General features: G+C 42.9%; 1 protein-coding gene across 1 annotated transcript; it reads right to left on the bottom strand.

Annotated features, from left to right (window-relative positions):
- Window positions 1–116764: 116764 nt before the first annotated feature.
- On the bottom strand, window positions 116765–508189 carry BMP7 (bone morphogenetic protein 7). Its single transcript, XM_069243593.1, has 7 exons — window positions 507266–508189; window positions 323894–324086; window positions 258690–258838; window positions 186841–187038; window positions 135088–135164; window positions 120732–120842; window positions 116765–117087 (listed from the first exon to the last, which is right to left on the bottom strand). The coding sequence occupies exons 1-7, from the start codon at window positions 507714–507716 to the stop codon at window positions 116938–116940; spliced, it is 1329 nt and encodes a 442-aa protein (XP_069099694.1). The 5' UTR covers window positions 507717–508189; the 3' UTR covers window positions 116765–116937.
- Between the last annotated feature and the right edge of the window lie 68527 nt (window positions 508190–576716).

Raw genomic sequence — 576716 nt, 5'->3', positions numbered from 1 at the left:
TCCAACACCAAATATCCATTTTCAAGCAGGAACTGTACCCACTACAAACCCACCCAGAGACAGAAGTCTGCTGGGACAAAACTAGGGTCCTTAAACATATTGTGTATCACTGGATACACAATATGTTGCTTGGCATCCTGTTCTTTCCTTTCTAGGCTGCCCAAAGTGTTAAATGTGAACCCAGCAGACCTGTCAAGCAAGGTTTATTTGGCACTCAAACTGAATTTGATACTGTAGTGTCAACAAAAATGCCCACAGCCCCCACCTTGTATACTCTCTACTCTACTATTGTGCAAGGTTGCCTGCATTGCAGGCAGGACTGGTATTGTGCACAATAGGACACCTTCCTGCACAAAAACAATCCTTAGAGGTGTTTTCCTCTTTCTAAGTGTTATGTATAATGTAGCATACTTAAAAGGAGAAAACAACGAGGAGAATAAAACATATTTCTCCTTGCTGCTCATCTATCGGGAAGGCGCACGATTTTGACCCATTCCCAGGTTTACTTGTCTTGCTAAATCTGGGAATGGGTCAAAATACTTGTATGAATGCGTGGGAATACCCACTCTCCACCTATTGACACCTTCCTGGCGCACAGTAACATAAGGCAGCAACTTGCGCCGCCTTGCATTACTCCAGATTTACCAAGCTATGCAGGGCCACGTAAGGTGGCCTTGTGTGGTTCGGTAAATCTGATTTAAAGTTTGCATTGCCTTTAGCAAGGGCAACTCAATCCTTTGCTAAATCTGGGCCAGTATTTCCAAGACAATTGCCCCAAATCATAGGCCAGTAATATTGGATACAGAGGTCAGGTCTCCTTTTAGCCACAGTTTTTCTGTTTTATCTGCATTTAGTATTATACACAACTCCTTACACTATTGGTTAATGTTTTTCTGTGAATTCAAAATGTTGTCACATACTGGAAGTGAGGATGAGGAAAAGTAAATTATTGTCCTGGGATCACAAAACTTGGTTACTTGAGAAAGCCATGATTCAAACTCCTCTTCTGGTTCAAAACAGACGCCTTGCAATGTTGGAGAATTGTAACCAATTAAAGTGGAAAGTTAAGTCTTGATTAACTTGCTTTACGAATTATTACCTGGAATTCAGAACCAAAAGCCCTGATTCGCACTGAGATGTCTAATACTGGATACGTTGATAAACTTCAATGTCTTGGCACCGAAAGCACACAGCAAAGACACATCAAACAGAACATATACTTCAGCCCACAATACACCTAGCACAACAGACTAACCAAGCCCCTGGCACACAACCAACTCAAAGACGACAATGTAGCGCACTCTGACAGCATTTAATCCAATCAGAATGTAATACTCAGAATGTTCACTACGCTTTCATTTAATTATTAACTACAGTGCCATCACCATTCGCACAATGCCAGGTTTCCAGTGCTTAATTTGTAAATTAAGAGGTGCCGTGCTCAAAGCCCTTCTCTTAAACACGAGACTGCTGTAATTAAATCTGCCAGCAATGAATACTGAGGCAGTGTAATCCTGAAGCCATCTCGGGCCTCTTCAATCCATTTACGGCCACCCCTGCCCCCTCAGCTCATCCTGCAACTTTTTACTTTCTCCCATTATGACGCTTTTTAGTTTTTCCTTCTTCCGTCTTTCTCATATGTGTCTTTTGCTTGCAGCAAATGCTTGAGGCATAACAATAAGCCCCGGCCCTCACAAATAAGTGCCGGTGCTCAGCACCGGAAACAACAAGCACAAATTAAGCACTGCAGGTTTCTCCATATGAATTGTCTCAGAAATGAGGCTATTACAAAAAAATGTATGCGTCTGCCTAACTCCTTACAGTATGCAACTAGTATGCAAGCCTTAAAGTGCAACTAATTTGATATAGAGGGTTAATAGTTAGCCACCACCCTAAAAAAGCACAAAGCTACGATTTCAAGCCCTCCAACTCCCTCACCACAATCTTAGACAAACACAAACTTCAGACACCTTGCAGGCACACATGACACCAAGCTAGGCAACATATATTGAGTTAGTCTAGTAGCACATCCATGGACATCTAGACCCGACAGAGACTGCGCACTGCGGACCAATCTACAGCGACATTACAAAGCAACCAATCACAGCATACTGGATAAAACAAATATGGACAAAACAGGCCTCTGTCACGCAAAATCCAAGAGCCTTGCACATTCCAGGAAGCCTACAACAGAAGATATGCACTCAACAAAACAGGTGATAGACCAAATCAGAAATTTCATAGGGCGAGTTGGGAGAGAGATGGATAAACCAAACAAGAAGCGAGGTTGACGTGAAGATGTATATTGTTAAAAGAATATCAAAACGTGGGATAGTGTTTAAGAAAAGCTAGCAAGAGCTGAAAGTGGGAACGTTTAATAGAAGAACACTGGTGCCAAATGTCTCAAGGCGTTTCAAAAATAGTGTCAATATAACCCAAAGACGTGGTAGTCTATGATGGCTTCATGAGGATGAAAGATAAATTGGTTCTGCTAGAATTTGAACCTGCGACCTGTAAGTTATCTGAGCAGATGCCACACCCACTGAGCCTTCTTGCTACCATTTAAAGTTTAAGTTGAAGAAATTGGCTCACTTTAGAGGTTACACAACAGTGATGCGGGAAGCATCACAATCACTAAGACATGGAGAGAAGATGTAGTAAAAAACCATTGACATCGTCTCTGCAGAAAGATGTTGACAAGGAGAATCTTGGCAAATAAAAAGGTGAAAAAAACAGAAGTATACATACATACAGATCTGAAAAACAGGGGGCTCCAGAAGGTCAGGCCTAATGACGAAGAAGTGAAATCATTAGCAGGGAAGGATGGGCGTGCAAGGAAGGCACTTGGTAACAGTTATTAGGGGAGAGGGACCACAGCAGAGTGAGATGCTGCAAAGTTCTTTCAGTTACATCCACCATAAGAGAGATCACATATTGACATTCCGATTCATCTCCATTGCAAACATTTGCAAGACTCCACCTGTGTGTGATACAGATTACCCGGAATCCCCGGGCTCGTAAAATATAAAAACGGAGTAGCGAGATATAAACAAGGTGTGTTCCACTCGAGGGATATAGACATCAAAGCAAACCCTGGGGGGTGGAGGGTGGGAGTCCAAAGCAATAGAAATCTGCCAACAAATATAAGCTCACGCCTTAAAGGTGAAATACTTAAGTGAGGCTGCTCATTCATCATTAAAAACACAGGATCAAAGATAAAACCACATCAATGTGTTATGATGTTGAGTGTTTGATTGTGTCACAACAAGAAACTACACTAATCTGGTACTCGAATAATCAAACCCTACCCCCATGTTTTGGGAGGCGTGAGGGAAAATCAGTTTCTTGGCTGACGTGCTTCCGTGTTCGCTTCTTTCTAGCTTGTGCCTCATTCATTTTATTGGGATGACTAAAGCTCTGAGCTATGTTAGCAGTAAGCAGAGCCAATTTACCCCCTGCTCCTTTGAAACAGCTGCTGACAGCTGCAATTCAACTCAGTCACGAGACTTTGCTTTCAGCAAGAGAAACTTTATTATTTATATTTCCCTGTGTTGCTTCAGACCACTCCTACAAGCAGAACCTGTGCTACATTAAGGCCATGTTAAGCAACAGGATAACCGCGTCACCAGCAGAGGACGCCATACTGCATTCAAACGCTTTACAAATAGACATTTGTCTAGAGGTAGGGGGAACCAAACCCACAAAGTGTAATTTTATCTGATGCTCGAAGTCCCTGAGTTTGACCCTCTGACATAGTAAACAAGCAGTGGCAAAACCATGAGGTCTGGTTTGTATTTGGAGTCTTCAAAAATACTTGTTTAAAAAGCCTGCTGCAGTAAAAATAAAAAACAGGAACGGATTGCTTTTTGCATACAGTGCATCCAAGATAAAGAAATCAATGTATGATGATACAGTCTACTTTTGAGATGTAAGCATCACTATGCAGACACTCCGTAGAAGGGAGAATGATACATCAAGCCGCCAATAGCATGAGGCGAGACAGTAATATTCCTGTGGGACAGGTCCAAACTCAGGGGCATATTTATACTCCGTTTGCGCCGAAATTGCGTCGTTTTGTTTACGCAATTTCGACGCAAAACTAACTCCATATTTATACTTTGCCGTTAGACGCGTCTAGCCCCAAAGTCCATGGAGTTAGCGTCATTTTTTAGCGTGGACACCTATTTTGCGTTAATTATATGCAAGGTAGGCGTTCCCGTCTAAAAAATCGACTCCGAGGCATGTGCGTCGGATTTATACTCCCGGGCAAAAATCACGCCCTGGAGTGGGCGGGTCAAAAAAAATGACGTACGGTCGCTTTTGCGCCGTTTTTTAGCGCCTGCAAAAGGCAGGCGTTAAGGGACCTGTGGGCTCTGAAGGAGCCCAGAAGTGCCCCCCCATGCCCCCTGGGACACCCCCTGTCACCCATGCCCACCCCAGGAGGACACCCAAGGCTGGAGGGACCCATCCCAGGGACATTAAGGTAAGTTCAGGTAAGTGTTTTTTTTTTTTTTTTTTTGTGGCATAGGGGGGCCTGATTTGTGCCCCCCTACATGCCGCTATGCCCAATGACCATGCCCAGGGGACAGAAGTCCCCTGGGCATGGCCATTGGGCAAGGGGGCATGACTCCTGTCTTTGCTAAGACAGGAGTCATTTCTATGGGGGTTGGGAGTCAGAAAAAAATGGCACAAATCGGGTTGAGGCGAAAAAATTGCCTCAACCTGACTTGCCCCATTTCTTGACGCCCAAGCTCCATATCCCCCTATGCCGGCGCTGCCTGGTGTACGTCGGTTTTTTTAACGCGCACCAGACGGCGCCGGCGGATAACGCCGGCTAACGTCATTCAATAAATACGGCGCCCGCATGGTGCTTCAGAATGGCGTTAGCCGGCGCTAATTTTTTTGACGCAAAACTGCGTTGGCGCAGTTTTGCGTCAAAAAGTATAAATATGGGCCTCAGTCTCTGTATGAGTTAACATAGATGAAAAAAAAAATTGCAGTGCAATGGGTCACGCGTTTGCTCGACTTAGAGCTATTAGCATTGTAAGTTCCTAAATGGACTTTTCTTGCCACATAAACTGAAAATGAAAAGTAAAACAGTTTCCATAAGTGAGCCGATTCAAAGTGCTACGGCTTCCAGGAGCATGAGTTCGCAGAAGAGACACAAAAGGAAAAAGAAGTTCACTCACTCAAACGTATTAGCAAACGTGCAATTATCCATGTAACAGGGTCGATGGCCAAGGCGGTAACAAAACTGCCCCAAGGAGGGTCAAACTTAAAGCATTTACCAATGATAACAAAGGTTTTTTTAAAGGCAAGCCCATGATCGAGTGATAGTGATAGGCGTGTGGTGGGCATGGTTAAAAGCCCACATAGATACCAATACATCGGTGGTTCAACCTTAGAACAGGAATGTCCTGGCAAGTCAGGGACTCTTGGTCACCCAACTCTCTCTCGGAGGTGCTGGTAATTTGGCCCCAGACCAGCTAAGGCTGGGCACCAGTGCAGCTGACCTACCCAGGAAACATCCTCAGTTGTGCACCCAGATGGGCTGTTATGAGGTGCAAGGAGGATCCAACCAGTCACACTGACAATATGCCCAGAAAGATAACTGAATGGGTTGCACAAATGCTGTGAAGCTCTGTCATGAGTTCAAATCCTAGCAGGGCAGAGCCAGCTCTCTGTTTGATCCATCCGAGGTCGATAACACTGGTACCATCAGCGCTGGTGATGAAGAAGGTGAAAAAAAGAAATTAGTTAATACTTTGTTTGGATGACCCGAATTTTAGGGCCAAAAATGTAATTTAAAAAAATAGAAGAAGGACTAAAATTTTACTTCAACCGAGCACACAGAATGGCAGCGCTCATCAGCACAGAATTACAGAGGAGGCACTAAGAACATAAATAAAATGCAATTTTTAAAGTCAGTATAATGCCTTTTATTTAAATTGCTTTCTCATAACACCTACTCCCTATTACTTCTTTGGAAAACAAAAAAAATCACCTTCCACAGTTTTCAGGCACCCTTCTCTAAAAACCGAGACAAGAGCTAAATTTCCCAAGATCTGCCGGCACAGCTGGTGAAAAACCGTGACTATCCAGGCAAATTCGGGATGCCTGGTCACCTTACACTTTGTGCAGTAGCAGTCAGTGGTGTTTAGCATGTGTGAGTTATATACATCAGCTGGTGTGCAGTGATCTGCCACCTTTGGACCCTTCACTGCCAATCACTTCAAGCCTTTTGTATGAAATCGGTTTGCACTGTTTCACAGCTGTATATAGTGCTTTGTGCCCCTAACGAGGTGCCATAGCACTTGGAGTGGACGGATAGACCCGAATCCACGCGTTTTGGACCATGACTGGAAAGTGGAATGGCCTTTATTGCAGTGTAAACTTTTCCCAATATGTATGTGAAAGAACGTTGATATTTGAATGATAAGGCTGGATTTCCAGTGCTCACTGAGTTCGACAGTGCTCCCTGCAGATTAGGTTAGTGACCTGCAGTGTTCCTAAGGCTGCCTTCCTGAGAGAGTTGTGTGGAGGGAGATTGCGAGAGCTGCCTCTCAGAGTGTATGGCTGTGCCGCAGGAGTGGGAGGCAGAGCCAGTTTGTGATGGGAGGCAGCAGCAGTGTGGAAGTGAGGGAGGCAGCGTGCTAGCGTGGGAGATAGCAGCACCAGTGTGTGAGGGACAAAGATGTAGCTGGGAGGGGCAGGGTGGTGTGTGGGGTGTCACACACCCTTCTAATAACTATATTTTCTGATAAATACTTGGGTACATGTGCTTTCAGTCAGATATGGTGAGGCGTCCTTTAGATTTCACCAGAGATTTTTACATACACACTGTCTGACAGGACAGTCTGTCAGAAAGTCTTCATAAATGTTTTTTTTTTTTTTTACAAAATCTTCTGTTTTCTCTAATTTAGTAACCCTGCCAGTTTGCATTCCTCTCTCTTTCCACTGCACCTTAAACCCCTCTTCTGTGCCCTCCTTGTTTTATGAAGTATTTATTATCAAATGGCAGTCTGATTGTTGAAAATCTGAACCTTGCATCCCCACCCCCCAATCTCATTGACTAAGGTACGCCCCTGGTGCTGGAGGCAGTGCCACTGTGCCACTGTGCCACTGTCAGCATGTGATGGGAGGCAGCGTCAGTGTGTAATGGGAGGCAGCACCTGTGTGGGTACCAGTGCCAGCATGTGATGGGTGGAAGCGCCTGTGTTAGTACCAGTTCCAGTGTGTGGAGGGAGGCAGCATCAGGATGTGATGGGAGGCAGTGGGCAGTGGTAATGTGTGATGGGAAGCAGCGCCAGTGTGAGTACCAGTGCCAGGGTGTGATGGGAGGCCACACCAGGGTGGGTACTAGCACCAGGGTGTGATGGGAGGCAGCACCAGTTTAGGTACCAGCTCCAGGGTGTGATGGGAGGCAGCACCAGGGTGGGTACCACACCAGGGTGTGATGGGAGGCAGCCCCAGGTTGGATACCAGTGCCAGGGTGTGATGGGAGGCAGCACCAGGGTGTGATGGGAGGCAGTGCCAGTGTGTGATGAGAGGCAGCACCTATGTGGGTGCCAGTGCCAGGGTGTGATGGGCAGCAGCGCCTGTGTGGGTACCAGTGCCAGCATGTGATGGGAGGTAGTGCCAGTGTGGATTCCAGCACCAGTATGTGATGGGAGGCAGCACCAGTGTGGGTGCCAGAGTGTGATGGGAGGCAGTGCCAGAGTGTGATGGGAGGCAGTGCCAGAGTGTGGTGGGAGGCAGCGCCATGGTGTGATGGGAGGCAGCGCACAGTCGCAGCCAACGGTGCCGAGGCACCGGACACCCTTCTACCTCTTGTGCCTCAGGAGGGACAAACAGCCCCAGAATGACGCCACTGCCGCTGTGTGAAGTTCTTGCAGAGGGTGACTGATCACAGTAGAAAGCTCTCATTATTTTTCCAGCATGTTTATTTGTGCAAGTGTGACCTCTGTCTCTGTTCTAAGGGGTTTTGTAGTGCAGACACACATGCCAATAGGCCGGACTCAAGTGGGAGACTCCTGATTTTTGGAGCATAAATGAATACATTCTGAATGGGGAGAGAGATTAGACAAAGTTCTGGGAAAACAGATTTCATCAGAGCCAACACTCAGAGTAAGAGTCCAAAGAAACCGTATAGGATTTAGCATAGGAATCGTCTGAAAAGGTGAACCTTGAGTTCCTTACAGGAGGTTTAATGTGGATTCAGTGTTCTGAGGTCTGGAGGCAGTGAATTCCAGGTACCTAGGTGCTCCGGGGATGATTGTTTCTGTGCGGTAGCTGTTCAGAATTTAGATGACTCTAGAGAAATGCTTTTTTTCCCTTAAACAACTGGAATTTATGAGTAGATTGGTCAGATAGGTTGAGGTGTTTTCATGAATGCCTCTATGTACCAGGTAGCAAATTGTTATTTGATTGTGGCTGTGAGGAGAAGTCAGTGTAGATTTCAAAGTATGGGGCTATAGTGACCATATCTATCTACCAGGAGAGTGAACCAGTCTTATAATGGCTCTTGGTGAAGCTATTAATATTTGATCAAATGGCATTTCTCGAAGTTGTTTCTTGAGAATGCATTAACTGCTGTTTTCAGATGATCGGAGGGGTGAGGTGTTGGATTTTGTTTTTTAAGATATGTTGTTGGAAGTTGGCCAATTTGGCCACATTGCTGATAAGGATTAGTGTGAGGTTTGAGACCAGAGTGGAACATAGACTTTTGGCCAGTGGTGTGTGTGTTGGTCAGAATCACTCCAAATTCAAAGATTCCAAGAGGCTAGAATTAAATTTACTTGTGAGGAATAAGAACAGGAGGAAAGGAAGAAAGAGAAGATTCTGTGTTCGGGGGATTTAGTTGAAGAAGGTCTCATGCAGATATGTTGGTAATTGGTCAAAGCAGGGTATTAGTAGGGAAATTACTTCAATTGTTGAGGTTTCTCAATAGAGTTGGGTGTTGTCAGCATATTCGTCCAGGTTACACTTGAGTTTTTTTAGGATAGTCTTTGAGGCTCCATACATATATTAAATAACGTTGGAACTGGAATGGAGCCCTGAACAACTCCGAGCTGCATTTTGGTGGTGGTGCTGTGGCTTCCATTCTTAATTAATAGTTATGTTTGTAAGGAAGGATTTGACCCACAATAGAAGCAGGGTGCAGAAGCCTAAGCAGTGTTCAACAGCATGAAGTCGAATTTGATGACAGTCTGTGTCAAAGGCTGCTTTTAGGTCTAGCATGTCTAGTAGGCCTGAGCCCTCCTTGTGGCAAACATGGAGTATTTCATCCAGTACTTTGATAGTTGCGATTTATGCTCGAACCTCGTATGGATACTGACAGATAGGTGGCCAGGAGGTTATTTAGTGGGTTTTCAGCTATCTTTTCTAAGGCTTTTCCTAGGCACGGCAGATTTGATGAAAGATGGTAATTTGAAGCTTGTGTAGCCTGCAGCTTAGGTTACATTTTTGCTGCAAATGTGACGCTAACAGGCAATTACCATAGGGCCATATTTACAAGGTGGTGCAAACTAGGTTTGCGCCATCATGTAAACCCTTTCCGTCACATAATGCATAATGTATGCATGATGTATGCAAAGGGGGCATTCCCTCATTAGAGGGTCACTAAAAATGGCACCATGGAATCTACAAGATTCCATTGCACCATTTCTAGTGTCATTTTTAATGCCTGCCTAAAACAGCTGGGCAGGGGCCCCAATAGGTGCAATTACAGATCACTCCCTTTGACGAATGAGTGACTATAAGGGGCATCCACCCTCCCCCAGACCAGGGGGCACCTACCCTTACTGTTTAGGGCCTCCCATTTTTGAGTTAATACTCAGGTAGAACTAGAGTGTGTTATGTATGAGACTTTCACCATTAATTTAGGGGAGGCACTCTCTTCACACTAGATTTAGGAGGGATCCCAGGCCCTGACGAATGCCCCAGGCCAATAAAGGATAGATGTGTGGGCAGAAAGATGTTGGCCAGTAGGATTAGAGTGACATTATTAGTCATTATACCCAATAGTGTCCCGACTTTGTTTTTATTTTACCAACAGGCACCATCATTAAAAGGTGTGAGCTACATTGGTGATCTGCTAGGTAATTTTATTCATATAACTGGATCCCTACATTATCCAGAGAAATATCATTTCAGCACTCCCTCAGGGTTCATTTAACCATGAGGTTGAGTCCGCCCAGGTGGTATTATCTTACCTGGGTGTGGATAGGTGGTCAAATGATGAAGCATGACACTATAATGTGTGTGAGACCACCTCTTCCAAAAGGAGGAACCCCTCCAATAGGTCCCCAAGACATGGCTATCACAACCATACTTCATTTTTAACTAGATCACGGAAAAGAGTGATTTTATCACAAGTTGAATAGGCCCTGTTGGTTCGTTCACTAGCTCTCCCCATACCTTTTGTGTATATGGTTAAAATGATGCTGCCATTGATTTCAATGGGCCTCTTAACACTATACTGGATTAGCGTCATTTTATTTTATGCTAATCCAGTATAACATTACAGTAGCATAAAAAATACGGTGCTTTCATGGTGCATTAGTGGAAGCAAGGAGGCCGCAAGAAAAGTAGCACATCACTAGTGATGCACCAATTTCTTGTAAATATGGCCCTATGTTTGGCTGTGGCTATGACTGGAAAATTCTAAATTGTTAAGGTGCAAGATCATTAGCAGTAGCTGTTATAATGTTCTCATAATTGGGTGGGGTAACACCAAGCATGCTCCAGCACATTTAAAGATGCTCAAGTTTTGGATGGAAAGTGGTCTTGAAGGACAGAGCGGGGAAACTTTCTCAGTAAGCAGGTGAGTCTTCTGGTTGTCACAGGCTTGAGTGTGTGGAGATTAGAGTTGGTAGGAATGAGAAATGGGATAAGTGGGGGGTCCGGTCAGTCCATATCACAAGAAGAGGGCAAGAGAGCAGAGATGGTCAGGTTCTTCAAGTGTGTGCTCCACCATTTTGCCTTTAGTGTGGGTGCAGTGGGTGACCAACTGACACGGGCTGAGAAATAAGATTAGATATTTTAGTGTAAGGAAATGTTTGTTTTCGTATTGCTCCAATCTATGTTGAAATCAGCTAGTAAAATGTTATTAAGTGAGAGCATGTGGCTTTCAGTTATGAAATCAGTAAGCTATTCGACTAATTTGTAATAGCTTCTAGGTATGTGTTAGTTTTTGTGTATGTACAAGGTAAGGACAAGTGAGAGATTATTGGCTAGATTCAGGTATTTAAAGGTACCCCATGTTTGTAGGGGGGGACATTGCAGCTGGTAGGATGTTTGATGGTGATGCACAGGGTTAAGGCTATTCCTTTAAGGGTGTGAGGTTAAGGCTTCAGAGTATCAGTTGAAGGGTTTTGGTTATAGGGGTTAGAGGTTGAGTGATTAGGGGTTATGGGTTATGGAGCTAAGGGTGTGGGATGACCCCATGATCGTATTTTTTAATGTCATAGTTAGAAATGGGTTTAACATGTGTTGATGACTGTAACAGTTATTTGTATCCTAAGCGTATAAGAAAAAACATTTGAATTGTTGCTTTTTACAGTAACACTACACTCAATTTCAATGGAATATATATATAAGTTCGAAGTGCTTGCAATTTGAAGTGTTAAAAAAAGAAACCCATGTAATTCCTTGCAAAACAGTTTGGATTAACAAGATACAGGCAAGCTGTCTAATGGGGTCAGTCTACCGAGTCACAGAAAGCATTTGCCCCCAAAGGTACTTGTGTTTTGGGAATGGCGTGTGAAAATGTAGATTGGCACAGTTATTCAAAATAGGTTCGACAGCATCTGATTCAAAAGATAAAGTGTACCATTGTAGGCCTCTTGCACAATTATCATCTAATTCTGTATCTGAGGAGAGCCTCACACAGTGCCAAATGTACAAAGATTCGGTTTTGACACTCCCAAACTGCGAGTCTTAGTGACTCGCAATTTGCAAGTCGCAAAACCGAATGTACAACAGTGTACTTTACACTGTTTGCGATTCCCAATGAGGTCGCAAATGACCTACCTCATGAATATTCATGAGGTCGTTTGCAATTTGCGACCCCATTGGGAATGGCCGCCCTCACAGGGATGGTGGCCTGCTGGAGACAGCAGACCACCATGTCTGTGACCGCTTTTAAATAAAGCTTTTTTTTTTTTAATGTATCTCGTTTTCTTTAAAGGAAAACGAGATGCATTTCAAAATGAAAAATGAAAGGTTTTCTTTTCATTTTTTCTGAGCAGGCAGTGGGCCGTAGGACCACTGCCTGCTCTGAATTTTTTTTTTTGCTGCCATTCACAAAGGGTAAGGGGTCCCATGGGGACCCCTTCCTGTTTGCGAATGGGTTAGCACCAGTTTGAAACTGGTGCTAACTGCGATTGCAGTTACCGAATTGCAGTTTGGCCATTGTACATCCCAAATAGCATTTTTCAAGTCGCAAGCGGCCCGATTAGTTGTTTGCAACTTGAAAAATGCTTTATACACCTGTCCCATAATCTTTTGAAAATGCAGATGTGCGAAATGCAGGCCTGTACTAATTTGTAACCAAATTTACTGGGACAACTACAGCACATAGGGGTGAAAGTCCAGTTTGCAAGTCATTGAGTGCATATGATCTGCAGCGTCTGATGGGTTTCCGTTGCAATAGAGGGAGTGTTGCCCACTGAAACATCATAAACCTAAATACAGGTGATACCATTAAAGTTTTTCTGAAATAGATGATCAAGTTGAATATTTTCACCAAAAACCTAAAAAATACACAGAAAGACCAGTACATCACGACTGTGAGCAAAAGCAACATGACAGTGGGGTGCAAGAAAGATGGTCTTAGACATTTCACCAAGACCAGGTATGCATCAACACTGCAACAGTTTGGCTTTTGTATTGGGAGGCAGATTATTAGGTCGAGCGTGGAAGCGCTCTGGCCTGTTGTAATCTATCTGGGGGCTTTTAACCATGCTCACTGGCACGCCCATTACTATCACGCGTTCGAGGGCTTACCTTTCAAAAATCCTTTATCAATGGTAAATACTTTACGTTTGTCCCTCCCTGGGGCAGTTTTGTTACCTCCTTGGCCATCAACCCTGTTACATGGATAATTGCAGTTTTGCTGATAGGTTTGGCTGCGAGCAAACTTATTTTTCCTTTTGTGTCTCTCATTCACGCTCATGGAGGCCATGGCTCTTTCAATCGCCTTGCTTATGTCAACTGTTTTACTTTTAATTTTCAATTTATGTGACAAGAAAAGTCGAGTTAGGAATTTACAACGCTAAGAGCTCTAACACGAGCAAATGCGAGACCCACTGCATTGAAAATGCTTGTTTTTAGATTTACAATGACACAGAGAAAGGCGCGCAATGAACAGCAGCAGTGTAAGTTTCCCCTTTGACGCTGTATAGTTACAACAGGGGCAGCGGGGGTAAACAGCCATAGAAACACAAAACAGGCATAACAGGAAGGCAAAGCAACGCACTTTGGTTGTGGCTTCAGTACAACGGAACAGGAGCGTCGGGTGGTAGATATATTTGAGCTACCTTTGGGCTTCTTTTTATACCAAGTCGTCAGAGAAGGGTCTTAACAGTCTTTATTCCCTATGGCGATTTTACTGTGCTAGCCAGTGGGGCTACAGGCCATTCAGTAATAGATGTAATGCGGAAACAAGAGTGCCCTCTTCAATCTCTTCTTCCTTTATTTGCAACACCACTGTGTAAGTGCAGTGAATGAATACTTTACACAGTTATTAGAAAAGGAGCTTCTTGACATTAGGAGGGCTGCTTTATTTGCCACATCGAGATGTGCATTTGGCATCTTAATATAATAATAACTGTTTTATATTGTTCTAGCTTCTGCAGCTTTGCAGTTTTGTAGGAACACAAATAGCAGGTTTTGCTAAGAAAAAACTCACTGGTACCCATAATATCATCCAAGATGGATCACAGCCTGTGTTGGTAATGCTGAGGTGCCTCCTCTCAAGCAGCTTAAACACTGATCTCAGCAGTAGATGTTTACCCCACGGCAGCCTGGTGGTAGCACCAATTGTATAAAAATATAAGCAACAAACTCAAAGGTCTTCCACTTAGGATATTTAAGTGGAGGCTGACAGCACTATTTTAAAAGGCTGGGGGGGTGTGTGAAAGCACATGCACGTGACATTCCACAGGTGAAAGACTCTGTCTGACCACTTCCAACATTATGCAGTCACGGATGAGGCAGAAAATGGCATATTTCTTTCTGAACCAGCAAGCAGTAGAAATGTTGTCCATTGAGTAAATTGGTGATTATTTCTGGCGGCCTATCCAGTAATCCTGGCTTCCAGACTTAATTACATTGCACAATCCTGGCCAAATCACCTCATCTATCTGCACCTAATCTACTAAATGTGTCCAAATCGAGAGTGATGAGAAGCGGTATAAATGCAGGTGTATAATTATAATAGATATATAAATAAACGACAATGAATAAAGACAGATCTGGATCATATGCTGATATTTGTATGCACCAATGAGGTGATGTATTCACAACAAAGCCTGGTTCTGTCTGCTTCCTAAAAAGTCCTTGGCATTAAGCTGTATATAAAGAAATTGCTTATTTACAAATACAACTGAAACTTCTCAAACAAAACTACTTTACAGCTTCAATGTTCAGCTAAATCAAAACCAGAATGAATGAAAAAACATATCGTGAGAAAATTTCTCCTTCCATCTGCACCAAAAAGAACTGCCAACACGATGAAAAACATAAGTGGGATAAATGATTCTGTATGACAATCGAAGCATTTTGATAAACAGTAAATATTTGAAGATGTTGAAAAGAAATAACCCTTTGAGTCCCTCTCCTAGTTTTAAAGTATTTCCCCTTCTGATGCATACAGACATAAACCCACTCAATGTAGTCAGCGTTTACCTCAGTGTTAAAATGATAAAACTTAGGTAGAGCCTGTTTCCTATTTTCGGATTTACAGACGATTTTTCAGTATGACTAGAATTGATCTAATATGCAATCTCTTCTTTTGATGCGTTTTTCTGCTAGTGAAGTGGCAGAGCAAATATTCACATTTTAGATCTGTTGTAAGCCAAGCACTTTTTTGAAAAAAAAAATATAATATACACATACAGTAGTCGGCTTTGGGTCAGCCTAATGCAGCCCTTACTTCTTTGGGTGAGGACCGATCGATCAGCCATAGCCTTTAGACACTGTCAAACACATCTTGGATTAGACCTCAGGAATACTCTAGTCTTGCCATCTTTCTATTGTAGGCTTAGGTGTATCCTTTTGTGAGTAAAGAGGCCCCAGGGCTTGGACACTCCCCTTGTTCATTGTCTTGCTTATGGGCATTTGACTGGGCAAAAACTGTGTTAGCCGTCCTATGAAATAGTAATTTGTTCACAAGTTACGGCCCATATTTATACTTTTTGACGCCAAACTGCGCTAACGCAGTTTTGCGTCAAAATAAATTAGCGCCGGCTAACGCCATTCTGAAGCGCCATGTGGGCGCCGTATTTATTGAATGACGTTAGCCGGCGTTAGCCGCCGGCGCCGTCTGGTGTGCGTTAAAAAAAACGACGTACACCAGGCAGCGCCGGCGTAGGGGGATATGGGGCTTGGGCGTCAAGAAATGGTGCAAGTCAGGTTGAGGCAATTTTTTCGCCTCTACCCGATTTGCGCCATTTTTTTTCACTCCCAACCCCCATAGAAATGACTCCTGTCTTAGCAAAGACAGGAGTCATGCCCCCTTGCCCAATGGCCATGCCCAGGGGACTTCTGTACCCTGGGCATGGTCATTGGGCATAGTGGCATGTAGGGGGGCACAAATCAGGCCCCCCTATGCAACAAAAAAAAAAAAAAAAAAACATTTACCTGAACTTACCTTAATGTCCCTGGGATGGGTCCCTCCAGCCTTGGGTGTCCTCCTGGGGTGGGCATGGGTGACAGGGGGTGTCCCTGGGGGCATGGGGGGGCACCTCTGGGCTCCTTCAGAGCCCACAGGTCCCTTAACGCCTGCCTTTTGCAGGCGCTAAAAAACGGCGCAAAAGCGGCCGTACGTCATTTTTTTTGACCCGCCCACTCCCGGGCGTGATTTTTGCCCGGGAGTATAAATCCGACGCACACGCCTCGGAGTCGATTTTTTAGACGGGAACGCCTACCTTGCATATAATTAACGCAAAGTAGGTGTCCACGCTAAAAAATCACGCTAACTCCATGGACTTTGGCGCTAGACGCGTCTAACGCCAAAGTATAAATATGGAGTTAGTTTTGCGTCGAAATTGCCTAAAAAAAAACTACGCAATTCCGGCGCAAACGGAGTATAAATATGCCCCTACATTTTTAACGCAGGCCGTCTGTTAAATATAGTAGAAAAGGGCTTTGCAGCAACACCATGAAAAATACTGGAAGAATGGATCTTACTTTGTTTAGTTTGCTTGCGGATTCAGATGAGGAAGTGTGACAAAATATCTCTGCAGCTGCACTGAGCTAGAACATTACCACACGTTAGCCAAATAAATGAAGGAAACCACAGAAAGGAATGTCAGGCAAGGCTTGGGGGGTGGATGCTTGTCAGCTTTACTGGAACACGTGCACGCAAAGGAATTTGTCACTTAGAAACAAAACATTATATGGACCCCACATAGAAGTCACGCTGGAAAAAAATCACAGATGGCCACAACTTAGTTAAATTCATTTATTTAGATTTTCTACAAACAAGTCCTCAATTAAAAGAACAAGAACTGCTTGCAGACGGATTGTTAACCGGCAATAAATACTTTAGTTTTCAGAAATGTAAACAAAATGTGTCTGTGTGTTTTTTAATGAAATACAAGAATTCGTTTCTTGGAGGAACGTTTTACAGGAAGTTCAGATGTGTAGTAATAAATAAGTGGTTTGCAAAAGTATTTACATAAAATTGTACAAGCAATGACGTACAAACTCAATTATATGAAATCCTGGAGTAAGTGGAACGAATTATATCCTGCACCTGCAGAATGACCAGCCTTCATTCGTCTGGCTCCACCATTGACACTTTGGGATTCGGCCAGGGGTGTGCTTTGCACTCTTCAATTATTTAAGGGAGGCACCGGGAGAAATATTTTGCCATATTGACCTCTTACCTTGGGTATAAAAAGCACATTTTCAAAACAGTGCTGACAGATGATGACGCCTTCTCCAGTAGTTAATGCTATGGCTTTTACTTCATCAACGTGTTAAAACAAGACATGCCAGGCAGTTATCCCAATTCTTACGTTATTAACGGGGATGTTAGTGGCTTTAGCACTGGTGCTTTGGTCAATGGTTTCTGCCATTCGCCCATGATCGTAAATTCACTCTATGACATACACTGGAGGACCTGAAGGCAATAAACAGAATAAAGCAGGCATGGCACTGTATCAGTGGAGGGTTGCACTGTGATTAAGCATCAAGTTACCTATCGTACCTTCCAAAGCTCATGAGGTGCATACATGGGTCAGGGTGGCCGGCAGCATACGAGTTGGTAGCTAAACCATGTATGTTATGAAAAACAATAAACACATGTTTCCCAGCTAGGCAAAGTGGTGAGAAGAGAATACATACCATCACTACCAATGTAGAGAGTTAAAAAAACGAGAGGTACGATGACACTATCTAAATCTATTCCAGAAACCTCAGGGCCTTGGAGGGTTACTGAGGGCAAGAACAGTAAGGCTGATAAAAGCACATTTGATATCTCGGCTCTTTTGAGATATGTTTGGGTTTACGTCAGGGGCATAACATGAGCTCTTGCAGCCCCTGAAGCACAGGGGACCCTCCTCCCCCCCACACACACTCCAGAAAAGGCCCCCAAACCTTCAAGGAGGCCACATGCAGCCAAGGCCTCCTTGAAGCCTTGAAGGTATCTGTGAGATATGGGGACTCATGGCCCCCTCATTACATTCTGCGGGGGGAAAGGCTTTTTTTTAGATACAGCAGCTTGGATGTAACAAACGATGGGTTTTCAAGTATACCGTGTTTAAATCATGGGACAAGTCTGCAGGGGTATAAATCTGTTCCGAGATCAATAAGGCATCACAGCAAAGCCATAGTTCTGTAAGAGCACTGGCAGGGTAGGAGCCTAACAGGCAAGGAGATGGTAGTCTTTGTAGGCTTTGTGAACTGCATGCATCTAAGGCAGAAAGCAAGATGCATCACCTGAACAAAAGTAGGAATTTTATATTTATCGATGAGCAATGAATGGCATTTCAGCAAGAAACCCTGCACAACTAAAACGGTGTACAAGAACATTTTCATTGGGTGCTTGTACGCAATAATGTGGTTAAAGGCATTGTAGACAGTTAATGGCAGCAAAAACTGCACCGACTTCCATGAGATACGTTTACAAAAATTACACATTATACATAGATAATTAAATATTAGTTGAGGGAGGGAAGAAGTCGTGGAGAGCAAGTGTATAAGGTCAGAAATCAGTGCTGACTATTGTGGCTCATCACACCTTCATTCACTACAACCTGACCCGGAAGCAGAGCAGAAGCCGAAGTGTAGAACGTAGAGTGCAGAGCAGGCATGGAGAGGGCGCGGAAGGGGCTCACCGTGGCTCCGCCGTTCACTGCAAAGTCATAAAAATCATTGAATTAACCTCCCGCTCTCCCCATTCACCTCCCCCGGTTGCCCGTGTTACATCGCAATATCACCTCATGACATCCTCGCCCCTCCCAGAGGTCTGCGTGGAGGGGTCGCGACTCGTGGGTGGTGGAGGTGGTGGCCCGGGCTTGAGGCCCAGAATGGGGCCTCGGGGGGGGAAGAGGAGGAACGAGGAGTTCCCCCCCCGGGGTTTTTGGGACAGGTGGCACGTCCCGGGACGCGTTTGGTCGTCCGGGGTGCCAGTTATAGAGGGGTGGGAGGAGTATTTATTCGGCCATTTTAGGAGCAAGGGCACCATTTTGGGAAGGTGACCTGGTGGCCAGGGTGTAGGCAGGCGGGCTCGGTTTCTTTCGCCCTCGTGGCTAATCATAGTAAAAAAAAAAAAAAAAAAGAATTCTAAATAATTATATAAATATATAATTATTGTTGGGTTCAGGAAAAAGGAAGCGTTCGTGACATAGCTCGGGTGTAAGATAGGAGCTTACCTCCGTCGGGCGTTTGCTGCTGAGAGGAGTGCAGTGAGTAAGGCAGGATGGACACGGAGGCGAAAGTTCGTGAGGCCCTTGCGCTGCTGCGCCAGGCGGGCCGGCTAGATTTATTGAGGGACGGAGCGCTGGCTCCGACCCGCCCGGCGCGCAGGGCCTCCGCGGGGGTTGCGGTGGCCGCGTGCTCCCCGCCCCGGGTAGCTTCGGCCGGCAAGGTAAGGGGCGCGGCCAGCGGGGTGGGGACGAAGGGCGGGCCCGGGGCGGGGGTAGGAGGTTTTATGGGTGGGAGCGGACTGGGGAATCCCCGAGGGTTGCCAAGGGAACGGGACGCGCGGTGCAGCGCAAGGGCTGCAGCCCAGTCCAAGAACGGAGGGCGGGGGCCCAGGTGTTATCGTTTCGGCAGGCCGGGGTAAAAAAGCGGGCGGGGGCGTTTGAGCACAGCGGCAAGAAGAAATCTAAGGGAGGGAAGGCGGGCATGCGACAAGGGCGTTCGGGGGCATTGAAGGATATGAGCCAGGTGAGCGGTTTGGGAGCCCATGTGGGACCGGTGGGTTTTTTCTGGGACAGAGGATGCTGCATCGGGTAAGAGGGAAAAAGCAGGCACTGCCGGTGGGACGGACAGCGGGCTTTTGGATTTGAGTGCCTCGGTGGGGGGGGGTCATCCCGGGTTTGGGCAGGATCAAGGGGCTGAAGGGGACCCATCGGTCCCCCTGTCCTCCAAATGGCCGACCATGCTCCAATGGAGCACTGATGAGGAGGGAGGGGGTTCGGAGGGCGATAGGTGCTCGGAGGGTGGGGGACACCCATCAAGCAGATCTGGGGGTGCCCCCAGCATTTTCCTTGGGGCCCGTAATCAGGAGGGTGAGTTTATGGGTTGGAAGGAGGGATGGGGTGAAGAGGGCTTTGATGGGGTGAAGGGTCGTGTTTCGGGGGGCCATTGGGATAGTAGTTCTTCCCCTGGCACACCAGTCCTTTCTTGGCAGGAGCCCTTGGACTACGGCGATGAGGACCCAGGCGAGCAGGACGCGGCTCGTGTGCGCTGGGGAGAAGGGAAGGCTGGCCCTTGGGCGGCCAGCCGGATAACATCAACAGGATGGAGGAGACGGCGCAGTGGGGCTGCGGACGCTTCTACTGGGCGGTGTGGAGGAGAGGGCGTTGCGCCCCCCGGCGCCGCGGCCCAGAAGGAGCGACGTCCGGGCCCGTCCAGACGGCGGGAAAAAGGCAGAAGGGAGTATTCAAACTGTGTGCGATGCGGTGGTGCGGGTGCGAATGCGATCGCGTTGGAAGAAAGGTCGGAGGAGAGCTTGGAAGAGGGCGAGTTGAGGAATAGTGGGAGTGAGTATGAGTGGTGGGAGAGCGGGGGGCGGGGTTCGTCTAACCCTGTCCGTCAGTCATTGCAGGTACCGAGGTCGGGTACGCGGAGCGGAGCAAGTCGAGGGGAGCGGATAGGACGAGAGGCGCGGTCGGTTCAGGAGGGGCCCCCGTTGCTATCTCCAGGTAAGGCTTCGTCATGCGCAAGGATATCGGTGGCATCAGAGGCTAGAGAAGGGTCCATGCGCTTGGTGAAGGGAGTATACATGCAAGACACGGGGGTGTCGACGGAGAGTGACGTGAAGGCAGGGAAGGAAGCGAAGGGTGGCGGTGCAGAGAAAGGGGTCAGTACGGAGGGCGTCGGGGAGGAGAAGGGTGCGAAGGAGCAAAAGGAGGGTGAGCCAGCGATAAAAAAGGTGAAACTGCCCTATATGGGCACAGCGAAGCCGCTGGGCGCTCATTTAATGCCGGAGACAAAGGAAAAAATTTGGAAGGGGGAATATGTTGACATCTTAAAGTTGCTACATCGGGAGATCAGGGCCAAGGAGGGATCAAAGGAAGAAGAGTGGGAGCTTTCAAAACGGCCGAAAGTGCCGGTCACAATAGAAAATTGGACGGCGGCGTTTTTGATTTTCGCTAGCGTTTATTGCGAGCGATTCCCTGAGAGGTCGGTATCCCTCTTTAAATACATGGATATCATTAGGAAAGTCCAACTGAATTATGGGGGTTACGCGTGGCGCCAGTAGGATGAGGAATTTCGGGCGCGCATGGCGGCAGACCCAGAGGTACAATGGGGAGAAATTGATACTGATTTGTGGCAGCACACAATGGGGCCGGCCAAGTTTGGGAAAACGGTGTTTACGGCTAGTGGCTTGCCCATAATTTATCGGCCCTTTCGGGACCGCCCCACCCAAGGGGTGGGGTCACGGGGCTCTAGCCCCAATAGAGCTAGCGGCACGGGGACCGGAAGAGGTGCATGTTGGGACTTCAATAAAGGTATATGTACCAGAGAGTATTGTAAGTTCCGGCACGAGTGTACAAAATGCGCAGGGCGTCATCCGGTCACAGCGTGTAATGGTCAGCAGTCCGGGGTCAGTGCAGGGGGATCGTCAATCGGGGGTCAAGGGGCCAGTGTGGGAGGAAAGGAAGGCCAGCGCCAGCGGACAGGAGTGGCGGGAAAAGGCTACTACGCCGGTTAAAGTTGACAGGTTGCAGGTGGGGTTGCAGGGTTATGACAGACAGGATGACGCTGACTTACTGATTCGCGGTTTTCGGGAGGGGTTCCGGCTGGGATATCAAGGTCCGCGGGAGCGTCGGTGGGCGGAGAATTTGCGATCCGTGCGGGGGAAAGAGGAGCTGGTGCAAGGGAAGTTGATGAAAGAGATTAAGGAAGGGCGTATGGCTGGCCCGTTTTCATTTTGGCCCTTGGAAAATCTCATAGTCTCTCCAATTGGCATAGTGCCCAAAAAAGAGGAAGGTCAATTCCGGTTGATTCATCACTTGTTCTGGCCGGAAGGGGCATCAGTGAATGAATTCATCCCGGACGAATTCACAAAGGTGTCGTATGCGTCGGTGGATGTGGCGATTCAAATGGTCGATCAGTTGGGGCCGGGGGCTTTGATGGCGAAGACGGACATCAAGTCAGCTTTTCGGTTGCTACCGGTGCACCCGGATGATTTTGAGTTGTTGGGTATCCAGTTCCAGGGGAGCTGGTACGTGGACAAGGCTCTACCCATGGGTTGCTCCAGCTCGTGTGCGCTGTTTGAGCGTTTTAGCACGGCGTTGCAATGGATTTTCGTAAAAAGAACGGGTCACCAGGAGGTTACGCACTATCTGGATGACTTCTTTTTTGCGGCGCCAGCGGACAGCCCGCGTTGTGTGGCGGTGCTGAGCTGGTTTATGGATATTATGGGAGATCTGGGTGTGCCCCTGGCTCCCGAAAAAACAGTGGGGCCAAGTACGGCGCTGTCGTTTTTGGGGATCGAACTAGACACGGTGGCAGGCAAAGCTCGGTTGCCTGCAGAAAAGCAGACGGACATGATCAGACGGTTGGGTGAAATGCTGCGGAAGAGAAAGGTTACGGTGAGGGAGGTGCAGGTGTTGTTGGGCCACTTGAATTTTGCGTGCAGGGTGGTGCGAGCGGGCAGGACGTTTTGCAGATGACTTTCTTTAGCGCTCGTGGGGCAAGCGCTACCCCACCATCACGTGCGTTTGAAGGTGGGCGTTCGGGAGGACTTGCGCATGTGGTCAAAGTTCTTGGAGTCATTTAATGGGATTCCTCTGAAGGTCTGGAGAGAGTGGGAATGGGACGCTCAGATGTTCTCGGATGCGGCGGGTTCGGCGGGTTTTGGGCTCTATTGGGAGGGGCGTTGGTGTGCGGAGGAATGGCCAGTGGATTGGAAGCAGGGCGGTCGTAGCATCGCGTTTTTGGAATTTTTTTTCCGTTGATCGTTGCAGTTTGCTTATGGGGCAAGGAGCTGCGTCATTCGAGGGTGCTGTTTCGGGTCGATAATTTGGCAGTGGTCCAGATGGTCAACCGGCAGTCTGCGCGGGAAGCAGGGTTGTTACAGCTGCTACGCATTTTTGTGCTTCAATGTTTGCGTAATGACATTCACTTCGGTGCGAAGCACGTTCCGGGGGTGAATAATGACATCGCGGATGCTTTGTCTCGTTTCCAGTGGCAGCGTTTCCATGGATTAACCACGGGCAGGGCGTTGAGAAGAATACGCATGACGGAGGTTTTGTGGAGAGCAGGCGATCCAGGATGCTTCGATTGGTTATGAACTCTTTGGCACCGTCAACGAGGCGGGCTTATGCGAAAGCGTGGGAAGAGTTCCTGGGATCTGGGGCGCGGCGGCGGGCGCGACAGGAAGAGGTGGTGGAAGATGTGGTTCAGTTCATTATGGAGTCGATTGGTAAGGGTCAGTCGAGAGTTACGATAGCGGGTAAGTTGTCGGCCATCGGGTTTGTGGGAAAATTGCTATGGGGTTATCCTCCGTCGGCGGGGGAATTGGGTACGAGAATATTGCAGGGTTGGGAAAAATCATTCGGAAAAAGGAGCTTGGATCGCCAACCGATATCACTGGGGATTCTAAAAGGCTTGATAGCCACGATGGGCAGGGTGTGCTATGATGAGTACGAGGCCATTCTCTTCGGGACCCTCATGTCGTGGATGTTCTTTGGAGCGTTTCGGGTATCAGAGTTACTGGGCCGGTCGGGAGTCTCGGGTATCTTGTGGAGGGAGGTTCGGGTTGAAAAGAAGGGGTTGGCTCTATGGTTACGTCAATCGAAAACGGATCAAAAAGGCGCTGGGACTACGGTAGTTCTTCGACGTTACCCTTACAAACAAATTTGCCCGGTGAGGTTGGGTGTATTACTGCGAGCGAGATCAGAGGCTTTGGAGGGCCCGGTTTTTTCTCACGCGAGCGGTCGCAAGGTGACGGCGGGGCAACTCCTGGGGGTATTGAGAAAAGGGTTAGCAGGTATGGGTTTGGAGGCGGAAAGATTTGGGACACACTCCTTTCGCATCGGGATTGCTACGGAGGCGGGGAAGAAAGGCTGGGAAAGAGAGGAGATGATGGCGTTGGGTAGGTGGAGGTCGGATTGCTTTAGGAGGTATGTGCGGCGTGATGATGGTTGTTATGACTTTTAGTAGGAGCGGGATTGAATAATTTTTATATTCTTCTCTTTGCAGGTGTGGTCCTGGGGCCAGAAGCGGCATATTTGGAGCTTTGGGTGATTGGGCATTCTTTCGTAAAATGGGCACAACGGCAGGCGCAAAGGACTGCGGCGGGGCACAACCTGGGATTTGATAACGAGCGTTATCGGGTGACGTGGATTGGGAAAGGGGGAATGCTGTGGGGCGAGCTGATACCTCGGCTCCAGGCAGCTCGTGGGGGGAGACATTGTCCGGATTTGCTATGTGTGCATCTTGGGGAGAACGATTTGGTTAGATCCACAGGCTTGAATTTGATCAAAGTCATGAAGCGAGATCTTCAACTAGTGAGTGAGCAGTGGAGGGGATGCCATATAGTTTTTACGGCTTTTATGCCGCGAAGGGTGTGGAGAGGAGCCAGAAAACCGGGAGCCATAGAGAGGGCCATACGGAAGATTAATAAGGAAATTAAGGGTTTTTGCGTCGGGCGTGGTATATCATTTTTGGAGCATGCGGACATTCGTTTCGAGGACGCAGAGTTTTTTAGGGATGATGGGGTACACCTATCATTCGTGGGTATGGAGTTATACCTTTTTCAGTTGAAGGAGCAGCTTAGGGCGTTATTACAGGATTCCTAGAGGAGGGGGGCAGAAAAGGCAAGGCTTTTCTGGTGGCGGGGACAGCTGCAGGGCAGCTATTAAAAGCTAGGGGGTAGGACGGAGATGGCAGGGAAAGACAGGTATTAGGACGGGGGGGAACATTAATTAGACAAGGACAGGCAGGAGACTGCTCAGGAGCGGACAGGTTTAAAGAACTAGGGGCGGGAGAAGGTAAAGGAGACGAGAGGAAGGAAAGACAGGTCCAGAATAAGGGGGGAGGGATCGGGGTAGGGGAGGGGGAGGGGCTGGGTCAGGTAACTTGATGTATAGTGAGGTTTTAGTTTTGTAAGGCAAAGGCCTAGGGGGTAGGCTTAGGGGCACCTGTTCCAATAAAGCAGCCTTTTACACACACAAATGAGTCTCGGTGGTCACTCTGTCCCAATGGGGCCTCGGGGGGGAAGAGGAGGAACGAGGAGTTCCCCCCCCGGGGTTTTTGGGACAGGTGGCACGTCCCGGGACGCGTTTGGTCGTCCGGGGTGCCAGTTATAGAGGGGTGGGAGGAGTATTTATTCGGCCATTTTAGGAGCAAGGGCACCATTTTGGGAAGGTGACCTGGTGGCCAGGGTGTAGGCAGGCGGGCTCGGTTTCTTTCGCCCCCCCCGGCGCCCCTCAATTTTATGTTTGGTCTAAGGGTCTTTATTGGGGCAGGTGTCCGGGGTGGTTTGGGTAGTCGTCACTTGGACAGGTGCTTTCCAAGGCGGGGACAGCTGCAGGGCAGCTATTAAAAGCTAGGGGGTAGGACGGAGATGGCAGGGAAAGACAGGTATTAGGACGGGGGAACATTAATTAGACAAGGACAGGCAGGAGACTGCTCAGGAGCGGACAGGTTTAAAGAACTAGGGGCGGGAGAAGGTAAAGGAGACGAGAGGAAGGAAAGACAGGTCCAGAATAAGGGGGGGGAGGGATCGGGGTAGGGGAGGGGGAGGGGCGGGGTCAGGTAACTTGATGTATAGTGAGGTTTTAGTTTTGTAAGGCAAAGGCCTAGGGGGTAGGCTTAGGGGCACCTGTTCCAATAAAGCGGCCTTTTACACACACAAATGAGTCTCGGTGGTCACTCTGTCCCAAATGCAGCCATGCGGCATGTGCCTGCGTTGAAGCCCAGACACCCTGGGGTCTGTCGAGTGTCTGGAGGCACGGAAGTCGATTTGATGCTGCATAACGTGACATAGCGCATTGTAAAAAAGCGCGGACACCACTCGGGAAGCAGTCAGCTATTCGGCACCCACCGATCTCCAAACATCAGCCATTAGGCTTCAGTATCTGGTACCAGGAACTGGCATCTCCACTGGGACCGGTACCAGGCACCAGGTATGGACCTACAGAAGTGCTGCCAGGCAACGCGAGTGTCACAGCTGTAGTCAGTTAGCGCTAAATGCGTGCCGCAGCCCACTTGCAGAAGCGATCCGGCTAGATTTGGATGTGGCTAGCAAAGCGGCTAGTGAGGCCCACTCTCATCCCTCATCTCTCCCTTTCAGGATACACGCTTATTAACACTATAAAATATAAATTAACAACAATTCTGAACAACGATTCTGAGTATAAACTTGAATAAAACAAAAGCACAAGCACAAATATAAGCGCCCGGCAGAAGGTCTTAAATTGCATTGTCGCCCCTATTGCTTACCCTGCTTAACCAAGAAGGAGGAGAATGAGGTCAGGCAAAGCTAGAAGCAACATTTGAAACTTAACTAAGAGAAAAAGGAAAAGAGAACCGGCCCCTGATGAATTGGCCATAAAAAGGAGGGCGAGTAGTGCCTTACAGCCACCTAGCCCCTATAGTGTTTGAGTACAATCAATACAAGCAGTAGGAGTCTACCAGTGCAAAATAACAGCATGGAAAAGGAGAATGTAAGAGAGACGGGTCAGTCGATAAATGACACTCTCCAAGAGGAGGAGGCAAAGTATGTAGCCCAATTCAACTACCATAAGTTAAGTGACTATTATGATGTTTTAAGCAATGGTGGAAATAAGAGGGACTCACTAGGTTCTAAACAACAAGCTTCCGGGGTCAGCCCATTATCTGCTCAGGTCCTTAAACTCAAAAGGCCTGGAAAGAAGAATGATGCTAGAGAAGAGCTGCCCCCATTAATTCCTCTATCACAACAATAGTGATCATGGAAAAAACCGCTCCCAAAACAGAAGCGTTTTGTATGTTACCCCAGTGAAACCAAGCCCTACATCAGGAGCCCACAAAACCCCTAAACAAGCAACAATCATGAAAAATAACTTTTTAAATCAGAATAACCCGAATATCTCGTCTAGTCCGGTCAACCTATCCATCCCCAATTCAGAGATGATAGCAACTGCTGAAATTCTGGAACAAGAGAACTTGCATGATCGCTCAAAGAGTCCCAGCTCTAAGTTCTACTCTTTTCCGATTTATGGATCTGAAAAAAGGGACCAGTTGATTCAAACAGGAGGACGGAGGCAGGGAATGCACTACAGTTAGAAAGTTCCAACGCGAAAGCCATAGTGGGAGACCAAAGGGCTGATCATAATGACAATCCACAGCCGCTGGCAGTAACCAGTGCAAATTAAATGTGGGCTGCAATTCTAAACTCAATGCAGGCAATAGTAATGGCGCTCCAGGTTGACTCCAACAAAATGGATATCCAGGTAGACCTGTTAAATACATTGGCAGTGTTCCTCTCCAGAATAGATGGCAAACTGGAAGAACTAAGGGCCAGATGTAGCAAAGGATTTGCGCCTCGCAAACGGCGAAAATCGCCGTTTGCGAGGCGCAAATGCCTCTTTGCTATGCAGAAATGCATTTTGCGAGTCGGAACTGACTCGCAAAATGCATTTCCGACTCGCAAATAGGAAGGGGTGTTCCCTTCCTATTTGCGACTCGCAGTGGGATGCAATTCCATTTGCGACCGCATACGCGGTCGCAAATGGACTCGCAGTTACCATCCACTTCAAGTGGATGGTAACCCACTCGCAAATTGGAAGGGGTCCCCATGGGACCCCTTCCACTTTGTGAATGGACCCCAAAATATTTTTTCAGGGCAGGGAGTGGTCCAAGGGACCACTCCCTGCCCTGAAAAAATACCAAAACTAAAGGTTTCGTTTTTTTTTTTAAGTGCAGCTCGTTTTCCTTTAAGGAAAACGGGCTACACTTAAAAAAAAAAAACTGCTTTATTTAAAGCAGTCACGAACACGGAGGTCTGCTGACTACAGCAGGCCTCCATGTTTGAGAGTGCCTATACTCGCAATGGGGCCGCAATTTGCGACCCACCTCATGAATATTGATGAGGTGGGTCATTGCGACCCCATTGCGAGTCGCAGTCGGTGTCTGAGACACCGTACTGCATAGCAAATTGCGACTTGCAATTTGCGAGTCGGATGGACTCGCAAATTGCAAGTCGCAATTTTGCATTTTGCTACATCTGGCCCTAAATGCCCTGATAACAAGGGCTTAAGCCAAACAGCTCAATGATTTCACCATCTGCTCATGTAAAGAGGTGGTAGACAGATTATCCCAATTGCCGATAACCTTGGAAGGAATCTTGAAAGAAGTCTGTACCACTCAAAAAGAGGAGCGCACCTATGTCAACACGTTATCTAATATGCTGACATCCACTTCCCCTGCAGAGAATACAGAGGGCAGTCTTCACATAGCCCAAGAAGCTTCACCTGTGGATTCACCTGATTAAAAGGGATCCTGCAGAAAACAGTGCCAAAAGCCACTTGGTCAAATCTATCACTGAGGCTCCGGAGGCATTTGCTTATTCATTAGTTGTAAAGAATCCTGGAAATTTTGAAAAGCCGACAACCTTGAAATTGACAAAGAGAGAGGGGAAACCCGCGAGAAAGGGCAGTAAGTCTGCTTGGTCTCTCCATCCAAACATAATAAAGTCCACTGTGGCCACCCCAGTAGACCCAAGTAAGGAAGGTAAGGCCACAAGGGGAAGACAAAAATCAGATAATACTCTCTGGTCCAATTCAATGCAGCAGCAAAGAATGTCCTTAAACCAGAAGGTACCCCCTTAACACCCCTTATTCCGATAGAACACAGACTACCCCTACTAGTAAATGGTTCCCTGGAGGAAAGCAAAAGTCCCACCCGTGGTCAGCAAGACGTAGCGTCAAAGAACTGCATGACAGGATGGGTTAGTCTGCTAACTCTGAACAATGTGATGGGTAGGAGAAGTGAACACTCTGCCATGCAGCAGATAAATTTGGCAAATCATCAAAACACAAACATTCAGGAGCAGGATCTTCAGTTGCTTTGGATGCCGGAATTCATCTCAAGATCCCCTTCTGATGTGCTCAATCACTCTACTATCTTAAGACTTATAAAAGCTCTCCCAGATCTCAAACATGTATCCACAGAAGATATACCTGCTATATAATTCATCCAAGCAAGAGGTAGTAGCATACAGATCCAACATTGGTCATCTTTCCAACCCCCAGAAAATCCTTGAAAGGAGTGAGCACTTGAGAGCCTGGGGCATTAAAGTGATCGCATTCCAAGGGGATAGTTATCAATATCTATTATTAGATGACCATCTGTCCATCAAGGCCACAGGACCATGGTCAGTTTTGCGTGGGGTAAGCCGAACAACACATTTTAGTGAAGATATTGAAGGAAAGATTAGTTAAAAGGTCTGTAGCTCAGTACCACCTAAGAGTTCAAATATGGAAGGTGGAGGGGCAAAGGAAAATAGTTACAAGATACGATCCCCCGGCCCACTGGATCTGGCTACTCTCTGTGCTATCCTCAGGAAGGGTCTGTAAAAGCTGAGCAACAATCTAACGGTTTCTACAATGGGTATTGAGCATTTGTTCATTAAATATATGAGGCCTGCAGACAAATTTGGAAGACGCAGCAGTGATCCAGTTTGGTTCTTGTGATATTATAATGATGCAGGAATCCTGAGCCCAAGTATCCATACCCCGAATTGGATACTTAGAATTTATCAAACCAGCAGTGAAAACCAGCAGGTCTGGAAGGGCAAAGGGAGGCTTAGTTACTTATGTCAGTACAAGTATACTGGCCAAGACATCAGAACTTAATGTGGAGGATCTACCACACCAGCTGGTTCGACTAGATAGCTGGGGAAAAAACATACATGAACCACTGATATTAATCAATATATACATCAACCCAAAAAATAAATAATCCAAAGCTAATAATTTGATTAATAAATTGATTGATTGATAAAACACCTGTTGTACACAAAAAGTATAATATATCTGGAATATTGGTTAATTTTGGGTGACTTCAACCTCAATTTATTCCATAATCCAAGTGAGGATCACATACAAACAGTAGCAGCAGTGCCAAGATAAACAATCCCAGTGAATATAAAGAAAGAAACGATTGGAGAGAAATTATTAAAGACCTCTGAGACTGTTGGCCTATTCACGCTAAATGGTTGGAATCCGGCCGATACTCCCCCTGCATAGACAAGATCCTCTGGAGAAATTGTATCATATCTAGATTACACACTGTGTAATCCTTCACTGTATACATTTGTGAGGGACTTCATAATCCTGGACCATGTGGAAAGCAACCATAAACCACAGGAAATTAGGATACGATCTACAGTGTGTAAGCCGGAGAAAGTGGTATGTCTTACAGGGGAGATGGGCACTGAAAACCTCAAGCGACTAAAATGGTCATCCAGTTCTATCAAAAGACAATCAGAAGAGGCTCTGCCCAGACTGAATCCATGGTCATGGGCTCTACAAGGAACATTATTGAGTATCATTTGAGAGCAAAGGAAGCTCCTAAAAAAGGAAATATGGGGCCAGATGTAGGAAAATTGCAAATTGCGACTTGCAATTTGCGAGTCCTTCTGACTCGCAAATTGCAAGTCGCAATTTGCAATGCAGAACGGTGTCTCAGACACCGTCTGCGAGTCGGTATGGGGTCGTAGAGACCCACCTCATTAATATTAATGAGGTGGGTCGCAAATTGCGGCCCCATACCGACTATAGGCACTCGCAAACATGGAGGCCTGCTGTAGTCAGCAGACCTCCATGTTCGTGACTGCTTTTAAATAAAGCACTTTTTTTTTTTAAGTGTATCCCGTTTTCCTTCAAGGAAAACGAGCTGCACTTAAAAATAAAACCGAAACCTTTAGTTTCTGTATTTTTTCAGGGCAGGTAGTGGTCCCTTGGACCACTACCTGCCCTGAAAAAATAGTTTTGGGTCCATTCACAAAGGGGAAGGGGTCCCATGGGGACCCCTTCCAATTTGCGAGTGGGTTACCATCCACTTCAAGTGGATGGTAACTGCGACACCATTTGCGACCGCATATGCGGTCGCAAATGGTATTGCATACCACTGCGAATCGCAAATAGGAAGGGAACACCCCTTCCTATTTGCGATTCTGAAATGCATTTTGCGAGTCGGTCCCGACTCGCAATATGCATTTCTGAATAGGAAAATGCGATTTGCGAGTTGCAAACGGCAATTTTTGCCGTTTGCGACTCGCAAATGCTTTCCTACATCTGGCCCATGGTACTTTAAAAATCTCCACCAGGAAACGCTATGGGCAAAGCTGCATTATGCGTCAAGACCATCAGACTCAAAACGTTTCTGGAAACTGATTAACTCCATTGAAAATTGTCCAAAAGCAGCCCACAGTGCTAATATAACAGAGGAAGCCTGGGTTAACCACTTAAAGTCACATTTTACGGAAATCCCCACTGGAGGAGTTGTCCCAGCTCAGTGGGAGAAGGATACCCAGGAACCTGATATCTGAATACCCTGATAATCACGGCATCAGAGTTATTAAAGATCAACGGGAGATCGCATCTGATTGTGTGCCTGGTCCTAACGGATTACCGCAAGTGCTGTTCAAACAGGCAACGGAAAAGATGGGTAGATTTCTTGGCTGCAATGTTTAATCACATCCTGTCAACCGTAATCGTCCCTGCAAGTTGGAAGTGTGCATTAATTCATCCCATATATAAGGGAGGGAAGGCCGGCTCTCCAAGTAAATCTAGAATAATTGACCTTCTAGATGTGGACCTCAAACACTTTTCTGTATGTGTGCTGCAGAATTTAGAGTCATGGGTAGCAGATAACAGCATGCTTCCCATAAACTGGATTTATTAAGAACCAGGGTACAATAACTAATCTCATGGCACTGGGTCTGATCATAGGCAACAGGGACCCCATTATACTTGTGTTTTGTTGACTTTAAAGCTGCTTTTGACTGTGTACCTCGTTGCGATGTGTGGGCAAAATTACAGCAATGGGGGCTGACACCAACCATTTTAAATGCTATTAGACTGCCACCTGGGTGGAGGTTAAACTTGGGGATGGTATATACCTATCAAGGGCAGTTAAAACAACAGTTGGTTTAAAACAAGGCTGTGTTTTAGCAACAAATCTCTTTAACCTCTATATAGCAGACCTCTCTACAATGCTAAACAACCAGTCTGCCCATTCACCCACCATTGGTGGTCATCAATTATCTAATCTGGTGTATACAGAGGACCTGATGCTGCTTAGCAACACCAGAATTGGTATGCATAAACTGATGAATAATCTAGGAGGGTATGCAAGAACAAATGAATTTGAAATCAACCAGAGTAAAACAAACTGTTTGTCCTCAACTGCAGACCCTCTAACCAACGTAAATGGTATCTGAATGATAACATTATAGAGGAAGTGGCCTCTTATGGGGAGTTAGGGGTCATGATAGACACAAGAGGCAATCATGAATGCCACAGAGAAGCCATAAAAAACAAAGCACAAGCACTTATTCATGCCGTTGGAACCCTAGCAAAGACCATCCACGGATATATCCTTAAACAACTAACAACAATAATGAGAGCAAAATGACTACCAACTGAACTGAATTAATGAGGGGGAAGGAGGAACCGCTCCTGGATAAACTCTAGGTAAAAACCTACAAGCGTGTTTTCCAGCTACCTAGATCCACATCACCGGCCCAGGTTATACCGGAATTTACGCTAGTAAAGCAGTCATTAGCTAGACCTGCAGCGTTTATTAAATGCTGTTATAAAATCCGGCATGCACCGAAAGGAACGCTGGCTAATTTAGTATGGCAGGAAATCAATCTTGAAAGGGGCAATAGTAACTATAAAAAGTATTTGGAAAGATGTTTGAATCATTTGGACCTAGTTGATTTATGGGACTAGACTCTGTCTAGTACAGCATTTAAGAAAGTAGTAAATACATCAAGTAAACTACACAGCTGGCTAGAAGACAGGGAGGAACAGACTAAAAGGTCTTGTGGTTGGTTGGTTCTTAACTCATATAAAACATTTGAAGAATCACCATTGATGGTCTGCTCACTACTCATTGAAAATTAAACAATGCTTTCTAAGACCAAGGCTAGGCAATATGCCAACGCTAGACCTGATGTCAAAATGGAAGAATGAGTCACAAGGACCTATTAAGGAATGCCGCTTATGTCATCTCGCAGTGGAAACTTTGGGGCACATGGTTTGCATTTGGCCAGCTTTGGCTATTCAAAGAAGCAAAATGCTGAAGAAAGAATTTAATGAATTAGGGATCAGAACAAGTAGACAAGCCCTAATTGAGGCACTTGACCCAAGAAGTGAAATATTGAACATTAGGTTGGTCCAATTTCTGGAAACCTTTATTTCCCTAACTGCCCCAGTAATAACTTAGGGACTCCGGCAAACGGTTCACTATTTAGAGCATGGTACCTTCAAAGGAATTGAACCAGGATGCGTATACCATGGCTAAGAGTTGACTATCCAACACCTAGGGGGGCGGAGCCAAGCGCTGTGGAAGATGGCGGCTCTTCTTTAGAGCCGAAACGAAAGGAGACGAGGGAACGAGCCAAAAGATATTTCTCCAATTTCAATATCTCAAGAAAAAGGGAGAATACTTTTCGGAAACCTGCACGATGGTGTAAGATTTACAACTTGTGAACAACTCACTTTGCAACTAACTTAAATGCTGTAAGTTACATCAATTGGCGAGGCCAAAATGGCAGCGCGCACTTTGTTTCAAACTCAGACTGGTACAGAACGTTTCCTTATACATCGCAAAACTTAGGAATGCGTGCGCTTCTTACCTTGTTATACCGCGTAACCTGGAAATGCCACATGCTGCTTCTGAACTATCTTCAACATGTCTGATCATTAAGTAGTACCGCGCAATGGGGGATTCGACAGGACACCAGGCCTGGGGCCTAGAGGCCTAGAGGTAACTGATACATGCATGAGCTTCTCACCTTAATACACCAAACATTGAAATCTTCATGCAGATGTCAAATTGGCAGCATGCATTTTATTTCAAACTATGACTGGTATGGGTTATTTCCTCCTGAATCTCTAAACTTAATAAAGTGCGCGTTTTTCACCTTATTATACAGCGGAACCTGGAAATGAATGATCTCCAACGCGTCTGATCATTAAGTAGTGCAACACGAAGTGAAATTTGACAAGAGACCAGGCCTGTGGCCTAGTGGTAACTGATAAACGTGTGCGCTTCTCGCCTTAATACACCAACATTGAAATCGTCTTGCGCCACCTCTGGATGCTTTTATACCTGAATGATTAAATCGTGATGTAGCACACTAGGTAAGACGGCGAGTTAACATACGCTTAGCTTGGAGGGAAAAAAAAAGATATATAGGGAAACACATTCACTGTTGTATAATACATTGACTACTGTCCGATCTGAATGATTCTGCCATAACACAACACAATCTGGAAGATGCAAGGTTAACATAAATACGGATTAACAGAATCAATATCACTTTATTTCTTTCTCCATATCTTAGTGTCACTCAGCATGCATATAACAAGTCATTACGAAGGAAAATGTTTTGAAATGAAAATGGAATATATGCTTCAATATTAGTATTAAAATGGTGAATAGAATCAAGCAATCATTATAAACAGACCTTTGAAAGATAACTGATACTGCCCATGTCAGATCCTAAAATAGTAAGGCAGCTGTTATATAGTGCATCCTTATTATCAAATCCTGACGCCACTGTCTCCAAATGTAAAATGGCTGATTCTACTGAATTACCCTCAGCGGCAATGGATACCATTTTGAAAGAACTACTAGACATAAAATCATCAATTGCGTCCCTGGACAACACAGTCTGTACCAATACTTCGGAAGTTCAAGGTTTGAGGAACGATGTTATAAAGTTCCAATCCCGACTGCAGTCAATGGACAATCGAATTACGAATATTGAATCTCGCCTCAATAAAACGTGAGATACTAGTCAAGAGATTTGGTATCTACAGCTAAAAATGATTGATTTAGAGAGTCGGTATATAAGAAATAATCTCAGAATTATAGGTCTTCCAGAACAAATAGAGAAAGATAATATTCTAGACTTTTTGACCACTTTAATCACAACCTTGACGAACATCACTTTCACAATGCCTTTAGAATGTCAGAGAGCTCATCGGGTTTTAACACGTGGAATGGACCATTCTCCAAACCTCAATATATTCTAGTCTGCTGTCTACGACATCAACAAACCCATCAAATTATCATGGGAGCAAAAAAACATGGTCCATATGAGTATGAAAAATCTCATGTAATCATCACAGCAGACTTTTCAGCACCTACTAACCTCAAAAGAAAACAATGTTTAAAATCTATGTGTTAGATTAGAGAAAAGAGATATAAAATATGGTCTTCTGGAGCTGGCCACTATGATTGTAACTTTTCAAGGGAAAACCAAGGAATACCCAGAATCTTTTTTGAATGACTTAGATGAAAAAGACTCAGAGATGGAACATAAGTCTTCTTCTTCACCAATAAAAAATATCATCCAAGAGATAAATCCAGATCATCCTTGAAACCTTGATCAAAGTTGAAATATTAATCATAGACGATGATGTTTTACCTACTTTCTCCCTAACGTTTATTTCATTACATGATCACATTTGTTTATGATATCGGATATTTATTTTACACTTGAAATGGCATTAGCATCCTCTTCTCTGCTCACCTCTCCACGACACAGAGGTTTATCTCCCAAGATTAAAGTTTTAGTTGTTAAGTGTACATAATTGTCTTATCACTTGTGTTTGACAATTTATTTCGTATGATAGTTCCAGTACATGATCATTTCTTATTTTGATTTAATATAAAAGTTTAACTGATTTGAGAACTCACTCTTAACATTTATACATACTGACAAATTTGGAACTTTATAACCTCTTATCTTTTTTTTCTTATCTTTATATTATATTCTTTCAGACCATTAGAACTTGGTTTGATATTGATTCTTTTAGTCTAAATATGTCAGTTTATCAGTTGAAACCCTTGAATGTTATATCCTTGAATGTTAATGGTTTGACACATTTTATTAAGAGAAAGAAGATAGTTAATTTTCTTGGACAACAAAAAACTGATTTTGCCTTATTGCAAGAAACACATCTTAGTGAATCAGAAAGTGAAAAACTGAAAAGAGATTGGATTGGTGAAGTTATACATGCTGGCATAGCCCAGAATAACTCTAATAATGATGATACACCTATGTGGAAGTGTGGAGTAGATATTCTTTTTCATAAAAACGTACCATATAAAATTATTCAAACATGGTTAGATGATGATGGCAGATATGCATTTGTTAAAATCTGAATTAGAAATTATTTTATAATCATAGGCATGATATATGCACCCACTGACTCCAAAATTATATTTATTTCTAAGATTAGTAGGTTATCATCTTCTTTTGGATCTACACGAGTAATACTCGTGGGAGATTGGAATGTCACCATAGACCCATTTATTGGTAGATCGGGCAAAACAGACATTTATCATACAAGTGACAGACATATTTTAAAAGATCTTGTAGAAGATTTTGCATTGCAGGAACCATGGTGTTTGTTACATTCAGATGATAGAGATTATACGTTTATATCTTGTCCACATTTAATCCGTCCTAGAATAGATTACTTTTTAACTTCATCCACAATGATACAATCAATAACCCATGCAGGAATTATTCCTTGTAGTCTTTCAGATCATGATTTAATAGATATACATATTACTATTGGATTACCATAGACTCCTAAACCTAATTGGAGATTCAATATCTCTTTATATAAAACACCTCAAGCCAAAATTAAAACTATGTCAACATGTTGAACAATTCCTCAATGAGGATAAGGACTCAGTCACAGATGCTGGTATACTATGGGGAGCTGGCAAAGCAGTCATTAGGGGAATGATTATGAGAGAGTCATATATTCTAAAAAAACAACTTAATAGTGAAAGGACATTACTGGAAAGGGAGGTTTTATCAGTCTCAAAAGATTACAGTAAAACTGAATCTCCTGAGATTTTGAAAAATCTACTTTCAGCCAAATTCATACTTAATAATTTGTATACTTCTAATGCTGAAAAATGTCTATTTTTAATTCATCAACGTAATTATGAAAAGGGGGAAAAAGCTGGAAGACTTCAAGCATATCAACTACGTCAATAGGAATCCTCCAGAACGATACCTGATATTAACAATTCTTCCAATGATTTAATTACATTACCAAGGGATATACTGACACAATTTCAGACTTATTATGAAACCCTATATACATCACTAAACTGTGAAGATATTAGGGAGGAAGAAGATTTTTTCACTAATTTAAAGATCCCAAAATTAACCCTAGAACAGAAATTAAGATTAGAGGGGCTCATAACAACAAAAGAGATTGCAAAAGCTATTGATTGTCTAGCCACAAGCAGAGCTCCCAGAGAGGATAGTGTTCCAACTGAATTTTATAAGATCACAAAAGCTCAAATAATCCCATTATTACAAACTTTTTTTAACGCAGCTTTAAAAAAAGGTAATTTTTCTCCATAATTTTTACAAGCACGTATTACTTTGATTCTTAAACCTGACAAAGATCCATTAGAATGCTCTAGCTATAGACCTATCTCACTAATAAATTCTGATATAACAATTGTGGCTAAAATACTTGTGACTCACTTAAATTCAGTCATCATATCAGTTATCCATTCATCTCAAGTAGGTTTTGTTCCATCTCGATCCTCTTCAAATCATTGCAACAACAAATCAGAAGAAAATGTTATACTGTCCCTGGATGCAGAAAAAGCTTTTGATAGAGTAGAATGGGGATACCTATTTCGAGCCATGAATAGAATGGGTATTGGTACTGACTTTATTACTCTAAGGGAATGTATCAATCCTCAACTGCTGTGATCACTTGTAACGGTTTCCCATCTCCTTATTTTAACATTCTTCGTGGTACCAGACAAGTGGAAATAGACAAGGATGCCCACTATCTCCATTGCTGTTTCTTATTGCTTTGGAACCTCTAGCTATTGCGATTAGACTAAATATTAATATACAAGGTATTACTACCCCATCGGGAGAGGTAAAAGCTTTCTACTATGCAGATTATATTTTACTGACAATATCTAACCCGGACTCTTCAGTTAAAACCTTGATTACCCTTTTAAATCAATTCTCGATATTTTCCAGATGTAAGATCAATTGGTCTAAATGTGAAGTACTTAAAATACAGTTGACAGCAAGTTAAACAAAAGAATTCACCTAGCCCCCATCCCCTGTTATATTTTCAACATGAAAAAGTCACAGATCCAATTTTTATAATAATGAGTGTGCACTCTTCACCACACCTGCTGCCAAGATGCTATCCTTGAAAAGGAACTATAAATAATACATATTTCGATGGTGCACCACTTTAAATATATCTAAAAAAAAAGTCCAATCACTCAATGTTGTCTCATTGTTGTCTTCTCTTTATTCTTCTTTTCTTTAAAACACTTCATAACAACATCAGCCAATGCATTTCGTCCTCAACACAGGACTTCTTCAGGGCTGAAATACAATAGATGTAATACCCTCAATATTTATGAACCCACATACATATCATATATTCTAAAAACAAGCATAACATACTTAACATTGACTAATCACCTTTATCTAATAACTAAACATACAAACAAGGGCCACCTGCAGCCCATGTACTCCATTTAAAAAAACAGACATATTCAGTAGACAAAAAACATATATTAATGCAACTTCCACATATTTCTACCATAATGACATATACACACAATATACGACAAACAAATTTACAAGAATAATAACAGAAATGAGCAACAAAGTATTAACACATATAATTCATAAAAAACACATCTTTATATACAAAAACATAATTGATAAAAACATTAAAGACCCCCGCAATACTTCCTAACGGTTGCTACCTCACGTGAGGGTATTGTCTGCAATAATAATCATATATATTTAATTTCTTCCATAGTATGTCTGCGGTATCAATTACCCATGACTACCAGATATCTACTATATATACACACCTTGATACTAGTACAGAGGGGATCTAATAACTTTGTTTGTACGGTGTTCCTGATTATTATTATCCAACCGAAATATGGAAACACTTGTACCTTTTTTGTTTGATTTTTTGTGTCAATTCCCATCATGTCTGTTCAAATCACTGATTTCACTGTCCGCATCATGTTGCCTGCATTGGGCATAGTACCTAATGCAGAAAGGAAGAACACCATATCACACCGGAGATGCCACCATCCTTACCCACACATATTACTCAAAAATGAAAAAGAACTCACCCCCATCTTGAGACGAAATAGAGACACCTTTAATCCTAAAGTGAAAGGGACCACCATGTTCACCTACATCTTTATTAATCGATAGATATTTTTCAGATGAGACATCTGCAACTTTAAAAACATGGTGGTCTACACAACTTAATATTACTTATTCAGAAAAAGATTTGGCTAAAGTTCTGGAGAATTATAATCGGGGCCTTCATGATGTAAGGTTAAAATTTCATTACTTTAAAATACTACATTGGTGGCATTGGTCACCTTCCAAACTTTACTCTGCTAAACTTAGCCCAATCTCTGATTGTTGGAGATGTCATCAACCTAATTGCGATACTGTACATATTTTATGGGAATGTCCCGCGATTCAACAATTTTGGATACAAATAACAAACCATTTAGGAAAAATAGTACCTAATACCTCGTCTCTTTCACCCCGATTGTTTTTATTACACGATACTCGTGGAATGGGTAGAATTTCTCCCCAAATGTTCAGATGTTTATCTACAGATATTAGTATGGCAAAAGTTAATATATTATGTGTAGGAAGTTGGCTCTGTATATACTATCACAGAGTCCAAGTGCTCAGCAAACTGCTGGAGGACTTTCCTGCAGTCAGCCTGCTGTTGGCCAGAGAGGGTGTCTGAATGTATCACTCCATCTACTAAGCCATCTTCAGGGTCAGTAGAGAGGAGATCAGGGAGAGGTTCACTCTCAGCTTCCTGGTCCTCATCTGTAACCATTAACATGTTTACATCTGCCCTGTCATGAAAGAGTTTGAGGCGGTTCACATGGATCACCCTCATGGGGGTCCTGCTAGTGCCTAGGCCCACCAGGTAGGTGACCTGACTCTTTTTCTCAACAACTGGGTAAGAGCCACTCCATCTGTCCTGAAGTGCCCTTGGAGCCACAGGCTCCAGAACCCAGACTTTCTGCCCTGGCTGAAACTCAACCATAGCAGCCTTTTGGTCATACCACATCTTCTGGAGCTGTTGGCTGGCCTCAAGGTTTTTGCTTGCCTTTTCCATGTACTCTGCCATCCTTGAACGTAGACCTAGTACATAGTCCACCACATCTTGTTTAGGCTCATGGAGAGGTCTCTCTCTCAGCCTTCTTTTCCAAGTGCTAGTGGTCCCCTAACAGGATGGCCAAACAGAAGTTCAAAGGGGGAAAACCCTACTCCCTTCTGTGGCACCTCTCTGTAGGCATAAAGAAGGCATGGCAAGAGGACATCCCATCTCCTTTTGAGTTTTTTTCAGGGAGTCCCATGATCATGCCCTTCAATGTCTTGTTGAATCTCTCAACAAGGCCATTGGTTTGTAGATGGTATGGTGTGGTGAATTTGTAAGTCACCCCACACTCATTCCACATGTGTTTCAAGTAAGCTGACATGAAGTTGGTACCTCTGTCAGAAACCACCTCCTTAGGAAATCCCACTCTTGTAAAAATATCTATGAGTGCTTTGGCTACTGCAGGGGCAGTAGTAGACCTAAGGGGAATTGTCTCGGGGTACCTAGTAGCATGATCCACTACTACTAGGATATACTGGTTCCCTGATGCTGTGGGAGGTTCCAGTGGACCCACTATGTCCACTCCCACTCTCTCAAAGGGGACCCCCACCACTGGAAGTGGAATGAGGGGGACCTTTGGATGGCCACCTGTCTTACCACTGGCTTGACAGGTGACACAGGAGGTGCAAAACTCCTTTACCTTCTGGGACATATTGGGCCAGTAGAAATGGTTGGCTAATCTCTCCCATGTCTTGGTTTGTCCAAAATGCCAAGCAAGGGGAATGTCATGGGCTAAGGTCAGAATGAACTCCCTAAACTCCTGAGGCACTACCGCTCTCCTAGTGGCACCGGGTTTGGGATCTCTTGCCTGAGTGTAAAGGAGTCCATATTCCCAATAGACCCTGTGAGTTCCCCTGATATTTCCTTTTTCTTGCTCAGCTGCTTGCTGTCGTAGGCTGACAAGAGAGGGACAAGTTGCTTGCCCCTTACACAGGTATTCCCTTGTGGGATCCCCCTGGTTCACCTAAGGCTCCAGCTCCATGGACTCAGTTCCCTCAGGGGATAGAACATCTTCCTGGGAAAAGAGGTTCTGCTTATTGTGCTGTGTTGAAGCTGGTTCCCCAGTCTTCTTTCCTTTTCTCTTGGAAGGTTGGGCCATTATTCCAGACTCCAACACTTCTTTTTCACCCTGAGCCCTGCACTGTGCCCTTGTCTTGACACACACCAGTTCAGGGATGCCCAGCATGGCTGTATGTGTTTTCAGTTCTACCTCAGCCCATGCTGAGGACTCCAGATCATTTCCAAGCAGACATTCTACTGGGATTGCAGAAGAGACTACCACCTGTTTCAGGCCAGTGACCCCTCACCAATCTAAAGTTACCATTGCCATGGGATGGACTTTAGTCTGATTGTCAGAGTTTGTGACTGGATATGTCTGTCTAGCCAGGTAATGTCCTGGGGAAACCAGTTTGTCTGTCACCATTGTGACACTGGCACCAGTATCCCTCAGGGCTTCTACTCTAGTCCCATTGATTAAGAGCTGCTGCCTGTATTTTTGCATGTTAGGCGGCCAGGCAGCAAGTGTGGCTAGGTCCAACCCCCCCTCAGAGACTAATGTAGCTTCAGTGTGAACCCTGATTTGCTCTGGGCACACTGTTGATCCCACTTGGAGACAGGCTATTCCAGTGTTAACTGGAGTAATAGTTGTGGGACTTTTCTTGGGACAGGCCTTGTCTCCAGTTTGGTGTCCATGCTGAGAACAGATGCGGCACCAGGCCTTCTTGGGATCAAAGTTTTTACCCTTATACCCATTTGAGGACTGTGAAGAGGCTCTGGACCCACCCTTCTGAGCAGTTTTTTGGGGCCCTGTAGAAGACTCTTTACTTTTTCCCTTGGATGTCTCAACACTCTTCCCCTGGGGAGGCTTTGTGACCCCTTTCTTTTGGTCACCCCTTGCGGACGTCTTGGTCACCCTGGTCTTGACCCAATGGTCTGCCTTCTTTCCCAATTCTTGTGGAGAAATTGGACCTAGGACTACTAGTCGCTGATGCAGTTTGTCATTGAAACAATTACTTAATAGATGTTCTTTCATAAACAAACTATAGAGCCCATCATAATTATTTACACCACTGCCATTTATCCAACCATCTAATGTTTTGACTGAGAAGTCAACAAAATCAACCCAGGTCTGGCTTGAGGATCTTTGAGCCCCCCTGAACCTAATCATGTACTCCTCGGTTGAGAATCCAAAGCCCTCAATCAGGGTAGCCTTCATGAGGTCATAGGATTCAGCATCTTTACCAGAGAGTGTGAGGAGTCTATCCCTACACTTTCCAGGGAACATTTCCCAAAGGAGAGCACCCCAGTAAGATCTGTTTACTTTTCTGGTTGCACAAGCCCTCTCAAAAGCTGTGAACCATTTGGTGATGTCATCACCATCTTCATATTTTGTTACAATCCCTTTGGGGATTTGTAGGATGTCAGTATCTTCTCTGACCCTAGTTATGTTGTTGCCACCATTGATGGAAGCTAAACCCATCTCTTTTCTTTCCCTCTCTATGGCTAGGAGCTGTCTCTCCAAAGCCAATCTTTTGACCATCCTGGCTAAAAAGAGGTCATCTTCATTGAGGCTGTCCTCAATGTTTCCAAAGTTACTGGTCTCCCATGTGGAAGAACCAGTCTCTCTGACTATTACTTGTGGAGACAGGGTTTGAGGGACCATGTTCTCCCTAATTAGGACAGGAGGGAGGGAATCATCCTCCTGGTCACTAACTTCCCCATTTGTAGGATTATCCTCAGAGGGGTGGTCCTTTGCAAACTCTGCCAAAAGCTCCTGGAGCTTTACTTTGTATTTTATATTTTTTAGCTTACAGAGAGTCCTTAACTCTGACATCCCTAGATGCAGGTAAGGGGTGAGGTTGAGTTCCACCACCATCCCATCTGTGCTAGACATTATTTCTCTAAAAGTTGAGATTACTTTTTAAGAATCTAAAAACTACTTCTAGAACTTAAATCCAAACTTTTACAAACGTTTCAACTCTAAAAGAAATGTTAACAGGGACTTACAAAAGGCCCTAGCATGACTTTTAAACATTTAGAAAAATAGTTCAAATTGCTAAATTCAGTTTCTAATGAAATTTTTTGGAATTTAGTTGTGTGATCAGGTATTGGCTGAGTAGTCCAGCAAATGCAAAGTCTTAAACCCCACCGCTGATCCCCCAATGTAGGAAGTTGGCTCTGTATATACTATCTCAAAGTAAGAAATAGTGTGCACAGAGTCCAAGGGTTCCCCTTAGAGGTAAGATAGTGGCAAAATTAGATAATTCTAATTCTCTATTTTGTGGTAGGGTGGTCGAGCAGTAGGCTTATCAGAGGGTAGTGTTAAGCATTTGTTGCACACACACAGGCAATAAATGAGGAACACACACTCAAAGACTTAACTACAGGCCAATAGTTTTCATATAGAAAAATATATTTTCTTAATTTATTTTTAGAACCTCAAGTTCAAGATTTGAAGTGAATACATAAAATGCAAGGTACTCCACACAGGTAGGTTAGGAACTTTGAATTAGAGCAGTAACATACACAGTTTTAGTTAAAATGGCAATAAGCTATTTTAAAAGTGGACACATTGCAAAAATCAACAGTTCCTGGGGCAGGTAATTAATGGTTAGTTTGTCAGGTAAGTAAGACACTTACAAGTCTAAGTTCCTGGGCATAGGCAGCCCACCATTGGGGGTTCAAGGCAACCCCAAAGTTACCACACCAGCAGCACAGGGCCGGTCAGGTGCAGAGGTCAAAGAGGAGCCCAAAACACATAGGGGCCAATGAAGAACAGGGGTGCTCCGGTTCAAGTCTGCCAGCAGGTAAGTACCCGTGTCCTCAGAGGGTAAGCCAGGGGGGTTTTGTAGAGCACTGGGGGGGACACAAGTAGGCACACAAAACACACCCTCAGCGGCACAGGAGCGGTAGGGTGCAGTGTGCAAAGCAGGCGTCGGGGTTTTAAATAGGAATCAATGGAGGGACCCGGGAATCACTCTAGAGGTGCAGGCAGGGCACAGGGGGGCTTCTCGGGCCAGCCATTGACTGGGCTAGGCAGAGGGTCTCCAGGGGTGCACTCCTGCACTGAGGTTCAGTTCCTTCTGGTCCTGGGGGCTGCGGGTGCAGTGCTTGGTCCAGGCGTCGGGTTCCTTGTTACAGGCAGTCGCGGTCAGGGAGAGCCTCTGGATTCTCTCTGCATGCGTCGCTGTGGGGGTCCAGGGGGGGTCGTCTCGGGCTACTCACGAGGTCGCAGTCACCTGGGAGTACTCTCTATAGTTTTGGTTCTCTGGAGCTGGAGCCCGGGGCGTGGGTGCAGAGGGTGAAGTCTCACGCTTCCAGCGGGGCGAGTGAAGTCTTTAGAAGTTGCAAAAGTTGTTTCTGGGCTTTCAGGTCAGCAGTCTTTCTTCTTGGTTCAGGTTGCAAGAATCTGATTTCCTGGGTTTTGGGGTGCCCATAAATACTATATTTAGGGGTGTGTTTAAGTCTGGGGGCAGTAGCCAATGAAAATTGTTAGGTAGTGCATGAAAAGCATGGGAGAGGAGTGTGGATTGTGCTTCTTTGTGCATGGGGAGCCAGAGGAGCCCCTTCAGGTGTGGTGTGATGTGATGTGAGTGCAGAATTGGGAGTTGAGAGTGACTCTGGCTGCCGAACTCTGAATGGTATGCAGCCTTCTGTGGAGTTTTTGTTGATCCCGGAGACAGAGGGTATTCCCATAGACCAGCTTGCTTGTGAGTGCGTGTGTGTTGGTTTTCCGGTACAGACTGGGAACCATTTGAAAATCTTTCCTTAGCATCTTCAGGGTGTGGTAGCATGAGGCCGTGATGGCATAGACTTGGGCGGTCATGTCGAGCGTTCTGTTCAAGATGGTCCCAAGGTTCTTGGCATAGGTGGCAGAGGTAGGTGTTGGTCCTAGCTCTTGTGGACACCAGTTGGAGCCCCATGGTGAAGTGTTATTCTGAAGATCACGATTTTGGTCTTGTTGGTGCTCTGCTTCATAAAGTTAGTCTTCACCCATGAGTAATTTTATTCATGCAGAATTTGAACTTGATTAGGGTACTGGGTGTCTTGTCCATAAGGAAGTGAATGAGTTGCATGTAGTTGGAGTAGGAGAGGATGTTCATGTCCTGAGTATGGATGATGGTGGCTAGAGGGATCATGTATGGTAGAAGAGGGGTTAACTCTGGGAGAATCCTTGCAAAACTCTGAAGATGAGGTCGCAGGTGTCCTAGGTGTACAGTGCCAGGCTGACTGACTAGGTCCTTCCAGTCAGGAAGGAACAGATTCATGGGAGTGCGTGTCCTTGATTCCGATGTCAGTTAGCCTCTGGATGAAGATGGGGTGGGAGTCTCTGTTGAATGCTGAGGAGAGGTCCAGTAGGATGTAGCACACATTGTCTCCTCCATTCAGAGTCACAAGGATGTGTTCTGTGGCAGCAATGAGGGCAGTTTCCATGCTGTAGTTGAGCCAGACTATGTGGTGCCTAGTGGTTGGTGGTCATTCAGGTGTTCAGTGAGGCATCTGTTGATGATTTTCTCTAAGACCTTGGCTGGGAATGGTATCAGGGAGATCAGTAAGTATTGGCGAGGGTTGAAGGTGTCCGCAGAGGATTTCTTCAGCAAAGGGAGGACAGTTGAATGACTATTCTACCCCACAGCAAACTGCATTTGTTTCAATGTTGCAGAGACTTTCAAACTTTCACTGTTGCATCATCTCAACTCATGTGAATCTTTTACCATTTTCTATCCAATCACTTATGAAGTAGTGATCATGTAAAATTTCCCATTGTATTACAACATGACTGCAAGAAGTCATTACCCCTAGCAATGTATACCTCGCAGTTTGAAACCATGACTTCCCTGCTTAGGAGTTACATAATTATTTGTAAAAAGACAGGATTTACTCCTGAAGTTTAGATTAGGTTCCCTCTTGAGTGTATATCTATGACCTTACAATTCTGATCTACTGACTAATAATAATGCATGTTTTTTTCAATGTAGGACATAAACCCAAGTCTGTGCAACAATGCTGTCGTCTTGAATGTGCTTTTCAGTCGCTTTTTATTTTAGCAAATTTTATCTCTCCAGTAAGCTGTCAATGGACGGCTACACTCTGGCAACTTCTGTATCCTGAACCCCCACCACTGAAACACAACCTGAGCAATATTAGAGGAAGTTGAGCAAGACTAAACATCGGCACTGTTTTGACCAACTACAAATCTTGTGTTTTCAATGTCTCAGAATATGTGATGCAATGTTATATTTATTTATAAAGTACAATAAGGGGGAGCCTCTTGGATGTAAGAAACAAAACAGACTAAAATGGCAGACAGTACTTGTTGAAAGTAGCAAGCAAGAGGGAAGGAGTCACCATACAAAAAGAGAGTACGAAATCAAGGGGAAAGTGAAAAGAGACACATATAGAGAAGCAAGTGTATCAACAACCAAATAAATCAGATAAAATGCCAAAAATAGAGAAGAGTAAATGTGTAATGACTAGTGTTTAAGAATCCATGTTTTCAGGCCTTTCAATAATATAGCCATATCATTATGAAGTCACTTTCCTGTGTTACTGTAGGACACCAGGCAATATTGTTAATTAAACAGAGTTCGAACCAAACTCTTTCGTGTTTTTAGATCTAGTATGGGTTTGGGAGCCTCGTGATTTTTTGGGAGTTAGAACGTAAACTGCATACATTCTGTTGAGAGGGAAAAGATCACCTGCATTGTTTGGGAGAGCATGCAGCCCTGCCTGGAGGTTTTCATAGGAAGTCTGTCATGGTTGTTGGTTTCGGACCTTAGGACACACAAATATGCATGTACACTCGGTGCCCAGTATGACACGAAACGCTCCCTAGAGTGGTTAAGTGATCTAGAGAAGCGCACCATCTGCACTACTCTTTACTGAGCGCGACCTCGATCAGCTCACAGGCTGTGGAAGACATGCAGTAGTGACAGCAACAGACTCCCGGGGAAGGACCTGTCATCTGTTGCCCTTTACTGTTTGTAAGTTGGTCTTTCAGTATCCTGCAACTGGGTTTGCAATACATTGACACGGGACATGGAAATGTGTTTACCTTATGTGTGTAGTAATGTGCCTTAATTTGTGCTGACTGCAGTTGTGCACCATACCTCGCCTCTGGGAGCAGCATAAGGTAATACATGTTGGATCCCTCACACACTGACTTCCTGCCCTCTGATTTTCTGCGTACAATATTTGTTGTGTGAGGAAAGTAAATTACTTGTTCTTCTTACATAAAAGAACTGACTTGTTGACTACTATCGTGTCTCAATAAATTTAGACTTTCTACCCGACACCCCGTCCTAAGACTTGGACTGATTGACTTTGCTGCCTTCAGGGTCAGGTGTTTATAGAGTGTAATTCGTGCTGACCTTATTCAATATGCCTTGGTCCTCTTACTCTTTGGGGTTGTGGTATTTACTTTGTAGTGCTTTAATCATATACAATAGACGTTGGTTAACATCCTAGGCCCTATATTCCCTAAATTGAGATATTCAATTGATGTGTGAAATTCATCTTAATCTATTCCCAATTTCGGGTTGTGGCTGGGGCAATGGAGGGGCAGGGAAAGGGCAAGGATTTTCAGCACTCTACGAGGAATAATATATTGCAATCTACCCCACCACCTATTCCTGGAACAGAAATTGTCTGGCTTTGTTTCCACTAAATTGGCACCTGCACTAGGTAGCGCTCTAAGGATGGTGCACACAATGTGGAAGTGTTGGCACTGGGGCGACGTGAGTAAAAGAACCTGACAAGTTCTTATAGTACTTTGTGGTAGGAATGTCACTATTGTCCCTACTACTATCTTTTCCACTAGGAGGGGGATGGGGTGGTGTCGCACCATTACAATAAAAATGTAAACTCTCAAAGCACCCTTAGAGTGCGCTGCCTCAGTGTATCTCCTGACCATTTATAGTGAGCCCTCTAGCTACTCTCCTAAAAAAGAACTGACCACCAAACTATATAAATTGCATTCATATTGAGTACTGGATAGAGGCACACTTATCTAAGAATTTCTCCTTATAATTAATGTTTTTTGTGATTTTCTGGGAATCCTGAAGACAACATGGTGCACTTATTACAGAAAGATTGCACTACTTCTCTTCTTTCTTTTAATAGTTATGAGTCGGTTGCATTATTCTCCATGCGGTTCCGTGCCATGGTCATACCTTACTTGTGGAGCATTGGAAATTACATTAGACTCCAGTGGAACAGACTTACCTCCACACAGCACTTATTAGAGATGAGCCTGCCAGTGCAACAGACTTAATAGATTTCTTTCTCGAAGCAGTCTCAGTGGTGGAATCTGCAGCATGATGCCCTGCAAAAAAATGTGGGTCCTCAAGAGCAGGGTGTTTTTATTCTCTATGACAAGCAAGCTCACATAGGGAGGTCTGGCCAACTGCCAAAGATGGTGCATGCTTAATCTCAGAGCACACGGACATCCACTTTCATTTGGTATAGTGAGGGGCATCCTACATAAATAATGCGCCTTAGATGCCCTATTGTCCTTGCTGCACCTGATACTGCGGCCGACGAGCCCTGACTGCTGAATAGGAGGACCTGACAACATTGCAACTAACTGCATGGTGTTCTGCCCACCGCTCGAGGTCTGTGACCAGTGGTGATCACCAACAACATGAACCTGGGTGCCTGCCGAGAAATATCCACCAGATGCCCGCTGCACACCTCTGACCTGAATTGAGGGGGCCGCTCCAGGGGTAAGCCCAGCCGGAGACGTCAGAGTGCAGCCACAGAGGGAGCGAATCAGGGGAGTGTAAGGTGGGGCCTAAAGTCTCAGCCAAATAAAGGAAGCCCGGAGGCACAGGAAATTGGGAACAGCCGCGCTTCATTGGAGCTGCTGTGAGCTACAGCAACTGGGACAGGGGGAGGAGAGATGAGTGTGCTGCTTCCTCTGCACCATTACACTGAACTCAGAGGGACTAGTTGCTTGGGTGGCTGGGGACTGCTGAGCTGTGGTATGGGCCGGGGGCGCCCCATGGCACTAACCCCTTATTCCCCAGAGTCATATGTTGAGCAACTACCAAGCCTGCCAACAAACTCCTTCACAGCACCAGAGTCAGAAGCTTTGCACATTTGAGGCCGCATGGTGTGGTGTTGCACTGACACGTTTCCTGAGATGTAAAGACGGTGAGGTAAGAAAGGGCGTCCCAGGCACAACAGTGACCTGGGTGGGAAAACAAAATCACTACAGAGGGCAAACGATTGGAAACTGCATGCCAGCCCTTACAGAAGGCTGGTAGACCTCACCTCCTCCAGGCCCGCACCTGAACTAGAGTGATTGTCACATGCGACATGAGGGCACTTGCTGGCTTCGCCCCCTGGCCTTAGAGAGGATACAGCTTAGCCTAACCTCTCTTGGCACATTGAACATAAAATAGATGAAATGGTTGACCTCCTAAGCACCAGTACTGGTTCCCGTTCACAGAGAAATGTACCAGAAGATTGTACACCACCTACATTGGCGGGCCCACCTCTGGACAAATTAGATGTCCTACTACATGAAATAGGAGACTCCAGAGCAGCCATCAAACAGTGCCTGGAAGTAATCACAATTGATATTAGTCTCCTCAAATATGGCCAAAGACAATTAACTGACAAAACAAAGTGACCCTCTCCTCATTGACGCTCTGGCAGAAGGAACAGACTGCTGCACTCTTCCAGCGGCAATTTTACATGCTACAAGAATGCGCAGAGGAAGCTAAGTGCCGGGCATGCCATAATAATGTCAGAACTATCAGAATGCCGGAGGGGATAGAGCGCCCTAGTGCCACACAGTATGTGGAAGACTCACTCTGAAGCATAGTGGCGCTGACCGGTTTATCAGACTTGTTCATGGGGGAGAGGGTAATTCGGGTCCCCACGAGGATGCCACCACTGAGTGCACCACAACAACCATTTGTAGCCCGCATACTAAACTACAAGGCCTTGGAAGTACTCCTTTGTGGGGCAAGAGAAATGGCAACCATCCTAATGGGCAATGCATGGATCTTGCTGTTCCCAGAATATACACTTACAGACTAGCTCAAATGATACTTCTTCCAAGCTGTAAAGCAGTAGGTACGTACTGTGGGCCTCACATATGGCCTGCTGTTCCCAGCCAGACTTATGGTGATCTATGAACAAAGGACTCCCCTTTGTGACAACCCGAGGCTGTCTTGGATTGTGTGGAGCAACATTTACCACCCCCCTGAGACTTGAGAAAACGCAGTACCTGACGCCTAAGGTGCAATGCCCACCCCGGAAGCTGTGAGAACGGTGACAGGGGCCCCGCAATAGAGCACAGAAAAGTGTGGCTCCATTCCCGCAACAGGCCCTGGAGGGCCAACAATCTGGACTCATACCAGCAACCTCTTTTTCTGGATGCCTGACTGCAACATCAGCTCTAACTCATCACCAGACAGCGCCTTGGATTCTGACTCTAGGAGCAGCTCATCTCTATTCCTGTAAATCACTTCACAGGTGTGGAAGACATTGGTTTTCAACTCCCTTCAGGAATTTATGAGACTGTCACTTTGATACCCCCCCAATCATATACAGAAACATTATATTGCCTGACATGATGGCGATCAACCATACAAGTACATAACCTTCAAATTAGTATAAGTGCTCTTATAATGGACTACTCCAGCTGGGCGCTGACTCTTTAGAAGTCTCCTAGATGGGCCACTCATCCTAACTGAGACAGGCCAGCATGCTAAAAGCTACACACCCCAAGGGCAACTGCATGCATTGTTACATTGCTTTCATGTTTTTCTTACAGTTCAGGTTGAACGAGTTTCTTTCACTGGACCTTGTACTGGGGTTTGTTTGTGTTTAGTCTTATACAACATCATCACACGTGGGCTATGCTTATACTACTGTTGATTGTCAGATCATGTATTCATTCCATACTTATTCCTCTTGAGTGATAATGGCTGTTGCACACAAATATAACATGATCAGTTGGAATCTTAGGGGCATGGGTTCAATGCAAAAACGTTACAGGATTCTGGTTCAATTGCATTGTTGTCAGGTGCACTTGGTGTGTTTGCAGGAGACCCATTACGACCCCAAAGCCATCAAGCTGCAAAAGAAATTGTGAGGCCAACTGTTTCAAATCTCTTATTCTTCCCTTGTACAGGGTGATGCAATATGGATCCATGCAGGGATTCCATTAGCAGCTGTAGACACTAGAATCAACACTTATGGGAATTACATCTTTTTTTCGGGGTACTCTGGATGGTGTGCCCAAGATGCTGGGTAGTACATATGCCCCCAACATGGACCAGAATGTTTTGCTGGTGCAAATGTTCATGGTTCTCGCAAACAGGGTTCATAACCCCTGGTTCATGGTAGTGGACTTTAATGCGGTATTACATGTCGACTTGAATCAGTCACATTGCTCCCTACCAAACACTGGTTCGGTACGACAAGCCAAGGCCCTGCAACAATGAGTGGAGGGGTAGACCCTATCAGATGTTTGGCACATCCCTAACAAGGGAAAGCATGAATACACATTTCATTGACCCCCACATGCGTTACATTCTTGACTTGATAGGATCCTATACACCACCCCGCTCCAGAGCAATGTTATCCATTCAACATACCTGGCAAAAATGCTTTCAGACCATAATCCATTTGGGATTACAATAATATGGGGTATATGAATCATTAACTCCAGGGCTTATGCACAGAAGACCCACACTGAGGCAGATAAATCAAGTGCATTATTAGCCCATATGATTAGGCCAATGCCCAGACTGCCCCAATCCTCACCATAACTACACTTCTAAACACTCAGGTGACCACCCATTTGGAGAGTAACACAACACTCCATGATTTGTATGCTGCCCTATATTTGTCTCCTCTCCCTGCAGGCTCCTCAACCATTCATTCCTTTCAGGAACAGCTGGCACTGCTCAAGGTAACGGCTGTGGACAGGGAAGTATTGGGCACCTCCCTCACCCCCAGCAAAATTTGCCTAATTATTAAAGAACATGCTCTGATGGCCTTTCTATGGACCACACCTGGTCTCACAATTGGCGCGCCTCTATAAGACTTCGCTGGAAAAAGGCAGGCTGCCTCCCACCACTAAACAAGCGCTAGTTACTTCTTTATTAAAACCTGGCAAGCCACAGTCCGACAAGTCCTCCTATAGATGTCTGTCTTTGCTTAGCACCAAATATAAAATGTTCAGTAAGGTCTTAGCGTGTCAACTGATCCCCCTGCTCCAAAAGCTCCTGAACATAGACCAGTGTGGCTTTGTTTCAAACCGCAACACCTCACTCAACATATATTGCTTGCACCAGATCATGGACGCCACCTGAGGCCGCTATCAGTGGGATGTCTCTCATTGGATCTAAGGCAGGCCTTTGATACATTAGGCTGGGATTTTATGTTTGCTACCCTCAAGTGTTTTCATATCCATCCTACTTATATACCCTGGGTACAATTACTACATGCTTCTCCCACGACGAGGGCTTGAACAGGTCAACATATCTCAGGCTCATACCTGATATTTCAAGGAACCAGACAAGGATGTCCACTATCACTGCTACTGTTCGTGCTAGCATTAGAACCCTTGGCACAACGTATTAGACAGGATGCTCAGGGCTGGAAGAATCTCATATGCACCCACAACTCATGCAATTATATTATATGCTGATGATATGATATTATATATGAAGGATTTCTGATAAGAACCTGGTTGAGAAAGCCAGACTGTTCTCTATGTTTGTGAGGCTATCTGGCCTCGGTCTAAATGTGGACAAATCCTACACTTTCTCTTTCAAAGGCACATATACTGGACTATTTCTACCTTTTGGCAAGATGAATATACAAGTGGCACCCCAGACTTTCCGATACTTAGGGCCACAGGTTTACCAAAAAGCATTACATTTATTGGAAGGTAATCTCAGTCAGACAATAACATCCCTTAAATCACAGATTCGTTTTTGGGTTACTTTACCACTCTCGGTGGCAGGCAGTTTAGTCCTCGCCAATATGGTTATGCTACCTAACCTACTCTACCAGTTTGTAAATTTACCGATTTTTATCCCAGCCCAGATCTTCAAGTTATTAAATACCTTACTGATTGTTTTGACGTGGAGCAGTGGACCCCATAAGGTCAGCTTATCTAAACTACAGTTGCCATCCGACAAGGAATGGGTGTTCCAAATACTGCCTAGTGGGTCAGCTGCAATGACTTTCCTACTGGCTAGCCGTGGATGCACCTTGATCGAAATCGGTTCCAAACACTATGCTTGACCAGGGTAAGCTATATAATCTTATTTGCCCTGGTTCTTCCTTACCACCTAATGGCTCTATCCTGCTGCATATCACCCTTGCATACTGGAAGATGGCTCTGCACTATACCCCCTCGTGAGCACCGTATGCCCCAAACATGGCTCTATTCTGCCTGTGGGATTCTTACAGCAAAAAGGCTACACCCTTGGGCACAGGGAGGGGTCACAGCAGTTGGAAACTTTTTACGGATGCCATCCTTCTGAATCATTTAGACTTTACACACTCCCAAGAGCTACCAGACATGCTTTTTTAACACATGCCAGTCTTACACGCTGTGTACAACAACACTGGGCACGGGGCGGTGCCGAACCACCCGTGCACCAATCTATACAGACAATGCACACAATGGGTCACAGCAGACACTTGGTGCGTTGGTTATACGCTGGGATCTGTTCACACCTGATGGCCTCTTTCACCTCCTTACAGACTGATTGGGAAGAAGAACTTGCCAGAGGACTTTATGATAAGTAATGGTCCTTTCTTCTTAAATATCCCAAAAATGATCCCATAAGTCCTGCTCTAAATATATCTATTTTTCTATATCGCATCAGGCTTACCTCAAGCTGCATAGACTCCACTCATTGTTCCCAGTCGTATCTTCCACATGTCCCGGTTATCACGCTGCAGACTTTACTCTGATACATATGTTGTGGACCTGTCCCATGCTATCCTCTTACTAGGCACAAATCAGGTCGCATTGTATGAACTCACCGAGCAAGATCACCAGCAGAACACTGTATTCTAGGCTTATCCACAAGACCCAAGGGGGCTAAAGTGGTGACACACTTTGTAGATCTGGCACTTTTACTGGCTAAGCAACTCTTAATGAGGTGCTGGAAGTCTTCAGCGTTATTTGAGTTACATGCCTTTCAATGGTAAATTCTACAATAACATGTTTAATTCTACTATATCACACATGCTATTGCAATGAAGAACAATATCTGTGTTTGCCATCATAACAAATCTGTATGATGTCACAATTCAATAGTATTTACTAGATGGTGCTGATTGCTTACCTATTGAAAATGCAATAAAGTTTGTATAAAAAAAAAAACAAGCAGGCTCACATGCAGTGGTTTCCTGCCTCTTAAGGTAGTGCACGCATTCTCGCTTGTGAGAGATACTGTGCTCTTCTATGGGCTTGGTACCCACCCATTGCTTACCATTCTGGGGCTTCATTGTCACTCTCATTTGCTGCCTTTAAATTGAGCAGTGCCAGCCGTCTTCACTTCCTCTTCTTTTGGCAGGAGCAAGGACCAAGAACTGATTGCTTCAGATGTACTAAGATCCTTCCACTGCTGGCACTGTGAATGAGGTACACTTTTTTAATTTAATTTTGTGCTTCTTCCCCCTACCTTGTCAGTGTTGCTCCTTCTCCTTCCACCTCTCTGTGTTGTTCCTTATCCTGCCCTCTGTCCCCGTTTCTTCTTACCCTTTCACCACCTCATCCATGTTGCTTCTTACTCCCCAAATTTGCCCATCCATATTGCTTCTTAATTCTGCCAACCCCCATCTGTTTTGTTTTTTATCCTGTCCCCTACCCCCTCCGTTTCTTCTTTGGCTTCCACCCGCCCGTCCTGGTTTCTTCTTCCCCTTAGACCAGCACTCGTCCCTGTTTTTCCCACCCTCCACAATTTCTTATCCCCTACCCCATCTGAAAGCTAACGCTAGATGCTTTGTAGCACTTTTTAGGTCTTGCGCGCAACACTTTGACCTATTGTGAGCTTTTCACCACGGCCATCTCATGCCCATCACTTCATTAGTTCCTGGGCTTGCCTTTCAAAAACCACTTGATGTCATTGGTTAATGCTTTACGTTTGTCCAGCCTACAGGCTGTTTTTGTCAATCCTTGCAGACTGCCCCTCTTACATGGATTATTGCACGATTGCTGATATACTTCAGCGTGGGAAAACAATTTTTACTTTTGTCTCTCCGCTTCATGCTGCATTTAAGTCATGGCGCTCACAGCATGAACAGGCACAACAGTGTGAACTCGATCAGCGGCATTGGAGCACTGGTCACATTTCACAGTTACCCAATCAGTCATTTCTTGTGGCTCTCCCCTTAAAACACTTTAAATTGGTAAATGCTTTACGTAAAACAGAAATCCTCAAAGCAAAAGCGGCTTTCCAGGCACACCGGGGGAGCTAATACTACAATATTCACTGCACTCAGGAAATTTGCCCCATATTACTTTGTAGGGCATTACTTTTACAAAATATTTTAGCTCATAACTCAGCCTGTGGTGCTCCTAGGACAATGGGACCACCACCAAAACGTTCAGCGTGATACACTTTTTCAATCTAGGTCATCGCTGGGTCCCCACAGTAGGTTAGTTGGGACCCCAAAATAATAACCCCTCCCACCATTCAGTGTCTTTTTAAGCAGTTTCATGGCTGGAACTTTTGTTTTACATTTAGGAATAGCCTGTGTTTTAAGGGCCATGTTTGTCATGTTATTGCTATAGACCTGTTACTCCTGCAAATGTGTAATGCACTATGCCCTCTAGGGGTACATATATGGGTACACTGCATTACTTTCTTTTTTCATGTGGTTATGCTCTCTAAGGGCTGACTGTATGGTTACATGACATGTTTCTTCTAAATGCTATTTTTAATGTGGTGTCCTCTAGGGGCTGCTCTGAGTATTGCAGTCAATGTACTATAGTATTCACAACACGAATACTCACTCCATAATGCTTTGCAGGGCATTACTTTTACAAAACAGTTTTGCTCTTAACTCAGTCTGGTGTGGTCGTAGGGCAATGGGACCACCTTCAAAATACTCTGTCTACATCATATCTGGGTCCCCCACACTAGGTTAGTAGAGCCCCAAAATAATAAGCCCTCCCATCATTCAGTGTCCTTTAAGCTTTCTGATGACTAGAACATTTGTTTTCCAGCTGAGAGAAGTTTTGTTTTGAATGCCTTGCTTGGAATATCATTGTAGTAGGCATGATAGCCCTAAAAACATCCTCTAGGGGCTAAGTATATGGTTACTCTGTATTACTTTCTCCTGTTTTTTTCATGTGGCTCTGCTCTTTAAGGGTTGATAATATGGTTAAATGATCATGTTTCTTACAAATTATATTTTGTTATGGTGCCCTCTAGGGGCTAAGTATATGGTTACTCTGCATTACTTTCTCCTGTTCTTTTCATGTGGCTCTGCTCTTTAAGGGTTGATAATATGGTTACATGATCATGTTTCTTACAAATGATATTTTGTTATCATAGCCCTCTAGGGGCTGTTTTGAGCATTACAGTCTAATGTCTGTTTATTTCTGATAAAGGTGAATACAGTAATTGTATATATTTTAATAATCTCTCCTTATTATAATTTTGACCATGATTCAGGCCAGCTTAACATCATTATTACACTACAGCTGTTAAAACACTCTTTATATGTTCGGGTGAACCTTCTAGTTTATTTCTACTCTGTGGCTGTCTTGTGTCTTTTTGGGGGGAATTGTGTTAGCCAGCCAGCAACTCTGATGGTGGGGTGGTGAAAGAATTCTATTGCAATTAGCAGTTAGGGTTTTAAATTAGAATTCTAAATGGCAAAATTTACATTTTTTGCTGCAGACAGTGGAAGAAGGTAAATGGAAGTGCTTTAGTTATATGCATGGCCACTGAAATTATATGGCAGAAATGATGCAATTGCGAGGCCGGTTTGACCAATTTATGTGGCAAGAAAAGTACAGTTATGAATTTACATTGCCAATAGCTCTAACTCATGCAAATGTGAAACCTATTGCATTGCAAATGCTTACTTCAACATCTTGTTCTCCACTCTTCAGATTTGCAAAGCCAAGAGCTCACCCATAGGAGAGGCCTACCTGCGCTACCAATGCTTGTTTTAAACAGTTGCTGCACGTCTCCCGTCCTCCATTATATACCATTTGCAGGTCCCATCTGTGCATGTGTCAGATAGGGGTGGGGTTATGGAGCGTGCCTTTGTCTCTCGCACCCACGCACCTGAGCTCTGCTTCTGCGGCTCACTGTAGAACAACACGTTTCATTTTTTGGGTGGGAGGTTGCCACGCTGCTATTCTTGAGTCCGATTATCTGTGCAGATGGAGAAGACCATGGGGTTTCGCAGGATGCTCACCAACCAATGTCCAATGTAGTGGATCATGCCCGGTCTCTAGGTTACTAACATGATGGAACTGAGCACTCCTCATCCCATTGCCAGCTGTCACACTAATCTTGTTTGAGTTGCTTCCAACAGTATCCTTAAGAAGATCACAAGAGCCCAGTACATAGTTTTCATTCACCAAAAGATTCTGGGGGTCATTCTGAGTCTGGTGGGCGGCGGAGGCCGCCCGCCAGACTTCCCCCCTCCAAAATACCGCTCCGCGGTCGAAAGACCGCTGAGGGTATTTTGGCTTTTGCACTGGGCTGGCGGGCGACCGCCAAAAGGCCGCCCGCCAGCCCAGTGCAAAAGACCCTTCCCACGAGGACGCCGGCTCAGAATTGAGCCGGCGGAGTGGGAAGGTGCGACGGGTGCAGTGGCACCCGTCGCGTATTTCAGTGTCTGCAATGCAGACACTGAAATACAAAGTGGGGCCCTCTTACGGGGGCCCCTGCAGTGCCCATGCCATTGGCATGGGCACTGCAGGGGCCCCCAGGGGCCCCACGACAACCCATACCGCCATCCTGTTCCTGGCGGGAGAACCGCCAGGAACAGGATGGCGGTATGGGCTGTCAGAATCCCCATGGCGGCGCAGCGAGCTGCGCCGCCATGGAGGATTCTTAAGGGCAGCGGAAAACCAGCGGGAGACCGCCGATTTTCCGCATCTGACCGCGGCCAAACCGCTGCGGTCAGAATGCCCTGCGGGGCACTGCCAGCCTGTTGGCGGTGCTCCCGCCGACCCTGGCCCCGGCGGTCCGTGACCGCCGGGGTCAGAATCACCCCCTTAGTAATGTAGAAATAGATGTTAGGTACCCTAAAGGTTAATGGTTGTGTGCTCTCCTTTAACGTCACATATCTTGATCCCTGCCCTGAGAGAATGTCCTTTGTTCCCCTGATGTCCCTTCTCTGTAAATGGCAGTCGTCCAGCAGTATCAGGTGTCCTTCAAACTTTGCATTATTCCCCAGGGTCTCATACAATCAACCAATAACTGTTTATTTCAGGTGCAACCCATGTAACAGAAAGTAATAGATACAGTCCATATAAAACACTAGAACAATAAAGGTCATCCCGAGCTAACAGTCCAGCACCTGGAGAGCCAAGCAGGGAACAGTAACTGGTTATAATAGCCACCCTTTCAGTTGGTTTAGAAGTTTTCAGTGTCTCCAGACCCAATTTCAAGTTTCGAACACCTGTGGCTGTTAATAGAAGCAGTAACCATTTGCGGCTTAAAATAATGTATACTAGACAATATAAATAATGAACCTCATCTTCGTTAACAGGAGTATGGGTTGGGCTGAGGGGTGATTTCGGGGAAAGGTACCCCTTTTAGAAATAAAATGGTTCAGTGGCGAAATACCAAACTTAAGTTCAAGATACAAACTTGTGGCTAAGGTTGGAGATGCATCATCTAGAAAAGACTCAAATTTGGGTATGTGTTTGAGGTGCTCTGTCTGGCATGATCATATTCCCAAAAAATGAGAAAAATGAATTTGCAAAACTTATACCGAACGTTCCTAAACCACCCAAGGGCTGCCATATCATGGAGACACACTGAAAACCTGAGGCGTATGAGGTATGGCGTGACCCAGATTCTAATCCAATACAGGATAGGTCTAAGTTTGGCATGAAAGACAATATCTGTGATCTCTAAGTCTAGGGGCAAAGAAGTCTTGGCGGCTAGTTGGGATTTAAAGCAGATTTTTTAGGAGTCTTAAGGGGTCTGAAGGGGTCGCTCCCTAAACATAAAAGAAAGAAAAAACTGGTGTCTGGGGGTTTCCTGCCCCCCCCCCCCGGGGGCAGAAATAGCCTAAACATTATTTGCCTCCCTGGGGAGCAGCCCTTGCCCAAGGGGCCGCTCCCCTTATGTTCATTTAAAAAAAAAAATCCCTGGTGTCTAGTGGTTTCTGCCTCTCCTGGGGGCAGATCGGCCTAATTTTATTAGGCCGATCTGCCCCCAGGGGGGCAGAAATGGCCTAGAAACAATTTGGCCCCCCAGTGAGCGACCCTTGCTGAAGGGGTCGCTCCCTACACATAAAAGAAAAAAAAATCCCTGCTGTCTAGTGGGCATCGGGCAGCAGAAATGCTTGCAGAGATATGATAGGAAAGGAAAGGCCTTTCCTTTCCTTTCATCTCTCTGCTGGCCCCCTTCTCCCGAGCGGAAGAGAAATGCTGAGCATTTCTCTTCCGCTGCTTCCAGCGCGATGGGAGGTGACCTCTGATGAGGTCAGCACGCTTTTGCGTGCTGACGTCATCAGATGTCACTGGGTGGGGAGAGGGGGGTCGGGGGTCGGAAGAAGCGATTCCCCTTCCAGCCCTGACCTGGAGGGGTGGGGGGGTCCCTCGGGGGTGGCGCTAGCGCTTCCCCCGAGGAACAGTATATGGACATAATGGTTACATCCATGGTGCCACACAGGTGCTGCCATGGACGTAACCATTACGTCCATGGCGTGCAAGGGGTTAATATTGTGCGAGACCCACACAAAGATAGATCAAACATACCCAGAAGAAACACAAACAAAGGCTAAGACACTTCAAAGTATGACCATGGTCTATTAGAAATCTGGAGAGTACGACATCCCACACGCACTGAAGTCACATACACATCTAATGTCCAAAACATGTGGTCCAGACTGGATTTATGGTTGGTTACACAGAAAGTGGGTTCCTGGTCTAATCAGATAAGACAATTAGCTGAGCCTCTGTATGATCATGCACCAGTCCTACTAAACATAAGGATTCCTTCAAGAATAGGACATAAGCCACATTCTGGTTTTCTTTTTTGCTGTCTGCTACAGGACATGTAAGAAATTTGACATGAATTATAATTCGATGTCACATTGTTGAGGCCTTTGGATGATCTGAACAGGGAGTCTATATTGCACCTGTTCAGGATATCGTGAGGCTCTTCTGAAACATACATTGGTGGCACGTTGAGTTTGAGTTTGTCAAAGGCGCTGCACGTGCGAGCTCATCTGACCTTATTTGGTCTTTTATAATTTATTTATATGGGATGCATTAGAGTTTCAATCGACTACGCTTAGAGTGGTTCACCATGTACACAATGTTTACTCATATTCTGACCAATAACAACATAACATGTTCAACTAGTCAATTTTTCAGAAACTTTGAGTCAGTAATATTTATGCATGTGGCCATGTGCCTTTTTAGTAAAACTAGAAAGTTTATTTCCCTATATGAACAATGCTAATATCATGTAGATTAGTCTCAGTACCAAATGATAAGCATATACAAACAACGCAGGCTGACCAAAACGTCGAAATAATCTCAATTTAACTAACACATTAATAATTAAACATTCAAGAGTTACAGTGCAAATTAGTAGAACTAATAACTGAACAACAGAAATAGCATACATCTAGATTTCACAGGTGAACAAAATCAACTCTTAGTTAATAACATTTCCAACACATTGGGCATACTAACTAACCTTCCAATTAGAACAGCATGTTTGGGCTACATGCAAAAACAATTTTAGTCAAAAGTTAATTTGGAAAACATCTAACTAGGGCGCTATCAAAATAGCAGTTGGTACCTAAAAGAAAGAACAAAAATCTACAACAGAAACAATAGCATTTTGTTATACCTCTCCTTAATGGACCAGCAAGCTGCGATTTCTCTTTGTCAGTTGGACATCTGTCTGGTCAGCAACGAGACAGTGGAAAGGATTCGCTCGGCCACTGTTGGGCTCTAAGTTAACTGAACCACTTAGAAAATATTAAACTAAGGAATTAGCATTTACAATTAACAGACTAATCAATTAAGCTAAAGTTCAGAAGGAAAGACATCAGGAACTGCTCAGCTCCTTGAACGAAACTTGAAAAAGGCTAGAATGAAAGAATGACTGACTTGTTCTGCAAAGTGTAATCTGGATTTATCAAAATTCATAAAGCATTTTTCTCACACCGTCATTGGTCAGGAAATCTTACATTTACAGTAGGACCAATAGTCTCTGAATTCTAAATCTAAAATATAACTAAAGAGTCTTTCACACATCGATGATTGGCTCCTCTTCTCCCATTCCCATCATCCGGTTTGTTTAGTAACGTTTTTGTTGCAATCCTAGCTGATTTCAGGGCGGCTATTGTACAGGCCTGTGAATGTCTTCGTCTCATGCATCAAATCTAAAAAGTATCCACTTCTAGTGCAAGACATTTCAACAAGCAGTTCTCATGAGAAGAAATTAAGACATTTGCAAATCGCTTGGTCAGCACAGTGTGAACAATGAACAATATTAATTATTTGCTTTCATAAGACATTTATGAACATTTATTTTAATTCCATGGAACTTAACATGAGGCTTTGTTGACTAGGCCCAAACCTCGTAATTAATATAAGTTCAATATTATTTAAGCAAATACGTAACATTAATATATTAGTACAACCCATTAATACATTCTATCCTGCATGTGCACATTATTTAACTATAAGTGTGAATTCTTTATTAATTTACTTGCTCGTTATGATGGCCACTCAAGGGGGCACATTTTCCAAGGTACACATTATTTTCTATGTTAGCCTAATTCATGAAAATTCCTAAACATTAATCAATACAAATTTATTTGTAATTAATTCAGCTTTCACACATGTCACTTATTTTGCCTGCAAGTGGGCCTGTGACTATCTGTTTTGGCTGGAAATAAGACTAAAGCACTAGCGGTTAGCCTTTCATCTGGCTTCATAGATCTTTGGTCAGAAAATTTGATGAGGTGTTTTTCGAAGGTGGGCTGGTAGTGGTGTCCCTAGCATTGGGCACTGTCGTGTCACAGAACTTTTCTTTTTGGGTCACCTCCTTATAGTTTCCAAATAGTACAACTTTCCTTAGAGTTGGTGGGGCCATTGAGATCCTCGAAGGGAGATCATTCAGGGAATCTCAGGATGTAACATTCTGATTTTGGGAAGTTACCTATGTCTCAATAGTTTTGGGGTATTGTGAAAAAAGACAGGATAAAATGGCAATGATTGAGGATTTGCTTTATGACTTAACATGGAATCTCTCTGACAGAACCGTCCAAGCTTCCTCATCTTATGAAGTTTCTTCAGCTTCCTATTGTTACAGATCTCTGTGGAGTCATTATTCAGTGGTTGAACATTCTCATCAGCCACCAGACCCTTGTCCAGATGCTCCTTTTTTGTCTCAGAGGCCCTATTACAGCTTGACTCTAATATTCTGAACATTCAATATTAAAAATTGTAGCACTAGTGGGACAACATTGTGGCCTGCTATTTCTTTATCATTCTGCACCTATTATCCGACCTCTGGCTGTGATCTTTTGCTGTGCACAAAGCATTGTGGGGCCTCCTATGCTGCATCATCTTGAAGACCATCATCTGATGTTTGGGTGGGTTTACTTTCCGAGCTCATGTTATAGACAGGTGATAATTCATTGTGCGTCACACAAGGCACCTTCATACCCAGCATTAGTCTAAGGTACAGATTTTCAATCTTAGTAGGTAGACCTCTAAGCTCTTCAATAATATCAGCCTTATAGTGATCTTTGGAACGTCTGACCAGATTAGGGAGATTCTTTAATTCTGATTCCATAGTTGAATTATTTTTGCCTAGTGAGTCAGCAATTCACCTTAACTCTATCAGGCATTTTGTCTTAACTAACAGTTGGATTCCAATATTCTGGCTCCGAGACAATTTAGACACAGAGATGGAATAACAGGTTTTTGCAATTGCCCACAGCCCACATGCCTGCAAGTACTGGGTACTATTTTGAATGTAAGTTAGCTCTCCAGTCTCTACTGAGTCTTCTTTCTGGCTGCATTCTGACTTGAGAATGTCCTGACTTGGGAACATCTTCGATCATATCTTCAGTCATGCTTTCTAGTTCAAGTAAGGCATCTAGAGTCCTATCAGTTAAGCACCACCCTGTTCAGGTCCATGGGTGGTCAGCACGATCTGGTCTGGGAAAATATGGTTGTATCTACATTCTACACCTAAGTTCACCATTTCACTTAGCATCAGAATCAAAGGTTGTTGCTGTGGACTAATCATCAATTTCAGCAGTGATAAATGAGCTTTATACTGATCCAATATAACTCTCTAAAATAAGAAGGCTTTCAGATAATGAGGAAAAATCCAACATCTTGACAACAATGAAATAACATACAAACAAGCATTTGCAATGCAATTGGCCTCACGTTTGCCCCAGTTAGAGCTATTGGCATTGTAAATTCCTAACTGGACTTTTCTTGCCACATAAATTGAAAATGAAAAGTAAAACATTAGTTGACAAAAGCGAGATGATTCAAAGCGCCATGGCCACCATGAGCATGAGCCCAAAGGAGAGACCACAAAAGGAAAAAGAAGTTTGTGCAGAGTCAAACATATCAGCAATCGTTCAATTATCCATGAAACAGAATCAGTCAGCAAGGTGGTAACAAAACCTCCCCAAGGAGGGGCAAATGTAAAGCATTTACCAATGATAAAGGATTTTTGAAAGGCAAGCCCCCGAACGAGTGAAAGTGATGGGCGTGAGGTGGGTGTAATTAAAAGCCCACAATACTAACAGGCCAAAGAACTTGCAGCGCTCGACCTAAAAATGATGGATGGAATGCTTGACTTGATCTCAGCCACTGGTAATTACTCTGTGCGACAACCCAATCCATTGTTGTTGTGCACACACAGTCACCTCAGTTTGCACCCAGCTATCTGCAAATGAGTTGTGACCCTGGTCCAATGTATACTTTATCAATGAAATAAAGATCGTTTCGGGTTCCATAGCCAGTTATGAAAAATTGCAAGCTCTGCAAAAACAAACCACCACAAAGCATGCTTTATAAGTGAGAGAACTTTGAATTAAACTTATTTTACACGAATGTCTGCATATTAAATCTGTTCTAGCTGACTAACACATGGTTTGGGGAAACTACCCAGTAAAAGTGATCCTAAAGAAACGTGACCTTACCTCAATATCGCGAAAGGTCAACGCTGTTGCCCACTTTCACACCCCATAAAACGAGAAAACTAGTGAAATATAACCACATCCTGCTCCCTGTTGTGGAGCTCGGCATTCCAACGGGGGCACCTCAGAACCCATGCTTTTCGCCTGCAGTGGTACTTATATGGATGTTGCTTTGTGGGTTGCTCTCTACGACTGACCGGATATTGCACACAAAATATTAAACATATTTTACGGGTTTATAAAACATTACAGCCCTTGCAGTCCCATGAGATCCGAGATATGATGCCTTTTTTATTGTGTGTGGCTGCAGCTAGCGAGTGACAACACACACATACCCTGGGCTTTTTATTGTTAATATGGCCAATATAGTGCTCACCAGCGGTAAGGAAAAATGCGTAATAAATTACAGCATTGTGTAGGATCTCTCCGAGTTGATAAAAGCGGCACCGGAACAAGTTGAATTTAAAAGGCTAGTTTTTTTCTTCTGCGATCAAACAGCGCACGACAATACGACACGCGGCTCCTTGCGTCAGTCACTAACTGACTACCTTGGAACCAACTCTCGGAATCCTCCATCTCACATTTTAATTCCACATTCCACCTTTCTGCCCATATCGTGCTCCCAAAGACATCAAGCACCACACATCTTCCCCCTCAACAACAAAACAATAAACAAAACTACAACGGATACATAATACACCACCAATAAACTATACACAACGACTACAGCACAACACAATAAGAGACATAACCAACACTCCACACAAAAACTAGATCAACAGCAGTAACAAGTGCATGCAGTAAGCAAAACTTTACTAGAACTTAGCAGTTGATTAAATCTTCTGGTAAATGCATTACTCCAACGTATTCTGCTAGCTGCTCAGGGGGATGTACTCTATAACCTGACGGAAAATGTAATGTCATATTAAAGGTTATGCATTATGTTTTAGCTTTATTAATTGTAGACCTTAACTTAGCGAAGGTCTTGGCCTAGTTGCCAGGCCTCAGGTCAAGCTGTATTTCTTAACGTTTAATAAATGGCTGTCCTAAAGAGTTAAACTGTGGTTTTCCACTGTATTGTGTAAATGTGCTTGCAGATGAGAAACTTTTCTCATGAGAACCAACTGCTAGAGGATGCTGTTCTTGCTAAACGTTACAATATGCATGTAATGTGTGCAGAAGCTGCAACAATATTGTTACCTGACGAGCCGGATGGGATGATGAGAACATTGCAGGAAAAACCAATCAGCGACATGTGAACGGAGTAATGGTAGAATTCATAGATTTGGAGTTTTAGTTTTACTGGACAAAGTGTGAACATGCGATCTAATGACCGATAGGGATTTAGGAAGTCGTTTTAGTGAATTTAACTTAACAGGACTGCACTGAGAAGAAACCAGCATTCAAGCCATTGGGCTTTTACCTGACGCCATTCTTTCTATTCTTCTTGAGGGTTTACCTCTATTCTTTAAAGTTGCTTATAGGCTTTGTGTTTTCTGAACTTTGATGCTGAATCCTGATGCCTTGCTGATCGAATGATGTCTTAATGACAAAGACAATCCTGACTTGCCGATCCAATTGAGGAGAGGTATTATTTGTACCCATGTGTCTGTTATGCATATTTGCTTTTTCCTTCTAGGTTCCAACTGCACTGTTTTGTGAGAGCCACAGTTAGATGTTTTTCCAAATTCGTGTTACTAAATTGTTTTGCATGAATCCCAACAAGCTGATGCCAATCTGGTATTGGTTAAGGATCCTCACTAATGAAAATCTGTTAATAAGGAATGATGCTTGATAAACTTCTTGCTGAAGTTATCTGTATATGATCTTGTAACAAAATTGTTCTTCTTATTAATTTGTACGTAACCTTAGAATGTGAAATAGTTCAAGCTTTGATTAGATTAAATTTTTTCAGTTGCTTTGTTATTTCTGTATGTGTATCATTTGATTTTGAGATTAATTTACATGACTTTAGCATTGTTAAATAGGGAAATAAATATCCTAACTTTTACTACAAGGTGCGGTTATTTATGACTGGAAGGGTATGGTACGTGACAATTATTGACTCTGTTGATTATAAATATCATTGATTATTATTAATTATTGATATTGTGTATTGGTTATTGATTATTGGTCTGCATGTACTGGAGTTATGGTAAAATTTGCGGGTTGAATTTTGCTTGCAAATCAGGGAGACTGAGAAAGAAGGAGTAGCTTTAAGTGCGGGAAAAGCCATCAGTGAAAAATTAGTAAAGTTTCTGAAGCGATTGTGTTATGTTTCCTGTAATAAACCAGCAGATTTAGTTTTTGTTTTTTGATTAGTGCTCGCAATTTTTGCATTTGTTTTGTGTGAATCGAAGTTTGGGAGGACAAGCCGCAAGACTTTGTCAGCCAGAGTAAGTGTGACGTCATTGGAACCATGCTGGTATAGGTTGGTTATTGAGAAGGGTCGCGCACGGATTTGCAGCCGTCCGTGAGAGGCAAAATAGGTGAAGGGAATTCTGGGATTAAAAGTCACTTCCTGATTTGATTTTGAATAACAAAAGGTTGAAAAAATGAAAATTTTCAAGGCTTTAAAGAGTGCTTTAAGGGGAGATACATATATTACAATGAGTATAGGCGAGGCTACACCACCAGAAGGTACACCAACATACATTGTAATGGAAGAGAAGGGTGTCATGCAATGTCTTTGGCTAAAGCAATGGTGCATAGTGACAGAGAAGGATGGGAACTTAGCATTTCTTACAGATGGGACTTTTAATTTGAGGGTTTTGGAGCATTTAAGGATGGTGCTATATGAATCAAAGCCCCTTCCGAGACCAGCACAGTTTGAGGCATTAGCAATTTGGGAGCTAGTAGCCAGACAGCAACAGAAATTCGAGTGGAGGATGAGAAAGGCAGAAAAGACTTTAACAGAGATTAGGTGGGACAGTGATCAGAGAGTTTGGAGGATGAAGACTTTGCACAGAATTAAGTTGTTTCTGGCAATTATGAGGGACAATGAGAAGGAAGGAAGGAAGGAAGGAAAGCTACTAGAAAGACTAACAGAAGCCCGTCCGAAAGGAGGGAGGCTAGAAAGTCTTCAACAGTGGAGGAAGAATCAGATGATGATGAGTTTATTTTGCAGTTACTGAGAAACAGCCCACCACCATATGAGAGTGATTCGAGTACTAGTGCTGATCCGAAAGCCACGACACAGGTTAATGGGACAATAAGTCCGATGCAGGTTAATGCTAGCCTGACACAGAATGCGATGCAGAGTGGTCTTAATGTGCCTACTACTCCTGTAGTTCAAAATCAGGTGCAACTGCCACAGGTTCAGATGATTTACCTTGATGTGCCCATTATTGGAACGACTTTGAATTTAATGGTGCCTACGGAACAGGTTTTCCCCGAGACCGATGTTGGTTCAGACTGAACAACTCCACTTTTACTGCCCCAAGTGCAGCCGCAGGTCATGCCAAGATTCACTCCAGTAACAGGGTAACAGTCAGATATGTCTTCAACGATGAACATGGGAGTTACTCTCCTACAGAGCTTAAGTTACAGAACAACCCCAAATGCTATAACGCTATCTATTACTGTTGGTCCAGCCCTACCCTTATTTGCACAAAAGAAACCTACTGTAGGTGAGCAGGTTGCCATGTCTCAGAATATAATGAGGGGAGGACATAATGAGAATGCTCGGGTAGTCTCTCCTGTGGGACAGACGTTTGACGGATCAAGATCATTGTTAGACCTCAGTCCATTTGTAGCAGTTCCAGATACTATGGAAGGGTCAAACGTTAGCCGGAGTTTGAAATTGATGACACCGCAGACCCTGAATGCAGTTGCACAGCAGGTGCCACCGGTCCAAGCCAGTAACATTTCGTTACAAGATTTGACAGCTCAGAAGTTGACTGAATACCCCGCAGAGTGTTCCTAAGGGAGAGGAGTGTTTGAACTATGATAGGCTAAGCATGGAAGTGGGTGAACTCATTGGGGTAATTATGGGCATGAACAGATTAGAATCCTACACAGAGGCAGAGTTGAGATATTTGTGCCCGAAGATTATGAGGGAAGTGAGCAATGTGCATCAGAAACTAACAGACCTGGCATAGAAATAGAGAAAACAAAGCATTTGAAAAGGAGTTACAGATTAGATTTTCAGACTAAATATTTGGAAGACATGAGATATTTCGGAATGAAGGCACACCTTAAGGAATTACTTCAAAGGGCCCAGACTTGGGGAGCATTAGACACATGGGAAGGCAGATGGGTGAAGAAAAGAGACAAAAGGAAAAGGGATTATGTGGAGCTGACTGCAAATGTGCAGCAGGATAAATTTCCAGTGAAAAGTTTACCAATGAGAGAGATTCCAGGAGAGAATTTTATTCATGTCCCTTGGAGCAGAAGTGACATTCTATCATTTACAAATGATTATCCAAAATTGAAAGAGAAGCTAGTAGAGTGGTATCAGCAGAGAGACAGGTTTGTGAAACTTGCAAAGTGCCTGTGGGAGGTCTTGAACACTTTGCTAGAGATGGTGGTTCCAGATGACCTGTGCATAGAGTGTAAAAGGAGTGTAAATTGGCCAACAAGCGAACCAGAGAGAGACAAGAATACAGGTGCACCATCTCCTGAGGTAACAATATGTAACCATAAGGTGATTTAGTTTTTTTAAACGAGAATTTAGCCCAAGAATATTGATTGGCAGAGGATTGACAGGACAGCTCAGGAAGCAACGGAGTCGATACCTGCGTATTATGAGAGATTGTTGCAAGCGTTCCAGCATTACAGTGGTACAGAGACAACTGAGGCGAAAGACATGATTCATTTTGTGTTCAGATTAGTGGAAGGGTTGAGACCTGAAATTAGCCAGATGATTAAGAGTCATTTGATTTGCTGGCAAGCAAAGCCAATTGATGAGGTGTTGCAATATGCAAAGTACTGTAGTGATGAGATTGAGTTGAAGCAGAGAAAGCTGAAAGAGAAGGCAATGGTGATGCAGATTAAAGATGCTCAAACGGGAATGCAAGGAAGTTTTCCACAATAGTCACCACAGCCGCAGCAGGGAAACATGATGTTTCAGCCCCAGATGACAGTTAGAGGTCGCGGAGGTAGTATGACTCATGGTCCAGGACTTAGGTACTGTATTGGTTCAAAATGATGTGCAGGGAATGAAGAAGTTATTGCCATGTCATGTTTGCGGAGCCGTTGGACATTGGAAACGGGACTGTCTGATGATAGTGCAGGAAGGTGTTGTTCAGCAAAGTAATGACATCAATTAGTTCCAGAACATGAGAAGGCTGAGAGTGAGAGGTCGTAATCCAAAATTTCAAAATAATGTGAATCAAGTGCAGAATTTCCAACCCATGCAGCAAGTGCAAATTGCACGTGTACAAATGACACAGTTGCAGCCAAACTGACAGCAGGTTCCCATGGTACTTAGACAGCAAATTCAAATACCTCAAGACCCAATGAAACAGCAATGGGTGATGCTTTCTCAACAGGCCACAGGTCAGTGTCAGGAATCCCCAAGGTGCCTCCTGCGTTATCTGTCAGCATCCCCAGGGATTAGGGTTAAATCATATCTCTGTCCTTGGTAAAACCTTCATGTTTCTAAGTAAACACAATGTGCTGTGTTACACAATTGTTTTTACCAATGCTTGTTTGCTAATGTGAGCAGGTGTGGACATGTGCTTCTAATTGGTTGTGATGTAGACATGTGCTTATAATTGGGTGTGATGACTCATCCACATGTGTAAACTCAACTGCTTTCCTGATTGGCTATAAATAGCAGAGTGAAGCATGGCTCCATGCTTGGCTTTGTTTTGCTTCCTGAGCTCAGCATCTGATTTGGCAGTCCAGCCCCTGCTGTCATCTTCGTATTCAGCACTTTTGAGGCAATTATTTTCTTTGTTCCTGTACCAGCTGACACCAGGCATTTCTCCAGCACTCCGGAAAAGACTGCAGCTAAGTGACTTGTATTCTCCAGGGAGTTTGTTCTTTGAGTGCAGAGATTCCCTAGAACAGCTGGTGTATTTCAGACATCGTATTTTGGCAGGGTGCTTCTCTTGAAGAGACAAATGCATTTCTGAACATTCTACATTATTATTGTAGTTACTTGCCTAAATGTGCTTCAGGAAATCTGCTTGAGCTCAAGCACTACAAAAAGTGGCAGTGCAATTTTAAAAGAGCATTTACGTGACTTTTCTTTCTCTAATAGCATTACTCTTGGATTTAAATTGTGTCATTCATGCCTGTGTTTCAGGTTTGAGAAATTTGCTTTTGAAGGGTTTTTCACACACACAGTGAAACCAAACCAAACTGTGCCACCCTAACTGTATAAACCCAGAGTGGGCATTTGTATTTCTTGGATTGTTTTTGTTCCTTTTTGTTTAAATCTATGCATGCAGGACAGTTATACGTGATATAATTAATGGCTTTGTTTGCCTTTCTTGTGCAGAATTTCCAACCCATGCAGCAAGTGCAAATTGCACGTGTACAAATGACACAGTTGCAGCCAAACTGACAGCAGGTTCCCATGGTACTTAGACAGCAAATTCAAATACCTCAAGACCCAATGAAACAGCAATAGGTGATGCTTTCTCAACAGGCCACAGGTCAGTGTCAGGAATCCCCAAGGTGCCTCCTGCGTTATCTGTCAGCATCCCCAGGGATTAGGGTTAAATCATATCTCTGTCCTTGGTAAAACCTTCATGTTTCTAAGTAAACACAATGTGCTGTGTTACACAATTGTTTTTACCAATGCTTGTTTGCTAATGTGAGCAGGTGTGGACATGTGCTTCTAATTGGTTGTGATGTAGACATGTGCTTATAATTGGGTGTGGTGACTCATCCACATGTGTAAACTCAACTGCTTTCCTGATTGGCTATAAATAGCAGAGTGAAGCATGGCTCCCTGCTTGGCTTTGTTTTGCTTCCTGAGCTCTGCATCTGATTTGGCAGTCCAGCCCCTGCTGTCATCTTCGTATTCAGCACTTTTGAGGCAATTATTTTCTTTGTTCCTGTACCAGCTGACACCAGGCATTTCTCCAGCACTCCGGAAAAGACTGCAGCTAAGTGACTTGTATTCTCCAGGGAGTTTGTTCTTTGAGTGCAGAGATTCCCTAGAACAGCTGGTGTATTTCAGACATCGTATTTTGGCAGGGTGCTTCTCTTGAAGAGACAAATGCATTTCTGAACATTCTACATTATTATTGTAGTTACTTGCCTAAATGTGCTTCAGGAAATCTGCTTGAGCTCAAGCACTACAAAAAGTGGCAGTGCAATTTTAAAAGAGCATTTACGTGACTTTTCTTTCTCTAATAGCATTACTCTTGGATTTAAATTGTGTCATTCATGCCTGTGTTTCAGGTTTGAGAAATTTGCTTTTGAAGGGTTTTTCACACACACAGTGAAACCAAACCAAACTGTGCCACCCTAACTGTATAAACCCAGAGTGGGCATTTGTATTTCTTGGATTGTTTTTGTTCCTTTTTGTTTAAATCTATGCATGCAGGACAGTTATACGTGATATAATTAATGCCTTTGTTTGCCTTTCTTGTGCATGATAAGTGCAACCACAGTCCTAATTGTAGTGTGCAACAGTGAATCTCTGGGAAGCCAGCCATAGTGTCGTAGTAATTATTGTTATGGTACTCCGTTTAGGTTTTTGGTAATGCAGTGTTAGTAATTGTGCCAACAATTATTATTATCCAAGAAAAGTGCTGGAGCATCCCCGTGTTCTTCTACCGCTCCCGTGCCCATATCAGAAAGAGAGATTCAGTTTCAAGGAAGTGGAGTGCACTAACTCTACTATTACTCTGTCAGAAACGACCTGCCCCCCCGAAGACACAGGGTGCCTGGCTGGACTGGCAAGATGTGGCAGTGTTTTGTCTCCTTCTCTTCCACTCCCCCTTTCCTTTTGGGACACCTGCTGGGGTTTCTGTGTCCACCAGGAAGTGCTGAGAGGTGATCGAGGAGGTCGGGGCATACCATCGCCCCTGCAGACATCCTACTTTTCAGGTGAGTGGACGGTCTCAACAGTCAGAGGCTTAACCAAAGTAATAACACAGCACACCAATTCCTGTTACACAGTGAGACTGGAATAAATGATGATTGGATGAGTGACAGTTCGGATGAGGAGCCATGCGTGCTTGCAACTTCATTAGAAGTAGATCAGAGAGGTCCCTATGTGAAGGGAAATGTTATGGGTTACAGAGTGTCATTCTTGGTTGATACGAGAGCTACACACTCTACAGTGAGAAGTGCAGAAGTTCAAAATTTGCCTCTGAGGTAAAACAGTTAAGATTGTAGGATTCGCAAATCAGTATTTGATCTACCCGATTACACAAATTGTACAAATTTGAAGTGTGTGATTTAAGTCCGGTATCCCTGCTGGGAAGAGACACTGCTGTGTAAAACGAAATGTTCGATTACGTGTATAACTGATGGAATAGAGATTCAGACGAATACTGATGATGAAGATGACCAAGCCCCAGAGAAAGAGTGTGAAACTACAAATGAGGCTTATCCGCAGACTGAATTTTTCCCAATGTTCAAAGTGAAGGAGCTTCATCCTGATTTGCAGGGAAGGGTTAAAGAGAAAGTGTGGGATTTGACAGGAAAAAAAGTAAGTCTGATAAAGGGAGTTGAGCTAGTTAAAGTTACTGTAAAGCTGAATGCAGTTTTTTCTCATCTTCTGCAGTACCACATGCCACAAGATGTCCTTATGAAGGTTGCCCAGATAATTGCAGACTTTGTAAAGCAAGGGGTTTTGAAGGAAGTATTGAGCAGCCCATGTAATTCCCTGATAATGGGTTTGCAAAAACCCTGCAGGAAAGTTTGAATTGTCCAGCACTTGAGAAAAATAAATGAGATTGTGGTCAAGTGTGGAACATCCAGCTGTGATAATGTTTCAGATTCCGTGTGATGCTGAATGGTTCACGGTTATTAATTTGTCTCAAGCTTCATTTCTGTGCCTCTTCATGAGGACAGCCAATTTCTCTTTTGTTTCAAATTTCTAGATCAAGTTTATTGTTTGTGCAGAATAACTCAAGGGTTTTCAGAGTCACCTTCCATAGTCAATCAGATCTTGAAAGCGAATTTGGAGTCGTCGGAATTGCCTTTCCAATCAACCTTAGTACAGTACATTGATGACTTGCTGGGTGCGTCCAGGACAAGGGACGAGTGTAAGTATGATACGATTGCCTTACTGAGCCATTTTCCGCTTTAATTGCAATATTGTCAAAAAGCCATGAAATACTTGGGTCACCAGATTGAGAAAGGATCAAGAAAGATATCCAGTGAAAGGATTACAGCCATATTGCAGATAAATCCCCGGATCACACAGAGAGATGTCAGGATGCTTTTAGGGATGGTAGCCTCCTGTCGCCAATGGATTTCAAATTTTTCAGTCATTTCGAGACCATTGCAGAAGATGACTCATAAGGAAGTCACTGATCCTATAGTCTTAGACCAGTCTGGAATGAAAGCGTTCACTGAATTGAGAGAGAGTCTATGCAAGGCTCCAGCTTTGGGTATGCCTGATTACACGAAACCTTTCACATTGTTTTGACATGAGCGTGATACATGTTCTTTGTCTGTCTTGACACAGGTTCATGGAGGTGTAAACCACCCAGTAGCATAATCTTCAGCTACTTTGGACCCAGTTGCCACAGCCGTACCAGGTTGTTTGCACGCAGTTGCAGCGGTTGGTCAAAGCCTTACACAGTGTGGAGACATTGTGATGGGACATCCCCTGACTATAATGGTCCCTCAATCTATTGAGATTATACTTACAAGGAAGAAAACCTAATGTTTGTCTGGTGCGAGGTTGACCAGATATGAAACGAGTATTCTAGGATCACCAAATGTGTCATTGAAAAGATGTACAGTGCTAAACCCGGCAACCTTACTCCCAAATGAAAATGTTGAAATTGAAAAGATGGAAGATCTTGAGCATGATTGTCTTGAAGTAACTGATTTGTGCACAAAACCAAGACCTGACATTAGTTACACCCGATTGGAAGAGAATGACCAAATTATCTTTGTTGTTGGTTCTTGTCTGAGAGACAATGCAGGGACACAGAGCAGGATATTCCATGTGCACAATTACTGGTATTCTGGAAGCCTCCTGGCTTCGAGGAGTGTATTCTGCCCAAGTAGCGGAACTGGTAGCCCTTACTAGAGCGTGCCATGTTTCTACTCAGCTGAAAGTTACAATCTATACGGATAGACAGTATGGATTTCGAATAGTCCATGATTTTGGCCAGTTGTGGTCACAGAGAGGTTTCATGAACTCTTCTGGTTCACCAGTGAAAAATCGTGAAAGGATTAAAGAACTGTTACATGTTATTCAAATGCCTGAAAAGATTGACGTGGTGAAATGAAGTGCACATCTGAAGTCGCAGGACTTTGTATCACTGGGAAATGGATATGGGGATCAAGTCGCAAGGTTTTGCGCATTGAACTGTATATTGTTCAAAGATAAGTGGTAACTGTTACCTGAAGAAGACAAAACATGTCCAAGTTTTGCATTGAAAGTAGTTGACACCTTGGAGGAATTGAAAATGTTGCAGAATAATGTTGACAGGGAGGAAAAACATTCATAGAGCAAAATGAAATGTGTGCAAAAACAAGATGAATTCTGGGTTTCAGAAGAGAGTCAATTAGTTTTGCCAAATAGTCTGTTGTCTCAAATGGCTAGGTATTATTATGGTCAAGCACATGTTGTGAGGCACAGTCTAACTCAAGAAAGTGGGGGGGGGGAGCCCTTTAAAAAGCAGGGAGACCACCTTCCACTCTATACCACTCTCTGGCGGGAGGGTCCCATCTCAGATTAGAGCTGAGTTTATAATCATGAGCTGCTTTAAGACCATAGAGAGAACCTTAAGAGTCAGTAAGCAGCATAATCATAGGACAAAACCATACCTACTAACAAATGCCCGTTACCTCATATCCGGATCTATCCAGCCAACCTCTCAGAGGGATCCAGAATTTCTGCACCCTCATGCCCTCTTAAAATCCATATTTAAATTATCAAGAAGTGCCTCCCTCCCTTACTGAATAGTCGGAGAACATAGACTCATCCATTTCTTACATGTTGGGAGGGATGCCATGATTCGGTTGTTCAAACATGATTGGTTCAACCCAAGGTTTAGAAAGGTTGCTGAAACAGTTTGCCATTGTTGTGTCATTTGCCAACAATTGGATGAGGGGAAAGGGACAATGGTTAATTCGATCCACATTGGAAGAGCAGGAGGTCCATTCAGCAGAATATAAATGGATTTTATTGAGATGCCTGTGTGTGGAGGTTTGAGATATGTGTTGGTGATTGATTGCATTTTTATTCACTGGATTGAAGCTTACCCTACACGATGAAATGATAGTCTCACAGTAGTAAAACTTCTGCTTAAGGAACTGATACCTTGTTTTGGGTCTCTGATCTCGTTAGAGTCAGATAGGGGAAGTCACTTCAACAATGGAGTAATTAAATTACTGTTTGCAGCATTGAACATTGAGCAGAAGTTGCATTGTAGTTACCACACTGAAGCATCAGGACTAGTTGAACAGATGAATGGTACCTTGAAGTCAAGAGTTGCAAAGATGTGTGCGTCCACAAATTTGAAATGGCCTGATGCATTGCCTTTAGTTTTGATGTTAATGAGGTACACACCCAAAAGGAAGAAAGGATTGTCACCACATGAGATCCTTATGGGCCAAGCCATGAGGTTGCCAGTGATGCCTGCAAATGCACTTGTCAACATTTCAGATGATATGGCTCTGGACTACTGCAAAGGTCTGGCTGATGTGGTTAGCTCTTCTTCTCAGCAGGTGGAAGCCACCACAATGCCACCGATCCATAACCCAGGGCACAATCTGAGAGCTGGAGACTGGGTTGTGGTCCGAAAACACGTGAGGAAAACGTGTTTGGAGCCTCGTTGGAAAGGACCTTTCCTAGTAGTTCTGACAACTACCACAGCTGTTAAGGGTGCTGGAATTCCAAATGGGATCCAAGACAGTCACACGAAAAAAGTGGCATGTCCGCTGCATCAAGAGGAAGAAGAGTTGTCGAGAGTATCAACAATGGCGAAACAACTCCCAGGGCCAGAAAGAGAACAAAGAGGAACTGAGCCAGATCTGAGCCCATTGAGGATGATTTAGTCACTCCTGTGAGAGACAAAGGAGAAGGAGGGTGACGGAGAGCCTATCTCTATTGAGGCACCAGGAGTGCCTAGTCAGAGGAAGGCTTTCCCAGAAGCAGGCAATCTTGAGAGACAAACAGAGCAATTGCAAGACCTAGTGGGGACAGGAGTTAAGGTGGATCGAAGCCACTATGATCTGACTCCTCCTCAACCTATTGCAGGTCCATCTGGAGAAAATATCACAGAATAAAGGGATGTTTCAAGTTTTACTCTGAAGAGAACACTTACAAGGTCCACTGAAAGGAGATAAGTGGCCGGAGTCGCAAGGAAAATGAAAGGCAGTGGTTGTTGAGACAACAATCGAGGAAAAGTAAATACAACAAGGAGAGAGGATCTAAGTGAGGGAGAATTGAATGGTGATCGAAAGTTCAAAAGAAAGAGAATAGGAAGTCGGACATGCGCAGGTCCTGAATGGGCGTATGCAACTACAAGTGAATGGCAGCGAGTATTTTTGTCTTTTTGTTTTGATAGAGACATTCCGGGTCTGTATTTTGGCACTTGAAGGAAGCTGATGAACTGAACTGAAAAAAATCTGAGAGGACATTTTTGAGAAAGAAACTGTCGAAAGTAACTGGAAGAGACATTGATAACCTGATTTGACTTTTGAAACCTGACTTTGACATGCTGCTTACCGATTTTGACAAGGGATCCTGGAAGTGAGACTGAAATCTGTAAATAACTGCTGAAAGAGTTGTGTGTTTTGATTTTTGCTGCAGTTTTTCTAAATTCTCTTCTGCTTTCTGAATCTTTACAGATCATGAGTAACATTAGCCAGCAGGGCAGGAATACTAGGCGTTGTAAATATATGAGTATTGGTTTGGCGATTATGTGCGGGATATTGTTTGTAGTATTGATTGTAGGTATGTCTGTTCTTGATAAGAGTGAAGCCAACCATACTTCTGCTATTGAAACAACTACTGCACTAACAGCAATAGAGAAGTTTAGGTTAGATGAGAAATATTTGCATGGGAATACTAAAGCGCAAGTAGAATTTTCTTCTAATGTCTTCTGTCGCTTGTTGAGTGAGTATGTTGAGATGATGGATGTGAGGAATTGTTATGTGTGTACGCAGATTCCTTCATCTGTTGTGGAAGGGGTTACGTACCACAGTCTGTCACTAACATATGGAATAAGTTGTAGTCTGTTACTAACAAGATTTTATAACCAGGAGTACATCCAGTACTCTTACTTGAATTCTGATGTTGTGTTTTCGTATGTCCCTATAATTAGGTATTTGAGTAGAGTAGCTAAGGATAATGACATAGTATTAGAGGTTTATTTGAACCTACATTGACATTTGGCACAGCTTACGCACATCGCAACAATTTAACATGCTTACTTATACCTTTAGAGAAAAGCTTCTTAAATCACACAGACGACAGGAGAAAGGCATTGAAGGAGAAGTTAGAAAAAGGCTTAGAGAAAAGGATATACAGGAATGATTATGCTTATAATGCAATTATAACGCAAGGGAAATTAGCTCTAGATGCGCAACACATAGGGAAACTTTGTATGCATAGGCCTAAGTCACGCACTGACACAATTTGTGGGAACAAGTGAATGTAGACATGTGTTTCTGGTTCAGAGTAAATGGACATTTATGTTGAATGGACAGGACCCAGCTATTCCTGGGATTTATTACATCTGTGGTCTTAATGCTTATTACCATCTTCCAAGAGGATGGTATGTGACATGTTACCTGGGAATAGTTTTCCCAAAGATTTATCAAATGAATGATTTTGAAGAAGTTTCAGAAAGTGACTGAATTACATCATATGAGGCAGATGAAGGAGTCTCCTGATATAGTGGAGATATATTCAGAGCAATGATTTCTTCAGTCGGAGTTATTCTGAATTCTGTAAAGATTCGCAAGTAGTCTACCATTGTGGATAAGATGCTGACACATTTTTCAGGAGCCATAATCCTGATACATACTGAATTAGCTGTTGAAAGAGCTATGACTCTTCAGAATCATTTTGCTTTAGATATTCTTTAAGCCAAGGATGGCGGAGTTTGTAGAATGATTAACTCTAGGCATTGTTGTTCGTATATTCCTAATTATAGTAAATTAGAGGCTTAATTACTAATCTGACTAATGAAAGTGCTGATTTGAAAGAATTGAAAGAGCTAGGTGTTTGGGAAATGACTGGCAAAGGTTTTGCTTCAGTGGGAAATTGGCTCAGCAACATTTGGAATGGGATTCTATTGAAAATCTTGAAGGGGATATTAATTAATGTGGTTTCCTTAAATGGTAATGGGGATTGTGTAAATTATGCAAAAGAATTCAATTGAAAAGGTCAAAGAATAATCAGAAGAGGGAAGAAAATAAAATGGAAAAATTGTTCAGGGAAAATTAAAAAAGGGAACAAAAGTATGAAGGGATCGAATTGACAGAATTTTAGCAGATGCAAAAATTTGTGGGTGATAGTGTGATGGCACATTTAGTCATCAGAGGAAGGATTGCTAGTGCAGGTGTTTTAATAAGAATTATTGAGTGTTCATGTATTCTGAGTAATGGATTTGTGTAGGAAATATAATAACGTAGAAAAATAATGCACACATTTGAAAATGTGATTACGATGAGTGGCCGCCAGTGGTCACAAAGTGTGCTTATTAATAGTCTAATGCTGTGAAATGTGGAGCATATGTTTGACTAATGTAGTAATATGTCATATTAAAGGTTATGCAGTATGTACTAGCTTTATTCATTTTAGTCCTTAACTTAGCGAAGGTCTTGGCCTCATGTCAAGCTGTATTTCTTAACATTTAATAAATGGCTGTCCTAGAGTGTTAAACTGTGATTTTCCATTGTATTATGTAAATGTGCTTGCAGCTGAGAATCTTTTCTCATGAGAACCGACTGCTAGAAGATGCTGTTCTTGCTAAAAGTAACAATATGTATTTAATGTGTGCAAGACTGACTTTCTCTGGAGGAGAACAATGGAGACACTGACTGGAGTAGAAGCTACAACAATATTGTTACCAGATGAGCCAGATGATGAGAACATTGCAGAAAAAAACAATCAGCGACATGTGAACGGAGTAATGGTAGAATTCATAGATTTGGAGTTTTAGTTTTATTGGACAAAGTGTGAACATGTGATCCCTTGACTAATAGGGATTTGGGAAGTACTTTTGGTGAATTTGACTAACAGGACTGCACCAAGAAGAAACCAGCGCTTTTGCCTGATGCCATTCTTTCTATTCTTCTTGAGGGGTTACCAATGTTCTTTCAAGTTGCTTAAAGACTTTGCGTTTTCTGAACTTTGATACTGAATCCTGATGCCTTGCTGATGTCCTGATGACGAAGGTTATCTTGACTTGCAGATCCACTTGAGAAGAGGTATTATTTGTACCCATACACATGTTATGCATATGAGCTTTTTCTTTCTAGATACTAACCACACTGTTTTGCAAGAGGCATAGTTAGGAGTTTTTCCAAAATCGTGTTCATAAATTGTTTTGCATGAATCCCAACATGCTGATGCTAATCTGGTGTTAGTTAAGGATCCTCACTAATGAAAATCTGTTAATAAGGAATTAAACTTCTTTGCTGAAGCTACCCGTATGTGATCTCGTAACAAAATTGTTATTGTTATTAATTTGTACCTTAACCTTAGAATGTGAAATAGTTTAAGCTTTGATTAGATTACATTTTTTCTGTCACTTTGGACAGCCAGTGTTGTTTCTGTATATGTATCATTTGATTTTGAGATTTACATGACTTTAGCATTGTTAATATAGGGAAGTAGATATCCTAATGTTTACTAAAAGGTGTGGTTATTTATGATTGAAAGGTCATGGTGCGTGACAATGAGTGACTATTGATTCTAAATGTCTTTGATTATTTTTAATTATTGTTTATTGGTTGATTATTGATCTGCATGTACTGGAGTAATGGTGGGATCATCTTAATTGTGAGTCAAAAGGTTCAACGACTTATTCGCGTCCCTTTGTACGTTTACTTATTAAGGTCAGACTCGCTAACAATACTCAGGAGGACATACTCTTCTCTTGTTTTCTCTTGAAGATACAGAATTCTCCGCAGCAACACCCAACCAGTATCTCTCATGTGCCTCATATTTACTCACATCACTCGTCACCCGCGCCCAATGGGGATAGAAGCGGCACTGGAACAAGTAGGTTGAATTTAATAGGCTGGTTTATTTCTTCTTCAATCAAACAACGCACAACTATGTGACCCTCAGCTCCTGGCGTCAGCCACCAACTAACTACCTTGGAACCAATACTCGGAATCCTCCAACCCACATTCTAATTCCACCCGTCCACCCATATACCGTCCCCATGAATATCAGACTCAACACACTGTTTGCCAACAATTGCAGAAGCATGGCAAATACACCCCTGTGCCGTAACCCTATGGGTTGGAGGGGACAGGGGGCGGGTTGGCGGTTAAAATACATTCTGGCTACCATGTTGAAATGTTACTGTTCACACGCTTTGAATGGCTGGAGTCCAAACAAACTTCTCTTCAGTGCTGGATAGGTTGATTGTGAGAACGCATTTTTTTTTATATACATTTTCTCTGTTTACAAGCAGGCGGGCAGTTTTCAAAGTTTTCAAAGTCTTTCTACTTTGATCAGCATGTGCAGTCTTCTTCACCTATGACAAATTTAGGGTATTAAATGCTCTTCTACCTCCATCTGGTTTATATTTGAAAGGTGAAATAATATCAAATTTTGTAAGGCACCCTCTTCGAGCTCCCCTTTTCTGCGCAATGCCCCTTTACCTCAAGAGCCAGAAACAAGCAGAGAGGAGGCAAACACACCACTCTCCTACTTAGCATGGAGGCAAATTCTAGACATGACTGTAAAAAACATAAGGACAAAGGGTCAAAATTCAGGACAAAAATTAAAGAACTAAGTCAGTTTTACAGACACATCCAAGGAGAAGCCATACCCCACTACGCTATCTGTGCATTTATTTACTGTTTTCTACATGGCACTATTTATTCACTATGGTCTTTTTGTGGCTGCCTCCAGGTATGCTACATTCAGGTGGCACATTACGTCTTTGTTCAGTAGCAAATTAATGCCCTCCAGGACGGTGTCAAGGCCATCACCCCATCCCAAACCTACCCAATCTTTCTTTTACAAAAGGAAAAACAAATATTATGGTTATGTTTCTAACCATTTTAAAACCCATGACAAAGTTTGGGAAATATTAAGGTAAGTAACATTATGCTACTTGAAAGAAGTTGAACAAAAATATGACTCATCTCAATCTCTAGTGGACTTTAAAGCTGATGGTGTGGGTGAAAGTCCCACACCTAATGTCAGGAAGAGAGGTACCCACATGTTGTCTCACACCACTAGAGTGTATGTCCGGGACTCTACAGTTATCTCAGTGCAGGGAGCCCATCTACCATTCAAAGAGACAAAGACGAGGATGAAATTGAGGTCAGAGGGAGGATATGGAGCAACTTATTTAAAGGGGGAACAAATCCTAAAATCAGTTAAGATGGGTTCACCAAGAGTACTGGAAAGTAATGAGTACCTCGGAAGTTGCCTCAGCAGAGAGGAGAGAAACAGAGTAGTCAAATAGTTGAATAAGCTGCACCCACCCTGGCAAACTCTTCTAGTGCAATGGTCTGCTGTTTGTTCTTCTGAAGGGTGAGAAGGAGCCAGGCCCATTTCAAGGTTGTGGTGTCGCGTAGGCTCTCATTATTCTAATGAGACTACTGGATTTTGAGCAGTAAGATCGTCCACAGTGTGGGAGACTGAGTCTGACCCACTGTGGGTGACACCTGTCACCCTAAATCCAGGTTTTGCTCCGGCTAACTAGCAGTGCCTCATCTCTACCAGAAGATAGGGATGATTGGGCAGCTGAGCGCATGACATATTAGGCTTCTCAGGGAAGTTGTGGTCACTCCGGTTCTCTCATTCACAATTCGGTTTCATATACATATGACAATAAGAAGCAGTATAAGTTTTAATGACTGGTTTAATAAAACAACTGCATTTTAGATAGCAAAGCGTGAGCTGTAATAACCAGGACGACACAACATGACAATATTAAAATGGTGACGAGGAGAGTGAAGCATAAGAATAACGCTATCATATTGTCACTAGGATTTATGGACTATTTCCTATCTAAGTCATTCATCTGAGCACAGTATTTTAAGCTCTAATTCTGCCTTTCAGGTTCCCCCGGGAGGACATTGACCCTCATACCTGAGCGAAGGCCTGTAGTCTGTGCTAGCATCTGCAGCGAAGCATTCAGCAATCAGCATACAGTCGTGGTTCCCTGGCTGGAATCTCCCTCTTACCGTGTGATGGGACTAGGAAGTATTTTTATAATAACACAGCTGATGCTCTAAGAAAATGTCCCTACGTAATGATGTGTATTTTCTACGAATGTTGGAGACTAAACTTCTACTACGTTCACCGGCAATGTACCAAACTGTAGCCTTGACGAAGCACAAAGTGATCAAGAATGTCTTGTTTGAGAACACAATGCTGGGCTAAGCAAAAACAGTTAAATAGATGAAAATAAAACAAGACCGTAAAACTGGTTATTGTAAACACCCAAGCCGAATAAAATATATTTAGATCAAAGTACACAGCGGACTAGTGTGTTAAACTAACGTGCATGGAGCTATAACTACACAACACCCTCCCCTTGTCGGTTGAAAGTGGTTCAAAGCCCAAACTAAAATTTCATAGCTAAAAAGCTCAACCTAAGATATATATATAAAAACCAGGTCCATTTTGACAAGTTAAAAGGACACACAAGCATACTATATGGCAACTTAAAACATGAGCATGTGACTTATAACCAAATTCAAAAGACATGTCAATTTAGAAAAGTTCCAAATTAAGTACGAGCCATGGAGAACAGGAGATCTTCCACTTCGGCAGTTGTCAGAACCGGAAAGTCCACGACAAAAATGATCAAGGAGCAAGTGTGTTCCATAGCCCCAGTGTTAACCAAGGCGGCATTCCGTGGAGTGCCCATTGATGAGTTGTCAGCGACTTCCTCCAGGAAGGGTAACTCATAATTAGCTTCACGTAGCAAACGCAACCTCAGTGCGCATGTCTGGTAATGAACCCTCAGCGAGAACATCAACAGATCAGCATCTATTGCTGGGGGGCGCTGCTGTGAAAGACAAACTTCCAGTTCATGTTCAAAAGAGCACCAGAGGCACCGAAACACGGGCTGCACACAATACAGAACCGGTCTGAATGACAAAGACCAGTCACACTCCATTTGCTCCAGGAGTATTGCTCCAAAATGCTGCATCATACGTTCAAAACACAGCTGCGCTGATGGGAGCGCCGTAATTTCTCCTCGTTGCGGGAGGACAGCCATTGCGCATAAACAACAGCAACAGCAGGATGACAGCTAATAGAGCCAAAGTTATCGGAAATCCCCTAAAAATACTACTGAAAATTGAGTGGATAGCTGAAGGTATCAAACCGAATATGGAGGAGAAAGTGTGAACGAAACCAGAACCAACAGCTTTGAAAAAAATGCGCAATTCGAGTCATCCTGGACGCATTAAATATTCATCCCACGAGTTCACCAAAGTGTCACGGAAAGGTTGTATTTCATGGGGACTGTATTTCTGCTGATGACCTTGCCACTTGAAGTGCGTAGGTCTTGCGCGCAGATGTAAGAGCCACATGCTTTTGAAACAGTGAAGCCTTGAGTCTACTCAACTCGTCAAAATTCACGTTTGAAGTAGCAATGTAAGGCCAAATATCAGCTACCTCCTTAAATTTAGTGGGGGGAAACAGTACGTTCCCGCAGTATGTAACGACTTTAGAGACCGAAACAACGTAAACTATTCCGGCCCACATGCCACAACAGCCTTCACTATTTGGAAGGACGTAGCTGCCGTTTGAAAGCACCTGGAACGTGGGTCTAATCAAAGGGACTGGGACTCCCTTAAGATAACAAGCCAAGTTTGCAGCCTAGGCGTTACACACCCCATGCAAGGACAGCTGTTTACAAATCATTGAATGGCTGACTGAAGTCTTGCATTCACTACCGCTAAGAAAGACATCTTTCATGCCATTGAAGTATTTGTACGAGAAGGGAAGCTCCCACACCTCATGGATGTAACTATCTCCCAGCTTTTCATATCTGCCTACCGGAATGTGTTTTAAACAGGAGGTAAATTGTAGTGTGGAAATAGGCAGATTAATAACCCCATGTATTAACCACTCAGCCGATGGTAATTCGGCCATGGTAAAAGGCAACTTTTCTAATTTCTCGATGTTAAGCATGACATAAGTCGCTTCCTTCTTAGCCATTATTTGTTGTTGTTGCATTAGATTAAAAGAAGAAAATATCTCCTTTGCACTGACGTGCTGCCATGGAACGCGACCCGCCTTCAATGTTTGAAGCATTCAACCCAACTGCATAATGGACCTGATCTGACTCTGTCCATGGTGTAAGGAAGACATATTGGATTGTATAATGTCTATGCAGAAGAGACAATATTATTAATGGTATATATCCGGTCGGACAAAGTGTTAATCCCATTATTCACAACAGCTAATGCCTTTTTTAAATTTTCCTGGTCTATTTGCCTTAACCGGGCAGCAGCATCTTGTTGGGAAAGTTTCCAAATCGCATTGTATACTGCGTATAAAAAACGCTTCTTACGTGGTGTTCTAGGGCCTGACAAGAAATCTTGTAAGTCAGTGGAGTTAGACAGGAGATTGAGGTTTCTCTAACCGCGTTCAGTGAGGATGAGTTTAGCCACTGTTGGCATAATTTACCCACACTATATGTTGTAATTATGTCTTCATGCTCTGGTGATATATAGCGAGGTTCTGGCCTTCTCGTCCTAAACCCCCCCCCGAGGAGTTAATAAAACGTTGATGACACCCATTGGTATATATTGGTCACAATAACCACCCGCCAGGACGAGTTAGTGAAGCATTAAACGCACCATTCTGGACCCACTCATCAAGCTCATCTTCAGTTGCATTCGTATAGTTTTGCCATTTGTAAAATTTTGTGGGGACAGGTATACTGGGCATGTTTAATTCCCTGATTGTTGTTAAGCCTAAACAACTCGTTTGTTGCACTGTTTCATTGAAAAAGATAATTTGTACAGGAATGAGGCATGCTCTAAACAATGTTTCTTTTCCCTTAATTTGCCAATTTTTTGTTCCCCAGACACTTTTCAGATCAATTGATGTGGACCAATATTCATAGCCTTCTATCGCTAACCGGGAAACAAAGTATTCCAAATATATAAATTTTGTATTGGTCAATAACATGTGTATATCCTTAGTAGGTGGTACCTTAAAATAATATGACTCAGCATTCTTTTGACTGTGCCCAGAAAAATATGCAAACTTTTCAGCATAGAATCAACTGTTTTCACATCCCAATCATCAGAAACAATGCCTGGTATCACTATATCATTCATTGATAATTTGAACACTGAATAACTTCAGTGGGGCCATATATTTCAAACACTACTTTGTCCCAAACAATCCCATCAGGAATTGGCACTGCGGAAATGTTCACAAAGGATAAGTCTCTTCGGACTTTATGTGAAGAAAAATGTGGTTTCAAAACATCTTCCACCAGTTCAACTGTCGATCTTTCAGGTAAAAAATTACCATGTATTAACAAGAAAAAGGTAATGACAAAACCAATCCAAAGTAGAAAGGCCAGGACAGTCAAAGAAAGCCATAGATAATTCCATGGAAAAATAAAATACGTTTCTTTAAGCCAGTTTGTTAGCTTATGTGTACTTGACAAATCAGCTGTCAAAGAGGCAAATGGTGGTAGAATAACAGTTCTGGTACCGTGTATCCCTAGTACAGTGACTGGTGCTCGATAAGAAGGGCCAAATTCCTTTTTCACTGCAACTTTTTCACGTACAAGATCCCCAACTCTGGGAATCCAGCCGGTAGATGTTACAGGCACATCCTTAATGCCTGTGGAGGCGGCACTTTTGGAAGAATTATCACAGAACTGTTGCAATTCCTGTAAGACAGTGACACGTTCATTTATGTCAAAAGGTGTTTCTGCTGCCTCCACGCCAGGACCATCAAGATCCGGAACATACATTTGAGTTCCGAACAGGCACTCATATGAAGTACGACCCCTCAGGGACCTTCTAGGCAGGTTATTTAGTGCTCTCTGGACTCCATACAAGTGATTAAGCCAACTATGAGCCGTACCTAAGACTCTGGCTGTTAAGGATTGCTTTAAATCACGGTTTAATCGCTCCACTACACTATTTCCCTCGGGATGAAATGGAGACGAGTACTAAAGTTGGACCCCCAATGAAGCCATGGCGTCCCTTAAAGCCCTTGAGGCGAAAGCAGGGCCCTGGTCTGAATGGAAAGCCGCAATTGGATATGTACCGATAAAGATTCACAAATCTTTAATAACAGTCCGGGAGTCAGCCGAGCGTTGTGGCCACACCCATACAAACCTGGAGCATGAATCAACAGCGACTAAGATATATTTGTATGCACTATCAGGTGTTAAGGGACCACAGTGGTCCAAGTACACACATTGTAATGGTTTATTTGAAATTAAGAGGGGTGTCTGCGGCGGGCGCTTGGCAGTGGAATCTTTGATTTGTTGACAAATGTCACAACAAAGGACATACTGCTTAGTCTCTTTGTAGAGACCTGGCCACCAATAATGGGCCTGCAAGATCGAAATTGTTGCCGCCACACCAGCATGGGCAGATGCCAACCCCTCATGCGCTGCTTTAATCAATTGTGATCTTGTGTCTTTGTTGGGGATGTCTCGTACACCCACGACTGGTATCTTAACCTCAGCGTTCAGCATACCTCCCATACGATAGTGATATTTGTTAGGAAATCCTTTAGGATAGGGAGTACCATCAGCCGTAGCTGACACGGCAGCCCAGATGTATGCATCCGGTTTTGAACTCAAACGAGTCACTGCAGCTACACCGGCCACAGCCACTGCTGGCATTGCGGCTTCATCAGCCAGTGTATTTCCAGCAACATGTATTCCAACGCACTGGTGTCCAAGTGTGTGGACAACATGGACATTCGGTAGCGTCTCTTTCAGGTCAGCTACTTTCCCCCACAGTAGTCTGTGTTTAATGGTGTTGCCTTTGAAATTTCTGAACCCATTCTGATGCCAATAATGTAGGTATTCATTAAAGGACTGGACACAGTAATATGAATCACAAACAATCAGCGTAGGCTGTGCAGGATCCGTGTGTTCCAATGCCTTCAGCAGAGCTTTTAGCTCAGCCAATTGTGCTGTACAATCCCCTAGGGTCTGTGTAAAGGTATGTAGAGGACAAAATTTATCGCCCTCCACATAGCCACTTACGACTGGGCAAGCAGCAGAATATTGATGTTTAGTTCCAATTGCAGGTTGTGCAGAGCCATCGGTGTACATGACTCTATGATACTGATCAATAGGCAAAGTATTTGCTGGAACTCGATATTCTATTTCATATTGTGGAAATTCCTGAGTCTGTAGCTTTCGGTCAAAAATGTAGTCTACATCAGTGGCTGTCAGAGACGTAGCCCATTGTATCCAACGTGGATGTAATGCTTTTGCGTTTGGAACGCTAGGGATTGGAGAAATGACAATGATGTGTTTTCCTTGGGCAAGAGGTATTTCTTTAATGACAGCCATCTGTACAGCAGTGAGAATTTTCTCTGTGGGAGCAAAGCGCTGTTCTGCTGCTGAGTACAAATGCGATTTGTATGCAATCGGGACTGTCTCACCTTCATTAAACGTCACATATGTGAAACCGATGGCCCCAGCTATTACTCTGATGACCAAATGTGTTTTGTTGTCCCTTGTGTGTAAATGTTACGCTGCAAGCATGTCTGTCTGCAACTCTCGAAGAATGCATGTATGTTCAATTGTCCAGAATTTACTTGAAAAATCGGGACATATTAAGTCATATAAAGGTTTTATGCGTGTAGCATAATATGGAATGTAGGTTTTGCCAAAATTTAAGAAACCCAATAATGATTGGAGTTTTTTTAATCGTATTCGGTGGTTGTAACTGTGCGCACTTCTCTAAGAATTGTGGCGCTAGGCTCTTCCCTTCACTTGACAGCTCATATCCTAGGAACAGGACATTGAGGAAGGCTATTTTTTTTTTTTAAGTTAAATTTGTAGCCAAATTTGGCAAACCCAACAACAATGCGGGCTACCCATCTTAAATGTTGTAGTAGTTCATCATCCGTGAGATATATATCATCTACATAGGACAATGCTTCAGGGTCAATCTAGTGCAACTTAGCAGTGACATGAGCTGCGAACAGTCCTGGGCTGTTCTAATACCCCTGAGGTAAACAACAGATTTTTTTCTCGTAGCCTAGTGCGCTGAAACTTGTTAAGTCTCTACTCTCAGGCGTTCTATTCTGGCAGAAAAACCCATTGGAAACGTCTAGTGTTGTTTTGTATTTTTTACGCACTATGTTGCTCATTAGTACTGTGCTATGCGAATTTTAGATAGCATAGGTACGTGTAGGGCTATTTAAATGTCTGTAGTCTAAGACTATTCTGTATAAATGGTCTGGTTTAGCTACGGGGATTAATGGGTTATTCATTGGTGAGACACAGGGTTCAATCACACCCTGGTACTCTAATTGTGTTAGTATTTCTCTCACTGGTGTTTTTGCTTCATGTTTTGTAGGATACTGTGGTTGTGGCTGAGGTTTGTTTTTAATTGTAAGGGGATTCTTTATCCCATCCTACGTGATTTCTGTATAATGCAGGTGCTTATGCCAAAGCCCATTCAATGGAATAGGATTCAGCGAGTTCCTCTGGAACAAGGGGCGAGAAAGAAGACTTAAGGACATCTTCTCCATATGGGCAGGTACGGCCAAAGTCAGGCGGCCAATCTTGTTCGGCCAACAAGACATCATATACTTTTACTATGCGATCCCACAAAATTGCGTCTATTATGCGTTTCTCCTTCTAACTGTAGCGTTACTTTGTACACCCTATCAGGCGTGGAGACACGCATGTCCTCAGTTTCCACTTGTATAAAGTCATCAGTTGCTTTCACCTCCAGATGCCCTAGAAGATTCTGGCGAACTATTGTGACCTCTGCCACGCTGTCTAGCAAGGCCAGAGCCCAATTCTTGTTTTTCAGAGGACCCTCCTCCTGTGTGGCATGTCAGACTGCTGCCACTTTTTTCTTTTTAAATTGTTGTTTTTGTTGGTTGGGTTTCTCTTCCTTTTTAACAGAAACGTCTGAAGAGCGTTGTGATTCCTGTCTCGGTTTCACGTATTCTGTTCTTCGCTACGATCACCCACCTCTCTGATTTCTTTTTTCCGATGAGTCCTGAAAGGAACGAGATTGGCGTGTATCAGTATACTGATATCTATCAGGCGTTTTTATATGATCTCTGTTTCCGAGATTATACCTATTTTGTGGGGTCTCCATACGCGGAGATTCTCCCCTCCCTTTCTTAGGAGTTTGTTGCTTATTTATCCCAGCATTTCTTATTACCCTCAGGTGCTTACTTGGGGGTATCTTTGTTTGATTTACCCTGAAATTTAGGTTTTTGTGGTCTGGCCCCTAAGCTATCTCGACCAATACTTGAATAGGTCTCTGCTATTATGTTAGGCAGCTCTCGTTCTTGATACTGCTGTGGAATGCCACGAAGACGCATGCACACTGCAAGTGTGACTGCCTCCTCTTTAAGGTTACTTAAAATGATTGAGGATACCGTGGCAAAATTGCCCATCAATTGCATCCCCAAATCTAGGGCAGCCCCATATTCATCTTGAATTTGTTTCAACACTTCCGGTAAATTGTCACGTGTCAGTGTACCGTGTGCGGTTGTGTAGAGCGCGGCAAATACCGTGCCCCAAGTATTACAGTTTTCTACTGTAGGGACCATCCCAAAGGGCAAGCACATCGTTAATATTCTCTGTTTATCCTGAGGTCCCGTATGGGGAAAACACTGCCTCCAGCGTATACATTTTCTGTGCTAACCAAAACGGAGTTTCCTCTCGTTTGGCAGGTACTTTAACCATAATCGAATGTACAGTCACAGGATTTATACCTGGCGTTACTGCATGTGGATGTGCTGGAGCAGCACGTGCTGGGTTTGTATTTAGTGTTTGCATCACAAATTGTACTAATCGTCTATATATTGCTATTAATTCAATATATAAGCGATGAACCTCAGCTACTGCTAAATTTGCAACCGCAGGATGTGGTGTATAAGTGGCCAATAAAGGCCAGGTAGGACAGTCATTACTTAGTGGACCTAACCTTACTGGTAATATTGTGTGGGGTAGGGTGCCATCAAGCCAATTATTATGTTCTTGATAAGATAGAGTTATCTCTAAATATGCATATGCTCTGTATTGTCCAGGCTCATTCGCAGGTGTATATTGGTGAAATGTATTTGCGTTCCCATCAACTGCTGGAAATGTGACCCAAGAGTACAAAAGTTCTGTTCTATAAGCTGCATGGGCATCCACCACAAATATGACTGGACCTCCCTGGGCCGTTAGGGCATTTGCTAGTAAGTGTGCTGTTAGAGGTTGTCTGATATTAACAGCTATTTGTACCTGTTGGGGATTCACCATGATATTAACACTATGAGTTCAGAGAAGGGACACCAAAATGTGGTTTCCTTTTAAAGTTCAAGCTTGAAAACTGCCAGCTGTAGTAGGATTACCTACACAGCTGTGGTGGAAATCCTCAGCACCACGAACGTCTCCGCATACGGCATTGAGGTGTCATTATATATAATGAGAAGGAAATTCTCAGGACGATCCGAAAATTAGAACCTGACCAAACATTGGCAGTGCCATGTCGCGTAGGCTCTCATTATTCTAATGAGACTACTGGATTTTGAGCAGCAAGATCGTCCACGGTGTGGGAGACTGAGTCTGACCCACTGTGGGTGACACCTTTCGTCCTAATTCCAGGTTTTGCTCCGATGTACTAGTAGTGCCTCATCTCTACCAGAAGATAAGGATGATTGGGCAGTCGAGCGCATGACATATTAGGCTTCTCAGGGAAGTTGTGGTCACTCAGCCACATCCGGTCCTCTCATTCACAATTCGGTCTCATTTACAAATGACAATAAGAAGCAGTATAAGGTTTAATGACTGGTTTAAAAAAGCGACTGCATTTTAGATAGCAAAGAGTGAGCTGTAATAACCAGGACGACGCAACATGACAATATTAAAAGGGTGACGAGGAGAGTGAAGCATAAGAATAACGCTATCATATTGTCACTAGGATTTATGGACTATTTCCTATCTAAGTCATAATCTGAGCGCAGCATGATAAGCTCTAATTCTGCCTTTCAGGTTCCCCCGGGAGGACATCGACCCTCATACCTGAGCGAAGGCCTGTAGTCTGCGTTAGCATCTGCAGTGAAGCAATCAGCATACAGTCATGGTTCCCTGGCTGGAATCTCCCTCTTAATGTGTAATGGGACTAGAAAGTGTTTTTATAATAACACAGCTGTTGTTCTAAGAAAATGTCCCTACGTAATGATGTGTATTTTCTACGAATGTTGGAGACTAAACTTCTACCACGTTCACCGGCAATGTACCAAACTGTAGCCTTGACTGAAGCACAAAGTGATCAAGAATGTCTTGATTGAGAACACAGTGCTGGGCTAAGCAAAAACAGTTAGATAGATGAAAATAAAACAAGACCGTAAAACTGGTTATTGTAAAAATAACAATGTGAAGCCAATAAAATATATCTAGGTCAAAGTGCACAGCGGACTAGGGTGTTAAACTAATGTGCATGGAGCTATAACTAAAATGGCTACACAACAGTGTTGGGCAATTGCTCACTCTGTCTACGTCTTAAAAAGGTCTTTCAATTGCGCCGAGGCAAAGTCAGTGATCTGGCTTATCTCCAATTTTCAAAGTACATGCAGAATCTTCAAAATATTTGGGATGTAAATTGCACAAACAAAATTTAAGAACCAGAGAAAGACTTTAAAATATAATCAGCTAACATATGGTGGTGTTTTTCCCTTTGTGTACAATTAGATCTCAGATTGTACTGGGAACCAGTTACCTTTCGATACCTAGGGATTAATATCTACCATTTCCACACTGATCTGCACAATGGAAATCTGGGCTGAGCAATACAGTCCCTCCGAGCCCCGTTTGCTTTTTGGTCTTCTCTTCCGCTTTCAGTAATGGGCCACGTGGCACTAGTCAAGATGGTGTGCTACTCCAGTTTTTGTATTATTTTGCAAACCTTCCCCTGATCATCCCTCATTCCCTCTTCAGACACATCCAACATCTGATTTGGTCACTGGGACACTGTCAGGTAGCCCTTTCCACTATAGAGATACCCATGATTGGAGGCAGATCAGCCCTTTTGGACATAGAACGCTATTATTTAGCTGCACGGATCCAACAGGTGGCCCACTGACTGGCTGACCCCTGCATGAAATGGGGTTTATCTGTAAAGACTTAAAGGATGGCCTACCATGCTACTCATTATTTCCTACTGACCATTCTATCGAACGCCATCCAAAGTGATCCCACACAGCTTTCTCTTGCCTTGCTAGAACCTGTAAACTCACCAACACAAAGGAACTACACCCCTGCACTACCTTTGCTAGGCTTTCCCTCTCACAAAGGATGCCTACACTCAGATCAACTCCATCTGTTGCATTCTGCAGGCATCTTAAAATTGGGTGATTTGTTTGTGGACGGTGACCTACTACATTGTGATACCTTATGGCAGAATACAATCTTCACCTAGATCAACTCCTTACTTACAAATCTTAAACAACCATTAAATCATTAAACGCCCTATTGAATATCCACCACCTAGCACTAACCCCACATTAGGTGTGCCAGGTCTACACCGTAGGGACTGGTGGCAAACTAATAAGATGGGTGCAGAGACCTTTCCTGCAACATGGAACACTCTAGGGCTTTTCCCCATACTAACTGGGAGACTGATGTGACCAAACCTCTGCAAGATATGGACTGGGCTAAAATACTGAATTATCCTCACAAAGTATCCTGCAGCTGCCACTAAATACATCCAGGGAGCTTCCCTGGGAATGCATTCCACCTGTTGCTTGCCATTGGCTTTGTGGTTTGTAACTCACATTTCCTTGCTTTCAAAATGCTGGCTTATTTGTTTTAGGCTGTCAGGCTTGAGTTCGTCCCTTACCATGCCCAAACCTTATTTACAGTATCCTTCAAAGTGCTCCCTTTCTATAAGCAGGCCTGTAAATCTTGCTCTTGTCTCATCACATTTGCTTTGCAATCAAAGAACAAGGTAAAATGTCAGGCTCTGTCTTCAGCAGGAGCTTGGTGTTTACTTTTCTTTCTTTGACTTCAAAGTGACAGGATTTAAGTGAAGATTTTGTTGTATACAGGGGGAAGGAAAGGTTTGTTTGTACCACATGACAACATTTAAATGAGCTTTGCAAGTATTTCAGAATATATCAGAATCAGGAACACAAATGAAGCATTTTTTTTGTAAATCCTGAACTATAGTGTAAACAAATACTTTAATATGATCAGAACAAATCATTAGACTACGTGATGCAATTTCCCCACATCATTGTGTGTGCAGTGTATAGTTTTATTAGTAAAACTGTATGTCTGTGCAAATGTAATGGTAATTTCAATCAAAAACATGTTGTATGTAATGACGGTGTGCTATCACACCATGCACACTCCACTTTATGCCACTCCACTCTGCACCACTCCACTCTTCTAGGCACCACTCCACTTTACGCCACTTCATGCCACTGAACTCTACTCCACTCTAAACCACTCCACTCTATGTCACTGTACTTCATGCTATGCCTCTTTACTCTGTACCACTCTGCCAATGCACTTTACACCACTCTACTCTACACCACTGCACTCCGCGCTTCTGCTCGCTACACGACTGCAGTCTAGGCCACACCAATTTACAATGTACATCTCCACTCTACATCACTCTGTAACACTCAAATCTAAGCCCCTGCACACAACACCAATCCGCTGTACATCACTCTAATATACTCTGCACATCTGCATTCTACACCACTTTACTCTATGCCACTGTACACAGCTGCACTCTGCCCTGCACCTCTCCACTCTTTGCCATTCTGTTCTATGCCTCTGCCCTCTACACAAATGCATGCCAGCGCACTCTATTCTGCACTACTGTACTCTACGCCACTATTCTCTAGGCCACTCTACACAACTGCACTCTTTGCCACTCTACTCTGCATCACTCAACTCTATGAGACTGCACTCTACTCTGCACCACTCTACACCTCAGTACTCTGCCCCTCTACTGTATGCCACTCTACTGTACTCCACTGCACTCTGTGCCACTCTACTCTGCACCACTGCAGTCTACTATGCATCACTCTAAGTCACTGCATTCTGACACTGTATTGTATGCCACTGGAGTCTATGCTGCTGCAGGTAATGCCACTGTCTTTACACCACTGTATTCTACAACACTCTACACCAATGCACTATAATCCAGTCTACTCTACTGTATGCCACTATATATGACGCCACAGTATGCTACTCAAAAACACAACACTCTGTCACTTTACAACAACCTACTCCACTCTTCGCCAATCGACTCCATGACACTCTGCACCACTGTGCTCAATGCACTAACTTTTAGACATGCTGAAAAGCTGGCAATCTGGTTTACAACATGGCTAAAAGACATTGGCAAAGCCAACAGCGCTTGTATAGAAAAGACCTACTGGCTTTGTCAATGCTTATTAATAATATGAGGTCCCGAGATCCCTGAAAGCACTCTGATTGTGTAAGCTAAAATTATTTTAAATGTGTTATACACAGCTTAGTATAGGCTGCCACAAAAGGCGCATATATCTCTAGGTTAAGGATAGAAAGTGCTTCTAGAGTATAGATTTCAATAATATACAGATTACACCTTGTGCAAACTTTTTTTATAACTCCACAGCTCAGAATACCCTTACAGTACCTCTCTGAAAGAAAATATCTTTGCTATCAGAAAGCTTCAAGTGACTCCATCAATAAAAGCCAATAGAAGTTTCCAACCCCCTTTAAATTTGTAGATTTACCATTTGTGCGTATTTGCATTTCTTTCGGGTAGCAAGAACCCTGGCAAGAAGGCCTGTTTCTTGTTTGTCTGCCCCTTTCTCGGGATCAGAGCATAGGGGACTTGCTGCCTTCCACTCCAGCTGGGGAAACTGAAGTATCCTAATTACCTTTTGTCCTTTAGCTAAAATTATGAACAAATGCAGCCCGTTAACCCATGCATCTCGGACTTCGGATGTACACCTAAATTACGGACAGTCCTTCAATATGATGGATGGTTGGTCAGCCTAGGCAGATGGACTGTGATTCACCTCCCCACTCCCAAACAGGAAGCAAGAAGAGAGGGATAGTGTGTCATGCCCTACCACAGACAAAATAATAGAGGAGGCATGCATTCATCCGCCGATGCCACAACCAATGGAATTAAACCATAGTATTCTGCTCAGCCCCCACCAGCAACAATGGGAGGAAATGTTAGCATGCCAGCCAACTCCCCTCAACTGCAAGCAATGACAGAAAAGGCAAGAGCATTGTCTCCTCGAACCATCACAGAAGACAGCCAGCAAATATCAGCCATTCCAGAGAACAGGGGAGGAGAGAAAGGGCTAAACTATAAATCTGTCACTCTCGGAAGTGCTGCCTAGCTAGCTGATGGAGATATTTGAAAGAGTTTTCTTAATGCCATTCGATAAACTAAGGTTTATTGATGTGAAAAAATGTCTAGACAATAGTAGCAGCTTTGTGAATGTTCATTTTTCACAAAAAAAAAAACTGTGGTTCCCTGTGCCTAGTAGAGTGTGTTTTGGAGGCATAGGGACGGCATGTTTGCCTTTAGTGTTGAAGGTATGGATACAATTGATCTGTTTGGCAACGGCAGCATTAAAGATGGCACACTCCTTGTGGGCTTCGGCAAAGGTTACAAAAATGTATTGGACTTTCTAAATAGTTTAGTTATATCAATATAATACAGAAGCACTCGCTAAACATCCAGGATGTGAAGTGCCCTTCCAAATATAGACTTTGCTTTTTTTGGGGGGGAAAAAAAAAGGTAGCTCAATAGCTTAGGTCATGTGGAACGATGAAATAACCGGAGGGAGAAATTTTGAGTTGGTAGGAAGCTTCTTTATTAACCTGAATGAAAGGTTTCTGTATTATAAGGGCATGGATCTCACCAATATGTGGGAGGGAGGTATTGCTATTTAGAAGGCCACCTTCCTAGACAGACATTTTAAGTCATACAAGCACAGAAGCTAGAAAGGAGGGCCCATAAATGGTCTGAGGACTACATTATGGTTTGTGGCAGATGCAGGTGGTATATTTGGTAGATTTACCCTCTTTGGACTTCAATTAAAGCTTTCTTTAACCCCTTCGGTGTCATGGATGCAATGGTTGCATCCTCGGGCACAGCGCTGCTGTGTCACGGATGTAACCATTGCGTCCTGGCTGTGACCTGTGGGGGAACCGCTGGCGCTCCCCCCCCCCCCCTCCTGTGGGCCACCCACCAATAGGCCCCCACCGGGGATGGCAGCGGAAGACCTTCAGCTGCCACCCCAATCTCCCACCCCCAGTGGTCTGATGACGTCAGAGCGCGCTGCGAGTAACTGACATTATCAGATGGTTCTGGCAGCGTTGGAAGTCATTTGCTTCCAGCGCCGATCGGAGAAGGGGGAAAGTTTTACCTCTTGTGAGGGGTGGGGAGGTTTCAAAGAGGCACGGAGGGGAAAGGAAAGAGTTTTTCCCTTTCCATCGGTGCCTCTTTGAAACATATTACGTATTATCATGTGTTGCAATCGTGCAGCAGTAATATCAGGATTTGTTTGTGTGTGTGTCTGTTTGTGTACATGGGGAGCTACCCCTTGGGCAAGGGTCGCTCCAAATTACGGGGCATATATTTTGGCCATTTCTATCTCACTTGGGGGCAGAGCGGCCATTTTTTAGGCTGATCTGCCCACAAGGGGGGCGTAAACCACTAGACGCCAGGGAATTAAAAAATGTTGGCACTTTTGAGGGAGTGATTCCTTGGGCAAGGGTCGCTCCCTGTAAGGGGCATATATTTTGGCAGTTTCTTCCCCCCTTGGGGCAGATGGGCCATTTTCTTATGCCCATCTGGCCCAAAGGGGGGGCAGAAGCCACTAGACACCAGGGAAAATATATTTTGGGCATTTTTCAGGGAGAGACCCCTTGGGCAAGGGTCTCTCTATGTAGGGGGCATATATTTTGGCCGTTTCTGTTCTCCTTGTGGGGCATATTGGCCATTTTCTTAGGCCTATCTGCCTTCAAGAGGGGCAGAACTCAATAGGCCCCAGGGATTATGTTTTGTGTATGTTTTTATTTGCTTGAGGGGGCGGCCCCTTGGGCAAGGGTCAATCCCCGGGGGGGGCATTCATTTTTGCCATTTTTGTCACCTTTGGGGGCAGATTGGCCTATTTATATTATGCCCATCTGCTCTTAAAGGGGTCAGAAACCACTAGGCACCAGGGAGTGCTGTGAGTGTTTTTTTTTTTTTTGCGTAAGGGGGTTGGCCCATGCACAAGGGTCACTCCTCTTTGGAGGGGCATTCATTTTGCCTATGGGGCAGACAGACCTCTTTATGTTAGGCCCATCTGCCCCTAAGGGGCACAGAAAGCACCAGACACTAAGAAAAATGTGTAAATGTTTGGTGGCGGGTGTTTGTCGACTGGTGAAGTATTTGTATTTGTGATCATAATGTTTTATTTCTCCTTTTTGTTCAATGTCAAAGCTTTTGATTCCTTTGTTGTGAATCCTTGCAGTTTTGGCTGTGGTAGACCTGCGGGTTGCGTAGTTGCATATGTTTGGTAAGAAAACCTTTCTTTGGACTATTTACTCCAAATGAGTATCAGAGCCATCCATGAATGATTTTGTTTTGTAAATGGTGTACTAAATGCAGGACATTTAGTTTATGTTTCATTGTGTATGAAATTGCCCTTAGATTTGTGCACAATGCTATTTGTGTTGTCTTATGTGTAATTTTATTTTGTTTTTCATTTTTAGTGGGATATCATTGGTGTTTGTTGAGTCTGTGCAGATTAGGTGTTGGTGAGTCTTGCTGTCTCAGTCAAGTGATCGGTATCATTTTTGAGTATATAGGTCTTTGTGATAAAGCCACACTTTGTTTATTACTTATTTTACACAGTGTTGTTGTTGTTGGCATATTTATCAGGTTTCTTTTATTAGGAAGGATCACGGCTAGCCACAGGATGACCACCCAGAAGGTTATTGGTATGCTTTTTGAGTCTTCTTCTGACCATGATTATGAGACTGACTCTGCATCTGAGGCAGAGGAGATTCTGGCAGTTAATTTTCTGTCTTAGAGGGATCATCTGATGATGAAACCACCCTCAGTGCGGATGAAGTGCCTTTTTTAGAGGAGGACAGTGCTGTGCCAATAGTGCTGCACCCTGGGACTGAAGGGCTTTTAAGACCTGAACTCTTGGTTGTCCTAAACATGAAGCAGACCGCGTTGCCTGCCTTTACTAGTCTCCCAGAGTGTGGAATGAATATGGAATATTCACCATCACTGTCTTCATATTGGTCTACTGGTCCCTTGATGGCAATGGCTATATTTCCTGCAACCATGAGTCGTAAACTGTATTTGTTCAACTTCGAATGCTGCATTTTGTTGATAATGCTTTAGCATGGTCACAAGATCACTCCGATTGTGACTGTCTTTTAAAGGTTCGTCCTGTCCTTCATCACTTTTTAGATAGTTTTTCAGAGATATATGTTCCAGGGAAAGAAACAGCTGTGGACGAGTCTTTCATCCTCTTCAAGGGCCGTTTGGTTTTTAGGCAGTACATTCATAGTAAGAGGGCATGTTATGGAATTAAGATGCATATGCTGTCTGAGAGTAGTACAGGATATGTGTATAATTTCTGGGTCTACACTGGTAAGGGTTCCAGTATTGCACCCCCTGCTCCCCCTGGTTGTCCGTCCAATTTTGGAGTTAGTGAGAAAATTACACAGGAACTTGGTAGATGACTATTTAACAGAGGTCACCATTTGTACCTGGATAACTTCTACACTTGTGTGTAAAAAAACCTGCGGTGAGAGGGGACAGTGCAGTGCCTTGCGTAATGATGAGCTGCTAGCTGTGAAATTTGCAGACGGGAGGGATGTCTACATGCTGACTACCATCCATGATCAATGTACTTCATCTGTGACTGTTTGGAGTCAGGTTGCTGAAGTGTGCAAACCTGCATGCATTTTAGACTATAATAAGCACATGGGTGGTGTAGATAGAGTAGATCAGAGGTTGGAACCTTGCCCTGCTGCTCGTAAGGCTGACATTTGGTAAAAGAAGTTGGCCATACAGCTCTTCCATTTAACAACATTTAATGCTTTTGTTGTGTTCAAGGATTGTTCTCCTGAGTCAAAGATGACTTTTGTTAAGTTTCAGGAGTCTATGATAGAGAGCCTTATTGAAGTGGAACAGGCAAGAGTTTCTAGAAAAAGTGGTGGAGGATTTGGCTAGATTGAAAGTTCGCCACTTTCCTGATCACATTCCTCCCACATTAAAAAAAAGACTTCCCTGCTAAGAAATGTAGAGTCTGTGCCCGAAAAGGTATCTAGAGGGAGAGTCATATGTATTGCCCAGATTAACCTTCTAAGCCTGGGCTGTGTGTGCGGCTGTTTTAGAAGTAACCACAGCCAAAATAATTATTGGCAACTAACGTAAAAGTGAACTGCCTGTTCTGTATTGCTTTGTATATTTGGTTCACTTTCACAGTTGGCATTATTGTTATGTATTTGGTGACAGCTTTTGTGTGTGTAGTTTTGTACTTACTTACAATTAGTGTTTTCTTTTTTGTTAAAAAGATGTGATGGCAGTGTGGGTGGTGTGTCACTTGGCTGGCAGTATGCGTGGAACGGTGCTTGGCTGACAGCATGTTTGGAGTGGCGCTTGGCTGGCGGTGTGCGTGGAGTGGCGCTTGGCTGGCAGTGTGCGTAGAGTGGCACTTGGCTGGTGGAGTGTGTCAGCTGGCGCTTGGCTGGCGGTGTAAATAGTGACTTGGTATTGGTCACTACAACACTGCTAGCCAAACGCCAGTCCACAGAGTCCATCAGCTGATGTGATTGCTGTGTCAGACATGTGGGTGTATGAAAGTTTTGGGCCCTTGAACAGCGCAGTCTGTTGATGTGAGTACTGTAATGTGGTAGGGCCACTGCTGGCGGTGTGAATGGTCTTGTGGATGTCTCGTATGAAAGGTGTGTGAATGGACTGTAAAGCGGTTGGTGCCTTGACGTGGCTTTACAGCTCACGAGCTGCAAGTCATTGGTTCCGTTTTTTGGCTTTTCAGTTATTTACAGTGCATTTTATTTTTGTGAAACCTCTTGTCAATAAAATTTGATCTATTGAACCCTCACATTCACCCTCATGCCAAATCCAACCAGTATGTGTGAGGTAAAATAAAATAAAAAATGCCCCGGTGGGACCCCAATGATGAAGCATGCCACCAACTAGGTTGGTGGGTAAGGGGTCTTTTTAACAAAACCTAAGGGGTGTTTCTTTTCTCAATTTGAGTGTTTGGAACATCACAGAAGTAAGAGTCTTGGTAGCATGCTTGCTTCTTCTCTAGGGAAAATATACCAACTCTAGATAAGTTTAAAAACTAGACACCCGGTACAGCACAGGGTGGTGTGCCTCTTGTTGATTCCCAACACGTTTCTTAGCCACAGTGACCTGTAGACTTCAAAATGTGACTAAAATCACACATTTTTCTTGCATTTCTGTGCCATATTATACCAGAAGCAAAAATAAACCAGAAGCTTCCTACCACCCACCAGTCTCCTGATACAAATGCTACTTCACTTGTGTGAGTGGGCCAAAACACAATGTGGCCCCATCAAAATTATCTATTACAAAACAGCCTGTCTTTACGGGGGCTCCTGCGTTTTTGGTCCTGGCCCGGCAGCATCTAGGGAAACCCACTACACCCAGACATTTCTGAAAACGAGACACCCGGGGAGTCTAGGGAGATCTGGCTTGCGTGGATCGCTCAACATTTTCTTACCAAGACTCGCCTGCAAACCTCAAATTTAGCTAATAAAAATGATATTTTCTTCACTCTGCTGTGTAGAATCACCATGCTGGCACACATTTCCTACCACCAACATCCAGCACCTCAAAGGGGTCGATATTTGAAAAGCTGGCAGATGTCCTGGTGAGAAACAAAAAACTATTTACCTGGACAATCTGGCTGTGGGAATAAGACTGGCAATTCTACTGATTGATTGATATGAAATGGTGAAACCACTTTTGGTAGGAATTTTGGATTTGTCCTAAGAACTATTCTGGTTTTGTGAATTTGAAAGAAAGGTTCTTATAAAGTGAATTCTTGAACTTCACTAACTATTCTTAAAGACGTGATTGTAACTAAGAAGGCAACCTTCCGTGATAAAAATTGAAGAGGACAAGAATGTGTGGGTTCAAATGATGGGCCCATAAGTCTTCGGGGTACAATGTTAAGATTGCAGACAGGAGCTGGTGGAGCTCTAGGTGGAATAATCCTTTTTAAGACCTTCCAAAAAGCCTTTATAACAGGTATCCTAAACAGGGAAGTATGTTGTCTGTTTTGGAGGTAAGCAGCTAGTGCTGTTAAATGGTTTTTAATAGAGGAGTATGCAATATTTGCTTTTTGTAAGTGTAGCAAATAGTAAACAATATCCTGTACTGAAGCTTTAAGTGGGTTAATGTTTTTGAGCTGACAATAGTAGACAAAACATTTCCATTTAGCTGCATAACACTGTCTAGTTGTGGGCTTGGATGCTTCCTTTAGAATATGCATGCATTCAGATGGAAGATGTAAGTAGCCAAATTTTATATCAGGAGCCAAATCGCCAGGGTGAGTATACTGGGATTGGGATGTCTGATTTGACCTTTGTTTTAATTCAACAGATCAGGTCTGATTGGACCAATGTTGAGGTTCTCACGTGGGGGCTATTAGTATCATGGTAAGGGAGGTCTGGTTAATCTTTGTTATGAGAAATGAAATTAGTGGGAGAGGTGGAAAAGCGTAAGCAAATATCCCTGACCAACTGATCCACACAAATTGCCAATGGGTGTGGGTAATTGGATCCAAAGTTTTGGCATTTTGCATTTTCTTTTGTGGCGAAAAGGTCTATGTCTGGGGTTCCTCAGATTTGGAAGTATTGTTGAATCAGCTGTGAATCTCCCATTTGTATACTTGTTGCTACGTCCTGCTTAAGAGGTCCGCTAGTTCATTGTGTATCCCTGGAATATATTCTGCCAGTAACTGAGTCTGATTGCGAATTGCCCATTTTCAAATTCTCTGTGCTAGGAGGGACAATTGAGATGAGTGTTTCCCCCCCACAACTGTTTTTGCAGATAATACTTTGTGGTCATATTGTCTGTATTTATTAACACCGTCTTGTGTGTGATGTGTCTGAAAAGCTTTGAGTGCTAGGAATACTGCTAGTAGTTCCAAGTGGTTTATGTGATAAGTTTGTTGGAATTAGTTCCATTCCCCGTGTATGGTGACATGGTTGAGATGAGCTCCCCAACCTATCATTGATGCATCTGTTGTGATTATGGTCTGAGGCACAGGGTCTTTAATAGGTTGGTGTGATTCCACCATTGCAGAGAGTGATAAGCCTAGAGGTCTAACAACACTAGATCCTGATAGTGACCCTGAGACCATTGTTGAGAAAGACACTGTTGTAGTGGTCTTGCATTGGGTAATATTGCTATGCATGAAGCCTTCATTCCTAATAGTTTCATCACCAACATTATTGTATAAGTGTGGTTGTATTGTAGTTGTGATAAGAGACTGTGAAATGCTCTAGTCCTCACTGGGTTTGGGTATGCTAATCCTGACTGAATGTTCAGAATTGCTCAGAGATATGGTTGTATCTGTGCTGGCTGCAGGTGAGATTTTTGATAATTGACTGTAAATCCTAGATTGTTTAGGATGTCCATGGTATACTGTGTATGTTGTTGACAGATTTGAATTGTACTGGCTTTAATGAGATGTGTTGTCTTCTGAGGAATGCTGCAACTACCGCTAGGCATTTGGTGAATACCCTTGGTGCTGTTGTTAACCCAAATGGTAGCACTTTGAATTTGTAGTGCTTTCCTGCTATAATGAATTGTAGATATTTTCGATGTGCTAGGTATATGGTAATGTGGAAATAACCATCATTTAAATCTAATGCTGTCATGTAATCCTGTTTCCGTAGTATGGGAATGATGTCTTGTAGAGTGACCATATGAAAGGATGTATTAATTGAGGGGTCTGCAATCTAAGATTGGTCTGAGTACCATCTTTCTTTGGTATGAGAAACTACAGTGAGTATAATCCAGATCCCTGTTGGGATATAGGTACTATCTCTACGGCACCTCTGAGAAGTAGTGATTGTACCTCCTATTTTAATAAATTGGGATGTTCCAGAGTAAGTTTGTGTGAACGAGGGGGGCTGTTTGGTGGAGTAGAGATGAGTTCTAGACAATAGCCATGTTGGATAATTGATAGAACCCATTGATCAGTAGTAATGTTATGCCATTGTGGGTAAAACATTTCCAGTCTTCCTCCCATAGGAGATGTATGCTCCATGGGGATGTGTAATAAGTCAGTTTTGTTGAGGTGGAGGAACCTTTTGGAGTGGCTGATTTACCTCTTCCTCTATAATTAGTTCCTCTGTAGGAGCCTCTAAATGAACCTCTGTTGTAGAATTGTGGCGCTTGTTTTTGTTGGGAAGTGGATAGTTCTGTGGTTGATGATTTGAAACCACCACCGAAGTGTGCCCTACAAAAGTTTCCCCTAGTAGGTGTAGTGTATAACGCACCCATAGCTTTAGCTGTTTTGGAGTCCTTTTTGAGCTTCTCTATTGTGGTATCAACCTATGTTATCAAAGGGCGTATTTAACACTGATTGTTGTATTTCTGGCTTAAAACCTGAAGTCATTGGCCATGCATGTCTTCTAATGATGATGCTGGTGTTGACACCCCCTTGCTGCTGTATCCGATGAATCTATAGCGGATCTGATTTGGTTAATGGAAATAGACTTCCCTTTCACTATTGCTGTGCCCTTTTTTGATGCTCTAGTGGAAGATACTATAACAAGTCGTGAATTTGATCCCAATGAGCTCTATCATACCTTGATATGAATGCTTGAGAGTTTGCAACCCTCTGATGGCTAGAAGCTTGAGTTGCCACTCTTACCTGCTGCATCAAATACGAGACTCTCTTTGTCTGGAGGAGGAGCATTCCCTGTAGACTGGCTATTAGTTCATTTTCTTGCTGCACTGACCACAATAGTCAGGCGGGAGTTGTGTTCTAATAAAAACCGGATCGGAGGGTGCAGGTTCATATATTTTTTTTATCTACCCTTGGTATAATGATTCTGTATTTAACTGGTTCTTTAAAATTATCTTCAGTATGCTTTTGCATGCCTGGGAGCATAGTGAGATACTGATACTCTTTATAGGTAGACGTTAAGTGTTAAATAAAAAATCATCCTCAATGGGATCTGTATGTAATTGTACATTATGATACGCAGCTGCTCTGGCTATAACCTGATTGTAAGCAGTAGTATCATCAAGGGGAGATGGCCTTGCAGAGTATAATTCAGGATCATTAGGAAGAATGGAATCTGTGTTATATGTATCCCATGGATCTAGATCCTCTTGAGCATCCTAGAAATCATCCCTATGTGGTAAAACAAGAGATTGTGGAGAAAACTGTGTTGGTTGAAGTTGGTGGAGTATCAGGTGATGCAGAAGCAGGAAGGAAAGGAGAACGTGGTGGTGAAGGCTGCTGTGGTTCCTTCTGTTTCTCCTTTTGTTTAAATACGTTAGTAGGTGGAGGCCCAGCATCTAAAGTTTCGAGAAAAGTTATGTTTCTTTTGATTGTTAGTGGAGAGGCTATGATGAGGCTATGTGTCTTTCTGTATAGGGATCTTTTGCTGTTTATTATCCATAGAGCCTAAAATGGGCTGTATTTCTGATGATTCCTCAGTAGCTATCACCGTCAAGTTTCAGCTCTGAAAACCTGGATACCAAATGCTTGAGTCGGGCCGAAAATGTCGGCTCCGAAAGCACTGTTACTTTTTTTGGCTCTGAGGTAGAAGAATCACATTTTCGGCTTGGTACTGAAACAGATGTGGCATGCTGTTTGCTGTGTGCCCAATGCACCATTTTCTTTTGTTTCAATGTCGAACCCGAGGGTTGGTCATCTAAATGTATTTTTCAGGTCTGACTATGGCTTGCAGGCAGTGGAGGACCGAATAACTCTTTTTAACTGTCCTTGGGTGATGGGATGGGGCTGATGTACTGGTGTACTGCGCCGGTGGGATGGATTGGATGTCGACATCTTAATCTTGATCCAAATCAGAGTCTGCGATTGAAACGGTTGCACGCTGTGCTAATTCTTCTTGTGCGTGTTCGTCCCCGAAGATGTCAGGCCTGTGTTCTGATGACTAACGTCATCTCCATTTGACACGCTCTTCGATCCCTAAGAGTCTTTTTGGATCGAAACGACCTGTAAGCACCACAGTTTTCTTCTCTGTCATCTGGAGAGAGACATCGATTGCACACCAAATCTTGATCGGTGTATGGAAATTTGGCGTGACACCAAGGGCAAAAATGAAACGGAATCCGTTCCATCAGCCTAATATCGTCCAAATACAACGTGTTGAAGTAGGCCAAAAAAAGGGAAAAGTCGCACCTAAGGGCGTGTAATCGGCCCAGACGATTAAAATCGGATGACTATAAGGTTGGAAAATGCGATTAAAACTATACCGATGTTTATAGAAAGAAGGGAGAAGTTCAGATAATACTGAACCGAGATCTACCGAGAGGAAACGCATCCGAACCCAACGGCGTAAAGAACCAATCTAACGAGGGATTCGATGCACATGCGCAGTATCACTGAGAGGAGGAGTCACTCAATCCCGTGACTCGAAAAACTTCTACGATGAAAAACAACATGTAACACTCCGAGCCAAACACTAGAGGGTGGACTTATGCAAAGCATGTGTATCTACAGCTACACAAGCCATCAAACATATATATATATATATATATATATATATATATATATATATATATATATATATATATATATATATTTATACATTTATACTTACACACACGTTTTATGATACATGGCTCACCTTATTGTAAAAGATGCCGAAGTATTGCTTACCCCACTGCTGAATCACTGCACTGCGCCGAGTCCAGGCAATAATGCTGAGTGAATATATGCCTGTTTTGCCATGTTGCAGCACAGCATATACTCTCGATGGGCACTCCAGCAAACAGGGATGCAGTTGTAGAGACTGCCCTGGTTGAGTGTGCCTTGGTCTCTCCTCTAAGGTAGACCAGCCTTACTATGGCTGTATTGAATGGCTGCTAAGATTCACCTTGCTATGGTGGCTTTAGAAACCGGACCTCCCTTGCTATGGTTTCCATATGCCATGCATATCTGGTCTGCATTGCATACATTCTCTGTGCAATGCAAAGCGAATTTCAACCACCTTTTGAAGTCAATATTCATCCGGCAGGTGTGTGCATATCTGGGGGAAAAATTATTGAGCACAACAGGTTCATTGAGATGGAAACCTGTTGACACTCTAGGGATGAAGTTTGGATTCGTTCGGAGAAGAGTATTATTTTTGAACTGCAAGAAAGGTTCTTTTATTGTGAAAGCTTGAAGTTCGCTTACCCTCCCTAAAGAAGAGAGAGCCAAAAGCAAAGCCACTTTCCATAATAGGGATTTTAGTTCTGCCCTGTGAACAACTTTGAAAGGGATCTTCTTGAGTTGTGACAATATTGTATTCAGTTGCCTGGTTGGGGAAGTTGCCCTAATCAGAAGGAAAACCCTAACTATGCCCCAGGGAAATGGTGCGATCAATTTGTTAAGCACAAAGAAGGAGAACTTATTTTCTTAAGTATCTTGAGATGGCTGCTAGGTGCACGCTAATGGAAGAATGTACCAGGCCAAATCCGGCCAGAAAGAGAAGATACAGCAAAATCTGTTCAGGAGGCGATGAAATCAGATGGATGTTGGACTGTTGACAGCATAGGCAAAAACGCTTACATTTCAGTTAAATAGGTTTTGTTGGTGGGGTCAGCTCTGGGACTTGCCAAGATTTTCTTACAGTCCTCTGGGATATCTAGGTGCTGCAGGTCATGGTATTCAGGAGCCAGGCCAATAGATGCAGTTAAGTCAGGCTCAGATGAAGAACCTGCTTGTGCTTCATTGAGAGCAAATCCTACCGGGGCGCTGGTTGAATGTGATGGTCTTCCGATAGCAGTAGAAGCTCCGTGAACCATCGTTGTCTGGGCCACTGTGGAGTAACACGTATTAGCCGGCATGGTTCTCTCTTCATCTTCTGAGGAGCCCAGGATTAAGAGTGAATGGGGGAAAAGAGTATGCATAGTTCCCGGACCGTCTGATTGAAAACACATTCCCCCACAACCCTTCTTGAGGTTCCCGGCTTGCATAGAACCAGTATTTTCGGTTCTCTTTAGAAGAAAAGAGATCCAGGTTTGGTTTGCTCCTTCATTGGTTATGGTGTTGAGAATAGATTGATTTAGCTCATATTCCTTAAAGCTCCAACTGGTTCTGCCTAAGCTGTCCACCAAATTGTTGTTCACCCCCAGCAAATGTTCAACTCTTATGGATACCTGGTCTGTCAAAGCCCATTTTCATATTTCTTGTGCCTCCAGATACAGGATCTGAGATCTTGTACCTCCCTGCTTGTTGAGGTAATGCATGCTGGTGGTGTTGTCTGTACGTTTTAATATGAATGATCCTCATGTTCTCAGCAAGAAGGATTGAATGGCTAGAGAAATTGCCCTAAGTTACAGGAAGTTTATGTGCTTTTTGGATTGTGAGGGATTCAATTTGTGGCTTATTTGGAGATGGACACCCCAGCCCTCTAGAGAAGAGTCTGTTTTGATGATGTATTTGGGAACCATAGACAGGAATTTTAGCCCGGATCATACTGTTGGACTTTATCCACCAAAGCAGTGAGTTTCTCTTAGTTGGTGTGGTCTGTATGACATTGTCGAATGAGCCGGGGAACTGGACCCATTGTTTGTGTACTTCTTCTTGGAGAGGTCTCCTCAGACGCGCAAAAGGCACCAGGAGAATGGTAGATAACATGCAGACAAATGATTTTATAAGATGGACAGAAACAGAATTTCTTTTTTAAAGAGTTTGAGCTAGTGTCATGAGCAGGGTTGCTCCTAGAAAGGTTATCCTCGTTAGAGGGAGAAAACCGATACCTTTGTTAATTTGCTGTGAGCCCCAGGGATTGAAACAGTTGTAGACACATTGCTGCAGCTTCTGACGCTTGCTGAATAGGTGGTACCCTTATGAGTCAGTCATCGAGGTACAGAAATACCTGTAGGACTTTATGTCTGAGATGGGCTGCCACTGGGGCAAGATATTACGTAAAAATCCAGGGGCTGACCTGAGACCAAAGGAAAGCACTTTGGAGTGATAGTGAGTGCCGGCTACCCGGAATCTGAGACATTTGTGATGTTTGGGATGGACAGGGAAATGGAAATGCGAATCTTGAAATCCAGGCTTGACATTAAATCCCCATAATTAAGGAGTGACAGACTCTGTTGGAGAGAGACAATACAAAGGATTTCTTTTTCAGGTACTTGAATTTCCTGATATTCAGAATGGGACTCCATTGTTCCAATTTCTTCCTAACCAGGGAAAACCAAGAATAGAAATCCATTCAGTTCTAAGAGTGTGGAACTTTTTCTATGGCACCCTTGATCAACATGGCTAGTGCCCCTTCCTTAAGAAGATGGACATGGGGTGGAGGCTCTCATTTTAGCGGAGTGGCAGGTGGAATCTGTGTGATCTCCAGGGTATGGCCATATGTGATGAGACTGAGAATCTATTTGTCTGTAGTAATCTTTCGCCACTGATGACTGAGAAATTTGTGCTCCCGGAGAGTGGGGTGCTGAGGGGGAATTTGACTGGCACTAAGATGTTGTCAATGCTTTCTGCCAGTGTCTCTTGCAGGTGTTGTTTACTTTCTCACTGGCTGCTGCTTAGAATGGGCAGCTGCTGGTGGTGTATGGTATGGCTAGTGCTGCTGACAGGAAAGCTGAAAGGGCTGACAGAGTTGATACAACTGTTATCACTGCTATCCTCCAGGATAGGAAAAGGTACCTCAACCACACACCCATCTGAAAGTTGTTTTCCTGAACTGAAGGGTACCCAATGACCTTGTGGTGTCAGTGTCTGCTTTGAATGACTGCAAGACAATATCGATGTGCTTTCTAGACAACGCAGTGCCATCATATTGCATGTCTAGGATTTTTATTTGCACTTCAGGACGAAATGCTGTAGCCTCAAGCTAACCTTGTTGTCTAAGGACTGCTGCCCCTGCGAGATGTTGGAAACATAGGGAAGCTATGTACATGGCACAATCTATCATTTTGGATGATGATTTTAATCCCTCCAACAATTTATTTCTTGCTCTTGTCTTCCCTGCAGAAAATCTAGATAAGCAACATTGTCTGACCACACCTGGTGGTCATACCTGCCCAGAATTGCTAGAGAGTTTGCAGCACATACAGTAGTGTTTGAGATGATGAAGAACTGCTTCCCTATATTGCCAAGGCATCAACCCTCCTTGCCAGGTGGTGTTAAGATGGGTGTGGAAGTTTTTTTTTTACTGGCTTGGTAGCTTGTGTAATGACTGAGTCTGGTTTTGGATATCCTACCAGATGTGCTGTAAAATACTCAGGGGCCTCACACTACTTGTCGGTTCTCGGAATAACTGCAGTCACAGTGGCAGGGGTTTTCATTATTTAATCCCTTCCCCCCTCCCCCCAAGATGTAGTCAGTTATAGGGATTGCTCCAACTGTCTTTATTGACTGTTCCTTAAAATCACACGGGAAGTTATCTGATTAATTCACTGTAATTGGGATCTGAAAACATGTAGCAGTTCCCTCTATTGAAGTAGGAAAACCACCAATATCTTCTAGTGGAGAACCTACTGGTTGAGTCACAGAACAAGAAGGTGTGGGGATGAGATAGTTGTCCCACTCATTGGTCACTGATTGAGTGTCCTGGATTCTGCCCTCTTCTCTATAATCTTCTGAAGGAGAAGGCTCATCCCTGGGAGGCATGGCAATGTTCGACATTGGCTTTATTCTAGGTGCAGCAAGTGGCAGCTTATGATCCGGTGATCCAGGTGCTGCAGGTAATGGACACATAGGTATGGATATTGTCAGTGCAGGTGTAGAAAAGTGTTTGTAGCAGTCCTGCAACATGCCCTGCAGTTCTTGTACCAGGGCTACAAGTACATGAATTATGGCTTCAAGTCCTGCAGGTGGAGAAAAAAAAATGGGTCTGCTCCATATACTGATTTGGCTTTTCCACTTACTGTTGTCATTGATATACCTGCTCATAGTAATCATCTTCATCAGCATCCTCTTCCTGGAATTTCCCATGCAGCTGAGATGGGCTATGAGCTGGTCCAAAAGGCCCATCATCGTCATCAGACTTCTCTAAGTCTAACAAGTGGATATGTGGTAAAGGGGACACTTTGCTAGGGGAGGTGTGCTCTAGTCGTGATTTGTCCTGTGCAGGTTGTCTCGTAGATGGTGTAAAAAGTAATGCTGACGAGGTCAAATCAGACATGAGGATCAACAGTGAATGAATCAATCAAGGAAACAAATTTCTTAAGCGCCCTACTCACCCGGTAGGGTCTCAAGGTGCTGGGGGTGAGGGGGAGGGTGGTGTTTACTGCTCGAAAAGCCATGTTTTGTGGTGCTTTCTGAAGGTTAGGAGGTCCTGGGTCTTGCGTAGGTTGGTGAGGAGGGAGTTCCAGGTTTTGGCGGCGAGGTGGGAAAAGGATCTGCCACCAGAGGTGGTGTGTTGGATGCAGGGGAATGTAGCGAGGGCAAGGTCGGCGGAGCGGGGCTGTCGAGTTGGCTTGTGGAAGTTGATTTGTTCATTGAGGTAGGCTGGTCCGGTATCGTGCAGGGCTTTGTGAGCATGGACCAGGACTTTGAAGATGATCCTTTTGTTGATGGGCAGCCAGTGTAGCGATCTGAGGTAGGCGGAGACGTGTTTGTGGCGGGGGAGGTTGAGGATGAGACGTGCGGCTGCGTTCTGGATACGCTGGAATTTTCTCTGAAGCTTGGCTGTGTTCCCTGCATAGAAGGCATTGCCGTAGTCCAGTCTGCTGCTTATGAGGGCGTTAGTGACCGTTCTTCTTGTTTCTAAGGGAATCCATTTGAAAGTCTTGCGTAGCATGCGAAGGGTGTTGAAGCAGGAGGGTGATATGGCGTTGATTTGCTGAGCCATGGGGAGAGATGAGTCCAGTACGATGCCAAGATTGTGTGCATGGGTGGTGGATGTTGAGGGTGGACCAAGGGTGGTGGGCCACCAAGAGTCATTCCATGCTGTCTTGTTGGGGCCGAAGATGATGATCTCAGTTTTATCTGAGTTCAATTTGAGTTGGCTTGTTGTCATCCAGTTGGCGATGGCGAGGAGTCCGGCGTGTAGGTTATTCTTGGTGGTAGATGGGTTCCTCGTGAGGGAGATGATGAGCTGGGTGTCGTCAGCGTATGAAATGATGGTGAGGCGGTGGGGGCGGATGATGTTGGCGAGAGGAGCCATGTAGATATTGAAAAGGGTGGGCATGAGGGAGGATCCTTGGGGGACCCCACAGATTTTCTTGGTGGCTGTAGACCAGAAAGGAGGGAGGCAAACTCTTTGGGTTCTTTCAGAGAGGAAGGAGGTGAGCCAGTCCAGGGCTTTGTGGCGAATTCCGGCGAAGAGGCGTGTGCAGAGGGTTTGGTGGCATACAGTGTCAAAAGCTGCGGAGAGGTCTAGGAGGATGAGGGCGACGGTCTCGCCCATGTCCAATCTGGTCCTGATGTTGTCTGTACAGGTGATGAGGGCAGTTTCGTTGCTGTGGTTTTTGCAGAATCCAAGCTGGGAGACATTGAGTACGTTGTTGTCTTCTAGGAAGCGAGACAGTTGTAAGTTTAGTATCTTCTCTATGACCTTTGCGGGGAAGGGGAGTAGAGAGATGGGTCAGTAGTTTGTGAGGTCTTCAGGGTCTGCGTTGGGTTTTTTCAGAAGAGCGTTGACTTTGGCGTGTTTCCAAATGTCTGGGAAGGTTGCGGTCTCGAAGGAACTGTTGATGACGGCCCGGAGCATGGGAGCGATGATTTGGCTGGCCTTGTTGAAGATGTGGTGGGGGCAAGGGTCTGTTGGGGAGTCTGAGTGGATGGAGCTCATGGTTTTGCCGATTTGTTTGTCGTTGGTGGGGGTCCAGGTGTTCAGTAGGATGGTGCGGCAGTGTGTTGGGTTGTTGGTTGTGTCGGTGTTGGTGGGTGAGGACTATGTGAAGCTGTCATGTATGTCTGCGATCTTGCTGTGGAAGTAGTTGGAGAGGGAGTTGCATAGGTCTTGGGAATGTGGAGGGTCGATGGTGCAGGATTTGGGTTTGGTGAGTTCTTTGATGATGGCAAAAAGTTGCTTGCTGTTGTGTGTGTTGTTGTCTGTGCGTTCTTTGTAGAAGGATCGTTTGGAGGTCTGGATGTGTTGGTGATGTTTGCGCATGGCTGATTTGAGGGCGGAGAAGTTGCTCATTGAGCATTCTTGGCTTCAGGCTTTCTCAATTTTTCGGCATTCTCGTTTGGAAGACTGAAGTTATGTGGTGAACCAGCGGGCAGTCTTGATGGTGCGGGTGTTGTTGTTTATTTTTAATGGGGCGAGGGAGTCTGCGCATGTTTCTAGCCATCGTGTGAGGTTGAGGGCGGCGGCGTTTGTGGTTGTTGGTGCTGGAAAGCGTGGGGCTTGTGCAAGGTTGGAGATTAGTTCTTCTTTGGAGATTTTGTTCCACTTGCGGTGGGGAGTAGGATGCTGGTGGTGGGTTTCAGGAAGGAGAAACAGATGCAGTGGTGGTCAGTCCAGTGGAGTTTGGTGGTGTGAGTGATGAAGATGGCGATGGTGAGGATGGCGTCTAGCGTGTGTCTGGCTGAGGTGACCAGTTGCTTGAGGCCGAGGTTTGCGAGGTTGTCAAGCAGGGCCGTGGAGTTGCAGTCGTGGGTGCTTTCCAGGTGAAAGTTAAGGTCACCAAGGAGCAAGTAGTCTGTGGAGGTGAGGGCGTGGGAGCTGATAGTGTCGGCGATGGTGTCACAAAATGGGGGGTGGGGTCCTGGTGGTCTGTAGATGAGGGTTCCTCTTAGGGTGGTGTTGGCGTTGATGTGTACTTGAAAGTGTAGGTGCTGTGCGTTGTTTAGGATGTCTTTGGTGTTAGTGGAAATCTTGATGGAGTTTCTGTGTATTATGGCGATTCCTCCTCCTGGTTTGTTGGTGCGGTCTCTACGGGTGATTTTGTATCCTTCTGGGATGGCTATGGTGATGTCGGGTTCTGATGAGGAGTTCATCCATGTTTCAGTGAGGAAGGCGATGTCGGGAGAGTTTGTGGTGAGTAGGTCCCAAAGCTTGATGGCGTGCTTGTGGAAGGAGCGGGTGTTAAGGAGGATGAAGTTGAGGCGATTGGGGGGGGTTTGCTGTTGTGGTGCTTGTTGGTGTTGTTGGTATGAGTGCAAGAGAAGTGGCATGAGTGGGATGTGAAAGGTCCTTGTGTGTGTCTGGGGTTGGCCTGGGCGCAAGTGGTGTGCCGGCCGGGGTTGAGAGCAAGGAGCTCTGTGGAGGAGTAGTGGCGTTTGGGAGAGCCGGGGGAGCGTGGACCAGGGGGACAGGCGCTGGGCACGGTCCAGGCGTGGATGGGCACAGACAGGCTTCCCCTGGCGCGCCAGCGGCCACCATTAAGAAGGGGAGGTGGGAGGGAGGAGCAGCTGGGAGGGAGTGGCCAATGGGGGCATGAGGGGGGCGGGTCCGCAGGGGACGCAGCTGCAGGGTCAGAACAAACCAGCAAAACAAACGGGCACAATCAAAGCAATACGAAGCCGAGCACAAAATGGGCACAGGTAAAGTTAAAAACAGTGAGTAATACAAAAAACAAATTGCAAGAAATGAAATACTATATGCAAAGAACAAAATACTCAGTACAAAGTAGATATGCCTACCGCTAGGCACCAGGGACTTTGCATCAACGGCAGGGTCACGGGCACAGGCTGGTGGAGCAGAGTGTACTCCTGGCCCAAAGCAGGTCAGGGGGGTCACACTAGGCGCCGCGCAACGGCCACCATTAAGAAGGGGCGGTGGGAGGGAGGAGCAGCTGGGAGGGAGTGGCCAATGGAGGCGCGAGGGGGGTTGGGCCGCAGGGGATGCAGCAGCAGGGTCAGAACAAACCGGCAAGAGCTGGAAAACGAAAAAACAGGCACAATCAAACCAATACGAAGTCAAAGCAATACGAAGGCTTCTTTGCCATTGATGATGTGGTTATCAACAGTGGTGGCATGCCCGCCGAAGGTGTCATTATTGTTGTCATCGACAAGGCAGTCATCAATGAGGTGGTCATTATCAACGAGGGTGGTCGTCGATAGAGTGATTACAGACAATGTGATGGTCGTCTTAGCTTTCCTTGCATCAACAATGATTTTGACTGTGTTGCCATGATCAATGAGAGTTTTACAGTAAGTTTATATTTGATTAAAACAAGATCTGAGGAGGATTTTAGGGGCCTCAAGGCTAAGGCCGAGGATGGGATAGAGGGTTCAGATTCTGCATCAGAGGGAAAAGCAGCTCACCTTTCTTTATACAAGGTCCCTTTTGAAGACTCATGATGTATATTTTCAAAGGCTTTCTTGTGCCCCTCTGGTGACCCAAGCAGTCCTTCCCTTTTCTTAGATTTTTCCTGTGAGGTGAGCCCTCACTGTCGGAAGACAGTTGTCCTTAGAGACAACAGAAGTTTTTGCCCTGAGTTTTTTTGAGCTATAATAACCACCTTCTCTCTCTATCCACAAGAGTTTTAGAAGAAAAGGTTCTACAAGTTTTGAAGGTCTTTCGAATACAGTCTGTTCTTTGCACAGGTCCCACAAGGTCTAAAGAATCCTTTCTTCAAAGGTTCTGACATGTTGACACAGCAAAAGTAATTTGGGGATGCCAAGTCTGCGAAAAAGCAGAACTGAACAGAACTCAGAGAGAATCCATCCTACATGATGTGCTGTAGAAAATGTGAGGGAAGATGCCTCTGCTAGGAGTGTTCTAAGGGTGCTATTGGACGTAGTTTGGTTCCTTATAAATGATGTAGTAAAGCTAGTAAGATCAATGTATTTTGTCATTGTAAGCTATGTATATTACTTTCACTGCTTTGGAATGTATTATGGGTCTCCCACATCAACATCGGGTTGGATTCAAACATGTGAATCTATGAAAGATCCAGTACTGGAGAACTGTATTTTTATTTCTAGATAACAAATTTGAAGTAAAATTACACCATTAAAATTCTCTGAAAAATATAAATATTACGGCTATATTAACCACTTTCCAAAAATATACCAACAACTCAAAGACTCAGTATGTCTCTCTTGCCTATTTTTGCGCTGGCCGCATCCAAGCTATTAAAACCGCATCTACCATCATTAAAGCTAAGCCAACACAAAGGGAATATTCAATTAGTTGAGCCTGAGCTTCTGGTTCCAGAGCAGCGGTTCACCAAAAAAGCGTAGAAGGTTTTATGAAACATTGTCAAGTCTAGACGATTTCCCTTCATTATTTCTGCCAATAGCAAAATAATCCAACAGATTTAAACAGTTGTGCAACAGACAGCCACAGAGAAAAACAAATTTCAAACCAAAATTCTGATTATGATTCTGCCTCAGTAGGCTGCAAATATAATGTAAGTGAATAATGCGGTAATGCAATAGGTTTAAAAAAAATGCATTGTGATCCAGAAACCATCGTTTTATTTTATTAATTTTTTCAAAAAATAGGGTCCCGGAGTGCTTGAAAAATAGATATTGATAAAAGTGATCCAGGACACATACATCTTTTGCAAAATCCATATTAAAAAGAATGTTCCCGTGTAAAAAGCATCGCAGTGTAATCATGTTTTCAGTACTCTAATGGCAGCCACAGGACCGGACCACCATATTCCTGTATTTCTTCAAGATAACATTGGAGCTGTCGTCAAAATAGAGCACCGATATAGGGTTCAGTTGCGTAGGAGCACAGCATGCTTTTGGAGCGGATTCCGGATTGATGAAATGAACCTGAAAAAACAGATGTAACAATGTTAAGTCATTTTCAGGCAAACCCGTCTACCTAACAAACACTGGTCTAGGTACTAAGTACTAAAGCCACACTAGTAGACACTAGGAAACTATTAAATACCGTTGCACGTGCGTTCTGGAGCGATGCGAAGTGATGACTAGATTCAATAAAACGTTCAATAAAAGTAAAAGCAATGTGATGCTGACCAGGACATGATATATCTGTTTGACATTTCTAGAAAACTCGTTACTGATTGTATTGTCTCCTAGCCAATAAGCATACGCGTTGCATAACTCTATGTATTCATAAATAAAAACAATAAACTCGCCTGAGCACATAGGCTGCTATTAAAGCTTCATTAGAAAATCGAATTTCTTTTTGGGGGCTGGGTTGACATACCAGCTTCTCGGAGAACATATTGCTTATAATAATAGACACAAAGCTGGGTTTGGATCAGAATCCTGCAAAAATGCTTTGCTTGAGGCAGATCTCTTAAATCATTCCTTTGTGTCAACATTAATTATATCTTGAATCAACTGAGACATGTTATTGTCTGTTTGATGCATCTTTCCTCCTCATAGGAAGTGGCTGCGTTGCAACTCTTGAGCGACTACTTTACGTGTGAAAACCACACTCAAACATGGTTTATTCATCACATTCAACTGTTTATTTGATTAATGCATGGTTTACAACAAGCAGTCATCTACTGGTATTTGTTTTCACTGCAAGATATTTTTCATTTTATAGGAAAACAAACTGATTGCTAGAGACGCCAAAGGGTTGTCCATCTTGTTGCAGCAGATATGCTAATATGAGAATATGCTCATGATTTGCATATACATACTAAGAAGAGGAACAATATTAATAAGCGAAAATAAAGTGTAATGTGCAAAATGTGCCCACTGGGAGTGGTCACCATCTGTGCTAACAGTACTAAATAGTGTTAAATGTTTTAAAGTTTTGTATTAATATATCATAATTAACGAGATAATCTATGTTTTGTAATGCCACACGTTCTTAGTTTAGCCAAAGGCCTAGTCAGCTCTGGGCCTTGCCTGCTTAACATGGAGACACGATGAGCTGCCGCAGACTAGAACTGGAGAAAAGAACCTTGAACTGTAAAGAGTTCAACGATGAGCTCTGCTAAGAGAAAACTGCAAACTCACCAGCGGACAGGAGACGATCAGAACAAATTGATACAATTATGTGTAGAGTAGGATAAATGTACTTTCCCAGGACTTGAACAATGGAGCTACAGACTAAGAGCTGGGAGCAACAATTTTGTTACCTGAAGAACCGGATGATGTTCTCATCGACAAAAGAACCAATCATGTTAATGAAACTTGACTCTCAAAATAACGTAGACAAGTGGTAAACAAAAATTAAAGGTTAGAGTCATAACCTCTGATAAGATTGACCAATGGGCAAATTGTGGGACGAACTGAGAGACCCTAATAAAAAGTCATGACATGAAGGGGGAAATCTAGGTACGAACTGCGCTGTTTAAACGTTTTCCTTTTCTAGATAGATATCCAAATTAATGATTTTTGACTAAATTGTTTTAGCATGAAGACCCACACGCTGATGCTAACCTGGAGATAGGTAGGCTAACAAGGGTGATTTAGGGTGACTTAGACTGACTGACTTATATTGCTGAATCATTCGATATATTATGAATTGCTATCATTTTGTTTAACGTAGACTGCATATTAATAAAATGATGAGAATTCATTGCATATGTTGCTAATAAAGAAATTGGTAATCATGATATTGTTGAATAAGGTTTATGATTAGAGTTGTAACTAATAGGGAATAAACAGAACTAACGTTAATATGAGTCATGGTGGTTTTTCCGATTAGATTTATCAATGGTTTTTGAGTCAATCAGATTGATTATTGAAGTTTATTTACTTGCTATGCTTTACTAAGATACCCTATGCGATCCAAAAGATTAATCAACCTATACGCGTCTCCTTGTAAGTTTACTTACTAAGGACAAAGGCGCGCTAGCAATCTAATCGGTATCATTATAGGATCTTCGGCGTCCCCAGAAATCAAGTTCAGCTGCCAGGTCGCTGATCAGATTCAGCATGCCCAGGTCTGTCTTTATAAGTGATAATGCAACCAAGACCTATTGGCGTTGGCCATCCTTATTTTTAACCGTTTATTCTATGTAAAAAAGGTTGCTTAACTTTAACTACGATTTTGTAGCTTGACTCTTATAGATCTGCAAGCTGTATATAACTCACCCTTTAAATAACTGAGGTCAGAGTAGAATCTTACTTTGATTAAAACTAAAAATTGCGGGTGTTGCCTGTTGGTGTGTCTCAATAACTCTCAATGAAGTAAACCAAAACCTACAACTTCCTACTTCTTGGTCTTGGAAGTGCGTGTGGCATTTGACGAAAACAGCAGGCTTACATTGTGAGGTTATTGTATGTTACTTGATATAGTCATAGCACACTGCGTCACACTCACTGCTGAATGGACAATGCCTTTCCTCATGGGTGAGGGTTTCCTGCTGTCCTAAGTCAGATTTGTGGGATACAGACTCCTTTCTCCAGCCTCACTCACCCCAAGTGTTTTTGTGGCCCGCTGTCAGTCTTCTGTTACACCGGACTTAGTGATTTACTAATCCTGTTTCCGTGGCAGGGTCCTTGTTTCTCTGTATTCCTGTGCCTTGTTGTAATTTCCCTTCTGGTGTCCCAATTCCCCAGTCATAGTGTCGGTTTTCTGCCCAGTATCCCTGTTTCCCTGTATAAAACGCCCAATACTCCATCGCTGTGATTTCCCAGTTCCAACAAGTTCTCTGTCCAGTACACTTTCTTTAGCTCCGTGTGCAGAATTCACAGTTCCCAATCACTATGTTCCAGGGTCCCTCCGGCAGTGTCCCTGATCCCGCGGTCACAGTGCTGATGGGTTTCTGTTAAAGTACACTAGGATGCCCATCACAGATCTGAAATTCCTTGTCAGTGTCTCTGATTCCACGCACTAGCACGTCTGTGGCACCCTGCCCCTATGTCTGCATTCCATGCCCTCGGTCTAGTTCGACACTGTCCTGGTAGCCATGCTTCCTTGCCCCATTATTGATGTTTCCCTGTAAAGTCGGAAAGCATTTCACTGCCAGGTGTCTGCGCTACGATGTCCCAGAGTCCATGTTTCCACTGACTCAGGATCGCTTTAGTCCCCGTCCCAAAGTCTGTGCTTTCCGTGGATTGTGAATGGTCTACTCTGATTTAGCTCTCTTCTCTCCTAAAGTCACCAACAATCTAAAAAACACACGAGCTCAGTAATTCCCTAGGAAGATAATCTGACAGTACTTATTTCATTTCCTTTAATTATTTTAATAAAATAGATGTACAGATTACGTTGCTACCACAGCACAACAATTACCCACACAAATCACTTAAATAAAGGCCTGAGCTTTAGCTACTCATTATCCTCATCTTTCATGGGTTGTCAGCTGTAATAACAAAGAAGCATTAGCATTCATTCAAATATTTAGGAAACATTCCTACTTCAGGCATAAGTCACATAAACATATTTTAAAGTCTGCTTCCACAGAGCATCCAAGGCAACTGCACATGAGAGGATGTCATCCAGAAGAGTTACTTAAACATCCAGGCAGAGAGAAGTAACCTACCAGTGTCTGAACAATTGCATGGTTTGTAGCATTCATGTAGGAATTCAGTGGAAAAGAACACTCTCCATCACAATAGTACGCCGGATAACCTTCTGGAGCAATTATCCAGTCCTGCATGTGAAGCAATATTAATACAGCATTAGCATAGCATGTGCTGCTTAGATAGAAAAAACTAGACAGTTGCCAGTGAGATACTGTAGCTCCATGGCAGAAAGCCAATACCAACACCATGGTACTAAACAGCATCAATCACAAAACCAATGCATTCCACATCTGCAGAACAAACAGAATAGCAGACTGCACTTGCTTGTGTCAAGAAAAAAATATGGCATGCTAAACGCAGTAAAGAGTAGGAAAGAAAGAAACACAGGATCAGGGTCCAAATAAACAAGTGCAGCCTGTAGAGTTAACAAAAGCGCAACACTATGATTCTACAACTTAGGTTAATAAACTGTACTCGAATAAGAAATCTACAATATGAGCCTAGTTAATCGGTCCTCTAAAGTTACAACAAAAAAATTGAGAAGGGTGCTTAATATACACATTACTCCAACAACCACAGCGTAGTGCACTTGTACAGTAAATAAACAACATTTAGTAAATTGTTATCTGAGAATGACTTGAGAACGCTGAGGTGAACAAGTTACTTACCTTATGTAACATTCCTTCTTGATGGATACCAGATCTAACTGCATTCCTCACCTTACAATACTCTCCAGGTGCCACCCTAGATGCAGAAATCGTTTCTCCAAGTAGTGCTCCTATGCACTGTTAGGTGGCTCTGTGCAGGACTGATAGGAGACTACACCACCCAGGAAGTGACAGAGCAGAGTCTCATGTAGGCACCAATCCTGTCACTTCAGTTTCTTGTCTTTTTCCTTTTCACACCCTGAGACTTAGAGTGTGAACAATTGCTGATATCTGTGCTGAATACTAATTTGAGAGGGTTGATGAGAGGGTGATCAATAATCTGCAGTTAGATTGAGTATTCACCCGAAAGAGGGTTAATGAAGGTTAGTAACTTGTTTTCCTGATAGATACTTCCAACCACAAATTCTTCCTCTTGGAATAGATACCAAAGCAGTACCTCTACAAGTGGAGAGCAGAGTGGATTCAGAGCAGAAATTCTTGCAGTACCAAGCAAACGAAATACCCTTTCAGCTAGACCTGGATGTCAAGGCTGTAGTGCTTTGTCAACGTGTGTAGATGTCTATGTTGCAGCCTGAGGGATGTCAAGGACTCCATGTGTCAAAGCAGTGGGAGTAGGCTTAACCCAGGTGGAATGGGTTCCAAGACCTTCCAGAGGGCTGCTACATCACTGTGTATCAGATTTTAATGCAGAGAACTATCCACCTTGACAGGTTCTGGTTCTGCATACCCCTTCTTTTTTAATCTACAGAACCCCACAAAAAGTTGATAATCCACTGATGGTTCTTGGCACAATCAATGGAAAAGCTTATGGTACAACCAATGGAACCTTTCCTCCTCTTTTGACAGGAAAGGGAGAGCAAAGAACGCTGGTGCATTGCCCAATGTGGAAGGGAGTAATAACCTTTGGCCTGAACACTACAGTCCTCAGCACCAAGATGTCCAGGGAAAAGTTGGTGTAGAGCAGATTCACTGAAAGTGCATCAAGTTCACTCACGCAACAAGCTGATGTAATCCCATTGCGGAAGGCAGTCTTAAAAATCAGGAACTCAGCAAGCAACTATGTAGTGGCTCATAGGGGATGCACATGTGAAACATAAAAACAGAGTTAAGGCCTTAATGTGGCATCAACTTTTTCAGAGGTGACTTGTGGGTCAAACTTTTAATAAATCTCAACACAACAGATGATTTAACCAATGGCTGGTCTGGCAAATGTAGAGAGGGCAAAACTGCGGACAAATAACTTTTAATAATGCCTTGCTGGGCTAAAAATAAAACAAACAAAAGGGTGTTTGACAGCTTTGCTTGTAAGGCCTTGGTTGCTGCGATAGGAGGTCCTCCTAAAGACGACACCTAATCGGAGAACGTACGCTCATGCCTAGAAGTTCCCAGCATGACACTCTCCTGCCCCAATCTGGAGCCACTAAGATGACTTGGCCTAGTCATTCTTTTTCAGAACTTTAGGTATTAGAGGGAGGTCAGGGAAGGCAAAATTCCCATGTTGCATCCCACCCAGAGCGCATCTCCTGAGTGCTTATAATGAAACTCCATTATGCAAAATGTTTGCCTCTCTGCATTCTCAATGGTGGCGAAAATATTTAGTCCGGTTTCTCATTACTCTTGGAAGACTTCCTGCACCACCTTGCATGTATATGCCAAGGGTGATCTGGCAATCACCACCTGCTCACTTTGTTTCACGCTGGCATTCATGTACCCAGCCAGGTGGTTCACGATCAGGAAGAGGACACCTTCCTAAATCAGGACCAGGGACCTCATCTGCCCTACTTATTGGAACACAAATTGGGTGTTGTTGTCTGTGAGAACCTACACCAGCCTCCCCTTCAGGGATGCAAGAAAGGTTTTCACTGCAAGAGAACTGCCTGCAACTATCAGAACGATATGGAGCCAGTGTCTATGGGAGACCAGAGTTCCCTGAACTCCATCTCCCCCAGACAAGCTTCAGCTCTGAGCGGAAAAGGGAGAGGGGCTTGCTGCTAGACTAACTGCATTTGAGCAGTTACCACTGAAAATCTCAAGCTCACAAGACCTGGATGGTATCCGCCAGATTTTCTTAGTCTTTGGTCTACTGGAACTTCAAACTCCAGGTGGAGTGCACATGCCAGCTGGCATAGCTGATGAGGCGGATGCAGGAGGCTAAGAAGCTAAGAAGACTGAGCAGCTCCCCTGAGCTGCTAAAATCAGAATTATAGCTCAAATGTCCTGGTCTTGTTGCAGCTGAAAGAAAGCCTTGACCTTTTGTGTTCCGGATTTCTCCAACAAATGAAACCTTTGTGAGGAGTCACAAGGGACTATAGCTCAATGTCCACATGGTTGTCGCCGTCCTGACAGTCCGCAAATGATTGTGGTAAGCTTGTCTTGAACAATCAGTCATCAAGGTATGGAAATATGGATAGCCCTGACCGCTATAGATGGGTAGCAAACATCTCCATCACTTTATTGAACAACAAGGATTGAGGGATGCTGATGAGACCAAAGGGAGCACATCAAACTAATGGGTATTTGAAAATATGTGATCTGCAGGTCCAAGAACACCATCCACTCATCAAGGACCAGAGCAGCCAGAAACAACTTACTTGTGAAGATCTGCATGATAAGTGGGGTGCTTAGTGAGGAAGGAAAATGTTACTTACCCAGTAAACATCTGTTTGTGATATGAAGTGTTCACATGCCTAGTATAATCTCGCCATGGGGTGTTGGGCTTAGATGCTTGCAAGTTGTTTTTCTTAAAAGAAGTCTTTCGAGCCACAAAGTATGTGGACTCTTCCTCTAGCTGGTTCCATTGTTAGAATGTTTGTCCCACAAAGCAGGTGAGCATAGAATGTGGAGCAGAGTGTAGTATAGCAAGATGTCTATGCTGAAAAAATTATGTTAAGATTATCTGTACCACGCACAGGTGTTCGGGGAGGAGGATGCGTGCATGCAAATCTACAGCACTACATGACATGAACATATACTTACTGGGTAAGTAACATTTTCCGTTTGAGGCATGTGTGGCTGTAGATAGACATGCCTAGCATAAACTGAAATGCAATCCTTCCCTAAAAGCGGGGGTTAACCTGTGCATGCTATTTGTTTGAAATAGTGTACAGAGAACTGCTTAGCCCTCATTAGGTTGGAGCGGAGCGAGCACATCTACGCAGTAATGCTTTGCGAATGTATGTGGTGTAGACCATATAGCTACCTTTCATATGTCAGCTAATGGTGCAGTGCCTAGAAAGGACTGATGCTCCTTTCTTGTGAGTGAAGTGGGCTCCTGAAGAGATAGGTAGAGTTATTTTTGCTTTAGCTGAAAGGTCTGTATACATTTAACAATCCAGCGGGCAATGCCTACTTTGATATAGGTCTGCCTTTCTGTGGTGTTGAAAATACAACAAATAATTGTTGTATTTTTCTAAATGTCTTGGTTCTATCAATGTAGTACATAAGGGGTCTTTTAATATCTAATGTATGTAGGGCCCGTTCCACAACCTAATTGGGTTATGGAAAAAGACTGGCAACTCAACAGACTGACTAAGATGAAAATGAGATACCCGCTTTGTAGAAATTTTGGATCGGTCCAAACTACCAGTGTTAGAAATAGGGTTTCTTGTTGGCTAGGGTATGTACCTAAGCCAGGCAGAACCCACCCACTCTAGTCAGGGCAAGAGAGTTACACGTCCAAGATAACCCCTGCTCACCCCCTTGGTAGCTTGGCACGAGCAGTCAGGCCTAACCCGGAGGCAATGTGTAAAGCGTTTGCACAACACACGGAAGACGCAATATGTACACCACAAAGTAAACACAACACTGAGCTATATAAAAATAAACTGTATTGCACAAAACATAATTAGACCAAACATTACATGTTAGTAATACCCTGCCACCTTAGCAGTTGTCAGAACGTTACACAAGTTACTAATACTCTGCAAGAATAAGCAGTTGTCACATTACAACATGGAAATACTCAGGATCCTGCAACATAAGCAGTAGTCAGGAATCACCATAAAGAAATATATGCACTTGTCATAAACACTTCCAAAATATCCCGGATCATTAGAGAACATATCACAAGTCCTAACACCTACTATTATGATAAAGCATTATCATGATTGCGGCGATCACCTCATGAAGGCACTTATGATTACAGTATGTGACAGTGTTCTCACCCGGTCCGGTGGTTAGAGTCTGCCATCTGTATGAGGTGCCAAAATTATGCAGGCACAAGCGGGGATATCTGTGTCCCAAAAGCCCGGAGCTTCCATGCTCCGCACCAAGTATAAGGTTTCAAGGGAAGTAGGACCGAGGACCTCCATCGAGGATCGCCACCTCGGCCTACCAAGGATTAGGGGGGGTCTTGTGGGGCCCAGCTAGGACAGGGAAAACCTCAGTTGAGGTTACTGCCCCGCCTGGTAACCGCGAACACCCCGAGAACTCGATGGGGGGGGAAGAGCCACCCAGCTCGTAATTAAGGGCTCCTTAGACTGGGAGCACAACCCGGGCCCTCCTGGGCTTCAGGGTTGCTCCGTCTGGCAACCGGGAGCCACTGCAATCCATGCAACAGTGCTTTTCCTTTGAGTATCGGCGAACAATGGAGCACGAAGAGCGGTGCCTGTAACAGACGCGCGTAAATAATTTTTTGAGCTGGCAGCCTTTTAAGCAAATTGGAAGAGATAACTTTACTCTATGGGTGTGAGGCTGATCCTGATGAAAGATTTAACCTAAGCAATAGCTTCTGCAATTATGTTATTGTCATCGTGATGTTAAGGCATTGTTCTTTGATGTCCTGAGGAGGCCAGAAGTAGAAAAGGCCGAAACGCGTCGACTATAATGTTTGGAGGAATGTTTTGTTTGAATTTTTGAATAAATGGGATTATGAAAACAGGAATGTATTGCATATAAACATCAGCAAGAAAGTACTTCTTGATGGACAATACAAAAACTACATTACCTCATATTACAAGACTGTTTGCCATATAATGTCTTAGCAGCTTATATATTGAATGACTTCAGTGCTAAAAAGAATTTTCAAATATTGTTTCTTAATATCTCATGTTTTATGTCTTTTGTTTGTAAGAATAATTGTCTTTTGTTGTTGTACATAATACACATATATTGTGGTATTGTTATATATTAAGTATTGTATATAGTCTATGAGAGCGAGACAAGGAGACACAAAAAACGAATAAAGAGACAGGATTTGTTAAGAAAGAAATAATTTCCAGTGACTAATTAATTTTTTCACTTAAGAGAAATATTTCTTCATATTTATACCCCCTGTGCACCTTCTTGTTAGTTGCATTGTTGGCCATGATACAGTGGGGTTCTAGGGCTTCTCCTACAGGTAAGAGGTCCGCGCAACAGTACGGCGGCTTCCAGCAAGGACCGGGGTTCGGCCTTTCCAGAAGGGCGCGTCCCAAGCCCTCCTGGGCTTCTGGGCTGCGACGATCAGCTTCCCCCGGCTGCGGCGTTGATTTTGTCAAACACACATCAGGCAGGTCTGTGACTGACATCAATTTCCTGTCACAGCATGGTTTTGGAGCCTGCTGTTTTGGGTGGTGATGTCATTCCCTAGCACAGTCATAAAATTGATTAGAAAGCATTGAAAAAAATACAACCATGTTGGGAGAGGAGTTCTGCATTTGCCTCAGAAGATGTGGAATGGGAGGAACTAAGGTCCATGTGCAGGGGTGGTGTTAGTACGTGGCTTCACCCATTACTTCTAGGGCAGTAAGGAGTCAGCACAGATCCACACAGTGCCACTTAGGTGCCATGCAGGAGCAATTATAGGATAAAAGTTTAACTGATCCAAATTGGCTCCTGGAGAGTATTATGTGGTAAGGAATCTGCAGTTGTAAATATCTACCAGAAATACAAAAAGATTTCAAAAGAAACAAGAAGTCCTGTAATCCTAGTTCTCTTTCAAGGAAATCGCCACTAAAATCGTAAGCACTGAATAGTGTGCCCCCTTGCGGGGACCCCGGGGAAGATCTTTCAACGTCACATTTTCACAGTATCTGCATCTAACTTCTGAAATGCCAGAAGTATATACGACCAAAATGTAGAATTGTGTAGCCTTTAGACAGGCTGTAGTGCCAATTCCATTAAATTTATTATAAAAATTAGAAGAAAAGCATACAGCTTTATTAAAACCACTGTAAATAAGAGTTGCATTTTAAAATGTTCTTCACAAACGTTTTACTTTATCTTAAAGTGAATGGTAGTAAAAAAATAAGGCAATACAGTCTGCGGCATTGAAACAATGTGAATAGAACACAGCACCTGTAAGATCTCTGACCCTAGTGTCCCATCATGCCTTGTAAGTGGCACTTTACTCAGTTCTTTTTGATGCAATAAATAACAGAAAAAGATCAAATCAACCTGTCTCCCTTCCCTTGAGGAGGAGGTAGGGTTGCGTATGATTTCAATGAGACCACCTTGAGAGAGAGAACTAGAATTACAGGTAAGAAACAATTCCTTCTTTCACATGGGATCTTCACCAATAATCATAAGCACTGAATAGATTAGCTTGCTCATCCCCAAGGAAATCCGTGAGGAAGGGAGAAAATGGAAGAAGTAAAACTTAAGCAAACAGATTTCTTAGAAAGGTTTGCCCAACCCGGGCATCTGTCTTCATATATGAAGAAAGTAGTGTCTCGTAAAGGTGTGAACGGCTCTCCAAGTAGCAGCTTTGCAAATCTTAGAAATAAGAATGCTTCTAAGCAAAGCAGCAGTAGCTGCTTTACCTCTGATGGTATGGGATTCAGTTTCCCAGGCAAGGTTTTGTTGGCTCTATGATAAATTAGGATTATGTGGGAGACAATATATCTAGATTGCTTTGAAGTGGTAAATCTTGCCCTTAAAGAACCATAGTTGATAAAAAAAAAGTTGCTCATCTTTTCTAAATAAAACTTCAAAACCATCCTTACACTGATAGTATGGAGATATTTTGATGGAGGATTTTGAAAAAATGTTGGAAAAGAGATAGTCTCACTGACATGAAAATATGACACTACTTTAGGGATGAATTTAGGATGTGTCCTCTTCTCTACTCCTGTGAAATATTGTGTAGGGTTCATGGGAGCATAGGGCCTGTATTTAGCTAACTCTGTGTGCAGAGATTATAGCGACCAAGAAGGAAGCCATCCAAGAAAGATGTTGAAGAAAGACTTTATGAATGGGTTCGAAGGGAGGACACAAGTCGAGAAAGGACACTATTTAATTCCCAAGGAGGAAAAGGCCTTCTGAGAGGGGGACAGATTTTCTGAATACTCTCTAGGAAATCCTCTACCACAGGCATTTTGAAAATGGATATTTGTGAAAAACATTTTCGATAGGGCATGACTGCTGCAAGATGAACTCTAATGGATGAAAATTACAATTCTGCTTTGGTCAAATAAAAGCGGTATGGAAGAACTGCCTGTTTTTGCATGTAAGACTATTTAGACTGCAGATGCACAGTCTCTTCCACCTGAAAGAATAAACGGTTCTAGAAAGTCTTTTGGATTCTCTTAAAACATTCATGCATTATAGAGGCAGTTCAAGGGGTTCTGTTGTATGACTTTAGGAACCAAGCTGTTAAGTTCACCGATTGCTGGTTGAGGTGCTGAATTTGGCCTATGAGTTTCTGAAGGTGGTCCTATGTGCACGGCAGCCTCCTGTGTGGGCCCGCTGACAGGTGAAGGATATCCATAAGCCACCACTGTCAGGGCCAGTCCGGAAAAATAAGAATCATTCTAGCATTCGAGTGAGACAACTTGATGCTCACTGTCGGCAGTAGGGGAAATGGAGGAAAGGCATAAAGAAATTTGACTGACAAGATCCATAAGGCATTACCCAGCATGGCTGACTGGTACAAGAGACAAAGCATGGGCATTTTTGTTTTCTCTGCCTGGCAAAAGATTTCTTTAGCGAAACCTCAATCGCAAAAGATGTTGTAAAGTACAGAGTTTAAAATAACATTCATGAATAGTTCTGCTGAGCTGTCTGCTTGAGTGTACTGGATTCCCAGTAGACAGACTACTGTAACCTTGAGATCATTGTATATGAGCCATTTCCAGATTGGTTGTGCCTCCAGAAACAGAGGTCTAGATCTCATTCCTCCCTGCTTGTTCAGATAAAGCTTGTTTGTTGTATTGTCCATCTGAACACAGAAACTGTACTGAATGGTGGATGAAAAGCCTTTAAGGGTAAGTCTACTGCTCTCTATTCAAGAAAGGTCGATGTTTTCTCCGAGTCCACATGGCTTGAATCTGAAGATGGTTAATATGTGCATCCCAAACTTCTTTATGCAGCACCTCCAGCTGAGCGATTGTTTTGCATGAGTGGTTAGCATCACTCTGTCCTCCCATCTTCCTGAGGGTTAATCCCACCGATATTCTAGGCACTGTGGCAGAGGTCACATGTAGAGTTGTGTATTTGGGACTTGAAAAATGCATGATGCCATTAATCCAGAAGAGAGGAGACTTGTCTTACTGCAGAATGGGCTATTCAGATTACCACATTTTTTAAAGATAATTGTCTCTCCTGTAACTGAAACACTTGTGTGCACTGAGTCTATGAGTGCATTCATGTAATGTAGGGATTGAACTGGTATTAAGATAGATTTATCTTGATTCACATGCAGTCTTCAGCTGATTGAGAGTGATAACAGTCAAATGATAATGTTGACTACCGCCATGCACTTGAAGAAAGTCTGTAGATCAGATCTGAGACCAAAAGGAAGAAACTTCTATTAGTGATGGTCGTTTGCTACTGTGAACCTCAGGAATTTGTGATGTTTTTTGGCTACTGGGATATGAATATAGGCATCCTGCAGATCTATTAAACATAACCAGTTTCTCTGATGGAGTTGAGGAGAAAATTTGATGACGATCAACATTCTTAGTTTAACTTAGCGAATCCACCTTTTCCCTTTCTTGAGGTCCAAAGTGGGTCTGTGTTTGTTTTTCAGTGCTATCTTTTACACCAGAAAGTAACAGGAATAAATTCCCATTCCTTTCAAGGGAATAGCAACTTTTTCCACTGCATGGCTTTAGAAGAGGTTGGAGACTTCTTATTGCAGTTTTGCTCAACCGAAGAAAAATGGTTTCTTCTGCGGAATAGATGAAGGAGGACACTTGAACTCGAGACAGCATCCATGTTCCACGATATTAAGAACCCATTTTATAGTGGTTGTTTTTCTCCACTCTTGTAGTTAAAACATTATGCTTCCCCATACCGGAGAGGGGAATGGTGGAGGTGAAAGAGAAGTCTCATTATTTGCCACCGGTTGTTGGTTTAGTGGCTTGGGCCTATGGTTGCTGGCCTTTTCTGCCCCTTGTCTAATTTTGTGTTACTGATGTCTCTGTGGTTGCTGAGATTTTTGTTATTGCTCTTGAGGGAAATGAAGGTTTTGATCACTCCAAAGGGAATATCTCCTATATCCCTGCATTTATCCTAATGTAACAGCTCGTCAGTTCAATTTTCATACCGGACATCGCATTGTCAGCATGAGACCCGAATATGGGGTTCCATGAAAAAGGTAGGTTTAAAAATCGATGTTGGGCTCAGGTTTTAAGCCTGTGAGTCTGAGTCGAGGTGAACACTGACGTGCTAAACCCTGACAACCTCCATTGGCTGCTACTGGGTATGAGTCATCTGCAACACTGATGAGCTTATTTGACAACATCATGTCTTTGTTGGCAATTTCCTGAAAGTCCTGATGTTTACCTCTGGGAAGGTCTTCCAAGAATTGCTGAACAGAAATGCAAAGAGACCTGTCATAACAACCAAGAAGATTGGTCACGCAAGCAGCTTTCATAGAAACAGCAGAGGTACCAAAGACTTTTCTGCCCACAGAATCCACATGTTTACTTTCCTTGTTAGGAGGAACAATACATACTGGAGCTGTGGTATGTAGTTTCCGGGCAGCAAAGACGAGGACAGAGTCTAGTGTAGGATTTGTGTGAAGAAAAGATGGATTCTGATCAGATGGTTGTATTTTTTTGTTGGGATAATGCTGCCGTCTTTACAGATGATGGTGTAAAAAAAAAAAAAAAAAAAAGAAGCTTCAATAGCTGGTTTTAAAAGACCTAGAATCAAAGGAAGCAATGGTATAGAAGGAGATATTCAGTTTGTTGGGACCCCCTCATAAGTACCTCCTGGAAAGTGTTTATATCATCCACAGGAGACATACTCACTGGAGTTGAATGTCAAAGTAGGTGAGTACAAACCTGAAGGAGAAATGGTATGATGAGACTATAAGAAGGTAGAATATCTTCTTTGCCTTGAGTGTGAACTCCTGAAAGATCTCAAGTGAAGGTGATGGCAGAGAGATCTTCATCTTGACCTAAACCTACTGTTGCGAGGCCTAGTGTGATAAGAGCAAGATCTCGGGTGCCTTGGTGTAGATGCCACCTTTAAAGGTGACTGTGGTGAGCAAGGAATGGCTGGCGGGTCTGGTGGCAGAATTACCTCTGAAACTCCTGGTTGTGGAGGAGAAGGCAACGCTGGAAAAAGAGGAGGAGATTTTGTTGGAGCCTGAAGAGGCGTTGGTGAATCTGGAATGGTGACTGGAGAAGTTTGTCTGGGTGTAGAATAGCTTTTTGAATACTCTGAGTCAGACACTGATGGAAGTCTGAGTGTTAATGGGTGAAAGTCATAGAAGCCGAATGATCTTTCAAAGTCGAACCATGACTGATGTCCTAGACACTGTATGGTGTCTTGACACTGACTGTACTTTTCTGCTTGAGCTTGTATGTGTTACTGAGATTTTACCCGCTCTTGACAGCAAGCAAGTAGATGCTGATGTCGTTGACACCAAACAGCAATGTTATTTATCACCAGCTCTCCTTCTTTCGTATCTCCCTCTGCAGGAGTCCTTAGAGTGTGAGATAGGGGCACTGGTAAAGGAAACAGTTGGTACTCACTTTTCAGATGTCTCTCCAACCAGGGAATATTGCTTTCTCCGATGCTCCATTTGGCCGTGGAAGCAAATCCCTCTCAAAGTGCACCTGGAGAGGATCTTGCAGTGGTGACACATCTTGGGGTCATGAGAGTCTGGTAAACAGAGGGTAGAGACCCTGAGTGGGTCTGCAGTTACATTTTTCTTCCACATTGTGGGCATTTTGCAAAAGGAAACAGCCTTTTGCCAAAAAAATACATGTAGTTCCTCTCAGGAAAATATCCAAGAAATTCTGCACCCTAAAGGACGTAGAGTGAATCACATTTGGTGAAAAGAAAGTGAAATATTTTTGGAGAAAAACAACCTTTAAAATGCAGTGCTTTTAAAGGCACAGTAGTCTTTTCACAATGTTTCAACACTGAAGCCTATACAAGGTACATTACCTTAACTTTCCATATCAGTCACTTTAAAATACTGTAAAAAGACTTTGTGAATGATGTTTTAAAACGCCACTCTTACTTATAGATTTTTTTATTTTAATAAAGCAGTTTGCTTTACTACCATTGTTTAGTACATGTAATGGAATTGGATTATAACCTTTCTTAAGGCTACAAATGTGTACATTTTGATTTACATGTACTTTCTGGCCTTTCCGAAGTAGGATGAAGATATTGTGAAAGTGACTGAACTGTTTCGGGGTCCCAGCACATCGGCGGGACTATTCACAGCTTATGATTATCAGTGGAGATGCCCTAAGAGAGAATATGGTAACCGTACAGACATGGGCTACTTTCTGTTATGTTGGAGTCCACATATGGCTTAATTATTGCCATTAGAAACAAACTGTGGGCATCACAGTCAATATGAAACCCATCCCTGTGACTAAGGTGATAATCATCGTTTTAGTATGGGCATTACTGATATAACTGATCAGATCAGGCACAGTGGTAGAGACACATGGCAAATAATGATTATTCCTGCCAAATAACATTAGTGCATCGGCAAGTAAGGCAGAATTTGCCCGTATCTAAATTATGTAATAGAATATTTTATGAAAATGATCAACTTACTACGGTACATAACATAAAACAGAACCCCTGATATTTTGTGACAAAAATTATTTCAATTATTTCATGAAATGGTAAGATTTTGTTTGGGGCAAATGAGTTTGTGTTTTAAAATATAAAAGTTTATGGGTGATAGCAAAAAGTCTCAATTTCTTCTAGCTACTGGCTTGATGAAGTTTTAGAACAAAATGCATTTGAAGCGGATATATGAGTGATATTGTGTTCAGTTCCGGAGACTTATTGCTGATGTTTTTGGTGGCAGACGACAGTTGATTCTATGGCTCATATTTTATGATTTATGTGGAGGAATTACATCATCAACACTGATGAAACCTTTATACCTTTACATCCATTACTGTCCGAGTTTTGAGCTTTTAAGACTGGTGTGGCCTAGCCACTGCCTACGCCCGGAAGGGTCTCACAATCTGAGTGGTAGAACTGTTGTTTGGACCCATTTATCCCCCTTCCTCTACTGTCTACAGCTCAAGAATGACCTCTGTGCAAAGTCTTCCTGAACAGTTCCTCCCACATAGAATCAGATTCATAAAATATTAACATATAAAATATGACTGCAGTGACAATACAAAAACAAATGAAAGGAAGCGAAATGTAAAAAGGAAGAACCATGCTTTATACATTTTGGGAAATGCAGCATATGAAATTGCATAACGATATTCCTTCACAACCTAGAATACCTTTAGTAACAGGCAAAGGCCATGCACACGAATAGGGAGTCTGAGGAACCGCTGAGAAGAGGGACGAAAAGGAGGTCTTAAAGCTCTTTAGGAGTCAGAAAGGCAAGGTATCAAACCTCAACTGCCACCCTCGTGTTGGGGCTCTGCTTCTCAGTGCTAACACAACAAATATAGTGTTGGATGGTGGTAAAGGGCGTAGCTCCGATCTTTAAACCTGATTTATTTTCCTCCAAATAAATGCAGTTATCAAGGCAATGCAGGCTCTGAATGATCCCGCCAGTGCTGTAAATTAATCAAAGGGTGAAGCTTAATATAAAAAAGCAAGAGCACACGAATCACACCTTAAAATAGAGACAGTCCACGCCGGAAGAGGGCTTATACTCAAAGTCCTCTGCACCATGCCTAGGGTCGAATGATCCGGTGGTGAGATCCTCAGGGTGACTGCAGAAACTGGCACACTCGTGCATTCTGGGACCCTAGACACGTTTACAACCTACCAACAGAAAGTCAATGGGCAAACACATGAAGCCAATCTGATGGGGTGTACGGTCCATGACTCTGGTCTCTGATCTTCTCCAGGAACCTGGATGGTGGTCCATTGTGCCACACAACTGGACTCCATCCATCTTCGATATACCGTGTACACAGCACGCACAGCTTCACTTCGAAATTCCATACATTTCTCCTTTTTAAATCAGGCTCCTAACATGGGATGAAGGAAGTTACTGTTATCCCACCTGTAAACCTGACATGGATGCTCCTTCTCAATGAAAGCTGAAACCCCACTCCGCCATTTTGGGGTGAACGTTAGTCAGCACCCTCAATATTTATATTCAATTGAGAAACAGGCTCTGAAACAGTAAGGAGAAGACATGCAGGCAGTAGATGAAACATCAGGAATCATGGCACTGCCCCTTAAATAAAAATGTGTGTGCTTCTACTTTTTCCTATTTAATTTCCTGCTCCACAATTTCATATTGATATTGCGGTGTCTCAGGAGGTTTGTAAAAAGTAAACGATCAGTAGCTCATTTTAAATAAAAGGCATCAGTTGTCAAGACATACCTGCCATCCAAGATCCCTGAAACTGACATACAACTCGTGTTTTTTGCATGCTTGCCTCTGGTCGCTGCTGCTGTTTTCTGAAATAAATAAAATATTAAGCTTTAGTGTAATAAAGGTAAAAAGGCAATCAATGCATAAGAGTCCCGCAGCAGAGGTCGGTTGAAAAACACACTGAAAGAACCGCATGCAGCTTTATGAAAACGCTCTCATGTTTCGCACTGTTAAATGCCCAGGTACATCATCCAATCCAGTAACTTTTGTTCTGTTTATTACATTATAAATTCCTGATTGCAAAAACCGGAATGCAAATAGAAATTCCGATTGAATGAGCTACTTACTCTAGCAAATGGAAACCTTGAGAGCTCTGTCATGGGCATCAAATGTTGATTTTTGTATAGCAACTTCCTTTCACAAGCCTTCAAACCAAGTATGCGATTCTAAATATACACTAGAGTTTGTTTGTATACATATATTTGTTTAGAGAGTGACAACCTAGCTAAAAAAGCAACAGTGCACTTAACAAGAGCAGTTGAGCCCTGAGATTCATATCAAAGTATACGATTTAAGATTGTTCACGATGAGGAAGAATATTCAGAGTGGTGATTTCTATATGTAGCAGCTGTACCAACCATCGTTCCTTGTGATGTTTCATTGTGAAGCACTTCCGACGACTATAGAGAAGATGATTGGATTCACTTTATTGGGTATTTAGTATAGTATATAATTCACAGAGTCACTTGGTCTCTTTTTTTCCTTGAGCAAAGTTCATAAAAGAATAGACAGATTATTTATTGGTAATCTCCATTACCCCCCACACATAATCTGCCATGTTATGTCCTTACTGAAATGAGGATGTGCCCCCAATCCTGGAGACAGAAAGACATTTTGGTGTCAGCAACAAACGGCTTTAGCTCGGTTTAGGCGGAGAGTTCATTAAAAAATATACCTCGTGTTGAGCTGGATAAGCCCATTGCTCATGATTGGGTGGCTAGGCCTGATACAATGGTTTTCCTCCCTCTTCTTAAGTCTGTCCACCCAAGAGCATTTTGCTGTCAGTGGAACGATTTAATGAGCCGTATCTTTCAACTACTTCTAGTCATGTTCTCCTAAAAAGAGAGCAGGAGAGAGCGCGAGAGAGAGAGTGTAAATGTGTTTGTGTGTATATATATATATATATATATATATATATATATATATATATATATATCAAGCACCTTGGCAGCTGACTGCCGCCATACTCCTGACTGAAGGTGGCATCAGGATCAGCTCTCTCAGTGTAATTTCAAAACTCTCCTCCTCTACACCCAGAAAAGGCTTCCGAGACACCAGAATGAAAAAAAATATTTATAATTATTTTCAGATCTCTGCCTTGATGTGTATCAGACACTATCGCAGCCTTGCACCTTTTTAGATCAGTGTTTTACAACTGATCTAAGCATAAAAAACATAGTTCAACGTTACTTCTACACAGCATAATTTAATAAGTATCAGTCCCCAAAGCGCTCAAAAAATAAAAAAGGACATAAACAATTCCAATTAAATGTTTAAATGTGAAATACCCACTTTTAATAATTAGTCGCTAATATCGATCTCTGACCAAGACTATCAATACTCCAGCTGGCATTGTTAAATTGAATTCAAAGAACATTCGGTCTACTAATCCCTCTCCTAATTCACAGTGTGTACTCTTTCAACACTGAATGTCTAAATAATAAATCAAATCAAATGATGATTTTTGTTGTATATTGCTCTATATTTCAAGCTTGTGATGGTATCCTGCCCAAAAGGGATATTATTTCTGACTCTAGTGTCACAATCAATATAATCTCTACAAACATCAACCAAACATTACATTTGCCTTTTGTCCTGCATCCTTATGTGAGGGCTGAAGTACTTGTGCATACTATGACTATATAGAATATACAACTACAAATACTAAAGGGTATCAACGTATTATACTCAATTCATTTCAGCTTGTGACTGCACACTTAAGCTTAATCTCTTATGCCTAGTATATAGTATTATAAGAACGTTATTGCCCTTGTAGGGGAACTCAAGATACAATTATTAGATCGATGGTTGAACAGTAAAACAGATATGAGAAACTTATAATAGAGGTGTTCACTAGGCTAAAAGAAAAATAATTACCCAAGTGGTCATATTCTAAAGGTGTGATCTCCTGAGTAATGCAGATCCTAATACTGAAAAGAAAAAGGGCCGCTATCTACAAACGTGTATGGAAATCCTCTTCTACAATGAAACCATTTGGTATTTTGACATTTAGATTGATAATATTCTTGGATTCCAGCCTCCGCATGTTTTTCACTATGTTTCAGTATTAGAAGCTACAGTACCCAGGATGGCATCCCTTTACAATATGACCATACAAGGGGACCTGTATGAGTTTACACTGAAACATCTCAGGGTATGTTCGACTTCAGAGTATAAATGAAATTCTAATCCTGATGAAACTGCCCAACCTGTTTGTATCCGGTGAAACATGTTGACTGACATACATTTATCAACCTGTTTTTAATTGGTGCAGGCTCCCTACCAAGAAAATTAACTCTGCTGAGCCAGACACAACCTATAATAAACATTCATGACTAACTTTGGATACACTTTCAGTGAAAAGTCAGACTGGTTCCATTTGACAACCTTATATATATCCCATAGAAAACAATTCAGACATTTTAGTGTTTAAGTGGCACATCACTGTTTGTATACAATAAGGATAACTTCAGGATTACAGGGATAGGTGAAGTTTTCCTTCCAGTCACTTGGTCAGAGTTGGGCACCATATGATAAGCCTTAGGTCATCTGCTCGTTTGTCCTTAGACCCCACCCATGTGCTGGTGTTCCTTTGAGGGGTCAGTTCTTTTTTTTTTTTATACTGATTTTGAGTGTCTAACAGGACTTTCCTCTCTGCGATTTAGATTCAGTATACTACTACAAAGTGGCAACCAGCAGGGTAATTTGTTTTCGTGGTGCTTTCTTTGAAGGACTATATTTTATTATGTACTGTCCCATCATTTTTCTTTAGTTGTATGATATATGCTGTGGGTATCCCTGATTTTTGCCCCATCTCTTTCTATGTGTGGAGGCCTTGCCGAACTGCAGCTTTGTGGAAACCTTTTTAAGCAGTTGTTTCTGACTCAAGAGGAGCGTATAGTGGCACCTTGCAATGCTGCAGCTTAAAAAAATGCCAGACCTATTGGCTTTGCCAATACTGGTTTTATTTTAATTTCAGAACTCCATGGAACTGGATGTGGTTCCTTGCTCTCTCCTGTTTTTCTTTTTTCCTGTCTTTCTCTCATGGTCTCTTCATTCTCCTCCAATGCTTCTGGCCCCTCTCTTATCCCAGTCCCCATGTAGAATGTAAATTAATTTTTATTTACATTTTGTAAGTGGCCTGGCAGCTCACATCTACTTTCTCACTTCACACATACTTATGTGCACATCCGCTGCCATATTCGCATTTCAAGACTGACAAAGATGCTTGTGCAATGGCCAAAGAGCACTGGCAAAGCCAATAGCTCAGCCGAACCAAGAACTATTTTGGTTTGCCAATGCTAGTTTTTAGGGTCGAGTGCAAAGCGCTCAGTCTCTGGTATAATCTCTCTGTGAGCTTTTAACCACGCCCACGTAAAGCCCATCCGTTTGGTTGGTTTGTGGGCTTGCCTTTTAAAATTCGCTTGATTTCATTAGAGAAAGGTATGCATATGTCATGTCTTTTCCGGTGTTTAGCCCACCTAGAGCGCAATGGCCATCTACGGAAAACATACGAGGCTCCATGTTTTTTGTATGGTTTCTAGATTACTTTTTCTCTTTATTTCGTAAGCAGCATGATCTCGCTGGGCAGTAGTCGAGCGCTTTGCAGGACAGCGATCCTGTTACATGGATAACTGCATTTTTGCCAGTTACATGGATAATTGCACTTTTGCAGATACGTTTCACTACGAGCAAACTTCTCTTTCCTTGCAAGAAAAGTCTGGTTAGGAGTTTCTAGAGCAAACGTAAGATCCATTGCATTGCAAATGCTTGTTTTTCTTTTTAGGGCAAAATAATCCCATTTCTCTTTTCCAACCATATGCAAAGATAGCCCCCCTCCGTTACACAATTAGAACATGCTTTGGCTAATCAATAGCTTTATTTTCTATACTGTCAAATTAGAGACAGTCCCCAGTGGAGGGATGACAAAGAAGATACAATTAATGAATATTTCTTTTTAGGCATTGACACATTTATTAGGAAAGAGAAGGAAAAGTTTCTTACCTGTAATACTGTTCTCTCCCAAGGAAATTCTCATCAAAGTCATAAACATTGAATTGTCCCACCCATTTGCTGGATCCCGGAGCACTTTGCAAAATAAATCTTAAATGTAAGTGTACATATGTTAAATATATTACACACACACACCCACGCACACATGAAAAGAAATTGGTCTATCAGAAAATTGCCAAATTTAATTTGTTTTATTTTTTTTAATATTTTCCAATTGTGGAAATACAGATATGATAAAGTGATTACAAATACCTGTTACAAACCTCTATTTTTACAATGGAAAAAGTAAAGGAAATGCTGATCTATTCTAAAAGAAAGACTGTGCGTCTATAGCATTTAATTGACACTATACCTTTAAGGGGTTTACCCTTGCTCCAGTGTCCCATCATGCACCAGAGGTGACAGGTAGGTAAATTCTTTTTTACAGAAATAAAGGAATTAGCATAAAATAGAAAATTCTCTATTTAATCATTGCCCGGGGAGGTTGCAGGGGATGCTTATCACTTTGATGAGGACTCAGATAGAAGAGAACCAGGATTACAGGTATGACATTTTTTCCCTTCTAAGGGATCTTCATTAATAGTCATAAGCATGGAATATATAAGCAATCGTATCCCACCACCAAAATTGTATGAACAAAAAGATGAAACACAGAAAATGTGACTTATTATGCAAACAAATTCCTTAAAGAGGTCTGACCTAGTTGTGCATCAGTCCTCAAATCTGAATCAAGACAATAATACCTGATTAAGGTATTTATTGATCTCTATGCAGCAGCAATACAGATTTGTTTTTTTTTTTTTTTAAAACAGCCATGGTCGCTGCTCTTTCCTCTAGTGCAATGAGTTTTAGATATACCAGCTAGAGATTTAGTTGCACATGTGACAGATAACAATGCAAGAACTATCAATCTAGAAATGGATTGTGCTGAAGTAAAAGAAATCCAGTTCTAAGAGGACAATAGTTTATGATAGGTGATCAGATTAGACTGTCAGATTTTTTGTTTTATCCAAATATACAATTTTAATACCCTTCTCACATGCAAGGAATGAAGGGCTCCTTCTGCTTGAATAGAGGGATTTGGGAAGAATGCTGGCAAGTAAACTTTCAGATTGATATGGGAATCTGAAATTACTTTTGGATGAAAAAAGGGGTGAGTGCTCAATGCATCCCTATTTTTGTGAAACACAGTATAAATCTCTTTTGTGCATAAAGTTTGAATTTCGCTATCTCTGTGAACACAAGTAATAGCTACTAGAAAGGCTGTCTTCCATGATAAATGCTGTAAAGTAGCTTTGTGAATGGGTTTAAATGGAGGATCCATTAATTATGAAAGGACTATATTTAGCTACTAATAGGTGAAATCTCTTCTATGAAACCCTTTATTATTGGTATTTTGAAGAAAAAGGTTTGTTAAGGAAATTGCCTATATTTAGTCACAGCTGTAATATGAACTTTTACAGAAGCAAAGGCAGGCCAGATTTTGCCAAATGAAGAAGCTACAGTATAACTGTCTCCATTTGACATGAAACAGGATTATGGTTATTCTAAATGCACCATATGCAAGATCTCTTCCACTTGAGATAGTATGATGTTTCAGTGGATGGTCTCTTTGCCACCTTCCCAATGTTCATGCAATCTCTTTGAACATTTAAATGCCCATATTGCAGGACATTATGAGCCAAGTAGGTTAAGGTGTAGGATTTGACCCCTGAATTTGTAGAAAAGATCCAGGCTGCACAGCAATTTCCGTGTGGTCTTTTTGATAAGTGAAGATCATGTCAACTACTATTGCCGAGGCCATTCCAGAGTCATTAGGATCATGCTGGTCTTAGAATGTTTTAGTTTGATCAACACTTCGGGAACGAGTGGGACGGGAGAAAAAGCATAGAGAGATATCCCCAACCAGTTGATCAAACTGGCATTTTTTGTTGTGTGCACCGGCTAAAATGTCTAATTTTGCTGAGGCTTTCCTGTAGTGCCTAATGTCTGACAGCCTCCTCTTCCTCTAGAGGACTGCATGTGTTGATAAAGCTGTCTTTGCTGTTGAGGTTGCTGCTGATATGGATGAGGTTGACACTGAGGGATTTGAAAACAAGAAGGTATCACCTTTTGTAAGGTTTTCAGTGCCTTCTAAACTGCTTCTCCAAACCTACATCCTTCAGAGTGTCCAATTAGGATTCAATTCAGGCCCTCTTATTAGCATGTGTACCAAAGAGAGAATTACATGAAAAAGAGAAGTTTAAAATCCTTTGCTGTGTTTCAGATTTTAACCTTGTTAATATAAACCAGGCTTTATGCCCAAGACATTTCCCACAACAGTGTGCATGTGTTGACAGGTAAAAAGCATCAACTGCTATGCATATAACCTGATATCCCGCTCTCTTGCAACATTTCTTAAAAATTTTGCTTGTCATCTTTTAGCAGTTTTTCAGCTCCCAAAGAGGTCTGTTATGATGACCCAGCAAAGCAGTTGCACTCGCTGTTTTCTTGGAAGTGGCAGCCGAACCACATGTCTAGATACCTGTTCCCCCTATACATTAACTGTCCTTTTCCGGAGGCACAGTAAAAGTAGGAGCCACTGTATGGGACCTTCATGCAGCTAAACTAATTGCCAAATTTGGAGGAGGATCTGGTCTTAAGAATAGAGGATCTTGACCTGGGGCCTTTTATTTCTTAAGCAGTTTAAAGGGTGCTACATTTGTAGAAGCTAGAGTTAGGAATGATTGCATTACTGGATCAAGAAAACCTGGAACCAACGGTAGTAAGGGGCTTGAAGAACCTCTATGATGTATGGTTTCAAAAATCACAGAAGCAGACAGAAGTAGAAGTTGTAGGTGTTGGAATATGCTGAATTTTGAAGCCTCTCTAACTAAAACATCGTTAAGTGCTGATGTCATCTATCGGTGACACTCTGGCAGGAGGAAACTCCAACAGTGTTGGAGAATAATCTGTAAGTGAAGAATGAGTAGTGTGTGTGGATTGTGAGGAGTGTGTTCATCTGGATGCTCTGTGTAAAGACGATCTTCCACTACGGTGTCTGGGACACCCTGAATGAGATCCGGATTTCCTCAGGGAAACAGAACATGTAGGTTTTCCAGATATTCTTGGCTAACTAGGTTTACTATCCTCCCTTGACCGCTTAGTGTGTTTGCTGGCAGGTGTAAGAAGGAGTCACTGGCAAAGGTATAGTTGGTGAAAACCTCTAAGATTCAGATCTCCTTCAGGAAGGAGTAGCAGTTAGACTTACTACTAGTGTAACCTCTCTTGTTGGTGAATATGTTCTAGAATACTAAGAATTGGCCTTATTTATGGGGAGTTACCCAGTCTGATGTGCGTCTGCATGATGGAAAAGCAGAGGTCAGAGGCTTTGATACTGAACAAGACTGTTCTTTATGTGTCAACATTGATAATGGTGGTCATAAACTCAAAAGTGGCTGTGTTGACGTCAAAAGTGGTGTCCTTGCCTTGACATCAACTGCAGTCTTGACATTGATTTACAGTAGTTTCTCAATGGTGAAGAGCCTCTTCTTGATGCAAGTCACCACAGTACCCATCCTCAACGTCATAGGTCTTGAAGTTTACTAGGAAATACATTTTCAACATGAATGTTTGTGCTCATTAGATTGCACTCTTGCGTAGGAAGAACGTTCAGAGGTAGGTGGTAAGTGACTTCCTAGCCCCTCCTCACATCCGGAAGCTGAGCCTTGATGCCTCTCTTGAAGCCCCAGCAGTCCTTTTCTCTGTCTTCCAGGGTTTGCACTGACATCTACCTGCAGTGTTGGCACTCTTCTGGATATTGGCCTCATGGAAAGCACACTATGCAGAATTTTCCAGGGTCTGACTGGGCTTTTTTCTCGTCAGAGTTAGAACACTTCACAAAGAGTGTAAGCATTTTTTTTTTTTTTTTTTACAGAAAAATAGGAAAACAACCCTGTCAGAAGCAGCTCGAATATCACTCTAATCCTAAAAGTTATAGAGTAAAAATGTTTAAGAAAGCTTTAAAATAGGGGTTTTGAAAAATGAAGCCAGAAAAACACTGAGCTCAGTGCACCAGGATGCTGCTGTCAAAAGCCGGAAAAATGAAAATGAACTAACCTGTCACCTCTGGTGCATGATGGGAATCCCCGGAGCAAGGGTGAACCCTTAATGGTAGTGTCCGTTAAATGTTCTAGATGAATAGTCTGTTTTACGATGGGCTTGAATTTCCTTTAGTTTTTCAATTTTAAAAATAGAGGTTTGTGAAATATTTCTAATTGCTTTATAATATTTGTATTTACACAATTAGAAAATCATTTTTTAAATCAGTCAGCCATTTTCTGATATACTTATTTCTTTTGTTTCCGATATATATATATATATATATATATATATATATATATATATGGAAAATGTCACTTACCCAGTGTACATCTGTTCGTGGCATTAGTCGCTGCAGATTCACATACTGTGCACATCCCGCCATCTGGTGTTGGGCTCGGAGTGTTACAAGTTGTTTTTCTTCGAAGAAGTCTTTTCGAGTCACGAGACCGAGGGACTCCTCCCATTTCGACTCCATTGCGCATGGGCGTCGACTCCATCTTAGATTGTTTTCCCCGCAGAGGGTGAGGTAGGAGTTGTGTATGCTAGTAATAGTGCCCATGCAATGGAGTGAATACGTATGTACATAATGAAGTTTAAAGTAATATATTTACAAATTTACAAATGTTCAAGATCAACTTCTAAACGGCTACAGGCTCCTGGGAAGGCGGGTGGGCGCATGTGAATCTGCAGCGACTAATGCCACGAACAGATGTACACTGGGTAAGTGACATTTTCCGTTCGATGCCATGTGTAGCTGCAGATACACATGCTGTGCATAGACTAGTAAGCAGTTATCTCCCCAAAAGCGGTGGTTTAGCCTGTAGGAGTGGAAGTTGTTTGAAATAATGTTCGTAGTACAGCTTGACCTACTGTGGCCTGTTGTGCAGTTAACACATCTACACAGTAGTGTTTGGTAAATGTATGAGGCGTAGACCATGTTGCTGCCTTACATATTTCGTTCATTGGAATATTTCCCAGAAAGGCCATGGTAGCACCTTTCTTTATGGTTGAGTGTGCCTTTGGTGTAATAGGCAGCTCTCTCTTTGCTTTAAGATAGCAGGTTTGAATACACTTAACTATCCATCTAGCAATGCCTTGTTTAGAAATTGGATTCCCTGTATGAGGTTTTTGGAAAGCAATAAATAGTTGTTTTGTTTTTCGAATTAGTTTTGTTCTGTCAATGTAGTACATTAGCGCTCTTTTGATGTCTAATGTATGCAGAGCTCTTTCAGCTACAGAATCTGGCTGTGGGAAGAACACTGGTAATTCTACTGTTTGATTCAAGTGGAACGGTGAGATCACTTTTGGTAAAAATGTTGGATTTGTCCGTAGAACTACTTTATGCTTGTGTATTTGAATAAATGGTTCTTGTATGGTAAATGCTTGAATTTCACTCACTCTTCTTAGAGATGTGATGGCAATCAAAAATGCAACTTTCCATGTTAAGTATTGCATTTCACAAGAGTGCATGGGCTCAAAAGGTGGACGCATGAGTCGTGTTAAGACAATGTTGAGGTTCCATGAAGGAACTGGTGGTGTTCTTGGTGGTATAATTCTCTTTAGGCCTTCCATAAATGCTTTTATGACTGGTATCCTAAATAATGAAGTTGAGTGCGTAATTTGCAGGTAAGCTGAAATTGCGGTAAGATGTATCTTTATTGAAGAGAAAGCTAGCTTTGACTTTTGCAATTGTAGTAAGTATCCTACTATATCTTTGGCAGATGCGTGTAAGGGTTGAATTTGATTATTATGGCAGTGATAAACAAATCTTTTCTACTTATTTGCATAGCAGTGTCTAGTGGTAGGTTTCCTAGCTTGTCTTATGACCTCCATACATTCTTGTGTGAGGTCTAAGTGTCCGAATTCTAGGATTTCAGGAGCCAAATTGCTAGATTCAGCGATGCTGGATTTGGATGTCTGATCTGTTGTTTGTGTTGTGTTAACAGATCTGGTCAGTTTGGTAGTTTGACATGAGGTACTACTGAGAGGTCTAGTAGTGTTGTGTACCAAGGTTGTCTTGCCCATGTCGGTGCTATTAGTATGAGTTTGAGTTTGTTTTGACTCCATTTGTTTACTAGATATGGAAGGAGTGGGAGAGGGGGAAAAGCGTAAGCAAATATCCCTGACCAGCTCATCCATAACACATTGCCTCGAGACTGATCTTGTGGGTACCTGGATGCGCAGTTTTGGCATTTTGAGTTTTCCTTTGTTGCAAATAGATCTATTTGTGGTGTTCCCCAAATTTGGAAGTAAGTGTTTAGTATTTGGGGGTGAATCTCCCATTCATGGATCTGTTGGTGATCCCGAGAGAGATTGTCTGCTAACTGGTTCTGAATTCCTGGAATAAATTGTGCTATTAGGCGAATGTGGTTGTGAATCGCCCAATGCCATATTTTCTGTGTTAGGAGACACAACTGTGTCGAGTGTGTCCCTCCCTGTTTGTTTAGGTAATACATTGTTGTCATGTTGTCTGTTTTGACAAGAATGTGCTTGTGGCTTTTTATGGGTTGAAATGCTTTGAGCGATAGAAATACCGCTAACAGTTCTAAGTGATTTATGTGAAACTGTCTTTGCTGTATGTCCCATTGTCCTTGGATGCTGTGTTGATTGAGGTGTGCTCCCCACCCTATCATGGAAGCATCTGTTATTACGTATTGTGGCACTGGGTCTTGAAAAGGCCGTCCTTGGTTTAAATTTATACTGTTCCACCATTGAAGCGAGATGTATGTTTGGCGGTCTATCAACACCAGATCTAGAAGCTGACCCTGTGCTTGTGACCATTGTGATGCTAGGCACTGTTGTAAGGGCCGCATGTGCAACCTTGCGTTTGGGACAATGGCTATGCATGAAGCCATCATGCCTAGTAGTTTCATCACCAGTTTGACTTGTATCTTTTGATTTGGATACATGGTCTGTATTACATTGTGAAATGTGTGAACTCTTTGTGGACTTGGAGTGGCAATCCCTTTTGCTGTGTTGATTGTCGCTCCTAAGTATTGCAGTGTCTGACACGGCAGAAGGTGTGACTTTGTGTAGTTGATTGAGAAACCTAGTTTGTGGAGGATTTCTATGACATATCTTGTGTGTTGTGAACACCGTCTTAGCGTGTTGGTTTTGATTAACCAATCGTCTAGGTACGGAAACACATGTATTTGCTGCCTTCTGATATGTGCAGCTACTACTGCCAGGCATTTTGTAAAAACTCTTGGTGCAGTTGTTATTCCGAATGGCAACACTTTGAATTGGTAATGTATCCCTTGGAATACAAACCTTAGGTACTTTCTGTGTGAAGGACGTATTGGTATATGGAAATATGCATCCTTTAGGTCTAGTGTTGTCATGTAGTCTTGTTGTTTGAGCAGTGGGATTACGTCTTGTAATGTAACCATGTGAAAGTGATCTGATTTGATGTAGGTATTTAATGTTCTGAGATCTAGTATAGGTCTCAGACTCTTGTCTTTTTTGGGTATCAGAAAGTACAGGGAGTAAATTCCTGTGTTTATTTGTTGTTTTGGTACTAATTCTCTTGCTTCTTTCTGTAGCAATGCCTGAACTTCTAGTCCTAGAAGATCTAAATGTTTTTTTGACATATTGTGTGTTTTCGGTGGGACGTTTGGAGGGAATGTGAGAAATTCTATGCAATAACCATGCTGGATAATTGCTAAGACCCAAGTGACTGTTGTTATTTCCTCCCAATGTTTGTAAAACTTGGTTAGTCTCCCCCCCACAGGTGTTATGTGTAGGAGATTTGTGACCTTGAAGTCACTGCTTGTTTGGAGGAGTTTTGGGACTTTGGAACTTTCCTCTATTCCTTTGAAATTGTCCCCCTCTATATTGTCCCCGAAACCACCCCGCTGATACTGGCTCTGGTAAGTGGGCTTTGTTTGTGAGGTTGTGGCTTCTGTGGTTTGCCCTCGAAACCCTCCTCGAAATCGTGTCTTTCGGAATGTGCCTCTGCTCAGTGGGGAGTAGAGTGCGCCCATGGCTTTGGCCGTGTCAGTGTCTTTCTTAAGTTTTTCAATCGCAGTGTCCACCTCCGGCCCAAACAACTGCTGTCCGTTGAATGGCATATTCAGCACAGCTTGCTGTATCTCTGGTTTAAATCCTGATGTACGCAGCCATGCATGTCTCCTTATTGTTACTGCTGTGTTGACAGTTCTAGCAGCTGTGTCTGCAGCATCCATTGCTGACCGTATCTGATTATTGGAGATACTCTGTCCTTCTTCTACTACTTGCTGCGCTCTTTTTTGGAACTCCTTGGGTAAATGTTCAATAAAGTGTTGCATCTCATCCCAATGGGCCCTATCATATCTGGCTAACAAAGCTTGCGAATTTGCAATACGCCACTGGTTTGCTGCCTGTGCCGCCACCCTTTTGCCTGCAGCATCGAATTTTCGACTTTCTTTATCTGGAGGTGGTGCATCTCCTGAAGTATGAGAGTTGGCTCTTTTGCGCGCTGCTCCCACTACAACAGAGTCTGGTGTTAGCTGTTGTGTAATGTACACTGGGTCTGTTGGTGGCGGTTTATATTTTTTATCTACTCTTGGAGTAATGGCTCTCCCTTTAACAGGCTCCTCAAACACTTGTTTGGAGTGTTTTAGCATTCCGGGTAGCATAGGAAGACTCTGATATTGGCTGTGGGTGGACGACAGTGTATTAAAAAGAAAGTCATCTTCAATGGGCTCTGAATGAAGGCTGACATTATGAAATGCCGCTGCTCTTGACACCACATGTGCGTATCCTGTACTATCCTCTGGTGGCGATGGTCTAGTTGGATAGGAATACGGACTATTATCTGACACTGGTGCGTCATAAAGGTCCCATGCGTCAGGGTCATCTTGACTCATTCCTGTATGAGTTGGGGATTGCATCATTGGTGGAGTGGCTACCGGTGATGGTTGCGGAGAGTGATGTGGGGATGGTGGCGGTGTTACTTGTTTAGCCACCTTTGCATGTGGCGGTTTGTCCTTGTTTTGGAAGGCAAGCTTGCGTTTCATTTTGACTGGAGGAAGAGTGCTGATCTTCCCTGTATCTTTTTGAATAAAGAGCCACCTTTGTGTGTGATCTGGCTCTATTGTGTCTAATTCCTGTCCAAATCTATGTGTCTTCATTTGTGTGGAAAGTCCTTGTTCCTCAGTGTAGGAACTTGTTTTCGGTTCCGAGGCCGGCTGTTTCGGTACCAAAATCTTTTCGGCTCTGACGAAACCTTTTTTACTTTCGGCGTCGTGCTCTCTCGGTGCCGACCCGTTTCAGTGCCGCTGTCTCGGTGCCGAATCTTCTCTGAGCCACTATCTCGGGCCCGAGATTGCTGTGTGCCGGTATCTCGACCGGAGTCGGATGACTTCGACACCAGCTCGCCCTTTTTCGGTGCCGATGAACGGTCACCTATTTTTCGGGTTAAGCCATGGCCTGTTGGCGGTGGTGTCCCCTGGGCTTTAGCGTTTCCTCGAGATCGATCTCCTCAGAGTTCGAATCCTGGGTGGAGAATGTTTCTTCCTCCTCCTCGAAACGCCCTTGTCCTGTCGGCGCCAACGCCATTTGCAGTCTTCTTGCTCTTCGGTCCCGGAGTGTCTTCCTGGACCGAAACGCTCGACAGGCCTCACAAGTATCCTCCTTGTGTTCTGGTGACAAACACAAGTTACAGACCAGATGTTGATCTGTATATGGATACTTGTTATGGCATTTTGGACAGAAGCGGAATGGGGTCCCTTCCATCAGCCTTGAAGAGACACGTGGCCGGGCCGACCAGGCCCCGACGGGGATCGAAAAAACCCAGAAGGGCCACCGGAGCTCTTCTTAATTCGGTGTCGATCTGTTGTAACTAACCCGATACCGAACGCAAACAATACCGACGATTTTTCAGAGATTCTAACTAACTTTCCGACCCGAAACACGGAGCGAAAAGGAACACGTCCGAACCCGATGGCGGAAAAAAAACAATCTAAGATGGAGTCGACGCCCATGCGCAATGGAGTTGAAATGGGAGGAGTCCCTCGGTCTCGTGACTCGAAAAGACTTCTTCGAAGAAAAACAACTTGTAACACTCCGAGCCCAACACCAGATGGCAGGATGTGCACAGCATGTGTATCTGCAGCTACACATGCCATCGAACATATATATATATGTAGAGAGAGAGAGAGAGAGCGAGAGAAATACTAACACATACCCTTATTGGTTTTTATTTTTCAAAGTGTACCAGTATCCCATACAAGGGAAGGACAATTCACTGCTTATGACTACTGATGAGGATCCACTGAAGGAAAATATATTTTTATTGGCAGAATTCTGTCCACCCTTAGAGAAGATTCATGGTTTATCTCCTTTGGAGCAAAGTTTTTCTGGTTTACAAGACAATATTTTAATCAAACCCAGCTTTCTCGAAAATGTATGCAGTGTATTTCTCTGCATATTTACCTTTTCATAGAACCTTTTAATGCAAAATGGCATTACACAGGCCATTACCTTTTTAAAGTTTCTTTCTAATTTTCCTAATCCATGACGTTTTTTTAACCTCTTGGGGATACTGACATTTCCTCCACACCAACACTGCCACCTAGTTGCACTTGATGGGAGGTCATTTAAAAACACAGGCCAGGGTATCCCTCTGGTGTTGGGACCAGAGGAAATACCTTTAGCAAAAAAAAAAAGAAATTCAGGTCGGGATGCTGGTGAAGGGCTTCCCCAATAGTCACCGGCATGTTGTAATTACTGTGAAAAAATTCTCTCGGATAAATGGAGGAGTGTGATTAAAAGAGACTAAGCTAGAAGGATGAGATTGGAGAGGAAAAGACAACAAGCACTGGCACTGACAAAAGGTATCGCTTTTAAATTAAAGTGCCTCCGTAGACAATGATGGGTATAGGCATCCAATAAGTCTTCTTGCATTTATCCACCTACACAACCACATTAACCTCAAACTCAACAACATCTACAAGATAAATTAACCCCTGGGGTGTCTGGAATGAGCTGGTCTCACCCTCGGCCACAGTTGCCATCTTGCACCCAGCCCACACACACCCAGTCAGGGATGGAAGGGGAATCGCTTCCCCTTTTACCCCCAAACCCTCTCCGCGATCTGATGACGTTGGTGAGCTCAAGGCGCACCGACGTCATCAAATGCTGCCGGGAAGCTCTGGAAGCCATTTGCTTCCAGCGCGTTAGGAGAGAGGTCCTCCTTTCCGTGAGTCCTTCTCGGAGGGTAGGAGGGGGGACTGGAGGAGGGAAAGAGTTTTTCCTTTCCCCCTGTGCCTGTTTTGAATGGATTCCTACGTGGAGCAAGAATCCCCTCACTAGGCACCAGGGGTGTTATTTTGTTTATTTTGGGGAGCGACTCCTTAGGCAAGGGTCGCTCCACTGGGGGCAATATATTATCTGCTTTTTTCCCCATCCCCCCCCCCCGGGGGAAAGTGTTTTTCCTTTCCCCCTGTGCCTATTTTGAATAGATTCCTACTCTGCGATCACAGGCAAGGCCTGCGATCGTGGAGCAGGAATCCACCCACTAGGCACCCTGGTTGTTTTTTTGCTTATTTTGGGGAGAGACCCCTTAGGCAAGGGTCGCTCCACTGGGGGCAATATAATATCTGTGTTTTGGCCCCCCTGGATGGCTAGATCAGCTGTTTTTCGGCCGATCAGCCCTCCAGGGGGGTTCGAAACCCACTAAAAACCAGGGATTAATTTATAATGATGTTTTAGGGCAGTGACCCCCTTGGGGAAGGGTCGCTGCATTGGGGGCAAGATTGTTTTGTATGTTTCGTTCCACCCTGGGGCTAGAACGGCCATGTTTTTGGCCTATCTGCCCCCCAGGGGGGTCTACCCACTGGGCCCCTGGGATTGCTGTGTGTGTGTTTTGTTTCTTGGGAGCACTACTTGGGCAAGGGTCGCCGCCCAAAGGGGGCACAGAACTGTCGGCCATTTCTGCCCCCAAGCCGGCCTATTTTTTTAGGCCCATCGGCCCACCCTTGGGGGAGGGTTAGTGGGGTGGGGCTTGGGGTGTGTGGCGTGTGTGTGTGTGTTTGTGTGGCGGAGCGGCTCCTTTGGCAAGGGTTGACCCCCAAAGGGAGCACATTACTGATGGCCATTTCTGCCCAGGCCTATTTTTGTTTTTGGACCATCTTCCCCCAGAAGCCACTAATACACCAGGGAATTTTTTTAAGTTTTTTTTTTGTGTAGGGGGGCCGCCCCTTGGGCAAGGGTCGCCCCTCAAGGGGGGCACACAACTGTTGGCCATTTCTGCCCTCCTTGGGTTAAGTTCGACCTATTTTTTGTAGGCATATCTGCCTCCAAGCCGGGCAAAAACCACTAGACACCAGGGAAAATTTCTAAATGTTTGCTGGTGGGGTGTTTGTCAACTGGCAGAGTATTTGTAATTATAATAGTTTATTTCTCCTTTTTATTCTAGTTCAAAGCTTTTGCTTCCTTTGGTGTGACTCATTGTGGCTTTGGCAGTGGTTGACCTGCAGTTTGCATAGTTGCATGTTTTAGGTAAGAAAAAACAAGTTACTCCAAAAGAGTATTGTTGCCATGCATTAATAACATGTTTGTAGGTGGTGTACTAAACGCAGGATTGTGTGTTAAATTGTCCTTAGATTTGTGCACAACGATATTTGTGTTGTCTTATGACTAATTTTCTTTTTTCTTTTCAGTGGGATATCATTGGTGATTGTTGTGTCTGTGCAGAGTAGCTGCTGGTGAGTCTAGCTTTTTCAGGCAAGTGAGTTGTGTAGCTTTTGAGTACATAGCTCTTTGTGATAAAGCTCACTTTGTTATTACTTATTTTAGCAGTTCTGGTTGTTGCTGGCGCATATGTTAAGTTACACTTCTTAGAAAGGATCATGGCTAGGTGCAGAGTGAACGCTCAGTAGGTTGAGGGTATGCTTTTTGAGTCGTCTTCTGACTGTGATTATGAGACTGACTCTGCATCTGAGGCAGAGGAGAAAGTCAGAGATTCTGGCAGTGATTTTTCTGTCGAAAGGACAAACATGGAGCAGCCAGAGTTGCCTGCCTTTACTGTTCTCCCAGAGTGCAGAGTGAACACAGAAAACTTTTTTCCTGTCAATTTCTGTCAGTTGTTTATGGACAATGTATTTTTGGAAGAGATTGTTGAGCAGACTAATTTGTATACGGAGCAGTATTTGAGGGACAACACTGCCAGATTTAGGCCTCAGTCTCGAGCTACCCAGTGGAGTTCCACAAATCTGGAAGAGTTAAAAAAGTTCTTAGGTTTGACTTTTTTTTATAAGGAAGCTGCCACTGACTTCTTATTAGTCTACTAGTCCCTTGATGGCAATGGCTATATTTCCTGCAACCATTACTCTTAATCGGTATTTGCTTCTTCTTCAGATGCTGCATTTTGTTAACAATGCTTTAGCCTTGCCACAGGATCACCCTGATTATGACATTCTTTTTAAGATTAAGCAAGTCCTTGATCATTTTATAGATCGATTTTCAGAGGTTGATGTACCAGGGAAAGAAATGTCTGTAGGTGAGTCTTTGGTCCTGTTCAAGGGGTGTTTGGTTTTTAAGCAGTACATTCCTAGCAAGAGGGCACGGTATGGAATTAAGATGTATATGCTGTCTGAAAGTAGTACAGAATATGTGCAGAATATCCGGGTCTACACTGGTAGGGATTCCAGTATTGACTCCCCTTGTTGTCCGCCCACTTTTGGAGTTAGTGAGAAAATTGTGCGGGAACTTGGTAGACGACTGTTTAACAAAGGTCACCATTTGTATGTAGATAACCTCTACACTGGAGTGCAGTTGTTCAGGGAATTGTTCAGAGTGGACACTGTTGCTTGTGGCACAATCCGCTCTAACTGGAAAGGCTATCCAAGGGAGCTTGTCTGTTTAACTTGAGAGGGGACAGTGCAGTGCCTTACGTAATAATGAGCTGCTAGCTCTGAAATTTGCAGACAGGAGGGATGTATACATGCTGACTACCATCCATGATGACAGTACTTCCCCTGTGACTGTTTGGGGTCAGGCTGCCGAAGTGCACAAACCTGCATGCATTTTGGACTACAATAAGCACATGGAGGGTGTTGATAGAGAAGATCAGAGGTTGAAACTTTACACTGCTGTTCATAAGTCTTAAGTTTGGTATAAAACGTTGGCTACACATCTCTTCCATTTAGCAATTTCAAGAGTCAGTGACAGAGAGCCTTATTGCGGTGGAACAGGCAAGAGTTTCTAGAGAAGCAGTGATGGAGGATGTGCTAGACTGAAAGATCACCACTTTCCTGACCACATTCCTCCCACTCCCAAAAAAGGCTTGCCCAATAAGAAATGCAAAGTTTGTGCCCGAAGAGGTATCTGGAGGGAGAGTCGGCTGTACTGCCCTGATTGTACTTCAAAGCCTGGGCTGTGCGTGTCTGGCTGTTTCAGGAGTTACCACACCCAAAAGGATTTTTGGGAACTACTGTGAGCACAAACTGTTTAATATTTTCATATCTTCAATTTCACGGTTGTCATTACTGTCATGTGTTTAGTTAGAGCTTATGTGTTTGTAGTTTTGTACTTATTTATAATTAGTTAGTGGTTTCTTTGTTTAAAAAAAAAGTTATGGTGGGGTGCACGGAGTGGTGCTTGGCTGGCGGTGTGCATGGAGAGGCGCTTGGCTGGCGTTGTGCATGGAGAGGCGCTTGGCTGGCGGTGTGCATGGAGAGGCGCTTGGCTGGCGGTGTGCATGGAGAGGCGCTTGGCTGGCAGTGTGCGTGGAGAGGCACTTGGCTGGCAGTGTGCGTGGAGAGGCACTTGGCTGGCAGTGTGCGTGGAGAGGCACTTGGCTGGCAGTGTGCGTGGAGAGGCACTTGGCTGGCAGTGTAAATAGTGACTTGCTGTTGGCCACTGCAACACACTGCTAGCCAAACGCCAGTCCACAGATTCCCATCAGCTGGTGTGATTGCTGTGTCAAGCATGGGGGCGTATGAAAGTGATCGGCCCTTGAATGGCACTGTCTGTTGATGCTAGTGCTGTAATGTGCTGGGTCCGTGGCTGGCAGCATGAATGGTCTTGTGCATGTTATGTATGAAAGGTGTTTGAATGAACTGTAAAGGGGTTGGGTGCCTTGACAAGGCTTTACAGCTCACGAGCTGTAAGTCATTGGTTTAGTTTTTTGGCCTTTCGGTTATTAACAGTGCATTTCATTTTTGTGAAATCTCTTGTTAATAAAATTTGATCTACTGAACCATCCCTCACCCTTGTGCCAAATCCAACCAGTATGTGTGGTAAAAATGAAAAAACCTGCTCCTCTGTAATCAGGTGTCAAAGCACACCCGTGACATGCTTGGTGCCTCTGGTGGGACCCCGAGGATGAAGCATGCCACTAACTTGGTTGGTGGGTATGGGCACCTGCGTTTTTGGTCTCAAGTGCAGCGGTCATCTAGGGAAACCTACCAAACCCAGACATTTTTTAAAATTAGACACCGTGTGGAGAACAGGAAGGTGTGGCTTGCATGGATCCCCCAACATTTTCTTACCCATACTGCCTGCAAACCTTAAAATTTGCTTAAGAAAAGCATATTGTCCTCACTTTTGTTTGTAGGATCACCGCGCCGGCACCAATTTCCTACCACCCAGTGTTCCCCTCCGTCTCCCAAGTAAAATGTTACCTCACTTATGTGGGTCCCCAAAGCAGAGTCAGCCTAAAAATGTATAAAAAGAATTGTGCTTATCAACCCGCTGTGCTATCCCCTCAATCTCTACAAGTTTTTGGCCTTTTCCTCTTGCTAGCACCTGGGCCACCCACACAAGTGAGGCATCATTTTTACTGGCAGACCCAGAGGGACATTGGGTGGTAGGAACTTTGTACCGGCACAGTGATCTTACAAAGAAGTGTGGAAAATGTGATTTTTTTTAGCTATATTTGAGGTTTGCAGAGGAGTCTGGGTGAGAAAATGTTGGGGGATCCATGCAAGCCACACCTCCCTGGACTCCTCCGGGTGTCTAGTTTAAAAAAATGTGTGGTTTTGGTAGGTTTCCCTAGATGACGGACGCACCTGGGACCAGAAATGTAGGTGCCCACCCCTGCCCCCCAACCTCACTGCAAAAACAGGTAGTTTTGTAATAGATCTATTTGATGTGTCCACGTTGTGTTTTGGGGCATTTCCTAACGCGGGCACATGGTCTACCTACACAAGTGAGGTACCATTTTTATCACGAGACCTAGGGGAACGCTGGGTAGAAGGAAGTTTTAGATTGTGGCTCCTTTCAGATTCCAGAACTTTCCATCACCAAAATGTGAGGAAAAGGTGTTTTTTTTGCCAAATATTGAGGTTTGCAAAGGATCCTGGGTAATAGAACCTGGCGAGAGCCCCACAAGTCACCCCATTCTGAATTCCCCTAGGTGTCTAGTTTAAAAAAAATATGTAGGTTTCCTAGGTCTCCCTAGGTGCTGGCTGAGTTAGAGGCCAAGATCCACAGCTAGGCACTTTGCAAAAAAACAGGTCAGTTTTCTTTGGGAAAATGTGATGTGTCCATGTTGTGTTTCCTGCCCCGGGCATTAGGCCTACCCACACAAGTGAGGTACCATTTTTTTTTCTTTTTTAATTGGGAGACTTGGTGGAACACAGAATAGAAGAACAAGTGTTATTGCCCCTTGTCTTTCACTACATTTTTTCCTTCCAAATGTAAGACAGTGTGTAAAAAAGAATTCTGTTTGAGAAATGCCCTGTAATTCACATGCTAGTATGGGGACCCCGGAATTCAGAGGTGTGCAACTAACCACTGCTTCTCAACCCCTTATCTTGTGCCCATTTGGAAATACAAAGGTTTCCTTGATACCTATTTTAGACTCTCTATTTTACCATATAAATTGCTGTATACCAAGTATATAATGAAAACCTATTGCAAGGTGCAGCTCATTTATTGGCTCTGGGTACCTAGGATTCTTGATGAATCTACAAGCCCTATAAATCCCTGCAACCATAAGAGTCCAGCATTCGTAACTGTATATTGCTTTTGAATATCTGATATTGCTGAAAAAAGGTTACAGGGTAAAATGTGAAGGGAAATGGCTGTTTTTTTCATCTCAATTTCAATATTTTTTTAATTTCGGCTGTTATTTTCTGTAGGAAAACCTTGTAGGATCTACACAAATGACCCCTTGCTGAATTCAGGATTTTGTCTACTTTTCAGGAATGTCCGGGATCCAGCATTGGTTTCACACCCACTTCTCAAACTGGAAGGAGGCTAAAAGCACAAAGAATTGTGAAAATGGGGTATGTCCCAGTAAAATGTCAAAATTGGGTTCAAAAATGTGTTTTTCTGATTCAGGTCTGGCTGTTTCTGAAAGCTGGGAAGATGGTGATTGTAGCACAGCAAACCTTTGTTGATGCCATTTTCAGGGGAAAATAACAAAATTGTAGCTGTAGTTTGGCTAATTTCTTGGTCTCCTTCAGGGAAACCCACAAACTCTGGGGACCTCTAAAATCCCTGTGATGTTGGAAAAAAAGGATGCAAATAAGGCGTGGGTAGCTTACGTGGACAAAAACGTATGAGGGCCTAAGCGTGAATTGCCCCAAATAGCCAAAAAGGTCTGGCACCTGAGGGGAAAAGACCTGGCAGCGAAGGGGTTAAAAGAAAAAAGTTGAAAAAGAAAGCATGCTGCTCACTAAATATGGCCATCATATGGTTCCAATAAAATTAAACACAGTTGGGGGTTCCCATCTTGCAATGGTGTGCTGTACGTGGTGTTTCAATATTTTGAAGTTCTAAAATGGCCACCATGTTAACCAATATTTTGCCCAGCTTTCAATGGGAAATAGTGAAACTATGGAGAGTGCCATACCATAACTATGGCATGGCCTAGAGGCTTTTTCCTTGCAATTGCAGCAGACTATAGACGAAATTTACACCAGTCAAGAATCCTGTAAGCATTGTTCTGCTAGATGTAGTGTGCTCAAAAACAAGAGTAAGAAGATGAGAAGGAAATAAGAGGAAAAATGAAAAACAAAAAGACTGGCCCACAAATCCTGGTACAGAAGTGCACTCATTTTCAGGTGGCTGTGCATGTGATCAGAAAAATGCTGTCACTCATAAGGCAATAGAGTCAAAGTCTTTAGTGTGAGACTCATTTCCCCATGTTGAAATATTTAAAAAAAAATGATGCACTTCAGTCATACCCTTGATTGCCCTGTGAGTGGCAGCATTTGTCTGACCTGATTTCTTTCCTTCTCGTTTTTTACTTCCAGTGCACGCACAAATATGCATATACGTATACACATTATGTATTGTTAGTATTTTGTGTTACACAATTCTGGTAGACAAGTAAGCCTCAGACTTTCTGCTTAGATTCTAGCAAGAATTATTACAGTGCAATTCTTCTACAGGTTTTCTCATAGAGGGCAATCAACACCAAATGCTAGGCTTGCAGAGGTAATCTGTGAAATCTGTAATACATGTCTGCAGGCTTATCAGAGTATAATAACAATCCACCCTTAAATGATTATTGCCTTTCAAATATGTGTTTCATAATGAGGCCTATTGCCTAATCTGTCACTTTATAATAACAGCTATCTGGCGTAACATTTCCCAATGAACCAAACAGGCCTATATCCTTTGTCATGGACTTGTAATTCTAAAAGATGTAGACCTACTGTACTGGGCATAAGCTTTCCCTCTAGGCAATCATCAAGTATACAGTAATACAATTACAGATATGTACAAAATGGCAGTAGGCAAAAATATATAACAATCTTCTTGTGCATTAGAGTTATCACATTTCAAATCTTCTATCCCCACAATCTGTTCGAGTAAGTCAAAACCAGAACCCTTCCCTAGTATGGTAATATGATTTTCCATTTAACAAAATACCTGTCTATGGGATTTGACCACAGGGTGGTAACTGTTCACTGTTAAAGCCTATTGCCTTTATCACCTGCTCGCCACAACAAATAGGTTGGGGTTACTGGGTTTCGGATAACTTTTCACAATAAACAAATCAAATATAAAAAATCTGACAGCTCTTTCCAATGAATCAATATGGCCTAATACCTTTATCACTGTCTTGGCACCAAAAGCAACACAGGCTTACTGTACAGCACATATGCTAGCAACCATCATGCTTATAGTTATAAAAGCACAAATATGTACAAAATTAGCTATCAAAGCAGTATAACAAGGATTATCACAATGAAAATCATATACCACCAGGGTTTGTCACAGGGGATGACAAACACCAAAAACCCTTGCCTACTACAGTAATGTAACAAAATACATGTCTAGAGCACACAACAAAACGTGATAAAAATCCACTGTTAGAGGCCTATTGGCTTTAACAAAAGCTTTATAAGCGAAGCCTACTGCCTTAATCATTATGTAATATGACTAAGAAATCAGATATACGGCTTCAGGCATAACTTTTTCTCAGTAAACGAGTCAGGTATGGAACATTTATCATTGGCTTACCACCGTAACAAATTCAGGTCTGTTGTATTGAATATAAGCTTTCTGACAAGGCAACCATCAGGAACACAGTCACAAAATTAGAAATGTAAACAGCATTACAGTTGGCAAAACAAAATACTAGATCTCCTTAGAGGTCTTAACAAGGATTCTCATGGAGCACATCTTCTATCCTCCACTGTTTGTCAGATGCATTAACCAACACTAAAACCCTTACCTACTGAGGTAACCTGTGAGTAATAAAATGCTTCTTTGGAGATTTTAATAGCAAAATAATTATGCACCCTTAAATGCCTATTGACTTTAAAATAAATCTTTCACTACAAATATGTCAGCCCCACAGAAGCCATTGTAATTTTTCCAATAAAAGGTTCTAGCTTATAGCCCTGGTCAATGGCTTGGCTATAACAAACAAAACCCTACAATCCTGACCATAAGCTAAAACGTATGGTAACCAGAGAAGAACAAACACCATAATTATCTTATTATCTAGGAGAAGTTGCTTAATAGCATCTGGAATGGCATTTGTGTCACCTTAAAGGGCAAAATCTACTCATCACAGTGGCATGTGTTGAAAAGTTCAACACAATAGATATGTCCGATGAAGAATCTAGCTGAAGCAGCTGGTTTAAACAAATGTTCACAGCTGCCTGCTGGATGTGCACTATTTTTTGTGGCAGCACACAGTTTTTGACAAATCAAAAGCTGACTTCAGATGATCAAACATCTGGGTGGAGCTATAGTCTCTCTCTGTATTACTCCAGAAACCTCTTTTTTGATTACATAAGGACTGGCAGCATTTAGTGTATTAGAGAGAAATTAGCATTATTCCTGTTGAAGTCTAATGACACAGGCGGTCCTTTTCCTTTCAGGTGCACTATTTGATGCACTCTTTACAATGGCAGCAGAGTCAGGGTCTGAGATTGCTGTTTTACTCTAGCTGTGGCTGCATCAATTGAAAACAAAGCCATCCTATAAAAGGCATTTAATATTCCTTTTAAAGGATTTAATGTAGCTAAAAGAAACAGTGACAAGAGATTGATTGACGATAAGGTTAATTTTTTTGTATCACATTTGGCCAGAAAGTATGTTGCTGCATAGAGAGTGTCTAACAGAACATTCTAATCTCCGATTTAAGACTACACCTTTGAGGACTAGCCTGATCTCGAGATAAAACCAGGCCAAAGCATCCTGGTATGCTTCTACAACTCTTGCATCTTAATTATTCAAGCTGAATCAGGATTTACTGCATTTCTAGTAGGGAGCTTGCTCTGTTATTTTGTGCATGACTGAGACTTATCCATTTCCAATCCCCCGGTTCTACAACTAGCCAAGGAAAAATATTGCCTATACCCAACATCCTTTCTTTGAGGAACATATTGTCTTCAACCTCTACTACCCAGGAACCCAGTGATTCAAGCAGCCCTTAGTGTATTCACTCCTATTCAAAAATGTAATACTACCATTCCCAACAAGACAGTTCAGTATAGCGTCACTGTAAGAAAGCTCTAAGTCCAGCGTCATTGGAAATCCTTTTATTTCACCAACAGCTCCAGCTTCATCAAATAGAGCAGTTCTCCTTGTCATACTACCTTCAACTGCTCCATCTCTCCCACATTCCAATTGATGGCATCTGGAAAACTTCTGTGACCCAGGCAACCACTCTAGTCATTTCCCTACACATCTCCCCCGTTAATATTTTTAACAAAAGTAAATAAGGCACTCCCTAAGATCATAACAATTACATATTCAACAAAACAAACAAAACACATAAAGGTATTATAAAATACATCTCATTGCACAACAGCATTTGGCTAAACTTAAATCCATCAGTTATCAGTATTTTTTACCTTATTTTGCATCCATTACAGACAAAATCACATGTATACATGGGGTGTTTTAAGGCTTCTAGATTTTGCATATATTACCCAAACTCAAAGTAGCATTATTTTCTAACACCACAATATTATGTTTGACTTCCTTTATCTAATATGGACTAGAATATGTGCTCTCGCCCTTGCAAACTATTCAATGTTTCTGTACTAGTACCCAATCACCAGTTTATACCCACAATCTCCTTACATTTTTCCTTTTGTTGAAATCTTCCTTAGACTTCCTCTGCGCAGCTCCAACTCTTCTTTTCACTTCCTCACAGTCAATCCGAACTATTTCCTGCCAACGCAACCACACAATCTAAAAATACAAGGATATACTTATTTCTAGGTTTCTCAGGGACACCAGTACACTCCAATGGGGGTTGCCTTATCAACTTAGTGTTTGTCACTGTTAGCACACACAGCAATTCTTCACTATACCTTTGATGTCACCATACATGGCAGGCCACCAGAACAATTGACTCACTATCCTTTTTGTCATACTATGTCCTGGAAGCCCCTCATGACCAATGGCCATGATATGCTTGCAGGCATCACCAGATGTCTTCTTCTCACAACTTTTCCTTCTCAACTCATCTATTACCTTAAAAATTCTCTCATCTCCTTGTTCACACTATTCTCATGAATCCATCCCAGTACAATTTTCTCTTCCACCATTCTCATTATAGAGCCATTTGCCTTCGCAGAATTCCACTCATCGCTGCTCAAAGCAATTTTACCCTCTCCTTGGTTCATAATATCATGGCATATTTCCTCAGGACTTTCAGTTACAGGGATTCTTGACAAATAATCTACAATCACATTGTTACTCCCCTTCACAGATTGGACCTCAAAGTTGTAATCCATCAAAGACAACATTCACCTAGAAATCTGTGGAGCCACACACCCCTTCCAGTCCTTTCCCTCCTTTGAAAGAATATGTTAATGGTATATGATCAGTTCGGGCTCTGAAGGGCAAGCCCCACACACAGAACCTAAAGTGACTGATTCCCCCACAACAAGTCATGGCTTCTCTTTCTGTAACAGCATAAGTACACAAGGCTCATTGTAGCCTTTTGGATGCAAAACCTATAATACGCTCCTCCTCATTCACCACCTGCAGCAGTACTGCACCAATTCCAACTCCACTCACATCAGTGGTGACCCAGGTTTTTCCAGATACCTCAAAACATCCAATTACAAGAGCCTAAACTATGCTTTCCTTGACCACCTCAAAGTCTTTATCACCCATATCATTACACATAAATGTCACATTCTTTTTTATTATCATCCTTAAAGGTTCCACTATTTCTGTAAAATTTTACGTACTTTGGATAATACTTCACAAAACCAAGGAAAGATCTTTAGTCATCCTTGTTGGAAGGCTTAGGCACCACTCTGTCTTCCACTTATAATAGTTGTCTTCAGTTTGATACTATCAGTCATAAACGTGTGTCCATGATGGGTTATTTTTCTTTCTTGATCATCAACCAATGTTTCTCCAATCGTACCACTACTTCCTCAAATATTTTGCCATGTTCAACTACATTGTTTCATTCAAGATCTCATCCTGGAAACACAACATCTGCATCATGTTGCCAAAAATATTTTTCATCACCTTTGAAATACCACGAAAGTTGAGGCCAGCCCAAACAACATTCTCTTATATAAGAGGACCCCAGAGGTGCCACAAACTATAAGAGGTCCTTGAATCTCCATGTAAGTTGACTTGATAGGCAGCAGACATTTCTAACACACTGAAGGTACATCCACTCCCCATGGTTACTAACATCTCTGATATTAGGAGGTGATTTCCTGTGTACCCAAATGTTTCTGTTCAAATCATGCAAATCAATGCATAATCTAATTTTACCTCCTTCCTTCGGTGCTACTACTGCTGTCACCAACCATTCAGAACCCTCAGTGGGCTTAACTATTCCTTGGTCTAATAAACTTTCTAATTCTTGGCACAATGGTTCTTTCATCATGTTCAAGATGTTCCTCACCATGTGGACTACTAGTTTAGCTTGTACCCTTAATATTATTTAACAAACTCAGTTCTCATTTATACACTTTATGATACTTCATCACTACATTGCCACACCACTTTAATATTGGCCTGCATTGTTACTATTACGGGCTCCATGGCATTCTAGTTTATAATAATATTCAAGTCTTTCTGATGACACCACCCCCATACTTGGTTACATACATTCACCACTTTACAGCTTCATTTTTTATTTTTTTACTTTATTGTCATCCATCTCATTCCACGTATCTCAATACTCTTTCCAGCATATCTCACTGCCTTGATATCTGGTTCACTTAACAGTGAACTGACACTCATCGAGCAATTTTCCTCATATGTCTTACTAGAAATAAGCGTGTATACTGCCTGAATAAACCTGTACCCTTGCCCTCCTGTCATCCAAGGACACATTACAATCAGGTATTTCCAGTTTATCAACACCTTCCACTTTCATATTTGTTGTATTTAATACTAGCACAGTATCCTCATATACTCCCCCATTCATACCTCCTACTTCATCTATAGTAAGGAACATATCCTGTACGTTCTCTCATAAATCAACTTCCAGAATTTTTTTCCTGAAATTTTTGTTTTGCACCCCTTCGCAAAATACCCTCTCTTCCCACCATTTTTATATATGGCAATCCACGCTGCACAAGTAAGGCTGGAGGCAATGTGTTCCTCTTCTCATTTTTGGCTTTTACAGAATCTGATATCCTCTTCACTTCTTTCCTTTTTTTCTGTATCTTTCACTACTTCCACTGTTTCCTTACTACTACAAAATGTACCCTCCATTTTTCTCAACCACAAGACCATGTGTTCCATGCCATTTGCTATTTGAATAGCCTAGTCTTATGTGGGGTCTTCTGTTAAAAGATTTTGCCTTTGTCTATTGCTGGCATCCATACAATTGGGTCCCTATTCAATGATTCAGTTAATTGCTTAAATCATCAGGATAAAGCTAACCCCTGCAATACTGCCACATGTGATGCAATGTCTGTCATTTCACTGTACTCTGGAAAACAAATTGTAACGTTCAAGAGCAACGTCAGTATTAGGTATAAAATGAAAATGTAGCTTCTGGGGAGACATTTCGTGCACATTGTTTTGTTGACCATCGACCATCACCCATCCCCGAGTATACCTTCTGTGAGTCTTCATACAATCTTCCTTCCACTCTGAAGTGACGAAGTAGGATGGCTTGGCTCCACACAGGCCAATATTTATCACCCCCAATTGCTAGTACTTAAGTTAAAAAATATATTTTCCACTGTTACCATGGTATCACAGGATCACCCAGGGTCAACAGAAATGGTGGAGGAGATGCCATGCTTTGCTCCACCATGGTACCTACAAGAGAATGCTAAAACAAAAACCTAAAATAAAATATTAAAATAAGAATCCAATATAACAAACTACCACAACAAACTAGAATAATAACACAGTTGCAGATCTGCTTAGTATTATTTTTCAGTAACAAACTTTCCTCAAAAGTTACAGAGAGTGTCTAATAAATTTTCTAATGTTTCGGAGACTCTTCAGTCCTTCTACAGTTTCTCCTTTTTTACCCATCACAGTTGCTATATCCAGGCAGAAGCAGTTAGACGTAAAAACAAACAGAAGCAGCAGGCGCTTCTCCTACACCTCAATATGAATGTAAGAGAACGTTCTTGCTTACGTGTCCCCTTTTCTTCAGCAGCACACACGGCATCAGGTCTTTTAGCCAGGTGTCACCTTTATCTCCATGAGATTGACACCTAGGCGGTAATTGGCTACAAGAATTGCGGCTCACATTTAACAATGGTGGGACTCGAGCTAGTATTGGCTGCAGGAGTAATGTTTCAGAGACTCTTCAGTCCTTCTACAGTTTCTCCTTTTTTCCCCATCACAGCTGCTATATCCAGGCAGTAGCAGTTAGACGTAAAAACAAACAGAAGCAGCAGGCGCTTCTCCTACACCTCAATATGAATGTAAGAGAACGTTCTTGCTTACGTGTCCCCTTTTCTTCAGCGGCACACACGGCATCAGGTCTTTTAGCCAGGTGTCACCTTTATCTCCATGAGATTGACACCTAGGCGGTAATTGGCTACAAGAATTGCGGCTCACATTTAACAATGGTGGGACTCGAGCTAGTATTGGCTGCAGGAGTAATGCACACCACAAGCCACAGTTTGTTGTGGGCGGAGGAAGCCACGTATTATTGGAGCTCGCACGGCTATAGATGATGATGATGAGGATGATACCACCACCACCGATAGATACCACCAGGTTGCATGAGCCCTTTATCCCCTTTGGCATGTACACAGTGCAGTATGCAATTTCACACACTAAACCACACACAGGGTCAAACGACAGTTGTATAACATTGCCTAAAGTCAATAAAGATTGAAAGTCTTCAGGTCTCCCCTCCTTCTGGGCTGCAATATATGGTTTCTGTATAGCTTAAGAAATGAGGAGGCTTGGGAAACCAAACTCCTTACCAGCTCTCAGCTACATGAGGTACTTTCTCCAAGACTGTCCAAACTCTTGCACAGCCAGCACACAGTAAAGGCAGATATTCTCACTTTCAGCATCTGCAATCCCAGCAACAGTTTGTGGGTGATGGAATGAAAGCTTGACTGGGAATTCCTCTCTATCCTATTTCAAGAGTGAAGATGTCCTCTTTACCTGGCCCCTGCACGGAATCCCATCCTCACCGCCAAGTAAGAACACTCAAAATCCAATGTCTTCAGAAAATCCTTTTATTTCACCAAAACCTTCAGCTTCATCAAATACAACAGTTCTCCTTGCCCTACTCCATCCAGCTACCAAGTTTCACCCACATTCTAATTGATGTCACCTGGAATACTTCTGACACCCAAGCAACCACTCCTATTCATATCTTAACAGTCAAACATAACCCTGCCACTGGTACAGAATCCTTGAGTGGAGAACTGCCCTGTCCACACACTTGTGCTGTAATGACCATTCATAATGGTGTTTCTAAAGGACATAATTTCTCTGGTTGCACTAGGACATCATTTAACATTTTTGGATCTTCAGAATGTTTGTTTGAATATATCCTATATAACCAGACCACCAATGTTTTGTGCAATATATGTTCAACAGGCGAATCACCCAGTTCAGCATTTAGCCTAATTACAGCTCCTTGAACCACTTAAATGAGACCATTGGTTGGTTATTTTACTGCAGAGAAGTACAGCTCTTTATAATCTAAACATTGTCTACCATGTCCCACTTCTATTATCATCAACATAGGCATGCTCACCAATTTAGTCTTCACAAAGACCAAACTTCATAGAAAACCACTTCAACATAAACCATAAGAGTTCCATTAAGTTGCAATATTGTCTGCTGTACCTACAAGAAATGAGCCTTCGGCTTGGGACTGGTTACAGATTTAGAAGGAAATTATGCCATGCACTGCCATTCACCTGTGTAAGGATCATATTTAGCCTCTTATATTGCATAATTGGGGCAACCTGCACAGAAATATGAAATCTTGAATGTGGGTGACAAACAATTAGTAAAAATATTGCGGTCTCCTAAATCACTTGTCGTTCTAATCCCTAATGGTAGCAGAAAGAGATGGTATATCATATAAGACCAGTATCTACTCATAAGCAAGATATTTACTTGGCAATTTTATATAGTGTGAACAAGACCCAAAAAGGCATTTGAACATGTTACACAGTTACCTGTTTAAATATGTTTAAACAACAGTATACACATGAGAAAATTCCTACAGAATGTTGTAGACATTCTCCTGAGGATATTTGATGACTATCAATCAAAAAGCAAGAAGTAAAAAAAGAAAAACAGGCATTTGTCACTTACTTCTACTTCTAGCATTGCTGCTGTGATCATACTAAGAGGGAGTAGAAAAGAGAGCAGATGTTTATCTGTCAAGTTATTGTCAAATCTATGAGGGCACAAAATGGCGGGCACAAACCAATAAGGAGCAATCTCCCCCCACAGTCTCAATAGCAGCAAAGGAGGGGAGTCCTCCACCATCACCAAAGCCTAGAACACCCAACGGTCTGCTCCCGGTGGCCCCTCAGTCAGGCTGGTCCACACTATGATCTCCCACATGCTCATGTCTGATGTGCCTATTTTGCTGCTACAATGACCCTTCAGGCTTTGAAGACTCTCAGGGATGCCTCCTCTGATGCCGCAAATTGTAATTACCATTAAGAAATCAACATATATTGAAGGTTGTGTCTTCCTTTCAAAGCATTCCAAGGAATAGAGTTTCACCAAAAATGAATTCGAGCTGGATTTCCCTGACGGCTTTTGTTTTGCTCTAAATAGATAAGCTATCAGGGGTCTGGGCTCATTCTTCTCAAACGCAAGCTCGGAGGATGGCACTGGATCTGGCTACAAGATATTCTGTCAGAGGCAGTGCAGGAAATAGCTCCATTGTGTTTTCTTCGCATACCAACTCCTGCATATCTGAGAGGTCAGATTCTGCAATGGATGCTCTACCATCTCAACTGGCCCATTTGACTGGTGTTGACTGCTCATGCTCAATAGTGCTTTTGCCACTGCTTGGCTCAGAATTCTTGTAGCCTGTCGTTTGCAAAATAAAAATTGCCCTGTGTCCTGTAGTGGAGATCAAGGAGAATGTATACACTGGGACATACAGTGTTCCTAAGGGCACACAAAAGGGAAACATTTCTCAGTACGCTTCAGAAACTTCACTATATCTGTGTTAATGCTGCTGCCTGTCTTTCAAATCAGACCCTGGTATGTCATTCTGGCTGAATCATGTTTAAAATAGCAACCACTCACCTCAGAATTGCTACTCCTGGGAAGTCTCCTTGATCACAACAACCACTGGTATAATATGCAGTGTTCCCATTTCTTTATTGACATGTGATACTTTGCATAACAAAATGTGATACTTAGTCTGTCAGAACCAGAGAGGTTGCCAAGCACTACCTCACCTGCATACGTTATTAAACTGTACAGGTGATGACAGTGTAGTTCTGGCTAAGTCTAAATTTCCTTAAAGAGGTCTTGATTTGCTAATTCCTATGGAACTATCTGCTAAACAGGATCATGTTTGACACACTTCCCAACTTGTAATTTGGCAAAGAACTAAGGCATTGGGCTATTGTTCTAAACGTCAATTTTCATGTAGATCCATCTGGAAAGGGACTGAAGGCGAATGTAAAGAGAAATTCACGGAATTATGTGCTTTCCATTCAAACTGTTACAGAAAAAATATACTGAACAAAATGACAGCAGACTTGGCATAAACAGCCATGTGTGAAAATATGTGCAGTAGTCTTTGCAAATTTCTTTTTGTTTTTTTTTTTTAATCAGAAAAAGGTACTAAGAGGACTTGCAGCTGAATAAAAATGTCAAGGATGGTTATAAGAAAGCACTGGGGAGTGCCTTGACCCCAAGGAGGATGTGTTCTGGGGTCACTGAGGGGCAAATGATACGGAGGGGTTCAGGAAGCGGCCATTTTGGATTTGTGGATTAACAAGTAGGAGCTTGGATCCTCTTACCTGATTATTCATCACTGGGCTGGGATTCTCCACTACAGTATCTTGAATATAGATCCTCATTTACGGGCCCAGAATCGAGGATTCTGATCCACGGATTGCAAAAAGGTGAAACCTACAAGTTGCTGGACATGCAGATTCAGTGAGAGTGGCCTGAACCAACCCCTGGAGTCATAGGTTATGTTGAGCACGGCATTGGGTAGCCAGGAGGTTGGGTAAAGGGCCTGGGCCCAAGAGGGGGCTCTATGTCCAGTGTGTAGTGCACGGATGACCACGAGAAGTGGACACACAGGAGATTGGACAATGAACCCGGCTGCAGCAAACCCTCACTGCACACAGATAAGGCCATACGCATCATGTAGTCGATTGGACACTATGTTGCATGAAGGACAGGGCCTGTAGCCAATCCTGCTACCAACGGCTAAATGCAGCAGGGAGCAGGGTATATGGGAGGTTGAGAACCCTGCAACAGATCTCCAATGCACATGGAAAATGGATGTAGCCCAACTCAAAAGAAAATAAATATTCACTGTTAAAACTGTGGTTAAAGTGTGGTCGCCCTAGCTCATAATACGCGCATTTGCTGATATTAAGCCTCAAAAAATCACTGAAAAATAATGAAGTTGAAGCTATGGTTGCGATATTCAAACAAACACTGAAATTTGCAAGTAAACATTGGCAACTTACCATTATAACTAACCACCTATGTACAGTTCACACCACACCCAATGCCACAGATGACATCAAGAATAACATCTTCAAAGACATCAGTGATGATCTCATATATCACATCGTCGCATCTAAAATGGCATCACTATGAACGGTCCAGATATTATGAATAAGTCAACAAAAAACTTTGATAAACACAGCAATTGCTAGTCGTGGCAATTAGTTTGCCTTTCAGCCACGACGAAAGGGATTCAGATGTAAGCTACTGTTTGTCAGAGGAATGGGTTTAGGTCTTTGTGAGAGCTGGTAAAGCGGCCTGGCCAAAGTCGAGGCCCTCTGCTCAACCCATGGGCTGCTCATGTCCAAAGATAAGTGGGGGGGAGCGGCAGTATGCAGTGCATGATATCAGGATAGGGCTTCTCTTCACTCCCCGCTTGACATGGACATGATGTACAAAAGATTATGGGCCAGATGTAGCAAAAGATTTGGGCGTCGCAAACTGCGAAAATCGCCGTTTGCGAGGTGTAAATGCCTCTTTGTCATGCAGAAATGCATATTGCGAGTCGGGACCGACTCACAATATGCATTTCAGAATCGCAAATAGGAAGGGGTGTTCCCTTCCTATTTGCGATTCGGAGTGGTATGCAATATCATTTGCGACCGCATATACGGTCGCAAATGGTGTCGCAGTTACCATCCACTTCAAGTGGATGGTAACCCACTCGCAAATTGGAAGGGGTCCCCAAGGGACCCCTTCCAGTTTGTGAATGGACCCAAAACAATTTTTTCAGGGCAGGTAGTGGTACAAGGGACCACTGCCTGCCCTGAAAAAATACCGAAACTAAAGGTTTCGTTTTTTTTTTTTTTTAAGTGCAGCTCGTTTTCCTTTAAGGAAAACGGGCAACACTTAAAAAAAAAAAAAAAATGCTTTATTTACAAGCAGTCACGAACATGGAGGTCTGCTGACTACAGCAGGCCTCCATGTTTGCGAGTGCCTAGACTCGCTATGGGGCCGCAATTTGCGACCCACCTCATGAATATTAATGAGGTGGGTCATTGCGACCCCATAGCGAGTCGCAGACGGTGTCTGAGACACCGTTCTGCATTGCAAATTGCGGCTTGCAATTTGCGAGTCGGAAGGACTCGCAAATTGCAAGTCGCAATTTGCAATTTTCCTGCATCTGGCCCTATATCCCAGGAGCCAAGGTCTTGGACCTATTCCTTGGAGTCCAAAAGTAAAGAGCTTGGCCAAAGCCATTGCCTTGACCTGAATCTCAACTCCACAAATGAATATAAATGTGCAGTAGGTTGCATTCAAACAAAGGCCAGGCACACCACACAACATTAACAACACAAACTCAGATGAACACGGATATCACACATGACGTCATCGGTGACATAATGAGGAGTGAATGGAGAGTAGGACTATGGCTGTATTCTTAACCACTAGTGGCAAAATGCAAAAAAAATTTGAATGAAAATGTAAGTGCATCCTCTCTTTCACGGCATTTTTCAGTGAGTATAATCCAGTCACACCTTATGTACAACTGTGTTTAGCAATTATCTGAGATCCCGTACTTATCCAGAATCATGTCTTAAGTGAATTATCAGTTACAGAATAATATAATTCCAATAAAGTGTGGTTTCTCTCTACTAAAAAACTGAAAACATACAAAAGATCGGCTAATATGGCAAAATAAAATGACTGATCAAATATGCAAATGGTGGTAGGTAATGCAGACAATTTCAAATTCCACGTTAAGCTGCATCTCTATTTTGAAAGCAAAAAACATGCTGTCCTTACACAAAAAGAAGAGTTCAAGTCATATAACCTTAAAATCAACGCTTGAAAGGAGTGTATATGTAACTAGAGCCCCGAGATACCCCATTACTACACCACGGGATGAGTTATTGATTCTCATTGTTATATTACATGTAAACATTACTTAAGCTTCTCACTGACAAAAATCAGTCATACAAAGGAGTTACATGAGATCACTGAATAACGTTAGTATGAAAGATCTAAACTCCAATCACTCACATCTGGCCCACATTCTCGTCTTTGTGTAAGCCACTAACCTAGCAGGTAGAGCTAGGTTTCCACTAAACAGATACCCAAAATAAAATAAACATGCATCCTCTACAATATGGGTTCTAAATCACTGTATTTTGTGGATATACTAAATATACAAAAAAATGGTTGACTGAACACAAAATCAAACACACACAAAATATTGGCGCATGGTTAGGGCACCTAAGGTGGCTGTAGTATTCTGCTAGAAAGCATAAATGGCGTGTCCATTATTACATCTAACTACCCTAGAATGTAATACTCACCACTGCACTATTTATCTTCTGGTTCCACCACCTAAAAGAATCTCCTTGTGGGTTTGAAACTGGGACTGTGCAGCAGTGTGGAAGGAGAAGGGTTTATGTTCAGATACCGCTTTATGATGACCACTTTCACGAGTCTTTTTATTTTAAAGTCTTTTAAGCTGGTTTAGCACGAGTTACACTACGCACTGCAGAACAACTCAAAGACTGATTCAACTTTCTTTTTCTGGAGAAAGAGAAGATAGATGCAGGAGAAAGCGCCCAAGCACGACTTGTCTTTCTTTGGTGACTAATTTACCTAGTTGCAAAAAGAACAGTTGATGGACAGAATGTAGACCAAATCAAACACTCAGCCCCAATCACAAATATATTCCTTTTGTTGGTAATACACCTAATTGGTATACTTTCACAAAGTTTTTAAAGTGTATTGGGACACTGAGGATGTCATGAAGGATATGGCCGATTTATCAATAACGGTGTTTTTTTGGAGGGAATATGATTTTATCAATCCGAGTAGTGCGTAATGTTGAAAAGGCTGTATTGAAAAAGTATTACAACTTTAAGATGGTAGATATGACTAGTAGATTACATTTAGCATAGCCGTGTTTTATTTTAAATGTGGTATAGCTTTCTGTCTTGTGAGGTAACATCTAACTTGGAGTAAGATAAGTGTAATTGGTCACGAGAATTCTGTCCTCACCATGTTCTAGTATGGCTTAGTAGAGAGAAATCGGATTTGGGATACTTTTGTATCGCCAGTCTTTAAATGGGTTCTGATTAGGTATGTGGCTTGTGCGTTAGCTGAAAGGACCGCAATATCAAAACCACCACTTTAAAATGGCCGCCACGGTCATATGGGATAGGCGGAAGCCCGTCTTCGTTGTCAACTAGTTTCTTTTGAATACGAATCACTCCAAAATGGCCGCCGTAGCCATAATTGATAGGCGGAAGTCCGTCTTCGTTGTTAACCAGCTTCTTTCGAACACGAACGCGGCATTTAAAAATGCTGGCGAGAGGCTCGCATACACTATGAGAAAGTCGGAAGACATATAAGAGGGACGCAATTTCTTGCATTTTCATGCCGGGATATACCAGCAAATGCAATTGGGTGAACTCAAAGAATAGAAAGATGGACAAATAGGTAAGCTATCAGTGGAGGTTTGGGAAGTATACTTAAATGGAAGCAATGGAGAAATTGAGCCTCGTTAGAGCGTCTGCTCCATTGCTAGAAACCGCGTGGATACTGGTGTAAATCTTGTTATATGGGCTGATGGTGACTTTTTAATAACTATAGCAACAGAGGTTTTTGTAGAGAGGATACTTGAGTTATTCCAATTGTTTGTGTTTTAGTTGGTTCCACTTTATATGAAAAAGACTTGTGACGCCCAGCATTTAGATTGATTTTGAATAGACATAAGAGATAACTAACTATGGTTAGAAACAGGTCAGTATGGGCATAACAACAAATTATATTCGTAGACTTAAGGAATATATTTGGTGAGCGAAAGGAGATTAATGAAACCGTCTTTTTCCCATTTTCTAGTGCATGATAGATGGGATAAGAGCGTAATGGACGTATAAGTGATCAAAGGTATATATTTATTGGATACCTTTTTTCCTCACCATTGCATAAGGTGGGGTTACTCTGGACATGAAGTAATGTAGTATCCATAAAAAAGAGAAATCTTTTCACACTTGGGTTTGCATGTGGCATGCATAATCATTGCTGTGGCTTTTATATATTGAATATTTGGAGACATGGGAAGCGTTTCACATTTTGGATATTAATGTGGTGGTGGTTCTCTTCTTCTTCGTAAGTGATATGACATTTTGTGTACTCCACTGACCAAAAAATCTTTGGTATATCCATTTTAGAAAATGAAGAAAAAAATGTTAGATTTATTATTTTTGTGTAAATATTGTACATAGATGTTTGTTGTACATTGATTGTTGTTTGTTGTAATTTTCTCAGCCTTGAAGAAGTCCAGTCAGGACGAAACACGTGTCGGCTGATGGCTTTACATTCTTTATCTATATGTTTTGTGTATTTATGTCTATATTTATGTGTTTAAGAAGATATATTCTTTTTGTATTACATTTTTTTCTGTATGATTATAAAAAATAAATAAAAAAAAAAGTGCCCCACTGGTTTGTTTCTTTGTTTCTAGAACGGGTGTGCTTTTGCAAACCCGGGTTTACACATCAAGGCAACGATGTGTTTCAGTGTATGAGCACCCACAATGTTCTTTGTTTTTGAATACACAATTAGAATGTGCATTTATCTCAATTAATGAGTTGCCATTTGCTGTCGACAAATCTGGGGTTAATCCATCAGTTTTTTTGCTCATCATGCCATTCCAGTTTGGTATGAACCTAGCCATATACAAATCAGTCTTGGCGTGGTATGGAATGGTATGCCCAGATGTGGGTCCCCTCCTCACTGTGCCACTGGACTCAAGCTAGCCTGGCTGATGAATGGTGATACCCTGAAACTGGTCCGAGGATGCTTGTTTCCGGTCCAGGGAGAACCTGGCCTGGTAGTTTCGGGCTGGACTATCCCCATGAGGAACAGGGCCAAGATTTATTTGCATATGGCTGGGTCCAAACTGGGGTGGCATGGTGAGCAAAAGAATGATGGATTAAACCCAGATCTGTGAGTGGGGGCATTGTTCAGCACTCCGTCCATCATTCTTTTGTGATGCTAATTTAACTAATTAACACACTATTCCTTTTTCTCTTTACTTATACATTACTTACTACCAAATGTTACAAACTATTATCTTAGACATCCCACAATTTAAGCACACTAGCACACGGTTGCCAATCACTGCTCCACCCATGCAATATCCTGTCCCCAGGGCCGGCTCTACCACTGGTGGTGCCCTTAGCACAATGTTTGTTGGTGCCACGCCGCCCCGAATCGCCACCTCTGCCACGGATTCCCTCACTACCAACCTCTCCACAACCATTCTTTCTCAAGTGCATTTATTTCGCTTTATAGCACCACTCATACCAATGCAGGGTGTCAGAGCTCTTGACATCACACAGAAACAATCAATTACATGTGTAAATCAGTGTATAGGAAATATTGCATAGAACAATTAGAACTACAAGGTGTAGGAGTCAAGTCACCCATACTGGTAGGCAGTCTAGTTTAAGAGTGCTTGGTCTGGAGAGCGACAAACTCAGAATTTACAACATAACACCATGGTTGGGGGTTCTTTTTAATAAGAAGAATTGATTTCTACCCAAATGAACCAGTTTTGCAGCATTAGGGTAAAAATATCTGTACCCTGCAGTAAGCTTGCAGCTATTTGATGACAGTTAATAGCTGTCTGTTCTATATTAGGATTTTAACTTATAAATAAATTGCAAGTAACAAAAGGATTTATCTGACAAAAGCAATAACCCACTACCCTACTTACATTATATGCACTTTGTTATCTGCAAAGTACACATTCTCTGGGGCTGGCATATTCACCCTCTGCCCTACCTTACAATGAGTCAGAACTTCTACTACACAAAACTCCGATTTCTCACCAGAAAGAACATTAATCACCAGAGTTATCTTGACCTGTTTGCATAACACATTTGCAAACACGGTGCTCCCACCCTAAGTCAGCGCCGGTGCGGTGGCACCAGTCGCACCGCCCTAGAGCCGGCCCTGCCTGTCCCCTATTTGTAAGAAAGATGTGATCAGCATGATCAGGAAAAAGTGACGTAAAAGCATATAAGCAACAGACTTTGCGAACCTATACTTAATCAATGTTTGCTAGACACGTCTAGAAGGGCATCAATGCAATTTTGTAGATTGTATTGTGTACGTATTATTATATATATGCATATCAAATGTTGAATATGCAATATAAAAAATATTAACTTTTCCAATTATTTCACATGCAACACAAAGACACGTCTCACCAATATTGATAACAATTGATTTGTTGTATTGACATACTCGCATTCTTACACAAATATTGTCCATTTATCAATCATCTGGTAGTGATAAATCCAATAGTTACATTTTGTGGCACGCCTCTTTGCTTTGGTTCACTTATGAACTGCAGGAATCCAATTACCTCAATAAACCCTGTGAGCCATAAGCTAGTATACCACCTCACCAAGGGCTCTGGCACCACAGATAATGGGATAAATGCCAACTGTCCAAAAACCACAGGAAATAAAACATATTGTGGCTCTGGGAGCCAAGAACCTCATAAACCACCTTTATTTGTGTCCCGCCGCTCCTATGCTTTTGGTTCAGCAGTATCTATAAAGAAATTCATTAAGGATCTGGGAATACTTCTTAGCGGCAACCCTTGCATAGCCTCAACCACAAAAAAGTCCACAGCAATGGAGGGCATTATTCATACCCAGTGCTTAATTCGGAAAAAAGTGCTGGTGCCTTATTAAGCTCTGCTCGGATGCTCGTGGCCAGTGCAGTTACACATAGGTGCACCAGATACCATGACAGTGTAACCCTCAATCCAGCTCATGCTTCTTCAAGTCATTACCATTTATCTCACTATCACAAGCTCCTGCTTCTCCCTTTGCGAAACCTTTCCATCTTTCTCTCAGTCTTTCTGATTTATGCATTTCTCTCTCTTTTGCTCTTGGTAAGGAAAAATAAGCACCAGTCCCTGGAAATGAGGCCCTCACTGGCAACAACCAGCACAAATTAAGCATTGATAAAACCCTGCCAACCAAATAGTGAACAATAATGTGATCCTCACCTATCATAAGAGAAACAAACATTACCCAGCTAGTGAAGGGTCACCGGCAATTAGTTTTTGTGGTGTGGAAAGTCCTTTTATTTTGGTGCCCTTATAAGTCTACTGAGAATGGTCTATCATTCTATTCTCTTAGCTGTCAATCACACGCAGGTACAAAATGGGAGCATAGAATGAACAGCCTTATCAAGAAGTCTATAATTTCACAGACCTCGATAAACACCAATGGCCTGGGAGTCAAAGCTAAAATGACAAAGATTCTGTTCCTTGAAACAACCTGTATTTGTTACCTATCCCCCTTTGTTTAGGTGTCATCTACCGGACACTACAGCTGTCTGGTTGCGAAAGACCTATTGTGGGATTTTTAAAAACTTACAGAGGCCTTGGAGCACATCCACCACTTTTTATTGGTTGGCTTGGTCACTCATTTGCTTGCTCCTTACTCAACAGTTTGCGTACCACATCTTCTGTTTGCCATTCCTCTGGATCATGGCCCCTTCACCAACCTTTTTAAATGGCTTGTATGCTTCCACTGCTTATGTTTAGGGAAAAAATTGTTTTTCTCTTTCTTTCAGCAGTCCATGAGCGTGCATGTGTTTTCTAGCTCACTCCCTCGTGTACTGCTTCTCCACTCAAAACACCCATCACTCTCCTCTATGCGTTCCACATTCCTCTCTCTCACTCATGTGCTTCTCCTACTACCCCACAGCACATGTTGCACTCTCCCTCCTGTGCTGCTTTGTCATTTGATGCTGGGTGCTCCACTACATAAAAAGTGTGTTCGCACAGTTAGCTTGATCTAAGTGAGCCGTCCATCTTAGATTGAAAAAAAAAAAGAAAAATGGCACCTGCGTCATTCTTTAGCCTTGCATGCGTGCGCCTAAAGAATGACACCACCAGCAATATCGGCTGCATCATTGCATCTTTTTTCTTTCGCCAATGTTGTGTTACTTCAGCAAACAGCATAGGCAAAGACAATATGTAGAAAAGCGGAGACCTAATGGCTTTACTAATGCTTGTTTTGAGTATCCCGCTAAAGAAAGTAGAATCATTCTCATAGATATCCTCACCAGTAGAGGCTGTGGTTCGTGTACAACCTCAAATGTCTAACCAGATCCTAACATTTGCCCATGTCCATCTACAGAAGACTAATTCGTGCTCACGTCCAATCAAAATAAGCACATCCAGAAGACTCAGAAAGAACACACAGGTTCTGGCAGTTCAGTCCCAACATATTAACACGTGTCCTTTATATGACACAGGTTCTTATCTTCAAAGCTTTTTGGAACTTGTTGTTTTCTACTCTCAAGGTTGGTGGTAAGAAAGGGGAAGGTGTAAGATAGTCATTGTGAAGCCCTTAAGTAATTTTCACTAAATCATTGCAGTTATATATTAGTCAGTAAGTGTTGGACATCTTCAGCAAATTCCATTCTTTTTTTGGCAATCACTGGAGATCAGTATATCCCATTTTCTAATGTTGCCAAATTGCGGTTACTTTACCCAACTCAGTTTTGACACCAGCCAGGGAAGCGTCGAGCAGTCTCCACTAACCCCACCATATTTAACCACTCCTGATATTGGCAGCTCACATCTCAGCATATTTGTGCTTATTCTTTATATGACAACCACTAGCCTCCTCAAGCGTTCTTCTCTGACTGTTGCCATACAAGAAATGTTGCCTTAGTTTGGTTTATGCTCCTCCTGCACCTGATATTACTACGATGTTGTCAGATGCGTGTTTTCACAGAACATTTCTTGGGAATGGGTCGCACCCCAAACTATATCCACTGGTTAGTCCTTAAACAAGTGGAAGGAGGAAAGGAAAATCTGGAACACAGACTACTGAAAAACAACGGTGATGAATCTATCACCTTTCGACCTTCAGGGAGGGATTAAATGATAATAGCCCCTGGAATTCGGTGGGACTTTGATAAAGTCATAATAACAATAGTATAATTCAGATGACCTGGCCCCAATAATCAACATTAATGAGCAGGGAAGGGTTTCCCTAGAACATCTCTCTCAAGCTATGAATACCTGTTCACTCGCTTTTGAAATAGTTAATATGCATACACCGTTTATCCTGATAGTCCTGTGGCCACTTGGGATGCTGCATAAAATATAGACAATGAAATCAGACACTCACCCCTCCTCCCCCCTTTGAAAGGCCCTTATTTATTTATTGTTTTGGACCTGGTGTCTTTAATACTCATTCTGTGCATTTTAATAATGATTACGCTGCTCCTATAAAAACCTATAGTCACTTTTAGCCAAGATTAATAGTGTGCATTCCAATATTGACAATGTGGTTATTTGGCGAAAAAGTAATGACCTAGTCTGACCAGAATTTGTAACCCCTTCCCCACCGTGGACGTAATGGTTAGGTCCGTGGCTGTGCCGCTCAGGCACCACGGACGTAACCATTACGGCCAGGTAAGGGCCCTCAGGGGAAGCGCTAGCGCTTCCCCCGAGGGCCGCTCCTCCACCCCACCAGGGCAGGGCAGGGCAGGGCAGGAAGCGGAATCGCTTCCCCTTCCACTCCCGCCCCCGTGACATCTGATGACATCAGCATGCGATCGCGTTCTGACCTCATCAGAGGTCACCTCCCATCGCCCTAGAAGCATGCGTCCAGCGCAATGTGGAAGAGAAATGCTTAGCATTTCTCTTCCGCTCTGGAGGATGGGGCAGGCAGAGGAATGAAAGGAAAAGACTTTCCTTTCGTTTCATGTCTCTGCAAGCATTTCTGCTGCTTATAGCCATGCGATCGGGCCACAGAAATGCCCACTAGACACCAGGGAATTTTTTTAATTTATTTATTCTTTTTATATGTGGGGAGCGACCCCTTGAGCAAGGGTCCCTCCCCGGGGGCAAATTATTTTTCTGCCATTTCTGCCCCCGGGGGCAGATCAGCCTAATATAATTAAGCCAATCTGCCCCCAGGGGGGACAAAAACCACTAGACACTAGGGATTTTTTTTTTTTATATATACTTACGCATAAGGGGAGCAGCCCCTCGGGCAAGGGCTGCTCCTGGGGGGCAGGGGGGGGGTTATGGGGGGGAAGTCGGGGCAAAATATATTTAGTCCTTTTATTCCTTTTATGCCCCCCCCCCCCGGAGGCAGATCGGCCTAATATAATTAGAAACCTCTAGACACCAGGGATATATATATTTTTGATTTACTTTATGTTTTTATGTATGGGGGGGCGACCCCCTAGGCAAGGGTCGCTTCCCTGGGGGGCAAATTGTATTTAGGCCATTTCTGCCCCCTTTGGGGGCAGAGCGGCCTATTTATGTTGGGGCAGAGCGGCCTATTTATGTTGGGGCAGAAACCACTAGACACCAGGGACTGGTATGTGTGTTTTTTTTGGGGGGGCAGCCCCTTGGGCAAGAGTCGCTCCTTATGGGGGCACATTACTGTTGGTCATATCTGCCCCCCTTGGGGGCAGATCTGCCTATTTTTGGAAGGCCCTTCTGAACCCCAAGGGGGGCAGAAAGCCCTTAGAGACCAGGGAAGATTTGTATTTTTCAAAATAGGAGGGTGGGGTATGGCCATACCCCCACCCCAAATAAATGGGGCACACTGGGCAATTACCCCCGATCCACACCCCGGGGGGGGGGGGGGTTCAGAAAGTCTACTAGGTGCCAGAGAATTTTTAAAAAAAAAAGAAATACTGGGGTGGTGGCTACCAACCTGCATGGGCCTGGTCATGCCCCCACCCCAACTGGAGGAGGTAACAGTCTTTCAGCTCTCCCCCGCACACTAAAACATCTTATCCCACGGCAAGCAAGAGGACATTTGATTATTTTGCGTTTTGGTTTTTACACCTGAGCCATGAGAGCTTGTTTTTTTTTAAACACATTTTTATTATTTTCATCATTTGCCATACAATGTTATTTGTAAGAGAATTCAGAATATTACTTTTCATAGTGTACAATGTGTAACAATAAAACATTATATTCCTTCTCTCATTTTCTGATTTGACATTTTGTTTTCGTAGGGGGACCGTAGCAATAATATTGTACAGTTTTAATCTTCTAACTTCAACACATTTTCACTGTCTAGTACATATATTTTGGGGAATTTGTAACTTTCAACTTTGGCCGGCGGCTCATTCACGTCATCTCTTTTCTGTTCTTATCAAACACTAGTGACGACCACGAAGTTATATCCACCCTAGTACCTTGCTAATGGTAATGTTATACTTGTTAATGGACGCCTTCCTCTTCACATGTTGTTTTAAATATATCTAGTAATTCATCCCATTCTAAAGCTATCGGAAGTCTTCTCAGTTCTCTGCTCTCCTCTCTTCTAAGGGTGGCACTCTCAGCCTTTCCCCACTCCAACACTTCCATGCTCCATTGCAGCACAGAAGGGGCCAATGTTGCTTTCCAGTGCCTGGTTAGTAGCCGTTTTGCTAATAAGAGTGCTAAGTCTGCAAATTGTGTAGTCACATCTCCTTTTCTTGTCCGCGGACTTAGGCCAAGCAGGCACACCTCCATTGTTCCACATGTGGCGTTTCCTGTTACCTTTTCCAGTATGGTGCCCACCCCGTTCCAATATTGGGAGATATTGGGACATCTCCAAAGCATGTGTAATATTTCTGCCTCTTCTACCCCACATCTAGGACAATTGGACGGTAATGCAGGTTATAGTAAATGTAGTTTGCGCGGTGTGAGATATGCTCTATATAATATAGCGAATTGTATCAACTTGAATCTTGTATTACGTGATACTTGACTAGGGTATTCTAGGATTACTGCCCATTTTTGGTCGGTTATCTCTTTGCCAATATCTAACTCCCATTTAGTTTGGGCCATGAGAGCTTGGTAACTCTCAAAATCGTCCCACTTGGAATGGTGAGGGCTGTACTTTTTTTACTTTGGGACGCTGCCATGTAGAAAAATCCACACGACCTAGACACATTTGAAAACTAAATATCTGGTTGATTCCAGGGTGGTGTCCTTCACATGCACCCGCACCATTTTCTTACCCACAATGCCCTGCAAACCTCCAACTTTGTTGGAAAACACACATTTTACCCAATTTTTTCTGATGGAACCTTCCGGAATCTTCAGGAATCCACAAAATTCCTACCACCCATCATTGTCTCATCTATAACGATAAAAATTCAGCTGCACTTGTCAGCCTAAAAATGTTTTTTTTTCTTTTCTTCAAACTGCCCTTTTAGACCCGCTTTGGTTCACCCTCAATTTTGAAATGTTTTTGGCTCCTCCCTGTCACAGGCACTTGGCCCACCTACACAAGTGAGGTATCATTTTTACCGGGAGACTGAGGGGAACGTTGGTTGGTAGGAAATGTGTCCTGGTGCGGTGATCCCACAAAGAAATGTGGGAAAAATGTGATTTTTTTGCTAAATTTGAGGTTTGCTGAGGATTCTGGGTAAGAAAACATTGGGGGATCCACACAAGTCACACCTCCCTGGACTCCCTTGGGTGTCTAGTTTTCAGAAATGTCTGGGTTTGGTAGGTTTCCCTAAATGGCTGCTGAGCCCAGGACCAAAAACACAGATGCCCTCCACCCTTAAAAAAACAGGTAGTTTTGTATTTGATAATTTTGATGTGTCCAGATAGTGTTTTGGGGCATTTCCTATTGCGAGCACTAGGCCTACCCACACAAGTAAGGTACCATTTTTATTGGGAGACTTGGGGAAACACTGGGTGGCTCCTCTCAGATTCCAGAACTTTCTGTCACCGAAATGTGATAAAAAAAAATTGGGGGGCCAAATTTTGAGGTTTGCAAAGGATTCTGGGTAACAGAACCTGGTGAGAGCCCCACAAGTCACGCCATCATGGATTCCCCTAGGTGTCTAGTTTTAAAAAATGCACAGGTTTGCTAGGTTTCCCTAAGTGGCGGTTGAGCTAGAGGCCAAAATACAAAGCTAGGCACTTTGCAAAAAACAGCTCTGTTTTCTTTGGGACAATGTGATGTGTCCATGTTGTGTTTTAGGGCATTTCCTGTCCTACCCATACAAGTGAGGTACCATTTTTATTGGGAGACTTGGGGGCATGCTGGGTGGAAGGAAATATGTGGCTCCTCTCAGATTCCAGCACTTTCTGTCACCAAAATGTGAGGAAAAAGTGTTTTTTTGGCCACATTTTGACGTTTGCAAAGGACTCTGGGTAACAGAATCTGGTGAGAGCCCCACAAGTCAACTCATCTTGGATTCCCCTAGGTGTCTAGTTTTCAAACATGCGCAGGTTTGGTAGGTTTCCCCAGGTGCCGGCTGAGCTAGAGGCCAAAATCTAAAGCTAAGCACTTTGCAAAAAACACATCAGATTTCAATGTAAAAATGGGATTTGTCCATGTTGCGTTTCCTGTCACGAGCATTAGGCCACGCAAGTGAGGTACCATTTTTATTGGGAGACTTGGGGGAACACAGAATAGCAAAACAAGTGTTATTGACCCTTGTCTTTCTCTACATTTTTTCCTTCCAAATGTAAGACAGTGTGTAAAAAAGACGTCTATTTGAGAAATGCCCTGTAACTCGCATGATAGTATGGGCACCCTGGGATTCAGAGGTGTGCAAACAACCACTGCTTTTCAACACCTTATCGTGTGCCCACTTTGGAAATACAAAGGTTTTCGTGATACCTATTTTTCCCCCCCTAATATTTCAGCAAATGAATTGCTGTATAACCCGTATAGAATGAAAACCCATTGCAAGGTGTAGCTCATTTATGGGCCCTGGGCACCTAGGGTTCTTGATAAACTTACAAGTCCTATATATCCCCGCAACCAGAAGAGTCCAGCAGACGTAACAGTATATTGCTTTCAAAAATATGACATGGCAGGAAAAAGTTACAGAGTGAAACGTGGAGAACAATGGCTGTTTTTTTCACCTCAATTTCAATATTTTTTAATTCAGCTGTTATTTTCTGTAGGAAACCCTTGTAGGATCTACACAAATAACCCCTCGTTAAATTCTGAATTTTGTCTACTTTTCAGAAATGTTTAGCTGTCTGGGATTCAGCATTGGTTTCACACCCATTTCTGTCACTAACTGGAAGAAGGCTGAAAGCATGAAAAATAGTAAAAATGGGTATGTCCCAGTAAAATGCCAAAATTGTGTTGAAAAGTGGGGTTTTCGGATTCAAGTCTGCCTGTTTCTGAAAGCTGGGAAGATGGTGATTTTAGCACCACAAAACCTTTGTTGATGACATTTTCAGGGAAAAAACACAAGCCTTCTGCTCCCCTTTTTTCCCCATTTACAAAAAAAAAATGTTTACTGTATTTTGGCTAATTTCTTGGTCTCCTTCAGGGGAACCCACAAAGTCTGGGTACCTCTAGAATCCCTAGGATGTTGGGAAAAAAGGACGAAAATTTGGCATGGGTAGCTTATGTGGACAAAAAAGTTATGAGGGCCTAAGCGCAAACTGCCCCAAACAGCCAAAAGAAGGCTTGGCACCTGAGGGGGAAAAGGCCTGGCAGCGAAGGGGTTAAAGAGATAAAAGTTAAGAAAACACAAATAAAGTCCTAATACCATATGATGCATGTGGCACACTAGACCATGGCACATTAGAGACACCCCCAACATTGCCACAAATACGACTGGCATGTATGTGTGCTCTACACTATGCAAGTAGTAATCAGCGGTCCCCTCGACTGAAACACAGGATCAGGTGACGCACAATGTGCCCGCACATCGTATATGCCCCCCAGACACGCCCTCAATCACGCCCCCACAGAGAACAGGTGTGTCATTGCGCTGCTCCGCATCTACCCGAATAGCTTGGTATATAAAGAAAAAGATGTACTTGCCAAACCATATCCGGAGAACCTGGGGATGTATTTAGGCGAATGGCTGGTGTTATCCCTAGATGAATTAAGTGGGTCTGTGTGGGATTGGCCTTGTTTCATCTGATATGGGGACATACTATGAAAAGTTATGACTACATATGCTTACTTTTCAGTGTGTGACTACAGGGCTCAGCCCCCTGGGACCTCTACAAAGCTGTTGAAATAGAGGACACAATTATACAATGGCGGTTTCTTGTCACCACTTAGCTCATGCATGCTGTAAGCATGCAAGCAATTCAATGAACATACATTTAAGAAAGGAATTCCCCTATGATAATGAGCATTAAGGCCTCCTGGATAATGCTGCTATGGTAGCATTAGGTGTATGGGGCTAACGACAGACCTTGTCACTCGGCTTAAGGAGTATTTTCTCCAAAAATGTGCCTATGCATGCCAAACGATTTGTGTGGTAGAGGTGGCAGTTTTTGAACATAAAGCCATATGGATATTATTGTAAGTCAGGTTTAGAAGAAAATTTCTCTTGATGTATAATATTGAGCACAATGCTACCTACACGAGTTGGATGTCAGGCAGCTGCAGCACTAACGGTGTAATACAACGATGATGTGAGCTGCTATATATACACATTATGGATTTGAGTCACATGTTTGCAAGTATATGGGAATATAAGATGAGTTGAATGCAACTCAGTGAATCAGACTAATTAATGAAGTGGGATAGGGATGATTGAATGAGTGCCCATTTGTTTATGTGGAATGCCTGATGGCAGAACAAAATGGTTTAAGACTATAATGCGACCATGAGCCTATCTGTTGTCTATGTTCTTCCTGTCGTCTTCCCTTTTCGTCTGCAGATTCTTAAGCAGAGCAGTGCCTACATGAAGGAGAGAGCCGTGAGTAATGCGGATAAGATATAGATAAATTAGTCCAAAGTGAGCTGATGTGGTATTAGGTCCTGAAGAAAACCAATTTCAACCCCTTGGGGCACAGTGATTCATGGCTGAAACGTGTCAACTGCATTATAGATGTAGGGGTACATAATTACTCCAAACACATCACATTGTTTTTAATCTAGTCAGGGAGCACCAATAACTAAAGTAAAGGGACTGGTCTAAGGGTGCCCTCTAGACAATTTTAAAAACACTTCTTGGTTTTTGCACATTTTAGTAACTAGACTCACTGCCACCCTGGACCCACTCCACTGTAATCAGGCTTAGAAGCACATCCCAGGCGTGCTAGGCAACCAGAGTGGGACTCCAATGATGAGGCATGCCATCAGCTAGGTCGATGGGTGAGGGGTCTTTTTTTTAAAAACACATACATATCAAATTCAGGTTTCTGAACTTCTGCTTTTGTTGGTTTTGGTTATGTTATGGGGAGGTTAGTCTGTAGTTGTTCCTTCTCACTCTCTTGTGTGTTATTTTGATATAATAAAGGAAAGACATCAATGAGCTAAGAAGTGCATTGTGTGAACCTGTATTCATTTACACATTTATCTCAAGAAAGCAAATCTCATAGACCCAATAGCTGCTAAACAGGTCAACCATTTGTTTCGTATTGTACTACAACATTTATATAGTGCTTACTACCCCTATGTTAGGCACCAAAGCTTTTACCTAAATGGTTAGCACATTATACAGTGCAGGGTGTGGCTGACAGAATGTTGCTTTGTTTTGATCCTATGTGGGAAGCATTTCCAAGGCATGTGTGATGACCACTAAATTGTGGTTATCGTGTTAAAGGATGCAGCGTTTAGTGGTGTGATGGATGATGAAGTTTGAGAGACAGTTTATGGTTATGCTGGTAGCTTTGAGCAGTTCTACAGCTCCCTTATGATATTTCTTATTTTCAGAGTCCACTGAGCTGGTTACTACAATGGTTGTCTATTATGAGTTGTCTCATTTTAAGTTTATTTTCCTGAGTGAGACATTGATTATAACGATAACATTCTTCCACGTTAAAAAAAAGTTTAATAATCACCTATTTTATTGCTCATATCTTGGTGGCTGTTCTGTTTATATTAATTACACATATTCATAATATCTGCAGGTGAAGCATTCTAAAATGTACAATGTGGATTTCTTCTGAATGGTCATTCATCTGGGGAAGGGACTCTCACTGGATTAGTTGTAAGGGAGTTAGTCTCACAGGACTGATTGTTGTCCCATGCACAGTATCTCTGAGGAAGAGGTGGGAGGTGCTTGGGTTGCAGTCTGCCCAATTTCCTTCCTCATAACGTTAGGGTTGGAGAAGCCTGAGCTTCTCGGAGTTAATATTTCTAAATCTGGCCAAATTTACTCACAGGTGTGCAAAAACAAAACTTGGCGTCCAACTCTGGACAGTGTTCGAGTACCCCTGAAAGATGCACACAAGAGCTTATCTAATTGGTTAAACTTGGAGACATCTGTTGGAATTACATCACTTGTAGCTAAGGAGCTCCTTATTAGCTGTAGGATTTATTAAACGTTTAACCAATAAAAAAAATCCATATTTCAATTTTATTGATTTGAATCACATTCTGAACATTCATTCATTCAAGACTGTACAAACAAGGGCATATTTTAGAGGTTTGCTGACAGTATCTCAAACAGGACGTAGGTACCCGACTGCTGGGAACAGTATTGTTGACACTTTCTGCCAGTCCTAGTTTTTTTTTCTTTCTAAGCTGAGGTTTTTAACCCAAATTTACAATGTAAAAAGTGAACATGCACATATCAGAATGAAACATGCGGTTAGTTAAAAAGGCAGGCCTTTTCGAAGGCGTCAAGTGTAACATGTACCAAATCGGTATTTTTGTAGTCCATACAAGTGTACTTTTTAAGTGGATATAAAATACATTTCTCTGGTGATTTAAGGGAGATGAATCAATCACAGGGTAATCAGGTGTCGGATTTTAGAACAGGGATGTGCTGTCCTGTCAACGACATTGCACCAAGTCCAATGAACCCTAAATATTGTTTAATAGGCACACATTCATTCGCATTAGTTCATTTTTCTACCCTCAGCAACTTCCTTGTTTATGTCATCAAAATCCAAATGTTTGTAAGAGTGAATCATACCTGCTACATTAGCCACCCGCAGTGCTTCCTGGTTCTTTGGTGTTTTAGACCGATTTTGGTTCCTTTGTTTGCCTCCTGCTGATCGAATACTCCGCAGGTGAATCTCGGTTGCTTTGAAGAATGCTACCATGAATGGCTGCTTATTTTGAGGGCCATGTCTTCCAATCAAACCTGCCATTTTAGGATTTATGCTGTGCCCTTCATAGATGAAAACATGTATGCACAGGAATTAGAAAATGGTCACAGTAGTACATATCAAGGTCAAAATATACTCTCCCCTTCCCCCCTCACAGTATCACCGACGAATAAAGTATTTACTTATGATTATGTATTGATTTACAGCTCATACCACATAAGCCACGTAATTGACAAACTTAAAATAACGTGCCTAGCTCATACTGATAAAAAAGTTAACAAATTTGGATCACATGGAGTAAAAACCCAGTTCCCAAAACTTGGCAGAAGTTAAGAGAGGACATATTTCATTTGTCAGTTGCTGTTTTTAGTTACTAAAGAGAGAATGTCGAGTATTTGTGATTAATTTTTCAGTTGATGGATTGAGGAAAGTTTTTTTGTCTTCAAACGTGTTTCATGTAGTTTTCAGAGTTTCTTTGAGCACGTGTGCTAAAATATCTAATTTGTGCTAGATAAGGCTCATTGTGCCTCATCATCAGTTTGCAATCACAAATATATCATATAATCCTGTCTTTATTTGTGTTATAATTTAGGCAAGATAGCCATATTATTTATCATGTGCCCCCTTATTTCCATATGCCATACAATAATGAAATTCTATGGGCCACTTAAAATTATAGACTCTAAAATTTCAGATTAAATTCATCAGACAAAATAAGTCAATACTAAAAAATGCTTCAGCGTCTAGGGTAAGGTAGACTAAGTCATGCTTTACATGAGAAGGACGGAAGATGATGCTGTTGGCATTTCCCACACTAGATTTTTTCACTTGCAGTCATAATATAAGAACAACAACAATAATGACCATAAAGTCACCATACTGATTAAAAATAGCATAATTTTAAGGCCATTACATCAGAAAAGATAGACTGTGGCTCATAAGGAGAAAATATTTAATTTATTAATCTATGCACATCAAACATCCGCAACGATTCTTTTTATCAGTTTCTTTTTCTAACAACTTTGCAGTTTTAGATCCACATGAAGTTAGATCTTCATCAATACCTTCTCATTGCCTGTTCCTTTAACCCTAGTACAAGGAATCGGAGACCCGACCCCAACAGATAGCTGGGGGCGACTTCACCCCAGAGCTTCACTTTTACCAGAGGACAATCTCTTCTAGAAAAGAACTGGGTAAATACTGAAGGGCTGATTAACGAGATTCCGTGTCACTGCTTAGACTATTTGTGTTCTAAAAATGGTAAAATGGCATAACGTCTATGCCTATAGGAAGGAGAAAACGTCTTAATACTTCCACTCCTGTGAGCAGACACTTGAGTAATTGCGATATCTAAAACTTTCATAACTCTGGAGCTGTTTCCATCAACTAAGTCTTGGAGAGTTTTGAGAAGATCCATCACGGAATTCGAATTTACACAGCGGTCCGACATGTGAATTTGCCCTTAGTAAATTCCAAAGTCACGTTTTTTGTCACATACTGCAAAACATCTCCAAACAGACTTGCATCAAACTTGGATGTGGGCAAGATTTCTCGTTCCATGTTTGATCTTTTTTCAAAAGATGTAAAAATATGTTTAGATTTGTCAAACCATTAAAACTGAGATGCTGTAATGACAATTTCTGTCAAGCAATATTTAAATTGTTGGAAATCGCGATTCTGAAACAATGATTTCAAAATTAAATCATGTTTTTAAATACATAATTATGGTTAAAATGTAGTTTTTAAAGAGAAGGTGTATTTTAACTTGCAAATAACTTTGACATTATTTAATACAGCTGAATGAAATTTGGCAGACAATACACAAGTTAGAATTAGTTTTGCAACATCACATTTTGTGAAGATCCATTAGAGAGCAAAGCCAAAGTGGAGAATCAAAAATGTTTTCATCACCTAATGATGGTACCATTTAAAATTCTTCACCAAATCTTGCAGACATTTAGTGGGTTCAGGTTACCTTAACGTTTAGTGATGGTTCTGCAAGGGAGTCCAAAATCAAAAGAGGCTTTTGGGGAGGAGCCAGGGTTGTAATCAAAACACTCGACAGTCTTAAGATTTTTAATTTCTGCTATTGCAAAAAGTGCTCAACAGCATTATAAAACTTTATCATAAATATTTGGATTTATTCAAACTAACCCTCTCTGTGATGGGTTATAAATATGATAATCTGGTTTAAGGGAACATTTATTGTATTGATACAACGTACGCTGATACAAAGTAATTCACAATATAAGTATGCCATATGAAAAAAATGCAGTTCAACAATGATACATTGCAAAGTCAATTAAAACTACACACCTTTTCACAATATGCTGAAAATTACAGACTGCACTTAATACATTATAATCTGAGTCAAATATATTAACAGTCACTTAAAAATTGATATACATCCTTGATTTGCACTACGTATATTTTCTCCTTTTGGTTCTTAATATGGGAGGTGGCAGTCCCATTTTTGTAATATATTTGCATTATAAAAAAGGTGCAAAGTAGTTTCAGAAGAGGTAATTTTATATACCTTGTTACTCACCTATTTATATGATGACCTAGAGCCATGTGTGAACACTTTGGAAAAAGGTTAATATGATAGGACAAGGACACATTTTCCTTATCCACATTCCAAGAACCACCAATCATGACCAGATCTGTGGACCAAGGTAATATGCTTGGCTGGTAGTCAGATTGTTTTTGTTGCTGCCCCGTTACATGATAGGCCTGTTACTCACAGATTCCTCATGAGTCACCAAAAAACAAAATTGGGTGGTGTATAAAAGAGATTAGAGTTTAATACCTAACCCAGAAAAGATGTGGGGGTATCAGAGGGGCCAATGTTACCTTACAAAATGTCAAATATGTGGTTATGCGTGGTGCCTGTGGATTTATTGAATGGACACACAGGTATTCACAGCCATTCTATCAAAATAAAAAATAAAAATATATATATATATACACATATATATATATATATATATATATATATATATATATATATATATATAGTGGAACACAGTATAATAGGCCAATGGGAAGGTACCCTGAACCTAGGAAGGATACTGGGCTAGGGGTGTGTGGGAGTCAGCTGGGAATGGTAGGTGTGTGTGTTTTTGTGCGAGTGTGCATGGGGCGGGGGAAATCTACACATTTAACGAAACAAGCATTGGCAAAGCAAATGGTCCTAAATTTTGGCATTGCCAATTCTTTGCAGCAGGTGTGTCATGTTCTGATCATCCCAAAAAAAAAAAAAAAAAAAAAAAAAAAAAAAAGAATAAAAGAGATTCAAGGAATGGTTTTACAAAAAAAAAAAAAAAAAAAAAACATTTACAAAAACATGCACTTGTTTCACAGCACTGAGAGCGGCAGCTTCTACAGAAAATAATTTACAAGTCACTAGTAACAGGGAAATTCACAGAATATTAACAGCAGAAAGTGAAATTACCTGCACACACATGAAATAAGCCTCTACAAAAATCCCTCGGTACGCTATAAGGATCTGGGAGTTTCAGCTAATCCATATATAAATAACACAGAGCTGACAAAGCACAAGCTCAGGTAAAAGAAAGGGCACTAAAGACGAGGGTAGACGGAGCTCATCAATTTAACATCCAGTGAGAGAAAGATAGTGAGTGAATGTATTTGCACGCCCGTTGCAGCAAACGGAGGTATTCTGCACAAGAAGAGAAGGCAAAAAACTGCAGGTCGGGCTGAAATTACATAGGCATAGGAAAAGTAATAAGCACACATGCCTGCATTAGTGTCAATTAATCAAAGCAGACTGTAATCCCCTGTGAAAAAATACACTGCTGTGCAGGGAACAATGGGTAACAGAAAACAACTTCAAATTCACTTTTCATGCAGCACAGTAAGAAGAGAGCAGGAAGTGGAGAAAAGCAAGAATACATCCAGTCCAACCGTATTCGTAAAAGCATAAGACAATAAGTAGTTCCAGAGGAAGGATCCAAGTACTCCAATCAGAAGGATGGTACAATAGCTATGCTCCAGGCAGAGACAACCATAACAGGAGGAAGGAAAGCCACTGAAGAAGAAGCAAGCAAATGAGACTGACAAGAGAGTTAAGCAGTGATAAGCAATGGGCTGACCTAAAGTCCACACCAAATATTGGGATTGTACACAAGAGGCCTTTTGACAACAGCATTAGTTGTCTTTAGACAAGAACTATAAATGTTTTCAACCATGAGCTCTGCAGTTGAAAATGTAGCACTGCTGGCCCAGAAGAAAGCATAGGAGGTGGATCCTAGATATAAGTTTGCATATTCAGTAGATAAATAATGTTTGTTTACATTTGAGAAAATAGAACTTTCCAAAATATCTTTAATGGCAGAGATGGTATAGTTATGAAACAAAACGTGATCCGTACTAAAATTCACCAGCTACTGTAAGAAAAACAACAGTAAACCCCAACACTCAATGCATTGCTCATGGCCTCAGATATGCTGGAGCACTCGAGGCTTTGCCAAACGCCGTTGCAACTTACTTTTAGCAGCAGGACTCAAAATGCCACCCACTCACATTTAGATAGGGCACTGAGCACCCACACTGGTTATCACTGAAGTTGACTCTTTCACACGGAGTATGAGATCAAGAGCTGACCATGAAGTGAAGGATCTCATAGCACAGTGCAGGGTGTTTTCAAGGTTGTGTGTCTAATTAATTCACTGACTTCTATCCAAGGGAATTCTGTGTACTTTAGGAAACATTAGTGTGCTCTAAAAATGTAAGGATAACTCTCCTTTAACAAATGTTTTCAATTAATGCCTAGACACATTCAGCAATTTGCGTCTCTCAGCATGTATGAAATAACTTGAAAACATACAAAATGCATTGACCTGCCTGCGGTTATTAGAGACATCAGGCAACAATGGCCAGGTGTAGTAGTGGATAACATAGGAAACATGGGGCTCAGAAAGACTTAGATGAGGCTAGGCCAAAATCTACTGCTCCTGGGAAGAAAACAGATGTAACATGCAGCAAGATGCGTAAGAAACAGTGGATGTGTTTTCCCTATTTGCCCAAAAACACAGTGTTACTTAGGATGTTATTACTAGGAAAGCACACCCCTTCATTAGGTTTGAAATTGCCCTGGTGGAGACCATACATATGAACTGGGCCCTGCCACTGGGGAGTGAGAAAAACGCAGGTAACCATAAGAAATGGGGCTAAATTGAAGCCTCAGGGCCAGGAGAACTCAAGGGATGAATTGCAGGAGGTTAAAAATACACTAAACCACCTTTTTCCATCTTGTGGTCCTACAAATGTTATATTTTAGCCTCTTGGGAGAGGTCCGATCGAGTTCAATGTTTATAAACTGATGCAGCTCTGGAGAGCTGGAAGGAGAATGGGGTCAATCTTGGCGCACAGTTGCAATAAACCTTTTGCTTAAAGGAATCAAAGCTCCTAAACGAGTTTAACTATACAAAACACGTTAACTTGGTTACAGCTATGATGGTTTTAGTTGAACATTGTTGGCGCGTCTGACCTTAATAAGTAAACTTACAAGGGGACGCAACTAGGTCAATGAACCTTATGACTTGCAATTAAGATGTTCCCACAATAACTCCAGTACATGCAGATCAATAATTAATCAATAACCTCGGTAATCAATGATAATCAATAGCATCAGTAATCAATGGAGTCAGTAATTTTCACACTCCATGACCTTTCATTCATGAATAACCTTTAGTAAAAGTTAGAATATTCATTTTCTTATACTAACAATGCTAACGTCACATAAATTAATCTCAAAATCAAATGATACACACACAGAAACAACACTGTCTGTCCAAAGTGACAGAAGAAATGCCTTCTAATCAAAGCTTGAACTGTTACACATTCTAAGGTTACAGTGCAAATCAATAATAAGAAAACTTGTGCAAACAAAATCACATACATTTAGTTTCAGCAAAGAAAGACATCAAACGTTATTCCCCATAGCAGACTTTCATTTGTAAGAATCCCTCAGCTAACACCAGATTAGCATCAACATGTTAGGCTTCATGCAAAACAATTTAGCAAACACAAATTTGGAAAACATCTAGCTATGGCTCTATCAAAATAGTGCGGTTTTGTACTTAGAAAGAAAAGCAAATATACATTGCAAGTCACATTTAGTAATTCATATACCTATCCTCAATTGGATCGGCAAGCTAAGGTAGTCTTTGTCATCAGGACATCAATTCGGTCAGCAAGGCATCACGATTCAGCATCAAAGTTCAGAAAACTCAGTCTTTGAGCAACTCGAAGGAATAGAGGTAAACCCTCAAGAAGAATAGAGAGAATGGCTTTTCTTCTCTTGGTGCAGTCCGGCTAAGTTAGATTCCCTAAAACTAATTCCCAAGTCCCTATTGACCAAGGGATAGCATGTTCACACTTTGTACAATAAAACTAAAACCTCAAATCTATGAATTCTACCACTACTCCTTTCACATGTCGCTGATTGTCTTCTCTTGTAATGTCCTCATCATCCGGCTCGTCAGGTAACAATATTGTTGCAGCTTACACTCCACTCAGTGTCTTCATTGTTCTCCTCCTGAGAAAGTCAGTCTTACACACATTACACTCATAATGTTACATTTAGCAAGAACAGCATATACTAGCAATCGGTTCTCATGAGAAAACCTTTTAGCTATGAGCACATTTAGACAGTACAGTGGAAAATCAAAGTTTAATTCTCTGAACAGCCATTTTATTAAATGTTAAGAACTACAGCTTGACATGAGGCCATGCAACTAGGCCAAGACCTCCGCTAAGTTAAGGCCTACAATTAATAAAGCTTAAGTTAAGGCCTACAATTAATAAAGCTAATACATAATAAATAACCCTTAATATGACATATTACTAAATTAATCAAACATATGCTCAACATTTCATATTATTAAGCCATTAATAAGTACACTTTGTGAACATTGGCAGCCACTCATCGTGATCACATTTTCAAATGTGTGCAATATTTTTCTATGTCATTGCATTTTCTACGCAAATCCATTTCTCATAATACATGAATACTCATTAATATCTTTGTTAAAACACCTGCGCTAGCAACATTGGAAATCACGATTGGCCAGCAATTGTGCTGTATATCACAGACCTGCTTAACTTAAGTGGTCAAAATAGTTACATCAACAATTAACAACTGATTATGATCCAATTCTTACCAACTTAACTTTTATTGTTTTATAGTCCTCCACAAACATCTACATCAAAGAGACCCACTCATTGTGCAAGAGACAACCTACTCATGGTCACATACAAAATACATTTAACAAGAAAAATGGCTAGTCTGAAAACAAATTGAAAACAAAGCCAATACAAAGCACTTGTACCATGGAACATACAAATGTGCTATGCCCTCAGACTGGGACCATTGGGCTTGAGATCCGTGAAAACCCTATGGACATGTTTACTTTCACTTGGAGATTTCGGCTTTCAGCAGATGAAATCACTAAGTTAAAGCCTCTGTCAAAATAAGGAATTACTAAGGAATTATAAACCTTGTAAGTCTTCATTTTAGACAACTCAGGGCCCACCTCCAGATTTCCCTGTCCCTGGAGCTCCACCAACTTTGATATCGTTAAGACGGGGTATGATGGAATGCTGGCCTATTTCATTAGCCAGTTGTGAGGGCCCAAGTAAGTCAATGGGGTCAAACCAATTGGGGACCGAAATGGAAGCATTTAGCGAGATACTGTTTACTAAAAAAAAAAACAGTGGATTAAGAGACTAAACCTGATCAGAAGGCAGAAGTTCAAGTTGGATGTGGGATAACAAGTGTATTTGTTTACATTTGTCTCAGTTTCTATGCTCTTCTTTTGAAATGTCAGCTCCATGAAAAAACCTGAACGGTCTAAGCATGTAAAAACCTAATCCTGAGTAATGTCAGCCCTGGAGAATGAGAACAAAGGTTCCCGCTCGTTAGCCCAGTGGGAAAGGTGCAGCAGCATTACCGCTGGTTCATAACACTAATGCACTCAAGGGGCACCAGCACCCTCAGCACATAGTAGACAATGCACATTTTGAGGGTGCGGGGCAGGGTGGCCCCTGCACTTGTTCTCCACCAGCCTTTTCATGGCAGTTGAGAACTGCCATGAAAATGCTGGAGGAGAACAAGGTTGTAATCAGCAGGGTGGAGCTGTCTTCAGCACCACCCTGGCTGACTACAACCTGCACCGACTGTCATCCCATCGAGATCAAAGATCCTGGCGGGGACGGAGGTAGGTTGTCAGGTCTGCCCGCCAAACTCGTTATGTGGCAGTCCAACCGCCACCAGAAGTCTTGCAGTCTGTTGACCGCCAGACTCATAATAAGGCCCAAATTCTACACTTAATGGCATGATATTTTTTTAATGATATTCAGGACACAATATTTATATCAGTCAATATTTCGGTCTATGATTTTCTGACATACAACCAGCAATCACTGTGCCCTTCTAAACTGGTTATGTCTCTGTTTGATACGAAATCTATGGTAGTGACAACTAATTGGTTCAATTATGTGTTCGCCAAGGAAGGCACTATGTAATCTTCATGAGTGACATGTTCTACAAGTTGTTAAGCCAATTCCCCAAGATAGTGGCCCACAAAAAACATTGAGTAGCACTCATCACTTATCTTAAACAGGAACTCGCAGCTTAATACAAAGATTAAAATATGCTAAAGGACTTGGTTCAAAGTTCAGCAAGCAGCTCTGGGTCCAGGCAGCTGGAGCAGACTGCCGGTAATGGATGACGTCAAGTTTCAAGGATACAAGGCTGGCATGTGATGCATTTAAGTAGCAGGAACTAACCTGAGGATCCAGGCTGAACCCATTATGGGACTGGGCACCCCTTTAGTTGGCTATTTAATCAGTTATCTACATTCTGCATCAATGCCACGTGTGGAATGCTGGAGGCTGTGTTAGTTCCCGCAGCCCACTAAAGTGTCTGACAAGTAAACACTGAAAGTGCGTTACATTATAAGAATTCATGACGCAGGCCTCTGAGTATTTTCTATAATGTGAGAGAACAGATCAAGCAGTAGAAAACACAAACTTTGCAGTTGGTCTCCCACAGGTTGCCCTTGTGATGTCTGAATAAAACAACATCTCAAAGTGGGCCGTTTGAAGGCATAACGCAAGGTTTAATATATAGCAATTCTGATGTTACCGAAGCTCGTTAGTTAGACCCTGTTTTACGGGTCCACTGTAATTATGACACATAAGATGTTTAATGGTGAGATCACCTGAACAGTTTAGGTGGAGGTACCTGTCACTCTGGTAGTGAATACAGAAACATAACGGCTGTAACTCTCACCACGTTTGACTGTCACAGTGAAAATGCTAGGCTTGAACTCACAGCATACACATCCTGCTCATAGCATTTCTGTGAAGTCCTTAACAGGAGTCTTGTTATGGACTCCATCTTCCTCACCCCTTAATCATCTCTTCACTTCACACTCCTGCAGCAGAATCACTTAGACATGGAAGCTTGCTTTTCAAATAAGATGCTTATCAAATATGAGATCTGCAGCTGACGGCCCAATCCATTTACATTTGAATACTTTTTGGTCCACCTCAGATCTGCAGTTTATAGCCGTCCAACTGTCCCAGCAAACATCTTTCGTTAAAAAATAATAAATGTCCCTCAAGAGTGGACATAAAAATTGGGTTCATATTTTTCAGGGAAATCTCCAAGTAACATCCAGCCCCCCCACTACCAAGGTGGGAGACCCTGGATCCAATACTTCTGTTTCTAGAGAGAAGCACCCATCCTCAATTAGCTAGCTTCTGTTTATTTAGCTCCATTATGGATGAGATTTGACTCAAGGAGAGCAGGTGAAGATCACTGACCTGGATGGCAACCTTTTATTCAACTGCAGTATAATACAATGTGATAAAAAATGGAATAAGATAGCACATAACGGTATAACATAGTATATAAAAAAAATAATACCATTCATAGTAAACATCTGTTGCAACCACATCATGCGGTGTGTTGGATACATAGGTGTTGGGTTTTACAATATAACAATAGTATGTCTAGCAACCTTACCCATATCAATAAATAACAATAAAGAAAAAGTGATCATTCAGGATTGGAAGCCATGTTGAAACCACAAGATTTTTAACTCTTATGAAAAGATACAATTATATTGTTCTAATAACTGGAGGGATCAAAACAAGTGCAGCCATACCAACTTACCTACTTCGGCAGGGAAAACGGACAGGTTGGGTCAGCCAAGTTTTTACAGAACTTATACAGAGTTCTCATTTGGAAGGTAAAAGAAATACAACAGTACCCATCAGAGATGCAGGATTCTATGTGGGTTTCCTTTTTCCTTTTCCCAAACAGAGCACACACAAAAGACATGAAGCATTTTTTAAAGGGTTTATTTAGCACCAAGCTATTGGATCTACAGTGATTGAAACACTCCACTTCATATGCATACCTTGTGTTGATCCCAGTGTGTGTAATATTTTTAGAAATTGTTTAAATCTGTTGTAGCATGCCTCCAGCAAAAAGGTCCATGGCAAACAGTGGTCCAATCAACCTTCACAGCACCCAAACGCCTAAACTGATGCTCACAGATATAGAAAACATTAACTCTGAAAAGTGTCTAGTAATGCCAGGTTTTTCCTGGTACAATTCAAGATCCTTCATTGAACCTACATAAACACACACACTCTTACCAAGCTTTACCCAATGCAGACAGGGGAATGTCCTAGATGCAAACAGCCTGCAGCCAACCTACTTTATTTGTTATGGACATGCCTAGTAATGATGGATTTTTGGACCAAGGTGAATGGGTGCCTAGCAGAGATCCCTTCTTTAAGAATGGAATGCTCATTTAGGTATTGTGTATTGGGTCTACATCCTAACTTTAAAAAAGGAAGACTTTGACACCAGTCTGCTTCACTGGTGTTGCTGCTGGTTAATGGTTCACTGGGCCTAACCTGGTGGTCCCTCTGTAGAACTGTGATTTAGGGATGCCTGGAAATGGTTGTTAGCTGAGAAGAAATGGGTCAGCATGGTGTAAACCGATGACAGGGCCCCTGGAGACATTCAGAAATGGCGTACAATGGTGGACACTTTATAGGAGAAAAGATCTCTAATCACCCCGATGCCATCCATGGTGAGTGTCCCTACTCAGCCTGATCACCTCAGCTATCTAGGAGTAAGATAATAATTGGTGCTTACTGCACCAGGACAATACTGCTGGATGGAAGCACACAAGAAGTGCCGGGTGAATTTTAAATTGTGCTGGGAACCTACATGTAGGGGCATAGTAACTGTTGATATGATGTTGGTAATTTTCACAAAATGAATAAATATATAAATAATAAAAAGAAAACATCAATTCTAACAAAGCAGTAACCCTGGCATTCACTACTGAAGAAGCACATGCTCGTATAAAAGATATGTCTCCTCTCATCCGCCCCATAAAATATCACAAATCAAATGCCAACGCATTGCCAGAGCAATTACTGTGCCAGAGGAACAAACAATTTCAGGAAAAGTGGTATGATATCTTGAATGAATATCTACAATTTGATTCTAGTTATAACTGAAGATTTGTGTAATATTTTAAAAGAACTAGAAAACAATTTTGAAAAAAACAACCAAGAGTAAACAAACAAATCAAAACCCATGAGAGCAAAAATAACTTGGAAGATGTTAACTAATACATAGATAAGGGAAATCAAGGAAATACAAATAAACAGGTTCAAAAGGAATACCTATGACCACAAAAACAAAGAAGCTAATGCTAGACAGAAACACATGCCGTGTCCAAAAAAGAAATCAAGCATTAGAGGAATGTGTGTCCAAAGATGATTCTTGGGGTTCTGAAACATTTCATTGTGCTTAATAATCAAGATCTGAACAGAACCCCAGGACCTGCAGTATAATAACCTTGCTACTACAAGCAGAGAAGCAGGCCTAAGATCCACACATCCAACAATAATGAACCAGTGAGTATACCTCAAGAACAACTACATACCTTTGGTTTATTAATTACTATTTACAAAAGCAGTCCTCTTTTTTTTGTTACCATACTAAACATGCAAACCTCGAGGGGTAACAGACAAAACAAAAATGGGATGCCAAACAAGAGCACTGTGATCAACATCTGAAAATACTACTTGACTGAAGCTTAATTAAATTCTTGGAAAAGGTTACTTCTTTTACACCAACATACAACACTGTGACATTATAACTTCAGACCAGGTTTTATTTTTCCATATGACGGTTTAGATTGGAACATTATTCCAGTAACCTGAATACAACCTCTCCACTTTGACAGAAATCTGCAAAAAAATCGAAATTCATGCCACAATCTAACAATAGCATAGAATAGAATATTGGATGTATTTGAGAATCTGCTCATAAAAATGTCAATAATATTCATTTTCATAATGAACAAAAACTTGATAATTTCATCTAGTGGAAAAAGATGCATTGAGGAAACTAGGACTCAATCCCAATGTAACCAGCTGTCTTGCAAAGAAAAGGGGGACTGCTGTCCTAAGGAAGCTTAATTTTATCAGCAATAAGTTGAGGAACACCCCAACAACTCCAAAACCTACTTGAGAATAGATGACAATCCCATCAATGAATGTGAAAAATATTTAATAACATTTTAGAAAGCGCCTTGGAAACGCAGTGGGAAATGTAAATAAACTAGGAATTCTTACAGGCTGAACACCGCAGTGTATTGCCTTTTTATTTATTACTCACAAAGAATATTTTCAACTCAACCATGAGAACAACTCAGTCTCAATCCATGAACCTCAACAGGTAAGTAAATCAAAGATATGAGCATCATCTTAAGAAAACTACAAGCATGTATTTATGAGGGCTCTTCCTACTACATTCTTTCCACCATGGATGCCAATTTATTGTATACTGTAACAAAAGGACTGTCATTAAAAAAAAAAAATACATTTATGTTGTGTAATGCTGTTCAACTGGACTAGTGACCACTTTTTCTAGGAGATGTGCACCATGTATGTTATTTGTAATACAATGTTCCACCTAATATTGACTCACACATAGTGTGACCACAATATCATTGGCAAAATATACCAACTACAAAAATATCATAGACAAAATATTGACGCAAGTAGATCATTTTTTTCACTTAACACTAATTTATGTGATAAAATATTGTTGACTTTTGTATTTTTATTATACTTTATTTACAATTTTATTATTTATGTGATTGTTTAATTTTTACAAATTATTAAGGTAATCTATCACTGTTTTGGTTTGTTGCATTTATATTGGGATTAGGTGGGAACTGTTTTCTTCAAATATAAATGAAATCATTTTAATTGATTAGTTATTTTTTGTTAATTCTTTGCAAATTAAATTAAATATTTTTTTTAATATTTGATAAAATGTTAATTTTGGACTGTGTGGTGTGGTTTACCTGGGGATTGGTTGGGCAGTGTTTTTCGAATTGAAATGGTTAGTTGAATGGTATGTTAAGTTTTTTTAATGTAATTGATTTGTATAAATTCAATTAAATATAATTTATTTTAGAGTTGTGGGGTTTATTTGGGGATTATGTGTATAAACAAAATATATACATTTATACTAGTTAATGTGTGTAGTTTTTAATTTTAAAATTATTTCCACCTATTTTTAATTTAAAAAATTATTTTTTTCAAGTTTTTAAACTAAAACTTTATTTTTCATGGATTGTGGGTTGAAGAAGTGCTTGGGTGGGCATTGCTGTTTTTAAATTGTATACTAATTATTGCTGATTGTGTAATATGTTGCATTTGTAGTGTCTTTGTTTACATCTTTTATTCCTCTATTTCTCTATTTTCTGATGTGGTTATATGGAGGAATGGCTAGCTAGTCTTTTAAAAAAAATATATAAAGTATTTCATTACTATTCTGTTTATTTTTACAACATACTCATTTAATAAACTGACATGCATTTTCGGGCAATTCTGGAATATATCTGTTATGTCTTAAAATATTTATTTTTGGTATGTGGCTATGTAGAGGAATGGTTAGGTAGTATTTAAAAAATATATATAATAAAAGGTTTCTTTGCTTTCATGTTTATTTTAAAATGTATTCATTTAATAAACCGAAAAACATTTTGATTTGTTCATATATTTTAATTAAAGTGATATGTATAAAATTAATGTTCTTTTTTTAAGTTACATCTATATTTAAAACATAGTAATCTAGAAGACAATTTATGTGTTTAAACAATAAAAGTGTTATTTATACTTAAATATATATACTTACCATTATGGTTTTGGTATTTTGGCAGTCAGTATTTTTGTATTTTGCATAAGATGTAGACAAAGTCAACATTTTTGTGAATGTTGTTTTGATCACTTTTCCCACCATATCACATGCTTTAGCAAACTGTATTATTCTGCGTTCTTGCTACAAAGCTTTTTAATTCATAATGAAAACAAAGATTGTTGACAAGTTAAACTGGATAGTCCTTTCAAATTATTAACCTTTATGAAAAAGTCACATACCTTCAAGTATTGATTTTTTTGGTGGATACTCTATAGAACTGTGTATCTCTCACCTGTTGAATAATCCCAGGAGTCCGACTGGGTTTGGAAATCTTCAAAGCTCTATGTTGCATGTAAGGGGTGCTAGCATCACACTGTCACCAGAAGAGACATCAGATGACATCATTGAAGCCATACAACACCCACACCGGTGCAACAACGTCCGTTTCCATTCCCTTTTTCCAAGCCTTCAAGGCAAGAAGACTATGAAACATCAATTAGATAAAGTGCTGTGTTAAACTTTTAACTAGATATATACCTGTATCTACATCCATCATATGGGGAAGTGGGTGGGAATGTGGGAGGAATCAGCAGGTAGATCAAAGCATCCATCAGAACAATCATTACCCAAAGGTATGCAACCTTTTCTTATAACAGATGCTTCTATCTGCAGGATTCTCACCAGCTGAATGTATTTCCTACTAGTACACTTCTAGAAGGAGTGTTAATGGATGATTAAATAAGGAAGTCTTATAACACTGATCTAGCAAAATCCCTACATATCTCTGAGTCCAAGCAGTTGTGTTTGGTAAAGCTGTGGAGAGACACCCACATTGCTGTGAGGATATTAATCTTGATGTTGTCGGAGGCAGGTAACAGGTCTAGTGCCTCCACAGCTTTTTTCATTACTGTGGGGCTTAGGTCCTGGAAGGACGTACCTAGAGCACTAAGTGACGAGATGTCAACAAAGTTGGTCAAATGATCCGGGGCTTCCCTCATCCCACATTTTCGTCGCACTGCAGATCTAGATATACAAATTTGGTTTTCCTTTAATTTCTCTTAAGCTACTGAACTGATTTACATCAAATAACAAGCATTTGCAATGCAATAGGTCTTGCACTTCCTTGAGTTAGAGCTATTGGCATTGTAAATGCATAACTGGTCTTTTCTTGCCACATAAACTGGTTAACCCTCATGCATAATTTGGTATTGTATGGCACATAATTCCAGTGACCCTGCATATAACTAAAGCACTTCCATTTACCTTCTCCCTCCATATACAGCAAAAAATGAAAATATTGCTCATATTTATTATATTTATATAATTTTATTGCCCCCCAATCCGAAAGTGTGTCATGCTGAGCATTTTGATGGTCCCATTGTCTTACGACCACCACACAGTGAGTTGTGGGCAAAAACGTTTTGTGAAAGGAATGCCCTGCAAAGCATTATGTGGCGCGTTTCCGAGTGCAGTGAATATTGTAGTATCGGCACTCCCACTATGCTGGGCGAACCACATTGAGGATTTCTGCGTTTTTTCTTTTTAAAATGCGCCAGTTTGTACATTTTTCAACTGCTAAACTTGTAAGTGGTAGTCACGTAAAGCGCACCTCCGATCGGTTTAGCGCTATACGAAGCTTTCAGTAAAATAAATACATTTTAAAAAAGAACCCCCCCTCACCCCGCACACACCTCAAAGAAACAGCAGGATGCCCAAAAACAAGGAAAAGCAAGAAGTAACAGATGGGCACAGAATGCGAAGCGGAGCGGTAAAAGAAAAACTTAGTGCGCCACCACACTAAGGTATTTGGCTGATAATGCAATAATCCATGTATCAGGGTCAGTCTCCAAGGCAGTAACAGCACAACCTCAAGCCGGAACAAACATGAAGTATTTACCTACAAAATAAAGGGAATTTTGAAAGGCAGGCCAAGGAACAAATTAATGTGATGGGCGTGAGACTGGCATGGTGAAAGCCCACAGAAATAGATTACACCATGTCTAAGACAGTGCTTGCGGTGCCTAGGCTCGACCTAAAAAGCGTAATCTGCGGACCAAAAGCTAACTTTCTGCCTAATTTCATGTAATTCCATCCAGTTATTCGGGCTGTAGTCGTGCTCAAATCTCTTCTGAGAATTAACATGGGATATACACCTTTTTTGACCATCCCTTTTTCTCAGCTCCTGCTTGACGGATCACCCCGAAACTTTCCATGCGCAACAAAAATCACTGGCACACTCTTTTAGGTTCGTCAAAAGACACCAAAGATATATGCAAGTCAAAAAATGTTTTTACTGTGGAAACATGGTCCTAACTATAACTACCTACTGGCTACTGCCAATAGGTAATGTAATATATATATTTCCACACCAACTTGACACTTCTGTCAACGACGCAGCACTCACAGGATTTCACAAATCTTCATTTAATAGATGACAAACTTTGTCTGGTATCATTATATATATATATATATATATATATATATATATATATATATATATATATATATATCCATCCAATGGGAAAAATACTGGCATTCAACTGATATCAGGTGCCTGCAATAAAATCTGCTGAGCAGCCAGGCAGTTGGCTTTTGGAAAAGGAAGGAAATGTTTGTTCTCTGCTGATGAAGGTATTAACCCAGAAACACGTGTCCAGAGATGTTTGTAAATACAAGGCCTGAAATAATGAAAATGCCAAAGAATGCTCTGTAAGTTGCTGACTTTGTTACATTCCATAATGACCAGCTGCGCTTTTGTTCAAGACAACTCTCTCTTGTATAAATTTAACGGCCTTTCCAGCCATGAAGGCAGCACCACTGCATAAAGGAGCAGTTCTATGTGTCACTGTATGGATGGTCACTTTCAGAGCAGCAGGTTGGAACACTGGCAGCATAAACGATTTTTTTACTTTGAATTTGCCCACTGGGGTAATGAACTTTGTTTTATTATTTTGTTTGGCTTCAGCAACCCACTTGGGATATAAAATTTTAAAATGTGCAGGACTACCTTTACCAGGATGCATTGTGCAGCTCACTTGAGGTCCAATGGGAAAAATACTGGTGTTCAACTTTTGAAAAAGGAAGGAAATGTTTGTTCTCTGCTGATGAAGGGATTTACCCTGAAACACATGTCCAGAGATGTTTGTAAATACAAGGCCTCAAATAATGAAAATGGCTAAGAATTCTCTGTAAGTTGCTGACTTTGTTACATTCCATAATGACCAGTTGCGAGTGCGCTTTTGTTCAGGACAACTATATATATATATATATACACACACATATATACACACACACACACACATACATATGTACCTAGTGGCGCCCTGGAGGCAGTCATGCTATCTTTCATTGCATCATTGATAATATCAATGTATTATTTGCAGTCCAATTTTTGATGGAAAAACTGTGCATCGGGGGGGGTGAGTTATAGTTTCCTTAGGGCATGAGTTATAGTTACTCGAGGTAACTAACTAAAACTGGTGTATTTGTAAGGTTTTGTACTTTTAAAATGTAAGCCTAACTATAACTTCCCTGTAACCTTTGTTTTTTTTTTTCAGTGTATATATATATATATATATATATATATATATATATATATATATATATATATATATATATATATATATATATATATATGTATGTATGTATTTCCGCCCTCTTGGATGTCCCACAGGGGCCAAGTGGCTGTTGGACTCCTGCAGAAGTCAAGGTGCTTCACTGGCTTCTGCTGGACACTAGTTGGATCGCAAAACCTCCCTCCAATTGTTTTTTTTTCTTCTTTTTTTTTACATTTGGGCCCAGAGAGTCAGGGTACCCATACCATGCTCCTTATATTTCTTTTATTTCTTTTTTTCGAATTTTTCAAGACATGGGGACAAATATTCCAGATGTACATTATCTAGCTTCCTGACAAATTTGGTGTAACTCTATTCAGCCATTTGGTTTGTAGCCCTTTTCAAAAATCCCTATGGAAATTGCATGGGAAAATTGAGCTTTGGGACACCCTCACCCCATTTTTCTCAACCCCCACCTGATAGGTCACCTCAAAACTTTACAGGAAGAATATGAGCAAAAACGAGCTCTGTTTTGGGAAGTTTTGTGAAGACTCATCAAATGACGGTATAGTTTTTTTTAAAACCAAAAAAGCAATTTCCTACGGATAGGTAATGCTAACTATAACTACCCATAAATAATTTTTGCTGTTTTAGCCAGCATGGCCAAAGCCATTAGGGTGGGATGTAAAGTGATAAACAGTATTTGTGTATGTAAACAGTAAAGAACATTTGAGAATGTATTGGTTTACATGTGTTGTCAAATTAAGGGTAGATATATTGACAATGCTTGCTATATGTTGGAGGCATTCACCCAAATGTGAAGTGAACCAACTGAGGACTGTACCATTAATGTCCATCCTATCTTTCAGAAGAGGATCAAGGTAACCATGTCAAAGGCTGCCAATATGTCAAGGAGGATGAGGAGGTAGATGTCCGCCCTTGTCCAAGGTGTGGAAGGCATCATTTCAAAATTTAAAACTGCAGTTACAGGCCTGAGCCAAATGGTAGGGCCTATAAAAAAGAAAAACACTTTATTGACTGGCACAGCCAGAGGAGAAAGTACTTTAGTGCTATTAGATGATTATACACACTAAGGGTAGAATATTCTCAATTAAACACACTGAACAAGAAAGCAAACAATGGAATACTGGAGCAGAAAGTTATAGCGGCCAACACTGACCCGGGGCCACATCATTCTCTTCAAAGGAGCTTCAATCATTCCAATTCTAGAATAATACTTATAGTTGGTGCACATTAACCTTGATAATTTTACAAGTTGTAAAGTTTGTGGGTGTAGCTGGAGATCTTGCCAAAATTTCTAGGTGCTCTCTAGATTATCTGGCACACGCTTAGGCTAGCATGTTCATATGCAGGTTCATTAACTAGAGACTGTGTGGTGTTTGTGAGCAAGGCTATTTATCTATTGGTCTTTTGAGAATGTGTTGCATGAATGTAGGAAGTTGTGTTTAGAGTATCCCTTTGTATGTTAGTGTGTGCATGCTATTGGGAGCATAGTGATATCCAAATATATAAATAAGTGTATGGGGGTGGCAGTGTGTCCTGTATAATGTGTTGTGTTAAATATTGTTTGTGTTGCTCAACGGTTGTTGTGAGCGATTTGTTACCCTATTATATGTCACAGTTAGGATGTGCTGGTAGTTTGTACAGTGTTCTTTGTAATTAATCAGAGGTTGTTGCCATGCCAGTGAGTTCTACTGAGCCACCAATATAGCCATTTAAAGGTAACTATGTTATGCTGGATACTTGTGATATGTTCTGTCAAACGATTCTGTGGCTTTTTGCTAAATTATGAATTAGGGCAAATGGTACAACCTTCAATTGTAGGTGAATATAATAGACAGCAGTCAAATTAGAGACAACCGAAGCTAAGTGAAATGCTCAAAGAAACAAGCATTTCCAATGCAATGGGTCTTGCATTTTCTCGAGTGAGCTATTTGCGTTGTAAATACTGAACTGGACATTTCTTGCCAAATAAATTGAAAATAAAAAGTAAAACCTACGTTTGCTCGCAGTCAAACGTATTATCGGCACAAATGGAATTACCCATGTAACAAGTTCGATGTGATGCAAAGCGCTTGACTACTGCCCAGCAAGTACGTGCTGCATAGGAAATAAATAAAGAAAAGCAGCCAAGAAAACCTACAGAAAACATGGAGCCTCGTATGTTTTCAGTAGTTGGCCGGTGCGCTCGAGGAGGGCTAAACATCGCAAAAGGCAAGCCCACAAACCAATTAAACTCATGGACGTGGTTGCAAGCACAAAGATAGATTACAGCAGGGACAGAGCGCTTTGTGCTCGACCCTAAAAAGTGGCAACCAAGTAATCCTGGGACTAGGACAAGGCAGTTAATAGAGAAAGCAATGTACCCTCCTATGGAGGGGGCAAGGGGGAGTGTGAGCCTCTACTTACCCAGCAGCCGCATAAGACGATTGAAAGACTGGTTTCAACGAAGAATCAAACCAAATTTATTCAATGATTTTAAAAACAAACAAAGCAAAATTATTTTTCATTCCTTGTATGGTAATGTGGTGCTCTCTTCAATACAATGGCACAGTGAAAGTGAAATAAGTGAGTTTCAGGTGTGCAAGTGCTATACAAAAAGCATATGTACAAAACTTGTGGCTGATACGGATACACTGGTTATTAAACAACATTGAATCAGAGTATCATGTCCCAAATCAAATTAAAAACAGCCCACTAATGGCTTGTAGAAAATTTGATCCCATAAAATTACTTATTACTTACAGATGGGTCGTTATCAGGACATAGGGAGATTGCTGGAAGCACCTGTGGTAATCCTTGTATATGTTTGAAACATAACAATGTGGGGGACTAATCGCCAATGCCAATGGAGCGCACCAGCATGAGGTGATGAATAACAAATTCCATGGGGTACCAACATAGTAGATTGCCTAAATGGAGTAACAATCACAATCTGCACATGGAGATATATATATATATATATATGTGTGTTAGTGTGTAGACACCTTTGGGAGGCGGGCTGGTACACAAGATCTAACAAGGAAATGGACTCCTCAACATGCAAAGAAAAGGAAAACACCGCCAGGAGATCTGTGTTCCAAAATCACAACAGGATCACCGTCAAACGATCGTTCCAACTACACCAGAGGCAGAAGCTACTGGCAATATCATATAAGAAAGTGACAGCAATTGGCACTTGCTTCTGAAGATGTTCAGGGATATGACAAACTAACAACTGCATAATTTTTCACGTGGAAGAAATTAAAATATTATACTAAGTGCTGATGAGCTCAGGCATCTATTATGCAAAATATTTTACACAGTCAGTCTTGCAGGACTGAACTTGAAACCTTGCAAAATATTTTGCTTCATTATGACCGAGGCAGAAAGTTTTATGAGAGAGGGATTGAAGCTCAATGGAAAGCACGGCACAAGGAGCACATATTTAATAGTTAAAGGCTTACACAAAATGATACTAGTGATGATAAACAGCATTTACATCCGTGTTCTGGTCCATACATTTCAAGCGCATTCACGTTAGCGTGGTTCTAACGTTGGCAGGTATCATTATAACAGACCACATTTTAAAAATGCACGGGCTTATCTAGTAAAGACGAAACAAAACAAAAACATACTTGAAGCTAAATGACTAACTAAAAACACCCACCAAAGAAAAGCACATAAAGCTGATTCCATCTCAGTATGGCAAGGCATGTGAGAGAACGCAGTATTTTCAACTTGCGGACTGAGTAAAAAGGATGAGGGCGTGTAACAGTCATGAATAAAAGTCAGCGAAAAATGTGGTTTTGATGTAAGACGTCTGTTTTCAGGTTGCGTACATTGGAGGAAAACGGACAAGAAGGCTAATCACTGAATCAAATTGCCATACTTTGAGAAGCCATAAACTCTTGTCGAGACTCTCCGGATGTGAAGCAATCAGGGATATGGGAACCCGGTTGAGCAATGAGATGGTTCCTATATTTCCTAAAATAGCATATGTTAGTGGCACATATTACAGACACAAGGTACCTAGAGCGCTCATATGGGTGAGAATCAATCAGTATTGCAGCACGTGGGAATCATTAATCAGAATTGCAACAACTCACAAATGGACGTCAATTCACCAAAACGCCAGGGGTAGGGGAAGTGACATCATATGCCCTTTGACCTCCACTTTCACTCACACACATACATCCACACGTACATACACTCTCTCACACAAACACACACTCACCCGCAAGCACTCACACAACATACATTTAAAAGCATTATTTACTTACCTCCGCTGCCATGGAAAAGCATATTCCAGTAATTGTACTCCATTTTTATAACATTAATAGTGAATAAAATAATATTATTCACTACTAGTGTAACAAACAATTGTGAAAACACAAAGAGGCACTCAGCAGGGCTTCCCACTCTCCCTGCTGTTACATGCCCTCAGTATAGAACCATTTGCAGCTAGAGTTAGAGCGGCGCCCAAGATACAGGGAATCTCCTTTGGGCGAGAAATTCATAAGATGGCACTCTTGGCAGATGATGTACTGCTTTCCCTCATTGCTCCTAAGTCCTCATTAGCAGCTCTACAAAAAGAGCTAACTTGGTATAAACAAGCATCAGGCTATCGGGTGAACCTTCACCAATAGTTCCTCCTAAATCTAACTCTCACCTCGCTCTAAATGGGTTAACTGGGTGGCAGTTTCATTTACTTGGGGGGAAAAAAGATCTCTTCTACTTGGGAATCAAGGAAACCCCTAAAATTCCCGACCTGTATCGCACTACTTTCCCACCACTCTTAAGACACTTGCAAAATGATCTTAAAGGATACGCACCCCTATATTTATCCTGTTTAGGCCAGATCAATGCAAATCATGACGACAGTCCTGCCCTGCATTCTATATTTATTACAGGGACTCCCTATAGAGCTTCTCCGCAAATTCTTCTCAACACTCTGTCTCTGTGGCAGGGACAACGGGCTCAAATTCCCTATAAGCTTATACAACTTTCGAAAAACAAGCAGGTGGAATGGCTCTCCCTGATTTCCTCCTGTATTACAGAGAGGCACAACTTGGAGAGATAGTGATAAAAGGTCAGTGAGGGAGTCAAACAAGCGCTGGCTACACATGGAAAGGGCAGTGACAGGCCTCTGTGTATGGGATGTGCTATGGAAATCAAAGAACGACAGACCGCCCAACACATACCTTCACTACTCCCACGAGAGCTAATCTCAAAGTATGGGATACTGTGAATCACTACTAGGACTGGGCAACTTTCCCGTCATCATACACTCCCATCCATTTCAATTTGCTTTTCTCCCTGTGCATAAGCCAGGACCCTTTGGTAGATGGAGGGAAGGAGGTTGTCTCACTGTTTCTGATCTCTTCCACAGCTGGGATCTCCATACTTTTGAACACTGTCAACGAGACTTTGGGCTGCCAGGCTCTTAACTGTACCATTAAATCCAACTTCAACATTGGGTCCTTCAACCGGACATTGAACAGGCTGCCACTAGAGAATTATCTGTGAATGAAAAATTTGTCCGACAGGCAAAAGGAACTAAAGGAGTAATTTACTTTCTCTATACCCACCTGCTAACTACCACCCCTACACACCACAGTGCCACATCACATTCTGGATAATGATCCTAGAGAGCCACGTCTCCAGTAAACAATGTCAGAAACTCTGGGGAAACATAGCTAGATATAACCACTCTCTTGGAATGGAAGAAGCCCACTACAAAATACTATGTGACTGGTATCAAAACCCCACTAAACTTAAATTAGTTTTCCCCACCACATCAGATGTCTGCTGGAGAGGTTGTGGACTATTAAGAGACTTAGTGGGGCTGTCACACTATCCAGCCCTTTTAGTCTGAAATCTTAGCACAAATAAAAACGATATTGGGATACCCAGTCGAAGCTAGACTGGGCTGTACTCCATTAGGTCTATGAGACAAGACCCTCAAACACCAAACCTCGAGTGATCCTTCCATCCTATGGCTATGCATTGTAACAGCCAAGACTGCACTAGCCGCAAACTGGAAAAATGCCCACAGCTCCATCTCTTACACCATGGCACGCCCAACTCTGGCAGGGTCTCATGATGGAAACAATGGCTGACGTTTTAACGGACACCCACACGAACTCTGAATATAAATAGAGCCCCCTTGTCCAATTCCTATATGTGGGTCTTCTGCTTGTGGCCTGCCCCACAGGTACACGAGCACTCAACCTCTTTCTAATCTGATTTTATCTCACCCTCAGCTGCTCCACTTCGACTTGTTACTCGTAGAAAAGCATAGTAATTCAGCAGTTATAGTTGGAATTATTTGAAGTAACTGGAACTGGCGCCCTAAAGTAACTATAACTCGTGCCCCGGCTCTGCACAGTTATCTTCAAAAATGTGCCTGCTAATGTTTCATTTTATTCTTTTAATGATGTTTTATAGGTTGCCATGGCTGCAGTAACATCTGGGGTAATTAGCAGTGCACGCAAAGGGCACGAGATATAGTTACCTTAGGGCTCAAGTTATAGCTACTTTAAATAAATAACTAGAACATCTGAATTTCTATGCTTTTCTATGAGTAAATTCAGAACCTAACTATAACATCCCTGTAACCTTTGTTTTTTTCAGTGAATTTACATAAATTCACTGAAAAAACTAAAGGTTACAGGTATAGTGGCTCATTATGAGTGTGGCGGTCTTTAGACCGCCACACTCGAGGTGACGGTCAGGACCTTCGCTGTTGCGGTGGTCGACCACTACATTAAATCCCTGGTGGTCAGACCACCAGGATCCATGATCCCTGCGGCCCGGCGGTGGCAGAGTTCGTAATTCGCCAGGGCAGCGCTGCATGCAGCACTGCCCTGCTGATTACGACTTTGTTCTCCTACAGCCTTTTCAAGCCGGTAACACCGCCATGAAAAGGCTGGCAGAGAACAGGTGAAGAAGCCCACCTGCCCGAAACGTCACAAGGTTCACAGACAGATTGTGAACATTGTAAGGGTGGTGGTGCCCCTGCGGAATACAGCATTGACGCCGGCTCGATTACAAGCTGGAGACAATGTAGTAGCCTGATTTCTGCTAGGCCGGCAGGCGGAAACTGATGTTTCCGTCTGCGGACCTAGCGGGAAAATCTTAGCTCCAGCGGTGTGGCAGCCACGAAGGCTGCAGCCACCCTGACTGGAGTTTGGTGGGTGGGCTTTCCCATCCGCCAAACTTGAAATTAGGCCCTATGGGTTTTTTTCTCCAGTCAATGATTCTTTATTCTTTATGTTGCTAAAAAGAGTTTGGGTAGATGGACATTCCTGTTGGTAAAGCCAGCCTTTACCAGTGCTTTAAAACAAATTAAACATATGTGACAGGAAAGCTATGGAGAGATGAGGGGCACTTTTGCCCAGTGGTAGTAAGGGAAACCGAGGAGTAGGTCACTGGTGGGGGTGGGGCTCCAAAAATGACTGTTGCCCTGGGCATTACCAGCACCAAAGGGTGGGATGATGGGTATGTGGCAAGGTGATGTAATACTGTGTTTTTTTGTGTCTTTTTTAGTGTCTTTGGACAACGTGCAGATTCAGGAAAGATGACATGGTAAGGTACCTTATCTAGGAAAGAAGAGAAGGTAAGATGACTTCATCTTTAAGTACTGTTGCACACATCTCTCATGCACAAATCCACCGAAAGATTTAGAACAACATATCTGCCTTCTACATAGGATAGTGTTTTAGAGAGACGGTTTTAGTAAGTAACAGAGATTGCATCTCGGTGAATGACTCCTGACCAAGTCCTAACTCTGGTTATGGTGAACAGCTCTGAGGCAGGATCTGAGACTGAGACAGCATCTGGGAGACAGGAAACTGGAGCAGAATCTAAAGTAATTTTTCAGTTGGTAGAGTCCCATCCGGCACTCATCTTCCAGCAATTCTAAGGGACACGATGATGGCAGTCGTGCTGTCCCTTCGCAAGCGCAGTCTGTGCAGCTGGATGACCATAGCAGTTCAGACCAACCCAGAGAGCAGGTACGTGCAGTGGCAAGCACAGACGGAGTGCTCTAAATTGGTGGGCTGCCAAGAGGTCAGCCCCAAATTTGCCTTTTACTGGCAACAATGGATGTAAAGTCGATACAGCCAACCTTTTGCCAATTGCCTATGTCCATCTCTTTTTAGATGTTGTTTTACTTGAACAATTTGTGCAGCAAACAAATGTACATGCCAAACAATGTCTGAGGGAGTATGGAGGAACCCTGGGGCCTAGTTCTAGGGCACACATGTGTCTCTCACCTCGCTTGAGTTGAAATATTTTTTGGACTTACACTGAAAATGGGGTTGGGTAGGAACCAACCTTGCAGTACTACTAGCCTACTCAATTGGTGTGGGTAACCACCACCTTCACACCATACAGGAACAGAGATAGCTTTTTGCTACTGCAGCGCATGCTGCATTTCAATGACAATTCTGCTGTATTGCCCAGGGACCATCTAGACCTTGACAGGTTGTTCAAAATTCAGCCTGTTGTGGAACTTATGTCTGCCAGGTTTCCAGAGACTTATAATCCTGGAAAAATATAGCCATCAATCAGTCCATAATCCTTTACAAAGGGCGGCTGCTGTTCGGGCAGTACATTGCAGGGAAAGAACTTGCCATGGCATCAAGCTGTACATGCTGTGTTAGAGCTCTACTGACTATGTGTATAGCTTGAAACTGTATACAGGGAGAAACATCACTCTAAACCCTGCAGGTTGCCCTCCCACACTAGGTGTCACTGAAAGATTGTACTGGAGCTTGTCCAGTCACTCCTTCATTAGGATTATAACCTTTATATGGACAATTTCTATACAGGAATAAAGCTGCTCAGTGAGCTGTACAAAGCTGGCACTGTGGCCTGCGGTACAGTACATTTTCACCGCAAAGGATTCCCACAAGCTTGTTTGAAGAAGCTGCAGAAATCCCAGAGCACTGCATTGCGTTCCAACAAACTGCTCACAGTAAAGTTCTCGGATAGGTGTGATGAGTACATGCTCACTACAATTCATGATGAGAGCACTTCCCCCATCATGGTTTGGGGTCAGATGGTCAAAGTTCACAAGCCCACCTGTATACTTGATTACAACAAGTACGTGGGCAGAGTGGATACAAATGACCAGGTTCTTCAGCCATATAATTCAAGCCAAAAAACTCACACTTGGAGCAAGAAACTGTTTACACACCTGACCTCATCATACAACGCATTAATTGTTTATCGTCAGACAATCATAGGAAGATTCCTGTCTTTCCTTGACTTTCAGTTGTCCATCATCGAAAGTCTTACTGCTACAGAAGCAACAGTGTCCAATGCATATGTTCTGGAGGACCTGTCAAGCTTGCAAGACACTTTGCTGATCACCTTCCTGAAACACCTAAAAAGGCCTGACCTTGTTGTAAAGTCTGCTCTAAGCAGGGAAAGAGGCAGGAGAGTCGTGTTTACTGCTTCCAGTGCCCATATCAGCCAGCCCAGTGTCTTCCTACTTGCCTTATGTTGTAACATACAAAAGTGAAGTACTAAGGTGAAGCTGCTGTGAATGGATACCTACCTTCGATGGTCCACTACTTTGCTACGGAAGCAGTCCAGAATTTTAGTTCCTCTACGTAAGGAAATCATGGACTTCCTTATGTCCAGCTCAACACCCTTATCTGCCATCAGAATGTGGAACCTGGTCTATTCGCCGATTGACAAGTGCATTATAATCCCCACACTGCACATAATGGTGGACGGAATATATGTCATTTTGTGACGGAGTATCCTGTGTGGCAAAATTTTAAAGGCTCGACTAGATTTTGAAGTGATTTTTAGAAAAGTTATGTATACTACACAAGGACCACCCTGATTGCCCATAAGAATTAGAGTAAGTTTAATAAGTCAAACAAATGTACTGTGGGATATCTTCACCAACATTTCTGAAGTGTGCAAACTCAATTAGTAACTTCTTTTATAACAAATGTTGTTGAAATAGGGTACATGACACAATATCATGTATGATAATTGAATTCACATGTTTAGTAGAAGATGTGAAAACAGTCATCATACACAATATCGTGACCTGTACCCCTTTTCAATAATACTGGGTATGATACCAGTTAGTAACTGAGTTTCTACATTTTAAAAGCAAAAGTAGAAGTGTTGGTGAATTAGTCCCACAGAACATTTGTTTGGCTTATCACTTTAGGGAACTTAAGCAGCATGCCCCGCATGTTTGACTTAGCTTCAAGAGCGATATGCTCACTCAGTTTGAGGAATGAGGCCTCTGAAGGCATGTTTGGACACCCCCAACTTGCACCCACAAACTGTAAGGAGTTCAATTTAGCACAGTAAGTACAAGGATGGCGCATGAAACACACGTTTTCTTGAGCTTCAAGTAGAAAGGGACAGAAGGCATTAGTATAGGTCCACTTGGCAAGTATACAGGATTAATCAGAACTCTGATGACGACAAAGACATGAGGGCATAAGAAGAGCTTACGGTAAGTGTGCTTTCACAGGGATACTGCATAGGTAGAAGGGAGATAGCAAAGGTGCACAGATACACATGCCATGACTATATCTTCACCTATGGATCGAAACATATTGCCACTGTACTCACCCCAATACTGAATTACTATGGAATGTCATGTATGGATAAATGATTGCCCTGCTTGCCCTGTTCATTCTCCTTTAGAACTTATAAGAAGTTCAGTTTGTGTATGATTAGTGCATTACAGTCACAGCATTGCACATACCGGTGGATGGGACATAGGCTACGTTCTCACAGACTACCCTATGTATCAAAATTAAAGTCTTCATAGTTTATAACGTTCTTTATAGGAAAATGTGGCAGTATTTCCCAGCATGTTTGCCTTAGTTTCAAAGGTAGATATGCTCACTTAGTTCGAGAGGTCTACTTGAACACCATCAACTTCCATCCACAAACCGGAATTAGTTGGATTTACCAAAATAGTACACTTAAGGCATGACTTCCTGAGCCTCATGTGGCTATCGTGGGAGCTATTGGTAAAGGTTTGTTAGGCATGCGTTCAGTAATGTTCAGAAAGAAGAACACAGTTACTTGACAAGTGGTAAAATGTAGTCAAACTGGTCTCGTCCTGTGGCGTATGAAAGTGATAGGCCATTGCATCGTCGGTGATATGAAAGCCTTGTGTGTGATGGGTGAATGGCTTGCAAATTGATCATAAAGCAGATGGTGCCTTGACAAGGCTTTATGGCTCACTTTCAGAAGCCTTGTGTCAATATTCTGATACCTAATAAGTATTTGTGATTTGAAGCCTTCATTTCTGGAGGTGCTAAAACCAACCAGTGTAAGTAGTGGATTAACGTTACAAAAAATAGTACCAGATTGAAATCTGTGGTGGTAAGGTGGCTCTTACTAAGAACTCCTTTTTTCTCATTATGGGTAAGCTGTGGATTTTGGGCCCTAGCTCAGCCAGCACCTATACAAACCTGTAGATTTTTTTAAACTAGACAATCAGGGGAGTCCAGGGGTGCATGGCTTGTGTGGCTCTCACCAAGTAATATCATCCAGAAGCCCTTTCAAACATCATACTTTGGTAAGAAACCTACATTTTTATTACATTTGTGACGGAAAGACATGGAATCTGCGTGGAGCTAGAGGCTTCCTACCGCCATGAGTTCACACATCTCCAGTTAAAGAACAGTATCACACTTCTCTGGGTGGTCCAAAAGAAAATTACACATAAGGCCCTAAATCACTATGCTGAGGGAGAAGCAATAGGGGTTTGGTACGGTATTTGGGTCTGTGCTGTGGCACCACCTATGCAAACCTACGAATCACGGACATTTTTGAAAACTATACAACTATGGAAGTGGAAGTGCGGGATGGTGTGCCTTGCGTGGATCCCACAAGTTTTCTTACACACAAAGCTCTACAAATCTCAAACTCTGGCTGGAATCACACATTTGCCTTTCATTTCTGGAATGGAAAGTCCCAGAATCCACAAAATTCCGACCACTATGCCTCACCCCACTTGTGCCCATAAAAATGCTGCCCTACTTGTGTGGCTAGGCTTTGTGTCCACTACAGGAATGGCTGAAACCAAGCTCAGCGGGAGCCTACGCCAGAGGACTCCCATTGACCCTGGTTTGCTCCGTTTCTGTCGTGGGAGACCTGGGGAAATGAAAGTGGACAGAAGTCTGTGGCTCCCCATAGATTACAGAACTTCCCGCCAAAGAAATATGAGAAAAAATTAGTTTTTTTAATTCAAAGTTGGAGGTTTGCCAGGGAGTCTGAGTAAAAAAAAAACTGGTGAGACCCATGCAAGTCAGTCCACCCTGGACACCTCCTAGGTGCCTAATTTTTAAAAATGTACAGGTTGGCAAGGTTTTCCTAGATGTCAGATGAGCTAGGGTCCAAAACGTGGCGCTACCCATATTTGAAAAAACGGTCCATTTTTGGTGGAAAAAGCGATGGCGTTCATGTTCCGTTTTGGGCAGTTTCTGTCGCAAGCAGTAGGCCTACCCACACAAGTGAAGTACCATTTTTATTAGGAGACTTGAGAAAATGTCGGGTAGATAGAATTTGTCGATCTCCACAGATTTCAGAACTTTCCATCACAGGAACGTGAGGAAAATTTGTTTTATTAGTCAAAGTTTGAGGTTTGTAAGGGATTCTGGGTTAAAAAACCAGGTAAGACCCACACAAGTCATAAGGATTCCCCTAGGTGTCTAGTTTTAAAAAATGTACAGGTTGGTTAGGTTTCCCTAGATGCTGGCTGAACTAGGGTCCAAAATCTAGAGCTCCCAACATTTAGGAAAAAAGGGTCCATTTTTGGTGGAAAATGCGATGAGTCCATGTTGGGACTTAGCCCGTTTCCTGTTGCGGGCACGAAGCCTACCCACACAAGTGAAGTACCATTTTTATCAGAAGACGTGTGGAAGAATAGCATAGTAGAACATTTGGTGTTACCAATTGGAATTCGCTGCATTTCTGCCTTTCAAATGTAAGCCAGTGTATAGGAAAGATGACATTTTGTAAAATACCCTCTAAATCATACGCTAGTACAGGTACCCACAAATTCAGAAATGTACAAATAATCACTGCTACTAAACTCCATATCTTGTCCCATTTCAGAAATTCATAGGTTTCCTTGGTACCCTTTTTTTACTCTGCCTATACTCTGCACTCAATGAAAAATGACTGAAAGGTGCAGGTCAGTTGTTGGCTCTAGGTATCTTTGGTTTGCGGAGATCCTACAACCCCTATGTAACCCCACAACCAGAAAGGGTCTAGTGGACTTAAGTGTATATTGCTGTTGTAAATCAGCCAGTGCGACAAAAAGTTACAGATGAAAATGTTGTCACAAATACCTGTTCTTTCCTACTCATTTTCAATATTTCTTTATTTCAACAGTTATTTTCCATAGGAAACCTTGAGGGATCTACACATTTGACCCCTTGCTGAATTCAGAATTGTGTCTTCTTCCTAGAAATCTATAGCTTCAGCGGATCACCCCTGGGCTTCACACTGATTTCCATCACAAACTGGAAGTAGGAAACATTGACTACCTCTTGCAAAAATGCCAAAACTGTGGTTTAAAATTAGTTTTTTTGATTCAGCTTTGTGTGTTCATAAAAGATGGGAAGATTGTGACTTTAGTACAGCAAACCGTTTGTTTTTCTTTTCCTAAAAATGGCATTGACAGACACTTATCTTGAGCATCTTTTCCCTATTTTTCTTTAAAAAAACTCAAAGGTTTGCTATATTTTGCATATTTTCTTGGTCCCTTTCAGAGAAATCCACAAACCCTGGGTACCTTTACAATTCCTAAGATGTTGGAAAAAAAGGATGCAAATTTGGCGTGGATGGCTTATGTGGGAAAACAGTTATGGAGTCCTGAGCAGGAACTACCCCAAACAGACATATAGCCAAAAAAGGGCTCAGCATTGGGGGGGACCGGGGACCCAGCAGCTAAGGGGTTAAAACAGAGACAAAAAGCATACATTACAATGACCATTGACTGTTAATGGTAACTCTGTATACAAGGAAACACGTGATGGCACAAGTTCTTTGATCCTACAAAGCTGTTCACGACATACCATCACCGCACATACAGGTTTGCAAAAAAGCAGTCAATGCATACACCACAAAGGTGCAGCTGCGACAGAGGGCATTTTAGTGAACAGGCAGACCTGGAGGGGTGGCTGCTCCGCTAAGGCAGAGGTGCATAGCCCCAACTGCTTATAGCAGAAGGTGATGATACCAAAGCATAATTAGCATTTTATTTTTCTGTGAGCTAGGATAGGGCGGTGGCTGGAGGGAGGAGTGGTTGGTGCACATAAGTGTGCATGTGTGTTTGGCCCTCCGTGTTCGTATTGAACAGCCAGCTGGAGAAAGTGCACAGGGTGCAACTCCCTGTGTGAGCACCAAAGAAGGGCGCTCATGCTGATGACAGCAGCATCGTGATTGGAGGGGAGACTGGAAGCCTGTGTGCTTCCAGGAAGAGGACAGGAGGAGACAAACCCATCTCCGTAGCACGTTTTTTTTATTTATTTTTTTATTACCCTCTCCCACCACGTTACCCCCGTTCAGTGACAGCTGCCACTGCAGACCTGTAATCTTGATATAGTAAGTAATTATAGTTTTTCGGGAGATTTTAAAAGTTGAAACACTCTGTTTTGTGACCAAAGCAGAGGGGAAATCTAAACATGGCAATTCATTATTTTATTACTAATGAATGCTTTTCTTGTTTCATAACATCCAGCAGAGTGTAACTTCAGAGCTGGTCCCACCTCGCACACTATGGGGCCTATTTCTGCCTCTACCAGGGGTAAGTTTAAAAAAAAAACAAGAAAACAAGTGACAACACTACACATACTGTGAGCATGCTTTGTATCAATTTCTTGTCATTGCTCATTTCGGTTATCTTTGTGATGTATCCCACCTGGAACACCATCACATTTGCAATTTTGCAGTGAACCCACTACAAGTGCCGCACACCAATGTGCATGACCTTTGTGATAATTTTAATTAATTTCTAATGACTTTTACCCTGCTTTTAGAGATGACCAATGTGTATTCCCATGTACGTAAGTTTGAAAAAGTGCGTGCCTGTGCTTTTTTGATAAACATTGCAACCTGAGAATCATTATTAAATTCCTGAAGTATTGTTTAGGCATATCTTGGTCCTAATGAAGGCCACTTGTCCCCTATGAGCATCACAGTGATGGATGTAACATGTAGACCAGGCCAGTGATACGGAGACCATTATTACCCTTTAGCATCCAGTTACAGTACTACTAGAGTACTTAAGGACTTAACATTATCACAGTGACCATCTTTAAAATTATTTAGTATGGTTATACCCTAAATAATTTTATTTTTTCCCATCCCTAAAACATCAAGAGTGTAGCATCTTCCCCAGTCTGGGTTTTTGCCAATGACTATGCCTCGCATGGAGCTGTAAATCACATTTCTTTAATCCTTGCGTGTACCTGTGAACTCCTCACATTCCAAATCAAGCTTACATTCTATTCTAGCAATTACATCACACTCCTACGGAGTCCATTCGGAGCCAAAAGGGTTCCGTTATATAACTTGCAAGCCACTTCATAAGCTCCCGGATCGGAGTACAGTCCGAACCCACCCAGACGTACCATCAACTGGGTGAGTGGTCCAATGATGAAGCATGCTACAAAGTTTAGAAGCATGCTACAAAGTTTACATCAGGGATGACCCCTTTAAAACTTTATTTGGTTGTCTAAACAGGGTTAAGGAATCAGAGTATTTTGACATCTGCATTAGGGTATTTTTTTTTTTTTTTACAAAATCATTACATATACACATAGATATAAAAACATGTACAACTTTCTCTCTTCAATCAATATTCTTGGTGCTTTGATCTTTGGCGCTTTCATTGTTCGACCAGATTGGTTACTAGAAGTTGCAAGGTGTTATCTTCACTGTCAGAAGTTGCCAATGGTGGTAAAGAGGTAGCAACAGTCACTGAGTTTTCAGGGTCAGTCTTTATTTCACTATTTTGATTTGAAGACTGCTGATTCACAGGCCGAAAGTAAGAAGAGTTTCTGGTGACAGACTTCCCAGGGCACCGAGCAGTCACCATGTGACCCTTCCTTTGTAGACACCACTTGGAAAGATTCTGCATCATAGGAAGCACATGCTCTTTGTGCATCTGTTAAGCAATCACCAAACCTCCTCTTCTAAATGAGATGCCCTTTGCAAATAACCACTCGTCTGCATAAGCTTTCATTTTCAGCTTCTTAACCAAGTCCCTTGTATGAATCATGTTCTTGTTTTTGTCTCTCTTGTTGGCCCAATGAGGTAACTTGGTGGTCAGTGCTCTCCCGAACATCAAATTGGCCTGTGGTCAAATGGGGTGTTGAACTATTAGGTCGTAGACTACAATTTAGTACTGTTTTAAATTGAGCTTCTCAAGATTTGCACGCTGCACTGCTGTTTTTGGCATACTCCTAAAACGCTCAACAATTCCATTGGCCTGGATCCACAAAGCTGTACTCCAAGATTGCTTTAAATTCTTTACTGCTAAAAGGTAGGCCACCGTCAGACTTCACAATGGCTGGAAGGCCCCATGTCTCGAAGATGCCATCAACCTTTTCAATGGCTCGTGCGTGACTCAGATTTTTTTTGTTTTTTATAACCATACTTTATTGTGATTTTAAGTTTCAATTTGTAAGCATACACTCTTCAAAATAGTTATAATCATAGAGCTAACAAACGAGTCATATGACTACAGTGGTTCTCAATTCGATGTTCATACACAATTAGAATTAACTTAAAACAACTCATTAACTTCCCACCCAACATCCCACCCCTATTCCCTCCCCTAATGAGTTCTGTGATTGTGATGTGCTTAAGGTCACTTGGGCTCTGTGCATAGTAAGACAATCTAAAAAGAGAATCCTTGTGTGTGGACTGACCCCTCCCCCCACCCCCCCCGGGAGTGTTAAACTCAGGGTTTCAGCCTTAAGGGCCTCAATCAAAATCTCCCATCCCTCCGCTACCTCTGGGGATCTGATTCCACGCCTGGCTTCTCGGTGGAGAATGGTCCCTTCGCTATTTGCCCATTTAGTTAGCTCTGTTTTCCAATGGGACGCTCTGGGCCCCCTTGGGTTCTTCAAAGATGCCGCAATCTCTCGCCTGGCCAAGGAAAGGGCCAAGTCCTGGAACCTATCAGAGACTTTATTCTTAGTGTGGCGTGGAAACCAGTGCAAGAGGCAGTGACCCATAGTACGTGGTATTACTCTTTCTAGAAGTCGCGACATGATGAGAAGTACCTCGGTCCAGAAGTGGTCCAGATTGGGATAGTCCCAGAACATATGCCTGAATTCTGCCCCTATCAAGCCACATATAGGGCAGCCTTCAGTCACTTTCCCAAAGTATTTGTTAATACGTGCTGGTGTCAAGTATGCTTGGTGGAGCACATAAAAGTTTATGAGTTTGAATCTGGCACTTTGAGTTGCTTTAGGAAGTCCCTTTAGGATACACTCCCACTCCTCTTCTGGAATATCTAGGTTTAGGTCTTTCTCCCATGTTTGTCTAAGTAGGGTCAAGGGGGCAGTTTTGTCTGCCCGTAATCAGCCATAAAGAGTCGCAACTGCCTTGTGTTTACAAGTTGCAGAAGCCAAACAAGTGCATACCGCCTGAGTTGTGGGTTCCCCCCCTCTTCTGCCAGTGTCTACAGATGCAGGCCGCCAATGCCCCATGCAGCAAAAAGTGCCCCCCTGGTATTCCAAATTCTGCCCTAAGGGCCTCAAAAGACTAGAGCTCCCGTCCTTAAATAGTTCCCCTACTTTTTGGATCCCAGCTTCAACCCAGCATTTAAGTTCAGTCCATGAGCCCCGATGCGTGAGGGCCCGCAAAGACACAGAGGCAGTTCTGGGGAGTATGGGAACTTCACCCCAATTTTATGTAGAAAAGTCCTCCAGCACCTAGTTAGGATTTTCAATTCCGGAGGGTCTTCCCTACCATCCCCTGGGGTTCTCATTAAGTCCTCAAACAGTCTGAGTTCTGGGGGGGTGTAAACGCCTTCACAGCTGCCCGCCCCTCTGCTCTATTTGAGCTCCATTGCACTAACCATTGAAGTTGGGCCGCCAAATAATAAGATTCAAAATCTGGTACCGCTGGACTACCGTCTGAAGTTTGTCGCTGAAGTTTAGACAGGGCTACTCTCCTCCTTCCTTCTCCCCATATAAACGATGTTATCGTTGTTTCTAGATCTTTAAAGATTGTTTTGGGAATCCAGATTGTTAACACCGTGAAATGATATAGCAGTCTTGGGAGTACAATCATTTTGAGAATTGCTATTCTCCCTGCTACTGATAGTGGTAAGGTCTGCCAGAAGGATATGCAAGTCTTTATAGAACATATGGAGCCACCATTGTTGCCCTCCAGGATATCCTGCGGATCGTGGTAGATTTTTACACCCAGGTAAGGGAGACCATTCGGGATCCATCTGACTAGTTCTAAGTTCGGTGGGGAAGCCCGGGTCCCCCCAGTGGGAACAGACTGGTTTTATCCCAATTTACCTTCAGGCCCGAGCATTCCTCAAATCAAGATAACAGACGATGTGCCCAACGTAGATCTCTCTGGACATCTTCTAGGAATATTAACAGGTCGTCTGCGTATAGGGCAATACGATGTCTCTCTCCTCCCGCCATTATTCCTGGGCCCCCTCCACCCGCCCTGGTGGCAGCTGCTAAAGGTTCCATCGCCAGGGCAAAAAGAAGTGGGGACAATGGGCAGCCCTGCCTAGTTCCCCGTTCAACCACGTAGCTTCTGGAAATTGTCTGTCTCGTGCGCACTCTAGCCATGGGTTTAGTATATAATAGTTTCACCCAGGAGATGTAGTCGGATCCTATTTTCAGATGGGCCATTACTGAGTAAAGAAACTCCCAATTCAGACTGTCAAATGCTTTCTCAATGTCTACCGCCAAAACTCCGGAGTGGGAGGTCCTGGCTGATTGGTCTTTCATAATGGCTAGGAGTCTGCGAATGTTGCTGGCAGTGCTATGCCCTGGGATGAAGCCTGATTGGTCAGGATGTATCAATGTGGTCATAAATGGGAGCAGTCTGGTTGCTAAGATTTTACTGAGAATTTTATAATCAAGGTTTAACATGGATAATGGCATGTATGCTGCCACCTCTGTAACGTTTTTACCAGGTTTGAGGAGGTGAATTATAATCGCTTCTCAGGCCGTAGTTGGTAGTTTGCCCTGCTCTTTGGCCATTTTGTATAGGCTTTCTAGTCGTGGTGAGAGTGTCTATATAAGTGGTGTAAAATTCGACAGGGAGGCCATCTGTCCCAAGGGTTTTCCCTCTGGCCAGACTTTTAATGGCTGCTCTGATTTCAGTTTGTGTGATGGGCCCATCTAGTTGTCCTTGGACATCAGGCGGTAATGTGCTCATTTGTAGATCCGTTAAGTAATCCATTATGGATCCCAAGGGGTGATCAGTTCTATTCTTGTATAGGTGTTCATAAAAGGATGCGAAACGGGCATTGATTTGCTCTTGTCCATATATGTGAGCCCCCTGTTCCGAGATTAAATCCATTATGACTGGGGACCTGAGGGACTGTGATACTACCCATGCAAGTAGATGGCCCGCTTTGTCTCTCTCCCCATGGACACGAGCAAGGTAACTCCTATAGTCAAAACATCGGAGGCGTTCTGTATAATCTGCTACCTCCGCCCCTAGTTCCAAAATGGATTTCTGCTGGTGTGGGTTCCCAGGTCGGTTTCTCTCAGCTTCCCTCAATTTGTCTTCGGCACGTTCTGTGTCTCCTAGTAGGGTCCTACGCACCCCCACCGCACCCACTATGCCTCTCCCTCCAATCACCACTTTAAAGGAATCCCACTCGTTCAAGGGGCTAACAGCAGATGCATCATTGTCTTTAAAAAACTGAGTGATGTGCTGCCGCAACTCATCTCGAAAGAGTGGGTTCTCGAGAGTGTCAGGTTTTAGCCTCCAAGTGGGAATGCTGGGGATAGGGGACCCCCGTCTCAATGACAATAACAGGGGGTTATAATCAGATAGTGTGCAGGTTAAATATTCCACATTGTATATTTGAGGGTATACGTCTGCGGTACAGAGGAATGCATCTAATCTAACATGCAACTCGTGTAGCTGAGAAACGAATGAGTAATCTCTTTCGTCTGGGTGTAGTCTACGCCAGGCATCAATCAGCCCCCAATTCCTTTGCCAGGTCGTAAAATGACGGGACACTCTCATTAGTGGTGAATCGTGTAGAGGCGGGTGTGATCTGTCCAGAATAGGATCCTCCACGCAATTGAACCCCCCCCCCCAGTATGACTGAAGACTGCAAGTAAGGGGCCAATAATCCTGATATGCTTGTGAAGAATTCCCCCTGATCTGTGTTGGGTGCATATACATTAATCAGCGTAAGGTCCCTACCCTCTAACCGGCCCGAACCGCCACAAATCTGCCCTCGGGGTCTAAGAGGCTATCCAACATCTGGAACGGGACCCCAGCTCGGATAAAATTAAATTTCCCCTTGCAAACACAGAGTAAGAGGTAAAATAGGCCTGACCTCGCCATCGTGCGTGACTCATAGATGAGAGATCTTCAACTAACATGAAGCACGATTACTGATCTAAAATCACCATGAAATGATGTCCATTATCAAGTGGACCAAAGAAGTGAATGACTTTTCTATCTCATGCATACTTCAGGAGTTCTAACATACTCCGATTATGTTGAGTAACAGTGGTAGAAAGGCAGCTGAATACATGAAAGACCTTGAGTTCCTTTTCAACTCTTTCATTTAAGTATGGGAGCCAAACTTAGTCAGAGAGCTTTATTTTTGGGGACAATACAACAATGTTGTTTGTGAGACCCTTCAATTACTTTGTGATGCAAACTCTCCAGAATCTGGATTCTCAACCCTCACAGTATAACTGCTTCTTGAGTGGACAATTCATCCTTGACATTTTTGTATTTTTGATATTCATCATCATTGGTGAGGGGTCGAGCGTGTTGGTTCCATGACTGATGTGTAAATATGTCTTAACTTCAGCAGATCACTATCATGGTTTGCGGCAGATAAACTGGGTTAACGAGACGGCAGCTAGTGTATTTGACTTGGCGATTAAATTAATGTAAAACTCCTGCTGTCTTGAATGGAGTAGTGTGACCTTGTTTAAGGACTGTCAAAAAGTAGTCAGCAGGATTACCAGACAATGCGCAATTGTATATTTGTATTCGAGCAATCCGAGTCTCGTCGTCCAATGCGAGGAGGACCCTTGGCATTTGGATTGCCAAAGATGGTCAGAAAAGCTTGATGATCAGTTACCAGCATCAAAGGCTTTCCATACAGTAATACATGGAAATGTTCACAAGTCCATACCACAGCCAAACTTTCTTTCTCAGGTTGTGAGCAAGCACAATCTGTTTCAGACAAACTTCTACTAGAATAGGCCACAATATTCCATCAACAATTTGGGTGTCCAATGTGTGTGTGCAAGATTAGTGCCTAAACTGCCTGGGCTAGCCTCAATAACAACCTCTGTATGATGCTTTGGATTGAAGTATACAATTTCAGCAGCATTTTCAATGGTGGTGTTTGATTCTCCTGAAACTTCTCTCACATTCTTAAGACCATTGAAAGGAAGCATTTTTGTCAACTCTTGTAATGGAGCATTGACAGTTACACAGTCTTGTATATACTTAAGCATACCAAGAAAGGAATGTACCACTGAAACGTCTTGTAGGGGATCAGTATTTGAAAGAGCTTGTACTTATCCAGGATCAAGTGTCATACCCCCCATCAGAAAAGAATGGCCAAAGAATTTTAGTTTTGTATTGTTGAACTCACACTTGTTTGCAGTTAAAGTCAATCATGCATCTGTAAATAAACAATATTCTTGTGTGAGAGCTCTAGTGTGCTCCTGTGTAGCTCCAAAAACTAATGTCATCGCTATAATTGAATGCATTCACAACATGCTGTATGATATGTCGAATGATGACTTGAAAAAGTTCTGCAGCCGGTGACACACCAAAACCAAGTCTCTTGTATCAAAACAAAACAGCATGTCTAGAAAAGGTTGTACTGTACCTATCTTCAAGTTCCAATTGATGATAACCTTTATTTAGATCAAGGCAAGAAAAGACTTTGCACCATTCAGTTGCATCATCGTGTCAGCAATATGTGGACTCGGATGCCCTTCTCATTCAACTGACTTCTTTGTCTGATTCAGGTCAACGCAGAAGCATACAGCTCCTTCATTGTCCTTTTTAGGTACTACTACTAGTAGAGAAACCTACAGTGTTGGACCAGTAGAAGGCTCAATTATATTATGCTTAAGAAACAATTCAAGTTCTTTTTTAGCAGCTTCTTGTAAATGAAAAGCAATTCATCTATGCCTCCTATCAACAGAACAGACATCCTCATTAATATGCAGTTTTACTTTCATAGGCTTAAGCTTTCCCAAACCATGAAACAAAGAAGGGAATTGCCTTACTATTTTGTGATGAGCATTCATGTTGTAATTCACAGAAACCCATTCATGCTGTAATTCTCATTAACCAAACCCATATCCACAGCTGTGTTGAAACCGAGTAAACAGGCATTGGACGTTGTATCATAAAGCACATGGATCACTGCCTGTACTTTCTTTTTCTTATGCTTCACTGTCACTACAAATGAACCTTGATTCTTTATGGGCATCAATGCAGCCCAAATATACACTATGGTCTTAGATGGTGTACACCCCGGTAAGAGAGGCACAGTTCATTGTATTTCTCTTCAGGCATTATGTTTCTCAATGCACCACTGAAAATACTCTAAGGTATTGAACAATCATTTATTTTCAATGTAATATTTGGACAGTGTTTGTATGATTTTGCTGAGGTGGCATGTCGAGTTTTCTTTGACTGCAACCAGTCCAACATGTGTACGTTCCTCTGAGGTAAACATCAACATAGCACAATCACTTTCTTCACTTCCATTTGTTACTGAGACGGATGAACTGTTCGACGATGATTTAGAAGACAATTGACTTGTTTTAGTATCAATTTGCTTGAACTGATGTCACCACTTGGTCTTGTGGGTGTGCGTCCAACATTGCTTCTGGAATGCTCTGGTGGCCATTTTGTATACATGCAGTGATGCACTTACTTTCTCCTATGCTTTACACACCATCACAAAATGATTTTCTTTCCAACAGCCTTTACATATCTGTCCAATGGTGGGACAATTTCTTTCATGTGGAAGTAAAAATCCACATCTAAACATGACATGACATGACTGTCCTTCTGTCTTCTGCTTTGCCTTACGTTTCACACTCATGAGTGATGCTCTGGGCACCTCCGGCCTCTATGTCAGTAGCTTGCCTTTCAGCACGCTCTTCAGCTCTGACAGCTATCAACACGCGTTCCAGTGTAATAGTTCCTTTAAGTATTCGTTGTCTGAATGAATCTGACAAGCACCCATCAATAACTCTAAGATGCATAGCTTCTTAATCATTAAACTCATTGAACTTAGTGTTTGATTAGTGCATTGATTCTTTCCACAAATTCATCAATAGTTTCACCAAACCTTTGACTTTCTTGACTGAAAATGTATAGTTCATAATCAATGTTTGGTGTTAGATTGAACTTGAGATTCTAATCTTTTTTAGCCTGACTGTACATGATTTCAGCAATTCTCTACATTCTCTTTATGACTTCTTTCACACCATCACCAGCAAGATTTGAGATACTTAATAAGCTTTCTCTTATCAATCTCATCAAGCGCATTAATGACATTTTCATATGTCTCTATCCAAACAGACCCATCTATTGCCAATATTTAGCTTTTCTGGCAGTACTGAAAAGTGGTGGTGGTGGTATCAGGAATGCCGCAGCATTGTAACTGTTCATAGGAGTTGTGGCATTGAGGGTTGAGCTCTGTTAGATACTGTTGGCTGTCCCCGAGAATCTCTTCCTCACTGATGCCCAACAATGGATTGGCCTCTGGGTCATCCAGGACAGTCTTTGGGGTTTTAACCTTCTTCTCGGTCTCCATCTGAGCCCTGTCACTCGTGGAGACTTCTGGAGTTGTTCTGAGCCGCCACCTGGCAGCTTTAGTGGTGTGCCGCTTCAGGTATTGAATGGCTTAGTAAGCACAACCCCAGTACTTCTTCCTTGGTGTCCCTGCCCGGTGCTGCCATCGTAACGCTCGACTTATCAAGACTCAGGTAAGTGTAACAACAGTGTCCTTCCTTTTTACTTGTTCTGTCAGTGCTTCTTTTCACAATTTTCTTCAGTGAGTTATAATTTTCTTTGATTACGCTTTGTAAACCTGGTTGTATCCGCCTTCACCATTAAGGCTCTGTAAACTGTATAACTTTATTACGCCTGGAAGTGAGCTGCTTTTTAATATGGCCTTGGTTACAGTTTCTTTATCGCCAATGCATGGACTTCGCATTGAAGCTATATCTTCAAATGCTTCACACGGGCTGGAGTTGCGTTTTGACTCCCCATACGCCAACCGTACATCAACAATTCAATGAAGGCACATGTGGCATGCACAAGCAGTTTGCTTAGACCACAGAAACTTTGTGGGAGAGCACTGTCTTAATGAGTTAATTATCCCCTTATCTTGTTACTAGTTGGAGTCTTCCCCAGCCTGGGTACCCACCAATGACTATGCACATGGAGCAGTAAATCACACATCTTTATTCTTCTGCGTGTACCTGTGAACGTCTCACATTCTAAACCAAGCTTCCATTACATGCTATTCTAGCAATTACATTGCACTGATACGGAGTCCATTCAGAGACAAAAGGGTTCCGTTATAAAACTTGCAAGATGCTTCAAAAAGCTCCCAGATCAGATTACAGTCCGAACCCTCCCAGACGTCCCATCAAACTCGATGAGTGGTCCAATGATGAAGCATGCTACAAAGTTTACATCGGAGAGGACCCCTTTAAAACTTTATTTGGTTGTCTAAGCAAGGTTAAATAATTAGAGTATTTTGACTATCTGCATTAGGGTACAGTACCTTTTTTGGTAGTATGGACTTTTATACCAAGTCAGATCACTTTGTGATTTTTAATGGGAAAGGTGCGGGATGAAAAATTGGAGAAAGTGGTCATTCTATAATGCCTACAAACAGAGCCGCTTCTCCACAAAGGAACGCTAGGAGCCGAATTAGGCTGTTCTGAAAACTGACCCAGGAACAAAAGCCTTCACAGAGTATGCCGTCAGGCTTTCTTTGTTCTTTGCTGATATGGGTCGAACTGCACCATCTGCATCAGAAAATACAGCAATGTAACCAATGTAATGGACATCCAAAACCTATATGTTTTTGTTAAAGCATTCTTAACTTTCCAGATCGTGACTGATAGTGATACACGTAGGTCAGGAAACTGAGTCAAATGCCTTTTTTGGTGCGTGTCTGATAATGTGTGGAGGAGCGAAAGTCTTCACACTGGTTGGATAGGACCACCATCCTTTCCTGTCTGCTTTTTTTCTGTTTTTCTTCTCACCCCCTCCCCTACACTAAATTCAACATTTCCATATGGTTGGTTGTTCTCCAGCTGATTACAATACTCTGCATGACTGAGGTGCTTGAAAAGAGTACCTCCACACCCACTGTTGTGGATGACCAAGAAAATTTGCATTCAGGGGTCCAAGAGCAATCAGATGTTACTGGGCTTGGGCCTCAATACTGTGAACCCTGAAACAGATGACCAAATATTTCTTCTAGCATTTTACTCTCTGGACAGTGAAACAGTGCTCTTCACGGCTGACACAGGGAGTGGTTCACAATAAATTGATGATCAGCCAGCTCTTTTACTGTAAAAAGAAAAGTATTTTAAAGCACAAATAAATACTGCACAAAAATTACAAAGATGTACACAATTTATGTGGAAGCTCCCTAGGGGAGTTGCAGAATAATCCAGGAGAAAATCATCTTCCCTAGTGAAAGATCACAATCGGTAACTAACTCAATAAACCATGTTTGTTTTCCTTATCTGCAAGATACTATGCTAAAATCTGTTACGGGCAGCCAAAATATGGAAAAATACCTTAAAGGGGGACCATTCTCCTCCAGGAGTCAGCAGTGTACCCCCTTCAGGATATCCACCAAAATGAGAATTACCGAGGGTAATTCACTTGTTTTTCTGATGGATACTTCCTACCACAGATTCCTCACCTTTTGAATAAATACTAAAGGTATTCCTCCCAAATAGTGAAGGATACAATGAGCCACCTTAAACAATAAGTTCAGAAGAACAGGGTGGTGACATGGCCTTCACTGCAGACTTGATTTGAGAGACATTAATGGCTGGTGAAGGTGAGAACTGATGCCCATGTAGAAGCATAGCAGATGACCAACACCGTAACACTTCTCCCCAACACCATAGTTGCAGACATGACTTGGTGGAATGGGCTTCAAGGCCCTCAGGAGCATCCTTTTTGCCAGAGCATTGCAGGTTTACATACACAGCACAATCCAGCAGGACATGATTCACTTTCGAACCGCATTTCCCTTCTTAGCATCAGTGAATAAAAAGCTGATCATCCACTGAGTGCTTTCTTGTGCGTTCAATGTAGAATTTAAGAGCTCTTTTTTGGTCCAACCGGTGAAACTCATCTTCTCCTTAAATGAGCCAGGGAGAGGGAAAAAGGCAGTGAGAGTGAAACCATATCCCACATTGCATCATTTGGCAGAAAGGACGCACAAATTCACAGCACCATCTTATCTGGGAGGGTAGTAGTATACGGAGGCTGCACGTACAGTGTCTATAGCTCATTCGACATAGCGTGTTGAAGTAACGCCAACATGGAATGCTGTTTTAATGTTCAGCAACCTCAGAGAGAAACTGTGCTTTGGCTTGAGGGAAGTGCACATCAAGAATGTGAGGAAATTAAGGTCCATTGAGGAATGGAAAATGGTGCAGTAGGACATATATGTGACCCCGTTTAAGAAACACATCACAACTTATGACTTTACTAATGAGGGTGCCGTAGGGAAACATAGAAAGGCTGAAAGAGCTGATGAATAACCTTTAACGATGCCCAATGCAAGTTCTTGCTGAGTCAGAGATAAAACAAACATCAAAACATTGGAAAGTTGGCCTGAAAAGGCGCAACTTGATGAGCCTCACAACAGGCCATGAACATTCTCCAACAAGAAGCATAAAACGATTTGCTAGATGAGCATCTAGCTGTAGGAATAACATCCACTATTTTTGAAGACAGATATAGCTGCTCAGTTGGGGCTGCTCCGCCTGTATGCATGAAGGTCCAGGCTGAAGTGACTCAGGTGCTGATACAAGAGAATCTCCTGAAGAGTTAGGCGTACCAGAACTCAAATGTTTCAGCTCAGGAGATCACATTACCACACTATCCTGGTCCAAGATGGGCAATGAGGATGATCTGATCTCGGTCTTTCCTGATTTTCTTCAGTACACAAGGCAGGAGTGGTAGCAGTGGGAAGGTGTAGAAAACAATGGAGTCACGCTGCAAGTGGAATGCATCCCTGAGGTAGTCTCTTGATAAGAACTCATGACCTGTCAGATTACATCTGCTTAACATGTCCACCCTGGCATTCAATAGCTCCACCCAAAAGTTGGCCATCAGTAAAATCACTCGGAGGACCAACCAGATTTCAGCATATCCAAGCACAGGACCCGCAACCCCAAAGCAACCTGCTTATTGCAGTACAACATGGCAGCTGTTTGTCTCTGTCACAACCTGTACTGGCTACCATTTGATGGACAGGAGGAAGACTTCAAAACCCAAGTAAATGGCACAAACCTCCAGGAGGTTAATTTGTACCTCAACTCAATCAGAAACCCCAGGCCCTCTCCACTGCTCTTTGATGACCACTCTAGCCCAGAGACGATGCATCTGTCACCCTTGTGAGTTTTGAGTGGGGTAGGGAGAATGGTCTGTCACAGATTAGACTGGTGTCCCACTATCATAACTGACGTTCCCAGGATGCCAGTTTAAAATTACAGATGCTGTCATAAAGGCAGCACCAGTGCTGTGCCCACTCCAGACTGAGGTTCTACTGAGGGCCCACAGCACACAGATGCCAATGTGTCTGGGTGACCGGCAGGATGCATGAATCCAAGAAGCTTCAATACCATCAACATTGGAAACCAGCAGTGAGCAAAAAGCATCTGGATCATAAGCTAAATGTGCCATTCTCATTGTGGAGGTGGAAAGTCCTTGAACTCCATGACTACGATAGTCCCTAAGCAAGATATTCATTGTGTCGGATGCAGGTGGGATTTCACTCGTGGAATGAAAATCCTATGGATCGCAGAAGGGTGAAGCATCTGAAGGTAGTCCATGACTTACAGTTGCAAACCAAGCCTCAACAGCCACTCATCCAAGTAGGGAAATACATGTATCTTGATCAGGGAAGATTAGTCTCAACCACTGCCATCACCTTCATAAAAACCTGAGGTTCAGATGAGGCCAAACGGTTGGACAGTAGGCTGTAAGTGTTCTGACCCCCCCACCACAAACTGAAGTAAGGGACTGTGGGGCTGGAGGACAGGTACATGAAAGTACGTCATGCAAGCCAAAGTAAACAGCTTCATCAGGGATGATGCCTGATCACTACCCTGGTAGCGGTGGTGCGATCCACAGCATTTGTCATGTTCAGGCCAGCCCTTAAGACATACTTAGTGCTCTATCCATCTTCGATTGCCTGGGGTAATCAGCAAGATCTTACTAGCCATAACCCATATGGCATGTGGGTGTAGCTTTACAAAAGACAGTGTTCAGGGATCTCAGACACAAACTGGAAGAATGAGTCAATGTACTTTGATTCCCAGTCTGGCAATGCAGTGAGGAATGCATTGGGATTCACTTTGCTGGTGGAGGCTTGAATCACCAAGATCTAGGGAATTGGGTGCTGGATCGAACTCTACGTCTTCACGGGCAGGACTGTGATAGCTAGCCACTGGATGATTTAGAGGGGGACCTGAGCACATCTCACACCCAGATACCATCAATGCTTTTTTCAAAGCCTCATTAAAGGAGAGCAGGCTAAAGCTGCAAACTCAAAACTTCAAACTTGCACCCTTTGGCTTCCAGAGCGAGTCCTCTAACTCTCAAAATCTGCAAAACGTGGTGTAATCTAGAATCATGATCTACCTGGTCCAAACCAAAAATCATAACTTTGTCCAGCAAACTAGGGATTCCAGCTAATCCTGTGAAGAGAACTTTAACTGTTTTCTGAAGATCTGCAGAAGCCAACCAAAAGGGCATGCACTTGTGTGATAATAGACATAAGATGCCTTGAATCAGGATGAAGAACACTTGAAGGATAGGCCTGCACCGGGGTCACTGCGGGCTTACTATAGAAGTCTGACAAGGGTTTCAGTACGTCATTGCCACTCATTAATCAAAAACATTCTACAAAAAAAAACACAATTCCGGTCCCAACCACTAGATGGTAGAATTGTGACCCACCCACTGGAGACTGTGCAAAGCATGTGAATCTAGAAGAGTTTCAAGGTAAGTAACGGTTTCGTTTGAGTGATGAAAACATTCTCCTATCCAACGAGACCTCTCGTTCTCTGTGACAAGAAGATGTTTGTTACAAGTGATAAGGTGATGAGGGTCAGTTCAACCATGATTAACTGTCTGTTCAGTTTTGGGTGTGGAATACTTGGGAAATAAACTGTATGCTGAAGGTATGGAGCCAAGGAAAAGTTTGGTAAAGTCAATTGAGGAATGCACCAGAAAAATAAAGTTCAGCTCAACTTTTATGGGAATGTTGAAAGTTTATGCCAAGTTTGTGACTAGGTGAGCTGAAAAAAGCATACAGTGTGTAAGTTACAAAAGAAAAATGAAACATTTGTAGTAAGGACTGTCAGTAAGAATTTGACCTAGGGAAGAAAGTTTGCCATTCTGGTAAAACCATTTGACACTCTGGATGCAGGTGTTATCGCAACAGAAGTTAGTGAGCATGGTTTAGGGACTGTAGCTTCAAAAATGGAATGCAAGGAAAGAAGTAGCTGAATTTTCTTGCACAGTCGTAGGGGGTGTGGAACTGTCATATTTAATGACAGGGCTACAACAGGTCTGGTAGGGCAGAGACCCCTTCAGAAGTGATCTGTGGGGTACTGGGTTCACAGTTTGGATCGACCACAAGCATTTAGGTGACCTATTATGGCCAAGGGAGCTGGCAAAGTTACTCCCAGAAATTCCAAGTGACAAAATATATTACAGCAATATAACTACAGAACTTCGTACATTCCGGGAGCAAAACGTGTTTGCAGACTGTTTTTCACATTTGCCTTTAGTACAGACTGGTCAATGGGGTGATGATCAACTCTCTGAGTGCACAGTTGATGTCTCTGTGAAGGGTGCTATATCAGAAACGGAGAGGTTGGAGGTTAATACAAAGATGCAGAGCTACTGAGAATTAAGGGGATGTGTGTCCCAAGATTGGCCTAGGATTAAGAAAATGGATGAAAAAGTTGCTAAAAATCAGCATTCTGCAAGTAAATTGTCTGCAGTAAATGGCACAACGCGGCTCTCAACTTATTGGAATTGCCTTTTCCTATGAGACACAAGATTTTTTTTAGTGGACACCCAAGGATCAAATAGACGTGTGTAATGAAAAGAAAATAAGACAGAAGTTTTGGTGGTGTGATCTAAACTAAGGTGTGGAACAGTAAGAATGTGAATAAGCGACAAACCTCAGCTCACTGTTCCCAGTCCTGTGGGTGCAGTACTTGTTCCTGAGAGAGCCAGAGCAAAGTAAGGGCTAGATATTATTGATTCACTTTTACCTATGACTGGAGTGTGTGACTGTAGCATTTTAATGGTAGATCACTTTTCAGGTCAGTCGGAAGTCTAATTTGTGAACTGTGTATAGTGTGGTTGAGTATTCTGGAGTCCATACTTGTCAGGGAGGGAATTCTAGATGAATTTGTGATGACACTCAAGCTCAATTAACTTTGCTTGCTTCCAAGTGTTTCTTGGAGCATCTGAGTGTGAAGCACACTAGGACCTCGCTGTATCACCCGCGTAGCAATAGCTGGTTGAAAGGGGCAACAAAGTTATTTAAAATAATTTGCAACTGTCCTTGGCCAATGGTTTAGATTGAATGCAGGAATTGAAGAGCCATTTGTGGGCCACACCTAATGTGGACATAGAGGTATCACCTTTTGTGAGGAAGGGTACCGTCTTATATATTATCGAGATCTTGGATGGACAAATTGTCCATACTATCATGGTCAGTGAGGCTGGGCTCCAGAAAAAGGGAACATGCACAGTCCAAATATGTTGAAAAGAAAGTAAGGGAGCTATGTGTTTGAGGATGAATTGGTGAGAGTCAAATAGCCATGCATTATTCACAAAGACTTGTGCATGTTTTCACTTCCAAAGCTGGTGGTTGTTGTGAAGGATTGAATGGCGCAGTTAGAGAATTATAAACGGTGAAACCAAAAAAGGCTGTTGATTGAGCCCACTTTACCCAGAAGAGAGTTGGTGAGCAGAATAGTGAGTTTGACAAGTGGTGAACAAGGCCTGAAAGGTCCATCACAAACTTGTGGACTGGCCCCAAAAAGATGTGTTGGGTCTTTGGCTTTGTTAGGATGTAAGCTGACTGTAGATTGCTTGCAAGACATCATTATGTCCAACAGTTTCATTGCAGTCTTTACAGTCCGAGATTGTGACATGTGGTAAAGGCCACCTTCACTTAGTATTGCTTGCAACATCCTTGCAGTCAGGTATGCCATTGTTGCCATAATTGTGTTCTGCGCTGCCCCATGAACGGTCTTCTTTGAGTCTTCAGTAGGAGATGATTTCCCCTCATTTACAGAGAAGCTGATTGTGTGTAACAGATTCCACACTTCTCTGGTCAAGTTCAAATGTGGTCACCCTGGTCAGTCAGTCATCGAGAAAATGATAGGCGTGAATGGTGTGTCTTCTGATGTGAGGTGCCACTACTATAAATGCCTTGGTGAAGAAACTTGGAGAGGATTTCCAGTCCAAAGGTAGGATCTTGAACTGATGATGTTTGCCCTTCATCAAAAATCTGAGAAATTATCTGTGTGCTGGGAGTATGGAAAAGTGCAAATAGGCATCCTTGAGATTCACTGACGCCAGTTAATCTGCTCTCCAAATGGTGGTACAATCTCTTCTGAGGTAGTCATTTGGAAGCATTGTGTTTTTAGGAATCAGTTTACTAACTTTAGGTCTGGAATGGTCACATAGTTATGTCTTGCTTTGGAACTAGAAAATAAACAAGAGTACACATCTGTGTTTCCCTCCTTGTGAGGAACCATTTCCATGTCATCTTTCTACAACTTCTTTTGCACTTCTGCTTATAAGATCTGCAATTGTGCCTTCATGCACACCCACCAGTTAGGGGTTTTGGAGGAGGTTTCAGTACAAAATCTATACAAATGCCCTGTATTTTGTTTAAAACCCACTAGTCTGTGGTAATGGCTCCCAATTTGTTAAGTTCTTTATCTCCACATACCCTCCTGCCATCACAGGTGTTTTGTGTCTGTGTGGGGCTGAGACCGAGTCACTTTAATGAACCAAGGGCAGCCTTCCGGAGTCACCTCCCCTTGGTTCTCCCGTGCCTCTGAACAAAGCCCTTTTGCTTCTGCTGCCACAGTGTTGACTTCAAAAACTGCCTGCAGTGCGTCCCTGGGCCTGCATGCTGTACGTTCGTCTTCCCTGGTCTCTCCTATTCAATGTGATCCCCCTTTTAAAAGTAAGGGCTGTTACCCTGTAGCACCCCCCATGGCTTTGGTGGTCTCATTTGCCTGATTCATTGCCTTAAGAGTAAGGTCCACTCCTGTGCGGAAGAGCTGGTTTACAGTGAGGGGCATATCAACATTATTTGCCTGAACCTACAGTTTGAATCCTGATATGTGCAGCCAAGCATGCCTCCACAGGACTGTGACTGTTATGGTATGCTATTGTATGCAGATTTATAGAGCGCATAGCTACTGGAAGGCTTCCCAGTGCTAAATGAGTCATAGCATGCATCTTCGTCTAACTGTCCTATAGAGTGGGTGTGTCTAGTGGGAGCCACGTTTGAGCTTTGTTCAGGACCACGTCTCAATTTTTTGGTTTCTTAGTTCAACGGGCATTGAGCTCCACATCTTAAGGATCAGATGTGAGAAGGATTTCCCAACCAGTCTGTTCCTTTGGATTCGAGGAACCTTCAGGAGTCGCGAGTTGGAAGATTTTAATGTCCTGCTGAGAGTAGATGGTGACCTGTAAGCCGTAACATAGGACGGTCCTTTGAGGTTGATTCCTCTGTGAGCTGAGCATAGTGCTTTGAATTTTATTCTTCCCTCGACTGTGAGCCAATGAAGGGCAGCCAGAGAATTTTTGGCCAAGGTGTGCATGGGAACCATAAGGACTATTCTAGCTGCTGCGTTCTGGACTACCTATAGACTTTTTTGACGTATTTGGGTGAGCCAATGTAAAGGGAGTTGCCATAGTCCATATGGGATAGAATTAGCAGCTGGACCACAATTCTTCTTGAATGAATAAGAAAGATATCTAGGATTTTACACAGTGTTCGGATGATGCCAAAGCAGGATGCAGTCTATTTTTTTACTTGAGCCTTCATTGATAGGATGATATCCAGTCACATGCCTAAGCTTTTAATGGGGAAGAAGGGGGTTGGTGGAGTTCCCAGGCACTCTGGCCATCCAAGCACTGCCTAGGGAGTTGGCCTGTTCTCCAGGATCATCAACTCAGTTTTGTCTCCGTTCAATTTCAGCAAACAGGTTGCCTTCCAACTTAAAACTTTTTCTAAGCGAGAGGTCAACTGTTGGTGTTGTGATTCTATCCCCGGGGAAAGGGAGAAGTCCAATTGTGTGTCATCAGCATAAGAGATAATTGACAGCCCAAATTCCTGGACCATTTCCGTGAGAGGACGCATATAGATGTTAATAACTGTGAGGCTAAGTGCAGAGCTCTGCAAAACCCCAACTTCAGTGGGAAGATGTCCGAGTAGCATAAGAGTTTACAAATTTTAAAAGACTTCTCTTTCAGAAATGAGGTGAGCTAGTAGAGCGCACAGGTTTTTATTCCAAACTCACTCATCCTATGAATAAGTGTCTCATGGTCACCCGTATTGTATGCTCCACTCAAGTCAAGGAGGATAATGGCAGCAGCACCTCCCTTATCCAGCAAATTTTTTAGCTCCTATTATTGTTAGCAGCATGGTGTCCGTATTGTGCTGTGGCCAGCATCTTATCTGTGTGGGGTTGCGGACAGAGTGTTCTTCCAGAAATAGGAAGAAGCTTTGGTTGACATGTTTTTACAGTACCTTCTCCATGGCTGGAAGCAGGGAAAATGGTCTATAGTTCCCGGGGAACGAAGGGTCAGGGTTCATTTTTCTAACAAAGGTTTTACCACTGCATGTTTTCAGGTCGGGGAACCAATCCAGTGGAGAGATATAGATTGAGGAGGATCAGTAGAAAGGGGGGGGGATATCTTGAGCTCCTTGAAGGAGTATATGGGGTGGCACCAGATCGAGAGTGAAGCCGGATTTCAGTTTGCTAAATAGTGCTGGGAGTTCATCCCTGGTAATGGGGGGACGTTTGAGAGGCAAATGGGCATCCTGCGTGTGTCTGTGGTGAGTTGTTCAAGGCGTTTTATTCTGTTGTAATTTGCTATAAATAGCTCAGATTTTGTTCTTGAAAGTACCATGTGAGTCGATTGCAGCAAGCTAATGTGAGGATGGGGAGTGTGATTTCTGATTTTGGTGTGGAGAGGGATTTTACAATCTGAAAAAGCTCCCTCAGGAATTGGCGGCTGTTTCAATTTCGGTTCCATAATATGACGACTGGGCTTTTTTGATTTCCAGATGGTAGTGCCATCATATTTTTTCTATATTTCTTTTATAAACTTCTGCATGTTTTTTTTGTTTTTTTAGGCGACAAGGTAAGCAGTTAACTAAGCTTTGGATTTTTCTTTTTTCCCCTTTTTGATAGAGGTAATTGGGATTGTTTTATCAAGCGATTTTGGAGTTCTCTTTTCAACTCTGGAGCTGGCTGCCAAGGGGAGATCCCCTACAGTCGGTGTGGTTGAGGTTAAGTAGGCAACCCATGTTTCTTTGTTCAATTTGTACCCTTGTTGGTAAAGACTGGATATGGGCTTGAAATGAGATCAAGAAATGATACGTCCATGTTAGATGCCATGGTTTCTTGATATAAATGTTAGCCTCATTGGTAAACACAGGGTCAAGGAGTGGAACCTTCCACTCTTTCAGTCAACTGGAGAGAGCCAACGTCATTCAAAATGCCAGGTGCAATTGGATTGTTGGCATGTAGGTGATAGGTTCATAGTAAAGGACAGGTTGACACATTCTGGGTAGAGAGTTGTACATACATCTGTATGTATCTCAGTATGATAGCAATATCCCCGCCAATTTTATTAGCTCTGCTTTTCATGCATATGTAGTATCCAGGGGGAAGCACTGTTGCAAGGTGCATTCTTGCTGTATCTGCAGCATCCAAGGCTGATGTAATGCAGGCGATGGCAATGTTTTTGTCTCCCTCAACAAGACTTTAGGCCTGCTTCTGGTACTCCTTTGGGAGCTGTGACAGAGGGTCCTGTATACCCTACCTGGGTTGGCCCACATGTCTATTAAGCAGGATGCTTGATTTGGCCATCTGTCATTGTGTGACAGCAGATTTCTCCCTCTTCCTGCCCACAGCCTGCAGCTTCTTGTTCTTCTTAAATGATAAAAGCCTTACAAATACTTATTACATGGCTCATTCCTTTTTGTGCTAAATATCAATGAGTCTATCTCAACATCGCACTGCATGTATTTTGGGTCCTCAGAGGATTCTTTCTTATGTAAGGTGTCACTGTCTTTGATGATTCTGGCATTCAGAGGACCTCTTTACCTTACTCAGCTATGCTTGGGAGCATGTGAAGGAACTGGTTCCCTCGCTCTGCACACTGGGCTGCGTGCTTCGAGATGAAAACATGTGTATTCCTTTTCTAGCTTCATTTTCACTGTCGTAGACTCCTGATTTATTAACAAGACTGCTGGATTTTGGGCAGCAGCACCACCGAGCGTGGGGGACGGAGTCTAATCCCATGCGTGTCACAGCTTTCAGCATAACCCCTTCCAGCTAGCTAGCAGCACCTCACAAGTACCAGAGGGCAGAAGTGATTTGTGGCAGCCTATTGCATGACACTCAGACTCCTCGGAGGAGTCATGGTGGAGCGGATCCCATGCTTTTCTCTCAGACATACGAGTCTCACACATGCAAGGACAGAACAGAAGAGAGGTTTTGGTTCAATAGGTTTTATTGAAGCAACTGCGTTCTACGTAGGAATTAATGAATGGCAATTATGAGGATAATGAAACACAATGTCATGACAGCGGTAATCACAGGAGTGAAACTGTAGTAGGCCTTAAGAAAACTGCAGAGGGCCTGCTCTGGTCAACACACGAATTAGAAAACAAATGTGCAGAAGTCTATATGATACAAGAAAAGTACAGGCCTCGGTTTGAACATAATGGTCAATAAGGAACTCATGGACAGAAATGAGAAGAGAGGCCAGGTGCAGGGTAAAGCAGTTACAATTCAGCTTAGCATACCACAGATAACTTAGAAGGACGCACACACAAGGGCGAGGCTGAGCTACTTTCTGATATCAGGAGGGAAAAGGGTAAATCATGACAGACTTGAAAGGAAGACACGGTGTTAGATGTTTGTGTTTCAAGGCTGGCAGAAAGGAGGAGACCGGCCATAAAAACTTCAGAGACTGTTAGACGTGTAGGGGAAAATATTGGTAGAGGTCACAGGTCAGGATCGAAGGACATTGTGTGTGTTAGATAATATGTACGTAATATATCTGCCATGAATGTATTTTTTTAACAAGCAGTCAGATAGCGTTTAAAGAATTATTGTTTTGTTAATTGTAAGTGTTGTGAAGGAGGTGGATTTTAAGTGCCCACCAAGTGTATAAAAATCACCGTGTGTAAGAGCGGAGTTGAGTGTGGCTTCAGTTGCAGAACTGTGCTGTACTCCCAGACGTATTTTATTTTGCTTATAAATGCTCAATTATTACTAGAATTGTGTCACTTCTTTATTATTGATAAGAAATTCAACAAAAAAACACAAGAAAAGCCCCACTATGCTGTCATATTAGTGTGCCTGGTATTCTTACCTACCCTACTGAGTTCCTAAGTGAGAGCAAGTAGCAGTGTTAGCCCCGATCCACCCTTCTGGTCCTAGGAAGGAAAACCAATCCCCATACCTGCGCTGACATTAGAAGAGGTCTGTTAGTCTGCTGGGAGTCCTCCAACGTAGATGAAGAGGAACCAAATGGTTTCGTCAGAAACTGCAACAACGTGCAACACAGGATGGCAAACTCGCTCAAATGCCCCCTCGAAGATGGTGTGGGCTTGTGTGATGTTTTATAATAACTTATGTTATTCTAAGAACTTCCCTTGATGTTAAAATACGTATTTGCCGTGTAAAGTAGACTGTTCTCTTTTAATCTGTAATACCCAGTAATCATCGTGAGCAGCCTTGGGTTCAGCACAAGATTAGAAATGTCATGCAAAGAAATTAATAACAGTTTCTGTAAAGAAGGACAACTGATAAAAGGAATAAAAAACATCTCCGTTAAAATGAAGCATCACTAAAATAAAAAAAGGAAAAAAAGTGAAATGTAACTGGGTAAAAGGGCACAGGCCTCGGGACTAGAGCTAAATTATTTGCCTGTGTAAAAATGCTAAAATAACCTCATGATACCAGACCAAAGGCATCACTCTTTATCAGCCCATGATACGACAAAATGCGCAGAGCAGTACCAAGAAAATGTAAATGCCCCCCACTTTGAACCCAGCTATGATGGCACTAACCAAGCGAGGCATGTGAACCCCTAAATCCCTAGAAGTCCACCCTTGACTCATCCTTCCAAGAATCTATCTATTCTTCCCTTCATCCTCCCATCCACCTGCTGAAATCGATCATTTAACCTTTATATTTTCTCATCCATTCATTCTTTAATCCATCACTCAATCTTTCATTGTTCCATCTATCCACTGGCTATTCCATCCATCCCTACAGACATTTATCTATCTATACTTCAAGTCTCCTAAACGTCCATCATTTAACTTATCCATCCATAAAGCCTTTCATACATCAATTGATCCTTTTGCACATCCATTCATCCATCCAACTTCATTTACTTTGCCGTCTAGTTTCTCAGATTTACCACGCCACTTATCCATCCTCTGAAATTACCATTTATTCTGCCATCATTTCGCTCATCGGGTTTCTGTTGTCTCTTCCATCCTTTCACCCTCATCGAGCCTCTCAGATTTCCATTTTATCTGCTACCCATTCAACTGTCCTTCCATCGTCACAGATTCCCTTTCACTACCATCTTTTCAAGCCATCCACCCATCCATTAATCCTCAGATTTCCATTTACTCTGCCATTCGTTCATCCATCCGTCTCAGATTTCCATTTACTTTGCCATCTTTTCACCCACTCATGCACTCTCTCTGATTTCCATTTCCTCTGCCATCCTTTCATCCACCCATGTACCCATCATCTCATCCATCCATCCTTTCACCCACTCATCTATGCATTGTTTCACCCTTCCATACTTTCACTCACACATCCTTTCACCCACTCATCCATCCAACCTTGCACCCACCCATCCTTTTACTTACTCACTTTTTCACCCGCACATCCATCCTATTTCCCACTGATACTTTCATTCTGTCATGCATCCATTCACCCACTCATCCTTCTTCTTTCACCCACTCATCCATCTACCCTTTCATCCACCAGTCTGCTCATCTACCCAGCCTTTCACCCATTGACACATCCTTTCACTTTCTCATGCATCCACTCGACCATCCTCCTTTCCCTTTTCTATCAGCTTCTTTTTAGGTCGAGCCTACGCAGCGCATGCACTGTCTTTGCAGGACATGCTGTGTTCGGTATAGGGGCTTTAGCCATGCCCACTATTGCCATTGATTCTTTTTTGTGCTTGTCTTAAGTGCTTCAATTTTATTGGTGCATTGTGCTAAATGTCCCTCCTTTGCGTGCTAATTTCCCACCCAGGGAGCTTTCACTAAGAGAATATTTTTGAGGGCATCACAAAACGTCACGCTTCATCTTGTTTCAGCGTGTGATAGCCCCGCCTCCCTCCTCCCCTCTGGTTTCGGTTTTAACTTTAATCCGAGCCGCGATCCTTTCTCCTCGCGGTTCAGCGCCATGCTTCATGTTCATTGTGGAGTGAGGGTATTAGTATCAAATACAAGAATGCTGAAAACGAAACCACTGCTGTAGACGAACACATTGGCAATATATATGTAGGAAGCTGTCGCAAAGCACTTGTGCACAAATGTTCATCATGTCAGCCGAGTTCCACCTTTTCCATTATCGTAGCGTTACGAATGGGGATCACCTTTAACGTAAATTGTTCAGGCCTTCAGAAAGCCTGTGCTGCTTATAGTTCCTTTAATCCAGCGTTGGCTCATATCCCTGTGATTCTCCATGGGCCTGTTCTAATTTATTTCAAATTCTGGATCTCACTGTATTGTCAAATGCAGACCTACGCTTACCTTAAAGCACAGAAACACAGCAATCACTGTTTTCCTGTTAGACATCGATCGGACAGCTTGACTAAGTAATCCGATTAGATACATCAGAGCTAGATAGCTCATCGGGTTATAGTTTGTGCCTCCTGTTAAGGCGTCTCTGTATCTTGCAATTTACACAATTAAACTCAGCGTTTCATGCTTCAGCGACTAAAGGAATACCATGGATTTTGGTACTAAAACAATTATAATTTAAATTATATTAGTGGTGCGATGTATGTGTGCATTTTCAGTGGAATGTGGTCTATATTCAGTACCGAATGCATAGAAGAATTAACATAAGTGCAGGAACCCAACATTTTTCTTAGGAGCCCGTCCCTGGTTCAGGGACATCTTAAGAATTTTCAGGGACCTGGGCCAAACGTACTTCGGCGGCCTTTGTTCAGAACAGCTTTAAATTTATGCTCCAATTTCACCTGGCCCTCTATGGCCAAGTCACTGACAGGACTCAGGTGCACTCGTCCAAATTCTAAATGTATTTACATCTAACAGTTAAATGTGTTTTCAGTATTGTAACCGCAGCAACTCACTAATATTACTGCAAATAATCTCTGTGATTTCCTCCCATTTCTCGTATGTAGGTCCTGTTTGGATCTAAAAGAACCATTTATGGTGGATAATGCATGGAACAAACACAACATATCTCTCCAAAATGTCTCTAATAGACTAACATATCACCTCATCGTGTCAGCATGTTTGTATACTTAAAGAGGTCCATTCTTTAACCTCTTCAGTGCCTTGGACGAGGTGGTCTCGTCCCAGCACACGGTTCCTGTGTGCATGGGACGAGACCAACTCGTCTTGCACCGGGCCCACGGGGGAAGCGCTAGCGCTCCCTCCATGGGCCCCCCACCCACACCCCCATCAGGGATGAAATGGGAATCGCTTCCCCTTTCACCCCGAGCCCCCCCGATTCCCCACCAGTGACATCTGATGACGTCAGCACGCGATTGTGTGCTGACCTCATCAGAGGTCGCCTCCAAATAGCACGATGCGGAAGGGAAATGCTAAGCATTTCTCTTCCGCTCTGGAGGAGGGGGGCGGGAGAGACATCTGAAGAAAGGAAAGGCTTTTCCTTTCTTTCAATGTCATTCTGAGCATTTCTGCTGCCCGATCGCGATGCGATCGGACAGCAGAAATGCTTACTAGACACCAGGGACTTTATTTTTTATTTTTATTTTACATGAGGGGAGCGGCCCCTTGGGCAAGGGCCGCTCCCTAGAGGGCCAAATAAGTTTTAGGTAATTTCTGCCCCCCCTGGTGGAAGACCGGCCTAATATAAATAAGCCGATCTGCCCCCAACTGGGGCAGAAATGCCCACAAGACACCAGGGAATTTATTATTTTTATTCTTTTCTTTAATGTGCAGGGAGCGACCCCTTAGGCAAGGGTCGCTCCCTGGAGGGGTAAATTGTGTTTAGGCCCAGCCCACTAGACACCAGGGATTTTTTTGTGTGTTTTGTAATAAAGGGAGCGGCCCCTTGGGCAAGGGTCATTCCCTAGGGGGCCATATTTTTTTTAGGCCCTTTCTGCCCCCCCTGGAGGCAGATCGGCCTAATATAATTAGGTCGATCTGCCTCCAGGGGGGCAGAAACCTCTAGACACCAGGGATATATATATATATTTTATTTTATTTACTTTATGTTTTTATGTATGGGGAGCGACCCCTTAGGCAAGTGTCACTCCCCTGGGGGGGCAAATTGTATTTAGGCATTAGATCAGCCTATTTTTGTTAGGCCAATCTGCCCCCAAGGGGGGGGCACAAACCACTAGACACCAGGGATTGGTGTGGGTGTATGTGTGTGTTTTGGTTGGGGGGGGGGCAGCCCCTTGGCCAAAGGTCCCTCCCCATGGGGACACATTACTGTTGGCTATATTGGCCTATTTTTGGAAGGCCCATCTGCCCCCGATCGGGGCAGAAAGCTCACCAGAGACAGAGGAAGATTTGTTTTTTCAAAATAAGAGGGTGGGGTTATGGCCATACCCCCACCCCAAATAAATGGGGCCTAAGTTGTTCTGCCCACCAGTGGGCAGATTGGGCAATTACCCCGATCCACACCCCGGGGGGCAGAAAGTCTACTAGATGCCATGAAATAAAAAAATAAAAAATAGTGGGGTGGTGACTACCAACCAGTATGGACCTAGTTATGCCCTCACCCGAACTGAAGGGGCTAACAGTCATTCAGCTCTCCCCCGCACACTAAAACATCTTATCCCATGGCAAGCAAGAGGACATTTGATTTTTTTCGTTTTTGTTTTACATTTGGGCCATGGGAGCTTGGTAACTCAAAATCGTTCCACTTGGAATGGTGAGGGCTGTACTTTTTTCTTTTTTTTTTTTTACTTTGGGACGCTGCCATGTAGAAAAATCCACAAAACCTAGACACATCTGAAAACTAAACATCTAGTTGATTCCAGGGTGGTGTTCGTGACATGCACCCCACACCATTTCCTTAGCCACAATGCCCTGCAAACCTGCAACTTTGTTGGAAAGCACACATTTTCCCCATATTTTTTGTGATCGAACCTTCCAGAATCTGCAGGAATCCACAAAATTCCTACCACCCAGCATTGTCTCATCTATACCAATAAGATTGCTGCTGCACTTGTCAGCCTAAAAATGTTTTGTTTCAAACTGCCCTTTTGGATCCACTTTGGTTCCCCCTCAATTTCGACGTGTTTTTGGCTGTTACCTGTCACAAACACTTGGCCCACCTACACAAGTGAGGTATCATTTTTACCAGGAGACTAAGGGGAACGTTGGGTGGTAGGAAATGTGTCCCGGTGCAGTGATCCCACACAGAAATGTGGGAAAAATGTGATTTTCTTTCTAAATTTGAGGTTTGCTGAGGATTCTGGTTAAGAAAACATTGGGGGATCCACGCAAGTCACACCTCCCTTGAATCCCTCGGGTGTCTAGTTTTCAGAAATGTCTGGGTTTGGTAGGTTTCCCTAGATGGCTACTGAGCCCAGGACCAAAAACGCAGGTGCCCCCGCAAAAACAGGTGGTTTTCTATTTGATAATTTTGTTGTGTACAGATAATATTTTGGGGCATTTCCTGTTGCGAGCAGAAGGCCTACCCACACAAGTGAGGTACCATTTGTTTCGGGAGACTTGGTGGAACATAGAATAGCAAAACAAGTGTTATTGCCCCTTGTCTTTCCCTACATTTTTTCCTTCCAAATGTAAGACAGTGTGTAAAAAAGACATTATTTGAAAAACGCCCTGTAATTCACATGCTAGTATGGGCACCCCAGAATTCAGAGATGGGCAAATAACCACTGCTCCTCAACACCTTATCTTGTGCCCATTCTGGAAATACAAAGGTTTTCTTGATACCTATTTTTCACTCTTTACATTTCAGCAAATGAATTGCTGTATACCCGGTATAGAATGAAAACCCACTGCAAGGTGCAGCTCATTTATTTGCTCTGGGTACCTAGGGTTCTTGATGAACCTACAAGCCCTCTATATCCCCGCAACCAGAAGAGTCCAGCAGATGTAACGGTATATTGCTTTAAAAAATCTGACATTGCAGGAAAAAGTTATAGAGTAAAACGTAGAAATAAATGGCTGTTTTTTTCACCTCAATTTCAATATTTTTTTATTTAAGTTGTTATTTTCTGTAGGAAACCCTTGTAGGAGCTACACAAAGTACCCATTGCTGAATTCAGAATTGTGTCTACTTTTCAGAAATGTTTAGGTTTCTGGGATCCAGCATTGGTTTCATACCCATTTATGTCACTGACTGGAAAGAGGCTGAAAGCACAATTTTTTTCAAAAATGGGGTATGTCCCAGTAAAATGCCAAAATTTTGTTGAAAAATTGGGTTTTCTGATTCACGTCTGCCTGTTCCTGAAAGCTGGGAAGCTGGTGATTTTAGCACTACAAACCCTTTGTTGATGCCAATTTCAGGAGAAAAAAACACAAGCTTTCTTCTGCAGCCCTTTTTTTCCCAAATTGTTTTTGTTTTAAACAAATTTTTTACTGTATTTTGGCTAATTTCTTGGTCTCCTTCAGGGGAACCCACAAAGTCTGGGTACCTCTAGAATCCCTAGGATGTTGGAAAAAAAGGACGCAAATTTGGCGCGAGTAGCTTATGTGGACAAAAAGTTATGACGGCCTAAGCGTGCCCTGCCTCAAATAGCCAAAAAAAGGCCTGGCGCCTGAGGGGGAAAAGGCCTGGCAGCGAAGGGGTTAATACAGCAGTTGAGCATTATTTCTAAGATGGGTATTGCCGTATCCAATTTGCTCCTAGGCGTCATTGCTTACAAGATTAATTGCTTTCTACTAAACGGATAACTAAATGCATGCCTTTCTGAAGATGACCGCTGGGGTAGAAGCAGTTTTTCTCTATGTGTTCAAAACGTAACAGAGTAAATTGATTAGATAGGGAATGAACATGCCCTGTTGTCCCTTTTCTATTTCACTGCCATGCTTTCCACTTCTGTGAAACAAGGAAGTGACGTCATGGTCTTGTGAAAAAGAAAGCAGTCATTCACGTGTGCTTATCCCACGAGTCAGCTGTCTGGCGTTGCCCAAAGGGTGTGCGCTTCATGTAGTTGAGGCCAGGCTGTGACGCGGGTAGGTGGCAGGAGCGTGGAGGAGCGCTGAAGAAAGTTAATGTCAAAGTGGACTGGTACGGTAGTTGTAGGAACCTAGCGAAAGGTCTGCAAGCATTCCAGGGTCAGGTGAGTGGTGTTCAGTTTATGTCTTTTTTCTACACTGCAGACACTCGATGAGGTGGCTTTGTTACGAGATCTTAGACTTGGAGTAGAGCGCCCCTGCTATAAAGAGATGCTGTCCAATCAGGCAAAAGTCACTGTATTGGAGAGAGTTTTCCTGATTGGTTGGCAGTGTCCAGATGAGAATTGCAATCTGCGTACTCACAGATCTTTACTTGTCCATCCCCAGAAAAAGACTTGTGAACATTTTGCACTGAACTTAAAGAATTATTCAAAATGGTCAATGCAGGCCACAGGTCGCTTTCACTGAAAGTGAGGGGGAAACATGCATGTTAGCATCTGTCGACAGTAGGTAGTTAGGCTTGACTTAATTGATACGAGCCTTGTTCAAAGGTTTTTGACTCCTGCAGTGCCAGCAGCGAAAGTCTTGATTCTGTGTCCCGTCGGTGGCTGTTTAACAGAGTTAGTTGGAACATAGTTTAACTCCCCATCAGTGACAGGTGTGATCTGGTCTCTTCCTGGCAGTTCAAAACCCCACGCTGTTGCGAACTTCACTCCTTTCTGGCGTATGGTGATTCAGAGGTCAAGGCTAGTGGTGAGGTAACCTCTTTTTACAACACAGGGATTGTTTTTATTGTGCTTATGGCGATATTTTTTTATTTGTCAAAAATAGGTGTTTCGTTGCTGAATTGCTGCATACCAGGCACAATACTGTACAATATAGCGAACAAACATAGGCAAACCCAATAGCTCAAGCGAAACACTTATAAGCTCCCAAAGGTGAAACCTACTGGCTATGCCAATGCTTGTTATGTCTTCCTTTTAGCACTAATTATAAGCCTTTATCTGCCAAGCTTCAGATAAAAGAGGCCCATATAGAACACTATGCCCCCTGTATGAGGTGATGCAGAGAGTTCATGATGCCTGTGGCCTCAGGGGATATATATATCTACCTCCTCCTGCAGGTTATCTGCCTCGACATCCTTCCATAAGGTCTTCCCATCAGGCGTTTGGGAGCCTATTTCCTCAGTCTTGTGCAAAAGGATACTCCTTTTCTCCCATGTCGGTGTCATGCTCTGGCTTCTGATTTATTTCCACCTCCTCTGGTGTTTATATTTCCTTACTCGGTTTCCTAACCCCACAAAAGTTTCAGATCCTTGTGCAGAGACTCTGTCACCTCAAAAACTTTCTTCTTCACATTAGACTATCTTGGCCTTCAGTGCCCTAGTGTTTCTCTCAACGTTGATGACTTGTCAGGTTTTACTGCCCCTTTGTAACTTTCCTTTTGAGGGGGCACCTTATTGTCCTCAAAAGTCAAAGTGACATCCTTTGGCAGATCCTTATCAATACTCTTTCTTGACTCATAGGATGGGAAATCTCTCAAGCAACTCTGATTGCAGGATTTTTCCAGAGTTGAAGGTTTGACTTTTTGTGACTCAACAGTTTCACTTGAAGACTCAATGGTTCACTGTCTTAGACAGCAGCTTGGATGCCTGGTCTTTCCAAGGGATTTCGGGCATGTAGCAATGCAGGCTTAGGGTCTTGTTGTTCATGGTTTTGCCCACATCTGGTGAAATTTTCTTCAGGTAGGTTTCTGTTTCCTCCTAAGCCTCCTTGGATTCATCTTCATAGTCAGAGAAGATCAACTCCATCAAAGAACTTCAGCTCAATGGACTAAAGTCTGGGGCTTAACCAGGGAGCATGGATATTGTCCATGACTTAAGGTGTCTTGAAAGGCATAATATGCTTAGTGGATGCTCACCAAGTACATCAAAGGTCCTGTTGCAGTTCAGGAAACATGTAAACCACATGATCATAATCTAAAATAGCTTTGAGGAACCAGAGGGATCCCACGTTGACTACATTCCGTTCTCTGACTAAGTCAAGTTTTCCCAGACAAAAGCATGAAAACCACTTTCCAGCTTCAAAGGTCGATCTCAATTGCTCTCTCAAGCACCTTCGTTTTTCCTTGTGATATTTACAACATTCTGTGAAGAAAATTTCAGGAGCTCTTTCGATGCACCTAGATCACCAACAGCAGAAATAATTATCCAATATTGTGGGTATGAACAGGGACATTGACTTGTGGTGATATCATCCTATGTCGACGCCCACGCACTAACCAAAAATGTTTTACAACAAAACAACTTCCTGATCCAACTGCTAAAAAGAGGAAACCATGTGAATCTAGAAGCTATTTCACACTGTAAAAATGTGTTGTCACGCTTCTCAGAAACATTGATTATCAATTGTTTTGAATGACGTACTAGGTGAGGACTTGCATAATATTTTTATATTTAACACATAATCAATCAATTGTGGGACAAAACTGTATTGCCCACATATGTAGTACCCCTGCATCTATAGCATTCAAAACTACTTTCTTCCCAAGCCCATTTTCCTACTTGATTTGCTTATGGAATGAGTGTTGAGCACTTGCTGTGGACTCCCTGATAAGAATATATGTTCCATAAAGATTGTGTACTCTCAATACTACTGGCAATTTGTAGTGCTTTGTCTAAAGTCAAAACAGGGGCGTGACAGAGTCCCTTACATTGAGGGGGGCTGCCAGGCTTACCCATACTGGAGGGAGCCCGATGAGTTTCTACTGAGTTGAGTGTGGGGGGCCTTTCAGCATATCTTAGGGGGAGGGTCCTTCACATTTATGTCATGTCACTGGTCAAAATGGGAGAAGATAGTAAGGCTTCTTGATCCTTCCTACTGTTCTTTTTTTCTACTAGCTTGTCTCTTATTTCATCTTCAAAACGTTATATTCAGATAAAGCGCCCAAAAATCTAAATGCAGTCCAAATGCCAAGATGAGAACACTAAAGGTGTGTGTGTCACAATGTACACAAGTTAAACCCAATGAAAGAGGTTTGTTATAAATATGTGGAGTTATTGTTTCCTAGTCCAAGTTGGCATGCCACACTTGTGATGTAGTGAAGAATGATTCTTAACCCAACAATGGCGGTGACGATTCTTTCCCCAATCCACAATGGTGGCACACACTTGTAACAAGTTGAAGAGTTTCCCCAACTGAAATGGAGGCAAGTTCAGAGTAAATGGTGTTTGTGTTATTATGCACAGAAGTATGTAGAAATGTTGAAGATTCCAATAAGTAATTAAGTTGTAGAATGATGGTGCATTGAAATCTACGCTACATCTGCGGTGATAAACTCATGTGTGAAGGTGGAAATTGTGCGTTTCACTGTTGCTGTAGGCCAAAAGAAAAGAAACTGTTGGTACCTAACGGGCTCACAATACATCCGCAGGGTCTCCAACAGTTAGGTGTATCGAAATCATGCGTGTTCCACTGTAGTCAGTTGAAACAAGGTAAGCCACAGCTTACTGGTCAGAAGAGCGCCGCAGTGCGGATACCTGGTGAAGCCAGGACCCAAAAAAGAATGCAGAAGTGCTGTGAGGAACACCAGCATGAGGCCACCACTGGAAAACACCTTTATTGAACAAAGAAAGTTGGGAACCTTGCGAAATAGCAGCATAAAACAATAAACAGTATCCTCCATGCAAGTTTACTGAACAAGATTACAGCGACCAGTACAAGTGTCTCAGGAATAAGCAGCCACAACCTCCCTACTACCAAAGGTAAAATGAATGAATGCTTGCATGATATATTTGTTCAGACACCTATACCTCAAAAAGAGCTGCCTCTGCACTTCTCGAAGCACTCAACCAAAAGAAAGACAAAGATAGACAGAATGTCATTTGTTTAAAAGAGGTATTCTTTTAACAAATTTCTAAAACTTTTATGATTAGTTTGGACACAATGGGAAGTAGGCATGACATTCCATGCTTTGCCGTTAGAACCGGCAACAAGAGTCCTTATTGTCTGGATATTTTATACTTCGGTACATGGACCATAAATTGTGATTGTGTGCACAGTAGACGAGATGGAGAATATCATGAAACCACAATTAAAATATATGAGCCAGATACAGTATGGTATATGGTGTTGAAGCAGAGATGCTAATTAGAAAATTATTAATGATGTTTATATGTTTTGACTAATGAAAAGTTTATAGAGAAATTAGTCGTAGAGAAAATAATGTGCACGTTTGAAAATGTGCCCTCGGGGCATGACAGCAATTTACACGAGATTGCACTAATATAACTGAAACTGCGTGAAATAATGAAAAATGTACAAGAATAATGTATTAATATGTCATATTGAAATGTATAACCTATGTTTTAACTTAACTTGTAGTGCTAACTTAGCTGAAATTATGGCCTAGTCTTCCTAGGCCTTGCACACAAGAGAGCTGAAATAGTAACTGCGCTGCAAGAAGCTGGATGCATGACCCGTCCTTGATCCACCCGATGTTAAAGTTGCTTAGCTAGAATTTTCTGCAATGTACCGGCGGACAGGAGATGATGAATACAATTTGATACAATTATGTGTAGAGTAGGCTAAATGTACTTTCCCAGGACTTGAACAATGAAGGCACTGACTGAAGAGGAACATGCAACAATTTAGATACCTGAAGAGTCGGATGATGAGGACATTGTATAGCGTACCAATCCGCATCTTGTGAAAGGACTGATATTAAAATTGGTAGATTTGGTAAACAAATACTATAGGTTAAAGTCATATCTGCTGACTGACTGACCAATTGGAAACTAGGGGGATGGACTGGGAGACCCTAATAAAAAGTAATGACAAGGGGCTAAAACTTCAGATGCAAGGGGAGAATTGATGACGTCAGGAGACGCTGTTTGAGATTCTGTCATTGGGCTCATACTCAGAGCCTGGTGTGTACCTAACCAATTGATGACCTGAAGACGAAGACTGGCTTTGTTGCTGATCCATTCTGTGGATAGGTAGCTATGAAAATGTGACTGACTAATTGTGCCTTTTCTTCTAGGTACCAACTGCGCGGATTATAGAATTTTCACTTAGAAAGATGTTTTTCCAAATTTATGTTTTTCTCTGAATTGTTTTGCATGAAGTCCCACATGCTAATGCTAATCCTGTTTAGGTATACTTTTTAGGGTGACGTTGAAAGTGACAAATGACTGACGAGCTATCTGCTGAAGGTTGATATTCTTTGGCGTATGTAGGTGCGTTCTCGCGTATGTTTCACTCAAGCTATGTTTTGATGTTCAAATAATGAGTTAATAATTGAGCTGATTAAATCAAGTTTGATCTAACAGATGATTTAGTATTGTAATCAAAAGGGAAATAAAAACTGTTAATCTCTTTACTGAGATGTGGTTATTTATGAATAGGTGATTATAGATGTTGATTATTAAAAGTTAATAGTTGTTTATGTTGATTTTTGATTCCGGTAGTCACTACATGACTAGAATATTCCATGCGATTCAAAAGGTTCATCGACTTATACGCGTCCCCTTGTAAGTTTACTTACTAAGGACCCAGCGCGCTAGCAATGGTTTTGAAGCAAAGACAAAGCACCTTAAAAAGTTTTCTGAGAAAAAAGCAGCCAAAACAGTTGCCAGAGGTGGATAGAGATAGGTGCACTTCATTTTAAACCCAAAATAGTTTATGTAGCCGGCATTTTGCACTATCCGTACTTTACGTACTAGATGTTTAGGAAGATTCACTAGTAATGAGTTGCAGTAGCAGTCTACATTCTGCTTATATCATAACAAAGCTTAAGACCTAACAGTATGCCTTACCATACAGTGGCCACTGCTAGGCCCATCCAGTGGCGGTGAGGCAGATAAAGTCCAACTGATTGGAGCTATTAATTTTAGTAAATTACCAGTGATTGAAAAGGTTAAACATAAGAACACTGGGCATTTATTATTATTAATGTTAGACACTTTCAGGAGAGAAAGTGTTTCTAAAGCCTCATTAGAAATAATGCATACCAAATTAACTCTGCACACCTAGGAGTACCAGAGAAACCTAGAAGTGGACAATGAGCTCATACAATGATATTCTAGATGGAGTGGAATGGTAGCTGTTCCAGCAGAAGAGTGTCTCAGATTCAGGGAAGATATCAAAGCTGCTATGGGGATTCAGAAATCAGAGACCAAGTAAAGTGTGGATAGGTCAATGAAACCAAGTGAGTATGGCGTTGGTACTGAGTTACAGATTTGAACAAAGGAAAGTGTAAAGGAAGAAGCTCAAATGAGAAAAAAACAAGAGAAGAGAAAGGTGTTTGAGAACTGGATATCAATTGTAAAAATGGTTATATACAAGAATAAGGTGGTGGGTCCGTGTAAGGAGAGGTGGAAATAAGTGATTAATTAAGAGTTAGAGAGGATTGTTTTGCATATGTAAATGGGCTGATGTCAGAAAAATGTTCAAGTGAGAAAGTGGAAGAATGTACAGCCAGTTGGAATTGACAGAAAGATCACAGAGAAGAATGTTTAAATCACGGAGAAGAGGCTACTAGAGAAACAGAATGTTGAAGGATTGTTGCACTGTGCAAGAAAGACTGAGATCCAACATAAGGAATCGGTATATCAAGTAACCTAAATCAGCATACTGTTCCTTGGTTGTTTACTAGTAAGGAAGGTGTATGTTTAACTTCCTAGGCTTTGAAGTTCCACTATGTAAACAAATACCACTGGATCTTGTGTGGTGTCATTGGGTTCTGTTGGAGCAGTTAAAACTGACTGGAAGTGCACTAGCTCTGAAGAGTTGTGTATTCGTACTATTTGTTACTTACTTCACATCCTGTCTGGAGAGATCAGATATTTCCAGCTTCACCCGTACAAATGGTTGTCCTTTCCTTTCTTCTTCATAATTTACACATGTATGTGGGCTATAGCTCAGTAACCACACTATTCATTCTGAGCTGCATTCGCAAAACTTACTGACAAATGAATATTAAGACTGATGGGGCTTAGCCCTGCCTGCCCTGGTGGACAGCCGCCATTGCCTTTTTTGAACTTTTGGTTTCTGCAGATTATAGTGAGAGGAGTTTCAGTTTATTTATGTTCTTGTCATTTGATTCAGTTTATTCATTGTTAGTTCTTAAATTAAACAGGAGATTATAGCCAGAGCCCTATATTTTTTTTAACATTTTTAAATCGTTTTAAATCTAGCAGCAGTAGAATACAAGTACCGAAAATTGGTTTCAGAATATCTCATTGAGCATTATTGCACTGAAATGCAACAATTCAGTTAATTCCAAAGCTGAGGAATGTCTCTGCACTCGGGGCAGAATCTCAACATTGAACAGGATCATAATTTGCATGGAATGCGGAATTACTATCACCCCACACCCGGGGCATATTGTTTGGGGTCAAGGGCAACAAGTTTTCATGTTTATTTTGTCCCTGGGACAAGAAGTCCTAACCCCCTTTGGCTGTCAGCTTACAGAGAAGGAAATAGTCTGCAGTTAAGGTAATGTGTGTCCACATGTTAATGCTGTTCCAACTTGTATTTATGGTTCATTAATGAAAAGCCTTCATTATTAGCGTGAGCGCTGAAAATAAACATTTTATGTTCACACTTCACCACTGACAGTGGTTCCAGCAAAAAAAAATTGTGCACATGCTTGAAATGTTTAACAAAATGAGACTACGTATAATGCTCCCAGAATGCTCTCTGATTATATGCAAATGTTTGCAGATACTTGTAAGCAAGAGTGATGATTATTTGCTTTTAAAATAAAATGTTCAGAAAAAATGTAAGTAGGAAAAAAAAACGTTTAATTACTATAAAATTTTAGTTGTTATTTCTTTGAATCGTCATTTAGTCAAATGTGTTGATGCAGGTTAGTATTTCCAAAAAATATTCCTAATGGAAATCAGTGTAACCATTCTCAACAAGATTATGGGAAGCATGAAAATAAACAAGCACTGGCAAAGTTAACCGATTCAACATTTGTTTGGGTCTTTTGGTTTCGTCAATACGTGTCTTGTTTTGACATGGCTTTTGTAACACTTGATTGTTGTGGGAGCTGCCAGGCCTTCACCATTGTAACAAACACTGGCAAAAACAAAAAAGGTTTTTGTGTCTCAAAAAGTATACATTGCCACCAGTGGCATAACAAAGGCTCCACAGCCTCCCTCCAGGGGGGCCCTCAGCACAGCACCTGCCCTGGGTGAGTCTGGACAGGGGGGCCCCTCTGTGTTCTTTGCAGGGGTGGCCCTCCAGTTTCGTTATGCCACTGACTGCCAGAGTAGTTCCTGGCACTGAAAAAATTACTTTGTGTGCCAATATGCCCCTTGTGGAAGAGCAGAATGCGATCACTTACAGTAACGTCAGACGACAGAGATTAGCGACACAATTCTTATAAAAAGTCACAAAAGTGCACTCATGGTATATGTCTTTGAAATAATGTTTTTCATGAATTCACAAGAACTTACAGAAATAGACCAGGAAATTATACTCCTATAAAATATTTATGAACTGTATTTTAGCATGAGCAAATATGCATGTGTAGATTTGCTCATGTGAAAATCTATTTAGCCTCTACAAGTTCACTTTCCCTCCAATCACTTTTTCCATACCATGGAAGAACTTCTTATGCCATTGACAGGAGTAAATTTCCAACCTCTCTCATTATGGGAAAAGATTAGAGAAGAGCTTGTGAAATCCTTATAACATGCAAGTTAGTAGGTTTGCAGACTCAAAGGCATTACAGCCCTGGAACTATTGCTTACTGCTTCTTCCAGTCTCAGTATGTACATTTGCGGAAAGGTAGCAAAATAAGGAAATTGCTATAGTAGGGATTGAAATTGCAAGTATTCAAGCCCTACTATAGTAGTAGCCCTGGCATAACCAGAGAGGCTATTATCTGAGCTCTTCCATAATGAGATTGCTGCCATAATTTGTTGCCGCACTACATGGCACCAAATGGACAAGTAGATTTTTTTACAGGACAAGTAGATTTAAGAAGAAACCTGTCACATGGACAAGGAGATATTTTATTAAATATCACACCCCTAAATTTGCATTGAACTTTTTTTAAAGGGTGATATTCTTTTTTTTCCTTAAAAAGAGATGGTCTAATATCCTTCTGTCCTCTGACTGATCACTTGGCAATTGTGACAGTACAAAATGGGTATTCACCTTTGGTTCTAGCCCTCGTAATTGTTCCACACTAGGCACAAGTGAGTACCACTCCCAGCCGGGTATCTCGTGTCCTCAAAGAGAGATGAGGAAAGGTGGGAGGATGACCAGGGAGAAAAGATCAAGCATGCTGTCCCAAGAGTCTGGAATCAATAGAGGGAATCTAGGGGAGAGAGACAGAAAAGAAGAAGAAAAATAGGTATTTAGAGAGAAGGACAGGAAAGAAATACAAGTGAGAACATGCAGATACAAAAATACAAGTGAGGAACAAATGGAAAAATTAAACCAATGGCGAAAGATTGATTTGCAGAATTTATAATATTTTAATAGCAAACATATTACTCTGCTCACTTCTAAATTTGAAAATAATAATAATAATAAAATGGGTGTGCAAGTCTAAGCATTAATTAATTTCTCAGTTGAGCCCCAATATACTAAAGTGTAACCATGATGATGTTAAAAAGATCTACCACAATTTGTACATTCAACTGGGACAGAATTCAATGGATAACCACTGTGGAAGGTTAATGGAAGCCATAATTTATTTCACACTGTTAGCCTGATTGAAACTTACCATCAACACTCTCAACAGAAAGCTGTAGTCCGAGGTTATACCGTGGGTTCATTACCCAGTGATTACTCGTTTCTGTTATGTCGAACACAAGCCATCCCTCTTCTGCAGCCCAAATTACTCTACTGTCCAATGGGAACAAGTCTGAATCTCTGAAAAGAAAGATTTTAATATTTTACCACTTGGACTATAATACATATCTTACAGAAGTAATTTGGTAAAGATGTTTATCAACAACACTTTATTGAAACTTTGGCCAACGATTTGCAAAAGACTAAGGCTAGCCATTTAAGTATTTTGTAGCCCTGAAGAAGTCCTTGAATGAGACGAAATGCGTTGGCTACAGGGAAGGGAAGATTGATTTTGCTTTGAAAAAAGAAGCATCGACAAACTAAATAGACAGAGGTGCTGTTACTTCGTGTGGCTGGTTCTCAATATGATTGAGATGATGAAACTCTTGAGCTAATTGTATTTTGAAACTGATGCGTGGTGCTGGGGCCATTTCTTTTGCTGCTGCATATAAGGGCATATTTGCCCTAAAGGGGAGGAGGACTGTCCTCCCGGCTCTGTGCACCCATGGTTGAGAAGACGTTGGCCTACTGAGATAGGTGTGATAAATTGTGCCCCAGTCTTCCTGTGAATTATTTGTTGCATTAAATGACAGAAACTTTGTGCAAAGGTTACTACAGATATCAATGTCTAATGCAAAAAATTGTAAATACGCAACACCTTGCTAAAATAATATGATCAGTCTGAAGAAGAAGAGCTTTATAAATGAGATCAAGTGAAAGGTCGGAGCAGTAGAAGCAGCTAGAGGGGGGACGTATTCCAATGTTCATGAACTAATATATGAAAATCCGAAGCGGTATTGGACACAGGGATGGCTTGGAACAGCAAGTTAAAGTTTTAAGCAGGAAGAAAGGGATGAGTCCAAAATAACATCAAATTATAGAGATTAAAAACAATAGTGCACCTTCGTAGTTGGGCACAAGAGAGCGTACAAAAAAAGGCTTCATTTCAATGTTTGCAAGAACTGAAGCAAACAGGGTAAGGCGTCACCCGACACTGGGTAGTAGTTAAACAGTTAGAAATGCACTGTAAAAACTGAAAGACAACTAAGGGAACAGGCTGCAGTGAACTGACAATTATAGGCTAAAGTTAAAATAATATAGCATGAGGATGCTTTGGACGGTAGGAAGGAGTGAGGGCAAAAGGCATTATGCTCCGGAGGCCAGACATTAAGCAGGGCAAGGGAGGTGAGTTGAAAGGGTGTACACTGCAGAACCGACCTCTGGGTGGAGGAGCAGGTGGGAGAAATCATTTAAAGCTGCAGGATGCAACATCGGGGATTACACAATTTATCACAGGTAATTCGCAAAAGAGTCAAATTTAATCAAGTATACTTTCTGCAATTATATGCAGTCAAAACTAGCTTTGGATTCAAGCTGATAATTTAGTCAGTAATGAAGTCATGGATATTCATCCATTAACATATAAAAAAATATTTGTCAAAATAGCAGGTCCATAAATGGAACAGAAAATGCTACGCTTGCAGGGCCGTTATTAAATTATGTTCTAGTTAAGAAGTGGAATTATTTGCACAGTACTCACAGTTGTCCGCATCCCAATTAATGTACTTAGATCCAAAGAGTCAACGTTATTTACATGGTGTGTGTCTTATGAGCACAAAATAATTCAAGGGATACTCCCATTCATTAAAAATGCCAACAACCTGCAATTAACAACTATCCTAAATAGTAGGGTAGGTCTTTCATAATGCAACAAATTCTTCCTTGGCAACAGTCTTAATTGGTCTAAGGTGTGGTGTCATTCTGCACTAAAAATAGCAACACAAGACCAACAATATCCAGAACTTACCCCAAACCAGACCAGCTCCACTGAACCAGACCATCGAGGGATTACACAAAGTTCTCTTTATTTTACCTCCATGTCCATAATAGACTGGTCAGAGATCAAAGTGTAAACGTGATCCGGCTAAGGAAATTAATGATGTGGTCATAACAGACCCAGACCAATAGACACCGGAGCTTGCAGACACATAGAAAAAGAGGTGCTCTAGATGTCCCCTAGTGCATCACTCCAATATTGACTTTTGAATTTTCCGTACAATGGCCACAGGGTGGAACATGTGATGGCAATTCACATGGGAAGGCAGATTTGCTTCCACACTACCTATTCTTCCTTACCGTTAACAGCAGGCCATGCAAAGGAGTCTAATATCACTACCTCTCTCACCAACCAATCTGCTACTGTAAAATTATATATATAAATTTCACTGAAAAAACAAAGGTTACAGGGACATTATTATGAGTAAACAGAATTTTAAAAAACAGATAAATTCACTTAAAACCAAAAGGTTACAGTGGCGTTCTAGTTAGGCTCACATTTTCAAAGCTTACAAATTCACCTGTTAGAGTTATCTCAAGTAACTATAACTCGGGCCCTAAGGTAACTATAACTCAGGCCCATGCCATGCACAGTTTTTTAATCAAACATTTTTACTGAAAATCTTACGTTGATATTACAATGTTATCAAAGGTGTAATGAGTGTCATAATTTGTGGGATAATTAGCATTGCATGGCGAGGGCACGAGATGGCTGCCAACACTTCCTGGTTGAAGTGTTGGCAGCCAATCAGAGCTGTGCATTTCCCTGCACGAGCTTGTCATTATTCGTTAAGTCGTAGCAGCCAGAGATTTACAAATTTGGATTTCCTTAAATTTCCCAAAAACTATTGAACCTATTTACACCAAATAAGCACAAGCGTAACCTGGGTACCGAAAGCTATCTTTCTGCAAATTTGGTGCAATTCCGTCCAGCAGTTCGGGCTGTAGTCATGTTCAAATGTACTATGGGAATTAACATGCAAAATGTGATCCCCCCCCCCCAATTTTCCTCGGCCCCTACTTGACGGATCACCCTCAAACTTTCTGTGGGCAACAAGAATCACCAGCACACTTTTTTGGGAATATTTTGTGACGATTTGTCACATGCATCCAAAGATATAGGAAAGTCAAAATGTGTTTTTCTATGGAAACATGTTCCTAACTATAACTACCTAGTGGCAACCGCCACTAGGATTTTTTATATATAGATATCTATCTATATATATATCTATATATATATATATATATCTCTATCTATCTATCTATCTATCTATATATATATATATATATATCTCTATCTATCTATCTATCTATATATATATATGTATATATATATATATGTATATAATACTGGTTTATTACCTTGGTATTGTCCCGTAAAATCATTCTAGCTGCATTATTTATAAAATATAATATACAGCCACTCTGTGGAATATTAACCTTCACATCCTTGTCTTGTTGCAATGTACAGTGTTCTTGCAGCAATATTCCAATAGTCAAGCAAAAATATAACTAGCACCGGCAAGAGTGGCCATCTTCAAATGGGATCAAAGCCTGTTCAAAAAGATATACAATGCTTCTAGTGCCTATATGGGATGCAGTGCACTGCAAGCAGCAGTGAGGGCCTAGTAACAGTGTCTGGCCAGCTGGTGGACCCTTAAAGATTAAATTAAAAATCTTAAAAAATAACGACAGTCACGGGATCTCAAGGCAAGGGGACTGCTTTCTTGTCAGAAGTGCACTTTGTGCACAAGCAAAATGCTGCCAGATGCAGCAAAGGAAGCCAATGGTTCAAGTGACCTGATAGTTGTGTGCTTGGGTGAGCTGAAGCAAAAAGTAAATATTATTACAGATCGATCGGTGAAGAGGGCTGACTGAAATCTGCGCTATATATATTACTAAAAATATAAAAATCTAAAGGGCTTGATTAACCCCACATCTAATAACAAAAAGTATAATAGCAATTTCTTTTTAATCTTTGCTTCTTGCAGAAATATTTTACTAATGGGAACCTATGTAGTTTGACAGGGAAAGCCTTAAGTGAGAACAATTCCAATTTTTGAAAGCCACACAGTGAGTTGTGTTTGAGGTGGGTAAGGGGAGTGCATTACTGTGTTAGGTCATAAAGTTGCCTAATTTTCATTACATAGATCCCGACGTTTCCTCTCGGTTCAGGTAACAAGTGATACTATAACCCAACCCAACTGTACTCAACCTATGACCTTCGTAAGGCCCAAATGATAAACTGGGCTTCCAAGCTTTCAACCCTGTTCATATACAGACCCTTGCAATCGGGCGTTCACCCACTGAACTATCTGACCCTCTGAGGAAGTTCACACATTTCCATCAAGGGATGTTCAAGATGAAAAAAAGTACAATTCATAAGGACCCTTTGGTGCAATAGTGTTATTTTGTAACTTCGGCGCTGAACTGTTATAGTTGAAACACGTTAGGCAAAAAACAGTAAGACCTGTCTCCTTTCCAAAGAGTGCACATCCTAAGCGTAGAAGGACGTCTAATCCCCACCCCCACTCCCCGCCCCAGCTTCCTTTTTTCCAGTCATAGCAGCCCTGTACGCATAGAGTGAAAGAGGCACTACGGACAGAAAGCCACCAAGTCTGAACAAGCAAGAAGCGGACAGGAATGCAACACGCAAGCTATATTGTCATCCTCGTGTGGGAGTTAGTTATAGGTATTCTCCGAAAGCTAAACGAAATGCAACACACAGGCTAGTTTTAGGTGCTTTGATTGAGTGAGTAATGATTCACAGCGGCTGTACAGAAGACCAACGTCTTCCACCAATTACCCAGCATTGGGGCTTACTCGCTCTACAGTACACGGGTGCAAATACCAGACACCTAAGCTTTTTTTTTGGTTTTCCTAAATTGGTGTCGCCATATTTCAAAGAGGCGGTTACTGGTAGTGCCAACGAATAGAAATATTGAAGCTTTGGACCGCTCTCCACAAATCTCTTTGAATCGCTTACCATGGCAATTCTCCGGGCCATATATTTTTTGTTTTCATTACAGTGCTTAATTTATAAAGAAAAACGTGAGGGTGCCCAAAGCTCTCCTATGAAACATGCTGTTGCTGCAATTAAATGTGCGACCACGGAATACTGAGGCAACATAACCCCTTGGGCCTCTATAATTCATTTACAGCCACTCCCTGCCCCTTCAGCCTACTCCTGCAGCTTTCTGCTTTCTTCCTTTGTGGCGCTTTTTCGTTTTCCCCTTCCTCCCGTTTTCCCATGTGTGACTTTTTGTTCGCACTAAATGCCTGATAAGCTAAGGGCAGGCCCTCAAAAATAAGTGCTGGTGTCCTGAACTGGAAACCACCGGCTCAGATTAAGCATTGCTCTTCCGAGTTCCAGTCTGAGGGCGTGTGAGAATAAACTACCCAGTCTTATGTTCGGCGGTATTGCAAACCATGTCTGCCAATAAACTTTACACAACAAAGAAATGAATGTGTTGAACTTTCTCAATACAAAAAATACAAAAGATAAGAGAGTTGCCCTTCCCCAAAAATACGTATCTGAGATCAAAGATTTGATTTTCCCCTAATGCGGAAATGTGAGGAATATCAGAAACATTAACTTTTTTATTTAAAGATTTTGTTGAAGTGGAGTTGAAATAGTAGATATGCCCTGTTTTTGTGCACAGCTTTATGACTATATGGGCCACAACTTGTGGATATGACATACAAGACTATACAAATGGTAGAATGTGAGGATTTATCTTTTGTAATTTTAAGACTTGCTGAGTCTAGCAGGACATACAGTGCACAAAAAGAAAATTAAATAATGTTACCAAGCACTTCAATAATGGATCCGAAGAGTTATTTAAATAAAGCACAGCTGTAGCATAAAACAGGTACCGCGGAAATTGTGTTTTTGCAGAACTCAGATCTGCACCTAGTGCGAAATGGGGAATCTCGTTTGCTGAAAAACCTTTTACAGACAAGAGTAGATTAAACAAAAAAAGGGAGGGAGGTACTCAACATTTTGATCTGCATAGCTAGACTAACGTGAATTCCATGCACACATGGGGTATTAGAACTGAAACCAGGAACGATTTGAAACTGTTGAACATAATATCCATAACTGATTCGGAGGTAAGCCAAGACTGTCGACCTATATGGCCACCAACATAAGGCGCTACAACCAGCTAATGTTGATGCCGTGCCCAGCAAATTGTCAATCTGGTTAGTGCAGCAAGCGCTTGCTGAAATTAGGGTTAGAAAAAATAAATTAAGTGAAACATCCTGCGTCGTTTGGAAGCCATAGCTCATCTTTGCATGATTTTGCACACATTAGTGAGTGCTTTAGAAATCATGCCTAAACATCATATTCTCCATATTTTTTCAAAGATCACTGCTTATAGCTGGGCCTTAATGACGGAATTTTGTTAAATGTTTGCCAAAACGCAAAGCATGGACAGGGTGGTGATATGCAATACAGATGTTCACGCATTCAAAACATGCAAAAGACATAATTCAAGATTACAATGTATTTTTCCTGCATTACATTTTGAGACCTGGGTTTCACAGAATGTAAGGCCTTGACAACAATTACAGTTGACAAATAATGTCACTGAGATTATGACAACAGGTTAGGTTTATTTTCACGTACAGACCGGTGAACAATTTTACTTTCATAGAGTATGTCTTTTTCTGACTAACCTTTTCTCTTCCTGCAGCTTCCACATCTAGAAGTATCTACAGGAAGCAGAATATATATGGAAACATGCTAGAAGTTCACCCAGTTGGCATCAGCAGCAGATCTGCCAAGTGTAACTGTTGGAAATGAGGCAGCAGCATCATTAAGGTGCCAACTTTAAGGGGCTGGTGACATCAGTTCCATCTAATTTCCCCAATTCCACACAATGTAGTAGAAGTTAACACAAAAGTCCGAGCCAATAGTAGTAAACAGCTTGGAAAAGCATTTCCAAAGATTTATCCCAGGCTCGGATGAAGTTAATCTACAGAATATGTATCCATCATAAAAAGTGTTACATACGAAGAGTGATTTGTTTTCCTAATGGATGTCATATTATGAACATTCTTCATTTAGAAACATTTCCTCAGCAACAACAATGCCCAGACTGCAATTCTCATCCATCCTTAAACTGCAGCAAATTCGGAATTAAGGATTTTAAAAATGTTGGCATGATGCTGAGGCCAAACCAAGTGGGCGCTTCACTGACTTCTAATCACCCAGCGACTTACATTCAAAAGACTTTGCTCTGTACAACATTTAATGGGCTAGGCTAAAGTTTATTTTGGGCAACTCAGGTTCTATTCCCTTGCTGGTTCTTTTCAAATCGGATCTTTAAACCTTCTACAGAAAGCCACCCCTGTGTAGGGTTTCCCGATTTAGGGGAGGTGGTTCTCTGCTCTAGGGCCCTACCCATATAACCACTAACAGTTCAACGTCTATGAGATGTCTAATTACGCTGTTTTTCAAAGGCATTAAAGAACACGTTTTCCCTTCCTTAAAATGTCTTTTCTTTCTGTCTCTGTCTTCTCATTTGGTTTTTTAGTCTATAGTTTGCACTAACGCAACTTCTCAACATTCATGTCCTCTAGGTCCTTGCACTTTGACTCCTTGGAAGAGGGAAGAGACTAAACACTTTACAAATCCCTAACATCAAAAAAGGAGGAGGGTTTGTGGATTATAGGAGAGCTCATTCAGAGTGAAAACTGCTGTAGAACTCATGGCTGAAACGAGCGCCACTCCTGTCTTTAGGATGAAGGCAATCATGCTTAGTTAACTGATGAGACGAAGACCGAGTTGTTTCCTGATAAATCTTCAACACAATCTGTCCACTTAAGAGTTTAGAGATAGCTGCCCTACCTCTTGCAGAGTGGACCATGTTAGAGGACAGTCATCAGCCAATCATTTGCCCCATCACCAAGAACAAGGCAAACCTATGTAAACTAGATTCTCAATACTTGCTTAAATCTCTGAAAAAGATTAGTTCCTTTCTGAAAGTCTAGATTTAGGAAATGCTTGTTTGAGATCAAAGAGGTTTTCGGTGCATGCAAACCAAGAAAAGCAACCTTGAGAAAAGTGAAATTTGAAAATCATATTTGGAAGAAAAGAATGAGAAAATCTAAGAACCACTTAAACTTGGAAAAATGTGAAATAAGCAGTTTTACTAAAATGGCATGCAACTAGATTATTATAGTTACAGATAGGGGCAATTAGAAAACAGTTTAATAAATAAGTACTTTTAGCTCATATTCATAAATAGGATAAATGGAAAAGTAAGCCCTGGTTAAAAAAAAAAAACTACTGGAATCATTGTGTTTTGCAATCAGAAATTAGACCCAAATTATTTAGAGACAGAGATAAAGAACCCTTCCTCTAGTGTGCACAAAAGCAAAGGTGGTCGCTTTATATTAGCACATGGCACATAAAATGCCTTCGAAGTAAAGGCCTGGAACAAAATGGCGAACTGTAGGGATATCCCATTACATTTTTCTCCACACCCCACTTTTAGAATCTACTTTTTCCCAGACTATGCCGATTTCATAGTGTGGAACCATGCTGCTGGGTCCATCTCCTTTGCTTCTTCAATAATGACTAAGCTCTTCAGATTATTTTCTCAACCTAAGCTGCAATTAAGAACCATCACTCTTGATTGTAAAATATATACTCACTGAGGGGGTGCTCACATGGAGAATCCAGGATGAAATGAAGTGTCTTAAAACCAAGACCATTTCATCCCATCTGGGCCACCAGAATGACACTGCAACATAATGGCTTATCCGTCATGTTAACCGGAGTAGATCAGAAAAGGATCAATCAATAAATCAATCAGAGAATTTGTAAAGCACACTACTCACCTGTGGGAGGGGGGGCGACGAGGGGGAGACTGCTACTGCTCGAAGAGCCATGTCTTGAGATGTCCCCTGAAGGTAAGTAGGTCCTTAGTCTGACGCAGATCAGTGGGAAGAGTGTTCCATGTCTTGGCAGCGGGGTGGGAGATCAATCTGCAGCTGGCGGTTGTTCTCCAGGTGCATGGGGGGGGGGCGAGGGCAAGGTCGAAGGAGCGAAGCTGTCGGGTCGGGGTGTAGAAGGAGAGCCATCTATTGAGGTATTCTGGTCCGCTGTTGTGCAGTGCCTAGTGAGCATGGGTGAGGAGTTTGAACGTGATTCGGTTGTTGGCAGGGAGTCAGTGAAGGTCTCTCAGGTGGGCTGTAATGTGGCAGTTGCGGGGGATGTCCAGGATGAGGAGTGCAGAGGCGTTCTGGATGCGTTGCAGTCTTTTCTGGGGTTTGGCTGTGGTTCCTGCGTAGAGGGCATTGCCGTAGTCCATCTTGCTGCTCACGAGGGCTTGGGTGACCGTTCTTCTGGTTTCCATGGGGATCCATTTGTAGATCTTCCAAAGCATGCAGAGGGTGTTGAAGCAGGAGGAGGAGATGGCGTTGACTTGCTGGGTCATTGGTAGTGAAGAGTCCAGGATGAATCCCAGGTTGTGTGCGTGGTCCGTGGGTGTCGGTGCGGTTCCCAATGTGGCAGGCCACCAGAAGTCATCCCATGCGGAGGGGGTGGAGCCGAAGATGAGGACCTCGGTCTTGTCGGAATTCAGTTTCAGGCAGCTGTTCTTCATCCATTCGGTGATGGCCTTCATTCCTTCGTGAGGTTGGTATTGGCAGTGGCAGGGTCCTTGGTGAGGGAGAGGATCAGCTGGGTGTCATCGGCATATGAGATGATGTTGAGGTAGTGAGATCGGGTGATGTTAGCGAACGGAGCCATGTAGACGTTAAAGAGGGTCGGGCTGAGGGATGAACCCAGGGGTACACTGCAGATGATTTTGGTGGCTTCAGAGCGGAATGGAGGGAGGCAGACTGAGTTCTGCCGGTGAGGAAGGAGGTGATCCAGTCCAGGGCTCTGTGGCGAACTCCTGCATTGTTGAGGCGTGTGCGTAGGGTGTGGTTGCAGACTGTGTCGAATGAGGCTGAGAGGTCCAGGAGGCTGAGGGCCACAGCTTCGCTGTCGTCCAGTATAGTCCTGATATCGTCGGTGACAGCAATGAGGTCAGTTTCGGTGCTGTGCTTGCTGCGGAATCTGGATTGGAATGGGTCCAGAGTGTTGTTCTCCACAAGGAAACGGGTCAGTTGTTTGTTGACAATTTTCTCTATGACTTTTGCCGGAAAGGGGAGCAGGGAGATGGGCCAGAAGTTCTTGAGGTCCTTTGGGTCCGCCCTGGGTTTCTTGAGGAGAGTGTTGATCTCGGAGTGTTTCCAGCTCTCCAGGAAGGTGGTGGTCTCAAAGGAACTGTTCATGATCTTCTGGAGTTGGGGTGCGATGACGGAGCTTGCTCTGTTGAGGATGTGGTGAGGGCAGGGGTTGGATTGTGAGCCGGAGTGGATGGTGTTCATGATTTCGATGGTGTCATAATCGTTGACGTGGGTCCAGAAGAGCAGGAGGCTGGTGAGTCTCTGGTGTCGGTGGTTGACGGGGGGGAAGGTCTGAGGATGCAAAAGGCAAAATGAGAAGAGGAAATTTCAGTCCAGAATGAATGTCGCAATCTGAATGCCCCTAAAGAAATGCCAATGTAAAGTAAAGAACACACTTTTGTTGACAATGGGGTCAAAGAGGCCAAGTTATGCTGATGATACAATCATCAGCATAAATCTTTCGGGTGTGCGCTCATGGCTGGTCAAAGCTATCCTCTACAGATTTGAATAATATACCATGAACATGGTTCTATTGGGTCCAAAGTCACCTATTACAAAAGTCATATCTGAGCCCAAAAATTCAAGTTGCAATCATACTTAGATGTTCCATAAAACAAATCAGATGAAAAAGAGGTATGCTTTATGGTGGAGTGGGGGGGGGGGTTGAGAGGGCTTGCAGTGGGGGAAGACTTTTGCGGCTCAGTATCTGCAGCATTTCTACAAAATGAATGTGCCGTAATGGTATTAGCGGGAAATTCTTCTGTGTGAAATGATAACACTCCCTAAGTGCTTTAAAAAGATTTCACCCATTCCGCAAATGGCGGACTACCTTTCCGGGTGACACAGCCTTGATTGGCCAAAAATGGCGATCAAGAAAGATGCTAACTTGTTGTGTGGAGACAAGCTGCACCTCCTGCCATACTTTCATAAATGCCCTCAGTGCCGAAGGGAGGTAAAAAGGCAGTGTAGTTAACTTAAAATTCTACACCTCAGTCATTGTTTTTAATTTGTACTTTATAGGACAGCATTGTGAAATTAGATAGAAACTACGATGGAAAATGATTAAGTGTTGAGGAACCAGCAAGAACCTGAAATTCCATCCCTTTCCCTCTTTTAGCAGGATGCACTTTCTTAAACGCTTTGGTTTCAGTAAATGCATAACCTTATTCAACACAATGCTTATTTGGGAGATGGGAAGAGGAGAGAGAAGAGAGGTGATCCCATCCTACAGAATGGCAGGGGGAAGGGAGTATCTTGTTTTGGAAAATATGGAGGACTGCCTACGGTACCTCCCTACAGCTTGACAAGAATCCCACCAGACAGAGTGCCACTCTTCTAGGAAAACGTTGAAGATGTTTTAGTGTAGCCAGTGCAGATGCAAGAAAATGTTCTATGACTGTCTCGTCACATATCAATGTAAGCCTCTGAACAACCTAGCTAGCTGGCCGCCTGAAAAACAGGCTGAGTGCTTCGATATATAGCTGCCAGCGCCCATGCACAGGCAACAGCATTGCCAGATTCCACCCTTCACTTTGAAATATCTAAACCATTCTTCACTAACTGAATGGGGGATATGTTATATAGCAAGCTAGTAACGTCAAGGCCAACCATCTCCCAAAGTAAGGAGGAAGTAACGTATATTAAGGGGCAAGGCTTTGGAACACTTGTCAGCAAGGTTCTCAAAAACAAAACCTTTATGACCCATCACGTGGAGGCTCTTGAAATCCCAGTTTCTTGAGATGTCTGCAAAAGGATTTGGTGTCTAAATGGATGGTAACTCCATTATGCTAAGCTTTCTGGAGTCGGGTTTATCAAGAAAAATGTAGTGTCTTATGGTGCTGTACTATGTTTGCAAGCTACCACAGAAACCTCTGAATAATGCTTTTACATACAGTCAAATTAAAACTGCACATCAGAATAAGCAACACACTGCAGCATTGAACCGGTATAGGCAGGGGATCATTGTAAGGAAAGACTAGAGTCACTACTTCATGACTGCATGCAATTTTTAAGTCTGCCTTAGGTGTCAGATAAATAGTGGCAGCCACGTTCACCACTGCCATCTCTGATAATCCGGTCAGTGTCACAGGCACCCTGCTCAACTCGATACTCTGGTGCTGAGCTTTACGCCAGTGTTTTTTAACCTGGGATCCTCAGCTCCTGGAGGTCTGTAAGAAATTGGGTGTATTATATGGCAAAGTTTGGGCCTTGTCATGCAGTACACTCATTTATCTCCTTCAGTTCAGTCAGCGTTCAACCCTCAGTTCAACCCTTTGGTAGCTATGGCACAGAGCAGTAAGGCTTATCAAAGAAACAACGTGTAAAGCATTTAACAATACCACACAACAAAATAAGAAAATCACCTAACAAGAAAGAGACAACAAAAATTTATTTAAAAAAAATACATTTTTAATTACTTTTTTAGAGTGCTCGATGTCTAAAATCCACCAGAGGGTTCTGGAGGTATGTATTTTTACAGCATTTAAAAATAATAACATCAAGAGCAAACAAGCACTGGCAAGTCAAAACTTTGCAAACTTTGTAAAACCTTTGTTACACTGAGTTTGGAGACTCTGACCCAAGTTGAGGGACAAAATCCACCAGGTTAGAGGTCTAGGAGTCTAAAATGAAAACTCTGGACATTTACCTGGCCACCAGCAAGTTCCAAACTTTACAGGCTTAAAGGTGCTCAGGAGATGCACCAGAGACTGTACAGTCCATGGGGGTGAAGTCCGGTGGAGTCCTCGGTCCACGAGTGAGTGAGGGCGACTCCGACCCCGGATGTTAGGGTCCTAGGAAGTCCTCTACACAGGGGTCAAAGGGCTGCAGATGTAGACCTACCTTTAGTTCTTGCAACACATTGGTTCCGGTGCAAACCTTCAGTGGGGGGCTAGTGTCGCTGTAGTCCGCCAAATTCAGTCTCTGGCAGCTCTCCTGGTTCCAGCAGACTAGAGTGCAGACTTCGGCTATCTCAGATTCCTTTGCTGGTGCAGCTGATAGCGGGGAAACTTCCACAGTGGGTACTACTCTGTAGTTTTGGGCTCTTTCCGCTAGTGTCCATGGTGTGGGTTCCAGGGGACCATTCAACTGATCCTTGGAGCCTCTGCAATGGATTAGGGCCGGGAATCAACTTTCTCCAGGCAGGCATGAATAACAGGGCCCAAACTCCAATAGCCCAGTATGCAGCAGGAGCAGTTGCTCCGGTGCCACAACCTCTCCTCGTGCGAATGAAAAGTGTGCAGAGTCGTGGTCTTCTTGCCCTTCGTTCAAATCCAGCAAGTACTAACTTCTAGGGTGCCAGGGGTGCTCATTATATCTCAGTATAGTGCTCCCAGGGGACAACATGGTCACTAGCTAATGGGCTAGTGGGTCCCCTCCTACTTGGTGACAGTTTCGATGATGTGTGGCATCTGGTTATCTCAGAGAGCACTTTGCACGCACAACGAACATGGCTGAGGTCTTCCTCGAGTGTGAGGACCATGTTAACGCCTGAGCGTGTGGCCACCACATCCCTGAAAAACTATTTCTAAAACCCGTTTTCCCCCTTTGGCCCTGGCTCTACCTTGTCTAGGGGAAATAAAGGGCTTTCTGCTCTGGAATGTTGTCATAGAGGCCCTTCAAAGGTGGAATCACCCTTTGATGCCTGCCTTTTGGGCTAGCACCCTTTGCAGCCCATCCTGTAGGTGGGGGTCGCATTTTCAGTGCGGCAACAGCTTTTGTTCTCAGCCTGGGAATCATTTACACTTCTCCCCAGGTGGGAAGTAACCTGCCCCTGTCCCATTGCTTCCCTGAGTCACATTTGATGTCCCCTTTAATTTGATACCTCACATGATAGAGTTAGGTAGCCTCTGTCAGAAGTTAGACGCACTGGAGTGCCAAATGTCAACTCTGCAATTACCTTCTAAGGCAATTCACGCATCCTCAGCAAACACAGATAGGTATATTCAGCAAAGCCCTAAACTATCAAAATATATGTCTATCTGAACAATATACAGCTCCTTGCCATAGGGCTACATAGGCCTGCCTTACGAGGAGACCTGCGTATATGGTTAAGGGACTTATAATGACTTTTGAGAATAATGGCAAACTCGTGTGTGCTCAGCGAGCACAGCCTTTTCAGTCTGCAATACCAGATGAAAGTTGTGATTTCACTCCGACACACACACACACACACACACACACACACACGCACACACACGCACACACACGCACACACGCGCACACACGCACACAGGCACACCCAGTGCTGCAGCTCGTGTGGACAGCCATCCTTACATATTCTTGGTACCAGGGTTCCGTATACTAGGAAATTATAATTAAAGTTAGTCAATTGAGGGTATCCAATTCAAAGTATACCTTTGAAAAGGAAAAGGACACTGGCACAGAGGTCTGGACAGCAAGCCTTAGTGAACTCTGAAAGTAAAAAACCAGCAGTTATTAGTCCAGAGTAGGGCAAAAAGTTAGAAAAAACCTGCAAAAAGCCTGTTTTCTCATAGGGTCCATTAAACCTACTCAGTATATCATCGACTGTTTTGACAATTAAATAATATTAGCAAGTTCATAAAGTACCTACACATAAAAACAAGACAGAAAACAGAACATTTTCAAATGTTTTAGAGATGTGAAGGACTTTGACACTGGAAGCTAAAAATCAATTTGGTAACCTTCACTTGATTCATGGGAACTGTTGTACGACCTCAACTAAAGCACTACAAAGGGCCGACAAAAAAGGGGATGCATTACAAGCAGGATAGACAAATCAAGCATATTGCTTTGTCTTTTAGAAATAAAAAAAATACATTTTGAAAAGCTTCAACCTTCCCATTAACGTTTCAACGGTATCTATATTTTGTTTCTGAACGAAAAAAATTCATAATTTGTTTGAGGTATACTTATTTCTGTATTTTTTGTGAGTTTTTTTTTTAGGTTCGAATCTTAGAAACTGGTTTGGCTGGGGTCCCTTGTTTGCAATAGCTACTCACTGGAGCAAGAGAAGTCAAAAGGTTAACAACCTATGCTCTATATAGCAGTGCCAGATGAGTAAGGGCATGGGCCCACAGTCACTCTAAGTCTCCAGAATTTAGCTAGAAGCTCTAAATACCTGACGTTGAATTCTATTTATAGAGAGTTTAATTCTAGCAGTAAGAAAACGTATTTTTAAGGCTGTAGTTTCTCCAGAACCGTTATGGTTTCAGATGAAGAGTCAGAAAGATTCTTATAATTATGGCACTCTGGATGATGACAATGCGGACAAATAAATTTGTTGTTTAATGTCTGTGTTCCAAGGACTCCTCCCCGTGACTCGAAAGACTTTGGGATTAGGTTGGACTTTTCTCAGATTCAATCTAAGATTTAGACCCTCTTATTTACGAAAAGCCATAAAATCTTTGTCTCCCTTTTCTATTTCCCTTCCGATGTATAAAAGAGTGGCGGTCGCATTGTCATGCGGTGGGTCCAGTCACTACCTACATCAGGAAAATGATTCAGACTCCTGCTAACGTTTTGGGCAAGGTTTCAAACATGAATATCTGGGTGATGACATTGTCCAAAAGATCTCCAAATTCATATAAAAAAAGGGTGAAAACACAAGATTAATGATTATGCGAGTTCTGGATTCTAGCATTAAGTGGCACATAAATAAGTAATTGACGTCAATCACATATTAAAAGTGTAAGTATTGGCGCTGCAGCCTTTTTTACTGATAGATTTTGAAAAGGCATCCAATACCTTAAACTGGCCATTTCTGGAGGAAACCCTTACCAAAGTGAGGCTAAGGACCAAGTTTCAAATCTATGTTAAAGTTCTGTATTTTACCCCGCAGCGGGGTCCTGTCCTCCACATTACCTTTCAGGAGGGGCACTAGGCAGGGCTGTCCCCTCTCCCTCCTACTTTTCACACTCACAACTGAGTCCTTAGTTGCCTGGGTCCACTGCGAGATGCAGGTGTGGGGTTCGATTGGGGCTTGGTGACAGAAGACCAAATTGCACTGTATGTGGAAGACGTTCTGCTATTCTTCACTCGCCCCGCTGAGACGGGACATCACTTAATCCACATCCTACACATTTGGGGAGGCCTCCATGTTGAAGGTCAACTGGGACAAGTCTCTCCTGGTGCCCATATGGGGCCACAGTCTAGACGAGTCGCGGAATCCCGGGATCTCTATACGCCTGCAGCTTTTTATATCTTGGTATTCACATTTCCTGGGAGCCGGGAATTACTTGAAGTCTTAATCTTAGCCTGTGGGGAAGAAGGCACGAGAAGACATGTCCTGTTTGGACAAACTCCCTGTAAATATTATGGGCAGAATAGCCCTTAATAAAATGTAGATCCTTCCAAGGCTGCTTTACGTCCTCCAGAACTATTCCCTATATATTCCACAGAACTGGTTCATATCCTTGGCGACCATGGCGAGTAGGATTATTTGGACTCAGAGGGAGGGTGGGTCAGTCATTACTGATGTACTGTACTACCAGGTGACCCAAATACTGGTCATAAAAGAATGGTTGCATGGGGGTGGGAGGACGCCACATACCAGGACGAACTGTACTTATGTGACCTAAACCCTTTATGTGGCACCCATTTCAACTTCTCAACCAGAAATGAATCAAGTGGTCTTCCGGGTGTGGAGGGCTGAGCTGAGGTGGACGGGTTGGGACCGTAAACTCACACTTGAGACCCACTTGTGAGAGGGCTGCTGGCTGGCTCAGGTAGCATCTTTGGATTGCTTCCAGGGGAGTGGTACTGTATAGAGCTATTCCACTTCGGAGATGTGTGGGAGCACGAAAGGCTGGCTCAGGTAGCATCTTTGGGATTTCTTCCAGGGGATGGTACTGTATCGGGCTATGCCACCTAGGAGATGTTTGGGAGCACGATCACCTTAGGTCCTTTCAGGACCTCCGCGTGGATTTCCACATGCCTGCATTCCCGTTGTATTTCTATCTACAAATCCGACATGCCCCCCAGGAATACAAAGGGGAGCTAGAAGACATTCCTGAATACAGTCCACTTGAGGGCCTCCTACTTATGTAACATATGGGGAAAGTGAAATCTCCCAGATTTACAAAACCCCGGTGTCACACTCCCCAGATTTGATGGGTCCACTGCAGAAGGACTGGGAGGCGTGGGTGGAGGCCTCGGATGAAGCCAATAGGCGAGATGCAAGCAAAGCTCCCCGCCCACAGGCGATCTTGGCAAGGCTCCAGCTCATACAATTTATATTCCTTCAGCAGACCTATTTAACACCCCTTTTGGCTGTGGAGGGCGGGAACATGCACCTCTCCAGACTGTGGCCGGCGCTGCAACCCTAGAGGCATCTTCTTCCACATGGTAAAGTAATACACAGTTATCCAGGCCTACTGGAACAACATCACATCCACCATAGCCCAGGTATTGGGGAAGCATACTGAAGCACATCCTAGACCGGCGTTGTTGGGCATAATGGAGGATTTGAGGGGTACCTGAGGGGACATGATACTTGTGTGGTTGGGTATGTTGGTGGATAAAAGTGATATAGCCATGCAGTGGCCGTCTCCTGTAGCCCCATCAATAATGGCATGGACTGGTTTGACAAAATATAAGAGACTATATATACGGCCCTGGGGTATCTCCATAAATCCAAGAGGATTTGGAGGAAATGGTGGTCTTACCAAAGCCTGGATGGGTGAAACCGGAGGGGCACACTGAATGCCTGTACAGCCATGGAAATGTGGGAGGTGTTGTTGGGGGAGTTGGAAATTTTGGCATACAGATTGAGTGTTTTGACCAAGCGACTAGTTGTATTGTTTACAATGGATATGGATATAAATGTTTCTATTAAAAAAAGTGTAAGCACTAACATATGTAACATATTAACATATATTTAAAAAAAATAGTTCAGAGCCTGGAATTATTGATGGCTTTACTTGATTCTCTGAAAATAATCCGTGGACAAAAAAAAGTTATTTTAACTGATCATTGCTGCTAGAAACAGGATATTTATTAATTTCCTGCACAAACCTGCTTATCTGTGCTTCAGATTCTACTTAGGGATCCGGTACTTTAACTTTAAACGTTAAAACACAATCAAGCATTTTCCCAAAGCAAATGCTACATCCTAAAAAATCTTGACTCCTCAAAAATGCAATTGTATCCAAGTGACTGTGAATCTCAAACTTAAAAACAAAAGTCTTAAATAAGAGGATACACAAATCACATGCATCTTACTAAAAAGTGTGTTCAACATACATATGCAGTCACCTTCATTATTTTAGATGAACAGCATTCATAAAACCTGAAACTAACCACCCATTGGTCAAATCCTCCAATTTAATAAAGTATTTCTTACCAAGGGGTCGGTGCATTGGGAAATACAGCTTACAGCTCTCACCTGACCTAAAGAAGCTTTGGCCAACACAAAAGATACCCTTTTATCTCAAATAAAAGGAATACATTAATTTACTAATGGCTAATAAATGTTTACGAAGCTAAAGCTTGCGATAGAGGTTAACAAGTGAATTAGCCAATAGAACGTTGTCAGTCTTAGACAGTTATTAAAATGCGTTTTGATATGATCGCAAGGCACCTAAATAAACTGGTTTTAGTTTACATACATCGCTTTCAAGTTTATAAGAAAATTAATCGAACGCCCTGTTGTAGCAAAGTCCAGGCTCATAGACCTAATTCTAATGAAAGTATATGTTTTACTGATTTGAAGAGCGACCCAGAGCTTATTTTTATCATTTAGCCTTCCATAGCTGCGAAATTAAGTTAGAACTATGAGGCTACAGGTTATGAACGGCACATTATACTGGGTATAACTGTGCCATTAACTGTGGTTATAAACGGAAGGCAAGAATGACCTCCAGATAGTTAATCACATTAAAAAGATTGCAGGTTTGGCACTGATAAATGGCAGCACAAAAGAGAACAGAATGCCAGTTCTTGTGCTTCGACCTAAAAAGAACAGCTTCATATGGGAGGATGGCACAACATTCAACAGTACCCATTAGTTCTTCTACTGATTGCAAAAGCACCAGATATGGGGAAACTGTACCACCCTTTCTTACAATGCCTGGATAGGGCTTGAGAAGTATACAAACAAGCACTGACAAAACAAAAAGGTATTTGCTTTAATGTGCCAAGGCACACAATTACAGGCATGCACAAATGCTGTTTCACACATTAAAACCTGACCCATTAACTTTGCCAATGCTGGAAAATAAAGCACCAAACAAGATTACTTTCTGTATAGAATACATTCCAGAGATAATGAACTGGATGTGAAAACAGTTTGATCTTGAGCGTACTTTTCACAAATATAACCGTGCTTCATACATTATTCTCCAGAAGAGATCGAATGATACACCAAACAGCCTGTTGCACGAAGTGAAGAAGATATTCTCACTTGGCTGTATAACAAAAGGTGACACAGACAGTTGTGCTGTCACGTCAGACCTAAAAACTCAAATTACATGTGGGATGATGCATCCCCATGCATTTTAACAACACTGCAAGAAACCAAGGAGTTCTGTCATGATGTGAACAAGGCCAAAAGACAAATACCTTTATAGAGTCTCTCAAGTGAGTTGTAACATCCATTTAACAAAAGATAGGGCGACTTTCTTCCTATAATGTTGTCAAACTAGCATTTTTTCTCTCAAAAATCCATTAAATTCTTCATCTGATGAATAGAAGTGGCTATCATTTGTTCCAAATCTATTTAAGTCATTACATAATACTCCCTTTCAAAAGCAGATATCGTTCAGAAAATGTGGTACCATGAACATAGATTCCGGCTATCTTTTAATGAATACCATAGGATCTATAAGGAAACATTATACTATAAATATCACCTTAGAGGGAAATAGTTACATCGAGCTACAAACAGAGTGATGCCTTTCACAAAAAAACTGGTTTTAAATTATTCTAACACCCAATGAATTAAAAAACGCTAACCCCTCAATTGGTTATTAGTTCAGCAATATGACGGTTAATTTGAGAAGCAAGTGCTTTGAAAGAGATTATTGGAAGAGCACAATTTATGTTATGCTTTGAGGTGTAATCATGGATACATAAAATGCTAATTAAAAATATTTTTCTATCACACTGTTGAATAAATGCCTAATGCTTGAATCATTGCTATATATACAAATTAGAGGATTCTACGAATGTGAAACCAAATTAAGGGGGTGGGTGATTGATTTCATGTTTTTGTGCTTTGTCTCTGTCCCTGTCCCACTCCTATTTCCTTTTCTCTTTCTCAGGGAACCCTTACGATGGGGTAAAGTAAGTTTGCCATACAAACTCTGTAACAAAAAGGTATCATTATCACAGGATATGTTTCTGGACAACAGTCACCAATATGGAGTTTGGTTTGCATGACAAGAATAATCCCTTGATAGAAAATAATGAACAATCAGTTTTTGTTACACTATCTAAATTATAGGCATTCATTATACATCAATTTAATGTAGGCAATAAATAATGCAGAGAATAATTTCTGTTACGAAGCTTGCAGCTATAAAGAGGTATACAGAACTAAGCAAAGAATGTCCCTTGCACTGTCTACCTGAGAAAAACTTACTGCAGATTATAAAATTGTTATAAAATGAAAATTCTACCAAGATATTGAAAACTTTATCAAAATTGAGAGTCCAAGTCCAACATACATGTTTGCCTTTGCATTGCTATTAAGTGCAGTAGATATCTTGCCCAGAAACCAAAAAATCAAATAAGGGAGATAGAAGCATATTATGTGTTCACTCAGCTTCCTATTGTAACATATCTGGTCAAGAGGGAGTGAGCCATTCTGGTGACTTAAAGCAGGATCCCTAAGAAGTTATCCCTCAACCCTCAACCAGTACTTCACATTTGTGGTGTAGGTAATCATCACTATGTTTTATTATTGGATAGCATATTCATGGGGTTTCACTTCACCAGGTGGGTGCCAACTCCATCTGAGAGGATAGTTATCCAATAATAAACCATAGCGGTGATTACCTACATCACTAACGGGAATTACTGGTTGAGGGTTTTGAGATAACTCATTAGGGATCCCGCTTTCAGTCACCAGAGTGGTCGACTCCCTGTTGATTAGATATCTTGCCCAGAAACCCACGACCCCTGATGCCCTCTGCACTTATTTCGGAAAAAGTTGTATTCTCTAGATATAGAAAAAGTCTATAAAGAGGGTCTGCTCCAAATGCCATGGTTATAACTTTAAACTTCAGTTACTGCAGTCCAGCAATGGGAGAAGTCAAGCAGAAGCAGAGAGGAAGAATGAAAAGTCACTAGAAAAAAACAATCTGTATGTAGACTGAGCCATAAAAGTATTAATTCCATCCCGAAGCAAGCGCTACTTGTCAAGGCCACACACCTACAAATTACACCTAGAAAAAAGAGACATACCTAAAAAAAAAAAACATAATCCCTAGAAAGTGACTCTGCTGCATCATCATTATACCTCAGGATCTGAATTAGCATTCACATGCAGGATGTGGGCCCCCTGTGTAGAGTCACCACCATTTTTCTGAGCTCGTTTTTTTTGTGGCTTTTAGGACTCTGTGCACTTTATCGCTGCTAACCAGTGAGGAAGTGCCTGTGCTCACTCTTCAAAATTGGTAAAATTAGCTTACACTTAAATGTCACATTCAGTTTACCTATGAGCCCCTAGCAAAGTGGTACTTCATATACCTAAGCCTTGTAAATTAAATGGGACTAGTGGTCCTGAAGGACTACTTATATCACCCACTCAAGTAGCATTTAAAAAAAAAAGTCTCAGGTCTGCTATTCCAGCCTGTACACAGTTTTAAACTGTCATTTCACCCTGTCATAATAAACCTTTATACCTAGCTAAAACCTTTCTTTTTATTACATAAAAGACTCTCATTGGTAGGGTGCATTATAGTTCAAATGATGGGCATGTACTTTTAAGTTTTACATATCCTGGTAGTAAAAAAGTCGAAAATCTTTTTTTTAACTTCTGCAACGTCAGCCTCTCCCATAGGATAACATTGGGGTAACTTATTCCATTTAATGAGTGATAACCTTTGTTTGGGAAACAGTTAGAACCATCATGTTTGGTGTCTAAGAAATTGTAATTTGAGACCCGCTTTAATGGTACAGCCTGATTTTAAGTCACAATTCTGAAAATGGAACTTTAGAAAGGTGTGTTTTTTTTACCCTAACCATTTGGTGCCTGCACCCTAGGTGTAACAGCAGTTGATCATTGTCTTATTGTCCTATTGTCATATTCCTCTTAGACAGTTTAACAAAGGGTGACTGGTGGGTTGGCAGGATGGGACATCTTGATCTGATGAAAGGGGCAAAGCTGTTACCTACCAAACTTGCACTTCCACAGTACACACACAAAACATTTCTCACTAGCCTTTGGTGAGTCCAAAAATCCTGGGACCACATTCTGGATGAAGGAAACTCCAGAAACCTATGTAGCGGGGGTGGGGTGGGGGGGGGGGGGGGTGAGTCAGGACATTTTTCCCCATTTCAAAGCTGACACCAGATATCTTGGACCCTTAGTCCAGCTCTTCAGTACACCCCTGACCTGTGGATACTACAGAGGAAAGAGTGCTCTGCTGCAAGAGGACTGGCATGCTGCCTGAGGACTGCTTAGCTGTCTGAGAAGACTGGGCCTGCTCCCTTCATTCCAGCATATGTGAAGCAACTCCATGGGTCTGCTAACTAACCTCATGTTCAGAGGAACAGGGTCATAACAGCCTCCAGAGGCCTCAATGCAACTGCCATGCGGATCTGCTGCAACTGGACATGCTTGAACCAGCAAATGGACATAGCTGAATTTAGCTGGCCTCTGCAAGAGTGAATCCCTGATCCTAAGTCCTGGGTCCTTGGTTGCATCGATGTGCCCTCCTCTGAACACAAAGGATAAATCCTGAAGTTTTGGGCCCTTCGTGACCACAAATGGGACAGTTTGTGGCCAGAGACTGCAGCCCTTGCAAAGCTCCAATGAACCAGACTCTTGCGCTACAGCTATCGCCACAACACAAAAGCGCACTTCACGCTACATCATCACCAACCTGTGCTGACAGCCGAAGTAAAGCACCTGCAATGACAGCCCAAGATGCAACAGGATCTTAGCGCTACATCGATGGCCACCTGTCACGCTCTTCCTACTCTTCATGGCCTCCTACACCACAAACTGGCCTCTTTGATTTGGACTTTGAGAAGGTAACTTTTTCAGAAGGACCAGCTTGTTCCCTGTATCTACCCCGCACTCCAACACTGTTGGCCTGAACTTGTGACTTTCCCCCAATCCAGCACAACAAGATAACCTTGAGCACGCTGTGTCCTTCTAGGTGCTATACTTTCTTAAATCTGTGAAACTGTATGTCTTTGGTTCTACTGATTGGATTTTGTCATTTTGGAGTCAAATAATGTATTACATTTTTACTCTATTTTCTAAATTAGTGTGGGATCTTTCTTGTGTTTGTTTTTTACTTTATGACTGTTTAAGTACTGCAGAAATACTTTACACATTGCTCCTAAGTTAAGCCTGACTGCTTTTATTCCAAGCAAACAGAGGGTTAAGCACAGGTTAATTTAGTGTCTTTCTCCGGTTCACCCTGATCAGGATTGTGGCTGGTGCTTGAAAGTGCTCACACACCCCCTTTACAGCCCACTAAAAAGCAAATGAGCATTTTTGCACTAAAGGTCAAGTTACTTACCTTGGCCAGGGCTTTTTCTAGTGAACACACTATTTAACCACGGATTCTTCACTTTAGAATACTTCCCATATGCCTGACTGGATCTGGAAAAATTATCTAAAGCAATGCTCCCAAGTGCTGCCAGACGGCTTCATGCAGTGCACTGCTGACTCCACACCGTCTTGGAAGGGATGGAGTGGAGACACGTAAAATTGCCACCACTGTGCTCTCATGTCAGTTGCTCATCTTTAACCCTCTCTATGCCTTTTGATGTGGTGCGTGAATAACTGTTGGTAATGGTATTCCGAGAACTAATTTTGGACCGGTTTTAGATTATAAAACAAGGCTACTACATCCAGAACAGGGAGGAGGGATAGCAGTAAGGAATTTGTAGTTTGATAGAGGATCGATCAAAAACAATGTGACCAGAGGTAACTTGTTTTTCTGAAGGTTACTTCGAACCACTGATTCCTCACTTCTGCACTTAGAATAGAGACATTAGGAGTCCCTGTCAAGGAAGAGGGTTTGTGGAGTGGACTCAGACAAAAATGTGTTGCAGGACAGAGCAGGCAAAATGCCCCTACCACTGGACCGAGCTGCCAAGCAGTATTGAACATATGCACGGGCACCCACAGCGCAGCCTGGCAGATGTCAAAGACATGCACTTCATGTGCCATTGCAGTGGTAGCAGCCTTAGCCCTGGTAGAGTGGTGTCTCAGAACTTGCATGGGCTGTTTCTTGGACAGTGCTTAGCAAACTTTACTGTAGAAGACTAGCCAGTTTGACCAGGTACTCTTGAGCAGCACCTTCCCTTTCCTCGTGCTTAGAGAACCCCACAAAAAATCTGTTTATCTACTCAATGGTCTTCTGCAACTTACATATTGAAACCTACAGTCCATTTGGGGTCTAAAAGACAGAGTCTTCCTCATCTCTTGAGGAGTGAGCAGGTGCAAGGAACACTAGAAGAGTGATGGATTGACCAACATAGAAGGGAATCATGACTTTTGGTAAGAAGCATACCAAAGTCCTCAGCACCAAACTCACTTGGAAAAGAATGTGGTGTAGAGTGGTTGCACAGAAAGTGACTGAAGTTCACTCATGCAACAAGCTGACACAATCACAATGAGGAAGCCGGTCTGAGGTCAATGGATGCAGTGATATGCTATGCATTGGCTCAAAAAGCGTACCTATGAGGAACATCAAGTTAGGGTTTCACTTAGCATTGCAAACTGTTTGCCAGGCAACATGGGTGTCAAACCTTTAATAAATCTCATCACAAAAGGTGATTTAAACAAGGACAGTTGATGTGGCAAACTAAGATCAAAAAGACCAACAACCTTTAACAGGGCTTACTGCAAGGCCGTGCTGGGCCAAAGCCAAAACAAAATGGCATCCCACAGCTTTGCTTGTAAGAGGTCAGTCTTACGAATGCCAGACCAGGTCACAAATTATTTCCAGCACCAGGCATAAATAGATTTTGTGGCAGGGAGACAGATGGCAAGGATGACATGCACCATGTCAGGTGACAAATCATGCAGTCAAATTGCCGCTGCTCAATCTCCATGCATGGAGGTGTATACTGATTAGATTAAGATAAATGACCCTACTCTGTTGCTGAGACAAGCTTTTGTGATGAAGTGTCAGCCTGTTTGGAGGAGACATGTTGCTCATGCCCAGAAAGTCTGAGTAACTCACTCTCCAGGCCCAATCTGAAGCCATTAGGATGATTTGAGCCCTGTCATTCCTGATCTTTTTCAGAACTCAGGGCAGGAGAGGCGTGGTTGGGAAGTCATACATGAGTACAGTGTTCCATTAACAAACATTCTTATGAAAATTCAACATGCAAACGTTTTGATACCATTCATTCTTGACAGTAGTGAAAACATTTAGGTAGGATTCTCCCTACTGTTGGACAACGTCAACTGTCCTGTCAACCGCAGACAATTTGGGCCAGAGAGGTCCTAAGGCCTACCAGGACTGCTGGCAAGAGTTCATCAGCCATGAACCAATAGGCAAGCATGAAACAGCCCAGCAGATAAACCGCATTAACATATCGCAGTGCTAGACTCGCAGAAAAAAACAAAAAACTGTACTTGCCAAAATGCATCAATATTTTTGGACTCCTCTCCTGAGGAGTGGTTGGAAATGAGTTTGAATTCACTTTACTGGTCAAGGCCTGAACAATAACATTCTCTGGGGAGAGGTGCTTGGTGAGAAGGGTCACCTGGAACTTGTTGTGACAACAGGCCACATGCTTGATCACAAGTGAGCAAGAATAAGGTGTTAACAAAGTTCCCATTAAAGTATCAGTGACAGCATCATTAAAAGGAAGCAAGGACTCTGGTGTCCTTCGTGTTCATGTTGAAAAGTTCAGTAAAAACATTTGTCTTGGTCTCAATGGAGGCCAGCTGCAATTCTAGTGCCTTATCTGCCTGCCAGCACACCATGCAAATGATGCACTCCCTTCCGTTTAGAGCAATAGTGGCAAGTCAAGGGCTGCCTCAAACAGCTGGAAATCCCATTGACCTTCTGTAAATCAATGTATAAATCATCATCAGTACATTGGGAAAGGGGCAAACCATTCCCATCATCCTTAACATTTTTGGTTGTCTCCTGCTCTGGCATAGGATCAGAGTCTGAACCAAAAAAGATAACGAAGTCTATGTTGGTATGTGATATGTGACAGAGGCACAGGGTTAGTCAGGTTGCATGACGACCGGTTGCACTTTTATAATGTTGCAGCCTAACTCGAGCCAAAGTCAGTTCAGGGTCTGACATTGGTGGCGGCACTGGGACATCTTCCCAAACAGTGGCAGCCCAGGGTAGGAGTTTGCATCAGCATTGTTAAGGGCCGGGTAAAGAGCCCTAAAGGCATAGAGGGTGCCAGAGGTGGCTCCACTAGCAGTAACCCATCTGAGGGCCATGCAGTTCCATGGGGCCCGAAGCCGCACCATTGAGACTCAGAAAATGCATTGAATATTTGATGCAATGCCATCTTGAAGCCCTCGGTCTGTTGCAGGGCTGAAATCCTTATAAGCCTTCAGAAAACTAACAGTTGGGAGCAGATCCCTAGGTCCAATTTAGAAGGCGAAAAAGTAAGGAACTGACGCAGAGTGGTGCTTATATTCAGCTCTTTCCTGTCACTTTCAGGTCATTGCGGTGCCAGCACATAGCTGCATGATGCCACGTGATGGCACACAGGAGCACTGCTGTGGAGACGTTTCCCAGTACCAGTCTGGATCCTGGATAATATGGCACAGTGAGCAATCTGTGGTTAGAAGTATCCATCAGAGAATAACCGGATGTTTAAATATGCCAAAAGGCAAAATGATTTTCAAATGATTTTCACAACATCTTTGTTGCATGACAAAGTCATGCATCACGAAACTTGAATTAAAAAATTAGCAAACACATAGCATGATTTTCAAAGAGGTAAACTGCATTGATATAAAAACAACATGAGTTAAGAGATGTAAAAACCTAGTTAGGTAAAGTAGAAGAACCAGTGATATGAGGTAACGGTTCAAGTTTGATATCTTGGGCTACAGACTAATCGGAATCCGTAGGATATGTAAACAACCTTTCATGTTCAGAGTTTTCTTTTTTTCCAACAGATTTAGATCGACTTAGACTCAGTATTTAGCCCTTCTAAGCTCGGGCAATTTTGCCATATTCACCAACTACCATTACATTGCAGCACTAATAAAGTAGGGGGGAGAGGTTTGTCGTTCACGGGCACTATAAGTGGCAAGAAAAATGCCTAGTAATTTGTGACTCAACACATGTGATGGCCCCACTGCACACCATTTGTTCAGATTATTTTATTGGTTGGTTTCTTGGTAGCATGGTAAGAAGTCATTTACTTCCCTCGCATTCTCTTTTTTAACTCTTTGTTGAGGATCAAAAGAAGACTAAACCCCCTAAAAGGAGAGCTGGTTGTGCTACATAAAGTTTTAAAAAAAAAGAAAAAACTACTAATGTCCTGATATAGAAACCCCTTTTCCCATCTCAAAGCCTGTGATTTGCAAAATCACATGGTTTATTGCCGCAAATTAGCTATTTGATAATATTGAAGCCCTCTTGTGAACTGTAAAATTATTTCACACTTGGGAAAGGGCTTTTAGGATCCTTTCTGAATCAGAAACAGGAGGCACGAAAGGGGCATGTATTCCAAATCTGTCATTTGGAATGCAGTGTTTCACTTGTTTAGGACTGCAACTGCTGTTGCAAACCCTAGTTACTGAACCCCAAGTTGGGCTGGTAACGGATTCGCAAAGGGAAGGTATTCCTTGTGTGAACTCCAAGTAGCCCAAACAGGAAACATGATGAAAGAAAACAAGCACCAAAAAAACAGCACCTGCTGTGTCTTGCGGGCCTCCATCGCTACACTGGCAGGCATTTACAGGAGGTCGCAAACGCCGACCAACCTAATTAATATTTGTTAAGCAGTTATTTTGCCACCCCCTGCGAATAGAAAACTGCATTCAGTTGCACACCGGCCGATGTGCAATTGCACATACTTTGTTTGCGAATATGAAAGATACAATGGGCCCCAATATCCATACAATGTATTTGCGCCTGTGCTCCAGATAGATACAAATACACCTACATATTAAAGTTTTTTTGTCTGTCCTTAAAAATCGCAGATTTCTGCCAATCTTGGGCATTATACAAGTTCCTGAATTACAATTTAACTTAGCTGCAGGACTGGGCCATAGATATTTGCTTGCCGGAGATTTCCTCAATGGAAGTTGTTCACCTTTACGGAACGGTTCGCGTTAAGGAGGTGTAAAGGCACTGGTAAATATGGCGCACCCGATTCCAGAGAAATCTAAAAGCTCTCCATTGAAAATATAGAAAAAGCTTATGGGGCGAAAGGCAAACAGCTAGAGAATCGGAGACAGGCGTGTGGATGCCTGATCGTGTGTGAATAAAATAAGACAAACAAGGGAAAAGACGACAGACACCCCTGTGGAGTGGACCTAAGCGCCAGGAGACCGACGGGAAAACATGTTGTTCACTAAGTGACTTTCTCAAAGCTCTAACAGCTGTACACCTGGAAGGAGATAAGTGGGAAGATTATACCACTTGAAGCAAATGTTCTTTTAAAGGCACCTGTGTAAACACACCGATACCCAGATCCCCTTTTCTTGGACCACACCAGAATGAGAATCCCATCTGGTATGTACAAGGCATGTCTCATCAAACTGGAAAGCGGCCCTTAGAAATCCATAAACCATTAGAATAAAACCAGAATATCTTTAGCAGGGCTGGCAGGAAGAATCGTGATGGAAAAATAATGAAATGTTCAACATAGCTGCGGAAAGCATAAAGGATATTTTATTTAAAGGAGTAAAGGTAGGGCACACAAATGATGTCTATTACTAAGAGTCGACTTCAAGAAGGGTCTAAACTAAAATATACAGGTAACTGCAGTGGGAAGACATGGCTCTCACTGATTAAAACGTGTATGCCAAGTCTACTTCTTACTTTAGATAACCGACATTTAGTAGCATCTATAATATTCGAATGTCCCGAGTGAATTCCTGGCCCAATTTCCCGTCCCTTATTTTAGTTAGGATCCCACACTCAAATGACCTCCATCTTTGATTAATGACTTGGCAAAAAATCCACAGCTCACCGTTGTTCTGTTCAAACACTCCTCAACATTTAACATTTTTTTGTTGGATCTGGCTTAGAAGCTGCAGTTACTTGTGGAAACGCTTTAGCAAGACTACATTCTGTTCTTACAGAAGGAAAATAAATAGTGAATCATCAGAATGCGCTTGTTTAACATCCATGGGAACAACTGTTGGAACACTCCCACAATGTCCTCCATTCCCTCCTCCTCAATTATTTACCTGGATAGCCTTGGGCTCAGATGCCAAGTAGAGGAAACACGAAATACTGGAGTTGCCACAATGACAAAAGTCATTAAAGGCACACCAAACCAAGCATGCAACAAGTTGCCATCCCGAGTAATAAATAGTAAATTATGCAGACAAACACAAGGAACTCACAAGGCCCTTGTCTGAGGCCAGGCCACAGCTACAAAAAACAGTACAATGAGAATCGCGGATGGACATAATGCAGGCTTTTCACAAAAACAAAGTAGCACATAGGTAAATCTACACATATAGAACCGGGCACGCAAGATTTCTTGAGCTTAGTCACATTGTTTCTGAGTTAAGACGGTATTTATAACCACTGGGCAGTAACCAGAGTTCGCAGTGTTTTTCCACGTCATAAGGGAGTAGTGGATCATTCATCTCCTGTTTGTGCATTGAATGCAGAGGTGTAGTCCTAAATTTTCAGTTGACGGACAACGGAAGTTGGGTTGATTTTATAGATGGTCGGTGCAAGTAGCGGAAGGTGGACTTATGTATTAAGCCTCCTTCTCACTTGTGTTTACGCTGAGACCGTTGAGGACTCCATATCTGTCTGCTGGCAGCCAAGGGATCTAGAGCAGATAAGTCTAATGCTCCTCCAGTCATTATGCATGTTTAAATGGTGGAATATACCTAAATAGTTTTGGAAAGACGGAGACGTGAGGAGACGCTAGTGCAGGGTGGCTCACAGCACACAAGCTCGCAAGGAGCGCCATAGGAACAAGGAGGAAGGTGAAGAGGCAGTGGCAAGCGGCCGCTGGCAGCGAGGCAGATGTGAGTCAAGGTGAGACTGCACTGCGCTGACTCAGTCAACCCACCAAACCCCCAACCCAGCACTCCAGCCTCTGTCTCAGTGCTTGCCTGGCTCAGATCAGTCCAGCCCAGGCTCCGGATTCAAGTGGCTCCCAGAGGTCCTAGGGGCATAGAGGGCACAGTAGGTGGCTACTGTGTCCACCCCATGTGATTAGAATGGCGGGGGTGTCAAGGCCCCTGATATTTCGAGTTCCTCTGCCACTTATTTTTGGTAGTCGTCCTACAATAGCCTCAGCCACAGCCCTTTCTTTTCGGGAGCCAGGGCCTTCAGGAATAAAGACACAGGACCCAGGATCGGGACCAGGACCAAGTCTTGAACTTGAACCAGGACCAAGGCCAAGGCCCAGGATCAACATTTTAGCGCCTGCCGTGCAGTGCAGTCCAATCCAGCAGCGTGGGAACAGCCAGAGCGCGTTGAGAGTGTAGTGAGCGCAATTCAAGGGCCCTATGCAGCAGCCACCTTCTGCACAGAAGTGGCCGGCGTAAGGCCAGTGCGGTTTGTGTTTAAGGGAAGTCTGCCAAGTTCCCTCTCAACTCACCTCTGTCTCACCACTCCACTCCTTCGTGGCACAGGCGCTACCACAGGACCATCATAAGGCCTTCAACCCCAGCCTAGTCTAGCCTAGTCCTGCTGCTTGGTCACGCATTAACCCACAATTCGTAACCAATAACCATCAACTGCCAAAGCAGGTTCAGAACCGAGGAGTAAGGATTCCACTAACTCGTGGGAGAAGACAGGCGGCAAAAAGGCTAAGGCAAAGTTCCCCGGGGCTTGCGGGACAAGTAGATCCAACGGGCCGGCCAAATGACTCCATCACCAGTCTAATTACGTCTGAGAAAGCCACTAACAACTTGTGCAAACGTAACTCAAGTAAATTGGCTGGTCAACACAAGATAGAGGGGTATAAAATTACTGACTTTTTGTTACATAAGCCAGTAAATAAACCTACCTCAGCTTTCATCTCCACTCAGACAGACTCACAGCACCCGAATGTCGTGGAGGCGGCCGTCGCAGCGACAGAAAGGATTTCACCCGACAAGGTAAGCCTACTCTGTAGCACCCAAAGTACCGTGAATGCTCCCAACAATAAGGCCAGGGCTGAAGTACACATTTGTAATCAACAGGACTCTCTTTCTAGCCTGAATCTTAGCAACTATAACAACTGGAGCCAGAATTTCCCTTCACCATCTCCACAGCCGTTACTGCCGGTACCATTAGTGCCACAACCATCGCAATTACCAGTGAACTTGTGGGGGCAGGGCACCACTTACAGCACAACAAGTTATGTTCCACCACTAATCGATCTTTTGGAAACTTCCAATTCGCACGTCACAGTATCTTCATCCGAGATGGGGGCTTCCCTGTTCGTTTCAAACACCATGCAAGGAGGGGGGGTGGGGTTTCAAGCTAGCCCAACGACCACCCTGAATCACCGTACTATCAGCTGTAGCCCACAAGTCGAGATTGTGGCCCACTCTCCCTTCAACCCCTGGTGTTCAGTGTTCCCAGTGTTCCAGTTAAGCAGGAGCGAGCAACTGGTTCAGTGCTGAGTCGGTCAGCAGAGACTAAAGCTTCTGCAGCTTCTTCGTCGGATGCTCCATAAAAGGAGGCCGGGCCAGCATTTGGGGAGGCCGGGTGCCTCCTGGCAAGCCCTGCTTGAGCCATGGACACCATGTCCACAGCAATCTTATATCAAGCAGGCAAACAGGAAACCCAGGTGGACTTACTTAACGTTTTGGCAGTACATATTGTGAGCATTGACAAGAAACTTCAAGGTTTGAACGACCTCATTAGAAGGGTCCAGACCAGGGATGTGGAATTCCTATCGCCCGACGCCCGGGACATCTTGTTTGGGGTCAAGGGCAACAAGTTTTTATGTTTACTTTGTCCTTGGGACAAGTAGGCCCAACCCCCTGCAGCACAAACCCTTTGGCTGCCTGTTTACAGAGAGTTGAACTCTCTGCAGTTGAGGTAATGTGTTTCCAAAAGATAATGCTGTTCGAACTTGTATTTATGGTTCATTATTTGAAAGCCTTCATTATTAGGGTGCGTGCTGTAAATAAATGTTTTAAGGTCACACTTCACTACTGACGTTGGTTCCAGTACAAAAAAAAAAACGTGTACACACATGTTTGAAAAGTTTAGGCTAAGAGGCTAAGTATAATGCTCCCAGAATGCTCTCTGATTATATGCAAATGAAGTGTCATTTAGTAAAATGTGTTGATACATGCTAGTATTTCCCAAAAATATTTCTAATGGAAAAATCAGTGTAACCATTTTCAACACGATTATGGGAAGCATGAAAATAAACAAACACTGACAAAGCCAACTGATCTGACATATTTTTATAAGTCTTTTAGTTTCATCAATGCGTGTCTTGTTTTGACATGGCTTTTGTAACACTTTATTGTTGTGGGAGCTACCAGGCCTTCAACATTGTAACAAACATTGGCAAACCCCCCCCAAAAAAGTTTTTGAACTCTTAAAGCACACGTTGCCACAAGCGGCATAACAAAGGCCCCGCAGCCGCCCTCCAGGTGGCCCCGTCAGCACAGCACCTGCCCTGAGTGAGTCTGGAGAGGGGGCTCCTCCATGTTCTTTGCAAAGGGGCACCCTCTAGTTTCGTTACGTCACTGATTGCCACTGTAGTTCCTGACACTGAACAAAACTACTTTGTGTGGCAATATGCTCCTTGTGGAAGAGCAGAATGCAATCACTCACAGTAAAGCCAGCCGAAAGAGAGAGAAATAGAAGTTTAATAAAAACAAAATGTCTTTGTTAACACCAGACCTAATTAGGGACCAAGACCCACATGTAGGTAGCATTTTGCATGTCGCAAACAGCGACTTTCGCTGTTTGCGACGTGCAAAAAGCACATTGCGATGCACAAACCCAGTTTTGCGATTCAGTAACCTGGTTACCGAATCACAAAATGGGTTTGCGACTCGCAATTAGTAAGGGGTGTTCCCTTCCTAATTGCAACTCGCAGTGCAATGTAGGATTGTTTTGTGACCGAGAACGCGGGCGCAAACCAATCGCAGTTTGCACCCATTTCAAATGGGTGCTAACACGTTTGCAAAAGGGAAGGGATCCCCATGGGACCCCTTTCCCATTGTGAATGTCACTGTAAACTTTTTTTCAGAGCAAGCAGTGGTCCTGCAGACCACTGCCTGCTCTGAAAAAATGAAACGAAAACGTTTCATTTTTCATTTTTGTTATGCATCTCGTTTTCCTTTAAGGAAAACGGGCTGCATTACAAAAAAAAAAAAAAAAAACTGCTTTATTGAAAAGCAGTCACAGACATGGTGGTCTGCTGTCTCCAGCAGGCCACTATTCGTGAGGGGGTCGCAAATTGAGACCCACCTCATGATTATTCAAGATGTGGGCATTTGCGAAGCCCTTGCGAATCACAGATGGTGTCAAGGACACCATCCTACATTCGGATTTGCGACTCGCAATTTGCAGGTCACAAATCTGAACCTACCTACTTGTGGCCCCAAATTCTTAAAGAAAGTCACAAAAGTGCACCCATGGTATATGTCGTACCCCTATAAAATATTTGTGAACTGTATTTTAGCGTGGGTAAATACGATGTGTAGATTTGCTCATGTGAAAATCTATTGAGCATTTGCAAGTTCATTTTCCCTCCAGCCACTTTCTTCCCAACCCTGGAAGAAGTTCTAATTCTGCCATTGTCAGGAGTAAATGTCCAACCTTTCTTATTATGGGAAAATATTAGAGAAAAGCTGGTAAAAATCTTTAAAACATGCAGGTTAGTAGGTTTGCAGACTCAAAGGCATTCCAGCCCTGGAACTATTGCTTACTGCTTCCTCCAGCCCCAGTATGCAGATCTGCAGAAAGGTGGCAAAATAAGGAAATTGCTACAGTAGGGATTGAAACTCCAAGTATTCAAGCCCTACTATGGTAGTAGCCCTGGCATAATCAGAGAGGCTATTAATTGCTGCCATAATTTGTCGCCACACTACATGGCACCAAAGGGACAAGTAGATCTTTTTACAGGACAAGTAGATTTGAGAAGCAACCTGTCCCCTGGACAAGTAGATATTTTAATAAATTCCACACCCCTGGTCCAGACTCATACCTACACTCAGCAAGTGCATTGTCAATGTGCCCCCACTGGAGACAACCCCCCCAAAACTACAGAACGTCTAAATGAAATCTTGAAGGAAGTCAGAGCTCAAGCTTCAGATCTCAGAATGGGCTCTGTCAGAGGGCCGGACCCTCGCACAAGAATCTCCATTAAAGGCCCACAGCCGATAGTGAAATTAGAAATCACAAATTAGTAACCAGCAATCCACAGGCAACAGGCCCCTCCCAGCAGCAGGTAATCCAGAACTCCATTGGGGCTCCCATCACTCTGCTAGTAAGTCCCATTGAGGAAGGGACTGCAGGAGAAGCCCTAACAGCCACAGTAACAATTAAGGTCTCACATACTAAAAGGGATAAGAAACAACTAAGGAAAGCCCATAAGAAGGCCAAGGTAGCTCAACAAAACAGCATTTGGAAGTCTTTTGTAAAGTTCACCGGTACGCAGGGCAAAGACCCTGTGGGGAAAGACAATGGAGTCCTGGAGGCTTGCAGGACACCTCCCTGGCGGCAGGTGACATGCAGGAAAACCCCATACAAACTGACAGGGCTTGTAGCAGTCCATTAGGTCATGGAAATCACCCACTCAAGGACATCTAGGCCACAGCATACCGACTGGGACAGAAAATCAGCTCAGTGGGAGATCAGTAATTCCATCTTCCTGGAAGTAGATTCCAACACTAACCAGAACTTTGTGCAAGGGTGCAGTGGTGATAACACTGGGCACGTAGCCTTTGATCACATAGAATTTAATCAATCTCCCACAGCATTTGAGCACCGCAAGGTCCCGCAACAGGTTGCACTGGCTGACATCAAGCCTACCCCCGACAGGGTACAATACACAAAACTTGATACTACTCTGAAATCGTCAACATTAAAATGCCCGCTGGGAGGACAACCATTTTTGTATTCCAAAGCTTTGAGCACTCACAAACTTCTTTGTATCCCCCGGTACAATTCAATAGGTACCTTTGACATCTTAAACAGAGGATCAATCATCAGGCTCATTAATGAAATTCGTCCCCTTTGCCATATCACTACGGACGAGTTGCAGTCGGTGGAGTTCGTCCCGCACACGTACAACCGGGATAAAGAGGCAACTCTTACTTCCTGGGTTTCTTTTGATATTGCCACTCAAATCCTGTTTCATCAAGACATCTTTTGCACATGGGGCATTACTTTACTAATTCAAAAACCCTGCCAATATCCTAGCCCCTTGCTCCCGGGAGCAGTGAAAGAGGCATTGGTGTTGAAAGGAGCAGTTAGAGTAGAGAAGACCCAAAGCAGGCGTGAAAATGTAACCATAGTAAGAAACCTAAGCTTGCTTGATCAGGGGTGCAGGCATTAAGTATTCATTGGTATGCCCACAAGTGGGAATCGGGCAGTGCAACAGCCCACCAAGTTCAACTACAGTAATTGGTCCTGATGCTAGAGTTTGAGAAACTACGACTGAGGATCACTCATGCATATGCACTTGGAAATGCCATGGTCTGAAGTTCTCACAGACATTTGATATAACCATGCTCCAGGAAACAAGGTGCACAGAGCCCATTTAAATCTCTGGCTGTGCCGGCTGGCATGTCCCAGCAGTTAGGCTCCAAAATTTCGGGCATGCGAAAGGTGGTCTTATCCCACTATGCTCAAGCAAGATCAGCTGGGCCATCAAACAAATTGAGCTTGGAATCGACAGGCTGCTGCCAATAAAGTTGGACTCCCAAGAGCCACCTGGGACTACGAACTCACTAATGTTAACCAATGTTTACATTCATCTGAACAAAGAGTTAAACAGCAAAAATTTGGAAACTCTGTTCAACATACTTAAAATATTGATGAGGCAGTATAAGGAGGCCACTCATATTGTGTCCGGTGACTTAAATGTGGACCTGAGTAAAAGCCATCCAAGACAGGGGAAAAAACATTATGGCCATATCTAAATAATTGGCTTGAAAAACTGGGACTAAGTCGCTTGAAGATGCACCCAGGGGGAGATCTTTACCCACCGGTAACCTCTACAAATGGTGCTATGAAATCAACAATTGACTTTATGCTAATAAATGATGAAGCACTGCCACTCGTTGCTACTTATAAAATACTTGCACACCCAGAAAGAGACCATTTTCCGCAAGCCGTACTTTTTAGATGGGCATGTAAGCGCTTACCAACTTCAAACATCATCATTGCCACTCCAAGGACCGAGAAAGTAAAGAAGTTGAAATGGCAAGGGCTAGGCATTGAGAAAGTGATGGAAGCAGTACATTGTGACACGGGGTCACCGGAACAGCTAAAAAATGAAATCGAAAATCAGGGAAGTATAGTTTTGTGTTCAGGAGCTCGGGTGAAGGCTTGGAAGCACTTGTGTGATTTTCTGCTGCATAAATTTCCAAATAAATCATCCAGCCCGAGCTCTGCAGTTGTTGTAAAGGAAAAGCAAAAAGTTGCCACTAAAGAGCAGCCAAGGTACAATAGAGCCCTGCGCAATTTAAAAAAACAAGTTTCATGCGAATCCAAAAAAGTGGCTAAGGAAACACGTAAGAATAAGACCCCTGATAACTCAATACTTTTGAATTTTAGATCACTATACAAGAAGGTCTGCTAGAAGGAAAAAAGACAGTATTATGAAGACCTGTGGGGCAAGCTCTTGATGTCCAATAGAACGAAGAACAATAGTACATTTTGGCACTAGGTGAATGGGCTGGTACATGGGAAATGACAGCACTCCAATGCAGGCATTGATGCTGCCTCTTGGGAAGTCCATGTTTTGGCACTATACTCAACCCCAGCACATATGGAGATACCAGGGGATCCATTAACAACTAACTGGAGCATTTCAAGGCCACCTGATTTTGGCTTTAAAATCAAGAAAAAGGCAGACCCAAACCAAGCGAACGTCATCAAGGACATTGATATTAAACAGCTAATTGGCATCATAAAAAAAGCTAAAAATGGCAGATACTGCAGGACAGGATGGTATTCCCAATGCCCTATTTAAAGGTGATGTAACTTACTGGCCTACTATCTGGCGCTCCTTTTCAATGATCTCCATGGCTCCAAGACCCTTCCAGAGCCTAGAAAGGCAGCATATTCCACCCTATCTACAAAACAGGCAATCCTGCCTCTCCAACAAACTACAGAATAATAGCCGTGATTGACATTGAAGCTAAGCTTTATGCATCATGTCTGCTGCTACAACTATCGGGTTGGATCCAAGAGAGACACCATTTACCACAAAGCCTGACTGGTTTTAGAGCTGGCATGGGAACTTCAACCAACCTGACTGCCCTGGCCTTGTTAGGCTTCAAGTCCAGATTCAAGAATAGTGAGCTATTTTCTGTTTCATCGACCTTAAGTCAATGTTTGATCGAGTCCTGAGAGCCCGTCTGTGGGAAAAATTGAAAAGCTGGGGTATACCCAGCTGCCCGCGATGATGGAACTATACAAAAGAATCTGGGCACAAGTTAAGATCAGAGTAGGCAGCCCTGTCACCAACAGAGTCTATACTTCAAACAGTCTACAGCAAGGATGTGTCTAAGCCCCCATGCTCTTTAAACTATACCTAGCCGATCTTGTCGAGGCTCTGTCCTCGCTATCAAACCATCCGCCGGTCTGGGCTCAGGATACAGTTGCATGGTTACAGTATGCAGATGACATTGTGCTTCTTAGTCAAACTCCAATTGGCCTGCAGCGTAATATTGATGCTCTTACTAGTGACATCACCAAACAAGGTTTAGAATTGAATATGAATAAAACCAAAGTGGTCAGACTGGTGGATTCGAAACACAATTCTTGCTCATGGGTTATCGATGGGATTCAGGTGGAGGTCGTCGCTGCCTATAAATATCTAGGCTTCATAGTAGATAAAAATCTGTCCTTCAAACCCCAGCTGGTCGCTGTTCGAGCAAAAGCACAAGCCCTGACATATGGATTTAAGACATTAAAACAAAAACTGAGCTGTGCATCATATAATCATCTGCTCTCCGTTATGACATCATGGGTAAGGCCAGCAGTCACTTATGGGGCCCAGATAATGCTGGGCAAAGAAGCAGCAGATTTTACTCAAATTCAAACAAAGGCCTACAAAGCTGTGTTACAGATTCCCAACTTGGCCTCACCAGCTCAGGTTCACCTAGAATTTGGGTTAAAAAACTATATTTTCCAGAGCAAGAATGCATACGTAAAACTCTGCGGGTGACTGCGAGCTGCAGAAACAGGATCAATAAGTAACCTATGATGGCTTGAAATCAAGGAACAACTGCACCGTACTATTACCGGCTCATGGGGAAACCATCTAAACAACTCAATAAAGGCCCTGGGCATGGACACCATCTGGGACATGAGCTTGAGTAAAGGGGAGGTCTACCGGATGGCCAACGCTGCAACCCGGTCACTTTCACTCATTACTAACAAGAACATACTTGCCAAAAGACGACATGCCTGGGTGGTACTATTGTCATATAAAAATCTCAGACCCCAGGAATATCTATCGGCATTTTTTAGGCAAACGCTGAAACTACAATTTATGCTTTTGCGCTTTGGGTCGATTGCCACCAAAGGTATGGTTCCTTCCTGGAAAACGCAATTCAGGTCAGAAGCGTGTCGTCTTTGTGGGTACAAACAAGAGTCCCTCGCGCATCTTTCCTGTGTATGTCCAGCACTGCGGGAGCAAAGGAAAATACTCTTAAAACACTCCTTTATGGCCCTTGGAATACGCACATGCAGACCAGCGGTCATCAGTTGGCTAAGTGGCCTTTTGATTCCTATTGCCTGCCGGGGGACTACGTTTATGGTGCAGGCATGCAAATCTCTGTCAAATACGGATGAACCGGTAGCGGCAAGGTCGGCGCAAAGTCAGGATTGATAGTGGCATCATTGTTCTACATCAAGCACGTGGTGTAACCAAGCACCAGCAGATTTGGGTGATAGTCAATGCTGTACTGTCATTGCAAAATGTCATTTTTTCAAAGACTTATCCTCATTTTTTAAAATCTGTTTTAAGTAGGATCCGTCCTCATTTTTTTTGTTTATTTTGAATCTTAAAAAAAACAGGTGGGGTAAAACCCGCCTGGCCAGTTTGTATAGCCTGTTTTAATCATATTAATGCATAATGTTTGTGTGTACTATAGCTCACAGACGTGATGCGTTGAATTGGCTTTGGTTTGAATTAATCATGCTAATAATAAAATTTGCTTACACATGTAATTTTATTCTTAAAGTTTGCAGTAATTTACTACAAAGGGAATGCTTATATGACTCCACCTCCTAACACCAGGCGTAGAGCTTTATTTAGGAGGGAAAAGTAACCACTTGTAACTACCACAATTGTGAGCTCTCCGAACAGCTAGGAACAGGGAAACGTTTATTATAGTTTTTTTTTTTTTTTAAAGTAGTCAAAATATTTTTTGAGCTAAATATTAATGTAAATTAATTTTATATATTTAACTATAGAAGAGTACACAATCGTGCTACAACAACTTAATTGTTAGTCAATTGTAAAATTTAAATAAATTAAATATAAATAAAATACTTTCTTAAAGTTTATTATTACAATAAAAACCCACCTAAGGCAACACGTTTGCATTTATTTGTTTATATATTAAAAATAGTTAAAAGTTGTCTCCAACCAGTTTCATTTGATCATTTTTTTTAAATAAAAAGCGATTAAAATAATATAAACTAATAATTATCTTGATGTATATATATTTTTACCATTTTATTAAATGTGTAAATATTTGTAAGAAAGTTAACATTAATTCCTACAGGATTTCTATTTTAAGTCCCTGTAGCGAAGTGTGGTGTACGGTTACTACTGTTTTTTTTGTCCTTTTTTGGCTGTTGTAACCCTAGAAGTACAGGCTTTAAATAGCAATGGGCTTGCTAATTTGTGGGTGGGTGCATATCCCTCCCTAAATCTCCTGTGAACAGCATTTTGCAGTACATGAGTAGTATTATTGTAGCACTACTGAACGAATTACAAAAACCAGTTTGTAAGTAGGCCCCCTAGTCATCACTGGCTCTATACAGGGGTCCGGTATAAGGTTTCACCAATACCACCCTTTAAACATTGCACTGCAGTGCATACATGTGGGGTACATTACTGAAATTTACATTAATGAGTCCAGTACGATTAATAATTGATCCCCAAAACATGCTTTAACGTTATCACAGACCTCTTCAATTTTGCACATATTTTACAACGGCCTGTGGCAGTCAGTAAGACTTTAATGATTTGTGAATGCCTGATTCTATATTCCTAAATTGCTGGGAGACGCAGACAGCACTTGATAGTATGGGCTCAAATTGTTTGCACAGAACTCCCTCCGCAGTATCCAATAAGTTGAAGGAACATGTATGCAGTACATAATACTTACAAAAGACATGTTCAGATAAGAAAGGTTGGAAGGGAATTTGGCTGTTCAATAAATCTGCAAGATGGGCACACATCTTTGAAAACCAAACATGTTGCATCAGCATGAACATGTTTCATCAGAGACGCACAAAACTAACCACCAAGGCAGCAGGGACCTTTACTGCTTTATTGCCTGGAGTGAAATCACCATATGTAATGAAAACAAGCATTGACAAAGCCAATAGGTCTCGAATGTGCAAGAGCTATTGGCTTTGCCAATGTGTTTTTGCCTTGTTCAGCATGGCTAAAAGTTAGTGACGTATTGGAGAGAGACGTGGATTTTCATAGAGAGCAATGGCGAAGAGTTGTGTGGAATGTTTTAGAGTAGACTACTAGAGAGTGACGTCTATTGTAATGGCATAGTGTGGAGTAGCGCAGAGTGGCTTACTCTGGAGTGGTGTGGAGTGGCATAGAGTAGAGTGGCTATAGTGGTATACAGTAGAGTGGTGTAGAGTGCAGTAGCATAGAGTGCAGTGGTGCAGAGTAGATTACAGTGGCACAGAGTGGACTGGCAGAGTGCAAGGGCCTAGAGTTGAGTGTTACAAAGTGCATTGGCATAGAGTGCAGTGTTGCAGAGTGGCATAGAGTAGAGTTGTGCAGAGTAGACTGGTGTGGCCTGAAGTGGCAAAGAGTGCACTCACACAGAGGAGAGTAGTACAGGGCAGAGTAAAGAGTTGTAGCATAAAGTGGTGTAGAGTGCAGTGGCGTAGAGTGGAGTGGTGCAGAGTGCAGTGTTCTGGAGTGGTGCAAAGTAGAGTGGCATAGAGTGGAGTATTCATGGTGTGGTAGCACACTTCCATTACAGACAACACATTTTCAAATGAAATTATATTTGCACAGACATATAGTTTTACTAATAAAACTATACAGTGCACAGGCAAGATGTGTGGAAATTGAATAACCTAGGTTAATGATTTGTATTGATCATGTTAAAGTATTTGTTTCCACCACATTTCAGAAATAACAAGAATGTGCTTCACCTGTGCGTTCACAATTCTGATATACTCTAAAATACTCACACACTTCATGTAAATGTTGGTTGCTAGAAAAAACCTCTTTCCTACTCCTACTATCCCGCAAGATTGCAACATAAATCCTCTCAGTCTGAAGTCAGAGAAAGAAAAGTAAACAAGTGTCCTTGGAAGTCAGCACCTGACATCTGACTTTGGTCTTTGAATGCACAGCAAATGTGACAAGATGAGAACAACATTTAAAGGCGTGGTAACAGAAAGCGAGTTCATGTAAAAAAAACAGAAACACAGTTTAGGCAACGGGATGGATGAACTGAACCTGGAGAGCCTAAAGCAAATAAAGCAAGCAAACGGGAAGTCTGAAAGTGTGAGTTACAAACCACAAAGTCAATGGTAATCAATGAGCGGAATGCTTTCCTAGGTCAACTTTCTGGAAGTCCCCAAGATGTCTTTAGAAAACCAGACAGCTGTGCTGCCTGGTAGGCTGTGACCTAAAAACTAAGATTTTCAAACGGGTAGTTCTTTCCAAGTTGATGAAGATAGCCCTTGGTATGTCTGGATTTTTTAGAGTTTCCTCAGCAGAATACAAAGGCGGTCTTGGTAGGAAGTCTGGAGGCATTTTTTGTTAAGATGAAGTTTGAACAATATCCTCAGAATATTTGGGGTAACTAAATTAAAACTAAACATGGCTCCTTTAAAAAGGGAAAACCTTCTGTCTCACCAATCCTTGCCAACTAAAAGACTATTTTCCATGCCAAAAGCTCCTTCATCAACACTTTTGGAACTAAGTGAAGCCCCACCCAGAGGCGGTAGTGCTTCCTAGTAATGCTGATCTCCAAAGATCACCTTGAGGCACTGCTGATGTCTTTTTTTTAATCAGCATGAAACGTAGGCACTGTGGAGTCCTATAGATGTTATTAACACCAACTTGATTTACACCTCCAGAATCTACAATAATGTGATCATATGGAATGGGTCTTTAGGGAGAAATTCTGTCAGGTCACAGAGATAAGGACAATAGTCGTTTTTTTTGTTCTGGGACAATTATGTAGCTTAATTAATACTAAATGCCCTTCAACAGCTTTCAGAAGCAGAGGCTTGGATGTATCTTGTAAAAGCTCTTGAGGTGATTTAAGACACTCTGGAAGCCAAGAAGGGAAGACTAAAGGAAGGTTCAAGGAATGAACTCCAAATTCTCCAACTTCTCAGATTTAGAATCCACACCTGCCAGAGTTCCCACTGCTCTTCAAATTAATGTGTCTTCATTGTTGACTAATAATGAGCTGGAGTTCTTTAAGGGAACCTGGGGTTATGGTTACATTTTGGTGTTATCCAAAGAGGTGGCAAATTAGTGGATAGCATTTAGCATGGAACTAAACTCTGCTCCACCAAGGAAGTATTGGCACAATAAGACTGCGTCCCATTTGAGGTCTGCCTAGACTTGAAAGTTTATTAAGTCTGACAAGCATCTTTTTTCTACCTGGTAGTTATAGACCTGAAGAAATCCGTTTTCCAGTACTTCAACAAGAGTTGTAAAGTGCATGTCAATAGCTTTATCCTGAATGTGATTTGAAGGATGATGTTTTGAGTTAGGCATGTATGTATATGCTGTTTTGTATAGCCCAAACCTAGCTAAAAGGTATCAGGCATGGGTGTGACTGCCTGTACACACTGAACAACTAATTGCAATTGCTGTGGAATCCACCAAGTGTCTCATAATCAAATTTGTTAGAGCACAGCTTTTTTAACTTCTCAAGTAAACAGTGCAGTGTCTTGCATGATTTAGAAGGGAACCCTTAAGTGGTGTCTACCAAAGGACACATGGTGACAAGCCCAGTGCCCTGAGAAGTCTATTACCAGAGACCCATCTCATTTCAGGCCTCTGTTTCACTGGCCTTCAATGAAAAAACACTGATTCCCAAAACTCAGCAACTGTTGTTGATACCATAGCAAATAACGGAAAGAGTATGGGGTTTCATGTAAGTACAAAATAAAGTTACATCGTACTAGACCATCTGTATCTCCCGGACTTTGGGACCTATATGTGTGCTGAATGTGATCAGAAAAGGCTGAGGGGAATTTCTCCTTACGGACTAGGTGGTCTCACACACTACATAGTGTTATGCTTCCTCATATGACCATCTACCCCCATCCAGGTAGGATAGTACCACCTAGACGGACTCAACCCCGTTGTTAAAAGAACTTGGAGGGAGTGCAGAGATAAAGTTTATCTGGATAAAATCGTGACCCAGTTGTACTGCATAAAGTCTAAAATCACCTAATCAATCTACTGTGTAACATTACACCTTTATTGGCGGTGATTGTTGGCGAGATTAAAAACACAGCAGAACACTTCTAGAGAATCGAGGCAGGCCCCCCTGTTCAGCATATGACTCTTTAGTGTATGAACTTAGGGATCCTAGGCTGTGACGAATTCCCCAGACCGTCTTTGGCTCTAGTTAGTGGGTAGAAACATGTTGCTATTGATTTATCGGTGACTCTTCGAGTCATTATTCTCTAGACTGCTTGAAAACATATTGCTCTGCAAACCAAAGTGATTTTGAGAATGTTGAAAGAGTAATATGGAAAGTAGTCCTAAGACAGCAAGCTTAGCGGAACTAGTTCAAAGGCATGTGTTACTTTTGAAATGATTTCACATAACTGGGTTGCTAGATGAAATTGACCTTGATCTACATCTGCATCCCTTTGAATCTTTGGGACCCCAGATAATTTGAATTATGGATTATCTCTGGATGCAGTGGTTCCAGAGCTACTTACAAATCCAGAAAAGAGTAAGATAATATTGATTTCATGACCAGATAAGTTAGCTCTTTATTCATGTCTGCTGCAGCTCCACAGGGCAAGGAGAAATATCCTACTCAGCTGACAAGAATAAAGTTGTTGAGTCCAGGACGATGAAAATAGATAATTTTCTGCATAACGTGAGAAACATGTTCATTTAAATGTGGCACACTGCAATACATTCAAGTAAAGTGCACAGATTAATGTAATGTTTCATGTTTGCCATATTTCATCATGGCATTAAAAAAACAAAATTATCTTATAGTATTTTAAATACAGCATTCTTTATAATTGATTTATATTTTGACATAAGAGACATAGAGAATTAATTTTACCTGACAAGGGAAAGTGCCTCCTCTGAATGTTGAATGGGTCAGAATTGACAGAACGACTCAAGAGTCAAAGGAGTCAATCCATGCTTACTATGAGAGGTTGTTACAGGCTTTCAAACAATACAGTGGTGTGGAGACGTTAGAGGCAAAGGATATGGGGCATTTTGTGTCAAGGTTTGTGACAGGGTTGAAGCCAGAAATAAGTATGATGATACAGCAATGTTTGATCTGTTGGCAGAACAAGTCTATTGATGGAAATTTGGTGCTGTGCAAAATACTACCATGATGAGATAGAGATGAAGCAGAAATTTTTTTTTTAAGGAAAAGCTGATGGTCGCTCAAATGAAAGCAGCTCAAAAGAACTAGCCAGATGATCCTAGCTGTAAATAATATGGGCACAATGCAAGGTGTGTACTAGCAAACACAAAATCCAATGCGAGGTAGAATGCGAGTATCCCTATAGATCCGGGAACAGGGATGGACGTAAATAGTCTAAAAAGGCCAGATCCGTGTTCACATCCGCAATAGGGTGGGACATTGGAAGCTGGAGTGTTACTTAAATCCAGTTAATCAGATCCAAAATGCTGGATTTGTACCTTCTCAGAATAATAGTCACAGTCAGATGCAGGGTGTGAAAGACCCAGAAGTAAAAATTTGAATGTGCCCTGTGCTCCAATGATGCAAGTCCACCAACCTCCAATGCAACAGCAAAATGCTGTTGGGTAGCGTCAGAATATGAATCGGGGTTTGAGTATGAATTAATATGAATCTGATGAAGTATAATAAGCCATTTGAACAATTTACCCTGCTCAATTAAAATGATGGAAATGGTTTTGATCTGACGGTGCCTGAGAGGGGAAGAAGACTGCGTACTTGGCCCAGCCTGAGAAGTAGACAGTGAAGTGGATGGCCATCCTGTGTCATTCCTGGTCGATACTGGTGCTACCCTTTCTACTTTGCTAACAGTAGAAGTCCCAAACCTACCCCTCTCTGTAAAAACAGTCCAAGTTATTGGTGCAGAGAATAAATAAAGGATCACTCAAGAAACTGTCACAGTAAAAATAGGATATTTTGAGGATAAACGCAAGTTTATAATATGTGATCAGAGTCCAGTGACTCTCCTGGGAAGAGATTTACTTTCAAAATTGAATTGTGTTATCGTTTGCACTCCAGCAGGGATAGAAGTGCAAACCCTGAATGAGGATGCTGTCTTCAAGCTAATGAAAATTGAACTGTGTTGCAGGTTGCTGGCATTGCTAACATGTGATGATTTGCCTCTAGATTTGAGGGAGACTGTTAGATGTGAACTGTGCGATTTTTTGGGAAAGGATATTGGACTGATTAAAGGTGTAGAACCTGTCCAGATTTATGTTAAGCCTAATGTTGGATTCCCGAGAACCTCACAGTACAATTTGACACCAGAAATGATTGCTGGGATAACTCCTGTGATCGAATCCATGATACAGCAAGGGAATTCTGAAGGAGATAATGTGAAGTCCGTGTAATTCTTCCACTATGGGTCTTCAGAAACAGAATGGCAAATACAGGATTTTACAGGACCTTAGAAAAATAAATAACATTGTTGTTGCTTGTTGCCCAGTGGTACAAAATCCAGCTGTAAAATAGTTTCAGATTCCATGTGAAGCTGAGTGGTTCACTGTTATTGATTTGTGCCAGGCCTTCTTTTCAATACCGTTGCACGAGGACATTCAGTTCCCTTTTGCATCCCAGCTCGGAAACAGGGTTTTAACATGGTGTTGTGTCCCACAAGGGTATACTGAATCTCCATTTTTTTAAGGAGATTTTAAAGAAACAAATGGAATCTTAGTCGTGCTTTGCAACTTAGTCGTGATTCAATACCTCAATGTCCTAATGGATACCCAAGGAGCTTGTAAACAAGACATTGTGTTGCTGAACAACCTGGCTAAGTATGGACATAAAGTATCACCAGGAAAGTTGCAATATTTGCAAAAAGAAGTTCAATATCTTGGACACCACATTGAAAAGGGAGTGAGAAAAGTGTTACATGAGAGAATTTCAGCCATACTGAAAATGATTCCACCAACTACACAGAGGGAAGTCAGGATGCTTTTGGGGATGGTGGGCTACAATAGATAGTCCCAACTTTTTCCTGATGGCCAAATCTTTGCAGAGGCTGACACACGATGACATCTCAGATCCGGTACCATGGTATAATGACTGTCTTGTTGGGTTTCTAGAGCCAAGAGAATGTCTCTGTCATGTTCCGGCTCCAGGAATGCCCAATTACAACAAATCTTTTGCACTTTTCTGCAGCAGGAGAGACGGTTGTGTGCTCTCAGTGCAGACTCAAAAGCTTGGTAAAGCTTAGAAACCAGTGGCATATTTTTCAGCCACCTTAGATCCTGTGGCTTCCGCACTGCCCAGATGTCTAAAATCGGTCACAGCGGTCAGCACTAGAATACAGAGGTGTGAAAATATTGTTATGGGTCACCTATTAACTGTATATGTACCCCACTCGGTCGAGCTTTTGTTGACTAGAACCATAACACAGCATCTCACTAGCAGTCGGCTTACTAAATATGAGCAAGTGATAGTGGCTGCGGAGAATGCTGTGGAATTTTGAATCCAGCAACTCTGTTGCCAGTATCAAATCAGTAAATTGTTAAAGATTGTGACGGGGACCATGAATATTTTGATGTCACTGAACTATGTATCAAACGAGACCAGACATACGAGATGAACCATTATCTGAATCTGATCATGTCCTTTATGTTGATGGTTCATGCTTGAGAGACAATAGAGAAAGTTTGAGAGCAGCTTATGCGGTCTGTACACTTTCTGGAGTTGTTGAAGCTTCCTGGCTTAAAGGAATATTCTCTGCCCAAGTAGGCAAATTGATTGCTCTTATTAGACCATGCTGTGTTTCCGATCAATTGAAAGTGACAACCTTACCGATAAATGGAATGGCTTTGGTGTCATTCATGACTTTGGACAACTGTGGTCCCAGCAAAGCTTCATGTTGTCTTCTGGCTCTCTTATCCATAATGGCAAACAAGTAAGAAACCTCCTTGATGCACTACAATTGCCCGTACAAATCACAGTGGTTAAGCGCCCTGCACATCATTCTGGAGATGATTATGTGACTTTGGACAATAGGTACTCTGACAAGGTTGCAAAATATTGCCTACACAATGTTTGTACATTTAATGGTGAGCTCACAAATGAGGGAATAGATGAGACTAACTTTGACCTCTTGTTGACAACAGCTGGTACCTGGAATGAGGTGAAGAGGCTCCAGGAGGAAGTATATGAGTAGAAACAACAGAGTTGGGTCAGAGTAGGTTGTCTCAAGAGAGATGATGACATTTAGGTTTCAATGGATGGGCGATTGGTGTTGCCAAAGTTTTTTACCCCCCCCCCCCCCCCTCCATGGCTAGACATTTTCATGGGCAAGCTCATATTGGAAGAGATGCTGTGGTAAGGCTGTTTAGACAGACTTGTTTAAACTCTAAATTCAGGTTGAAGGCTGAAGCGATGTGTCATAGGCGTGTTGTGTGTCAACAGAACAACACTGGGAAAAGGACTGCAGTTAAACTAAGTCACATAGGAAGGTCAGGAGAACCTTTACAAATGAATTTCACTGAGATGCCCATGCACAATGGTTTAAGATGTGTTTTGGTTGAAGTGGGTGTCTTTTCTCGTTGGTTTGAGGCTTACCTAAGTAGGCAAAATTATAGTTTTATGTAGCTAAACTGTTATTGAGGGAACTTATTCTCAGGTTTGGTATCCCAACCTCTTTGGAATCAGATTGAGGAACTTTTTCATCAACGAGGTCCTGAAATTGTTGTGTGCAGCTTTGCAAATGGAGCTGCAATTACATTGCAGTTATAGAACTGAGGCTTCGGCTCTTGTGGAGTAGGTGAATGACATGCTGAAATCCAGACTGGCAAATGTGTGTACTTCAAGGTCATTGGAATGGCCTGATGCTCTGCCTCTTGTGTTAATGAGTCTGCGGAGTGAACCTGATCAAAATACTGGACTGTCCCCGGTGAGATTATAACAGGGAGGCGATGAGACTGCCAGCGATTCCTGCAAATGCACTTGTGAATATTAGATAATATGGTCCTAGACTATTGCAAAGGACGAGCCGATGTACTGCGTTCTGTGTTTCATTAGGTTAGAGCAGCCATAATCCCTTTGCATCAAGAGCAATGCCATTACCTTAATCCCTGTGATTGGGTCTTGGTGAAGAAACAGGTCAGAAAGACATGTCTAGCACCTCATTGGCGTAGGCCTTACCAGGTGATCCTGGTTACCACAACTGCTGTAAAGTGTGGGGTTCTCCCCAACTGGATGCACACTTCCCACACGCACAGAGTTCAGTGTCACCTTGACACAACAGCGCCTGTTCCAGAAAAGCCAGTGGTTCAAGAGACGACAGGGGCAGGACAGACAGGCTGTTGGGGAGCAAACGGAGCTTGAAACCGCACTAGACCATGCTGAAGGGGGTCTTGCGCAAGTCACTACTGAGATTGTAACGGAGACAATCGAACCTTGCCCTGTGGTAAATGAGTCAGACTCAGAATCAGACCCTGAAGAAGGAAATAATGTTGAAACAAAGCGAGTGGAAGCTGGAGACACCTGGCCCAGAAGGAAAGAAAGAGGGAAAGTGAGTCTACCTAAAGAGCATGTGCCACCTATGACTGCCGAACAAACAAAGCTCTGACCTGAGTGAAAGTGGAGACAAAGGTGTGGCACTAAGGAGGTCAAAGAGAACAACAGTGCCTAATCTTAGGTATTCTTCACCAGAGTGGACTGACTTTGCAAATGGCACAGGCAAAGATAAAGAGTTCTGGGAATATTGGGATCAACATACAGGTTCGGCTGAATCTTTATGAACTGAATATGGTTGTCTAACTGTATTTTGAATTTTCGTCGTCAATGAACTTGGCTCGTGTGGATATTAGAGATATTTACATTGATTGGGATGGGGAATTTAGAAGATTTCCTAGGCCCAGTAGAAGACATAGGGTTGTCCTTTAGAAGAACACGGATTAGGGCTAGGGACGTCTTACAAAGATTTGTATTTTGTTGATAAAATGAACTTTGAACTTTTTTTGCTGTTCACATTACTGAAACCAACGTATAAATACCTTGCTGTGCTTATCTGATAATAGATCTGATTTTAAAGACGAAATGGAACCAAATCAGAAAATGAGACGCAGATGTATGATAGGTGTCCTTTTGCTTATTTCCCTTATAACACTAGTAGTGTTGCTAGTAGGAGTGTTTTCCTCACCATATCCTGTAGAAGTGGCGGTATCTTCTAGTGCTTCCCTACAAACTATTAATCCTGAGAAAAACAATAAGTTATAGGAGAAAGCATTACACTTAGATGCATATAGGGGTGATTATTCAGCACATGTATATTTTTGCTTAATACATATGGAAGCAAGAGATTGTTATGTCTGCAATCTGTTGCCTGCTTCTGCTTCAGAAGGTATTACCTATCAACATATTCCTGTAATCTATGGGATTTACTGTAGTCTCTTGTTGAGTTTGTTTTATGGGACAGGACATTATCAGCAGTATTTTTCAAATTATGACTTAATTCTTTCAGAAATTCCCATCATTGACCATTTGAACAGACGTCCAACTCCTTTAGAAATAAAAATAATTGTAAGATTTTTTAAACTGGTTGCCACTTTAGACACAGTCCATGCACACAGACACAATTTAACCTGTATTTTATCAGAAGTTGAAAAGAATTCTTAAACTTAGTTGAGGACATAAGGAGGGAATGGGAAGCTAGTTCCAAACTAGATGTGCATTTTTGAGGTCAAAATAAGTGGCTCAAAGAAGAAACAGAACATCAGTTAGCCGGAAATGTAGCTGCTTTAGCTCTAGATTGGAAACATAAGGGAACGTTTTGTATTTGGATGGGAAGATCTTATACTGACAATGTGTTTGTGGGAAAGAGTGTATGTGAACACTCTTTTGAAGTGCAAAGAAACAAAAACGTATATCTAGATTGAGAGGACTCATCACTGGAGTAAATTTTATTTGTAGAGGGCATGCTTATTTCAAATTGCCAAAAGGATGGTATGGTATGTGTTATTTGGGGGTTGCTTTTCCTAAGATTTATAATGTAGAACATTTTCATGACCCTGTTTGGACTCAAGGGGTTAGATCTAAGCAAGGTGTAAGTGCATGGGAAGTGACAGGTGACATCTTTGATGCATTGATTCCATCTGTGGGAGTGATCTTGAATGATTTAAAGATTAGAAGGTTGTCTTATGCTAGTTTTTTTATTCGCAAGAGAGCAGAGTGTCAGAAGCTGAAGGTCCAACAATGTTGGACTTTCATTCCAGAGAAGACCAAGGATTTACAGAATTATATTCAGAACATGTCAGGGTTGACGAAAGACTTGAAGGAGTAGGAAGTGACTGGTGCATGGGAAGCTACTGGAAATGGAATTTCTGCTGTAGGCAGATGGTTTGGGAATTTAGGATGTGGGATTGTAGGTTTTGTGTTGAGGCCATTGTTGATTATTTCAATAGTGGGAATAGTTCTGTTAGTTGGATACAAAATCTTTCATAGAAGGAAGATTCAGAGAGGTCAGAAGAGAAAGAGCAGAGGTTGAACTGGAAGATATAATATACAAAAGATACACTGTTCCACACGTGCTCAAATAACCTAGGGCACCCGAGGTGTCAGGAGCAAAAGCCCTCAAGCATCACAATGGATGACTGGCATCATCATTGGGAATTGCTCCTCGCCAGGCCGGCGCTGCAATGCCTGACGGGCTCCCCTAAAAAGGGGGGCACTCAGCCGTACTGTTCTGATGATAGCTCGTCAGACAGGAATGCCTATATTCAGGCACCAGCATACGCTCGGAGAGAATGGAATGTGAAACTAAAATTGGTTATTCATCCCAAAAATGTATCATAACTTTAATCAATATACTAGGATGAAGACCAAGATTAAAAGATTAAAATCAAAAAGAAAGTAATAAACTGAGTGTTGATGCTCAATTACTCTCAAAGAGCAACAAACTGACGGGGACTGTAATTTTAACAGTACCCTCAGGTTAGGGTCGACATGTTTCACGTCGTGTGGTCCTACAGGATCCAGTGGCGCTTCATCAGGACCAAAAGAAAATTTTATATCAATTCTTCTCCAATTAAAAAAGAGGAAGGTGACGAAAATTAAATATATATACCGGTCACTTACACTTCAAGTAAACTGGCTACGTCACTATCAGGTCGCCCATCCCCCAATCAGGAAAGGGCTCCTTGAGAGGCACGTTTCGGGGACTTGGAAACACACTGCGTCTGTATGCCAGGTCCGTCACTGAGGACCTACCCTCCGAAGCGGCATCTCGCATGAACTGGAAGATAGTCAGTGTAAATATTATGAGGATACGAAGCGTTCGTAGGAGTTGAGGCGAAACTGTTCAAAACAACCAGGTTTTCAAGAGTCTTATTTAAGAATGAAGGGGATTTATGACGACCGTAAAAGTCATCAGAGGGAGGGTTGAGAAAGCATAACTTGGCTGTGCCATTATGTCTCTTAAAACATGAAATGAAGGGTTGGCTATTTTTCTGCATAACATCAGAAACATTTTTATTTAAGCGCAGAGCACGGCAATGCATGAGTAAAGTGCACAGATGAATGTAATGTTTCATGTATGCCATATTTTCTCATTGTTCTGAAGGAATGTTTATATTATAGTATTTTAGAAACATTATTTTTTTTAATCAATTTATATTTCAACATAACATACAGAATTCAATTGACCTGAAAAGTGTAGTTGTGTTTAATTACCTTGGTTGGGGTGAAGGCCCGTATTTTTCCTGTGTTCTAACCTTCAATGTGAAGTTTGCTTTTGACATGTTTTTCTAAAGCTGCAGGTGTCAGAATCTGAGGTGAAGGTAATAGGGGAGCTCATTATATGGGAAGTTAAGAAAAGGCCAGAGAAACGCTTATCAAGGAAGGGCGGAGTATCCTGGGTTGGCAGCTGTAACTCGTACATTGAGACATTCCAAAGCACAAGCGTGCACCAAGGTCTAATGATGAAGACTTCAGAAGGCTAAAACGTCAATTAGCAACTTGTGATTTGTGGTTATGTTTTTGAACTGGGAAAGGTATTTGCCTAGGAGATCACCCTTGGAAGAATCAAGATTTAAGTGCGGTTTAGTTAGCGATAAAATTCAGATTCCCTCTATCCTTTGCTGAGAGCAGACCTTACTGAGATACATCCCTTAAACTTTAATTCTTATGTGGCTTCATGCTGCCATAACTCTCTTGACTGAAACTTCTACAGAAGTACTGTCATGCTGACCACTTTTTTAGAGTAATTGGTAAGGCAGGAAAGATGGATTTGAATTCAATGCATCAAACGTTTTTCCTTCTTTTCTGCCTAATCGCTTTTGAATTGGTGGGGTTTTTATGTTGGTCAAATTTCATATTGTGTGACATTTTTGATTCTCCTTTGGTGATGCTGTACATTTATACTATGATTTTGAGACGCATATGTAAGTTTGACTTTGAGTCTAAATAAAAATCTTTGAACTTTATTGGGTTCCGGGTTTTAATGTGTGGTTTGTCTGCTACAATGTAATTCGCAGAGAAAAATTTACAGTAGGTCTCTTCATCCCTTGGAACAGAGATAAGAAAGATTCACTGGACCTAGAATTTAAAAACCGAGCCCAAAGCTGGATCACAAGGAAACTAAAAAGGTGTTCTAAATATTAACCTCATCAGGTATAGTGACTTCTATATTTTCAAAATATTGAAAAAAGAGACAGTGGGCTTGAGAAAAGTTTCCTGAGAGCTTATGTCAGGAGAAAGACACACATGTGGAGTATAAGCATCCCAGTGAAAGTTGTGAATAATTCCTCAGGTGAACGGAAAAGCTCTTGGATCATTAAAACTCTTTCCTACCTGGAGAACACACATGGTCAAGGATGGCAGTTCACAGTAGATGTTAAATTTAAACTTTTGGAACCTAATGATATAAAGTCTCAAACATACTAATACCAGTGCAGCCAGTACACTTTATCCTTTTCTGCTCTTATGTCCTTCTAAGGGAGAACACAAAGCACCGCCTTGTATAAAGTCCCTTTGTGAAGTATGGGAGACCATTTCATCCTTCCCTGCATGGTGCAATTTCAGGTACTGATGAGCAGCTTGAATGTGTCCGGGTTCAACAAATAGCCAGAGGTGGGCAACACAATTGCATATTTACTAAGGTCTGTAGAGAGTCAAAATCAACTTCCAACTAAAGGGATATGGCATGTATTTTGCTACTCCTACTCCACAATTTGAATTTGTGAGCCAGTCTGATCAATGTAAGCTGTTCGGAGCCTGTTTGGTGGTCCTCTGAGGCAGATCGATCCATTGGCAGTATGGTATTAATAAGACCAAGTTTGTTTGGATCATCTTGTACAGTAGAACTTTGACCTTAGATGCTTTCTCACAATAGGGTACACTCATGAACATGTGTATCAAAGCCCCAGACCAGAGAATGTGACCTTCTAGCTAGCACCAATACATGATGTTTAAACAGATTTCATACCATGCCTTATATCACACTTACCAAAATGAGACAGGCAGCAACCAACCACAAGGTCAATGGTTTCTTGGAGTATTAGGTCCTATATTAGGTCCTACTTGAGACAGCAACAGAAATCTCATCCTCAGCATCTTGACTTTATGTATGTACAAAAATGATATGAACTTACGAGATGGAAAGTCCCAAAAACAGGACACTCTATTCACAACAGCCTCAGCTGTGGGGAATCAACCTTAGCACTTTATTCATTGCTTGAACTTCCTTGATGTTGTATTTAACATCATCTGCAGAAGAGAAACATTTGTTCAGACAATCAAATGATAAAAATGAGCCAGGGAAGGTGGCAAAAACGTATAAGGCACAAAAGGAATGGAGCTTTCTTTGCTGTACTGGGCTGATACCAAAAAGAAAGGAAATACCTGGGATGATTTGTGACACATTGGAGACTGCAAACCTTGGTCTGGTTCTCCTATGAGCCATCTTAAAATAAAACCATCTTCCAGAGAAAATATATTTGGTTCAAGCAACCTCTCCCAGTCAGTCAAAAATTAAGGAGGGCAAATTCGACCGAAAACTACATTATATGATGTGGAACTGGTATCCTTGTCATGTGACATCAAATTTATTACCACCATGATCCATAATTGGGAAAATATGTGTTTCAAAATTGGGCCCCAATTCACAAACGTATTAACCTTGCTATAGGGAAACCTGTAGCACCTACTCACAATAGCTTGTCAAAAACAGAAAGTCGATGATTACAAGGAAAGCAAAAGTCTTACATAGTCACGAAAGCGTTTCTGTACTTCAGGTGTGCGATTTTTTGTTAGTCAGTGTTAAGGTCTTGCAAAGTTTCCAATTTTAGCCTTTCACAAAGACTGCGAGGTTTCCTGGTTTACCTTTTCCCTTGTTAAATTTTCCTCCTATAGCAAATCGTTTTTACTGTTAACCAGGGGAATTTTGAGGAGCCCACCAAACTGGAATAATTATGACGATTTTGTTCCTGAAAGCCTTCCTTTTACTCAGATTTTATAATCACAATGACAAACGTGTGCACATTTTTTTTCTCTGCAATGATCTGATGACGAGCTTATCTACACATAATGGTATTGAGCAGGCACAAAACAAGAACTGTTTTCTGCAAAATATTTCTTATGTTGTGCCACTTTGTTAGTGTCATATAAGGGTACTTCGTACAAAAAAAAGAAGCAAATATCCTAATTTTCACAGAAACAGCACAAAAGCTAAAAAGTTGGCAAGAGTTGCAAAGATTTCCGTAACCGAAATTTTATTTGCGAATAATGTGTAACAAAAACAACAAAAAACAATTTGCATGCACCTACCCATTGTTTGGAACTTTAGCACAATACTAGCACAACTTGCAGAAAAGTCTGACTCTGCAATATGTCACCAATCCAACACTATCTTTTCAAGAGTTCCCCCTTTCATTTTAGTGTCCTGGAGCTAGCCTAGAGAGTTTAAGGCATCTAAAATGTGTCACGAAGCCAATCACAGGTATTTAAATCTGGAGTCCAAGTTACCTTCACACTAGTCACAGACTGGGTCAGAAGATTCACACAGTGTTACTGATTAGACCAATATCACAATGTACTGCAACTGAACCAAGCATAATAAATGCCAATAGGTCTAGCTTATGAATGAAAGTACCTCTGTGTCACTGATGAGTGTTGGCACTCAATAAGTCACCATGCATGCACTTTGTCACTCATTTGTGCCCTCATTCATACTTTCATCTAAGTACTTTCTGATTCTTGCATTCACCCGCTAATACAAACACAATAAAACACACACACACATCAGCGTATGCAAGATAACTTTAAAGAACAGAATAGAAAAAGAAATCTGGTGCCATCTAAAGATGGTGGCCGTTTGCTTACAGTAACAAAAATAAAAATAGCAGCAGCTGTCCATCTTACAAAGGTATTACAAACAGTTCTCTACAGTTTTAAAGAACTAACATCTTGGCCATCTTGGAAGGATACACTATGGACAACAGCATTCCATAATGGTCGTCGTTTAGAGGAAATGGCCCTGTAGGATGCTGCGCACTGCAGATGACATGAGCAGCAAACCAGCAATCCATTATCACTGCCAAGGGATCAGTAGTCTGACAACTTTTCTCAATGAACAGATAAGGCCTACAGCCTTTACTATTGGCTTGAAAAAAAAATGTGTGTGTGTATATATATATATACACACACACACACACACACACACACACACAGGCCTAATTAAGTGTGCATAAAATGGCAACCAGCATGCATACAGTTATACATTTGCAAATGTGTACAGAATTACAGTAGGTGGAACACTATACAAACCCTCTCAATAGAGCCTGACAAGAATAACATTTCTACTCCCAGGCTTTGTCAGAGTGGGTGAGAAACACTGAAACACTTACCTATTTTGGTAATCTGTGAGATTACTTTTAACCAAATGCCTGTCTACAGCATTGAACAGCGTGATAATAACCAACTGTAAGAGGTCTGCTGGCATTAACCAATGCAGTTTACAATAAATAATTCAGGACTACAACATCGGTCATAACTTTTCATAATACACTGGCCAGACTTATGGTATCTGGCATAATCTTTGCCCTCGCACCAAGCAGGTGTTTATTGGCTTGTCACCATAAATAACTCTGGCCTACTGTACTGAGCATAAGCTTCCATATAAGGCAACCATCAGGCATACCGTCCTAAAATTACAAAAGTATACACAAATACAGTTGGATTGCCAAATAATAGTGTAACCCACTCAGAAAATCAACTTGCCAACATTCCATCAGTTTGGAGTCAAATGTGAGGTAATTCCAGCGTTATTTTCAAATAGATTTTATTTATTGATATCAAAATTTGAATGACGTGGCATTCCACTTGAAGAGTCTTGAAGCTTAGAGATGTAGACACAGGCATTAACACTCTATGACATAAGATTGAAGAACAGCAGACAAGTATTTCGCCCCTTTTGTTTGGTCGGTTAAGGCAAGGAAAGTTTTCAAGGCAAAAGATACTTTCTCAGTGGAGCTTCCATTTTTTCCATTGGCGCAATCGGTCAGAACAGAAAAGTTGCAACATAAAGTCTGTACTATTCGATGCGGCGTTTCAGTCCGATTGAAATTAGGAAAATTATTTGGAAATCTATTCTTGCACTTTGGGGGAAACTGGTCCATACCCCTAGTTTTAACCCACTGCAAAAGTACAGGGCACTCACCAGGTTTAGAGATCTGAACTGTCAAACTAAATGTTTTGACACCTCGGACCTACAATTACAGTTGGTAACACAAATGCTATCTCTCCTAAGAGAGCCCAAATAGGTTACTGTATTTTACATTTTCTATCCCCATGTTTGTTCAGGTTGGTCACCTATACCAAACTCCTTGCCTATTATGGTAATTTGAGAGACTCCATGTAACAAAATACCTGCCTTCAAGCTTTAGCACAGTATAACAACAATCCATCCAAAAAAGCCTATTTTCCTTTAACATATGCTTTTCACCATAATTAGGTCATGCCTATTGGCTTTGTCACAATAAACAGATCAAGCATGACTTTTGCCAATGAAAAAATAAAGGCCTATGACCTTTGCCATCGGGTTTACACCTGAATCAGCACAGGCTTATTCAAGTGCACATAAACTGGCAACCGTTGGGCAAACAGTTACAAAATACAGTTATGTAGAAAAATACAGTTTGCAAAACAATATACAACCCCTCAATAAGACCTACCAAGAATCAAAACCAACAGAGTTTGCCACATTGAGTTGCCTTCCGTAAACTCCCACCGCCTATGGTAATCTGTGAGATTACATCAAACAAAATACCTGTCTATCACCTGTAACACAATATGGTAATAACAAACTGTTAAAACCCTACTTCTTTTAACAAATGCTTTTCACAATAAATAATCTAGTTCTATTGCCTTTGTCATGACCTTTCATAATAAGCAGATCATGCATGGCATCATGCATAACTTTCCCATGTGCACTAATCGGGTCCATAGCTTGTCTCCATAACCATCTCAGGCCTACTGTTTAGAACATAAGCTTTTCCACAAGTCAACAATCAGGCACACAGTCATTAAATAAGAAAGGTATACAAAATTACAGCTGGGCTAAGCAAAGTACTATGGGGCCTAATTTAGATGTTGGCGGAGGGACTACTCCGTAACAAACGTGACGGATATCCCACCCGCCGTATTACGATCCCATTATATCCTATGGGGACTGTAAAATGGCTGACAGGATATCCGTCACGTTTGTAACGGAGTATTCCCTCCATCAACATCTAAATCAAGCCCTATGTCTCTTAAGAGGGCCTAACAAGGATTCTCAAAAGCAACTGTTTATCACAGGGGGTAACCAACAACAGAAACCCTTGACTGTTCCTGATATTCAAAGTAACCCAACATCGGTCTGTAGGCTTTAATATAGAGTAATAACAATCCATAAATGCCTATCAACTTTAACATATGCTTTTGACAATATGTACATCAGGCCTAATGTCTATTTTGTAACATTTCATAACAAACAGACCAGGCCTATAGCCATGATCATTGGCTTACCAGCATAACCAACCCAGTCCTGCTGCATTAAGTAAAAGCTTTGCCACTAGCTAAACGGTGCAATACAAACGTTTTTAGTTGCAGCAGATAACTTTAGCCCAATCAAATCCTCTACTCCGGGAAACCAACACCTGGGTAAAACCTAAGTCCGTCTCTCAGTAGAACTCTTAAAGTGCCTTTTTTGTGTATATAGTATGGTAAAGCAACAGCTGCGCTATCAAGGCCGAAAACAAAAGAAGTTAGATTAGTGTAGCCATGGGCCCACTATATTACTCACAAAAACACAGGGCTGAACTCTGAAGGGTAAACGTAACTAGCATTGGCATAGCCAAGAGGTCTTGCTTTTGGGATCTTGTAAGTATTTAGCCATGCAGCACATTATCCTGGGTGCTACAATATCTCCTGATACTTCACGAGCCCATTTTGAACCGGGTGGCGCTAGAGCCGCCAATCAAGCCAGGAGGGGGTTTGTGCCAGCCACAAGAGAGGGAGCAAGTCGCGAGGGTCAGGTACTACACCATAAAAGGGCGGGCGGTACATACAGCGATATGCATGCATTACAGGCAAATATTCTGACAGTACCTAATGCTACAGATGTATTCATAGGAATCAAGAGGTTAAATATTACAATGTATCTCAAAAACATGCTACATGTGCAGCTGTGTGAGACTGTTTCCTGGGTCTTATTTGCAATGTAACAGCTTTCCCAGTGTGATGGGAAACTGGCTGCAGTTATTTTTATTAAAATGAAAACAAGAGGGAAAGGGCGCTTCGAAACAATGTTTGGTTTGAGGTCAGAGGTTAAAGAACCTTTGCACAGCGGTTCAGCAACTATGGAGAACAGCTATGCAGATGCTAATTTGTGAGCCCAAGTCAGATAGAATTTATGACAGCATGCTGTTCACACGACAACACACCGGATCGAGCTTTCCATATTGAAAGAAACCGTGGACACACTTCTCAAGCAGATTGAATTCTCTACGGTGACAGCAGTGGGATGCAGTATACACGTGTAACCATTCCTGACTGTTGCAGGAGAAATGATCCCTCCTAAGATGGTGACTAAACTGGCCAGATATCCCAACACATTGTCAGGCTCGCTCACGTGACTCCATTGTTGCCACGCCCCTGCACTGAACAGTCTAGCACTCCTCGCTCCAGCTCTGATCAAAAGGCCGGGGCACACAACACCCCGTGTAACCTAATCCTGATAAGGGCCAACTATGTAAAGTGGCGTTGATCAGAAAAGCAGTACATCTCCTGTATGGGTTTGGGAGCTTAACAAATGACAACATCTTCAAGCGCATGAGGGAACGGAACAGAGGTTCCGGGGTGGGGTGGAGGTGGTTGTAAGGGTCTGAAACTGTGATTTTACGTTTTAAACAAAAAAAAATGGCATCTGTGCGCAAACGTGCGTTTCAAAACTGAAAGTGCCGTCATCTGATCGCATTTTTTGGTGAAGACAACAAAAAAGAGATACCACATGCGCTATCTGGGCGTGACCTAAACTTTCTCAAAACACAAGCAGAGGGAATAGAAAAAATAGTGCGCCGTAAACTTCATAAATGACAAGAAGCGGATGGCGACATGTAACGGGGGGGGGGTCGCCATGGGAGGGAACACACCATTACAAGGAGGGACAAATAAAATAGATTCACCTATAAAAAGCACCACTTTATGAAAGGCATGAAAAGGAACCAATGAGAAGTAATAGGCATGCTCGAAACCCAGAGAGAAGATACAACATGCCTTGAATGAGACATCGCATTTTCTGCCTAGGCGGGACCTAAAAATGGAAAGAGGATCTGCCCTGTTGCCTGGAACCAACAAATGCTATCAATTATCTACATATCTAAGACACTTTAACAGCATTACACTGCCAGGTACGTGCCCCTGAATGTTTTAGCTGCATCCCATAGTAAGCTTGACACTTTATGCCCGTTAGCGTCTCTTCTATTGGCAGCCACACACCTGCTAAATAATCACAGCTGCGTGGAAGGCAGCCCCCTGTCTTAGGAAGCACACAACTTCAAAGCACGGACTCCTGTCCACCCACCTGAGGGAGGAGCCAAGGCCCCTTCCTGAAGTAATCCCGAAAACTCCTTTGTTAGGTTGATCACATAAGGCGCAGTGACAAGTGTGCTGTACTGCCAGACCTAAAAGACGAACTTTAGATCTAGCTTTAGTAACTAGACTGCATACCCTGCCAACTGCACACCATGCAAAGAGCAAATATGAAGCTCCTCCCGGCTCAATTAAACACTGAAATGTAACATACCAACCAAGCCACAAATATATATTGAGCTTTTCTCTCAGTGAAAACCACTCGCAATTATGCACATATATTACTCCTCGCGCATACTCTTGTGGGTTAACATAATAGGAAATCCACTATATACTCATACACCCCAGTCATTGATCCATGAGCTTTGAATAAATTCACCACAAAATGGCCTGTTTATTTTTTCAACTACAATGCGGTTTCCAGTTTTCCACGAAGAAGGTTTAGTTTGGAAAAGCGTTTTAGCGAAGCTTGAGAACTAATTACATATCCAGGTTCGGACATGTTGTGCCTGATTCATTGCGCAGGTCTGATTTCTCAAGCATCCTATCTGTCCCGTGCCTCGGTCGAGCCGAGTTTGATCGGCCAGACGGAGATCCAGTTCATGGCTCTGCTCAACCCCACCGGTTACAGTTTAAAGTCACCGGCCTCGGCACTTCATACAGTCACTAGTGTACGCCAGGAAAACTGCAGGAAAAAGAAATCACAAAAACGTTCACAAGCTACACATTTTTGCCCTGGTAGAATTCTAAACTCTGAACGTTTGAGACTTATTTTGGAAATTCAAACAAATGAAAATGGTGTTGTATGGAAGTATAAATAGAACGAAAGTTACACCCGAGCAGTAATAGATTGGAACCCGTTTATTCAAGAAACTAAAAAGATGTATTTTTATTGCGGCGCAGCGGTATTTTTGTAGGCCGAAATGGGCTGAACCAGGGATAATCAGTTAACTCGGTTTTACGGTGCTTTGTTCTTAGACGTTTGCATCTTTATCATCCTTATTTTACTTTTCACCGTATTGTTATTATTTATCCAGATTTATTTTCTGGTCAGTAAACACATGAAGTTACACCTATTAAATGGTCACATTTATTTAAATGATAAATGCACACTGGCAAAACAAAGTACAAGAAAATGGAATAGTAGAGCTAGGACCTTCACACATCTGCAGCCATTCAAGCTTCATCGTGGAATTCATTTTCTTCAACTATCAGTGTAGTCAATAGACTCAGCTATTGGGCCAGCATCCATGACTGATAGTGAACCGATCCTCCCATAAAAATAAAAAAATAAAAAATAAAAAAAAAAGACAAATTCTCCATAATTCACAAGGAATGAAAAAACTAATAAGACACTGTCTCATCCCATTCTTTTAGAGCAGCTGAGCTGACCAAGAGTGGCATATGTGGTTCAACCCACCTTTGACTTAAATCTTTTCAGTCTGTCCGCCACCATTATGTTTGCCTTCCACCGTACACCACTTCTACCATGTTTTTGAGACATGGTGTCCTGCAAGGCTCTGCATAAGCCTTATTCTATTCAATGTTTACATGGCCCATCTGGAGCGTATCCCTCAACCGCTTGGCTTGAGGTGGTGTTCTACGTGGATGACCCCTAGCTCATGTTTTCCTAGCATTAGCTCAACAGAAATCTAAAGGATGCATTTAAACCATGTCTTGTGAAAGCTGCTGAATGGAGGAAAAACACATATCAAAGCTTAATTTAGATAAAACCGAAATATTCTTCTTCAAATGCTCGCCTTCAATCTAGTCCAGTGCCTGATAGCCACTTCAACTCAGACCACCTCCTAATCTAGTTGATGAGGTGAGAAGTCTTGGAATTAAATCTTGTAAGGATCTATTCTTTCTCCCCAGGTGAGAGTAGTCACAAGATCCTTTTAAGCACTTTTAAAAAATGTGAAAATATATTCTTACAATAGTCCCAGAGTACATTAGAAAGATCCATCAGTTACAGATAGTATAGAATGTAGCAACTAGGTTGCTTCTCAATCTTCTCAGACTAGAACCCATTTCCTCGCATCTAAGAGGAATTGGTGCATAAACATATTCTGTTCAAATGTTAGCTACTGACACTGGGAGTATTCCATAAAAGAGGTCCGAAGTGTCTGAAGGAAAAGGTTTTGTATATCGCCCCTCTACATCTTTGAGATCATCCAATCAGTTTTTTCTGCAATTTCTCAAAGTCGGTTGTGCCCATCTGTGTGGCTGGTCTTTTCATTTTCTCGCCCCACATTGTGGAATGCTCGCCATTTGCATCACTACAGGTACCACAATGAATAAGCTTTCAAAACACAACTGAGAACCTGGCTATTTCAGCATACCTAGTAGCTTCCTGTGGACTGGACACTTCCAAGTTATTTCTAGCACTGGCGGGGCTTTCTGGCAGCTGTGCGGTGAATGTTTCATCCATTCATTTATGAGGCCAGGGGATTCAGATGATACAAAGGCTGGAGATATCCCACAATTTACATTATTCAAGTAAAAAGTGGGTGTCATGAGTGTCAAAAGGGTAGGAGCAGAATTTGGTTTACTGACTCTACATTAGAGATACGTTTAAAGGGCCCAAAGTGCATGTACGGGAGAACCGTTGTGTAAAACGGTGTTGTCTGCATACTGACAGACCAACACTCACTGCCAGGTACATCCAGAACATGGCCGGCCCCTACTTCACTGCTGGATAAATGTTAAACTAATACCTAAAACTCAATCATTACGAAAGTAAATTCCAATATTTGCTCCAAAACGAAAGTAGAATTTCCCAATCCCTATCTGTCTGACTTAAACATCCGTTAAGGGCAAACTCTAACACTTAGCCCAGAGGCAAATGCTTGAGACAGCCACATCTCCCCATCAAGTGCACGCCCATGGTAAACTTTGACTAATAAAGACAAATTTGCAGCACCAACTGAAAAAACCTGAAAAAATCCCTTGTTTCCCTCCGGCTACGACTGGTGCCGGTTGTCACATTCCCCCCAAATATCAGGATCACAGGGATTTTTGAAGCCTAGTCCATCATAAGGTATACCACCTCTGTCGGCAAACCATCAACCTCACTCGTCTCTATAGCGCACTCCACAAATCATGCGAGCATTCCGATTTGTCCACCTCAAATTTAAAATCATAAGCCACTGCCAATGGCCACTGAACTGGTTACTGACGCCCATCATAATCTGCACCATTCCCTTCTGCACCTTTTACAATGGCATCTTTCCATATCCGCTCACGCTCCCTCCTGTCTACTACACTACCCCCTCCAGCCCCCCCTCATGTTCTTCACTCCAGTGCTACTAAAGGTGCCACAGACCTGCATCCTACTTGTTAGAAATGCCTGCATTCCAACCATTGCCAATATACCATCCTTTGTATATACATAACCCGCGGTCTCAGGTCTGACAAAGTCCTAAACTATCCTAAAAACATGTTCCAACAAACTCCACATTAAAGGCTTTGTGGTACCTCAGTTGACTGCAAAGGCGTTTCTTTATTTGTGTCGTCACTCCTTTGAATTCAGGTGGGTAAACTCAAACTTCATCCTACTGATGTCGATGCAATCACGGACATCGGCTCGGTTAACACACATTTACCAAAGGTGCCATCAATTGCTCCTATCAAAGAGACTTCTATAATACTGCTTTGGCCATGATCTTGTGCTAAAGAATATTCGGACTAAAACTTTTAACGCAAAAACTCTCTATTTCAGTAAAATATGTCAATTTGGTAGGAAAAACGTATATGAATTCTTCACTTGAATAGGGGAGAAGGTGTACTGACGTCCACCACCTTTCTCTGAAAATTGCCAGAAGCTAAGCGAAAGAACTACAGTTCCACAAACTAGCTGAAACATTTCAAGTCAACAAAACAGAAAAAATGCTTCCATTGGTCTCGTCTTTCATCACCGTCCGCCGGCGACTCACCTCCCTGGGTGTTCCTGGAGTACCTGGTAGATGCTGATCTGGAAGGTCTCGTTATCGAAGCGTTCCCGGATGTAGTCCTTGTAGATCCGAAACTCGGCGGCAGTGACGGCCTCACCCTCTGGGATCTTGGCGAGATCAAAGCGGAATTCCCGGTGATGCCGTCGCTGGTGGAAGAACTCTTTGTCGTGCTCCACTGGAAACAGAAAATACACGTGTATATCAGGTATTTGGCAACGGGATCTTTAGTTTATATTCTCTTTTTCAACATTGCGCATTTTGTAATACAAGTTTGTAATTAAGGAATAGAACGTGCAGGTTGAAATCGTTTCTAAAATAATAATTAACATACTTTTCCGGGCCCCGTGGCAGTATATTGAACTCTTTCAAAACTCTACGAGATTGACAAAATATCAGAATCAGAAATTAACCGGTCCCTAAAGCAAGGAAATTCAGAAAGGTGCCCCAGGGAATTGCGGACAGGGCAGCATTCCAAAGGGTTTTACTAAGATACTGAAAACTATGGGCCTCACACCTAGCCCAACCCCTCGAAGAATTTGCTACAAAGGAATTTGCTACTGGGTCCGTTCTAAGCAGGAACAATAGATGTTCTACTTTACCAGAGAAGCACAATACACACAACGCAAACTGTCATTCTACCTCGTACAAATAGACTCAAGAGTTTTCCATTTTACTGATTTGTGGATATATGGACAGACAGGAAAAATATACTTTTCAGTCTCTATTCATTAAAAAAAGAACGAAAAAAGGAGCAAGTATTATTTTGACTGCCTGCACAATGACAGCATGTTAACAGGAAAGAGTAAAAAAAAAAAGATAGGAATAAAGACAGAAATTGACAAGGAAATCAGTACCATAAGGATAGGAGCCCTATTACTATTACAAATCAAGGGTAACTTTTATACAGGCCTGATTGGAATCGCATCCGAACCAGCTCATTGAGTTTGTTTTATAGGCCTTGAGCTGTCACCACGTGTCCCACAAGTGTATGCACACTATGGGACCCCTGCCCATCCCCCTTTGCTAAAAAGGCTGTATAAACATAGAATTATGATTAAACTCAGGGAGCCGCTACCCTCCAAAGAGGCGGTGTACGCATTGCAAAGCCAAAAGGGCCAATGCTCTGCAGTGTTTGCACGCAACATTTGTCCAGGTTTTTTGGTCAGTGATGGCAGGAACAGTAGATGAGGCTTATAAAGGAAATGCCAGATATAGTGAAAGTGATTACCACACAGAATGCTAACTTCACAAAACAGGAGCTACTAATGAATAGAAATATTTAACCTGTGACAAGCTTACACTGTTTAGTCCTGATGACCAAAGTGTTTACAAAACTAAGTTCAGCCATAACACTAAATCAATTAATTACACCACTGAGAAAAAAATGAAAATGACATATCTATGAAACAATGGCTACGTTCAGGGCCACTGAAATTATACCACTGTACAGCTGTGGCTTTTTTTGCATGTTTATAGATTTGCCACATAATCCATAATGTGCTGTAAAATCTGCAATTTTTTACAAAATATGTGTTTCTAGCTCAAATGGTTCAAAAGTTACTTTGAACACAGCGGCACGTGTTGCCGCGCAGTGGGAGCCCCTTTGCAATGGTTAGCTGGTGACCTTCCTTTTGCTTATTGCTATTTTGTGTGCGCGAACCTGGTGCTAAAGAGGTGCAACCAATGCCCAGACAGTGTTGATAGGGGCACAAATGACAAAATAATTAATAACATTATAAAATGTGCCACATTACGCCACATAATTCGCCTTTTCCTGCTGCATAACTTACTCAACGCTGCCACATAATTTGGCCCTCCATTGCCACAAAATTCCAGTGGCCGTAGGTATGCTATACTTCGTGGCAGAGGTGAACATAAATGTGCTCCAGTGGGGTAAAAGTAGTGAGTGGATATGCAGTATCCACTTAGGTGAAGGGAAAGAATGACTATCTGTTTCAGTGATTCCAAAGTAAGTGAATCGGGAAACCATCTGTTAGAAGAGAGCATGGAAACAAGAGTTTAAAGGATGCACGATCAGTGTAGGATTTCAGTCCTTCTGGGGGCACTTCAATTTTCGTCTTAACTTGAAGTCGTGCCTTGTCAGGAGTACATTTACTACTAATATTGTTAAGATTACGCTCTTTAATGTGGTGCCACTAGGTTAAGGAAAATGAAAGTGAACATATGCTCAATCCATAGCTTGACTGTCAGCAAATATTGTATTTCAATCTATTTCTGCCTCAAATTAAATAAATCCGGATAAACAATCCAAAGGAGCAACACTATAAGAATTCAAAGTAGTGCTGAAGCAAATTAAAAATGAGTAATTGAAGTAAGGAAGGATTTCTGACCTGCATGTCCTTCAATTTAAAGTAATGGTACCTGTAGGAGGCTGGACTGGCTTGTAGTGAGTACCAAGGGGTACTTGCACCTTGCACCAGGCCCAGTTATCCCTTATTAGTGTATAGGGTGTCTAGCAGCATAGGCTGATAGATAATGGTAGCTTAGCAGAGCAGCTTAGGCTGAACTAGGATACGAGTGAAGCTCCTACAGTACCACTTAGTGTCATATGCACAATATCACAAGAAAACACAATACACAGTTATACTAAAAATAAAGGTACTTTATTTTTATGACAATATGCCAAAGTATCTTAGAGTGTACCCTCTGTGAGAGGATAGGAAATATACACAAGATATATATACACAATAGCAAAAATATGTAGTATAGTCTTAGAAAACAGTGCAAACAATGTATAGTTACAATAGGATGCAATGGGGAAACATAGGGATAGGGGCAACACAAACCATATACTCCAAAAGTGGAATGCGAACCACGAATGGACCCCAAACCTATGTGACCTTGTAGAGGGTCGTTGGGACTATTAGAAAATAGTGAGAGTTAGAAAAATAACCCTCCCCAAGACCCTGAAAAGTGAGTGCAAAGTGCACTAAAGTTCCCCTAAGGACAAAGAAGTCGTGTTAGAGGAATAATGCAGGAAAGACACAAACCAACAATGCAACAACTGTGGATTTCCAATCTAGGATACCTGTGGAACAAGGGGACCAAGTCCAAAAGTCACAAGCAAGTCGGAGATGGGCAGATGCCCAGGAAATGCCAGCTGCGGGCGCAAAGAAGCTTCTACTGGACAGAAGAAGCTGCGGTTTCTGCAGGAACGAAAAGGGCTAGAGACTTCCACTTTGGTGGACGGATCCCTCTCGCCGTGGAGAGTCGTGCAGAAGTGTTTTCCCGCTGAAAGAACGCCAACAAGCCTTGCTAGCTGCAAATCGTGCAGTTAGCGTTTTTGGACGCTGCTGTGGCCCTGGAGGGACCAGGAGGTCGCAAATTGGACCAGGAGAGAGAGGGGACGTCGAGCAAGACAAGGAGCCCTCTCAGCAGCAGGCAGCACCCGGAGAAGTGCCAGAAACAGGCACTACGAGGATGCGTGAAACGGTGCTCACCCGAAGTTACACAAAGGAGTCCCACGTCGCCGGAGACCAAGTTAGAAAGTCGTGCAATGCAGGTTAGAGTGCTGTGGACCCAGGCTTGGCTGTGCATGAAGGATTTCCACCGGAAGTGCACAGGGGCCGGAGTAGCTGCAAAAGTCGCGGTTCCCAGCAATGCAGCCCAGCGAGGTGAGGCAAGGACTTACCTCCACCAAACTTGGACTGAAGAGTCACTGGACTGTGGGGGTCACTTGGACAGAGTCGCTGGATTCGAGGGACCTCGCTCGTCGTGCTGAGAGGAGACCCAAGGGACCGGTAATGCAGCTTTTTGGTGCCTGCGGTTGCAGGGGGAAGATTCCGTCGACCCACGGGAGATTTCTTCGGAGCTTCTGGTGCAGAGAGGAGGCAGACTACCCCCACAGCATGCACAAGCAGGAAAACAGTCCAGAAGGCGGCAGGATCAGCGTTACAGAGTTGCAGTAGTCGTCTTTGCTACTATGTTGCAGGTTTGCAGGCTTCCAGCGCGGTCAGCAGTCGATTCCTTGGCAGAAGGTGAAGAGAGAGATGCAGAGGAACTCTGATGAGCTCTTGCATTCGTTATCTAAAGTTTCCCCAGAGACAGAGACCCTAAATAGCCAGAAAAGAGGGTTTGGCTACCTAGGAGAGAGGATAGGCTGCTAACACCTGAAGGAGCCTATCAGAAGGAGTCTCTGACGTCACCTGGTGGCACTGGCCACTCAGAGCAGTCCAGTGTGCCAGCAGCACCTCCGTTTCCAAGATGGCAGAGGTCTGGAGCACACTGGAGGAGCTCTGGACACCTCCCAGGGGAGGTGCAGGTCAGGGGAGTGGTCATTCCCCTTTCCTTTGTCCAGTTTCGCGCCAGAGCAGGGGCTAAGGGGTCCCTGAACCGGTGTAGACTGGCTTATGCAGAATTGGGCACATCTGTGCCCAAGAAAGCATTTCCAGAGGCTGGGGGAGGCTACTCCTCCCCTGCCTTCACACCATTTTCCAAAGGGAGAGGGTGTAACACCCTCTCTCAGAGGAAGTCCTTTGTTCTGCCATCCTGGGACAAGCCTGGCTTGACCCCAGGGGGGCAGAAACCTGTCTGAGGGGTTGGCAGCAGCAGCAGCTGCAGTGAAACCCCAGGAAAGGCAGTTTTGCAGTACCAGGGTCTGTGCTACAGACCACTGGGATCATCGAATTGTGCCAACAATGCCAGGATGGCATAGAGGGGGCAATTCCATGATCTTAGACGTGTTACATGGCCATATTCGGAGTTACCATTGTGAAGCTACATATAGGTAGTGACCTATATGTAGTGCACGCGTGTAATGGTGTGTCCCCGCACTCACAAAGTTCAGGGAATTGGCTCTGAACAATGTGGGGGCACCTTGGCTAGTGCCAGGGTGCCCTCACACTAAGTAACTTTGCACCTAACCTTTACCAGGTAAAGGTTAGACATATAGGTGACTTATAAGTTACTTAAGTGCAGTGTAAAATGGCTGTGAAATAACGTGGACGTTATTTCACTCAGGCTGCAGTGGCAGGCCTGTGTAAGAATTGTCAGAGCTCCCTATGGGTGGCAAAAGAAATGCTGCAGCCCATAGGGATCTCCTGGAACCCCAATACCCTGGGTACCTCAGTACCATATACTAGGGAATTATAAGGGTGTTCCAGTAAGCCAATGTAAATTGGTAAAATTGGTCACTAGCCTGTTAGTGACAATTTGAAAGAAATGAGAGAGCATAACCACTGAGGTTCTGGTTAGCAGAGCCTCAGTGAGACAGTTAGGCACCACACAGGGAACACATACATATAGGCCACAAACTTATGAGCACTGGGGTCCTGACTAGCAGGGTCCCAGTGACACATAACAAACATACTGAAAACATAGTGTTTTCACTATGAGCACTGGGCCCTGGCTAGCAGGATCCCAGTGAGACAGTGAAAAGACCCTGACATACACTCGCAAACAGGCCAAAAGTGGGGGTAACAAGGCTAGAAAGAGGCTACTTTCTCACAGTACCTAATAAAATTCACACAAAGCAGAGAGCTATCAGTCTAGAACGGGAGGAAAATAGATACTCAACATGAGATTTCTGGGAAATCTTCGATTTGAATACAGTGACTATTTAGGTGTTCTATTTACTTTATAAAGTTCGATATTATCAAATGACATTTACATGTGATCGCAGATTTAAAAAAAAAATAAAAAAAAATAAACATTTTTTTTTGCTTTTACAGAACATTCAAATGATTTCTTCAAATATTTAGAACTGCCCCGTCCAGTACCAGACTCAGGACGGATTAGAAGCACTGAATTTTGAATTATAATACTACTGTGCCCAAGCCCATTATGCTATACATTGGTTTAATCCCAATCCCTATCTCCCACATTTAGCAATAGAGGAGGGGAATATGAATCCGATCCCAACACCAGCCTACCTGGGAGCCAAGCTGCATTTCACACAATCAACAGAATCCACAGCGGCATGCACTACTGCGCCACCCGACGCACCAGACTGGCAAAAATGTGTTTTACTCCCCACTAGCTCCACACCTTATCATCCACTGCTGCAAGTCACAACCACACGCCTACCTGTTGGGCACTCTTAAGTAGACTAGGGTATCCCGATGGGGTGAGCCATTTCAGACCAAGAGAGCCATTCTTCGAAGACACACTACCCTCCCCATCAGATGTATTCTTATATATCAGACCCAGGCATAGTGTGAGGGCAGCCACCACTGATTTTCCCAGCGAACCGCAAATACTAAATACATTACACACTCTGCTACAGGCAGAAACACTGGGATGATTGGTCTCCACGCTTTGATTCACTAATCGACTCCGCCGCCCCCCCCCCCCCCCCCCCAACCTCCCCCCCCCCCACGGAACATGGCACACACTGAATATGTTATTTTCCAGCAGTCGCCTTCGCATCATTCATTAGACATTTCTGCAGAGAGTACATTACACTCCATACAAGCTGTGTAAATATGGCCTCCGTGCCGATAGCAAGTGCCAACAATGTGGTAGAAAAGATGCAGACTTCCTTCGTTTGGCGTGGAGTTGTGATTGTATTGGAGAATATTGGCGGGAGGTCGAGCACGCACTGCAAGACATGACTAACTCAGCAGTTACGCTTTCACTACTACTAGCATTATTAGCCTACTCACAGCAGATCAAATCCTGTTATAGGATATTTGTAGCATTGTCCTTATTACATGCAAAACGCAGAATTGCCTGCCGCTGAAGAGGACATGCGCCTAAATTTAAGCAATGGATCACAGACCTACTATATTGTAATGATCAACCAACAATATAAGCTGAGATATTGCCTCTGGATTTAGGGCCACAGATATCTCGAACCTCTGTGTTGTTATCTACTAGCGCACCCAGATGTCTTGACTGCTCGTGGAGATACGAATACTTAGCAGACATATAATGGACAACCAAGATACTGTATTAGCCACAGATAATGTCACACTTGCCTATGGGTAATAATATGAGGTACTAACCCCTCCTGACAGGTCGAAGTTCTGAATCTTGACCCAAATGTATATTATTATACAGTATTTGTAAATGACGGACTGCATTTGCAGAACGAACAACGGACCGTTCCGCTGAGCCTTATGGAATTGGGTAAATGTATTATTGTCTTGTGACTACTTGTACAATGCTTTGATCAACTGCAGCTCATCGGGCTTCCTTATTGGAATTCTTTTGAAAATTAACAAACAAACAAAAAAAAGTCAAATTCTGATGATAAGTTAGGCAATCCAAATTCATGTGTTCGGAGATACCATTACTCTATCCACTCTGTACCATTACAGTGCATGAAACATTTTATACTCCTGATCTGAGCTGCCTCAATGCTGCTCTGTTTGTTATATACAAACAACAAAATTCTGTTTACAAAAAAAATAAAAAACAGAAAACAGAGAGCAAGCTTGGTGAAAGATAGAAATAAACATGGGCTCACACAAGTAGTGTACTTCTGTAGTCTATAGGCTTATCCTACTCTTATCCCACGTACTGAATCTTTGCATAGCTGTGCAGCAACAACTCTTTCAGCCTGACCGTGCCATGGTCCACCGCATCAAAGGTGTGATCTGCCACCAGTGTAGTCGTCCTTTCCCAGCTTGATTTGTCTTGGGCCAGAATTTTTGTCAAGTTCTTATCAGTTGTCATATCCCAGGCCTTCACCGAGATGGTTCTGGCTCTCACCTACACTTCATCCGACCTCCTTGCTGGGGTAAAAGATGAAGAGAATACCATTTTTACAAATTTTTGACAAAGTGGCCCTGTCTAACATATATGAAACACTACCAGCAAGTCCGGTGTCAAATAAATGGTTTTCCGATGACTGCCATCTGTTCAAACGTGGTGGCACGGTAAAAGAAAGATAAAGGAATCAATAAACCCTCTGCAAGAATCTTCTAGATCAAAAACTCCATGACTGTGTATAAAAACAAACTTTCAAGCAATTCATTATATTTTAGATCCGTAAATTTTGGCTCCGTTGATTATACAAACAGATATTGCGAGTCCACATGAAATTAAGTATGCTCCACCGTCTCCTCATCAGCTACTCCCTCTCAAGAATTCTGATTCAGGATTAATGGGCAATTTCTCTGACAAAATTATTACTCGTAATGATTTCATCCACCCAGCTGGCCCTTCTTCACTGCAAATTAAATAGACATGATAGTTCCAGCTAACCTACTTTCCAACTTCATTGATAATAAGATCAAATATCTATAGGTACCTAGTATTCCCTCTGAATGTCTGTGACACTTCCATCACCAAATTGGTCCCCTTGGCTCTACTACATGTATTGACCTGTGCCTCTGGCTCTCCTCTTTCCCTTAAGGGCTGGTATCCATCCCCGCCGACTACCGTAAAGGACACAAGAAATGGGCCCCATGCCCCAGCTGACTGGCTTTATATGAATAACTGCCTTGCACCATTAATCTTTTGGTACCGACCTCACGGGGCCCCGTACAGAGGGGCTGGAACATCTAATAAGCCTAAGACTAACATCTGAGCCCCCACTACCTAAACACCTTGGGCCAGATGTATCAAAGACTTTTACCAATTCTGTGTCTATGGGAAAATGTGTTCGTACATATGGCCTGCCCCGAACTTGCATAAATGCTAATTATCTAGTTCTGCTGAAGCTAGTAGGATCTTCTCATTATCTCAATTCTGGGGTGGTGTTAGCACATGCTTCACTAAGCACCTTGCCCTTTGTGTCTCCTTTCTTTTACTTTGGCCGTTGCGTCCATGGCACAAAATGGCAAAAAACATTTATGGTCCTGTGTCTATCCTCTATAATTTATTAATAATTTAAAACTGTAATTATAGGGCATTGAGCCCTTTTTAGAAATATTATTGAACATATTTTATATCAGTTTATAAGTTTTCCTTTTTAATTACAATTGACAGTCGTGGCGCTTTTGCAAATTCATGTTCCCTGGTTGAGTTCATGTAATGATTTTAAATTATCGAACATGACATTAAATAAAAATAAAATAAAACTACATGTATTACTGGATATCTCAGTCTTTTCTGGAGAGGATTTACAGGATATTAAGCACACCATTATTGCATGTTGCTAAAGAAACTCACTGCAAACCTGGGGAACATGGCCAACTATTGATCAATCTTGTCAACGTGGCGAAGGGCCTCAAAAGCACTGATATTTCAAAGAAAAATAACTCTTTCATCTTCCAATCTGGATTCTGCACACAACAAAGGAATGAAGCCTATTGTGGAAAATTATTTTTTGCCCTTGACAAGGGTCCTACTCAGCTTCAGGAGAGGGTTTAAAGTTTGTCCCAAAACACTTTTGTTGATCATCTGAGAGATAAGGTACAACTGCCTTTCGGTGATTTAAGTCTTTTTTCTCTCATGGCACTTATGAAGTCAAACTAGGCATTCTAATTTTCAGAAACCTTCACTGTTGGCTCTTCGGGGGTGCCCCAAAGACCTCCATTGTCAAGGGCTCTCTTCAAAGAGTACATGATTGTGCTTGCATCATTATGCATGACTGTAATATGTGTGGTGGTGACAAATATATACATATCAGAATCTCTGGTGACCCTTCCATTTTTGGTGGTCATGAGCAGCATTTCACATTTACCACAATGAATGCAGAGGAAATTATGTGCCACCCCCCCTATAATGGAGGTCTGCTGGTAGGGGCCAGTATGGCTTGCTACAGTCTGATTCACTTTAATACTCGGGCTACAATTCATCACTTTCCAACTTGATTTGAAATCTAGTGGTCATCGCCATCCTCAACCCATGAATAAATATTTGGCCAATGTGAATTAGTTAATACCCACAACCGCAGTGAAATCATACCCATCCAAACAGTACTAGACTGCATTATTCTTGTTCTTGCAGGCGTCCTCAACTGTATCAACTACAGTAATGTTTTGTTTTTTATTAATCTTCTGTAAAAACGTTATGAAAACTCCAATGAGGTTAGACTGACTTAACTTGGACTTGAAGCGAAGAGCCAACATAGCACTCTACTAGAAGTGCTACTAGTCAAACACTGGCTAAGTTCAAAACCTTTTATCTTTATAGCAGTCTATAAATTGACATATTCGGCTGCCAATCAAGCCCCTCTCCCAGATGGCCAAGGCATCTATAATCATTTGCACAAAACGGACAATCTATGGGGCGACACACACATTTTTGTGGAAATACAGAAAGAAATCCTAATCACTCCTTTCGAAGAAACTTACATAGGTTTTATTTCCGAGATGCTAAGCAAATAAATGAAAGCGATTGGGAAATCATCTCGTCAAAGATGTACTGTTATAATCGTACGGTATAACCGAGGCGTGCAAGATTTTTTGGTGTTCTCGGCAAATTAGCATTTTGCTGTTAGTGTTCGTTTCCAGTTACCTAATGAAAAGGGCCAATTCTGGGCCCCTTTCTTGAAATTTGTTGCCATGCTAAGGCTGCCTTCCCATGTTTTCAAAGGAAAGTATTGAGTATAACAAAATATGCAATTTTAAGAACCTGCAGTTTTATGAAACATCCACTAACAACATTGGAAACACCATACTATAACGCCACCATACCAACACTGTAACTGACCTGTCCACGATCTTAATGGCAAAGTTTGAACTAGTGCGTGTAATTTTACTTAGAACGAGATTTCTTTCTGGTTGATTGTAAGATGTCCTCACTCAGCCTTTGAGCCAGCTTGAGAGTGCTGGGTTCCCATGAGCTTTAGAAAGGGCTGGGGCTAAGTATTATGATAAATGGATGGAGTGGCCATGACCCAAGCCAGCTGCATGAGATTTGCCAAAGGCAGCAGAATGGAAATGGGTTGCCCCGACTACAAAAATACTCTCCATTTTAAGAAACAAAATAGAAAATTAAAAAAAAGAAATAAGAAAACATTACAAGGGTTGGTTGTTGTTTGTACCCTTTGCATGCTATTTCATTTTGCTATTAGCTAATTATCTAACAGTGTGTTTAGAATCCTGTCGTGTTACTGCAGAGAGTGCAAAAGTAATTTTTTTGTTTCAAATCTTGACATTAGGCTGTGCGACTTGGACTTCATTCACTTAAATAAAATACCCAGCGAAGATGTATGTTACTTTAAAGGAACGTGTTATACGTCATCGTTTATAAATACACAATGTATAAAAACCCAACCGAGGCCTCCAGGGAAATTATTATTATTATTTTTTGTTTTCACTTTGCGATCTTGGCCCAGGGGTATCAGGCGCTTTACACGTACCCGATTGCATTACACTATGTCAGATGCACTTTGTGTGCGTTCTTAGGCGCAGGCAGATGGCGTGAGTTGCCCAGAACCACAGGATGTGGAGATATGCCAGGACTCGGATACATATTTGAATAACAAATTAAAATACAATTTCAGGTCTGGAAATAAAATTGCGGAGAAACGGAAACAGCAGTCCGTAAAAATCATAAACCTGCAGTTAATTTTTCTTTTACCGCTCCGGCCATTTTGTCTGCCATTGTATATCCTTTTAAAAGGCTATGCAGAGCAGACATCTCTGCTCACCAGTTACGTCCACATTCTTGCAGCGAGGCCCAAGGCGGCTCACTATCAGAGAGGCCGAGAGCCCTGCATCTTGTCAGACTGAGCGCTATTGACAGCCAGGGGAGCGGGCCTATCAGAAGGGCCCTTAATGGAGTCACGCTCCTCTGCACTGGGGCAGATGATCGCAGTAAGAAGCAGCTCGCGCAGGAAGGGGCGAGGAAGTGGGCTCGATTAGATTACTCGCTGTTTATTTTATTGCGACCGACGAAGAGCAAATTTGTGCTGGAGTTTGAGGGAGGGAGGAGAGTCATCACCCAAAAACAACAGGCGCTAAAAAGAAGCCGCTCTGTAACAACCTTTGGAAACAAATGGATTCCACGCAAACGGGTTAATATTTTAGACTCACGCGGTGTTGGTGGTGTGCGGGGTGGGGTGGTGTGTGTGTGGGGGGGGGGGGGGGGTCTAACCCAGCAGAAATGTAATTTGCTTTGGGGCTTGGACATCTTTTTGTATCCGGTTATTAGCTATGGGCAAAAAATATCAATAAAAAAAAAATGGGCATCAACACGTGGAATTTGCTCTAAACTGCGAAACAGCACCAGTGACAACAAAAAGACAAACTATGTTTGTGCCCGTTTTACAATCCATTAGTACACCAGTGATAAAAAAAATACTAAATATGTTTGTACCTGTTTTACCATCCATTAGTAAGTCCACTCACCCACTGCCCACTAAGTCTACCCCAGGTTTAGTCTACTGCAAACTGAATGATTGTTGCTCCTACAGAGCGCTTTGCAACTATTCCGGTTAAAATAATTTCATATTTTTTTCTTGTAAAAGCAAGCATGCCAGTAGTTTTGTGCTGGTTGCATCAGCTTGTTTTTGTGCTTGATATCAATCACTGCTTTGGTAACATGCTGCAGGTTAGTGTTTTCAATAAAGGTGATTTGGTGCACTATAGTGTCAGATGTATTCTCACTTCCTGAAGTGCTATACGAGGGTTAATGGTGCCCAATGCTGCTTCTCCCACTTCTGATTTTGGTGAGATTATGCTTGAGGGTTTCATGTAAGAGTCTGAACAAATTCACCAGCAATCACATTTCACAAACATTGAGCTTGTTCCTCTCAGCAGTGTGAAAGGAATGGTGATCTCAGTCCACTTAATGCCGCAAAGTGCCAACTCTAATGAAAACAGCTACAAAATATACACCATTACACCAGGTACCGTTGTCCTCTGTTCCCCAGGCGACCATGTGGGTTTAAGAGCATGAACACTGAACTAGCAGGCCAAGTACCAGGCACTATAAATATCCAATGCCACAGCACAGACAATGGATTTGCACTGCACAACTTTACAGAGGTTGCAAAAGAAAAAGCACATAGTTGTATCTTGTGGTGCAGAACATGAAGCCAAAGACGTCTAAAGAGGGAGATTCAAAAGTACTTGCAGTAACACCCGACTAGTGTAGTGGGAAGCGGTAGATAAATGGGGCTTCTTTTAGATTTCCCTTTCAAGCACTGGTGCCAACCTTAACATTTTCGATGTGTGTTTTGATCACTGGAAATCAAACAACTGCATCCTGGAGGGAAAAACAGCCAAAGGTTTAAACATTGCACCAAGGCCAGGTATTGGGCATAAGGATAACGGCACTGAGAGCTTGCTACTTGGAAGAATGAGTATTAAGCTTAGGAATGAGATTAATGCCATCATCAAATCTATTGTTTTACTTCTTTGGTTTTTACATCTGACAGACTTCGGGTAGTTCTTTGTTAGACTGCAGATGCAATACAACACATAGTTTGCATTTAAGTCAGTGTGTGTTCCGTGATGACACAGTAACACTTTAACTGCTTTACACTCCTCCATCCCTGAGGGAGCAGCACATTCTTTAGTACGGGCACATACATTACTCGCTTCTGGGGAGAAGAAGTGAAATGCTCCTGAGCAGTGATTTAGGCAGCATTTTCACTCGAACCATGGACTCCACATGGGACCACCCCATCACCGGTGTGATTCTCTTTGCGCTGCCTCGTATGCCCAACCGAAGGGAACGCACACAGAGTCTGCTCTGCGACAAACAGTAGATCACGGGGAGGGGCTACATGAGCCTCTCGCAGGGTTATCATTTACCAGACTACTTCCGGTCCCTTTCCTTCCATAAGCTCACACTAGGTGCCGCCTAAGGGGCCTCATCCCACTGTCACCAGAGGGAGGCAGCATCAAGCTTCCGCTCTGCGTGGTCAGCTGACGTGCACAGTTGGATGCTCAGGCTGCACCCCAGGTCTTGAATATTCGCAAAGAACTGGAAAAATGTCTCTGTTTCACTTATCATGGGGGCTGCTATATAGGGAGGGTCTTAGAATAACAAACGTCTATTTTAGGCTCCAGCCACGGATTACAACTAGCGACAGCCAAGAGTAGCAAGTGGTGCAACTGGTGCTACTCACGTGCAGACTGGTTTCAATACCACTCCCCTGCTTCATTTGGTCCCAATAAACAACGTCAGGAAGGGAACGTAAACATCGACATAGGGGACCTGTTTGCTTTCTGTAATTTGCGTACCTTGCTGTTACCCCAGACCCACCCGCACAGGGGGACGAGAAGCAGTCGAGATGCCAAGCCGGCATCCCTGGGATGTTACCACGCAGGATGAAAGGATGCCACTTCTGAGACACCTGGCATGTTGATGAATTAATGTCCATGTCCGATTCCAGCCATGAGCTTCGGAATCCAGGGTGCGCATCATGGGCAGCCTGGGACAGTCGGTTTTCAAACCTGCATACAAATACTCACCACCCTTGAAGACTTTATCTGAGAGAGACACCTCGAAGATATTCAGTAAGAAGTGGGTGCTTAAAAACCCTTATAGAAAACACATTAAATAAAGAGGCGTGTATAAAATGTCTGCCTCGCCCCCGGCCTCTGGCACTAAACTGTTTCATATCCCGAAGACAGACAACTGCCCGAGCCTCCATCGGTCTGAAAAACACATTCCCAACTTGCAAAACAAGAAACAAAATCTTGGTATCTCGTTCCAGGCAGTGTTTACTTTGTAAGTTATTGCTTTTGGTCGCTCGCTTTGCTCTCTTGCAGTGTCTGCTGACCCAGAAGTAACACATCCTTTCAGAACTAATTTACGGGAAGGACTGACCCTGGATCAACATCTGTTAGACTCTCCGGGTAAATCTCCTTACTTCATATTGTTGCCGAGGCTGCCAGGACCACTGTCGACCTTCTCAGGAACATCAAAGCAGGGCACCTTAAACCGCCCCTCATTAACCCCCCAGCAACAGTAAGCCCCTTTTATGGGCCAGCAGGTCGTATCCCTCATCAAACACGACAGAAATAACTAAGGCAGAGCACTGCCCCCTGCAAGCAAGCTTTCCCGGAGCGTCGCTGTCGGCTGCTCCATTGGGTTCCCAACAAACTCAAGATTTCCAAGTGGAACCGCAGTCCTATTATGTAAAAATACATTAGGATGTGTAAAAACACTCCGAGTATTCCTGGTTCTGATTTCATTCACATTTAAAACATTTTGTCCACAGTGAACCGAAATATGGATTTTGGCAACGAGTAACTTGTTCTAATCCCACTGGCACTTGGACAGTTTTTACCCTCTCTTAAAATAAGCCCCCAAAATCCTTCTTCGTCTCCGTCCCCTGCACCACACCCAGAAAACCCAAGGGGTCAATTCCACATCCACTGCAGGTGTAAATTTTGCACATGCAAATGGCTCAATTAACGACTGCTAGGAATTCCCAAAAGGTGACCCGCACTGCTAAATTGTTTACACATATTCCAGGCATGTCCATGGAAAATATGTTTCTTAGGTGGAAGAAAACAGAGAGCCACTGCTCAAAGGTAAGTTTATTTCACGAGGTACAACTATGAGGCATATGTGAGGCACATGCAATTACGACTGGTGAAATGCCCCCGCATTCTTGGAAACAGGAACTCACAACGGTTTTTCAGAAATATTCCAGGAAACCTACAACGGTTACAGTGCATGGGATATTCTTCTGGACATCTTTGGGCATGCCTTAACGTGTGTAAATCCACAACTATACGAGAAAGTGCCTGCGACTGCATTTTCAGGACTTTTTGTGACACGGGCCTAAAGTTGGGAACACAACTGCTCACCACACATGACGGCACCCGTGTATTTAAAGTTCGGCGGTAAAACCTCACACAGAACGATCCCCCAACTTAAGGTTGCCCAACAAGAGCTAAAACAAGTAAAAATGCAATCTAAACTACCATCTTAAATACCATCATGTACAAGTGATAGCTAAACCCTGGCCACCTGCAGGGACAACCAATTGGAAAGGTCCCGAGTACATAGGTGCATTAACATGATTGAGACCACGAACGCCACCTCAACTACCTGAGAACATTTTAACTGGTCAGGTATTTTCGTTATTTGCAGATGCACGTTCATTGGTCATTACGGTAAACTAGGACTGCGAATACGGAAGCACTGACATCATGCCACATAAGGCTGGTAAATTCAATCATGTTTATCCATTACCACTGAGTGTCAATGTACTTTACCACCGGGACGGTGCTAAAATACTTATGAGCACAGCCTCATAACCTCTGCACGTTTTACCATAATGTTAAGTGTTGCTCTCAAATGCTTTAATGCGTTGGTTTTTTACACCACCTAATGCCGTTACCGTATTAACTCACCCAGGTATCCTTGACAGCTTGAGCATATTTCTTAAGTAGAACATTTCCCTGGCATTAACTAAGTACTCTTCCAATTACTAGTCCCTGAACGTTCTTCAAATGATGGTTTTAGTGATTAAATCAAACACCTGCTTCAGATCCGCAAAACAAGTTAAAGGCAATGCACTTGGGTGTCGTAAATCCTGCTAGCCTCCAGCTAACAACTGATGGATACTGTGCAGTAAAGCGTTCTCTATCAGTCACTCCTGCGAGTGACTCAAGAAAACAGCGTCTTCACATTGAGGTTAATTGGGATAAATATCAACAAGATGATCAGTCGAACCTGATCCCTCTAAATGATAGAAACACTACTTCTAGTTTGAACAAATCTCACTTCAATGTAGGTCAAAATGTTTTCAAGTGGAAGGCTGACACAAAAAGCTAGACATTACACGAATTGCAATAATGATTAATCAAAAAACGGGGTCTTAAGAAGTCATTATAATATCATTTTAAAATTCATTTTACTAATACTAGGCAATTTCAAGATTAAATTAACCAGCAAATTCTGATCGTAATTACCAGAATAAAATAAGTTGATATTTGTTTTTGCAGTTTTATAAAGCACAAACTCGACCTGAAGGTTTTGGAATGCTTTGCACCAGTTACATTACACAAGGTCACATTCACCTTTTGTAGGCACAAGGAGATTGTGATTATGCTAGAATCACAGGATGTTGGGCAGAAGCTGAGCTGCAAACCTGGTTCTCCAGCTCCAAAGTCAGCTGCTCTGGCCCTTACAGCACTTCCCCTAATAGGTAAAGTGTCCATAAGTGCACTGAGGACAGTCAGTTTCCATTCTCTCCAAGGAAAGATAGAGCAATAACTATCTTGGGGAAGTCATGTTTGGTGTCAAAGAAGTAAACCTAAACTGACTGGGGTTTACAGTTTACTGCTGATTGGACTAGTGATAGCCTTCCATGATAAAAGTAGTGAAAAAGGGTGGTGGAGTCTAACTGGATTTAGAAGTTCAATATGCAGTGGGTCGGATTTGGAGCAGCAAGGTTTATTCTGGCTGAGGACACTCAACAGGGGTATAAGTGTCCAAGTTTGAATCGCGATGCACTTTTAATTTCTGCTGGCAGGCGTAATCTGTAGTACATAAAGTGATGATTAGGACAATCTTCATTCACTTATCTCATTATAAATATATCACGTCCCCTTCAAGCACAGGGTTGTCCCCAATTACGACATTTCAGAAGTCGCAGTGATGTCATAGAACATATCATGAGTGGTGTATTATGTGTGGTACTTAGCAGAGCATGTCGAGGGCTTGTGTTAAAGGTTGCTCTAGGCCACGAGTTATAGTTACATGATAAAATTATAAGATGTTAATTTCAGTGGTGTTGTTTGTTTAGAATGGTGCATGTAACAGACATTTTCACCCAACTATAAAGTTGCTTTAACCTTTGTTAACATGTTTAGAGCAGACCTATTGCTTTTGTCAAAAGTTACCAATAACTGTAATCAAATGTATATTTTATAAATTAACACGTTACAATTTTTAATGAAAGTGAAAAACTTTAATAAAGCTTTTTTTAAAAAAAATCAACATGTCTTTTAGTCTTCCTTTTAACATTTTTCAGGCCAAAAAGTGCAGCCACAGAACCCACAACAAGGGGTCTCTTCCCTCCAGCCAAAGAGCACAAAGCTCCAGCTCTGAGTGCTTTAAAAAATATGGCAAACTCTCCTGGGGTCATGGATTCAATAGCACAGGAGATTTACTGTTTTTTTTTTGTTAATGTTGCTGAGAGACTGCTGCGATCTTTGCCTGTACACGGTCAAATGCAACAACACAGATTCCGAGGCACCATCATTCACAATAGGATGCGTTTAAATATATGTCTATTTAATCTCCAGTTTGCATACAGCAGTTCTGTACAGGTGCAGAGCTGACTTTAAGAAATTGCAATGCAAGCAGGAACACTTCTGTCTTCTGTCCGCTTTGTACACCAGGTGCTCCACCATTCATGAAACATAGGACAGGTGGAGCACAAATGTACATTTCCACCCCTAACTCAGGTGTGCAATTGAAAATCTCAGCATTCACACATATGTAGGCAAGTACATGTCTATTTTGCGCCCATGGGTGATGTTGGCATGCGGATAGGAGATAAGGAACATAAGCAGATTCCTGCCATCATGCTCACGTAGCTCATGGGTGCCAATTAAACAGCTGCAGGCACTCGATGTATGGTACTCCAATTGGCCACAGGTCGATCTAGTTTCTGAAATGGGACTCGCAACAAAAAGAAAAGATCCAAGCACTGGCAAAGCCAATAGGTCTGGGTTTACTGTGGTAACACCTGCAACTTAACAAGCTAGGAGGACTGGACAGAGAGGGCAATGGCTTTAAAGAAGTCACAAGTGCAGTTTAATGCAAATACTCAAGTGGAGGTGTAAGTCCACCCAGTGCTAAATTTGAGCAGCTGGTTGCTGGTGGGGCCCACAGACACAAAGTTTTGGGGACCTGCACTTATTTTTCCTCAACAAACATCCAGAGTCAGAAAGAGAAAAACAGAAAATGGGCAAAGAAGGATGAAGAAAAAATAAGAAAACCTGTGGCAAAGGTAGAAAGCAGGGACGGAAAAGAACCAGCAAGAGCAAATTAAAGAGGCAGGTGGATTAAAGAGACATGTGGTGGAATCAAGTGTATGCAGCCCTGGGATTCAATAGAGCGGCCAGGGACTTGTGAACAATAGTTTGGACTCTGGAAAAAAAAAATCCTAAACAGCATTAGGTGAGAGATAAGAACCCCACTAGGATGGCGTGGCCAAGAAGCCATTGCCAAAGTCTCATGACAGTAGCTAAAATGAAAAGACCCAAAGCCTACACTATGAAAGTTGTAAGCAATAGGCTTGTTTGGCAATACTGCTGTCAAAACCCAGGTCTACAACATTTGAATTTAGTCTCTCGCAAACTTGTTTTCTGATTTTTGTGAATTTCGAAAGAGTTAACTAGAAGACAGGACCTTCTCTGTATTAACATTATTTTAATTAAATACTTGTGGGGTTAACTGGTGTGGCACTGTAGGTCTCAAATGAAGTCCATGGTATGGAAACTGAAAAGGGGAGTGGCAAGACTGATAAATCGATTTCTGCCGTGGAGTGTTTAAGTACTGCAAACGTTCACGGAGTACTTAAATTAAAACACATTTGTACAATGTTTTCATTATTATGGTAATCTTTGATTTTCACTTGGGTATTAAATATTAATATTAAAAATATATATATATATTTCAAAAGAGTGGCTGTTAACTAGATATAAATCAATACTCTAAGTTTTTGTACTCAATCTTACAAATAAGATCCACTCAAAGGGGACAGGTGACATTTCGGGGAAAATTAATACCACAAACATTTGACACATGAACATACATTTACCACGAAAAGTCTGCACATGATCGAGATATATTGAGGACTTTTTTGTTCCTCATAAAGTCAGCTCAGAGGTGTATGAAAAAAAAAAATTTGTTTCGAAAATGTCTTCTTCATCCTAGCCAAATACATCAATTATGTTTCAAAAATATATGCATGCATTTAATTATTTTTATTTTGGTTAAAATATCAATCATACAATACAGTGTTTTTCTTACAAAAGTATAAATTCTGAATCCTTTGTAATTAACCTAAGAGGACATTTAAAGTTATTCTCGCTAACACCGTTAGCAAGACTTTAGTGGGTTTTTAAAATGAGACCGCATCCAGCAGTCCAGGGGTCTCCAATGAAACCTTTAAACAGTGTAAAAGCTTCTTAGATTACACACAATTCACGCTCAAACCACCCAGTGCAATAAAACCTCTTTAACGAGTTTAAATGTGTGTAAACAAAAAATATTTTCTAACACGCTGCGGACAGGTCTTGTGGAGGTTTTACCCATATTTATTTTAACCTTAATATTGAAATTGAGCATATCTTCAGAAAGGTCTACCTGGGTTTATCAATTTTCAACGAAGATTGGAGGGGTCTCCACTAAATATACAAAGAAGTGGTCATAGCCCTACCTCTGCCAGTTAATTACAAATTTTAAGGAATATCGTGAAAATCATAGGGGACGGTACCTACACCTATGACAAAACACGCCTGGCAAAACCAAAATGGTCTGACATTGGCAAGCCTGTGACGTTTATTTAGATACCCGCACTGAACATTAAAAGTGAAAAAGTATTGCAAAGTAAAAATAATGTATTATCATGCATGTATGGGAAAAAGTCAGTAAATAAATTAATCACTGCAAGACAAAATTCAAAAAGTGTCCCATCAGTCCTGGAACTGTACTACATTCCGGGCAGATGTGCAAGTTTGCAAGAGCAAAATGGCACCAGTCACAGCAAACACAAAAAATGGCTGTAGCAGGCTAAATTACTGCCCCATGCTCTAGCTGTGGTGGACGGAACCAAAATGTGAATGGCACTCGAACAGACCAATGGATGCAGATGGCTTACCGAAAGCCCCTCTGAGTGTTTATGTGCATACCTATATGAGGCAGGCGAAATATCTAAAGCATTTTCTATGCCAGACCTAAAAAAAGGAATATTTCGCATTCCCGGCTGCCACTAGATAACACCATTTAGAGCACAACTAGTCCAGTACTGTGTTCCATAAACAAGGAAACTCACCCAGTGGCTGTAGTTGTGCCAGGAATTATAAGGCAAAGCAGTTTATGGTATTACCTTCCCTTTTAACTGAACATTTTGGCACATGCTAATACATTTAAAAGCGGGTCCTTGGTGGAATTAATCAAAACAACTACATTATCTCTATCCAGAGACATGCTCTAGGATTAACTGCCCTACTGATGACTTTCGAAGATTTCTCAAGGCCCTTGCTTAAGTAGACTCGTCTGGGGTCTAGACCGTTGGGGTATAGCATCGTTTTATAACAGCATTCTGAGCACAAACTCTGTTCCAGAGATGGCCAGAGATTCCCAAGCAGTTGCCCATCACAACCAACTAAAACATTTAGTTTTCAACGACGTGTGATCAAACTGGTAAAAACATTTGTAATTACTTTTTGCCTCTGCCATTGTCCAACTCCATAGAAAAATCCATACTTGCTAACCAGACAAAGTAACTAGTAGTTTGAAACGATAAACTCAATCTGACGTCTATGGCAAATGTGCCTGTGTTTTCAGTGGCTATGTGGCATGAAATCTGAGAGTACTTTTTTGGCAATTGCATCTACTTAAGTTGTACTGAGGTTGTATTTACATATGATTCTGGCATGTCTTACTTCCTTCTGGCTGTTTATCTAATTTGCACAACCTATCAGGTTAATCTCAATTAAAGCCCAATAAGGCTGTATATGTCTGTCATTACATGCGTTTCTGTGCAGGTGCGATGTGGGTAATGGCCTAATAGTTGCTGGTTTGCTCTTTTAGGATGGGTCTAAGATGATTTGCATGGAATTTGCTAATTCATTTCCATGTATTTTTTTTCCACACTGAAACCTAATTGCGCCATACATGTACTCAATTCTAATCAGACATGCATGTATTGTATAGGCACGACAATGTAATCTATGAAACACCAAACCTACGTGCACAGCCCTACATAAAAAAAACAAAGATACACAGCTCTTTTCTGTTGATAAAAGAAAATCGACTGCAAGGCCAAAATTGACAGTAAGTATATGGGATACTGTGAATTTGTTCTTGTAGAAAACTGCAATAAGTGCTAGGGTACTCCACTGTGGGAACAAGCGATGCTGCTGAGCTGGTCAAGGGCATCTTTGCAAGGAGAGTTTCCCACACACATACATTCAGAATAGCAAGAGGGTAAACCGCCCAAGAAGAGGGGAGACATAGCACAGAAATGCCTGAATTATAACCCTGGGTCATGGAATAATAAACAGTCACAATTCAGGCTTCATCACCAACTTTGACATTTGCATGACCCATCTTGCTTTCCAGATCACTACAACAAGCAGCCTGGATTAAATCACTGCAGCATCACGTGGAATCTGGTCTCTGGAGCTCTGATGGGAGTGGCTAAGCTCTAGCCAGATCAGCCATGTGTTTTTCAAAACGTGGACCAGATATTGGCCACAAATGAGTGAATCTCATAGAAAAGAAGGATACGACCACTTTAAAAAAAAAATAAAAAAAATCAATCTGTGTACGTTTTTAGGATAAAAAAAGCAAATGCTAGGTAGTCGACTACAAACCAACTGCCCAGCCTAGATAGATTGTGTCAGAATGAAATTGAGCAGTTGCCCGGAATAACTGCTGCCTCAATTTCTTTTCTGCATTTTTTTTTACAGTTTTAGAGGTTTTTGATGTGCCACTAGCACTGTGGGAAAACAATTTTTAGGTTAAGCCTAGCAGCATGCATGCGTTGCTCTCTCAATATGCTGTAATCTACTCTGTAGGCTTTAACCACACCCATCTCACGCCAACCACTTTAATTCATTCCTTGGCCTTCCTTTGAAAATTCCCTTGATTTCCAGGTAAATGCTTTATGTTTGTAAATCCATGAGGCTGTTTTGTTACCACCTTGGCGACTGACCCTGTTACGAGGATTAATGCACTGTCGGCCATATATCCTAATGTGCACTACTTTTTTCTTTTCCCTCTCCGCTTCATGCTCTGTGGCTTTATGTTGTTTCTTCCTCTTCCTGGTTTTTGAGCATGCCGCGGTTTCTTTGTGGGGTATGCGCCCAAAGACTGCATGCTTGGTGTTGGGGGGGGGGGGTTCTTTTTTATTTATCTTTTTTTTTTTTTTTTTTAAGGTTCAAATAGCGCAAGCTCGATTGGAGGAGCGCTTTACATGAGTACCACTTGCGTATAAGTTTAGCAGTTGAAAAATATACAAACTGGCACACTTTAAACAAAAAAATACAGAAATCCTAAATGCGGCTCTTCCAGCACAGTGGGAGAGCAAATACTACAATATTCACTGCACTCAGGAAACTCGCCCCACAAGCTTTGCAGGCATTCATTAAAAAAAACATTTTGCCCATAACTCACCATGTGGTGGTCCTAGAACAATGGGACCACCATCAAAACGTTCAGTATGGCAGACTCTTTCTGTCTAAGTCTTCTCATGGTCCCAACACTGATTAGGGGGACCCCAAAATAATAACCCCTCCCACCATTCAGTGTCTTTTTAAGCTTTACCATGGTTGGAACTTTTATTTTACAGCTGGGAGTATTTTGTATTTTAAGGGCCTTGATTGTAATATTATTCTAGTAGGCCTGAAAATGTGTAATGCGCTATGCCCTCAGGGGCTAAATATATGGTTACACTGCATTACATTCTGCCATTCTGTTTTCATGTGGTTATACTCTCTAGGGGCTTTCTTTATGGTTACATGACCACATTTCTTACAAATGCTATTTTTATTGTGGTGTCCTGTAAGGGCTGTTCTGAGCATTACAGTCAAGATACTACAATATTCACTGCACTTGGAAAATCACCCCACATGCTTCGGAACCACCATCACAATGTTCAGCAAGACCCACACAAGGTTGGGGGGGAGGACTAAAAAAATAACCCCTCCCACCATTCAGTGTCTTTTTAAGTTCTTTCATGGCTGGAACTTTTGTTTTACAGCAGGGAGTAGTTTGTGTTTTAAGGGCTTTGTTTGTAATATTATATTAGTAGCCCTGCTAGGCTCGCTCTTTCTGTCTCAGACATCTCTGGGTCCCTACACTAGGTTGGGGGGCCCCCAAAATAATAATTTCTCCCACCAGTGAGAGTCTTTTTAAGCTGTCTAATTGTAATGGCTGAAACTTTTTTGGGAGTAGTATGGGTTTTAAGGACCTATTAATATTCTAGTAGGCTTGATAGGCCTGAAAACGTGTAATGTATTACACCCTCTAGGGGCTGAATTTATGGCTATACTGCAATGCTTCCTGCCATTCGCTTTTCACATTGTTATGCCGTCTAGGGGTTGACTAAATGGTACATGACCATGTTTCTTCCAAATGTTTTTATTTCTTTATTGTCGTGCCCTCCTCGGTCCAATCCGAGCATTACAGTCTCATGCCAAGTGTATGAAGGAATGCCCAAAGTTTATTTCTAATTAAGGTTTTTATTGGGTTTACATGATGATTGTATATGTTTTATTGATCTCTCCTTGTTGCAATTATGACCATGAATCATGTAACATCCTTATTACACTATGACTGAACACTCTTGATATGTTTGTGTGACCCTTCTAGGGGGTCACCAGTGGTTGCACAATGTCAGCATTGGTATGTTTCAACTGCTGAAGAAATGTACTGCATGGCTAAATACCTATGAGGTCACAAACGCAAGACCTTTTGGACATGCCAATGCTTATTTCATATGTAAGGGGATTTGCAACAGACATTGCTGCAGCTTTTCCGGTTTGTGGACATCAGCCAATGAAAGATGGAATAAACAAGCAGCAGAATGTAAAATGTTATTTTCCGATTTGTCTATTAAATTTAAAATAAAACAGAAAGCAATAACAAAGCAAAAAGTTCTCCCTTTCAAAAAAGGCATCAGCTGCCCCTTTGTCTATGCTAGCTCCTGATGCTCAACGACATAAAATCAAAAAAAATTCAAAAAACCAAAGCTGCAGCATGATGCTTAACAAATCTGCCAGACTCTGAAAGGGACAACAGCTGTGGCAACAGCCACCTTTGTGCATTTCATGATCTAAGAAAGAAATACAAGAAGGCTGTATGTGAAGCAAAGCAGGCCAATGTAGACCAGGAATGGATCAAAATTGTGGAGGCAACTAAGGAAAAGAACTGCCTGCCCCTGTGGTCAATTGTGAATCAAGTGGAGCCTGGAACCACTGGGATCCAAAGCAGTGTGGTGCCAGAGGAGAAGGTGATTGAGCACATCTTGAAGTTCTACACCAGTAAGGATGCAACAGAATGAATTTCTAACTCTAGTTGCGAGTTGAACCCATTGTTCTTTGAAATACAAAAGGTATGGGGACAAATTCAATTCTGCACACAGAATGGGGCTCCCGGTCCAAACGGCCTCCCCGCAGGCATTCTAAAACATGACCCTGTCTTCTTGTCTGGCCAGCTCAGCAATATGTTTAACACTTGCGTCATGGAAAACAAAATTCCAGATTCCTGGAAAGGGGCAATTTTTCAACCAATCTGCAGGAAAGGCCCCTACGGGAATCCAGAGAGTTATGGACTGATTGCACTGCTACACACTGACAATTTTTTTTTGCAGGCCTTCTGCTAGAAGAACTGAGGGAATGGGCAACCTAGCTTAATCTGATACCCCTGAATCAAACTGGCTTCCATCCCTCATGGAGTACCTTGGACAATCTGACAGCATTAGCCGTGTTAGCAGAAAAATACACAAACAAGCAATTGCCTTGTAGACTTATCCAAAGCTTTCGATTCAGTAGAAAGGCACAGGTTGTGGAGGAAGCTAATGAACCTCAGTATCCTACTGGAACTGCTAAAAGGAATACAGCTTTCATACTCTGACAACTGGGCAAGAGTCAAAATAGGCAGTGATGTAAGAGTGACTGCTAAAATCCAGATAGATACAGGCATCAAGCAAGGTTGCATGCTGGCCCAATGCTTTTCAATCTATGCTTGGCATACTTGTGTACACAAATGAACAACGCTAGCTCCCATCCTCCGAAACTGGATAATCAGCCCTTAACATCATTATTATATGCAGATTACATCGTTCTATTGAATCTCTCCCACATAGGCCTGCAAAAAGTGCTAAACAGCTTTGATGAGTACTGCAAGACAAATGAGCTGTCAGTAAATTTGGAAAAAAACAAGGTAGTCATCTTTGGCAAGCTAGTAATTAAGAAAAAGCAATGGCTCTGTGGGGACTAGGCAAAAGGCAGAAGTAGCAGCTATAACAACCTTGGCGTCTGGCTGCAGGAGCACTGGTCGCATACCTTGAAAGCAAAAATGGCGTCCCAAATTGCATCCGTACAAGCCCTGATGATGAAACTGCAAAGTCCTACCTGGAGTCCACTCCTCATGGTGAATAAGGCAACGTTTTTGCCTTCCCTGGCATGTGGTCTGGATATATTTCCCAGCAAGTTTCACAACTTCATGAATATCGCCCACAGCAAAGTGTTTCACCTTCTCTTCCGACTTCCACAGTGTCTCACCAGTGCAAATCCGGCTGGCATTCAGACTAAAAGATCAAACATTGGTACAAGATGGGGCGCTCCTTAAATATGCCTCTATGCTGAGACGGGCGCAACCAAGCACACTAAAAGCACTGCTTTGGGAAGAAATAGAAATTAACTCCCCTGAAGTCACAAATCCATGGGCCAATCTAATCGCCTCGGCAGTAAAGCATTTGCAAGCAGAAGGACTATGCCAAAAGCCCCTACTGCACAAACTCCCCCAGCAATTATTAAATAAACAAATCAAGCGACTTTCATGCAGCAATGATAACGACAGGTTTCGAATACGATCACTCATGGATGAAAAATATCACTTACAAGGCTCCGACAGCACAGCCATACATGGCAGAAATATTGAAAAAGACCCTAAAAACAAAGATGCTCCACACCAGACACTGACTACTCCCCTCATTGGACGCAGCTCCAAGATGCCCCCCCCCCCAAACAGTGGGAGATGCAGGCTTTGTGCTTATTACCAGGAAGACTTCTCACATATTCTTTATATGCCCTGCACTCTTACCTTGGCGAAAGCTGTATCTCAAAAATATCTTCAACTCTAATGGTATTAGATCGTGCCGGCAGGCAATTCGGTTTTAGCTTAAAGGATCGACACCTCAGTATATGGCATGCTTGGCCAAAGTCATCTTAAAAGCTTAACACCTCAAAGCATGCGTCAACAATCAAGAAAGTAGACCGAGATATCAGCCCATGTCTAAAATAAACACTGCCAGTCTATTGCATGAAAAACAGACACAGACCTTCTCCTTAACTGTACTATTTTCACCCAGTCTCCAGACTAGGCAAACTATGTCTTAATCAGCACTTTATAAGAGTAATCAACGCTATACCTCATTGTCTCCCAAGTTGACACAAAAGACACCTGTGACGTGATAATTCTTTTGTATTTTAGTACTGTTATTATGGTTTTACTGGGTTTTTAGCAATTAGCGTGAAATATGGCTTTTATTCAGCTGTTTTATACTGTTTCTTAGACAACAATGTTCTTTTATATGGCGATTGGGATAATAAACAATAAAAGAAGCAAGATTGTGAAGATGAGTTGGGAATATAAAACCCCCGCCATCTTACAATAAACATGAGCTATACAATTCCTAGCATAGAAAGCCTTATCTGTACCCCAATGAGAGCTAGGTGTGATAAATCTAATCTGCCACTACCATGTCCATGAAAAGCACCCCCTGACCCTTGTTACCTTGGAATGAGGTCTCTACGACAGACTTCGTGGTGACACAAAGGCGGACTTCTGCAGCAAGGTGACGTGCAGTGTAAATGGCATCTGGAAGGAATCCCTCGAATGACCTGGTCTGTGTGATGTATTTATACAGATCATGTAGGACCCCTGATGCAGGTATGTTCCCAAATAACTGATAAAGCAGACTTGTGGCAGCAATTATATAAACAATTCCTCAACAAGTGTACATTATGTTTCTATCACACGTAAGTGAGAAAGGGATATGATGATAATACCTACGTGCATCCTGACCATAATGCTGATAACCATAATGCTGATAATGACGGCTTCACAGAGTGGCACTGATGATGCAAATCAAAGCATCTTTATAAACTACAAGACAAAGGGAGCCATCTTAAAAAAAAAATTGAATAAATGAGAGCAAGCTAAGTAGGCTAAAAGTCACTAGGCGACAGGGGCACAGGCCTGCAAGCAAAAGGCTAAGCTAAACTCCTGAGTCCCAATAAGAACTAAAATGGATTTACCACAAAATGAGTCATGATGCTGCACTGGTCATTTCAGCTTGTTTTAATTTACCATTCTAGGATGCCAAATGCCAAATTGCTGTTTTAAATTAACCCCTGCGCTGCCAGGCCTTTTCCACCTCAGGTACTGGGCCTTTTCTTGGCTATTTCAGGTAGTTTGCGCTTAGGTCCTCATAACTTTTTGTCCACATAAGCTATCCATGCCAAATTCGCGTCGTCCTTTCCCCAACATCCTAGGAATTCTGAAGGTACCCAGAGTTTGTGGGTTCCCCTGGAGGAGACCAAGAAATTTGCCAAAATAAAGGAAATTCTTTTTTTCCCCCAGAAAAATGGGGAAAAAGTGCTACAGAAGAAAGCATGTGTTTTTTCCCCCCTGAAAATGGCACCATCAAAGGGTTTGCGGTGCTAAAATCACCATCTTCCCAGCTTTCAAGAACAGGCAGACTTGAATCAGAAAAACACACGTCAACACAATTGTGGCATTTTACTGGGACATACCCCATTTTTACTTTTTTTGTGCTTTCAGCCTCTTTCCAGTTAGTGACAGAAATGGGGATAAAACCATGGATCACAGGCATCTAAGCATTTCTGGAAAGTAGACAAAATTCTGAATTCAGCAAGGGATCATTTGTGTAGATCCTTCAAGGTTTTCCTGCATAAAGTAACAGCTAAACTAAATAAATATTGAAATTGAGGTGAGAAAAAGAGCCATCTCTCTCCACGTTTTCTTCTATAACTTTTTCCAGCTATAGCAGATTTTTAAAGCAGTATACTGTTACGTCTGCTGGACCCTCCTGGTTGCAGAGATATAAAGGGCTTGTAGGTTCATCAAGAACCCTAGGAACCCAGAGCCAATAAATGAGCTGCATTTTGCAACAGGTTTTCATTGTTTACCGGGTATAGAGCAATTAATTTGGTGAAATATAAAGAGTGAAAAATAGGCATCAAGGAAACCTTTGTATTTCCAAAATGGGCACAAGATAAGGTGTTGAGAAGAAGTCTTTATTTGCACATCTCTGAATACCGGGGTCCCCATACAAATAGATGTATTTTTAACACACTGTCTTACATTTGGAATGAAAAAATTTAGAGAAAGACAAGGGGCAATAAAACTTGTGCTTCTATTCTGTGTTCCGCCAAGTCTCCCGATAATAATGGTTCCTGGCTTGTGTGTGTAGGCCTAGTGCCCGCAACAGGAAACGCAAAATAGACACATCATATTTTTACATTGAAATCAGACTTTTTTTTGGAAAGTGCCTAGCTGTGGATTTTGGCCTCTAGTTCAGCAGGCACCCTAAGGAAACCTAGCAAACCAGTGCATTTTAGAAAACTAGACACCTAGGGGAATCCAGGATGGGATGACCTGTGGGACTCTCACCAAGGTCTGTTACCCAGATTGCAAACCTCACAATTCGGGGAAAAAAACACACATTTTCATCACATTTTGGTGATGGAAAGTTCTGGAATCTGAGAGAAGCCACAAACTTCCTTCCACCCAGCATTCCCTCAAGTCTCCCAATAAAAATGGTACCTCACTTGTGTGGGTAGGCCTAGTGTCCGCGACAGGAAATGCCCCAAAACACAACATGCACATGAGATTTTTCCAATGAAAACTGACCTGTTTTTTGCAAAGTGCCTAGCTGCAGATTTTGGCTTTTAGTTCAGCCAGCACCTAGGGAGACCTAGCAAACCTGCACATTTTTAAAAACTAGACACCTAGTAGAATTCTGAATGGGGTGGCTTGTGGGGCTCTCACCAGGTACTGGCACCAAGAATCCTCTGCAATCCTCAAAATGTATCTAAGAAAACACTTTTCCCCTCAAATTTCAGTGCTGCAAAGTTCTGGAATCTGAGAGGAGCCACTAACTTCCTTCCACCCAGCATTCCCCCAAGTCTCCTGATAAAAATGGTACCTCACTTGTGTGGGTAGGCCTAGTGCCCGGGACAGGGAAGGGTCCAAACACAACATGGACACATCAAATTCTTCTTATGAAAATGGACCTGTTTTTTGCAAAGTGCCTAGCTGTGGATTTTGGCCTCTAGCTCATCCGGCACCTAGGAAAACCTAGCAAACCTGAGCATTTCTGAAAACTAGACACCTAGGGGAACCCAGGATGGGGTTATTTGTGGTACTCTCACCAGGTTCTGTTACCCAGAATCAATTGCAAACCTCAAAATTTGGCACAAAAAAAAAACAAAACTTTTCCTCACATTTCAGTGAAGGAATGTTCTGGAATCTGAGGGGAGCCACCAACTACCTTCTAACCAGCATTTCCCCACATCTCCTGATAAAAATGGTATCTCACTTGTGTGGGTTGGCTTAGTGCCCGCAACAGGAAATGCCCCCAAAATACTATGTGGACACATCAAAATGATCAATTATAAATCTACCTGTTTTTGCAGAGGGTGGCAGCTGCGTTTTTGGTCCTGGGCTAAGCAGCCATCTAGGGAAACCTACGAAACCCAGACATTTCTGAAAACTAGGTACCTGAGGGAGTCCAGGGAGGTGTGACTTGCGTGGATCCCCTGGTGTTTTCTTACCCAGAATCCTCAGCAAACCTCAAATGTAGCTTAAAGAAAAAAAAAACATTTCCCCACATTTGTGTGTGGGATCACCACACTGGCACAAATTTCCTACCACCCAACTTTCCCCTCAGTCTCCTGATAAAGGTGGGCTAAGTGCCTGTGACAGGGAAGAGCCAAAAACATGTTGAACTTGAGGGGGAACCAAAGCGGGTCCAAAAGGGCAGTTTGAAACAATAAATGTTTTTAGGCTGACAAGTTGGGCAGAATTGTTATCGGTATAGATGTGACAATGCTGGGTGGTAGGAATTTTGGGGATTCCTGCAGATTCCGGAAGGTTTCATCACAAAAATGTGGGGAAAATGTGTGATTTCAAGCAAAGTCGGAGGTTTGCAGGACATTGTGGGTAAGAAAATGGTGCAGCGTGCATGTGAAGCACACCACCCTGGACGCACCCAGATGTTTAGTTTTCAGATGTGTCTTGGTCTCGTAGATTTTTCTAGATGGCAGCATCCCAAAGTCCAAAAAGTGCAGCCCTCACCATTCCAAGTGGGACGATTTGGAGAGTTGGCCAAGCTCTCATGTCCCAAATATAAAATCAAAACCCAAAATAATCAAATGTCCTCTTGCTTGCCATTGTGATAAGATCTTTTAGTGTGAGGGGGTCAGAGCTGAAAGACTGTTACCCCCTTCAGTTAGGGTGGGGGCATAAACATGCCCCTACTGGTTGGTAGCCACCACCCCACTATTTCTTTTTTTTAATTCCCTGGCATCTAGTAGGCTTTCTGCCCCCACTCTCCCCGGGAGTGAATCAGGTGTAATTGCCTCATCTGCCCACTGGTGGGCAGAACAACATTGTCCCCATTTATTTGGGGTGGGTGTATGGCCATACACAAAAAAATATATATCTTCGCTGGTGTCTAGTTGGATTTCTGCCCCTCCTGGGGGCAGATGGGCCTTACAAAACTAGGCAGATTCTGCTCTCAATGGGGGCAGAAATGGCCAACACTAATGTGCCCCCATGGGGAGCGACCCTTGCCCAAGGGGGTGCCCCCCAAACAAAACACAGACACGCACATCAATCCTTGGTGCCCAAGTGGTTTCTCCCCCCCTTCGGGGGCAGAAATGGCCTAAAATAATTTGCCCCAATGGGGAGCTGCCCTTGCCCAAGGGGCCACACCCCTTATGTAAAATAATAAAGAAAAACAAATCCCTGGTGTCTAGTGGATTCTGCCCTCCTAGGGGGCAGATTGGCCCCATAAAAGTAGGCCAATCTGCCCCCCAAGGAGTGCAGAAATGGCCTAAAATAAAATTGCCACCCAGGTGAGCGACCCTTGCCTAAGGGGTCGCTCACCTCTGGTGAAATTGGTGCAGAAAAAAAAGTCCCTGGTGTCTAGTGGTTTCTGCTGCCTCCCCACCCCCGGGGGGCAGACTGGCCTAATAAACATAGGCCAACCTGCCCCCAAGGGGCCGCTCCCCTGATGTGTTTACACAATGTAAACAAAACTCCCTGGTGTCTAGTGGCATTCCTGCAGCACGATAGGTTTGCGATCATGCTGCAGGAATGCTCAGAAAGACATCAAAGGAAAGAAAAAACCTTTCATTTGATGCCTCTCTGACCTGCCCCTTCCCCCCGCCCGAGGAGAAACAAATGAGTTTCTCCTCGGATCGCACTGGAAGCCATGCTTCCAGCACAATGGGGGCAACCTCTGATGAGGTCAGCGCGCGATCGCATGCTGATGTCATCAGACGTCAGGGTGGGGTGGTAGGGAAAGTGTTTTCCCTTCCATCCCTTACCAGGTGTGGGGGTACCACGGGAGAGTACTGGTGCTCTCCTGCGGGCCGATTGCAGGACATAATGGTTATGTCCTCGGCACAGCTGCACTGCAGCCGAGGACGTAAATGTTACATCCAGGGCAAGGGGTTAAAAACACAAAAAGGTAGCCAAAAGCACCTTCTAAAAAACAGAAGCAACTCAGTACCAAATAAACACTGCCGGTTCTTCCAAAAAAATAACAAATAAATTAAATAAACAGGACCAAAAGGCACAAAAGAGCTGTGGGGGAGTGTTAGGAACAGCAACTGAGCGCTGCTGAACGCTGCTGAGCAGTGTGGAGCAGTGCTTAATTTGTAAATAAAAAAGTGCAGTGCCCAATGCTCTCCTTTGAAACGTGTGGCTGCTGCAATTAAATGTGCGAGCACAGAACACTGAGGCATAGTAATCCTAAAACCATCTTGGGCCTCTTTAAACTATTTACAGCCACATCCATCACCTTCAGCTCACTCTTGCAGCTTTCTGCTTTCTCCCTTTGTGAAGCTTCTTCGTCTTTCTCTTCCTCTGTCTTTCCCATAAGTGTCTTTTGCTCGCAGCAAATGCCTGATGCCAAAAAAATAAGTTGTGGCCCTCAAAAATAAGTACTGGTACCCCATTGGAAACCACCAATTAAGCACTGTTGTGGAGCAAAACTGCAAGCAGGAGGGGCAAGGGAAGCAATACAGAAGCTGTGGGGGTGAGGAGGAGGTGCTGAAAATTTTTAAGACAAAAAGAAAAAAGGTCAAGAGGAAAGAAATGTAGGAAGAGCATTACTGAGATTGCAGAAAGGTGGGTGTGGGTAAACTGGGATGAAAAATAAGGGACATAGTGCAAGAACACACACGTACTCCCACAGAATGCTGAAAGAACATATAAACAGTGTAAAAATACAAGTCATCCTATCCAAAGAATGGTAAAGAAGCTATATACTCCAGGCAAGATGCAATCACACGAAGAGGAAGGAAGGCCTGTGAATAAAAAGCAGGCAAATGAGATAGACAAGGAAGCCTATCAACATAATAAGCATTGAGCTAACCTAAAGTCCACTCTAGGTATTGTACACTGTAGGTTTTTCAGCAGTGTGTAAGGAAAACATAAAAAAGAAAAAATACATAAAATTCTTCTCATTAGTCAATTAGCAACTACAGGCTTTATATTTGTGAAACATCTAAAATGTATAGTGGCATTAAAAGTGAACTCTTGTTGCTTGTTTCCTCCCCACATTGTCCTTTTGTTCTCTAAGCCACACATACTTTATAGCCACATTTTCTGCCTTCCAATTATTAAAGGGGTAATACAATCCGGTCTAGATTCATCAGTAACATTTTGAAGCTATATTACTTACTTGACATTTTATCATCCTCCAGATTTGAGGTCAGAGTGTGCTATATAAGGTACTTCATAGGGTTTCATTATATATAAGCTCCTGTCTTCTCTGCCATCCAATTTCTTTTCCCCTAACAAACTATTGTAATATCACATGTACATGTCTGACTTGAAATCACATATCTAAATAGAACAGAAAGGACTCTTGTGGTGGCTAGACCAAGCATGTTCGAGGCGGTCTGTCGTAGGACTCTCGTTATTGGAATGAGACTGCTAGATATGGGTGGCACCACCAAGGCTTGTGGATGGGTGACTAAGTCAAACCCACACTGTTTGATAGCTGTCATCTTAACCCTTTTGGCTAGATAGCAGCACCTCACCCAAACCTAGGAAGTACATTTTATTTGACATTCACAAGGAAGTCGTGGCCGATAAATCTCACCCATTTCTCTTTTTAGCATAGGTCTCATAAACACACATAGGCAAAGGAAAAGATGCAGGATAGTTTTCAATGTCTTTATTGAAAAGACAGCAATCTACGATAAAATATATGAGCAGCGGCTGTTAGGGAAATGAGACTTAGCAAAATTAGGATTGTTACAATCATTGAAAAGAAAATAACCCAAACATTTTGGAACAAACATGAGCATAGGAATCCTACCCAATACCTAACTTCTAGCAAGAGCATAGCAGTGATATTCCAATCTGTCCATAGTTAGTCAATGGAGTAAGCACCCACCCCCATTACCTGAGAACAGGGGTCTTCCAGGCATTTCCTTGGCTGGTTGCAGAGAGAAGGATGAGGTCAGCAATGAAAAGGTCTACAGCATGGATGGGAATTCCTGCCAGAATTACCTCTTTAAGCTTCCCTGGCATGTATGAGGTTTTTATAAGAAAACAGGTTTACGTCAGGCCTGAATTCAGCATGCGCCTATGCTTCGGACTGTTTGCACGCTCTTGTGGCGACAATACTAAATAGAATATCATGTACTGTTCTTGTCAGCCTTGGGCAGAGGTACAAGATGAAATGTTGTGCACAAAAAATAATAACTCTTTTGCAGCGGATTTGAAAAATAAAACATCCTCATTAAAAACACAGGCTGAATTCAAATGAATAAATTAAATCAGAGCATCTACCCGTGTAAAAGGGCACAGACCAGGCCTAAACTAAGCTATGCTAAAATATATGTGCCCAAGAATGGTGTGAAAATTAACCCACAACAGGTCAGCCTACGGACCTGCAGATGCAACACCTGACCAATGGTTTGCGTTCAAAGGCATGAACAAAGCTGCATATTTACACAAATAGGCCACCTGTCCATCCCGGCACCCTGGGTTTAGCTGTACCTGAGAAGGCAGGCTCAAGCAAAATATGGTTACAATCTACATCTGGTTACCTGCTATGCACTTGTATCATAACTGCAGAAAATGCGCTTCTGGATGATCATTTATGTATGGGGGCCTGTGAACCATCATTCGAGCACCCACCCACCATTCCCGTGCACTGCTGGTGGTTTTTAAGTGAAGGCTATGAACATCAGTCCCAGCATCTGCTCAGACTAGAGGCTGTCATAAGAGATGAAAGTCTGCTTGCCAACAATTCCAGGCTCACTATCTCCCTGTACAGATGAATACACGACGGGCTGCGATTCTCGTGACTGAACACTGCAATCACAGATATTTAGGTTCCACTTAGTTTTTTGGTGTTGCCTTTCACAGTGCCCATTACTGTTACCTCAATATAAAGCACAACCACGGTTGCCTTTAAATATGATATAAACATAAACTGATTTGTCTTTCGCCTCGGATTAAATCTCGTCCATGCATTTTGTTATCCCTTCCATTTGTCTTTTTTGCATCCCAGTCTTTTTTTTGACAAATCTCAATTACAATGGCCTTTTCTGGAACTACCTTCAAATTTCTGTGACATATTTTGGGGAATGTATCTCTTAATGGTGTAAGATTTGGCAATGCAAATCAACTGTCCTCACATTCCCAGCACTTCACTAATCAGAGACAAGAAAACACATAACCTTTGTTAACCAACTAAATCTTCCTCGCATTGCTTGCTAAATAAAATGGAATTCAATCGAGCAGAGTCTGCATTGGTGCTCACATTCAGAAGAGCAGTGTCTGATCCAAGGGCCTCTTAGATCTCCCCGCTTTTGTCTCTCTAAAAGGAAGGCTTACCTGCCCTACAGAGATTCAACTTGAAAAAGATGAAAGGACCGACATTCCTGAGAAAGGAAGATAAGCTATGGCAAGGCTCGAGAGCAAGGTGGCCAGCCATTCACCTAGTCACGTGACCACTCAAAAGCCTACTTTCAGGAAAGCTAATTGACTGTGAAGTGGCCAGCCGCCGTCTAGCAGAGAATTTCCAGAGCTGATTAGTGAGATAGCTTTTTATTGATGTATTTATTACTGTGAGCAGGCCCGGAATCAAAGAAATGAAATAAAGGCGTTTTCTAGCAGTAGTCGTTCCTTTTCTTATCTTAATCTAGGGTCGCTTTATGATTTCTTTCAGACAAAATTCTCCAAATTAAAATAAATAGTGCAATTCTAATACCCAGTCTAAGCAGTACACATAGTGATCTAGTTAAGCACCGGTTGGCACCAGTTGTGGTATTTAAGCGAAACGATTCAGCATAGCTTTAAGGCCCATTTATACCTTGCATCGCAAAAGTCATCGACTTACATTAATGCAACTAAAATCAGGTATTTCTATGTACACGGTTTAAAAAAATCGTTAGGCGTTTCCATTAGGATCTATGGTAGAGCAGCAAATTTATAATGTTTTACATCTTGCTTCACAATGAATGTCTCAAGCACATGTTGTAGACTACACTAAAGTGCAGCACAAGATGAGAGTTGATGAGTATCCAGATGTCAACCTGCCAGAAAGACAAAACTGAAGACAGTTTTGCTCAATAACTTAGATAACCTTGCTGCCTAACTTGGCCCTATATATATATATATATATATATATATATATATATATATATATATATATATATATATATATATATATATATATATATATATATATATATATATATATATATATATATATATATATATATATATATATATATATATATTTTTTTTTTTTAAAGGCTGGAGTTATCCCCTTTAACAGAATAGTAACTCCTCTGCATCATCCCCTCGTTCTGATTCTTCACCTCCTCCTTCTGGCCTTGTCCTTCTCTTCTCCTTACTACTCATGGTTCTCCTCTTCTTGCCTTTCTTATTGGGGATCATGCTGGTCTTGCTCCCCCTGGACCTAGCCTTTTTCGTCAGGGGTTTTCAGCCCCTAGTCCACTCCTTATCATCGTGGTCCTTTTAGGCTACCTGGTTTTGGTCATCTTGACGCTGGTTCAAGTTCTCTGTCCATCTTTCCTTCCCTGAGGTTCTGGCCCTGGTCCTAGACCTCCTCAGTTTCAATTCTCCGTGCCTTGACCACCCCACTTCAAGTCCCAGCCTTGTCCACTGTCCTTCGCACTCTGTCCTTTTGCACGTCTTGTTCCTCTCAGTCCTGATACTACTCCTAGTGATGGGGTTTATCCCCATTTAAAACACAGAAACCATTAAAATTGTCATTAGATACACAAAATTATACACACACATATATACATACATGCATACATAAACACACACACAAACCCACTTTTTAGGTTTTTTTCCCCATTAACAGAATACTAACACTAATGACAATGCTCCTACTGGGTCTGATTAACCTGACCCTCGAAATTCAGTGATCTGGTTCTAGTGCATTGGTCTTTGTCCTCCTGGTATTGAGCAACCTGATGCCTTTGTTTTGGTACAGCTTAATTCCTTCAAAGGGCCTTCTCCTCAGCCCTCTTTCTTCTTCCTTGTTCTGAACTGGTTCTCCTCTTCCTTCAGTTCGTGACCCTCCAGATAATAATCCTTTTAATCTACTTGTTTTTTCTGCTCTTGCTCCAGGTCTTGCTCCTGCAAGTTATTGGTATGTTCTGGTTCCCTCGGATTATACCTATCTTCTTTTTCCAGGTCACCTAGCTATGGATTAATTGATCTGCTCTTTTCTGGCCTCCCTATTCCTAGCCTTGGCCCTTCTGGCATTGGTCCAAATCCCTCTGGTGTTGGTCCTAGTGGTCCTGGTTCTCTTCATCCTCGTTGGTCCTCTATCTTCCTGTGGTCTTGATCCTTCTTATCAATGTCCTCTTCATAATTTCCTTACACTGGTAATGTTCCTCTTAACCCTACAGTTCCTAATGATGCTACATATGGTGCTAGTCACCATGGTCTTGATCCCTTTGGTCGTGATTATCCTGGATCTGCTTCACCTTCCCCTGGCCCACCTGAAATACTTGGTCCTTATGCTTCTATTCATGGTGCCACTGGCAACCACCTGTCTGCATTAAGTATAACTATGGCCCGGGATGGAGGTCACCACACAAATCACATTCAGAGTAAAATTAATCAAACATCACCAGTTATGAGGCAAGGTACTTGAAGAAGCTCTGAATGTGTTTGGCCCATCTCTGCCAACAAAATTAAATTTTGCCACTTCCTCTGATACCACTGGAAAACTCAACAGGCTTCCCCTAGTACAGGCATTTAATTGTGTATATACAGGTAACAAAATAAGCCAATTGGTATGGTTGTAATAGATGGACCAACTGTTTTTTTAACATGAGCATACATTTCTGTTCTTTGGTTGAGAGATAAATTTGACATATGACATCTAGAACTATATGCATTCAGTACACTGGAGTAATGTGTGGTGATGCATGGGAGTTTGAAGCAGGAAGACTGGAACACCATGGTTTGTGTGTATTTTGCTCTATATGCTGATGGCTGGTATTTGAGTGGTACTCTGAACTTAATATATAGTGGTGGGAGCACTACATGGTTTTGTATTTCGATTTACATGTGTGAAATAGAACTATGGGGTTTTGTTTTAAATCAATATGCAGTACAATCTATTCTTCCGCTAAATTAGACGTGTCCTTCTAGCTTTCTCTCCTGTACTCCCTCTTCCCCATCTCACTTCTGAAATGCCCTTGGCTTATAGCAATTTAACATTACATAAATAGGTGCACATGTAGGCACCTGCTCAGCTGCATACATTAAAGGAAGATTGAGAGGTGGACAGAGTTTTAACAACACTCCAATAGGGGAGATGCTGCTCCACAAGAAGTTACTGGGGGGGGGGGTCTTTCAAGTCAGACACAAGTGGTTGATATGTCAATCACAAGGTTGTGGGTGTGTGGCTTCAACTTGAACATTTGCATATACACTCTAGTTACTCTAGTAGGATACATAAATATACCAAAGCTAGTTTGGAATGAGGATTGAACATTGCAATTTACAAATAAGTGTCTTGAGAATTATGAAAATAGTAATGTAACTCTACTATACATAAGGACTATCTGTCATTGGAAAGTGCAAGTCTAACAATTTCGAATGGGGGGGGGTGAGGGGGTTAGGTGTATGTGTACATGTGCTAGGGTAAAATGGAGTCACTCATGTTAAGGCCTCCAAAGGCTGGAGTGAGCTGGCCTGCTGATGTAGATCTTTTGTGGGGTTGGAGGGAGTAACATTTGAGTGACATGTCAACAGACCAATGTTGAAATACTGTTGATTGTGTGCCCCTATATATGTATTCATTTTCTGTATTTTGTTTTTATACGTGAGGCTGACAAAAGATAAAGCTGCCTTTAGGCCAGACCGAAAAATGTGTTCAATGGACTCCTTAGGGTATCCGTATAGTTTGTAATTCAGTCTAACACTGGTATTACAACAATTAGGAATGGGGTATAAGGTGGGGGATTCCCAAGATGATATAGCGTTAGTTTGTTTTTTGATGATTTTGAAAAGCAAGTTTCAAAATAGGATTGATTCGTAAGTGCAAGGTAGCTGCTAACTGCCTATGCATGTGTGTGCTTTGCCAATTCCAGTTTATCTTCAACAGCGACAGTGTCTGCATAGTTTTTTGTGAGGAGCGTTTTTTAAATTGCCTTAAGTGACACGGGTGTCCCATAGCCCCTTTATTTGCAGGCCATCTAGTGATGTCTCTATGAAACCACGTCCCCAGAGCTCACACTTTCCAAACTAAGTAGGCGACTGAGTATATATCTTCTTACACTCATTGACGTTTGCAGCACAGTTTCAGGAAGACTCCTTTGTGGGCTACTTAATCTGAATTCTCGGCGGACTTGTGCTGCGAAGGTGTGTCAAATCTTTTAGGTAGTCGAAATTAGTTTTTCCAAAAGGTTTGCCTCGCCTGCCTGCAGCACTCTTGCACGATAGGAGATTGTGGTGAGTAATTTTGCCTGGACGACTTAACACTGCCACAAATGTCAGACTCACACAGTTAGAGCCTCCTTCCTGGTTTATGAATTCTGTGCAGTGTATATTTCTGATGTATTGTTTATGTGGGGAAAATTATTCTCTGTTTAAGCCCGAGCTATTTGTATACTGGTTCTTTTGATACTTGAAAACAGCTCAATTTCCAATTGCCGATTTCTTTATTTTCTTATCCATTATCACAATTTTAGCTTTAGTTAAGATTCACTTTCAGCTTGTTGATGATAGAGCATCCATGTAATGCATTTAACAAATATTGTAGACTGATCCTAGTCTTGCTCACTGTAAGAACGTCATCCACGTAAATATGGTATGATATTAACAGAGCACGTATCTTTGGGTTGTGGACAGAAACTGTATCGAATGTCAGTGAAAGTATGCTAGAAAGATGTTGAACAGCAGTGGTGCTAAAATGCAAACTTATCTCAAGCCTGTGGTTGTATAAATCTTTTGTGATACTGTTCTGCCATCCCAGATTTGATACAGAGTCACGTGTTAGAGTATAGCAGAATGATACTTCTTAGCTGGGTTGGATGCCCATTCGCCACATGTTGCCCATAGGGCGCCTCTAGGGGCCAATTGAAAGGTGGATTTAAAAGCCATATTACAGAGAGAAAGTAGTGACTGATCAATAGTGGTTTAGTCAGTTAGTAAGGAGAGGGCATTAGGTTGGAAAGTGTGCCGATTTCTGCTCTAAAAGAGCTCCAGGTCTTTAAGTACAAGGCCCCCAAACTACTTGACTTCACTGTCGAGTAGGGAGATTTGTCAATAATTTGCTGGATTTGAGCAATTTTCCCCTTGAATATAGAATGAATTATTGCTCCATATCAAGAACCAGGCGCTTGTCAGTTACTCATACATGGTTAAAGATGGGCGTTTAGTTTTTTTTCTCCAAAATTTGGAATTTGTTTTAATTAACACTAGTGGGAGGCCATTTAGCCCCGGGGCACCATCTGTGCAGCCTTTCCTTACACAACTTTGTACTTGGGACTGCACAGATTTGGATTGACAGGGAATGCATTGGCCATTGGCCTGGGCATGCCGTGTTGAAGCCGTTAAAAGTGCTCTGGTGGGCCTTCGTCACAGATTCTTTACTGATGTTCAATGAGTATTTCACTTTGTGACGTAGAGAAAGAAATGAATTACTCATTTTCACTAATGTTAATGTTGTTTGCCGCCGCTTCACCCTTTTCAAAATGTTTTATAAAGTGCCAGAATTCCTTTAGGTTCTTTGGCCTCACTGGCATGAAAGAGCCTTACCTCGAAATCACAACTATGTTCTCTTTTAGGTGCCCAAATCGCTTTTATATACCTCTGTAGCAGAACTATGATCGCGTCTAATTGTACTTGGTTCTGTAAATTTTGATTACCAAGTCTTGGATCCAGAGTTATATATTTTTAGCAATATACCACCATTTAGGTCTTGATCTGAGGACCATTGTATGCACCTTAAGGGTTTTTGTAGGGATGTTGGGTTAAAATTTTGGAGATAAGCAAGTCCCACACACAAACAGGAATATTTTGTACCTTTGTCAGCTGCTCATATATAGAGGTGCAGTTATCCTCAAAGCCATACAAATTTTCAATTAAGCATTTTCATATTGGTAGTAGAAGTGGTAGATCCCTAATCTCTTGCTTTTGTATGTAGAAGGATGTCAGTTGAAAGAGCCAAATACACAAAGTGATCACTTTTTGTTCATGGTACTATAAAGAACTGAGCTATATATTTAAATAATAGTAAACTTGCAACAGTAGTCAACAAAGGATTTTACTACTGCTGTAACACTTTCTTGGTCTGAACAGACTTACAGAACTATTTTCTCTTTCTGTTAAGAGCTTGGGTAGTGTCTGGTCTTGTTTGATTGGAGTGGTTAATAGAGTGATTTGTTGCAAACCTTGCTTATTAATTGTTCCCATTAGATTCCATCCCTCAAATGTATCATAAGACTAATTGTTTTTCACTGATTTGTTGTAGCGCGTCTCTGGAAGATCTGGCACCTCAGGAAAGAGCGACCATTTTTCTACTATTGATTCTACAAATAGGATCAATCTTATCATAGATATTTTTGCAAATCTGCTGATCACTCTTTCTTCCAATCAATCAACATACCTCTTCTTTCATTTAGTCAGTCCCTACAACCTCTGTAATAGTATGAAAGTGATTTTAGCTTACTACAATAGATTGAGTAAACCACACTATAAAATGTCCTATAACATACTGCCAGTGCTTTTTAGTTAAGGTAGAGGAAATAACCGCGAGGCAGTTTAAGAGGGCTTGGTTTTCCAGAGCTGCAATGACCAAATTGCAGAAGGTATCCATACAGACTATTGTCCCCAGGGAAGCGGTCTCTCTTCTGGGTGCATGGTGCATTCACTCCAGATAGAGTATCTCGGTACTCATGTTCTTGCACACATTTTGGGGTATATACCTCTCTACCAACAGATTCCTAACAATGGTGATTTAAGTGCACATCTGTTAATTTCAAAGTTGATGTCAAATCGAGATCTCTGGCTACTGATTACAAGTTTTCATAAGAGCAATTGTTATACAACTGGGAGAGGATAACAATGGTGATTTTCTTAGAGTAGAGAACAGAAGGAACTCACTGTAACGAGGCTAAAAACACTAAGCCAGACCAGTGAGATAATGTTTAAACTGACACCAAAATGGTCGGAAATATTCTGACTAAGGTCCGCTGTGCAGGTAATTTCTTATGGCAATGGGGTCAACTTTAGATTGAACAATACATTCACAAGTAGTTTAGTCGACTTTTTATTTCAAAACATAAAATACATTCATCCTCATTACTTAACTGGTGCTAAATTTCCTTTGAAATAAAATATTGCAGCCACCATATTTTTTTAAACCACTGTTTTTATTGAGATTAATCTCCTACGGAGAGCTAACACCAGTCTATGAAACAGAAAGTGACCTCATGGAGCACCGGACCTTCAACTTCGAAGTATCTTTGGGAGCAAAACTATGAAGGAAAAAAGATAGCTTTTACTTTGCACCAGTACCACCACATACCTGGAAAGGATTTATCCTGCCAAGTGCAGTCATACAGTCAGTAGAGCTCATTTTGACCCCAAACAAATATCCTACGAAGATAGATTCTGAGCAAACTGTAGGATAGATTCCACTAATGCCTATTGGTTCAAGTTCAGTCAAGATTTACTGCGATCGTCTGAGACTATGGAGCCCGTTTCGAGCTTGCAGAGGAGGCTAAATTCAACAGCCCAGATAGCCCTCTTTTATCCGCAGATCAACAGAACAAGGCACTGAAAAAATCAAGACAGATGTAAGATGGACGGAAACTTAAGTCCGAACTGTAAGATGAATGGAAGATGTAAGACAGACGGAAATCTAAGTCCAAATTCTGTCTTCCCAACTTTTTCTAAATTTTGTAATTTTGGGAATATTATATCATTTATGTGCTGCAGTACTTGCAACAACCAAAAACTAAAAACGCACAATTACAGCTGAGCCCCACATCGTTCCATTGTATTAATAATAAATAATAATAGATAAATAAAAACTGTTCCTTGAAATATTAAAATGGACACATGAACTTGCTGTGAATGTGCACTTTCCTTTCCATGTGAGAACATTCATTTTTTCCTTTTCATATCTGTTCACTCATTCACAGAAGGTGGAACCTTTCTGAGCACCGAACCCCTACTATCTGACAGCAGCGTGTCTGACAGCTACAAGTGCTAGCCAAGTAATGCCCACTGTTCCAAATCACTTTCATAGTCCCTACAAACCTCAATCGGCCCCAGATGTTAAAAAAAAAAAAAAAAAACTGGCACCAGAAACGACACAAATAGGAAAACAGAAGACCATAATGTCAGCAGATGTGTAGGTAGGCCTGCATTAAACAATGTGCTCACTGTGAAAGAAGAGTCAGACAAAGATGGGTTTAATTATCTATCAACAAGCTGGCCGGTCCCTACAGTTCCCTATTAATGCACAGAACACAGTTTACAGGGCTTCACTTGCAACACGAGACTCCACGTCATTGGCACAGGCTGTGCAGAAGGCTGCCCGCCAAGACTGGTACAGCTGGTTTAAGGTATTTCAGAAGTAAATGAAATCAAATGAGAAGGCATAATCCTTCCTGCGGTCTGGATACCTTCAGACAAACTCTTAAGGCATAAAGGCGCAGGTGCAGAAAAATAAAGGATTGTTTTGTTCCACATCCGTACAGAGATATGCGTCCACAGTTCCAAATAATAGGCTGCAACCTACGGGCAGAAACCGAACCGTGGATTAGACCAGGCATTACGTCTGTGTCTAAACTCTACATGGAGAAGGATGTGCCTTGGCTTAGCTCGTTAGCTACATTGATCACAGATTTAAATGTCACGCTTGAATAGCTAATTAGATCCTGATTTTACTCTGCATTCTGAGGTTAGTAGTTCCGAATTTATAATCGGAAAAACAAAACCACCAGTACCAGAATGCAACGAGAGCCCTATATAAAAGTTTGGGAAAGTAGGTAGCTCTGCTTTTAGGACTAATTTGTTAATTTAGAATCCCAAAGGCCCGATCTGTGCTAAAGATATAAGCAAAGGCAACTATTAGAATCAATGTTGGCATTGCCATCTATAAATAAATAGCCCGAGCCCTTCTACAACTAGTGTCTTCTGTGGCCTTTTTATGGTAAGCCCCAGAGACTTCGGTCTGCCCAACCACATGTAACAATAAACATTCACTAACTCAATATATCTTGCCTATGCAAGAGCTACTGGCGATCACAATGGCTTTTAGCTGTGTTAGCAATGTTGTGTGCTTAAAGTTAGAAAAAAAAAGTTATGTGTAGCCATGCCAAAGCCAATAGCTCTCGCATAGGTGATTCCTATTGGCTTTGCTAATGCTTTTTTTATTATTATTTTGCTCTCTGCATGAACTCTCAGAAGCTCAATCTTTCAGTTTTGGCCTGACTTCATTGTGTGACCATAATTTCTCATTCACGATTAGTCAACCATAATTGTCAGCTGAGAAGTCAGTGATGAAAACTAGGTTTCAGGATCCTCCATTTTTTCATCAGCTCAAGCTGCACTGTTATCTGTCAATTGTGTGCTGCATATCCATCCATGTTTCAATTAAAATCTCATTTGGCTGTAATTTGGAACTCATGTTAGGAAAATGCAATCAACTATAAAACCATTTCTCAAATGTTATGTGATCTGGTACGCTCAAAGTTTTGTGACCTTCGATTCATGAAATGGCATGGCCCTTATTAAACTGCAGCGGTTTAACGAGATGCCTCCTTCTGTTAAAACCCTTTTCGCTCTTCTGCTACAGAGCCAGTTACCATACACACCTCTGGCCAGTCTTCTGAATCTTAGTTGTCTTTCATTCTATAAATAGGATTCCAAATTTCTGTCCAGGTGACCTAAAACTACAACTCCCAGGAAACAGTACGTTGTTAAACAAAAGTCCCAGGCGATTTGGGTCATCCGGTGAGCTTAGGAATACACCTAATAAATCTACTCTGCACTTTGTAATGGGGCATCTGAGTATCTGGTGCACCCAATACCTCACACCGAGAGTCGATCAATGCATGGACACTGACTGATCCCAACGTCACACCCTGTGCAAATGCCCTCCCATCTTGTCGCTAAGAAAAGAGACCCTCTTGACTCGATCGATGCACTGCTTAATTGATGCCCCATTCACTTACTGCATCAAAGAGCTAGCACTGAGATGCCAGCTGAACTGGAAACATTGCAGACTCCTTGGATTGGGCACTAGGCCTTCCAAGGATGCAGGGAAATCTACAGTAAGCCCCATAAACGGATAGATGTAATAATGGCACTCAATCGATGGTACTATGAGCACGGACTATGGACGATTTGATTTGGGCAAGTTTGCACTCGCAAAGAAAAACAAGAAACAAAGTGCTACAGAGGGAGCATTAGGCAGCAGGTGTGGGAGGGTGGAAGAAATAGTACCTCAATCACATCGGGAGCAGCAGACGGGCACTGATTAAGTTGAATAAATCTGTGCTTGTGTAGATGATGATTGCATCTTGCAATACGAAACGTAAATTCATAAAAACTAAGTTTATTGTTCAGGATTACAAATAATGAAGCAAACTCAGACTGCGCTCATCCACTTCACCTCCAACCATCGAAACCAATCACCCGGTTAGGAGTTGGAATGCATAAACGCAACACAATACATGTACAACATTCCTGTTGCCAAGGCAAACCAATTAACAGGGATACAACATCTCCCGTCCTAAAAATAACTATATATATATGTATATATATATATATATATATATATATATATATATAATAAATAACAAAAATTCTCATGTAAATGTTACGAAGGAAATAATCATAAGAAAAATACATATTATGAAAATATATATATATTTTTTATTTATTTATTACCTATTGGTTGTCGCCACCAGGTAGTTATAAGTAGGATCACGTTTTTATACAAAAAGTGTTTTTATTTTTACTTGCCTATACCTTTGGCATCGCTTAACGAATCTTCACGAAACTTTCCAAAAAAAAGTGCCAGGTCAGTCAGCTGCTGCCTGGGAAGGTTTGTGGTGATCTATCCAGGGGGCCGGAGAAAAAAGAGGGGGGGGTCCCAAAACACGTTTTCCCCATTTATTTTTCCATGGGGATTTTGAATAGAGATAGCGCAAAAACTACTGGACGGAATTACAACAAATTTGGCTGGAAGGAACCTGGTACAGGAAGAGAGCTTTTTTTTGTTTTGGTGTAATTCCGTTTAATAGTTTTTGAGAAATTAAGGGGAAAACAAATTTGTATATCTGGTGCCGCAAAGGATTTGCGACCCCTCCCGATCTCGTGCAGAGAGCTGATTGGCTGGTAACACTTTAACAATAGAAGCTGTTGAAGTGTTGTCAGCCATCTTGGGACTCTGCTTCAGCCAAGTCCCAAAAAAAAAGGTACTAAAAAATTTTAAAAAATTAAAAAGAAAAGGGGCCAATGTACGACCACCCTGACCCCTTAGCTCTAGTGGTAGGGTCCCAAAGGGATTCACCCACCCCCCCAGGGCCCAAAAACATTTTTTTTGTTGATTTTACAGATGGAGGCAGAGTGGATCTGTGAATTTGCAGGTAAAATTTTTTAAAAAAAGACAAAGAAAAAGCAGACTCCCGCGCTTCGTTAGTCTAATGCCCTCGGGTGGGTCAAGTCCTGGTTTTTTTTTTTTATTAAAAAAAAAGTGGTGGGTCCTCCTGGACCTCTCCCGCTGCCCCGGGACTTTAAAAAAAAAAAAAATGTAATGCACCTTGGGGGCCACCACCCCCATGGGTCAAATGTTTTTAAAAATGAAGGGGGTCCCTATGAGACTCCCGTGCCCCGAGGACCACCACTCCCGGGAAAAAGATCTCATTGGAGGGGCCCCCCCCCTCGAGGAACCTCTGATGGCCCTGGGAACTGCCACCCCCCCCGAGGGCCGGTACCAGCTATGTCCCAGGAGTGCCCACCCACGGGACATAGCTGTTTGCTGTGGCTTGACTGCAGCCAAGCTACATCAAACACTTCGGGTTTTGACAGCGGGACCTTTAAAGCAGGTCCCACTGTCAAAATCCCAAGTTTCATCTCTGTCCTCTGCACATGTGCATGGAACAGAGATGAAATGATTAAGCAAACAGAGAGCTTCTGTCAAAGAAGCTCCATGCTTGCTAAAGCGCTGGCAATGCAAGGGAAGCCTTAAGAATTCCCCTGCAGTGCCAGGCAGCCCGAAAGGCCATTGTTTTTTTTGTTTTTTTTTTTAATAAAAAAAGAAAAAAAAAAAAGTAGGGACCGCTGGGTAGCCCTTTGGGGCTCACTTGTGGTCCTACATAGCCAGTAAAGGGCTTTATAATAAAAATTATTGGGGAAAAAAGTAAGGACTATTTTTTTCTTAATACAAAGCCCAGAAAGGGATTTAAAAAAACCCTCATAGCTCAGTGTGAATGTCGCAGACCTTCACACTGTGCTATGGGGTTCGAGTCCAGCTGGTCTCAAATAGAATTTAAAAAAACTTCAAATTAATTGAAAAAAACAAAGGTTACAGGGACGTTATAGTTCTGTCTGAATTTACTCATACAAAACCATATAAATTCAGCAGTTATAGTTACTTGAGCTAACTATAACTTGCTTATGACCTCACAAATTACATCACTCATGTCATGGTCAGTGACATCACTGATGACATCACTGACAACATCATCCACACAGTCATACACATTCATTTGCTAATACAAACTCTTGTATACCCACACACACACACACACAAACACTCATCTACTCACTATACTTATTAAGATATGCATACAAATGATATACAGACATTCATTCAGTCAAACAGCCACTGACAAACCCACTCACTCACCTATACACTACTAACTGAGGTATTCACAGACTCATGGTTACTTAAACACCCACTGACAAACCCACTCATACTCATGAAGCCCATTATTAGATCACTATTCTAGTGTCACACCCAGTTAAATAGCGATAGAAACACTGACATACCCACACAGTCACTGACTCATTATTAGAGTCACTTACACACACAATCACTCAACTACACAACTATTCTCACCCCAACTCATTCACATGAACAGGCACTTACATACCCACTCAGTGACCCATACAGCCATTCACACAGCCACTCACTTACCAACACAAGTTCTCGCACATCCGCTCACTATCCAATATAAAAACGGACTCACCCTCTCAGTTTATGATACTCATACACCCACTGACTCTTGGATATAGTCACTGACACAGCCACCCAGTTATACTTACAGCCATACAGTATGCGACTCACCAAGTCACTCACCAATACAGTGGCACCCATTCACTTACTGAGACAACCACTCTGACACCCACACACTCACAGACAGGCAGCCACCAACAGACCCACTCACTAAATGAAATGTAGCTGCTCACGCAGTCACTTGCTCACCTATACAGCAACTTACACATCTATTCAGTCTCCCATACACCAAAGGATTCAACCACTCATTCACCCATAGACACACTCACACATCGATACAACCACTTACACACACTGGATGATGTCATCAGTGATGTCACATGAGATGTAATCAGTGATGTCATATACCATGTCATGAGTGATGTAATATGTGAGGCCATAAAGCAGTGCATTATTATGTTTAAAAAAAAAAAAAAATCTAATTCCCAACTATTACATCCCTGTAACCTTTAGTTTTTCCAGTGACTTTCTAAGGATTTTGTTTATTCTATTTCCTAACTATAACGTCCCTGTAACCTTGGATTTTTCAGTGAGATATATATATATATATATATATATATATATATATATATATTCATATTCCAGTGACTTTGTTTTCACTCATTAAAATCCCATAAATAACTTGTTTTTTAAGATTCACGACCACATCTAGTAGTAATGACTTCATCATTTAGATCAGTGATTTCATCATTTTTTTTAGCCTTTCAAATGGATGCATGTTTTTGTTCAATCCCTGTTCCTAGAGTTGAATCAGAAGAATATTAAGCAACTGATTTACAACTATAGGTTCTTCAAGTTGTGAATCCCTTACTTCATTCTTCTGTCGAAGAACATTGAAACTGAATATACCTTGGCCCTGCGTTCCAATTCTTCTCATTATAACATCTCTTTAGAACTTAAGAAGTGGAATTAAATTCCTCTTAGACCACCAACATCCATCAGCTAAATGCACAGATGGACGTGCTGCCTTGATTACTTTATATGGACTGCTGAAATTAAAATCTACTTTAGATATATTTGATCTCATATTTTTTGCCATTATCCATGCTCCTAAAATAATGTGTGTCTTTTATTGAGCGAGTTTGATCGTAGTATTTTCTCATTTTATCCTGTGAATCTTTTACTTTTAACTTGAGTTTGTCCAAATCAATTTGCTCATTAATATTTTTAGAAGTAGACTTCTCATGTACCCCTCAGCAAGGTAAACAGTGTTATACCTGTGACAGTGTGAGGAGTGTTATACCACACTTGATAAACCCACACTTTGGCTACCACAAACTCTTCGATATTTACCCCACAAGTCACAGCTGTCTGAATCCCTTCTTTAATCAATCTATTCACATGCTCTACCGCTCCTTTGGAATTTGGAATGTACAATGCTACTGTGTAACATTTTATACATTTGTTTTTAAAAAAAGCTTCCATTTGTTTCTGAAAGAAACTGCACCACATTATCAGTTCCTATGGGTAACAAAAATTCTATTTAAAAAATCTAGTCACTTGTGTGCTAATCTCATGTACAAATTCATAACAGACCCATTTGTTAAAATAATCAATAAGTGCTATTATAAATTTAGATGTTTCAGGTAATCTTGAAATGGGTCCAGAAAAATCTAATGATACATTACTCCACGGGCAATCTGGAAATGGAGTAGGTATTAATGGTGTTTCGTTAGTTTTCAACATTTGTCTATAAAATCTTCAGCATGTTTGTCTATAGAGGGCCACCAAAAATGTTTTAAAGTTTTCTTTGCTGAAGTGGCTTCCAAACGCTCAGTATGTGTGAACTTTATAATTTTGTCTTTTAATTTCATTGGTGGAACAAATTTTTCTGTTCTCAACAAAATTCCTGACTCTAATGTGAGTTGAGATGCCATTTGACCAAAACAATGTAGATCTCCTGTTTGAGTGCCGGCCACCCCTTGTAGACATAATTTATCCCTCTCAATAAGTTATTGTCCTCTGCATATGCTTTGTTCCACTCCTCCTCACTTATAGTTCGGTGGCAAACCTTTACTGCATCAATTCCAGCTTCTACACATTCTAAATCCCAACTCACAAATTAATTTCCTTCTGTTTCCTCACTCATAGGTAGCCTTGACAAACAATCCGCACAGACATTTGTGCCTTCTGGTATGTACTTAATCTCAAAATTGAATTACTGTAACTTAGAAGGAATACGTATGAGTGTAGAAAGTGGTTTCTATTTGAAGATGCATTTTCGGTTCATGGGATCTAGTTACTCCTTCTCAGTGGGCATTGACTCCTTTGTTAGATTGTTTTGCTTTCCCGCAAGCGGGTGAGAAAAGAAGTGTAAAGGAAGTATAGAAAAAGATGTCAGTGGAAATGTAACTACATATGTACAACTATATACAAGTATTAAATAACCAAAACTGCCACAGGCATCTGGGGAGGAAGGAGGGTGCAAGTGAATCTACAGCACTGCATGCCACAAACAGATGCTTACTGGGTAAGTAACATTTTCCGTTCAATGGCATGTGTGGCTGTAGACACACATGCTCCACGCATAGACTGTAAAGCAGTCCCTCCATACAAGCGGTTACTATCATGTGGGAGTTGCAGTTGACTGGAAATGTGTTTGTAGCATAGCTTGACCGCATTGCATTGGCTTGCTGACGTGCTAGTACTTCCACACAGTAATGCTTTGTAAATATATGTGGTGTAGACCATGTTGGTGCCTTCAAAATGTCAGCTATTGGTATGTTTCCAAGGAAAGCATTAGTGGCTCCTTTCTTCTTATTCGAATGTCCTCTAGGATCAACAGGTAACTCTCTCTTTGCTTTACCATAGGAAGTTTGTATACAATATTAACCATTTAGCTGTGCTGTTTTTAGATACTGGACTGACTTTTTGAGGTAGTGAAAAAGTTACAAAGATCTGTTTAGGTTTCCTAAAATCTTTGGTTTTGCCAATGTAAAACATAAGTGCTTGTTTCACATCTAAAGTGTGTAGAGCTCTTTCTTTCCACAGTTGAGTCAGACTGCAGAAAAAAAGACTGGCAGTTCAATGGATTGGTTGATATGGAATTAGGAAACCACTTTAGAAAGGAACTTCGGGTTTGTGCAAAGGACCACCTTGTGTCTATGGATCTGGAAGAAAGGTTCTTCCAAAGTAAGGGCCTGGAGCTCACCAACAGTTCTGAGTGATGTGATAGCGACTATGAACAACACTTTTCAAGAAAAGTACTGAGGAGGGCACAAATGAAGTGGCTTAAAAGGAGGGGCCACGAGCCTGGTGAGCACAATATTTAGATTCCAGGATGGAGCAGGAGGCACTCTGGGTGGAATAACCCTTTTAAGCGCTTCCATGAAAGCTTTAGTGACTGGAATTCTGAGCAAGGAAGTATGTTGTCTGTTCTGGAAATATGCAGCTATAGCTGCGAGTTGTAACAAATGGAAGTGTAAGCAAAATTTGCTTTCTAGAAGTGTAGCAAATAAACAATGTCTTGGACAGTAGCTTTAACAGGATTAATCAACTTGGGTTTACAGTAACATACAAAACGTCTCCATTTTGCAGCATAACATGCTCTGGATGTGGGTCTACAAGCTTCTCGGAGAATGTCCATACACTCTGCAAGCAATCCTAAGTAACCAAACTCTATAACTTCAGGACCCATAGGGCAAGGTAGAATGAATTGACGTCTGGATGACTGATCTGTCCTTGATTTTGAGTGAGAAAGTATGTCCTGTTGGGGTGCTTCTCGTGGGGGAACTCCTGAGAGGTCCAGCAGTGTGGTGAACCATGGTTGACATGCCCAGTGGGTGGGAGCTATCAGAATCATGGTGAGAAATGTCTGCCTGATCTTCCCGAACCAGAAATGGAATGAGAAGGATAGGGGGAAGTTTAAGCAAGTATACATGCCCAGTACATCCATAGAGTGTTGCCCTTGGATAGAGTGTGTGGATACCTAAAGGCAAAGCTCTGTCATTTCACGTTTTCTGCTGTTGCGAAAAGGACAATCTGAGGAGTTCCCCACCTTAGGAAGTACTTTTGACTGACTTGCGGGTGGAGTTCCCATTTGTGGACTTGTTGCTGCATCCTGCTGAGCAGGTCTGCAAAGTCGTTGTCCATTCCTGGGAGATAGTAGGCCACCAGGTGAATGCAGTGGTGGAGAGCCCACTTCCATATTGCTTGAGAGAGCTGTAACAATTGGGACAACTATGTCCCCCTCCATTTCCGTAAATAATATATGGCTGTCATGTTGTCGGAGCGGACTAAGACAACCTTGTGAGACAGGTGACGAAGAAATGCTTTCAGGGCCAGAAAGACTGCCTGAATTGATAGGTAGGGATTAGAGACTGAGATCCCAGAGGCCCTGTACTGTGAGGTCTTGAAGGTGAGCATCCCAACCATTCAGTGATACGTCTGTGGTCAGAATGACCTGAGGAACAGGGTCCAGAAAAGGCTGTCCTTTCAACAGGTTGATGGTGTTCCACCATTGCAGAGAGCAGTGGGTATGGAGGTCTAACAACACTAGAACCTCCAGATGACAATGTGACTGAGACCACAGACGTGTCAGACACGGCTGTAGGGGGAATGATGGCAATGCAGGATGTCATCATCCCTAACTGGTGCATGATAATCTGGACTGTGAAAGTGTGATTCTCCTGAAACTGGGGTAGAAGAGACTGAAAACTATGAACACGGGCCAGGTTGGGGCATGCTAGCCCCAATTCTGCATTGAGAATCATTCCTAGATAGGGCTGTATCTGAAGAGGCTGTAGATAGGATTTGACAAAGTTGATTATGAATCCCAGTGTGTGAAGCAGGTCCACGGTCATCTGAGTGTGATATTGGCTCTGTCATAGTATGCTGGCTTTGATGAGCCAGACTTCTAAATAAGGGACCACATGTATGTTTTGCATTCTGAGATGTGTGGCAACTACTCCTAAGCACATTGTGAAGACTCTGGGATCAGTTGGGACTCCTAAAGGCAAGACTTTAAATGGGTAATGTTTGCCTGCAGCCACAAATCTTAGGTATGTTCGTGTGCAGGGTGGTTGTGGATATGGAAATAGGTGTACTTTAGATCTAGGGCCATCATAAAGTCACCTTATTGTAGAAGCAGAATAAAGTCTTGAAGAGTAACCGTGTTAAGTGTTCTGAGAGAATGTAGTGGTTTAATGGTGTAAGGTCCAGAATAGGCCTGAGAAAGAAATCTTTTTTATTAATGAGAAATTATAGGGAATGTACTCCCTGTTTTACAGGGACAGGCTCGATGGCTGCTTTGAGAAGAAGGGACTGAACTTCTTCTTTGATAAGTGTGAGATGCTCTTGGGATAATCGGAGTGCAAAGGGGAATGTTTGCTGGAGTGGTAATGAGCTCCAGACAATAACCATGTTGGATGATGGAAGGGACCCATAGGTCCATAGTGATGTTGACCCATTCTGAATGAACATATTGAAGTTGTCCCCCAACAGGTGAGGAGTGGGCAGGGGGAAGAAGGCAGTAGTCACTGCTGCTTTGCAGTCGAGGTAGAGCTTCAGGTGGCAGTGTTCTTACCTCAGCCTTGGTTGTTATTGCCTCTATAGGCTCCCCTGAAGAAACCTCTAGAATATGAGGCTGAAGGCTGTCTGGGCTGAGAAATAGACTCCTGTGAGGTTGTAGATTTGTAACCACCTCTGAATGTGGGGAGATGAAAAAGGACCCTTTGTGAGGGGGACTGAAGACTACCCATGGCTTTTGAGGTTCTGAATCTTTTTTCAGCATCTCAAAGGTGGAGTCCACCTGAGGGCCGAAAAGGTGCTCCTTGGGCATATTAAGTACTGTATGCTGGACCTCCAGTTTAAACCCAGAGCATTGAAGCCAAGCGCATCACCTTAATAACACACTAGTGTTAATATGGCATGCAGCTGTGCCTCCAGTATCTAGAATGCAGCAGATGGAATTATTTGTGATTGTTTGCCTCTCTGCAACAATCTGCTGTCCTCTTTTTCGGTGTTCATCTGGGAGAAATTGGAGGAGCTCCTCCATCTCATCCCTGTGAGCCCAGTCATATCTCGCTAGCAAGGCCTGTGATTTGGCGATACGACAATGACTGGCTGCCTGGGCAGCCACCCTTTTGGTGGCAGCATCCATCTTTTTACTCTCCTTATTTGGAGGAGGAGAGTCCCCTGTGGCCTATCCATTGGCCCTTTTCCGTGCCACTATTGAGTCTGGAGGGACATGGGCCTGATATATAGCAGGTCAGTGGGAGCACACATATTTCTTAACTACTCTAGGAGTGATCACCCTACAGCAAACAGGTTCTTAAAAAATTTCATCTGTGTGACAAAGCATGCCAGGGAGCATGGGGAGAAAGCCATGCTGTGTGTGGTTTGCAAGGGTATCAGACAGGAAGTCCTGTTTGATTGGGTCCCTGTGCAGCTCAACATTATGGAAGCCGGCTGCAAGAGCGACTACCTGTTGATAAGACACGCTATCCTCTGGTTGGGAGGGTCATGCAGGGCACAAATCTGGGTTGTTGGTCAACATGGGATCAGGGTTGGACATGTCCCATGGATTTGGGTCCTACAGTGTCCCACCCAAATCTTCCCTAGTGTATACAGGTGATCCCTGAGGTGTAAAGTACCCTGTAGTAGGTGAGAGAGATGAATGAGGAGGGGTAGGAGGTGGAGGAGAAGGGGGTGGAGGAGGTGTGGAAGGAGGAGAAAGAGCTAGAAAAGGCTTGGCAGGTGTGAAAGAAGCCTGTCCTTGGTAATCTTTGTTGAAGGTAGGGAAGTGTCCAAAGCCTCTTGGAAGGATAATTTCCTCTTGAAAAGTACAGGGAGGGAAGCAACAATGTGCCCTGTATCCTCCTGGATATAGATGCAGCGCTGTAGAGTGTCCATGGTCTCCAATCTGGGTTCTACAGGTGAGGGCGTAGGTGAAGACTGGCTAGAGTCCTTCTGCTCTGAAGATCTTGTCTCTGTGATTTTTGGCACCAAAGTTTTCGGTTGGTGTACATTGCTCGGCACCGAGGTGGAAGTGGTAGCTGTTTGGGTCAGTACCAAAATACTCAGAGCCTAAGTTCGGACCACAGTGTCTTGGACCAAGGTGCCGGAGGTCGAAGCCGAAGACAATGTTTTGGTTTTGGTGATTTTCGAAGCCGGAGGGCAGGGCAGGGCAGGCAAAACTGTTTTTTGGATCAGACCATGGCATGGTGGCGGTCCAGCAACCTCTAGAAGGGACTTTTTAACAGTTTTAGGGTGGGCAGGAGGGGCCACGGTACTCAAGGGTTGTGCAGATGTCACCTCGTGGTTTTTGATGTCCGAATGGATGTCGAAGTCCTAGATGGAGAAGGCCTTATCTTGCTCAGGCTCCTCCTGGGTGTATTCCTCCTCTGTTTGGGGCGCTATCCGGATTCCTGTGCACCCTCTTCAACCGACGAGCTTTTCGGTCCAGAAGGGTCTTCTTCAATTGGAAGGATTTGCAGGTGTCGCAGGTAGCTTCTAGGTGATCAGAAGAAAGGAATAGGTTACACACCAGATGTTGGTCGGTGTGTGGGAATTTCAAGTGGCACAGAGGACAGAAATGAAACAGTGTCCGTTCCATCAGCACAGCATATTCTTCTGTGCCCCATGGTGAGGTAGGCCCAAAACTCGCCAGAGGGTGCGCGGTCAGTGCCTGGACCAATGACAGAAGGCAAAGAGGGGAAAACGCAATCGGGAAACAATACTGTCGATAAGGAGAAGACAAAAGAAAGATTCCGAACTGTATCAAGTCGAAAGATCGAGCAAAGACACTCACGTCCAACCCCGACAGCAGAGAGAAAATAATCTAACAAAGGAGTTGATGCCCATGTGCTGTGTCACAGAGAAGGAGAAGTCAATAAATCATGTGACTCGAAAATGCTTCTTCAAAGAAAAACAACTTGCAACACTCCAGACCCAACACTAGAAGGCAGGAGTATGCAGAGCATGTGTATCTACAGCCACATATGCCATCAAGCTTGTTGTTACTGACCAGGCACTGAGGTGTAAAGCTGAGAAAGTAACAGATTTCAAAATGCTACTATCCTGTCAAGAATTAAAAAATAGAACTATATATTTAACGGGAGTTGCACCAAAATCAAATGTGAAGAACAAGACTACTGCTTAAAGGACTACTGTGACGACCATGCAATGGGGCTAGAGAACTGAGGCTTTCCAGTACGGACTAGATGGAACTGAGATAAAAGAGAATAAACAGCTAAACATAAGTCCAAGTTCCATTGAGGAGCCAGAAGGAGAAGAAAAGGTATTACATCCAAGAAAAACACCTGAAAGTCATTAATGCTTGTTTACTGGAGTGCATCCACACCATATGTTTTTGGTAAAAGACACACCACCAGTCAGCAGCTAATTGGCAGGATGGGCCTTTAGCTAAGGATAGATATTAGCACGACTGCCATGTTTGCCACATCTTCCTTCCTTCCCTGGGATGACAGCTAAACAACTGTTGATGGGTTTGATAAAGAGCAACTACCCAAAAGTAAAATTATATATTCATGTCACTAGTAGCAACATATAGATCAACCAACAAGCAAGAAAAGGATTTCATGCCATTGTATTAACGGACATACATCCATCAAACAGGTCTATGGAAGGTGCGGGCCACCTACCTTGATTGGTGTATCTTGCAAAGTATTTTGTCCTGATGATGGCCCTGATTTGAGTTACACGTTGTAGGTCAAAACCATTTTTTTTTTTTTTTTTACAGTGTACTGGTTTTGCTCAACAGGTTTAGTTCAGGATTCCAACACTCATGTCCTTAGAGACTGGCTGTTCTATCTATATGTTGTTACCAGTCATGTGTAAATATTCTGTATAGCACCTTTGCCTTATTTCACTTGATCACTTGTACTGTGCTGTTACACCATTTAGACCACCTGTTGTTTACTCTATCATTTTAAAATCAAACTAAGTGTTTGATTTGAAGATGTCTTATGCTAATAAATTTGTTCGAAATGTAACCTATCTCATGTGGGTTTATGCATAACAATTACAGTGCAAGTCTAGGGTTATACTTCCCCCATCAGGAACATTTATTTTCTATGCTGACTACTGCAAAGAAAACACTCCTCCATTGGTAGCCCAATGAGGTAAATAATACTTGCATCATCGGAAGTATCAAGCCCACTGGCTTCTTGTAAATTCATATACAAATTATCATAACATAGGGGGTAAATTACCCCCATCAACTCCATTGTCATCTTCTAATGGTGGTAACTCTGGTCAGAGTTGGAACCACTAAGCTGGTGAAGAAACTAAGGGGGTCTCCATGTAGGGGAAGGGTTTGGTTTAAACTAAACTGTATAGGAACCGGCTGTGGTGGAGTGAGCGCAACCTGTAGTGGACTTTAGACCGATTACGTTCAGGGTTTGCATTGGATCCACCTCCAGCACCAGAAACGCCGGCACCAGCTTCAACGTGCTAGGGACCGGAACATGTGTTGTATCTGGATTAGATGTCAGCACCATAGTCGGTGCAAAACCAGAGTCAAGTTTCAGGGGCTGAGACAACACCAAGGGCAGATCCACTGGGAGTAATTGTATTGAAGGCCCCTGCGAATCCCTGGGTCTCACCAGAGGGAGCAATAAGAGTGCCAAAAATACGCAGCATAGCCTACTGAATGTCCTCAACCTCCTGCGGTGTCACAGATGGTCTATGGAACTTGGGGCACATTGGAAATGTGAGATCAACTCCTCAGTCAGACACTGGGAGCTAGACTGAGTTGCACTTCCTTTAGCTGGAGAGTGACAGAATGGGATAGAGTCTTGGTTTGCCTTCTTGCGCTTTCGCTTTGTATGAACTTCTACTTAACAGAAGGCCTTGACCACAAATAGGACCCATCGTGGGATTGGACTCAAGAAAGGGAACGGGTCCTCACCCTCTACTTAAAGCAAGACTTGCATGGCTTCATTCGATGTTTAGCCTCCCTTTAGGGCCCTGGATCGCTTTTAAGTGCGTGATGACACACTCCTCATGTGACCTTGGGTCTTGCCCTGAATCCAAACATGAGCATAACATTTTGTGTATCTCCATCACCAACATGTGTTTATTACAGTCACAGCATGGTTTGAACTCTGTAGTATTGAGATAGGACATCATTCCTTTGCACATTGTAATTCAGTCTGAAAAAACACTTTAGAATAAAAAAAACGATGAAAAAACAGAAAGGAGCTCTGCATCAGCATTCAAAGGCACAGGAAGAAAAGAACTAAACAAACGGTGCACAAGGGTGCACTTAAATGCGGTTCTGCTCCATCACTTCTGGGGCGGAACTAGACTACACTGACTCGCACTACACCACCTAGAGGCACGAGGTTTTCACTGCTGTGTAAACTTCTGGATCTAGTGTGGATTTACTCTGTGGTTAGAAGTCTTCAACAGAATATGGGGTTTTCCTCATTACTACTTTGCCCTTGTGGGTTTCTAAGGAGGATTCATGGGTGAGTACCTGCAACTTAGTAACGCTCTATAAGGACATGATGGCAACCAAGAAGGCTGTTCTGAGAGGTAGATTTCTGAGCCCTGCTTTCAGCAGCAACTTGAACAGGGACTTTCTGAGTTGCAGTTGCCCTCGATTTAGGATCCAATGAAGTGCAGGCAAAGACCTTGGTGGGGCCACACTCATTGCTCTATCGAAGAATATACTTATTACTGGAGTCTTGAAGATACTTCTTCCTATGATGCCCCGAGTGTAGGCCACCCTGGCAGAGAGGTGAGCCTTAAGAACCTTGACTGAAGAGCATTATAGGCTCTCAAACAAGTGGGTGAGGTACTTGGCCACTGTAGCATCTTGTGTATATCTTGAGTTTTGCTGTGCATCGCTAGTGTTGGAACCCGTTCCATTCTTCCAGGTAGCACCTTCTTGTGATAGGTCTTCTTGCCTCTTTAAGTACTTCCATGATGCTCATTGGAAGCTGCATGTGAGCAAACCAAGTCTGTAAGAGCCATGCTAGGCTGGGGGCTGCTAGCAATGGGTTAAAGACCTGACCCCCCTCGTATTGTAAACAAGTCATTGGGGGGGTGCAGGTTTACCACCCTGCCCCATCTCAACCAGACCCGAAAACCATGTCTGTCTGGCCCATTGACAAGCAGCGAAGATTAATGTTATAAACACTTGTCTGCATCTGTTTAACACCAGTGGTGTCAGTGGGACTGGAGCAAAAGTGTTCACCAATTTCTCTGACCAGTCTATGTACACAAATGTGTGGGTATCTGTAGACAAACGTTTGGCATTTTTCATTCCTCTGTGTTACCAATGGGACTATGTGTACTTTTTTCCAATTTTTGAAACATTTCTTCCACACTCTGCTGTTTTAGCAGCCACTTGTGCAGTGGGTTTGCCTACATCAGGTGCCGGACTCCATGTTTTGACTTCTGATAGGTTGCTAACAATATTTTCCTTCTCTGGATGACTCCCCTCCAAATGTCCTGCGTTAACTGGGACAGTGCATGCAACCTTGTTCTTTCCAGTTTGTTAAAGTAGAACTTCATGGTTGTGTTGTCTATCTGACCTGGTCTATACTCCTTTGACTTTGTCTGGAAGGCCTTTGGGGCCAAGGAGACCGTCTTCAGCTCCAGTAGGTTTATATGCTTTAGTGACTCTTCCAGGCTTCATAGTCTTGTAGAGGCTCCATAGGTTTCTAGTGTTTAGTCTCCTCATGTGAGACCCCCCTACCACCCTCTTCATCCTTTTTGTGATGCATCTGCTGTGACAGTCAATGAGTAGGTGTTTAAAAGATCTACCCTCTGCGTTGTTCACTGTGCTCCACCACTGTATCTTCCTCCGCATTTTCTCTGTGACCACTGGATCTTCCCAACTCCTAGTTGCCAGTAACCGCAGACAATTGTAGCCACTCCTGCAGTGATATCTTGTGTAACCTTGCATGTAGTATTAGGGGTATGCATGATGCCATAATGCCTATTAGTTTCACCAGTGTCGTCACTATCAGAGTCTGTCCCTTGTGGTAAGGGCAAGTTTGATCTGTCAGTGCCAAGATTCTCTTGACTGGGAAGGCATGTGCCTCCAAAGATTGAGTCTTGTCCCCAAAAACATTTTCTCCTTCCGACACATGTGATTATTTCGCCATGTTTAGGGAAAACCCCAATCTGTGGGACATCCGTCTTTGCTCTTCTGGCACTGTGTGAACGATCTTGTCTGTGATAGACAGCCATCAAGGGAAGGATAAACCTTTATTCCCTATCTTCTCAAGTGCAAAGCATGTACTGTGAGGCACTTTGTTAATACCCTTGGCACAGATTTTATCCCAAAATGCAGGACTCTCAACTTGTAGAGTAGTGTCCACAAAAACACCTCTGGAACTTCTTGTGTCTGTGATTCACTGTTACATGCAGATAGGCATCCTTGAGGTCTATGTTTGTCATATAGTCTCCTTTCCACAGCCACGGAATAACCTTGTGCCAGGTTACCATTTTGAACTTTTGCATCTTTATGAATCTGTTCAAGGCACGTCAGCCTAGAATGGGTCGGACTAGCTTGTCTGGATTCCATACCATAAAGTAGACCAAGTATACCCCTGATTCTTCCGTTTGTTCAGGCACTTTTTTATTGCCTTTTTGCTTGGAAGATACTTGCTGTCTTGTTGCAGTCACAGAGTGTTCTTGTTGGAAGATCTTGTTTTTAGTCCCATGTTTGGTGGAGATCCTAACAGCTCTATATAGCAGGCATGTGAGGAGATAGAGTGAGGAACAGGACACCAAATGGTTGCTGCTACACAGATTACAAAAAAAAGAGAACCCCCAAGATATATTACATTTAGGGTCTGTTGTTAGAGGTGAATATTTTCCATTCAAGATGATAACCCTCCGATTCTGCCCCCTATGGGTGTTAAATGCGCAGATGTGGGTGAGATGGCAATTCACTTGTTTGACTGCCCCCCTCTTTGTGGAGCAAAACTGCTACCCATAGCTCTTTCTCAAAAGGACTGCCTTGATATACTAACGTATTGCCACTGAGATGGTGTGCTTTGCGAGAAGGGTTGTGGAATAAAACTGGTGTGAGGAGTGGCCGGTTGTGATCCCCCTGCTAGTGGGTGATCTTCCCCTTTGTCCCATTCCTCCTCGCAAAGGCCCTCTGAGCTGTAGAGCTCCCGTGGCTTTTGCAATCCCACGGTCCTTCATCTTCTACAGTGAGTCATCTACTACTGGGACAAAAAGATTTTGGACTACCGCTTGCACCTCCTGCTTGAATGCTAAGACTCTCTGCCATGCATGCCTCCTTACGTTGGTGTCTTCACACAGCTGTCTGCTGGTTGTACTGTCACATCCAGAGCAGATTTAGTTGCGTATTAGAAACTGACTTCCAATCTTGGATGAGCCTCTTTGCACTGTTTGGTCTTGCTCTGGAACGTACTGCATCAGCTCTTCCACTCCATGCATCTTATTGCTCTCCCTGACTGGGTAGTGGAGCCGTGGTATTGGAAGAATTTGCCGCTTTGTGTTCGGTTGTGACAATGATGGGCTCTGCAGTCACAATAGCCTCAGATGTAAACTGGGATTTTGAAAGAGTTATTTTTGCTCAATCCTGGGTGTCACAACTATGGCTGCAGCTGGTTCCCTGATGGCTTCTCGTCCTTGATCCATGACATTGGGTAGCACTGGAAGGAACTGATCCTTCTAAGCTGGTTGGAAGGTCTCTGTGTGGAATGCAATTTCAACTGTTCCTCCTCAAGCTGCATCCCATATGCCTCTGCTGCCCTTTAAACCAGAGTGTTGTGCACTGCAACCTTATTGGAGTGAGGTTCTGAAGGTGTTAATGCCCACCTCTTTGTCATGGAAGTTTGTTTCTATGTCCTGCTGCTGATCTTCTGCTGCCTCTGTGTCTTGGAGAAAAACCTTGGTCAAGCTGACCTTCTTCGGGGGTCCCTTTATTCAAAGAAGTATTCCTCTTCTTCCTCCTGAGGCTCAGGCATTGTTGTAAGCTGTAGCTAAACTTGCTCCGCCTCCTGTCCTTTCTCTCAGAGGAATGAGATATCCCTTAAGTGATTCATCAAACTCCTTCCTCCCGAGGAGGGCCTCCACTCCAGCTTTAAGCCTTCATTTTTTTAAACTTAGCATTTAGAGCTCTATTTGCACTGTTGAGGACTTCCTCTTTGGCCGAGAGATCTCCTCCGCTGAAGGATCTTTCTCCCTCCTACACTTCCATTTCCCTTTCCCTTTAGGAATCCAGGCCGATACTGATGTTTTACTGGCTTTTTTTTTGGCTTCGACCCATTGGGCTCTTTTGCTTGCACTCATTCACCATTTTCTTTGGTACTCGGGTAGCCTCTGAAGGGTTAGAGCCACTTTTTGGGTCAGCCGCACTGCGCCCCTGTGTTATTACCTAACAATTCTTCTCCTCACTGTCCTTCTAGATATTCTTCAGAGTCTTCTGCCCCCTTCCTTTTGGTGACCTCTTCAATGTTGGAGCCCTCTCCAAAAGCTACCTCCATTTCCTCCGAGTTCTCCTGATCGCTTACCAGCAGAGGTCCTTCAGGGGTGTTCTCTGTGACTGTGCCAGGGTGTAGTGAGACAAACTCTGCTTCTCCCTCATCTTTAGGGTCGTGGGGTAAAATTTGGCATTTCAGTTACAGCCCTCTTATCTACAGTACTTTGAAAAATAGAGGTTACAAACCTCATGGTTGTCCTTCTGTGTGAACTTGTGGTGGCACTTTGGGGAGAATCTAAAGGGGTTATACTCCACTCAGAAGGACACTGGACAAGAAGGTTGGCGAATGGACATCGGAGAGTGACTTTCCTAAAAAAAAAAAAAAATCCTCTCAATAGAAAGCTCTTCCCTCAACATGAGGGCTCTACCTTTGGCTTTCCTTCACAGTCGTTTAGAGGGATGATACCTCTTAGAAAATTCTAATTTTCCTCAGATATCTTCAGCGTTCTCATTCTGCTTCCAGACCCTAAGACAGAAAAAGAAAATATGAAGATAGTGACCACACAGAGGGTTCTTCTGGTGTTGACATTTAATGACAGACTGATGGACAGGGCACTAAATGGTCAATACCACTCTTGTTTTAATGGGAAAAAAGAAGAGCGAGAGGACCTCTATGACAGTATTAGACCCATCACACTAGATGGCGGAATGATGCACAGAATGTTAATCTAGAAAAGATTCCTGCTGCCCAACTCATTTAATCTTTGTTAGAACATCAGGCTGCAGCTCTTGTGATCTGGACTCCATGCACAAGTAACACCATATGTTCCTATCGTGAAACATATACATTAGTTCTAGATTTGAGGCACTATGTACTAAGGACATATCTCTAAAACATACCAGATAATGAGTTGTTGTTTGGGCTTGTCGGAGCAGCTTTTTGTTACCAGTAACTTCATGGTAGTCCAGCTGGTTATGTCAAGAGTTAGAGGTCCCCTTTTCACAGATAATGGGGAAGCATCTTTTGTAGCCTTGTCTCATCACAGAATGGGACACTCTTGCATTAGCGCATTAGTCTGACCATTTCAAACTTCTTTGAAGAAGGAGTGTAATTCTGAATATCAACTGGTCACGCCTTGAGTCCCTCAGAACAATGATCTGGAATACTTCCTGTACTTAAAATAGATTTTGCCAGTACAGCGGTCTTCTTTGTGAATACTCTGCACTTCACTGGGCAAGGAAACCATGAATCAGACAGTGAGTAAGATAATAAAGCCCACAGGAAAGACTAGGACGGAGGAGGGTGACAGTCGTCTGAGTTCTTCAGATGACCACCTAGTTTAAGGTGATGAGAATTCGGGGCCAAGGGCCATTTTAAAACACAGTAAATAATGCATAATCACCACAAACATAAATTGTATCTCGGGTTATGGCATACACTCCAGTTGATCCTAAATTGCGTTAACAGCCAATGACAGTGTTACTGCCTTTTGCACTAGGATTAGTTCATTATTTCGTAATTTTTACACTTATTAACACTGTCTGGGAAAAGGTTTCCTTTAGTAGCAGTTTAAATTACTAAATATAGCAACAAGCAAAAGAAAGGTGACCAGGAAACCTTTGCAGAAGGCCTTCTACTGTGCTGTAACACGTTTTGCTGCGTAATTAGTAACTTTTGTACCGTTTGAGCTAGAAAAAATTTATGTTAAAATCTGCTAATTATGCAGCAGGTGATTATGTGGAAAATGTTGCACGTCCATAATTATGCAAAAAACACAGCAGCCGCATAATTCCAGTGGCCCCGAGCCAACCGTCTGACAAGGAGCAGGAGCAGGAGCATGGGCAAGTGAGCTAGATCTTGTTGCAATGCTCTAATGATTATTTCTAGTAATTATAAATGCCACAACTGGGCAAGCAATAGAAGAGTAAAACTACTAACAGGGAAGTAATAAATGTCTCAGTTTTCTAAATGGATCTAAATGAAACATTTTTATTTTCAAGAAAATTATATTCTGCTCCATGTGTGGAAAAGTACAACGTGTATATTTAAAAAAGGTTAGGTGTCCCTGCGAGTTACACTGCTCACAAACAACTTGTTGGATTCCAATATGTTTAGTATACATTTTATTTTAATAAAGACAGCTTGATGCACTGATATGTCTTTCCAACTATATTTAATTTGTACATTTGGTATTGATATAGGTTCGGCCAACATGTGCTTCGTGGCAGATGTCACTTCATCAGAGCTTCGGAGTTGGAACAAATATGCCAAACTTCATTGACATTATGAACTGACAAAGAAGCCTGGATGAAGCGACGTAGGTCAAGAAACATGTGTTGGCTGCACCAATATCATTAGCAAACATCATACATTAAATATAGTTTGGAAAAGATATGGATGCCTTCAACTGTCTTTATTAATATTTACATTTACAACATTCCCAAGGCCAGAATGTGGAATCATGAGTGCACTTCAAGCGCCAGAAAAAACAAACTTCTTGTTCTCTCCAAGTTTCAATAACTAATAAGGAAGGTCGGTGGTTGTTTTTTGTGAGTTTACAGGGATGCATCTAAGCCGCTGCTAAAGTGTCAAACCTCCCGCTGCATTGGGATAAGGCCCCCAAGACTCAGAGAACCAGGAGTTAACCTAGCAGTAAAGGCCTCATTAAGAGTCGACTGGCGAGTTTGTCCGATAAATCTTGCTTTCACCGATTCTGAATGAACCAATGTTGTTGCAGTTAAAACTCCAGATGCAGGAATACCGGACCCGCTATTACCCGAAACTGCTATTTCCTAGTTTTTCGCCGCATTTTAATCTGCACATTGATTGTAGAACTTTTTATTATTTGGTGAGCGGAATTCGCTGAGTTTTATTTCATTTGACTTGACAAACAGGTTAGGCCGTATAGAGTGTTTCACCTGCTTTCAGTTTTTGAGCATCAACTTGGTTCGTGCTCCTGCTCAATCTCCCGCCCAGCCCGGCTAATCTGCGCCCGTGCGGGACCAGGGGCCAGGACCCAGGACCCTTGCGCGTTCGGACAGAAATAGAATTAGGTATTCAGCTGATGAATTCAAGGCACTTCATCTGGCCAAAGGGAAGCCATCAGTTCATAAATTGCCCCCCACAGAGAAGGAGCTCAGATGCGAGGTTTGTGAATGGAGTCCTGCTGAATCTATAGGCACTACAGAGTTAGATAACCAACAAAATGGTACTCATAGGAGACCATATTGGCAATTATATCTATTAAATTGTAGGTCCCTTCTCAAACACAGCCTAGACCTGGTCACTCTACATATAGAAAACCCAACATCCCTCTTCCTCACCGAAACTTGGCAACAGGGGGAATACGTGCCAGATGCAGTGATCACTCAGGTTACACTATGGTTAGAAGGGAAAGAGAAGGAGAGAAGAGAGGGGGAGGCCTAGATATTATTTACAAAGACGAGATAAAAAGGGAAATGTGACCCATGAACGCTCCCAGGGTGTGGATGGCCCCACCTTTACTTTCTCAGGACTTCTCATATATCGCCTTCCTGGTCCTACCTCCCAGTTTTTTATGCTCTCCCCGAGACGTTGCAGAATATAGCATAAACTCTGCCAATTTCTCTGTATTAGGAGATCTCAATCAACACCTGGACAACAATGAGATCATCATATTATCAAAAGCTTTATTTCAGATTTAGAAGCCAATCAAACTTTCTTGCGGCTCGACACCCCCACCCACAATCAAGGGCACCCACGAGATCCCATTTTTTCCGAGCTCCCTGGATCTAGTTCCAGGTGCCCCAATTGAGAACACCTGGTGAGATCATAACCTAATACCTTTTCGTTTGATCAAGCTCAATAAATCAGTTACTAAATCTGATAAGGCTAGAACTGGACGGAACTGTTCCAAGCCTAACATCGCAGATTGGGAAAGTCTACTCGCTGACTCTACCCCCGTGTTAGGAAGAGAATTGGATGATAGATACAACAGCTTCGAGTTATGGGTACAGAACACCCTTAATTCAGTACTGCCTATACAACAATTTAAGGCATACCATACAGTAGGGAAAGCCCCATGGTTTATTACAGATGTTCTGCAACTGAAAAAGAAGACTAAGAGATTGGAAAGAGCATGGAGGCAAAATTACGATGAGACTAGAAAATTCACCTATAAGAGAGCAGTCAGAAACAAAGACTATACAATGAGAGATGCTAGAAGCAGATATTTTGCTGCTAAAATTGAGAATGCCCCATACTCTTCAAAGAACTCTATAAAATAGTAATCAATTTAATGACAATCTCAAAGAACATTGCAGACCCCCCTCCATCAGAGGGACATTGTAATGAACTGGCAAACATTTTTGGGGAGAAAGTCAACAATATCCGTCTGACCCTGGGAAGAGATGATGGGGGCTAAATAGACAAATCAGCCAACTCGGGGGGAAACTGGGTTCTTTCCCAGAAATTACGCCTGAAGATACACTAGAGATTCTATCATCCCTTAAATGAGGCTCACCAACTGACCCGGCTCCTCCAGATATTCTTTTAAAAGGGGGAGGACCGATCATATCCATTTTAACAAAAAATTTCAATTTTTCCCTCAACTCAGACACTGTACCTGAAGCATGGAAACACCCAATAGTAAAGCCAAAGTTAAAAAGGCACATGTCAATCCTATGGCGTGTGGAAACTGGCACCCGCTCTTCCTCCTGCCAGGGCCAAGTAAAATTCTCTGAAAATATGTAATAGATCCTGGCCCGTTATCCAGAGGAAAATGAAATTCTACACCCCTGGAAAACGGACTTTAGAGAAAGGAACGTAATGGATACAGTCCTTCTAGTTGCTTCTGAGGCGCTAAGGGCTATCCTAGACAAGAGTGGATATGCGGCCCTCATCCTTTTGAACCCGAGTGCCGCTTCTGACACAATCTCCCACTGCAAACTTAGCAGAAGCAGGAATTTCTGGAACAGTGTTAATATCGTTAGCTGCCTTCCTTCAAGACAGAACATTTCAAGTATTTGAAGGAGAAAACAATCTGAGATCTTCCCCTGGCACTAAAGCGTGCCACAGGGGTCCTTGCTTAGCCCAACACTTTTTAACATATGTCAGTCCCCTGGCTGAAATTATTTAAAAAGTATGGTTTTACTGCAATTTCATATGCGGATGACGCTCAAACTCTTATATTTCTGATTCCAATTAACAGACTTGCGTCCTCTGCTCAAATTAATACTAAAACTGCACTTATATTCCCCTATACTAATCTTTTTAGGTTCCAGAGTAGCGAGATGTTCGCTGTAAAGTGCTTTGATGCCTCATTAGGGGTAGTAAGCGCTATATAAATTCAATTACAAGGTCTTTCACTCAAATACACACAACATCTGCCCTTCTTGACAAGTGTCTGAAGCATGTAGTGGATTTGATGGCTGCCAGCAGCCTCAAATTAAACAGAGTTAAAATTGAGGTGCTGTTAGTAGGTAACAACTTCGTGCAGTTGTTAGATCTGAAGTGGCCTGTGTGCATGGGCAGCAAACCCACCCGTAAGGAAGAGGTGAAAAGTCTTGGAGTCTGGACTGATGAGCGGCTCACCATGGCAACTCAGGTCAAGAGTCTGACGGCCACCTGCTTTGGTCTCCTCCGAACTCTTAGGAGATTACTGAGGTGGCTGCCTGACTACACGAATAGTAGTGGTGCAAGGCCTTATTATTCCACAGCTTGATTATGGAAACTCCTTATACCTGGATAGCGCCAAATCAGTCATCAGAAGTCTGCAAACGTTGCAAAATGCTGCAGTTCGTACAGTGTTGAATATTCTCAAGTTTTAATCAGTAACAGCTGCCATGACACCTCACCACTGGCTTCTGGTCGGTGCATAAGAGGATACATTTCAAAGTGGTTTGTATGGCACAAAGAGCGATGCGCAATAAAGGATCTACACTTATCCAGGGTCGTTTGACACGTCATTGGTTACCTAGATGTCTACGATCATTTAACCAGCAGCAGTACACAGTCCAGAGGATCAATAAAGAACTGAATCCGAGCTGGCTTTCAGAAACCTGTTAAAAACATGATTATTTGAGTAATGCAGCAAGCTTCCTTTGTACCTGTTCACTGCTCAGCAGAAGGAGCCCTGCTGGGCAGTTATGCACTTTTTAAATCGTGGAGACTAGACTAGACTTTTTTTTGCACCTAGTAAAATTACTTGCAAGTCTGTTGGCAGGTTCCAACTTCTCAGAGCAGACAGTAAGTGTTGTAATGGAATACCGGAAATCGGCAATCTGCGTGCGTTAAAGGGCTTCGTGTTTAGGGGTAGGTATATTATTTCCCATTATGGGACATAGACTTGAAATCTCAGGATGAAGGGATGCAGACACCAGCTGACAAATATTTATTTCCCCAAAAGCCCCTTCTCCCAACTCCCAGTGAACATGAAACGGTGCCCAATAAGGAGGGGGAAAGATTATATATATATATATATATATATATATATATATATATATATATATATATATATATATATATACACATACATACATACACACACACACACATAAACATACACATACATACACACATATACATGCATAGATTTTTTTTTCACTGATAAAAACAAAAGTTATAGGAACGTTATAGTTGGGTTCTGCATTTCCTTGCACAAAACCATAGAAATTCGGCAGTCATAGTTATGGTTAACTCAAGTAACTATAGCTCACGCCTTAAAGTAACTATAACTTGCTCCCCAACCATGCACAGTTTTCTCATCAATAATTTTTGTTGCCAGTCTTTCAGTGATGACATCAATTATGCCACAGAAGGTGTCAGCAATGATGTAATATGTGGAGTAATTAGCTGTGCATGGTTAAGGTGGAAGGTATTGTTACCTTAGGGTGCAAGTTGACAGATCACCCCTAAACTTTCAAGACAGCAGCTGAACTGACCAAAGCATACGGTTTAAAAATGTCACAAAGATTAGTCAAGCGGCGCCAAATTTATTAGCAAAACAAAAAACGCTCCGTCTATGGAACAAATGGTCCTAACTAGAACTACCTAGTGGTGACTGCCACTTAGATATGCCGAACACAACTTTTCTCTGAAGATTAGGGGCCTCCACCCCTGATGGGGCAGTTTAAGTAGTTCATCCTGGCGTAATGACACGTATAAGAAACAAACAACTGAAGCCCAACTTTGGATGAATTACGTGTTTTATTGATGACAAAGGTGGCAACGTTTATTTACAGATGCATTTCAGCTGTTCCCACAATGCACCAGGTAAGCATAATATCCGTTTAGACTGCATTGTGGGAACTCAAGGAATTGCAGACTACAACGCTGTTACTAGTTCATTTGAATTTACATTACCAATGACACTTGCCAATTAATAAGGCAGAATGAACAGGCGAAAGGCATCTGGAAATAGTCATTGCCGCCTTTGTCATCAATAAAACACGTAATTCGTCCAGAGTTAGGCTTCAGTTGTATGTTTAGTGTATATATATGTATATATCTATATATATATATATATATATATATATATATATATATATATATATATATATGGGCAAGGTATATTTCAACTGTTTTTTTTTTAGTATCACCTATTTCTTGAAGTTTGGCATTATATGGGGTACAATTAGCAGGAAATGGGTAATACAATGAACAAAGCCCAAAAATTCTTAAAATGATACTGGGGAACAGGAGATCGAAAAACAATTCCTATTCCTAGAAAGGATGTATTAGTCTACTGAGTGGGGCCTGTTGTACAGACCTAATTACGGTCCAACTTCCCTCCTCCCATCGAATGTCTTCAAAATCCTCGAACGTGCTTCGTTACAATGTTCATCACATCCCCCACATAATTATGTGAAACTCAAAGCTGGTGGTTGTTTTGTAGGATTGATTAGATTAAAGGTGATCTGAATGGCTTTGTTTACCTAAGGCTCTTGCAATAAAAGAAATAACAACTAGTTAAGAAAGGGGGACGAGGTGGAACAAATCACCGTCTCTACGAAGAACAGAAGATATGACAGGTAGCTTAAGATGCTGGTTAACAATTTCAATGGTTTTCAGTCCACGAATTTTGGAACTGTCTTTGATCTCATTGTGTTAACTTTTTTTTGCCTTCCTCACCATAATTGAACGAATACAGGGTCCATGTGCATTGAAGTGCCCCGTGACCTTTCTCAATGTCAAAGCCCACAACACTGCTACAAGGCTCGATAATACAGCAGCTCCCAAGCTACTGGCTTCGGAAGATGGTAATAATGGGGATCTCCCTGACTGTAGTACCTGCTCTCAACACCCACGATTAAATACATATAAAAGTTTCTAGTGGACTATAAAACAGAGGCCTCACTGTCTCCATTTACATTGATAAATATGCAAATGAAATGGAAGGGTTTTTTTACGTGACTGCGTAAAAAAGTATAGAAAGGAAGAAAGCAAACATGACTTCAACAATCTGACTACATTCAGGCCAAGCACTAGAGGGTCAGGGGAATGCCGGCGCTGTAACATTTTTAACGTTGTGCTTACATACAGCTAGAGCTGCCAGCTGACTGCCGCTGAAAACCTACTGACAATACAATGCTTAGGGTGGGCAAGGCCACTGCTTACCATTGTTGGACTGATGGCTTTTTAATCTCCTTTATCTACTTCTTATTCAATGGCCTTTTTCCACTTTTTAGTGTTCCTCCCTCTTGAAGGTAGTTTTTTGTAACATCCTCGTCTCCTTCCACTGCCCACATTGAGGAAACTATTTTCTCCCTTTGCTTTCTACCACTCCATATGAGTGCAGCCATTCTCCTGCTCCTTCCTCCTCTCCCCGGTGGGCTGCTTCACCCTTCCATGCCCCATGTCCTTCAATGGTTTTCGGTCTCACTCTCCCACCCCTAGCTCGTTTGCTGCCCCCCCTCCACACAACTCCCCTACCTTAACTGGCTTCTTTTTATAGCCCCTCGGTTGCTCATCTACCCTCTCTGGGGTTGCTTAAGGTTCCACATCCATTAATAATAATCATAAAGAAAAGACTAAGGTGGGTGGTGGATCAGTGCATAAAAACAAACAAATAATACGTTGGGAGCAGGAACCGTGCAATAAAAAGGTTGAAGCATGGTACTGGGAACACACAACAAGGCAGGGAGCAGCACAAGAGTCGGAGTGTCACAACTGTCACCATTTTAGGTTGCAGCTTCGGCCTGCTGCCATGCGTTCGTCCCTATCCCCTTGCCTCTAGTACAGGGCAGAGAAAGAGCCGCTGAAAGCTATGCAGTGAAAACAAACTATGAACAGAAGGTAGGATTGAAATGGTGAAACCAGAAGGTACGGAGGCGAACAGGTGCAGCACATATCAAGAAATTCACTGGTATAGTGCATGCGGCTGTGAACATCCCATTGTGAAAAGCCTTCAAACTCAAATGTGGGACATCCGCCTGACAGGTGTAGAAAGAGTGAGTGGGGAGATCCACTGAAAAGGATGAGACATCCACTGTAAGTGACATGTAATTACAGGTGAAAATCCTGAGAGGTTAAGGTCTGAAGTTACGAGAAGCACATCATCTAGTGCAAAGGCGGTTTCCTTGGGAGGATTCATTTCCGAAGTCTTGGGTAGCCACTGAGCTTCCAGTCAGGTGTGGAAACTGAAGTCCAGAGTTTAGGAGCTAACGTGGACACAATTCCCTACACTGCAAGTCTTGTGAAAATAGCACACTGCCAACAGTCTATTTTCAGCATGATGAAGTGTGATGATCAAGAGCAATGCACGAGGTTCGATGAAGGAACTAGGGGTAGCAAGTGAATAACCAGCTCACACGACAAAACCAAATGGAAAAGAACACCTAAATAGGTTTTAAAACGTCTTCTATTGACCCAGAGGTCAAATCTTAAATCATATGTAGTCGTGAGAAGCACAGATTATGTCAGTAGGCACAATTATGCCGCTAAAATGATTGAGGGATGCCAACAACTCAGTTTAACTAAAAATGGGTGGAGACTGTTCGGAGGGAGAAATGCACGTGTGTAAATTTGATTCCTTCCGATCAAGAGACGGTAAGAGCCTCCTTTTGGAATAACGCCAAGGAGAGTGGGGTGTCTACTATAAATCAGCAGGGCATTTATAAGGAATAATCTCATCTTTCGGCAAAGGTCCTCTGTACATACCAAGCACAGATCAGTCCGTCCGTGGCCATCCTAATTTTTCAATGTTAAGGATTACCACTGCATCAATAAAGGGCGTGTTTGTGCGACCGAATGCATGCTCAGTCACGCATTCTTGAACAGAGCTAAATTAATACTGCATTTATGCAGCACAATTATTACCTTGCATCGTGATTCTTCCGAACTTGTAAAACTATCTCTTTCACTGCATATTTTTTGTCGGCGGCTTTGAACTCCTGAGATTTGATAGCTTTGCAAGAGTTTCCTACTGGATGGGCGGCAGATGGCAAGTCCTCCCCATCATTGATATTTCCTTCCAGCACAGGATATCTCCACCAAAATGCTGCATAATTTCCACCTATGTTTTTTTTCAAAGCACTTAAACCTTTGGAAGCGCCCTTAAAATGACTTGCTTTCTATCATTGAAGACCATAGCTTGTGTGGTCTCTGCAGCAATGCTCGAGAACCTGGGATCAATTTTTAGCGCAGGAAAGCCAAGTTCCCAGTGATCTGCAAACTGCCATCACCCATACCGTAAACATCTAACACCGAAACAGTCCTTATAAGCTAACGCCTCAACGCTGCCGCTAAAACTAATTAAAATGCATATAGCTTGCTCGTCCACGTCTTTTCAAAGAGCTGTTAGTTGATTTTGATGGGTCACTAAAGACTCTTAAAATACATAGCCTCGTCTTTTTTCTTGGTGATGACAGCACTATCGCATCCACAATATCTTCCTCAATTAACTGGAATTTGCTTTTGTTTTTTGTTCCAATTTGTAAACATATCTTTGTACAGAGCTCCAAAGCACTGGTGCTTGTTCCACGCTTTAGAAAAACCTGAAATAAACAAATATATAATAAAAAAGAAAGTCTCACATTGTGTCAAGTTTGCTGCATTGATGCACTGGGACTACATTTTATTAGTGATCCTAAAATTAAGCACCAAGTAAATCGTTTAGCACTTGTTTCTCAGGGGTGCAAACTTAAGCAGTCTGAAGGCTTGCTCTGAGGGGGGCATTTTAGATGTTCAAAACTCAATAAATCAAATCAACCAGCCAATAACTCATTGGCCAGCTACTGCTTAGTCTACTACTACTATGGTGCAGGCAAGGTGTGCAGGTAAGCAGAGCCAATTCCAGCATAATTCGAAGAGCCTGTGGTGGAGCGGAGATGCTCATGGATCATTGTATCTTGTAGCTTGGCTTCTTCCTCAGGCCCAACACAAACCTCACCACCCAAACAAGATAGGTATCCGCCCCGGATTGCTACAGTAGGAACCTAAGTCTTAGTATAGGCCTCTAGGTCAATGTAGATCTCCTCTAGTAGCTAGCCCCTCTTTCAGGAGGACCAACTGATATCCTTCGGCCACAGGAAGTACACAGTCCTGCACACACTGTAGGGTCCCTTCAGGATCCTAGAGCTCGCCCTCCCAGAACAGTGCAGGTCCTTCCTTAGTGCCGCAGTTTAAGTCCCAATGGCCACTGGTGTGGAGATCCCAGTTTTGTGAACCTGGAATCCTGGCGCCCTGTCTGGAGGTTTCAAACCCATCTTTATATTAAAGGTAAAAAGCAGAAATTGTGTATTCCAGCAGTCAACTCGGAGACCAGTTGTGGGCAATTCCCCTCTTACTTATTCCATGCAGCCTGGTCCACTAAAAGTCTTTGTTACAAGGCACTAGCAGGAATATGGTTTGTTGTTTAGAGACTGACAGGAGAAACCGATCGCCTGAGTACAAAAGAAAGATAGGATGTCCTACTTAACTACTTGTTAACCTTAGGTGGGTAGCTCTTCCAGTGAACGACGGGCCATGAAGTGTAGAAGAAACTCCATAAGCTTCGTAAGAATCCTCTGTTTCCACTCCTCCACAACTAAAAGTCCACCATTCTACAAAGGATACCTGTAATGTTCTGGAGAAGCCCTGCAAATCAAATCTGCTGTCTGGGCCCTCCATCGTAGGTACCACTTGGACGCAGCAAATACAAAATGCAATGTTATGTGGCTTTTGAACATGGGTGTCGCACCACCTCTGTAGAAGCATTCTCTACAGACACAGAAAGCTACAGCTATCTCAAAACGATGAGCAAAGGATATGGCTGCAGGGGGCAGGCAGAGACATTTAAAAAGGTGGAAGTGGAAGAAGCCGTTAGGCCTGCCTGGCTAGTAGAAGCTGTATCACCGCCATCACTGTCTGTCCTCTACAGCCAAGCAAGCAGACAGTGGTCATGCTCGATACAGAAGGTGCATACTTTGTGACCCTACAGACCAGGGAGCCCTGCTCTGGGTCTCAATATTGTCATAAATGGCTCCAGCACACATGCATGATCATCATATGGGATGTGGTGGGGGTAAACGATATATAGCTTGCTATACTGAATAGAAGGGAGGCTGCTCTCTCTGCCAAGCCACGCAGGGACCTTTCCATGTCCCAGTGTACATTCTTTCTGGATATCTGGAATGAATTATTCAGCCACGAGCCTTGAAGACATGGTTCATATGTCAAGGACAATACATTTCATACCACCGGAGTCCAGAAGGGCTGCATTTATGCCAAATGAAAAACGTTTCCGCCAGATGTCAGCTCAGAGGGCTGCTGGGCAAGCAGGAGCTACTAGGCCCAACCATGGGGGTTGAGTTCTTTTATTCCTGATGTCCCGGGCCGGACCTCTGCTGGCACATAGCAGTTCAGCCGCCTTGGCACACATGGGTGACAGCCCAAATTTCACAGTTTCCCATTCCTGCACAAGGTGGTCACAGACTTGGAGAAATCAGCCAACTGTCTCTCACTTCCATAATTAGCCCGACCAGTGCGAACGCCTAACACTTAGCTCATTGGGATCCATTTGAGAGGATCTGTGCTATCCCTGCTGGGCCTCGCTCCGTACAAGCACTATGCTCCTTCTCAAATGGCCCATTCGTCTTGGCAGGGAGGCATGCCCACTCTGGGCCCTCTCTCCTCACAAGGTACACTGGTCTTGACAGGCAGGTACCAGGGAGACTTGTAGACTTTAGTTACAGCAGCACTACATTTTGGCAGTATTCACTCTGTTGAATAGCACTGCCTCAACAGCAAAGTACTGAATCATGGTGCCATCTTTATAGTCAAAATTCAGATGCACCTGTGATTTAGTGTCTGGTCTTTGAAAATCATTCTAGGGCTGTCGGCTCCTTTGATATGCTCTCTACTCTACACTGTCCTTGCCAAAGGACAGTCTGCCACAGCAGGATTGACTTGCATACTGACTGACCCACAATATAAGCTAAGGGGGTAACCATGGATCACACCTGGATTTCAGCCTCAAGTGAAATATGCCCTATAAAGGTTCAAAGACTCAAGTCTTATTTTTTAGCAATATTCTGGGATCTTAAATTTGTGTATAATACAATAGGTATACAGCATTGTAAACAACACCACTCATCGCTATGACGCTGCATTCATACCTTTGTCAGCGTAACATCCTCATTCTTTCTGTTCTGTTTATATAACATGATAAAGACTTTAACAAATCCCTGGACCACAGTGCCAGCCCTATCGTGAATGTCAGCAATAGACATCTCCTGTCTGCAGTCCTCAATTCTCTAGCCTTTCCAAGCCACTGTACCACAGGGGATCTGAAAAACAAACATATTTGCAATTCTGTCAGTCTGCCTGTGGTCAGTTGCTCGAAGGAGAAATAAACTCTTGTCTGCAGTCTTGTTAACAACATTTTTAGAGTGTGTACTACACAGAAGCGGGACTCTAAGCACTCACTGTCCAATTGTCTTCTGTCCGCCGAATACAGAGGCAGGGCTTCACAGCTGACTCATAGTATGGGAGTGTTCATCTACATTTACTCAACTTTTGTAAACAGGATGCTAGCCGTATCTGAGTGGGGCAAAAAAAAGTCCTACACAGGAATGAGCTAAAATAAACCTGTTGAAATGTATTGTCAAACTTCTAATGCCTAAATAAATTCTATTTTAAGGCAATAAAATAAACCGTAGTGGTGCATGTCTGCCTTGTCATGCGGCGGCTCAAGTTAGTATGAGTGCATTATGAAACAGAAGAAGTTTAAAGAGTGTCTGTACCTGACATATTAGAGCCTTGGATTTCGGAGAATCTGTGCATGGTCAGAGACACACTGTGGGGCTCTACTTACTAAATGTCCCCGCAGTTAGCCGACAGAATAAAATCACTGCTGTCAGGGGTTAGGTCAGGATCCACAGACGATCACTGTCCCCCTAAAGATTTGAGGCTGGCAGCTGACCTTGTTTCTCAGGCACTGGAAATGGCTTATCGGAAGGTGTTAAACACTAAGGTTTTTCCTCCCTCCTGGAAAGAAGTGATTGTGATGCCACACAAAAAGAAACCAGGAGGTGACCCTACTGATCTTAAAAATCGACGCCTTATCTCATTATTACCTACCCCGGCTAAGATTTTAGAAAAAACACCTCAACATCGAGTTGGCCCACTTCCTTCAGGAAAATGGTTGCTTAGACCCCATCAAGCATGGGTTTCGTAACGCACACAGCACAGAATCAGCCCTAATTGCCACCTCAGACTCTATCTGCCGGCAGGTGGACCAAGGCGGGGGAGCCATTCTGGTACTATTAGATCTCTTGGCTGCATTCATCACCATATCCCCTCAACTGATGATGCTTCGCCTTCATCAGGCAGGGGTAAGAGATGATGCGTTGGGCATTCTGCACTCTTTTCTGCAGGAGAGATCCACCATCGTGAGCTGTGCGGACCTCAGAGCCGCCTGCTCCAACTTCCTTGTGGTGTCCCTCATGGATCTTCACTCAGCCACATCCTGTTGCATCTGTATGTGGCACCGCAGGCTAAACTGGTCCGCTGGTTTGGTTTCCAAGTCTCCTCATGCACAGATGACACTCAGCTTATCATCTTGATCAACAGGAACTGGGAAGAGGTAGCAGATAGGTTTCACAATTGTATGAATGAGGCCAACAAGTGGATGAGCCTCAACTGGCTGAAAATGAATGGAGAGAAAACTGAGATTCTATTCTTCGGCTCAAACAGTTCATTATGGAGTATGCGCTGGTGGCCACAATCTTGCAGTGACCTGCCTGATCCATTACCGGTGGCAAGAAATTTAGGGATTTTGTTTGACAGCACCTTATCCTTTGACTCACGGGTTAGCCAAACTGTCAAAATCTGTTTCTGGTTGATCAAAACCATTCAGAAAATCATACTTTTTCTCCCAAACGATCTCAGGACCTCTGTGATACTCGCTCTAGTTATGTCCAAACGCGATTACTGCAATGCTTTACTGATGAATATTAATCAAGGATCTCTTCATAAGCCCCAACTTACACAGAACACCGCAGCTCGCCTACGGCTGGATCTCCGTGGGTGGCATCTGCCAGTGAGAGCCTTAGGCAGCTACACCAGCTGCCCATAGGGAAGCGTATTTTCTTTAAATACCCCTGTATTACTCACACGGCTTTACATTCCCAGGGCTCAAAATACCTCTGCTCTACCTTAAGGTGGTATGTGTCTAGCCGCCACTTAAGATCAGCCAGTCTTTACATGGCTATGGCCCCCACAGCAGAAAATCTAGATGGGGCAACAAAGCTTTTTCGGTTGCGGCTGCTAAATTATAACGTACTCTCCCTCTACGCATCAGGAAACTAGAAGCCTTCATGCCATTCCAGAAACAGCTTACAACTTGGCTCTTTTCCCTACAACTGGCCCCTGTGTGGCTGCTCTGTGGTTTCTTGTTCTCTCACTACATTCACGTGTGTCTCTCTCTCTGCTCTGCGCTTTGGTGCTACAGCTGGAATGTGCTTTATAAATATATACAAATACAAAATGTGAGTCACAAGTATTAAGCTGGAATGGTCTTAATGCCATGCATTAGTTTGAAAATATATACATCATGTAAATGAAAATATCTTTGGTGGCACTCTCATATCATTTTAAAATTAATTATAGTGGGTCCTGAACCCCAATATCCCACTTACACCATATGCAACATCACACTTTAAGGGAGTGTCATAAGAGGGTCACCACATTAATAAACACTTTATTCTCTGTCAAGGTAACGTATTGTAAGGTGTGTCAGTGTACATATAAGGTAGGCCTGCTGGCTTTATCAGGGTGTCACCACCAACCACTAGGGGGTCCATGCACTTCAGAGATGAAAATGATAACACTCCTGTTCAGTATACTTTAAAATTAAAGCAACCCTCACCTGGTGTCACGGTTGCAAGACCCCAAGAGACTTCGGGTAAACTTAAGAAAACCGTTCCTGGGATGGAAGCTTTATCTCCTGCAGCACCCAGCAACACTTGCCAACTGTATGGGAGGTGCATTTGCCCCTCCTTGGGGCACCATGGTGAATCTAGGCTTGCAACATGTATATTTTGACTGTCCTGGATGCATCGGTCCACCGGGAATACCCACAGACTTATGGATTGCTGGGGGTTGCGGAAGGAACTCCACAGCCCCAGCTGGCTCTCTGTGGGTGAGGCACCATTCTTGGTGCCATGAGGAGCCCATGCGTTCTGTGCTCCTTCCCGCAATGGCAATAGCTGGCTGGAGTAGGTCCCAGTTCAAAGTGATCCCACTGTTCCTCCAGACATGAGGTTTAGAGAACATGTGTGCACGTGTTCACATGTAACCAGCCAGCGCCCCTTGCCCTAGTTGGGCAGCAGCAGACTTATCTTAAAAGGTGGACACCGGCAGTAAACACACTCAGTCCAGTTATTGTGAGGGAGACTCAGTTGGCGAGGCATGTTCACAGTAAATGTCCGAAAACCAGGCAGTCATTTGCAGAAAATTCTGGTGTGCTAAACAGGTGGAACCTATTTCCTACAAAGGTGTAATGCAGTGGTTTGGGTTGCCTATACTAATAAGACTTTATTACTACACAATGGAACCTTTTTTTGCCATCTCAAAACAACAGATTAAAAAAAAAAGTTACGTTCTAAACTCATACCTTGTAGTTTTCTTGCAGCTGTTTGGTGTCGATTCATAACTCAATGTGCTAAATTATAAGGATTGCATATGGGATCAGTGTCAAAAGTAGTAACTCACTTACCCGTCTACTGAAAAAACAAATCTACCACCAACATGTGACATGATGTGCTTTGCAGCAAACATTAACCCCCAATGCTACTTTATCACTCAAACTGTGACTAGACAAAACAGAGATCTCTTCAGGAAGTAAAATAACCACCAGATATATCTTACCATTATTATTATTATCTCCTGAAAATTGTTCTGCATCAGATACCTTAGTGTTGTAAGATTTTAAAATAGTAATTTGGTAACCAATGAAGAAATCCAGAACATTATTTCCTTTCGCATGTGTCCTTGTTGTCAATTTCTTTAGGGCAATTTTAAAAAAATGCATGTTGACTGTCAGACCCCCTTTCCATGACACTGCCCCTCGTGACTCCACCCCCTTTTCTGCTTCCACACCATGATCCTCAATTTATTGGTTCCCGGAGTAAATATCGTCCAATTACAGCACTGCACCCTACTGATGTAATTTGATTTCAAAGTACAAATTACACTTTGTGAACGTGAATTTGCACACCTCAGTGTACATCATGTGGGGAAATAGAGGCTGAATATTGCCCACTGTGAATATTCCATCTTTGCTTCCCTGGTTGGAAAGTAAGCCACCTTCTCCCGGGCTGATTCTGCTAGTTCCCCCGGCGGCTATTATCGGTCCCTCACTCCGAAGCATCGCTGTAATTGGAAATGCCAGGGGACAGTATTGTTATAAAAGTACTATACAAGCGCGGCCATTTATTGCTTCCTCTCAGAGGAAATAAACACCCAATAGTGCAAAGTTATACCTGTATCAAGTAACAATTTACTGCTCTGTGCAAGTACTAGATTGTGAGAATAAGTTACATATTTCCCCTTAAGTATCTCTCTTAAATGTCAGTCTGAAGCTGTATTAGGGAGGTGGAATTCAGCCGAGCCGAGTGACTTAAGACTCACACAAACAGCGTCTAACAGAAAGAATGGTTCGAGTTCTGGGGAGGAGGCGTGGCAGGGGGGAGGGGGGGGGGGGGGAAAAAAGCCCCGAAGGCTGTATTCTTGTTCATACTCATTACCCTAGAGTGCTACAGGTTTGGAAACGTTCAAAGTATTTGGACTGATAGCAAAAATTCGTTCTATACTCTTTGAGAGTTTCTTACCAATGAGAGTGTGGTGTTTCAGACGCACGGCATCCCACTCTAATAGCAAGCACGCATCATCTCCGGTAATGTTCCATGTTGTCTAGCGGCCAAAACCGACCCCGTCCTGAACTCAACTCACTGTCAATATACATTGCTCTTAACGCAATAGGAAGTTACATGGAGTTTAGCAGAGCTGATAAGTGTGAAAAAGCAGCCAGAAGTTTGACATGTTTATCCGAGGATGTCCTGTTTGCACGGCACGTGTGAGCCGCCCAGCCGCCCAAGCGAAGGTGATCCTCAGTAAAACCTACTAGGTGCATCATTCCTCAGGTAGGACATTACAAGCACGTTTCTAAAATAGAAACGTGCAAGCGACCCTGTGTTTAAGCCACAGTGAGGTTCTAAATACGCTATGAAAGCCGATCAACGGCTCAAGAGACACAGGGACCGAATGACATCTTTTCCGCGATCTGCCGAGTGGGGAAAACATACATTTTGAATACACAAAAAGAACTTGTTCATGCACAAAATGCGTTAGTGTGTGCACTTCGTTTCTTTTTTCCACAAGTACCCGCTCGCATACAATTTCTTCACTTGGGGCTTGTCAAAGCGGGTGCTGCGGGTGCAGATTTCATTGCATGCTTTATTTAGAACGAATGTGCTCCCTGCACGCTTTCTAGTTCTCAAAAGGAGTGCGGCCATTGCGCAGGTCCAGCATTAGGAAGTGTCAATGAAAGCGTGGATAGTAAAACAGTCCTGTGCCTGCACTGCACACCCCAGGGTTCAGTAGTTCTGAAATACAGATTTACATCCTCACTCCTGCTGTACGGACTGTACGTGTAAGCACTGAACTGTAGGGGCTTCTAGGGGTTCCACCCCTCCCGGGGGGGAACCACTCTTTAAAAAAAACACACACAAAAGCTTGCTGAGGCTGGTACCAATGCCCTGTGCTGTTTTCATACCTCTTCGAGGAGATCTGCTTTTAAGGCCTTTAAAGACGAGATGGAAATCCACGGAATGCTGTGGTTTCCAACTCAGTTTTCCCTGCTACCATGTGATATAGGCTTCTCGCTGGGTGACCGTGCGAAGGCGGCAGGTATTGTGCGACTCAGGGTGGCAACCACGTGATTTGGCAGGTCTGGGTGTGCGAACTAGAGAGTAGTGACAGACAAGCCACATGGAGGACCATGCTTAACATGCAATGCACATGATGCCCCGTGTTCTCGAGGGCCTCAACTCCAGATTGGGAATCTGTAACTGCGAGCAATGACACAGGGTTCAGTTAATACTTAGGATTTATTAACAGGGCTGCGTGGCCATTTAGTTAATACAGATTGCTAACTAAACAATTTAACTCTTACATACATGCCAACCCTCCCGATTCAGGCGGGAGACTACCAATTTCAAGGCTAGACTCCTGCCTCCCGATTCCTGCATGTAAAAATCTCATTGCTCTCTCAGCAGGCTCCAGATAGTGCCTGGGCAACTCGGAGAACGCACTGCCAGTAACCTGCTGTGCACAGCGCTAGCATCAACCTCCGCCTACCATAGCGCTTTCTGCATGCTCCTGACTGGTAAGGGAAAAAAATACATCTGCACATCTAATACCCGATCCTGCAGATTCCATACATAACAGTAACCCCATTCAGGCCCCAACAGAAGTCAGTGTGGGAAATACATTCCCCCGAGTTTTTCTAGAAATCTTCCCCTTTTCTCTTCTAAAACGTTGCCATGTATGCTCTTACAGCCTAACTGATTTTTGTAACAAATTTCAGAACTGATATTAAAACCAATTTTAACTGGGAAGGAGAAACTACAGTCACAGCAAATACCAGAAAGCAGTGTGATAAAGAACTGGGCCGGCTTTTAACTGACTTATTAATGGTTGTGGTTAGGCCGAGGTGAAATTTCATTGCAAACTTTTCCTCATTCCGGGCATCTTATGTTATAATTACACAAAATACCTAAGATTATGCCATTATGCCACACTGCATAAATGAGACTTTGTCAAGTAAAAATCTTATTGCGGAAGCACAGGAAGAACGCAAATTAACTGAACGCAAGTGCACTTTTTTGTAGCGTGAATAACGTCCTTGCACACAAAAAAACAGATGCAATGGCGAATAGCGAACAAAAAAAAATAAGCAAAATGCCCTAGCTGGCATTTCGCTTAATAAAGTGTAAATTCACATAATGTGCAACATTAATTTCATGCCAACAATATCTCTAAATTTCTTACTTAACTTACAGTTACCAAAAGCTGAATTATTTCAAAGGTGCACACTACGTGCGCACGCACAAACACATCAGTAGACTAGTAGGTTTAAATATTTCAAACCAACAACACTTCCAGAATATTTGGCGTGCCAGCTCTCTACACTTCCAGATAGCAAGTACATACGTGACTTTTCACGGGATTCTACACATCATATGCAGTTATTCTATGTGAAACTTCTAGCTTGTGTTGTATTTTAAAACCTCAATATATAATAATGATTTCCATCAGGTTCGTATAAAAAGGCAAAATGAGAAATCGAGTAGAGAAGAATGAAATACAGGGGCAAACCGGAATTGCCAGCCCCGGCTACAGGTGGGGGAGACGCCTGGCCAGGGGGAGGGGGGCTAGCGCCAACAGCCTTTTGCCTTTGGCGATGGATTTTCAAATATCGCACGCTAGTGCCTACCGCGCTTAGCCCCTATTGGCTAAAGGGAAAGAGGTGGAGGGAGGGGGGCAGCGGGGATACCTTGGCGGTCTGCAGGGGCACAGGTCGAGACATTTAAACCTAGCCTCCAGAACAGCATACTCACCTTTTTGTGGCTATTGCTGTGCCCCTGCTCACCGCAACCGCGACCTCCTCTCCTTTTACCAGGAGAAGCCCTCCCCCCCTTTTTCTCACTGTCCCACCCACCCTTCCCTGTTTTATTTAGTGTATTATCATTTGTGTTAGGAGGGTTAATGGGGGGAGGGGTTGTTTAGCATCACATTAGAGCTACCCAACAGTTATTCATCAGTATGTCGTATTTATTGGATCGTATTCCTGTGAAGGGGCCGGGTTTGGCCACATATCTGGTAGGCATCTTGGCAGCGGGGGACAAGAAGGCAGGCGAATTCCTGAGGCATTTGTTCTTTAACTATGGGCAGAAGTAGTACGGAGTTTAAGGCAGGACCCAGCACACCTGCAACAGAGATTGTTGTTGGCTCTACAGGTACTTTAGGACACTGCCGTGTCATAGTGGGGAGTGGGACCTTGCACTCTGGGAACAGAATCAGGCCCGGTTGGCCAGGCCCATCTCCCAAAGGGTGCCAGGGGTTGCTCTGGCATGGCTGATTTCCAGCTCTGCTGTTTTTCTGGCCGGTGGGTCCTCTCTCAGTGAGGGGGCTGGAGGATATCGCCTTGCTCATTGTCCATACAAACTGATGGGAGATCCCAGTGGCTAGCACTTGGGGTCACTAGTCTTTTAGTGCGCAAAGGACCAGGGGGTGGCCAAACTTAACCTCTAACCTGATGTCAGTTGATTTATGTTAGTTGAGTTATGTCTAGTCTAGTTTTTCAAAAAACGTTTGTAATTTTTTCTTAATGCTAAATTGATTCAAAAGTGTGTTATACTAATATGGCATAATTTGTAATAAATACGACCTGAGAGTTGTATTCCTAAAGCACAAACGTATCTGTCTCAGGTCAATTTCTGTCAGGTATTGCGGGAGGGGATGGGGTGTCACTGGCATGGGAAAGGCACCACGGATTTCATGCTGTAGGAACCAGGGCCTAGGCATGGTCCCCAGCCGGTTATTCTGGAGCTGAAGGACATTTCCTTCTGGGGAGGCATGATATGTGATGATCCCTCAAGTAGTTGGGACAGACAATGACGTCGTCATCAGCACTACATCAATAATTGTGTGGCCTCCTATGGCCTAGTGTGGTCCCAGTATGTTAAACTGCCATCTGGAAAGTGATGCAATTGACTGGTAATGTTTGGAACCTACCAATACTACCCACCGTCCAATCTGCTTATCTTCTGAAGAGGTCTGGCTGGGTTAAAGAGCATGCAGAAGATTGGAGGATAGGAGTACATAGTTGCTGCATTCACTTACAACATATTTCCATGCAAGCTCTATGTTTTTCAGAATGCTTCTGATTTTCATAGATCATCAGTGGGGAATGGTAAAAAGTCAGACTTCTAGCGTTTCTATAGAGCAGCTCCTAAAAAAAACTAAATACACTCTTTAAGCTGAGAATATTAAATAATTCTGTAGTTGAAAGTCACATAACTGATCACACTACACACATGCTAATAAAAAAAGAAAACATATGCATTTGCACAAACATCCAGCTTTAACAGAAGTTTGCTTAAAAAAAAAAAAAAAAAAAAAAACACACACACACAATCTTTTCCAGACAGGGATGCTGAGGAACTGCTCAATAGAGTGATTTGCCCGGCTAACTACATTTTCTACCAGGTAGGTACCTGTGCTTAGTTTATATGGCTTTCTTTTAAAGTGTGTTCCAGTGTTTTTAATCACTTTGTGAGTCAAATTATTCTGTGCACTGTTCACAACAATCCAATGCCCACTTATTTCAACAGGATTCTCTAGCGCGATGCGTACACTAGGGGGCGGGTCACCAGGCTCCACGTGCGTTTTATCAGCATATCTTTGTCAGTCTGACAACACCCGGCACACCTGCTACCCCAATGGAGAAGCTCAGTTGAAGCATGTGAGATTCTCCTTATGAAACAAGCATATTATGTGCTCTCCCAGGTCAACCTGACTTTCACCCACGCCCTTCAAAAGCTACCTATCCGACTTCCAAGACTTATTCTTTGAAGTGAGTACATTATGCAATAAATATACAAAGGGCTCTCCCAAACTCTCAGCCATTGGCAAAGGGTTGGAAACATCTGCTGCCAATGTTTTACTGTATGTCCCAGTTAGCTTTAGGCGAATTAAGTTTATGACTCATTTCAAAACTGCTTGTTTGAAAAAAATCGCGCGCAGGTAAAAGGTGATGAACATCTTTTGGTGCCAAGATTCCCACCAGCATTCTGATCAACAGTAACTGCTTTATTTTTTTTCCTTGTTGCCTAGTACTATCAATATTTGTATCTGAAATATGAGTAACACCACTTACAACAAAAAGATAACTGCAACCTCCACAACAAATAAGTTCCAGGGAGGATCTTCAATCTTCACATTAACACGCATATATGTTGTAAAAAAGCGCTAGACGACTTTATGTTCAAGATTACAGTGTTTTATGAAAATTCATTTGTAACACAATACAGATCGTTTGACAGAAATTGGCATGTAAATGCGTAGAAACATGATGGGTGGCCACAGTTGTGCCTTGGAGCGAAAGCCTCAGACATGCATAGAAAGCAGGGGTAAGAGTATAGCATATAAGGTGAAGTGAGACAACACGATTTGAGGGGGAAAAAATAATTTCAAACAGCTAGGTACAAAACATAGGCTAGTCAGAAATGTAATTGAAATGAGTGGAAGCGGAGCTGGAGGTTAGAGGAAAATCAAATATGAAAAAACAGATAACTGGAGACACCGGTAAGGAAAACCACACTTGCTGAAGGAAGCCTGTTAAGACAGGGGATAAACTGGACATATGCAAGAGTGCAGTTCAAACATGCTTCTACCTTGACGGAGGATCCTCCTAGGAGTGATGGGTTTCCAAGGCTTCTCTGCCATCCATTTCACATCCCCGCATGTTGCATATTTGGCCCTCTAAGCAGTCAAACCTTATCATAAAAGGTAAAACTCAAGCCCACCAAATTATATGCACCTTCAAACAATTTCCAATGGACACACAAGAAACATCCCACTTTTGGCTACTACTCTCCACCTCTCACGGTTGACTCGCTTGTCAAAGCACACAATACTTCCCTATCCACAGTTATTCACATACTCCAAAGAACCAAACCCATCTAAAACCTTCAACTCACTGGTTGTGCCAAAAGACACAATCATGGAGGAAGCATGTATGTAAAACTGAGGAATAATAGTCACAAATTTATCTTTCCTGTTCTGTTAAACTACTCCCCAGAGAAGCACCTCTCTCCACTCCTCAAAAATGTCAACAACCACTCTGAAAATCGACTACTTTCTTCCACTCTTTAAAGAACAGAACGATTGCTGGACCTCAATTAATGGTCCAGCTCATCAACCAACTAATCTTCCTCAGCCTAATCTCGGAAAAAGTGGTAGCACATTACCTTTAATTTGACACTGACCACTTTGTGGAGATATGGCGGTCAGACTCCATATTCCTCATAAAATGACCACCCCCGCTTCTTTGCGCTTCCTTGTGCTTTTGACTTTTTTAACAGGCCTTTCTAATCACCATTTCTCCTAGCATGAGCTTAAAACAAATCATAATGTTCTTTGCTTTGTGGGCGGCAACTCCAAATGGAGACATCCAGATTTCTACAACAATAAGAAACATTCTTTGGGATCAATTTTTCCTCATATCCCCTATTCTTCTTTAATCTAGCTGCCAGATGTGCAAAGCATTTTGCAGCTTGCAAACAGCTCGATTTGCAGAATCGGGTTGTTTGTGACCAGAGAAATGCTTTTTCAAATGTACAAAATGCAAAATGGTAGCTTGTTACAGAATCGCATCTTACATGTGCATTTCTGTTTTGCGACTGAATTCCAGCCACAAAGCAGTAATAGTTTACCACCAGGGTACAAATGGTGGTAACCCATTCTCAAAGGGGGAGGGGTCCCCATTGGACCTCGACCCTTTTGAGAACATTCATAATATTTTCTAAGAGTAGGCAATGATCCCACATACCACTACCTACTCTTATAGAAGAAAAATTCAAGGTTTCAACACATCACGTTTTCCTTTGAGGAAAACGGGCTGCATTTAAAAAACAGAAAGATTGCTTTATTAAAAATCAATCACAAACATGGTGGTCTGCTGATCTCAGCAAGCCACCATCCCTGTGATGGCTGCGATTCCTAATGGGTTGCAAACTGCGATTAACATTGTTAATATTCATGAGGTAGACACCAGCAGCTACCATCTTTAGATCTTTATGTCATTTGTTTTTGAGATTCATCACTTCATACCTCTGCCGGTATCAGAATGCCTGCTGCACACCTTAAAAACAAACCACTAAAACCGAAAAGGGTTGGTTTAGATTCACCTGGAAATCCTATTTGCAGCCAAGAACTCCCTTACAATAAATTCTGTATTTACAGGCACAAGTCCGTCTGTACAAAGTAGAGAAAATATGCCCAGATAACGCACCAGAACTTTGGAAAAACATATGGTAAATACTGTTGTACACAATTCCCCACCTGGTATTCCCCATTCCAGATATTAAAACTCAGGACTGTCCCCTAACTGCATGATAATACTGCTCGGTTTCACTAATACCATTAGTAGTATTAGAGTGCAAACTGTATTCAGAACCAATATATTCAACTTCGCATAGGGGTCCACCAAAACCAAACTCAGTCTTAGCTATCAGACATGTACCCTGAGGACATCACCCTCACTCTAATTCTGCATGAAGGCTGTTTAGTAGAACTTTGATTTGGACCCCTCTTATGACCCACACATCCAAGACAAATTGCACACTCTGGCATCAATTCAGTAACTCTCAGAAAGTAAAACTCTTTATTCTTCCAAGTAACTTTGGTGTTTCTGTTCCACCCTGAAAGAGGAAAGGTTAAACTGAAGGGCATTACTGGGCCTTTCGTCCTGGAAGACTGTTCATGCTGCCATCAGCAACAACCTCAATTTTCAATTATCTACACTGGCTGCATCTTCCGTACACCATCGGACTCAAAACGGAAAAGTTACTTACCTGTAATCCTAGATCAGCACTATTGGTATCTCCTCTTAAATAATAAATGTAGAATTTGTCATGCAGGGACCCTCACATACGTTCTTTAAAAAAAAAAATATATATATCATCCATGTTCTGAATTGGCAGTAACAGCTGCAATTTTCCAGAAAATGCAGGTTCAACCTCCATAGATGAAACAAGCCAGCTCTTTCCACACGTTCTTGCTCCGATAACATCTATACATAGGCAACAGTAATATTGTAGCATTTAACGAAAACTGTCTTGAAACTATCAGATTCATCATGGCTGAAATCTGACCAGACATAGGAAGAGGTGTTCTTTGAAATTGATAACATTTTTGAAGAAAATAAAATGTAGACACTCTCCCCTCCAAAGGATACAGTCCTCTGAATGCTCTGCTTAAGGTCACTCTTAGACAGTTAAGCATTAGCACAGTGATCAACGCAGATTTCTGAGCACTGATAGTAGGACCCAATCAATATAAGTGCAGTAATGGTGCTGGAGCCCCGGATGAATCTTCTCCACTGTGTGAGCCTTCACCAACCAAACTCTAAAGTCAGAATAGATGTGGATCTTCTAGTTGCAGAGATGATCCACTAAGATTGCCCTACACATTGAAAAAGTCAGGGTGCAGAATTCACAACAAAGGAAAGATCTGTGTCCTGGTAATGGGAATTGTCTACTATGAGCCTCAGGTATTTTCTGTTTGGTTCCTTGTCACTGAAGTGTGGAAGTAAGTATCTAGAAAGTTGTGCACCTTCACATCTAGTCTCCTTTCATGAGCCGAGGATATATCTGACAAAGCCAACATTCTCAACTTCTGTCCTTTGGCCAATTCACTTGGGGCCTTTTCTGGGGACCAAAAATATATATTTTTTAAATGCCCTTTCCTCTTTAAGAGGAACAAATGGGCTTTATTTCATGATTTTGCAGGACAGATGTAACTTTCATCCTCAAGAAATGTAGCAGAGATGTTGGTGCAGGCTTCAGAATGACTAATTGAGAAACAGATATGAACTGAAGAGACTAACCATTTAAAACCATTTGCGGGATCAATCGGTCAGTTGCTATGTTCTGGCATTCTCAAAAATGATTGCAAATACTGCCTCCCACAGGGTGGTGAACAGAGGAAAGGAAGTATCAAAGTTATTGTTGCAAGTCAGACTGGAACTTCACTGAGGAGGAGGAGGGTAGATGGTGGTATTGCGGACCTCTAACTCTGATAGATCACTGGTGGAAAGAGTTGTTGCCAACATTGTGATTAAGGGAAAGAGATCATTGAGGCAATGTAATCATCTGCTTTAGTGGTAACAGCTGTCTCTGTGTCTGTACTGAGACTTGAAATGTCTTCTCCTCCAATCCTACCCCCTTAAGAGTCACAGCCTTATTCCTCATTAGCTGCACCTGATAATCCGGGTGGGATAAAAAAAGAACTAATTTTGCAAATGGCACGTTCATAATGCTAAAATTTGCTCAAGCTTCAAGAGTGTTAATCGCAGCCATGAAACACATGCTAGAGATGCCATAGAAAAATTCAGCGGTTGATAAATCTTTAGAGTACATAGAAGTACTGATCACGACAGGATACTAGGTATTCTAGTCCAACTTCCATGAAACCGTGTCTCTGCTCTCTTTGAAGCTCCTCTGCAAAGTGGTTACGGGTTTCCATAGGGCTCTATCATACTGAAATAACAATGTGGTGGTAGATGCTTTGAACCATTTTTTGGATCCATAAAATGTATGGCATATCACATCAATATCTTTGCACTCCCTGTCAGAGGAAATATGCATGTTTCTTTCCTGACCACTAAGACGAGGACAGAGTCTGGTTTAGGTTCTCCGTATAAGTATATCCGAGATCCAGGTTAGTGTCTTTGGGCCAAATGTATCAAAGAGTTTTACTCATTCTGTCTCTATGGGAAAATGCGTTTGAACATATGGCCCTTTGTCTCTATATATAGAGGAACTTCATTTCCACAAGCTCCCCAAAGCCAGGAAACAACCACCATCAAACCAACTGCAGGGCTGGAAAGCAATTACAGCAGTGCAAAGCCATGCTTTGACATCGAGATGTTCAATGTTGAATGGGGATCTTGCAAGCGTTGGGAATGATTGAGACAGAAATGCTGCTTCTTTTCGTTAAATTCCAACTCTTAAATATGCTTCTTCTAGAGAACACATGGACGCAGAAGAAGAGGAACCTTCACAGGCCATCCTGTGCTGTTTCATTCTCTTGCCCTGCTCTGAGATCTTTTAGGATCCCTCCGCTGTCCTTTGGCGCTCTGTTAATTTCTTACACATTTTGACTAAATGCGAGGTGGCTAAGCAGAACAAACACACACATACACATCAGAGGCAGCCTTCTTCCACACACAAGGGGTACAACGTTACAAAGAAGGGAAGTCATTTGTGGAGAATATCCTTTCATGTTAATAGGGAAAGTAATATAAAAGCTTCAAACACATTTAGAAAGCCAAACTGAAACTAAATTGTGAGAGGAAAAACAAAAAAAATACAGTGTGTTATGATAAATAGACCCTCTTGGCTTTTTAAAGCAGCACAGCATGTTTTTAAGCTAGTGCACTTTTGACATAACCTTCATGTTTCTCTCTTTATTGTGCAGGGTTTTTAATCCTAAATCTAATAACTTCAGGTCAGTTTTTGTTCGATGCTACAATGATGCCTTTTGTATTGGGACTGCAGTGACTGCAGTGAAATAACATCAAAGCATAACCTCTTATGTACCTGGGTTACCATCAACGCAACTAGCAAAGTAAGAGAATAGACCATTTTCAAAAATCAGTAAAAATCAGTAACTAGCTAATTGTTTTTCAGTGCAATATTGTTATATTTAATGGTACATTCGTATGTAATACCACGTCTTTGCTAATATTCAAGATTTGTCGAAAAAGCATTTTCTTCTACTCATGCCTATGGCCTGCTGAAAATTTGTTTGGAGCTTGGTTAAATATTTATTTGCGACGTCACTATGACTTTAAGCCGGACCAAAGGTAAAATATAAAACTCCCCTTCTAGCAGGAATCTGTTTACTGCTTATTTCATTTGGAATATGGACTCATTGACATAACTCGCAGACATTAATAGTCTCCTCCATGAGCAACAGTAATTAGTAATATTAATACATTTTTATTAGCACTAGGGGCAATGACTTTCAGAAACCCACTGTTAACGTGATTACGTTTTACGTTTTATTTGTAAGCAGAAGTAAAAGAATCAAAGCAACGCCCAACATGGTCTTCCTGGCAGTTAAATAAGTCTGCAAGCCATGCATGCCCTTCCCAGTCTCTAAAAGTAATTCCAAGATATGGAACGACATTGCATTTCAGTGTGACTATCGTTATAAGATGATTTAAAAATTATTTTAAGATATTCTTTTTTAGGCCGAGCGCGCAAGTGCTCTGACGTTTTGTAATCTATCCTTGGGCTTTTAACCACACCCACGGCACACCCATCACTATCACCTGTTCATGGGCCTGCCTTTCAAAAATCATTTTCATCATTGGTAAATGCTTTACGTTTGTCCCTCCCTGGGGCAGTTTTGTTACCGCCTTGGCCATCAATCCTGTTACATGGATGATTGCACTTTTGCCGATACGTTTGCCTGCAAGATAACTTTTTTCCTTTTGCGTTTCTCCTTCACGCTCATGGCGGCTATGGCGATTTGATTGGGTTCGCCTATGTCAACTGTTTTACTTTTCATTTTCAATTTATGTATTTATGTGGCAAGAAAAATCCAGTTAGGAATTTACAATGCTAATAGCCCTAACTCGAGCAAAAGTGACACCCACTGCATTGCAAATGCGTGTTTCTTATTCTTCACCACACAACAGCCATATTCACATGAAGAGCCCCATCAGCAGTATTTGCTCACAAAGTGGGGTATAATCATTGTGCGTCCAACCCACTCTTCATTTTGTCATCCAGTAGCTCATCCATAACTGACGAGATTGTAAAGTGATTCAACAATACTTTGCAGGTGGAATAAAATTAGAAGAAAAACTAATAACGTTTCACTAGCTGTTGCTTCACTTTTAATATTTGTTATGAAAAAACATCATTTGGCGTGCCTTCTCTACACACTACTTATTGCCAGCCTAAGCGTTCTGATGCAGGACAGCATGATCATTGTGACAACGGAAATTAGTAAATCTAACAATTATTAAAATATGAAAGAAAGAGAAATGAAATTCTTATTGGGATGTCTGTGCGTAACTGCTTAACAGTGTACAGCAAGGCTGATTCAATGTTCTTAGGTTGTACATTCTAATGGAGTACACAACCACCTACCTACAAACACAGCCAGCTATGTATCTTCAGTATGAACATTGTTACTTTGGGAAACCCACTGTTACAGGAGTTTACTGTTCTAAAAACATGCTGAATTTGTCATAGGACATATTATACACGCTGCGATATAGGTTATCACCAGCATTTGATCAGACATGTACATTTGTCACTGTACTTAATAACGCACCTAATAACTATGACGTTTCGGTTACATGGTTGTGTTTCAATCAATATAGGACTCCCAATTTGAAGAAAAGGAGCATGCACACACAACAGGCACACCATAATTCCTCTTTAGCAAGTAAAGGACAGAGCAAGTGCTGTAGTATCCATCCGCCCACAATTTATTTACCATGTCCACACATACACTTCAACCAGATTATGGACATCAGATGAGGAGTATCATATTTGCATGTAAGGGAAGTGTTTGTGAGGACCAAAAGAGTTATTTAGAGGCAGGTTACAATAAGGTCCTATGACAATACTACACCCTACACCTGAGCTCAGCGTAATCTGCAAGACTCCAAGCTAATAAGAAGCATTCACAAAGTCAACAGAACTAGCATGTATTTTAGAGTCCAGAGTAAACCACTAAAAAGATGTACTGCAGTTTTAAATCTATCAGATAAAGGTTTCAATGCATGAAGATTCTGAGTACTTTTGAGATGTGAAACAGTTGCTAATGCATTGTAATGGAAGCACTCTAAATGAGGTGGAGTGATACACCAAACAGCCAATAGGTTACAGTAAGAGTAATAATCCTCTGGGCAGAGCCAAACTCAACTGGAATGACAGCAGCAATGACAAACCAAAACTATTATTATAAATAGTTACAGCTGTGATGGAGATTTTTATTTAAAGGAACACAGTGCCCTCTCCTGACTTTAAACATTTGCTCCAAAGGGTCAAATATAAACTACTGTGACAAAAGTTTGCAACTTAGTTTCAGTACTGACAGTACAACCCATTATTGTGATTCAGCATATTGCCTCGAGGCAGCAAGCCAAACAATATACAGATATATATTTAGCCTTCAAGAGTTGAACAGTGATCACCCTTAACAGTCTCTCATAACTTTTCCAGCCTTTGTGATGGAATCTGCATTTCTATTCTATTAGTACTTACTGCACAACTCTTCCTCTACTATTCCTGTTCTAGTTTATCTTGTGTTGCATTACATATTATACAGATATGCAAACATATCACTTGTACGCATGTGCTGTACATTTGTCTAACTAGTTCCTTAGTATGCCAGACGTCTTGCTCCTTTCTCATCAGCATACTTATAGTAGTTCTAACCGATTCCCATAGAAAATGTACAATTGATCCAGTGTTTATCATCTAAATTTAGGAGTTTGCCAACATTAATTCCCAACCTCATTTTCTATGTTTGTATAATAAAGCCTCACATTTTCATACAAAAAGTTAATGTACCTGCAAAACAGTTGTCAATATGGAAGCATTCCCATTTCAAAATGTTTGTCAGATATGGGAACCAAGATGCAGGGAAATAAATGGGCTTGGCCACGATCGCACACTGTGGTCAAGGGATGAAGCCAGAATTGGAATTTAAGTCTGCTAGTCCCAGAAATGACAACATAGCCCTTTGATCACATATCCACCACTTTGTACGACGTAATTACCTTACCTATTTTCTAAAATAGGGGAAGTAATCTACTAATTTACATCAGTATGTATGACATATAGCAAAGATTCAATCAGTAGGCTTGCAGTTTTACACCCATTAGTAATAGCACTGGCTTGTGTTCCCATCATGTCTCTAGTGGTCATCCAGTGCAGTGCTCTCTATTAATTGGTTGATTTAATCTGATCAGAAGAAGAAATGGGGTGAGTGACTTTTCAAGCCCAATACTCAATTACTGGGGCAAGTAAAAATGCCTAATGTTTCTTCCTGGAAACGACTTGATAGAGATTACCAATATAGATCAGTAGAGGCCAGTATTCAACTTAAGATCATACGTCTTCTGTGGTGATTCTCTTCATTCTAAACATCTTGTCAATTTCTCCCAAAGGTATATTCTATACAATCAACTTCCAGACTATGGCCCTCATTACGAGGCTGGCGGTCATTAGATCACCAGCTTCGCTGTGGCGGTCTTACCGCGTGGACCAGGCGGTAAAGACTGTCGCATTACAAGTTGTGGGGTTTGGCAGAAGCCAAACCGCCACAACGCCACCTAGCCCGCCGGTGCGGTCGCACCGATGCAGCTAGCGGTGAGCTCCTCCAACCTAGTGGCAGGCCTCTGCCTGACGGCTGGATTATGAGGCTGCAGACCGCCAGGCTTTCTGTGGTGGTCACCCTGCCACGAAAACTCTGGCGGTAACACACCCAGCGACTGGAATTCCCATTCCTGTCACCAGCACAAGCACCCCCACCCATCCACACACATGCAAACACTCCCCCCACCCGTCCACACACTTACAAACACCTCCCCAACCCATCCACACACTTACAAACCCCCCACCTGTCCACACACTTTCAAACACCCCCTTACCAGTACACATCCATTTTAATACCCCCACCCGCTCTCACACCGACATACACACATTCCCACTCGCACTCACATACGCACCCCCTCCACAATCACATACATTCACACACTCCCCCTTCTCATACGCACATTTGCACACACACCCCTCGTCCGCACACTTGCAGACACCCCCACTCACTCACAGACCGGCCCTCATGCACCCCCACTCAATCACAGACTTGCACACAGTCACCCCCACTCACTTGCACACAGACACCCCCACTCACTTGCAGACTTGCACACGGACACCCCACTCACTCGTAGACTTGCGCACAGACACCCCCACTCACTCGCAGACTTGCAAACATGCACCCCCCCACTCGCAGACTAGCCCACAAACACCCCCACTCACTTGCACACGTGCAACTCCACGTGCATGCATCCAAATACACACACCAACTCACTCACACCCGGCACACCCCATCCCCTACACATACATGCACACACACCCCAACCACATGCATACATCCAGACACCCCAACTCGCTCGCAAACATGCAATCATACACCCCCATTTGCACACATACACGCACTCAGGCACCCCCATTTTCACACATATACGCACACACATGCACCGCCAGCACCACCATGCCAGCAAGACTCCGCCAAGTCGTATTACGGCTTGTAATAAGGCGGCCGGAGTGTTACTGTCATGGCGGTGCTGGTGATGCAACTGCCTCTTCATCTTCGTTGGCCTGGTGTTGGTCCTAATATGGCAGACTGTACAGCACTGGCAGTCTGCTGGCTGCAGCGGCTTTGGCGGTCTTTGGAAAAGACCGACAAAGACCTAATGAGGGCCTATGTTTTTTTCAGGTTTTTAGTAATGCGCTATAGACAGCTGTAGTTGATTCTAATAAATTTGCAGAGGGGAGATCTGGACGATAGCTGAAGCAACACCAAAGTCAGAAGTTGTAGTAATTTCAGTTCTCCTATTGGAAGGCAGATCCTGTAAAACCGGATCAGCATCGGGATGAGCTAGGTGTAAGGGTAAATTAGATGGTTGGGGACAGAGGTTTGAGTTGTGTCCTGAACACGTCTTACGTAAATTAGGTAACCGATGTAGCAAACTGATGAATTCCAGGTGAACATTCATAAAGTTTTGTCAGTATGAAACAAATGTACTACGTTTTTTTTTAGAGGTCAAACTCTTGGATTCACAAAATCGGCTCCAAAGTTATTTTGTATCCACTAAATCAATTTAACGAGTTGGCAAATTTTGACCAACTCCTAAAATGGGTTTAGGAATTGCTCCCGAACCGCTATTTGGAAGGGATGTGTGTTGGGCGTGCCTTCCAAGCTTCAGTTCGGTAACAAATGTATCAATGGGTCCAGTGCTTTAAATGGGCCGGTACTGTCCGGTACTGAGTACCGGCACTTTTTTATTTTGAGAGAGAGAGAGTACCGGCACATCTCAAGAAAAACGTAATACTTTGAATTGGAGAGTACCGGCACTTCTCAGAAATAAGCAGGTACTCTGGCACAGAGTACCTGCTCTTTATTTTTTCCATTTCAAGCACTGAATGGGTCACAAGAGTAATCCTGGTCTCAAACCACTGATGTTACTGATTCCCAAGATGGAGTTGTAATTGATTTTTTAAAATCGGCAAGGGTCCTCTTTGGACACTTTTGCACTTTGGGAATCAGGGTGTTAGCAACCCAGCGGACCCACTCTGCCAACTCTCTGTGAACTTTTTCGAAATTCAAAACTTTTTTTCTTTTCCTTTAAGGAGCCCAATTTTCTTTAAGGAAATTGGGATGCTTTATCAAAAGAAAAAACAAGTTTTCAATTTTGAAAAGCACTCACAGCGATTGTGGTGTGCTGTCCCTTGCAGGCCACCATTCCTTTTATTGTTGCCAATCAGGGGGAGTCTAAATTTGCAACCTGCCTAGAGAATATTAAATGGGCAGGACATTCTGTGATCACAACCTCCTCCAAACAACTGATTCAGTATTTTGTTAACTGACCTAAAAGTGCATAAGCTGGTTTGCAAAATAAGATGCTGGTCGCAAAAAGTAGTCTCGCAATTAGATACCACTTCTTGCGGCCAATATTTTCATACATCTGGTCCTAGGTCTCACAAAGTTACTAGAAGCAAGCTGATATGAAGTATCTCACCGGATAGCAATTTACTTTATTGGGAGGGTCGAAGTATGCATGTGTTGCAGGAGAAAACTTGATACAATAGTTGTTCTGACATTTTGTCATAAGTCAGTCTTAAGAGGTGAATCTTCAGTCCCTTAAGGAACCTGAAAAAGTCTACTTCTAGTCTTAAACAATCACTAACAAAATCTGAGAAGTGAGATATTAACTGTGTTGCACTGTATTATACTGTAGTACTATTTTTATAGCGCTTCCCAACCATTTAGTGGCCAAAAGCACTTCAAGGAGGGTTGAGTAAATATGTACTACTTTGGTTATGCATGGCTGAAAAATGATGGATTGTTTTTGCCTATGAGAGATAACCGTTGGTGTTTTGCAAGGAGACTGAAGGGTGCACAAATTGGGTTGCAGCAAGAATGTCGAAGTACATTACTGCATGAAGTATGGAGTAAAAAGTATGAGAGTTAGGATCTCCATTTTCATATACAGACCAATTGTTCTTTCTTCGTGTGCCCAGCTGGAAATGTGTTTTAGGAAACAGCCAGGTCTGCACTGTCATTCCTTACTCTAGGAAACAGCAGAAAATCCTTAGTTTCTTCAGAAGCATGCTCCAAAACTCACATGTCTGTACACAGAAAGATCTCCAGCTCAATTGAGTCTTCTAAAAGTGGGGTAGGGAGGTGATCATCAAGTGACACTTCTACAACGGAGGTACATCATCTGCCTAAGCTGGAGTCTGGATTATAAAAAGATTAGTCCTGTCATATGGATCGCCTTTTGGGGGCTGCAGAGATTTTTGAATGAGATTCTTATAACAAGGGGAAGGCAATACAGGACCTTGAGGACTGGGTGATGTAGTTGATTTGACTGACATTTACAGACTGCCTATCTGCTACATTCTGGAACTGTAGTTTGCCGATTAGGTGTTTCAGAAGTACATTACAGAGCCCACTGCATAATGAAAATTTGACAAAACTAGAGCAAATAAAATAAGGGCCCACTGGTGTAGACATCTTATGATGAAAAAAGCTCTTTTGGTAATGTGGTTAGCCAGAGATTGAAAAGAATGTTTAGAATCCTTTGTCACTCCCAGGTTCTTTACATGTGTACAGGTTTTCAACAGGGGTCTGATGGTGGATGGTTATTTTGTTGTCAAGCTCAACAAGTGTGAATTGCTTTTTTGAGTGGTTGAGCTTTCTGTGGTTCTGTAGCATCCAATAATTAATTTATTGTATCCATTGGATGAGCCCTGACGTTTCCACGTCTGAAGGCTTATCCAGTTTTAGAATGATATGGGCTTTGGAGCATGTAAGGTCGAAAGAAAATGATGAGGTATGGGAACGGGTGCAGGTATTCATAAAAAGGGGGTAATGGTAGAAACATGACAGTTGAAAATCAACTTTGTTTGGGGAATGTAATGAGTTGAATATGTGTTATATAGTTAAAAAAAAAAAAAGTGTATCTGAAAAAGAGGGAAGTAGAAAATTAAATTCATTTAAGGGCTCTATTTCATCAAAAGGCATCCATGTTCAGCCTAAGGCTACGACAAACACTACAGCCAGCAAGCAGTACTATTTTTACTTAATATTTGCATATGTTTAAGTTATTAGATAGTTCTACCTCATTTTCATTATCTAGATAGGTGCACATTGTGTGGGTTTAAAGTGCACTGCAGAATCAGTGGGGGTGCTGGCTAACAATGGGCATTTTCCCCGACAGTGGTGTAAGGCAAAATGATGCCCGGTTACCTATGATACTCAGTGCCCTATACTAACATCCCGAGAAATGAAGGCTCCGTGCCGATGTTTCCTAGCAGTTTCTTCCTCCACTTGCCAACAGCAATTTATTAGAGGGCTTGAGTGATATGGCACATTACTTGGAGCGCCTCCACTGGACCCTAAAAGGACCCTTGAACTTGCCCAAGCCTCCTTGGACCCTTCCCGATTTCACCTTGACGGAGTCCCCCACTTCCACTCTCATCTTGGACTGAATACCACCTTCACTCACAGATGAAACACCACCACGTCTGAACTTTCTCATGAACATTCAATGCACCCTTCAACCAAGCTGGAACCAATTTAATACCTGGTAATCGACCCCGCATAGACATAAACGGAATTTTGTTAGTGACACTATGTGGTGTGGTACAGTACGCCCACACCATATCAGAAACGATTTTCTTGACCTCATAACGATTGGCTAAGGCCAACTGAACAGTTCCTTTAAGAAGCCGAACGGCTCTCTCAGCCATCCCATTTCCCCTAGTATTGTAAAGTGAGGTGCAAGAATGTTTAGCTTCCCACTCCTGCAAGAATTCTACCATCTCACTTGATGTAAGCTGCATCCCATTATCCGTGACAAGCACAACCGGAGCCCCCTCTCTTTTGAAAATGTCCTCCAAAACTGTAATCGTGCTTCTCGTGGTGATATTCTTCAAAAACTCCACCGCCAACCACTTGGAGTGCACATCCACCACCACCACCATGGCAAATCTCATATCCAACGACAACTCATTCAATGGTCCAACAAAATCCAAACAAACCGTGTGCCAAGGCCGTCTGGGGCCTTCCAAGCGTCCCCCCCCCAAAACTCTTCTCAAGGACCAATCTCTTCTCACTTGCTTTACACAATTCACAATTTTGTACCTATTCTCGGATTTGATTATTCATCCCTGGCCACCAAAAAATTTCCCTCACTCTCCTGTTAGTCAACCCTTGCCCCAGATGTCCCTCATGCGCCATATTAAAAATCTGGATCCTCACCCCTACCGGGGGTAAAAAACAATCACCCTTCATAATCACACCATCACCACAAACTGAGAATTCATCAAGGACTTTCAAATAAGGTCTCATTGGTAATGGGACAGCACTCTCCCTTACCTTTCCATGTCGTATCAATCTAACCACATCTTTCATGACCACATCCCCATCCATCTCATGCCTCCATTGCATCAACAAAATGGAACCAGTCCCAGTACTCACCACGTCATGAAGAGTGGCAACAGCACCCTCCTTGTCAGTATCTCTCACTCCAACACAATCCAAGGACAACCTTGACAGGCAATCAGCTTGAACATTCTTCCAACCCTGCAAAAACTCAACAGTATAATTATACTCCTGAAGTCTAGCCACCAACCTGGCTAGTCTGGCCGATCCCTTTCCTGCTCCACCTGCAGACAAGACTTTCACCAGTGGTTTGTGATCCATCCGTATGACAAAAGTCGACCCCCACAAATATAACCAAAAATACTCAACACCCCATGCTGCTGCTAGAGCTTCACGCTCAATGACCGAATAATTTCTTTCAGTTTACGTCAAAGTACGAGAGGCAAATGCTACCATTTTTTCCTCCCCATCATGGTACTGCGACAGAACTACACCCAGACCAGATGTACTAGCATCCACCAAGAGTGCAGATCTCAATTCCTTATTGAATACGGTCAAAATCCCAGCCCAACATATCTCCTCCTTGATGTCTTCAAAACACAATTGTTGTTCCTCCTCCCACTCAAACCTACTGCCCTTCGCAACAATTTTTTCAAATTCTCTGTCTTCTCAGCAAATTTTTCCACACATTTGGCATAGTACTTCACCAACCCCAAAAACGACCTCAATTGTTCCCTATCCTTCAGAACAGGAGCCTTGCTTATGGCATCTAACAAGGAGCGTTTAGGCCTAACAGACCCCTGAGCAACTGAATATCCTAAATACTCCACTTGCTCAGTTAGAAAAATACATTGCTCCTGATCAAGCATAAGACCAAACTCTTCAAACTTCTTCAGCACCAACCTTAGAGTAACATTGTGATCAGCCACTGTCTGTTCCATGACCAAGATGTCATCTTGGAAATAGATCACATCACCTACACCCTCCAAAACTTTTGCCATTGCCCTTTGAAAAACACTAGCTGCAGAAGCCAATCCAAATGGTAAGCGTTTAAATTGGAAAGTCCCTTCTGTAGTGACAAAAGCTGTGAGAGATTTGGAGTCCTCATGCAATCTGATCTGATGATACGCACTCCTCAAATCAAGTTTGGAAGAAAACCTTGGGTCCTTCACCAAAGTCAACAATTCATTAATGTTGGGAAGAGGGAACATATCCACTACTATATTCTGATTCACTGAGCACAAGTCAACACAGAATCTCAAACGTCCATCTGCCTTCTGAGTAATCACCACTGGTGAAATCCACTCCGAAGCCTCCACAGGCTCTATGACCCCTTCCACCAGCATTTCCCTCAATAAACACTTTAAACCATCCCGAACAGACAAAGGCAATCACCTCAATTTATGTTCAGAAGGAACAGCATTCGGCTTCACTCGCACTTTATGAACATAGCCTCTGAGACATCCCAACTTCTTTTCAAATACATTACTCGCACCCGCCAATACATCATCCAAAGTTGGAACTTCTAGAACTAACACCTGATTAGGGGCCCTAGGGTGTATCATAATGTTCAGATCAAATTGATGCACCCACCCTATAATTGCCAGTCCACCCGCTGAAACATAAACTTTACCCCTGACACACCTGAAGCCATACTGAATGTCACCTTCCATATACCCTAAAATGTTTATAGACTCTCCCTGGTACACACCTGGATTAATATATTTAGGTAAAAGTTCAACATTCACCCAATGCTTCCTAACTAGTTGTTCTGGAATAGTAGTGTACATGGATCCAGAGTCGACCATAAGTACCACATCCCTCCAACACACGGTAAAGGTAGCTGAAGGTCTAGACGTTCTACCCCTAAGCTCATAAATTTCCTTAGATTTGGAATTGTGACTTACTACAAGAACTCTGTCCTCACACAAATCTACATTTGTATCCCATACCACCCCCGCCCTAGAATATTTATTCTCTTTGGCGGGTTCTTTACAAACTCTTGCATAGTGGCCTTTACGTCCGCATCTCCTACAAAACGTGTTGCTTGCAAAACACTTTGCAGTCGGAGTCATGAAAATTGCTGCCACAACGGGCGCAGTCTCTCTTATTTCTTAGAACGTGGGAACTTTGGGCCCCTTTGTTCTTAGAAATACCTGGGGATTCATACTCCTTCTTGCCCTTTTTTTTCTTTTCTTTTTTTAAGTACACACACCCCGCTCGGAACACATTCATCATGACTAGAACTAACTGAAGAAACATCAGTAGTCTTGCCCGCCTGCTCAGTTCTTTCATACACCGCTGCGATTCCTCGATTACTTTGGCCATTCCAATAGCCTCCATGAGCGTGGGATCCTTTGCTGCCCATAGCCTCTCCTGTATTTTTTTTTCCTTGCATTGGACAATCAACTGATCACGGATAAGTTAATCTGTCATGTTACCAAAATGACATTTGATAGAAAGTTTTCTTAGTCTGGCCACAAATTCATCAGTAGACTCATGTTCATGTTGAGGTTGCGTATAAAATTTGGATCTGGCCATAACCAAATTGACCTCTTTTGCAAACCTGTTCTCCAACCTCTTTACAGCTTCCTTGTAGACATCATCCATTGGTCGACCATTAGGCCCCATCACTGCTGTACTTAAAAACTTTGACTTTCGTTCCCAAGAGCACTTAGTAAAATAGCCTTCTTCCTGGCTGGAAAAAAATTGCGCCCATATAAAGCTATTATATAGTTCTCTCAAATCTCTATCCAATCCTCCCAACAAATATATGGTTGACCAGCCGGTTGTAAAAAAAAATAAGTGGTGGTGTAATAATGTCCCCCAATGCAGCCATGAGAGCGATACAGAAATAAAAGAAGAAAAAAAAGAAAAGAAAAAAAACACACCAGACTACTTTCTTTCTCAGAAAGTTAGCAGTCTAGGCTTTTCTTCTACCATTTAGGAAGTGTGAAAAAAATGGCTGCTACTTGTCAAAATAAGCAGTCTAGTGTTCCTTTCTTAAATGAGGAATTGCTGACACGATGTTCGGTCATGGAACGAGTCACAGACAGCTGTCACACACAAGTGTGTGCACGCAAGGAGCCCACGAGCATCTGCACGCGCTGAAAAGAATTGCGGCACGCACCAAAACAAATTACAGGAGGACTTCTCCACCTCCTGTGATTCCGCCCAGAACACACCCAGGTTGTGTCCTTAAGGCGAGCACAGTCCACTCACTGCAGCCTGCACTGCAGGACCATGGCCGCAACAACTCTGCTCCTGCAGAGTCACCCAGAGGGACTCGCCTCCTGAAGGGTCGCTGAGCAATAGCGGCCGGCTGCCCACAAGGGTCGGTGAAGGCGGCGCTCACACTCCTCCCAATTCAGGATGCTGGGGGAAGACAGCAAAGTAACACTCCGACGCCGCAGGAGCGAGCACAGAGTGCCGACAGTAGCGCACACAGCCCCTGGACACCTGAGAAACTTCACGACCTGCCGGTGGGTAGAAAAGCAGCGACAGCCAGGTTGCGTATAACTCGCCGCCAAAAATGTTATGAAAGGACTCAAATTACACCCAGTAATCTCAGTCATAAGTTTATCTGGAGAAACACAACCTGGCGTCAGACCATCCCAGAGGTTGCTCACCAACTGCCACCTCTGGAATGGTGAACGCTCTACATTCTACATGACATTTACATCATAACATCCTCATGAACTGAATACACATACGAGTCAGCATTCCCCTTCCACTCCCTCCACCAACCAAAACGAAACACTATTCATTCACTGTGCTCTTACTTAAATACATCACTAAATCTGTTGTGTTCCTGCTGACAGATGCTACCACTCAGGGTTGAATTTTGTCGCTCTTTGCCGCTGTCGCTTACGTGGAGGATCGCCATAGCCAAGATGACCGTTAGCCCCAAGTTTCTGTATCTATTCACCAACTTGCCGATTCCGCTCACGCTGAATTTCTGGATCAAGCTGCTATCTTTGTTGATGGCCCTGCCCTGGGTGGATAGGCAACCCATAGTCTTGAGGAAGATGCTCACGCAGCCTTTTGAGCTGGATGGTCTGGCTGCGCCCGACATAGAACTGTAATTGTGTCCTGGTGCATTTTGCAAATTTTTGGATACACCCAATACCATATCTACCTCGACACCTCACCAGAGGCTGATCTGATCAGTCCCTGTTGGCTCTTCAGGGCAGTCTTCTTCACCTCTCGCCAGTTCGGTTCCAGGGTAGATACAGTCACCTGTACGGTGCTGGCATGGCAGGAGTAGCACCGTCAGAGAGGGGTGGACGTTCTGTATGCACCTTCAACGCCACTGTTGGATCAGCGCCTTTGCTTCCTGTGACATGCGAGGCTGGGACGAAGGACAGGCTATAATGAATGCAGCTGACCACTATATCCAGAAAATAAATGTATCACCTCAGATATGGCCCTCCAAGAACCTTGTGTTTCCTTTTTGTATAGACTCACCTATTTTCAGCTCCAGGCAGCTATCCATGCGCAGAGCGACACTCACCCCGGGGCGCCACCTGTATTGCAGGCTTTAGAAATCATGTACACCTCTCCTATGCTCCACCCTGCCTAGTCACATACTTAAATGCCGCTATGCAAGATGCTGCACCTCATTCGTCTTTGGGCTCCCACACTGCAAGGGAGCGAGATTTAGATGTGCCACTGACAGGCGCCAGTTGGAGATATTGTTGCAGGAATATTTGTGCACTTCCCCCCCAATAATTGATGGAGCTTTATCCATTTTAAATTATTGCATAGAGTTTATTACACTACCATACGTCTGCATAAAATGGGATTGCAAGCAGATTCGCGCTGCAGGCAGTGCTCTGATGCGGGCTGACTTTGTACACGTGACTAGGAGCTGCTTGCGCATACAGGGATGTTGGCAGGAGCTGTTTGAGGTGGTTAATGGGATAGTCGGAACAACTATCCCTTACACTCCATTGATAGCCCTAATGGGATATGTGAAAGATGTCACGAGGGGCGTGCGTAGACTAGTGGGTATGATGTTGCTGTTGGCTAAACGTAGAGTTGCAGTACATTGGGGTTGAAGAGGTCCTCCTAATAAATCTGACTGGCTGAAGGATGTGTCTTACTAAGAGGAGCAGCTTCAGCTGTTTTGGGATTTGATGCCTGCTCGATTGCGTCCCCCTGACATTTCTTTCCCGGACTACTTGCTGACACTAACGAACAAATCCAGTAAATAAAAATTGAGCTGCTGTGCAGGATATCATTGGGTGGAGCACGTGCACACAATATATCACAAAGATACCTATCTGTTCAACTTAGTTGAAGAGTGCCATTTCTGTTCTCCCCCTCCATTTTTCTTTTCTCCTTCCTTGATTTTCTTTCCAAACAGCCAAGTAGTTCAAGTTTTTCTATTGTTCATTGTTGTACAGCCAATTGGATTACTTGTTGGTGCTACATGAAGCAATCCTAATTTTCCACGTTATATATTATGATGTTCAGATGCACTGACAGGTGGTACTTCACGTTATGTCTGCTATACAAATTATAACTTTGGCCGGTGGAATTGTACTGTTAAGTTTGTCATTATACCAGAGCATAAATACAACATAATAAATACAAATAAAAAAAAAGTAACAATATTAAGTCTCAATGCTACAAACAATAGGGCACAATGCACTTGTTGTGGTTCGAAGACTCCCACTTCTCAGTTTAAATCTTGTCCTGCTAAAGGAAAAGAGTGTTTTAAGTGTGGAAAGCTTAGACATTTTGGAGACGTGTACAAAGGTGATGCCAATAGAGTGTCTACTGTACAGGAGGATTGTGTGGAGCAGGACGTTACAGCAGAGAATGTTGTGTTTTCTGTTCAAGGAGATGAGCATGTAAGTTGTTATCAATGACAGGAAATTAAAGGTAATAGCAGATTCTCCATCTCAATATACCATTATTTCTGACAGTTTTCCAAAAGAATTGGCAAAACAAACAATTTGAGTCACTGATGTTGGAGTTTTTGATTTGGTGGTAAGTAAATTAATATATTTGGGTAGGTCATGTTTGAAATAAGTTTTAAACACAAAACAATCACTGGTAAAGTATATGGGCCAATAGATGTATTACAAGTTTTAGGTTGGAGACACAAGGGAAAGTTTGATATCACACTAAACATAAATGCCAAGGTTCAAGTATGCTTGTCAGAAGAAATGGAAAGAGTACTAAGTGTCCTGAGTGGGGGAAAGGAATTCAGAAATCATTTTGGCTAGACTTAAAAATGTATTTGGTAAACAACTTGGAGAAGTAAAAGGTTTTTCTCACCAGATAGTATTAAAAAAAGATGTTGTGCCTAACTAAACATAATTTAAGACGTCCCATTATCTGTGTGAAATGAATTATCACAAATGATAAAATAAAGACTGTGTGTAAGGAAGGGTTCATTGAAACCCCTTAAGCATGTTCATGTTTCTTTGAAAACCAATAAAATAGATTCTAACAAAAAATGAAGGGCTAATGGACTAATCAGAATGGGCATCTCCCATAGTTCTTGTTATAAAAAAAAAAGATGGGTAGCTTAGAAGGTGTGTCAATTTGAGATTAGTCCACACACAAATTTTTGTTGATTTTTATCATTTGCCTAGAGTACAAGAGTTAGTTACTGAGTTGGAAGGAGCAAAGTATGTTTCCATTATAGATATTAAATCAGCATATTAACAGGCTGAATTAACTGAGGATTCCAAACACATGACTACATTCATTACACCAGATGTGGCATTCAGATACATCTGAATGCCGTTTAGACTTGCAGCAACCACATCGGCATTCCAGAAGTGTAGTGGCATTTCAGGATGACATTCTGGTGTATGTAGAAACAGCAGATCAACATTTTAACATTCTAGGCAAAGAACTAGATAAGTTGGGAAAAAGGGATATTCTCATTCGTTTGGACCAGTGTAAATTCCTTGTTGATGAAGTAGAACGTTTAGGCCATACTATGGCAAAAATTTGAATCTTTCCAAACAAAGATATGTTGGATTCCATCCAGAACATGAGTTCCCCTGTTGACAAAGACCTTTTAAAGTCATACTTGGGTCTAGGTGAATATTACTCTGGATTTGTTAATACATTTGTTGATATTGTGCATCCATTAAGATCAATACTAAGAAAGGAACAATATTTGAGTGGGGTAAAGAACACACCTTTTGTTTCAAAACATTAAAGAAATAAATTATTCAATCTAAAACTCTGTCACTGTTTGCTCAAGATGCAGTGAATGTGATTACGGTGGATGCCAGTGCTACTGGTTTCAGTGCTGCTTTCAGTCAGGTTAACAATGGAGTTGAAGGCACAATTGCTTTTGTCCCAACTTTAAATAGCATGGAATTCAGATATTCTACCAGTGAACGGGAGGCATTAGGATGTACCTGGTCTGTGAAACATTTTAAAATGTATTTATGGGGAAAACCTTTTCATCTAAGAACTGACCATAAACCACTAATTTAATTATTGTCGAAACATGGAATGGGTAATGCATCTGCCAGATGTGTGAGGTTATTGGCTTAGATGTACGGGAACAATTTTATGATTATTTATCTACCAGGCACCCAAAATGTACGAGGTGACTGTTTGTTCAGACTGACAGGAGGAACTAGTGTTTCCAAAGATTAACAATTTCAGGAAGAGTGTGCTGCCACAGTTGAAGATGTGGTGTTGTCGGTAGAACACGTTTTATCAAAAGACAAGTTGTTAATGGCTACTGCCACTGGTGATATACTGGGAAAACATAAGGAATGTGTGTTTCCAGGTTGGGAACATTTATCCAAGGAATTCCAAATATTCTGGAAAGTTAGAGATGAACTGAGGGTGGAAAATGATGTAATCATCAAAGGAGAATGTGTTGTTCCACCTGCAGGAACTAGAAATAAACTCATATTTTGCTCATTGGGGTTACATGAGTCAAACCAGTATCACAGAAAAAGATAGGGAACTGTTCTGGTGGCCTTATGTGGACAGAGATATCATCAAATTTGTAGAGAATTGTCCTTTGCACTTTCATTTTGACAAAGTTTTAAACACCCAACAAACTCCTAAAATACAAACATTTCCTGAAACACCTTGGTCAACATTAGCCATTGATCTGCTAGGTGCTTGTGAAGGGACTGGATTTGGAAAAAAACTTATATTGTTGTGTTAAATTATTATTTTTCAAAGCGGGCAGAGTTAAAATGGATTACTCAACACAAGATAGAAACGATCATTAGTTTCTTACAAGATGTTTTCAGGAGAGAAGGTTTACCTGAAGCCATTGACTCTGATAATGGACTTAGTTTATATCCAACGAAATGACTGGTTAACTCAAAAGTATAGGAATTCAACACATCAAAACTGCTTTATACTCTCAAACATGAATGATTTGGTGGGGAGGTTAAACAAAATGTTAGTTGAGGGAATTTAATTAGCTGTCAGCGCACGCATTGATGTATAAAAACATGTAGCAGATTTATTATGGTTGTGTAATTGTGCACCACACTGTACAACCAAATTTTCTCCTTTTATGTTATTCAAAGAAAGGACTAGACAACATATTAATTCTAGCTGGCTGTTTTCTAAGAGGAATTTTTTTTATCTTACCAGGGATTGTACAAAAAGAAGGTTCTAAATTTCCCAAAGTGTGGAAAATTATCAAACTGGGAAAAGCTTCTGCTTTATTGAGTAATAACTCGTGGTAGAGTATTTCTAGATTGGACAAGTTTAATGCAGAGAATTTGGTTTCTGATGTAGATGATCAGTTGGATGATATAATTCTTCCTGACTTTTCGAGTGAATCCATTAAAAGAGAAAACAAATGACTAACAAACAAGGAATAGGATGTAAGAATTGTACCAGAAAATGTTGTTACATATGAAATGATTAATAAGAAAAGAAACACTAGAATACCAAAGAAAACTAATGATTGTTATGTATTGATTTTATTTCAGATTAATATATTTTTCTTTTTTTTCCCCCAAAGAAGGGAGGTGTGTAGTAGTTAAAACAAAGTTAGTGTAAGGACTGTATTGTAGTGTTAATGTGTCTCCTATGGGATAGTACTGTGTATGTTCAAGGAAATGTTTATGTTCAAGTGGCATTCCAAATTCAAAACTCTGCATGGAGATCAGTTTTAGATCTGCTGCCCAGGTGTTTGGATGCTCAAAATAAAGGATCTTTCCTTTATACATATATTGTGTGAATAATAATTATTTAAGATCCAAGTTTCTATAGCATCCACTCCACATAAATACCTCTCTCACATATCTTGCATCCTTTTACTTTCGAATCAATTCACAGTCTTAAGGACTCGATCATCCTACACTAACTAGTCATCATTGGCCTAGCACAGAACTGGATTACCTCGTACCCCTCCAATCTTTCTTTCTCAGTTACTCAGGTCTCCAAAATGTCATTATCCACCCCAGTGCCAGTGGGTATATCAAAAGTTAAAGCCCTTTGCCCCTTGCTTTCTCATTGTCCACCAGTTCTCTCAGATGATCTTTAGAATGTGTTTAGCAAAATCTACTACTTTCCGAGCTTTAAACCTCCTTTCGGTCACATACATCTAACAGCCATCTTATAATGAATGACACCACAATCACTATTGATGAACTCCTCTAAAAGTGAGGCCCTACACTTTCCTTCCAGACAGCGCTCCTCTTTCTCACCTATTAAATCCACTCTGGACTTTCTAGAATTAGCCCTTCAACCATAAACAATAAATTATCTTCCACCCATTCACGAAAGGAAGTCTTCATAACCACAATTACAGCAGCACATCTTCAATTATTGTGTATCCATAACTACCCTCACACAAACTCCTTAGCAATGCCAAGAGGACCTCTGCAATAGTATTATTCAACCGTGACCTTCTAGTCGCACCAAGCCACCATGTTCCACCTACATGATCCAGGCCATCCACCTTCTAGGCCCCACTTACGGGAACTCCCTATCACCAGACATTTGTGCATCACACTCTCTTCAAGAGTTCCAAAATAGCACTGATAAGACCTCTACTACAATTATAAAAAATTACAACTATTACTGCTCCATTCTGCTCACCTAAATGTCATGCCATTGTGTGCCAATAGCTAGAGAAATATATATTGTTAGAAATGGGGTCTCTAGTTGGAAGTGGTTTGCACCCTGTCCAAGTAGGGTCCCTCACTCTAGTCAGGTTAAGGGAGTCACAAAGCTAAGATAACTTCTGCTCACTGCCGTGGTAGCTTGGCACAAGCAGTCAGGCTCATCTCAGAGGCAATGTTTAAAGTATTTGTGTGTATGCACACAAGGACACACACAGTAGCACAGTGAAAACACCACAAAAAGGGGAGGTGTAGGCCAGGTGCAGGACGAGCAGCGGAGCCAGCAGGGCAACAAGCAGGGCAGCAGTCCTTCTCAGCAAAGCAGTCCGGATGAGTCCTTTGGGCAGCCAGGCACAGGGTGCAGGTCCACTTTAAGTGGGGGAGACTTCAAAAAGTGATTTTGAAGTGCACAATTTCCCCTTTTAGCCCACTCCGGTCTGCTGTCTGCCAGGGTCCCTGTGGGGGGTAATCAGTCCTTTGTGTGAGGGCAGGCCACTGGCCTTTGAAATGTAAGGGTGTGGCCCTCCACCCTTCCAGCCCAGGAAGACCCAATTAGTATGCAGATGAATGCAGATGTGACTGAGTGTCCTGGGTTTGTGGTTGTCTGGGTGAAATGCACAAGGGAGCTGTCATCCAGCACAGATCATATGTTGATTTGAGACAGGCTGTAAAGCACAGATGATTTTAAGTGCAGAGAAATGCTCACTTTCTAAAATTGGCATTTCTAAAATAGTAATATAAAATCCAAACTTACCAATAAGCAAGATTTTTATTACCATTCTGGCCATACTAAATATGACCTGGCTACCCCTTTCAGATCAGAATCTACCACTCAAAAATGTTATGAAGGCAGTCCTATTGTTAGGATATGAAAGGAGCAGGCCTCACAGTAGTGGAAATCGAATTTAGGAGTTTTTCACTACCAAGACATGTAAAATACATATGTACATGTCCTGCCTCTTACCTACATGGCACCATTCCCTACAGGTTACCTAGGGCCATCCTTAGGGGTGGCATATGTAGAAAAGAAATGAGTGTAAGGCTTGGCAAGTATTTTTAAATGCCAAGTCGAAGTGGCAGTGAAACTGCACACACAGGCCTTGCAATGGCAGGCCTTGGACATGGTTAAGGGGCTGTGTATCTGGGTAGCATAATCAGTGCTGCAGGCCCACTAGTAGCATTTAATTTACAGGCCCTGGGCACATTCAGGGGGTTATTCTAACTTTGGAGGAGGTGTTAATCCGTCCCAAAAGTGACGGATTTACCACCAGCCGTATTACGAGTCCATTATATCCTATGGAACTCGTAATACGGCTGGTGGTATATCCGTCACTTTACCGTCACTTTTGGGAAGGATTAACACTCCTCCAAAGTTAGAATAACCCCCATAGTGTACTTTACTAGGGACCTACAAGTAAATTAAATATGCCAATTATGTATGAGCCAATGTTATCATGGTTTTAGGGAGAAAGCACATGCACTTCAGCACTGGTTAGCAGTGGTAAAGTGTCCAGAACTCCTAAAGCCAGCACAAATGAGGTCAGAATAAGAAGAGGAGGAAGGCAAAAGGTTTGGTGTGACCCTTCAAAGTGACTATTTTCTAACAGGAGGAAAGCTACAGAATGAAGATCTATGAACTGACATGTAACAAGAAAGCTATCCGATCATGAACAATGGGCTGACCCAAAGTCTATTCAACTTATATCTTCTGCTGTAAGCAGGTCTTCGACAATAAAAAAAACTGTCTGTAGGCGGAGACCTGAAACATGTTAGCAACCAAACACACAGGAAAACAAACACAGATAATGCCTGAAGACAGAAGAAAGCCATTTCATCGTGGCCAAGGGATTGGCCCAAAGCCCAGTCCATGTTTATTATGTAGTAGACAATAGGCTTTCAACAACCAACACCTAAGCTCTAACCCAAGAGACTTCAGAGGAATTAATACAGCCTCGCTCTACTTATGCGGATTGTGCTGCTTTGTTTTTATAAACTTTTTGTCGGCCTTTCCCTCCATGGTGCACTACACCTTCAATATTCATGGTAACACGCTCTGTGCTGCTGGAGGCCTCTGATAGAACACTTCAACTGTATTAAATAAAAATAAACTCTTCATAAGGGGACATTTTAAAACGTTAAAGTTTACTTACCCTCCCTCCAAATTATTCCACAACTAACAAAAGCATATGCTATAGCTAACACAACAAGCAGTTAACGGGTCTCAAGCTACAAACACATGCCCTACCTCCAATGCCAGCCAGAAAAAGGCTGCAGTGATTATCAAAACTGAATAATATAAAAAACAGAAACCGTGCTGTTCAATTACCTCCCGGATACAAACAAAGCTCTGAGCAGCCTCTGACAAAGAATTACTCAGAAGAAACCTTAAGTGATTACGATGTACGTTCAAACAAAACACAAATCACTTCAAAAGGGCGCTCCTGCTGATCAGCTCTGAGGCGCACTTGAGTAACATCTCGTATATTAGACACAAAGAATTGCGCCGCCGGAACATGTCATGAAAAGTGCGCAAGGAAATTCCTCGGCACCATTTACTGCTGGCAGCTCCCTCCGCTCAAGACATTGATGTGAAATCGACATTGGCAGCCCTGCGCTCCTCCATGGGAACCCATTTAAATTGCCATCCCAAACACAGGAAAGCAAGGAAATTAGAAACATAGTTCCTATTTGGCCTTCCCTTTGAAACAGTGTACAGTGCTACTGATGTCAATTAAAGAAAACAGAATGTTTTCCCACAAAGGGTCTGGTTTTTGAATAACGTTAACACACGTTAAACATGTTTGCACAAGAAATGTATTATAAATGTCTTGGTTGTAAACCAATAAAACAATTACATTAAACAGTTAGTCTCCGAGCTGCCATCAATTCGATCACTACAAGAGGCACTTGGCAGTAATCGTGAGGAAATGAGGATTTAAATACCGTCAATGCTTGAGTTTTCCTTATTTGAAAGGAATAAATGTGTCTGTGAATTTTTGATAATCTATTAGAGGTGGACAAGCCGCTGAATACTCAAGCTTAGCTATATGCCAATTGTTTTCAAGGTTCGGCTAGGGAATGGACTCAAAGGGTTCTTCGAGCCAAAGCCAACCCTTGGCTCGACTTTCCCCCGGTAATTTGTTGGTGTGCCCACCTCTATAATCTAATGGAGCTATACGAGTAGAATTTCAGTTGCCTCTTGGAAAGAATTATTGTTACTGAAATATTTCCATGGTATTTTGAGTTTTTTAAGCAGCGGAGGATTTTTTGGGTTTATTCTACATGACAAGAATGATGAGTCAATTTTCAAACACCCAAACAGACTCAACAGTTCCATGTGCCACTAAACCAGCGCACGTAAACTGGGGTTCTGTCACAACACACAATACCGCCTCACAATAATTCACACTACAAACTCTGCTAGGTAGTGTACCCGCCATTAAAACCTGCTAGGGGGCAGATACCTGGGCGAACCTCATGCCACTCTACCAGCACACAACACATTCAATTATTAACCCTGGTTATCCTCACAACGCCTACTACTTAATACAACTTACAAACATTCTTTAGTGTCGCGACAGGACCTTGAAACCTGGGCGCGAAGCTACCTAACAGATAGAAACGATGGCGCAACACCAAAGGCAGAATGCAAGCCATATAAATATGTATATTGTATTTCATAAATGGATCCAGTAGAATATATTTGCAACTGGTCAATCACAAGCTTAATTGGAAACCTAAAGGGACTGAGGGAGACATGTCCATTTATGCTTGACCAGACACCAGAATGAGCACATAACAGATATCCAAAAAATTAAACCCATCCCATCGACTGCTCTTAACAGTGGTTGCTGATTTTTATATTGGTGAAATTACCAAAAAAGATAACGGTGGAAGGAATGCTCTAAGGATTCACAGCCATCGGCAACTGTAGAAGACTATTTCAGACCATTGTTCTTCAAGCAATAAGCTGTCCTAGACAGAGACAAGCCTCACATATGCAAATCAGTGTTGGTCCTTTTCCAGTAGGAACAGTCCAGCCCCAACTACAAGTCAAGGACCCCTCCATTTTGGAGCACAAGGAACCCTAAACCGGTTTCAGATAACTTAGGCTTCATCAGTAAAATACAGAATGTGTTCTTAGGAACAGCAAGCAGAGAACCCTTGTCTGGACATACCTATCCCATTTTGGAAGGGTGGGTGGGATCTACTGCAAAAAATGAGGGTGTCTACATCTTCTGAAGTTCTGCCACCTTGTTCATGTCAGATTATTCTAAATGTATATGGATACTGCATAAACACTCTGTTACTGGAGAATACAGAGGCATGTTGTTCACCCTGTGTGAAAAAGGGAAATATTTTAGGATTAGAGGACAACACATTCTGTACTGCCTTTGCTTCTTAAGTTGCTGCATTCCAAACCATGAGACCAAGTGCTTGAACATTGTCCAAATGAATTCTCTCAGTTCTAGTAAGGTCTTTCCGATTGGTGCCTAATCTTCAAGCCTTGCAGTCCTTGAAATAACCTTTCTTCCGCCCAGTACTTTGCACATCTACTGTTCACTCTAGCGGGAAACGCTACTGTTTGTCTCTCTCCACTTCTTTCAATTCTTGTCAGGCCTGCTGCCATTTACTTCTCGTTAAGCATCCTTCTTTTCCACCTATATTCAGTTTAGTATTCTTGTCCCGCCTCATAGTAGCTATGAAGAGTCCTCAAATAAGAACTACCTCTTTAATTCATTCTGCGAAGTACTTATAACTATCCCTCCACTTGCTAAAACTGAACTCTTCATCTCAGCAGAGCTAAAGTGCTCTTTTCTTCTTCCATGTCCCTCTCTCCCTTCTCTCAAGGCCTTACTACTGTTGCTGCCACATTCGCTCCCATTTCCTAGGGAAAACCTCTGCATGGCGCACATGGTTGCCACAGTCAAGTGCACCACAACACTGAATTGTATCACTGTCATCAGAGCAACACCACAAATACTGCCATCAGGCTTGCTTTCCTACTGTCCAAAAATAAACAGAGTGGCTACTTCCACAATCACGTACAACCATATGGTGAAGAAGTGTTTGTGGAGGACATGGCCTAGTCGAGAACTCACCAAGACTGTCTCACCTTAGCTCCAACGCAGGGCTCCCTCCTGTTTACTAAATCAGCAGGATCTCCCGAGGCATGAATGCCATAAATACAATCCTGGCTCCTTGAATGTTGCTGGCATCAGAAGAAACCATCCAGAGCACCCAATAGCACAATTTAGGGTGTCATCCAAGCAATAATGGGTGTAAAAGCGGAGTGCAAACCTAAACAGTACACTGCTTTCGTTCAAAGGCGCAGTTGCCGAAGACGCCTAGAACGATAAAACATTTAACTATTGGGCGAAACATGTGTTGGCTGTATCTTGATGAATGATCAACCCTGGGGCCAACTGTGCCTACAAATAAAGACACTTTCCACAACAGATTCAGGATCTTCACGTTTTTGTTATCTTCAACTTCAACTATACCACCAGGGATACAAATCCTTGCTACGTTATTGGACTATTTATTTCTGTGTGCTGTGGTCACATTGCTTTCGAATTGTAACAAACATGATCTTGCAGATAAGATATAGGACACTGAAAATCTTTCACAAAGAAATAACATCTGCATTAGAGTTATTCCATTCGAGGTCACCAATAAGAATCTTGAGTCTTATATACAAGCATTCTCAGAATTGATATTAAAAGAGCCAACCATGAAAGATATACAGCTGGACCACATGCACAGAGTTCTTTGTTCGGCCGTTATGTAACAACGGAAGCCGGCCCCTGAAGTACTCACTAGAGTTAATTTCTTCGAGATAAAGGAAGTCATCATGACTGCAGCTTGCAAGCAAGTACCACAGGTTGTCGTCTCTGAACAACAATCTGACTTTCAAGGTGTCTCCGGCCACACTCTTTAACGCCACAGAGACTTGAAAGAGATCACTGCAAGCTTGCGGCAAGAAAACATACCATACTGCTGTGAGTTCCCCTTCTGCCCGCTCTTCAGTTACAAACGCACACCACATGCAGTGAAAGAAGAGCCAGAAGCTAAAGGAAGCCTAGGTGTTGCAGATCCTACTGCCCAGTTTGCAACCAAGATGTGTGCCTGTTAGAAATGGGGTCTCTAGTTGGCAGTTAGTTTACACCCTGTCCAAGTAGGGACCCTCATTCTAGTCAGGGTAAGGGAGTCACACCCCTAAGATGACCCCTGCTCACCCCCTTGGAAGCTTGGCACAAGCAGTCACTCTTATCTCAGAGTCAAAGTGTTATGTATTTGTACCCACAAACACTACAGAGGAACACCAGATCAGTTTAGATGAATAGCTAATATCTAAGTAAAACAAGACCAAACAAAAAAATCCAAGATACACTGTTAAATATATCATTGGTTTAAGTTAAGAGTCTAAATCCATAAGTCAATGGTTGCATTGTTTTATCACAAAGTACCAAGTATGCGTCAAAAATAAAACCGCAGGATAGGTGATGCATCAGAAAAGCAGGTGATGTGTTGATTCCTTAATCACCAGTGAGGCTGTGTGCGGATTCTTTCTTCGCTGGAAAGGTGTTCCTTCGATTCTTTCCCTGCAGGAGAAAGATGCGTCAATTTTCAGACACACAGCCTAGGTCCGTGCAGTGAGGTGGAAGATTTGATGCCCAGGGATGATGCGTGGAAAATTCAGATGCATAGTAACAATGGATCCACGATGAAGCAGTCAATGTGTCGATTTCACAGCCACGAGATAGGCACAGCATTGATTTCTCAGCCACGGTGCAGGCGCTGTGACGATTTTTTCTGCCGCAATGGCTCCAGTTCGCAGATTTTCACTCAGGTTATCGGCTTCCACTTCCAAGGGCCCAGGGATGGGATCTGACACCACCTGCCAAGACAAGACTCCCAGCAGAGGAGCCCAGGCACTGGTAGATGAATTATTTGATGTCCCTGAGACTTCACACTAGGAGGCAAGCTCAGTCAGAGCCATCCAAGAAACTTCAGCAGCAGGAATCACAGCAAAGTCTAGTCTTTGTCCTTGCCAAAGCAGCAACTGCAGGCCAACCTGGCAAAGAACACACTGCAAAGGGGCAGTAATCCTCCTCACAACTCTTCTTCTTCTTCTTCTTCTTGGCAGAGTCTCCTCTTGATCCAGAAGTATTTTGATGTTATGGTCTCAGAGGACTAATACTTATACTCATTTCTGCCTTTAAAGTAGGCAAACTTCAAAGGAAAGTCTATGTAGTACACAGTACCCAGCCTTTCCTGCCATAACCCCAGACACTCCAGGGGATTGGAGGCTGCTTTGTGTAAGGACAGGCACAGCCCCATTCAGGTGCAAGTGTCAGCCCCTTCCACCACTCTAGCCCATGAAGACTCATCAGAATATGCAGGAAACACCTCAGCTCCCTTTGTGTGATTGTCTAGAGTGAATTAACAAACAGACCAACAGTCAGTCTGACCCAGATGTTTATTCCACAGCCAGGTAGAGGCGCAGAATGGTTAAGAAAGAAAAGGCCCACTTTCTAAACGTGGCATTTTTAAATATGCAATGTAAAAAAAACACCATGACTAAAAGATGTATATTTAATTATGAGTTCAGGGATCCCAAACCCCACATCTGTATCTGTTCCCAATGGGAAATTACACTTAAAAGATATTTCAAGGCAATCCCCAAGTTAACCTATGAGAGAGATAGGTCTTGCAACAGTGAAAAAACGAATTTTGCGGTATTTCGCTATCAGGACATGTAAAACACACTTGTCCTACCTTTTTAAAACACTGCACCCTGCCCATGGGGCTACCTTGGGCCTACCTTATAGTTACGTTACACATACTAAAAGGAAGGTTTTGAGCCTTGAAAGTAGGTTCACCTGCAAGGTTGATATGGCAGTTTAAAACTGGACACACAGACTCTGCAGTGGAAAGTCTGAGACATGTTTACATGGCTACTCTTGTGGGTGGCAAAATCAGTGCTGCAGGCCCACTCTCAGGTAGTGTTTTGAGCTGCGGGAGACCAAAAAGTCAACCACTGACCCTCATGACGAGAATCATTGCATTTCTTCTGGAATATTTCATGAAGGATTCTGACTGTCTGTGTGGCATCAGACAGGACTGATTAATTATAAACTTTTGTTTTTTTATTAGATGGTCAGGGGGTGGGTGCCCTCCTTGTGACCCCTAGATGTGCGGTTAGTGGGACTAAAGAAGGTTACCTGTACTTGTATACATGATTAATCAGTGTTGTTGTTGTTTCTGCTCTAATTTCTTGTGTAAACTTGATGACCATATAAAATGGACATCCATTTTATATCACGCCATATGTAGATTTATTCAAATACAGAATTGGTCCATGCTTGGACTAGAACATTAAATGTTGATATTCATCTATTTTGAGTTAATTATCAAAATGGGTCCTCCTTGAATGTTTGTTACATTAGAATTATAAATACCCGGTTCTTGGGTTACCCTGTCTATTATGGCAGGCCCACTAGTAGCATTTGACTTACAGGCCTTGGGCACCTCTAGTGCACTTTACTAGGGACTTACTAGTAAATCAAATATGCCAATCATGGATAAACCAATCACCAATACAATTTGGACCGACAGCATATGCACTTTAGCACCGGTTAGCAGTGGTAGTGCCCAGAGTCATAATGCCAACAAAAACAGGTAAAAAAAAAAAAAAAAAATAGGAGACCAAATGTTTAGGGATGACCCTGCAAAAAAGGCCAGATCCAACACTGCCCAGAGGTTGTTCATGGATGTTGTGGTAGCCCTAAATCAAATAAAACCCATAAAGAAGGCATATGTCAAACATTTATAAGACAGGGAGAAATGGCCTGCTTCCGCATATAAAGACTGATCGGGGGAGATGGCAGATTCACCACTAACTTCACAACACTTGTCTCCCTGAGAGGTTACACCATAAGTATGCCACTCTTTATAATGTGGATGGACTTCCTCTAACTTAAATAATGTTTCTTCTAATAGAGTCCACATGCAGACTTTGTGCTCCTTAGAACTGTGATTCAGAACACATGCTTACAGAGGAATCACTGAACTCACTTCTGAGCTAGCCCCACTTTGCTTCTGATAATAAACAAATTCACTTTGTTAAGCCGGTCTTTCCACCATCTTTTACTTCCTATTGATTGCTTCATGATGAAGTTCTGGTTTATGGTACTGCTGTGTTAAAGGTCAGTTGTCTTTTATTATCTGCACATGGTTTCTATATTAATGACACAGAGCAGCCCTTGAACCACAGAGCCAAATCCAGAGGGGGACTCCTGGACAACTGCCTTGCTCATTGACTCACCAACTCCACCCTGTTTAGCCCCACCTTTGGCAGAGGAGTGAACAGAATGCCATCTGGGTGGGACATATCTCCGCTGACGATAATTCCATTCAATGTTCAAGGGCTTAGTTCCTTGAGCAATAGACAAGCTTTTTAAAGATGCTACATGCTTAATAAGGACGAAGATGCAATACTACAGGAGACTAATTTATGGTACAAAGATGCACAAGGCCTAAGATCTTTTTGGTTCCCATCACAAATTTACTCCACACAATACTAAAACAAGAGTAGTAGCAATCTTGTTAGGGTGGAATTTACAAGTTGGCCCAGAGTCCAAACGACAGGAAGGACAAGATACTTAGGGCAACAGGGGAAGATTGGGATGTTCCCCTCCATTCTAAGCTGACTTCATGCCCAAACTCATACACATCACTAAAGGGGCACCTAATTATAAGCAGAGATTGCAATGGAATCCCAAGCTCGATAGAAGACGGTTTCCCGATGTGATATACCTACTCCACCCCACTGCCTCCTTACTTCAGGGTATAGCAAACATAGATGTGAAAGATGCCTAGTGGCAGCAACACTTATGAGAAAAAAAGTATTCACTTTTTATTCACATGTACACAAGTTGACACATGCAAAAGTCTTCTCCTGGTCTCTGGAGATTTGCCTCAGCAACGTCTCCAAGGACATTGATCCAAAGAGTTTATGGGACCACGCAGTGGTAATCAGAATCTTTGCCCTTGGTACAACAACCACCCCTCTCTAGGCCTTGGGTGGTGAGTGAAGTGGCCTTAAGGTACCCTGTTGTGAAGGAGAAAATTTGTGATGCATTATTTTCAAGAGAACGACAAAAACAAGGTCAGTTGGAGCGCAATAAGGAATGCAGTGAAAGCTGTCTTACGGGGAGAGTTAATATCTCACAGTACAGTTTGAGCACCTGGAGAAGGAGAGGGGGGGCATTAATTGGAACCAGAACTGAAGTGTCTTGATGCAGAGTACAGATTAGATAATTCACAAGGAACATATAGAGCGTTACAAAAGCAAGGGGCAAAATGGAGCAATTGGTAATGGGCGAAGTGGCGAAGAAACTTCTATACTTTGAGAAGGGAGACAAGGCTGATGGGTTACTACCAAACAAACCAACAAAAACCTACATGGGACTTCATCCCTGCAATCTGAAATAACTCTGGTGTAACGCATACTAAAACACATTTGCTGACTTTTATACTACCGTAATTACAGAACCCAGCCCTTCAGAAGCTCAATATTTTAATTAGGCACATCACTTGCCTACTAGATGGAGAAGACAGCTCCCCACTGGAAGTGGATATCACAAGCAAAGAAATCGAAGCAACTATGAAATGATTACCTGGGCGAAGGTGCCAGGCAGATTTGGCTTTACAACCTTATTTTATAAAACCTACTCCCTTCTCCTCGCTACACTCCTAGTGAAGGTGTTTACTCCAATATTAGAAGTGATTGGTGACAGACACCATTCTACAATCCCAGCTAAGATTATTATAGAAACCCAATAAAGACCCATTGGCATGCTCTTCCTATAGACCTACAGAATTGTTAAAAAGGGATGTGATGATATTTGCGTCTGTTAGTACATAGACTTCACACTATAATGCCCAAACGAATTTTCCACAGCACTGTGGTTTACTAAAAGCCAACATGTGAGAGACAAAACTAGAAGGGCAATTTCCCTGATCGAGGTGACAGAAAACACAAAACAATCAATGGTCCTTCTCTTGCTGCAAGCAGAGAAGGCCTTAAGTAGGGTTAACTGGTCATTTATATCCAAAATCCAATGAAACACTGGCTTAAAGTAAGCTACAAAAAGGCCCGAGACACATCAAGATGAACGGCACACATGTAAATAAATGGTTCCCTGTTGCAGTTATCCCCCACTTTTTGCCTGATACTGATGCTGACTTGACTGAGAAGTGTGCTGGGTCCCTGCTAACCAGGCCCCAGCACCAGTGTTCTTTCACCTAAAATGTACCATTGTCTCCACAATAGGCACAACCCTGGCACCCAGGTAAGTCCCTTGTAACTGGTACCCCTGGTACCAAGGGCCCCGATGCCAGGGAAGGTCTCTAAGGGCTGCAGCATGTCTTATGCCACCCTAGGGACCCCTCACTCAGCACAGACACACTGCTTGCCAGCTTGTGTGTGCTGGTGGGGAGAAAATTACTAAGTCGACACGGAACTCCCCTCAGGGTGCCATGCCAACCTCACACTGCCTATGGCATAGGTAAGTCACCCCTCTAACAGGCCTTATAGCCCTAAGGCAGGGTGCACTATACCACAGGTGAGGGCATAGGTGCATGAGCACTATGCCCCTACAGTGTCTAAGCAAAACCTTCGACATTGTAAGTGCAGGGTAGCCATAAGAGTATATGGTCTGGGAGTCTGTCAAAAACGAACTCCACAGCTCCATAATGGCTACACTGAATACTGGGAAGTTTGGTATCAAACTTCTCAGAATAATAAACCCACACTGATGCCAGTGTTGGATTTATTAAAAAATGCACACAGAGGGCACCTTAGAGATGCCCCCTGTATTTTACCCAATTGTTCAGTGCAGGACTGACTGGTCTGTGCCAGCCTGCTGCTAAGAGACGAGTTTCTGACCCCATGTGGTGAGGGCCTTTGTGCTCTCTGAGGACAGAAACAAAAGCCTGCTCTGGGTGGAGGTGCTTCACACCTCCCCCCTGCAGGAACTGTAACACCTAGCAGTGAGCCTCAAAGGCTCAGGCTTTGTGTTACAATGCCCCAGGGCACTCCAGCTAGTGGAGATGCCCGCCCCCTGGACACAACCCCCACTTTTGGCGGCAAGTCCAGGAGAGATAATGAGAAAAACAATGAGGAGTCACTGGCCAGTCAGGATAGCCCCTAAGGTGTCCTGAGCTGAGGTGACTCTGACTTTTAGAAATCCTCCATCTTGCAGATGGAGGATTCCCCCAATAGGATTAGGGATGTGCCCCCCTCCCCTCAGGGAGGAGGCACAAAGAGGATGTAGCCACCCTCAGGGCTAGTAGCCATTGGCTACTAACCCCCCAGACCTAAACACACCCCTAAATCGAGTATTTAGGGGCTCCCAGAACACAGCAAGATAGATTCCCGCAACCTAAGAAGAGGACTGCTGAACTGAAAAACCTGCAGAGAAGACGGAGACACCAACTGCTTTGGCCCCAGCTCTACCGGCCTGTCTCCCCACTTCTAAAGACACTGCTCCAGCGACGCGTTCCCAGGGTCCAGCAACCTCTGAAGCCTCAGAGGACTACCCTGCATCTAGAAGGACCAAGAACTCCCGAGGACAGCTGCTCTGTTCCCTAAAGACTGCGACTTTGCAACAAAGAAGCAACTTTGAAACAACACATGTTTCCCGCCGGAAGCGTGAGACTTCGCACTCTGCACCCGACACCCCCGGCTCGACTTGTGGAGAACAAACACCACAGGGAGGACTCCCCGGCGACTACGAGACTGTGAGTAGCCAGAGTTGACCCCCCTGAGCCCCCACAGCGACGCCTGCAGAGGGAATCCCGAGGCTCCCCCTGACCGCGACTGCCTGCTTCCAAGACCCGACGCCTGGTAAAGACTCTGCACCCGCAGCCCCCAGGACCTGAAGGATCCGACCTCCAGTGCAGGAGCGACCCCCAGGTGGCCCTCTCCCTTGCCCAGGTGGCGGCTACCCCGAGGAGCCCCCCCCCCTTGCCTGCATCGCTGAAGAGACCCCTTGGTCTCCCATTGAAACCTATTGCGAACCAGACGCCTGTTTGCACACTGCACCTGGCCGCCCCGTGCCACTGAGGGTGTACTTTTTGTACTGACTTGTGTCCCCCCCGGTGCCCTACAAAACCCCCCTGGTCTGCCCTCCGAAGACGCGGGTACTTACCTGCTGGCAGACAGGAACCGGGGCACCCCCTTCTCCATTGAAGCCTATGTGTTTTGGGCACCACTTTGACCTCTGCACCTGACCGGCCCTGAGCTGCTGGTGTGGTAACTTTGGGGTTGCTCTGAACCCCCAACGATGGGCTACCTTGGACCCAAACTTGAACCCCGTAGGTGGTTTACTTACCTGCAAAAACTAACAAACTCTTACTCCCCCCAGGAACTGTTGAAAATTGCACTGTCTAGTTTTAAAATAGCTATATGTGACTTATGTGAAAACTGTATATGCTATTTTGCTAATTCAAAGTTCCTAAAGTACCTACCTGCAATACCTTTCATTTGAAGTATTACATGTAAATCTTGAACCTGTGGTTCTTAAAATAAACTAAGAAAATATATATTTCTATACAAAAATCTATTGGCCTGGAATTGTCTCTGAGTGTGTGTTCCTCATTTGTGTGTGTACAACAAATGCTTAACACTACTCCTTCGATAAGCCTACTGCTCGACCACACTACCACAAAATAGAGCATTAGTATTATCTCTTTTTGCCACTATCTTACCTCTAAGAGGAACCCTTGGACTCTGTGCATACTATTCCTTACTTTGAAATAGTGCATACAGAGCCAACTTCCTACACTCACCAAAGCTCAACCTGTCATGAGCTACAGACCAGGGATGCCCAGTCACCCTTGATGTTTGCTCTTTCTATACAGCCTCTAATTCAAAAGATCCAGAACAACAAGAATATAAACATGTTGACAGTCGCTAACCTAGAATTTGAGTTGGCTATTTATGCCAATGATATCTAGTGTTTCTTGACTGACAGCGGCATGTCCTGCCTTTAAGGAAGAGGTTTCACTGAGGTATCAGGTGTTAAAATCCGTTTTTGGAAATCTAGTAGTATGGGAGTACTAGACAATCACCCAGAAGCTGAGGAGGCACTAGAATGCAATGGGTTTACAAGGACTCCAGGCCCAATTAAACACCTGGGCATTCTTCTTCCTCAAAAAACCTCACCAGGCAAACATCCAGCCCCTATCACAGACTTTTTAAGGCCCTCGATAGATGTGTGAAGTTGGAATTAACTTAGGTGGAATGGATGAAGTGCTTTAAGATTAACTTTTTGCCTTTATTCCTCTACACCACTCAGACACTTCCACTGCGATGACAAACCTCAATCATGGATAATATACAGAAAATCTACTATCTTTTGTATGGAGGATATAGTCTCCTAGGGTCTTCTGAGCAACACTATTTAAACCGACCACAGAGGGAGGGTTAGGAATTCCTAATAGTAAAACCTATGTTCAGGCAGCCCAGATTCGTCCAGCTCTAGAATGGAACCATGACAGGAAGAAAAGTGGATAGATACGAATCGATATAGGCTTTTCCCCCTCCCCTCTACTCTTAATGATAAGGCTTCCTACAATTCTATGGTGAGGGATTATAACATTATTCACCCTCACTATGATACTGCTAGAGTATTTGCAGACAACTGCGTGAAAGGAAGGCTCCACTGCCTACCAGTTACCCCAGTTACCTACTGCACAATTTGGACTTTCCACCAGGTCTTCATGTCCCATTTTTTAGCACTTAGAATGCCTATAATCCCCTCATTATTGGGTGACTTTGTTTCCAACTGAACACTTCTTTCAAGAGAAAACTAATGACTAATTGGGGGCTTGGGATAACTGACAGCTTTTGACTTCTACAGCTTTTACATTGAGCCAGTTCTCAAAAAGGTATTCCTTCCAGCTGGCAGAGAAAAGGCCACTCTGGAAATACTATTCACAAACATGTCCATTAGGCATAACATGGCTTCAAATGAACCTCTTAGACTTGCAAACAAAATCCAAACATGAATATATTCGAAACTGGGAACAAGACTTTGTGGCGGTCTGCCATATTCTCCCCCAGGTATCACCCTAGAGCATGATCCCAAAGGCAGCGATCTGTGTCCACTACATAGAAAATGCCTATAAGCTACTAACACGGTGGTACTGATTTTCCGCTCACATCCATGCTATGAATAGTGTGCCACAGCATTATGCTGGAAAACTGTGGGGAAGGTGGCACTTACTTCCTTATGTAGTGCGCATGCCCTCAGGTTCAGACATACTGGAAGGAAATCCTATCACATATTAAGCACATAACATTACCATTAGAACAAACCGCTGTGTGCTTCTTGGCAACTCTTGGGAGAACATTGTGCTTTCATTTCCTACCCCATGGGTAAACTTATACCACACCTTCTAGTCGCTGCTAGTTGTCCCTTGCTCTGGTTTGCAAACAACCAATTACCATTTCACTACACCTATTGTGGTCTTTGCCACGGAGAAGCTCTCTGAGATCATTAATGATAAGTCACACAAATTTGATTCCACATGGATAGAGTTCAAAACATATATGAAATGTGACTGAGCAGGGGATATGCAAACGAGCCTCTAGAATTGATACACACTGCCAGTCACTGTATTATCGTCATCCCAACCGCCACTTCAGGCCCCAGGAGTCCTGGCTCGTTATAAGGGATACTACCACCATTAGCTACAGCCTCATACCTAATATTGTTGAGACCATAACTTAAAGTTGCTCATTGTATAGAAAGGCTGACTCTTTGATCAGATCAATCAATCAAACCAAATCAACCTTGTTGTAACTGACTGTATGACTTACTTTCATGTGCAGATCCAAAATTACTAGTAAAGTGTCAAAAAGTAGTCTGTGATCTTCCTACACAAGACCAAACATAGTTGAAGCAGTGGTACGCTAAACCACAGTGCAACTTGTATCTATGTTTCCAATGGAGGAAAAGCAGCAGGTGCTTCCAGCTCATGGGGCACATTAGGGCAAATGATCCCAGGCTGCACGTCTAACAGTTACCTACTGAAGTAGAGGCTTACTAGAGACATTTCATACTATTGCCACCTCGTGCTATGGAAATAACGCACCTTTGCAGACTAGAGGTCAGCATGGCTGCTTTGTCTTTCCTAACTTGGAGGAAATTCAAAATCCAAGAGCTTTACAATAGCTTGCAAGGTCTGAAGAGAAAGAATGTGTGCTGGACTAATTTGATTATCATGCTGGTTCCCTGTTACGTTGCTTAATTGTGAGCATGTAAATTAGATAACACACCTTTGCTAAACGAGGTAAACCTTGGAAAGCTGGAAGCAGGTAATCTTTGTTTAAATTTCGAGATCTCCTCGCGGAATCAGTCCTAGTATTGTCAAGGTAATGATTGGAGCATGAAGATACATAAAAAAAAAAAAAACTCGAATTTGTCCTTGGGAACGCTAAAGCTTTCTGCATTCTTGCCACCTGCATTTGGAGAAAAAAAAATCCTCTCTTCTTTAAGAAAATTGATTTTGATATAATCCTTTCAGATCCCGGGTTCTATTCCACAGCTTCCCAATGCAGACTAAGAGCAATACTTAATTTGTAGAAAAAAAGAATAAAAGTAGGTGCAGGGCCCTTGTCGGAGGCTACTGCAGCCTGCACTACCCACTACCTCTCCCAATGACAAAAGTACAAACCAGTGCCAATGACAAGTACTAACCATCGCGTTGCTGCAAGTGTGACATTTCAAACTATTCCAGGCCACAATGGGAGCTATAATGATGGTATGAGTGGCAGGTGTTATTTATTTTAATGTATATTGGCTCATTAAATACTGTTATGCTTATCTCAAAAAGTGCCAGACAGCACCAACATGAGCCGGTGTTGAGCACCGCAAACCACTGGCTCAAATGAAATACTGTCTAAACGTGTTGGTCCCCTTTTCATGAGGACGAAATTGCAAACAGACGTGCAAACAAATTAATTTCACACATCAAGCGTGTAAGGACATGGTCGATCGATGTAATCTTCGGAGTTTTTTAATTGTGCCCTATTAGATGTGACCCGTCCAGCCAGTTCTAATATTTTCACTTGCATTTCTCTTCAACTTGCTTCTCACACATGTATTTTTCCCCTGTTGCAGAAGCAGGGTTATAGCACTGAAATACAAAATGACGAAAAATAAATAAAAAAGGTCTGGCTGAATTTGGAGTCTAGGACCATGGACAATCGGAGAGCTCTGAATCATTCTCAGATAACCTGTAGTTCCACTCTTTCTTCTGCCCTAATTCAAGCAGTTAACATGTTTTTTAATTCAACAGAAATAACGGGAGCATTCGAGACACGCTTTGCTGAAGTCAATCGTGATAAAAAATGTCACTACCAAACGATTTTTTTCCCCAGCAGAACCTGGTGATAGGTTGCAGGAGTCCACAGCTGCATCACAACTTAGAAAGGCTTCCTTTTCACCTTGAAACAACATGAGGGGGGCGGCACATCCTCCGATGACTCTACCCAAAAGGATGCCAAAATCTACTCCACTAAAACTACCCGGCCTTTCCCATTGAAAGAGGGCTGTCAACAGTCCCGATCAATTGCGGTTTTTCCTCTTTTCATAATTACAATTCAATGTGAATAACGCATTTTTAAGGTTTCCAAGAACTGGTGTAAAGGTTAATTCTCATCTCTCCTGGGCCAATTAGTCAATAGGCTATCGATTTAGCAGGCAGCACTCTTACACTATTCTACATCTGAAGATGGGGTGGGGGAGAGCTATAGGAAACCCGACAAAGAGAGATCAAAACTTTGAGAAAAGAGAAAACACACACACGCCCTCCATCCTTCTCTTCGAAGGAAAGCACTACTTTTATCAAAGCTTGACTCACACTTTTGATACATATGTACTATGCATTTGACACAAAACGGCGGTGGCTCGGCCGGACGTCCAAAGACAAGTACTACACGCAGTGCTTTAAATGGCGGGTACTGTCCGGTACTGAGTATCTCCACTTTGCAGCTCTACTGCAATATATATAATGGGAGAGTACAGGCACTTCACAGGGGTAAACAGGTACTCTGGACAGCGAGTACCGGCACTTCTGTATTTCCATTTAAAGCACTGACTTCACGTTTCATCCTACCAAGAAATAAGGGTGTACCTTAGGAGGTCCCCAAGAACATCAGCAACTACAGCTGTTTACTCTCTTAATTATATGGCCTCTTCTTTGGCGTTCCTGCTCAGCACTGAGGAGGCTGCGAATACTGGGTCAGAAATATCGGGGGGGTCACAATATAGTGACCACAATTTAGAGCAACCAATTATCAAAAAGTAGGTTTCTATACATCTCACTTCACATGTTCATACCCTGGTGATTTTATATCGTCAAGGTACGTCAATGTGGATTTAAGAACAGTAAACCTTTGCTCCCTCTGTGCGCTTGCCTGTTCTATTTATCGCTCCTCGATACTGTGGGCACAATACTGTGACCCGCCGATATTTGGGATTTGGTAGTCCCTATCACAATCCTCAGCAGGATAGCCCTTGACCGTCTAAGAAGTAAGATTATTTTCCTGGTTATGCAGATCAAAATGACATGAACCCCCACTGGACATGTACGCTAAACTTTGTGTACGCTTTGCTGTAAGAGGGAAATAACTTGAGATCAAACGAACATCAACCCCGTTAGATTTATACAAGCAGGGGAGAAGGATTTTTATTAAGGGAAGCGATTGTGAAAAAATTACTGAAAACACAGCTGTAGGCACACTATTATGAATAAGGCCCTGCGCGAGGGAAAACCAGAGAGAATTGTGTGACATCTATATTAACCTTTGGCTGCACACCAATGGAGGAGGCCTGCAGTGAGCAGGAATGCGGGCCAGCCCCATCCCATTCCTAACACAAGCCAGGTTGCAGCTGGAAATGCCTGCAGCCCGTGCTCACTTTAGAATCTAGTCCCTGAAGGACATTTTTAAGCTGTTACAGAATCTCTCCCCAATACCCCACAGTGTTGAAGCCTGTTATTAAAGAGCAGAAGGGATAGCTGCTCGTGCCAAACACTTGTCAACACAAAAAAGCATCACCAGAGGTAGGCACCTATATCAAAAACTTTGGGCTTTGCAGCTCCTTGATTCTGATCAACAAAAGGCCACTTTCGTGCGCCTTTTCCAAACGTGGCTATCGTTTCAATTTTTGTTTAATTCTTGTAAACTCAGTCTGATCAACAAGGCACATACCCGGGATGATTTGAAAGAGAGAATCCTGAGGTCTGGAGCACAAACACAGCTGACAGAACAACCCTCTTGGCTCAGCAAAAATAAGGACCTAAGGAAGTGAAATTGTCATTTAGCCTCGTCAGCAAATGCAGCTTTTCAGAAGGAACAGACAGTGAAGTGACTCTTACTTATCGGACAAATGGAAAACAAAAGTCAACATTGCTACCTCTCCCCCCACCGACTTCTCCCTACAGAGATAACATGCACAACAAAGTCAAAACAGCATTTTAGGCCAGTCTGTCTACAGGCCTTTAGGCTAATCAGGGTTACACAGTGGGATACCCAGACACAACCTTATCTGCCTTAATCAACTCCTGTATGTCTGTTTAGCTAGATAGATAAGGCAATCAAAACAGGGCTACTGATAATGCCTCCTGGAGACCTGAAATAATGTTGATACCATTAATTTACTCTTCTGTTCTGTTATGTTTTTTTGCAGTCGAGGCTATTAATCTGTACATTTCAAGGCTGTGCTCTCTCCCTCCTATCTGGGTGCAATGCAGTATTGCTGCCTCTCTGGAAGTGAAGAGTAGTACAGAGTCATTCCTTGTAGCCCTTTATGCCCCGCCCCCACCCACCCCCACAGTCTGTCTTCTACTAAATTTAATTGACGTGCTTCGCAAATCACATTCCAGGCGTTGGTATAGAGAATGTGAAGGTACAAGGCCTTATAAGTTCCCTACAAGGTCTTCCGACACCTAACGCCGTCCTTCCCACCAAAATCAGATACTTTGCAAGTGTTTATTTTACAGATGTTTGTAAAGCTAAACGTTTGCAAACAGAAGATAAAACAGTAGAGAACAAACAAAATAGTACTGAGAGAGTCTACAAGTGAAGAAGACAATGTCTACGAGTTCAAACATGCACAGGGGTTATGGTATAGGTGTGCCAAAGTCAAGGTGTCACAAGGCAGGCAACTCAGGAACAAATGTGGCTCACAACAAACAACAAAGATCCCTGGATAAAGAGAGTCAGATAGAAAACAGTGTTGGATCAGACACTACAGGTCAAAATATAATGTAAAATTATTGAAACGGCATAAGGTAGTGCGAAGGGTTGTGCTCGTCAGGTTGAATAATCACTATTGTGTGTGCATCTTTAGGGCAGCCGACAGTTTCAGCTGGGACACAGGTTTAGTCCAAGCCAAGAGGGAGTCGGCAGTGCGCGCTTCCACACTTTGAACGCACCTCACCAGCAAAGGTATGTGCAAGTCCAGAAAATTAAAAGTGAGATATGGACATTTGACTGAGGCACTGCCAATTAATATCGAGTGCACTTGACAAGGTCAAAGATCCGGCCAATTATGCCAGAGGTCAGGAAGATTGCCTTTTCAAAGAGGAGCCCTGAGATCGCTGAAGCCCCTGCTTAGGTGCGGGGGCGTGGGGGGGGGGGGGGGGTGAGCAGGTAGCATCTTTGGTGAAATTCAAACTATCTGAATCCAAAGGAAGAGCACAAAGAATGGAGGCTGGACCAGTCCTGTGCGGCAACACTCATTCCCAATTTGCAAAGCATAACGTACATATTATTATGGTACATGTATAGTAACAGTTTGGGGTAACCTTAAATTAATTAAGAATACCAGTAATGTTCTCGGAAGAGTCATATCAGAGGCAGCTGTCTGCCTAGTTCAGAAACACAAATATTTAATGAAAAAAACTAAGTAGGATTCCCCCCACCCCACAAAGAAAATCTGTTCCATGACTCTGAACCCTATTTCACATGGAGAGGGCAGTAGGCCACAACCTTGGAGTGCCAAAGACACCCCAAAAATAGTAACACGTAGACATATTTTGAGCTTGGTCTATGGCTGTTTATCCAACACGAGAAGCCAGCACTCACAGACTGGCATTCCCTATTGTCTGAGATGTATCAAACTGTAATCTTCGGGAAATAATTATTCACATTAAATAACATACCAATTAATTACATTGAAAGGTCTGTTTCCAGATCACTAGCTTTATTGATAGGTCATTATGTATTTGGTGCTGAACTCTTTCCAATTGTGCATAATTAATTAATTCGATGTATTTTGTGCATCCATGTGCGCGCTTCTGCAGGAGTGTGTTAATCATATAACATCTGAAGCACAAGAGAGTTTTCATGAGCATATTGTTTGAATTTCCACAAAAATAATTACTTTCTGAATTTAATTTACAGGTAATTTCTATACAAGCATCATTTTTCAATTCCACTAACAGCTGGGGTTTAGAAGTAAATTCTGGTGGAGGACGTACCGAGGCTCATAAAAAGGTGTTCATTAAATAAGATGCAGTCTCCACCAGAATTCAAGAATTGTCACTTGCGCAAAAGTCAATGTCTCAAAGCACAGGGCCGGGCACCAATTAGGAGTTGTGGGGCTCTCCAAAAAATGCAAAACAAACACCGCAGGTGGTAGAGAAGCTGGTGGGGGAAGAAAAGAGGAGAGGACTTTAAGAAAAAAAAAAGTTAGGGTGAGGGGAGGGGGTACAAAGGGGCTACTGACGGGAACAGCAGCAAAAGAGGGCAAAACCAAGTGGCAAAGGAGAAAACGACAAACCACATGGGGTGCGGATTTGAGAGCGAGAAGCCCACAACAGAGGAGCTGGAACACACCTGCCCTCTTATGAAGTGCTTAAAGAAACAACCATTGACAAAGCCGATAGCTTTCACCTATGCGAGATCGAATGGCTTTGTCAATTTTTTTTATATACATATATATACACATATATATAATTTTTAAGACGTGTTGCACAGCAGCGTGAGCTGCTCAGCAATATAGACTAAAGGAAAAATAAAAAAAGGTTATCACGCTGCAGCACTGACTGCGTCAGTGTTTTTTTTTCTTTTGCGTTAAAGCCAGCCTATGTCAGTGGAGCGAGGTGAAGGTAGGAGGGAGTGAGCTCCTCTTTCTACAGCAGGTTTGGCTCCTCAAATGGCATCCTGCGAGGTATAAATAAAAAATATGAAAAATCAGCCTCGTCCTCTTTAAAATATTAAACTTAAAAAAAGAAAATTACAATTATATAAGTAAGGGTTCACATTAAAGGACAGGGAATTGTATGAAAAAATTGGCATAAGTAATAATGGAGAAAAAACAACAGACGTGAGCAAAGCACCACCAGAACAAAACAAAAAAACAAATTAAAGAGAGAGAGACTGTGGGTCCCCTCCATCCGATGGACAGATCTGCCACTCTGTCATGCCAGTGCATAGGAGCCGCACTGACCGATGGAGTGAAGAATGGAGGTGGGCAGGGATTGTCCCAGCTGGGAGGGAGAGGGTGGAGATCAGCAGTGAGGAGGACCACCATAAGGGTGAATCGTCTTCTCACCACTCATGGCTGTTTCCAGGAGTGCAACCTGAAGTCTGCTTGATGACGCTGACAGGAGCCAAAGGGAACAGTGATGGATAAAATGAAGAGTGGAGGCGGCCAGTGAATGTCCCAGCTGGGAGGGGAAAGTTGAGGTCAGCACAGATAAGGACCACCATCAGGGCACCACCACTGCATCGCCACTCATGGCCATTTCAAGGTGCCAAACTGGAAGAGGTGGAGGGCGGGAGCAGCAGGCAGCAGCAGGGGAGCAACACAGGGGTGGGAGATAAGATTGCATAAATATACTCTTCGAGAGTGCATGTCTAAAAGTAAAGCAAGGACAAGAGCCACAGACAGGAAGGTATACAAGGCCCATGCTCCACAGCAGGAACAGACATTGGAAGGTCTGGAGGAAGAACTAATCAATTAGAAGCAAGAAAACAAAAGGACATGGAAGAAATTGCCAGTCTCTAAGCAGGTTTTAAATCTTTTTAGGGTCGAGCCTGCGTCGCATGCGCTTGCGTTTCGCTTGTGAGACGCTTTAGGAGTTAGAAAAGGGCTCGGAGCCCCGTTCACGTCACGTCATTAGTGGAAGGCACGCAAACGTCATGCCTTTCCCGGTGGTTAGCCCTCCTCGAGAGCAGCGACCAAGTACTGAAAACATGCGAGGCTCGCTGTTTACCGTCAGGTTTGTGGACTACTTTTTATCTTTTCTTCGCAGCGCAATCTCGCTTGGCAGAAGTCGAGTAACATCGACCCCGTTACATAGTTAATTGCACTTTTGCCGGTTCCGTAGAAAATTGCATTTTTTCTGATAGGTTTCATTACGAGTGAACTGTAGCAGCGCTGTTTTTTTCTTTCAGTGTGGAAAGAAAAATCCGGTTGGGAGTTTACAACTGCTAATAGCTGAAACTCTGAGAAATGCGAGACCCTAGTGCATTGCAAAGGCTTGTTTTTTTTTTGTTACCAATAGATTTCGCTGACGGTGCATGCACACTTAAAAACAGTACCCTAAATGTTCGCAGAAGGAGGATACAAGTCAGATCATCAAAAGGATGGTAAGAGGAACAGAACCCTGACAGTGGTGAATTAAACAGATTCCTAAACAAATGGCGGATGGAGCAGAACAGTTAGCTTGCGTAGAATGAAAAAGAATGCTGAGCTATTCGGCAAAGTAATGGAATCCTAACCTACTGGTAAACACAATGAAATAATGAGTTGGTTGTGCATGCATTGGTATCGGACCTAGAGTTTTGTGCAGCAGAATCATGAGGTAGTGTTAAATGTGACCGAATTTTGGCCTTGTGGCAAATGCAAGTAAATCACGTGCTCATGACTAAGACAATGGAAAAAACAATATATCTCCATGAACTCAACTCCCATTTTGAAAGATCTTCAATAAATATGACCTGAAAACATTCACAGTTTCAACAGTTGGATCTCCACTGCATTGGACAAATATATACCAATAATAATCACATCCAGGGTTAAACACACAAAAAACACTAAAAGGAAAATGACAACCTCAAAAGAATGAAGAGACAACTCTACATAAAACAATGCAGCAGGAGGACAAAACCAGGATATGATAAAGACAAAAATTACACTATGCCACTATAACAGAGCCCGCGAGAAGCCATCAGAGCCACATAAAGTATGCACTACTATACATGCATTACTGAAGTGGACTACCCTTCCAAATTACTCCACAAGTTTGTAATGGAATTCCACGATTTTGAGTGCCAAAAAAGCAGCAACGACCCAACAAGACGTATGTGAAAAAATCTCAATGAACTGACCTCAAAAATTAGAAAGACGGAAAATTACTTTCAGGAGAACACGGACAACATCCCAAAATATAACATACAACACCAACCACCACAAAAAAAGACGAAAGCAAACTTCCACCACTAAATACTAAACACTTTCAATACCCTCTCAGGAAAATATTTCCTCAGCATTATTATTGAAAGCGGAATATCAGGATCAGAGCTAGGCGCAGCACCCCCACAAATCTTTAAAGATATCCTTCGCACAAACTTTGCAGAGGAGATAGCGGGAAGCTTCCTCAACAAATCCATAGAACTAGGTTCAGATGCACTTGAGCTGAAAACTCCATAAAATACACAATTTCTCAAATAGAAAAACTTCAACTCTTCGACCCCACAAACTACAGATCAATAGCAAATGGCCTGTCAGTAGGAAAAATATTTCAAAGATCAGTCTTCACGCAACCTTCTAAATTTAGACTAAGATGACTTGACGTCAAACCTACAGACCTGTTTCAGACCAGAAAGAGGTACAGCATCAGCCATCAGATCCACTTCCAATTACCTAAATCTCACAGTGGAGATGAACGAGTGGCTTCCTATTGCTTCCGGATAAAACAACCACATTTGACACGGTCAACCACCAAATGCTACTACAAAGGTTATTATCTTGTATTACATGAAAAACTTCTAAAACTGATTGGTTCTTACCTCAGAGACAGGCAATGTGTGGTTTATCTATCCGCTTTCACATCAAGCTCCCTCAGAGGTCGATCATATGTCATCTACTATTCATTACCTAACCCTCTTACCAGACTTGATTAAATTATTCAACCTCACCAGTTACAACTATGCAGATGACATACAAATGATTCTAAAATTGTACCACCCAGAAGTCCTCTACAACTAAAAGCTTGGCAACTGCCATTGCACCATAAATACATGTATGACAAGTACCTCTCTAAAGATCAACACCACAAAGACAGAGATCGTGATTTGCAGAGAGTGGCAAAAAAAAAAAAATCAGCCTACCACCATGTGGCGCAAGGAACTCTAGGCCCCTCCAACAACACCAACAGAGATACGAAATCCATGGGTAAGTAGGCCTTCTACACAACAGAAACACGTGTTGCACTTTCCCATACCTTGGAGCTAACAAAAGCTGTAAGAAACCCCCACATTTCTAATCTTCAAGCTTGACTATGCCATCAGTGTGTACACTTGGAGCACCCAGGTTCATCAGAACGCAAAATACAACTAATTCAATATGCTATCACAAGACTCCTCCACCTTCAATCAAGAAAACGTATGACTCCATTGGCTACCTGCAGCTACAAGAACAATGGTCAAGGCACTGTGCATAGTTGACAGAGCTGCCCCAGGAAAGGGCCACTATGTTTGCATGTACTTATGTACTAATATTTATTTAGCACAAGCCTAGCTAGGAAGCAATGGCGTACTGTACATTACATGGCGGGATGGGAGCTGATTTGCAAAATTGTGTACATGAAAAGGTTATTACGCAAATGCGTACCTACACGTTAAAATGAAGCATAACAAACAAAATAGGACAATGGCCTCCACGCTTACATCACTGATCATCATACCTCCTTGTCATATGATGGCCATAAGAAATTTATAGAAGGAACTACTTTCTCATTGTAGGCTGCTAACAACCAGCCATGTTTTGATGCATTCAGGATTATATTCACTTCAGAAGATAGTTGAAAACTTGGGCATTTCCAACATAACACCATCCGACAAACATGGGATAGAACCTGGAAATATAGTTTCAAGTACAATCTATAGTTTACAGCCTACAGATGTGGAACACAACCAACGAAATGCTCAGGTAAGTTAGGAAGGGACGACCTATACGTAACCTGGCTTTACTCAGCAGGAATGTCAATTCATATTTAATTCGACTGACCTGCACTGATATTAATACCCTCACACTAAAGGGTTATCAGCCAACAGAATCTCAGACAGTCTGAACTCCCTTTTGCCACTTATTTATCTTACAGTCACTTGAGACAGGTCTTGATAATTACCCGGAACTGTCACAGTCCACACAACCACTATCACCATCTTAACAGGCGTGGAATAACTGAAAAGACCACATACTGCTAGCCTACTGGAGCACTCTAATCTAATCCACCACTGCAAGTCTCAACTAGCTACATACTATGTATGTCAGGTTCCTTACATCTCACAATGACATTCCGATATCGGATGATGGTAACAAAATCTACCACAGCAGATCTCCCCACAACTTCTGTCTCCAACCATGCTTGCTCAAGACAATAAATATTAAACAAAACATCAGGTTGGCCAATCTACTGCAGTAATCAGCTACGTCGAATACGAGTAAGTTTCCAGCTTATTGAAAATCATAAACTGCAGGTCCATCTCTCACATCTTTACATCCACCACACTTCTAACTGCGGTGACTCATAACACCGCGGAGATCGTCACACACAACATCGAAACATAGGACCAAAAAGAAAGACAAAGCCCTATCAACCTCACACCTTATATGGCGCAGGTTTCTGCCCATGCAGGCAAGTACTTCACCACCCTACACAGATACCAAGGCGCTATATAATAAATGGTTCAAAATAGCCTGAGCTGGTTGTGAATGGAATGTTATCCTGAGAAAATAGTAAGCAATAAACTTCCTCATGCACAGACACGTCTGATTCAAAACAGTGCTTTGCCTGGCGAAAATGTTGTAAACTGTAGATGGCAACTAAAAGCCATAAAAGTTTGGAGAAAGATTTGCAATGTTTCAGTCAACCGAAGTAAGGTCCGAATTAACTATTATAGTGAAAGAACTGGTTGGTGAAATCTCTGTAGTTGAAGGGGTGCTGGCTACAAAGCCAATTACAGGAAAGCGGCATCGTTTTGTTGTGGTAGTGGCCTGTTATGCCATAGTTCGCTACTGTGGAAAGAATAGCAGAAAATGCGAAAAGCAGATACCGGGAGCATTGAAAATGCAGCTTTCATTTAAATGGGATGAGGCTAGACCTCAATGAAAAAAAGTATCAATGCAACAAAAGGCCATAATTTGCTGTGAATAGCACAGAGCACTGTTTATCCCAAAGCAGGTGATCCAGTAAATCAGCCAGTTTGGTCTGCCTCAGTAAAAAGCACTCCCAGACAAAGCCGCCTTTGTCCTAGGGAGATGAAAGGATGGCTCCTGTGGAATAAAAGGTGTGCATGGAGCCCAGAGCAACTGCTGATCTCTCATCTCGTTAACGTGTACCCAGTATGGGGAACAAAACAGCGCAGAGAAACATCTGAGTAAAATGCGGCTCTGTAAGCACCCTGCTTCGACCCAGCCTTCCATTCTTCAGAGTTCGGTAAAATAATGGCCACACATTGGTAAATAGTAACTGGTGTTATTTACAGGGGCTAAAACCCTCAATAAATTAGGCTGTGCAAGTACAGACTGACGCTAGCCACCTGTGAATGGATTAAATTGACAAAATCTAGTAAAACGAGAACCACCACCTATTTTCTGGCGAGTGAATTACGAATTTTAAAACGTTTATCAGTTGAATTTTGACCCATTTATACTTTCTAGTGGCAAATCAACAGCCCCAGAACCTTAGGTTGCAGTTTAGTCTTTGATTCATGTCAACAGGAGTTCGGAAAGGTGTTGGCTTCGGGTGCCATTGCTTCAAAATTGAAACTGCCAGGCATGTCAAAGTTTAATCAGCACTAAACTTTAGTATCCAGCGTAGGTAAAAGAAAGCAAATGTTTGAAACATTTCAACTTTCTTCAGCTCTTGATAGAAGTACTCTACACACAAGCATTGGCAAAGCCAATACAGCCCTCTTTATTGATCTAATGGCTTTGCAAATGCTTTCTGCTGATGCAGTGTAGCATTGGAAAAAAAAGAATATAAATGAGGATTAAAAAGGTGCAATGAAAGAGCCGCTGCTAAGACCACATCCCTTCATAGGCACGTGCATGTGTAATGAAAAAGTTATTTATCTTTGGTCACGCCTTATCTGGTAGAGACTATCTAGTCGCAGATTCCTTACTTTAGAATAATCCCCAGGCGTCAGGCTGGAGCCGTAAACTTTTGAGCAGTACACCCTTTGCACCAGTAGGTGGCATAATCCAGCTACACGTAGGCCATGCTGAAAGTGACCAATGCCAGGCCTATGCTGGCGCAAACCATGCTCACTTACGTCAGTTAATTTTCGCAACTTTCCACGCCAGAAGCTAAGGACCACAAAGAATGGGGACATACTGGTCGATACTGTTAAAGCCATCAGAATTGTGACCCTACTGAATCAATTCACAGAGCAGAGAGGTTGGGAGGGTTGTAGAGAATTTGCTTCTAGACAGTTTCTGCCAGATAAGGTGTTACTAACTGCCGCTAGAAGTCCCTATCAGATGAACAAGTTACTTGCAAATTCCTTACCTTAGAACAGATACCTACGCAATAACTCTCCGGCTTAAAACAAAAAGTCCTGCAGGACCAAGCGGGAAAAGTGCCCATCACAATGAACCCAACCATTCAGACAGTAATATTTAGAGAACGTGTGTAACAATGTCCATGTTGCGACCTGAGAGATATCCAGGACATAGATTTTGTGAGCTAATGCAGTGATCTTAGAGCGCTATGCATCATAAAATTGTCCATTTCTGCACTGCCTTTCCCTTGTTGACCCGAATATTCCCTACAAAGAGTTGATCATCCATCTAGAACTCAAATGTGTGCAATCAAGGTAGAACGGCAATGCTCTTTTTGGGTCCAGACAGTGGAGTCAATCCTCTTCTTCAAAAGGGTGAGGAAGAGCAAAGAAGGTAGCCAGGATGACATTTTGGCTTATATGAGAGGGTGTCACAACCAACGGAAGAAAGAAGGCACCGGACCTCGGAACCAGCTTATCTGTGTAAAATGATGTAAATGGAGGGTGCAGAGAGTGGCTGCATATTGCGGAGCTTCCCGGCCGATGTTATGGCCACTAAAAAAGCTATCTTGAGAGCAAGCGAGCGAAGTGGGCAGCTCAAAAGGCGCGCACATGAGAAATGTAAGGACCAAGTTAATATTTCACTGGGCCATGATGAATGACCTGGGGAAGGGAAACATATGCTGCAATCTTTCAGGAACCTAGTCACAACAGGTGAGCTGAACACAGAAGGTTGGTCCGGCAACTGCAAGATTGACAAAATGGCAGACGGATAGCCTTTAAATGTGGCCTAAGCAGAGCCGTGCTGGGCTAGACAAAGAACAAATGGGAGTACTTGGGATAGGATGCATTAAGGGGAATAATGTTTCTGGATGCACACCATGCCACAAACTTGTCCCAACGTCAGGTGTATATCATCTTGGTAGAGGGATGCCTGACTGCCAGAATAAGTTCACAGACTTTGGGTATCGAGGGTCAAAAGCTGTCAACTGACACCGCTCAATCTTCAGGCATTAAGCTGGAGGGTGCACAGGTGCAGAACCCTCCCCTGTTGCTTCAACGGAAGATCCTCCTGAAGGGGCAGCCTGATCAGAGGACTGATATTCAGGCTCAGAAGTATTGGATACTAAACTCTCCATGCCCAATCCAGAGGAACTAGAATTAATTACACCCTGCTGTACTGTTCTTGAGAAGTCTGGGCAGTAGTGGTGTTAGGGGAAAAAGCATACTGGCGGCTGGAGTTCCTCCTTAAGATAAAAAGCATCTCCAAGTACCCTTGGAAACTCCATCACACAAACTACTGACATTGTGCCTTCTCTGCAGTGTTGAGCAGATCTAACCAAGGCTCTCTCCACTCCAGAAAGAGACCTTACACCACTTCTAGGTGGAGGTGCATTGGTGATTCTGTAGGCATTGATGGCTGAGTTTGTCTGCCCTGTCGTTCAGAGAGCTCACCAGGTGATATACCACCAAGGAAATGCCCCGTCATTCCAGCCATGTCCAAAGACGCAAGGCCTCCTGACTAAGGATCCAGGACCCCACCTTGGACTGCTTGTTGCAATACCGCATGGCAGGGGGTGTTCTGTGAAAACCGTACTAGCCTTACCTTGATTGAAGGAAGAACGGCTCTGAATGCCGACTAGATGGCCTGGAACTCCAGCAGGTTGCGCAGACTGATGTGAACGGGTGCCTGAGCTGCACAAGTATGAAGCTCCATTCTAAACCTTGATGGAACATACCAAGAAGGTAAATAAAATAATTTTAAATATAGGTCCCTCTGGTTCTTCTCCTGGAGCATCTGAATACCCTAAGGAAATGCAAGCAGTGGTAAGTGGTGACTGTATCTTCCCCTAAAATCCAGACTCCAATGCCATTTATCATGACGCAAACTTTTCCACTGCACTTAATTTCCACATTTATCAAGATAATCATCATAACAGATGCCTGCTCCATTCCAACTGCCTATTTAAGCTAACTTAGCTTTAGTAGCAGAGTTAACGTTCTTCAATAAAGATTCCCTTATAAAATTTTGATATTATTTAACACCCTATTTTCCACCCACTGTCTCCACCTATCACTTCTAGGTGCCATCAATCTTTGAATACAGGCATAATCTTTTGCCGTTGTCAGCCATCCTGCAACCCCACTGATAAATGCTCTAAAACATACTTTTTTTGTCTCCAGGGTGAAGCCTTCATTTTTAACAGCCCTAATGGAGCCCCCTCCTCTTACTTTAGTGGTCTAATACTATCATGACTCACCCGAGATCATGGTTTTGAGGTTGTGCCCCAGACTATACTCCCCATGACGCAATTCAGCGCATGAGCTGCTGGATTCCATTAGGAGTGATTTCTGATTGTTTGAAAGATTGCACAAAGGACCCAAAACTTTTGAGGTTGGAGAGTCAGGAGGGTTGGTGCTCTCCTTCTGTCCCTTGGATGTAAAGGGATTGTGGACTAGCGTGGTCAACAGTGTGTTTGTATAAAAACATTAACAATTCTGTATGTTGCTTTTCTATGTTGATGATTATATTATTAGTTACTAGTAAAAATTCTCTTAATTTTTCCAGAAATTAATTACACACTGTTTGAAGATTCATTCATTTATGGAATTTGACGTATGGTTAATTACAACATTAATAGTATTTATTATCACTGGAATATTTGTATGCAAATGATTCCTCCATGAACATTGTAGATTACCCAGTTCTGTGGGGAATACTGGGTTACGTGGTTTATTTGTAATCAGTCTACAAGGGGTATTTTGTGCGCAAGAGAATCAGTGGTACATCACGGAATAGGAGTGCGTGTCCAGGTTATATGGCTTTCAGAGACAAGGAGGTTGGGTAACCATGCATGCAAGTAATCAGCATCTTAACTACACTGAGATGGTGAAGATTTACTATGTTGGGAACAAGGACATACTTTTTTGAGAAACCAACCAGGATCCTCTTTTGGATCATGCTAAGCATGAAGGATGTACTTCCACGTGGACTTTGAATGACAACTGTGCATTGGTGGGCTCTTAGCTCTTTGTTCTATTTTACACCTTGCTTCTCCTAATTTCACCTTTGTTACTTTCTCACTTTCCTACAGTTAGTTTCCCACAAGCAGAAATTGTTTTGCGGTTGCTACTTACAGGTCGCTTTTCCTCATTCGCCTCCTTTCATCTTTGAATCCTCTGATTCCCCATGGTGGAGAACCTGTTCCTTAGCCTCCAGGTGGCTAGCTGCATGACAACTACTGTAAGTCTAACGTTTCAAAAATAACTAGATTGCCCATACATATAAGGCATATCTCATATGACTGTATAATGCCTTTTAACCACAAACAGAAAATGAAGGGAGTGAGCAGATATTAAAGAGCCTAAATTTTTATCACCTCCCACAGCTCCTCAAAACTCAAACGTCGAAAAGGCTTGTAGGCTCCAGTTACAGTAGGGGCTAAAGCTCGCCATCACACAGTCCTTTACTACGACCATGCTCCAATTTGGGATTGAGACATACTTAACTTTAGTCCACCGCAGTGTAGTACCTTTGCTTAAAAATTAGGTTTGAACATTGTGCTTTTTGGTTACAGTTGGTAAACGAGACCTAGGTGATCACATATTCCAGTGTTCCTCCTTTCCCCTCTTCTTTAGTGCTTTGTTTCTAATAAAATTACCAAAAATCATTGGCTTCAGAAAGGCTTGGGCTATCTGCTTGGAATCGAATCCTACCTAAGACTGTGACAGACGGCTGGTGCTCAACCTGCCATGGATTGATCTGAGAGTACCCCTTTTAGGTCTTGTCTACAGACAGATGTAGCTTCTTCTGATGTTAAAGAGTTACTGTGTATAATACAAAACAGGGAGTGCTCATAAATGCCCATCAATTTAAATTATCCTGATTCAACATCTTTTGTGTCTAATCTTTGATTTTGTCCTACCATGGAGTCTTTACCATCATTTTGAAAGGATGATTTGTAACCTTCCACTCCTGACATCAAGGAACTATCTTTACATCTATATTGTGGCACGTCATGGGAATGCAGGGCTTTATCTGCCCCCTCATCTATCTGCTCTATTCCGTCTGCTTCTGACCAACACCCATATAGTGCTCCCTCACCCTTTCAGCTCCATTGTTTTATTTATTTCTTTTTTTTATTACTTTTGAGGGTGCTGCAGCTGCACACTGATCCTGGGCCAGTCACTTCCTTTTGTTACCCATCCATTACTACTTCACCATTCTCCTCCTTCTCCCACTTAATTTTTATTTATTTTTAAAGAATTTATTTTGTAAGGATTTGCACACTTGTCCTCTGCTGCTCACTGACCTATATTTGTACAATTTCTGTAAAAAATAGTTTTTTGAATTACTGCTCCAGGTTTCATACTAGTGAATTAAGAATAAAGTAGAAAAAAAAAAATTTATTCAGGATGGTCATAATGACAGAGCATGCATGCCCATTCATTCGTATGCACCAGCAGATAACTAGGAATTATTTTTGTTCTACTTTAAAGAAAAAAATAATTCAAGATGGTTACTTGTGCATGCATATGCATGGAAACATCCACAATGGCCACTTTGAAATGCTTTATATTTAAGCTTTATGGAAAACCATTTCAAGATGACAATTCTGCGTGCACTAGCATGCACATGCAGAAGGGCCTTCTCAAGAAAAGAAAAAAAAAAACAGGGCTATCTGATATGCAAGACTGAAATGATTGCAAATGCATCATTAACATTCTTTCCTCTGAGTAATGATTTCTATTTCTGTTCCGTCTTAATTCTTTCGCCGTGTTAACTCATGCTCAAATACACTGATTTATTTTTAGAGTTAGTGCACTGTGTCTCTTTTGCACACAGCGAGTACAATGCTACACCTTGCTACTTAAGTTGGCCAATTAGGATCGAAACATTCCAGCCTCCGGATCAATAAATCAATATATGTAGAGTGCAGCACTGTCACCACTGGGGGTATCTCGGTGCTAGGGTACAGTTTCTCTGTGAAAGAGCCAGGTCTCGATTCTCTTTCTGAAGTCTGCTAGTAAAGGTGCTGTTCGGAAAGGGAGGGGCAGGTTGTTCCAAGACTCGGATGCAATGTAGAAGAAGGAGCAGTCGCAACTGAGGCTGTGATGGATTGTGTGTGTGTGTGCGAGGGCCAGCGAAGAGGAGCACAGGTGTCTTGCAGGCTGGTGGAAGTACAGTCAGTGGTTAATGTAGGGTGGTCCTTGATCGTATGGGGCTTTGGAGGAGTGTTTGAGGAGCTTGAACTGGCATCTCTTCTGGATAGGGAGCCAGGCAGATTTCTGAGGTGGGGCGTGATGTGGGTAAGTTTAGGCAGGTTCAGGACAAGTCTAGCTGTGGTATTCTATATGGTCTGGAGTCTTTTGAGAAGCTGGAGGGAGACCCTGGAGTAGAGTCTTTTGCCATAGTCTAAGCAGCTGGGCATGAGGGCCTGGGTCACAGCTGTCCTGGAGTTGACTGGGACCCATCAGGAGTTTCTTCGGAGCATGTGGAGGGTGTGGAAACAGGAGGAGGCAACTGCAATGATTTGGCGCTTCATGGTCAGTTCGCCGTCGGAGATTATGCAGAAGTTGCGAGCGTCATCCAAGTTCGGCTGGCTATCTGCGGTGTTCCTACATGGATGTGTTTCTTCCGAAGATCAGCACTTGAGTTTGAGGCAGTTAGTTTTCATCTAGTTGGCTATGCTGGTCATGGTGCTGCGGAAGTCTGCCTGGCAGTGAAGGGGTCTTCTGTGAGCGAGAGGATGAGCAGAGTATCACCTGCATAGGTAAGTATGTAGGAACTGACGATGTCGGCCGGGGGGGTCATATAGGTGTTACACAGAATGGGGTTAAGGAATGATCCTGGGGGACGCTGCATATGATATTCTTGGGTGCAGAGGTGGAGGGAGGCAGCCGGACGCTCTGGGTGCATCCTGTGAGGAAGGAGGTGTTCCATTTAAGGATGTCATTGTATATGACAATGCTGTGAGTTGAAAGCCGCAAATAGGTTGTGGAGGATCAGGGCACCAGTTTCTCCACAATTGAGGAGTGTTCTTATGTTGTCCTTGGCAGCAATAAGTGCGGTCTCGGTGCTGTGGTTGGTCCAAAATCCTAGTTGAGAAATGTCCCTTAGGCTGTTTTTTTCCAACTAGTTGGTGAGCTGTTCATTGGTGGCCTGCAAGTTCTTTGGCAGGGTAGGGAAGCAGAGAGATGGGTCGGTTAATTTTGAGTTCGCTAAGGTCGCCAGAAGGTTTTTTTTTGTTGTTTTTTTTGAGAGGGGTCTGATCTCTGTGTGTTTCCAACTGTCAGAAAAGACTGCCAAGGGGATGAGGATGCTGGTGACTTCATGCTGATGTGCTTAATTCAGAGTTTAAACATGTGGTGGGGGCCTGGGTCGGTGGGTGTCCCAGAATAGATTGAAGACATGATGGGCGACATGGATTGTGTAGTGAGCGATGTCCACTTGGTGACTGTTCTGCTGGTGTGTGCTGAGACCGCAGGAAAGTTCAGGTTGGGGGATGTGCGTTGGGGTCGAAGTTGTTATAGATGGCAGTAATCTTGCAGTGAAAGTAGTCTGAGAGGGTGCCGCAGAGTTCTTGGGATGGGATAATAAGAGTTTTTTTATAGATGCTGAGTTGGAGTATTCTTTGACAATTCTGAATAATTCTTTCGTGAGGTTGGCAGCTGAGTCAATGCGGGCCATGATGGCCGCTCTCTTGGCTTCCTTGATTTACCCGTAGCAGTTGTTGAGGGCTGCTTTGTGGGCGGCTCTGTCAAAGGGGTTCCTGGTGGATTGCCATTGCTTCTGTAGCAGCTGCGCTTGGTGGCTCTGAGCTCCAGCTGGTTTGTCCCAAGGTTTTATTGGTTCTGGGACGTTTCAGAAGGGTGACTGTTGGTGCGCATTCAGTGATCCAGGTGGAGCAATTCAGGATGGTCTGGTCAAGGTCGGATAATGCTTTGGGTTGGGATGCGATAAGGGCCTGTTTCCACTATGTTTCTGTTACTTTGCCCCAGCTGTGGTAGTTGGTTTTGTGGTTCCTAGGGTAGGTGTGTTGAATGCCGGTGATGTTGAAGTGGACAATGCTGTGGTTTGAGTTCTATGAGGTGGCTGAATCGGACTCGGTCACTGAGGGTGAAGATGGGGTTGGGTATGTGTCCAGCTTTATGTGTTAGTATGGTGACCAACTGGGTGAGGCCCATTTTGGTCATGTTCTTGAAAAGAGTAGTGGAGTTAGCATTGTTCGGGTCAATGTGGAAATTGAGGTCAAAGAGTAGGATATAGTGATTGGAATCAATAGCTAGTGGTGCTATGGTGTTGGGAATGTTTCAAACAGACAAGGGAACCGAAGGATACCTAGGGACAGAGGGTAGTCGTAAAGCTATAAGGAACAATGGTCCCTAAGCGTACACATAACAGAGTAATGCCGTAAGTACACAATATTAATGCACAGTGAAAATTCAAAACAATCAGCAATTTATTTCTATGAAAAGGTTCAAATCAGTTTCTTTTAGGTGGATGTACCCCTAAGGAGCACATCAAAGCAGGTATTACACAAACAGGCAAAAGAACAAGGTTGTGGCATCAAGAATTACATAGAATCAAAAGGTCACATTTCTTATTGAAAGAAAACATTACAGCACCCAAAAGAGCAGTTTTATAAATTCATGCGGATCAGCGTGATTTGGTCGACAAAGTTTTGATCCCCTTAGCATTTGGGATCATCATCAGGACAATACAATATATGCCTGGCTACATACTTTATATACAATAAATTAATGAATACACATTGTGACCCAATAAAAGGTGAATTGCAGCCACGTTCCCAGCCGAGGGAAAATATTCAAATAGGGCATAATTCAAAAGGGAATAACTGTCAGGCTGACAGTTCCCCAGAATTAGACCTTCTCAATAGAAAGAATTAAGAGTCAGAGTTTCAATCAATGGAGGGAAGCTCAATGAATTAATATCCAGTACAGTAACTACCCAGTCGATTATTTTATAACCTGGCTAACACTTATTGTAGGGAACTTGTAGCCAACTAAATGCAGACTCTAATAAAGAAGAACCGGAGTGTCAAGCACAATGGAAATCATAGCGGGTCGTGCCCGGAGCTAGGGCCTTGTCAGGAGCATGCGGGGGCAGTAAAAAGAGGGCTTCCTGTGGTGCACTATGAGGTACCTCATCAAATAGACCATCGGGGATAGTGTCGCAGAAGGGCGTTCAAGGTCCTGGAGTTCGGTATACGAGGTGCCTCCTACCATTGTCTTGGCGTTGGTTTGTAGCTGGAAGTTGTGGTGTTCCATTAGGAGTATGGGGTCGTTGTTGGTGATGGTGCATCCGATGGTGTTCTTGAAGATGATGGTAACGCCCCCGATGTATTTGATGGTTCAGTCTCGGTGTATCATTTTATAGCCGTCAGGTGTTGTGGCGGCGATGTTGCAGTTTGAAGAAGGGTTGAGCCAGGTTTCGGTGATGAAGGTTACATTGGAGGTGAAGGAGGTGATTGTGACCCAGATTTCTGTGATGTGTTTGCAGAGGGATTGGGCGTTGAGCCGGATGCAAAGGAGCAGTTCCAGGTGAGGACCAGAGCAGATGGGCTTGCCTTTGGCATGCCTTCAGTGCGCTGGCCTCAAAAAGTAGTGCTGGGGGAGGGAGGAGCTGGCAGGGAGGCAGGGCAGGCAGGGAGCGGGAAAATTAGGTGGAAAATAGCGGGTGTGGAACAGCGGGTGGGGAGCTGCGGGAGGGAAAGAAATGGCATGAGCGGTGGGCAGGCACAAGCACTCAGCAAAGAAGCGATGTAAGTTAACAAAAAAAAGTTATCAAATGAGTCATGAAGCTTAAAAACATGCAGCACTAGAGGGAACCGCTAAAGGAAAGACTTTTAACCACTAAGCAGAAAATCGAACAAATGACCAGAAAGTAAACGATAAATAGATGAAACAACAGAAAATAAATTAACAGAAAAATCACTAGAATAGTCGGCCCAAAAGTGACCATGGGAATGAGGCGGGAGTGAACCTGAGAGGAAGACAGGGCCGCAGGCTTTGCGCTAAGGCACAGGCAGCAGGGAAGCAGCGAGCAGACCTACAGGTCAGCAGGAATCAACTGTTGAATGGTTTGTTGTAACCCTCTCCCAATCTTCCTATTCCAAACACACTGAAGACCAACTTCTCGTCTAGCATTTGTAGTCTTACTTGTCAAATGTAATCTAGCAGATTAATGCGTATATCTTTGCATTCACCAGACTCCCGGCAAACCTTCTATATCCACATTACTTGCAAATGCAAGGCAGAGACATGAAGGTCTTTCCCAGACTCTTCCAGCATTAGTCTGCACTTGGTAAGTGAGCCTATAAAATATTTTTTCACAATTTAATCCTAAATACTAATTCAGCGTTCCATACTCAAATTTATTTGTAGGCGAGTTCAACTATTTCGAATGGTCAGTCAAAAATGTGACTGGTTCTTTCACCTGTTGATGCCACATTTCAAGTATACGGATCTCAAATTCTAATTCTTGGATTTTAAAATCTGAGAGTTTAACTTTTACTTGCTCCAAGGCCTACTGCAAAAACTGCATTCGTACCATATTTTTTTCCTTTATTATGCCCTGGGCATTAAGAATGCTATTAAAGCACTTAGCAAAACTGTAGAAACAATTGTATCATACAGCACAGAGAATGGTCAAAGGGACTGCTGTAGAACCTTGGCTGCATACCCAATATCCCTGTCAATTATGGTTGTCTTTAACAATTGATGATATGTTTTCCAAAATGCTTTCTTTTCACAAACCTGCATTCTGAGTGGCAGGCTACATGTTTAAAGCAGTGTCAACAATCCTGCAAACTTCTCTTCCAACAAATAGGTTCGCAATTCTTAAAACATGTTTTTTTTCAGATTGCCTGTTAATCACGATGAACACAATATAAAATACATTCTACTTGTTTTCTGAGAAAGCCGCCAGAACAGACCAGACCAATAGTAATGGAAGTCAATGTCCACCTATTGTTTGTTTCCAGACCTTTATGAAAGGAATCCGAGCTACTGATGTAGGTACATTAAACCACACAGTAGTTGGCAATTTTGTGGCAGTCTCAGATGCCACTGACTATACGAAGTCTGACTTATCTGTAATGACTCAAGTCTCCAGCATAATGTGGGTTGGGAAAAACTTTGGGTGCTTCCAGTCTGGTCCATTTTTTTCAAACCACAGCCACCATGTGCACTTTCATTTGGAGACTCAGTGTATACACTATGAATTGACTAGCAACTGAATCACTGCTTGTTCAACCAAATGTTAACGTCAAGCAAATTAGGGGGCCCAATGTGTAAAGGTCAGCACCACTGCTGAGGTGTTAGGTCTACTCCATTGATAGCCACTGCCTGGATTCTAAATATGGCTGATCAGACCACAAGGTGGGCAATAATGAATCAACTATTATGTAATTTCATACAGTGATAGAAGGCAATAGGTCTCTCCTAAAAGCCTGTATTAAAAAAAAAAATAGACAGACATTCACACAAAAAATAGGTGCTGAGCAAACATTATGTGAAGCAATGCTCCCCCTAAATGTACACAAATCATATTGTCCCCCCCTCCTCCTTGCAGGTTAGCTGCTCTGGGTTGCTTGGCTCATCGATTTGGAAAGTTCTTCCCCTCCACCTTGGAGCTCCAAATGGTTTAAACAAGACCTGAGGGCTTAAATCCTCAACAGCAAGAATTCCATCCATCTCTTCACCTCCTCATTTTTTCTTCATCCTTCAAATAATTAAACTTCCCTTTTGTATCTGTGGACTCTGTTGCCTATACAATTAAAAAAAGTATTAATTGTTCATAACTCATCCCTTTTGTTAAATTTGTTTTTGACTGATTGAATAAAGTATTTAAATCAGTCACGGTGCACTTGTTGGTCAAACTCACATAAAGGAAAGTGAGGGTGCTTATTACTTAAGCTTAAACCTGGATTATTTATCTTGACTCTAAAAGAAAAGGTACTTACCTTCGGCAATGCTCGTTCTACTGTATACTTTTATCTACCTGCACATTCCTCGCCTTTTGAATATCCCAGACACCAGTCAGGATCTGGAAACTCTTCAATGGCCCTCCCGTGCAAATGGGCCGTGCAGATTCCACATCAGCGCCACACATGATGCCTCCTAACGTCATTGGAGCTATTAAATGCTGTGTGACGTCAGTTATCATTCCTCCTTTTCAACGCACCTTTGAGGCGCCTGAATGAGACTAACGTCTATACAGTAGGTGCAGCTTTCTGTAGTATGTTGAAGCTGCATTAAGTTAAAATGAATGTTATAACCAGCCATTTAACGGGGAGGTGGGTGGGTCATGAGTAATCTGCAGGTAGATATTGTATCCTCAAAAAAGAGCATTGCCAAATATAAATAAGTTCCTTCTGAAGGATACTTCCACTGCAAGTTCCTCACCTTCTGAATAGATTCCACAAGCAGTACCACCCCACACACCTAGGAGGTGGGTGGATATTCCAAGAATTTCTGAGTAGGTGAAGGGACCTTCTCTCCTCAGTTCAGAGTCCATGTAATAATGCTTTGCAAAGGTATGCAGCAATGCCAAGGTCCCTGCTTTGCTAATGTCCACAACTGGTACACCGCTCACTAGCACTGAAATGGAAGATTTGGCTTTGGATAAATTAGCTTAAATAATTTCTGTAGGTCATTTCTGTGCCATGGCATAGCATATCTTGATGCACAGAATTATCCATTGTGACCATGTCCTCGGGTGCACTGCTTTGCCCTTCGTTTTTCCCACATATCCCAAGAAGAGCTGGTTATCTAGTCTGAATTTGTGGGTTCTTTCCACATGAAAGCTGACTGCTCTCTTAGGGTCAAGACAGTGAGGACTTTCTCCTTTTTTGGATGTGGAGGATGGTAGAACACAGGAAAGGTATTGGACTAAGCTAGGTGGAATGGACAAGCCACCTTAGGTAGAAAGACAGCCCTGGTTCTCAACACCAGTTTGTCTAGGAAGGATATATATTAGGTTTTACAGTGAATACCTGTAACTCGGTAACACCTCTGGCTGACTGAATAGCTATAAATAAATACTGTTTTAAAAGTGACTAACCATAAAATCCAACTGTGCAACAGTTCAAATAGGAACATATAAAGAATGCGAGGACTAAATTGAGGTCCGATTATAACATAATAAATGGAGTAGAGAAAAACTTGCTAGTGAATCCTTTTTGTAATCAAATGACAATGGATGACTTAAAGAGGGACAGCTGATCACTCATACACAGAAAGGCTGATAAACACCATTTAAAAGTGCCCACTTAGCAACCTGTCTGGCCAGAAAGAGTGAAAAATCAGTCTATCAGCTAGACTGGCCTAAAGAGAATCTATGGAGCTTTCCAAACAACATGTCACAAATTTACTCTAGGTTTCTGAAGAAACTGCTCTGGTGGCTGGTGTACACAGACATTATATAACATCCACCACTTCTACTTCTGGGTGGTTGGGTGGGAAAAAGTGCTCAGGCTGCCCTGTTAAAATCTCCAAGCATGCAGGCATAGGTCTGTCGGCTGGGGTGTAGAACCTGCTGAAGCGACAGTTGGTCTCTTGTGGGAAGGGCACACAGTGGAGGGCACAGCGAGAGATGAAAGAGGTCTGCATGCCACACCCTTCATGGCCAGTCTGGGGCAATGAGGATACTTTGTGCCCACTCAAGACAAATCTTCTTCCTGACGCTAAGACCCTGCATTGTACTAATTAATTTCACTACTCAATTATGCAGTTAAATTATTTCCAAAATCGTGCATCACTGTTTAAAGAAAAAAGTTGGGGAATTGATCCGGATTCCTATAAAGCATGTGGGCCTCAGCCCAGAGCGAAGTAAAGCTTGTCAGATCTTTTTTGTGGTGTGTAGCATGGAATTTGACATTATAAGACAATTTGTATGCCTGTTCGGTAGAAGTCTGTGTTGGGTTCAGCACAATACACACTAACCATTTTGGGCCGAAAGCTGAGTCAGCAAACTTTCCAGTGAGTGGAAAGAGGTCTCTTTGCATAGTTCCCTACATTTGGAAAATGTTGTGGACTACCTCCTGATGAAGCACACACGTTGAGCACTCCAGCCAGGTGATGTGACATTATGCTGATGTCCTAAGCCTAGGACCACAGTTGAACAGCTTCTCGGCGCAGGAGATGCGCCCCCACCCCCCCTTGCTTGTTGGATGTACCACATTGCAGTCATGTTGTCCGTCAAGATCTGGACTGACTGCAGCAAATGGAATGGAGTAAGTCCTTCAGCGTTAGAAGTACTGCCCGTAATTCACACTGATTTCTATTCAACATCTGTTCTTCTGAAGACCAGAGGCCTATGAGCTCAAAGTCCTCCAGACTGGCTCCCCACGCAAGATGGAGGCATCCGTGATCAGGGCTGTCACTGTAAGGTAGAGGACGAAACTGCTTTAATTGTGAAAGGTTGCTGTCCACATTTCACCTAAGTATAATCTCCACAGTGTCACTGAAGATTTTGATAGAGCTTTGGATATCTTCATTGTGTTGAACCTTTGCCTGCAGAGGCACCACTGGAGGGCCTTCACGTGCCAGCCGACATGGGTGGCTAACAGAATGCAAGAGACTAGCAGACTGAGCAGGCACAAGACCGTCTAGACTGGAATGAGCCTGAATATCTTGAACTTTTGGAGGAGGAGGGAAGGCTCAACTTGATGTGGTGTCTAGGACTGCACCAATGAAACGGGTGCGCTGAGAAGGAACCATGTGAGATTTGGACCTGCTGACTGAGAAGCCAAGGTCGAACAAGTGGGTTCTCATCTGCAAGTGGCAAGGAGAGCACCACTGGAGATCTGGCATTGATGAGTGTGTCAACGAGTAAAGGTAATATTGAGACCGCACTCAATATGAGAGGGGCTTCAACCACTGCCATTATTTTTGTGAAGATTGAAGGGGCAGAAACGTAGTGTGCAACTACAGAATAGGAATGTGGAAACAGGCATCCTGCAGGTCAACCACCAGCTTTCCTCTTCCAGTGCAAGAAGAACCTGAGTCAGTGACAGCATTAAAAAAACAATTTATTTTTTGAGGACCCAGCTCGAAGGCCCGAGGTCTGGGATCGGTCATAGTCTGCAGTCTTTTTGGGGACAAAGAACTATTGTGAACCCTGACCCTGTCCCTGCTCTGATTAAAAACTCTACTACATCCTTTTGAAGTACAGACTGAATCTTCTGTTGAATGACCAACAGGTGAGAAATGGAAGGAGGTGCATTGAAAGGGTAGGGTATACCTCCTTTCCAGAATTTCCATAGCCAAAAGGTCCTAAGTGATGGTCCTCTACATTTGTGAAAAGGAGAACACCTATCCTTTAACAGCTTGAATGATCACATATGGTGCCTCGCCCTCTAAATAAATATATATATACATATTTTTTTATAGATTGGTTCGCTGGTTCCGGTTATTGTATTGTTCACAGCCCTGAAAAGAAAAGCCCCAGCCAGCCTTGAAACTTATGTAATTGCCTGTAATAGGCTATCTGGGTTTGAAGCCTCAAGGGACTGGCAGTAGCCTTGGTATTCTTAAACTGTTCCAGTGCAAAGTCTGCTTTGGCAGACAAGAGGCAAGATCCATCAAATGGAAGGTACACAAGTGTATCTAAACATCCTGTGAAAACCCAGAGTTTCACATCCATGCATGACAGTGTATTGAGTGAAGTCCTTCCATTCTGGGGAAGTGTGAAGTCCGCTTGAATCTTTTAATCCCTCAAAATTCGGGTGAAAATCAGTTTGTCCATTTCCATCATCATCCACATTTGAATCTCCTTGACGGTCACTATCTCCGAGTATCTTCCCTCTTCAAGAAGTCTCTGAGTCTCCTTTCTGGAGCGGTGCGACATAAGTAGCAGATTTGCCTGCTGATGGACTAATGGAGTAGGAGATAGTGTGTATGGTGAGGAGACATGGACTCAGCACTGGTAGAGTTGCTTGCAGCTCCTATGTCATGAACTGCGGCTCCAGAGAAGTGTGGATTTCCAGTGCCAAAGGAGACGGGCATGGAATGAGAAATAGAGGAAGGGTTGTTCTCACTGGTCCTGAAGTCTGTTTCGGATTTGCCCATGATACTTGCGGTGGGGGAATAAATGGAATAAAGGGCACTGGCTGGTATGGTGTCAGTATTCCTCCCAGGGAATAGACCATCGGACCCATGGGGCCAACGGGCGCACCAGAGTGGATCATGGCTTGACTGAACATCTTGAACATTGCATTTAGGAATGCAGGTCGAGCTTTCCCAGAAGCCAGAAACTTTGGGTATGTTGACTGTTCAAGGGCCTTTGTGTCAGCGTCACAGGTGGTACAGTGTCCAGAGCAGGATCTGGGTCAGATGACGCAGCAGGCAACGGATCTTCTAAAGGATCTTTTGACAGATGTCCTTGAGGCGAAGCCGAAGGTCTTGGTGATTTACTTCGGGAGGCATGTCTTCGAGGTTCGTGCCTCTTCTTTTCCTTGCGCTTCTTCTCAGAAGATCTCCAACACGATGGTGATGAAGAATTCAACCTCGGACGGGACGTTCTGATGTCCACAGCATTCATCCTGCGCTCTGGCTATGCAAATCTTGGCCTCCCGTTCTTTAACTGCTTTGGTATGCATCTTCTGGCAAGACTTGCAGGCCTCGACGTTGTGGTCAGAACCATGGCACCATGTGTAGGGGTCTGTGACGGAAATCTGACCCTCCAAGTCTCTCCATAGCATGAAATTAGACCAGTCTACTGTCCTGAGGAGAACTGGGATCTCCATAACGTGTTAATGGCACAGAAATAAGGGAACTGATGCCATCATGTCAATGCCGGCGCTTTATGGTTCCAGTGACGTCATGGGTGTCATGTGCGGCACATAGGTGGAGCCGGCCCACTACCGGCATCGGAGAGCCAAACAGTTTCTGATTGCAGATTAGTGCCTGAAATATTCGAAAAGTGAGGAATCTAAAAAGTAGAAGTATCCTTTAAAAAAGCTTTTTTTCACTCAAACTGTAAATACTTCATAGCAGATGGTGGTTGACAGTGAAAACGGTGTTGTTTTTCTGGCAGTTTAACTTTAAAACTATTTTCTTCACGACGCTGAAACTGAATGTATGGAGGAAAATGTTTGATCGCCTCATCTCAAGTAACAAACAAAATTCAACACGGAATCGTTTAATCTCTAGCTAATCTCGTGGTCCAACTTGTTACTACATAAAGTACTTCAGTTAGAAAGTTTTCCAATCTCAGTTCAAACCGTTACATAGAACTGAGGGTGACCTTTAGGGAGGAGAACTGTAGATAAACAGTAAGTTCCAGGTGTCTTTTTCGAGAGAAATGTATCCCAAAAAGCAGCAGCGCCGTTAACATGATCTAACAACGTACTCTGCAGCAACTTCAGACCAAAAGTGAGGACATACCTATTTTTACAGATATAAATGGCATTGTAAAACTCGGTTGCGTTGCACCAGAGAACCATTTAACATTCTGAAGAGCTCTTTCAAACTCACCGCACCCTCCAATAGAAACCGACATCAAACACTGGGCTTGTTCATCAATAGAAGGTGCGCGTACAAACCTGCAATATGAAACACCTGCATGTTGAGCCCAAGGGTAGAAGAATTTTAAGTACAGATGCCCACATTCTAGAGAAACGATGCGCCGAAACGGTGTTTTGCACCACAGCTGTGTTTTTCAGGCTCGGGGACCACGTTAAAACGACACTCCCTAACTAAAATAAGAAATAAGCAACTGGGCACAGGCTATCTAATTACATTCAAGAGAGAGCACAAGGGGGAGAGGTACAAACTGAACCAGATCATACGGAAGAGGTTTACAAGATGCGGGGGGTACTCCGCATGACAATGGGTCTCACGAGGAGGACGGCTGGGCAACTTGTGTTATCGCTTCCTCTTTGGAAATGTCTGATCTGAAGCATCAGCTGACCTTTCAGCTTGATTTCGATTCATTCTTTTGGGGGTTTAAGCGATCCGAGCCTGCCGAAGCTGTGCCATGACTTGCTTTATCGAGATATAGAAACTACTGTTACGTATTTTTCATGAAAAATATCAATATTTCACAAATGTAACAATCTATACACGTATACTTCCAAGTATAGAATTAAGCATACTTCCGTTAATTGAAGAGATGAATGAATAGATGTTATCTAGGGTGCAGACCCTCATCAACTCCACTGCTTGCAACGCCTGTGGCTGCTTCGTCCTCTGGTCTACCATTGCAACATTTACGCAGCCTGGCAGTTCTCTTCATGCCATACCCAAACAGCAGCTAACTCGCTGTGTCGAAGGAGAGACCATGGAACGCTCTATCATAGCTCACAGAATAGGTACCCTGCTTTCGGAACGTCCCACCTCAAAACGGACCACCGCACGTGGAATACGCCCAATCTATCCTTCTCAGTCTTTGGGCAAGTGGCGCTACAAGGCTCACTCATTCACGCCCACCGAGTATGCTTTGCTCTGAAACACAAACGTGTGCTGTGTCACATATGTACTGAAATTTAAAAGTTCGGAGAGACAGAGATTGTAGTTCTGTATGTAAAAACCTTCCATAGCAATTCCGTGCCTGGGTAGCTAGTGAAGCTACATTTATGTCGAGCAATTACCACTTGTTCACCTAGGTTAACACTCGAGTTAATTTTAAAATACACCAACTTCTCAGTCTGAGGAGAGCTTCACGTTAAAGGGCTTGATACAGTTTTGTAAAAACGTAAACAGGTTCAGGGTGGGCCTGTGGTAAGAAGCGTCTGTAAAATTCAAATGAATTCCACCTTACAAATGAACATCGTGAACGTGAGTCATAATTAGAGTAACACTTCAAGGTTAGCGCACTGCAGCAGGCAATTAGACATCTGACGTGAGCTTGAGAACGAACATCACCGAATTCATGCAGGCTTGAATAGTCAGATACCGTAAAGTCAAGATTAGCCCTAAATAGCACCCTTGTGTACTTACCACGCTAGACCTCAGACCTCTACAATCCAAGAAGAGATCTGCAGAGATCGAAATGTTCATTCGGAAAGCATCTTGATCAGTATCTATGAAATACAGACTGCATCAATCAATTAAGAGAAAATGTGAACTATCTTTATCATTCTAAGGATTAGTAATCTTGCTTGGTAAACACATAATTGTAGTCCAAGATATTTCACCGCGGAAAATTCTAACTACTGGTAACAAGGACTCGCGGTTAACAGGAGTGTGCGGGATTTTTAGCATTTGGCATGAAGATGGGTTTAATTTACTGCTGCAGTAATTATCTGGAGCACGGACAAAAGGCCAACTGCACCCCTTATACTATAACCTCATGGAGACCATTACAAGAATTAACAAGCATTTGCACTGCAATGGGTCTCGCGTTTGCTCGAGTTAGAGGTATGAGCATTGGAAACTCCTAATTGGACTTTTCTTGCCACATAAATTGAATATGAAAAGTAAAACAGTTTCACATAACTAAACGGACTTTTCTTGCAATATAAACTAAAAAGTAAAATGTTCACATAAGAGAGCCGATGGCCGCCATCAGCTCAAACCAGACACAAAAAGAGAAATAAAAGTTTGCTTGCAGTGAAACCTATGGGCAAAAGTGCAATTACCTATTGTCTTGGGTGATTTCAGCTGGAGTGGAATGCTCACTAGCCCTGCCCCAGGCTGAGGTCATCTGTGACTTCATGGAAGAATGTGGATTGTGGCTGGAAGGAAGAGTGAACAGAGGGAAGGGAGCCGTTGTACTGAGCTGCTGGTGGATGGGATGTTCTAATAAAGGACCTACGTTACACACTTAAGATTTTCCTGGATTTCTTTTACTTTACACTGGCGACGAGGGTCTGTGGAACATCTCAACACGGAAGGTTACCTCAAGTATTTCTATTTTTCTGCGGTTTCATGGAGGTTTTTACTGTTCTGCCTATATTTTTCTGTGTCTGAAGATCTGGAAATCTACAATCCAATCTCAAACGTACTCAACTGTGAAGAGATCGGATCCAGAAGGTACCATTTCAAGTTTTATGTATTAATAACCGGCCTACCTTTGTAAACGGTTCTTCTTTCTCGTGCTCCTCCTCGCACTCATCTGTCCTCCGGCACGAGCTTTAACAGCTCCGGTCTCGCACCAGTGAGCGGGCCTCAGCAGTACTAGTGCTTCACGCGCACTCGAACTGCATCATAACCGGGAGCGCCCGAGTTTATCGGGTGTTTTTTTTTTTTTTTACTTCAGGGGAACTACACTCGACTGCACCCGCATATTTGAAAGAGTAAGGAAGTACAACTATTTCCTTTAGACAAAGACTTAAATGTAACGAAAATAAAAAAAAAGGACACCGATGTATATAAAAGTGAACTGTCCTTTACGAAAAGACTTAAATGCAACAGATTCATTTATTTTGTATTAACATTAGTACACCAATTTGGATCAATTGTACATTTCTAAAGTAATATCTAAGTGGAAAAAAAAAAGAAGAAAGAATTGAAGCAAAATATAAGAAGTAATACAAGTTCAAGTTCAACCCGACATAATGCAAAATATCTTACCACCTCCTTTCTTTCTAACCACTCCTGGTGAACCTCCCATAAAATGGTCCAAGTGGAAGAAGTCATTTCTACATTATTCAAGAGTCTGTGGAACAAATGTATCTAGTGAAAGAAAAACAGCACTTCTTATGCATTGTCTGGGTTGTGAAGGTCAAGAAATATTTGAAAACCTATCTGTTCCTGGTGAAGAGGCTACTGATCTCAATGAGTTCGAAATGTGTTTGAGGAAACTTGATTTGCATTTTTTACCCAAGATCAGTACTATTTTAGAGCGTTTCCATTTTGGCATGAGGGAGCAGAGGCCAGGTGAAAGTATTGAAGAATATATTACAGCTCTCAGGAAACTTGCGTCAACGTGCAAATTTGGGAGCACGATTGAAGAAAGGATCCGTGATCAGTTCATGTTGAGATGTGCAAGTGACAAGATCAGGCAGTAGTTGTGGAGCAAAGATGATCCAACATTACAAGGAGTGATTGTTCTTGCCAAAAGTGTGGAGCACACCATGGCCTGTGTAGACAAACTGGAGAAAGAAAAGAAGGTTGATGTAAACAAAATCTCTACAAAGAGAGAACTCACTGCACCAAAAGTTTACAGCGTTGAACATGAGGATGAAAAAGTTGATCAGGGTGTAGTGAACCGGTACAAGGATGCTAGGTGTTTCCATTGTGGGAACATAGGACATTATGCATCCTACAAAAAACTGTCCAGCAGTGAACTCTACCTGTAGGTTGTGCAACAAGAAAGGACATTTTGGTAAATGTTGTAGATCACAAAGGAGTCAGACCTCAGTGAAGGTAGGCGAAGACTGCATTTTAACAGTTTCCATGGGCACGAAAAAAAAAAAAAAAACATCCAAAGGACATTGTAACTATTCTAGGAGTATCGAACGAAATGTTATTTGGCTCTGGGGCCTGATTAACTTTAATCTCCAATGAAGTTTTTGATGAACAACTCAGTCATAAAGTCAAGTTAAAGGATCCTGACATTGTTCCAGGTGGCTACGGAGGTCAAGTCATTGATCTGAGAGGTTATTTTGAGGCCGAGGTTGGCTTCCAGACCAACACTATATGCGGGAAGGTTTATGTTCCTGTTAAAGGAGATAGTGTTTTAAGTTGGCCTCAGAGAGATTTGAGAGTCATTCTGGATCCAAATTCTCCTTCGCCTGTCATGATCAACGAGGACTATGTCAAGAACTTGCATCACATGTGTGAGTAGGAAGTGCAGGAAAGAGTGCCCTTGCCTGGTTTTATTGAAGAATTCAATGAAGTTTTCAGCGGGAAACTAGGCTGTTTGAAGAAATACTCTCACCAAATAAAGTTGTGGAAAGACTCCATTCCAGTGGCAGCAACGGTGCAGCCTGTTCCCATTTCTCTAAAGGATGATGTAGAGAGAGAAATTAAGAGACTGTGCGATGAAGGTATCATTGAGCCGGTAGAGTCGGCTGAATGGATTTCACCGATTGTAGTAGCAAGGAAGCCGTCAGGAGAACTGAGACTGTGCATTGACCTGAGGAACCTCAACAAATGTGTGGTCAGCGACCAGTTTCCTTTGCCTAACATCACAGAAATGGTCACAATGCTTTCCGGTTCCAAATATTTTTGTAAAATTGATTTAACTTCTGCATATCATCAGATCGAATTGCACCCGGATTCACGTGACTACACCACGTTCATCACTCCGTTTGGTACATCCAGGTTCATAAGAATGCCGTTTAGGTTAGTGTCGGCAGCAGCTGTGTTCCAACGACTCATGTACAACCTGTTTGGTTCTGAACGTGGTGTGAAATGTTATCAGGACGATATTTTGATACATGGAAGGACTGAAGATGAACATAATTCAGGAGTCAGGAGAGTGCTAAGCATACTCAGAGACCATGGTTTGACTCTCAAGCCTAAGAAATGTTTATTTGGGAAAACAGAGGTTGAATATCTTGGGCATAAGATAACAGCAGGAGGGCTATGTCCCAAGGAAGAATTAGTAAAGAACATTTTGAACCTTCGTGCTCCGGAAAGAAAAGAGGAATTGTTATTGTTTTTTGGAATGTTAGAATTTCATGCTAAGTTTTTACCTAACTTAGGATCTAAGACGGTCTGCATGCGTAAACTTGTTAAGAAAAATACTAAGTTTGTGTGGGACGATGAATGTAGGAGAGAATTTGGGAAAATCAAGGCAGAGTTTTCTTCAATTGGGTCACTGAAGTCGTTTGATCCTAACAAGAAGTGTGTGATTATGACTGATGCGTGTGAGACAGGACTAGATGCAGTGTTGCTGCAGGATGCGGATGAAAATGATCTTAAGCCCATAGTATTTCATTCCAGGACTTTGCGGGGATCAGAAGTCAATTACTCCACCATAGAAAAAGAGGCACTGAGTGTGTATTGGGTGATTAACAAGTTGCTAAATTTTGTGTGGGGAAGAGAGTTTTAAATACTTACGGATCATAAACCTCTGGTGGAGGTGTTTATGAGAAAAGGTCTGGATTTGATTTCGGGGAGAATCAGTAGATGGGTAATCAGTCTACAGGATTACAATTATACAGTGCACTATGTCCCAGGCTCTTACAACAAAGTTGTGGATTGCCTATCCAGATTGAGTTCAGAGGTAGAAGAGTTACCTGAGAAGGAAAAACAGGGAAATATTTCCGTGTGCAATGTGACAAGAAGTGTGATAGAACAGGATGAGTGGTTAAGAGCTGTAGTGGAGGATAGGATTTTGCAACAAGTGTGTGAACAAATCAGGTTTGGGTGGAGGAATGAGGTTAGACAGGACAAGGATCTGTGTAGTTTCTGGAGAGTGAAAGAAGAATTGTCAGTGGAGGATGGTATCCTGTTACTTGGACTAAGGTTAGTAGTTCCAACGGTGTTGAGAAACAAAATTATTGAGTTGGGGCATGAAGGGCACCAAGGTATGAGTAGAACGAAGGCAAGGATTCGTCTTGATTATTGGTGGCCAGGGATGGACTTGATGGTTGAAAGATTTGTAAGGGAGTGCGCTGACTCTTGCAGCAGTGACAAAATTTACAAGTCGAGGGTGCCTCCTATGTGTGTAAGGGACATGCCGCGGAAACCTTGGGAAGTAGTAGCTGTGGACATTGTGGGACCTGTGAATGGAAGAGTTGTTTCCAACTATCTCATAGTCTTAATTGATCAATTCTCGAGGTGGGCAGAGATTGTCATATACGGTTCAACTGAGTCCAAAAGAATGATCAAATTTTTAAAAGATTTTTTGGGTCGTGAGGGTTTCTCCAAAGCTATAGTGACGGACAATGGACCACAGTTTGTTTCAAAGGAAATGGAAGAATTGCTCTCCCCCAAAAAATGGGATTAAGCATTGAAAGTGCTCTCCATATCATCCAGAAAGGAATCGTACGGTAGAGAGGTTCAATAGGTGTGTGAAAGAGTGTATTCAATTGGAGGTTGCGTCTAATAGAGACTGGAAAGAAGGTTTGTAAAGATTTCTTCATGCGTACAGAGTCACACCACATTCCACTATGGGTAAGGTTCCATTTGATCTTTTCAGAGATCGGAAAGCAAACACTTCTCTCTCACCTGCGTGGGTGTCTTGGAGTAAGGATGATGCGGGACGTAAGAGTGCTGTGGGTGAAGGGAATGAATATGAGAAAACGTGTGAAGAAGAGGAAGGAATACTATGATGTAAAAAAAAGGTGCACATTGCCTTGATGTAAGAATTGGTGATCAGATTATGATAAGAAAACCAACTTTGTGTAAAGGGGGGGGAAGTAAATTTATGGGACCGTTTGAAGTTACTAAACTTTTTAGAAATGCTGTGAAAATTAAGGATGGTAGAATCTGGAATCTTAATAGAGTAGTCAAATTCAAGGGGAAGTAATTTTGTGTTCCTGTTGGTTTCTTAGTTTCTTTGTTCTCTTGGTTATTTATTTTCTTTATCTCTGTGTTAATATTTGTGTTCATTTTTTTCTTGTGTTGTTTCAATGCAAAGAGGGAAGATGTGTGGTATATGTATTGGGTGATTTCAGCTGGAGTGGAATGCTCACTAGCCCTGCCCCAGGCTGAGGTCATCTGTGACTTCATGGTTGAATGTGGATTGTGGCTGGAAGGAAGAGTGAGCAGAGGGAAGGGAGCCGTTATACTGAGCTGCTGGTGGATGGGATGTTCTAATAAAGGACCTACGTTACACACTGAAGGTTTTCCTGGATTTCTTTTACTTTACACCTATGTAACAGGACTGATGTCATGCAAAGCATTCGACTACTGCCCAGCGAGATCGCGCTGCAAAATAAAGAGAAAAAGTAGTGCAGAAACCAGGCTGAAAACATTGAGTCTCGTATGTTTTCAGTAGTTGGTCGATGCACTTGAGGAGGGCTAAATACCAGAAAAGGCATGACTTATGCATGCCTTCCACTAATGAAAGAAGTGGATTTTAAAAAGGTAAGCCCATGAACCAATGAAAGTGACTGACATGAAATGGGTGTGGTTACAAGCCCAAAGAGAGATTACAACAGGGGACGAAGCGTTTTGTGCTCGCCTCTAAAAACTATTACGTGTTAAAAAAAAGAAGTCAGTAAATCCATCTCGTCCAAAAAAACGAAACGCCTTGAACATGGGTGTGACAAAGGCCCCTGCGGCATCGAGGGGAGGTGGGATAATCTTTTGAAGGGCCACCATTCAACCCAAGGCAAAAGAATATCTGTAAAATATGAGAGACTCGGGGAAGGGGAGCATCTTCACATTCGGCTGGTGGACCCCTTGCTTTGCCTTATACAACTGGCTTTGCTTGCTAAACCTTGCTGACCAACCAAAGTGGAGAGCAAATCATGAAACAGCAGGAGCAGATTAAAACACATGAATATCAAGTGAGAGAACATTACATAACATAATACTAACACTACTCAAACAACAAACCAAGGCAACAGTGTAATAAGATCAAAACGAGTGCCTTTCTACACAGCCCCCATATCTGAAATAATGAATAGAGGCCAAACCAATAAAGACACAAAATGTATCAGTTACATATGCATAACTTTGTCCATTACCTGCAAAAAGTTCATTATCGACCCCAAACTCCATCAATCCATTGAAGTTACATATCCCCCCCCCTTTCACATATGCAGCCACAACGTTTTAAGCCAAACAGTTAATAAGTAGGAGCACCCAAGTGAGTGAAAGGGGAATTCCGTTCACTGTATTAAGCCTCACATTTTAAACTAATAATATGCAGGAGCGAAGCTTGGTGACTCGCCAATCCACCCAACCACACCCCACACTAGTCCACCCCACTCAACCAACCCACACCACTCTACTCCAAATCATTTGCCCCAATCAAATCCACTCCAACCCGTCCAACTACAATCTGCCCCGCTCCAACACAAAACAAACAATCTGCCCCGCTCCAACACAAAACAAACAATCTGCCCCGCTCCAACACAAAACAAACAATCTGCCCCGCTCCAGCACAAAACAAACAATCTGCCCCGCTCCAGCACAAAACAAACAATCTGCCCCGCTCCAGCACAAAACAAACAATCTGCCCGCTCCGACCCAAAACAAACAATCTGCCCCGCTCCGACCCAAAACAAACAATCTGCCCCACTCTAATCCAAAACGAACTACCCCCACTTCAGTCCGCCCCACTCCAATCCAAAACAGTCTGCCCGCCCCACTTCCATCCAAAACAGTCCGCCCGCCCCACTCCAATCCAAAACAGTCCGCCCGCCCCACTCCAATCCAATCCAAAACAGTCCGCCCACCCCACTCCAATCCAAAACAGTCCGCCCCCCGCCCCACTCCAATCCAAAACAGTCCGCCCCCCGCCCCACTCCAATCCAAAACAGTCCACCCCCGCCCCACTCCAATCCAAAACAGTCCGCCCCCTGCCCCACTCCAATCCAAAACAGTCCGCCCCCCGCCCCACTCCAATCCAAAACAGTCCGCCCCCCGCCCCACTCCAATCCAAAACAGTCCGCCCCCGCCCCACTCCAATCCAAAACAGTCCGCCCCCCGCCCCACTCCAATCCAAAACAGTCCGCCCCCCGCCCCACTCCAATCAAAAACAGTCCGCCCCACTCCAATCAAAAACAGTCCGCCCACCCCACTCCAATCAAAAACAGTCCACCCACCCCACTCCAATCCAAAACAGTCCGCCCACCCCACTCCAATCCAAAACAGTCCGCCCACCCCACTCCAATCCAAAACAGTCCGCCCACCCCACTCCAATCCAAAACAGTCCGCCCCACGCTAGTCCAAAATAATCTGCCCCACGTCAATACAAAACAATCTGCCCCATTCCAATCTGCCTCACTCCACTGTGATCCACACCAATACAAAACAATCTAAAACAATCAGCCCTACTCCAACCCTATCTGCGCCACTCTAACCCTATTCGCCCCAACCCACCCCACCCCTATCTGTCCCAAACCATTCGCCCCATTCCACCCCTATTTGTCCCAAACCATCCGCCCCACTCCAATCTAATTCACTCCACCCCATTCCAATCCACCCAACACCACTCCACCACACTCCTTCCACACTACCCCAATCCAATCTATCTCACCACATGAGTTCAGTCCACCGCACTCCAATCCAATCCATCCAGCCTAACCCACTCAAATCCATCCCATGCCAATCCAATCCACTCAACACTCCAGGCTAACCCACCACACCACAGTCTAATCCACTGCAGTCCAGTCCAGTGAATCTAATCAACCCCACCCCAATCTAATTCACCCCATCCCATTTTAATTCACCCCATCCCATTCCACCAGAGTCCTATTAACCGCACCCCAATCCTATCACTCCAATCAAAGCCACCCACCCCAATCCATTCTAATCCACCACACTCCATTGCACCCCAATCCAATTTACCTCATCCCATTTCAATCCAACCCACTCCACCCCAATCTACCCCACTCCAATCCACTCTATTCCACCAATTCCACAACACACTCTGCCACGGAACTCTATTCCCCTCTACAACACTCTACTACCCTACTCTACCTATATGACACTCCACGCCACTAACTGTAAGCCATGCTGAACACTGGAGTACCATATGATATAAACACATTGTATAGGCTTGGCCAATGCTCGTTTTGTATATTGTTCCACAGAAGGCGGGAGTCTGGGATTGAAGTGGGGTGCAAGAGGTGAGGGCAGAGTACACGGACAACAGAGGGTTGATGGAGGTATACGGACAGACAACGGCGAGGGGGTCACCAGGAGCTGGCTTGGGTAAGCACATGGGAGGGACTAGGGCAAGCAGACAACTTTAGAATGTGGGTGCGAGGGGCTGGGGAACGCAGATGGACAACAGAGGGTGTTCAGGAGGGGCTGGGACAGGCTGATTGACAACAGAATGTGTGCTGGAGAGACAAGTGGAAGAACACAGACAAAAGAGCTGCACACGTACAGCAGAGACTGCTTAAACAAAACAAGCATTTGCAAAGCAATGGGTCACACATTGCTCGAGTTAGAGCTATTAGGATTGTAAATTCCTAACTGGAATTTTCTTGTCACGTAAATTGAAAATGAAAAGTAAAACAGTTGACATAAGCGATCTGATTCCAAGTGCCACGGCTGCCATGAGTATGAGCGTGAAAGAGAAACACAAAAAGAAAAAGAAGTTTGCATGCAGTCAAACATATCGGCAAACGTGCAATTATCCATGTAACAGAGTCAGTGTCCAAGGCGGTAACAAAACCACCCCAAGGAGGGACAAACTTTAAGCATTTACCAATGATAACAAAGGATTTTTGAAAAGCAAGCCCATGAATGAGTGATAGTGATGGGCGTCCAGTGGGCATGGTAAAAAGCCCACAGATAGATTACAACAGGCCAGAGCACTTGCGCGCTCCAACAAAAAAAAGCATCCCCTAAAAAAATTTGCACCGGAAGGACACCAGCAATGCGTCCATGCTAGAGAGGGACAAACACACTAAGGGAAAAGAAGCTGGCCAATAAGAAGCAAACAAATGAGATTAACAATGGACAGACTCTAAACTCCAGTAAGGTAACAACAGTTTCTGGAAGATACAGTGCATACGCTGTCTTAGGCGAAACCATCCGGTGTCAGTCCCAGAAGATTTCCCTGCTCATGGCTATTTGATGTGATCCCTGCATTAACAACGCTTAGGTTGGAGCTACTGGAAGTGGAGGCGACGCCAGTTCTTGTTTTGTCTGGTAGTTGTACACAGGGCCGGCTTTAGCGTTGGTGGCGCCCTGTGCGGCAGTCTTTTTTGGTGCACCCCCCCCAACCCCAGGACCACCTCCTTGGATTCCCTCACTACCACTTGGCAAATGAGCTCTTCATCTCTCCAGAGCCCCCATTTCACATGCATTTGTTTTAAAGCACTTGTAAAGGCTGGCTTTACTAATTCACTCAGTTATCCACATAAAATATAGTGATGTTCTTTGCAGAAGTCGCGTTAACCCTCTGCGCTACTTTATGGCGAGTCAAAGCTGCCGCTGGACAAATCTCCAATCCCTCTCCCTAGTAGGAACGTTAATCACAAGCAGTATCTTGACATTCTAATTGCTTCCTGAAGGGTGGACGCACAAGGAACCTTTCAGCAGGTGCTTATAAATAGCATGGCCTTCCTGAGGTCGGCACCCCAAATACAGGTCAGCACCCGGTGCGTCTGCACCATTCACACCACCCTAAAGCCGGCCCTGGTCCTACACTCTAGCTGGGGACGTTCAGAGAATTGAACCAAGAAATGTCAACTTGTCCCATACACTGTGTGCATGAATAACTGTTTTACATTTTCAGCTATTTCATTCATCACACAGTACAGCAAGAGAGATTTCTATACAGCACATTATTAAGAGAATTACTGTTTGGTGCTCTTCGGCCTGACATGCCAAAATAAAGCACAGTGAAACAGGTTAAATTGAATCGGCCCATACCATTTGTTGGGTACAGAAGATCTGGAACCAGATTTTAACCCACGCAGTTCAGCATTGGAAGGACAATGGCTTGAGCTTATTTATTTCATCTAGTATTTGTTTTAAATCTTTTCAAGGCCTGGAGTAAAAGTTCTTTTAATTTTAGAAGCCATACCTATTACTCCTATATGTAAATAAAATTATAACTTCAGGAAGCCCAGAATATTTACTGTTGTAGAAAAAGTAGACCATAAGTGTCCTCTTAGGGGTAATTGGACTTTCTGCCTTATGTGGTGTGGGGCCGCTCCACTAGTGATGCAATGTAGCAAGTGTTGCCAGTTACCCGAATTGATGGAATGCAGCATCATAAAGAAAATAAAAAATACTGAAATGTTTCAGGTCATCTGTCAAACTGGAAGTGTTAGCATGCCTCTGCGACCTCCCTGGCAGGCTTCAGAGGGGGACGTAATACCTGGCTGTTCGTCCAAGATTAGCAGCACCCGGGTACCTGCAAGAGTGATAGTGCAGCTCTATATAAATACTGATTGAGGTTAACCCACAGTGTTATGTAAGCACATGATAGAAATTCACCAATTTAGGGTTCATGACACTTTTTTTTTTTTATATGTTTTTATTGACGTTCTCAAATGGCAGAAGCTCACTATTCAAATAACAAGTGTGCAAGTCTTACAGACGTAATTTTTGTTTGATAGGACAAAAAGAAAGGAGTGAGCATATGTAAAGGGAACTCAGCATACTGAGACTCCAAAGCTCTTAGGACTCAAAATGTCGACTGCGTTTGTTGGGATGCACTCCGAGAAAGTCGTTTAATTTTGGCGCAGTTAAGAAAACCAAGAATTTAAAAAGAAGCTGAACTCACCACCCCCCGCACCACCCCCCCCTCCTCACCCCCCCCCCCAGAGTCTCACCACAAGCAAAGGTTATGGTCAAGCGGCCTTTAGAGCAGAGTCTGGGTCCGAAGGTCTAAGCTTCATGCACATTAGTGAATGGCAGCGGTGTCGTGTGGTGGAAGAGGCATTTGTGGGTAGGTGCAAGGGCCCATGCTGGGAAGCTACGGTAGTTGAGTATCGTCCCTAGCATGTGCCCTAAAGTCTTGTAGGATCACATCTGTGTGTTGTCATGGGGTATTTCTGTAGGCCTTTCTTTTCTTTCCTGAGACGAGAAGGGCTCTCTTTACTTGCGCTCATTGGTTTACCTCCGCAGCCATTGTGGGATGGGCGGGGGCAGTGGTGATTTCAATTTCAACACCACCACCTGAATTTGAGGTTTATACCTAATATAAAAAAGTTGCCTTCGTGAGATGAAGATTTCCCACAAGCATTAACCATCAAAGCTCATACGATGTGCCAGATGCATATGGCGTTCTTGTTAAGGGTAGGCAGAACTCAGAGTTACATAAAAACTGCGAGATTCGCTGAGTTCTACAGACAGGCGGAAATAGTCATGCCACACTGTGATTTGGGACAGGAGCACCTAGCTACTCAAGTTAATTTTGCTGCCACTCTAGTAGATTTTTTACCCAAGCGGCAGCCTTCTGAACATAAACGGTGCGACTGTAGTCTTGACGCCGGAAGTGGTCAACACTACCAGGAGAAATCGGAGAGGGGAGTTTGAAGCCCTACCCCTCCGCGGGAGGTGCAAGATGAATTGCACCATGACGGAGGAAGGGAGGGCATAAAAGGTGGAGAGCCAAGGCGGGAGTTTAGGATAGAACGGAGGCATGTTTGAAATAAAGCCATACTGTTACACGCACAATACAACTCTGCGTGTTTCATTTAGCAGCGCGCTTGCTGCACAGTGCGACTCTACATTTGGCGATGAAGAGTAAACTGAACTCCGCGTGAAGCAGCGCCACCGAAGTTACGCCCGGATCCGACCCTGAAGACTGCCGCCTGCTCTTACCGTGAGTACGCGGCCGAAGCCAGCTGAGCCCCGTCACCTTCCTAGAGGCCGCCGAAGACTGGACACGCGAGCGTGCCCGACGCGGCCCTGCTGCACCTCTGACCCGGCCTGCGCCCGACCTGCGGCAAAAGGAGGCCGCGTTTTGCTGCCTGGCGACCGTGCGCCTGCGAGAGGAGGCACCCCCTCTACAGGCTGCGCACGGAGGAGCGCCGGCACGTGTCAGGTGAGAAGCCCCGACACACCCTCGGTGCCGCTCAGCTCCGAAACGCTCCGCTGCGCAAGTCTGCATTTCAAGCTGCCACGCACGAGCGCTGTGCGCTTCCACAGGCAGCATCGAGCCCCCCAGACACCCGCTGCGCTACACAAAAGAGAGCACCATCCTGAAAGGGCAAGAACTGTTATAGCATAATCAAAAATAAAAAAAGGAAAGAAATAAAAAAAAATTTAAAAAAGGGAAGACAAGCCGAACCTTCAGGACAGGAAAAGAGCACTGCGAGGAAAAAAAAAAAAAAAAACACTTTTCGAAGGAAAAATAAAACCCACTGTGAAAATAACATTACCCGCACCACTGCACACGCAGGCATGGCTGGCATACCGCCCCTAGAACCCTTCACAGTTACAGGCGCACCCCCCACCCAAGCAGCAAGGTGGAAAGTCTGGGAGGAGCGCCTAGAAACATACTTTGAGGCGTTGGGCATACAAGCAGAAAGGAAGAGACCCCTCCTTCTCCACATCGGTGGAGCGGACATACACAAAATCTTCAAGTCAGTCACGGAAGCAAGACCGCGAACGTTTGAAACTCTAAAAGGGGCAATCACTGCACACTTTGAACCTTATGCAAACCCGGACTACGAAAGATTCCTCCTGCGCCAAGCCAGACTGGTGACCGATGAGTCCATCGACATTTTCTACACCAGGCTCAGAGAACTAGCGAGTACCTGCACACTGCCCGACGAGGAGGACGAAATCAGGGTGCAGTTCATTCAAGGATGCTCATCATCGAAGCTTAGAGAACGCGTCCTGCAACAACCGAACATGCCGATGAAAGACATCTTCACACTGGGGCGGTCGCAAGAACTATCGCGGGCCCGAGCAGCGCATATGGAGCAAGCCCCCGCAGCCCAGCCGAAGGCAGAAACAGCCAACGCAGTAACAACGGATGCAGTGCGACACAAAGATTCTTACAAAGGCAGACCCAAAGGCAGAGCGTGCAAATGGTGCGGAGGCCCAGCACCACACCCAACAACCTGCCCGGCGTGGGGCAAAATATGCAGTGCCTGCGGAAAACTAAACCACTTTGCGAAAGTGTGCAGATCAACACCGAAACAGACAACTACGGCTTCCAGGAAAACAGTCAAAATGGTTGAAACCACTTGGGACCCAGATTCAGAAAGCGACATGGCCAATGAATCCCACGTGGTACACATCATACACACCATCGAGGGTCGCCGTCTGCCCACATGCCAAGTCAGGATCCAAGGGTCACACATATTGAGGCTCCAGTGTCTACCAGCGCCGATAAATATGATGGCCATGGACATATACAACAACCTGCCCAAGCCGTTGCCACCACTAAGACCCACCAACGTGCAAGTGTTCGCCTTCGGAAACAGCCGCCCTCTAGAAATAGCAGGAACTTTCACCACTGAGATCTCCCATGAGGGCACCGGAAAAGCCACAAAAGTCTACGTCTCAAAGGATGGCACTGGATTCCTTTTGGGCTGCCAAACGGCCCAAGACCTAGAACTGGTGCATTTTGCCTTCAGCATACATGTACACGCACTACTCCACCTCACACAGGAGTTCAAGACTCTAGTTGAAGGCATTGGATGCCTGAAAGGACCCCCGCTACGGCTTCACATAGACGAATCCGTCACACCGACAGCACTCAGACACCGCCGCGTTGCTTTCCAACTCCGCCCCAAAGTGGAACACGAACTCCACATGCTGGAACAAGCGGGGATCATTGAAAGAGTCACGGGCCCCACACCGTGGGTGTCCCCAATCGTGGTCGCAAAGAAGCCCAAGCAACCCGACGCAGTCCGGATTTGCGTGGACATGCGCATGCCCAATCTGGCAATAAAACGAGAACGCCACCTCACCCAAACGATCGACGACATCCTGAGTGAGTTAACAGGATCCTGCTGGTTCTCTAAGATGGACCTTCGATCGGGATACCACCAGATCATGTTACACCCCGAGTCGAGGCCCATTACCACTTTTTCCACTCACAATGGGTTGTGGCGATATAAAAGACTTAACTGAGGCATATCAAGTGCTGCAGAGGTCTTCCAACATGTCATCAAGGAAGTCCTACAGGGCCTCCCAGGAGTGTTGAACGTAAGTGACGACATCCTAGTCCACGCACCAAACATCGAAACGCATCTGAAACGACTGCGAGCTGTCTTCGCTAGACTAAAAACAAAGGGCCTGACACTCCACAAGGACAAATGCGACTTCCTCAAGGAGGAAATCTGCTTCTTTGGGTATCGTTTCTCGAAACAAGGAGTCGGACCAGACCCCCAGAAGGTCAAGGACATCCAGGAAGCCCCAGCGCCGACAACAGTCACAGGAATAAGGAACTTCCTGGGAATGGTCACGTAGTGTGGGCGATTTATGAAAAACTTAGCTGACATCACAGGACCCCTGAGGAAACTCACACAATCCAACCAACCATGGATGTGGGGTGAAGAGCAAGAAACCGCCTTCCGGGCCACCAAGGAGGCGCTCTCAGCCGACACCACACTGGTGTTCTTCGACCCCCAGCGACACTCACAGCTGGTAGTAGACGGAAGCCCCACTGGTCTAGGAGCAGGGCTAGCGCAAAAACAGGACTGCAGAGAGTGGGCTCCCATTGCGTTTGCTAGCCGTACACTAACACCCACAGAGCAAAGGTACTCGCAAATCGAACGTGAAGCCATCGCCATCCACTGGGGGTGCCGCCATTTTCACCTATACCTTTATGGCAACTCTTTTTCGGTTGTGACGGACCACAAGCCTCTGCTGCCCCTGTTCAAAGGATCATCCTCTAAGCCACCTCCAAGAATCGAGAAATGGATCCTGCAATTGCAGGAATAGGATTTCACGCTCATATACCAACCTGGCATGAAGAACCCAGCGGATTTCCTGTCCAGACACGCACGCCCAGCCACGTCACAGGAAATTGAGGAAGCCCAGGAAACGGAGGAGTATGTGAGGTTGGTAGTGGAACGAGCATGACCGCTACCCATACCACTCAGCGAAGTGGTGACAGCGACCAAACAAGATGAATGTCTACAACTAGCCATAATAGCCACCCGCACAGGGGAATGGAGACCTCTCCAAAGGCCAGACTCGTTCTGCACACATCAAGCCCAAGCTTGCCTACATGCTTTATTCAATGTGCGCCAAGAGCTATCTGTAAGCGAAGAAGGCTGTCTACTCAGAGGGCTCCGCCTCGTGATGCCGTCTAGTCTCACAAACAGAGCAGTGTCCCTGGCCCACGTGGCACACCAAGGAATCGTCAAATCCAAAGCCCACCTCAGGAACAAAATCTGGTTCCCGGGTCTTGACATACTAGTGGAGGACACAATTCAAAAGTGCATTGTCTGACAAGCCAGTGTCAACCCCGACCCCCCAGCGCCAATCATAACGGAGCAAGGCCCTACGGCACCATGGCAAAGAGTGAGTGCAGACTTCGGGCACCTACCTGACGGCTCACACATGATCATAGTGGTGGATGACTACTCGCGGTATCCGGAGGTAGTGATAGTGCAGTCAACCTCAGCACACATTGTCATCCCCAAATTCGAGAAGCTCATGGCCACTCACGGGTTTTTCGGGGAGATACGCACAGACAATGGGCCCCCGTTTAACAGCCACGAGTGGGAAGAGTTCCTAGCGTCCATGAACACAAAACACAGACGCATTACACTCCGATGGCCACAAGCTAATGGCGAAGTGGAAAGGTTCGTGAGGACCCTCAACAAAGTCATCCGCATAGCGGTGGCGGAAGCAGAAAACACAGAGAGAGCGATCTACGCGTTCCTGAGGGAATACAGAGTGACACCGCACGCCACCACAGGCGTCACTCCCAGTCAACTCTGTTTCGACAGACCAGTAGTGGACGCCATCCCGCACCACCCATCCTGGGCAGTGAGTACCCCACCACCCAACATGTCAACAGCCAGGAGGAACGCTGCAAACACGTACGCCTCCCAGAAAAGGAGAACCAGACAAACAAGAATGCGGATAGGAGATACGGTGTTGGTAAAAGACCGCCACCCAGGTAGCAAGTTCCGCCTACCTTTTGAAATAAGACCATGGACAGTAACCGCCGTAAAAGGCACAATGGTGACAGCTCAAAGAGGACCAGAAGTGGTAACCCGAAATGTGGCGTTATTCAAGCGGCTGACCTCGCAGACACCCTGCGGAGAGGACAGGAGCAGTACGGAGACAAGGGCCGAATCGGACACGGAGCCCAACGACTGGGGCACCGCACCAGAGGAACCGAGGCACAGCCAGGAGCGTCTGAAAGATCGACCGTCACCGGAACGAGGACAAGCCCAAACGACAGGCACTGAAACACCCGACCCCAATGAAGAAGGAGCACAAGCATCGGGGCAATCCGGCAGTGGGAGGTACCTGCTAAGGCACAACCCAGGTCCATCACGGCGATACGCTGACTTTGCATGTGACTGATCGCACGAACGTGCTGCTCACGCAAAGCCACGAGTACATGGGTAGTCACGAAGTTTGAGACATTTGAGAAATAAAAGGTTCTGTTAAAAGTTCAGGTTATCACCTCTTCCCCCGTTGGGGAGGGATGCAGTGTTGACGCCGGAAGTGGTCAACATTACCAAGAGAAATCGGAGAGGGGAGTTTGAAGCCCTACCCCTCCGCGGGAGTTGCAAGATGGATTGCACCATGACGGAGGAAGGGAGGGCATAAAAGGTGGAGAGCCAAGGCGGGAGTTTAGGATAGAACTGAGGCATGTTTGAAATAAAGCCATACTGTTACACGCACAATACGAACTTGCGTGTTTCATTTAGCAGCGCGCTTACTGCACAGTGCGACTCTACAGCGACCACCCAGCATTACAAAAATCTAGGCGGATTCCCACCTAGGGGCTAGGGATGCCAAATCTCGCTGGCAAATTTACCGTTCTGGAGCCACACACGAGAAAGATTTCTGCCATGCAGCGATTGACAGAATTTGGCCAGAACTCCACGTTAGGAGAGTAACTCGAAGTCACCAAAATTCTCCCAATTCCGCAGGCAGAACGGAACAGAATATTTTACCCAGACCCAGTTCTTGTATGAGGAGCTACATTGTTTGTTCAGTACTAAACAGTTATTTATATAAGGCACATCCTAAATGAAATCCATAAGACTGCTCTCACTTCACACTTCACTCACTTCGCACTCAGAGGAGCAGAGAGCACTGCCATTTTTCTTCAAGATTAGCAAACACAAGATACTTTAACGTACTTGTACTTCAGCTAAAGCTATTGATGTGATCCCTGAATGTTTAGTCTTGACACAAAGCATCAAAAGTCTTGCAGACATCAACCGTGGAAACCCTTTTTCTGGGACACACCTGTTCGGCAACCTCGAGTACAAGAAAATACATCCAACCGACTTTCTCACCAACAGACCTTGCATTACAAATTGCTTCAGACTGTACAACTTTTGATCAAGCAACCAAATTAATTCCACTTCACCTGGCACATAAGGGGTTGTGCTATTGCTGAAGTATTGCGGTGTCAGCAATGCCCTAGTTAGGCTTATATTTTTGTAGGGTAGGAGGTGATGGAAAGTGAGGAGGGCCTCTCCCGACTCCTTTACACCAGCTTAGGGTGAGTGACGTATCGCAACACCAAACTACTCCACAAAGAAGCTCCTCATACCTTTACTCCAATAGAAGGAGTCCTGCCCCATGCCAGGCGCAGTACAAGGCAGCTTAGACAAATGGCCAAAGCTATCCCTCTTTCCTATTATTCTTACCACACCGCCCTAATTTGTGGAACCACTCCAAATCTGCTTCCAAGCTGTGCTTTATTCACATACAATGAGCATTGGCCTGCCCATGCCCCCCACCCACACTACCTAAATTCTGTGTTCCAGGGTCTTTTTTTTAACCCATCAGGGCTCCCAGTTACCCACCAACCCCAAAATTCTCAAATCTCCTCTCCCTCTTCAGAGCCTTTGTAGTCTATATCCTGTGTTAACTTTGCTGCACTTGTCACTAGACTAACCCTTGCCAAATCAATTGGCATCCTACTCCGCCACACGCAGCCCATTGACTCCTGCACCGCCTTCTCAGGCCTGAGAGGAAGTGACTTGCTAGAGGGCATAGTATTGATGAAAGACAGCAAGCCCTGCTCAAGTCCAAGAGGAAGTGACCCAGTAGAGGGGAAGGGCTCTGGATCAACACACCCAGCATGCCACTGCCTGTAAATGGCGACGGCAGAGATCAGGTCCACCAGGAGGGCTAGCGGCTAACGCTCCGACTTCACGATCTGCGAGCCTGTCAGACCGGCCAGTTCAATGTTTTCCCTGTACAATAAGGAGTAGGATTGATGCCGCAATAGCACTTGTGCTGGGCAAAGATTGTGAAGCTATTGGTGTGTCATACAAGGAATACAAATCAACTGCCGCTTGTAGCGAACAGCTCTACATGGCCACGATTTACCGAGGTGGACATGTCAGGTAAGGTCAGTGCTTTAAAAAGAAAATAGAAGTGCAGGTACTCACTATTGAGGGTACCTGTTTGCTTCTAAGAAGTGCCTGTACTCTTCTATTAAATGTACTGCAGCAGTGCTCAGAAGTGCAGGTACCTTTCCCTTCACATTAAAGACGCGCAGGTACTCTGTAGCGGGTGGTACGTGCCCATTTGAAGCACTGGGAGAGGTGAAACACTGTTGAACTAATAAAACTACACCAGATTCCGCCACTTCATTGCTTTTTCAAGTGATGGCCCTTCTAGGCGAAGAATCACCAGTTATGACCCCACAGGGGAGCTATATAAGAGCTCTTTTGACGGAAGAAAAAAAAAAAACTTTCTCTCACTCAAATGCCTTACTCAAATCAACCAAAGTGGCTGAAGCCAAACCACCCCTCTGTGCTTCTCCTCAAAACTCTTTGTTTATTTGGTCATAGGTATGGTGACAGGTGTGCTCTTAAGTCAGACGTAAAAACCACAGAAGCTTGGCAACTCACGCCGCACTCGTAGACTCGACATTGTTACAAGGCCGCCCGTGCGCTGTGTACATACATGCGCTGCGCTTTGAATCACTGCCAGGACTTTACAGGCCACCGCTTTGAACTGACCCACACTTGGTAATTTTCTAGTCTTTGCATCACACACCAATAAGTCACACAGGCCTGTCGAGACATGTAACATCTAATAGCAGGAAGACAGAAGAACCGCTTTTAAGAAGGAAAAGATTACCATCTAAACACATTATACTCAGCCCTTTCTAAACCATTTAAAAAGTGAGTCAAAAGCCGTGAAGAAACTAAATGAGAGCTGTCTCTTGCTGAATCAAAGTGACACTTCTGTATACCCAAGACTGAGAACATAAATACAAAAAGTTGCAAAGGTAGAGAGGCAGAAAGACGGGAAAGGTCAAAGCAATAACTATAGATATATGGGCATACATTAAGAAAATGACAGGAACTTCGTAATTTGAGTTAAGTACAATCAGAACTAACGAGCAATGGCAAAGCCAATGAGTGTCACTTTTGGATTTTGGATCCCATTAGCTATGCCAATGCCTTTTGGTGATGCTGTACAGCATTGTCAAAGAACAGAAGTAAAAAAAAAAAAAAAAAAAAAAAAAAACACATAAGCATTTGCAATGCACTAGGGTTTCGCATTTGTCTGATTTACAGCTATTACTAGTTGTAAACTCCCAACCGGATTTTTCTTGCCACTTTGAAAGAAAAAAAAAAAACAGCGTGATCGCGCTGCTGCAATTCACTCGTAATGAAACCTATCGGCAATTAACTATGTATCAGGGTCGATATTATGCAAAACGCTCGACTTCTGCCAAGCGAGATCGCGCTGCGAAAATAGAGAAAAAGTAGTCCACAAATCTGACGGGAAACAGCAAGCCTTGCATGTTTTCAGTACTTGGTCGCTGCGCTCGAGGAGGGCTAACCACCGGAAAAGGCATGACCTATGCGTGCCTTCCACTAATGAAAGCAAGCACATTTTAACAGGCAGGCCCATGAACCAATGAAAGACACTGATGTGACGTAGACGGGGCTCCAAGCCCTTTTCTAACTCATAAAGCGTCTCGCAAGCAATACGCATGCGACGCAGGCTCGACCCTAAAAAATTAATTTGCCATTATGCTGCATTTTGAAGGAGCACACATGCAACATTATGTATGGGAAACATGTGCCTGTTTAAAATTTTAGAACCACGATAAATCTGCAAATAAAAAAGTAAAAATAAGTACTGTGAAAGCGCTTTTTTTATTTTTAAAGGTGGAGGGACCGTGAGCAAATTGTTGCCTCGTCCACCCACCAAATAAACAAGCATTGCAATGCTATAGGTCTCGCATTTGCTCAAGTTAGAGCTATTGGCACTGTAAATTCATGCCTGGACTTTTCTTGCCACATAAATTGGTCAACCCTGCCTTATAATTCCGTTTTTACACACCATATAATTCCAGTGGCCCTGCATATAATGAAAGCACTTCAATTTACATTCTTCCTCTATCTTCAGCAAAAAAAAAAAATGTTGCCATGTAGCATCCCAATTTAAATCTGCCATGCTAATTCCAATAGAATACCACTTCCACCACCATACCACCAGAGTTGCTGGCTGGCTAACACAAATCCCCCCCAAAAAAGACACAAGACAGCCACAGAGGAGTAACAGAAGAAATAAACTAGAAGGGTCACCCAAACATATCAAGAGTGTTCAAACAGTCATGTGTAATTAGATGTTACGTTGGCCTGAATTGTAGTCATCATTCAAATAAAGGGAGATTATTAATTCATTTACAATTATCATTTAAACCTTTGTCAGAAATAAACTTTTGGCATTAGACTAATGCTCAAAACAGCCCTTAGAGGGCACCATAACAAAAATATCATGACCATGACCATGTAACCATATCGTTAGCCCCAACAGGGGATAACCCCAAAAAGAAAAATACACAAGAAAGTAATGTAGTGTAACCATATACTTAGCCCCTAGAGGGCATTTTTAGGGCTAGCAGGCCTACTGCAATGATATTACAAACAAAGTATTTAAACCAAAACTTCTACCATCTGTAAACAAAAGTTGAAGCCATTAGAAAGCTTAAACAACAGTGAATGGTGGGAGGGGTTATTGTTTTGGGGTCCCAACTAACCTAGTGTGGGGACTCAGATGATGTAGATAGAAATAGGGTTTTGAAGGTGGTCCCATAGTCCTAGGACAACCACAGGCTGAAGTATAAGCAAAAATGTTTTGTAAAAGTAATGCCCTGCAAAGAATTGTGGGGTGAGTTCTCAAGTCACAAATATTAATTCTCAGAATAGCCCCTAGAGGTCACCACAATAAAAATAGCATTTGGAAGAAACATGGTCATGTAACCATGCAGTTATCCCTTAGAGAGTATAACCACGTGAAAAAAGAATGGAAGAAAGTCATGCAGTATAACTATATATTTAGCCACTAGAGCAGTGGTTCCCAACCTTTTGACTTCTGTGGACCCCCACTTTATCATTACTGGACCCCAGGGACCCCTACTGAATCATTAATGGAATCCAGTGACCCCCCCTACCGAGTCATTACTGGAAGTCAGGGACCCAGGCCTAAGCACTGTTGAAGAACTGAACTGCAAAAAAATATGGGAAAAATACAGAAATAATCATTCCAGCAAACACATACACACAAATGATAACACATTTTATTTAATTTGCAAAAAAAAAAAAAAAAAAAAAAAAAAAAACGTTTTAATAGGTCGGTTTGAATTTTTCTAAATTTAATTAAAGTCACTCATCATCCATACTATATTCTGTTTGACGCACCTGCACTGCTCCCACGATTCAATTTGAGGATACAAATTTAACTTTTAGCCTACAATTTCAAATTCCTTGACATTTACAGTATGTTGTAAAATGTTCAATTGTACATTTAGCAACTTTATACGAACTTTAATAATCTGTGTCATATTAGTTAAATTTGTAAGCAGTCATGGACCCCCAGGGGGTTCCCGCAGTACATTACACATATTCAGGGGTAACTGGCCTATTGATAATAAAAAAAAATAAAAAAAAAAAATAAAAAAAAACACCTCAAACACAACCTTCCCTTAGCTGTAAAACAAAACTTCCAGCCATGAAAAATGGTAAACAGAGCCTCAATGGTGGGAAGGGTTATTATTTTGGGATCCCCACTAACCTAGTGTGAGAACCCAAAGATGATGTAGACAGAAAGATCATGTTATTGTGAACGTTTTGGTGGTGGTATCATTGTCCTAGGACCACCACAGGTTGAGATAAGCAAACATGTTTTGTAAAAGTAATGCCCTGCACAGCATTATGGGACAAGTTTCCGTGCCACTAATATTTTAATATGCTGATATGAATGTAATGCTTAGAACAGCCCCTAGAGGACCCCACAATGAAAATATAATTTGTAGGAAACATGGTCATGTAACTATTTAGTTAGCCCCTAGAGATCATAACCACACAAAAAGATGGCAGAAAGTAATGCAGTACAACCACATACTTAACTCTTAGAAGACATAGTACACTACACATTTTCAGAGCTATGAGGCCTACAGCAATGATATTACAAAGAAAGCCCTTAAAAAACAACCTACTCAACTGTGAAATAAAAGTTTGAACCCTGAGAAAGGTTAAATAGACACCGAATGGAGATAGGGGTAGTTATTTTGGGGTCCCCACTAACCTATTATGGGGTCCCAAAGATGATATACACAGAAAGAGCATGTTGTAGTGAACTTTTGGTGGTGGTCCCATTGTCCTAGGACCACCACAGGCTGAGTGATGAGCAAAAATGTTCTGAAAAACAATGCCTGCAAAGCATTATGGGACGAGTTTCCCCGAGTGCAGTGAATATTGTAGTATCGGCTCTCCCTTTGAGGATTTCTGTTTTACCTAAAGCGTTCACCAATTTCAAGTGTTCTAAAGGGAGAGCCACAAGAAATGACTGATTAAGTACCTGTGAACAATATGACCAGCACTCTAATACCACCATTCATGTTCATGCTGTTGTGCCTGTGGGAGAGTAAGCAGCGCATGGCACTCGCAGCCCAGACCCACTGGTTGGTAGTGCACAAAATGGACAGACAAGGTGGTGAGTTGAGCCTAAGAGCAGTAAGCGGCTACCCCCCTCAAAGAACCAACAAAAGACCAACAAAACTGGATGCCCCCCAAAAAGCAGCATGGAGGATGGCCCAAACTACAAAAGGTGTCAGAATTATGACAAAGACTTGATTGATTTATAGTGGACATGATTTAGGTCACGCCAACCATTTTGGCAAAATGATTTATGTATGGCGGAGAGGATTTATAACCTGTCGACTGATTTATGACCTGTCTCCTAATTCTGATTTATGATCACGTCAAGAGCGATATGTGACACTTGGAATGAATTATGACACTGTAATAATGTTTATGACCTTAGCATCTTGATTTATGACTGACCACAGATTTACGTGGTCAATGATGTATCACAAGAGTCCAAGCGCGTTTTAAAATTGCAGCCAAGTATTTCCACAGCAAAATGTATACGCACTGCTTATGTGAGTTTATTCACAAATGTATATGGGAAATTGCACTAATAGGAGTGGACCAAGTGCGGGGGTTAAGGAACAAGTCTAGTGAACATTAGTTGCTTTCAATCATAAAATGTCCACTTCAACTACCTTCACAGTGCACGAATAAAATCTGAACACATGCATTCTACGTCTTTGCCAGGTCCTCAGGCCTTCATTTCCCACTAAAAGCATTCTGGGAGTTCTAGTCTCTTCCAGTACATGTGCACGACAACAAGGCAAATGCTTGCAGCCCTCCGCTGTCTTTTCATTACACAATGAATTCTAGGCGTTCTGGTAATTTACCAGAGATATTCGTTTCACGCGGATGCCATAGTCCTAGTCCCTGGATTTCATTTAAAAACCGAGGGGACTGTGGGACTGAAAATAATGGGTTATTTAGACACAAACACTGGGGCTAAATGTAAAGGCTGTATTAAATTTACAGTTGTACAAGGCCAGGAATGGAATATGATGCCGAAGCGATACGGACCTATTTGGTAACATTGCTCACAAGACTCAAGGCTCTTAAATTGTGTTTCTTTTCCTGAGCCAGTGAGCTCCGATATAATAAATATGTAAATTCTTGCGATGTAGCTTTGGTTCACTGCAATTGGTATGCGGCATCGCTTAACAATAAATTGTAAAATCGAAGGATGGGACTAGAAATGCTCTGTCCTACGGTTACAAAAGTTTATCTGCGTGCGTCCACCCCCTCTCAGTCAACGGCACCAGGGCACCTTGTTGTTCCCAGACCTGGTCCTCCACCTGACTGTTTAACGATTCTGGGGTTTTAAGACTTGCTTTACTTACACAAACCAACTAAACCAAACACAATCACAGTGATAACCTCACTACATGTCAAGACCGACATTTGCCTGTGTCGGGCTTCCACCTACAAATCAATCGTGATAGTCTGATTCAGTGAAAGCAAAAAAAAAGAGTCTACAACGACCATAATGCATTGAGTTGCCACATGAAAGCCCAGGACTGAAAAGTGTGTTCGTAATAACACGACCTCCCTAAATGATAACAATAATTGCACCAAAATTCACTAAGACTGAGCGTGTGATGGTCAGACGGTGTGCAAGGGGCAAACTGAAGAATGCAGTGTTTTGAAGGTGCAAAGTGGGTTTGCGCCTTCTGCAGGCAGTCCCACGTTCACAATGTTAGCAAAGAGCCCAGGCGCACCCACCATAAAAAGCCCATGCACTCACCCAGGTTAACGAAGCTCATGACCATGTCGGCGTCGGTGAGGAAGTTGCCATCCTGCAGGCTGGCGGCGGGTGGGCCCTGAGTAGTGAAGATGGGCTTGTAGGGGTAGGAGAAGCCGCCATCCTCCTCCTCCTCCACGGCCATGGCATTGTAGAGGTCGAGCATGAACATGGGCGCGGAGTTCTGCTTGCCGTGCAGGTGTGGCCGAGGCCGGTGCGGCAAACCCAAGATGGAAAGGATTTCTCGCTGCATCTCCCGCCGCTCCTGGCTCCGCAGCCGCCGGTGAATGAACGACGAGTGCACTTCATTGTCCAAGGAGAAGTCAGTCAGGGCCCAACCCGGCAGAAGAGGGCCCCATACGGAGAGCAGGGCCGCCAAGCTCCCCCACCAGAGCACACCCATGGCACCTGAGAGCCCGCCCCTCAAAAGCTGGGCATTAGAAACACCACCCATTACAACTCAACTATGAAATAAATAAAGTGCAATTAAATTAAAATTACAAGGGGTTAACTCTTGCTCTTTTGGCCGAAGGTCTCTCGAGGCCAAGGGTCATGCTGAGTGTGTCATCTCCTCGGGACTCCGATTGTCTCAGGGTCAGCAGGGTTCCGCCTGCCCCCGACTCTACTTGGCGCAGGTTCCTTCTCCTTGTCTGCCCCCGGGAGCAGAGTTCTGCGTGTCCTGTGGCCGGTGATCTCTGCCTGTCCTGGGGTGATGACCTCTCCCCTTCAGGGGGCTGGACTCTCCTTATTCCTGGGGGCGGCCACCTCCCCTCCCAAGCAGCAGGGGCCTGCCTGCCTGCCTGTCTGTCTGTCTGTCTGTCCTGAGGAGTGATAAACTCTCCCTTACTCTCCGCGAAGCAGGGCAGCGCCGGTCCCTGGGGTGCCGATCCCTGCGCTGCTCTCCGCACACTACAGCCTGCGCGCTGTGTGCAGGCAGGCAGAGGCGGCAGGCTTGTTATCCAGTGGGAGGAGCGGCTTGAAACACAGCTCCCTCCGCACGTCTTTGTGGAAGGTACAGCAAAAAACACACAAGAGCGTGGCGCTCTCGGAATAGCCCCCACAGTCTAAATAAAAGGCGGGTCTGCTCTCGGGTTCTTTATTTCTTGTCAGCAGGTTAGGGAGTGGCTGAATAGCACGCAGGCAGGGGGTTACAGCTCGCGGCTACGGCGGGGGCTCTCAGCCCACCTTAATCGCACATGATAAGACGCCCTCCCATTGTCGAAGGCTGCTACGAAAGCCGTACAGCTCTCGACACCTCGCGTACTTGGAGCTCCTGGGTGGAACTATATGTGATTAGGTAAAGCGAACGTCGGCTTGCCTTGCAGTTTCGGTGCGCTGCTTTATCAGTATTTGTGGTTGCCCGCTGCAAGAAGGCGTACCATTGAGTTTCATGTTCTAAACTCAATGCTTGTTTGTGAAAGGCTGGGTGTAGAAATTGAAACAATATGAATCTTCGCATACTTAAAACGTGCATTTCATGTGCTGTCCTCCAACGGTGAGCGCCATACACTGTTTTGGGTCCCGTGTGACTGCGTGTTGGTTATATTTCGTGCACCTGGTGGTTTATTTACATTCAGTTTAGGGGGGGTCGATGCGTCCATAACTGTGGCGGGGTACCTTATATGTCGGGTAGATTGTCACTTCAGTGTATCTGTTCTCATTTGTTAAATGTGTTGAACGGATCTCTCCATGCTGCAGCGCACACTGTTAGTAAAGTTTATGTTAGCCAGAGAGGAAGAATTAATGGCTGCTACTGCCCTACGTTCGTCTACCCCCCTATTATCAATACTGTTGGAATCTAACCTCGCTCGGCGTCTGTTTTTTGTTGCTGTTCTTATTAGCAATTGCGTCCTTTTCACATACATCTTAAACTAATCTAAGTTTTCAGATAAACCTTAAACTAATATACCTCCAAAATATTGTAGAACGCATCTCTTGTTCTTTCTTTATTGGATTGGATAGGGTGGCCCCGCGGCGCTCATGGGAGAAGGTGTGTATACAGAAAGAGCACGGGGATTCTCAGTCCGAGATTATCCCCTGCAGCCTTTATGCCACAATATCTGTCAAAAGACTAAATCAGAAAACTGTTGGGAAGGAAATAGTTCGTTTTCAAAAGACAGGCGCCCATCCAGCGCTCAACGTGCAACGGCGATACTCAGTTACACGTGTGCAAACCTCCGGCGCAACCAGTGGCTCGGATCTGATCATTTTTAGGAACGTTATTCCTTACTGCGCACTATTTTGAGTGAGTGACTACCGCCAGGCGAAACCGGAGTAGCACAGTTAGCCCCATCTCCTAATTGGCTCTAATGTTAAAATGATGCAAATACCACTTGCGTCCGATTTGCAATTTGTGTATGAATTTATATAACCAGTGTGTTATCCTCAGGACGTCTTGGGGAGGCAACGGGTGCGTTTGGAAAGCACAAAAGAAAATGTACTCTAGGTGGCTTATAACTAAGTTTGGGCCAAATTTTTGTCTTTGGATAATTCACAAAGGACCGAGTTTTCTTGCGAAGGTGCACTGTCGCAGTTTTCAAGGATTGCCATCTATCTAGATAGTTCGTTACTGAGGTATAGCGGGAACCAGCAAACCTTTATGCGTGCCTAAATATAAGGCACAAGTGAATTTGCACTGTTTTTCCTTCAACAGGAAAAGTATTTTTGCAAGGGAAACCCTATTCTCCCTCACCCGCATCAACCCGCCTTTTAATTGTCGTTACTTAGTATGTAAAGTCACACGGACACGTACAAATATACCCGTAAACAAATAATATAATTGCCGTAATCGAGTATTCATTGTATATTCTCTATACATTATACGCACGAGCACTGTTTGCATTTTGTTATATAAAAATCACAATCTACCACTTTACATTTCACTTACTGTAGAGGGCATTTCCAAAATTTACGCCAAGTACTCTTCCCCCCCCCCCCCCCCCCCCCCCATCGATATTCCACACGTCATTATACATTTGAATACCTCCAGACTTACAATTAAAAATATAACTTCTGGGTCTAAATTAGATACAAAAATATTGTTGCATTGGAGCAGAAGTAATACAGATGTGATGTACCTTATTTATCTTCACTTAGTTATCACAAATAGTGCAGATAATTTTTCTCTTTTAAAATAAACTTTATCGTGGTTTTCAAACGAGACAGTGAGTTGTTTGAAAATGCCTTGCCCAAATGGTTCACTAAGCGCGCCAATACCAGATCCTTTACTTTATCAAGTGAGAACCAATCACTTGTGTCTTTTTGAAATTCATGAGAAATTAAGTCTTGGATGGTAATTTGGGGCTAGTGATGTTAGTACAACATTATAGCAGGTTACCTGGTTATAGTTTCACAGCCTAAACCAGTTAGGCTCAATTCCAGCCTTGGTGCATTAACTGAAAACTCTTCCTCCCTGATAGCTATACTTTCTAAAGACGGTCTGCTACTTTATTAATTATAGTTAAGTAATTTAAATGGTTAACTTCCACATATTCTACTTCATATAGGCATACCATACCACTGGAATTTTTGAATTACCGATAGAAAGAAGGCCTTGTACATTTCGTTGACTCGTACAGTAAGAAGTTGGATTATGCACTAGGATGGGTGACATCCCACATCAAAGAATAATCACAACCCTTGTCAGAGTGGCTTCATAAAGTCACCAAATTAACCCGAACACATCTTCCTTGAGGCTGTGGAACAGAGCAGAAATGCTTAATTTAAAGCAATGTGAAATTTATTTACAGAACAGTAATAAAGACAAACTGCAAAACAATAATTATAACCAAACAAATTAGAAAAATAGAGTAAAATGACACCAATTCATTAAGGGGAAGAAATTAGTTACCTGTAACTTCAGGTCTCAAATCTAGGAATCTTTCATATATTCACATGCTCAAATCTTTCCCCATATCAGGCTGGGAAGCTTTGGTATACGAAAATATCAGTATACCTTTTTAAAATGTCCATGAGCCCGAACGACACCATTCATTTAGTATCACATCCACATCATTTGAAAGCACCTAAACTTCAGAAAATGACTTAAGCTCTCCTACTCCACCTAGAGGCCACCATAGCCCAGATTTCAAAGCACTAGATATAGAACAGTATATATTGAATGAGCCTCTGACCTGGGAGGGTTGTATGTGAATATATAAAATATACCAACGTTGGAGAACTGGAGTTACAGGCAAGTAACTCATTTCTTCTTCATCTTTGGATTTTTTTTATACATTGGCATGCTTGAATAAGAATTGAAAGCAGTACACATCACAAAACATATTAAAAGCTGGAAGCAGGCTCATCTTTATCCAAACAGGTTTCTCAGGACTGCCTCTTCCACTGCTGTGTCAGCTTCTGCATCCGTTCCAAGACAGTAATGCTTTGTGAATGTCTGCCTGCTCTTCCAGGTGGCTGTATGGCAGATATCTTTCAAGAGCACAATAGATGCCTTCCAAGGGTACACAGTCAATGCCATGCTTCTGGTGGACTGCACCCTCACTCTTCTGTGGAGTGGACGTTTGGCCTTAGCATGACAGAAGGTTATACAAGCTGAGCTCTAACAAGCTATCCTGTGTTTGGACGGGGGAATGACCTCTTTGTGGCTGTCCAAAAGACACAAACAGCTGGTGTGATGTGCATATGTTATTTGTCTATGTAGAACCTGAGACATCTACCCAAGTCTAGTGGATGCAAAGATCTTTCTGCTGTGGCAGAGGGATTTGTGAAGAAAGACCCTAGAATTTCAGGTTCATATAAGTGAAAGTCAGCAGGAACTTTGGGTATGAATCTAGAGTTGGTTCTTAAAATTACTTTTTTTTTTGTGAATCGGAGGAAAGATCCCTTGATGGTGAAAGCTTGAATTTCACTCACTTCCCCAGCCCATGTCATGACTAGGAGAAGCGCTGTCTTCCATGAAACAAATTTCTAATGTGCCTTATGTATCAGTTCAAAATGAGGTAGCATTACCTGATTGAGTACTGTATGAAGTTCCCAGGGAATCAAAGGCTGACGAATAAGTAGGAATGCCCTGAAGGTCCCTTTCAGAAGCTATTCAGAATAGATCTCCAGACAGAATTATTAGAGGGACAAAGGAGGCCACCCCCAAGATCATGTTGAATGTCTGTTACTCTGAAAATTTCAATAAAAAGTTATCGCAACAGAAAATGACTTATCACCATTGCTTCTAATTTCCTTTTATCATTGCAGGGTGTGAAACGGTATTTTTCCATTAGTAATGTTTTTCAAAGTTTCACCCTCACAATGTTTGAGACCTTCCCTGTTCAACATCACATTTTTAGATAATTTTTACTGCATTTATATACAGGTAATATAACCCTTACAAGATGGAAAATGTATGTATTTTTTTCTCTCTGTATGTTTAGCCTTTGCATAGTTTGTTTATGCACAATGGCAAATTGTTGCAAAATGTTTCTTTTAAAGTTGACTTTTTGCAACACATTGTTGCAAAAGTCATGATTTTTGTAGCAAAAGTGTAGCAAAGCGCAAAACTTCACAACCTCTTAGAAGTTGTTAATTTTTTTCACAGAACTGATTACAACAAAAAACTTTGCACACCACTGCCTTTAACCTGGTGCAACCATTATGGCAGCAATCAAACATGTACAAAAAATATTTCTGCCTATTCTCCTTGTCTGTTAACGTCTTTCATTTGCTTCTATTTATTACACAATTATATTGATCATAAACTATTACATTTCTTACACAGATATTTGTTCATATCTTGTTGGTATGGACAATATTTCTTGTATGAGTTACTGATTTATTGAAATAAACAAATACGCCTGGGACTATCCGAAGAAACACGCCCTTGTCCGAAACAGACAAAAATAATTCACTCCTGGGCACTTGTGAGATGAGACCACTTGAGAGACTATGAAAGGCATTCATCATGCCAAGTTGAACCTTAACGCCTGTGCTGATGACACTGGAACTAAGGCTTTTCAAATGACATTTAGATAAATCCTCACTGTGTGAGCTTGAAGCTGATCCCCAGGAATAGACACGCCCAACATATGAACGTCCTGAAGAAAAGGGAATGTTCTTGTAAAGAAAGCCAAGTTTGTATTTGCGTAAAACACAGAGGTAAGATCATGTATTGTATTAGCATGAAAGAGTTTAAACTTTGATCTGGCCTGTCTTCCTGACACTGCTAGGCAAAAAGAGGCCGAACAGTATCAATTGGTATAAAGATTTCAAACCTCTTTCTCAACACTCTTGGTTTCCCAGGTCATCGAGGCTATAACTACCCATCAATTCACATCTAGTTAAGTGACTGACAGAAACAGGGGAGTAGATGGGAATCGTGAAGTAAAATTGACCTAACTTGAGCTCCTCAATCCTCCTTGTACCAGGCCAGATGATAATATCATGTTTTTTTAATTGATTTTGAATAAAGTTTAAATTAAAGATACTTAAATGCAAGGACTATGAATTTCCTGCTTATTTGACTGTACAATTTACTTTGTCCTGTTAGTGAGCATGATATATAATACACTGCACATCAATATGTTAACATTGGTCAATTGTAACTAGCTCAATAGATGGGCAATTTGGTAAGGGGGTTGCAGCAACTACACTTTAGTGAGGGCAGTGTTGTCTTTACTTTAGTTACTATTATGTAAATCATTTTGTGTGGCTCTGGTATCCAGACTTTTGATTTTTGGCCCTGGCACGCGTTCCAATCTATCATGTGTAGAGAGCGCTAGACCAGTCCCATACTCGGAGTATGTCTTGGATTTTGTCTGTGATTTGGAGGGTTGCACCAAGCTTTCCCTCATCTGTTGACAGCGACCTACTGTCCCTGTCATGGGTTTAGCATATAAAGCTGTTGTGGCAGCATACTGTGTTCTGAGAATCAAGAAAGTGGCTAGACCTTTATATCAGAGTTAATGGAGTAGAGCTACAAGAAAACTCATGTAAAGTTTCCATTCTATGCTTTTACCCAATCCTTTATACTAGCATCCTGACTGCATCTTAGGCATATTGAAATGTGTAGCCTGCATGGCACATGCATGGAGTGTTGAGCCGCTGCGCGCGCACAAGCCAAACATTCGGCTCTGGCTGCAGCACGCAGTCTTAAGACGCGCCGCGCCCCCAGCCTGCTCTGTACCTTACAAGGCCCAAAATTGGGCATGGGGCCTCGTTCTTTTTTAGCGCACCGCGTGTCTAGGCAGGTCTGACCCCCCACTCACCTGTTCTTCTTTTTTCTGGACATCTGGTTGTGCCTTCGTTTGTTTTTTCCCCCTTTCCCATATTTTCCTTCTCTTCCCAGCATTGCTTGTGCCCTACTCTCTATGGTTCCTAGTCCATTCTGTTCTATGTGCTTTTCCCTATCTAAGATGGTGTCCTTTTACTTCCTGTTGGTCGTTTCCTGTTTGTTGGTATTTAAGGGCTGTGATTCTTTGTCTCCTTACACTGCAACACTTTCTGTTTGGATGGTGTCTTCGCTCCTGCTTCCTTGTATTCTTGTGCTGGTTCTCGTCGGTTCCAGTGTATTTTCCTGTATTTTGTTCCTGCTGTTACCTATTCTTTTTGTTCCTGTTGCAGGAACCTAACTTTTTGGAGTTTTTTTTGCCTCTGGCACTACTTCTGAGGGACACGGCCTGCTCCTGGCGTACCCATTGCCTGCAGCACCGTGGCTACCAGAAAGAGTGGCCCCTACTTGGGCCAAGGCCGAACATTCAAGAACAAGATCCACGCCACTCGCTCTGCGGCCTCCAGGGTAAAGCAGCACGTAAGTCGTGACATGGAGTGTGAGTGAACCAGAATAATGGTGGCCATTGGAATCCATTTGGGAGACCCTTGGCCTGGGCTTGCACACTATAGATTTAAGGACTGTACTTAGACATTTAAATTTTATTCCTCACATTCCTGTTGTCTGAGGAGACCTAGATACAGAGAGGAGAGGAGAAAGGGTTCATTTAGGTATTATATAAGGCCTTTTGTTAGCAAGGGGCTGCCCATTAGTCTTCCTGAACACTGTCGTTTGGTGGATGGTAAGGGTGAGGAGTGGAGCTTTAGATTCTGGGGCCTGTTCACAAACTGCAATTTGTACTACAGTAGTACTACTCACATACTACAAAATACTATTTTACACACCTGCATGCAGACGTCTCAGCCTTTGCCTCTCCTATCTTTTCTCTGTGCAAATCTACTCCCTGACTAATTTTGTTATTTGGTAAGGTTTGGATATGAAATTGTACTGTAATTAATGAATATTATGGTCTGTGTAAAGGTTTTAATTAACTAAGCTCGTTAATTGATAAATTAAAGAAAATACTCCCTGACTGTTTAGACCTTCGCGCACATGTGCCAACGTTATAGTAGTAAATGAGGGAGGGGCAAAGAGGTGTGGCTGGAAAATAGGGAATATGTACTACTAAATAGGAGGGGTTTAGGGAGAAGTAAACAGAGCTTAAGAGAGGGATAGGGTGGGACATGCAGCAAACAACAAAAGTGTAAGCCCATTGCTATTCACAAACCACACTTGTACAGCTGCTACTACCAACAAGCATTGGCAGAGCCAATAGGTTTCACCTATGCAATCTATTGGCACTGTCAATGTTTTTTAGACCTGTTGCCCACGTCACCTCACCTAAAGACCTCTTTAAAAAAACAAGAGTGTCATCCATACAAACAAAATCTTCCTAGATTAGCATACTTATGTGGTGACTGAAAATAAAGTGTGGTCAGAGACATAAAGAACCATCATATCGTATTTTGGTATTTTCCATTTAAAATTCGTTTTTTGCAGTGTTACCTAATGCATCATGAGCAAATAATTATAGAGGAATGAGCTTCCACATGTAAGTGTTAATAACTTGAGATAATTAATACTCCAGAGCTGAGTAAAACTCTGCCCTTCAACAACTGAAGTGGACTTTCATGTCCTGCAATCGGTTTGCAATTAATTAGAAGAAATTACTTTCATCAGAACTTTATGGGTTTGAAACTCCATTTTAAGCCTCCCAGAAGTTCTCTTTTTGCCTTTACTTTATCCAAGTTCCAGCTGCTCTCGGCCCATTGCTAAGGGCAATACCACTGCCCACTTTCGAGCTAATTAAAGTTCCTAATGTTTGAAAGTTTGATTCACCAGGGTTGAAGTTCAGTGTGAGAAAGGTAATTTGTCTGTCCAGAACACAGATATTAGGTAGCAGCCGATAGGCAATATATTTTAGTGCCACAGTAGTACTACCCACATACTAAAAAAAGCTATTTTACATACCTGCATGCAGAGGTCTCTGCCTCCACTTGTGTTTTTCTCTGCAAAAATCTACGAACTGACCGTGAAGACCTCTGCACGCATATGCTAATGTTTTAGTAGTAAGTGTGGGAAGGACAAAGGAGCTGGAAAATGGGGAATATGTACTACTAAATGAAAAAGTTACTTATCTTCAGTAATTAATTCTCTGGTTGAGACAATATCCAGCTACAGATTACTTACCTTTGAATATCCCAGGCGTCAGACTGGATCCAGAAACCTCTTGCGTGAGCAGTACTCTTGCATGCCGCCAGGTGGCTTCATTCAGTTCCATGCATCGTTGTCCGCATCGTTGGCGCCGTAAGTGACATTGCAGTCAACTATGTATACACCACTTCGGCTTGCAGACATGAGTTACTTTTTATGACTTTCCAGTCCAGGAGCACAGAGCCATGACATTGGTGTGTCCAAACTAGGGCCCTGAAAGAGATCATACCTATCCCTAGAAATCTGTCTGCAGAACTGGGATGAATGGGATGGTCTGTAGGAAATCTGCAGCTAGACATTGTCTCTACCAGATAATTAATTACTGAAGATAAGCAACTTGTTCATCTGATAGAGACATCTAGCTGCAGATTAATTACCTTTTAATAGATACCCAAGAAATTCCAACCTCGGTGATGGGCTGTGAAGAAATTAGCTCACCTAGGAAGTCCTGTTGGACAGAATGGGTGAAATGCCCATCCCTGAGAAACTGATTGTCCAGGCAGTAGTGTTTTGCAAACCTGTGCAGGGATGCCCACGTCACTGCCTGGCAGGTATCCAGGACAGAGACTCCACATGCTAGCGCAGTGGTCACAGCCATTTCCCTGGTGGAATGGGCCCTTCATCTCACAGGAGGCTGATTCTTGGCCAGAGCACAGCAAATTTTAATACAGAGAATGACCCAGCATGAAATGGTTTGCCCCGCTCCTGCCCGACCTTTTTTTGCTCCAGCATTCCCCACGGAGAGTTGGTCATTCACCTAGAACTCTTTTGTGCGGTTAAGGTAGAACAACAATGCTCTTTTTGGGTCCAGATGTTGGAGTGACACTCTGCTTTAGAGGAATGTGGAGGAGCTTGAAAGGCGGGCAGGGTGACTGATTGTCCCAAATGGAATGGGGTCACCACGTCTGGTAGGAAATAGGCCTTGTGCTAAGCACTACTTTGTCTGGAAACACAGTTAAATAGGGATGCTTGGATGACAAAGGCTGCAACTCACTCACCCTCGTGGCAGATATTATTGCCACTAGAAAGGCTTTCTTGATGGTGCACAGCCAGGGAGTGGGAGAGGTAATTGTGCAGTTGTTCAAAGGGAGCACACATAAGGTAGGTGAGAAAAGGATTAAGGTCCCGCTGAGACATGATAAAGGGGTAAGGAGCAAACATATGTGCAAGCCCTTTGACAAACCTATTTACAATAGGAGACTTAAATAAAGAGAGTTGGTCAGGCAGCCACTGAGAGGTGGACCAAGTAGAGCGATACTCCTTAGCAGTGTCCAGAGTAGAGTCCTTCTGGGCAAGTAAGAATGAAGATAAGACAATGAGAAAGAGAGGCAGAAAGAGGGTCCATAGATATTTCTGTACAATATAATACTAACGTTTGCCAGTGGCAGGCACATAGCATTTTAGTGGAGGTTTGCCAGAATTACATAACAGAGTTTGGGAGGAAGGTCGAAGGCTGTCAACTGTCACCACTCAACCCCCCCATGCAAAAAGGCAGGGAGTTGACAGGCTCTGGTGGAGAACCCTCCCCTGCTGCTGTGACAGAAGATCCTCTCGAAGGGGCAGCCTGATCAGAGGCTCCATGTCCATTCTCAGAAGCTCGAGACAGTAGACTCTCCATGCCCAGACCAGGGCCACAAGGATGACTTGAGCCTGGTCATTATTGATTTTCTCGAGAACTCTGGGCAGAACTGGTATGGGCGGAAAGGCTTACGGGAAGCCTGAACTCTACTTAAGATGAAAAGCAACTCTGAGCGAAAGCCGCTTTGGAAACTATAGTGCGCTAAACCGCCGATATTGCATGTTCTCTTCAGAGGCAAACAGATCTAACCACAGCTCTCCCTACTGCTTAAAGAGCCCTTATATCACCTCTGAATGGAGACGCCACTCGTGATCCGCTAGGTATCAATGGATGAGTTTGTCCGCCCTGTTGTTCAGAGAACCTGTCAGGTGTTGAACCACCAGGAGTATGCCCTGCTGTTCCAGTCATGTGCAAAGATGTAGGGTATCGTGACAAAGGTTCCATGACCCTCCTCGACCAGCTCGCTGCAAAACCACATGGAGGTGGTGTTGTTCGTGAACTCCTGCACTATCTTCCTCATGACGGAATGAAGAAATGCTTTCAATGTTAGTTGGATCGCTCAGAGCTCCATCAAGTTGATGTGGAGTCGGATTCTGCTGGAGACCAGAGTCTTCTGATCTCCACCTCTCCTAGATGGCCACCCCTTCCCAGGAGTGAGGCATCTGTCACTACTGGGAAATCTGGTTGGGGAAGGGAGAGGAGTCTGCCTTTGACCAAATTGCGGTTCGTCAGCCACCACTGGAGGTCTCCCGCAGTTCCCTCCGAGATCTGGACCACGTCGGAGAGATTCCCCATATGCTACGCTCACTGGAACTTCCAGTCCCATTGTACTGCCTGCATACGTCATCTGGCATGATTCACCAACAGGATGCAGGAGGCCATGAGGCCCGGGCAGTCTCTGAGTAATTCTCAGAGTAATCCAAGACTCTGGCTGAAACATCAGTATAGTAGCCTGAATATCCTGGACTCGCTGCCTGCACTGTGTCCAGAACAGCTCCGATGAAAGGTAGCATTTGAGAAGGAATCAGAAGTGACTTCGGCATGTTTATAGTGAACCCCAGTGAATGCAGGAGGTCCGTCGTAGTCTCAAGGTGGAAGATGACAGCCTGGAGCAAGCCCGTCTTCAAAAGCTAGTCGTCAAGCTAGGGGAAGACTGAAAAATTGGATCTCCACAACTGAGCTGTGACCACAGCTATCACCTTGGTGAACACCAGAGGGGTGTTGGTAAGGCCAAAGGGCGGCACTGTGAACTGAAAGTGCTTCTGTCCTACCTTGAGACGCAATGCCTGTGTGCAGGCAGGGTGGGGATGTGGAAGTACACATCCTGTAAGTCCAACAATACCAACCAGTCTCCATGAGGAAGAGATTGACAGTTTGGAGGTCTAGAATAGGTCGAAGACCCTTATTATTTTTGTAAATCAGAAATTAGCGGGAATAACAACCACTGCCTTCTTCTGATATAGGAGTCATCTCTATGGCTCCCTTGGCCAAGAGAGACGTAACTTCTGCTCAGAGTAAGGACAGATGAGCCTCTGAAAGCCGTTCTTGGTTTGGCAGTATAGAAGGAGAGGAAGATTTGAAGAGGAGGGTGTAGCCCCTCTGGATAATCTGCAGGGCCCACCTGTCTGATGTAATGGACTGCCATTGGGGAAGATGGTGACATATTCTTCCACCAACCGGACCGCTATGATCCCCTATTAGGAGCCTAGGAGGGCTTGAAGGCTTCAGCTGCCGGGGAGTTGGTGGTGAATGAATTCTGGCTACCTGGGCCATGGGGTCGAAATGCACTGATTCCACATCCACACAAAAAAGGGTGAAAGGCAGACTGGGGACGTGGGGTCAATGAGAGGCGCAAGGACTTGGCCATAGCCCACGAGTCCATAAAGCACTCTAGCTCTGAGTCTGCCTCACCTTCGAAGAGTCCTGTCCTATCGAAGGGCATGTCCAGGAGATTGACAACTAGGTGTGGCGTCTAAGAGCCACCGTCGATTAAACCGCTCTGCGCTTTGAGTCTTTGTGTCCAAACCACACCAGATGGTGAACTTTCCTGCATCTCATCCGTCCTTCACCGCTTGGGAGAGGACAGAACCTGTGGCAGCAATGTGTGAGAATAATGTCCCAAAAGGCATGTGGTGTTCACCGACTGCAATGCTAGGCTGGTGGAAGAAAACATTTTCTTTCCCAAGGTGTTTAGCCTTTTGGATTCCATGTCCGGGGAAGCGACAGGGAATGAGTCATGGGAAGTTGAGGCTTGGACTACTAAGCTCTCACGGGATGGATGTTGGGTAAGGAAACTCGGGTCACCTGGGGCAGAGCGGTGGTGGTGGGCAATTATCCTGTTCACAGGAGCCCCTGTGCTGTGCTTTGACCAGGTTCCCAGCAGGACATCAGTTGGTGTTTTATTAAAGGTGTGAAGGAATCTGATGCGGAAGCCCTAGGCTGAAGCATTTCAGTCAAGAGGTTAGTCTTGACTGCCACAGAGTGAAGTTCCAGGTCAAGGACCTCCGCTGCCCACCGTATATGATGCTTCCTCCTCCATTGCCATGGGAGATAGTGAGAGACCGCAAGCTAGTATTTGAAGATGTCCAGTCCACTTGTATCACTGAGTTCCTCATACCAGTCCATAGATGTTTCAAACTGGTCTTCTAAAGGGTTCAGTGACCTCTCCCATTCTCCCCATATGTCTGGTTGCTCATAAAAAATCTCAGACAACAACCTAGGACCAATGGGGCCTGCCAGAGGTTGCAACAATCTACTCTGTTCCAACTGTGAGTCATCGGGATTGAGAATGAGGTAGCATAGGGACCAGCGCCAGAGAAGGTCTCATTGGTATGACTGTCCGGATCTGTGATCGGATCAATGAGACTCCATCGGAGTCAAGGCCAGAGCGGTTGGTGGGAACTTTATGGGGGAACTTGATGGGGCCTCTTCTGACCCCAGGGGGTCCAAAGGCACTCCTGAGGGGTCAACCCACTCAAATATGCAGCGCATGGCCTGATTTGTGAGATTGATGGGTGCATTTATTTTAAAAGCAGATCTTTGATTTCAATTAGGTGACAAGACAATGTTCATATGTGGCTAGTGTTGTTATAAAAAAATCATAAAATGGAGGCAGCGGGTTGGGAGAGAATAAATGTCCTAGCTATCATAATCCAAAGTTTCAATTCTACTAAGGACACAGAGGTGAGGATTATAGTGTACTTTCTGCAATTTTTACAGCCCCCATCTTAATCCACAACAAAGACTTCATTCCCCATAAATCCAGGGAAAAACTCAAGAAACAACTGTCCAAACAACACTCAGGGACCCCTTGATAGTCCTCTCTCTCTGCTGATGCCGCCTCCTTTTTTCCTGCAACAGAAACCGAATAAAGTACTCTTCAGTCCTCTTTAGATCCCTCTGATCCTAAAGGAAATGAAACAAAATGTGAATTAATATTATGTCTGACTCTTTTATGGTCTTCATACATCAGTTATAACTAGTCAATTTACAACAGTAAGGATAAAACCATGGATGAACATGTGATTCAACAACCGTGTTCCATCTGTCATATGAAATGTATGCAATTACCCACCTTTACGAGAAAAAAAGTCTCCTCTCTCTGGGGTGGGTGTATCTTAATGTACCATTGGGAGGGCTAGTCCTCACATCCGTTTCCTTAATAGAATTGAAACTTTGAAATAGCTAGGAAATGTTTTATTCTCTGTCAGGACTGGAGGCAAGGGTTATACCAGTTTAAAGCTTGTCCATTACCAATGATGCAATGCTGGGGACTGGTTTAAATTAGAACCTCTTGAAGGTAGAGTATGAGGACCAGTGTGCAGCATTGAGGATATCTTCTAATCAAGCCCCCAGGGAATACACCTTTGAGGCCATGGTTCCTCTGATAAAGTAAGCACCAAGTTCCTTTAATATCAATTCCAGTCTCATGCATAGCCCATCTAACCCATTGACAAATGGTAGTAGAGGGTACTGCCTTATGTGTTTTTTTGTTGGCGAACAGAAGTCACCATTCACATTGGGGTCGGGTATCTGGTGTCATAGTTTTATAGCTTTTGATACAGCATAGAACACACAACTTTGGGGAATCAGGAAAGGAAGAATAAGAAACCACACATGAATTACATTTCGTTTGTTGTGAAATATGGAAAGTAACCCCATCCGGGGGTAAAACTCTACACGTAGTATCCAGTGCTTTGACACCTGAGACTCAGCGACGTGACAGCAAACATAAAAGGGTAGTCAATTTGGCCGAGATCGCCTTCCTTAAAAGATACTTATTGGACTGTCATGACAAGAAGCAATTTAGGACCTTGTTGACGTCCCACAGGGCCGAACAAAGAGGCTCAGGAGGGAGAGATAGTCAAATGTCCCACAGAGGTATCTCTATAAAAGGGGTGTTCTCTTATCAGATGATCACCAACTGGCATATGGCCTGCTGATATCACTGACCTGAAAGTGTTGATGGATCTATAGGCCAATCCCTCAGAGGGCAGGGAAGCAAGAACATTCAAGAAATGGAAATTTTTTGTTGCCATGGGATCAAGTGATGTTGGTGACACCAGCCCAACCATCTAACTCATGCAGATTTATACCTTTTGATGGTACTGTCAGCCCATGCCTTGGAAAGGAGAGATGCGGCTTGGCTCGAACGTCCTGGGACTTTCCACTGTTCCCTGTAATCGTCCCTGCTATAAGAGACAGAAATCCCTCTGTTACTAGGTGATGGCGATTCCCCTCTGGATCCAGGAAGAGGTCCGGAAAGAGGGGTAAAAGTATTGGAAAATCCAAGGAAAGTTTAAGTAGAACTAGATATCAAACTTGCAATTTCCATAGCAGAGTCACTAGCACCATTTCCACCTTTTGTCTCCATACTTGGGCCGAGAGGTGCGTTATCATTGCACAAAGGTGAAAAGCATTCCCTTGCTTCAGATGCCAGTCCTGGAGAAAAGCATCTGTGGCAATCGCCTTGGGATCCGGCCACCGGCTGAAGTTCCTGGGAACATGATGGTCCAGGCAAGATGCAAAGAGGTCCACTGAGAATGGGCCCTAGTGTGTTTGAAGGGCCTGGAAGACCGATGGGTGCAGTTGCCAAAGTCTTGCATCTCATAAGTGGTGGGTGTGCCAATTGGTTACTCAATTGGACATGCCTGTTAGGTGTTCCGCCATGAATGAGACCTGGTTCTCAAGGCAATAGTCCTAGAAGTTTTGTGCTAGGTCGAAGAGGGCTTTTGAGCATGTACGGCCCAAGTGGTTTATGTAACATACTGTCGCCACATTGACCATCTTGAGGAGGATGCAGCATTTTGTTTGGTCCTTGGTCCAACACTGGACTGCGAAGGAGCTTGCGAACAGTTTTAGAATTCCCCACATTGTGCACCCTAAACCAAGCCCCTGGGATCGGATTCTACAATTAGGTTTGGAAGGGAGCCGAATATCACTCAGCCTTTCCATGCTTCCATTTGCCTCAGCGGGGTAGGAGGTTTCCTTTGGGTAGGTGTACCGTAAATCTCTATAGGGAAACCTTGCGTGGTTTGGAGTACTCAAGAGTCTGAGGTCAGGGCCGACCAATTGTGAATGAACCTCTGTAACCTGCCCCCCAGGTGTTGATGAGGAAAGGATTGAACACTCACCTTAAGCAGAACTTTGATTGCCGCCGCCCCTGTGGCCTCCTCTGGAATCAGTGTCTGGGGTAGCTTCTAGTGGGGTAGAAGTTTCCAAACTTTGAGGCGTCTTGATACTGACCTCTTCTACTGCCAGATCCTCTGCTTGCGGCCAGCCCCGGTGAAAACCTGGGGTGTGAAAAGACATTTGATAGATGACTGGGCCTTAACAAGTGAATTCAAAGTTGCCACAGACTTCTCAAGTTCCTGGATGAATGGGTCACCAAAAAGTCCCCCTGGGGTGATGGGGCCAACTTCTGAGGTGGCAAGGTCCCCCAGTTTAGGGTCTATCTGGATGAAGAGCGAGCGGCGCCTCTCGGTTGGTATGGCACAGTTCACATTCCCCAAAAAGATAATGGCCCTCTAGACCCATCCAGACAGTACTTCAAGGGAAATGAGAGCTCTGGGCAACTTTACGTCCTCCACCATGCCCAGAATAGTGGTGAGGGGCACAGAAAGTTCCAAGAGCTTGTCCTGGAAAGCCTACCAGGATCTATTAGTACCCTTCTTTGGGTCACAAATGTATTTGGCTTGAAAGGTGGCCATGTGAGCATCTATCTTGGGTGTCTGTGCCACCTTTATTGCTCAGAGACGGGTGGGAGCACTTCTCCCGAAGGCGGTTGCAAACCTCTTTATCCAAAGGCTTACGTAGCCTTCCAGTGACATAGGTCACAACTTTGTTAGCCGGGGACCAGTCTCCTGACCTAGGGTGTAGGAATTCCTTGGGGTCCAGCTTGTCTGAGGAGGGTTCCTGAGGATCAGGCCCAGATGGCAGGCTGAGAGTGGGTGAGGGGCACCATGGGAGAGAGCCTGCCTCATTCCTTGCATCAGACCCAGAGGGGGATTTTCTTCCCAGTGGAGTGGGGGATGGGGGGGGAGAGAAGGGGTGCGGAGGATAGTTTGGAAGGGAGCAGAGGGTTTCTGCGGGCTGGAGCCCAGGTGGTCCAGCCACTGGGTTTATTATGTGGTCTGGTGCCAGGGGCTGGGATTGGTCCAGAAAGGCTTTCTTTAGTCTATCAAAAACATCCATATCAACGCCAGGGGGGTGTTCCCTTTCGTGCTGAAGAGGTGCAGCAGGTGTGTAGGCATCGCTGGAGTTAGAGGGAGAGTGTTCCCTAAAATATCTTCCCTCGAAGTGAGGAGTTTAAAGCAGTGCTCTGCATATTGCAGGGGTTTCTGCTACAGGGGGGCCACCGCCTTCCAGGTGGAGGTGTCAATTATTTGGCAAAACTGGTCATCTTCTGGGAGGAAGGTAATGTTTTCCTCCTCAGTATATGTCTCCTCAGTGTCCCTCATGACTTACAAAATAGTGTGATGGGGCACCAACAAAAAGATGGTATCCTGGGGTCACCAGGAGTTAGGAGGGCAGTAGCAAGACAGTGGGGTTACCCAGCCACTTATATTGTAGCTCAGAGGGTCTGCTGACAGGACAGGTAAGCCCTGAAGGACACCAACTCACCCACTAAATTTATGGGGCTAATGTTCGCCTGGGGCTGGTGTCCCCGCGTGTCTATTTGTCAGCAGACAAACACTTGATTGAGAACAGCACGCTGAATTGGTCCAGGCTAGGGTGGCTAAGTGCGAGGATGCACTAAGAAAGGTTGCGGCTGAGTCACGCGCAAGGTACAATGTGTGCATGTTTTTGACCTTGAAGTACCCTCTAGGGGATGAAGGCCCACACCGCGGTAGCCCTGAGCACCAAAGTGCAAAGAAGGCATGAGATGGCTCTATGGAGGAGCGACAAGCATTCCTGTGGCCACTCTGTAAACAAATAGCACAGTTAAAAGATACTCAAGCAAGGTTTTAGGCAAACCAGCAATACTAAAGAATAAACAAAAAGACATGGCCTGAAGCACTTATCTGGGCTGCTAGGGCACCAAAGAAAGAGAAGGCATCAGCAGGGACCGAGAACTATCAATGGGGTCCCTGAGTGTTGATTGGACAGTTGTTTCATGACTTTTTCCCTAGGTATATGCTAAATGAAGTCTTTGTTTTGATTAAGATGGCTGCTGTTAATAAAAAGTGAAGAAAGTACAGCATAATCCTTGTCTATGGTCGTGATATAGAATTGTGTGCCACCGTTTGCAAGTGTCAATACACAGCTGTCAGCCAATGGGTTTGAATACCACCCAGGATATATGTAGCACAAGCGCTGGCAAGCCCCACTGCTCGATGCAGGTTCTCAGCAAAGGATCCACAAACCCTAATCACTGCCACAGGCTTTAAAGTGCTTTACTCACCACCTCCTGTTTGTAAAACACAATCAGGCCCGCAGGAGGCTGGCAGGTAGAATTATTTAGTTAAATATTTCTCACAAGAAAAAAAACCTGAAGGAATGCTCCTTCTGGTTAAGAGGCTGGCCAGACAAAACAAGAAAATAGCATTATGACAAGGCCAGTGCTGCCCGCATCACAGAATGTTTTTTTCTTTAAGCTATGTAAAAACTTGGGGAGGTGGCAGACGCAACGTGCAGCGAGAGGAGGATGGGAGGAGGAGGGATGGGATAAAGAAACAGACGGCAGAAGGGAGGTTTAAGAAACTATGGACAGCAGGAGGAAGGCAGGGAAAAGCAGCAGGAGGAGCACTAGGGACTTGCGAGGGAGGTTTAGGGGCGATAGACGGACTAAAGACATGTACTCTTTAAGAGTAAGATTGCATTTTCAAAAGTTTTAAAAAAGTACCTATAGCAGCCTGCAGCCAGTGGAAGGACATTGGCCACAGGCAGGAAGTGGTACTTGGTCCATGTTCCACTGCAGGGACCCACAGTGAAACCCCACGAGAAAGCTGAGGCACGGATGGGGCTCTGATCAATTAGAAGCAAGGAAAGGAGATTGACTTTGGTGCCAGCCATTGAAAAGCCAATGCTAAGTAATGGGCCGGCATTCACCCTATTTTAAGCTTTTGTTTTTTTTGGGTTACAATATATTTAAAAAACATGGTGCAAGCACTGTGCAGGCTAAACCTAAAAAAGACTGAAAACAGTAGTAAATGTACTCTAGCTTGTCTGGTGGAGCAAGCACCACCATGGCCAACCACTTGAACTGCAACACCCTCCCATAGAAAAGCTTCTAAGTTTTAGACAGTGGTCCACATCCCTTCACTGCTAGTTGTGTATAAAAGTGAGACCCACTACCCCACTTCGTTGTTGTAGTTCGAAATACTCAATGGATAAGGAAGGGAATGCTCCACACAGTACTCAGAAACAGAGTTGGTGAGACATCACCTGAAGTCTGGATCCTTTGCTGGAGAAGCTGTGTACAGGTCCTGAAGGCTTAGAAGCCTGACTGCCTGCCTGCCTGCGGAGAGAGTGAAGGATCATGCCCACCTTGCAAGGAACAGACTGTCCAGGAAGGAATTAGAAGTAGCATTTTTGTTGGTGGCTGTGGGCACCCTGAAGAGCAAATTGATAGAGAGTACCTCAAAGAACAAGAGTACCCGAGGAGAGCCACTAGACTCTCCAATCGCCTCCTGGCAGGAACTGCAACTCTGCAATGACTTGACTGCCGAGGCCCAGTAGGGCTGTGATTTTCACATTGCCATTTGGCTTGGTTGAGGGCTGTCTAGTTAAACTTGTCCGGCCCATGTGAGACTGCAACTGCCGAAGTTGTGACTAGCCCATGTAGGGCTGCCACTGATGAAGTTGGGAAATGGCTGTGTCCGGCTGCAACTTCAAAGAGTCATAAGGCCCTGTCCAGGGCTTTGTCTGTGGTCCAGCTAGCCCTGATGTGGGCTCCAACTGCCAACATTCGACGCCCAAGGAATGACACACTATCCAGTTGATGTAAGACTGCACCATCTCAGGACTGCTTCTTCCTGTACCAATGTGGTAGGATTATCATGTCTGCACCACTGAATGTAGCCCAAGACCCAATGTGAAAGGTACTTTAGAACTCCCTGTCAGTACACTGCTGCTCCACGATGTAACTGAGTTTAACCTAAAACACAGGACGTTCCGAGAGGGATCGTGAAAGGACTGATTGGCCTGTTAGTTATGAGACTAAGAGCCTGATTTAGAGTTTGCCAGAGGGGGTTACTCTGACACCAACGTGACAGATTTCCCCTCTGCCGATTTACAATTCCATTATAGCCTATGAAACTTGTAATACAGGGGATGGGATATCCATCATGTTTGTGACTGAGTAACACCTCCGCCAAACTCTAAATCAGGCCCTGGGACTCTTTGGGGGTAATTTAAATGAAACATGCTAAATTCATGTATTCCCCTAGAGATAGAGGGGACCACTAGCAACTGGGACAGAGTCTTGGGAGAGTGAAGGAGCGGGCAGGTGGTAAAATGATACCCAGACACACTGACGTTTTTGTTACTAGTAGCGTGTAGTTGCTAGTGTGCCTGGTGCTTAATAAGTAAACGTATAAGGAGACGCATATAGGTCGATTAACATTTTGATTTGCATGGAGCATCCTAGCTATGGTGTAACCAATGTTCATCAATAATCAATACACAAACCAATAACCATTAAGCAAAACAATCAGTAGTTAATAACGTCAACATTCATGAATAATCACAACTCAATATAATTTTAACAATTTTATTTCCCTATTAGTTACTATACTAAGTAATGAGGTCAATTCAAACTTTATTCAAATTAACTCAAGATTAATTCATTAGTGACCACCAATAACATAATCTATTCAAAACTTGAGATAACATGCATTCTAATGCTTCAACGTAAGCCAATAACGATGAATTTGTTAACATGAGTAGCAGCGTTCAGCAAAGCAGTCAGTCAATCATTTGTCAACGTATATGTCAATCATTTAGAATAGGGACCTACCTAACCCAGATTAGCATTAGCATGTGAGACTTGATGCGAAAACAGTTTAAAACATGAATTTGGAAAAAAATCTAATTTAGGAGAAAAACTATTTAACATGCAAAGTTGGTACCTAGAAAGAAAAGGCACAAGGTAATTTAGTCACATTGTCATAGCTACCTATCCACTGTATGGATCAGCAACAAAGTCAATCTTCGTCTTCAGGTCATCAATCGATCAGGCTTTCAAAAGCATGAGCCCAATGACAGAATCTCGAACCTCTTCGAACATCCATGCCAAACCTCTAACATCTGAAGTTTTCTCCCTTTGTCACAACATTATATCAAAGTCACCCAGACTATTCCCCCCAATTCCTAATTGGTCAAATAATCACCAGTTATGCCTCTATCCAATAATCTTAATTTTCCAAATCTATGAAGTCTAATATTGCACAGTTCTCAAGGTGTCGATTGGTTCACTGTACGATGTCCTTTTCATCCGGCTCGTCAGGTATCGAAAATGTTGCATCATCTTCTCCAGTCAGTGTCTCCATTGTTCGAGTTCCGGGAAAGTACATCCCGTCTACTTTACAGCAATTTGGTTACATCTTTTATTCCGTCATCTCCTGTTTATCGGTTCACGCATAGGATTTTTGCTGAGCAGATTTTATTAAACAATAAGCGGTTCATGGTCAGTCCAACACATTAGCTTCTCTACATTGCGTTAATAATGCACCTGCTGCATGAGGCCTGGCAAGACTAGCCCACAACTTTGGCTAACTTAACTATACAATATAATGCAAAACATACGTCATACATCTCAATGTGACATACTACTACATTATTTAATAGGTTTTTCTATATTTCATACATGTTATTCATTTTATTAGTACATTTGTGAATCTTGGTGATCGCTCTCCGAGGGCACATTTTCAAACATGTACATTAATTTTATTTATTTCTACATTTTTTTTTATTATTTAACATACATGACATTTATTAACAATTTTAATGATCATATCTGCTTTAGCATAGTATATTATTGAGCACCATTGTGTAAATAAAGTACTTTCTTTCTTGAAAACAGGAGCTCAACATTCACCTTACTGGCAGATTGAGTGTTGAGCTTAAGTAACCAAACAGTATCTCCTGTGAACTTGCGGAAAGGGTTGTACTTGGTAAAGTTTGCAGAGCCATAGTAAGATGAGTGCTGGGAATTCAGAGGCAAAGGGCCCCAATACTCACAGATGGGACATAGTAGCTCTTGTTTGCCTTGTGCCCCCTGAACGGGTTTTGACATGGTTTCTACCATTTCTGAGCGAGGACTGCAAGCATAGATTCAGTTTTCATATAGCACCTTAGGTTACACTTAGAGCTGTGTTATAAAAGAGAAAATAGGGTAACCTAGTCATTAAGGACATTTGGAAGTATTCTTAACTTAAGCAGCGCCACTGTCAAAGTCCAGTTGTGTCCTTCAGATTTGAAACCGATGCATCTGACAAATGAATGAAAGAAATCTACTAAGAATTTAACCAGAATCAACTAGTGCATTACCTCAGCAGAAAACTGTTGCCCAGGTAACTGATATTTCATTGTACAGAAGAGGCTTTGCGTGTAAATAGACCTTAATGTTCACTGATCATCTTCACAGTTCTTTCAATGGTCTGGGAGGCTAAATATCATGGCTTTATGAAGTTAACGAACTCGAAAATATATTGCTGTAGGATAATCCATCAAAACGGTCTCCTGCAAGTAAATATAGAATATATTTCTAGAGAGCTAACTGGGAGGGTGTATAGTTGAGTATGTTCCTCGGCCCACACTCCTGGTACCATTTATCTCACTCCAATGTTCCTCTCCATGTGAAGGCCCTGCACGTTTTCTTGGTATCTTTCTGCCTACTTCGTTCCCTATTTCCCTCTGACAGTGGTGGTCATGCCAGTGATCTTCAGTGTCATTAATGCCACTATATTTGTTGTTTCTAAGCACCATAAATATTTGTTACTATTACCCAATTTACTAGTATTTTACACATTGGGAGGATGTAACATTGAGAGGGCCTTGTCAAGATTCCACCCCGTGACCTGTAGATCAAACAGATATCAGCACTATGCAGTTAACACGTTGAGACACCTTATATCCTTGATGTCACTTCCGTTAATCAGCAGAGGAACTCTTCTAATATGTCCACACTTGTGTACCGTATTTCTGGCACTAATATGGCCTCCTGCTCCATTCCATCCCCTGACTCCTCTTGCTCTCATTCGGATGCCCCTGTCTAATACCTTTGCAGCCCCGATTGCGTGGCCTTAGCCACAGAAGGAAGATTTTTCTGTGGCAGGTTTCACCACAAGCATCTACCTTTTTGTTTTTTTCTGAATTTTTGTTGTGTGCATATACTTACCACGGTCCATGTGCAGCATTTACTGTTCCTCCTGGGGGCTTTCGTTTTTGGCGGATGTGAACCGAACGGTCCAGACAATCCGAAGGGAAGGTCTTCCAAAGGGTACATCAATGACAAAATGTCAAAGGTGAAAAAGGTGGTCAGTAGAAGCCCAGTGGGAATTTACAAAAAATATTACATGCTGCCTGCATTCAATGTAGAGACGCATGTGAAGTATAACCTGAAACTGTGTGAAATGATTACGATGCTTGAAGCTGAAGCAAAGGTAACCATCCTCCCTAACTAATTCTAGTACCTGACAAAAACCCCAATAAACTGTCACCAACTCTGCAATTAAGGGATGTAGTAGAGCTGTCTGGCTTATTCACGCGCCATACCCATCCCCAGATACAAATGCATTATATACATTCTGAAATACACATTCTCTACCACGGTCTTTCTTAAATGAAACTACCAAACTTAAAATGTCTACAGAAATAACAGAAAACGTAGCTATTACACTGTGAGGAAAATCAAGTCAAAACGGACAGAAGAGAGACTCCAAAAATAAGAAGGTCGCAGCTGCGGCCACATAGACAACCATGTGCCCTTGAGTCTTTTTTTGGCTGATTCTAAATCTATCATTTGTGATTGAATCTCTGTAGACATTAGGTCAAGGAAACAATTATGAAAACATTTCAGCATTTAGCAACTGCTGTCAACTTTTGTGATTCATGTGCAATAAAATAAAAACGTTTTACACTGGATCAGGACAGTAAACCCCTTGCCTCGGGCTCATCAAACTTTCTCACAGAGAAAAAAATACGAACCAAATTAAAGGATCACAGTCATAACCAGGGATTTATGTCTACCATACGAAGAATAAGTAGAGACAAGTGCCAGGCGCTACTGACCCAGGGACAGATAGACCAGTATGCTAAGCCCACCAAGCCTCTCGTAAAGACACACAGAACATCGCCATGCCTGCCCTCATCTTACAAGTGTTTAAGGACTCTAAGTTGGCACTGGAGGACATATTTGGGGTTGGGGGTAGCAGTCGAGGTTTCTCTGCTTTGGATCTGTGGGTGCTTGCAGAACGCACAGTAGAGGTCGAAACCCTAGTATCCATGGTGGAGGACGAAGTGACTTCCCTCGCAAGGAGGTCAGGCAGCTGCAGCACTTGACTGCCAGACTGGAGAGGAGAGCAGAGGTTGCGGAGGGCTGCTCCAGGAGGGACAATCTGAGGTTAGTGGGGTTTCCAGAGGGAATCTAAGTAGACAAACCTGTGCAATTGTTTACTAGATGGTTAAGATCCTAGCTTCCTGCAGGGGGTCTTTCGACCTGTTTTGTTCTAGAGAAACTACATAGCCTTGGTGCACTGCCCTCTCTGGGCCCCACCCCCATGCCCTATTATCATTGGGGTTCTGAATAATGCTGACAGGGACTTTATACTTTATTCAGCTAAAAAAACGAAACAAATGAGTGCAGTTGTGAGGGTGTTGTTGTCCCCCAAGGTGAGTCACGTGCTGGGAGGATTAGGAGGTTCGACCTGTACACTTGCCTTGAACACCAACGTGAGGATGCTGGGGAGAGGGGCATCTCATCCTCATCTGAAGCAAGCACCGGAAATAGTCCAGTCAGAATGACAACGTGAGGACTCTCCTGGGCATCGCCACCCTAGGGGCTGCAAGGACTTCAGGTCTGAAAAATGCTCACTACTATGCAAATGCCAGCCACTACTTAATCTTTCTGATAGACACGATGTACAGAAGACTTCCTCAGCCAAACCTGTTTTTAAATTTGTTGAAATGGGTGACAGATGCTTCAATCTTCGAAGTATGGGGTGGGTGGAAGTTGGGAATGTTTGCTGGGTTTGTTCTGTTTCTTAAGTTGCAGCTTCCTCTTGGGGTCTTGGGAATGCATCAATCCCTTCTGTTATTGATGAGTGCCTAGGGCAAACTGTACCAAATACAAGGTGGTCTCCTGGAATGTAAATGGATTAAATGGCAAAATAAAGAGAGGAGCTGTGCTCTTCAGAGTCAGAAGATGGGCACTGGTGGTGGTATTGTTGCAGGAAAAACATCTACTGGGCATGTGCTGCTCATTCCTGGGCAGACATAGATACACCAGGGTCTATCATGCGGAATACACGAGAGGCCCCAGGGTTTGTTGCAATCCTTCTCCCCCGTACCTTACCCCTAGAGGTGACAAAGATTTTTCATGACCCCTTGGGTAGATGGGTGCTGGTTAGTGTGGAGTTGAGAGAAAGATTGTGGTCCGTTGCAGTGTCTATATCCCACCTCCGCCATTATCACAACTACCTTTCAGGATTTGCGTGTGGTACTAAATACTATCCCCAGACGTGAAGTTATACTGGGTGAGGATTTTACTCCACAAATTCAAATCCTCACAAAAGGACGTTATGGGCACCTGGTTGCAATGCAGGAATGTGCCACAATATCACAGATTCCAGAAACCTCCCAAGATGCCTGTCTGACTATTCCTAAATTGCGCTATCAACTCTTGGGATGGGGGAAGAAAGAACAGCCTGGCGCATGCCGGTCTGGCTCCTGATGAAGGATGAGTTTTAGGAGGAGATTCTGGAGGCTATAGGGCCTCAGTTCTATCAGATGTCACATTGTGGGAGGTGCTTAAGGCAGTTATTAGAAGCAACACTATTTCCTACACTGCACTACATAAAACCCAAATGCATGCAGAAACCCAAACATTAGAGTGGGAGCGGGTGGAGGAGGGGGGCAACTCAGACACCGGATACAGCAATACTCTGTAAATTGGAAAAGGGCAGAGAGGCGCTGAGAACCAAACTCTGGGTTCATGCCAAATTGGTGATCCTAGCCCCCAAATGCAGAATATATATGGCTGGTGATAAGACTGGCTACTTTATCTACTGTCTGGCAAAAATGGTGGAGGAAACAAGATTTGTCCCAGGGAATCCGTGTTGAAGGGCACAGCTTGGTCATGGACCCAATGGGAATAGCTTCATTGTTCACATATTCTTACAAAGTATTATATAAGACAAAGGATGGTCTGATTGCAGCTGTGTCTAAACTCACCATCCGGGACTTGCCCTTCCCCATGCTTTTACCTGATGATAGAAAGGCATTAGATCAGACAATATCAGAGGAAGAAATTCTCTGTGCGATAAATAGCATGCATACGGGAAAGACTTTGAGTCCAAATGTATTCCCGCTGGAATTCTTTAAAATATATAGATTTGGCAGATGACCTTGTTATAAAAGGAGGCCCTGGAGGTGGGGACTTTGCCGTATGACCTAGGTGGCATCCACTACTGACTGTGCCTCCCACCAGCCAGTTTCTGATCAATACCAAATCTAAAATCCTTGCTAAACTTCTGGCCATGCGTCTGGTGTGGGAGATCCAAACTTTGGTACACTGGAATCAAAATGTCTTCATGCCCAAGATGGGGCACCCAGCACTGTATATACCATCTACACGTGGTGCTCGACTTAACAGAAATGCTTAGAGGAGCTTAAAATACCATTCCTTCTTATTTAACAGAGAGGTGAACGAGTTACTTACCTTCGGTAACGCCTTTTCTGGTGGATACACTAGCTACCTGTGGATTCCTCACTCATTGAATAGAGTCCCAAAGCAGTACCGCACTCGGTGGAGGGTGCCTGAATGGTCAGACCAAGAAATCCTGCAGCACCGACCGTGCAAAACGTCCATCCCTCCTAACCTCCGAATCCAAGCAGTAATGCTTTGCAAAAGTGTGGAGGGATGACCAAGTTGCGGCCTTGCAGATATCAACCACAAGAACACCCCTAGACAAGGCCGAAGAAGTCGCCTTAGCTCTGGTGGAATGAGCTCTTATTCCATCAGGGGGTTCTTTCTTTGCCAGAGAATAACACAGCTTAATGCAAAGAATGACCCACCTGGAGAATGTTCTCTTGTGGACTGCCCTTCCTCTCCTCTTTCCCACGTACCCGATGAAGAGTTGATCCTCCAATCTAAACTCTTTCGTTCTGTCCACGTAGAAGCTTAGCGCTCTTCTTGGGTCTAAACGATGCAACCTTTCTTCCTCTTTCGAAGGATGAGGCGGAGGATAAAAAGAGGAGAGAGTAATAGTCTGACCCAAATGGAAGGGTGAAACAACCTTCGGCAAGAAAGCATCCTTGGTCCTCAACACCACCTTGTCTACATAGAAGGATGTATACGGGGGTTTAACAGAAAGAGCCTGCAGCTCGCTCACTCTTCTAGCTGAAGTAATTGCAACAAGGAAAACAGTCTTCAAAACCAATAACCTTATGGGGCAAGAGTGCATTGGCTCAAACGGTGAGCCCATAAGAAACGTTAAGACTAAATTTAAATCCCACTGAGGCATAATGAAAGAAGTGGGAGGAAATTTATTAATGAGGCCGTTAAAAAATCTTAATAGTAAAGGAGATTTAAATAAAGAAGGTTGGTCTGGAAGACACAGAAAGGCTGACAGGGCCAACAAATAGCCCTTGATTGTAGCCACTGCACAACCCCTCTGTGCCAGGGACAACGCAAAAGACAAGACATCTGATAAGTGGGCACGTAAGGGATCAATTTGCCTCTCTCCACACCAACACACAAATTTAGCCCACCTGCTAGCGTAGATATATTTAGTGGAGTGTCGCCTGGCCGATAAAATAATATCCACTACCTCAGGTGGGAGAGAAAAGGAACTCCGGTTGCCCTGTTCAATCTCCAGGCATGAAGGTGCAGGCTCTGGAGGTGGGTGTGTAAAACCTGCCCCTGCGATTGCGAGAGGAGGTCTGCCCTGTGAGGGAGACAGAGCGGGGGGCACAGAGAGAGTTGGAGAAGATCTGAATACCATACCCTCCTTGGCCAATCCGGAGCTATTAATATGACTTGGGCTCGGTCTTGGCAAATTTTCCTCAGAACCCGAGGAATCAAAGGTATGGGGGGAAACGCGTAGAGCAACTGGTCGCACCAGGACATATGAAACGCGTCCCCCAACATTCCTTGCACCGGATACTGGAGGCTGCAGAACAACGGGCAGTGCGTGTTCTCCCAAGTGGCAAAAAGATCTGGAAGATTTGCCGGACTAGATCTGGATGAAGACGCCACTCGTGATCGGTCGAGAAGTGCCGACTGAGACTGTCCGCACGCACGTTCAAGACTCCGGCCAGATTGTTTGCTACCAAGCAAATCCGATGGTCCCTTGCCCAGGACCATAGTCGCAGAGCTTCTCTGCAGAGAAGGTACGACCCTACTCCTCCCTGTTTGTTTATATACCACATCGCTGTAGTATTGTCCGTCAGGACCTGAACAGACTGACCACGAAGGGAAGGGAGGAAGGCCTTGAGAGCCAGACGTATTGCCCTCAACTCTAGCAGATTTATATGAAACATCTGTTCCACTGGAGACCAATGACCTTTGACCTCCAGGTCCCCCAGATGAGCTCCCCACCCTAGAGTGGAAGCATCCGTTATTACTGTGGTCACCGGCGGAGGCTGCGAGAACGGCCTTCCGTGGGAAAGATTGCCGTCCCCAACCCACCATCTTAGATCCACTGCAGCGTCCCTGGAGATCTTTACCGATCCCTCGAGATCTCCTTTGTGCTGAGACCACTGCTTTCGGAGGCACCACTGAAGAGCCCTCATGTGCCAGCGAGCGTGAGTGACCAACAGAATGCAAGAAGCAAACAGACCGAGCAGACATAGGACCTTGAGGACTGGAATGACCGCTCCACTTTGAAACATTGGAACCAACGCCTGAATGTCCTGAATCCGCTGAGGCGGAGGAAAGGCGCGATTCAATGTTGTATCCAGTACTGCCCCTTTGAACAGGAGGAGCTGAGAGGGCTCCAGGTGAGATTTGGGCACGTTCACCGAAAAACCCAGGTCGAACAACAACTGGGTTGTTGACTGCAGGTGACGTAGCACGAGCTCCGGATACTTGGCTTTGATCAACCAATTGTCCAGGTAAGGAAATACCGCTATACCCTTCCTTCTGTGCTCTGCTGCAACCACCGCCATCACCTTTGTGGAGACTCGAGGTGCTGAAGTAAGACCAAACGGAAGGACCGCAAACTGATAGTGCCGCGATCCCACCACAAACCGGAGATACTTCCTGTGCGACTTGAGTATCGAGATATGAAAGTAAGCATCCTGCAAGTCAACAGACACCATCCAATCTCCTTCGTTCAACGCCAAAAGCACCTGAGCCAAGGTCAGCATCTTGAACTTTTCCTGTTTGAGAAACCAATTCAAAATCCTCAGGTCAAGGATTGGCCTCAACCGACCATCCTTCTTGGGGATCAGGAAGTATCTTGAGTAACAATCCTGACCCCTCTCCTGCTCTGGAACCAACTCCACTGCACCCTTTGAAAGTAGGACTAGAACCTCCTGTTATAGTAACAGGAGATGCTCTTCTGAACAGTAGGATGGGCGGGGCCTTTCCCCACAATGCTGGTGACCCAGAAGTCTGATGTTGTATCCTCCCACTTGTGGAGAAAGTTAAATAACCTCCCCCCTACAGGAGTGGTATGTGAAGGAATTGGTGGAAGACTAAGGCTGCTTCCCATGCTGCACCCCTCCAGAGGAAGAGGCAGAGTGCTGCTGGGCGGGTCCTCTGGTTCGGACCCTACCACTCCCCCTGTATGATCTATAGGGGAGAGCAGTGGCGGGTTGCTGTTGAAATCTGCCTCGAAAGGAGGAGGATGAGCCACGACCAAACCCCCTAAATCTTCTGAACAGTCTCGAAGAAGCAGAAGAGGAGGCCTGCCAGCCTAATGACTTCGCCGTGGCCCTACTCTCCTTAAATCTCTCAAGGGAAGAGTCCACCTTGGATCCAAAAAGTTTATCCCCATCAAAGGGAAGATCCAGCAGGGCTGACTGGACATCAGATGAAAATCCAGAGGAACAAAGCCAGGCCTGTCTCCTCATAGCAACAGCAGTGCCCATAGCCCTGGCCACAGAATCAGTAGTGTCCAGCCCCGACTGGATTACTTGGGTTGCCGCAGCTTGAGCATCTGAAACCAGACTCAACACCTCCTGAGGCACCTCTGTATGGGACGACTTTATCTCTTCCATTAGGGCGTAGATGTATCTGCCCAAAATGCATGTGGCATTAGTAGACTTGAGAGCCATACAGCATGATGAGAAAGCTTTCTTGGAAGATTGGTCCATTTTCTTTGAGTCTCTGTCCGAAGGAACCCCCGGAAAAGAGCCTGTGGCAGTCCGAGATGAACATGAAGCCTGAACCACCAGGCTCTCTGGGGTCGGGTGCCTAGACAAAAAGCCTGGATCCGCAGGAGCCCCACGATGCCTGCGTGCCACTGATCTATTAACGGCCGAAGATGACACCGTCTTCTTCCAGATCTCTAAAATTGGTTCTAACAGAGCCTCATTAAATGGCAGAAGTGGATCCGCAACCGTCGAAGCAGGATGTAACACCTCAGTCAATATATTGGGTTTAGATTCAGACACCGGCAAGGGAAGGTCCAAAAAGTCAGCTGCTTTCCTTATTACAGAGTGGAATGAAGCAGCCTCCTTTGTATATTCTCCAGGAGATGTTAAGTCCCATTCTGTAGCGGTGTCTAAGCCACTTGCCGTATCCAAACCCTGGAGATCTCCCAGAGGTTCTTCAATCTCTTCTTCCTCCAGGGCCTGCTTCCGATACTCCTGCTCCTCAAGGAGGCGAAGAGCAAGCCTTCTTGAATGTAGCCTGGATTCAATCCTTGGCGTCGACAGGGCATCAGCCGACGTCGATGCTTGACGCCGATCCTCAGATCCGTCTGACGCCGTGGACTTCTTCAGCGCCGTATGAGGCAAAGGATGAACAGGAGAACGCCGAGCCAGCACCTCCCATTGGAAGGAAGGGCATGAAAGGTGCCGGTCGTAAAGGAGCCGGAGCACCCATGTTGAAGGCCAATGGCCCCGAAGGACCAGCCAGTCCACCACCTGGAGCCATTTATTGAAAAATGGCAAACATTGCATTTAAAAATGCGGAATAGTCAGCACCTGGGGCCGGGAAAGCCGGATACTGCGGAGCCTGGGCTCGAGGTGACATCGGCGCCAGCCACGGCGTCTGAGAAGCCGGTGAGAACTCCTGACGTTGAGGAACCTCAAAAACAGATGGTGGATTCAAAGGCGAAGTCGGCAAAGCCGGCGAAGCCGGTGATGCAGGAGGCGTCTGCGGACTGATGGTGGGACTAACCTCCCATGTCTTTCGGCGTTGAACAGAAGGCGACCTCGAGCGCGACCGCTCCCTACCCGACCGGCGCCGAGATTCGTGGCGACGCTGGGAGTCACGATGACGCCGATGGAACTTAGGAGAAGATGACTTGCGCCGATGCCGCTTCTCCCTCTTCTTGGATTTCGCCAAAAAGAGTTTCGCCTCACGCTCCTTCAACGCCTTCGGGTTCATCCGTTGACAGGAGTCACATTTCTCCACATCGTGGTCGGAGCTGAGACACCACAAGCAGTCTAAATGTGGGTCTGTCACCAACATTTTGCCTCCGCACTCCCTGCAGGGTTTAAAACCCGACTTTCGTTGAGACATGCTTTCTTTTCGAAGAAAGAAACAGTAACAGTAACTGTAACTACGCAGAGTAGAAACAGTAGCTCCCTCGAAGAATAACCGTCGTTCGAAGGCACGGAAAAAAGGGAACTGACGTCGGCGAGGACCTCTTATTGCCTGTATTACGTCAGACGGCGTCGCGTGGGCAATTGTGACGTCCTCGTCGACGTGCAGAAGCTAGGAAGAAAATTTCCGTCGAAAGTTGGCGCAGGGGGAAAAATCAATGAGTAAGGAATCCACAGGTAGTTGTATCCATCAGAAATGGCTAATTCATCACCCATGTTCAGTCCAATCGGGTGTAAGGTGCTGAACTCAATAATCATCCTAGATTCAAGTTTCCTTAACTCAAGGTTCTCTTTACACCTTCTCATATATCTGGACCCTATCCAATACCACAAATGTAAGGAGGGCTGCTTTCTTCTCATGATAGATCTTAAAATATCTAACTACCGGATAAGCTTTGTCTTCATGAGCTATTGCTCTCATATGTTCAAGGCCTCTCTTTTTGGCAATATGGATGGTACTTTCAATGTAGTATCTTCCACAAGGACAAACTAAGGCATACACACTATAATCTGAATTACAAGTCAGATGTTTTTTGATAGTAAATACCTTTTGGAACAGAAGGAAACCTTACAGTTTTTGCAATTGTTACTATTTTTGCATGCCTTGCAGATCCCATAGGTGAAGAACCCTTGAATGGAATTACTAGTTTTGGGTTGGTGCACTAAACAATGTGGTAGAGAACCTTTCAGAGAAAGGCACTTTCCAAACGTAAATTTGGGATGTTCCTCTAATGCTTGCAAGAGTGTCTCCTCTGTTTGTAATGTAAACTAGTATTCCTGAAGAAATCTTTGTAACATTCCTGACCTTAGTATGATCAGTATTGATAAACATAATCAACCTCTTATCCTCCAACCTCTTTTAGTGTAGTAATAGATTCTGTTGATCAACTTGAGCCACCCAACTCAAGGCTTTATCAATATTATTTTTTGGATAGTTCGTTCCAAAACCTTAGTCTGTTCGAAAACCTTTTTCACCAATACCTCTGCTTCTAGCCTAAAACTCTCATCAGAGCTACAATTACGTTTAGCTCTTCGCAAGTCCCTACAGGGGATGCTGTTTATAAGACCTCTCGGTGGCTGCTATATGCATGCAACAAACTGCCACCTGTAGTTTCTTTCCCATGCAAAATGCTTGATAGTCTGTTGTTGACAACCTGAATCTGTAAATCGGGGAATTCTACCTTTCGGGGGTCAATGTGACTAGTAAATCTCAAATTCACAGAATTATCATTCAGAACATTGACAAAATCATATGCTGCCTCCAAAACTCCCCTCCAGATACAGAAAATGTCATCAATATATCTGACCGAGAGCAACATGATTGTCAAAATTGACGGATGTTCCCTCCCAACTGTTCCTCCCACCAGCCCAGGTATAAACCTGCATAACAGGGAGAAACAGGTGCTCTGGGTCTGAGTGTAAATGGTTTTATTAAAGATGAAAACATTATTACTCAAACAAACTAAATCATCTCCAATAGCATTTCCACATGCAACACATATGACTGTGATCTGTAAATCGGGGAATTCTACCTTCCGGGGGTCAATGTGACTAGTAAATCTCAAATTCACAGAATTATCATTCAGAACATTGACAAAATCATATGCTGCCTCCAAAACTCCCCTCCAGATACAGAAAATGTCATCAATATATCTGACCGAGAGCAACATGATTGTCAAAATTGACGGATGTTCCCTCCCAACTGTTCCTCCCACCAGCCCAGGTATAAACCTGCATCACAGGGAGAAACAGGTGCTCTGGGTCTGAGTGTAAATGGTTTTATTAAAGATGAAAACATTATTACTCAAACAAACTAAATCATCTCCAATAGCATTTCCACATGCAACACATATGACCGTGATCTGTAAATCGGGGAATTCTACCTTCCGGGGGTCAATGTGACTAGTAAATCTCAAATTCACAGAATTATCATTCAGAACATTGACAAAATCATATGCTGCCTCCAAAACTCCCCTCCAGATACAGAAAATGTCATCAATATATCTGACCGAGAGCAACATGATTGTCAAAATTGACGGATGTTCCCTCCCAACTGTTCCTCCCACCAGCCCAGGTATAAACCTGCATAACAGGGAGAAACAGGTGCTCTGGGTCTGAGTGTAAATGGTTTTATTAAAGATGAAAACATTATTACTCAAACAAACTAAATCATCTCCAATAGCATTTCCACATGCAAAACATATGACCGTGATCTGGCTATTAAAATGTGTTGGCTTGTATTCCTGCATCATATGACGTGCATGTGTAGAGGATGTTTACAGCTAAACACATTAACAAGAAGTCATCTTCCCAAATGACATTATTAATGAGGCGAAAGTAGTCCCCTGTGTCTTGAATATATGAAGGTAATGATTCGACAAAGGTGTGCAGGAAGAAATCCTTATATTTAGATTAATTCTCCAATAGACTGCCTTGAGAAGACTAATGGTCTGCCAGAGGGATTATGTGTATCCTTGTGCAGCTGAGGCAAAAAAAACAGTGTTGCGATTTTTGGTTGTTCACATTTAAGGAACTGATATTCTTCCCATCCCAGCAAGTCTTGATCTTTCCAATCAACTAACTTATCTCTGACTTGCCTGCTATATCATCTCCCTGCTGACCAACTCATAATTGAAAGTGTCCTGTAGTTTCCTATAACATTCCTGTAAACACATTTCTAGAGGAAGAATAACAACATTCCCTCCTTTTTCAGATTTCTTTATAACAATTTTGTCATTTTTCTGTAGTGATCTTATTGCTTCCATATGTCTAGCTTCTAAATTCATGCATACCTCTTGTATCTCAATTCTTTAAACTCTTTGATTACTCCCTTTTCAAAAACATTAATTGAGATATATATATATATATATATATATATATATATATATATATATATATATTATAAACAAAAGCACAGAAATCGACATAAAATAAATCAAGACACATGCTAGACATACATAATTAAAAAATACAGATTACAGTTTCATAACACCCAAGAATCCTATCATTGGACTCATTAAAATAAATGTTTAAACACCACAGTAAAAAAACTGAGGAGAAGCATATGCAAGATAAAAACTGTAAGTGAGAGAAAGATCCAACAAGCACTATTTCATGGCTGTGGTTCTGTTGGCCCAACAGCTAATGGAAATATTTGGCCACCACACATACAACAGATTCCCTTGTTTCAGTGGATAGTAGTCCAGGCATCAGACGGTACCCAATTGTCTGCATATCAGGATAATCCAATTATTTCTGGATCAGCTATAACCAGGACAGAAAAAGATGAAATGCCTCCAGGCATACCAGGCACATAAGGTTTACACCAATGTTCGAGTGCCATTTTGATGTAAAGGATAAAAGAGGCAGTATGCAATATCTGAGTGTAAGAAACAAGTTCCTGGCTCCCGAGATGGCCAGATGGCCAAAAAGGGCTCAAATTCTGTGTGGGGTTTAATTTCTAAGGAAACATATGTGCGAAACATTGTCTTCTGTATATATTTGTCACTTACAATTTTCCAGAAAAAAATCCTTGAGTAACTCCCTAGAGAGTGATGGAGAGCCATCAGACCACTATTCACTAAGGCCTAGTTCTGACAAAGTATCTTTCACATAGTGTAGCAATTAATGCTGGCATGATTTGTCTAGGGCCACTATGTCCTTGAAAGAGTGGTAGTAATTGGAAAGGGCTGCAGTATCTTTTAGTCTATGCTAACAAAGGAAAGGGTGTACCTGGACCTTGGGTGCCACAGGCTCAAGGTCCAAGTCACTTAGAAAAGGGTTACTTTTAGGGAGGCTAACTAGAGTTTGCAGGAAGTTGCCTTTCACTATGCTTAATTTTGCTAAATTTTAACAGCCCCAGATCTCTGCTCCGTATAATATTCTTGCCTCTGCCTTAGCCCTTTAAACATTTATAACCTGTGAGACACTCTTGATTTAAGAGGATTTGTAAGGTCTAAGGATTACTGTGTCAGATTTAGAGCTCTTTTTATAACATGAGAAGACCAAAACATATTCTTGGATAGCCTAATTCCCAGGTAATTAAAATCAGTACCCTTTTTTTTAATGGTCCACCATCGAGAGGAATAGAAGCCAGTGAATGACCTGGGTGGACTGATGGTCATGAATTTAGTTTTAGCATTGTTGATCACTAGCCAACTTTCATTGCACATCGCCCTAAATCTGTTGACCAGAGTTTAGGAGACAACTCAGGGCTTTACAGATTAAGAATGTGTCAATGGCGAATAAGAGCAGGGGTATCTTCCTATCAGCCAGCTTGGAATCATGCAGTCTTCCAATAAGTAACCACACCATTAGATATAAAGAAAACAAGGTTGGTGCAAAGGTGCACCCCTGGCAGACGCCCTTGTAGAGAGCTGTCTGATCCGTTAGCTCCCCACTGGGACCCCAGAAAACCTGAGGATAGGTGTTGTGATGTAGGCACCTGATAATGGCCAGGAGGTCTGGTGGCATCTCACTGGCTTTTAAAACTTTCCACAATTTGGAGCGGGATCTAGGTCAAATGCTGTCTTCAGGTCCACAAAGACCAGATATAGGCGAGCTTTTTCAAATATAACGGCCTTCCAATAAATGGACATGAACCTGAAGACCTGGTACTTGTTTGGCTTCTAAACCCTGCTTGTAGGTAAGACAAAGCTCCATGTTCTTTTATCCAGTGGGTGAGCTGGAACATAATTTGCCTGCTTAAAACCTTTTGAATTACATCCATAAGAGTAATTGGTCTGTAATTTGCGGGAAAGTCCCTTTGGCCTCTCTTGCATTCAGTTTCCAGCTTTGTAGGATTTCCATCCCAGCTAACATGAGGGCCATTAACATGTAAATATATGTGGCCCAGCTCTCAATCTCAATATCAATATCAGATAAGTAAAGGAACCCCATCCAGCCCTGCAGCTTTTCCTGCAGTTATGGACTTAATTGCCCTCATTGTCTCGCTTATCCCTATAGTTACTGAAGAGGGTAAAGGGCCTGATAAGGAATTCAGAGGAGTTTTGTCACCCAAACTCCTAGCTGGAGTTGGATCATGAGGATCTGAGATGTATCTGTGCCAGGTCTCCAGGTGAATGGAATCTGCTAAGCGGATTTCAGGGCTCTGCCCCTTATCATCTACCAACCACCAAATTGCCTAGAGTCTTTTTTGACTGCAGCCTTATGTAGATCTTATTAGAGCAGAGTGTCACATTTGTCAAGGCTTCACATTGGATCTGCTTGTAGGTTTTCCTGCAAGCTCTAATGTCCGGGACATCCCCTTTTGCACGGGCCTCCCGCAATTTAGATATAGCCCTGCTACAGTGTTTATTTGACCTGGTCTGACTTGGTTTAGGGGTACTGCTTATGTTGGTGTGATCGGATGTGAAACACTCCCACAGTGTGCCAAATAGTGTGTTGTGTATCACTTGCAATGCACACAGCCTTCTTTTTATTGAAAGAAAGTGTTTGAGCTCAGCAGTAGCTTGGAGCAAGGCCCTATTCAGTTTGCCCATCAGATCAGAAATGGGGGCCACTTTTGACATTTTTATTTTCCCACCATTGTTAGAAGGTGTCAAATCTACAGCAAGGGAGAGGGGAATCTACTCTGACTGGCTAAAATGAATGATAAAAGAGCAGTATAGGCCATTATGATCGTTATCAGATCTAGGTAGTACCCTCATATCCACCACACCACACCAAGGGGAGAGGGCTATCATTATGTAGTCTATCATACTAATGGTGTCAAGGCAAATAAAAGTGTGGGCTACAACTCAAACAGATGGGGTACGGCTGTTGCAGGCCCTCAGCCCAAACGTAGCTGCAAATGATAGAAGCTGGTAACTTGCATCTGTCCAGCGCTTTACAGTGGCAACGCCAATAGACGGTACACCCCATGTCTTATCTTTGACGTAGAAGATGGCAGAACTACTATTATCCAGGGGTTCGTATGTTGTGTTAAAGTGCCCCTGCGATAATTGGACCATCATGTGACAAATATGAGCTCCTACAAGTAACAAGCTGGTGTATAGTCTTTGATTCACCACTCAGTCCCTCGGTTATAGACATTATAGATGTGATATGGGTGGGAGTCAACCCCTGTGAGCATAATGCCTAAGATGTCCTGGGATGCTATAACAAAAAGGCAAACTTTTGTGTTCAGTGATATGCGAACCCAAATTAGAAGACCACCCAATGGGCTGCCCTTCCCACTGTAGCATGCAGGTCTAAAAAAGTGAACAAACCCTGGTCTGTGGGTGGGATCGATGCTCCAGGTTTCCTGTAGAAGGCATATATCGAATTAATCGATAAATGCTCCCCACTTGGGATCGTTCATCTTGCATCTAACCCCAGACACATTCCAAGATAGCATGTTTGTTATTGTCAAAGTCATGGCATTGGTGTCCCAGGGTGAGTAATTGTTACCAGGTTCCTATCAAGACTATTTTGACCTCCCCTCTTGAACTTAAGGTCTAGTGTTACTTCCTCCCTTCGGGCTGGATGTCTCAGTGGCCGTTGGCAACTGGCAGTGGTCTGGTTCCCAGTCAGTTCACCACAGAGGGGTCCGGGATTGAAAAGGGAACTAATGGATCAAAACGGCTCATGGTAGATCCCAAGTGATGTTAGTGTGCCCCCGTGGGAATGTCTTGACCCCATTCCTATTAATGACACAGTCCATCTTAAAATGTGGGGCCAGAGCTGAAACTTGCATCTCATAATAAATTTTATTTCATAGAAAAATATGATGCTATGCCTCCTTAATTCTAATCTCTGTGGACCTATTCAGTATAAATAATTCATTGTCAATGTTAGCTAAGTCATATGGATGCATCCCACTGAAGATGTCTGGACCACAGCACTACTATTAACTCTCACTTTATTCCTGTACTCCAACATAGACATAATCATATTCAAGTGAGGTAAACATATCACAAGTGAATATGATTTTCAGCATCAGTATTTAGTCCCCATGGCATTTCAGTTCCAATTGAGGTGATCAGACTTGATTCAGCGCTTCTTAGCACTAATTATCGGTCTCCTCCTCTTGGTTTAGTGCTCACATGCTAAATCCCAAAGTAACACCAACCAGCTTTATTACCACCATGTTCCTCCCAAATGTGCTTTGCCATAGCATAAGTGTAGTCCGTTTTGGAAATCGCTCTTAAATGTTTAACTGTCCGTAACTTCAATTTGTTCACTGTGCCTCCAATGTACCTCTTGCCACATCCGATTCCAATATATAAATTACATGTGTTGTTTCACATAAAATCCTTTCTTTTATCATTTTTATTTTGCCATCTGATGTTTTAAATGAGGCATTATTGTGATCAAACTGACAGGCGTTGCATATTCATTTAAAGAAGCCTGGTCTCTTAAGCAAATTCTTAGTGTTATTACTTTCACCCAGGAGGTAACTTCATAACAGATAATCTCCCAGTGAGGCTGTTTTTCTGTACGTAATCCTTTGATGATCCGAGTCGCATTCCTTTAAGTGTTCATCCATTTTAATAATGCTCCAGTTATCCTGCAACAGTTTTCAAATTTCTCCGTCTGAGTTGTTGAAATATATAATGCACCTCACAATCATCTCCTTCATTGACTTCCTGGTTGAGTTTGGAATCAAGACTTCATCTCTCAATCTCACTCTTCTGAATGCATCCTCTATCATTGAGACCGGTCCACCCGTTCTCCTGAAGCTTTTGAATATTTCTTGTCCTTGTTTTTCAAAATCATCGATTTCCGAATAATTTTGTTTCGCTCAAATGAACTGTCCATATGGCATGCTAAACTTCAGTGCTTTGGGGTGTGCACTGTTTGCAAATAAGATACTGTTACAGCACATGGGTTTCCTGGGTATTCTTATACATATCTTATTTTTTTCCTTTTCTACATAGATTTCGATGTTCAAATAGTTGATTCTATTGTCACTAAATTCCAAGGTGAATGTTAGAGTTTGAACATGATCATTTAATAACTATCAGAATGAAATTAGCTCGTATATTTCACCTTTCCAAATAAAGAACAAGTCATCTATGAGGCAAACCCACAGAACCACCTTACTGAGCATTTCACTGTTTTGTTCTGTCCATATTGTTGCTACTTCCCAATGTCCCATGGTTAAATTGGCATACACTGGTGCAAAAGAAGTGCCCATTGCTGTGCCTTGCTTTTGGTGTAGTATTTCCCATAAAAAAATAAACACATTATTTGTTAGGCAAATTTCCATGATGTCCATCAACATTTCTGTATGATCTACTAAACTCCATGATCTTGAGCGTAGGAAGTATCGGTAGGCCTTCAAGCCACCTTGATGTGCTATGGAGGTGTTCAAAGACACCATATCAACTGTGGCCATGATGTATTCTTTTTTCCAGGATCTAATATTGATTCAATTTAAGAAGTCCATGGAGTCCCTTATGTATGATAGGAGGCTCATTATGTATGGGAATAGAAAAATATCCACAAATCCTGAAGCATTTTCAAACAACAAATCACAGAAACTCGCTATTGTGTGGCCTGGTGTATGCTCTAGACTCTTATGGACTTTGGGCAGCACATAGATAGTTGGTGTTGTGGGATGATTGTTCCTTAGATATATTAATTCCTCATCCTCCTCCAAGAGCCCCTGTGCATGCCATGTGTTTACCCTGCAATGAAGAACTTTCATGAACCCTTCCATTGGGTTGCCATCTAATCTTTCATAATGATGTGGGTTGCCTAAATGTCTTATGATTTCTTGCTGGCATTTGCAACTCCCTTAATGCACACCAACTATCTGTGGTCCTATTCCTTCTCATCTTGATCAAATTCTTTCCTTCTTTAGTGGCTATTGTCCTTAGACCTTCAGCCACCAATTCTTGGAAAATGTCTCCAGTTAGTAATTGTGGGCAAAATTCGGACTTATGTTTACACCCACTTGCTAGGGATTTTTAGTCTCCATACCGGTTATTGCACGAAATTCAAGATCCGGCAATTCCTGTTCGTTGCCCGTTTTCTGTAAGCTCCTGTTTTCCACCTCAGGACTGCTCAAGTCTTTGATGGGATCAATGTACTTTCTTGTTAAGATCGACAGCCCTTGAGGTGTGGAGGATTTTTCTTCTATGAAAATGTTTAGTTGCATGATATTTATTAAGTTTTAATTTACTACAGAACCTCTACAAATAGATTCTTGCTGTTGCCACGTCTATTCCAGCACTAGGACAAAAAGTCAATCCTTTATTCAAGACAGTCTTATGTATTACATCCAATAGTTTTGATGAGAGATGTATTACTAAATCCCCCTGGAATGTCCCTTTCATTGTCTTTTTGTCCCTCTACCACTTTTTCCTTTTTCCACGCCTCCTGGTTCTTTTTGATTTCCTCCATTCTGGGCCTCCTCTTGTTTGTCATCTAAAAAAGGAGCGTTCCCCAGAAAAGTCCAACTTGGGTAGAGTCCTCAACGGGACCTCATCCCCCTAGATTTTATATTTATTTATATATTTATATATATATACTCGCTTAAAGAACAAAGGTTACATGGATGTTATAGTTGGGTTCAAACTTACACAAACCGGAGAAATTCAAAAGTTATAGTTATTTCAAGTAACTATAACTCATAGCCTAAGGTAACTATAACTCACACCCCCATCAAGCACAGTTTTTCTTCAATAATTTGACTACAGTTTCATGATCTCTTAATTGACATTATAAAAGTTGTCATGAGTGCTGTAATATCTGAGGTAATTAGCAGTGCATGGCGAGGGAGCATTGCATGTTGGAAGTTGCCCATAGGGCCTGCGGCCAACCCCCTATAACCACCCAACCCTGAGCTGTGCATGGCCTTCGGCTGTGCCTGGCAGGGGTTGGCCGCAGGGTGTGGCTTGTGGCCCAGCCTTGTGGCCAACCACCCTACCCTGCACTGCAAACAGCCTTTGGCAGTGTGCGGGTGGAGTTGACCACAGGGCTTGTCTTTCTGGATGTGAGAGGATGTCTCTGGGTATGAGAGTGGGTGTGAGAGTGCCTGGGTGTGACAGTGGGTGTGAGAGGGTCTATGTTGATGTAAGAGTGGGTGTGAGAATATCTGTCTGGGTGTGAGAGTAGGTGTAAGAGAGTATCTCTGAGTGTGACAGTGGGTGTGAGTGTTTCTGTCAGTGGGTGTGTGAGCGTTTGTGTGAGTGTGTGAGTCTGAGTGGGTCTGTGAGTGGATGCGTTAATGTCTGAGTGGGTTTCTGAGAGGGTGTGTGAGTGTCTGAGTCTGTTAGTGCGCAAGTGGGTGTGTCTGTGTCTCTGTGAGCGGTTCATGGGTCTCTGAGTGGGTCTGTGAGTGGGTGAGTGAGTCTCTGAGGGGGTTTGTGAGTGCATGAGTGTCTGAGTGGGTCTGTGACTGGGTGCGTGTCTCTGAGTAGGTCTGTGAGTGGGTGCAGGATTATCTGAGTGCGTATGTGAGTGGATGGGTATGTCTGTGTGAGTGTGCCAGTAGTTGTGTGAGTGACTCTGCCATAGAGGAATCTCACCTATCCTTTTATCCAACAAGAGTCCACAACTTTGCATGAAATATCTAACCAAGTGGAGTTCTTTCTGCCTCCTTGGGTAAATGTCTAATGTGTATTCTACACAACAGCTGAGTAATGGAGCACAAGCAAATATCACCAGTGACCTTGTGTATGTTTGCAATGTGATTGTTCCTTGTGCATCTTTCTCCAGAATTCTGCGACAACATGAATCCTCCAATAGAGAGGCCAGCAAGACTACAAAGGTGTAAATATCCACCAAACCAGGGTCCTTCCTCTTATCTATATGAAGTAATTGCTGTTATGTTCTGGGGAACTGTCCTCCTATTGCCCGGCATCAAGAACGTGCTGTCGGAATAGGTGGGGAAACGCACTAGGGGGCCCTTTGGGAAGCTGCCCATCATTCTGGCAAAAGGGGAGAAGAAATATGCATACTACTAAGATAGATGGTGCAGGGCCAAGCGGGCATAGCTTCTAGGTGATTTGCACATTTGCTTACTTTTAGCAATTTAAAGGGAGAACCATGGGGGAGTCGGCCCCAGGGACCCCATCCCCAGGGCCCACCTCTATTCAATGGGTGAGGGGGGAACCGTGCTGTTCCCCTCCCCCAGCCTATTTCGGCCCCAGGGACCACATCCCCCGGGGCAGGCGACTATTAAATGGACAAGGGGGCCACATGGCCCCCCTCCCCAGGATGATCTCGGCCCCAGGGACCCCATTACCCAGGGCCCAGCCTTAATTAAATAGAGGGAGCATACCACACCCCCCCCCACAAGCTGATTTTGGCCCCGGGGACCCCATCCTCCGGGCCCAACGAACTGTCCTGGGTACCCCGCGGGGCACTCACTATGGAATGGGACCTCATGGGGAGCCTGAAGGCCCCAGCAGCCCCAGTGAGCTCCCTGCCTCCTGCTGGAGCCGGAATTACTTCTGCACACAAGGAGCTGCTCCCTGTCTGCAAAATCAATTGTTTCCTCTATTTCCCTGCCCATACTTCTGCAGGCATGGAAACAGAGGAAATCTCTGCTTCTAGTGGGCGAGGGCTGTTTGACCGCTCTCGCCCACTGGAAGCAGAGTATTTTATCTGACTTTGCGGGAGCTGTCGAAGTCACAGCAAACAGCTATGTCCCTGAGTGGTCACCCTGGGACATAGCAGGAGCCAGCCCTGGGGGATGGCGGTCCCCAGGGCCATTGTTGGCTCCATATTTAAATAGTCCCGTAATTGAGCCCCATCATTATTTCATTTCAGCCCCGGGGAGGTGGCAGTCCCGAGGACTGCTGGGGGTGGGGCATGTAGCCCCCCCTTATTGATTAAATTGCTCTGGGGAGGTGGTGGTCTCCGGGGCTGGGGGCTGGTTATGGACCCCCTTCATTATTATTTCAGCCCCAGGGAGGTGGTGGTACCTGAGGCTGTGGGGGTGGCAGGACCCCCCCTTCATTCATGTCACAGTTAAACCAGGGAAGTTGGTGGCCCCAAAGGCTGTGGGGGAGGCCATAAATGCCATCCCCATTTGAAATTAATGTTTTACCTAGGGGAGGTGGTGGTCCCCGAGGTGCGGGGCTGCAAGGCCCCCAGCATATTTCTCTGATACCTCCCTGGGGGAGGTGGCATTTTCCTCCACCCACCCCCTGCCAGGGCTAATTCAAGCCTTAGGAGGGAGAGTCCCATGTTCCCCCTCCTCATTTAATGCACCAATGCCCCTGGAACCTGGCTCACCCAAGGGCAAACTAAAAGAAAAGGGTGGGAAAAATGCTTTTTAGCCTTGATGGGGTCCGTGAGGGACCCTAGACCAAGGGTATGGGCTCAGAGTGACCCTATCCAGGCCCCTACCATAGCCAAGTCTCAAGCTGGCTGCCAACATTTCCATGTTAAATTGTTGACAGACAATCAAATATTATTACAGGGACAGTTGGATCTGAGGAGGATCCACATCTCTAGATAGCTATATTTTTTGTCCTTTAATAGCTCTAAAACTACTGAATGGATTTACACCAAATCTGGACCAAGTTTTCTGCCAAATTTGGTGTAGTTCCATCCAGCAGTTTGGGTTGTAGTTGTGTTCAAAAAGTTAGGAATTGTAATTATAAGTCACTCTACATTTTAAAAAACCTTTTAAATTAATTGAAAAAAAACAAAAGTTAAAGGGACATTATAGTTTAGTATGAACGAACAAAACTACTGAAATTCACCAGTTATATTAACGTGAAGTGTAACTATAACTTGTGCCCTAAAGTAACTATAACTTGCACTCCCGCCATGGACAAAGTTGACATCCATGATGTCATTTCAAACATCGCAGTGATGTTATTAATGTTGTCATAGAATATGTAATGAATGACATAATATGGGAAGTAATTAGCAGTGCATGGCAAGGGGAGAAGTTATAGTTAGGTTAGGGCAGTATTTATAGGTACTTGGGATAATTCCACATAGTGAATTTCAGTAGTTTTGCTTGTTTAAACAGTATGTTTTAATTGACTTTATACCTAACTGTAATGTCCCTTTAACCTTTACTGTTTTTCATTTAGTTTCTATGGCTTTTTTGACGTAAATCACAGAGTTGGGCATGGGGTTGGAGCAGATTTAAGAAATGTTCTAACATGCTTACAAACTTCAGATGAAGGAAGTCTACGTAGATAAAACAGGGCCGGCAGACATTTATTAACTCCCTGCTTCTTTAATATAGGTAAAAGATGTCTCTTAGAAAAGCAGATTTAAAAATGTACAAAAAACGTGAAGTGAAATGACGTTTGCAATGAGTTTCCATCACACCGGCACATAAAAATTGATGACTGATCACTTTGACCCAAAACAAACACCTCAGTTGAGATCTAATGACCCCAAAGCTAAATTTGATCAATTGGAAACACTCCCATGTACGGTTAACAAATTGCAACTATGGCTCGAAACCTGATCTAGTCTTTAACAACTATTAATCATTCACAGTAGGTTTAGCCAATTCTACCTCCGCCCGCTCAACTCGAGACATTAAAAAGTTCAAATGACTGATTTTTGGAGTTAACAAAAAGGTATATGTGCCAAGGCTAGTCAAGGAGGACTTTACATACTGAAGTGACAGGATAATATGGCCATGATCACATGAAAGACAGTCCATAATTATGACCTTATTTAGTCTCACTGAGCAAATGGAAATCCATAATAATTATGGGGCAAGTTTGATGGAATTTTCCACATAACCTATGTCCTGTTCTTCATGAGCAGAAAAATTGGGGTAGCACTGAGGAAGACCTATGATGCCGAGATAGGCGGAACTTTCCTCTGATCTTGCAAAAATCCTAAATTCCAGCCCCAAGGACATGCCTGGGAGACATTTACTCTTACAAATTTCTAGAGGCTGTTTAAATGGTTTTCCCTCAAGGTTTGACAACAGAGAAAAGCAATTTCCATGTTATTTAGAATTCCCTACAATTGTGACTGAACTATGCTATCAAAGGCACATGAAAGGTCCAGACATGCCATATAAAAGGTTCTGTGCTTGGCCACTGTATGTTGGAAGTCAATAGATAAAACACTGTTCAATGGTTTCCAAACCTTCCATAAAAACACATGCATAGCAGACACTGAAATACTTTGCGGGGCCCTCTTACGGGGGCCCCTGCAGTGCCCATGCCATTGGCATGGGCACTGCAGGGGCCCCCAGGGGCCCCGCGGCACCCCCTACCGCCATCCTGTTCATGGCGGGTTTCCCGCCATGAACAGGATGGCGGTAGGTGGTGTCTGAATCCCCATGGCGGCAGAGCGCGCTCCGCCGCCATGGAGGATTCAGAAGGGCAGCGGTAAACCGCCGGGTGACCGCCGGTTTACCCATTCTGACCGCGGCGTCAGAATGCCCTTCGGAGCACCGCCGGTCTGTCGGCGGTGCTCCCGTGGCCGGTGACCCTGGCGGTCACCGGCCGCCAGGGTCAGAATCAGGCCCATTGTGCTTCAGAGATGATATTGTGCTCAGTAGACCAGCGCTGTAGCCTCTCCGGCATCATTCTGCCCACGATTTTAACAGCTGAGTACAGGAGAGAGATTCGACAAAAGCAGCGTTGATCTCTACGGATGCCATTTTAAATACTGATACAATGGTTGTAGACCTCCAAGCCTGAGGAATCCCTGACATGCAGGCAGCCTTAAAAATGTTTGTTAGAAGAGGTGCCCTTAACTCGCTGTTACCCTTAAATAAATAACGGGACTCCATTGGGCCCAGGTGCCTTATTACTGTGGCTCATTAAAAATGGCAACCGCAACTTTTGATAGGTCAAAGACAATATTTAGATTATAACGAGGAGAGGGATCAACAAAGCTGCCATCACTGTTGGAGGAAGGAAATAAATACACTGAGAATACGTAACCCACTCTGCAGCCAATATATTATGTGCCCGGTCGTTAGCAGGGGTATTAGACATTGGATTAAATTATTGGAGTTAACTGCTTTATAAAAAGCAGAAGCACCATTAATATCTAGTAGAAAACACCAGCTCATCCAACACCTCCTATAGGATTTTCTGCTTTACGTTTAGCTAGGGCCTTTTTATACAATTCCCTTCACTGTTTACCTTTCTCCCTGATGCTGTGAATACTTATAAGAGCAGTCTAAAATGTGGCCTTGGCTGATTTACATGCGGAGTCAAACCACCAACGAGGAGTCTCTGCTCTATTCCTTACTTGTTTTGTCAACAGTCCCTTGACTCTAGAACCAAGGGGAACATATTAAAATTGAAATTGAAACATTTAGAGAGCTCATAAAACCATCCGGCATCAAAGCACTGAGTGCACTTGTTCTAGCAGAGGAATCGGTATGTTCTAATACTTATACCTTCACAAGATACCAATTATCTTTGACAGTACATGATAAGAGGGTGTCTAGGTTCAAATTTTTCCAGGTACGTCTGGCAGAATGTGCTAGCGCAGATGTCTTAATAAAAATGATTAATGAGTGTTTATGTATTTTGAATAATACAATTATGTAGAAATTGTAATAACGTAGAAAAATAATGCATGCATTTGAAAATGTGATCATGAAGAATGGCTACCATTGTTAACGAAATGAACTAATCAATGATTAATACTTATGAAATATTGAATATATGTTAGAATAATGCGGTAATATGTCATATTGAGAGTTATGAAGTAAGCTTTAGCTTTATTAATTGGAGGCCTTTACTTAGCGAGTGTCTTGGCCTATTTGCCAGGACTCATGTAAAGCTATAGTTCTTAGCGTTTAGTAAAAATGCTGACCAAGGGAATTAAACTGTAAAATGTCTATTGTATTTTTTAAATGTGCTCATAACTGAAGCTTTTCGTGTGAACTGACTGCTAAAAGATGATCTTTCTAATGCAACATTTTATATGTAATGTGTGTGAGACTGACTTTCCCAGGACAAGAACAACAAAGATACTGACTATAGTAGAAGCTGCATTAATATTGTTACCTGACAAGCCGGATGATGAGGACATCGCAAGACTAACCAATCAACAATATGAGAACGGAGAAATATTAGAGTTCGTAGATAGAGGATAATAGTTTTATTGGACAGAGTGTGAACATACGATTAACTGACCAATAGGGGATTAGGGGATAGTTTAGGTAACTTTAATATAATGACACTGCACAGTGAGAAGAGTGACATTCTGGGTCATTCTGCCCTTGCCTTCATTCAGTCATTTTTTCACATTTGCTTGCTCATCGAAAGGTCGATATTTCTTTTGCATCTTTACTAGAGACGTGCTTAACTTTAATGCCTAATGACTTTGCCCTTTTAATTTCTGACTGATTCTGCTTTGCTGACCCACCCTTAGGATAGGTATATTCCGAACTATGATGCCCATGCATATTTGCTTTTTCTTCCTAGGTACCAACTGCACTATTTTGATAGAACTATAGTTAGATGTTTTTTCTAATTTGTGTTATTAAATTGTTTTGCATAAAGCCCAACATGCTGATGTTAATCTGACATTAGTTAAGGATCCTCACTTATGATAACCGGGACTAATGCTTGATGAATTTCTCTCCTGAATTCCATATATGTTATAACGTTGACTTTATTGATTTGCACCATAACTTTAGAATGCGTTGTAACACAAGCTTTGATTAGATTGCGTTTCTTCCGCCGCTTTGGACAACCTGTGTTGTTTCTGTATGTGTTTCATTTGATTTTTAGATTAATCTACATGACTTTAGCATTGTTAATCTAGAGAAATAAACATTCTAAACTTTTACTAAAAGTGTGGTTATTCATGAATGAAAGGTCATGGTGCATGACAATTACTGACTCCTTTGAGTATTGATTACTAATTATTGTTGACTATTGTGTATTGTTTTTGTATAGAAGCTATGGTAAGAACATCTTAATTGCGAGTTAAAAGGTTATTCCACCTATTTGCGTCCCCTTGTAAGATCACTTATTAAGGTTAGGCGTGCTAACAAATGCACTTCCCACTCCCCGCCACCCTGGGAATGCCAGGCCCACTGCCTATTGGGATGGTAAATTTAACCATGATGGGGTTATGGTCACTGTACCGTTACGGTTTTATGTTTGCCTCCTATTTATGTCACAGCAAACCAATGGTAGTAAAGATATAATGGATAGTAGAACAAAACCTTCTCCTGATGAAAGTAGGTGCCCTTGGAGTCATGGGGCTAAACCATTGCATAATGGAAACCCAAAGTCCGCAAATAATAGAATAACCGTCCCTGTCTTGGATCTCGAGAGACCATCTTCTCCTTAGGGAGCTGGGGGTAAAACTGTTGGTATAAGGTGGTCAGATTTGTAAGACCCAATTTGACATTAAAGTCCCTTCCAATAATATGTGTGTGGGCTGTCCCGGTGAAAGTGCATGGTGCTTAATTCAGTTAGAAAATCAAAAAACTCTAAAATTAATGTTCACCCTGCTGTGAGATTATTTTAGCATTTACATGGGCACATTATTTAGCCTGAGGCCTGTGCCCTCTCACCTAGTTACATTTCACTTTTATAATTTTAGCAAAGCTTCATTTTAGTGGAGATGTTTTTCATTCTTTTATCTTCTGGGCAGTATTTGTTATTCATTTCTTCGCACAACATTTTCATCCTGTACTCAACCCAAAGCTGTACAAGATATTTACCGGGTATTGCTGGCCAAAAGCGTACATTGTCTACCCTACATAGAAAAATACTTGTTGTCACCTCCGGGCAGTTCTTAGAATAACTGATATACTATTATAAAACATCACACTGCCCACACCAGGGTAGAGGGAACTTTCTAGCCAGCTTGCCATCTCATGCTGTATGTTGTCGCAGTTTCTGCGGAAACCTTTTGGTTCTCCTTTGACTAACAGACCTCTGCACCACCTCTGAACACAGGTATGGGGGTTGGGCTTCCCTCCTGGGACCAGAAGGGTGTATTAGGGCTACCACTGTTATTTGCTCTCAGGTAGAAACTTAGTAGTGTAGGTAGGGATTTTAGGGACACTACTGTGACAATATGGGGGCACTCTTCTTGTGTTCACTTTCCTGGTCACTGCTGTGATAACGCTGTGATTTATTAACCTCTTAATCGCAATTAATGCCTTTTTACGTAGAGCGTGGTTGCTTCAATAAAATATATGTTGAAACAAAATCCTGCTTCTGTTTGTCCTTGCTTTTGATAGACTTGTATAACTGAGAAAAAGGGGTATGATCTGTTCCACCACAACTTCTCTGGGGAGTCTGAGTATGATGAGATAGGCTGCCACAAATCATCCTTGCCTGTGGTATTGGTGAGGTGCTGCTAGCTAGACGGAAGGGGTAGACGACAGCTGTCGCACAGTGTGGGATCAAGCTCAGTCCCCCATACTCGATGGTGATGCCAGCCAGAATCCAGAAGTCTTGTAACTATAACGGGAATCTAGGACATAGCGCCGCCACCATTGGTTAGGCACTGATTTCACAGATATCCCAAATATCTCCGTCTCAAATCATGTAATGTCACCCTAACTACCTTATACAGATAAACAGCTAAGACCACAGCACTCAAAGCACAAATATTTACAAACACAATATCGAAGTCTGATTGGAAAAAAAAGGCCGTCAGTGAATAGCACAGTAATCTTCTTTGTGTTCCAGTAAGGTATTTATTTGGATCAACAATTGTTCCGTATAGTCAGATCAATCATAGGCAACGTACAGTAGTAGCCTGAGATCATAAATATATTCATACACAGCCAACACGTGTTTCGTCACAAAGTGACTTTTTCAAGGCTAAAATGTAGACAATAAATAACCATGTCTGGCTAGATATATAGTGTGAAAGAACTGTGTCCAAGTTTGGAGAACGAGGAAGTTTGATGTATGGATATTTCAAATAGACTGTAACCTCTGGTATATATCACAAGTGTGGAATAAAAAGGGTCATCAAAGATAGAAAAGTTGTGAGACCATGGTAAGTCCTATGGAGCTGTTCTGCAGGCAACTGTCCGGTGCACAAAATCGTGCTTTGAGTAATTGGTCTGTAATTTGCGGGAAAGTCCCTTTGGCCTCTCTTGCATTCAGTTTCCAGCTTTGTAGGATTTCCATCCCAGCTAACATGAGGGCAATTAACATGTAAATATTTGTGGCCCAGCTCTCAATCCCAATCTCAATATCAATATCAGATAAGTAAAGGAACCCCATCCAGCCCTGCAGCTTTTCCTGCAGTTATGGACTTAATTGCCCTCATTGTCTCACTTATCCCTATAGTTACTGAAGAGGGTAAAGGGCCTGATAAGGAATTCAGAGGAGTTTTGTCACCCAAACTCCTAGCTGGAGTTGGATCATGAGGATCTGAGATGTATCTGTGCCAGGTCTCCAGGTGAATGGAATCTGCTAAGCGGATTTCAGGGCTCTGCCCCTTATCATCTACCAACCACCAAATTGCCTAGAGTCTTTTTTGACTGCAGCCTTATGTAGATCTTATTAGAGCAGAGTGTCACATTTGTCAAGGCTTCACATTGGATCTGCTTGTAGGTTTTCCTGCAAGCTCTAATGTCCGGGACATCCCCTTTTGCACGGGCCACCCGCAATTTAGATATAGCCCTGCTACAGTGTTTATTTGACCTGGTGTGACTTGGTTTAGGGGTACTGCTTATGTTGGTGTGATCGGATGTGAAACACTCCCACAGTGTGCCAAATAGTGTGTTGTGTATCACTTGCAATGCACACAGCCTTCTTTCTATTGAAAGAAAGTGTTTGAGCTCAGCAGTAGCTTGGAGCAAATCCCTATTCAGTTTGCCCATCAGATCAGAAATGGGGGCCACTTTTGACATTTTTATTTTCCCCCCATTGTTAGAAGGTGTCAAATCCACAGCAAGGGAGAGGGGAATCTACTCTGACTGGCTAAAATGAATGATAAAAGAGCAGTATAGGCCATTATGATCGTTATCAGATCTAGGTAGTACCCTCATATCCACCACACCACACCAAGGGGAGAGGGCTATCATTCTGTAGTCTATCATACTAGTGGTGTCAAGGCAAATAAAAGTGTGGGCTACAACTCAAACAGATGGGGTACGGCTGTTGCAGGCCCTCAGCCCAAACGTAGCTGCAAATGATAGAAGCTGGTAACTTGCATCTGTCCAGCGCTTTACAGTGGCAACGCCAATAGACGGTACACCCCATGTCTTATCTTTGACGTAGAAGATGGCAGAACTACTATTATCCAGGGGTGCGTATGTTGTGTTAAAGTGCCCCTGCGATAATTGGACCATCATGTGACAAATATGAGCTCCTACAAGTAACAAGCTGGTGTATAGTCTTTGATTCACCACTCAGTCCCTCGGTTATAGACATTATAGATGTGATATGGGTGGGAGTCAACCCCTGTGAGCATAATGCCTAAGATGTCCTGGGATGCTATAACAAAAAGGCAAACTTTTGTGTTCAGTGATATGCGAACCCAAATTAGAAGACCACCCAATGGGCTGCCCTTCCCACTGTAGCATGCAGGTCTAAAAAAGTGAACAAACCCTGGTCTGTGGGTGGGATCGATGCTCCAGGTTTCCTGTAGAAGGCATATATCGAATTAATCGATAAATGCTCCCCACTTGGGATCGTTCATCTTGCATCTAACCCCAGACACATTCTAAGATAGCATGTTTGTTATTGTCAAAGTCATGGCATTGGTGTCCCAGGATGAGTAATTGTTACCAGGTTCCTATCAAGACTATTGTGACCTCCCCTCTTGAACTTAAGGTCTAGTGTTACTTCCTCCCTTCGGGCTGGATGTCCCAGTGGCTGTTGGCAACTGGCAGTGGTCTGGTTCCCAGTCAGTTCACCACAGAGGGGTCCGAGATTGAAAAGGGAACTAATGGATCAAAACGGCTCATGGTAGATCCCAAGTGATGTTAGTGTGCCCCCGTGGGAATGTCTTGACCCCATTCCTATTAATGACACAGTCCATCTTAAAATGTGGGGCCAGAGCTGAAACTTGCATCTCATAATAAATTTAATTTCATAGAAAAATATGATGCTATGCCTCCTTAATTCTAATCTCTGTGGACCTATTCAGTATAAATAATTCATTGTCAATGTTAGCTAAGTCATATGGATGCATCCCACTGAAGATGTCTGGACCACAGCACTACTATTAACTCTCACTTTATTCCTGTACTCCAACATAGACATAATCACATTCAAGTGAGGTAAACATATCACAAGTGAATATGATTTTCAGCATCAGTATTTAGTCCCCATGGCATTTCAGTTCCAATTGAGGTGATCAGACTTGATTCAGCGCTTCTTAGCACTAATTATCGGTCTCCTCCTCTTGGTTTAGTGCTCACATGCTAAATCCCAAAGTAACACCAACCAGCTTTATTACCACCATGTTCCTCCCAAATGTGCTTTGCCATGGCATAAGTGTAGTCCTTTTTGGAAATCGCTCTTAAATTTTTTAGTGTCCGTAACTTCAATTTGTTCACTGTGCCTCCAATGTACCTCTTGCCACATCCGATTCCAATATATAAATTACATGTGTTGTTTCACATAAAATCCTTTCTTTTATCATTTTTATTTTGCCATCTGATGTTTTAAATGAGGCATTATTGTGATCATACTGACAGGCGTTGCATATTCATTTAAAGAAGCCTGGTCTCTTAAGCAAATTCTTAGTGTTATTACTTTCACCCAGGAGGTAACTTCATAACAGATAATCTCCCAGTGAGGCTGTTTTTCTGTACGGAATCCTTTGATGATCCGAGCCTCATTCCTTTAAGTGTTCATCCATTTTAATAATGCTCCAGTTATCCTGCAACAGTTTTCAAATTTCTCCGTCTGAGTTGTTGAAATATATAATGCACCTCACAATCATCTCCTTCATTGACTTCCTGGTTGAGTTTGGAATCAAGACTTCATCTCTGTATCTCAATCTCACTCTTCTGAATGCATCCTCTATCATTGAGACCGGTCCACCCGTCTCCTGAAGCTTTTGAATATTTCTTGTCCTTGTTTTTCAAAATCCGCGATTTCCGAATAATTTTGTTTCGCTCAAATGAACTGTCCATATGGCATGCTAAACTTCAGTGCTTTGGGGTGTGCACTGTTTGCAAATAAGATACTGTTACAGCACATGGGTTTCCTGGGTATTCTTATACATATCTTATTTTTATCCTTTTCTACATAGATTTCGATGTTCAAATAGTTGATTCTATTGTCACTAAATTCCAAGGTGAATGTTAGAGTTTCTCCTTTCCTTTCCTTTCCTTTTTTCCTCCTCTTTTTCGGACCCACATTTGGTTCCGCGGCTTCATCATTAATAAAAAGATCTCCGGCAAAGAGCCCCCCTTCGGGGGGTGCCCGTCAGGCATTGCAGCGCCGGCCTGACGAGGAGCTGTCCGATGATGAAGCATGACACCATATGTGGTGTGTGAGGACTTTTGCTCCTGATTATCAGGACTCCTTTTCTTTTTCCTTGTATCAGCTTTGGAACAGTGTATTATATTTCATTATCAGAGTTTGAACATGATCATTTAATGACTATCAGAATGAAATTAGCTTGTATATTTCACCTTTCCAAATAAAGAACAAGTCATCTATGAGGCAAACCCACAGAACCACCTTACTGAGCATTTCACTGTTTTGTTCTGTCCATATTGTTGCTACTTCCCAATGTCCCATGGTTAAATTGGCATACACTGGTGCAAAAGAAGTGCCCATTGCTGTGCCTTGCTTTTGGTGTAGTACTTCCCATAAAAAAATAAACACATTATTTGTTAGGCAAATTTCCATGATGTCCATCAACATTTCTGTATGATCTACTAAACTCAATGATCTTGAGCGTAGGAAGTATCGGTAGGCCTTCAAGCCACCTTGATGTGCTATGGAGGTGTTCAAAGACACCATATCAACTGTGGCCATGATGTATTCTTTTTTCCAGGATATAATATTGATTCAATTTAAGAAGTCCATGGAGTCCCTTATGTATGATAGGAGGCTCATTATGTATGGGAATAGAAAAATATCCACAAATCCTGAATCATTTTCAAACAACAAATCACAGAAACTCGCTATTGTGTGGCCTGGTGTATGCTCTAGACTCTTATGGACTTTGGGCAGCACATAGATAGTTGGTGTTGTGGGATGATTGTTCCTTAGATATATTAATTCCTCATCCTCCTCCAAGAGCCCCTGTGCATGCCATGTGTTTACCCTGCAATGAAGAACTTTCATGAACCCTTCCATTGGGTTGCCATCTAATCTTTCATAATGATGTGGGTTGCCTAAATGTCTTATGATTTCTTGCTGGCATTTGCAACTCCCTTAATGCCCACCAACTATCTGTGGTCCTATTCCTTCTCATCTTGATCAAATTCTTTCCTTCTTTAGTGGCTATTGTCCTTAGACCTTCAGCCACCAATTCTTGGAAAATGTCTCCAGTTAGTAATTGTGGGCAAAATTCGGACTTATGTTTACACCCACTTGCTAGGGATTTTTAGTCTCCATACCTGTTATTGCACGAAATTCAAGATCCGGCAATTCCTGTTCGTTGCCCGTTTTCTGTAAGCTCCTGTTTTCCACCTCAGGACTGCTCAAGTCTTTGATGGGCTCAATGTACTTTCTTGTTAAGATCGACAGCCCTTGAGGTGTGGAGGACTTTTCTTCTATGAAAATGTTTAGTTGCATGATATTTTTTAAGTTTTAATTTTCTACAGAACCTCTACAAATAGATTCTTGCTGTTGCCACGTCTATTCCAGCACTAGGACAAAAAGTCAATCCTTTATTCAAGACAGTCTTATGTATTACATCCAATAGTTTTGATGAGAGATGTATTACTAAATCCCCCTGGAATGTCCCTTTCATTGTCTTTTTGTCCCTCTACCACTTTTTCCTTTTTCCACGCCTCCTGGTTCTTTTTGATTTCCTCCATTCTGGGCCTCCTCTTGTTTGTCATCTAAAAAAGGAGCGTTCCCCAGAAAAGTCCAACTTGGGTAGAGTCCTCAACGGGACCTCATCCCCCTAGATTTTATATTTATTTATATATATATATACTCGCCTAAAGAACAAAGGTTACATGGATGTTATAGTTAGGTTCAAACTTACACAAACCGGAGAAATTCAAAAGTTATAGTTATTTCAAGTAGCTATAACTCATAGCCTAAGGTAACTATAACTCACACCCCCATCAAGCACAGTTTTTCTTCAATAATTTGACTACAGTTTCATGATCTCTTAATTGACATTATAAAAGTTGTCATGAGTGCTGTAATATCTGAGGTAATTAGCAGTGCATGGCGAGGGAGCACTGCATGTTGGAAGTTGCCCATAGGGCCTGCGGCCAACCCCCTATAACCACCCAACCCTGAGCTGTGCATGGCCTTCGGCTGTGCCTAGCAGGGGTTGGACGCAGGGTGTGGCTTGTGGCCCAGCCTTGTGGCCAACCACCCTACCCTGCACTGCAAACAGCCTTTGGCAGTGTGCGGGTGGAGTTGACCACAGGGCTTGTCTTTCTGGATGTGAGAGGATGTCTCTGGGTATGAGAGTGGGTGTGAGAGTGCCTGGGTGTGACAGTGGGTGTGAGAGGGTCTATGTTGATGTAAGAGTGGGTGTGAGAATATCTGTCTGGGTGTGAGAGTAGGTGTAAGAGAGTATCTCTGAGTGTGACAGTGGGTGTGAGTGTTTCTGTCAGTGGGTGTGTGAGCGTTTGTGTGAGTGTGTGAGTCTGAGTGGGTTTGTGAGTGGATGCGTTAATGTCTGAGTGGGTTTCTGAGAGGGTGTGTGAGTGTCTGAGTCTGTTAGTGCGCAAGTGGGTGTGTCTGTGTCTCTGTGAGCGGTTCATGGGTCTCTGAGTGGGTCTGTGAGTGGGTGAGTGAGTCTCTGAGGGGGTTTGTGAGTGCATGAGTGTCTGAGTGGGTCTGTGACTGGGTGCGTGTCTCTTAGTAGGTCTGTGAGTGGGTGCAGGAGTATCTGAGTGCGTATGTGAGTGGATGGGTATGTCTGTGTGAGTGTGCCAGTAGTTGTGTGAGTGACTCTGCTATAGAGGAATCTCACCTATCCTTTTATCCAACAAGAGTCCACAACTTTGCATGAAATATCTAACCAAGTGGAGTTCTTTCTGCCTCCTTGGGTAAATGTCTAATGTGTATTCTACACAACAGCTGAGTAATGGAGCACAAGCAAATATCACCAGTGACCTTGTGTATGTTTGCAATGTGATTGTTCCTCGTGCATCTTTCTCCAGAATTATGCGACAACATCCTCCAATAGAGAGGCCAGCAAGACTACAAAGGTGTAAATATCCACCAAACCAGGGTCCTTCCTCTTATCTATATGACGTCATTGCTGTTATGTTCTGGGGAACTGTCCTCCTATTGCCCGGCATCAAGAACGTGCTGTCGGAATAGGTGGGGAAACGCACTAGGGGGCCCTTTGGGAAGCTGCCCATCATTCTGGCAAAAGGGGAGAAGACATATGCATACTACTAAGATAGATGGTGCAGGGCCAAGCGGGCATAGCTTCCAGGTGATTTGCACATTTGCTTACTTTTAGCAATTTAAAGGGAGAACCATGGGGGAGTCGGCCCCAGGGACCCCATCCCCAGGGCCCACCTCTATTCAATGGGTGAGGGGGGAACCGTGCTGTTCCCCTCCCCCAGCCTATTTCGTCCCCAGGGACCACATCCACCGGGGCAGACGACTATTAAATGGACAAGGGGGCCGCATGGCCCCCCTCCCCAGGATGATCTCGGCCCCAGGGACCCCATTACCCAGGGCCCAGCCTTAATTAAATAGAGGGAGCATGCCACACACCCCCACAAGCTGATTTTGGCCCCGGGGACCCCATCCTCAGGGCCCAACGAACTGTCCTGGGTATCCCGCGGGGCACCCACTATGGAATGGGACCTCATGGGGAGCCTGAAGGCCCCAGCAGCTCCAGTGAGCTCCCTGCCTCCTGCTGGAGCCGGAATTACTTCTGCACACAAGGAGCTGCTCCCTGTCTGCAAAATCAATTGTTTCCTCTATTTCCCTGCCCATACTTCTGCAGGCATGGAAACAGAGGAAATCTCTGCTTTTAGTGGGCGAGGGCTGTTTGACCGCTCTCGCCCACTGGAAGCAGAGTATTTTATCTGACTTTGCGGGAGCTGTCGAAGTCACAGCAAACAGCTATGTCCCTGAGTGGTCACCCTGGGACATAGCAGGAGCCAGCCCTGGGGGATGGCGGTCCCCAGGGCCATTGTTGGCTCCATATTTAAATAGTCCCGTAATTGAGCCCCATCATTATTTCATTTCAGCCCCGGGGAGGTGGCAGTCCCGAGGACTGCTGGGGGTGGGGCATGTAGCCCCCCTTATTGATTAAATTGCTCTGGGGAGGTGGTGGTCTCCGGGGCTGGGGGCTGGTTATGGACCCCCTTCATTATTATTGCAGCCCCAGGGAGGTGGTGGTACCCGAGGCTGTGGGGGGTGGCAGGACCCCCCCTTCATTCATGTCACAGTTAAACCAGGGAAGTTGGTGGCCCCAAAGGCTGTGGGGGAGGCCATAAATGCCATCCCCATTTGAAATTAATGTTTTACCTAGGGGAGGTGGTGGTCCCCGAGGTGCGGGGCTGCAAGGCACCCAGCATATTTCTCTGATACCTCCCTGGGGGAGGTGGCATTTTCCTCCACCCACCCCCTGCCAGGGCTAATTCAAGCCTTAGGAGGGAGAGTCCCATGTTCCCCCTCCTCATTTAATGCACCAATGCCCCTGGAACCTGGCTCACCCAAGGGCAAACTAAAAAAAAAAGGGTGGGAAAAATGCTTTTTAGCCTTGATGGGGTCCGTGAGGGACCCTAGACCAAGGGTATGGGCTCAGAGTGACCCTATCCAGGCCCCTACCATAGCCAAGTCTCAAGCTGGCTGCCAACATTTCCGTGTTAAATTGTTGACAGACAATCAAATATTATTACAGGGACAGTTGGATCTGAGGAGGATCCACATCTCTAAATAGCTATTTTTTTTCCCTTTAATAGCTCTAAAACTACTGAATGGATTTACACAAAATCTGGACCAAGACCTAGTTTTCTGCCAAATTCGGTGTAGTTCCATCCAGCAGTTTGGGTTGTAGTCGTGTTCAAAAAGTTAGGAATTGTAATTATAAGTCACTCTACATTTTAAAAAACCTTTTAAATTAATTGGAAAAAAACAAAAGTTAAAGGGACATTATAGTTTAGTGTAAACGAACAAAACTACTGAAATTCACCAGTTATATTAACGTGAAGTGTAACTATAACTTGTGCCCTAAAGTAACTATAACTTGCACTCCCGCCATGGACAAAGTTGACATCCATGATGTCATTTCAAACATCGCAGTGATGTTATTAATGTTGTCATAGAATATGTAATGAATGACATAATATGGGAAGTAATTAGCAGTGCATGGCAAGGGGAGAAGTTATAGTTAGGTTAGGGCAGAATTTATAGGTACTTGGGATAATTCCACATAGTGAATTTCAGTAGTTTTGCTTGTTTAAACAGTATGTTTTAATTGACTTTATACCTAACTGTAATGTCCCTTTAACCTTTACTGTTTTTCATTTAGTTTCTATGGCTTTTTTGACGTAAATCACAGAGTTGGGCATGGGGTTGGAGCAGATTTAAGAAATGTTCTAACATGCTTACAAACTTCAGATGAAGGAAGTCTATGTAGTTAAAACAGGGCCGGCAGACATTTAGTAACTCCCTGCTTCTTTAATATAGGTAAAAGATGTCTCTTAGAAAAGCAGATTTAAAAATGTACAAAAAAGTGAAATGACGTTTGCAATGAGTTTCCATCACACCGGCACATAAAAATTGATGACTGATCACTTTGACCAAAACAAACACCTCAGTTGAGATCTAATGACCCCAAAGCTAAATTTGATCAATTGGAAACACTCCCATGTACGGTTAACAAATTGCAACTATGGCTCGAAACCTGATCTAGTCTTTAACAACAATTAATCATTCACAGTAGGTTTAGCCAATTCTACCTCCGCCCGCTCAACTCGAGACATTAAAAAGTTAAAATGACTGATTTTTGGAGTTAACAAAAAGGTATATGTGCCAAGGCTAGTCAAGGAGGACTTTACATACTGAAGTGACAGGATAATATGGCCATGATCACATGAAAGACAGTCCATAATTATGACCTTATTTAGTCTCACTGAGCAAATGGAAATCCATAATAATTATGGGGCAAGTTTGATGGAATCTTCCACATAACCTATGTCCTGTTCTTCATGAGCAGAAAAATTGGGGTAGCACTGAGGAAGACCTATGATGCCGAGATAGGCGGAACTTTCCTCTGATCTTGCAAAAATCCTAAATTCCAGCCCCAAGGACATGCCTGGGAGACATTTACTCTTACAAATTTCTAGAGGCTGTTTAAATGGTTTTGTCACGACTCACGTGCTGCTTGCGCCTGGAATTTGCAGATCTGGTGGCGTGAATCTTCAATGTTCGGCTTTGGCCCAAAAAGGGGCGACTCTTTCTGGTAGCCACGGTGCTGTAGGCAATGGAGACACCAAGAACAGACCGTGCCCTTCAGAAAGTAGCGCCAGAGGGAAAAACCCCTTCCAAAGGGGAAAAACCTCCAAACAGGAAAAGTCCTGGAGAAAAACAAGAACAAACAAACAGGAATCCAAAAGGAGCAAAAATCAGAAAACACAGAATGCTGAGTCCAAAACCAAAAGGCAAGGAAATCAGGAGCGAAGACACCAACTGAGCAGAAAGTGTTGCAGCGCAAAGAAAGAGGAAAAACACAGCCCTTATATACCAAAAAACAGGAAGTGACCCACAGGAAGTAAAAGGACACCATCTTAGATAGGGAAACAATATATAGAACAGAATAGTAGAGGAACCATAGAGAATAGGGAACAAGGAATGCTGGGAAAGCACAGGAATCTGGGAAGGAGGAAAAGACATAAAGAAAGGCACACAACAGACTGCAAAAAGAAGAAAGGACAAAGAAATGAAGAAAAACAGGTAAGAGGGTTCAGAGACCCCTGGGACAGTGAAAGGCAGAAGGAAGAACGAGGCCCCAAGCAAATCTGGGGCCTCGAAACGCGCAGGAGAGGCTGGGGGCGCGCCGCGTCTTAATAACGCGGTGTGCGGCCCGAGCCGAACGCCCGGCAGAAGTCGAGCTCTCGGCTCGCGCCGCACCGCGCGGCGCGACAGGTTTTCCCTCAAGGTTTGACACCAGAGTAAAGCAATTTCCATGTTATTTAGAATTCCCTACAATTTTGACTGAACTATGCTATCAAAGGCACATGAAAGGTCCAGACATGCCATATAAAAGGTTCTGTGCTTGGCCACTGTATGTTGGAAGTCAATAGATAAAACACTATTCAATGGTTCCCAAACCTTCCATAAAAACACATTGTGCTTCAGAGATGATATTGTGCTCAGTAGACCAGCGCTGTAGCCTCTCCGGCATCATTCTGCCCACGATTTTAACAGCTGAGTACAGGAGAGAGATTCGACAAAAGCAGCGTTGATCTCTACGGATACCATTTTAAATACTGATACAATGGTTGTAGACCTCCAAGCCTGAGGAATCCCTGACATGCAGGCAGCCTTAAAAATGTTTGTTAGAAGAGGTGCCCTTAACTCTCTGTTACCCTTAAATAAATAACGGGACTCCATTGGGCCCAGGTGCCTTATTACTGTGGCTCATTAAAAATGGCAACCGCAACTTTTGATAGGTCAAAGACAATATTTAGATTATAACGAGGAGAGGGATCAACAAAGCTGCCATCACTGTTGGAGGAAGGAAATAAATACACTGAGAATACGTAACCCACTCTGCAGCCAATATATTATGTGCCCGGTCGTTAGTAGGGGTATTAGACATTGGATTAGATTATTGGAGTTAACTGCTTTATAAAAATCAGAGGCACCATTAATATCTAGTAGAAAACACCAGCTCATCCAACACCTCTATAGGATTTTCTGCTTTACGTTTAGCTAGGGCCTTTTTATACAATTCCCTTCACTGTTTACCTTTCTCCCTGATGCTGTGAATACTTATAAGAGCAGTCTAAAATGTGGCCTTGGCTGATTTACATGCAGAGTCAAACCACCAACGAGGAGTCTCTGCTCTATTCCTTACTGGTTTTGTCAACAGTCCCTTGACTCTAGAACCAAGGGGAACATATTAAAATTGAAAATGAAACATTTAGAGAGCTCATAAAACCATCCGGCATCAAAGCACTGAGTGCACTTGTTCTAGCAGAGGAATCGGTATGTTCTAATACTTATACCTTCACAAGATACCAATTATCTTTGACAGTACATGATAAGAGGGTGTCTAGGTTCACATTTTTCCAGGTACGTCTGGCAGAATGTGCTAGCGCAGATGTCTTAATAAAAATGATTAATGTGTGTTTATGTATTTTGAATAATACAATTATGTAGAAATTGTAATAACGTAGAAAAATAATGCACGCATTTGAAAATGTGATCATGAAGAATGGCTACCATTGTTAACGAAATGAACTAATCAATGATTAATACTTATGAAATATTGAATATATGTTAGAATAATGCGGTAATATGTCATATTTAGAGTTATGAAGTAAGCTTTAGCTTTATTAATTGGAGGCCTTTACTTAGCGAGTGTCTTGGCCTATTTGCCAGGACTCATGTAAAGCTATAGTTCTTAGCGTTTAGTAAAAATGCTGACCACGGGAATTAAACTGTAAAATGTCTATTGTATTTTTTAAATGTGCTCATAACTGAAGCTTGTCGTGTGAACTGACTGTTAAAAGATGATCTTGCTAATGCAACATTTTATATGTAATGTGTGTGAGACTGACTTTCCCAGGACAAGAACAACGAAGATACTGACTATAGTAGAAGCTGCATTAATATTGTTACCTGACAAGCCGGATTATGAGGACATCGCAAGACTAACCAATCAACAATATGAGAACGGAGAAATATTAGAGTTCGTAGATAGAGGATAATAGTTTTATTGGACAGAGTGTGAACATACGATTAACTGACCAATAGTGGATTAGGGGATAGTTTAGGTAACTTTAATATAATGACACTGCACAGTGAGAAGAGTGACATTCTGGGTCATTCTGCCCTTGCCTTCATTCAGTCATTTTTTCCCATTCGCTTGCTCATCGAAAGGTCGATATTTCTTTTGCATCTTTACTAGAGACGTGCTTAACTTTAATGCCTAATGACGTTGCCCTTTTAATTTCTGACTGATTCTGCTTTGCTGACCCACCCTTAGGATAGGTATATTCCGAACTATGATGCCCATGCATATTTGCTTTTTCTTCCTAGGTACCAACTGCACTATTTTGATAGAACTATAGTTAGATGTTTTTTCTAATTTGTGTTATTAAATTGTTTTGCATGAAGTCCAATATGCTGATGTTAATCTGACATTAGTTAAGGATCCTCACTTATGATAACAGGGACTAATGCTTGATGAATTTCTCTCCTGAATTCCATATATGTTATAACGTTGACTTTATTGATTTGCACCATAACTTTAGAATGCGTTGTAACACAAGCTTTGATTAGATTGCGTTTCTTCCGCCGCTTTGGACAACCTGTGTTGTTTCTGTATGTGTTTCTTTTGATTTTGAGATTAATCTACATGACTTTAGCATTGTTAATCTAGAGAAATAAACATTCTAAACTTTTACTAAAAGTGTGGTTATTCATGAATGAAAGGTCATGGTGCATGACAATTACTGACTCCTTTGAGTATTGATTACTAATTATTGTTGACTATTGTGTATTGATTTTGTATAGAAGCTATGGTAAGAACATCTTAATTGCGAGTTAAAAGATTAATCGACCTATTTGCGTCCCCTTGTAAGTTCACTTATTAAGGTTAGGCGTGCTAACAAATGCACTTCCCACTCCCCGCCACCCTGGGAGTGCCAGGCCCACTGCCTATTGGGATGGTAAATTTAACCATGATGGGGTTATGGTCACTGTACCGTTACGGTTTTATGTTTGCCTCCTATTTATGTCACAGCAAACCAATGGTAGTAAAGATATAATGGATAGTAGAACAAAACCTTCTCCTGATGAAAGTAGGTGCCCTTGGAGTCATGGGGCTAAACCATTGCATAATGGAAACCCAAAGTCCGCAAATAATAGAATAACCGTCCCTGTCTTGGATCTCGAGAGACCATCTTCTCCTTAGGGAGCTGGGGGTAAAACTGTTGGTATAAGGTGGTCAGATTTGTAAGACCCAATTTGACATTAAAGTCCCTTCCAATAATATGTGTGTGGGCTGCCCCGGTGAAAGTGCATGGTGCTTAATTCAGTTAGAAAATCAAAAAACCCTAAAATTAATGTTCACCCTGCTGTGAGATTATTTTAGCATTTACATGGGCACATTATTTAGCCCTAGGCCTGTGCCCTCTCACCTAGTTACATTTCACTTTTATAATTTTAGCAAAGCTTCATTTTAGTGGAGATGTTTTTCATTCTTTTATCTTCTGGGCAGTATTTGTTATTCATTTCTTCGCACAATATTTTCATCCTGTACTCAACCCAAAGCTGTACAAGATATTTACCGGGTATTGCTGGTCCAAAGCGTACATTGTCTACCCTACATAGAAAAATACTTGTTGTCACCTCCGGGCAGTTCTTAGAATAACTGATATACTATTAAAACATCACACTGCCCACACCAGGGTAGAGAGAACTTTCTAGCCAGCTTGCCATCTCATGCTGTATGTTGTCGCAGTTTCTGCGGAAACCTTTTGGTTCTTCTTTGACTAACAGACCTCTGCACCACCTCTGAACACAGGTATGGGGGTTGGGCTACCCTCCTGGGACCAGAAGGGTGGATTAGGGCTACCACTGTTATTTGCTCTCAGGTAGAAACTTAGTAGTGTAGGTAGGGATTTTAGGGACACTACTGTGACAATATGGGGGCACTCTTCTTGTGTTCACTTTCCTGGTCACTGCTGTGATAACGCTGTGTTTTATTAACCTCTTAATCGCAATTAATGCCTTTTTACGTAGAGCGTGGTTGCTTCAATAAAATATTGAAACAAAATCCTGCTTCTGTTTGTCCTTGCTTGTGATAGACTTGTATAACTGAGAAAAAGGGGCATGATCTGTTCCACCACAACTTCTCTGGGGAGTCTGAGTATGATGAGATAGGCTTCCACAAATCATCCTTGCCTGTGGTATTGGTGAGGTGCTGCTAGCTAGACGGAAGGGGTAGACGACAGCTGTCGCACAGTGTGGGATCAAGCTCAGTCCCCCATACTCGATGGTGATGCCACCCAGAATCCAGAAGTCTTGTAACTATAACGGGAGTCTAGGACATAGCGCCGCCACCATTGGTTAGGCACTGATTTCACAGATATCCCAAATATCTCCGTCTCAAATCATGTAATGTCACCCTAACTACCTTATACAGATAAACAGCTAAGACCACAGCACTCAAAGCACAAATATTTACAAACACAATATCGAAGTCTGATTGGAAAAAAAAGGCCGTCAGTGAATAGCACAGTAATCTTCTTTGTGTTCCAGTAAGGTATTTATTTGGATCAACAATTGTTCCGTATAGTCAGATCAATCATAGGCAACGTACAGTAGTAGCCTGAGATCATAAATATATACACAGCCAACACGTGTTTCGTCACAAAGTGACTTTTTCAAGGCTAAAATGTAGACAATATATAACCATGTCTGGCTAGATATACAGGGAGTGCAGAATTATTAGGCAAATGAGTATTTTGACCACATCATCCTCTTTATGCATGTTGTCTTACTCCAAGCTGTATAGGCTCGAAAGCCTACTACCAATTAAGCATATTAGGTGATGTGCATCTCTGTAATGAGAAGGGGTGTGGTCTAATGACATCAACACCCTATATCAGGTGTGCATAATTATTAGGCAACTTCCTTTCCTTTGGCAAAATGGGTCAAAAGAAGGACTCGACAGGCTCAGAAAAGTCAAAAATAGTGAGATATCTTGCAGAGGGATGCAGCACTCTTAAAATTGCAAAGCTTCTGAAGCGTGATCATCGAACAATCAAGCGTTTCATTCAAAATAGTCAACAGGGTCGCAAGAAGCATGTGGAAAAACCAAGGCGCAAAATACCTGCCCATGAACTGAGAAAAGTCAAGCGTGCAGCTGCCACGATGCCACTTGCCACCAGTTTGGCCATATTTCAGAGCTGCAACATCACTGGAGTGCCCAAAAGCACAAGGTGTGCAATACTCAGAGACATGGCCAAGGTAAGAAAGGCTGAAAGACGACCACCACTGAACAAGACACACAAGCTGAAACGTCAAGACTGGGCCAAGAAATATCTCAAGACTGATTTTTCTAAGGTTTTATGGACTGATGAAATGAGAGTGAGTCTTGATGGGCCAGATGGATGGGCCCGTGGCTGGATTGGTAAAGGGTAGAGAGCTCCAGTCCGACTCAGACGCCAGCAAGGTGGAGGTGGAGTACTGGTTTGGGCTGGTATCATCAAAGATGAGCTTGTGGGGCCTTTTCGGGTTGAGGATGGAGTCAAGCTCAACTCCCAGTCCTACTGCCAGTTCCTGGAAGACACCTTCTTCAAGCAGTGGTACAGGAAGAAGTCTGCATCCTTCAAGAAAAACATGATTTTCATGCAGGACAATGCTCCATCACACGCGTCCAAGTACTCCACAGCGTGGCTGGCAAGAAAGGGTATAAAAGAAGGAAATCTAATGACATGGCCTCCTTGTTCACCTGATCTGAACCCCATTGAGAACCTGTGGTCCATCATCAAATGTGAGATTTACAAGGAGGGAAAACAGTACACCTCTCTGAACAGTGTCTGGGAGGCTGTGGTTGCTGCTGCACGCAATGTTGATGGTGAACAGATCAAAACACTGACAGAATCCATGGATGGCAGGCTTTTGAGTGTCCTTGCAAAGAAAGGTGGCTATATTGGTCACTGATTTGTTTTTGTTTTGTTTTTGAATGTCAGAAATGTATATTTGTGAATGTTGAGATGTTATATTGGTTTCACTGGTAATGATAAATAATTGAAATGGGTATATATTTTTTTTTTTGTTAAGTTGCCTAATAATTATGCACAGTGATAGTCACCTGCACACACAGATATCCCCCTAACATAGCTAAAACTAAAAACAAACTAAAAACTACTTCCAAAAATATTCAGTTTTGATATTAATGAGTTTTTTGGGTTCATTGAGAACATGGTTGTTGTTCAATAATAAAATTAATCCTCAAAAATACAACTTGCCTAATAATTCTGCACTCCCTGTATAGTGTGAAAGAACTGTGTCCAAGTTTGGAGAACAAGGAATTTAGATGTATGGATATTTGAAATAGACTGTAACCTCTGGTATATATCACAAGTGTGGAATAAAAAAGGTCATCAAAGATAGAAAAGTTGTGAGACCAGACCCCATGGTAAGTCCTATGGAGCTGTTATGCAGGCAACTGTCCGGTGCACAAAATTGTGCTTTGAGTGCTGTGGTCTCAGCTGTTTACATGTACATTGTGTATTTTTCTTAACCCCTTCGCTGCCAGGCCTTTTCCCCCTCCTGTGCCAGGCCTTTTTCTGGCTATTTGGGCAGTTTGCACTTAGGCCCTCATAACGTTTTGTCCACATAAGCTAGCCAAGCCAAATTTGCGTCCTTTTTTTCCAACATCCTAGGGATTCGATAGGTTACCCAGGCTTTGTGGGTTCCCCTGAAGGAGGCCAAGAAATTAGCCAAAATACAGTGAAAATTTAGTTTTTTTCAAAAAAATGGGAAAAAGTGGCTGCAGAAGAAGGCTTGTGGTTTTTTTCCTGAAAATGGCATCAACAAAGGGTTTGTGGTGCTAAAATCACGAGCTTCCCAGCTTTCAGGAACAGGCTGACTTGAATCAGACAACCCAATTTTTCAACACAAATTTGGCATTTTACTGGGACATACCCCATTTAAAAAAAAAATTGTGCTTTCAGCCTCCTTCCAGTCAGTGACAAAAATCGGTGTGAAACCAGCTCTGGATCCCAGAAACCTAAACATTTCTGAAAAGTAGACAAAATTCTGAATTCAGCAAGGGGTAATTTGTGTAGATCCTACAAGGGTTTCCTACAGAAAATAACAACTGAAAAAGAGAAATATTGAAATTGAGGTGAAAAAAACAGAAATTTTTCTCTACGTTTTAGTCTGTAACTTTTTCCTGCAATGTCAGATTTTCGAAAGCAATATACCGTTACGTCTGCTGGACTCCTCTGGTTGTGGGGATATATAGGGCTTGTAGGTTCATCAAGAACCTTAGGTACCCAGAGCCAATAAATGAGCTGCACCCTGCAGTGCGTTTTCATTCTATACCTGGTATACAGCAATTCATTAGCTGAAATATAAAGAGTGGTTATTTGCACATCTCTGAATTCCGGGGTGACCATACTAGCATGTGAATTACAGGGCATTTCTCAAATAGATATCTTTTTTACAAACTCTCTTATATTTGGAAGGAAAAAATGTAGAGAAAGACAAGAGGCAATAACACTTGTTTTGCTATTCTCTGTTCCCCCAAGTCTCCCGATAAAAATGATACCTCACTTGTGTGGGTAGGCCTAGCGCCCGCGACAGGAAACGCCCCAAAATGCAACGTGGACACAACACATTTTTTTAAAGAAAACCGAGGTGTTTTTTGCAGAGTGCCTACCTGTAGATTTTGGCCTCTAGCTCAGCCGGCACCTAGGGAAACCTACCAAACCTATGCATTTTTGAAAACTAGAGACCTAGGGGAATCCACGATGGGGTGACTTGTGGGGCTCTGACCAGGTTCTATTAACCAGAATCCTTTGCAAACCTCAAAATTTGGCTAAAAAAAACACATTTTCCTCACATTTTGGTGACAGAAAGTTCTGGAATCAGAGAGGAGCCACAAATTTCCTTCCACCCAGCGTTCCCCCAAGTCTCCCGATAAAAATGATACCTCACTTGTGTGGGTAGGCCTAGCGCCCGTGACCGGATATGCCCCAAAACGCAACGTGCACACATCACATTTCTTAAAAGAAA

The sequence above is a fragment of the Pleurodeles waltl genome, chromosome 7 (genome assembly GCF_031143425.1).
Source record: "Pleurodeles waltl isolate 20211129_DDA chromosome 7, aPleWal1.hap1.20221129, whole genome shotgun sequence".
Lineage (NCBI taxonomy): Eukaryota > Metazoa > Chordata > Amphibia > Caudata > Salamandridae > Pleurodeles > Pleurodeles waltl.
This window is presented reverse-complemented; position numbering and strand designations above follow the sequence as displayed.

What these genes read in the sequence shown, in the direction of transcription:
- BMP7 (XM_069243593.1), bottom strand. Translation starts at nt 507,716, where the DNA reads ATGGGTGGTGTTTCTAATGCCCAGCTTTTGAGGGGCGGGCTCTCAGGT. An exon ending in CTCCAGGAACACCCAGGGAG is followed by an intron (nt 258,839 to 323,893) that starts GTGAGTCGCCGG and finishes CTTTCTTTTCAG; the next exon opens with AGATTCAGACTTGTTCCCAT. An exon ending in TCAGGGATCTTGGATGGCAG is followed by an intron (nt 120,843 to 135,087) that starts GTATGTCTTGAC and finishes CTTCACATGCAG; the next exon opens with GACTGGATAATTGCTCCAGA.